General features: G+C 36.3%; 1 protein-coding gene and 1 pseudogene across 2 annotated transcripts; one reads left to right on the top strand and one right to left on the bottom strand.

Moving 5' to 3' along the window:
• Positions 1 to 216,464: 216,464 nt before the first annotated feature.
• On the bottom strand, positions 216,465 to 509,449 carry XIRP2 (xin actin binding repeat containing 2). 2 transcript variants are annotated; one of them, XM_061201245.1, is made up of 9 exons: positions 509,033 to 509,449; positions 319,436 to 319,589; positions 263,046 to 263,206; positions 258,287 to 258,424; positions 236,598 to 236,708; positions 236,147 to 236,219; positions 235,063 to 235,193; positions 222,501 to 222,634; positions 216,465 to 217,971 (listed from the first exon to the last, which is right to left on the bottom strand). In XM_061201245.1, exons 1-9 carry the CDS (start codon positions 509,447 to 509,449, stop codon positions 216,465 to 216,467), a joined length of 2,826 nt encoding a protein of 941 aa, XP_061057228.1. The 2 variants fall into 2 exon arrangements, with proteins under 2 accessions (XP_061057228.1, XP_061057227.1); XM_061201244.1 differs by lacking the exon at positions 216,465 to 217,971 and adding an exon at positions 225,049 to 234,400 and having other exon boundaries at positions 222,540 to 222,634.
• LOC133098432 (signal peptidase complex catalytic subunit SEC11C-like) lies at positions 464,984 to 465,557 on the top strand (annotated as a pseudogene).
• Positions 509,450 to 576,716: the final 67,267 nt, after the last annotated feature.

Genomic DNA, 576,716 nt, shown 5'->3' with positions numbered 1-576,716 from the left:
AATTAGCTCTTGGTATGTGCCTGTCACTGCGCAGGGCACCAAGGACACATGAATAAAACATGGCCCTTTTGCTAATGTAGCTCATAGCTTAGCCAAGGAAGGTAAGGGGACATAAGCACATAAAAAGATAATTTAGTGTTATTTGGCAAGCACTATGACAAATGTATACATGGGCCTATGAAAAAAAAATTGTAGGTTGGACACTCAGTTTCCCAGATGAGGTGGGAAGGACTACGACGTGTTCCGTAAATATTGATTGAACATCTAACTTTGGGACAACACCATGTGTCATCTAAACCAGTCCTTAAGATACTGTTTTGATTACTAGTTGCAGATTTAATTACATACTTTACACACTTGGGTTTGTCTTGTTTTTCATTTAATTTTCTTTTACTTAATATTTGTGGCTAGTTCAGGCTGAATTTTCTCACAAAATGCACATACCGATAGGCTTATTATGATATTTAATGAAATAATATATATAAAACAGTGCAGTATCTGATATGCAGCAATTGTGAAGGAAGGAAGGAAGGCAAGAAGGAAGAATGGAAGGGAGGGAAGAAATGCTTAAACATTCCTATTGAGGATTTGGCTTATAACTCTCTACCCTTGGGCACATTTTCCATGTGTAAAAGGTCTGAGATTAGTTATCACATTTCTTCGTCCCTCAGAAGACATCCAACCCATCCAAACAGGTTGCTTGGGTATTTATATCTGAAGGGAGAGCTGTGTATTCCTCTAAGACTAATGCTCACATGGGGCATCTATCTGCAGCTGGAGGTGAGTTTCAAGGGAGACAGCTGAGCTGAGGAGATCTTCAAGGTTTCCACAGAGGTCCATGGATAGGTTCTATGAGGTCTATATATTCCTCTTAAATATACGGGATTGACAAATCTTGTGAAAGACTAAAACGGATCAAAAGAAGACTGAGTATCTTTAATGCAAAGGCTACATTATCTGGCACATTCTTCTTGGTTATCCGATTCTTTGGAGGGCAATTTGAGCTATTTTACAAAGCTGTAAATTATAGATAACTGATAGAAGGTACAATGGTTTAGCCAAAGATATGCAAGTTCCTTCTGTTGGAGGGAAAACTGATTTCTCTCCTCACTCCAACCCTATGTAAAAATGCCAGTTTTGCATCTATTTGTAGATTTGTTTCGACACTCCTGACTCAACTATGTACCTGTGGTATTCTGAATTCTCCATTGAGACAGTTGACAACATCTTATTAGTTTCCTCATTAATAATGGAGTTAAATAAAATTTTCGATAGTTTTTTCATATTTGTATAACAATCTTGAGCTTGCCCTTTTAAACATTACCTTTTAATAATATATTTCTGATGTATGCATTTTGATTTCTTATAGTAATTAAAAAATAATCTAAGTGATTTCTGGGTCTTCTGGACCACTATCTTATAACCATGTATTCTCACATGAACCCAGTGTTCATGTTTGTAAATACAATCATTTTGGCACCAAGAAGTATTAATAGGAACAGAGATAGAAAAAGACCAATGATGACACTGTACAAAGAGAGTTCCACAAACAAAATAGGAGAATTGTCACTATACTGCACACTGTATTGTATACAAGAATCTGTGTACAGCAAGTCAGTGCCTTTTTTACATGGTGAACAGACATTTCATTTCCACAAAACACCTCCTATTACATTAAAATCAATATTGTGAAACTGAATTTCTCAGATTTGGAGATTTGTTTGTATTCACTTGTAACTATGTTTTGTATAAGCATAAGGTATTTATACCTGGTTTTATGTTTGCATATTTTTAAGTAACACTGTAATAAAAATGATTTAATACTGGGGTTCTAAAAGAAGATTTTTGTCCTTGTTTTTGTTTTTGCCTTAGAAAAGACTCTACATATTAGATAAGTTTAAGAAACACTGGCCTAAAGGATTGTGGAAAATGTATATTTCAAATTTTGCATTTGTGGAAATTTAGTATCTAATAGATAAAGCTCTGGTATCCTGAAAGAGTTAATTTCAATCTCATGATCATCTTTAATTCATCCTGACTTCCCATATGTACCATAAGAATAATGAAGGCTCAAAATAAATGTCATTTTTTTTTTTTTAAACCTAGTCCTAATGGAGCTTTGAAAGCTCCCCTATGTAGGTGTAAAATATCATTCACCTCTTCAGATTTTGATATATTATTAATTTGAGTTTAGTAATATTAGAATCAGACTATGAGATTATTTTATTAGCAGAGGACTGTAAGGGGTGATGGATTTATGCTGTATCCATTTTAAACCCAAGAAGAAAGGAAATATACCAAATCTGTGTTGTTTAAACTGATGGAGTCATTTTCTACGCTTCTAAAAACCAGTTGCATCTTGGGAAATGGTAGATAGTAGGTGGGAAGTATGTTTTAATTATTTAAAAAACACATTTCTTTCTGTATATTATTCATATACATGAGCCTTTTATAGAACTCAGCCTTAAAATTGTGTATCTTGAGTTAACTCTTCTGGGGATCTAACAGAGTGCTCTCTCTAGGGGTGGAGAAGGAAATGCCAAATACACAGTTAACTCCTCCACCAGACAGAAAAGTGAAGATTCTAGGCGTGGCTTTGGACTTCTTGGAGAGGCGGGGTTTGGGAGTTCTACTACTTGGGGTATAAGCTGGAGGACTTTTGATATTTACTTGGTGACCAAGAAATTCTCAGCATTTAGTAGATTAGGGACACATCCATTGTTCACTTATTTATCCCTAGTTCCCAGCACATGTAGACATTCAATAAATGAATCAATGATGTTTATAGCTAAGAGGGTTCAACCAAGACAGCATGTTCATGTTAAAAGATTTTTAAAAATAGACTCAATGATAGCATGTGCAGCTCTATTATAGTAAAAACTTTTTTTTTTTTAATTCTTCCTTCCTACTCACAGTCTCCAATTAGTGGTCGCTGTGTTTACAGCTAAGGTGGTGCACTTTATTTGTGCAAATGGCTTTAAAAATAGTCTAATCACTTTATTAACTCTGCTTTCCACACACTATAGCAAAAACTTTTTAACGTTAATTGTGTTTTAATTGGAGAACATTACTTAAGTTAGAATAAATACAAAGACATATAACCAGCACATTTATTATTTTGCTTTTGTTTTAGCTTATGGAGATAGGTAAACATAGATAAATATACACTACACCTATCATTCTATTCTAAACTAAGTGCTGATTTTTTTCTATTTCTTTTAGTTAAACTTTTCTACTATATTTAAATAGCAAAGAGAACTTTCTTGAGAAAAACAAATATCGTATATTAACGCATATATGTGGAACCTAGAAAAATGGTACAGATGAACCGGTTTGCAGGGCAGAAATAGAGACACAGATGTAGAGAACAAACATAGGGACATCAACGGGGGAAAGTGGCGGGGGGGTGCGGTGGTGGTGTGATGAATTGGGCGATTGGGATGGACATGTATACACTAATATGTATAAAACAGATAACTAATAAGAACCTGCTGTATAAAAAAATAAATAAAATAAAATTTAAATGATAAAAAAATAAGTACTTTCTCGATGCCTCAGGGTATGGTTGATTCAGAGAGAACAAAGAATCACAATTTTGGCCTTTGAGCAACTAAATTGACCTTGGTAAGTCAACAGTGCAGACAATAGTCTTTAAAACCATGGCTTTGAATTGCAAGTACCAGCAGCCTGAAGAGGAAAAAAATTCCCAAAGCTTGGATTTAAGTGTCAAGAGCCAAATCTTGGAGAACTTGGAGCAAGGGTTTAGGTCATAGAGAGGGTAGAAAAAACCTAAGAGATGCCATAGGACCAGTTTTCCTACAAAACAGAGAGGTGATAAAAATAAAGATCCTTTCTGGACTAGAAAAGGAGAACAAAAAGAGTACAAAGAGTATGGGTGGCTCTATTCCCTGAACCTACTTTGGTGTTGAAACTGGAGAGTGGGGTGACAGAAACTCTCCCAAATATTTAGTAACTCTTGTATTGGTGACTTACACCACATCTACTCTGGACGTTGAGAAGAAAATGACCTTGCTGGTTACCCTTCACCAAACTAGTCAGCTACAATAGGTAGAAAAGTCAGCCAGGTAGATCTAGGTAGACAGAGAGCCAGAGATGGACCCCTATCCTACCCAAGTTGTCTTCAGCTGTCATTACATATGGAGGAAATAGCAGAAATTCTCAAGACCATGACTGTAGAACTAAAAAGTTAACAGCCGAGAATCAGAGAGCCTAAAGGGTTTGACACCAGGGGATTCCACAGCTGAACAAAATTTGCAGAAGGGGCAGTTCCAGTTAGAAGTCAGATGGAGGTTGCTGCTAAATCCCAGAGGACCACAAAATCAGTAAAAGCCAAACAGGGGCCTAGGTCTGCAGTGGTAGAACTTTATGGTCCTACAGGGCAACTTCTATGTTGTCAATGCCTACAGGACAGGCATCAAATACAACCAAGACTGCAGATGACAGAGATGCAACCATAGATGAGACAATCTTGATCCTAGGAAAATATCTCCAAGGTGTGCCTACAGTATTATAAGCAATATCTAAGGCTGTGCTTTTAAAGAGCTTGTTACATCTGTCCATTGTAAAGGAATTCTTTATAATGGGATGAATACTACTATCTCAGAACTCTGAGCTATTTTATTGCAAGGTGGATTTTCCTATTTTGAAGTTCTATTTTGTATACATTCTATTTAATGTTCTGGGCCAACTTGCACAATACCCAAAATGTGACAGAGTATCAATTCTGTTTGAAACAGTAAAGAGACCTTCCAAATGCCATTCACAGTTGTTAGTATTTACTATCCTGTCTTTCAAAGTTTGTTTTTGTTGTTTACTTTTCAATCAGCTTACTGAAAAGGCATGGGTGGACAAACAGATGTACTCGAAACTGATGGTTCAATGGAATATGTATGAGGAGAAATGATATCTTTAAATGTTGAATAGTTTTCATAACCATCCATTCTTGAAAACTACTATTAGACACCAAGGTACATTGACAAATGGGTCTAATAGTTTCTTAGCAGTGGTCATCACAGAAGAATTGGTAATGCACTCTATTATTTTGTTAGACATGCACTTCTAGTGCCATTATAGTGCCCATAAAATGGTCTGATAACTTACAATCAGGATACAACTAAAGTAATACAGACCTCGTAAAAATGTTTCTTTGAAACTCACTTTCACATTATTATAGCATCTCACCGCATCATCCTGTCTCTTTTGTCTAATCATCTTTCATTCTTCTTATGATCTTTAAACTGCTCTTGCAGCTACTTTTTGTTTGAAAACTCTGGTTCTATCACTGTATATGGTCAATCGATACTTGGGCTGGAGCAACAAATGTGCAGCTGGGCCAACGATTTGGGTGCAGTGGGGATAGACTGAGAGTGGGTCACATAATGTCAAGGATGTCATTTCATCCTGCACCTCTAGCTCTACCTGCTCACATGACTTTTTAAGCACCTTTAATTTATGTCCTTCTTCCTCTTTTTCCAAAAGGCTAAACTATCAACCTTCTTCCCATGTACAGAGTTTAAATCAGCCCAACACTCAAAAGCACATACGCTCATAAGTGGGCAAAACCTTAAACATAAAAAGCATTTGCTGATGTCTTAGCTTTTGCTCCTCCTATTGAGTTATGCATTAGGATTCTTTGATGACTCCTAAAGCTTGAATAATGAATGAAAACATGGATGTGACCAAACAGTTTGAAAGTAATTGGCCAATCTGTTCCTTTTATCTTCTGCAGATAGAATTATTTACGAAACTACAAAACTTACTTAAGAAAGGCTTTCTGAAAAGTCAGAAGAAAGTCTTTTCTCTTGTTTTCTTTTCTTCACATTTGGTCATCCCCTTATTCTCTCTTTCTCTCTCTCTTTTTTTTTTTTCTTCTTTGCCTCCTCTTCCTTAATTTCTTTCTTTTTAATGATTCCATTTTATCAATTAAAATTAAATATGAACTGTAGGTGATGAAATCAAATGCTCAACTTTGCTCAAAAATTTAAGGAAGCCATTATTTCAGTGAGAGGTGTCGAGGATAAAATTTCAAAATTTTATTTTGAATGGGGTACCTATATTTTTAAATGAGGGAGTACCCTTTTGCATAGAATGTTTTATTAAGATATTAAGACCCTAAACAGTCAAAAGAATTTCAAAACTGTCAACAGTATTCCCCCTTAAAGGAAAAATCTGAAAGCTGTCAAGGTTTAATAGGACAAGAAGGATCATGTTTTGTATCTTTCAACATCAGTTGCTTTAAAGCTTCAGGCCCCAGAACTGAAATGCAACTTGAGGCCACAACCTAGTGGGCAAGATATGATATTCTCTGAACTCCTGACCATAAAAATAATAAATACTTAGAACTATGTCCACTGACATTAGAAAAATGCTCAACACGTTTAGTTATCCTGACTCTGGCTTTGCCTACTGAAGATAAATACTCAGATCTGCTAACCTGAATTCTAAGCACTGTCCACAAGAGAAGCAAGCCAATGCATGAACGTCATACTGTTCTTTCTGATCCATTTACTATCACGTGTTGTTATGGCCTCTCCCCCACCCCGGAACTCATATGTTGAAGTCCTAACTCCCAGTACCTCAGAATGGGACCTTATTGGAAATAGGGCTGTTGTCACGTGACTAATGAAGATGAGGTCATACTGGAGTAGGGTGGTCCCCTAATCCAGTATGACTGCTGCCCTTGTAAAATGGGGAAATTTGGACACAGACACACACAAGAAGAATGCCAGGTGAAGATGAAGGCAGAGATCAGGGTGGTGAAGCAGAAGCCAAGGAACAACAGAGATGGCCAGCAAAACCTCAGAAGCTAGGAGACAGGCATGGAACAGATGCTTCCTCACAGCCTTCAGAAGAAACCAACCCTGCCAACAGCTTGATCTCATACTTCTAGCCCCTCATTTACTGTGAGACAATAAACTTCTGTTGTTTGAGCCACTCAATGTGCAGTACTTTCTTATGGCAGCCCTAGCAAACCAATCCAGTTGTTTAGTAAGAAGATATATAAAATCTGATGTGATATTTACAATGCATAGCATGTATATTTATTTGTTATTATGAGAAGATAAAATTTTCAATCATCCAGTAATTGTATCTGAATTGGCAATTCAAAATTTTTAGAATCACTTTAGAATCACATTTATGTACTCCCTTTGCAGAGCAAACCACATGATGAATAATTTACATTTTAACATCTGGGTCAAAATCACATCAAATTTTAGAAGTCTACCAAATACTGATCATAAGAATCTGCAATGTAGCTTCAAGAGCTGATTAAAGTACTGTTGACAGCTCTTTCAACTTGTGCCATATCACTTGTATCTGAGATAACTGCAGGAGTAGACCCAGGTTTTATGGGGCCTGAATCTTATACAACTTTGGGATCCCTATTTAAGAAAAGAAGATAGGATTACAAGTCAAAAATTAGATTTGTATGTAATGGGCTTATGTAAGTGATAGGCCTTGAAGCTTAGCCTTGGTTAACTTCACTTTATATCCATCTCTGGAGATAAGACAGTGACAACACAGCCAAGAGACAGTACAACCAGTTTCACAGGGATGAACTGATGCTTATATCGACACAATTTTGCTAGACTATAACTGTGAAATAAATAGAAGTGAAACACAAGGGAAAAGAAAGACGATGATGCCAAAAGATACCACAAGTGTTTTAGACAGATAAAGCCAGTCGAATCTCGTGTCAGCATTTCTCAACAAGCAACTGTACCAAACAGACAGTAAGTAAGACTGTCAATGAGAAGGCAAATTAGGTGGCCAGTCTGGCAACCTAATGCAAACACTAAGTCAAAGCAGCTACTGAAGTATGAACCAGTTGACTGATTAGAAATTTTTCATATTCCAGTGGTGTATCCCAAAGACGAAGCCTCGTATAATAACATCCCCATTCTGTCACATTCCCTTTCCCTTTGTACAATATTAAGCACCAAGCGTTTTAAGAGCCACTCAAGAACCTTTGCTATTTCATGTGTTTATGTCTCTGTCTGTTCCAGTTTCTCTGATCCGATGTCATCCCTCTTTGTCTTCCCAGTAAATATCTGCTTACCTTTCTGTGTCCCATACAGTTTAGTCCCAGACTTTACAATAATGGGTTGAGCATCTATTACTTTGCATTACTCTACATTATGCCAGGAGAGTTACATTGTTGAACCCATAAGTGTGATACATGGTCTAAGAAGAGCGACACTTGTTAAAGCCTCCATTTTTCTCCCCTGTTCATTTTCCTCATATACAACAGCAACCCCTACTCATCTTCCATCTAAATTATCCCTAAACTCCTCGCCAGGTCCTGGTTCTCTCCTGTCTTCCCCTTCTTCCTTCATTTGATTTGCATAATCAAAGAACTGATCAGTCAAAGAGAGAACCTTTTTAGGAAGGCAGTGGAGGGAAAGAAACTAAGAAAACTACCTTTAGCTCCAGGTGGAAGGGAAAGGCTGAGAATACTCTATGTTGATAATACGTGCTTCTTCTCTTTCTGAAACTCAAACACTCTTGGATACTCCAGGAAAACCTCCCTATTGGCCCACTGCTGCCACCTCTCATCATTCATTGATGACTCCACCTTCTTTTCTTTTTTTTTTACTACCACTATACCTTTAACATGTTTATGTTATTGTACTTATGATGATATATATTGAAATTGTTGGGTTTTTTTTTTTTTTTTTTTTTTTCTTAAGTCTGTTTCTGCCAGAGTCCAAACTTATTGAAATCAGGGATATTATATTCTCGGTGCCAAACACAGTGATGGGCACATAATACATTCTCAGGTAATGTTCATAGGAAAATGAGCTGTCTTTACTGGTTATTTCCAATGTGTTTATTCCTTTGGTTCACGTTTCTTTAGAATCTACATGATAACTGAAAACGTAGTATGCTAACTTTCAGAGTGACTGGCATATACTAGGTGCTCAATAAATATTTACTAAAAGAATGAATTTGTAAGATTTGAGCTTATGAATAATTAACTTCTGCAAATACACTTTAAAGCCCTAAGTAAAACCCCTTACAGACTTCTGAATACAGAATGTGCCTGATATAGATTCCTTAATTAATTATATAATTAAGGAGTCAAATTCAGGCTAAATTTGCTTTAGGCAATTTTAATGTTCCACATAGAAAATGACTTAACATTCCTTCACTTTTTTCACAAATACATAGGAAGGACATTTCGATCACACGTATATGGCCATCTGTCATAAAGAATTCTGAAAATACTGAAATTTCAACAACACTACAGGTCGTTGCCATTTTTCACCATTTCACTTAACATTTGACAGCTCTGCTCTTGATGCTGCCAAATAAAAACTATACTTCATTTGCAAAAATGAAGAGTGAGGAAGAGCACAGCAAGCAGAGGGAAGAACAAGGCAAAGTCTCTGAAACAGGAGGAACTTGGAAAGTTCAAAGAAGAGAAAGGCTACCTGAGTGCTTCCTAGACAACAGTGAGGGTTTGGTGGACAGGGGTAAATTTGTGTAGCATCCTATAGACTATGATCAGAGGCTTAAATTTTATTCTAACGTTTCATGAGAAGTCACTGAATGTTCAGCACGGTGTGAATCACCAAGCTGGATCCACTGGACCCAAAGGGTAGAGCCTACAGTGAGATTGGATTTTATGGGGAACACTGAATCAGACTCAGTTGGGATGGTGATGAGATGATTTGGAAAGGTCCAGTACCCTTGGGGGCTACAATCTTTCGCAAAGAGATTCCTGTTTATTCTTGTTAACATCTCTCACCTCTACTTTTATTCCACACCCTTCCAAACACACACATTGAGACAGTAGGACTGAAACTGAAAAATGTGTATGGATGAATTCTGACTTGAAGTCCCATGACGGCATCTTATCAGCAGCAACACATAAAGATTGCCTAATTTGTATATTCTGTAAACCTACAGCCAGGTGTGCAGGAATTGCCTAGTCAAATATGCACTAATTACATTTGAAACACTGCAAACATACTGAAACATACTGAAACACACACTAAAACACTGAACACACTGAAATTAGTTAGTTTGTATACAGCCAATCACAGCAAGGAAGTGAACAGCAAAACCACTAGGAGAACCAATTACAGAAAAGGAGTTCCTTATTACAGAGTATAAGAACTCTGAGCTTTCATGGTCTGCTAGCACTTTCTCCTAATACAGTGGTTCATACTAACCCTCTGTTCTTCTAACATTTAGCTGAAGGCTCTGGGCCTCTCGCTGAGAGCCTTTGAACTGGATAGAATCCACAGGCTTGGCCTAAATAGCCACCATGAAAGAAAGGCCATCCACAGCTTTATGGTGACTAATGGACCATGTTAGGCACCCACCAAGAGTTTAAAGTATGCACTATGAACTTGTACTTCAGCTTCAAAATGAGTATGTGTGGTGTATATATTAAGAGGAATGTAAATTCTAGATATATTGAATGATACTACACTAGGTAATTTTTTGTAATGGAGAATAATCCTATAAGGAATTTGGAAAGGCTACCTCTGGTCAGTTTCCATGTGCCACCTTGAAGCTGGTTCACTGTAGGTGTTAGACATCCCATAGTTTTGATAGTAATCTACCCAAACTCTGTATCAGCTGGATTTCCCCAAAGCTCATTAGTTTCTGACAGAGGCTGCCAAAATCTCAGTTTCTACATCTGCTCTTTTAAATCTTCAACTCCAAAACCCAGCTTTCATTTTCAATGGGAGTAATTTAGAAGATGGGGTTTGGTATATCGATTTCTTTTTTTTCCTTCTTAGCTAACTTTCAAGGGATAAAACGATTCCATTTATGAAAGGATAATTTGTACATAGGAACATGTCTTCCCACTAAGTCTTAGTTCTATTTATGTGGTATAAATGTACCAAATGTCGATTTTTATTTTCAAAATGCACATATATTTAATATGTGCTAATTAATTAGCAGGTCCTGTTCAGAAATAACAATTCCCACAGGCTTCCTCAGGAAAGGAACCTAAACAAGAAAGGGTCTCTTCATTTTGTTTATCCAGCATTCTCCTTATCTATTTTTAGCAGAATCTTCTTCACTTTTCCCCACTGGACAGGAACAAGGAGCTGAAACTACACTATAATGAAGCTCTTCAGTCAGCCTGCTCTTTCCTACCTGTATAAAGGATAACAAAATATCAAGCTGCTAAAAGCCACAAAGCCTATTTTCTAGGTAGAATAAATGAATCCTTGGGACAGAGGCTCTGCATGCTCCCTTACAATAGCTATATGAAATTGATCAAGCTACATGGAAAAGTACATATTTTATTTTTAATTTTAGATTTCCTCAATGCTTTTCATAGTTCTTTAAATAGAAATTAGCTCCAAGAAACTGGTCTACTATCTCTCACAAAGTAAAACGAAAAGACTGGTGAATACAATCTTAAGTAACACTGTAAAATCTTCGACATGGGTTGAATGGATAATGATAATGTACAGTCAGTAGAGCAGGAGTGGAACTTATCATAAAGATAAGTTCCAATCCCTCTCCAGCTCCTTCTGTTACCAACTGCAATTTAGATAACATTTTTTAAAAAGAAAGCAGAACATTTAATAGCTATTATAGTTTTAAAAATAACCTCACATCACTCTAGGAAGTATTACTTAAAATCCAAATCTTTACAACATTCCAATGAATTGCATTGGATTACAAATTTAGCTATGTATCTATATATATTGGATTACAAATCTATCTATACATCTGTATCTATATATAACTAAAGTTAAGATGCTGAGACTAAAATCTATCTCTTAATAAAAGAAAAAGAGGACAGAACATATTCAGACTGGTATTTCTATTTATTTCTGATTGCTATAAATGTGAAAAATGAGTTAACCAATTTTTAGTATTTTCTGGATTGATCTGACAGCAGAAAATGATTAATGGGTCCATTCTCAGGGATGATTATACCAGTGAACTTAGTGGACCTTCTTGGTATTATGAAATTAATGACATCAAATAAACTCCCTTTGGAATAGAGCAGGAATCAAGTAGAGAGACATTGGGTTTGAAGTTGGTGAGATGTACTGCCGAGCCCTTGGTCCTGGAACTCATAAATATACATCAGGATTATAGTTCAGAGGAAAGCTACTGTGATAGGAGTTTATTTTTGAAAGTGGACAAAATGAGTGTTCAAAAAAAAATAACAATTCTATTCTTGAGAATCAACACTGTGGAAAGACAGTCTTTTGTAGCAAATCCTACAGAAATAATTTTACACAATTTGCTATTAATAAGGAAACAGAGAATACTTGAAATTTGCAAAGGTATTGGACATATAAAAGGCAGGTAGCTTTTAAATGCTAGCAATAGTTTTTTCTTAGCTGTTTTGATTTTTTTTTTTTTTTTAGGAAGAGGTACATAAGGTGAGATCTGGAAGAGTCCCAACCACAGGAGCTTCTGTCCTCATAGAGTTGGGTTTGCCACCCTCCCAGCACGTGGATGTGTTTGCCAATTCTGAAGTTCACCAGATCTGTTTTTGGTTTTTTTTTAATTTAATTTTATTTATTTTTTAAACAGCAGGTTCTTATTAGTCATCAATTTTATACACATCAGTGTATACATGTCAATCCCAATCTCCCAATTCATCACACCACCACCACCCCCCCCCAATGCTTTCCCCCCTTGGTGTCCATACGTTTGTTCTCTACATCTGTGTCTCAATTTCTGCCGTGTAAACTGGTTCATCTGCGGCATTTTTCTAGGTTCCACATATATGCGTTAACATACGATATTTGTTTTTCTCTTTCTAACTTACTTCACTCTGTATGACAGTCTCTAGATTCATCCATGTCTCTAGAAATGACCCAGTTTCGTTCCTTTTTATGGCTGAGTAATATTCCATTGTATATATGTACCGCCTCTTCTTTAACCATTTGTCTGTCGATGGGCATTTAGGTTGCTTCCATGACCTGGCTACTGTAAATAGTGCTGCAATGAACATTGGGGTGCATGTGTCTTTTTGAATTATGGTTTTCAATGGGTATATGCCAGTACTGGGATTGCTGGGTCATATAGTAATTCTATTTTTAGTTTTATAAAGAACCTCCAGACTGTTCTCCATGGTGGCTGTTTCAATTTACATTCCCACCAACAGTGCAAGTGGGTTCCCTTTTCTCCACACCCTCTCCAGCATTTGTTGTTTGTAGATTTTCTGATGATGCCCATTCTAACTGATGTGAGGTGATTCCTCATTGTAGTTTTGATTTGCATTTCTCTAATAATTAGTGATGTTAAACAGCTTTTCATGTGCTTCTTGGCCATCTGTATGTCTTCTTTGGAGAAATGTCTATTTAGGTCTTCTGCCCATTTTTGGATTGGGTTGTTTGTTTTTTTAATATTGAGCTGCATGAGCTGTTTATATATTTGGGAGATTAATCCTTTGTTGATTCAATTGCAAATATTTTTTCCCATTCTGAGGGCTGTCTTTTCATCTTGTTTGTAGTTTCCTTTACTTTGCAAAAGCTTTTAAGTTTCATTAGGTCCAATTTGTTTATTTTTGTTTTTATTTCCATTACTCTAGGATGTGGATCAAAAAAGATCTTGCTGTGATTTATGTCAAAGAGTGTTCTTCCTATGTTTTCCTCTAAGAGTTTTAGAGTTTAGTGTTTTAGAGTACATTTAGGTCTCTAATCCATTTTGAGTTTATTTTTGTGTATGGTGTTAGGGAGTGTTCTAATTTCATTCTTATAAATGTAGCTGTCCAGTTTTCCCAGCACCAGTTATTGAAAAGACTGTCTTTTCTCCATTGTATATTCTTGCCTCCTTTGTCATAGATTAGTTGACCATAGGTGCGTGGGTTTATCTCTGGGCTTTCTATCCGGTTCCATTGATCTATATTTCTGTTTTTGTGCCAGTACCATATTGTCTTGATGACTGTAGCTTTGCAGTATAGTCTGAAGTCAGGGACTCTTGATACTTCCAGCTTCGTTTTTTTCCCTCAAGACTGCTTTGGCTATTCGGGGTCTTTTGTATCTCCATACAAGTTTTAAGACTTTTTGTTCTAGTTCTGTAAAAAATGCCATTGGCAATTTGATAGGGATTACATTGAATATGTAGACTGGGGAGTACAGTCACTTTCACAATATTGATTCTTCCAATCCAAGAACATGGTATATCTCTCCATCTGTTGGTATCACCTTTAATTTCTTTCAACAGTGTCTTACAGTTTTCTGCATACAGGTCTTTTGTCTCCTTAGGTAGGTTTATTCCTAGGTATTTTATTCTTTTTGTTGCAATGGTAAATGGGAGTTTCCTTAATTTCACTTTCAGATTTTTCATCATTAGTGTATAGGAATGCAAGAGATTTCTGTGCATTAATTTTGTATCCTGCAACTTTACCAAATTCATTGATTAGCTCTTCTAGTAGTTTTCTGGTGGCATCTTCAGGATTCTCTATGTATAGTATCATGTCATCTGCAAACAGTGACAGTTTTACTTCTTCTTTTCCAATTTGTATTCCTTTTATTTCTTTTTCTTCTCTGATTGCCGTGGCTAGGACTTCCAAAACTATGTTGAATAATAGTGGCGAGAGTGGACATCCTTGTCTTGTTCCTGATCTTGGAGCAAATGCTTTCAGTTTTTCACCATTGAGAATGATGTTTGCAGTGGGTTTGTCATATATGGCCTTTATTATTTTGAGGTAGGTTCCCTTTATGCCCACTTTCTGGAGAGTTTTTAACAGAAATGTGTGTTGAATTTTGTCAAAAGCTTTTTCTGCATCTATTGAGATGATCATATGGTTTTTATTCTTCAATTTGTTAATATGGTGTATCACATTGATTGATTTGTGTATACTGCAGAACACTTGCATCTCTGGGATAAATTCCACTTGATCATGTTGTATGATCCTTTTAATGTGCTGTTGGATTCTGTTTGCTAGTATTTTGTTGAGGATTTTTGCATCTATATTCATCAGTGATATTGGTCTGTAATTTTTGTTTTTTGCAGTATCTTTGTCTGGTTTTGGTATCAGGGTGATGGTGGCCTCATAGAATGAGTTTGGGAGTGTTCCTTCCTCTGCAATTTTTTGGAAGAGTTTGAAAAGGATGGGTGTTAGCTCTTCTCTAAATGTTTGATAGAATTCACCTGTGAAGCCATCTGGTCCTGGACTTTTGTTTGTTGGAAGATTTTTCATCACAGTTTCAATTTCATTACTTGTGATTGGTCTGTTCATATTTTCTATTTCTTCCTGGTTCAGTCTTGGAAGATTATACCTTTCTAAGAATTTGTCCATTTCTTCCAGGTTGTCCATTTTATTGGCATAGAGTTGTTTGTAGCAATCTCTTATAACCCTTTGTATTTCTGCAGTGTCACTTGTGATTTCTCCCTTTTCATTTCTAATTTTATTGATTTGAGTCCTCTCCCTCCTTTTCTTGATGAGTCTGGCTAATGGTTTATCAATTTTGTTTATCTTCTCAAAGAACCAGCTTTTAGTTTTATTGATCTTTGCTATTGTTTTCTTTGTTTCTATTTCATTTATTTCTGCTCTGATCTTTATGATTTCTTTCCTTCTGCTAACTTTGGATTTTGTTTGTTCTTCTTTCTCTGGTTCCTTTAGGTGTAATGTTAGATTGTTTGAGATTTTTCTTGTTTCTTGAGGTAGGCTTTTATAGCTATAAACTTCCCTCTTAGAACTGCCTTTGCTGCATCCCATAGGTTTTGGATTGTCGTGTTTTCATTGTCATTTGTCTCTAGGTATTTTTTGATTTCCTCTTTGATTTCTTCAGTGATCTCTTGGTTATTTAGTAACGTATTGTTTATTCTCCACGTGTTTGTGTTTTTTACCTTTTTTTCCCTGTAATTGATTTCTAATCTCATAGCGTTGTGGTCAGAAAAGATGTTTGATATGATTTCATATGAGGCTTGATTTGTGACCCAAGATGTGATCTATCCTGGAGAATGTTCCATGTGCACTTGAGAAGAAAGTGTAATCTGCGGTTTTTGGATGGAATGTCCTATAAATATCAATTAAATCTATCTGGTCTATTGTGTCATTCAGAGCTTGTGTTTCCTTATTAATTTTCTGTTTGGATGATTTGTCAAGTGGTGTAAGTGAGGTGTTAAAGTCCCCCACTATTATTGTGTTACTGTTGATTTCCTCTTTTATAGCTGTTAGCAGTTGCCTTATGTATTGAGGTGCTCCTATGTTGGGTGCATATATACTTATAATTGTTATATCTTCTTCTTGGATTGATCCCTTGATCATTACGTAGTGTCCTTCCTTGTCTCTTGTTACATTCTTTATTTTAAAGTCTATTTTATCTGATATGAGTATTGCTACTCCAGCTTTCTTTTGATTTCCATTTGCATGGAATATCTTTTTCCATCCCCTCACTTTCAGTCTGTATGTGTCCCTAGGTCTGAAGTGGGTCTCTTGTAGACAGCATATATATGGGTCTTGTTTTTGTATTCATTCAGCAAGCCTTCGTCTTTTGGTTAGAGCATTTAACCCATTCACTTTTAAGGTAATTATCGATATGTATGTTCCTATGACCATTTTCTTAATTCTTTTGGGTTTGTTTATGTAGGTCCTTTTCTTCTCTTGTGTTTCCCACTTAGAGAAGTTCCTTTAGCATTTGTTGTTGAGCTGGTTTGGTGGTGCTGAATTCTCTTAGCTTTTGCTTGTCTGTAAAGCTTTTGATTTCTCCATCGGATCTGAATGAGATCCTTGCTGGGCAGAGTAATCTTGGTTGTAGGTTCTTCCCTTTCATCACTTTAAGTATATCATGCCACTCCCTTCTGGCTTGTAGACTTTCTGCTGAGAAATCAGCTGTTAACCTGATGGGACTTCCCTTGTATGTTATTGGTCGTTTTTCCCTTGCTGCTTTCAATAATTTTTCTTTGTCTTTTATTTTTGCCAATTTGATTACTATGTGTCTTGGCGTGTTTCTCCTTGGGTTTAACCTGTATGGGACTCTCTGCGCTTCCTGGACTTGGGTGGATATTTTCTTTCCCATGTTAGGGAAGTTTTCAACTATAATCTCTTCAAATATTTTCTCTGGTCCTTTCTCTCTCTCTTCTCCTTCTGGGACCCCTATAATGCGAATGTTGTTGCATTTAATGTTGTCCCAGAGGTCTCTTAGGCTGTCTTCATTTCTTTTCATTCTTTTTTCTTTAGTCTGTTCTGCAGCAGTGAATTCCACCATTCTGTCTTCCAGGTCACTTATCCATTCTTCTGCCTCAGTTATTCTGCTATTGATTCCTTCTAGTGTATTTTTCATTTCAGTTATTGTGTTGTTCATCTCTGTTTGTTTGTTCTTTAATTCTTCTAGATCTTTGTTAAACATTTCTTGCATCTTCTCGATCTTTGCCTCCATTCTTTTTCCGAGGTTCTGGATCATCCTCACTATCATTATTCTGAATTCTTTTTCTGGAAGGTTGCCTATCTCCACTTCATTTAGTTGTTTTTCTGGGGTTTTATCTTGTTCCTTCATCTGTTACATAGCCCTCTGCCTTTTCATCTTGTCTTTCTTTCTATGAATGTGGTTTTTGTTCCACAGCCTGCAGGATTGTAGTTCTTGTTGCTTCTGCTCTGTTTTGAATTTTTAATGATTATACATAACAATTAAAATCATGTGTGGATATCTAAACCATGAATGATAATTAGAAACTGCTTTTCAATACAGTTTCCTCTTTTTAGAGAGATAAGTATAGTTTGGCAGTATTTTATCGAAGTGTCTTAACTCCATATAGATAATATTTTTAACTGCTTTATTTTATAATGATTTCAAGTATCTATTAGATTACATTTTCAGTACTGTTGATAGTGATTTAAGTTGCATTTTATTTAGAATGTGCTCTTATCATGAATGTATTTGCTTACATGTACTGCTTAACGCTTAAGTGTACCCACGCACTACTTAATAGCTTGTACAGACTTAGTAAAAATGGAGAAAAACAATTTAATTCTAAATGTGAGATTTCAAAATTCCATAGTTCAAATTTTGTTTTTCCGTGATATTATTTATTTAATAAATGTATACAAAACATGCAATAAACACATAATACATACTAAGTATAAATACATAGAAAATATTTATTTAATAAATATATACTAAATGAATACATATTAAATAAATATTTAAGCACTATTCTAAATGTCTTAGAAGCCGTAATTTATTTAATCCTCAAAACAATCCCCTAAGATAGATAACGTTAACCCCATTTCACAAATGAGAAACTGAAGCACAGAGAAGGAAATTACCCAGAGTCACTTAGTTAGCAAGTGGTAGATCTGGCTTTTACACTTCGGTAGGTTGGCTTCAGAGTCCACCATTTTAACAATAACACTATGCTGCTTCTCAGGATACCACTAAGTTGCTTATCTTACAGATTTGGCTTCTACAGTTCTCTGGGTTTTAGAATGAGTGTTTCAGGGCACTTCAGGTATAGCAGCACCACAGAAGACCTCTTTATATCTCCTCAAATCATGCTTTATCTCTTTTTTCTAGACAGGTAATCATTACTGTGATTTAACACCAGGGAGTAGTTTAACTGTTTTTTACTTTATACATGGATCTGTCATATCTATCTCCCTATCATCTCTCTGTATCTGCAGTTGTAGCAGTATTCTCTTCATTTTTATTCCCACTCCAACACATGAATACATCTATTCCAATATGTGAACATAGCACCTTCAAAAAAAAGTCCATGCTACTGTTGATGGATATTTGGGTTGTTTCCAAATACTTTAGATATAACAAATAATGTGGATATGAACTGTTTCCTAGGGCTACTGTAACAAAGTACCCAAAACTGGGTGGCTTGAAACAGAAATTTATTATCTCTCAGTTCTGAAGGCCATCATGCCCCTTTTGAAACCTGTAAGGAAATCCTTCCTTGCCTCTTCCTCCTTCTGGTGGTTTGCTGGCAATCTTTGACATTCCTTGGCTTGTAGCTGCGTCCCTCCAGCCACATGGCCATCTTCTCCCTGTTTGTATTCATACCATTTTCCTTCTGTGTGTGTGTCTATGTCCAAATTTCCCCCTTTTACAAGAACATTGGCCATATTGGATTGGGCCCACCATACTGACCTCACTTCAACTTGATTACTGTGCAAAGACCTTATTTTCAAATAAAGTCACATACTGAGGGACTAGGGGTTAGGAGTTCAACATTCCTTTTTTAATGAGATATAGTCCAACCCATAACAACATTTTTGTATATGTCACATATATGTATATTTGGTGAGCATCTTTTCAAATCCACCACAATATTATATAAAAATATATTTTAAAATGTTGACTTCAGGTCTAGAGAGATTGCTAAACTCACTTATTACTCTAGTAATTTCTTTGTAGATTCTTTTGTCCTGTCTTCATATACAACGATGTCATCTTTCCTTCTAATTCCTTGACATTTGTTTCTTTTCACTTTATTCACTAGATAGGTCCTCCAGTGCAGTGTTGGATAGAAATGGCTATAGTGGTATCCTTGCCTTGTTTCTGGTCTTATAGGGTAAGTAGTAAGCATTCCATAATTAAGTTTAAAATCAGAAATACTCTGTCAGATTGGGAGAATCGTTCCCATTACTAATTTAAGAGTTTTATTTTTTAATTATGAAGAAATGTTGAATATTATTAAACTACTTTTCTGTATTTATTGAGATGAACATCTCCTTTCTTCTTTTATTTTGTAAATGTGGTAAATTATATTGATTTAATTTTTGAATCTTGCATCACTGGAATAGACCCAACTTGATCATTATGCATGATCATTTTTATGTATCATGGAATTTGGCTTGTTAATATTTGGGGTAAAATTCTTGCATTTATGTTATGAGAAAGAGTAGTTTGTAATTACTTTTTCTTATAATGCCCCTGTCAGATTTTGGTTAGATTTGATTAAAAAACCATTTTGTAGTCTACTCTTAGAAGTAATTTATTCTGAAAATTGTTTGTCATAGACCTAAAGTCATAAAATATCTGTCTATAACATTACTGCCCTTCAGATTATGAAAATCAGTAGTCTATAGAATTTTCCCACGATTGTCATCATTCTAGGAAGCTATGCCCTTGAGTGTCCCACTGAACAATAAATGTCATCACTATTTGTCTCTTTCTATCCCCCCTTACTGAAACCAAGCAGAACCCTGCAGGCCTCCCCCTCCCAACCCGAGGTACAAAGGCCCCTCCATGTCCCCTGCCTCTTGTTTGTAGAAAAGCTAAAGTTTCCCAAGCCTTCCTGAGTCACAAAAGAGCAGGCTCAAGCAGTTAATGATTAGGACAATAGAATCACAGAATCTTTCAGTGTCTGATGCACATTCCTGAGTTGTTTCATAGATACTATAACTGCCACTAGAGGGAAAAAGCTAACTGCATGATGACCAGACTGTAGCCATGACATCAGCTGTTCCATCTTGAGCAGTACTGAATGTATTCTTGGCTAGCACAATTCTGAGAACTGGCCTCAAGAGAATGGGATTAACACTGTTGCTCATAATAATCTATATCTTCGTGGGCATCAAAATATTTGTAGCTTTCTCTGCCCATATATGTAAGCAGGCAACTAAAATTGTTAGCAAAGAGATGTTGCAGACCCATGTCGGCATCTTCCACTCTCAGAAAATGGCTACAGAAGACAGACCTTCGCCCCAATCCCATAGAAATGGAATGATGTCTGACAAGTGGGGATTTGTAAGCAGCTCTTTTGCCCTTTTCCTGTTTGCCTATTTCTGTTCCTCTTAAATCTTAATTATAAAAATAAGATCACTAGGTAAACATTTAACCTAACTCCTGACTTATGCTCTACTGAATGCATGCAATGCCTTGCCTAACCTGTTGATTGTTTTCCTAGATTAAAAGGAGTAGGAATGAAGAATTAAGTAGTTAAAGAATGACCAGCTCTCTACCTCCAGCAGCCCCCTTAGCAATGCTGCAGGCAGACCACAAAGAGATGAGATAATATCAGAAGAAAGATCATGAGGAGTCAGTCAGCTTGCACTCAATGGAAAATGACACAGAGCTTGACCTCCTGCCTTGATGATTCACTGAGATTCTTCCCCCTTTTCCTCTTTAAAAACTATCCTGGCTGAACAGAATCTTGTGAGTTGGTTTTGGGACATGAGTCCACCTTCTCCCCAGATTGCCATCTTTCTGATTAAAGCAACTTTCCTTTCTACCAACACTTGCCTCTTGACTACTGGCTTCTGAGTGGCAAACAGCCGAACCTGAGTTCAGTAACATTACCATGCTTTATGTATCTTCCAAGTACATATCACCAATTAACAATGTGTATTTCTTTGGGTGTTTATTAATTGTCTATTTTGCTCCACCAGAATATAACCTGCATGAAGCAGGGTCTTTGCTTTACCCTAGTGCCTTAAACAGTGTCTGGCACATACTAAACAATGTATATTTGTTGAATGAATGAATACATTAATCTCATACTATATACTCTACGTTATACATATATGTACTGTATCAAGTTTATAAAGTGTATGCTTAATTAATATACTTAATTGATTGCTTTTTTTCCAGTTGTGGAAAACAAATATTTTTGACAAAATACAAATGACATATGCAATGGCACTGGAGTTAAAAGCCAATTTATTTATCTCCTCATTATCTGTACCACAGAATGCCCTTCTGATCCCATCCTCTATACGGAACACAGCCCTACCAGTCATGTGTCATCATGTCAAAACTCTGGCTGACAGGACAAAACAAAGAATAACCAGCCAACCATTTATAATATAGGGTTTATAAACATGTGGGAATAATCACTCAAAGAAATATGACAGTCTTCTCTCAAGAATCTTAACATGACATTTTTGTTCTTTACTGTTTGTACTACTAAGTAATACTATATAGCTCAACATGGTTGCTGAGGACTATTTGTGTGTTATCAAAAGCAATGCCTGGGGGAGACCTTGCATTTAGTAATAAGCCAAGGGAATACTTGGATTTCTGTACTTTTCTTTTTACTTTTTTTCCCAGGAGAACAAAGAATAGTTATAGATTAGCTCAGATAAAGATGCATGATATTAATGTGGCCCTGAGTGGGCCAGTCAGCTTTGTTCTTTTTCTTGCTAAGCATGCCTCCCTTCCCTTCAGCTCTGCTTTCCCATCTGCAGAATGTGACGATCTCCTATCCCTGTTGGTCATTAGATTGACTAAAGGGAACAGTGGATGAATTTGCATCCACCCAAAAGTCTACTGCTACCGCATAGTGGTATCTTGTTTTAATATAAAGGAACATTATAGTAGTTAATGATTATACAAATAAGGTACACAGCTTACTGAGGCCAAGTTAATAGGCTTTTTTCCCAAGACCATACTGCTTAAGATATTCATAAATAACATGCTAATTTTTCTTAATATATGCCAAATATATCCATATTTGATTCTCAAATTTATTGCTTCCTTTTTTGATAACTTAGCATCTTATTTCTTTTCTTAAAAAAACAAACAAATAAACAAAAAAAACAGCTCTCTGGACATATCAATGAAACTGGGCCATAGGTAACATTTCCTTTGAGGAATTCACTGAAATATTTCCATCTGACTGTAAGAGATGGGTTTGCATTTATAGGAGGGTGAAGCTTTCTGAAGACGGCACACTGAGGTATGATTGCGAGCAATGTGTTTTCTTGCCTTAAAGCAAAACCTGTGACTGACTTAGAAGCAGCAGATGATTTCTGCAGGCAATGTCACTGAGCTTTTCTTTCACAAAGGTCATTGTGAGAAAGGCCCTTGGAGATAGAAAGAAATAACCTTACTGAGGGGAAGAGAAAAAAAGTCCAGTCACATTTTCATTAAATTGCCACTTTCCCTTTAGGCAATATGAAGGTTTTTTTTTTTTTTTTTTATCATTTGGCACTATTCCTTTGTACAGTTCAATCTCAATTACTGAACAATGTTTTAGATAATTAAAAATAATGTATATTTGCTTTTTGGAATTCTTTTGAAAATACATTTGAATACACACATCTTTGATCTTGTCATGAACAAAGACTTTAAGCCATATTAAAAACACATAACACCCAAACGAGTTCAATGGAATGATTTTTTTCTCTTAAATACTTTACTCTTTCTTAATACTGAAATATTTCTTAAATACTTTCCTCTTCATATTCCAGAATGGAATGAAAATCTTAGATTCATACAAAAGACTGAAATAGAGCAGTTATCAGGTACCTCCAAAATAACTGTAGGAATGCCTTGTCTTGAAAAACAAGGTACGTATGTATGTAGGTATGTATGTATATCTCTATCTATCTATCTACTTATTTATCTATGCTTACAAGATCCTCTCTCTCAAGAACCATTTGGATTTTTAAAGTAGTAACTTATTTATGTCAGTACGTAAAGAATTGAGCAGAATAGATCACAACGCCAATACAAATTTGAAAAACGTTCCTGTGATCAATTCTGCTGTGAATAATACATGAATGAAAAGCAGAGTGTTGAGTTTATATTATAACATTGTAACTTCCATTTATCGCACTTGGCACCTCGTATCTATTAGATCATCTATTTCCCGAATGATCCTTTGAGTCAATATTTCCATTCATACCCATGTCAGAGATTTGGAAGTGGAAGTTAGGGAAAATTAGGTAACTTAAAGTCAATCAACTAACACTCAGAAAAGCTGAGTTTCTAATTTAAGATTATCCAACTTCAACCCTCCCCACCACTCATAGCCACTATCCTGTGTTGCCTTACTCATGTTTATATGGGATGAATTCTGATTCTGCTAAACAGATAAGGACTGGCCACCACTAGCACTCATAATTTTTTTTTTTTTCTATAGAGAGGGTAGATTATATTTTTCCTCTTAATTGGAATGTCATGGAACTTTCAGAAGGCCACATAAAATCTGCTGCAGGAAACAACAATTTTATCTTCTTACAAGGAAAAAATAGCCCATTTTAAATAGTATAAATTTTATTCTTGTCTGAAAAGAAGAATGATTATTTCACTGAAGCCAAGAATTTGCATTTCAATTGTCTTTATTTTCAGGTTATCTCCTTTAAGAAACAGCTGAAGCAGTGCAATAAAGGCATTATATGATTACCCACCTGATACTTTGCGTTTTTCAAATCATTATTTTAAATGAAAAGAGATCCTTTTAAAAAAAAAATTACACAGGACTCTTGGCTTCTAGTAATGAATTCCTCAAATAAATCATTTAAGGTAACTATGTTTCAGAAAGCCCATCTCTTTCAGTTTGACTTTTCTTAGAAATTATATTAAAGATTAAAGATGGAATAATTACATTTCTCAGACCCGAGTAAGGCAGAGCTTTGAAAAGATGGCCCAGTCCAAAGCTCAGCTTGTCTTAGCTCTTGCTCGGGTCCTCTGGGTTAGACAGAGCTTGCCAAAGACATGAACTATAGTTCTAAAGTGTCAGGTCTGATCTTATAAATGCTGTCTTTATAGTACATTTTCAACGGATTACCATATCTATCTTGTTTCTCACTCAAATCAAATGTCTATATTACTCAGAGTTTATTCTTATGTCATCTCTTATATTTGCTATTATATTTGCCATTTTCATGTCTTTCACTGCATTAGCCTTAGAGAACTTCCCAAACTCTAAAGTCCATTTTTTATATATTCTTAAAAGCACTGAAATCCATCAGTGTTGGACTTTTTGTTGGCAGACATTTGAAACATGCGGCTACTGCTTAATCATATCTGGATGTAAACTACATGATAGTGGAATAATTTTTTTCTTTTACTTAGATTGTGGTAAGAATTATATGAATAATTCATGTAAAATAATTGGAATAGTGCTAAGAATTGTTAAGCACTAAATATTATTATTAATATATTAATAATAATAATATTAGGGAGATATAACTGTATGGACCCATGAGCAGAACCTCACACTTCTTTCTAATAAACTTTAAAAGGTATTGCCTACTACTATGTTGCTGATGCTAGTAGGGGACAAAAAATAAGTAAAAGGTTCTGCTCTTATAAACATAAAATTTAGTGAAGGTAAGATTGTAATGAGAAAACAACGGAGTTCTAATTTTGCCACAAAGAAAGTAACTATATATTAGAAAAAATAAATAAATAAATAAACAAATAAACTAGGGCAAATCATTAGGAAAGATTTTGCAAAGAAGATAAGACTTAAGCTGTGTCTTGAGGGAAAGGCTTATGATGTTTTCCAAAAGCTCATGTGGAAATAAAATTTCATTTACAAATAAATTCACGTTTTATTATTAACATACTTCAAAAACTCTGAGGAATAGTGACACAGAACAAACTTACATGGCACTCATCCTGTTGTCATATTTGAAATTTTGTTCCCTGAATAAGGTCCTTCCTTTGATATCCTTTACATGAAAATTAGAGACAATATGTAGGCAGAAGGTGTTTAGTTAGTATTTGTTCATTTTCATAATATATTATCATGAGCTAAAGATTATCATGAGAAAAGTTTAGATTGAAGGAATCCTTAGGATGGTGAACATGATCCAGCCAACAGAAGCTAGCTGCATTTAAATTCTTATTATTCCTGTCTCCTCACTGAAGTTAATGACACAGAATTACACCAACCTTTGGATATCAAATGGTTTTCAACTCCTCTCTTCCCTTCAGTGCCCAAATCCAATTCATTAGTGTATTAGGACAAAGATGGATATAGTTACCAATTTTTAGGGAGAAAATAATTTGATTGTGGAAAAGAGGAGTGGACAGAAATCAGATTTTCTTCTTTTAAAAGAGAAGCTTAGGTAGTCCAGAGAAAGGATGAAGGTCTTGATATGGCTTATTACATTTGTCATTTTGTCTCATAAATTTTGAGTCAGCAGTAAGCATGGGCAATTGGCCTAAACCAGTGGCTTTTAACCTTTCCGGCACAGTCCAATTGTGTGCTTGAGCTGGTTCATGAGAACTGATTGTTAAGTTTGCAGGAATCTTGGGAAACAGTTGTTAAAGATGGCCATTATTAAACATTAAATTATATAATTTAAAATCAAATACATTATATTAAATTAAGTTAATAAATACTCAAAACATATCAATTTCTAATTATTTTACTACATTTCACTGTAGGCTCATAAGGTTATTTACATATATTATATCTTTAGGCTTAGAATACTATATAACCATGTGCACTGTGCATCTTGCCCAATTCCACCTTTCAACAGAGTCACAATGGTAGCTTGACATCTGCTATGGGCAGGAGGTGTCGTAATATTTACACCATGGAAACCCACAAACTATAAACCAGAGCAGTTGGCCCCCAGACAGCTAGTTGTTAAGCATGTTATGTTACAACCTAGTAGCACATACATATTTATACATGTAGACATACACTTGAATCAAAATTTCACATTACTGCACTCTATTTTCTATTCTAATCTCTTCTATATATTAAATCTAATAACATTAAAAAAATCTGGTCACAATTCAATAAAGTAACTTCTATAATCACCCAAAAGCATCCCAATCCAAAGTATGAAAAATAAACCACTCCAAATAAATAAGTTTATCTCATTTAAAATAGATTCCAAAAAAGGACATTTTATGACTTTAATTAACTAAACATAATGCTTTTGAACGTTTTTCAATATAAAATAAGACATGCTTCATATGCTTTGTGTGTGGTCAGCTTTATGGCTATATCTATAATATATTTCACGCCTTTCCAATTAATTAGTACCTCTTTGAGGGTTTGACTCCAGCTCTAGATGTAGCATCTGATTAGTCAAAAAGTGGTTCTCAAATTTAAGCTGGCAGAGGACCTCCCAGAGGGCTTGATAAAATATAGATTGCCGGGGCTCTCCCTCAGAGTTGCTAATTCAGTTGGTCTAGAAGGAGGCCCAGGTGCCACTGATGCTGCCATTTCAAAGATCACACTTTGAGAAATGTTGGGCTAAGTTATGCAGGGTAACTCCAGGCCACTTGCCCCAGTGATTCATTCAAGATGGGCAGCTTAAGTCAGGGCCATTCCCCTGGTAACAAAGATTTGCTCAAGAAATGGGTGTATGATAGATTTCAGACCAAAGACAGGTTAAGGGTAGGTTTGATTGTGGGTCCGGGGAAAGCAGTTTCAATTACAGGCCAAATGTTGAAAGTTACATTCTCTGCCTTTGATCTCCTTAATAAATGTGAAACTAGGAGTACAGTCACCACACCTTGTAAAGAGCCTGATGATGACACTGATACACAGAGGAGGCAGAGCCACAGAACAGAGAAATGAAGTTGATTCCTGAACCACCTCTGAATTTATTCAGTTAAGAATATCAGTTAAGAATAGAGACCCCGGGACTTCCCTGGGGGCACAGTGGTTAAGAATCTGCCTGCCAATGCAGGGGACACGGGTTCGAGCCCTGGTCCAGGAAGATCCCACATGCCACGGAGCAACTAAGCCCGTGCACCACAACCACTGAGCAAGCACTCTAGAGCCCGCGAGCCACAACTACTGAGCCTGCATGCTACAACTATTGAAGCCTGCGCGCCTACAGTCCGTGCTCCGCAACAAGAGAAGCCACCATGATGAGAAGCCTGCGCACCGCAACGAAGAGTAGACCCCTCTCGCCGCAACTAGAGAAAGCCCGTGTGCAGCAACAAAGACCCAACATAGCCAAAAATAAATAAATAAATAAATTTATTAAAAAAAAAAAAAGAATAGAGACTCCTAGAATTCTCAGCATTGTTTAAGCTGGTTTGAGTTGAATTTTCATTTCCTTAGAGCAAAAATGCATTTTAACATATCCTTGATGAAGCCAAGTATTTAAAAATCCCTAGAAATATATTTTAAATCTTCATGCTTTTTACGACAATCTCACTGAACTGAGATATTGCTGTGGGGAACCTTCATAAGTGGATGCAAAACTGACATTTTATCCTGTTGCCATTAAGGAGAAGGGTGCACATCACATTCCAATCAGGAATCTGCATTTTGCATTCCAAGAAAAAGAAAAAACAAGGTCACCCTGAATAATTGAAGTCCCCCAAATAAATAAAAACTTAGGTATTATATACCCTAACAAAACAACTTAACCCCTGACTTTTGCAATGCTGATTTAAGATATATCTTGATCTTTGCAGATATAATATTAATTTAAGGGGAAAAGAATGCTACTTTCCCACCATGAACAGACCGATTATAAATTTGGTAACCTTGGCTGTTGGTGGGAATGTAAACTGATACAGCCACTATGGAGAATATGGAGGTTCCTTAAAAAACTAAAAATAGAATTACCATATGACCCAGCAATCCCACTACTGGGCATATACCCAGAGAAAACCATAATTCAAAAAGACACATGCACCCCAATGCTCATTGCAGCACTATTTACAATAGCCAGGTCATGGAAGCAACCTAAATGCCCATCGACAGACAAATGGATAAAGAAGATGTGGTACATATATACAATGGAATATTACTCAGCCATAAAAAGGAACGAAATTGGGTCATTTGTAGAGACGTGGATGCATCTAGAGACTGTCATACAGAGTGAAGTAAGTCAGAAAGAGAAAAACAAATATCGTATATTAACGCATATATGTGGAACCTAGAAAATGGTACAGATGAACCAGTTTGCAGAGCAGAAATTGAGACACAGAAGTAGAGAACAAATGTATGGACACCAAGGGGGGAAAGCCGTGGAGGGGTGGGGATGGTGGTGTGATGAATTGGGAAATTGGGATTGACATGTATACACTGATGTGTATAAAATGGATGACTAATAAGAAAATAAATAAATAAATAAACATTAAAAAAAAAAAAAAGACACATGCACCCCAATGTTCACTGCAGCACTATTTACAATAGCCAGGTCATGGAAGCAACCTAAATGCCCATTGACAGACGAATGGATAAAGAAGGTGTGGCACATATATACAATGGAATATTACTCAGCCATAAAAAGAACGAAATTGGGTCATTTGTAGAGATGTGGATGGATCTAGAGTCTGTCATACAGAGTGAAGTAAGTCAGAAAGGAAAAACAAATATCGCATATTAACACACATATGTGGAACCTAGAAAAATGGTACAGATGAACTGGATTGCAGGGCAGAAATAGAGACACAGATGTAGAGAACAAACGTATGGACACCAAGGGGGTAAAGTGGCAGGGGGTGTGTGGTGGTGGTGGGATGAATTGGGAGATTGGGATTGACATATATACACTAATATGTATAAATAGATAACTAATAAGAACCTGCTGTGTAAAAAATAAATAAAATTAAAATAAATAAATAAATAAATAAATAAATTTGGTAACTTTGGAAATTTTGTGAGATCTTTTTTTTCTATTGCCATACCTGATGGGCTTATATTTGATGAGCCAGTCCTTCTGAAGTCTGACTCTACTCCAATGGCTTATTAAGGAAATGTCTTCTTTCTTTGACAAGATGCCTTTGTCTCTCAGTCTTCCTTTCACTTACCTCTTTTTTTTAAGACCTAGGAAACTATAGCCCACAGACCAAATTTTATATTTACATATTTTTCTCCCAGTCTGTGCCTTGCCTTTTCATTCTCTTCAGTGGTATACTTTGATGAACTGATGTTTTTAGTCTTAATATGTGATCCTATTTGTCTTTTTTTAAAATTCCTTTATTATTGGCATTTTTTTGTTTTCCTATTTAAGAAATCCTTGCCTATTCCATGGTCAGGGAGATTTTTTTTGTATGTTTTCTTCTTAGGGTATTATTGTTTTGATTATCACATACAGATCTGAAATTAACTGCAGTTGGGTTATATGTATGGTTTTTGTTAGTGGTCAAATTCATTTCTCATATATCCAATTGACAATTTATTGAAAAGATCACCTTCCTCCATTACACTGTATGGTCTCTTTGCCTTAAATCAGGTGGTTATATATGTGTTGGTTGGACCTCATTTTTAAGAGAATGAGACATGCTGTATGTACTCTATGATTTTATAGATATTTATTAAGAGTATAGCATTTAGAGTGATCTATTACAAGTAAAGAACTGAATTCTTCTTCAATATGATGGAGCAATGGCATTTTTATTTTGCTCCTCTATCTTGAAATCCACCAAAATCAACAAAACTAAAAATTACATAAATAATATATTATATATATGAAATATATATTACATATTCATATATATATGAAATAAGGAACTTGCCTGTTCCCCCAAATGATATTAGGTTATTTTTCCAAATCTGGTGAAACTTGGATTTAAATCTGGGTAAACACTAATAAATAACCTTGATCCAGTTAGAATTTTCCCTAAAAGTAAATGTCAGCATTCTGACAAGTCCATTGTATGAGCATAGCTTTTAGAAGTTCTCAATCAATCTAGGGCAATCATGGGACATAGGAAAGTATGGAATGTCCCATACTTCCAAGCATGGAAACACCTGAGTGGATAAGGTTTGATTTGGAAATGCCGAACTCAGAGGGATGTTCTTAGTAGCAAATGAGATAACAGATGGGACTTTTATTACTATAAAATCCTATTCAAAGGGGTTATCATTTCTAACATTGCTTTCCTCTCTTAGCATATTCAGTTTTCCAAGCAAACAAGGTTGACAAATAAGCAGATGATATTTACATGAGGCATAAGTCTGAACTACATCTCTCCTTCTGTATCAATTGTATTTGAGAAATTGGCCTCTGAAATTTTAAAGCAGTTTTCCTTCCATATAGCTCCCCAGATTCCTTTTTTTTTTTCTCTCTCTCTGAAATGATGAGGTTGATTTTTGGTGTTCCAGTGCCACCAGGTAATGGAGTGCAAGGACACTGGGGAGGGCCAGGATGGAAGTGGCTATGATGGTTAATGTCATGTGTCAACTTGACTGGGTCAGAGGGTGCCTAGATGTTTGGGTAAACATGATTTCTGGGTGTGTCTGTGAGGGTATTTCCAGATGAGATTAGCATTTGAGTCAGACTGAGTAAAGCAGATTGCCTTCCCTGACATGCGTGGGCATCATTCAATCCTTTGAGAGCCTGAACAGAACAAAAACGTGGAGGAAGGGAAAGTTTGTTCCCTCAACTTACTTGAGCTGTACCATGAGTCTTCTCCTGCCCTTCAACTGGGACTTAACGCCATCTGTTCCCCTGGTTCTCAGGTCTTCAGATTTGGACTGAACTATATACCACTGGCTCTCCTGGATCTCCAGCTTGCAGACAGCAGATCATGGAACTTTTCAGCCTCTGCAACCATTGCATGAGCCAATTCCTTAATATATATATCTTTACTGTGCTGAAAACAATCAATTTAACGTACATATATTGAATGCCTACTGCATTCCAGGCAGTGTTCAGCCCTCCCCCACCCCCAAGGAGCCATTTATTTTAGTTTTGTTGATTGTGGTGGGCTTCAAGATAGCAGAGCAAAATAACAATACCACTGCTCCATCATATGTATATGCTATTGGTTGTGTTCTCTGGAGAAATCTGACTTCCAATCCAGGCTCTATGGCTATATGGTATGGCTTATCCAGAATGTCAGTCCTGATATTCCAAGCCAAGCTAACACTCCACTTGCAGATCACTGACTTTGTTGGTGGTTTACACACACACACACACAAATATTCCTGTTATTACTGTATGTGATTACTGTGGTTCATCTGCAGTTGTAGGTTCAGAATATACAAATATAACATAGACATGGTTATGACTTAATAAAAATGCAGTGTACATACACAAAAACCTTAGATAATTTTGGATAAGCCTCTGGTGTAGATAAATAAAACTCTAACCATGCAAGATTCTAGTCTAGATTACTTAAAAAATTTTTGTAATTTGTATGCCAAATAAGTAGTAGCTGAAGCTCATTTAAAGTCAAGGTAAATTACAGCTGTTACTTCAACTGATATATCAGTCCTATCATTCTGACAGAGAGGAAAATTCAATTAGTCTGACAGAACTTCACCAAGAATTCCTGATTACTACCTCCTTCCTTTCACATGTTTTCAAAATGATCTGTTGTTAAAATTTCCATTAAGTTTCATGATAGTAAAAGTTTACCCCCCCCAAAAAAAGAATAATTCTAGGTGAACCATTTTCCTGCTTAAAATAGAAAGTCAGTTAAACACTCCATTGGCACTTGTCCAGTTTGCAGGTTGAAATGCCCTTGTAGGAGAGTGCTTTTGTACGTATGATTTCAATTTTATGTTGAACAGTTTTTCCTAAGAGACAGAAAAATGTAGTCTTGTTCTATGAACCTAAACTATCTTCTACTCAGTTTCATTTCATCTTTGTCTTCAACTATTGTAATACTTGCATTAACTTTGTGAAAAGTAGAATATATACACTGCATTTCATATATTCACATAATTGATACTGAACAAATAATTTAGGAATTATAAAGTTGGTGGGGCTGTTTAACATTTGGCAATAAAGCTTACACTCTAAGGACGAAACTAAAAAGCAGAAAATATTAGACCTATATAAAGAAAATTCACCCTATGGCATGAACAATGAAGTGAACCATGGAGGAGATGTTGGGACATCCACTGTCAATAAAGGGGACTAAGAATTTTAGGGAGCTGGAAATAGATGATTAAAGTTAACAGGAATAAATGAATAAAGTGAAAGTCTATGTATTATATAAACATAAAATGTATTTGAAAATATGTTTTAAAGAATGAAGGAAAATAACAGAGGTAGGATAGTCTGCCTTAGTATAGAAAATGGGAGCTTAGAATGTAAGATTATATCAATTGAAGAAGGGCACTGAAGGGTCTACTGCACACCCACATCCTTGGCAAGCATATCCTATGGTGAAGGTGTACCTATCAGGCTTGATGAAGCTCAGGTTATTAAACTTCTTCCCTTGTGATTCTACATTCCCCAGGCAAGCTACCAACTTCACCCTGGCTCCCTATGTTGATATTCTTCAGGGAAGAGGACGTGCTGATCAACTAACATTGGTAGCTGATCTACTGGCATTACACATCTCAATGTAAATCAGTGATCCTCACTGTGGCTGCATATCAGAATCAGCTGGAAAGTTTTAACTATATTTCAGGACCATTCCAGACCAATTAAATCAGAACTGTGTTTAAGCATTGGCATTCTATACGTTACTCTCGTGGCACTCAGGGTTAAGAAGCAGTGCCATAATTAAACTGGCAATTTGGCTTAAACATCAGCCTCCTTTCTCTTTGGTTATTGTATGTTGTCTTTCCATGATCAAATTCGATATGAATTGGCAAAATTGAGATTTTGGATTTGCAAAGTTGAAGACAGGTCTCAACTGCTCAACTTGCTACATGAAGTGTGGTTTTTCTGAATCAGCAGCACTGGCACTACCTGGGACCTTTTTAGAAATTCAGAATCTTAGGGCAGCCCCAAGACCTACTGAATCAGAGTCTGTATGTTAACAAGATATTTAGTTGATTCTTTCTCCTATTAAAGTTTGAGAAGCACTGTGCGTTAATGTTTCTCAAAGTACAATTCTTACACCTGTGCATATGAATGATGCTACAAATGCACATTTCTAAGCCTCACCCAGACTGTACATACAGTGAGCCCCTGACTCTGCAGCCAGGCAGCTTTCCGCCGTGACTACTCTGTCACCTCTTTCTCTTTCATCATCAATAAATATTTCAAATATTCCTGAAAGACACAGATAACTATAATCATTTACAAAATATGAACTTTTTTATAATTAATCAAAATAGTAAAAAAATACTAGAAGAGTGGTAATTCTCTCTTTGATGAATCCATGACACTTAGAAGCCAGAATGACAATAAAAGTAGCTACTAAAAAGGAATTTTAAAAATATTAAAAAAATATATTTTCCATTAAAAATTTTGTCATTGAGTTATGGTTATTCATGTAGCTGTCAGAGGCTCTATTTAGAAGAAAATAAACTATCTAGCATTCTTATGAAATTGGTCAATCTACCACAGCATTCTGAATAATGTATGAGGGATCCAGGGAAGATTAATTTGAATGAAAGAATATTCTGAATAACTTTCACTTTTTAACTCACATCAAAATTGAAAACAATATTACTGCTAAATCATTCATTCATTTTTGTTTATATTCTGAAGGTTGCATGGCTGGGAGTCTCTCCCAGGAAAAGGATGACATACATTAGAAATTACCCAGTGCACATTCATTTTTCTTTCTTCTTTGGTAGATAACAATTCCCTAAATACTCATTTTTTGTAGAGGAAGGCAATAAAAGATTCTTCCATCATTTAAGGGAAAGTTAAAGGTGAAAAATACCTGGTCATTAATAAGAGTCCATGATTCTGACCCATGAAGTGCCTCAGAAAAAAAGAGCTACCATTGGAGAATGATTTAAAAACAAACTTTGCAGATATGATTCTCGCAGACACAATTGCTTGATAACAGAAAAATTGTGTTTAGGATGCCATACCATGACCGTTTTCCAGTAGAGTTCCCACCTTAAATCATATCTTTAATGTCTGTTTGTTTTAATGAATTGTAAGATGTAGCTATGAGGAGGAGTCACTGCCATTACTTGCTAGAAGTATCAAAAGAAGGATGATTCTCTCCACCTTATACACACTGACAACTTCCCTTGTTTGAGTAGGATGAAAGCATCTGACTGATATTTTGATCTGAATTCAGGAAGCAAAGGCAATGCAGCTGATATTCTTCCTGAGATTCTCTGCTTCTGCATGTGTTTTCTTGGCAGATTTTCAATGTCTCTCTCCAACGAAAGTTAACAAATGTAAGAAAGAGAAGCCATAAATAGCAAAGCATCCTACTTCAACTATTTATAAGTAAAATAATTTAGAGAACTGGATATCAGAATCACAACAGTCCCAAATGGTCATTTTGTAAATATTACAAGATACCTTACATTAAAAAACAGATGTATCTGTTTTTTTAATAATCAGACATCTAAATCCAATAATCTGGGTCATCAAAACCAGAAGGGCATCTGACTATATTTGTTTGTCCCAAACCACAATGAGATGTCAAAATATAAGTAAGAATAAATCCAGTATACTAATAATTAACAAGAAAGGGTGTCATCAAATCAAATCTTGAAGATTTTCTGGAAGATAACATATGTATGATATCAGATTGGTAGAAAAACCATGCAAAATTTAAGAACTCACAATACTATATGAGCAGAACTGCCAAAAAGTGACTTTCTCAGGAGACCCTATTAACAAACCAGGACTTGTGGCAGCAAGAACTGGGAGCAAGACTGAAGGGTGGGCAATAAGTGGGCCCATTAACAAAAAGGATGTACAAACATGTTTAATTCCCTTGCTTTCAGAACTGCTGGCTCCAGAGTTTGATTGAGCTGAAAATGAAAGAACAGCCCTTTAAAGCAAACCTGCCGCCAGAGATTCAGACTGTGGGTGTTAGGACCAAAGCCAAAAGTAGAGTCATGGTCTGGGGAAGTTCTCAATCTCTTCATGAACCTTGAAATTCAATTACTCATAGCATATAATACTAGAGCCCATTTGACCAATCATATGCACAATCTAACTCATGACAGCCAGGGATCCTGTAATCAGAATCTAGATTCACTGTCTTTGAGGGCCATTAGAGATAAATAAACCCAGTGTGGCAACTAGTACAGATCAATCTAGACTGCATCCTTTGTATCAGTGACCAATTATGTTTAATCAGAATTCTCAAAAATTAATCATGATCATTATTTTTAAAGGCTCAATTAGAAGGCTGAATAAAATAATGGCTATGACTGGAAGAAAAAAACAGAGAAAAAAGAGAAAAAAGCAAAACAGAAAGATCAAGTAAAGCATCTGAAAAGTTGAAACAGGAAGGTATCTCAGAACACAATGCAAAGGGAAAGAAAAAAAAGAAAATTCTGAAAGAAAAGCTATGAGATATGGAGGATCAATTAAAAGTATCTAATAACTAGCAGTGATTCCAGAACAGAGCTATGAAGAAGAAGAAATAATCAAAGACAAAATAAAGGTCAATATTTAAAAAAATAAAATACCTGGACATAACTAAGTTAAATTAAGAACCAAATAAATAAAGAAAAATATTGTAAGACCATATAGGAACAAAAAAATTATTTACATAGACAAAAGACTCACACATCAAACTTTTAACCTAAAACATGAAATTTTAGGGAAGTCATAGTGTAAATTTATAAGGCACAGCAGTGACAAATGCAAACTTCAACACTTATGCCCAGTTAAACCAGTATTTTGAATTCATAGTCATAGTGTATTTGAAACCTCAAAATGTTATGATTTAGAGGCCTTTAAAATTTTTTCTTGCTGATGTCTGAGAAAATAAGAAAACAAAAATCCAAGATACAAGAATATAAAAGATAAAAGAAAGGTAAGCCAAGAGCTCAGGAAAATGTGTATTTAACTCCAAATAATTATTTATATTGTAGTTGTGAAATATACTGCTTTTATTACATTAGGACGCATGAATGAGGCATAATGGAAAAACATAATATAACAATTTCAATTTTGGAACTAAAATTGTAAACAATTACCACAAAATCTGAAAGGTAAATAGGAGGGGAGAAGAGATAGGTAAAAATTTTGCTAAGCATCTTCTCTCACTCACAGGTGAGGTTATAGATATAGATTGGATGTTTCCACTGATAGCAAAATAAATGTTTAAAAATCATCTATTAAAGATTGGGGTAATTTTTACTAGTAGAGAAATAAACTAGAATCTGATGATATCAATAAGATTGAAATATAGCTGTAATTTTAAATATTAATTCTAAGATTGGAGGAAGTATATACATATACACCCAAATCCAGCAACCTAAAACAAAGTAACATATAAACTTGAAAACAAGAAAATTTAAAATAACATATTAGGAAAATATTAGTAGAAAGAAAGCAGAGTTCATAATATTGATATGGAAATTAGGATTCAAAGGAATTAAAATTGTCTGAGAAGATATAATAATCACAAACCTTCATGCATCAAACAATATAGCTTTAAAGTATAGAAGCAAAATCTGAGTATAAGAAAGTTGACAAAACAACAATCATATAGACTACTATTAGTGTTAATCATTAACACTACTATCTCAGGTATCCAAATATGAAGGCAAAACCCCATTTAAGATGTAAAGTGTTTAAATAACAAAATGAACAATGTTGTTATATGCATCATTATATACACATATATATACTATATGCATACTATATATAATATATAATGTATATGTAATATATAGTATATATGTATATGAGATATCATGTGATATCATGATATCAAAGGGCAGAAAAAAGGGGCAAAATAAGGCAGTTTAGTTTTTTTTCATGACTGCCTTTGAAAATTCACTCTGTGGGTCTTGGTCTTCCCTTGTCCTTAGATAAAATCTCAGGTAGATCTCATCTCTCCTTTGGTCACTTTATGATAATACAAAGTCCTTCTGAGTGCTATAGATGGAAACACTTCAACGGGAAAGGGTGACATAGTTACTCCTCTACTGACTCCACCTGAAGCTACTGTCTCTCTTCCCTATTCCAATTCATTAGACTGCCAATGCTCTTTGAAGTTTGAAAGGTTGTGGGGAGAAGAAAGGAGCAGATGATAGCTTCCTAAAGTAAAAGACTTATAAGCTGGAATCAGTACTCTCTTAGCTTGGTTTATGTTAAATCCTAAATTTCACTCCTCAGTATGCCTTGTGGATTCCATAAAGAGTACTCATTGCTTAGAATCTTTCACTGAAATTCTTTGGTGTACTTTTCAGCTGGCTGCTTATGACCTTCCCCTGCCCCCAATTCAGATTTTGATTCTCAACAGTCTAAGTCCATCCAAGAAACTCTCTTTCAGAATTCCACCAAATCTCCAGGTGGCACTCTTAGAAATAATCCCAATGAGACAACCCCAGGGAACTCTCTCGTGCATATATCCATAGGAAACATGCATTTTAAATCAATCTTTGAGAAAGCAGTTATTCTCCAAATTACAGCCTTCTACTGGGCTGCCACAAGCAACTTCCATTTCTTGCACTTTGGTTCTCTCAGGCATATCAGGCACTAATTGACATGTACTGTTCAAACCTTCATAGAAAACGTCACACTTTCTCAATGGTTTCTTTGAAACCTTCCTCAGTCTGCTTGAGGTTAGAGGAGAAGCACCTCCCTTCCTCCGTAATGTTGTATGTGGGGATATGCCACAGCATTCCAACAACTTTTTACAAAGAAATTCTTTCTCCAATCTCCAATTCCCTTTTGCCCTTTCTATCCTCTTTTATTGGTGGTTAATCAGCTGGAAGTTGAAAATCTCCTTTGTAAGGCATGTGTAGGTTGTCTAACACCTTACTTTAGAACACAGGAGAAGTTGTCACCTACTGTTTTCTACTCTGTTGTTTTGGTTCACCAGAAACTAAGACTCACATCCCATTTAAACATCTTGTTACACAAGGGGTTGGTATTGGGTAACAGGTCTACCCTTGAAGACTATAATTTTCCAGTATCTATCACAGATCAGACATCTGCAACGAAGATGTGAATTTCTCTACCTCAGGACATGGAAACTGTTTTCCATGAGAGTCAAAGAAATCTGGGGCAATGGTGGCATATGATACTCTTAAATAAGGAATGGCTGAGCATTTGGGGATTTTACTGTGGTTGAGAAACATGTGACACTGGGAAAATCTCCATTGCCTCCATTACTTCAGGTGATAAAGAAAAAAGCAAAAATTCTTTGAACAGATGGATCATGACCACTTCCAAGCCTTAAAATGTAAGCAGGGCAGTGAATTCATAAATAAGATATGGTGTTCTCAGTTCAAGGTCAGAGGATACAATTGGCCTTACTCCATGAGTATCTCCTTGATGAACATGGAATGCTGATTCTGGATATCTGAACGGGCACACAAATTTTAAAACTCATCTAGGTAGTGATTTTTCCCCCCCAAAACTGTAGAGGTTATCAAATCCAAATGGAAAACTTGTGCCTGCTGCTTCTAGCAGAATGCTCTGCGCACACAGGCAGCTTAACTTGAAGACTATTCAAACAGGAAGCACCGGAATTAGTGTGCAGAGATCTTTGTGCTTAACCAGGGACATATTTGCAGTGGCTAAACACTTCACCTTTTAGGCCCAACTTATCCCACCCAAGATCAGAAGGCACAAACAGATGTTCATTTATCCTAGTAGACTATAAGAGAACTTCTGACTCAATTAAGGGAGGATTTCCAGAACCCCTTGCTGTGGAAAGTGCTCCACCTAGTGGGAGTTCAGAAATCTAGAACCTTCCATCCCTCAACAAGAGAGACCCTCAAGAAGAGGGAATTAATGAAAATCTACTAATTATATTAGGGATACAATATAGAGTGCTGTTCCATAATGCTACCAGGACAACACCATTGTTTTTCTTTTTTTCATATTGGGGAACATACCTCAGCTGCCATTTACCTCTGTATACAGTGTGAGTGATGGAGATGATATATCCAGAAACCAGTATGCAGCTAAGCTCAGGGACAAATTTCAGGTATAATACCTCTAAGTATCAAGGTAAAAGTTAGGCTACTTAACAATGGTACCTAACTAGAGTGAAAGCTCCTGAATCACAGACTACAGGGTAAAAGCAAAATGGATGACTCTTAGAAGCCCACACCATGCCTGATACTAGGGTGGTGCAGATTTGACCTGTATGCAAGGTGAGAGATGAAAGTGGGTCATATTCATTAACCAAATATTTATTGAGTAAATGCACTGTTCTGGGACCTTGGGACACAGCAGTGTAGTTTATATTCCAGTGGAGGGAGATAATGAGCAAATATATTAAATAATTAATAAATACGTAGATTAAAAATAAATATACAGTGTTCTGAGTGATGATTAAGAGCAATGAAGGAAATTAAATCCAGGTAAGGGAATGGATAGGGGTTACTTTTATTTGGTTGGTCAAAGAAGGACGCCTGAATAAGGACGCAGATTAGTAGAGACCAGGGAAGTAAAGACAGAACAAGTCATACACATGTCTGAGGAAGAGGGTAGCAGAGAGGGGAGGGCACATGCAGAACACCTGAGGTGAGACTATACTTGGCACATTGAAGGAAGGGCAAGGAGGCCAACCTGAATTGGACAGTTAGCAAAAAGAGAAAAGTAGTAGGAGAGGTCAGAGAAGTCACCAGAGGCCAGATGGTGTAAGGAATTTTAGGCTTTGGTAAGCACTGTGAATTTTATTTTGAGTGAGATGAAGGTTTTGAGCAGAGAAGTGACATAAAATGAGTTATTTTCTAAAGGATTATTCTAACTATGTAGAATACAGAGGGTCAAGTGTTGGGTAGAGAGATTGGTTTAAGTGTTATTGTCGTAGTCAAGATGGGACATAGTGGTGACTTGGACTGAGTGTGTATGTGTGTGTGTGTGTGTGTGTCTGTGTGTGCATGTGTGTGTGTGTGTGTGTGTGTGTGTGTAGAGATGGAGAAAAACATAGACCAAGACAGAAAGACAGAGCAATTCATACCCATCAAACAGAGACTACATATTCTTTTTCAAGGAATTTTGAGACATTTATAAAAATGAACCATTTACTAGGATATCAATTAAAACACAAACAATTCTAACAAGTAGAATAGAAATAGGCAACATCCTTCAATCACAAAGAATATTAAGAGTGACTGAATAGACAACAAATCTAACCCACTGGAAAACTTTTAAAGTCCTGTGTATAACTTTTAGCTTTCTGCCTGACAGTCCTTATTAAACTAGGATCCGTGTGGCCAGTCCTCTTTTTTACCCAGGAGTAGAGGAAAACTGGGAGGCTTACATTTCTCAGATACACATCTCAGAATAATTTTTTTCCAAGTCCAGGACTTCTTGTGATTTATCCCCACACCTTATTTCCAAGTATTTTTTAAATTATACATCTCCTTTTTTTGTAAGTATATATTTTTTAAATGTCTCTCTCTTGGTAAAGCCTCTCATGCTTCTTTCCTTTTGAAAGTGTTACTCCAATTCTGAGTTTTCCTGTGCATACCAAGGCTGGAGTTCAACTGAAAGCCCCTCCACAGTGACTACAGAACTGGGGCTACTCTCCAGTGTGAATCTGCTGATAATTTTTAAAGGATAAATTATCAGTGAAGGCCTTTCCACAATGACTACAGACACAGTTTTTTGATCATGTGTTCTCTGTGTGAATAAAGGTTAGTTCTCTGGCTGATGTCTTCCCCATATTCACTATATTTAGTTTTTCCCCTTGTATGAATTTTCTAGTGTCTATGTAGGTACACACTCTGGAAGAAGGCTCTTCCACATTCATTTATAAGGTTTCTCTCCAGTGTAAAGTTTGTGATGTTGATAAGAACAGAGTATGCATTAAAGGCTTTCCCCTATAGAGACTTGTATGGTTTCCCTCGGTATGAATTCACTTGTGGTGCTTGAAGGATGAATTACCGAAGGCTCTACTATATTGATTACAGACATAAGTTTTCTCTCCTATGTGAGTTTTCTTTTCCAGAGGGAATCGTCTTGGGGAACACCATATAATTCATGCTGGAGAAGCAATTCATGGAAGTAAAGGCTGGAAATCAAGTACCCATAGAGCAACACTTTAGAACATGTGAGGATTCACACGTTATAAAACGCTGTGTCATGAATGAAGGGATGTCTTTAATGATTACTCAATCCTTAGTCAACATTAAAGATCTCACACTGAGGATATATCAATTCTAAAGGAAAAGGAGAAAAAGTGCAGTTAGAGTTCACATCAGAATATTCATCCCAGGAAGATACTCAATAAAGAACTCTTTAGTACCCAAGTGAGCAAAAAATTTAGACTTTTGTTAAATGACCTGTCATAGAAAAAAATATAGGATAAAGATGTAGTACTCTTAAAAAAGTTGAGTCCAGGGCTTCCCTGGTGGTGCAGTGGTTAAGAATCCGCCTGCCAATGCAAGGGACACGGGTTCGAGCCCTGGTCCGGGAAGATCCCACATGCCGCGGAGCAACTAAGCCCGTGCGCCACAACTACTGAGCCTGTGCTCTAGAGCCCGTGAGCCTCAACTACTGAAGCCCGCACGCCAAGAGTCCGTGCTCCACAACAAGAGAAGCCACCAAGATGAGAAGCCCGCGCACCGCAATGAAGACCCAAAGTAGCCAAAAATAAATAAATAAATAAATAAATTTATTAAAAAAAAAATGTTGAGTCCAGAATCTGGCAACAAGTAATAACAATTAGATAAATCCTCTTCAATACATTTATACTTGCAATTAAAATTAAGCAAAAGTTGTTGGAAAAACTTAAAAAAAAGTATCTATCTCTACAAATTTGCTTTCAGTTTCTTAAATTTTGCTTTTCTAATTATCCACTTAAAGCATAAAGAAAAAATGTAAGAAGAAATGTGTTGACCATCCACTATGAAAAAAAAAATTAATTTAAAATGGTTTTATTGAAATCATCTATGATTACAGACTCATACATTATGTATCTTTGCTTTTAAGAACCAGTCACAATATTTTCATTCTACTTTATATGGTAGACTTGTAATTTTAAGACTTAATCCTATTTTCATTTCCAGTTCCATATCACAACGTTTTATTTTCATAAATTTTGTTGTTTGCTTACATTTCAGGAAAGGTACATGGATGATACACTTTCTAATCTCATGGACAAATAAGTGACTAGATGAATAAATTCAGAATTTAATTGGAATTTAGAATCACAGTGTTTTTCCTCAAACTCTGTAGAATGGAAAAATAAGTATTTCTTCAATGAATAAACTGTAAGGAAAAAAGAATGGGAGGAGACATTTACAGATTAAATTACACTTTAAAGATTTATCAACCAAACAATTTGTAAATGTATTTGGGATCCTGATTTGAATAAATCAAAAGTAAATGTATAAAGCTGGGGATGATTTATACACTGATTGGCTAGTGAGTGATATTACATAAGTGTATTTTTTTAGGTAGAGTAATGGTTTGTAGTTATGTTTTCAAAAAAAGAGTCCTTATATTTTAGAGACATGTACTGAAGTATTTATGAAAGCAAGTGATACAATGCTTCCAAGATTAGGGGGAGGGTGGGTGGAGATACAGATGAAGCCAGGTTGGCAATGAGTTGATAACTACTGAGCTGGGGGACGGGTACATATGGGTTTATTATACAAGTTTTCCCCACTTTTGTATGTATTTAAAATTTTCCATAATAGAACAAGAAGGGGGAAAAAGGGCTAATTATTATTTATTCTTTTCTATAACTTTGTAAGAAAGATCTAAAAATACAGTTTTCTTGGCAAGAAAGGCATTATTTATTCCATTCTACTTCCAGCCAGAATGCTTATTGAATTTCTCTTGCTTACATTTTAATATCTTTACTATATCCATGTCTTTGTCTTTTAAAATTAATTCTACAAATTTTGTTAAATATCAAATTATATCTTTAGCTATGAAATGGTTTCTTCTATTATGTGTTTTAATACCATTTTTAACATGTGCTGATTTCTCTAGCAATTCTATGTTGTTTTCCACATCATTTATCTTTTTTCTGCTCAGTTAAATGTTTGTTGTTACAATTATTATCTGCATTCTAAGATCTATAACATTTGTTCAGGTTTCTGTTGTATAGTTTCTGCCCTTAATTGGTTTTAAAACATTTAAAAATTCTTCCACAACTTTATACTTTACTTTCATTTATTACTGATCTCTCGTCAAACTTCCGTTTGCCACTCAGCTCCATTTTAATAACCTCTGTTCTTTTACCTTTTATCTCTCTTCTTATACAGTTTATGCTTTCAAAGTAGAAGCCTCTTTCAACTTCTTGGCTTTTTTTTTTAACTAATTGATTTATTTATTTATTTTTGGCTGCGTTTGTGTCTTGGTTGCTGCACGCGGGCTTTCTCTAGTTGCGGTGAGCGGGGACTACTCTTCGTTGTGGTGCGCAGGCTTCTCATTGCAGTGGCTTCTCTTGTTGCGGAGCATGGGCTCTAGGCATGCGGGCTTCAGTACTTGCGGCTCTCGGGCTCAGTAGCTGTGGCTCGCGGGCTCTAGAGCACAGGCTCAGTAGTTGTGGCGCACGGGCTTAGTTGCTCCGTGGCACATGGGATCATCCCTGACCAGGGCTCGAACCCATGTCCTGTCCCCTGCATTGGCAGGCGGATTCTTAACCATTGCACCACCAGGGAAGTCCCCAGTCTATGCTTTCTTCCTTTGTCAAAGGGACAAAGCAAATAGAATCTGAAATTTCTTGCTGCATATATAAAATATTTTTCAAGAAAATGTTTTTGTACAGATGGCCAATAGGCACATGAAAAGATGCTCATCATCACTAATTATCAGAAAAATGAAAATCAAAACTACAATGAGGTACCACTCCACACCAGTCAGAATAGCCATCATTAAAAAAATCTACAAACAATAAATGGTGGAGAGAGTGTGGAGAAAAGGGATCCCTCTTATACTGTTGGTGGGAATGTAAACTGGTGCAGCCACTATGGAAAACAGCATGGAGGTTCTTAAAAAAACTAAAAATAGAGTTACCACATGATCCAGCAATCCTACTCCTAGGCATATATCCGGACAAAACTATAATTCAAAAAGATACATGCACCGCTATGTTCATAGCAGCACTATTTACAATAGCCAAGACATGGAAACAACCTAAATGTCCATCAACAGATGAATGAATAAAGATGTGGTGCATATATAGACACACACACACACACAATGGAATATTACTCAGCCATAAAAAAAATGAAATAATGCCATTTGCAGCAACATGGATGGACCCAGAGATTATCCTAACTGAAGTCAGAAAGAGAAAGACAAATACCATATAATACCACTTATATGTGGAATCTAAAATATGACACAAATGAACATATCTATGAAACAGAAACAGACTCACAGTCATAGAGAATGGACTTGTGGTTGCCAACGGGTGGGGGGTGGTGGGAGAAGGATGGATTGGGAGTTTGGGATTAGCAGACGCCAACTATTATATATAGGATGGATAAACAACAAGGCCCCACTGTACAGCACAGGGAACTATATTCAATATCCTGTGATAAACCATAATGGAAAAGAATATGAAAAAGAATATATATGTATAACTGAATCACATTACTGTATAGCAGAAATTAACACTGTAAATCAACTACACTTCAATAAAACTGAAAAAATAAAGTCAGCTGATCAACAACAACAGCAAAAAGAATATGTTTTTGGAAGCTTATGGGAGCTTTATTTATAATTGCCAAAACTTGGAAGCAACCAAGATGTCCTTCAGTAGGTGAATGGATAAACTGTGGTACATCCAGATCATGGAATATTATTCAGCACTAAAAGAAAATAGGCTATCAAGCCACTAAAAGGGAGGAAACTTAAATGCATATTACCAAGTGGAAGAAACCAATCTAAAAAGGCTACATACTTTGTGATTCCAACTTTATGACATTTAGGAAAAGGCAAAACTATCGAAATAGTAAAAAAAGATGTGATTGCCAGAGGTTGAAGAAGAGGGGGAAGGATGAACAGGCAGGGGGTGGAGGATGTTTAGGGCAATGAAAATACTCTGATACGTGTCATACATTTCTTCCAAACCCACAGAATGTACAACACCAAGAGTGAACTGGAATGTAAACTACAGACTTTGGGTGACAATAATGCATAAATGTAGGTTCATCGATTGCGACCAACGTACCACTCTGGTGGGGGGGGTGTTCATAATAGAAGAGATTATACATGTGTAGGGACAGGGGATATATGGGAAATCTCTGGACCTTCTGGTCAATTTTGCTGCTCTAAAAATAAAGTCTATTTCTTAAAAAATGATTTCCCTCTGCCTCTTGAATGCTTTATGCTTCATTCTATAATCTTTTCATAAGCCCCCTTTGAATTTCTTTTTTAATTTTTCAAAAGTAACCAGGCTCTCTATGTCTGGCATTTCCCCACAAAAACAGGGCAAGGGGATTCTTCTTGGGCTTTCTCATTTTCCACTCGCCTACTGTTAGAGAAATTCTTTTAAAGCTCAATCAGCAGGGCTTACTGCTCATGTGTTGACATAGTGTGTAAGAGAAGTCGGGCCACTAAGGCTGTGAATGATCCCAGCAGGCCAACTTCATCTCTGCATGCTTTCTCCTCTGCGTTTGCAGAAGCCTCTGGGTCAGGAGCTAGATTTGGTGAGACCCAGCTTTCTTCCAAGTGTACCAACAGTCGTATTTCTTTGGACCAATCTTACTAACTTCCCAATCAACAGAACCTCCCACTCAGTATCAGGATATCATTATTCCAGTTCCACAGTTCCTGGCATCCCCAGTTCAGTTTCATCATGGAAGTCACTGAAGTGTGGAGCCAACTCACCGCTGTCATCATTACCGCAGATTTTCTGTTCCCTTTACTTTTCTGAGTTCCCAGCTCTACTGCCACTAAAACTTATGGGATTTCTGCTGACCCATATGACTCATTAAGGCCCTACAGGGGGTTTGCCTGGTCAGTCTCTCAGTTCATTCCTCCAAGTCCAGGAAGGCTTATGTCCTCCAGGATATTGACTGCATACTTCCTATATGACAATCCATCTCTTCTGGCCCAGTGACTTATGAGTAATTTCTTCTTTATTCATACCCCATCTGCAGTGATTCTAACAGAAAGCATTTCAAGTTAGTGGCAGATTTACAGCTTATTCCCTAGTTTCCAGTGTTGTTGCAGATTTCCCCTAGAAAATCTGCATTGTATTTCCTAGAGATTTTTGAATTTCCTAGAGGTTTTTCTTAGCATAGGAGTTACTCCTCCCCTAAAAATTCTCAAGCAATCTTCTCTTCTGGAGAGACTGACCAAATTTCAGATAATAATTTTAAAGGGTTCGAAAGAGCAGTGTGCTTTGCCCATCTTTTCTTAACAGGTATCCTAATGACCTAAAACTGCTTTTGGTTGATTGGGATGCACTTACCTCTACCACAGTAAACAGAAAGTTGCCAATGATGTATTTTTATTATCTCAAAGTAAGAGAAGTCTCAATCAGCAATGGAACATGAGGTCCAACTAGTGTCAAGACAAATGATTTAAAGACTAATATTCTAAAAGCAAAAAAACCCTATATGAAGGGAGATATCCTCTAAGAAGTGTCCTGCAAGCATAACATCTTACAGGTTAACCCACTTAGCTACTCAGAGATACATTTTTGCAATTTAATTAGTCCTGCGGAATTCATCAAAAAGTTATATTACTTTAAAATAAAAACTATCAAGGGTCCATTAATGAAATTTTTCTATGGTAGGTGATAGGTAATATCACTTTAACATTTTACCAGGTTACAGTTATTACAGAAATGCTCCATGGAAAAGAATCTGGGGGGCCTTTATTTTCCCACTTGTCTAAGTGTTGTTTTTCTGAGGAAAGTATTTATCTCTGTCCCTTTTCTCCCTCACCTTCTATGTGAAGGTGGAATGATTATCTCTTTAACCATAACTCTTCCCATTTTCATTGTAGATAATTAATTATACTATCCACTCAATTGACTTTCAAAGCACATGGATTTTCCCTAGGCAGTAGCATAACGAACATGACAGTTTCGTGCCAAAGAATTCTCTGTTGTCTAAATATTATCAACATTTCAGCTGTAAGAAATAACATGGCAGGATGCCTGAAGGATAAGCAGTTCATTCATTCCTCTAATATCCTAAATTTTATCCTTGCTTTAGTTAGACCATCAAAAAGCTGCACACTTACACTACTTTCCCTCAGATCCTCACTGAAGTGCTTTCTCTCTGAATTGTATTTTGGTGGCATGTCATCCCTTTGCCCTGAGGAAAAGAGTAATACTATTAAAAGTAACAATGATAATGTTGATGCTGATATTATTCTTCCTGAAACTGGCTATTCCCATAATTTTCCCCCAATACCTTTCTGACTTTATCCAGTTGGTATCAATTCCATCCTTTCATGTGCTCAGACCAAAAGCTTTGAAGATATCACTGCCTCCTTTTTTCCTCTGATATCCCACATGTAATCCTTCACATCTTGTTACCTCTAACTTCAAAAAAAGTTACAGACACTTACTAGTTTTCACCACCTCCACTGCTTCCATCCTGATTCAAGCTTCTATTGCTATTCCCTCACCTGGATAAGTCTAAAAGCCTCCTGACGGAGGAATCAGATGACTCTATTCAAATATAAGTCAGATCGTATCATTCCTCTGCTTTAATTCTCCAGTAGTCCCATCACATTCAGAAGGCAGTTACAGGTCCCAATGGCACTGGTCCTCATAAGCTCCCTAACTATATCCCTGTCACTCTCCTCCTCATTACCTTGCTTCCCCCAAACTGTTTTCCTTGTTCCTCAAACACTCATGAATAGCCACTCTGCTTTCTCTGCCTGACATGGTTTCTTCCAGTTACACTCATGCTTTCTCTCCAACTCTTCAGGAGAGGCCGCCCCAGCTATGTTATTTAGAACTGAGACCACCTGCACTCACCCTTGGCATTATTTAACCTCATTTCTATTTTTTCCACAGAATTTATGGTTTCCTATCATACTATTCATTCTACTTAAATATTTTGACCATTGTCTGCCTCCTCCTAGTGTAATTCAAGCTCTCTGCAGGCAGGGATTTTGACCTGTTTTGTTTATTGTTGCATCTCCAGTGTGTAGAATGGTGCCTTGCATATAGCAAGCATTCAATAAATATGTATTGAATAAATGGTTATGAAGAAAAATATAATATTAGAGGCTAATATAAATTGCCTTTTTGTATTGGCCAGGCATAATCTTTATAGGAATTATTTATTTTCACAATCCTATGCAGTTGGTGATTTTTCCCTCTATGGGAGGAAACTGAGGTCCTCCCCAGGGAAAATTTAAACTGAGATCACATAGGTGGCAGTGGCAGAGCTGAAATCCAAACCCAGTCTCTTCGCCCTTTAAGTCTCCATTTTCTAATCACAACATTGTACTTGCTTTCATCAGAAACTCATATCATACTTGTCTGTGTGTGTGTGTGTATGTGTTTGTGTGTGTGTGTGTGTGCGCGTGTGTGTTTTAAGTAGAGGACACTGTTCACTAACTGAGAAAGTTTCTCCTTTACGTAGATCAATAGAAGAAATTTCTCTCAGGTCTCAAGGACAGAAAAGCTATGTTTCTCTAGATAACTGGCTCATTTTTATCTTTTGGACACTGTTAATTACCTAAACATTTGTGTTTCCATCTGGGTTGTTCATTAGGGAACTTGGAGAGAAAATGTGAGCTAAGTTTATCATGCAATGTTGGGTGCTAATCTTAACCTTGGTTCTATACTACTTCCTAAAAGTCTCCATTCCCATACACATTCCAACTTACCTTGTTATGTATTTTATCTTTTGTAGTGTATGGTATTTATGGAAACATCCCAAATCCCCTTTAGGATGAAATGGCATGGAGATAAATATATTTATTTAGAAATTAAATCAAAGAGTTGTGTTCTTGTACCAAACTGCTTTGACCTCATAGAAATGCCTATTCCTCAATTGTCTTTTAGTGTTACGTTCTCACATTATATCATGGGTTAGATACCATAAGGATCAGCCACGAAAAAAAAAAAATAGCTTGCAAGCATCTCTTACTTTTGTTTTCTAGATGTCTATATCCTTAAAAGAACATAAAGGGGTTTGTGGAAGAGAGCAAAGAAAGGGAGAAGTCTTTTGTGGATGGAGAGGAGAGGATGGGGGAAACCAGAGAATAGCCAATGAGACCCAGAACAGCAGAGATGGGCCCTACCTCTGTCAGCAACACAGAAAAGTAGCCCTTGAGAGGCTGTGGGGAGCATCCATAGGCTAGACCTTAGGCGGCCTCAGAGAAAGCACCAGGGTCCCCAGGTTTGCCCAGAATTGGTAAAGAGCTGAGGGATTATGCAGCAGGGGCAATGGAATTTTCCTGAAGCCATCTATTTAGACAATGACCTAAAAAAGAACAGCCATGGCACTCTGAAAGACACCAGAGCTGTGGAACCATCCCAGGGAAGAGTAAGAATGCAGGAAGCATACAGGTTAAATTTTCTACCAGATCCTGGGGGTCCAGGGTCAGAAACTGAGTTAAGTGAGAGAAAATACATTTTTTTTTTAAAGTGACAGTTTTGCAAACCTGAGTTTGTGGACCTGAACACATGTAAGCTATTTCAACTTCCTTTTGGAACCAAGTACAGTCCAACTAAACAATCAACCCAAAAACAAATACATAAACCAAGAAGAAAACATGGAAATAAGGTGATATGAATTGTAGATAAAGAATTTGGAATTAGAATGATATTATGTTCAAGGTTTGAAGTACAATCTCTAAATGATATTTAAATGATCTTGCTACTGAGTACCCTGAAGGCTGAATTAAAATCTGTTCTATCAAATTTCTCTTCCCTACAAGATGTATTATAGTTTTATTATATATCTTAATGTAGTTATGAGGACCAATAATTTTTCCCAGTTTTATTGAGAAATAATTGGCATACACCACTGTACAGTTTTAAGGCATACAGCGTGATGGCTGTTTTACATATATTGTGAAATGAGTACTGCAATAAGTTCAACTAACATATTCCTACATAGATACAATAAAAAGAAAAGAAAGAAAAAAAGGGAAAAAAACTTTTCCTCGTGATGAGAATTCCTAGGATTTATTCTCTTAAAACTTTTCCTATATATCAAACGGCAGTGCTGTCATACATTATATCCCAACTACTTATAATTGGCAGTTTGTACCTTTTGACCACATTTCTCCAACTCCTCCTCACCCCACCCTCTAGTCACTGCAAGTCTAATTTTTTTCTATGAATTTGTTTTTGTTTTTTTTTAAGATTCCATATATAAGTGAGATCATATAGTATATGTCTTTCTCTGTCTGACTAATTTTACTTACATAATGCCTTCAAGGTCCATTTACGTTGTCGCAAATGGAAGGATTTCCACATTTTTTATGACTGAATTATATTCCCGTGTATGTGTGTGTGGGTGTGTATGTATGCTGCATGTTCTTCATCCATTCACCCATTGATAGACACTTAAGTTGTTTCCATGTTTTGGCTACTTCTGGCTATTCTAAATAATGCTGCTATGAACATGGGGGTACAGATATCTTTTCAAGTTAGTGTTTTCACTTCCTTTGGATATATTCCCAGAAGTGGAATTGCTGGATCATATGTTGGTTCTATTTTTAATTTTTTGAGGATCCTCTATTGCTTCTCCATAGTGGCTGTATCAATTACAATTCTACCAACAGTGTATAAGGGTTCCTTTTTCTCCATAGCCACGCCAGCATTTGTTATCTCAACTTTTTGATGATGGACAATCTGATAGGCGTGAGGTAATACCACATTATGGGTTTGACTTGCATTTCCCTAATGACTAGTAATATTCACCATCTTTTCATGTACTTGTTGGCCTTCTGTATATCTCCTTTGGAGAAATGTCTATTCAGATCCTTGGCCAATTTTTTATTTGGGTTATTATTATTTTGCTATTGAGTTGTATGAGTTCTTTATACATTTATCCCTTACCAGATACATGGTTTGCAAATATTTTTCTAATCCTATAGGATTTCTTTTCACTTTGTTGATTGCTGTGCTATGCAGAAACTTTTTAGTATGATATAGTCCTATTTGTTTATTTTTAATTTTGTTGCTTGTGCCTTGGGTGTCATATCCAAAAAATCGTTACTAAGACCCATGTCAAGGAGATTTATTCCTTATACCATTACCATTACTGTTTACACTACATTTTTATCTTTTTATGATGTTAATTAGTGTTCTTTTACTCCCACACAAAGAACCCCTGTTAGCATTTCTTCTAAAACAGGTCTAGTGGTAATAAACTCCCTCAGTTTTTGTTTGTTCAAGAAAATCTTTATCCTTCCTCCATTTCTGAAGGACAGCTTCACCATGTACAGAATTCTTGGTTTAAACTATCTTCTTTCAATATTTTGAGTATGTCATTACATTCTCTCCTGGTCTGAAAAGTTTCTGTTGAGAAATCTGCCAATGGTCTTATGGGGGCTCCTCTGTAAATAACTTCTCTCTTTTTTCTTACTGCTCTTAAAATTGTCTTTGATTTTGACAATTTAATTTGAATGGGTCTCACAGTAGTCCTATTCAGGTTCAACATATTTGGGGTTTTTTAAGCCTCATGGATCTGGATGTCCATTTCTCTCCCAAGGTTTGGGATGTTTTCAGCCATTACTGCTTTCAATATACTTTCTGTCCCTTTCACTTTCTCTTCTCCTTCTGGAATTCCTAAAATGTAAATATTGTTTCCTTACATTGTGTCTCATAATTCCCTTAGGCTGTTCACTCTTTTTCATTCTTTTTTCTTTTTGTTCCTCTAACGAGGTAATTTCCAATAACCTATACTCCAGGTGGCTGATTCTTTCTTCTGCATGGTTGACTCTATTTTTGAAAATCTCTATTGAATTCTTCAGTTCAGTTACTGCATTTTTCAACTATAGAATTTTTTTTTTTTGATGGTTACTATTTCCTTGTTGAACTTCTATTTTCTTCATGCACTGTTTTCCTAATTTCACTTAGTTGTCTCTTGGTGTTTTCTTGCAGTTTGCTAAACTTCCTTAAGAGGATTATTCTGGGGGGGGGAATCAAAATGGCATACTAGGAGGACACAGAATTCACATCTCCACACAACTGGGGCACCTACCAGGCACCGGTGGGGGACCACAGACACCTAAGGGGATGGGAGGAACCCCCAGCGGCCTGTTGTTTCAATTGTAGTTTTATTTTTCTTAATACATTTTTTAATCTTTCTAATTTTATTTTGGTTTTTATTCTTTGATATTGTACTGCTCCTTTTTTTCTTTCTTTCCTTTTTTTTTTTTTAACCAAGCCACAAAGCTTGCAGAATATTGGTTCCCAGGCCAGAGGTCAGACCACAGCTCCTGTGGTGGGAGCTCCAAGCCCAAACCGCTGGACTAACAGAGAACCTCAAACCCCAGGGAATACTAATCAGAGTGAGGCCTCCTGGAGGTCCTCATCTCAGCATCAAGACCCAGCTCTATACAACTGGCTGCAAACTCCAGTGCTAGACGACTCAGGCCAAACTACCAGTAACACAGGAATACAGCACCACACATCAAAAGAAAAAAAAAAAAATGAAACGACAAAAAAATGTGTTACAGACAAAGGAGCAAGGTAAAAACCTACAAGACTAAATAAATGAAGATGAAATAGGCAACCTACCAGAAAAAAAATTCAGAGTAATGATAGTAAAGATGATCCAAAATCTTGGAAACAGAATGGAGAAAATACAAGAAAAATTTAACAAGGATCTAGAAGAACTAAAGCAAACGAACAGTGATGAACAACACAATTACTGAAACTAAAAATACACTAGAAGGAATCAATAGCAGAATAACTGAGGCAGAAGAACAGGTAAGTGAGCTGGAAGATAAAATGGTGGAAATCACTGCCCGGGAGCATTATAAAGGAAAAAGAATGAAAAGAATTGAGGACAGTCTCAAAGACTTCTGGGACAACATTAAATGCACCAACATTCAAATTATAAGGGTCGCAGAAAAAGAAGAGAAAAAGAAACGGTCTGAGAAAATATCTGTAGAGATTATAGTCGAAAACTTCCCTAAAATGGTAAAGGAAAGAGCCACCCAAGTCCAGGAGGCACAGAGAGTACCATAGGGAATAAACACAAAGAGAAACACGCCGAGACACATATTAATCAAACTATAAAAAATTAAATACAAAGAAAAAATGTTAAAAGCAGCAAGGGAAAAGCAACAAATAACATACAAGGGAATCCCCATAAGGTTAACAGCTGATCTTTCAGCAGAAACTCTGCAAGCCAGAAGGGAGTGGCAGGACATATTTAAAGTGATGAAAGGGAAAACCTACAACCAAGATTACTCTACCCAGCAAGGATCTCATTCAGATTTGATGGAGAAATTAAAACCTTTACAGATAAGCAAAGGTTAAGAGAATTCAGCACCACCAAACCAGCCTTACAACAAATGCTAAAGGAACTCCTCTAGGCAGGAAACACAAGAGAAGGAAAAGACCTACAAAAACAAAACCAAAACAATTAAGAAAATGGGAATAGGAACATACATATTGATAATTACCGTAATGTAAATGGATTAAATGCTCCAACCAAAAGACATAGACTGGCTGAATGGATACAAAAACAAGACCCATATATATGCTGTCTACAAGAGACCCACTTCAGACCCAGAGGCACATACAGATTGAAAGGGAGGGGATGGAAAAAGATATTCCATGCAAATGGAAATCAAAAGAAAGCTGGAGTAGCAATTCTCATATCAGACAAAATAGACTTTAAAATAAAGACTATTACAAGAGATAAAGAAGGACACTACAAACTGATCAAGGGATCAATCCAAGAAGAAGATATAACAATTGTAAATATTTACGCACCCAACACAGGAGCACCTCAATACATAAAGCAAATGCTAACAGCCATAAAAGGGGAAATTGACAGTAACACAATCATACTAGGGGACTTTAACACCCCACTTTCACCAATGGACAGATCATCCAAAATGAAACTAAATAAGGAAACACAAACTTTAAATGACACATTAAACAAGATGGACTTACTGATATTTATAGGACATTCCATCCAAAAACAACAGAATACACTTTCTTCTCAAGTGCTCATGGAACATTCTTCAGGATAGATCATATCTTGGGTCACAAATCAAGCCTTGATAAATTGAAGAAAACTGAAATCGTATCAAGTATCTTTTCTGACCACAACGCTATGAGACTATACATCAATTACAGGGAAAAAACTGTAAAAAATACAAACACATGGAGGCTAAACAATATGCTACGCTACTAAATAACCAAGAGATCACTGAAGAAATCAAAGAGGAAATCAAAAAATACCTAGAAACAAATGACAATGAAAATACGATGACCCAAAACCTATGGGATGCAGCAAAAGCAGTTCTAAGAGGGAAGTTTACAGCAATACAGTCCTACCTCAAGAAACAAGAAAAATCTCAAATAAACAACCTAACCTTACACCTAAAGCAGTTAGAGAAAGAAGAACAAAAAAACCCTGAAAGTTAGCAGAAGGAAAGAAATCCTAACGATCAGATCAGAAATAAATGAAAAAGAAATGAAGGAAACAATAGCAAAGATCAATAAAACTAAAAGCTGGTTCTTTGAGAAGATAAACAAAATTGATAAATCACTAGCCAGACTCATCAAGAAAAAAAAGGGAGAAGACTCAAATCAACAGAATTAGAAACGAAAAAGGAGAAGTAACAACTGACACTGCAGAAATAGAAGGATCATGAGAGATTACTACAAGCAACTATATACCAATAAAATGGACAACCTGGAAGAAATGGATGAATACTTAGAAAAGAACAACCTTCTGAGACAGAACCAGGATGAAATAGAAAATATAAAGAGACCACTCACAAGCACTGAAATTGAAACTGTGATTAAAAATCTTCCAACAAACAAAAGCCCAGGACCAGATGGCTTCACAAGTGAATTCTATCAAACATTTAGAGAAGAGCTAACACCTATCCTTCTCAAACTCTTCCAAAATATAGCAGAGGGAGGAACACTCTCAAACTCATTCTACGAGGCCATCATCACCCTGATACCAACACCAGACAAAGATGTCACAAAAAAAGGAAACTACAGGCCAATATCTCTGATGAACATAGATGCAAAAATCCTCAACAACATACTAGCAAACAGAATCCAACAGCACATTAAAAGAATCATACACCATAATCAAGTGGAGTTTATCCCAGGAATGCAAGGATTCTTCAATATATGCAAATCAAACAATGTGATACACCATATTAACAAACTGAAGGAGAAAAACCATATGGTCATCTCAATAGATGCAGAAAAAGCTTTTGACAAAATTCAACACCCATTTATGATAAAAACTCTCCGGAAAGTAGGCACAGAGGGAGCCTACCTCAACCTAATAAAGGCCATATACGACAAACTGACAGCCAACATCATTCTCAAGGGTGAAAAACCGAAACCATTTCCTCTAAGATCAGGAACAAGACAAGGTTGCACACTCTCACCACTATTATTCAACATAGTTTTGGAAGTTTTAGCCACAGCAATCAGAGAAGAAAAAGAAATAAAAGGAATCCAAATGGGAAAAGAAGTAGAACTGTCACTGTTTGCAGATGACATGATACTATACATAGAGAATCCTAAAGATGCTACCAGAAAACTACTAGAGCTAATTAATGAATTTGGTAAAGTAGTGGGATACAAAATTAATGCACAGAAATCTCTTGCATTCCTATACACTAATGATGAAAAATCTGAAAGAGAAATTCAGGAAACACTCCCATTTACCACTGCAACGAAAAGAATAAAATACCTAGGAATAAATCTACCTAAGGAGACAAAAGACCTGTATGCAGAAAACTATAAGACACTGATGACAGAAATTAAAGATGATACGATCAGATGGAGAGATATACCATGTTCTTGGATTGGAAGAATCAATATTGTGAAAATGACTATACTACCCAAAGCAATCTACAGATTCAACGCAATCCCTAGTCAACTACCACTGGCATTTTTCACAGAACTAGAACAAAAAATTTCACAATTTGTATGGAAACACAAAAGACCCCGAATAGCCAAAGCAATCTTGAGAAAGAAAAATGGAGCTGGAGGAATCAGGCTCCCTGACTTCACACTATACTACAAAGCTATAATCATCAAGACAGTATAGTACTGGTACAAAAACAGAAATATAGATCAATGGAACAGTATAGAAAGCCCAGAGATAAAACCACGCCCATATGGTCACCTTATCTTTGACAAAGGAGGCAAGAATATACAGTGGTGAAAAGACAGCCTCTTCAATAAGTGGTGCTGGGAAAACTGGACAGCTACATGTCAAAGAATGAAATTAGAACACTTCCTAACACCATACACAAAAATAAACTCAAAATGTATTAAAGACCTAAATGTAAGGCCAGACACTATAAAACTCTTAGAGGAAAACATAGGCAGAACACTCTGACATAAATCACAGCAGGATCCTTTTTGACCCACCTCCTAGAGAAATGGAAATAAAAACAAAAATAAACAAATGGGACCTAATGAAACTTAAATGGCACAGCAAAGGAAACCATAAACAAGACAAAAAGACAACGATCAGAATGGGAGAAAATATTTGCAAACGATGCAAGTGACAAAGGATTAATGTCCAAAATATAGAAGCAGCTCATGCAGCTCAGTGTCAAAAAAAACAAACAACCCAATCCAAAAATGGGCAGAAGACCTAAATAGACATTTCTCCAAAGAAGATATACAGATTGCCAACAAACACATGAAAGGATACTCAACATCATTAATCATTAGAGAAATGCAAATCAAAACTACAATGAGGTATCACCTCACACAGGTCAGAATGGTCATCATCAAAAATCTACAAACAATAAATGCTGGAGAGGGTGTGGAGAAAAGGGAACCCTCTTGCACTGTTGGTGGGAATGTACATTGATACAGCCACTATGGATAACAGTATGGAGGTTCCTCAAAAAACTAAAAATAGAACTACCGTATGACCCAGCAATCCCACTCCTGGCCATATACCTTGAGAAAACCATAATTCAAAAAGAGTCATGTACCACAATGTTCATTGCAGCACTATTTACTATAGCCAGGACATGGAAGCAACCTAAGTGTCCATGAACAGATGAATGGATAAAGACGATGTGGTACATATATACAATGGAATATTACTCTGCCATAAAAAGAAATGAAACTGAGTTATTTGTAGTGAGGTGGATGGACCTACAGTCTGTCATATAGAATGAAGTATGTCAGAAAGAGAAAAAACCGTATGCTAACACATATATATGGAATCTAAAAAAAAAAGGTTCTGATGAACCTAGGGCCAGGACAGGAATAAAGACACAGATGTAGAGAATGGACTTGAGGACACGGGGAGGGGGAAGGGTAAGCTGGGATGAAGTGAGAGAGTAACATTGACATATATACACTACCAAATGTAAAATAGATAGCTAGCGTGAAGCAGCTGCATAGTACAGGGAGATCAGCTCTGTGCTTTGCGACCACCTAGAGGGGTGGGATAAGGAAGGTGGGATGGATGCGCGAGAGGGAGGGTATATGGGGATATACGTATGCATATAGCTGACTCACTTTGTTATACAGCAGAAACTAACACAACATTGTAAAGCAATTATACTCCAATAAAGATGTTAAAAAAATTAAAATTTAAATTAAAAAAAAAAAGGATTATTCTAAATTATTTGTCTACCTGTTCATAGATCTCCATTTCTCTAGGGTCCGTTATTGGAGCTTTATTAGTTTTCTTTAGTGGTGTCATGTTTACCTGATTTTTCACGATCCTTGATTTCTCACATCAGTATCTGCACATTTGAGTAATCAGGCTCCTCTTCCAGACTTTACAGGTTTTCTTTGGCAGAAACAATTCTTCACCAGTTGGCTCAGTTTGGGTTTCTGGGTGTGTCTGCTGGTAATGTCCTTGAGAAGGTGAGGCCTGTTATTATGGTCTAATTTTGGGCGAGACAGCTGTTCAAACTCTAAGGACGGGGAATGGTGGGGGGCTGCCACGGGCTGAGAACAATTTGATAGGACTGCTGGCTTGGCTTCCTATCCAAGTAAGGCTGAGGATAGGTTCTGCATTTGTCCGGATTCTCTGGTCAGGCTTACTACATGGTTGGGACTGAGTACTATATTCAGCAGTAGACAGAGCTATGAAGTAGCTTCCCTGCCCTGGCAAGGCAGCAGGGCAGGACACAGGCCCTGTACAGCTAATTGTTTGGGGATTTGAATCAGGCCAGAGTGTGCACTGAATTCCCTGGTCAGATGTGGCCACTGGTTTTGCTCTGCAGATGAGGAAAGCCACAGTCTATGCTCTCTGTTCAAGTGCCACTGTACAAGAGGACTGTTGAATGGGCTGTGCAGCTTCCTGTGTGCTCTGGTTAGTTTCCCCGGTCAGACAGGCTGAGGCTGTATTCTGTGATGAGCATGGCTGTGAATTAGATTCCTTGCCCAGGCACAGAGGGAGAAGCAGCTCGAAAGCTGGTAAAGCTTCCCTGTCTTAACTCAAGCTGACCCACACCTCAAGTTCCCTGCTTAAACAGGGCCACCCGCTTTGCTCTGCAAACTCTCAGCTCTGCCTGCCTGCCTGCTGGCTCACCCGCTGCTGGGCTGCACAGCTATAAGGAATTTTAGCCAGCCTTTCTGGTCAGATGGAGCCAAAATTCACTCTTCACAGTGGGCGGGGCTAAGTGACGGCTCCCTTACGGTGGGTGGGGTGGGGTGGGGGTGGGTGCGCCTCTCCAGGCTACTCCCAATTTCAAACCGGCTCTGCAGTTGGGAAGCTCGAAGCCCTATCCTCAGCCTTGGCCATGAATTTAATCCCTCTACCTGTGTAGAGTATAGGAGGAACATACCACGCCCAGGACATGCAGTACTGGCTTTGCTCTGGGGGTGATCAGCTCTGCTCATTCACCATACTGTTCAAGCACCGCTGGGCTGCAGAGCTTCTAGGAGTTGTTGTCAACCCTTCTGGTCAGATGGGGCTGAAAGACACTCTCCACAGTGGGTGGTTTTGTGAGGGGCTGGGGCGGGAGAGGGAGAGGTCGTTCTAGGCTACTCTCAATTCCCCAGACAGGCTCTTCACAACCAATAATTTAATGTGAAGTATTTTATTAGTCTAAGTCCTTGGTAAATAGTTGTTACTACTATTAATTATGTATTTTCATGTCTGTATTCTGAATTTTCAAGCATGATTGCACGCACTATTTCCCTTCATTTGTTATTTATTTATTTATTTATTTATTTAAATTTAAAGACTGGTTATAGCACATGGGGAACTGAAGAATGATGATCACATCTTATTCTAAATTAAAGTACATTTTACTATTAAAATAAGCACGTAAACGGTCTCCTGTATGTGTAGGACAAACATCTTGCAAAATCATGATAGCCTTTCTAGGGCCTTTCCAACTCCACTCCCAGTGTAATTCTGGGATGTTACGCCTGAAATCTGGAGCAGTTCCATGAAGCAGGAAGAGCACATTCCCAGCAATGGAGGGTCACAAATAAAATCTGTTTTTCCCACTGCTTTGATCAGGACAATCTGCCTTTGTTCCTGGAGCTCTCTTAGGGATGTGGGATTGGAAAATATAGTTATCATGGTACTGTCCTCTTACCAGTGCCCATTTTCCTTTTAAAGAAAATTGAGATCTGTTGTCTTGTACAGTACTTCTGAAATGCCCTATACTGATTTCCAGTTTACAAGAAGTATTGGAAAACATAGTCTTTCAGGCAAGAGTTTATTGTGTCATTTCAAAGTTTAAATTAAACAGCTGAACTAAAAAATTATTAATGTCATATAAAGGCTTTATAAAAACATCCAAAGTGGTTAAAGTTTTAGGCCTAAACTCTTTTACTTATCCATTTATAGAAATTCTAAAGGAACTACTGTAGTGGAAAATGGCATTTTTGTTTATAGTTTCCATGGTATGTGCCTTTTATAAATGTTAACATTTATAATGTCATATATTTTTCGATATTCAAAAATAACTCAAAATTCACGCCAAAAAAGAAAAAGCTAAATTCTTCAGGTTAAGGTCAATCGGTAACCTCATAAAAGTTTCTGGGGAAATTTTCAATAACTCTGAGGCTGACAAACTTTTTGTTCATGATGGGTTCTTCAGCCCACTGTGTTTCATGCCAACTAAACCTAATCTGTGTTTCCCTTGGGCCACAGCATCAGTATCCTATGGATATTTATTAAGAAGGAAGGTTGTAGGATTTAATCTCAACCTATTAATTTCAACCTTAGGTTTTTAGTCTAATGGACTTCCCAGTGTTGAAGAACTCCTGCACCAAACTCAATCTTTCATTAAAATCTCCACCTGAACCCCGTCTGCACAAAAACACTAATGATTACTTTGCACACAATTTAGCTCATAGTAGAATCAGTAAATACTATTAAGCCATAGTAGAATCAGTAAATACTATTAAGCCATGGCCCATCCGATTCACCCTACTGCAGCTAGACTACAGAGAGAAGATAGCTGGAAAAATAAGAAGTTTAATGAAATGAATAGCCACATGGCTTCAAAGAGAAGAAACCTGGATTTAGACTGGGAAGGACAGATGCACATTGTCCCCTTAACTTTATTTGTAGGAGAAAAAGTTAGGAATAACATGCCTCCGTGCTGGAGAGAAACAAGATTGGCACTTTTGGCCTTTAACACACAGATTTATCTAAACTTAGCCAATTCCTTTTGGTCTCAATGACTTCATCTGAATAGTGACATAAAGGGATGGACTATTTGACTGTTGACATTAATATTTTATGATTCTAACATTAAAAGTGATCATAAGTAACTCAATAAGTATAATATTAGTTATCAAGAGAAAGTTATTAGTGATCTGTTGTTAGTGATCTACTATAGTTAACTATACTGTATTGTATATTTGAGAGTTGCTAAGAGATAAGACCTTAAAAGTACTCATCATAAAAAAAAGTGTAAGTATGTGATGTGTTCACTATACTTATTGTGGTTAACATAATATATACGTATATAAAATCATGTTATACACCTGAAACTTATCCATGGTTCTATGTCAACTATATCTCAATAAAGCTGGGGAAAAATGCTACTTTTTGCCAACAACTCCTTGCGGTGGGGAGCTCATGATCAACATACCATCCAACTACTTTAAATAGACTCTGGTAAATATAAGTTGGATTGAACTTTCTATTGTTTTATCTTTTTACTGTGAAATATATTTACAGAAGAATACATAAACCCTTCAAAGAGTTTAATCAATAAATATAAAGTGATCACTAGTGTAATAATCAGGTCAGAAAGAGAACATCACTGACCCCCAGATCCCCTCCCCAACCCATGTAGCCTTTTCCAATCACAACTCTTTCTTTCCCATACAGGTAACCATTATCCTGAATTTATAGTACTAATTTCCATGTTATCTTAATCACGTCACCTCTGTGTACTTTATCTAAACAATACAGTTTAGTTTTGCTTATTTTTGAGATTTGGATAAATGAAGTTGTATTTTGTGTTCCTTTATGTTTTTCAATTTTATTGAGTATAATATTTGGAAAATTGAGCCATAGCAGATGTTTCATTTTGATTGCTGTATAATATTCTACTATATGACTATACCACACTTATTTATCCATTCTACTATTGAGGAACGTTCAGGTTGAATCCAGTTTGGGGATATATTAAACAATGACGCTATGAACATATTTTTCCTTATATCCTGCAGCACACAGCCACACATTGCTCTGGAATATATATCTAGGAGTAGAATGCAGGGTCATAGGGTATGCATACCTTCAACTTAACTGATAATGCTGCACCATTTTGCAAAGTGGTTTTGCCCATTTCTATACTTATCGGCAGTACATACGCATTCCTGACAGCTTTGTCACTACCTAACAGTATACTACTTAGGCTATTATACTTAAGATTTTCTATGTCCCAGTCAGTTTGCTAGGAACTAGGAACACAAAGGTGAATACAACAGACACTCTTTCACTGTATCCATTATAAACTGAAATAATGATAAACAAATCCTGCATGCCCCTCAGGATCCAAATTTCTATCTGCACTCCAGTGGGCCCATAAACTATGAACATGATTTTTCAGGAAAGAGTCCTACTGCAGAGGTAAAAAAATCTAAGGCATCATCCTGGTCATGATTAACATCATATTCAAAAGCAGTTCAAGCTGCTTCACTCCTGTTCTATTGGTTTGGGACATGCATCTTACATGGGGAATAATATGCTTCTCTCATGTCACAGGAAACAATTCCTGGATTGTTGCTCTGGAGGTTATAGGTTGCATGTCTTAGCCCGACAAATTACGGATGGAATGAAGAACACAGGGAGGGGGAAGGGTAAGCTGAGACGAAGTGAGAGAGTAGCACTGACATATATACACTACCAAATGTAAAATAGATAGCTAGTGGGAAGGAGCTGCATAGCACAGGGAGATCAGCTCAGTGCTTTGTGACCACCTAGAAGGGTGGGATAGGGAGGGTGGGAGGGAGATGCAAGAGGGAGGGGATATGGGGATATATGTATACATATAGCTGATTCACTCTGTTATACAGCAGAAACTAACACAACACTGTAAAGCAATTATACTCCAATAAAGATGTTAAAAAAAAAAAAAAGCAGCAACAAATGGTATATTATGCTTCATGTCAGAATAATATTTAATCAGTTTTTAAATAGGAATTCTGATTTCATTTAAATTCAATGAACACATTTTTCTGAGTGCCTCTGTTTTTGCACATGCATCTACTGTGCTCGTAATTACAAAATTAGTGCATATAAATCATGTACAAAGGCACTGAATCATTATAGATTTGGTACTCAGATACAAATATACATTTGTGTGCATAAATGCAAAATGAAACATAAAAAAGAACCTGAGAAAATCTGGTACTGAATATCAAGTAAAACACTGTACAGCAGAGCAATTCTCTTATTCCCACACTAATTTGCCAGAGGAGTTAATTCTGATAACCCAAGTCTGGAAGTGGTCTGCACAGCATGCAATTGGAAAATTATATATCATCCTAAGATGTATGAAAAAGTGATTTTTCTCAACCATATTACTATACTGTTCTTAATCCTTTAAAACTCATATTACCTGAGATAAATGCTTCTTTTAAACAGGTGGGTTTTTTCCCCTTGGTAGGATTCGTCCTTTAATAGTCCATGGTGGGCATTTAAACCTGTGCAGAATCTCTTGGTTATTCTATGGAACTTGTCACTGCATTACTTCAAGAAAAAAAGAAAAAAAGTCTGAATCACATACAAAATAACAACCAAAGCAGTTGTAGCCTTCAAATTATTTTTAAAGTGGTAAATGGCAACTGCCAACAGAATGTATAAAGCTCCCAGTTTTGGATCTGCACTCAATACAGGACGCAAACAACAGGGTTCTGTCTGCCAGGGACAAAGAAGGACTCTGCAGGCTTTGTCAAGTGCCTATCATCCACAGAGGTTGCCAGCATTGTTTACAGTCACAAATACAAATTATTTACTGCAGCATATTAAGTAATAGGGTAGATTTATAGTAGCAGGAGAGGCTGATAAAACCACTGGCAAGACGTAGCTTGTAGAAGTAATAAATTAACCAGAGGAGCAGCTGGGGAAAGAAGTGCAGGCATATGTGTGTGCATTTGGTGAAAATGCAATGTTGACTTCAAAATGATGGGGAAAAGAATTCTCTTCCTTCTCCTCTGCTCACCTCAAGGCACAGAATCTAAAAAGGATACTTTCAAATTTCATTGTCTGTCTGCTATTGGAAATCAGCTGCAGTATATGTAAGTCTCCTATTATTGCTATAAGTCCACAATCCTTCACGACAACCCCCTTGGCTATAAAAGAGAATGGCTGTTAAAAAAGTGTATATTTTCATTGTCAGCTGTAGAAAAATGAGCCGGGGACGAAAGAGCCCTAGGACTTACAGACTTGCTTGCCTCAATCTAAATATGGCTTGCAAACTATTTTTGCTTCATCATTTTGGAAATCACTACACACATACATACACACATTACTGTAGAGAACGCTTCTAAAAGTTTCAAGTTGGAAAAAAAAGACTCTTCCTAGGATTACGTAACTTTAATTATGACTTCCTTCTGGCATTTTAGCAGGTGGCATTTCAGTGATCAATGAAGCTCTGGCATCTGCGCTTCCTTGTATATTTTGCTAGTCTGTCAGTCCACTGATCTAGAATTACATTATCGTCACCATCATTTTTAAATGCCTATAAAAACCAGGTCTTCTGGCACCTTTATTCACTTTGTAGCATAAGAGTTATCCCAAATTCTCTCATATTTTTTCCTTAGGGAACAAAATTTCTTTTTCTTTCCCTCTTTGATTCCATATAAGACCCTTTCACTTATGGCATGTGTAGTACTCAAGACAGACTGGAATAGATACATCAAAGCAAAAAGCTGAACGTGTTAGGCACTTAATAAATTGCCATTGAATGATTAGAGATGCCAAATGTGCCTGGGAAAGATGGCATCTTGACATTTCAAATCATTTCCATTCTGCATAATGATACTTTGCGTATACCTTCGGCTTCTGTCGTGCTTATTAAAACACGTTGCATGTCTACCACCTCATCTGATCTTCGCAGTAAAAAGCCATTCATTCAATGTTTATTATCTCTTATGTGATAGGCACTGTTCTTGGCACTAGGAACAGAGGGGGAAATAAATGAAACGCTCCTATTTTAAGGGAGGGGGATTACATTCTAGAGGCTATAACTGCCAACCTACAAATGTGAAAACAGAAGTACCAAGAATTAAAGGTTGGCCCCAAGTAAGCAGTTGCAGGGACACAACTAGTAACCAGGCCTTCTGGGCCCTGCTCATGGTTCCCAGGTTACTCATAACCCTCTTTGGATTGGTATTAATTGCTGCAAAGAATGACGGTCACAAACCTTGAGCAGAAATATTCAGTTTGTTAATTTGAACGGAAACCCTCAGATTGTGCTTGACAATATATCATGTGCAATTTTAAAGGCTCTTTACACGCAAAGATTTTAAATGACTCCTTGTACCAGGGAGAAACACTTTGGGTATTTGTATCTAGTTTATTGCATAAACTGGTCCTGGTCGGTGTGAGCAGAAAGAAAACAGATTCTTTCTCACCAAGTCCCCTTCAAAGATCTCTACATCTTTCTTTCTTTCTTCTGCTTTTTTACATTGCTTTCCAGTATTTCAAAGATCAGTCTGGTTTAAGGTGATCACTCATCCAATTGAGAATTTCTCTCTTCTCCCAGCTGAAGCCTGGACTCAACACCACCTTATGGGCAGGGGGTACCAACGACTTCTTTACTCCCTGCCCGTGGCTCTTCTAGCCTTTTCGCCCATTAACAAAGCTGCCTCTTGATCCCTCAGGTTGGAGTGGGGAGACAAAGGAGAAGCAAAAAACCAATAGATGCCACTTGACTGGTAGGCGTATAACCTAATATTGGTGCCCTATGGATTTTGATGTCTGGATGCTGCTTTTCCCCTTCTGGAATGCTTCTGAGGGGTTTTTAGACTGCTGTTGCTGGGGTTTTTCCAGCTGTAATTCTCTGACATAAGTGATGTCTCCTCTGGCTAATGCTTCTGTGCTTTTCCTCAGCCCCGTTTTGCAGTAATTCACCCCACATCGCTTTCTCAGTAAATCACCTCACACCCAAACTCGTGGCTGGGGTCCACTTCAAGATTACCTAAACCTGGCTCCCTTCTGTAGAGTCCACATGAGGCTCATGGGAAAAATGTACCTTTGCCCTGTCAATCTCTGGAAGGGGAGGCCATTCCCAGAAGCAGTGCTCTTGGCTCTGCCACGCGTGCTTAGTACCTACCATCTCAGCGCAGTGCCACACAATTAGGCTCTTGATATCTAATTCTTTCCCTTTGCACAGCAGTACCCAAAAGGATGTCCTACTTATAGTCCATTATTCTACTCAATCAATAATGAATGACTGTTATTTCATCATTTTCACATTAGCAAAGATTAGCACTTAAATGTGTCTAGTAGGTGATATTAGTATAAGTCACTTTTGATAATATTCTAACACCAAATAATATCTCTTTCTATTCTCTACCATAACTAGGCCTATGCCCTTCTTCTACTTCATGCAATAAAGTAGTTTTGGAAGGTAGGACTTAACAGAGTATGCATCATTTGTCCTTCAAAGAAGCTTTAGAGCAACGACTATATGTGTTCTGAGACTGAGCCTATGTACAACTGCTAGAATGGACACAGATAAGATGGTTCATACAGTTTGCAAAGCCAATCATTGTGGAAGATATGGACTGCAATGGCCATGCTGCGCATGAGTTAATTTATATTTATTTCAAAACACTTTAGAGATGCAAAGGACATGCTTGAGTCACGCAGTGCTCATTAGTCTTCTCTGGGGTTAACCCCAGTGTGCAGTGAGTTTTTCTAGTTTATGGATCTGTCCTTGCTTTTTGAAATGTACAATATCTTCATACAAACAAACCTGTACCATCTCTGATAACTCTATGTTGAACTAGATACTCCAGAGCTTTACTAGGAGCCCTCCCACCATTACTTTTAGCTCATCTAGTAAATTTACAGTATTTCTGCTTTTTGTTAATTTTCGTGGTTACCATTCATTAGTTGGCCAAACCATCCAGGTTCTATCCATTATTCACCAGGTTAAGTGGAATATCATTGACACTGACCTTCAGTGGGTATGGCATGGGCACACTCCAGAATTTCGTTGGTTACTAATTCTGTCATTCGAAACAATGGATGGCACAGAAATAATACTGATGTTGATACATAGAAGTCTTATGTGAATTCTGAATCAATTCTAAATCTCTAGTGTGTGTGTGTGTGTGTGTGTGTGTGTGTGTGTATAATCTTCAGACTGCTGCAAAAACCTTCAGTTTGCTCTAGAGTTTCACCTGGAGTTATGCTCTAAGGGATAGACAAAAGCCAGATATCAGTTTGCTGGGACTAATTTTACAGGAGGTAACCCATTAAGCTGATATTTAATAGTCTTTCAAATCCTCAGAATAAATACCAAAGGAAAAAATACTTTTTGTTTAACTATCCTGATTATAGCAGTGTTTTTAGTCCACTCTGATAACCTCACATGATGTAGCATTGAGGGAATCTGCTGGGAAATAACAATACTGTCAGACTCATTGGTTCTGACACAATCAGGCTCACCGGACTGTCTCTGACTAAAGGTGGTGAATGAAGTCAACAGCCACTGAAAATAGCAAGTACGATCATCCTTGTGTATTATCAGAGCTGAAGAGGCTATCAGATACATCTTGGTGTATTACAACAGATTAACTCAGGTACAATTTAAAATTCTTCATTCTTTGAGTGTAAATGATGACATGAATAAAGGCATTCTGTCCCAACTTCTCCCTACAGATCATCCCAGATGTTTTACCTCATACCGGTCTTTTACATTTTCTAAATTCCTACGGTACTTGCTATGACACATTTTGGCAATTTAATGATATCTTTTATTATCACCTCTCACACACAGACTCTGCTTATAGGCAAGAGAACATGTCTCGCACATTATCTGTATTTTTCATAGCATCTAGGATAGTGTTAGGCAACTAGAAGGCATCTAATAAATTCTTGCTTATTGGTAGTAAGTATAATGTCAAACATTCTTGGTAGATTTAAATATTGTTGTCTTTTGTGGGTGGAGATTAAGCACTAACACCTCATTTACTCAGGTAGGTACTCTACGCTTTAAATAACTTTGCAATTGTCTTTTTATGTGATCATATTTGAAAGCACAGTAGCTCCCAATACATTAAATTCTGGGTCTTATTTATTAGTTCTTTATTTGATACGACTATAGATCTCCTTTTCATTTAGATATATTTCCCTGCGCTGTGGTCAAGCTTTCTTCCATTTCATTGTAGTATTCCTAAACCAGAGGCCACAGTGTCATTTTCCTAATGGTATTTTTTTTTCTGGAAAAGTAAAAAAACCATTTAACACATAGAACCCTCTCATTCCTACAGTGGTACATTGACAGGGGCAACCACAGCACCCAGAGGCTGGGTGGTGTCTGCCACTCACCAAAAGCAAACACACAATACTCTCCAATGGAGTTAAGAGCCACCATGGCAACTGCTCTCCTCAATCAAAGATCCGGCATCTCCAAGCTCAGATGAGCGGGAAATAGAGAAGGAGGAGGAAGAAAGTGGGAAAGCAGCTTCCTCTGTAGACTCTGGTAAAGTCATAGTCTTGTTCATGAGAGACGGTTGCGGAACCACTACCAAGTACAAACTCCATTCTACAACTGCCTTTAGGGTCACTGGGGTCCATGGAAAAGCTCTGCAGTATCACTTAAGGCAACAGAAAACTGGTTTTCTCTGGCACTGAGGCAATTAGCTTCTCTTCTGGTAAGTTCTTTTTAACCACCATAGAAAAGACATTAGTTTTCCTTTGTCATCATCCTTTCCCCTCACTTATGTCTTACACCTCTACCTTTCGCTCCTCTCAAGGTTTTGCAGACAACCTTAGACTTTGCATCAAGCTGTCTTCTTTAGTTAAGTCACTGCTTTTACACCCACACTGAAGGAGAGAAAGTAAAAGAAAGTAGGAGTAGTCAGAGAGTTAATTCACAGATTTCTGGAGATATGAACTTTCCAGAAGCACTTGAAAAGCACAGGGCCTGAGAGCTGTGTACCACTTTGGGAGTCAGTGGCATGACGGGAACAAACGTTAAGTAATTCCTGAAAGTGCCTTCAATCAAAACAGCATAGTGGCCACAAGGTGGAGGTCCAAAATGGAAATAAGTCACATATAAACTCTAAGTGAATATTAAACTATGACCAAAATCTGCCATTTTCAAGAGCTAAAAATAAAAACTCTTTTAAACTGCAGAACACATGGGACTTGTGTAACACAAAAAATAGTGCTTAACATTAAAAAAGCATCAGAAACTGCTATTGCAATACATTGATCATACCATGAAATTCATATCGTACACTTACTAGACCAAGGTCTGCACAATGCTCATTATAGCGTCTGAGTTACCACTGCAGTAGGAAAACTGTCATTTTGCCAGAGAACTTAGCATTTGTTTAAGCAGTTAACACTTTCAATAATCATGACTATGATAGTCTGTGATTCATAGGGCCTAGTAGGTTAAGTAAAATCATGAAACTATTCACTTTTAGACTAACCATTATTCCTGAGGCCACCTTTCAATGGTGGGCCAATGAGTCCTAGAAACTTCCAGGAAATAGTAATCGTAAATAATACTAGTTTCCTTTAATTACTCTTAAGAGAGCACAGATACTGACTTGACAGTTGATTGACTGTGTAAGTCTGGCCACGTGATGTAACCACTCTCAGATGCAGTTTCTAATCTGCAAAAGGTGTTGGGGGTGGTGAGTAAAATCTATCTACCTCATTGAGTTGCTATAAAATTAAATAAGATAATGCATTTATGACATGTAAAAAACACTCAGTAAGCGTGGATTTCCTTCTCACTTGAAAAGCATAAAATGTATTATAGTACTTTGAAAAATGTCTGTTAAAAAATTAAAACAGCAATCTGAGCCATGCAGTAAGGGAATATACCTCATACTCCTCACACCCATGGCTGCCAAGATTGTTAATACAATATTTGTGAAAGCCTGGTGAGAGATGAAAGCATATTTGAATGAATCCAAAGCACCATCAACTTACTAGTGGCATTAACATGAGTTGCTGACTGACAGTTTCCAACAGTGTTTATAGTGGGCATTACCCTAGGTTCATTAGAGTGAGTATGCATTCATTCAAATGTAATAAACCTTTAATATAACTTATCTTTTTAAGATTCCACAGTTCATATAAATGGCTTTTATGGAGAACGCCCACTTTGCTTTTCTGCATTGAGATCTACGATTTGGCATCTTTAATTTACTGTGGCTCTTATAAAAAGCACTGAACCAAGAAGAGGACACATGGTTAATTATGTGCCACTTTAGGAGAAATGTAACACACAGGGAACAAAAATGACTTCCATAAAGTGAACATTATAACCTAATTGGTTACTTGGACCTTATAAATTAGAGCTAATTAGCAAAAAGAAATTTTTGCATCTCAGAGTGGTTACGTGGCCTGGCCAGAATTACATGGTCAGTCAATTGCCAAGTCAAGATTTAAGCTCAAGTCTTCTTGATTTGATGTTAATATTCATTCTATTTGCTGTTCTCTCAAGAAGTAGTAAGAAGAAAACTAGTGGTGTTCTGGGTTTTCATGGAAATTGCTAGAACTTAACGACCCAAGACTAGGCAAAAAGAAATTGTCTTCACTGTTTGCATTATCTACAAGAAAAGCAAGGCTGTTTTTTGAAAACTCGAATCTCTCCCTTTTTCTTCAGTTCCTTTATTTATAAATGAGTTTTACAGTTTAACCGATATTATGGGGTATTGTGAAATTAATTGTAGAGCCAACTTTGAAAAATTCATGTTAATAAAGATATTTTAAAACATGTACAACAGGACTACTGACCTATCAAAATAGATACTGGCAGTATATAATAAGTACTAGAGTGAACAGCAACGTGATTATCTGTCAACAAAAACTTTAGTTGCTCCAATTTTTAATTAGTGTTACCAATTCCTGAAGTCAATGAATCACAGGTAGTGCAATAATCTGTTTCATAGATAAAGATAAGATTTTAAAATCATGTTGCAAAATGGGAAATCAATGTAAGCATAATGCTTAGGTATCAGCAGTAAGTTGTTCTCATTCCTCTTTCATAGAAATTACCCTCTAACCTGAATGGCCTCTTATTTCCATTAACAATTACTGATTAGACACGAAGAGGTTGGCTACATCTTTCTCACTCTTTCAGATCATTGATACAGAGATTCTTTTTTCTCAAAAGAAACGTAAGAAGTAAAACCATTATAATTTTTAATGACTCTTCCTTTCTTTGTCTCTTTTGAAAACACTTCCCAAGATTAAAATAACTTGTCATTATGCTTGGAATGTCTAGAGCACAGTTAAAGAAATATAGCAGATTGATGGTTGAGACATTCCTATTATAAGTTTTATACCTGAATGCTCTTCAATCATTCTGAGAACCACTCCCTGCTGGATGTGTACGCAGTAAATACCTGAATAAAATGATTTTGGTAACATGCTGGGGCAGAGAAATAAACTGAAGACCTAAAAGAAATATCTCAACCTTTTTCAAAAGGTCTACAGAGTAGACTTACAGCTTTCAATGTTTTTGATCATCAGTCACAAAAGAAATACAACTCACATCTTGATCCAACACACACATGCATCAATATTAAATCACCAAACAATACTCTCCTCAACTACTAAAGTGCTTGCCTTATTCGGAGGAAGATATTGCTGTGTTAAATGCAACAATAAGGGTAAATAAACTGAATATGGTTCTTAAGTTTTGGCAACTACAATAATAAACAAACTTAGAATGAATGACTTTTAAATCATCAATAAGAAAGCAAAAATAAATTAAAATGAAACAAATTAATAGTAGAGAAAGTTGAAAATATGGACAAGAAGACAAAGCTAAGTCCTAATAAAACAGCAACTACAATATATGTAAATGACATAAAACAAAAAGACATAGGAACTCTAATATTAATAGAATTGAAAAAGATATCAGGCAAATATGAACCCACAAAAATCTCCAGTAATATTACCATTTGAAAATTTAGAATTTAAGGCAAAAAAACAGTACAAAGAAAGATGTTTATGTACTTTGAAAATGAGCGATAGAAGTGACAGAGTGGCATGGACATATATACACTACCAAATGTAAAACAGATAGCTAGTGGGAAGCAGCTGCACAGCACAGGGAGATCAGCTCGGTGCTTTGTGACCACCTAGAGGGGTGGGATAGGGAGGGTGGGAGGGAGAGGCAAGAGGGAGGAGATATGGGGATATATGTACATGTATAGCTGATTCACTATGTTATAAAGAAGAAACTAACACACCATTGTAAAGCAGTTATACTCCAATAAAGATGTTTAAAAAAATCCAAAAAAATGAGCGATAAATAAGATGCATTCATCATAAACACATACGCATCCAACAATACAACTTCAAAATATAAAAGAGTTAACTAACAAAACAAATGAAATGTAGTGATAAATAAAAAATTTGGATCGAAAATTTTATCATGCTGCTCTCAGAAAATGTAGGTCATGGAAAAAAATGCAGTGGTATAGAAAACCCTCAACCAAACAACTTTGCAACCATTGCTAGGTTTAAGCCAGAAGACATATTAAATTCTGTCTCTCAAATCAGAATACACAATCTGTTAAAGCACACATAAAAAATTAACAATATTGGCCATTTAATAGGTCAAAAAGAAACCTCAGTAAATTCCAAAGGATAAATATAATGCTGACTATATTCTCCAATTTTTTTTCTATTCCCATCTATTCTCTTTTTCTCCTCTCCCTCTGTCCCTCCATCCCTCCTACCCTCATTCTATCTGTAAGTTTTATTCTGGAACAATCTACATATAGAAAAGAGCACAAATCACAATTGTACACTCAATTAAGGTTCACAAAATGAACAAATCAGTGCAACCAGTCTTCCAAACAAGAAATAGAATGTTACCAGAATCCAAAAAGCCCCTTTCTTGCCCTCTTCTAGATGTTACCCTTCTGCAAGGAATATCCTGATTTCTCATACAATAGATGGAATCATACAATATGTAGATTTTTGAGTGATGTCTTTTGTTCAACATTATGCTATAAGATCCAGCCAGTCTGTAGCTTTCTCATTTTTTTCTTTCATTTTCTTCTCATATTTGTAAAGTATTTCAATATACCACAATATATTCACAGACATTTGAGTTCTTTATAGCTATTTCCAGATCCAATGTTTCCACAGAATATATGTGTACATGCCTTTTGGTGAGGAGATGTACACATTTCTTTTGGCTATATACTAGGTATGCAATTGCTGGGTTATGAGGTATGCCTATGGTAAACTTAAGTAAATAAATCTAAACAGTTTTCCAAAGTGGTTGTACCAGTTTACACACTTATTACCGACGTATGAGAGTTTCGGTTGCTTCATAGCCTTGCCAACACTTGGTGCGGTTTTTCTTTTTATAGTAGCCACGTGGTAAGTATGCATGGTATTATGTTGCAAATTCAATTTTTGTTTCTATAATAAAGTTGAACATATTTTCAAACTTTCTATTGTTTACTTGGGATATCCTTTTTGCAAAGGGCATGTTTAAGACTTCTGCCCACTTCTATATCTGATCGTCTGTGTTTTGATTATCAATTTGCAGAAATTCTTCACATATTCTGGATGTAAGTCCCTAACTAGGTAAAGGTATTGCAAATATGTTCTGCAATTCTATGGTTGGGTTCTTTCACTACTTAAAAGATATCATTTGATGATCAAAAATTTGTAGTTAAAATGTAACTTACTTTACTTCTTTATTTTTCATTTTTTTCTAAATGGTTAGTGCTTTTTATATGCAATTTATCTTTGCCAACAACGTGTCATAAAAAGTTTCCCCCATGATTTCTTCTTAAAAGCCTTATTGTTTTGCCTTTCATATTTATTTCTAAAATCCATCTGGAGTTGCTATTTGTATATGCTATAAGGTAGAGTTAATCTACCTCTTTTTTTTTTTTAACTTAAATTTTCTGAAGTTGGGGTATAGCTTTATGTATCACCTGTAGTTTCGAAGTTTAATAAATACTGCATGGTGCCACCAATATAAAATAACTTAAAAAAATAGCTGAAACCTAGAAATGATCTTATAAAATTTAGTATTTTCTGAACAATGACATGCTGTACTGTGTGGGGCTGGAAATCAGGTGATCTTTCATCTACCACAGCTGTCAAAATTGAAGCAAATCAATTTCTGGATACCATTCACCTCAGCCAAAAGGTGTGTTTTTTTTCGATTCACAGTCCCTGCTAAGATCTTTCCTCCTAGTTCTAACCTTTTCCCCCCTTGAATACTTTTATGCCATCCTCCTTAAAGGCAAGAAATTGCACTGGGTGCTCACTTTAAGTGATTATTTTTAAATATTTCAATTATGTTTACACTTCACAAAATAAAAAGATTTCCCCAAATACCATCCTTTTTTACATAACAGCTGCCTTATTTCCCAATATTTATCTCTACTCATTTTCTTTCTTTCTTTTACAGTCATCCCCTGGTATCTACAGGGGATTGGTGCCAGGACTCCATTAGATCAGAAAATCAAAGTATGCTCAAGTCTCATATAAAATGGTGAAGTATTTGCATAATCTATGTACATCCTCCTGTATATTTAAATCATCTCTAGATTACCTATAATACCTAATACAGTGTAAATGCTATGTAAATACAATGTAAATGCTATGTAAATAGTTGCCTCTGCACCAAATTCAAGTTTTACTTTTTGGAACTTTTCACAATTTTTTTCCCCAAATACTTTCGATTTGAGCTTGGCTGAATCTGTGGATGTGAAACCTGCAGATACGAAGGGCCGACTGTACTTATCCATACATGTTTACATACTTCATTTATTCAACGATAAGTTTTGAATATGGGCATACCTTGTTTTATTGCATTTTGCTATTCTGAGCTCTTTACAAATTGAAGGTGATTCACTCTATGTTATATTTATATTTACAAATTTGTGTGACTTGTTTTACTGTGATAGGCCCTTTATTGTGTGAATCAAACTACACAGTATGTTTAATATTGTACATTTCACATAAAAAGGGAAAGCACGAGGCATCTAATAATTATTTCTGTAGCTCTAAATATATATATGTGAAGTAAATCCTTTGATAATGTAACAAAGATGGTCAGATTGTCTTTATCTTGATCTCATCCTGCCTTTAACATGAACTTTTCAATGATTTCCTAATAAGGAATAATACTTCCTCGGCCTCTGACCCATTCTGACCCAGTAATAATAACACCCCAGGAAACTGGGCTTATCATAATTTAAAAAATGATTGCCATAAAAAGAATAGCATTTGGAAAATAATTATTGCACTGTAATAGTTAACATTAACAACCTTCAGATACTCAATATCCTTTAAGCATTCCTAATGTAATAAATTGGCTATATTTCAGATCCCTAAAGGCATTATTAAAATATAATCCTTTTATGTGACAATAATTATTTAACAATACTGAATAGGATAAAATATTTGCTCCTGATGTAACTGAAAGCTACTTTATACTTACAGATATTTTGATATCTGCATTGAAAACTGGTGGCACCTCTAAGTCATCTGAAGAGATCTTATTCTATAAAAATTATTATAGTGGTAGAATGCTTACTTATCATGGCCAAAGGGACACAGTCATGAAATGCAGTCACTCAAAGGAATCCTTTCTAAGAAGTGGACCAAATGTACCTTTAGTAATAGTGGGCACAAAATGATTAAAACATTGACTTATTGATATTCAGGATGTTTTTCCTGTGCTCATAACAGCAAAAATGAGTTTATAAATTACCTGTGTATGTAACACACATGGTTTGAAATCTGTTCTTTAACTGCCACAAGCCAGTGGAAATAAAAGGATAGCAATTAAACAAGCATCCTAATTATCATAACCTCTGAGGAATACATGAACAGAGTGCCAGGAGGCATTCATTCATTTTCATGCCAGGATGTGCTTTATTTAAGCATAGTACAAATCACCAAAGCATTTGAAATCTATGCTACAGTAAGACATTCTTGGTTAATGGAGAGAGAGGTCTTTGAGCACACTACACTGAGTGAAGAATGGCTGTGCCATCCAACGTCAATTTTCACTACAAAAAGAGGACTTACATTACAGTGAAAATATTTATATTGACTGTGATGCATCTTCACAATTTCAAAATAATTAGTCAAGTTGGGCAAATCGGCCAAAAATACCAGGCAAACAAGTTGTACTGAACAGCAAAGAAACAAAACAACGAAACAGAACAACCTGTTAATTAACTGAAATTTCTCCAGTTTAATACTTGAACAATCACTGATAGTCTGTTTTATTTTTTTCAACTCCGTGACAAAGTACTTCCTTATATTATCCTGTAACCTTCTACTTACATCCATCTGTCCTTGCCTGTTGGGATCAAGCAGAAAAAAAATTCTAATCCTTTTTCATGAACAGGCCTTAACCTTTATATACAAAAAACCTCCCATGTCCTCCCTTTTCCTTCCTTTCTTTCTCAGGTAGTAGTCAACTATTCTTTGTCAACCTGGTTTCTGGTTCTTTTCACACAGAGTTGTCTCTCTCATGAACATGTCCAGTTTGTCTATAACCGTGTGCAGTGTTCTGGTCATTCCAGCGCAGACTGGGTCGGGGGGGCCTCTATTCCCTGGTCCCAGCCACTCTTCCTACAGCCATCATCAGAAGTTCATTGGCCGCATCATAATATTGATCACATAACTCTCTGGCCTGACTCAACCAAAGCCGTATTTGTGCAAACAAATCTGAGTCTTTTTTTAAAAATTATTTTCTATTTAGCCAAATCTCATTCATTACTTAGAGGCAAATGCAATGGGTGGGAGGTCTTGCCATTAAGCCATATTGGGCTTGTTAGAAAATTTTTGAATTTTAAATACACTGTCAGAATTGCATCGCTAAGTGATTCCCAATATCTTCCAATCATCTTCCAAAATCTCATGCCATGGAAATGTGACTAACTCCGGGATTTCAGAAATCTGACTTGATGAACCCTATGTGTTGGCCAACTCAAACGTGATGATAACTTCAACTGTTCACAAGGGTCTGGTCACTTCCAGGAGCATAATGATTAAGAGCAGAGCTCTGCCACCAGATGTCCTGATCCATGATTCAAGTTGTGTGATCTTGAAGCTACTTAAAGCCCCCATGCCTTATTTCTTTATCGGTACAGTGGAAATGATATAATAATAATAATAATAATACCATCTCATAGGTTTTACTTGTGAGGTTTCATTTAATTAAAATATATTAGTTACTAAGAAAGCATCCAGTACATAGCAAGCCTTAGTAGTTGTTTAGCTATATACTTGCAACCAATCTGTCAGAATTGAGACCAGAATAGTGGTCCAGTTATGTATTCTATCAGACAGTAGATTTTCAGAATTTATTATGCTTATGAATCACTTTGCTTATATGCATATTTCCAGGTTCCACCTGATTTGTTAGGCCTTTTGACATTTTTTTTTTGAAAGTCGGGTATACAGGTACATAAGATAATCAACAGAAATTTGTTTGTTACACTTTTGAGTTATTTAAGTCAATAATTTTCCATTAATCATAAATATCACAATTGAGCATAATTCCTTATAAATTTTTCCTAGAAATTAAATTTATTTTATCATATTAGTGACAAAATTAATTAGTAGGTATTTTAACAATTCCTTACATTTAGCTCTCTTAATGAAATTGCTTATATTTTTACTATGTAATTGAACTTTGAGCCAATTCTTACTCAAATATGTGCTGTCTGAATTTCTTAAAAGCCAGTCCATTTTCAGCTTTCACCCAGAACCTTTTACTTCCAAATTAGTGACAATCTCAAACCATTTATTGGTAAGAACTCATTTGTTTCCACTGAATTTCTTGCTTTTTATGAGATTCTACTCCAGTTACAGAATTCAAGCTTAAGGAGTCTTCCTTAGTTCACAGAGTTTTAAAAAATCATTCAAACTTTTCACCAATAATGTGTTCCAAAAAATATTAACTTGTGCCAAGCAGGCTTTTAAAATGTGACTTTTCCTTTCTCAGCTTTGGTTGAGGTGTGAAGGCCATAGGTGATGCTGACCAAGGAGAATTCTGAGAGAAAGACTGCTGAAATTTGAGAGGAGGATTTATTTTAAGAGAACTGGTCTGGGAGTCCATCCCCGGAGGCAGAAGGACCAAGGAGGTGCTGTATTCTAACCCCAAGCAAAAGTACCAGAGAATTCTAAGGGAGCACTCAGAGAAATTGATGTGTATCCCCTGCAGTTGTAGATGCAGTGCATTAGTGAAAAGGCCCTTGTCAAAAGGATCCCGCCAAGGAAGGCAGCCTGCCAAGACAAGAGGACCCCAATTATAGAAGTCTGTGGGTGACACTGTGGGGACTGAAGCTGGGAGCCCAGGAGGAGCCAGGCAAAGGAGGGGCAATGTCCACCTCAAGGCAGTTGCAGAGAAAAGAACCCACTAGGGGATTCTTCACAGAATTCACAGAAGTTCCCAAGAGAGAGTCAGCGTTAAACATCAGCCAAACTCAGAAAACACATGACCATCCTTCCTGTGCTTTCTTCTAACTCCAGTTGGGCTCAAAACTGAAGTTATCCTGCTGAGAATAGAGGGGCAAGAAAGGATGGAAGACCAATTTTACATAAAGTTTGGAATGTTTTATATTATCTGGAACCAAGTAATTTTAATTATTTAACCAAGATTCTTTTGGTAATTTAAAGTGATTTTGGTTTGGCCTGGGCTTTTCCATGGCAGAAACATAGAGTTCCTCACCAAGCAGATTTAAAGAGAGAGTGGAAGACAAAAACAACGAGCTTTTCTAACTATATCCTATGAGACCTGCTTACTTAAACTGACTACACAGATGTGCATGAAAAAAAAAAGGCAACTAAAAAAGTAGACTGAAGCAGAGTAAAATTCTCACCCTATGTTAGTCACTGGCAACTCTGCTAGAAGTTCCAGTTATTGGATTGAGTATGAGAATTTTCTGTTTAATTCAGTTCTGTGGAAGTTTAGGTTGTAGTTTCTGTATCCTGTCTGTGATAGTATTCTTTTGGGATAGATTTCCTACACAAAGCCAGATATTCTAGTAGGCTCTTCATCCAATTAAGCTGTTGAAAATGTGTATCCTGTTGAGTTCAAGATGGCCAAACTGCTACACAAGTTTTCCCTCCAGCCCTTTCCAAATCCCACTAAATTGATGGTAAAGATGCGTAAGGAAGAGTGTAAATCTGCAACAGTGATGGAAATAGAATTGAGAGAGAGAGAGAGATCTTCAGTGAATGAGTTTATAACAAATTTCTGAAAATGGTATATCTCTAGGGTCTAGTCAGGGTTCAGGAACCCATAGTTGCCCCCCTCTCCTTACCTCAACTGAAAAATCCTAGAAATCTGTTGCATTTCTTTACACTGACAATGAAATATCAGAAAGGGACAGCAAAACAAAAAATCCTTTTTAAAATCACATCAAAATAAATAAATAAATAAAATACTTAGGAATAAACCTGACCAAGGTGAAAGACTTATTTGCTAAGAACTATAAAACATTGATAAAGGATATTAAAGATGATTCAAAGAAATGGAAAGATATCCCATGCTCCTGGATTGGAAGAATTAATATTGTTTAGACGGCCATACTACCCAAAGCAATCTACAGATTAACATGATCCCTATCAAATTACCCATGACATTTTTCACAGAACTGGAACAAATAATCCTAAAATTTATATGGAACCATAAAAGACCCAGAATTGCCATAGCAATCCTGAGGAAAAAGAACAAAGCAGGAGGCAAAACCCTCCCAGGCTTCAGATAATACTACAAGGCTACAGTCATCAAAACAGCACAGTATTGGCACAAGAAAGACATCTGGATCAACGGAACAGAATAGAGAGCCCAGAAATAAACACACACACTTATGGTCAATTAATCTTCAACAATGGAGGCAAGAATATATTGGGTGGGCCAAAAAGTACCTTCAGATTTATAAGTAAAAATAAAAGACACATTTTTCATTTTCACCAAGAACTTTATTGAACAATGTATTCACCCTTTGTTCCATTACCTTCTGCCATTTTTCAGGCAACTTCATAATTCCATCTTCCCAAAACCTTTTATCTTTTTAAGCAAAGAAGTGTTCCAGGTGCCTTTTACAGTCTTCCAGGGAATTGAAATTTATTCCATTAAGAAAACTTTGTAAAAACTGAAATAAATGGAAATCTGAAGGTGCAACGTCTGGTGAATACGGCGGATGAATCAGAACTCCCCAGCCAAGCCGTAACAGTTTTTGCCTGGTCATCAAAGAAACATGCAGTCTTGCGTTACCCTGATGGAAGATTATGCGTTTTCGTTTGACTAATTCTGGATGTTTTTCATTGAGTGCCACTTTCAGTTGGTCTAACTGGGGGCAGTACTTGCTGGAATTAATCATTTGGTTTTCCAGAAGGAGCTCATAATAGAGGACTCCCAATCCCACCATATACACAACATCACCTTCTTTGGATGAACATCGGCCTTTGGTGTGGTGGGTGGCGGTTCATTTCGCTTGCCCCATGATCTCTTCCATTCCACATTGTTGTACAGTATCCACTTTTCATTGCCCATCACAATTTGTTTTAAAAACGGAACATTTTCATTACATTTCAGTAGAGAATCGCATGTGGAAATATGGTCAAGAAGGTTTTTTCGCCTAACTTATGTGGAGCCCAAACGTCAAAGTGATTCACATAACCAAGCTGGTGTAAATGATTTTCAATGCTTGATTTGGATATTTTGAGTATGTCAGCTATCTTCTGCATGGTATAACGTTGATTGTTCTCAATTACTGTTTCAATTTGATCGCTATCAACTTCAACTGGTCTCCCGGACCGTGGAGCATTGTCCAGTGAGAAATCTTCAGCACGAAACTTCGCAACCCACTTTTGACGTGTTCGACCAGTCACAGCACCTTCTCCATACACTGCACAAATCTTCTTTTTGCGTTTCAGTTGTGTTTTTACCTTTGAAATAATAAAGCATAATATGCCGAAAATGTTGCTTTTTATCTTCCATCTTTGATATTAAAATGGCTACACAAAAATTCACCAATTTTGATAAGTCTTTTTTTAAATGCACGCTGATATGACAGCTGTCACACAGTCTAACAAAATTGTTTCGAATGAAGTTGAAGAAACTAAGTGCTACTAGAGCCATCTTATGGAAAAAAACCGAATGAACTTTTTGGCCCACCCAATACAATGACGAAAAGACAGTCTGTGCAGCAAGTGGTGTTGGGAAAGCTGAACAGCTACATGTAAACCAATGAAGTTAGAACACTTCCTCACACCGTACACAAAAATAAACTCAAAATGGCTTAAAGACTTAAGTATGAGACATGACCCCATAAAACTCCTAGAAGAAAAAATAAGCAAAACATTTTCTGACATAAATCGTACAAATGTTTCCTAAGGCTAGTCTCCCAAGGCAACAGCAATGAAAGCAAAAATAAACAAATGGGACCTAATCAAACTTATAAGCTTTTGCACAGCAAAGGGAACCATAAACAAAAGGAAAAAACCTATGGACTGGGAGAAAATATTTGCAAACCATGTGACCAACAAGGGCTTAATTTCCAAAACATACAAACAGCTCATACATCTCAATAACAAAAAACAAACAGCCCAATTAAAAAATGGGCAGAAGACCTAAATAGACATTTCTCCAAAGAAGACATACAGATAGCCAATAGGTACATGAAAAGATGCTCATCATCGTTAATTATTAGAGAAATGCAAATCAAAACTACAATGAGGTATCATCTTATACTGGTCAGAATGACCATCATTCAACAGTCTACAAATAACAAATGCTGGAGAAGATGTGGAGAACAGGGAACCCTCCTACACTGTTGGTGGGAATGCAAATTGGTGCACCCACTGTGGAGAACAGTATGGAGGTTCCTTTAAAAACTAAAAACAGAGTTGTTATATGATCCAGTAATCCCACTCCTGGGCATATATCCAGAAAAAAACATACTTCAAAAAGATACATGCACCCCAATATTCATTGCAGCACTATTTACAATAGCCAAGGCATGAAAGCAACCTAAATGGCCACTGACAGATGAAGGGATAAAGATGATGTGGTATATATAAACAATGGACTATTATTCAGCCATAAGAAACAATGAAATAATGCCATTTGCAGCAACATGGTGGACCTAGAGATTATCATACTAAGTGAAGTCAGAAAGAAAAAGAGAAATACCATATGATATCACTTACATGTGGAATCTAAAATATGATACAAATGAATTTATTTACAAAACAGAAACAGACTCATAGACATAGAAAACAAACTTATGGTTATGAAAGGGGAAAGGGGGTGGGGGAGGATTAAATTAGGAGTTTGGGATTAGCAGATACAAACTACTATATATAAAATAGATAAACGACAAGGTCCTACTGTATAGCACAGGAAACTATATTCAATATCCTGTAATAAACCATATGGAAAAGAATATGAAAAAGAATATGTATATATATGTATAACTGAATCACTTCGCTATACACCAGAAACTAATACAACATTGTAAATCACTATACTTCAATAAAAAAAAAAATCCTAACAGAGATTCAACTAGAAGAGCAGAGAGGAAGTGGGTAGAAATTTGCTGATGGATAAAACATAATAATAAGATTTATATCAAAGTGTAAAAGCAGATTAAAAATGTGAGCAAAATATAAAAATAATTTAAGAAAAGCAAGACAGAAGAAATAGAGGGGGGAAGAAATTATCAAATATGTGACCAAAAAATTGCACAGCACTTATAAGTCCTTAGATTGAAATGACTCACCTACTTCCAAGCAGAATGGATGAGGCAAGTTCTGTTCTAACACATATTTATGAAATTTCACAACTTCAAGGAGAAAGGGAAAATCCCCAAAACTTACAGACTTAAAATCAGATCTCCTATAATAGAATAAGAATCATTCTGCTATCAGATTTCTGATGAGCAAAAATAAATGTTAGACAACATTAGAGTGACACGTTCAAATTTTAAAGGAAAGTGATTTTGGATTTGTAATTTTATGTCCAACTAAGTTATTAATAAAGGTAACATAAAGACACTTTCTGACATGAAATGATCAGACTTTTACTTCTTTACTCTTCACTTCATGCTTCTGAGAAATCAACTTGAGTATATGTTCTAGCAAAATGAGAGCCAAACAAGATAGAAAAAGGCATAAAATCCCAGAAAACAGTGCCTCTCACACAGAAGTACATCTAAAAGAAATCCCATAATGACAACTATGAAGCACATCTAGAAAACAAATAATTCATAGTAAAGTGGTAGATCAACAACTATGGGAGGGATCTCACTGGGAGGAAAGAGCATTCCTTATATAATTGAAAAAATAAATAATTTTGAAGAATAAAGGAATATATTTTTTCTCTGAACCAGCAAAAATAAAGGCAATAAAAAATCTCAGGAAAAACTGAAAGCAAAACGGTGAATGTTAAAATATGAAACAACTATATCACAATTTTAAACAGTTGAAAGTCAAAGAAAAATAGAATGAAAGAGAGAAAGAAAGAGAATGAGTATGAGCCATCTGGCCTTGATGGTAGAAATACAGCACAGGTGTTACTACATTATTTATACTTTAGAGGAAAAAAAGGTGTTTAAACTTTGTTTTATCCAATTTGTTTCTATCCTTTCTATAAATTAACAACTATTCTGACCTCTAAGAAACAGCAGACATTTGATACATTCTAAGAGTCACCTGTTGCTTGTTTTGAAGATGATTCCCGATGGGGGGCTTTCAGCTCAATTATTAGTGTGTGCTGTTCCTTCTGGCCCATGTGTTTCTAGAATTTCAGAGGGCTGTGGCTGCCTGCATTCTGTAACTCCCCTAAGGAGGCCACCTGCCCCATACCTACCCAAGCCATCTCAATTAAATGAGAAGTCTGCCCTTTAATGGCTATAAAGATATTTCTGCCTGACATGGCCATGGCAGTTTGCCACATCTAGAGTAGCTCAAAATTATGGGGAGCTGTGAATCCTGTTGATTGATTGAGGTCACTAAAGTCTTAGCATATGAAGGTCTGTGCTGGCAGATGTCACTTTGGCATTAGAACACAGATCTCTGAGGCAGAGTTCCAGCATGGAAATGCAAAACCCACTAGTGGACACAGGTCATGGTGGATGAAAACTAAGTTCCCTTTGTTTTGTAGCTACAACCATTAGTATAAATCTTGATATGGTAGGCACCTAAGATATGCTTGATGAATGAAGAGAGGGAGGGATAAATTAAATGAGCGACTGAGTAAATGATATTCTGACCAGTTAATTTAATCAGACCCATAACCTTAGTGGACATCTCTCTCATGAGTATCCTTAGTGGGTATTCCTCTCATGAATGGTTAACTTTAAAATGTATATGAAGTTTATTTTTCATAACACTTCAATATACAACAATTGCTTTGTTCTCCATTTTATCATTCCTTCAAATCTAAATAAAATTCATGTAGATTTATACTTGGAACATATTAAATACTCAGTAAAGATTAGCTATTAACTATTATTATTTTTTAAGAATTGGGGAATAATAGAGAGATAGAGATTGAAACGAAGACAGAGGTAGAGATAGAGAGGTACAGCCCTGGCAATAGAGGGAGGAAGGAAGAAGGGAGAGAGAAGAGAGAGACTAGAAAGACAAAATAAAATCAAATGTTTCTCTCATTACCTAATGGAATTTGTAAGTGCCAAGTCTGGACTAACAGACTGAAGATCTAAGGCTTTTTGGTCATTACTTGGAACCTGATCCATTCAACTGCATAACTACTAACTTGAACTCACTTTGATTATATCCTCAAAGACTGAACCACAAACTTTTTTCAAATTAGTAAATAAAACACACTATTTATAGTTATAAACTAGGGGATTAGATTGCAAACACAGGAGTATATCAAAAGGTTCCCTGTTATTATTTTGCATGGGCAATAAAGATTAATTGCTCCATAACACTCGAGGTGCAAGAAATGTCACATTACTTTGCAAATCAAAGCTAGGTCTGAATCCATTCAACCAGTTTAATAAGAAGTCCAATCTCAGAGTCTCTTGTCTTTTTTCTTAGATTGTGGCAGAACAAGGATTACCCTCCCTGAAGAATGGGGGAGAGAATATTTTGCTTATTGATCTGCTGTCTTTAACTGATGAAGATGTTCCTGGATGGAATGAGGGTAAATTCCATCCACCCATGGGACAACAAAATCCAGAAACTGAGAACACAAAGGCATGCAGGGGAAAACAACTTTTCATTTTTTAGGTGGCAAATCTATAATATCAAGAAAAGACAACACATCATTTCTTAATAATTCACTTGTTACATATGCAATATGGAACATTTGAGTAGAAAATGATCACTCCCCCTTCATTCTCTTCCATTCCCTTTCTTAACTGTCCAAGAATCTGTTTGCATTGAGGGCTGGTCAGTACAATCAGGGAGCCAGTGAGAATAAGATGTTCTAAGAGGTTTTCAAAGTATAGGAATGACATTTCAATACAGTGCCTTCTGAGTTAAGAAGAAAAATGTTTTCCTCTCACCTCTTCAATAACTTGAGAATTATTTTAAAAGTTTTCTCCATATTTGTCCCAGAAAATAGGCTCGGCATTTTAGATTCAACTTAAGTAGAGTAAAAGGAAGGAGGGATGGAAGAAAGGAAAAAAAGGATGAAGGGAGGGAAGGAGAGAAGGGAAGGACAAAGTAGGAAGAAAAGGAAAAGGGAGGATGGGAAGGAGGGAGGATAAAAGAAGGAAAAAAGGAAGAGAGGGAAGAGAAAGACATGAAAAGAAATAAGGAAGTAAAAATCTTCAATCTAAATAAAAGGTGATTAATAAATCAAAAATCAGATTTCACCTAGGACTGCAACAAATAGAGATCTTATTCTAAACATCATATTGCCTTTAAAGGGGTACAATTCCTTTTAGGAAGTACTGAATTTGAAGACCTGGCAGATTCGGATTAAGAACATTATTTTATTCAAACTTTACTTTGGCTTTACACCATTTGCCAATATAGCCAATATGAAGGCTCTTTATTTGAAAAGAACCTTAAAAAATCATTGTAGTAATAACCCTAAGGATGCTGTTGAGGTCTTTGTTGACTGCATCAGAACATGCCATTTTTATGAGAACCGTCTGAAGCAATTTCATGACTTTGCAGTAACAAGATAAGTTATATTTTTCCTTTTTGTTCATACATACTAAATCATGTAAGTAATGATATCACCCTTTTTTGCACTGCTTTTTAGACAGGTCACAGCCATTCCTGTGACCCTCCTTGGGCATGTCCTGGACCTCATGTACACTCATGTTTTACACATCTCAACAAGCTTATTCTTGTGTTCTTGAGCTTTGGTCCAGAAAAATAGTGCCTTATTGCTAATACAGTATCACTGAGGAAAAGTTCATTTATATTTCATATGTTACTTAAAAATCACAAATAAGTATGATTTATATATTGCAAGAGTTTCCTTACAAAGTGCTGAAATCAAAAAACAAGAATGCAAATATATATAACATTAGGTACATATATATGGCTTTTTGATTAAAAGGAAAAATTCTATCCAAAAAAAATGTTTCAGTCTGAAACAACTTATTTTTCTGAGACTTCCAGGTAGTAAAAGCTTTGGTCTTCTTAATGAAGTAAGTACTTTGTTCCTCCAAAGACTCATATTCTATTTAATAAGCATTCTAACACACAGAGTACAGCAAAACAGGAAATGTTCTGCAGAATAAAATTTATAAATGATATATTGGCTTTTAGCATGACTAATCTTCAGATGAAGAAGCTTTTGGATTCATAATAATCAACTCTGTTTCCATTCAACTGTTTTCCATGAGAAATTCAAATCAAATTATGCTAGATAGCAATTAATTATAAACTGTTCAGAGGAATTATTTGGTTTTATTTCCAGTAAAAGTCAAGTCTTCATAAAAGCCATTAATTAGCGTATCTTTTGTCTCCGCAGTGAAACTAAGAGTTGAAGCCCTTGAACTCCATTTAACCTTCAAAAGGGTCTCTGCAGGTCCAACTTGAAATGCTCTGGAGTGGGGATGAGTGACACAGGAGAGAAAACATCCAGGAAAACCAATATGAAAATGGGTTTTAACGCAGTTTTTTGGATACTAGTTGAAACAGCCTTGTCAAACCGTAAAATTTCTCTTCTTTATTACCCAGTAATGTGTGCAGTGGATGTTCCTGACCTTTACTTCATCTCCAGCTCCCACCCCTGTTACATAGAGTTTTATTGTCTGAATTTGTTTGATTTTTTCCAAAAAGTATAAAATTAATATCCAAGGAATCATCAGTTTTCTCTCAGAATCCATTGTTGTAAAGCAGTTTCATATGGATCCTCTGTGTTAGTTTCTCAGTGCTGTTGTATCAAATTACCATAAACTGAGAGGCTTAAAACAACATGAATTTATTATCTTTGAATTCTGGAGGTCAGAAGTCTGAAATCAGTTTCACTAAGCTGAAGTTAAGCTGTCACCAGGGCTGCATTCCTTTTGGAGGCTCTAGCGGGTAACTGGTTTCCTTGTTTTTTTCCAGCTTCTTGTTGCCACTTGTATTCCTTGGTTTGTAGCCTCTTCCTCCATCTTCAAAAATGCATATGGCTGATTCACCTTGTTGTACAACAGAAACTAACACAGCATTGTGAAGCAATTATACCCCAATAAAGATCTATTAAAATAAATAAATAAATAAATAAATAAAATTGACTTGTAATCCCCCCCAAAAAAACCCAAAAAACGTATGATTCCAATTTCTTCCACAATTACCACATCACTTTCTCCTCTGACTCTGACTCATCTTGTGTCCTGTGATTACATCAGACCCACCCAGATAATCTAGGATAATCTCTCAATCTCAAAATCCTTAATCTGATTACTTTCAGAAGTTCTTTTTGCCTTATAAACTAACCGTCACAAGTTTCAGGGACTAGGACAGGGGCATATCTGTCAGTATTCAGCCTACTACAGTCCACCTTCTGGGCCCCAAAGATTCACATCTATCCCACATACCAGATACATTCATCCCATCCCAATATCCCCCTGAGTCTCAACGCATTACAGCACCAACTCAAAGTGAAAGCTCATCTAAGTATCATCAGCTCAAAAGTCCCAAACCTCATCATCTAAATCAGGTGTGGATGAGACTCTGGGTGTGAGCCACTCTGGGGCAAAATTCTACTCTATCTGAGGACTTGTGAAATTAGAGAACAAATGATCTGCTCCCAAAATACAATCATGGTACAGCATAGGATAACATTTATAGACATTCCCATTCCAAAAGGAAGAAAATGGAAGGAAGAAAGGAATCACTGGTCCTAAGCACTGTCACATCCAACTGGGTAAAATCCATTAGGTTTCAATGCCTGGGAATAACCCTCTGTGGTTTGCAGTTCTGCCCTCTGGGAGCTTTCTCCACCCCTAAACCACTTCCATTCTCGATTTCCATGGTTGGGGAGTAGGAAGTATTTGGTGATGTGTGTCTCAGAGTTGGAGGGAAAATATCTATACTGCACTTTGTAATGAAATGCTGAAAATAATGTTTTTTTTTAAAAAAAATGTATAACATATAAAAATGTCCTCACATCAAATTGCTTCTAGCAAAAAGACCACTTCAAAGCATCCCCAAAATTAAAAAAAAAAAAAAAGTTCTTTCTTCAATAGGCTGCATCAAAGCTGCAGTATCAAAATATCATGTACACATCTGGAGTAACATATAAAAAAACTCTGTTGCTACAATTATCTATACTGTTTCAGAAATACAGCAGAGCACATCTTGTGTAATGAAAAATCTGGTTATGGCAGTTTTGTTTCAGAACTAAATGCAATGATTACTTTGGGATAATCTGGCTTTTGTAATGACAAATGAAATTTAGTAGGACTGCCAAATCTATTCTGCACAGATAGAGAAAACAAAGCATGTTTGACCTGAAACTATGAGTGTTTAAATCAGTAGAAGGAATGGTTAGTTTTAAACTTTTTCCTGATCCCAAATTTTTGTTGGATACAATCTCATCAGAAATCTTTATAGTTCAGGGGCAGATGAAGGATTTATTGTTAAAAGGTACACACTAAGGCAGCAATTTATTTTGATGTTCACTTTGGATTAATTTCACAGCTAAACTGAATATGCAGAATGGCTTATTTTAGATAAGAATTCTAACTAGAACAAATTTGTGATGTCTCTGGAATGTTATCCATATCTGCCTCTAATTTAACAAGCTAGCTCCAGTAAAGGAGGGGGAAATTTAGCTGTATCATAAGCTATAAAAAGTAAATTATTATATTTAAATATAATGATAAAGGACAATATTGTTCACTCCATATCCAATTTAGAATAATTTAGAGCAAAGTCAGACAAGTGGATAAAAGCTCTAAAACATGAGGCATGTCTGGTCCATTTATGGTCTTAAGTTCCTGCCCTATGTAATGAGTATTAAGAGTGACATATGTAGGCCTGCAGTTGAAAAAAATACCACATTACGTTGAAAGATTTTTTGAGATGACCTCCAAAATATTACACAGTGGATGTGTGTCTCAAGCAGGGCATCTTTGCTGAGAGAGAGAGAATAATTCCTAACTTTGAAAAGAGGAATGTAGAAAGTTAAATCATTTTCAAAATCATTTACTTTTTTAAAAAAGTCTTGTTCAATTGCATTTATTTTTAAGAAAAGAAGTTAAAGGCTATGTAGACTGATGTTTGGTTGTTTTGTTTTCTACCATGTCTTTGTTTCATGTTGTGTTTCTGTTAGGAGAGAAACACAGTGTGAAACCAGACCCATGCTGCCTCCAATCCCCGAATCCCCATTCTTAGCATAAAACTCTCCCTGCCCTTGAACATCTTGGTCTTGCCCAAATCTGTTTTAATGAACCTTGGTTCTTCCACCAGATCACAGATATGATTATAAAACAAACAAAACATCAAAAACCAACAACAGAAATATTTATTAATGGCTCATTTTCAAGGGGAGTGTTTTATGGTTTATCCATCACTATCATATGGGTTATAAATTGTTTTTGGCATGGCTGATTTTTGTTGAATTAATATAAACAATAATACATTGAGTCAAATAAATGTATTAAAATACTGTCTCTGTTATTATCTTAAGTTTTAATGTTCTTTCGTGCTATTTCATGCTGTCTTCCAAAAAACTAAAGTTGTCTAAGACAGAGTAGCTACTTAAAAATATTTACTGACCAAGTAACTTTAATTATATCTTACTTGATTTTAAAAATAATTCAACTTTAAAATAGCAATGATGCATCTCAAGATAAGTTTCAAAAATTAAAATCTATAATGACTCTGTTAACTCTGACCTTTCCTACCATGAATAATACTAAATGCATGACAAGTGAGACTGTACTGTTTTTGCCATGAGCTGAGCATCAGATTACCTGAAGCAGTTTGAGGTATAATGGATTACCCAGTGGGCTTACATTCTAAACAAAAGAGATGAAAGAAGCAAATCAGCAAGCTGGAAAAAAAAAAAAAAAAGTATATATCCCTAAAGTGAAAGAGCACTGTATTTGGGGAATTTATTTATTTTTTATTTATTTATTTATTTTTTGGTGTGACCTTTTTTCAGATTCTTCCATGTACCCAACCCTTCTGTCCTTGAGAGAAAACTTCCCAGATTAGATAAAGTCTTACTAAAGGCTTACAGAAGTAATGTGAAGGAAGAACTTGCAGAACAGGAAAGAAGAAATATTTCTGGTCTAGTTTACTTGTAGGGCCCGGGAGGAAGGAATAAGAAGGTCACAGAAAAGTAACAACAGTGGTCTGCCTGGACAGTGCAAGTGCCACAGAAGAATATTCCTTCCATAGAACTGATGAAGACTCTGGAGCTCCCCAGGGACTAAAAAGTCAAGTCTAAAGAGGCTGTAGGAGAGGGTCAATATTTAGTCACTCTAAAGATGTGTGCACTTCCTAATCAGATTCATCCTTACCTCATTCAAAGAGGGATGGTAAAGTTGCATCATTCAATGGTATTTAATTCAATTCAACAGGTTATTTATCGCAGGCTTTCCTTGCCTTAGGCTCTGCTCTAGGTGCCAGAGAGCAAAAGTTCAGACACCATAGACATCCTGCTTTCCTTATAGAAGTTACAGTCTATTTACCACAGGATGGAAAACAAAGCACAAAAACTGGCATTGAAGGGAGGAATGAGAATTAAGTTTCCATAGACAAAGAACCAAAAAATGTAACGGTAGTCAGGAGGACAATGGTCATACATTATTGATCCTCTAAAAACAAGAAACATTGAAAGCTCACATTTGCCATAAATATCTATTAGCTCAGGTTAATCCAGATTGAGCTTTAGCAAAATTACACCTGCTTAATGAAAGCTACCATTAAAGCAGCCAGCAGTGGGTGTAAGAGCATTCATTATTCTTTCATCAGTTATTCCCATGATTCATGCAAGTGTTCTTCATCAACTGATTTATTAGGCCTAACATTCACTGTTATAAGGTAATTCTAAGTCTTATCAAAGCACAAAGCTGTTATATAAGAGTTTCTGAATAATAAGTAAGCTATAAAAAAGGAACAAAAAACAAGCTCCAGGGAGCTCACAAAGTCAAAAACTAATCATGATATAGTAACCATGGAACTATAATTAAAATTGCCACATAAATGTACTGTTATCCAGTGCATTCACTCATCCATATAGCACTGCTGTGTTCCGAGGAGACAGAATTTCTCTCATACAATAAAACTAGATGATGGTGGATGATACAACCAAGGGTATAACCTCCATCTTTGGGAAGCCAACAAACCACATTCCTTCCCGTAGTATCCACATTCCTCTCCCTTCAATAATTCGAGGTGACAGAGGTGAGAAATTTTGTCTCAAAGCAAGTTTCATAGTATATTTCAGAGTAAATATAGACCTGTTCCATCCTTCTACATCTAGAGCCATATAAAATGAGAATGATGGGCAACAAGGAACATAATTTAAAAAAAGAAAATGACTTGAAATGTTCTCTATGTTGTGGTTGTTAAAGCAGGAAGGAAGATCAATGACTGTGTTGAATTAAAAATGGATAGATAAGCAAGTGGATTCACTCACTCCTTCATAGATATTGACCAAATGCTTCCTCTACCTCAGACATGGATTCATCCCTCATAGAAATCAGTAGCATGGCTCACAGCCTAGCAGAGAATACATTAAATACATAATTACAAGTGTCATGAATGATATGGACGAAGGATCTTAAATAAGGAAGATTTCTGCATTATGTCCAGAACCTAGGTAGGGGGGCTGAGGGATGGAGGGAGAGGACATAATCAGAATTTCCAGCAAAATATGGAGATAAAGAGAAGGTAGTGGCATGCTTAGTTTGGAAAAGGTCCAAAGATAATGCTGCTGTGTGTACTCCAATTGACAGCCTCCACCTGGAGCCTAGGTCAAAGTCTGAAAACTTTAAAGAGAACCTTCTTCCAATATACTCAGTGTTTAATCTCCATGAGCAATGAGCAGAATAGGAGAGGAAAGAAGCAAATCATTTTGACAGGTGAGAATGAGCTCATTTTCTTTAAAGAAGTGTAGGGACCACTGTTGGCCATTTCTGTAAGTGGCAAGATCAGGATCATGTACACTGGGGGCAACCGCATCAGCTCTTACATCATTTCTTCTACATCTCTGTAGCCCCTCCACCCCCAAACTTAATCAACTATTTAGCCCCACCTGCACAAGGGTCTAGCTCCAGTCCCCAGGATAAATCCTAGCTGGAATGGCAAGTATTTGAACAGCCTTAGTCTCACCTTCTATTGGGGCTTGGAGGCTAGCAATGAAGCGTAGCAATGATTCATTCAGTCCTGGGGGCTTACGTAGCTGTTATTTTACCCTTTCTCTTCCACAGTGGCCTGGTATATAGGTCTGGGCTTCTGCCTTGATCCCTCCTTAATATGGCTGACGTCTCTCTCAGAATGGGGTCATTACCAGAACCTCTTCTCATGGGGTTGTTCTCTTGATAACTCATCTGGCAATTGCCTTTTCCTGTAGGTGGCTGGACTTTGCTTCTCCTACCCCTGGTTTCTGATTAGGGTCCTTTTGTAAGTAAGCAAATCTCCTACAACCACCATGCAACTCTAGTTCACTGTACAACCACCTAGACTTTCCCATTTAAGGGCCCTATTCATGCATGAGACATTCATGCTGCACTCTGTTAGGCCTTGAAGTATTTGGTTGACCTCACTCAAGGTAGCATCAGCAAGCTGACTAATTCACACAATCTAGAGCAAACGCTCTTGATTGTGGCTCCTCTAGTCTTAAGGTAGTCGTTTCCTACAGACATGTCAGTTACTCAAACTGACACTGAAGTAATAAAATGACACCAAGTCACTGAAAATCACCTGGGTCCCATCAGTGGTTGGTTCATTGACATTTTTATTTTTCTCTGCTTTCTACTGAATGAAACTACTAAGGTGTGTACATCTGAATTTTTTCTCTGACTTGCAAACAGAAGAATTAGAATGCTTAACATAGACAAAATCTCAAATTCCTCATATCCCATGCTTATATGCAGGGAAAAAATAACCTAAGACTTGTCTTCCCCATCAAAAATATTCATGGGCACACCAGAATCACAGAATTAAGTCTATGACAAGATGTTCTTCTTATATAACATACTGGCTCTCTCTGTAACCAGACTGTGACTTCTTCTTGCCAGCCAAAAGCTGATATATTCTTGGAAATGCCTCTGCCAGAATTTTTAAAAAAGATAATTTACACTCTAGGAAATTATTTTGTCCATAAAAGAAACAGATGCATTCGCCTTTAAGGGACAAGACCTGCCTGTCCTTCTGTTGTATTTACAGAAGTCAAATTTGCCAAATATCAGTGTATGGTTTTTATCAAGGAGATGACTCTCCTCGTTTCTATTGCTATTGTCTTCTTACTACAGAACAGAAGTTCTCAAGGCTGGCTGCATGTTAAATCACCTGCAGGGGTTTTCAACAAATCCTTCTAATGCCTGTGTTTCATGCCCCAGGGACCTTGATTTAAAAGACCCAAGATGGGGCCCAGGCATTGGGATTTCTTTCAAAGGTCCCCAGGCAATTCTGCTGTGCAGCCGGCATGGAGAACCACAGCTGCAGGGTCAGTGTGCATTTTTCCTTGTTACTGTGCACTGAAATCCTGGGTACCTGGATAGAATGTTGACCTCAGATGTTTTCACTTTTTAATCCCCACGTATCGTCTTCAAGTCTGGCGAGGTTGGGATCAATAATGAGCCTGAGTGAGACCCAGAGGAGCATGAATTCAGTGTAAGTATTCTGTTCCTAAATGCAGGAGCCTTACTGGAGATTTCCCCAGTCTCTTTCTCATGCTTTGGAACAGATGGTTTGTCTTAACAAAACATTTTGCTATTTTTAATTTGTTTGATGATTTAAGGCCAGATCCCTCCCTCAGACTGCACAGAAGCCTTCAGTGGTTACAAGGCAATCTTAAATCCTACCAGGTAAAGGTTATTCTATCCTCCTGTGTGAATTACACAGCACCAAGTCCACTCTCCCTTTATTTTGTGGTATCTATTTATCTCACCATCTTGCATCTCCCAATAAATGCAGGATTTAGTATTCTAATGCCTCAGTCTCCTCCATCTAGAATGCTTCCTTAAAAAATTATACTTAATGCTGCTGACAGGAAAGCTATCTTTCCACCCAATGTCACCTGCTATTCAAAAATATTCAATATTTGTTTTACATTTTTATTCAAGTTTTGCTCTTTAGGAAATGCCACTGGTGATGCAATGGGTGGTATCCTATTAAGTTACATATGTTCCTTTCAAATATGTTTCAATACTATCATGAGATAAAGAAAATTGAATTTTGAAATGCAATATTCTGTATTCTGCCAGCTGCAAAAAAATAAGGCATTATTAGCTTTTGGGGGTAGGGTTGGCAGTGGACGTTTATGCTATCTTTTTTTTTCCTTTTCCAAATAAAATATGCCTACAGTATTCTATGGTTTATAAATTAAATGCATGCAAATCAACACATTCTATGATTTAACGAGTAAAAAGGTGTATTGAAAAATGAAATGTGCAACTTTAGTAACAAACTGAATCAGCCTCTTTGGAAGTTTTTAAGGTAAACCTAGTAGTTGCTAAAGTAAGGAGAAAACATTGAGTTACATGGTTTGCTTTTCTTTACCTTCATAATTTTCTTTGGTAATGCCTATTAGTCTTTCTGTGACTGAAGGGAAGGGGACTCAACTAATTTTTACATTTTTTAGTGGAATGTATACAAGGGAAACGCCCACAAGATTTCACATAATGAGATAACATATCACCTCCACTACAGGGCCCTATCCAGATCCAATTTTATGATTTTGCAGCTTCATTATATTACTCGACAATTAATATCACATCCGATTTTATAGTATTTTTCCCAACTGACAAAATCAAATGATTCCTTTAATGGGATAAGAAATCTAATTTAACTTTACATATATTTTTCCATTTATTTTAGCAATCATAAATTTGAGTTTAGCAATGGCATGCTGTCGATAAAAATGTTAGTAAGGACAACGGCAGCCTACTATACCTTTCAATGTCCTCTCTTGGCAGGAGTCAAGAAAAGTAATAATGTAAAGTGTATTAGAATGACAGTGAGGGCTCTCATGTTCTAACACTGGTTCCCAAGGTAAGTGCCTTCACTAAGCCTCAGTTTCCTTACCTGTGAAATGGGACAGGTAGACTACCAGTGGTTAAAACTGTGGCACCCGGGCTTCCCTGGTGGCGCAGTGGTTAAGAATCTGCCTGCCAATGCAGGGGACACGGGTTCGAGCCCTGGTCTGGGAAGATCCCACATGCCACGGAGCAACTAAGCCCGTGAGCCACAACTACTGAGCCTGCGCGTCTGGAGCCTGTGCTCCGCAACAAGAGAGGCCGCGACAGAGAGAGGCCCACGCACCGCAATGAAGAGAGGCCCCCGCTCGCCGCAACTGGAGAAAGCCCTCGCACAGAAACGAAGACCCAACACAGCCAAAAATAAATATAAATTAATTAATTAATCAAAGAAACGTTTAAAAAGAAAAAAAAACTGTGGCACCCTAAGGGAATCAAGAAGGTCATTCAAGGCCTGGAGGAAAGAGGAGGCAGTTATGCAGCCCTCACTTCATTCAGCTGGTCTCCTCATTCATCTATTATATAGTTAGGGCTACTTTTATTAGGGGGAAAAAAAAAAGTTTCATTTTCTAAAACTAGTCTGACACACCATTAAAATAAACACTGGCCAAGGTCTTATCCAATTCCAGAAGTCGAAGAACACTTTACAGTAGGATTTAAGCTCCTGGGTCATGTGTCCTAAGCCTCCCACTAGAAATCTGAATTTGCATCTCAGTGATATTATACTAGACTCTGATATTAGAGGATGAAATCTTATGGCTGTGTAAGGCTAGTAAACCTGGTTTGAGACTATCGCTCCTGTTTATAGTTCAGAACAGTACATCAGAATGACTCAAAAAGCTTTTGTAAAAAAAAAAAAAAAAAAAAGAAAATTCAATATGTGGCAATAGCCCAGGTGTACTGAGTCAGAGTCTGGAGACAATGGGAGACGGCTGTGTTGTATGTATTTTGAAAGCAAGTTCCCAAGTGCTGCTGCTGCTTACCCTCAATTAAAAACCACTATTTATACTGCTGTTTTCTGTGTTTTTATTCCATAGTTTTCTATTTGACTTCCCACCATAAAATTAATACCATCATGTGTACCAATCTAATCAACCAGGTTTGGGAAGCAGAAGTTTCATTTTACACTAAAGAACTCTCTTAAGAGGGAGCAATGCAGTCTTCAAGTGGCCTGTCCAGGCACCCAGAGAGCTCTCAAATCCTAGCTGAATTTTCTCAGCATCTTCTAAGGAACACCAGTGCTAGGGTTCTGGGGAAGAAGAGACAACTGGATTCCCCACTGCGCATCTTTTTCAATCTAGACTACGTCAATTAGCAAAAGCCTCTAAAGGCTTAAGAGTCTCATAGTAGGGAACCGACCTGCTTTGGCGTAACAGCTGCAGCCTGCAAGACAAATCAGAGAGGAAAGAAGAGACCTAAGAAACAGGTTATTTGCTTTACCCGGAATATGTTCCCAAGAATATAAATGAACGTTTATAAACAGTCCTCCTTCCAAACATTACTGTGTTTGCATGATGGAAAATGTGGGAAATGGCCTGATAGAACCCTTTTAATGGTCATCCTCCAAGAAGCCTGAGGTTAGGCTGCCAAGTGGAATACTATGGTAGTCAACAAACTGTCCTGAGTAGATTTTCGAACCTGTGCTAGTGGTGTCCATCAAAGTAACTTAGACGTATTTAGACGAATGGAAAGCTGTACTTATGTTGTCTCATAATCTCAATTATGTTTTTTCCTAGCAGTGCGGCCTTTGGAATCTTTCACAACTCCTCTGCCATGAGGAAGGTGGAATTTGGGCAGTATCTTATAGGGATGAGTTGGAAGTTGACAGGTAGAGGAGAGGAAGCATTTGGGACAGAAGGAACACCGTGGGTGGACAGTGTGGGGAAAGAGTTCCTGCTTTTTGGGGGGAAATGGCAATGAAGCAGTGGTTTAAAGCTCTGGCTCTGGGGTCTTAGTGGCCCTGTATTGGGGTTCTGCTTCCCAGCTTTTACTGAGCTTCCCCAAGCCTCAATTTCCTCCGCCACACCACCACTGCCCTTGTCTGTGGCAAAAAAAGACACGCGATGACTCTGGTCCTGAGCACAGTGCTCGGCATACGGTGAATTGTTACTGCGGTAGGGCGCGGGTGGGGAATGAGGATGATGATACCGAAAAAGTAAAAGGGGACCAATTACCTTCTTTGGGAACTTCTGGTCCAGATAGAGAAGAATGGGCTTTTAGCCCACAGAAACTAGTAAGATGGAGGTTTTATAGCTGGGGGAGAGGGGAAGTACAGATGATGGTTTAGATGAGAGAAAGGAAAAGCCAGGTGCTTAGAGAAATGCAGAGCAGGGGCTATGGCAATAAGATGCAGGGGGCTGGCTGGAGGGCAGAGGTAGTGAGCATGGCGAGGGTGAGATAATAAGACAGATTTTTTGGAGAAACCAGGTGACTGGCAGCCTATGGGGAGGGAGGAAACACAAATCAGAGGTTTCTAGATTGGGCAGCTAACTGGATAATGAGTTCTGACAAATAAATCAGCGAATATAGGAGTGTGTATGAGGGGATGAATGGGTGGGGGTCCAGAGAGGGTTTCAAAAGTAAGAGTCTAGAATTTAAAGTGCCCAAGGCTGCCATAGGACCCCCGGAGCATCCCCTGAGCACGCGTGTTCACCACATATGTTAGCTTCTTCAAGGAAAACTGCAGTGTGTCAGTCAACAAGCTTATCGAGCATGTATTTCACCATCCAGGGAGGGAGATGCTTTCTAGTTCTGTTCCAGATCTCTAAGGATCTAGAAAAGATAATCAGCTCCATTTTACCAACATGGTATGGTCTTCATGGTTTTGAAATTCGTCCAGATTCATTCTCTCATTCAAGGTGCACCACTTCCCATTTTTAAAGGGATCAGATTTTGTTGCTACTATTTCAAAACTAAAATGGAAAGGTTTGCTAGAGTCCCAAGAGCTGGTTACCCAAAAGCTGGTCCTCTTTACACTAATCCTTACTAACCATAGCTCTATATTTAACATATATGTAAGGATGTATATATAAATATTGTGCATTTTGAAAGTATGATACCTATGTTAAAAAGTGTTATAGTTAATGTTATACTACATTACAAAATGCACAATAAAAACTTTAGCCATAAAATGTAAAACTTTAATCATAAAACTTGAAACCTGAGAGGTCTGCATTAGAAAAATGTTAAGAAAAACTTTGCCAATGTCAGTGACTGAAGGCTTATATTGCAAAGGGCTATGAAGTGCTTGGTTCACTAGTACTGAAGTGGCCACCAGCAGAAGGGAACTGTGGACAGTTCTACCACCAGACAGAATACCTGGATATTCACGCATGTGCTTTAAAAAAAAAAAAAAATTATTTTGCCTTTACAATGTGTTTCATAGTATATTACATGCTGGTGTTTCAGCACTGAAAAATATGATCCCTAATCCCATTCAGTCACAAAAGTACACAGAAATTATTATTGTAATACCATGTGTTACAGAGGAGTGGTTCCTAACCTAGGCTCTGGAGCTAAGGCAGGCCCTGAATCAAAAGATATACAGGAGCTAACCAGGATAAAAGCTGGGCAAGCGTATTGTCAAACTGTGGGAACTGTTTAGGCCTCCTTCCCATTCTTTGGAAACTTCCTGCTTCCCAGAAAGATCTCTGATTTGGACCCCACATACTGACTTCCTTTGGAGCTCCTTTTTTGAACAGTTGTTTCTCCTATGATTAGAAGTTACTCAGAATTGAATCATAGTTGTAGTAAATGTGTGTTTGTAGTAAACGTGCGTTAAGAGAGTACCCTATAAATTCTGGTCAAAATAAGGCACTGCTGGAACTATGGAGACAGTAAAAAAGATCAGTGGTTGCCAGGGGGTGGGATGGGGGAGGGATGACCAGGTGGAGCACAGAGGATCTTTAGGGCAGTGAAACTACTCTCTATGATACTATAAGGATGGATACATGTCGTTATACACTTGTCCAAAGACACATAATGTACAACACCAAGAGTGAACCCTAATGTAAACCGTGGATTCTGGGTGGTGATGTTGCATCCATGCAGGTTCATCGATTGTAACAAATGTACCGTCTGGCATGGGGGAGGGGCGTGATCATAATGTGGGAGGCTGGGGCAGGGGTATATTTATCTTCCTCTCAATTTTGTTATGAACCTAAAACTGCTCCAAAAAATAAATTCTTTAAAAAGAAAAAAAAAAAGACACTGCTCATTGTAGAATTACAAAATGCTAGAGCTGGAAGGGAATCGACTCCAACTCTTTTAGTGTATATATAAGGAATCTAGGGATGTAAAGGCGTTTATAAATAAGGTATAGAGTACAGCATCTAATTGAAGGGAGATGCAGTCCTTCCTGGTGATTTATAAGGTAACATTTGGCGCATATGCAAATTCAGATACAACTTACTCCCCACCTCCACCTGCCATCCCCACTCTTCCTTCATTTCACCTGCAAAGAAGGTTGGCTAGGCTTCCATATACCGTATTCACCAAGTTTAATTTCTAGGTATGTAGTTTACTGCAGTGTCTTCTGCCTATTGTATTTCTGACACTGATTGTCTTTAAAACTACTGGTTTCCATTCTAAGGTGAAACACTTACCACTCCTTGAATGACTCTCATAAAGGAGTTCTTGATAATATACCCAGGGATGGAGAGAAGAAAGAAAGGAGGGAGGACAAGACGGAAGAAGGGAGAGGCAGGAACTCAGCTCAAATACAATTTTTAACCATAAGTGGCATCCTTAACTAAAGAAAAAAGTAATGCAAAGGTAGTGAAGAGGATAAGAGAGAATTCATTAAAAATTTTTAGGGAAATAAAAACACAGAAGGGAGAAAAAAGTCAGGCAACAGGGCAGAATGATAACGTGAAGAGCTTTCATGGCAAAATTATCGTTGGAACACCAAACCTAAATAATACCAATGAAGTTTTACCATGTGAGAGAAAAGTATTCAGTGGTGGAATCAGTGACATTATATAACTGGGACTTAAAGGCGACTAGATAATGGAGATATGGAAAAATGACATCCTGCAACTGTAAAATGAATAGCCTCAATTTAAGCCCAATAACTTATTCCTGCTACTGTTGTTACAACCAGCCACCTTTGGCTCACACCATCAACCTCCAATAAAACACAGTTGGCAGCACTGGTTACTCAGGTAATAGGCTATGCCCGACATATCTGATCCAAATTTAAAAGGATCCCGCTGTCTACGTCATCAGAGTAAGAAAGATAAACTGATCAAAATTGTAGGTAAATAAACCATTAAATGAGATGTTGGTTGCCAATTCTGCAGCCTCAACACCACAAAGGCTTTTATATGATCCTTAAAACAGCCCTTCTCTGGTTAACAGTTGGTATTACTTGCTCCCCGTAGATTCCTGTTGTATAATGTTCAATATATCTTCATAAAGTTGGCAATGGTAAATCAGATTTTCATGGTACAAATGCAGCATAGCTTATGTAAGCTTCCCTCAATCCTACAGTCAGCAGCATACATCATAAAAGTATTAGTTAGAGCACTAGTTCTCCACTCCAACTACATATTACAATCACCAAGAGCTTCCAAATAATACCAATATCCCCAGCATCTTCACCCCAATGATTCTGGTCTGGGATGGAGCCTCAGCATTGGTGCTTTCAAGGCTACCAAGTGATTCTAATATGTAGCTAGAATTGAAAATCACTGGCTTAAATATTTATAATAAGTCAGAGTATAATTTGGAAAAAAATTACATTAAAACAAAAGCATTTACAAGTCAACACTTGAATGCTAATTTTATCATCATTTTCCTTTCTCATATCATGATATTAAGCTCCTCCTTTTATGAGGTATCTGTTCAAGTCTTCTGCTCCCTTTTTTTGCCTGTTTGTTTTTCTTAGTGATTTATAGGAATTATTTGTTAATTATAAATACCAGACCTTTCTTTGATGTATATACTGAGTTCATGTCTGAGAGTATTTTCCTCCCAGTCTGTGGCTTATTTTTTCATTTTTTTCTTAATGGTATCTTTCAAAGAGCAGACATTTTAAATTTAGATGAAGTTCATTTTATTAATTATGTTCTTGTATAGTTTGGGCTTTGTGTCCTGTCTATCTCAAAGGTTTTAAATATTTTCTTCTAGAAGCTTCAAATTAGCTTTTAAATTTAGGTTTATCATCCATCTTGAATTAGTTTTTGCATATGATGTGTAGCAGAGTTGAAGCTCCTATTTTTCCCCATAAACTTATCGAATTGTTCCAAAACTATTTCTTGAAAAGATGTTCTTTTCCCAATGGAATTACCTTAGAACCTTATCAACTGGCCATGTATGAATAGGTATGTATTTCTGGGCTCATATTATATTCAGATGGTATATTTGTCTCTCTTTATGCTAATGCCACTCTGTCTTTATTATTGTACCTTTAAATAAATCTTGAAATCAGGTAGTATGAGTCCTATAACTTCTTTTGCAAGATTGTTTTGGCTATTTTAGATCAGGTCATTTATATTTCATTTGTATTTGTAACAAATTTTAGATATCTTATAAATTTCTACAAACAAACCTGCTGGGATTATGGTTGGGATTGTGTTGAATCTGTAAATCAATTTAGAGAGAATTGACATCTTAACAATATTGAGTGTTCTAATTCCTGAACATGACATAGCTCTCCATTTATTCAGGGCTTCCATAATTTCTTTCAGCAAAGTTTTATAGTTTTTAGTTTACAGGCCTATGTCTTTTGTTAAATGTTTTCTAAGTATGTTTTCACTTTGGTATTATTGTAAAGGACTTGTTAAAATTTCATTTTCTCATTGCTTGCTTTTGATGTATAAAAATATAACTGATATTCATATATTTACTTGTTAAACTGTGATCTTGCTAAATTAATTAATTTTAGAAGTTACTTTTTAGATTCTTTAGGATATTCTAAATAAACAATCATGTTTTTGTTACTTTTTTATTTCCGATCTGCAGAACTTTTATTATTATTATTTCTCGCCTTATTGTACTGGCTTGAGCCTCCACAAAAGTTAGAACAGTGGAAAGAGTGAGCTTCTTTGCTTTGTCCCCAGTCTTAGGAAAATCAGTTAATATTTCACCATTTGGAATAATGTTAGTTATAGGTTTTTAATAGATCCCATTTATAAGATTGAGGACACCTCTATACTCAGTTTTCTGACAGTTTTTTTTTTAAACCATAAATAGGTGTTAAATCTGGTCAAATGCTTTTTCTGCATTTATTGAAATAATCATACATTTTTCTCTTTTATTCTGTAAATATAGTAAACTATAGAAGTTATTTTTGAATGTTAAATTAGCTTTTCATTTCTAGGATAAATCCCACTTGGTCATGATGTTTTACGATTTTACGCATTGTTGGATTCAATTTGCTAACATTTTGTTATGGATTTTTCCATCTACGTTCATGAGAAATAATGGTTTATAATTTTACTTGCTTTTAATGAGTTGGTCATGGTTTGTTATGAAACTAATGCTGTCCTCATTAAAGAGTGAAAGACTTTGTGTAAAATTAGTATTATTTCTTCTCTAAGTACGTGGAGAATTACCAATGAAACTATCCAGACTATGTGGGAATATTTTTTATTATAAAATTAGTTTCTTTAATAGATATAGTTCTATTCAATGCTTTTCTGAAATTTTACTTTATAAGTTTAATCATATCTTTTAACCATTTTAATAGTAGACTACCAATTTTGAACAAATATTGTAAATATATATCTAAAAGTTAGATAATCAAATCTACTTTATGTTAGCAAATGCTTTAAAGTCTCTAATTTCCCCAAAATTTTCATCTCATTAAAAATTTTAGAACGGATATAGTAATAATATTGTTTAAATATTTCTTCTCTTATTAGAGATTCAGAATTAAACCGTAAGAACTTATGAAAAGCAATTAATTTATTTCTCCTCTTAAGAGTATATGTAATTTGAACAATTTATAATTTCTACCCTCATTTTCAGTTTCCTAGTTTATGAAATGAAGGAATTGGAGTCGATATTTTCTAAGAATTCACCCAGCTACAACAGCCTATTAATTCCAATTTATACTATTACCTTCTTCAGATAAAGTATTGTGTTTTACCTAAAGTTTTAATAAATTTAGCCTGCCAATAATCTTAATTAAATCTATTTTTGAGAGTTTTGAAAATATTCCACAAGAACATTTTTGGACTTTATCATTAAATACCGGGTGGAGTGTCAGTATTATCTATTTAAACACACTGCTATTAAAAGCCAAAGCAGATCTTTACCATCTAAATGTTGCTCTTTTAGAAATATGCACTCTTTGTTAGGAACATATGTATTAAATTTTGAAAATAAAAAGATGTTTGACTTATAAAGACTAAAAAAATTTATGACATACTGTGTAAACATTCAAGAAATATTTTTGAGTACATACTATGTGCAAAGCACCAAAGATATAGCAGTAATCAAAAATACACCAAAAAACTCTGCCCTCATAGAGTGAATATTCCTGTAATACAAATGAGAAGAACACCACCACTGAATTAGCTTGGACATTCTAGACTCACAGGTGAAATTTTACATAGTTCCTGGTATTGACTGCTGCTATACCTTCTTTTTCCTTCTATCTTTACTACATCACTGATGCCCTGCTTCCTGATGAGGATATTTGGTGCACAGAATTGAAATTTTGTAAATCACGGTTGATGATACCAGTTCATCACTGTTTCATGCAATTGATCAATTAGGTATTTTATTTTATTTTAACAAATAATGAACACTTTGGAGATAACCCAAATAATTAGAATACTGCCGGTTATATCTACCTAAGTTTCTCACCCCCTTACCCCACCTCAATGCAGCTCCACCAGAAGTAGCCATCCTTTAACTCTCTAATTCCTCCAGCAGACTAATCTTCCCATCTTAGAAGCACCAAAACCTGAATGTGTGTGTGTGCTCTACTGGAGAAAAGGCTGTATCTTCTTCATCTTCTTCCCACAGGGCCTAGCACTAAGTCAGTCAAGAGTATGTGTTTAGTTAATGTTTGTTGAGTGAAAGCACTATAGGAACTCCTGGTTCTGTCATTCAATGCCTGCAGACATTGCCATTCGGTATAATATATGCCTCTGCAGGAAATATGCTTAACAAAATGAAGCATCATGTGCACAGACTTAGCAGTTAAAGGGATACAATCGTGGCCTTTTAAGAGACTGGATTCTAAACTAAACACCTATGTATATACAGTAATGAGGTATTCACATAATCACTGTAAAGTATATTAAAATCTCATAATACAAGCAATGGAAATTTGCTAACATTTGTATAGCGATAGAAATTTTGGCTTAAGAAAAAAAACTAATACTAACCTGCTCTGCATTTAATTACAGTTAATTCCAACCATCACTGCTTCCATTATTAAAAAACAACAGACAAACAAACAAACAAAAACCCATAGAGGATTACCAAGTGTCAGTAGTGGAACTGAGGCTTCTGGTTTGTTTTGTTAATTGAACCGGTGCAATAAAAAAAAAAAAAATTCACCACCTCCCAAAAATAAATTAAATTTAAAAACGGCTAAGAAGGATAATATTTTTTATCTGCACTATGCTGAATTTCACTTTGCTCCTTGGTCCAATGTGATCCTGCTACAATACTTTCTGAAACGTGGTTTTTATTTAATCATAACCACTATTATCCTTAATATCACATGTTCCATTTCTTGTTGGCTGCTGCACATACAGTATTGAAGCTAAAAGCAATCCTGTTCCAGACCTATGAAATCATCCTAGCCTCATTTCCTCCACTTAATGTACTTCAATCTATGCTTGGATGGTTAAAATAAAATCGAGTATTACTATCACTACCTGTGTAAGGTATATATTTTTACTCAACTGTTTCACAGCTCAGTCGATTTGGTAGTGAGTTGATGTCAAATATTTTCCAATCCCTAGTTTACTCAATGCAATACTTCAAACTTTAATCTTGTCTGATACCATTCAAAATAAAACATCTACACTATAACCCTTTCCTGAAAAATCTTTTCCGTCTTTTAGCAATTAGTAAATACAAAATACTGCAAACACTACCATTCTTAGCAACTTTTGATGTGATTTCGCCACTCTATGGTTCGAATTCATAGAATCCTACCCCTCACTCTTTCCCACTATTCTGAATACGGAGATAGTAAAAGGCAAGGCCTCCAAAACAACTTCACTATATTGTGTCACACACATAACAGCACAGAGGCCCCACTGAGTGCAAAGCTAGGCACATCCAAAAATAGACTAGTCTCTCCCCTGTTCAAAGATACTCAATACACACACACACACACACACAGAAGATATGAACAGTATCTATTCAATACAAAAACATCTTACTACTTTGGATTGAAAAAGTAAATTTTATAAGACAAAACAGTCAAGCTAATTCCTTATAAATAATTGCTTTGCTGATTAAATTCCTCATTTTATACTGGCTGCTTTACATCCCCATCTACTATCTTAGGAATACCAACATAATACTGTAAAATGTATATACAAATTATAAGAAATAAAAATATTTACTGATAGTTTGCATATCAAATAGATACAGCACAGTTGTAACATAACTAGTTTGGAAAGCCACATGAGTAATTTACTAATAATGCAGCACAAAACTGAATAGATGGAAAATATGAATGAAAAGCTACAGAATTTAGAGAATCAATGAATAAATCTAGACCTTTATAATAGGAGTTTAAGCAGAAAGAATAGAAAAAGTGAAAGGGTATGAACAATTCTAAGAAATGCTAATGGAAAATACTACATAATTGAGGAAAAATATCTATCAAAAATTAAGAGTTCACTAAGTGAACAAACAACTAACAAACTAAGCAAACTAAACAGTCCCCATTGACAGAGAAAAGAAATGTGCAAATAAGAATTGCACATCTAATTATTAAATTCAGATGCCAAAAATCAGTAGAATATCTCTGCTGAGGGAAAATAACTCTAAAGTAAGATACGTCCACACGGTATAAGACTTACAGAAATTTGAAGTGAGTTAAAGATATTCTCAATCATTCTCAAACTCAGAAATTTCACAGAAACTTTACAAAAAGAATTGTTTGCATATATATTGCATTAAGAAGAAAAAAAAAAAGGATACTGATTAGGGTGGGGTCGGGGAGAGAAGCAATAACTAAGGAGCACACTAAAACACCCTAGCATCTTGCACTGCCGCAGGAGGAGACGCAGGGATCCTAAGATTCAAAAGAGCATGGATTCACAGCAGACCTATCAATAGTAAGGCAAGACAGCAAGGATAACATTTATTTAGACATACAGGAGGTTAAATTTAGAGACTTAATTGTGAATCACATAAAGCCTTAATTAACACTTCCTATGTTTCAGGTGAATGTGATTCCTCTCTGCAAACTGCCTAAATAACAAAAGTGCCAGACCTTGACAGACCTGGAAAATGAGGGTTGTCTGAGTCATATGCAGCAAACAGTGGCTGAGAATTTTATTTCATTTACATAATTTCTGTATAACTATGAAGTGGTCATGGTACCTACTCCTGTCACTGGGGAACCAGGTAAAGGGCATAGGGACAAGGCACAGTGGAAATCATGAGGCGGGGACAGCAGGATTGAAGGCTTCTCAAATGTAAATACAACCCTCAGGATTTCTTCATCAGCACGAGTAACAACTCAAAAGAATTTCTCTTTTTTTCTAATAGCTTCTGGACTTAAACTACACAGCTCTTATATTGCTAAGTAAAGCAATAAAAGAAAAAAGTTGGGACAAACCTTCAAGACACTCAAGGATGAAATTTATGTGAACCTGAGCACTCTGGTCACACACTCCAGAAGACAATTTTTCCCTCAAATTAGTTTTTTCTTTGCTCCCATTTAACTGCTTCCAGAATCTTCACATTTCCTGATCTATAGATTACTTGAGATGAAGGTGTCATACTTTTCTCATTCTTCAAGTGTTCCTTAGAGCTATTTGGTCCTCTTGCTTTTTTAGCCTGGCTGCTAAAGGAAGGAGCATTTACAGCAGAGGGCTACCGTTTAGTGTCAACTGACAGAAAATCCTTTTTCCTGCTCACAAGATTGGTAGAAAAATAAATGGGAAAATTCTTGCTTTTGAAGTCCTGCTATATTTGATTTGCTATATGCCTTGAAACACTCCAGAGATTCTTATTTACGATTTAAAGAATGACTAGAGGGGCTTCCCGGGTGGCATAGTGGTTGAGAGTCTGTCTGCCGGTGCAGGGGACACGGGTTCGAGCCCTGGTCCGGGAAGATCCCACATGCCGCGGAGCAACTACGCCCGTGCGCCACAACTACTGAGCCTGTGCTCTAGAGCCCACAAGCTACAACTACTGAGCCCGCATGCCTAGAGCCCGTGCTCCGCAACAAGAGAAGCCACCGCAATGAGAAGCCCGTGCACCACAGCAAAGAGTAGCCCCCTCTTGCCACAACTAGAGAAAAGCCCGCACGCAGCAACGAAGACCCAATGCAGCCAGAAATTTTTAAAAATTTTTTAAAAAAAGAATGACTAGACCGCTGTAAGGAGATGGTGGCAAGGGAACCATAGCATTTGATACACACCCCACGAGGGAGGCCCATCTTACTCAGGGGCGAGTAGGGTAGTTTAACATTTAGTTGGCAAATAAATGTTCAAACTCTTGATCAAACTCCTGCAGGACCAGTCGATATGTTTAACTGGAGAGAACTTCATTGCCTTTCCCAGATGTAAAGGTGATGACAATAGTTGATCGTTCCATTCTTAACAGAATCTGAGGCTTCTCTTGGTGAATAGAGTTGAATACATAACCCGCAAACCTACATCTCATCCTTAAGATATCTTATTAGCTTATTCTTCCAAAATGTGTCCTCTATGAAAAATAAGTGATTTCTTCAAGATGACACAGAAAAAGGAATGAGAGGCTATTCCTGTGGCTCTATGTCCAGCAGAGAATGCTGGAAAACATTGGACATGCTCGCAAAGAAGATCCAACACTAAGCAATGGACAATCCATCACATCCTCACTGAAAAGATCTATTTGAAGTCAGATTACCAAGTTGCTAAAAGGAAAAAAAAATAGTTAAGATAGATTATTTTCAATTTATTTATTTATTTGTTTATTTATTTATTATCCTTTTCAAATCACAGTGGATTCTTTTACCGGGCTTATTGGAGGAAGTAACGAATATTTCCCATTAACTAAAGTTTATTTTTGTAAATACCCGACTTGTTAGAAATCTTTCAAAAATATATAGTATGTCTCTGTCCTTCTTAATCAGAATATTCTAAACTGTATGTGATGTAACAGTCAGTTACATCAGCGGCCCCCACGAGGCCGTACCCACCATGATTTGTTTGTGCACTTGCGTAGTCTCTTCCCCCTGACTCTGGACTAGCACCATGACGACTGGCTTTAACCAGCAGGATGTGGCAAACGTTATACTGTGCTAGTTCTAGGCCTAACACTTAAGAAGGCCTGGCAGCTTCTGCTTTTGTGCTCTAGAGGAAGTCAGGCACCCCCATAAGATGCCCAATCGCCCTGAGCCTCATGGGGAGCCCACAAAGAAGAGGTCTGAGGTCCCTGACTTGACAGTCCAGATGAGCTTCCAGCCAAAAGCCAAAACCAACTTGTCAGACCTAAGAATAGAGCACCTTCTGAATGGATCCTCCAGCCTCAGTTGAGTGGAGCCACCTGACATCTGTGGAGCAAAGATGATGTCCCCCCCTAGGGTCATGCCCAAATTGCACACATATGAGAAAACCAACTGACTGCTGTTGTTCTAAGCCACTATGTTTTGGGATAACAGACGACTGAAACACTGTTCTTCATCTTTTCCTGATGGCTCATGGTCACCATAGTTTTTGAAGAGCACAAAAGCAGACATCAGAGGATCTGGATTCTTGTCCAGGTCCACCATTTATGGTCTGGTCATTTGACTACTCATACTCGCAATTTCCACATGTATAACTCCTGATTATTCCATAGGATTGTTGTATAAAGGGACATAAAACACATTACAGTGCTTTCAAAATTATTCTATATATCTGAATCTATTCAGTGTTAGCATATTACCTTTAACTCTCAATTCTAATTTTTTATCTATTACTCCCAACATAAAAATAAAGTTTTGGAGCCAAAGAGGTAGCTCAAATTTTTTGCAGCAAAATACGTGATTTTGTACGTGATTTCAAGTTGGTGAGCCCCAGTTGCCAGCAGTTTGAATACTTCATAAACAAGATGTTGCCTTGCTTGTACACACAGTGGTCCAATTTTCATTGTAGAGAAGTTACAGAGTGTTTCAATATTATTACTGGTCTCTCAAAATTCTTTTCACGAACTTTATGATGTGTCTTTGATAAGACATTTCCCAATATTGTTCTCTGCAAGCAATTCTGCTCTTTCTTCTGATGTTTTCCAAATTGCTAGACAAAAGGAACACAGGAATCTTACACGTGTGCAGCCTTCAGCTGGTCACTTAATCATTTGGAGATGCAGTTTCATTCTACATAAATTCAAGATAACTATTTCTGCCTTGCTGTTCTGTGTGAGTACTTATTGTTAGAGGCATTACAAAAGCATTCAATAAATTCTGGTCGATAATTATTGTCACTATTATCACCCTGATTTCTTTTGTGTGCCATAGTAGTATATATGCCTTCATTTTTATGGTTTAGAGATTTTAGGACAATCTACTTTTATATCCTCACTCGGAAGAAAGAAAACAAGCATTCAAAAATAACAAAAATAAAGATTTTTGTTTTTCTTTTTGAGAATTTGGCAAAAGGCATTTTACATGTGAGTATGTATGTGTGTGTGTGTGTTTATCTCATATTATGAATATGAGCTCTCTAAGGAAAGAGATATGATTTTCTTATATCTTCTGTTCAGCATCTTGCAATCTAGCGGTGATTAAGAAAGATGTCATTATGACAGCAGCAGCAGCAAAAGCAAGAACAGATATGCAAGAGCCAGTATCTCTGATCCTTTCACAGTAGAATAAGTTCGTGATAATTCAGTGAGAACAAATGAAACATAACCTGAAGACTTCTGCCTAGTTTTGGAAGCCAGGTTTCCAGGCAGCTTTACCAAATGCTCCAAACTGAAAGGGCAGGAAGAACATAATTCTTTCTGATCCCACTCGGAGACTGTTCTTAGACGCCAGTTCCTGCTCTGTGAAGGGAGGTGGGCAAAGAAACAGGTATCCTGGATGCAAGTCTCTCATTTTAATTCCTCAACTGTAATGCATTCTTTGAAGCCCTGGAAACTACCTGTAGTCAAGCAATTCCAAAACTGTTTTGGAATCTGTTCTTGAGCTAATACCAAGAACCAGAGTATAATGCCCATCAGGAAAGCATTCCTATAATTCACATTTTACTGCTGTTGTTGTTACATTTCAGGCATTTAAAGCCCAAAGAAAAATTTCCACCTACGTAAGGCATCCGTAAAAAGTAATTTAAGGCCATCTAAATTGTTCATCGAATAATACCCAATGCTCCCAGAAATAACAGTGGGTTTTAAGAGGATCTCATGCATATTTTGGATCCTGCCTAGTCTAACAATATATGGGATGCAAACTGGAAAGGACAAAGTAAAGAAAATGAAGATATGAGCTAACATCAACATTTATGCTAAATATAAAGAACAGTGCTGTCAAAGTGTACGTGTCTACATGAGAACAGGAAGAGAACACCTAGCTATAAATGGATTCAAGGCTTCTGGCTGATGCAAACTACACCTCAGCATCCCTCCCAAGTCCCTTGGTGAAAACGTGTAGAATGGCGGAAGTGCCAGAGGTGGAGGTAGGTAGATATTCAGTTTTCATAGCAGGCAAAATAATGGATTCATTCAATGTTTATTTCCTCATTTAGCAAAACTGTTTTGAGAACGTCTGCTACCTACTAGGTACTAAGATGTTGGGAGTCAGAGATGGAAAGCCTGCCCTCAACAACTAAGGGAAACAACAGTCGAGTAAACAAAAACTCAGCAATAACACGTGAGGAGAACATACAGGATCGGGGGAAATGGTACGGAGAGTATGGACGAGAAAAATGTACTTTAATCTGGTTCCACAAACATGTATTAAGTTCCCCTTGTGAGCCAGGCACTGGGCATAAAAAAAAAAAACAAGTCTGACCCAGGAAAGCAGGTAGCTCACTCCTGGCATAACAATAGAAAATGGAGTAGGAGTGCATCCAGCTTTCAATGGACTTGAAGGTTTACCAGGTGAAGTGTGGGGCTCGAGGAGAGAGAGGGGAGGGAGTTGAAAAATTGAGAAAATGTATGACCAGTAGTGTCTCTTTTTTTGTGAATCTGGAGGCAAGGCCATCTTCCAATACTAGAAAACAATGAGACAGGGCTTGAGGGAAGATGAGAAAATGAGGCAAGTTTGAAAGTGCCACAAGTAAGAATGAGAAAAATCATTAACACCAAGTATCGAGGGACCAGCGGACAATGCATAGGACACCTTTAAAGGCCTGAGTCAAAAGCCACTGTGAATGCTGCCTTCTTTGTGAGCAACAGCCATGACTATTCATCTTGCTACGATGCATATACATTTCAAGCTTTGCAGACAGTATGCATTTTTATCAGAGCATTAACTATTTTATTGAAAAAGAGTGAAGGAGAAGAAAGTGAAAAAAAATTAAAATATAGAAGGTGATGAGAAGGGCAAGATCAAAAGACAGTTAAGTAAGGCCCAGCTGAAAGAGGACAGATGACCAGCAGGGAGAAACAAAGGCATGAGGATGAAGGAACAGGGACGTGAAGAAATAATGAATATGTGAATGAGTGAATGTGACAATGCAGCAAAAAAGAACTGGGGAAAAAATGGTCATTTTAAAACAGAAAAGTTGGAAAAGGGGGGAACAAAGGACATGGGATAATGATGTGAAAGCAAAAGGTAACACCCTAGAATTACAAGTAGTAAATGTGTATGAACAGGCAGAAATGAAGAAATGTGAGAAAAGAGAATAAAGGCAAGCATAGAAAAAGAGGGGGAAATATCGACCTGTTTCATGGCACTAACTACATTTTATTCATAGTCTCACGTATCACTACATGTTTGTCAGTTATGCAATGTCTAAAGACTTTTTAAAGTCAAAAGTGGAAAAACAATAGTTGATTCAGAGGATTTGCCATATATTATATAGCGTTGAACTGTGGAATATGTATTTATTTTTAAAAACATCTCTGCTACAGTGACAGGTAATTTTCTTAGACTCTGAAACTCCGATTTGGGATAAACGTTTTAGAATGAAAAACAAAGGAGGGAGAAAAACAAGGAAACAGGAGTAAATGTTGATTGGTGCTGGTTGTCAGCATGTTGACAAGAAGGAAACAGATGAATAGTTACCAAGAATGCTAAGCAGTAAGACGCTCTGACAAAGGAAAAGCAGAGAGATTTTTTTTCTTTCGATTTGCCCTTTTGGATTTTTGTTCATGGATCACAATCTGCTGTGTGTACAGAAGCACTAAAACTGTCAGTTCCCTGCTCACCACCTGACTTGAATCTCTTCTCCCTTTGCCTCTTGTGGTTTCCACACTGCCACATGGAACCCTTCATGTTCCCAATTCCTTTCTTCAGCTTTTGCTGGATCACTCGATTTTTTTCCTTCATGAAGAATTTTCTCTGTATCATTTAGGAGAGATGAGTCATTGAGAATTTTCTTATTTTCTTATGGCACAACTGGTTCTACGCTCCCCTTCGTAAATGACATCTCCATTTATGCAGATCAATGGTTCGCAGACTTAAATGTGCATCAGAGTCACCAGGCCTCACCTGCAGTTACTGACTCAGTAGGTCCGAAGTGAGGTCCAGGAATCTGCCCTTCTAAGAAGTTCCAAAGTGATGTTGATGCTGCTAGTCTAGGGGACCACACTGTGGGAACCACTGATAAAGATCATTCCTACTAGATTTTCTCAAAAGACTTAGTCCTATATCTTGAATGACAGCAAGTGAACTTAAGGTCCTTGATTAGCCATGATGTTCTCTGCTCATAACATTAATTGAACAGAATGCTTAGAATACTCCTCACCACTAATGATAGCAGAACAGTTGCTTACATACCTGTTTGTATCTGGCAGAAATAACATTTCCTAACCTACAAATTCGATACATCAAAGTGTGTAAAAATCAACCCGTCGAGGTAAAATTTATTAAAATCCTATCACATAATAGTGTACAGTGTTAATGATTCAGGTATCACATCAAAATAAAGGATTGTGAATGTATTACTTAATGAGTATAAAGTTTGACAACTTCAAATTGAGCCTTTCGTAAAATTCCCAAGTTACTACTGAAAAGACATTTACCAACATGCTCTACAAAATTGGATAGTTTTTCTTAGCTTTATTCATAATTAGAAAACTGTAATTTAAAAAAATCTTTGTGTATACTGTCTCCAACAAAACAAAACCTACCAAACAGAATGTGCCTGAGATTTTACCATTATGGCAACTTAATCCATCCATGTACCTCTAACAAATAGCCCATAAAGGTAAGTCCTAAACTTTGATGGCATTCTTTAAAAATAACCCAGAACCTTCTTCCTTCACTCCTTTTTCAAACTGTACCTACTCCTCACACATACTTTTATCTCTAGGACGTTGCGTTTATGAACTTATCTTGGCTCCCCTGCCTTGACCTCTTTCTAAAGTAATGGTTCAGACTCAACTTATGACCATCTTAGCTCAGGTTCCCAGCAATCATCCAAGTCATCAGCACATCTATAGGTTTTGCTCCATCCCTTGTAAAAAAAAAAAAAAAAAGTATGTAGTAATTTTGGTATCAAATAAGTGCCCTTTTTAAAACAGGCATCTACACTTTAAATCCTATTCAAAATATCCAAAGTTTGAAGATATAACCAAACCAAACAAAAATTCACTTTATCATACATTCAAAATGCTTTTATTTTGATATCCTATGATTTCTGCAAATGTTAAAAGTGAATCTTGAATTCAAATTAGTTAATGGTTTTACCTATCATTTATATTACCGTTTAAAAAGAGGAATGGGCAATGTTTTATTAAAAAGCTATGAACTATGTCCAAACAGATATAAAGAAATGTTGAAATAGGTTCCATGTAGAAGAAAGTATAACTTTTATTTTCCAAACAGCAACTTCAATAAATTAAAGTGCTCAATATTGTACCAGCCAGGTGTCAGAAATGAATAGTGAACCTGCCAGCAGAAATGTTTTCAATTTCTTAAGCACCAACCTGGTCCCTGACCGAATTGATTGGCTTTTTGACACAAAGTTGCTGTGGCAGGGATTAAAAAAGAAGAAAATTTCCCTTAACAAACTACCTGAGTAATGAAATGTATCCAAATGTAACTCAATACACCAAACGCTCTATTTTAGGGTGAAGCTAAGATAAATACCAGCACTATTATATTTTGGCATTTAAAATAATAATAATATAACATTGAAGTGAATTTCCAAGAGAAAAACATGTTTAAAAGTTAATTAAATGTTTGCTTTTTTAAAAATTTGTACATTGTCATTTCCTCCACTGTTTTTCTGTATATCTTTTCTTTCTTTTGTTTTTTTTAATACATCTTTATTGGAGTATAATTGCTTCACAATACCATGTTAGTTTCTGTTGCACAACAAAGCGAATCAGCCATATGCATACACATGTCACCATATCTCCTCCCTCTTGCATCTCCCTCCCATCCTCCCTATCCCACCCCTCTAGGTCATCGCTGATCTCCCTGTGCTATGCTGCTGCTTCCCACTAGCTAACTATTTTACATTCGGTAGTGTATATATATATCGATGCTACCCTCACTTTGCCCCAGCTTCACCCTCCCACCCCATGTCCTCAAGTCCATTCTCTGTGTCTACCTCTTTATTCCTGCCCTGCAACTAAGTTCATCTGTACCATTTCTTTTTTTTTTTTTTTTTAGATTCCATATATATGTGTTAGCTTACAGTACTGGTTTTCTCTTTCTGACTTACTTCACTCTGTATGACAGACTCCAGGTCCATCCACCTCACTACAAATAACTCAATTTCATTTCTTTTTATGGCTGAGAAATATTCCATTGTATATATGTGTCACATCTTCTTTATCCATTCATCTATTGATGGACACTTAGGTTGCTTCCATGTCCTGGCTATTGTAAATAGAACTGCAATGAACACTGTGGTGCATGTCTCTTTTTGAATTATGGTTTTGTCAGGGTATATGCCCAATAGTGGGATTGCTAGGTCATATGGTAGTTCTATTTTTAGTTTTTTAAGGAACCTCCATACTGTCTTCCATAGTGGTTGTATTAGTTTACATTCCCACCAACAGTGCAGGAGGGTTCCCTTTTCACCACACCCTTTCCAGCATTTATTGTTTCTAGCTTTTTTGATAATGGCCATTCTGACTGGCATGAGGTGATACCTCATTGCAGTTTTGATCTGCATTTCTCTAATAATTAGTGATGTTGAGCATCTTTTCATGTGCCTCTTGGCCATCTGTATGTCCTACTTGGTGAAATGTCTATTTAGGTCTTCCACCTATTTTTTAACTGGATTTTTTTTTTTTGATATTGAGCTCCATGAGCTGTTTGTATATTTTGGAGATTAATCATTTGTCTGTTGTTTCATTTGCAAATATTTTCTCCCATTCTGAGGGTTGTCTTTTTGTCTTGTTTATGGTTTCCTTTGTTGTGCAAAAGCTTTTAAGTTTAATTAAGTCCCATTTGTTTATTTTTGTTTTTATTTCTGTTACTCTAGGAGGTGGGTCAAAAAAATTCTTGCTGTGATTTATGTCCAAGAGTGTTCTTCCTATGTTTTCCTCTAAAAGTTTTATAGTGTCTGGTCTTACATTTAAGTCTTTAATCTATTTGGAGTTTATTTTTGTGTATGGTGTTAGGGAGTGTTCTAATTTCATTCTTTTACATGCAGCTGTCCAGTTTTCCCAGCACCACTTATTGAAGAGGCTGTCTTTTCTCCATTGTATATTCTTGGCTCCTTTGTCGTAAATTAGGTGTCCATATGTGCGTGGGTTTATCTCTGGGCATTCTATCCTGTACCACTGATCTGTGTTTCTGTTTTTGGGCCAGTACCATACTGTCTTGATTATTGTAGCTTTGTGGTATAGTTTGAAGTCGGGGAGTCTGATTCCTCCAACTCTGTTTTTCTTTCTCAAGATTGCTTTGTCTATTTGGGGTCTTTTGTGTTTTCATACAAATTGTAAGATTTTTTTTGTTCTAATTCTGTGAAGAATGCCATTGGTAGTTTGATAGGGATTGCACTGAATCTGTAGATTGCTTTGGGTAGTAGAGTCATTTTCACAATATTGATTCTTCTAATCCAAGAACATGGTATATTTCTCCATCTGTTTATGTCATCTTTGATTTCTTTCATCAGTGTTTTATAGTTTTCTGAGTACAAGTCTTTCGCCTCCTTAGGCAGGTTTATTCCTGGGTATTTTATTCTTTTTGTTGCAATGGTAAATGGGAGTGTTTCCTTAATTTCTCTTTCTTATTTTTCATTGTTGGTGTATAGGAATGCCAGAGATTTCTGTGCATTAATTTTGAATCCTGCAGCCTTACTTAAATTCATTGATTAGTTGTAGTAGTTGGTGTTTTTTTTTAAACAGGTTTTTCTCCTGGATTTGCAACATGAATTCATTAAACATTCTGTACTATTCTACTTCAAAAAATTTTTTTATCACAAAAGAAAATGCAAGTTAATTGCAGAAACTTGGGAAATACATTGAACTCAAGATAAATACTAAAATCCATATTTTAAATGGTATTAAATATAAATACAGTTGTGTATTTATTATACACTTTTTATATAACTTGTCTGTAAGGCAAAGTTCTAGAAAACACTAAAAAAAGTAATTCTGTATACAAGTATATTCACAGGTATAGTTTATGGTCATGCATATGTGTATATATGCACACAACTTAAACTGGGGAAATTATTTGCAACAGTCACGTTAAGGTTAATGGTGTATCTATTCTTTGTTTAGTATTTTTATGATTTCTTTACTTAAATTTAAATTATGAATCCATTTGAGAATCCATTTGAGAGTATTATCAGTGCACTGAAATGCCACCCTAATGATGCTTGACTCATAAAAGTTATTTTTTGGAAACTAGGCTGCCTCATTATATATATATGACTATGTAAATTTTATTAAAACTAACCTTTAGCAATTACTGTAGAGCCGAGGCTTATGCAAATCTATTAGAGAAGTATGAAATTCTAGGACATATTAAATACAATTTTATTTTTTAGATTACCAAAAATTTCACTTTATAAAACGATTCACAACTAGCTTTCTTTAAATGTAAGACTCCCAACAGTATGTAGTATTTGTTTATACACCACTACCTATTCACAGTGTTGCAGACACAGAAATTTACAATTAGAATGACAGAAGCAAGGAATGTAATTTAGCACAATTATATTCATACATTATCTACTATAAAAAACAGTACACCTTATGCTACAGTATAACAACAACAGTACTTAAAAATAAACCAAATGCATATAATCTACATCCAACCTTCATTCTCCAAATTTTGGCCAAGGACATATGTGTGTGTTGAGGGTCTATTTCACTTTCATTAGTTGCTATAGTCTGTATTAAAGCAAAGTAACAACAGGTACAGAAATATGTGCACATTATCCCCATTTCAGACACCACTGTTCATAATGTATTATAAACGGAGGTATTGACCTTACCACCAAATGGAGAGCAATTTCTGCAGTGAGCAGGGGAGAGGAGTTAGGGTAGTAACTCTCTTGCCGGAGGAGATTTAACCAATCTTGGGCTTCACACTCCACCAGTTGTGCTTAGTTTCTCATTTTCCTTGGAAAACTTGATATACTCAGTTGCTATAAACATTACTGGGTCATGCTTGGAAACTCTGTACTATATGAATCATTCTTAGTACTAATCATTCTTAGATCTCTTCCTTTCACATTGAAAACAAAAATACTTTCTTACCCTTATCACCCCAGCTGCATGTTTCAATCTATTTACCATGAATTATCCTTTTTTTAAAATGTATTTTTATTTATTCATTTTTGGCTGCATTGGGTCTTTGTTGCTGTGCATGGGCTTTCTCTAGTTGCGGTGAGTGGGGACTACTCTTCGCTGGGTGCGTGGGCTCCCCACTGTGGTGGCTTCTCTTGCGGAGCACGGGCTCTAGGCACACGGGCTTCAGTAGTTGTGGCTCGCGGGCTCTAGAGTGCAGGCTCAGTAGTTGCGGCGCACAGGCTTAGTTGCTCCGTGGCATATGCGATCTTCCCAGACCAGGGATCGAACCTGAGCCCCCTGCATTGGCAGGCAGATTCTTAACCACTGCGCCACCAGGGAAGTCCCTGAATTATCCTTTTTGAAGAAAAGGAAAACTATGAATGTTCCTCTTTCTACAGTTTATTACATTAAAAATGTCCATCATTGATATCTGGGATTTCAGTACAATGTTCAAACTAACTGCACATATTTTAAACTTAGTGGTTGACAAAAATCACTTGTTCTAAAAAACACAATTAAAAAACTCATTATAAAGAAAAAGTGTTCTGAATTTCAGAAATATTAAAATCAAGGACAGGGAGTAGTTTTAATAGACATTTTTCATGAAAGACAAACTAATACTAGACTAACACTGAACAAAACTAGGAGTGTATATATAATGGCATCCTGTTTAAATATCATTTATAGCTCAGATTGTTTGAAAGCAAAAGACTGATATTTCTAGGCAATATTCTGTATTTATTGACCCTGTAAAGTTGTTAAGTGTAATACATAGGTATGTATTTGGCAGTCACTCATCAAATTCAACTTTATAAGTTAGGGTCACCCAGCATACCCCATAAGTCCACTCAGCCCTCACTTCCTCACCCGTATAATGCAATTTTAATCAATTAAGTTTCCACTTTTAGACTAACTATAATTTGCAAATTACTTCTAGGTCTCTGAGCCTTCAAAAGTCCTTGAGATAGTTATCTACAAGGTAAAGCTGGAAAAGCCTTATCATCTTGAGACATATGTTGGAAAGAGGGGAGTAAAGAAATGCATGTTTATTGGTCACTCTCCATGTAACAAACTCACCGTAAAGCCTACTATGAATGAAGCTTTTGTTGGGCTAGCACTGATGGATTTTGCAAGACTTTATGGAAGAGATAAGACCTGAGGTTAGCGATGGAAGACAGGGAAAATTAAGATATAATTTAGGAAGAACAGAAGGAGGTATTGAATGAGCAAAAGCATGGTGACAGTCTAGACTCCACACGGCACGTTCTAGAAACCAATGTGCTGGTAATCGATGGTTGATGTAATGACGTTATGAGAGATAAAGATGGAAAAATAAGTTAGACTGGGCAACCAGATCATAAATGTGGTACAGGCAATGTAAGACAATTGAAGGATTGTGAAGCAGGGAATAACTTGCATGGAGTACTGTCATAGACTGAAGCATAAAGTCCTGTTAATGGGCTCTTAATGAAATGAGTACGAGGTTATAAGGATCTTAGCCTAAGCAGTGGCAAAGTAGAAAGAAAAGGACAGACACAAAAGATTTAACAAAGGAAGAAACAACTATCCTTGTGGATGCACTACAATGAGAGGGAAGGAAATAAGAAAAGTTGGCGATAACTTGAAGAGGCTTTAGCTGTTTTAGAAAGAGGATGGCACTATAGCTTGATGATAAGTCAGAAAAAAATATATACAAAACTGAGAACTATTATACAATCTGGCAACTTGGGAAGGCCATTGTTCTAGAACATGCCTATCAGACAAAGGAGCTGACATACCATAGGTGGTGGAAGATTCCTCATGACTTACGGCATCCTCAGACAAAATGGTACCATCTTTCCAGAGGAAGAAAAATACTAAAATCTGAATTAGTATCCATATCGCATGCTTTTATGAATTCAATTAGCTCTGTAAGATTTCAGTTGTTTTCGATGAACCATATTTATGATTATATCATCTTTTATTATCACAAGAAACAAAAGGAAGCTTGAAATTTCATCCTTCAGAACTGCAACACTAAATTCCTTTCCCCAACTTCTAGGAGGTATCAGATAACCAACAGACACAGCACCTATTAGGCAGGTATTAGGTACTCCAAGTGACTCAGTCAGCTACAATACAGTGAAAACACAAGGAATTGAAAAATCATGCAAGTCTCCTAAACTGATATATTTCAGTAAGATTTCAGAATTTAATAAAGATTTTTATACTGGTAATTATTTATCTGATGTACTTGGATTTTGCAATGATACAAGCTACACTAATAAAAAATAGTATCCTTCATGATAGTCATATTTGCTCCGTTAGCTGCATTGGATATATACATTGACTGGATAAGACCTATGTGTTACTAATTACACATGCAAAATACAAAAATATTCCTGAACATTAAACAAACCTTGCATCTGACCATTCCTCCACATATACTCATATCCTTTGGCTTGCCACACCAAACCTTTTTCACAAAGCCAAGTCTGCTTTCAACAGCAAAATTGCTTTTTATCTTTCATGTCATCAGTAGAAATGAATGCAAAACTACAAAGGCTGATTTTTCTTGTCATGAGATATATTTTATTTTGCTCCAGAAAAAACTACTCAAATACCTACTTTATCTGCAACAACATGGAGAAGTCATGACACAGACTGTACAAAAACACCTCCAGAATGACAATAAATAAAATGCTACAGTTTCACAAAGTGGTCAAGTTGTGCCCCAGGATAGAATATAACAAGTGCAGCCAAGGTTACAAGGCAGGTAAGTGCCACCTGGAGAAGAGACAAGTGCATGAGGTCCCTGAGATAGACAGCACGCACACCAGGCCCCAGTACATCAGTGTTTATTTGCAGAAAGAGAAGAGAGAAAATACACAAGATCCAGCCCCTTGCAATGCATTGGTCCCCCAAGGCCACCAGCTCCACTCTGTAGCCAAAGTGGGCAGTGAGGCTGCATGAACCTTACCTTCATGCTACAGTAAAAGAACTCCAACCTTGGGACTTCCCTGGTGGTCCAGTAGTAAAGAATCCGCCTTCCAATGCAGGGGATGCGGGTTAGATCCCTGTTTGAGGAACTAAGATCCCACATGCTGCGGGGCAACTAAGCCCGCGTGCCACAACTACAGAGCCCACGCACCCTAGAGCCTGTGCACCACAACCAGAGAGAGAAAATCCACATGCCACAACTAGAGAGAAGCCCGCACACCACAACAAAAGATTCCACACTCCTCAACAAAGACCCCACGTGTCACAACTAAGACCCAACGCAGCCAAAAAAAATTTTTTTTAAGTCCAACCTTGGAGGTGTGACCAAGGGCCATAGAAGCATGCATAGCTAAACAGTTCCAAGAAAAGTTTGCTTGTGCCGGATACAGACGGACCAGGAATGTATGTACTGGCTGAGCTCTTTGCATGAAATGCAGTTTGTGAGCTTGCCAGCATGTCATTTATTGAGTACAAGGTTCGCAGAACCTTAGGAACACAGAAGAGGTGTCCAGCTGCACTGGGACCCTTCCCACACTGATATAAACCTTTCTTTCAAAAGACTGAAAACATGTATTCTAATCAATGATACTATTTATATATCATAAGCAATTCAGAGATTAAAAATTCCTTTGCTTATATAATCATAGTTGATCTTCTCAACAACCCACAGAGTAGGCAGGCCATGTGCTATTATCCTCATTTTCAAATGAAAAATAAACCGTAATTCAAAGAGATTTAGGAATCTAACCAAAAGCCCACTGTAACAATGAGTGGTGGAATTACTTAGAGTTATGATTCTGATCAGTTTACATACATTTAAAATCTTTTTTCAATTACCATGTTTTCCTTAAGGTTTAAAAGATTGGAAACAATAATGCTTTGCTATCCCTGTGAAAATGCTGATTAGTCCTTATTGGCAATTACAAGTGTGAAGATACATTTAAAGTTCTTTGCATTGCTATCAGATCTTTTATAAAAAGCATTTTATAAATGGAGTTCTATTTTTGTATTCCAAATATGGAATACACTGATTGAAATTATGGTTTAATTGTAAACTTCAAGTTCTTCAATATTATTTGTAGAGGAACATAAAAAGAGTTAGTTTTAAAGATAAACTGTTATAGACATAGGTATGCTCCATTAAAAATTCACACAAGTTACAGTCTGTGTCTTTACAGAATCCTGAGTATAGTTAGTTATCTATCTCATCACTTAACAATTAATATGACATTTCAATACCTATATCCTGACCCGGAAAATCTGAATTAAGACCAGTTCAACAAATATGTATGGTTGGCCTACTAGGTGTAGAACCCTCTCCTCACTACTACAGGGACATAAAGATTAATTGATCATGGATCCTACTTTCAAGGAGCTTTTAAAATAACAGGAAAGATATGATGTAGGGAATATGATTATATTACAAAGCAGAAAGACAGATACTATAAACTCTCTATAGAAAAATCATAATGGGGGTTAGAGAAACAGCGCATACTTTTAGTAGGTGAATCTGGGAAGGCTTCCTGGAACAGGTGACTTTGAGAGAAGTCTTTTAGAGTAAATGAAATGTGAACATATTGAATATAGTGGAAATACTTTATATTTTGAGTGAATAAAAAATAATTTATAGTTCCAGAAAGTGAAATTCAGCTTACATAATAATAAGTGGATTAGGAGAAGACAAGTTTGGAGAAGTAGGGACCAATTCATAGTAGGCTTTGAACAACTGACCAAGAAGTTTGGATTTAGGTCATTTTATGTGGTTAAGCATACCAGGTTTTATCAATTGCTTCAATTCTCTGGCAAATATTAAGCCCTAAGACCTTCATCAAATAAAATTTGTTTTATTGAGTTCTATCTATTCATGAAGATATTCTATGCAATTAAAGGTAGTAGTGTCCATCAAGAATATAAAGAAATGAATTTATTGCCAAAACACTGCCTCAATGCAATCTCATTTCATATAACATAGAAGAAATACTTTAAAATTTATTGAAAAGGCACCAGGAAGAAAACTGGTTAAATGTATGAACTCATGCCAATATGACTTAAAACTTTTATTAAATTTACTGAAATTTTTGCCTTAAAAAATCCATCATTGTTTCTAATAATAATATTATAAGAGTCAACCTTTTCTAAATATATATTACATGCCAGTTGCTATGCAATATTTGGGTTTTCACACACTATCTTTGATCATCCACAGCAGTTCTGTAATTTGGAGATTACTAATGCTAATTTATAGAAGACGAAATTAAGGTTCAGAAATGCCCAAGATCACACAGTAAAATAAGTTTTGGACATGGGATGATTACCCAGGTCAGCCAAGCTACAAAACTAGTATCACTTCTTTTTGCTATCCGAAACACCAAACTAGTACCTCTAAAGGTAAACCTGATTTCTGAAGATATTAATACATGTGGGTTTTCCAGATACGAATACAACTCTTCCATGATAAAAAAAAAGAAGTGAATTATTTTCTATTTTCTTCTTCTACCTAATCACAGAAAAAAAATGTTATCTTTAAAAAATAGCAGGAAGTCCATGGATACTAAAGCAAAGACAAGACAGAATTACAGATTCTGTAAGAAACCATTCTATCCACACTTTTATATAAACTCTACTGGTACTGATACTGATGTTAAACAATGTCAAGCCAGTTTCAAGTATAATCAGTTCTTGTGAATCCCAAGTCACATGGAGCTTGAAGAGTGATACAGTACACATAAAATTTAATTTTCCTATATTAAAAATTCCTGCCAATGCAGAACTTCAAATATAATTCCTAGAACACAGTTGGGAAGATGATCTGATAATCAGAGAGAGAACACTGGTGAGAAGGCCCCCTTGGCAAAGGACATTTCTTGCAGAACTGAATTTGCTTTAGGGATTCCTAATGGTCATGAGGTAAAAGAGATTTCATATAGTTTCACCCAGTCAGGCTCACCTCTTCATTTCTAAGCTCCTAATCTATTAGTGATGGTATTTGGAGGTGGGGCCTTTGGAAGTTACTTAGGTTATGAGGGTGGATCCCTCATGAATGGGATTAGTCCCCTTATAAGAAGAGACCCTAGAGAGCTCCCTCACCCCTTCCACCTCATGAGGATACAGCAAGAGGATGGCTGTCTAGGAACCAGGAAATAGGCTCTCACCAGACACTGAATCTGTCAGCACCTTGATTTTGGACTTCTCAGTCTCTAGAACTGTGAGAAATAAATTTCTGCTGTTCATAAGCCACTCAGCCTATGGTATTTTTGTTTACAGCAGCCCAAAGGAACTAAAGACATAGGACAAATCACAGTCAGGGTGGCTACATTATTTAAATTACAACTGGAGGATCTCAAAGGACTTTGATTTAATGACTTACCCTTGGCTGGGATTTAAATATGAAGACATCTCCCAACTAGCATTTTTACTGCAAAAATTGCATAATTAACAATACTTGTGTCTATAATATATTTTTTTACAACAGAAGACAGTGACTTGGAATTTTATTTTAGATAACTTAGAAGGTTCATTTAAACTGTCTCAATGTTTCAGGAAAGGTCTTTTGGTTAAATCCTAAGACATGATGGGAAATTTGTATTTTTTAACTATGTTATATTAGTACTTTCTTATAAAAATTGACAACTACCTTATTATTTAAGTTGATGTAGATATTTCACGGAAGTTAAGCTTTAAATTATAGCTCAATCTTTTCAGGATCTTCCAAGTAAAATATTGAGGTTTTTATTCCTTTTCCACTCACATTTATCAGATAATTTTCTAGATAATTCTATAAAGTTATTTAATAAATCTTTAACTTATCATGTGTTCTTTTTAGTCAATTTTATATGATATTTCTATGTCCCCTACTGCGGTTTCACTACAAAGCTTATATCTAATCTAGTTAAGATTTGATTCCACTTAAAAGGAAATAATAATAACTCCACCTAACACAGTTAAAGAGTCAAGCATTTAATGTGACCCAGAAGTCTTCTTTCACTTAATACCAGGGCCCATTTTTGTTGTTTTTTTAGATTTGGTATAATATCCATGAGGACCAAAAATATTTCTCTCTTTTTTCTATTTAGCATTTTGCTCTACACCTAGACAGATTAATATCCCCAAGGAGAGTTTGTCAATTGTCATTCATTTACCCAAAGCCCCAAGTTTACTTTCAGAGTGTTTGATCAGTATGAGGAGGGAGAAAAGAGATGTTGCTTATAAGCACATGGTTGAAATGAAATGTCAGCACAATAGGATGTTAAATGTATTTAAATGACACAAAATAGTTTCTCAATTATGCTGCTTTTCTTGCCCATCCTCTTCACTTTTGGAAGTGAAGGTGAGTTTGTTTTGGGGGTCAGTGGACAAGGCTCTTTTTTTCCCAGCTTTATTCAGCTATAATTGACACATAACATTGTGTAAGTTTAAGGTGTACAACATGCTGATTTGATATTTATATATTACAAAATGATTACCATCAAGGTTCTTTCTGATGATATAGGAGCAAACTGTGGCTCAACAGATTAACTTATTTTTATAGGTTAAATTCTTGCTTTATTTCACTTATATTCACAGATCAATTCTCTATCTGTTACCTTGTTATTTTATTTATTTATTCATCATATTCATCAATTTTATGTATAATGTTTGTAATGATTTTTAAAAATCAAGAAAGAGATGTAAATAACTATAAACTGACTACCCAAAAGCCATCCAAGGGCTTCCCTGGTGGCATAGTGGTTAAGAATCCGCCTGCCAATGCAGGCGACATGGGTTCGAGCCTTGGTCTGGGAAGATCGCATATGCCGAGGAGCAACTAAGCCCGTGAGCTACAACTACTGAGCCTGTGCTCTAGAGCCTGCACGCCTAGAGCCCGTGCTCCGCAACAAGAGAAGCCACCACAATGAGAAGCCCGTGCACCACAACGAAGAGTAGCCCCCGCTCACCGCAACCAGAGAAAGCCCGTGCACAGCAACGAAGACCCAACACAGCCAAAAATAAAATAAATAAATAAATAAATAAATAAATAAATAAATAAATAAATAAATAAGCCATCCAATACTCTCTTCTCCCTCATCATCCTCTAGTACAGAGGTGAGATTTAGAAATGTGATCCAGTTTCGGCCGATGCTACACACGTAGAAATCATGGGGTGTGTGAGAAGGGAGGACTTGGGCAAGCAATTTTTAAAGCATATCCTCTTTCATCCTCTGCCTTTTAGCTTCTTCCACCTGCCCCTCTAATCCAGCCTGAAAAAGAGAACTGAAACCTGAAAACACAGAAATCATCTTGCAATCATAATGATGAAGGCCAGAAGGGGGACCATAAACTCATAAATCCATGCCTTTTTTTCTCCCTCCTTTCATTACTGATAAAGTGCACTGAAATTAAAAGTTGGGGTTCTGGGGAGATAACTGGGGTAACAGCTGACAAACTTTCTCTTGTGTGATGCCATATAGCAAGTTTGCTCTTTTCCTCCTTCCCTGGATACTGATTTTATTTTTCACTCAACCTGCCTCACATTTAGGGTGTTATGATTCAAACATTATCAGAGAAAAGATGGAACAAAAATAGGAAGCTACTTCTTACCACTACAGAATTTTCCAGTTTTATATTATTCACAGACACTCAATCCAGTGGGCAGGGTAAGGAATTTCTTTCAAGAAGGAAAAATGAATAAATCCTGAATGCCCCCTTGAGGTGACACGTGTGTGGACCACCTTAAGAGCTCATTTGCTTTGGTTATTCTTTCTCCGTTGAGCAAACTCTTAGGAGCCCAGAAGCATAATTTTCAAGATGATGAAAAAGAAAGCAGTGAAAACAGGTGTTAAACACTGCTACAACTGCCACAGGAAAAGGTGTCCCCATGACCAGTCAAACCCTTTATGTTCAGTATACATACAGGGGCTATGCACTAGAATTAGAATTGCAGTTAAGGGAGTAGGAAATTCAAAACAGGAATTACAAGGGGAGGAAAATTTTTTTAAAGTACTAAATAATCAGAGAAGTGATATAGACTCATTTCCAGTATTTTACAAGTTATTTTTCTGTTGATAAACTCCATCTCATATTAAGAAATATTGATCCCAAGACCTTTTGTCTCAGACATTTTCAAAATGTGTCTGTTTGTTGCTGTCAGTATCTATTTTATGTTGTTCACTTTATTTCCCCTTGAGTCTTATATTTAAAAACCTTACAATTCTCTATTACAGCAATATCTTTCAGATACTTTCAATGAATTTCTGACTTTGATGATTTTAGTTATTTCTGGTAAGGTTCAATATAATTTTTATGTGACTTGACTATATATCACTGAGTTCAAGAAAAACTGGACTAAGAGGTGATGATCCAACCAGGTAAGTGGTATCCATCAATTTATTAAAAAAAACAAAAACAAAAAAACTCCAAATTTATTAGAAATTTAATAAGGTGAAGAAAATTCTAATTTCTTAGAACAATTAGAAATTGTTCTAATTTCACAACTCCTCTCTGAAAAAATACTCCATGTGATTAGAATGACTATTTTTTTTTTATTTTTTATTGGAGTATAGTTGCTTTACAATGTTGTGTTAGTTTCTACTGTACAGCAAAGTGAAACAGCTATACGTATACATATATCCCCTCTTTTTTGGATTTCCTTCCCATTTAGGTCACCACAGAGTATTGAGTAGAGTTCCCTGTTCTATATTAGAATGAATATTTTTATAAGCTCCTTGGATAAGTCGTGATACTATAAAAGTCATGCTCAAGGAACAACAGGGTTGGCTGATATCCTTCTAAGAAAAGTGAGTCTGATGAAGGACATTTTTTTTTTTGGAAGGCTTAATGTTACCTTTTATTTGACAATGCTTCCTGTGTAATATAATGTACCAAATATGCATCATTAAGTATCTCTCTTTGAGATGCTTCAGGACAATATGACGAAGGACATTTACAGGGTTGAGTGAAGAATGCATATTTAGAACCAGAGCTGAATTGTTCACTATGAGAGAGAAAAGGCTGGGCTCTAATCCTCATGTTTGCCTTTTTCAGATATCAGCCTCTCTTCTAAATAAATGGTGAACTAATACTTGAAGTGAACCAGACTTCAAACCATTATTTAGTCAGAATATCCTCACATCTCAGTGAAGCCCTGAAGTAAAGCACTCAACCAACCAATCAACCAACCAACCAATCAACCAACCAACCAACCAACCAACCAAACCACTATTCCTTTACCCTAGCTGGATCGTTTTGGGGTCTTTTATTTGTCTCCATATTCCAGAATTGCCTTTCCTGTTTATCCATATTATTTTATCTGTTATTCGATTTGTATATTTTCTAATGTCCTAAGTTCTGTGATCCTATCTTCTGTTGCTTGCTGTTAAATCCATCGAGTTCTTAATGTCAGTTTTCAGTTGTTGAGTTTCTGTCTGCTGTTACTGATAGATTCCTGTTTTGTTATAGTTCTCCATATTTTTATTTTACTCTGATTTTCCTTTGCTATCTTGAACATATTAAACATAGTGATTTTCAAGTGAATACCTGCCAACACAAATAATTGACTTGTCTATTGTCTGTTTCTTTTCATGATCAATTTCATGGTTCTATCTTTTCTTTCCACGCCCAAAGTAATTTTTGTTTGAATGCAAGATATTGTATATTTTCAAAAAATGATAGAGGGTCCAGATGATGATATCTTCAATTAGAGAAGATTTACTCTTTCTTCTGCTAGGCAGGTAGAGTGGGGTGGGTGTGACGGTGATGCTATTAACCTTAATGCAGCCATGCAAAGTTATGTCAAGGTGAGGAGGCTACTTTGCTAAGACCCAGGCTCCACTCTGGTTTCCTTTGTTCTTACTGGATGGTCCTTCATGACCCTCCTTGGAAATCCTTGTGAATCTTTGTCTCCTCAGCACTAAAACACAGCAAAAATTTCACTTTTTAAAAAGATTTTTATGACCTAGCTTTTTGGCTCCTGCCTACGCAGCTTCAGATTTTGACACATGTCCTGAGGTGAAGACTGCATGTTGTTTTGAGGCCTCTTAAGTCCGGGATTTTGTAACATCAGCCCTGCTCCACTATCATTGTGTTTTTGTTCCCACTTCAGCAGTCCCCCCTTAAGGGTGAAACCTAGATTATCAACCTCTGTGTCAGGATTTTTAAGAGACCCTAGGCATTAAGCGGTTGAGGAGATCATCAAAGTCAATTTGGCACTCCTTCAAGTCCTTTCAGCTCTCACCTGTTGTTCTCACACACCTCTCTCCTTGCTTCCACCCACAGCAGGTCTTTATTTCCCAAACATAAATGCAAGGAACTCATGCTGCTTTTACAAAGATTTTGCTCAAAGCTTATGCAGCTTCAGAACTCACCAAATGTCAGAGTTGGAAACTACACATGTTTGAGACTTCTCAAGTTCCATTTTTGTTAGTTTAGCCCAGTGAGGATGTAAAAAGTTCTGCTAGATTCTTTGTTTCTAGCAGAAACCTTCTGTCCAGGTCTAGCTAATATCTGCAATTTGTAGCCTGTGTGCCGATTCAGTAACTGCCCCAGGGACCACTGCAGAGCCTCAGCTCACTTCTGAAAGGTTCTCCCTGTCTGCAATTTTACTCTTTTTAGTTCTAATTGCTCTCACTGCTCTTTAATGCCTTTACATGTATCATTTTCATAATTCATTGGCTTCTTTGTTTTTAGTGAGAGTCTTGGCCTACTGTGAACTGTTTCATCCTTCTTGGAAATGGAAAACTCCTATTGTTTGAATTTCCATTCCTCAATTGAAACCCTCATTCAATTATAAAGTATTTTAAGACTAGCAAAAGACACAGAGAATAATGTATATCAAATACCAGTGTATCCTCCACCCAGCTTAAGAAGTAAATGTTTGCAAATCAGCCACTTCCCAACATAATAAACCACTGCAAGTACAGTAGAAAATCCCTGTATATAATTCCCTCCCACAAACTATTCATTATCCTGAATTTAATATTTATCATTCTTATACCCATCTTCATGCTCTTTATTTACACCCACCTATAACCACACCCACACAGGCCCAACCCTCCACACACATGCATTCAAATTCATAATGTACTACTCAGTATTTTTTGTACGTTTCTAAACTTTATATCATGGTATCATACATTATATTCTCTTGTCCAACTTGCTTTTTAAAAATTCAACTTTCTTACTTTTAAATTTGTGTTGATACATGTAGTTCTTGTTACATACTTTCATTGAGCATTTGAATTTTTTCTGTTCTTTTGCCACTGCAATCGATATAGCTATGAATATCCTTATAGTTTCTCCTTTCACAGGCATAAGAATTATCTGTAGAGTACACACCTAGAAGGAGAATTGCTGGGTCATAGGTTATGCACATCTTCAAAGTGAGCAAATTGCTCTCCAATGTGACAATACCAATTTAAATGCCATCCACATTTTACGGGAGTTTCTGTTCCTCTACGTTCTCACTAATATTTAGATTACTTAGCCTTTATAGTTCTGAAAATCTGACGGTGTGAACTGGTATCTCATTTTGTTATTTTTTAAATTTATGTTTTCTTATTTATTGAAGGAATTTTTATATATGCTAAATATTAATGCTTCTTTATTATATGTTTTGCAAAATCTTTTCTCAGTGTGTGGTTTTTCTTTTTCACTTTGTTTATTGGGTCTTTTAATGTACAGACACATAAAACTTCAAGGTATTCATTTATATCACTTCTTTTTCTTTATAGCGTATATATATTTTTGTCTTGACTAAGAAAGAAATTCCTTTTCTAAACTTTCTCCTAAATGTCTTAAGTGCTTACTGTACACATTTTGGTTTTAAATCCATCTACAATTAATATCTGAATAAGGTATGAGATAAGTATCGAATTTTTTTTCATATCTGTAGCCAATGGACTCTTGCAATGCTACCTATATCATCTAAGTTTTCAGGTATGCTTATGTTGTTTTTTTGAATACCTATTCAATTCCATTCATCTATTTGTTCTCTCACCTCATATTTATTTGTAAATAATTTACAAATATTATATATTTGTAAATACATATTTCAAAATTAGCTACCTATTCCTGGCATTTTTCTGCTTCATATAAATTTTTATTATTAGTTTTATTAATCTAGATAGGTGAGAATATGCTTTATAAGCAAATAAATCCCCACAAAATTTTAGTGGCTTAAAAAATTGTGGCTCTCCTCCAAGTGGTGAATGAGAGATTTAGGGTATTTCATCTGTGGCCTCATGTCCAATCTCAGTGGCCTGAAGCTCACCCATGATGCACATCATTCCCTATCATGTTCTGTTGGCTAGTGCTAATCGCCCGGCCAAACTAATTACATGAGAAGCTGGAAAACGTAGAGGTGTACAGCTTCTGCTATACATATAAACATTCATGCAAAACCCACTGTAACTTTAATTCTATTTCACTGAATTCAGAGATAAATTTTGAGAGTATTGATTTTTTTAAATTACAACTTTAATGATTTAGAGTGGTTTTAGGTGCACAGCAAAACTGAGGGGAAGGTATAAAGATTTTCCCTAAACCTCCTGCCCAACCCCCTCATTTATGGCCTCCGCCATGATAATTAAGATTATCAACATCCCCTATCAGAGCAGTACATTTGTTACAATTGATGAACCCGCATTGACACATCATCATCATCCTAAGTCCATAGCTTACATTATAGTTCACTCTTGGTGTTACACATTCTATGGGTTTGGACAAATGTATAACGACATATATCAATCAATATGGTACCATACAGAATCTGTTCACTGTTCTAAAAACCCTCTGTGCTCTGCCTGCTTATCCCTCCCAACCACCTAGTCCCTAGAAACCACTGATATTTTTATTGTCTCCATAGTTGTGCCTTTTTTAGAATGGCATATAATTGAATTCAAACAGAATGCAGCTTCTTTCAGATTGGTTTCTTTCACCTAGTAATATGCATTTAAGATTCTTCTATGTCTTTTCATGGCTTAAAAGCTTATTTCTTTTCAGTGCTTAATAATATTCCATTATCTGGATGTATCACAGTTCATTTATCCATTCACCCACTGAAGGACATCTTGGTAGCATCCATGTCTTGGCAATTATGACTTAGCTGCTATAAACACTGGTATGCAGATTTTTCTGTGCATATACGTTTTCAGCTCTTTTGAGTAAATACCAAGAAGCGTGATTGCTGGATTATATGCTAAGAATATGTTTAGTTTTGTTAGAAACCACCAAATTTTATTTCAAAACAGTTTCACCATTTTTCATTCCCATCAGCAATGAATGAGAGTTCCTGTTGCTCCACATTCTCATCAGCATTTAGTGTTGTCAGTGTTTTTGATTTTTATTATTCTATTAGATGTGCAGTACTATCTCATTGTTGCTTTCATTTGCATTTCCCTGATGACATATGATGTGGAACATCTTCTCACATGTTCATTTGCAATCTGTAAATTTTCTTGGTGAGGTAACTGTCAAGGTCTTTGGTACATTTTTAATCAGGTTGTTTGTTTCCTTATTGTTGACTTTTAAGAGTTCTTTATATGTTTTGGATAACTGACCTTTATCAGATGTATCTTTTATAAACATTTTCTCCCAGTCTGTGGCTGGTCTTCTCATTCTCTTGACATTGTCTTTCTTATAGCAGATGTTTTCAATTTTAACGAAGTATACGTTATTATTTCTTTCATGATCATGTCTTTGGAGCTAAGAAGTCATCACCATACCCAATGTCAATCTATGTTTTCTCCTCCATTAACTTCTGGGAGTTTTATGGTTTTGTGTTTTACATTCAGTTCTGTAATCCATTTTGAGTTAATTTTTGTGAAGGGTATAAGGTCTGTGTCTAGACTCATTCTAGCACCATTTTCTCTGTCAAAGGTCCGTTGGCCATATTTATGTGGGGCTACTTCTAGGCTTTCTATTTTGTCCAATTATCTATTTGTCTATTCTTTTGCTAACACCACACTGTCTGAACTATTGCAGCTTTATAGTAAGTCTTGAAGTCAGGTAGTGCCAGTCTTCCAACTTTGTTCTTCTCCTTCAATATTATGTTGACTGTTCTGGGTCTTTTGCCTCTCCGTGTAAACTTCAGAATGTTTGTTGATGTTCATAAGATAGCTTGCTGGGATTTTGATTGGAATTGTATTGAATCTATAGATCATGTTTGGTATAACTGAATATAATATTGAGTCTTCCTACCTGAGAACATGAATTATCTCTCCATTTATTTAGCTCTTTGATTTCATGTATCAGTGTTTTATAGTTTTCCTCATATATAGCTTGTACACATTTTGTTAGATTTATATCTAAGTATTTCATTTGGGGTATTTACTATACATGATATTGTGTTTTTAATTTCAAAATTCATTTGTTCATTGCTGGTATATAGGAAAGCAATTGACTTTTGTATATTAACCTTGTATCCTGCAACCTTGCTATAATCCTTATTAGTTCCAGGAGCTTTTGGTCAATTCTTTTGGCTTTTCTACATAGATTATCATGTCATCTGTGAACACAGACAGTCTTATCTCTTCCTTCCCAAGATGTATACCTTTTATTTCCTTTTCTTGTCTTACTGCCTTAGCGAGAACTTCCAGTATAATGTTGAAAAAGAGTGGTGAAAGGGGACTTAGCTGATATCTTTCTAATATTGAATATTTATGCTTACAAATGTAGTATACCTTTCTAAAAATCCCTCACTTAAGAGAAACAGAACTGATTACAGAGCTGTAGAGCCATGTGAGGGTGGGATGATTTAATTTTGCACACTGAAACATTCGCTCCACAAAATTCCAAGCATCTGCCAAGCTGTGTGTGCCAAGACCAAAAACTACGATGACTAAAATTCTGTTTACTTTAGCTTAACACTTTGATAACTCCTGTACACTTTAACATATGATCTAAGAAATAATATTCTGTCCACCATGTATAACCATTTTGACTTATTCATTTTTCCTAAAATGGGAAATTAGGTCACTTCCTTCAAAAATATCTTGAAAATATGCAATCTTATCACCTTTTCAGTCCAAAACATTCATTGTTTACCTTATTCACACAGGAGAATGCAACAAAAGTTGCTAGATCCATTGTCTCTTGGGTTTCAAAATTTTTCCCATTTAGCAATGAAAAGAAGGCAGAATACACTTAAACCTTCTCTAATTAGTTTTTGGGAATACAGAGAATTCGTCCAATGAGAGTAATAACATTCATAATCGTTCATTATTAGTAACCTGAGAAAACAAATGCATATCAATGATTACTTCTTTAACAGACTACTTTTCATGCTATTTACATAGTGAGTGCTAAAAAGCCATCAAATACAAAGGCATATTAGTTTTACATGGCTATTAGTACCTAAAGGTCAAATTTAAATACAGATATCCCATGCAACAACTATGCAACTAATAACATTGTTTCTAGTAATAAATACTTAAAGAGAGGACATTTGAAACTAAAGGAAGTACATTCTTTGTTATTTTTTAAATTGTTAGGATGACAGCTACCAAATGAATACTCAAGTGTATTGCAGCAGCCTGAAAGAATTAATTATATACCCCAAATGCTAAAGTTATCACTAGAAAATAAATTATACAGGAAAGCCAGCTGGTCAGATATTTCTTCACAAAGGAAATGTATTTTGGGAAAGATTTTATTGTGGTGTGTGTGTATGCATGTGTGCATATGTGTGTGCGTGTATGTGTCTGAAGAGTGTAGCAAAGGAATGGATGAGAGATGGATACTCTCCAGAAATGACTTTACATACTGCAATCCTCACAGCATATTACCTATATCCCCTGGTAAGCACGTGAATTATAGGAAGCCACAAAAATGATATCCTATGACTTTCCTGTAGTGGAGGGTATTTTTCAGTTAAAATTAAACGAGAAGTTCACCTCCAACAATAGTTTTAAACCAGCCCTCATGTAATGCTGGTATTCTTCAACATTCTGATTCTGTTCTAACCAGCCCTGGCTTGTCTACATCCTAATCCTACCTGTGGAAGAGAGAGAGGAAGGTAAGGAGCGAAGTAAACCTGGAAAGCTGGAGGGGAACTGTGAATTCTGCTGTTCCCACCTAGCCCTACTGGATGAGGAAGGGATTTCCAGGTAGAAATCTATGCTCATTTGTGGCTACAAGCTGAGGTTACAAATGGCTGGGATTTCTGGACCAAATTCAGGACAAATTTTAAGATATGGACCCTAAAGGGAAAATGTTTAAAACTTTTTAAATTATTGTACATCATTTATTGATTAAAGAAAAATGAAAATTAGTACATAACCTGTATCTCCCAGGTTAGAGACTTTATGGTAGACTGGTAAAGAGCTACAAAAAAATTTTTAAGAGGAATTAATTACTAAAAAGTATCTATTTTAAAGGAGACAAGAGTGGACCTAGGAAATGGAGACATCTAGCTTAACTTCTACACCTGTAAAAAAGGACCGGACAAAATAATCTCCAATCAATTGTCAAGTACCTAAAAAAGAATGGAACGGAGAATAATCATCAGCCTGCCTTGTTACACTAAATTAACCTGCTTTTATGTAAGAATGCCCTAGCTGACCGAACACTGTGTTCATAATACCACAGCTGCAACATCTTTCAGAGATTAATTTGAATGCCAAATAATTATTTAGTCTGATCAGCACCATTGTTGATGATCATTAGAGCAAGTGCCTTCTGCGCGGTAAACTTGCCTTTCTGGATAAATCCTAACAGGCTTACCAAGCATGAACCCCAATTCCCACCCTTTGAAAGGATGGGGGAGATGTATGTTATTTTTAAGGACTCCACTTCAAGATGCTTACTGGAATAGATCTCAGATGGCCTAAAACAGTGGATCCGGGCTGACATGTGGAAAACGACTTCAATCTTCAAGTCACTATAGCTGTAAATTTGTGGAAGCAGAATAAACGCCATCAGGTTTTCCTCTGGAGTTCCTATCAACAAGATATAGTAGGCCCTCCGTATCTGTGGGTTCCACATCTGTGGATTAAACCAATGGCTGATAGAAAATATTTGAAAAAAAGTCCAGAAAGTTTCAAAAAGCAAAACTTGAATTTGCCACATGCTGGCAACTATCTACATAGCATTTTCACTGTATTAGCTATTATAAGTCATCTAGAGGTGGTCTTAAAGTATATGGGAAAATGTGCATAGGTTATATGCAAATACTACTGCATCTTATATACGGGGCTAAGGATCTGTGGATCTTGGTATCCCTTGGAGAGGGGTGGGGGTGGCCCTGGAACCAATCCTTTTGCAGCTACCAAGGGATGACTGTATTAGCAAACGGTCCATTGCCTGGCAAATATAATTGAGATAAGGCAAGAACAATAACGCATGCAGAATATCTAGGCTCTTGTTTTTAACCAAAGCTTTTTATTTTCTCCCAACAATGTAATCACCAATAAACTAACAAATAAATTAGAATTTGCAATAATTTAGCTGGGGAACTCTGGCTAAAATTCCAAACTACCCTAAGTCTCCATTTGCTCATCTCTAAAATGAAAGGGTTAAATTATTAGATGATTTCTAAAAATCAATGCAGCACTAAACTATGGTTCTTGAAGATAAACTGGAATTATATGCTTCCTATTATGCCTATCTTTTCAAAATGTAAGTAACTGCAGGCTAAGCAGAGAATGTTTATCAGTGGACACTTCCAAGATATCAAGCTAGGGAATGTGGATAGTATATTAAGAAGTGGTTATTCTTATACAAATAAGACTTCTTAATTAAATGAATAAATGGTCAAAAATATACCTGTGGTCATTGGAAGGACAGATAAGCCAGTACACTTTTTAGTATAAAATAAGCTGCGCTGCTATTTTTTCCTTCTGAGAAGGTTTTGAAGAAAACAGGCCAAGAACTAAGAGGTAAAAAGAAGTATTTTAGGCTTCTTAAGACAATGGAGCTTAACCTAGAGACCCAGCCACGTAAGCAAAGCCAAAAATTATACCTCAAGTTGAAATATAAAAGAGGAAATAAAAAGCTTAAGTATTCTAGCAAGACAGCAACAGTAGCAGAGCTTCAGCAGAAAATCTGAGAAATGAAGCAAGAATATGAATGAAGGACAAGGAAGGAAGGAAGGAAGGAAAGAAGGAAAGAAGGAAGGAAGGAAGGGAAAATAACAGAATACAATCACTCGGAAATTAAGAGAAAACAGACCTCAGAAAATTATTTTGCCACAATCAAAGAAAAGCAATCTTATATCTATGACATATAATTCTTAAGAGATGATTCCAGAATGAGCCTGTACAAATAAACTTTTGGTTATGTTAAAGTATTCTCAATTGTTAAAATATCTCTGTATTCACCTTATTCACCATATTTTATCTGTATTGTAAATAAAATTTTAAATTCCTCATAAAGAATAGCACCCTAAAATACTATCCTTTTCCTTAAGGAAGAGAAGCTATACTATCATCTTTAACTAAAAGACTGCAAACCTCTTTTTATTGCCCGTTTTACCATCCTCTTGCTTCAATAAGTACCCAAGTAACAGTAGAAAATGATTCTATGTTAGTGTGTGTGTGTGTGTGTGTGTGTGTGTGTGTATTCCAAATATCTTTGTTTCAAAGATGGTTTCAGAGGGAATTACAAACCTGAATGAATCAGTTCATGACCTCCTTTAAAACTAACTTCAGAAATGACTGCTTCATGCTTCATCAACTGTCTTTAACATAATGAATTATAAAGCATGGTTAAATCACCTGGCAGGGACTATTTAACAGTGAATAGAGTCCCTTTACCGTCCAATGTATTATTCCTCTTTGAGGAAGATTAGGAGGAGATACCAGATAGTTAGTTGTCCATCCATACTAATCTTAAAGGCAGTCGATATCAAATGATCCATACTATCATTAAGTTCTTTAGTGCATAGTGTCACTAGTAGACTAATCATAGTAAGTAGCTAAAATACTTGTTGAATTGTACTGTATTATGTTTATTTTTCAATATAAATAGGGTCATGTCCTGAACTGTACTCAATTATAATATAATAACTAATGCTAATGGACATAGTAATAAAGTTAAAATAAGCACCTGAATAAAAGTTTTAGTAAGCTGTTATCTGGAAAGTAAGAAAATGATGAGACAAAAGTACAATCCTCTCACACTATAAAGATAAAATAAAAAGCTCCTTAAACCTAAATAGGAAGATTTCCCAGAGCCATGAAACACAACTCTGAGAAGAGAGGTTGTTTTAGTCTTTTAAATACGTCCTCATCCTTCCATTCCCAGTAACTTCACCATAGTTTAGGTTAACCTAGTACACTTCCTCTGTGAAATATTGCAATAACTTAAATGATCTCCGTTCTTGCCATCTAAATCTCATCTAGTTCATTTTACAAACCACCAACTGATTATTTCTCACGAAATTATCTAGTTCCAAATCTTGAGTTGTATATCCTGTTATTGATTGGTCCAAAGCATTCCCTTGCAGGATCATTCTGGGTTAGCAGGTAGTTTCAACGTAGATAGAAAGAAATTCAGAATCTAGTTTTAATAAAGCCACAGTCACTAACTAGCTATCTGAGCTTGAGGAAGGCCCCTTAGGCTCTTGATTCAAACACCAATCTAACACTGACTTTCAGATTATAAAATTCTACATCTGTACAGCACTGTGGCAGGCAGAAAGCAGTAGTGGATCTGAGGACTTAACTTATTCTTAAACAGCATTGTGACCAATTCTCCTGTGTTTAGCTCTGCTTTACACTTATTTCCAGTGGCTCCAAGGAATTTTGTGCACATGTCTGTGTTTCCTTATCTGAGAGAGAAAGTGAATCTAGCATGGCCATTATTAAGGAGGGCAATCTGAGCTGGCACCTGCCCTTTCTTGAGCCCTTGCTGTGAAACAGCCTTTGGATGTGATGTGTATCCTTAATTAAATCCTGTTGCAATATTTCATCATTTTTCCTACCATAAATTGTAGATTTGCATGCATTGCCATTTTGGATCTCATGACTCTTCTTAAGCAATTTAACACTTTTTAACTGCCCTTGTTCGTGCAGTAGGTAAGCATATAATTTTACATTTTAATAATATTGCTTCAGTAATTTCTGTGCAACAAATTAGTGTGTTATATGTACTAGGTAGAAATCATTCTCCCTGGCTTTAGGTCCTCATAAAATAAAACCCTCAGGTATGCCATTGGGGATCTCAAAACAAACAGAAACTTTATAAACAATAACAAACACACGCCAGCACCAGGCAGTAAAGTTAGGCATGTGTTTTGGTGCCACGTGGACAAAAGATAAACAATCGATAACTCATGATTATCATCCTGATACTCCATCATCCATTATAAAGTAATGTGCCTCAAACTGTAAGCTGAATGTCATGAACTGAAGCAGTCAAAACAAACAGAGAATCCCAGAGACACAGATTTGCCATCTATATACCTAGAAATTTTTTATAGAACTGCTGTTAATTTCATCTACTAAGCTCACAAAAGAATCATAAGTATGGTCATTCTGGCCCATATCCGGTAGGAATGTCAAAACCCATAGTGATCACCTGAATTCAAAATGCACTTGAATTGCATTTTGAATCAACATTAGTGCTCACTCTGAAGCAGGGTACTAGTGTGTTTCCAGCCAAAATAGTGTCGCCAAATCCTGCACCTGCTGAAACCGCACTCATCAATCACAGCTACATGTGAGCCAAGGAGCAATAAGACACCATGGAGATGGTTGGTGGCCTGGATTGTTTCTATCAAGCTCCCACTAGCAAGACAATATCATTGGCCATATTTCAAAAAGGAATCAGGAAACTGAGCCAATGTATAATTCTGGACTCGCAGGGTAACTTGGGAGCACTAGGTCCCAGATGTCAGAAAGAAAAAACAAGTACAACTTCTTAAATGAAATTTTTATAAAACAACAGAATTTTGTAATAGCTACGAAATGTGAACCACTGAGCTAAGGGTTTTATACACAAAACCTGGTGAGAAAAACATAACTATTCCCACTTCATGAATGAGAAAATTAAGGCTCAGTTTGATGAATGAGAAAACATAGAGTGTAAGTAATTGTCGGACACTCTCATGCTTGAAATGTCATAAAGCAGACTCTGAACACAGATGTGCATCGCTGCAATGCGCTCTTTCTGCTATACCACAGTCTCGCCTAAAAAACCCCTGTTACTCTCCCATCCTCTGTCTGTACATGCTCACAGTTAACATCCCCTTTCTACGTTTAACATGGCTACCTATGTTGCTCAGTTACTGAGTTTCCTAATAATCTGGCATTGCAGCTAAGTAGCCACCCATTCATTCATTCATTCGCTCATTCATTTAATCATACGTGCATTAAATAAACATTTTCTGAGCACCAATCTACTCAAAGTCTTACGTACAGATAAGAATACAGAAGCTTTGACCAAGGATTTTCTAAAATAGAAACCAACTTGCATTTAGGATATACTTTACCACCTAAAATGAACCTTTCACTCGTCCGACATGCATGCCACATACAACTTTACACCTTATATACTCACACTCTTAAATTTTCTGTCCTTTGCTAAATTATGACCTATACAACACCAGCTGGTGAACAAATACTTCAAGCTATTGAACAGTGGGGCTACCTGCCTGCCTGCTTTGCACGGCTGTGTTCTCACACACAATACACTTTTGTCTATGCAGCAATGATTGTTTGAGCAATCATAATAATGTTTGATTGTGCTTTGCCTTTATTTCATAAAAAAAAAAAAATGCCCAGAAAATAGAAAATGAAGGCATTGTTTTGGAGATAACACAACTGAGACAAAATGGAAATGGTGAGTCATGCCAAAAGTGATGAATCCTAAGCTGACTGGCTGTGTTTTCAATTGTGAGGAAAAAATAACACAATCCAAAATCATGAAAAAGAACTGCCCGATTTCTATCAGTGAAGATTCTGTCTGAAAGCCTCCATTTAGTGATAGATTAAATAAATAAGCGTTTTAGATTATAAGTTTAAAAATCAAGGTTCAAGAGCTTCCAGTAATTTGGATTCAGAGAGGGTTTCACCACCCTTGCACAGCTGTTACAGGCCACTTAACCAAAAGAGGAAAACTTGGAATTCATATTTCTTTTGAGAAATTCTTCAAGGAAGTTGATAAGAAGCCACAAAAGTGGGACTTCCCTGGCAATCCAGTGGTTAAGACTTCGCCTTCCAATGCAGGGGGTGCTGGTTCGATCCCTGGTCGGGAAGCTAGGATCCCACATGCCTTGCAGCCAAAAAACCAAAACATAAAACAGAAGCAATACTGTAACAAATTCAATAAAGACTTTAAAAATGGTCCACATCAAAAAAATCTTGGGCTTCCCTGGTGGCACAGTGGTTGACAATCTGCCTGCCAATGCAGGGGACACGGGTTCGAGCCCTGGTCTGGGAAGATCCCACATGCCGCGGAGCGACTAGGCCCGTGAGCCACAACTGCTGAGCCTGCGCTCCACAACAAGAGAGGCTGCGATAGTGAGAGGCCCGCGCACAGCGATGAAGAGTGGCCCCTGCTTGCCGCAACTAGAGGAAGCCCTTGCACAGAAGTGAAGACCCAACACAGCCAGAAATAAATAAATAAATAAATTAATTAAATAATAAAGAAACCATTTAAACAAAAAACAAAAAACAAAAAAAATCTTAAAACAAAACGAAGCCACCAAAGTGAATGGCAGAATCTCTTATTCCCTTCCTTGCAAAAGCATCATCAAATACTTCTCAATAACCAAATCACTTATTTTAATTTTCCTAAATGTCATGCAAGTAATGTGAAACTATCTAGTATGGTATAGGAAAAATAGGGCACATTCATGCGTTTAGAGAAGTAGATCAGGTAAATTTTTTTATTTAGTGCTTAATTTTTTTAAATATTACAAACTGTAAATCATAAAATTTCACTGTTTATAGACTAACTATGGGTTTTATCTCTTTTTAACTTCCAGGGAGTTGAATCTCATTAGTGAGATTCTACTGTTTTTCTTTAAGACATTCAACTATTAAATATATTTTCAGGAATGTTTTAATTGGAAAGTAGGGGACAGCCTGTATCTGGACAATCCCTTTAAAAATATGTTGGGGAAGAACTTTTCATAGAAATTAGGTAATAATTTGATAATAAGTACTTCTCTTCATAGAAATTAAACAATACATTTAACCACTATATTAATTTGTTTAGATGTTCAAAATAACCAGATTCTAACTTTCCAGAGAATATGTGTCTTTATTTCACATATGTAATACACAAGAGGAGAAACTCTCACCTTTAGTACCTCACCAGGAGCAATGAGATCATTGGCTGGATTCTTGGAGCCATTCAAAATTTTAATATTTTAAAAATTAGACTCCCCCTGTCTCAGAAATAGTTCATTTCCCAAATGAAATATCCCTGTAATTTTTCTCTCAATATTAGTGTTCTCCTTTTTATTAAAAAGCTTATAAATATTAGATAGCACATATTTTTGAACTTGTTAAATATATTACGTTATTTCCAGGACGCTCACTCTAATGGAATCTATTATAGATCTTTGTTACACTGGAGTCTTTGAAAGACATGCCTAGGCCTTTATGAATTGTTTTACGTAACCATCTGTTTTTAAGAGCAAACATCTCAAGATGCTCAATGTTTCTCTGCTCATGGTGGGGGGGGGTGGGTGTGGAGAGAGAGAGTTAATAATTAGACAATTTTTTTAGTACATGAAAAAAATTAATTTGAAACAATTCACTTGTATTTTTGAAAACTAAGATAGAAGTAACAAATTCCTCGATATTCTATCCTAACAGTGTGCTTCTTTTATTGTTTTTAAGACTATTACAATAAAATAGCTTAATGGCTTTGCATGCCAGTCCTCTTGTAGAAAATGCCATCTTACAAAATGGCATTTTATAATCTTTTAACAATGTAAATGCCTGCCATAAAACTATGGAAGGAGAAAAAAGTCACCATGTCCTTAGAAGCACAAGGATATCACTTTAGATTCTCCACATTTGACCTTTTCTTTCTTCGATCATCTACCACCTAGTCAATGTTAATGTGTATATAACAGCTGTGAAATTATCCATCATGTTACAGGAAAAATATAGCACAATGATGTATTTACATAATTCCTGAATGTCAGATTTTGAGTTGGATACTCTAGGTAAGATATGGGTGGAGAGGGGAAGGGAAGGGAGAGAGGAAGAAAGAAAGAGAGAAAGAAAGAAAAGGAACAGAAAGGAAAGGAAAGGAAAGGAAAGGAAAGGAAAGGAAAGGAAAGAGGGAGCAAAGGAGGGAGGGAGGGAGGGAAGAAGAAAGGAAGGAAGAAAGGAAGAGGGAGGAAGGGAGATGGGGAGGAGGGAGGGATAAATAAATTGTCCTGACACTTCAAGGAATTTATACACCACATAGCCATGGGAAATTGGTTATGAGGTAGATACTTAAATATTAGTAGAAAGAAAGAATGAATAAATAATGAAAATATCACTTCAGCCATTTAAAGAATTGACAGTAGAAGAGAAAAGAGACTGAGATTGAGCAACCAAGTCCCAGGAGGAATGCCAAGATATTGTGGTGTCTTAAACACTAAGAATGAGTTCCTAGGGTAAGGAAGGAGTGGCCAAAGGTACTGGATGATGCTGAGATTTTAAGCAAGAAATGAACCAACAAGTGCCCTGTATATTTTGCTTTTGGACATTAATTGTTAAAGGTTTTCAAGTGACTGGTAACTACAGAAGTTGGATTAAAATCGGCTGAGGGGTAAATGGGAATTGGGAAAACAGATGCAAGTTTAGATTACCACTTCCACACATTTATAAGTGGAAGTAAGCAGTTAAAACAGGATGTGGGATAGACAGGCACTTTGTTTCTGTTGTTGTTTTCAAGATAGAAAATTTTTAAATGTACATTGAGAGGTACCAATAGAAAGGGAGGTAAGATTCCTGAGAAAATATGAAGAAAAAATCTTGACAGTCAAGTGGATGGATGCTTCTTCCACCCTGACCTGGTTAAAGGATCAATGAATTGGTGTGAATGCAGGTGTCTCACTAGATATGGTGTTTGAATATTGAGGGTTTGGATATTGAGGGTTTACATATCAGTCTGTTCCTGACTTTGATTTTCTCTGTGCATTGACATATATTAGAAGCTGAGAATAGTGGGAAGGTGGAATTCAAAGCTGTGTAAGTAGGTGGTACAAGATAAAAAATAAACATTACATATAGTAAATATTAGCTTAGTGGTTTAAGACAATGAATCTAATAGTTGATATGCTAAAACTAATAACTTTATATATGCTGGGTCAATTTTTTCTAAGACTATTTTCTGTAAAATGAAAATGATTAGAGATGTATTTTCTTTAATAGGTTTATAAGTATTAAATTTTCAGCATTTATTCACTTCACTTCAATAAATATCCTCTTAGTTTTTTTCTTTAACTTTATGAGTATAGTATACATTAATAGATTTTGAGGGTTATATTACATTATGTTAACACAGGGAATCCAATATTTAAAAAGGATGCATCAAAAAACAATACTTAGGATAAGTTTAACCAAGGAGGGGAAGATCTGTACACTGAAAATTACAAGACTCTGATAAAAGAAATTGAAGAGAAACAAACAATTGGAAAGATATCCCATACTCATGGGTCAGTAGAATTAATATTGTTAAAATATCCATATTACCCAAAGTCATCTATAGATTTAATGCAATCCTTAGTAAAATTCCAACAGCATTTTCTACAGAAACAGAAAAAAAAATCCTAAAACTTATATGGAACCATACCCTTGAATACCTAAAGCAATCCTGAGAAAGAAAAACAAAGCTGAAGACATCACATTTCCTGATTTGAAACCATACTATGAAGCTATAGTAACCAGAGCAGTATGGTACTGGCATTAAAAGAGAGACTAATGGAACAGAATTAAGAGCACAGAAATAAATACCCACATATATGGTCAAGTAATATTTGACAAGGGAACTCATTATATTCAAGATATTGAATATAACATATAATGTCTCTTCAATAAATGGTGTTGGGAAACTGGATAATACATGTAGAAAAATGAAATTGGACCCTATCGTACAACACTCAGAATGAATTAAAGACTTAAATGAGAAGCCATAAAACTCCTAGAAGAAAACATAGGGAAAAATCTCCTTGACATAGGCTTTGGCAATGACTTTTTAGATATGACACCAAAAGCACAAGCAACAAAGGCAACAAGTGGGACTACATTGAACTAGAAAGCTTGTGCACAGCAAAAGAAACAATCAACAAAATGAAAAGGCAACCAACGGGATAGGAGAAAAATTTGACAACCATATGTGTGATAAGGGGCTAATATACAAAATACATAAAGAACCATATAAACCCATAACAGAAAACCAAACAATCTTATTTTTAAATGGGCAGAGGAACTGAATAGATATTTTAACAAAGAAGACATACAAATGGTCAATAGGTACATGAAAAGATGCTCAACATCACTAATCATCAAGGAAATGCAAACGAAAACTACAAGGAGATATCACCTCATATCTGTGTGAAGGTTCCTGAAAAAATTAAAAATAGAACTATAATATTATCCAGCAATCCCACTTCTGGGTATATATATCCAAAGGAAGTGAATATACTATAAAATAGCGAAGAGTTACCTGAACGCTCATGTTTATTGCAGCATTATTCACAATAGCTAAGATACGGATACGACCTAAGTGTTTGTCAATGAATGAATGGATTTAAAAAAGATGTGATATGATATATATCATATAACATAATAATGGAATATTATTCAGCCATGAGAAAGATGGAATTTGTGACAATATGGATAGTCCTTGAGGATATTACACTAAGTAAAATAAGTCAGACAAAGACAAATACTGTTTGTTATCACTTATATGTGGAATCTACAAAAAGCCAAATTCATAGAAACAGAAAGAATGGTGGTTACCAGGGGCAGGGGTGGGAAAAATTGGGAGATGTTGGTCAAAGGGTACAAACTTCCAGTGAGAAGATGAATAACTTTTGATGTACAGCATTGTGATTATAGATAACAATACTGTGCTATATACTTGAGAGTTGCTAAGAAACTGGATCTTAAATGTTCTTACCACAAAAAAGAAGTGATAATTATGTGATATGATGGAGGTTTTAGCTAACACTCTGGTGGTGGTCATACTGCAATATATAAGTGTATCAAATTAACATGTTGTACACCTTAAAGTTACACAATGTTATATGTCAACTGTATCTCAATAAAGTTGGAAAGAAAAAAATAATGATCAAGTGAATTAAAAGACAAGCCACAGACTGGGAGAAAATAAATATTTGCAAAAGACACATCCAACAGAGTACAGTTACCCAAAATATACAAAGAGCTCATAACTCAACAATCAGAAAACAAACAACTCAATTAAAAAAATGACCCAAAGACCTTAACAGATATGTCGCCAGAGAAGATATACAGATGGCAAATAAGCCAAAAGATGCCCCACATCATATGCCATCAGGGAAAATTCAAGTTAAAATATCATCAGGGAAATGTAAATTAAAACAACAATGTGGTTCCACTACATACCTATTTGAATAGCCAAAATCCAGAACACTGACACCAAATGCTGGCAAGGATGTAGAGTAACAGGAACTCTCATTCATTGCTGGTGGGAATGTAAAAATGTACAGCCAATTGGGAAGACAATTTAGCAGTTTCTTACAAAACTAAACATCTATCAATCATGCTCCTTGGTATTTACCCAAAGAAGTTGAAAACTTATGTCCAAAAAGAAAAAGGCTTCACATGGATGTTTATGGCAGCTTTTCTTCCTAGTTGCCCAAACTTGGAAGCAAACCAAGATATCCTTCAGTAGGTGAACAGATAAACTGTGGTACATGCAGATGATGGGATATTATTCAGTATGGAAAAGAAATGGACTATTAAGCCATGAAAAGACACAGAAGAACCTTAAATGCATATTACTAAGTGAAAGAAGCTAATCTGAAAAGGCTACACACTGTATGATTTCGACTATATGCCATTTTGGGAAAGACAAAACTATGGAGACATTAAAAAGGTCAGTGGGGTTAAGAGATGAATAGGCAGAGCACAGAGGATTTTTAGAGCAGAGAAAATATTCCGCATGATATTATAATGATGGATATATGTCTTTATGAGTGAACCATAATATATACTATGAACTTTGGATGATTATGATGTGGCAATGTAGATTCATCCTTGGTTAAAAAAAAAAAAAAGTACCATTTTGGTTAATGATGTTGATAATGGAGGAGGTGTGCTTGTGTGAGGGCAGGGGTATATGGGAAATCTCTGTACCATCCTCTCAATTTTGTTGTAGACCTAAAACTGCTCTAAAAAATTAAGTCTTTAAAAAAAAGTGACGTGAAGTCCTTGGCTTAATTTTATTCTTATATTTTAGGTTTTTCTCTATTTTTAATGCACACTAGATTTTCAGCCTAGGTTCATTTTTCTTTTCAACCTTTTAATGATTTTCTTTCTGCTCCAATTACCAAAACTCTTTAAAAAGATGTGACTCCATTTTTTTTTATTGTTTAGAATATTTGAGAGTAGGGGATTTGTTTTCTGGTGATTGATTCAAACTTGGAAATCTTCCTTTTAACCTAAAAAGCAGACCTTAGGTGAACATTTTTCAAGAGCCATTATGCAATTACAATGCCCACTCCTGAACTGCTTGATTCCCATTTATCCAACTAAATGTTTTCAATCGATTTTTTTAAAACATGTTGTTTTCTAAAAATATATCTAAATAATATCAGTTTATAATCTATACAGGAAACATTACTTAAAGTGCCTTGAAAATGTTTTTATGCCTGTATATATGTACTTGGGGCGAGGACACTTTGAAGAGAGGAAGAACAGAGATAAGAGTGGAAATGGATTTCACTGGCAATATCCAACTCTATGATGGACTTTGAAACCTAGATGTAGAGGCAGAGTCTTAAAAAATAGTCCAGGATGTTGAATTCCAAAAATAGAGAAACACTTAAAGATTCTTAAAATCAAAACATTCTTCAACCTAACTGGAAAAGGCAGGTTTTATTGCATTTCCAAAAGAAGATAAGCCAAAGGTTACAAACTTACAATTATAAGATGAGTAAGTTCTGGGGATCTAATGTACAGCATGGTGACTATAGTTAATAATACCGTATTATATACTTGAAATTTGCTAAGAGAGTAGATCTTAAGTGTTCTCACCACACACACAAAAATGGTATCAATGTGAGGTGATGCGTGCATTAATTATCTTGATTTTGGTAACCATTTCACAATGTGTGTGTGTGTGTGTATAAAATCATCATGTTGTATAGCTTTAAAAAAAAGAAGGCAAGAAATATGATAGTGATTAATCACACCAACAAAGGATTCTAATAGACCTGGGTTCAAATCATAACTTGACCACTTCTAAGTTGTGCAACTTAAGGTGTGTGAGTAACCAATTCACTTAACTACTGGGCCACAGTGTTTTCATCTGAAAATGGAGCTAATGCACCTTCTTCCTAGCCTGTTGGGATCCAATACGTACCCGTAACAAAGGGCTTAGCATAGGGCCTTGGCACACAGTAAATGCTCGGTGACACTAGCCATTATTATTAATCATTAATAGATTTTGTGTGTGTCTAAGTACCTATATCTGAGGAATTACAAAAACCACATGTATTACAACTTTGTATGTCCCTCTTTTAAAGAAGGAGATAAGTTTCTTCATCTGAGTTCCAACAAAGGAGAGTGTGCCCTTTTTTTTGTCCTTCATGTCAAAAAGTAATTAGGGCAATGCTGTTATTCTTGTTAAGAGAATCCTTAGAAAGTCCAACGTGTGACTTCTAGAGATTCTCCATGCTCTTCTGCTTTCTGTCTAATTACAGCGGCCGCAGTTATCACTTGCATCTTTGCACAGGTATTTGATAACTGAAAACCATTTCCAGCTTTTGCTGCATTTGTGCATGAGTACCATCTTCAGACCAATAGGTCAGAAGCTACCATCTTAGGCTTCCTGGAAAGGAACTTTGGCTTCAGGGAAGAAAATTACAAAAGGTAAACTAGAGTGAGGGAAAGATGGAAGGTTTAGAAAAGTCCTCTCAAAAGTTCAGAGAGGGCTTCCCTGGTGGCGCAGTGGTTGAGAATCTGCCTGCCAATGCAGGGCACACGGGTTCGAGCCCTGGTCTGGGAAGATCCCACATGCCGCGGAGCAACTGGGCCCGTGAGCCACAACTACTGAGCCTGCGCGTCTGGAGCCTGTGCTCCGCAACAAGAGACGCCGCGACAGTGAGAGGCCCGTGCACCGCGATGAAGAGTGGCCCCCGCTTGCCGCAACTAGAGAAAGCCCTCGCACAGAAACGAAGACCCAACACAGCCATAAATAAATAAAAATTAAAAAAAAAAAAAATTCAGAGATATCCGAATGCAGACTTGCCCATTGTAGAAATGTGATCAAAGGCATGGAGTTTAACGGCAGCTTCGCTCTTAATGTGCTCCAAACAGACATCATGAGCAAAAAGAGGTCACCTTCCAGTTTGCCCTAACCATTATTATTCCTTACAAAGAGTCCTAAAACCCATCACAAGCAAGGCAATGCCGTCTTATGCTGAACTCTCTAAGGCCAGTTTGACCCATCTAAATCATCCTTCTTCACAGCTATAAATAGAAGTGGCTCAAACTCCTCTGAGAGCAAAGGTGATGAGAAAGGTGTTCTTGACAGCGAATGGCACCCTGCAGGTTCCAAAAGGCCAAACCCTCCCAGGGATCCCACTGTCCCGTTTGCAGCTGGCATTCTGTGGCTGATTTTCAGCCTGTCAGAGAGACTTTTTGCAGCCTCTGTGCAGACAGAAGTCTCTAGGCCACAGCAGCTGAGTACGAGGAGGCTGGCCAGAAGCCCAGGCACCTCAGGGAATCCAGGAGGTTGGAGAAGGAATTTTTTCTTCTCCTTAGCCAAGGAGTGCAGTTGGCTTGCATTTCTGAACCCAAATTGGCTAATTAAGATCAACAAATGTTGAACTTAAATAACTATGAAATCTTAATGAACTTTTTTAAAAAATAAACTTTTACAGAAAGTAACTACAGAAAACACAAGTTGGATTTCTTTTTTTTTTTTTTTTTTTGCCTCTTCTAAACATCAAATTTCTTTATAGGATAAGGGCACAGTTGCAAAGAGGAACCAAGGGTAGAAACCTGAGTCACTCGTTTGTCTCATAAAAATAATCATAAGGAAGTCCTATTTTATATCTAGACTTGCTTAGGGAAGGAAACTTGGGTAAATGTCTGCTACTATTTGGATTTCACAGCATTTTTTTAAAATGTAACCATCAGAATATTAAAGTTACAAAAAGGTCAAACATATAAGATAATAATTTTGGTACTGGGTATAGCTAATCAACTGCTTTTGAGTATATATACTCACAAAACTTGTAACAAAGTTTGATTCAGATTCTAATAATGAATTTTAGGTCTTTATGTTGGAATTGGGTCTATTTGCAATGTGAAAACTCACCTTCCAGAAATTCTGAAAAGAAATTTGCCACTTTGAAATGAAATAACTTCAGGATTTAAAGTCTGCCATTTGTTTAGAAAACAAATCCTATCATTCTCTTCACGCACAAGCAGTAGCAACCTTTTGCGTAAAAATCATACCCTGCACTGATTTCTTCTAATATAACTGCTGTGAGGAAAGTTGTTAATTATCTGACTTTTGATTTTTTTTTTACAGAAATTTGCAAATATGCTGGATTGCAAATATGAAATGCATATCCATCCAAATTTGTGATGTCATCACTCAAGGAGAACATAAAAGTTTCTTTGTTTTTTCAAACACAAACGTTTGGAAATTCAAAGAAGAGGGTAGGCTTCTTTATCACAGCTGTAAGAAATCTGCCAGACGATCTTGGTCTGGGTATTCATGAGGTTCACATGCTTTTAAATGTGTCCTCAAGTCACTCCCAGGAACAATGTGACTGTACTGTGTTGGCAGAGCTGAAGCACCCTGGCTTTTCCTTCTCCACACCTGGAGGGCTCTGGAGGGGGGCTGAGTCCTATTAGCGCATGCTTCCCTTTAAAGTGTGATTTGTCCACTCACTGTGTGTTCCACTGCCATCCCAGGTAGCTGAGCTGATTACCTGGATTCTCTAACATCGTCTGCAGTGTTCATTTATGTTTTGATCAATGCTGGAACAGCCTACATGTTTCAGTCTATCCTCTGGCACATATTATTTATGTAGCCCTCTAATGCCTATAGCACTGCACAGTGAAATAATTAGAGCTGTTTCCTTATTTCTTTATTCCTCTCATCCTAAAATATCCACCCCACTTAATCCTAGGAGCTTGGGAAAATGGAATTGTTACATTACCAAGTCTCAGAGGATTGACACAACCTGAAAATTGGTAAAAGAAACAAACAAAAAACTTAACTAGTGTATGCCTTCAGTATCTGTGCTATGATATTTACCTTGTTAGCGTCCTCAGAATTTTGTGGAAGGTGCTTGTGTTAGTTTGGATGCCCCTAGGAAGATCTGAGTGCAAGTAGTTTATTTGGGAGCTGACCTCAGGAAGTATCAGGGAAGGGAAGACAGATGCCAGATAAAGAAGGGACAGAAGCCAATAAAGCATGTGTGGTTCAGATGTAGAAAACAAACATATGGTTACAAAGGGGGGACGGGGGGGGAGGGATAAACTGGGAGATTGGGATTGACATATACACACTACTATATATAAAATAGATAACTAATAAGAACCTACTGTATAGCACAGGGAACTCTACTCAATACTCTGTATTGACCTGTATGGGAATAGAATCTAACAAAGAGTGGATATATGTATAAGTATAACTGATTCTCTTTGCTGTATAGCAGAAACTGTAAATCAACTATACTCTGTAAATCAACTATAAATCCCTGTCAATCAACTATACTCCAATAAAAATTAATTTTTTAAAAAAGGGTGTGTGGTTGAGTAGGTTACAGCTTTAGGCAACTGTGCTGCTAGGGAATGCTAGGAGACAAGACAGAATATACCTCAGACTTAGCCCACCTGGGGAGCAAATAGATGTGTCTCTACCTCCAACTTCAAGATGTTATTAGCTAAGGATGTTCTTGGGGGCAATAACCTCTGGGCTTGTCTAACCAGCCCTGCCTGGGATCTGAAAGCCCTCGGCTGGAGAGCAGCAAGACTTGCAGCAATGGCGCACGCCAGTGTACTAATGCAGAGCATGAAACGAAGCAAGACCCTATGGTCCTCTCCCACCATGTCCTCTGCCTACCTTTTGTCTGTAGAAAAAACTTTATTCAAAGAATAAGTTTTACCAGAGAAGTGAGAAAATGCAGAAGCAAAGGAAAGCAGTCAACAGGACAAAATAATAATAGTTTAGTCACTAAACAAAGTCAAGGACTTTTAGCTCCTCCTCAAGGGCTGTAGATAATATTCTGAGCCGTGTCCTGTGGGCTGTTTTGTAGACATGAAACCCCCACCAGGTGGAAGAAGTTAACTACAGGATGACCAGACTGTAGCCATGACATAAGCGGCCACAATTCCAAGAACTGGCCTCAAAGAAATGAGAACAAATCAACCCTGGAACCGAAGATTAACTGTACTCAAAACAATCAAGATAACGCTGATCAGACCATCGCATGACCAATTTCAAGATGACTGTCAGAGCTGACTCTGTTGTTTCTGCATGTAGCCCCCTCCCTCTACCTAGACACCCCTAAAACTCCCCTTTAAAAGCTCTTGCCCACTGACTGTCAGTGAGGAGTTGGCCTTTGGACATGAGTCCACCCTCTCCCCTGGTTGCCGGCCTCTGACATAAAGCAAACATTCCTTTCCACCAATCTTGCCTCTTCAGTACTGACTTCCTAGCAGTCAACAGCTGGACCCAACTTTCGGTAATGAGCAGGTTACAAGCAGAAATAAAATAAAGGGTGGATACCAATTTTCTTTACATAGCAGGTGTGATGCTGAAATATTTTGTCAAGTGATATTAGCAAGACTGCTAGTTATGCAATAATTATCTTTCAACTGTGTACTATGGGGCAGGAAGCACTGTGCTATGCAAGAATCCTAAGGTAAAGGTTTTTATGAATCAGATGCCCATCCCCATTTAGTTTTTGTTGCTCTTGTTATACATGCACTTTCATATTTTCACTGTGCATAAAGCATTCCTTATCATTTCCTCCCAATAAATAAAAAAACTTCTAAGAGGTTGGTATGGCATCTTCTGCACCAAATACCCTAAGCTTCCCCACTCTCCCATTCATGCCTAGCAGTTCTCACAATCTCGGTATAAGCACAACTATGCTAGAAATTCAGCAGGAGCTTTTATTTCTATTTCCAAGGCCTGAACAAATGTGAAAGAAAATCTGGGTCACTTGTCTAATATTTCTGCTCATGCTATGAGGAATTATGCAACTGTGTAAAGGACTGGGTATTGAAAAACACTTGCATTTTATTAATAGGTGAAATACACAAAATATACTTGTCAATTTGATAAAATGGACAGAAATGCTTCAAAACATATCCTATCATATTAAGCGAAGTGGAACACTTTCTCTACTTCTGTGGAAACAAAACTCGTGTCACGTGCAAAAGACCTTCTCTCAGCATAAACCTGTTGCCTTAGAAGTAAACAGCAAGACTGTGAAGTCAGGTCTGCAGAGAGGAGTTAATTCTGCTTAAAACTTACTGAGCTAAAATGGGATTATGTTTCGCAGTGGAGGGGAAGGCGGGGGAGAAAAGACATTTTGAATTTCATAGTAATTACAAAGTATTATGTCAGCCTAAGCTTTCAAGATACAAATATCTCAGTTTATTCTCATAAAACTTTTCTGACATAGGTAAGGTGCTCTGTTTTCCAGATAGAAAATCTGATGAGCCGTGAAGAGCTCCCTGACAGCCCTGAAAATAGGAACCAGAAGGTAGGGAATAATGAAGGTGGTAATAGTTGCTATTGTTCCCGGTAGCCCTGTCACAAAAAAACGAATATCATGCCATAGCCCACTGGGTAATGCACTATGAAAAAATCCCATCCGAGACTGAGAAAATTTCAGACTTTCCTTCTGTCATATAAACAGAACATAAAAAGTCTTTATGAAAAAAAATTCTCTCTTCATTTTGTATCTAGATTGGCAAATATTCTACGAGCCTCCTCATAGTATGTGGACTTATACTTAGTATGATATTACACAGGGGTTTTATTTATTTTTAAAATTTTATAATTTTTTAATTTACTTTTTTATACAGCAGGTTCTTATTAGTCATCCATTTTATACACATCAGTGTATACATGTCAATCCTAATCTCCCAATTCATCCCACCACAACCCCACCCTGCCCTGCTCTCCCCCCTTGATGTCCATACGTTTGTTCTCTACATCTGTGTCTCTATTTCTGCCCTGAAAACCGGTTCATCTGTACCATTTTTCTAGGTTCCACATATATGCGTTAATATATGACATTTGTTTTTCTCTTTCTGACTTGCTTCACTCTGTATGACAGTCTCTAGATCCATCCATGTCTCAACAAATGACCCAATTTCGTTCCTTTTTATGGCTGAGTAATATTCCATTGTATATATGTACCACATCTTTATCCATTCATCTGTCGATGGGCATTTAGGTTGCTTCCATGACCTGGCTATTGTAAATAGTGCTGCAGTGAACATTGGGGTGCATGTGTCTTTTTGAATTATGGTTTTCTCTGTGTATATGCCCAGCAGTGGGATTGCTAGATCATATGGTAATTCTATTTTTAGCTTTTTAAGGAAACTCCATACTGTTCTCCATAGTGGCTGTATCAATTTACATTCCCACCAACAGTGCAAGAGGGTTCCCTTTTCTCCACACCCTCTCCAGCATTTTTTGTTTGTAGATTTTCTGATGATGCCCATTCTAACTGGTGTGAGGTGATACCTCATTGTAGTTTTGATTTGCATTTCTCTAACAATTAGTGATGTTGAGCAGCGTTTCATGGGCTTCTTGGCTATCTGTATGTCTTCTTTGGAGAAATGTCTATTTAGATCTTCTGCCCATTTTTGGATTGGTTGTGTGTTTCTTTAATATTCAGCTGCATGAGCTGTTTATATATTTTGGAGATTAATCCTTTGTCTGTTGATTCGTTTGCAAATATTTTCTCCCATTCTGAGGGTTGTCTTTTCATTTTGTTTATGGTTTCCTTTCCTGTGCAAAAGCTTTTAAGTTTCATTAGGTCCCATTTGTTTATTTTTGTTTATATTTCCATTGCTCTAGGAGGCGGATCAAAAAAGATCTTGCTGTGATTTATGTCAAAGAGTGTTCTTCCTATGTTTTCCTCTAAGAGTTTTATAGTGTCCGGTCTTACATTTAGGTCTCGAATCCATTTTGAGTTTATTTTTGTGTATGGTGTTAGGGAGTATTCTAATTTCATTCTTTTACATGTAGCTGTCCAGTTTTTCCAGCACAACTTATTGAAGAGACTGTCTTTAATCCATTGTATATCCTTGCCTCCTTTGTCATAGATTAGTTGACCATAGGTGCGTGGGTTTACCTCTGGGCTTTCTATCTTGTTCCATTGATCTATGCTTCTTTTTTTGTGCCAGTACCATATTGTCTTGATTACTGTAGCTTTGTAGTATAGTCTGAAGTCAAGGAGTCTGATTCCTCCAGCTGCGTTTTTTTCCCTCAAGACTGTTTTGGCTATTCGGGGTCTTTTGTGTCTCCAAAGAAATTTTAAGATTTTTTGTTCTAGTTCCGCAAAAAATGCCATTGGTAATTTGATAGGGATTGCATTGAATCTGTAGATTGCTTTGGGTAGTACAGTCATTTTCACAACATTGATTATTCCAATCCAAGAACATGGTATATCTCTCCATCTGTTGGTATCATCTTTAATTTCTTTCATCAGTGTCTTACAGTTTTCTGCATACAGGTCTTTTGTCTCCCTAGATAGGTTTATTCCTAGGTATTTTATTCTTTTTGTTGCAGTGGTAAATGGGAGTGTGTCCTTAATTTCTCTTTCAGATTTTTCATCATTAGTATATAGGAATGTAAGAGATTTCTGTGCATTAATTTTGTATCCTGCAACTTAACCAAATTCATTGATTAGCTCTAGTAGTTTTCTGGTGGCATCTTTAGGATTCTCTATGTATAGTATCATGTCATCTGCAAAAGGTGACAGTTTTACTTTCTTTAGTGATTTGTATTCCTTTTATTTCTCTTTCTTCTCTGATTGCCGTGGCTAGGACTTCCAAAACTATGTTGAATAATAGTGGTGAGAGTGGACATCCTTGTCTTGTTCCTGATCTTAGAGGAAATGCTTTCAGTTTTTCACCATAGAGAATGATGTTTGCAGTGGGTTTGTCATATATGGCCTTTATTATGTTGAGGTAGGCTCCCTCTATGCCCACTTTCTGGAGAGTTTTTATCATAAATGGGTGTTGAATTTTGTCAAAAGCTTTTTCTGCATCTATTGAGATGATCATTTGGTTTTTATTCTTCAATTTGTTAATATGGTGTATCACACTGATTGATTTGCGTATATTGAAGAATCCTTGCATCCCTTGGATGTATCCCACTTGATCATGGTGTATGGTCCTTTTAATGTGTTGTTGGATTCAGTTTGCTAGTATTTTGTTGAGGATTTTTGCATCTATATTCATCAGTGATATTGGTCTGTAATTTTCTTGTTTTGTGGTATCTTTGTCTGGTTTTGGTATCAGGGTGATGGTGGCCTCATAGAATGAGTTTGGAAGTTTTCCTTCCTCTGCAATTTTTTGGAAGAGTTTGAGAAATATGGATGTTAGCTCTTCTCTAAATGTTTGATAGAATTCACCTGTGAAGCCATCTGGTCCTGGACTTTTGTTTGTTGGAAGATTTTTAATCACAGTTTCAATTTCATTACTTGTGATTGGTCTGTTCATATTTTCTATTTCTTTATGGTTCAGTCCTGGAAGGTTCTACCTTTCTAAGAATTTGTCCATTTCTTCCAGGTTGCCCATTTTATTGGCATAGAGTTGCTTGTAGTGGTCTCTTAGGATGCTTTGTATTTCTGCAGTGACTGTTGTAACTGCTCCTTTTTCATTTCTAATTTTATTGATTTGAGTGCTCTCCCTCTTTTTCTTGATGAGTCTGGCTAATGGTTTATCAATTTTGTTTATCTTGTCAAAGAACCAGCTTTTAGTTTAATTGATCTTTGCTATTGTTTTCTTTGTTTCTATTTTATTTATTTCTGCTCTGATCTTTATGATTTCTTTCCTTCTGCTAACTTTGGGTTTTGTTTGTTCTTCTTTCTCTAGTTCCTTTAGGTGTAAGGTTAGATTGTTTATTTGAGATTTTTCTTGTTTCTTGAGGTAGGCTTGTATAGCTATAAACTTCCCTCTTAGAACTGCTTTTGCTGCATCCCATAGGTTTTGGACTGTCGTGTTTTCATTGTCATTCGTCTCTAGGTATTTTTTGATTTCCTCTTTGATTCCTTCAGTCATCTCTTGGTTATTTAGTAAAGTACTGTTTAGCCTCCATGTGTTTGTATTTTTTGTTTTTTTCCCTGTAATTGATTTCTAATCTCATAGTGTTGTGGTCAGAAAAGATGCTTGATATGATTTCAATTTTCTTAAATTTACTGAGGCTTGATTTGTGACCCAAGATGTGATCTATCCTGGAGAATGTTCCGTGCGCACTTGAGAAGAAAGTGTAATCTGTGGTTTTTGGATGGAATGTCCTATAAATATCAATTAAATCTATCTGGTCTATTGTGTCATTTAAAGCTTCTGTTTCCTTATTTATTTTCATTTTGTATGATCTGTCTTGGTGTAAGTGAGGTGTTAAAGTCCCCCACTATTATTGTGCTACTGTCGATTTCCTCTTTTATAGCTGTTAGCAGTTGCCTTATGTACTGAGGTGTTCCTATGTTCGGTGCATATATATTTATAATTGTTGTATCTTCTTCTTGGATTGATCCCTTGATCATTATGTAGTGTACTTCCTTGTCTCTTGTAACATTCTTTATTTTGAAGTCTATTTTATCTGATATGAGTATTGCTACTCCAGCTTTCTTTTGATTTTCATTTGCATGGAATATCTTTTTCCATCCCCTCACTTTCAGTCTATATGTGTCCCTAGGTCTGAAGTGGGTCTCTTGTAGACAGCATATATATGGGTCTTGTTTTTGTATCCATTCAGCCAGCCTGTGTCTTTTGGTTGGAGCATTTAATCCATTCATGTTTAAGGTAATTATCAATATGTATGTTCCTATGACCATTTTCTTAATTGTTTTGGGTTTGTTTTTGTAGGTCCTTTTCTTCTCTTGTGTTTTCCACTTAGAGAAGTTCCTTTACCATTTCTTGTAGAGCTGATTTGGTGGTGCTGAGTTCTCTTAGCTTTTGCTTGTCTGTAAAGCTTTTGATTTCTCCATTGAATCTGAATGAGATCCTTGCCAGGTAGAGTAATCTTGGTTGTAGGTTCTTCCCTTTCATCACTTTAAGTATATCATGCCACTCCCTTCTGGCTTGTAGAGTTTCTGCTGAGAAATCAGCTGGTAACCTTATGGGACTTTCCTTGTATGTTATTTGTGGTTTTTCCCTTGCTGCTTTCAATAATTTTTCTTTGTCTTTAATTTTTGCCAATTTGATTACTATGTGTCTTGGCATGTTTCTCCTTGGGTTTATCCTGTATGGGACTCGCTGAGCTTCCTGGACTTGGGTGGCCATTTCCTTTCCCATGTTAGGGAAGTTTCCGACTATAATCTCTTCAAATATTTTTCTGGTCCTTTCTCTCTCTCTTCTCCTTCTGGGACCCGTATAATGCGAATGTTGTTGTATTTAATGTTGTTCCAGAGGTCTCTTAGGCTGTCTTCATTTCTTTTCATTCTTTTTTCTTTATTCTGTTCCTCAGCAGTGAATTCTACCATTCTGTCTTCCAGGTCACTTATCTGTTCTTCTGCCTCAGTTATTATACTATTGATTCCTTCTAGTGTAGTTTTCATTTCAGTTATTGCATTGTTCATCTCTGTATGTTTGTTCTTTAATTCTTCTAGGTCTTTGTTAATCATTTCTTGCATCTTCTCGATCTTTGCCTCCATTCTTATTCTGAGGTCCTGGATCATCTTCACTATCATTATTCTGAATTCTTTTTCTGGAAGGTTGCCTATCTCCAGTTCATTTAGTTGTTTTTCTGGGGTTTTATCTTGTTCTGTCATCTGGTACATAGCCCTCTGTCTTTTCATCTTGTCTTTCTTTCTGTGAATGTGGTTTTTGTTCCACAGGCTGCAGGATTGTAGTTCTTCTTGCTTCTGCTGTCTGCCCTGTGGTGGATGAGGCTATCTAAGAGGCTTGTGCAAGTTTCCTGAATGGAGGTACTGGTGGTGGGTAGAGCTGACTGTTGCGTAAACAGGGATTTTAAATATGGGTTGGCATGGAGCAAAAAACAAGTCTTATTATTCTCTGCCTTTTAGTTTATTAGGTAGAAACAGCTCTTTGTTTTTAAAAGGTTTAACTAATATTTCAATTAAATTTCAGGATTCAATGGATGTACATCACTATCACCACTTTTACAGAGTTTTTACTAAATATGCATGATTTGTTTTAATAATGCTTAAGAGACATAATTTATTAAATATTCCCGTTCTGGAGATATCTGGCAATCTAATGGACACACTGAACTGAATCATGAAACAGCTCTCTAATTAGAAATGGATAGTCAATATGTAACAACCCATTTATGTAAATTTGAGAATTTTACTAGGATATAAGATTATACATCCATATAATTTATGCAAAATATAACTTATGACCTTTATTTGTGAGAAATGGGAAGTCCAGAATCTTGAAGGGCTTTAAAATACAAAATAGAAGCATTATTTTAGTCAATATAAATGTACCCAAACTTTTCAGCAGCCCACATTAACAGCATCATCACACGCAGAAAAAAAAAATGTGTTCATATAAAAATGTGTCCTGTTTGCATGCCAGCCAGGACAAAATATGGATTCTTAATGAAAATGACAATTAAAAATGATACATAAATATTCACTATTAGTAGTTTTGAATATTTTGCATTTAACAACAAAATAAACCTATAGTTTGATTCCACACAAACAATTAATTTGGTAAAACCACAAATGACACATCAACTCTTGGCACAAATTATATCTTTATTAGAGGAGCTGGTGAACTTACACGACCAGAGGAACACTTGTTAAAGAACACATTGGCAGCACGTCAATTAGCTTACAATGTTCATACAATTGAAGTAAAATTGTATATGCTTGTCCCAGTGACAGACTGAGTCTGGTGCTGGTAGGTAGCCAGTTTATATTATTATAGGGCAAAGACAACGTTTGAACAATTTTCTCTCCCCTCCCAAGGGACTCAGATTCCTCAGCATCTAGGCCAGTTTTCCCCAAACTTCGTTTTAAAAAATTTTATTGTTCCCCATTTAAAATCTGGAAACCAATGCCAAGCAGCATTTATACACTCATGAGTAGGGAGTATTTTTAAATGTTCACTGCTAAGCTCAGTTCAAAAGCACATCAGGCTAATATTGCTGATAACCATTTTTTGGGGAAGGATTAAGACCCGCCAATCTCCCAGCCAGTGATGCTTACAACAGGATACGATCTTAATCAGGATTTTAACCTAATGGCAAAGCCATGTTACTCCTTGTGGGTGCAGTATGAGAAGAGATACTCTTAATATACTTCAGGATTGCAGAAATGCAATTTAAAAATATAAAGGCTCTTTCCTTTGGTCAAAGGGAAACAATGGTAAAGAAACTCTAAGTGACTACAAGTGACATGGACTTTACAAGTCTGAAAAGAAAGCATATTTTTGTTAGGTGTACTAAATTGCTGTGCATCCATCAGATGCACAATTATCATATGATAATTATCAATATCAATATCTTCTCAATAACTGACTGACAGAAATAGGACTAGAGACCACATTTACAGAGAGTCCCAAACCAAGAAATTCCCTATGATAGCATCTAAATGCTGAGCTGAACAGGGAAATGTTTTCTCTCCTTGCCTTAACCAGGTCAAAAAACAAATTGAATGCTTTGCATTTGAGAGGAGCTTCATCTGACCTGTTGCATTAGGGTCATCAAAGGACCAGAGTGCTTAAAGTCTCTTGGATTGGGAGATCCAGCCTGGATTTGGATCCTAAAAATACTCTTAATCTTTCTATATACAGGCATCTATTTGTGTTTAAATTAATGTTGTTATATTTAGTCATTTAACATGTTGATCATAGTCAAGAATAATCTGTCAATTTTTTAGGTAAGGTTGTTTAAATCACACTGAGTCATTTACTAAAAGATGGTTTAGGAATTGGGATGTGGGCTTCAAAATCTTCCCTATTCCTTGTTTTATAAAAAGTAGAGACCAGGCGGGCAAAAATATACAGTTAAGTTATCCTGAGAGGAGAGTTAGTTTACTAAGATCCCCATAGAAAATGACAAAAGTGATGGCACACTAGTTTTTCCATGAATGAAGAAGAAAATCGGGACTTAATAAAGCCAAGATATTGTAGCATTATATTGGGACATTGCTTGACTTAACTCACTATGCTTTGTTTGAGGGAGTGAGGGAGAAAGAAAAAACATCCCAGACAAAACTAGAAAAGAACTACAGTAGTAGTTTAATGGTATATTTTTATGTATGTCTGTTTTTTGTAGTATTTTTAAACTAACCAATTTATATAAATATATATATATATATATAATGTGAATGAAATCTTATGTTTTATCACAAGTAATTTTTCCAGCTTTATTGAGGTTTAATTGACACATAATATTGTGTAAATTTGAGGTGTACAGTGTGATGATTTGATACAGGTATGTATTACAAAATAATTACAACAATAGGGTTAGTTAACACCTTCATCACCTTACATAATTACATTCTTTGTGTGTGGTGAGAACATTTAACTCTATTCTCTAAGCAACTTTCATGTACACAATACAGTATTGTTAACTGTAGTCACCATGCTGTACATTACATCCCCAGAACTTATTCATCTTATAAATGGAAGTTTGCACCCTTTGACCAACATCTCCTCATTTACCCGAACTCCCAGGCCCTAGCAACCAGCATTCTACTTTGTTTTTATGAGTTCAGTTTTTTTTTTTTTTTTAAACTTTTTGGGTTTATTTATTTTATTTATTTATTTATTTATGGCTGTGTTGGGTCTTCGTTTCTGTGCGAGGGCTTTCTCTAGTTGTGGCAAGTGGGGGCCACTCTTCATCGCGGTGCGCGGGCCTCTCATTATCGTGGCCTCTCTTGTTGCGGAGCACAGGCTCCAGACGCGCAGGCTCAGTAACTGTGGCTCACGGGCCTAGTTGCTCCGCGGCATGTGGGATCTTCCCAGACCAGGGCTCGAACCCGTGTCCCCTGCATTGGCAGGCAGATTCTCAACCACTGCGCCACCAGGGAAGCCCCAGAGTTCAGTTTTTTTTAGATTCCACATATAAGTAAGATCATACAGTATTTGTCTGTCTCTGTCTGATGTATTTCACTTAGCATAATGTCTTCAAGATCCATCCATGTTGTTGAAAATGGTAGAATTTCCTTCTTTTTAAGGATCAATAAAATTCCATTGTGTATATACACCACATTTCCTTTATCCATTCATCTATTGATGGACACTTAGGTTGTTTCCTAATATCTTGGCTATTGTCAATAATGCTGCAATGAACATGGGGGCGCAGATATCTCTTCAATAGCCTGTTTGCATTTCCTTTGGATATATACTCAGAATTGGCATTGTTGGATCATACGGTAGTTCTATTTTTAATTTTTTTGAAGACTCTCCATACTGTTTTCCATAGTGACTGTACCAATACATTCCCACCAATAGTGCACTAGGGTTCCCTTTTGTCCACATCCTCACCAACACTTGTCTCATATAGCCATTCTAACAGGTCTGAGGTGATATCTTATTGTGGTTTTGATGTGCATTTCCCTGATAATTATATCACAAATATTCTTCTAAATTAATACTGGTGTTATATGTCTCTCTGACATATATTTGCAATCCTTACAATTAACCACGCCTAAATTGTTGTGCTGTCTTGAAAAAAGTCATCACTACCCACACAGAAACAGTGAGTAGTGATAACTTTTTCCAAGGCTTTGAACTTCAAACTTTCCACATCTTAATGTTATAGATACTCCTTTGAAAACAGTACATAGTTAAAATTTTTTAATACAGTCCAACAACCTCTGAGATTGAGAGCATTTAATCGATTTATATTTTATGTCATTACAAAATATTGGTTATGCCTTCACCATCTTATATTTTCTATTGGTCCTGGTTGTGTTATTACAATTTCTCTCATTTTTTTGATTGCCTTTTAGACTGAATGTTCTTTTAATTAGAATTTCACTTTTCCCTCTATTACAGTACACTTTCCTATCCTCCCAGATTTACCCTAGAATTTATAGCACACATCCTCAATTTATTAAAGTCTTATGTCCCTCTTCAGACAATTCAAGGACCAAAAGAACCAATTTAACTTCATATAACTTCCCCTTGATTCATGATTTTGTTGTTGTTGTGTATTTTAATTCTCTCAATTCAATTTATTCAATTTCATAATTATTTTATAAGGTCAAATTTCATTTAGATTTATCTATACATTTAACATCCTCCTTGTTTCCTGCACCTATGGGATCATTTTCCTTATACACAGAAAAACTGGTTTAATGCAGGTTTGCCGGCGATAAACGCAGTTTTTGTCTTTTTTTCTGAAAATCTAGTTTTACTCCATTTTTTTTTAGGGCTTTAAGAATATTTCCACTGAGTATAAATTTATAGGTAAGCAGTTATTTTTATTCAATATATTGACTATAATATTTTACTGTCTTCTGCCTTCCATTGGTGTTCTGAACGTTGTTCTAATCTATCGAAAGATATGTCTTTCTCTTCTATGTTACTATTTTTGCAATTTCATTATGAAGTGTCTTAGTACGGTTTACATTTTTTTTTTTTTAAACTTACTTGGGACTCCATGGACTCCTTAAATCTTTGGATTGAATTTTTTAGTCAGTTCTGGAAAACTTTCAGACATTGTGTTGTCAAATATTGCTTCTGTCTCTTTCTTTCCTTTCTTTCTGGAACTCCAACTAGATGCATGTAAGGTCCGCCCACTGTCCTTCTATTACCTCCTTTTATATCTTCATCTTACGATTATCACTGTTCTGCCCCATCTTCCAGCTTGCTAAGTCCCTCTGTTTTATGTCTCATTTACTGTTAAACTTATTCCAGTAAATTCTTAGTTTCAATTGTTGTTTTATTTTCAGTAATAATTTCAGTATGATTCTTTTGCAAAGCTATGTCACCTTTGCATAAATTTTCAAGTTTGGCTTTTTATATCAATGAAAATAATAAATGTATACTGATTTTTTTTAGTAAGGTATTATAGGTTGTGTCTGATAACTTAAATATCTTAGGTCCTGGTGGGCCTAATTTTTCTTTTTAACTTTTCATTTGGAAATAATTTCAAAATTACAGGAAATTTCTAAGAATAAAAGCAGTACATAACACATCCATATAACCTTTTCTTGATTCAAATATTGTTAACATTTTGCCCCTTTGTTTTACCATTTTATCTGTCTGGCTATCTACCTAATTCTCTCCCTGTATATAAGTCTTCTCTGAACCATTTGAGAATAAGTTGCATACATGACTGTTTACTCATAAAATCTTTCGTGTTTAGTTTCTAAGATAAGGCTATTACCTTATATGACTACAAGACAGTTACCAACTTCAGTTATTTTAACACTGTTATAACAATGAATGTTTCTGTCCCCCCTAAAATTCATTATGTTGAAACCCTAATCCCAATGTGATGGCATTTGTGGGGCCTTAGTGAATGGAGTTAGTGCCCTTACAAGGCTTGAGAACTAGCTAGCTCTTTCTACCATGTGAGGACACAAGGAGAAGTTAGCCATCGGCAATCCAGAAGAGGTCTCTCACCAGAACCTAACCATGCTGGCACCCTGATCTCAGACTTCTGGCCACTACAACGGTGAGAAATAAATTTCTGTTCTTTATAAACCACCCAGACTATGGTACTTTGTTGTAGCAGCACAAACTAAAGACAAATATTTTCATCTAGTTTTCCATCCAATATACTATTTTATGAATTGAGCCAGTAATGTCATTTTTTTAGCATATTTTCCCTCCAGCACAGAATTCAATATAGGATAATGTATAGCATTTAGTTGTCATGTCTCTCTGATCTCCTTTAATTTGGAACATTTCTACCTGCTTTGTCTTTTATGACATTGACATATTTAAACAACACAGTTTTGCTTTCCCTGTGCGGCATGCGGGATCTTAATGACCTCATTAAGGCTAATCTGTTATTTCCCAATGGTTAGATTCAAGTTATATATTCTCAGTCATAATACTACATAAATGATACTGTCTCCACCTCAGGATATCATATGTAGAGGCATATGATGACCATCTGCCCTGCATTGATAGTGTTAATTTTGATTCCTTGGTCAATGTATGTCTGGTTTAAATGTATACTGGCTATTATATATGAAAACTTATTTGCTAAAGCATTTCAAACCTAGAATGATAATATTTCTTCTAGACAGGCTTTTCATTTTCTTCTGCCAAGTACTTGAGAGACTAGCTAGCTTGACCCAGTTTAATCTGATTTCAAGGCTTGTGGTTTTCCAGGCCAACCATATAACATGGAGGTGGGTTGCAAGTTGTGCAAAGGCAGGTTTGCTTCCAATAAATTTACTCCTAAACTGCAGCTCTTTACAAATCCATCCCCAGATGGAGGATGGTTAGCTAGTGAATCCCCCTAGGGAAGTTCTAGGGATTCCACCCAGACCCACGAGAGCACCAAAAGTGCAACTCACCCCTCAGACATTTCTTCCTAATGATAAAAATATTCTTGAATGCTGAACTCACTTCTATGGGTTCTTCCTTCTCCCAATTTCTGCACTGTAATTCTTTACAAACTTTGTTTCATTGAAGAAAGTTTTATTTTTCTTTTAAGTTCCATCCAACAACTTTTCTTGCTGCTCTTGGTGGAAAGTTTGTTCAAATGAATGTGTGTATCACAACTGGAAGCAATGTGTTAACAGACGATGATCCAACCATTGTTATCTCATGGCCACTGGGTAATTTTTACATTCACCCAAATGACAATGAGGTTTGTTCTGTTATGTCAGACTCTAAAAACCTCTCCTCACATAAATTAACCCCAAAATAGAGTGGCAGCTTCCAAGGAATCCAGAAAACCTGAAATGTATTTGAAGTAAGTCAACTGAAGTAGATGTGATTACTTTTTGTCTCCCCATCAACTTTCCTTAGGATCATGATTAGCCCTTATATGGAGTTCCAGAAAAGCAAGGTGTAGACGTATGTGTCAGCACTCGTTTCTCCTGGTCACACGTATTAGGTCACATGACCTAATCATGACTTTCCCCAGAAAAGAACCCCACTCCTTCTTTTCTGGCATCTTTAATTTGGAGATGACTAGTTTAGGGGCGAAGGGTGGGATGGGAGGGAGGGTGAGGTTGGAGAAAGAGAGAAAAAGAAAGAAATCGCCTGAGAATGAAGCCAAGCAGAAGCTAGCAGAATACAAAGATGCTGGGTTAGAGAATGTCCCCATATCATTGGCTGAAGCCTTTGATCCTGATATACCTGAATTTACCCCTTGGATCGTTCAGTTACATAAGCCAATAAATTATCCTGAGTTATTTTGAATTGGGTTTCTGTCTTGCACTAGAGTCTAGACTGGTTAAAAAGTTTTAAAAGCTATGTACACAATAAAATTATGTGTATAACTATAGAGTGTCTCTCCTCTCATCCAGGTCAGTGAGCAATAACCAAACAAGAAGGAGAAGGCATGTAAAATGATAAACAGTGTAGTAGGAATTAAATCTAAAGAGGAGAGAAGATGGAAATGCTAATTAGCACATTTAATTTTCATGTAGTCAAATCTTTTAGTGTTTTTATTATTGATAAGTTGCCTTAGGAAAAATAAAATGCACACACATGATAAGTGTAGAATGCTGCTCCCAAATGAGTCTGCAGCACCTTGGTTTCTGCCATTATCCTTACATAATGTGTAGAATCAAAAGTGAGACATCAGCAAACAAGATAAATCATTTTCGGACATACTTGAATAAAGCTGAGGAGTTTCTATTCCAGGACTCCAAGGCCACCATTATTTCTCAACTATATCTCTGAAATAGCCTCTAGCTCATTTCCTAGCGGGCTCTTTTTCCCCCTGTTGTCAATTCTACACATGGTAGCCAGAAAACCCATCACCCTACCTTCCCAATCAAAACCCTGCAATCCTTGACATTTCAAACATACTCTGATCTTTCCTGCAAGCCTACAAAGGGATTGTTGGCAGGCACTGGCTAGCTCTCCATCCTCACCTCCTGTCCTATTCCTCACTCATTCCTTGCACTAGTGCTGCGTTGCTTGAGGTGTCTCTAACACACCTGGTTCAATCCCCCTGCAGCACCTCTGCCTGAAGAATTCTTCCCCAGGTAGCGTCAAATGGCATGGTCCTTCCTTAATTCTCTGCTCAAATATCACATCTTCTGAGAAATTGTTCTTAACTACCCTACCGAAAGCACACCACCCACTCTTCCATCAGACTTTATGTCCTCTGCCTTGTTTTTATTCACAGCACTCACACTACCTGACATGCTATCTTGTTATATTATCTGTTTTTTGCCTCTTCCCCCCCCTACTCTCACCCCTCCCCCTTTCCTACTGCCTATTAACTCGTTCTCTTTCTTTTACAAATTATTTTTATTATTTCACCCTTTATTATCAATGAATTGGGCTCTTGGAATTATAATGTGATTTGATAGGCATAAGAGAATATGGATACTAAGTATTTTCTAAATCACTGGATGACAGATTACAAAACAGCCTAAAACTTTTATGAGGTAGGTCAACGTAGCTATGGAGTCCTACTAGAACAAATAATCATGGGTACCACATACACTAATTCTGCCACACAAAAAAAGTGGTTCATGAATATGAAGTAATACCAAAGAAGTGGGTATACAATTTTAAGGTACATAAACTCTACGTTTCCATCTTTCCAACGTTCATGTATTATCTATTCCTTCATTTGCAGAAATTCTGGAATTCTGCTGTTTATTTGGGATTTTACAGTACATTAGTTTTGAGCTAGCATAGGATGTATAAAAGGTAACCAAAAAGAAAGCAAAGCAAATGTGAGAAAAAGAAAAACCGAGTAATAGGGATGAATGCCTGATCTAACCCTTCTGCTCTGGAGCATCTAGCATCAAATTTAGACCAAGGTACATTTAATAGTTTTCTTCAACCATAATCTATGAGAAGTCAGTTTCCTGAAATACAATATTCATATATTTAATGAAAAAAAATCTCATGATTGTGATTTATGGCCCCTTGGATGTTAAGCCAGATCCTGCTGGGTAAATTACTTTTGCAACTGGTAAAGTTATAGATAGAAATATGACAATGAATATGACTTTAAAACAGCTAGGAAACAAGGCTTCAGGTGTTTAAGTCCCCAGTTCAAACAGGAGTTAATCATTGAGTTTCTGTATACTGAAATCATTGCTTTAGATATTTTTAGTTATTTTTTAGGATTTTATATAGATGAAAAAGATCAGCCATCATAAATATTTGTCAAGTCACTGATGGCATAATATAGTTCTCACATCCTACCTGAGCTACAGGGGGAAATTAAGTATAGGATGCCATTTTCCCATCACCAACTAAAAAAGAGAAATAAACTCTATCAACTTAAAATGAGCCTTAAAAAAAATCTGATAGAAATGTACTCAACTCTCAACTCCCATCCCCATCTCACAAAAAAAGCTTTGATTAGAAGCAAAATATCTTGATTTAATTTTTAAACTGACTACATGGAGGGAATCTTATTGCAGAGTCTTTCAAATTTGATTTTAAAATATCACTTACTGCGTTTCCCAACTTTAAATTGAAATGTGAAGTAATAAAACAGCATAGTAAATATATGACAGAAGATATAAATAATATAGACAGAAATTATAGCCAATGTCTGAGGAAGATGGGATTGTTTTTCCAGTTATTAGACTACTCTCGGCCTGTTCCTTTCTAGTAATAAATATAGATATAAACATATACATATGCACATATGCATATGTGTGTACATGTATAGATGTATGTATATTTGAAATTTCACCTCCTTTATTGAGTTTGTTCGGCAGAGGGGGAAAAGCTGAAAATTCACTATACACCAAAAGCCAATAAACAGAAGTAATTTCCTTTTTGTTTGAGGTTTCAGAGTTAGATTCTTGACTCCATCAAAAACCCATTTTTGAGTCTTGGAAATGTTACTTAATCAATATCTTGTTCTTAGTTTCAACATCTATAAAATAAAATTATTAATGACAACTACCTCCTAAGGTTTTGCTAAGTATTAAATTATATAATTCCTATAAAAGGGTAAGCAATTCTATATCTAACACATAGTAACACTCTAAAAATTATATACTGTTATTATTACTATTACTATTATTCTCAATAAAAAGCTTAATGAGATAGTAACTAGTGTCCCATTTACTAAAATGATATTTTAACTTCATTTTCAAATTTTGTTATATCATCACTACTCCTAATCATGGGATGAACATTTAACTATGAATGCAATTTTAAATGGATATGTTCGTAGAGCTTGAGAATTTGTTGAAGTTGTTGAAGGTCTTTTTAATGGAGATACCCACAATTTTTTTAACTATCAACTGGTGGGGCAGTGGGGGGACTTTGGAACAGCTAAGAGTAAAATCTCTGAGTTTAACTAGGAAAAGATAAGGCAAGGGATGATCTTGGCAGTGAAAGGAGAAAGAGGAATTTTAGTACTCCGTAAGCAAAAACAGAGGATTCTTTAAAATCTGCCCCAGTCTCAGATGACAGTTCTAGCAGACCCCTGACAGGGCATGTCCGAAGCAAGCTCTTTAGACAGCTACACTACTGCCTTCCACTGTAACTTCAAAATGATCCCGTCTACTCACTGGTTCACTGCCTCAGAAATTAACATTTTTACAATGGAGTATCCAAAATCAGTTCACTTGACAGGAAAGATAAGTAGATAGAACTGTAAAATATAGTGCTTCAAACTTGAGATGACACTCTTCTCATTGCCATCTCTTTGAAATTAGCTGTGAGCTTAATACTTTGAAGATAATGTGATAATCAACTGGGCAAAGATAACAAGATAGGCTATGATATAAAACGCATTTCAATAAAGAGAGATAATGCCACTGCATTCATTTCCCAAAGAGTTAGTGTGGGAAAAATGCATACTTCACACTGTTCTTTCCTACTTCAAGTTAACAAATTAACTCATATGTAAAAAGGGTATTTTTCTCATTATATTTTAGTTACTTGCTTTTTCATAAAGATATGTAACTATCACGGGCAATCTTATCTAGTGTCCACCTATTTCATGGGGTAAGTATATTGACAGCATGATATATGTGCTATGCTATTAACTGTCCCTTAGTATATTTTAATGAAATTTGAAGAATTTAATAAAAACTTAGGAGACAGTCTGATTTGGCTTAGAGTAAAACAGAGAAAGATCGGCATGGTAAGAGCTTAGTGAGCACAGGAGAGGATGGTAGGAAGTTAAGTCTAAAAAGAAAGTAAGAGGCAAGTTCAGGACTGTTCAAAATATTTGAATTTGTCCTTCCAAAGAGAAAAAATTTCTATCATGAGGAATGAGAGTGAAAGGAAGTTGAGTGATTAAGATGTCTTTTGATACATAGAAGGGGGTGAGAGAGCACTTTTGAAGGCAACAGGCATTGCATTGCAAACCCTAGGACTACAAACACTCATCTCTACAAAAAAGAGAAGATGAAAAATCTCACATTACTGAATAGTGGCAAAGAATCATCCAAAGCTATAACTTATATTCAGTACAAAACAGTAAAAACAAAAGGGAAAATCTAGTGCTTTTTCAGTTTTAAATTTAAAATGTCATAAAACATTCTAGATAAATGTTATCTAGATAAATGAGATAAAAAGATAAGAAAGGGATTACCTCTTTTCCCACCATTTTATAACACATTTATAATTTCAGTGTTCATAGGTGTATGTTTTATCTAGCTATAGTTGAACTTGTATATAATTCTGCACAGTTTCCTCCAAGAAACATTATCGCATATGTATTTTTATTTTATTATAATCCTATTTACTTTTAATGGTTGCATATTATCCTCAAATATATGTGCCTAAGTGTATTATTGGCCATTTGAGTTGTGTATTATTGGCCATTTGAGTTGCTTCTGAGTTTATTTCACAAAATATATCCATCAACATCTTCAAACATATGACCTTTTCCATATTTTGTACTATTTTCTTAGGATAGATTCCCAGAAGTAATATTAATAGATAAGACAGCATGAATATTTTCATAGTCCCCCCCATATGCTGCCAAATTGTTTTTCAGAAGGGCTGTGCCAATCTTAATTGCAACGAACGGTTTCTGAAAGCACTGGATTCACTGCATCCTTGCCAACAGGGGGCATGATTATTTTTAATATTATCATTTAGTAGATGAATAACAAGTCCTCCTATTGCTCATATAACTGATTTAGTCTAGTAGACAAAGGATAGGAAAGGAGAATATCTGAAATTAAGGAACAATTTGACAAAATCTGCCTATTCTAGTGACTATTATTGTGTTCAAGATGGTTACGCAGATGCTGGAAGCTCACCAAGCAAGCTAAGTTCACCATAAATTGCATAAACACAAAGCATGCTGATAGATAAGTGTAAACCTGGGCAGGGGTCTCTAGAGAAATGTCAGGAATCCTAGTTTTTGGTCCAGTTCAATTCAGCACTATTAATCATGCAACTAAAGACAAGGAAAGCAAGGTAATCAAATGTGAAAATAAACAAAGACCCATACATTCTCAAAGTAAACAAGCACACATACATTTTAATCCAGAGACTCCAGTTCTAGGTCTTAAAGATTTGCACACATGAAATAATCTGTACAAGATTATTCATGACAGTATTGGTTGTGTTGGCCAAAAGATTAGAAAAACACAATCGTTCATCAGGAGGGGACTATCTAATAATAAATAAACTATGGTACTTTCAACAAATGTAATACCACGAAGCTTAAAAATGAATGAGGAAACTATTAACTTGGACAGTCCTTCCAACACTGCTGAGTTTAAAAAGCAGGAAGCAAAACATATATACATACAGACACACACACACACAGAAAGTTAGCATCTGTATAAAAATTGCAGGAAAAAAGAAAAAGTTGAAAAGTTTACTGTTTGTTTGCATGTGCTAGGCTATCTCTGAAAAGATACCAAGAAACTAGTAAGAATGGTTACCTATTTGGGGAAGATGAGCACTGGGTATATGGGGAAGGGATATGAGAGGGAGAATTTTTACCGTGTGTTTTCTGAACCATGTGTATATTATCCATTCAAAAAGTATATACATTAATTTAACAAAATAACAATGAAATGATCCTTTCCTGTGCCTTGGAATGGTACTAGCTGTCAGACTGCCCATCCCCACAAGCTACAAAGAGGCAGTGGTTATTGGAGGGAACAATGATCAACCAATTTTCTTTTTCTTCTGTTTTTCTCCAGTAATTGCATTATTTGTTCAAGTATAATTCACAAGATCATCAAAATCATCCCATACAGAGCTCAGCCAATACACCAGAGTAAACTGCTATGGAAAAATGCATTACAATAGTAATGCATTATTCTTTTAGGAAAATTCCACCCATTCTTATATCCAGACCCCTTTGTTCTTCTTTGGAAATTATAGTTTCTGAGCTGTAGGTATGAGCAAGAGGAAAATAATATTCAAAATATTCAGCTATATTTGCTTTCTGATTTATATGAGGCGGCATGGTTTCCTGCTTTATTATAATCAAATTTTATAGTACCTTTAATTTTATTTAATAAATAGCTGGGCCAGACTATAGTTTATCTTAAGATGTAATAGCTTATATTGTCTCAATTTAAGCATGAGCCTATGGGAATGAGCAGGGTAAATGATGAGATACACACATATCAATACATGTAATTATTTTTATTCTTTTTTAACTTCCTTCGCTAGTAAGAATTCTTCATTTGAACCATAAAATGCGAATACGTTTTAAATCCTATTACATTGAGATTAAAGAGTTAAAAAGCAAAGTCCAAGATGGCTCCTGAAAAGTTATCCAAGTAGGAAACCAGCCAAATTTCACTTGATATATAGTAACTAACTTAATGTGGAAAAGGGAATATTGTACAATTAGCTCCTTTCCTTACAAAATTAAGTATATCAGTCCAATGTTCTGTTTCCAATATAGTTGTCTAGAAGCTCAAAGCCACTATCATTTCTCCAACGATTCTTTTGCTTTTATGTTTTAGTATTGATTTTTGTATGATTATTGAAGTAGTGCCTGTTCCTGCCAAAAAATACTTTCATAGGCTTAAACATAAAATCCCCGTAATCCTACTGCCCCCCAAAACAAACGTTAATATTTTATTTAAGCCATTTTGTGAATGTGAATGCAAGCTTCTCCTTCATATTAAATTTTGTATTCTTTTTCCACTATGATTTAACCAGCATTTTCCAATGTTATTACCAAGCTTTCAAAGTCATGATTTAATGATACATACCATAATTTCATTATTCCCATATTACTGGCCAAATAGATTATTTTTACTACCAAACTACTAAAAATGCCATTTTAATGAAACTGTGTGTTATTTCTGACTAATTACATGGAATTAATTTCTAGAAGTGGAATTACTGAAACAAAGGCAATACTTTTAAGGCTTTTGATACACACAGTGGATGTCTGTTGTTTTTACCTGTCCAGCATCCATTTTCCCTCCTCAGTAACAGTCCCTTGATTTTCCTTTGAATGTGGTCTTGATAGGACCAGAAATCAAGGTGCCCAGTGATCCACTGACCAAAGCCTAGGCATGAAACTTGAGCTAGGTCAGTAATACTTCTCATTCTAGGAATTTGGGCCTGCAGGAAATTGACACATAGAAGAGGACTGATACTGATTCATCCCAGTGATGGTACCTGGCAAAGATTTCATCAGTTTCTCCCATGATCTCTGTAGCTATTATATTTCCTCTCCTTGTCTTTTGATTCTGTAAGCTACAAACTACCTTTCTTCTGTTGTGGATCTTATTCCGTAAGTTAGTCATAATTAATACCTGTACCATGCAACAAAGGAATTCTGTAAACACCAATGAAAAGCCTTACCAGAAGTTTAGGGGAATCTGCAGTTTGCCCCATCTTCACCATCTCCATCACCTTTTGTAAATGAATCAACCTTTACTGACAGTCTTAACTACTTTGATAAGCTAAAAAATGCTATCGTTTAATTTTTTCCTTTACATTTTATCATTAAGTTAAAATTTTAGCTGCTTACTGGCCTTATATATTTCTAGCTTTCATAGATTATCAGTTTATTTCTTAGTCCATTTTTCTATTGGTATACTTGGAAATTTTTTGGTAGCCAGTGACAATGCCTATTGTCTCCAATTATGTTCAAGGCACTAGGGATAAAATGATGATCAGTTTCTCTCTTTAAGAGGTTTTCAATCTAGTGAAGAGGATGGATATAAGCTGTGAATCACAATATTTTGAGATAAGTTCTCTAATAGGAGAAAACGCTGAAAGGTTTTCGTACGAGTAATATTAAACTGTTATTCACAATTTGTATTGAAAATATTTTCTTGATTTACTTATGGCATTTTTGACTTAAAACTGTTAAAATTTATGAGGTCAAATCTTTATATTTTCCCTTTATATTTGTGTTTATGAAGTCTCTATTTTCTTCTAACTTGATTTAGAGTTTCTTTATATTAACTCTTCATATCATCTGACATTTATTTTTGAAATGTAATGTGAGATACGGAGTGTCCCTTTTTTGCAAATGATTACTCAATTTTCCCAGCACCATATATTGATCATTTTTTGTTTTCACACAGGTTTGTGATTACTGCATATCATGCTTTATTTTCCATACTTTAGAGTTCGTGTCTGAGGTTTTTAAAATTTCTTCTTCATGTTTGTCTGCATGTTAATATACTGTATTAATTACCACCATTTTTAATGTCTTTAGTTGATAGTACAACTTTGTCTCAATGCTTTTTTTATTTAAACATTCTTTTGCTATCATAACTTATTTGCTATTCCATATGAACTTCAGAATCTCTAAATTTTGCAACAATCTCTTTGGATTTTTATTTGGATTGTCTATATATATATATATATATATATATATATATATATATACGTATGTATATACACATACATAAACATTCAGTATTTCTATTTTGAAAAAGTCTCTACTTTTTCACATTTATTGTCAATATCTGTTAGTAAAAGTTTGCTTTTTAATATCCTCTGAGTTTGAGTTACTTTAACAAAAAGTCAGGAGAAAATTTCAGGCAGCTTTGAAATAACTCCTTATAATACTTAAAGTATAAAATGTCTATCTATCTATTTATCTATCTGCCTATCTATCGAGAGACAGACAGAGAGACAGACAAAGGGACAGAGAGACAGAAAGAGAGCAAGAAGGAACCAATAAAGATGGAGAAAAAAATGACTAATTTAGCTGCCTTCAAGAAATTTCAGGATTGGCCTACTTTTTATTTTAGTCAGCATGGTTAGAAACTAAAGATTATCTTTTATTTATTTGAATAAAGGGAATTAGGCCAACATAGTCACTAAAATAACTTTATCAGTATAATTCATTATTTTTTAGTTTTTGCTTATCAAATATAGCACCTCTCCTGTCTCTAACTGGATGGCTGTGTTCACTCAGAGAAATCAATATGTATTACTCACATTCAATTCATCTAACCCCTCAAAAATTGGAATTCAAGTAATCAGTAATGCTACTGTCATTTAATAGACATAGAAACTAAAGTAGTGATGGACCGTGGTGGGAACTCACCAGCAACGGAAGGAGACTAACTATTAGTTCATGTGCCCTATTCATGCAGCCAGAGTGCGTGTGTGCACATTTAGTGCAGTTTTTCTCGTCTAATAGCATTTAAATTTATAACCAATTGTATACAACCAAAGTATACCTCTGGCAATTGTCTTTGATTGAGTGCTAGGGCCCTGGGGAAGTCACCCACAAATTTTGTTGTTCAGTGAGGAATTGATTCAGCCCTGATGTCACCTATATATGTCATGAAAACATTTCATAGTCAAAGACCAAACAAAATGCTAACTGCAGAAACTCAGAACGAAGTGCAGTATATCAGTTATAAACCATCTCTTCAGTTGCAAATTTGCATCTTAGGACAACGAAGTGTCTCTTCAAACCATTGTCTGATAGAATCTAGCAATAGGTTTGTTTGTTTTCTTTTTCTTTTTCCTTTCCTTGAGTAATAAGAGAGCTCCTAGTTCTTTAAAATCCTCTCCTTATCCCCACCTGTTCCCTCACTCTGCTGTATTTTGTTTTGTTTTTGTTTTATGCTAAGTTAAAGCAGTAGCTTTTAAGGTTTTCTTAACCATTTTCCCTTGCTATGGAACGTTGAAGAACGAAAAAATTTGGAAACAATTGGTATTTCCTGGAGTCCCTGAATTCACCTATTGATCACTTTGAAGCCCATAGACCTCTGGAAGTGAGAAATCCCTTGTTTAGAGATACTAGTAAATATTTTAAAGGAATATTATAGACAAAATGACTGAATTAAATACAAATATTTTACATGCAAACACACCTCTAGCCCTATAAATCTTAGATGACATCTCTGAATGCCTCTCAATTTATCATTTTCTTGATCCCAACATAATATTAATGTGATGTATTATTATTTCAGGTATTAAAATATTTAGATGCACAAATTGGTGGATGTTGTCATTTCTTCTTATACCTCCATTTTACAAAATGTAGGGCTGTATAATGAGCAATTGGTATGGAGTTAACTTATACAAATAGTAGTTGACAAACGATGTTTCTAGATCTGGTTCTACTTTCAATTGACTTTGGGTATTATTAACTTCCTGGAGTGAAGTTCTTCCTTATACACAGGAGAGGTTAGACTAATGACCTGGGTTTTTCCCAGGTCCAAATATCTGATTTCTGCTTAGCTTTCATCTAACTATTTAGTAATCAGCCAAAGCTGACTTTGTGTGCTAGGTATGGTAACTGTTGGTTGGTTTACTTGCTTTTTTAAAAACACTGTTTTCCTAAAGTTTTGTATTTGGGGCAGAAAGGAGAAAAGCCAGGGCAAAAAAAGGTAAAGGCTTAAGTGGGTGGTATATGCATCTCTGAATCTAGATAAATATTGAAACAGCATTATCAGAAGACTTTTCCTCATCTCCTAAAACTGGATTGTAGAGCAGCAATCTTGAAGATTTTTCTTGAATGATGGAAATCCATTCAGAAATGACTATTAGCATCGTGTGCCCTGCACTAATACCTTGTCATAACAGAACTGGTGAGTTGGCATTAATTCATTATGTGATCTGGCTTCTTGGGAGTACAACTTCAGTTTTCCTCTAATATGAAAATACTGTTCACAAACCAACTTTTGAAAGCCAAGCTAGGTTCCATTCTTTACACGAAGGTAAACACACCCACAACTATTTTGAGACTTAAGCTAAAGACCCTAAAGAAAATAATGAAATGGAAAGCACAGAAAGTGAAACTGGAATCATAATTGCACACAGTTTTACACCCAAGAGAACAGAATCTGGGAAAATACTGCAAGGTTTTATCTGTCATTGGACTGGATAACCAAATCAATTCTGAATTAAAGACAAACTTATTCTGAAATTTTTGAAGTGTTTTGGCATTTCTTATTGGACAATCAGATGGTGAGTCTCTTTTTTTTTTTTGATGAATAAAATTTAGGAAAACCTTAACCTCAAACTCTAGGGTTTTTGATCGACTTTCACAGAGTTACATGAATACGTCACTCTCAATGTGGAAGAAGTAGAATGTTTCGCATTAGAATTACGCTTTTGGGTCCTTTATTACCACTTCAATTCACTCATCCCCTTTAAATGAGGTTATGTAGATTTGACCTTGGATAGTCATAAATGCCTTTTAAAATGTTGCTAGTTTGAGTGCAATATAAGGATAAATTAAAGGATAATGTTTCCCACTCTAGTTCCTCTGAAAAATATTATTATTTGATTTTAAAGAATTTTTAAAGGGCAGATATCCTGTCATTTTATTGCTTAATCATCTTTGAATCCCTCTCTTACCTTTAACCTTCATCATATGCACTGCTGTTTTTGGATACATAGCTTCAGAAGTAACATGTATCAGATAATTATCGTGATTACTTTCCAGTTCTTAGATTAATTTGAGTATATTTGTGTGGGTGTGTGGGTAGATGTGTATTAACTGGAGAGAAAATGAGATGGAAGGAGACTGAGCCATGGGATACAGGGTAGGTTGGTAGGAGATAAATCTTCTATATAAGTTATCTACTTAACATTTTTTGTTTATGATCTATTTTACCTCAAGAAAATATAAGCCTTATGAGGGCAAGGGTCTTTGACTTATTCTCTGATATGGTCAAAGCAACTAGAACAGTGTTTTGCACACAGTTGGAACACAGTTCAACTTGTTAAATTTTACTTGAATAAACCAGTACCATAATTAATTAGTAACAGATTACCTAAGAGGATGAGAATTTTGCCTTATGAAGTATATTGATCATTTAGCATGTTGGTGAATTTGTTTCAAATGCAGGAGTGGTTATATTCTTCCTGAGAAGCTTTCCAGTACGTGTGCATATGTGTGTGTGTGTGTGTGTGTGTCTGAGAGAGAGACAGAGAGAAAGAGAGACAGGGACAGAGACAGAGACTTCGAGAAAAATGCAAATGCATTTCTGATTTACTGAACTGGTTGAGGATTTTAATTCCCTGAAACATGTTAGTTTTCAAAAACCAAAATGATCTCATCATTAATTAAATGAATACAAATTATTATTAAATAAAATAAAATAAACTTCACTGTCTTAATGTAGAGACTCTAGTCATGACTCTTTGACAAAATAAATATATGGTATTTATTGCACTGCTATTCACAGTAAATGTGATCTTTTTAGAAAAGTTATGCAGTATTAAAACTAAAATCCAGTATAGGTCAAAAAGTGAATTTAGTGACCTAGAGTCTTGACAAGTTGACATTCACTTGAGTTACTAAAATCCATCTAGAAAATACGGCAGTCTGAGCTCATGGATTGCCCTGCAGCAAAACAAGTCATAACTGAAGTGGATCTGCAGAACTGACACAACTTGAATTGCCTGCATAAACTAAGCGGCTATAGCACTACTACACCCCCTAAACCTGAGCACTCCCCCTCCCGCTCACACCCTGCGCCGTTTCTGCTCTCAGTCACACACAGACACTGCTGCTTTATCCTCACATTTCTGCTCATTGACACATTTCTCCGCACTTTACTACATTTTGGTCTGGTGGCTTTGAAAATGTATTTAATTATCTGAAAAATAATCCCAAAGTAAAAGTCCCCCTCCAAAAAAAAACCCCTCAAAACACCTGAAAATGAATACAAAAGCTCTGTTTAAAAACTTGTGACTTACCCCAATATATAATGCAGTGGATTTACAAGATATTACTTGTTAGCAATGTGAAAACCACATTCTTAGACAAGTAGTTGAAAATTTCCTTAAAAGTTCCACTTTGATTACTGGATGTTATTGGTAACTTGGTTTTAATTTAAGCTTATTTTAAAATTACTGATTAGTAATGCATAATATAATGTAAGCCTATTTCTCCCATATCCGCTAATTGGGGAAAACAATTTTATCAGCTCATAGCACTGCATAAATGAAACACAAAACTAATATCAACTGCCTAATGTGTTTAATCATCTTAATAAAGTCCTAAAAGTTACAACTAAATATTGCAACATTACAATAATCACCTGGCAACAGGTAATTGTGTATTGAAATGTCACAACCACGAGCTATCCTCTCTTTAATGATATCAGAAAACTACCCCTTTAAACCAGATGCGATGACTACTACAGGGAAAATATGTGCTACCAATTTTGTACTAACCCAAATGCAATGTATGCGTTCAACTAAAATAGTACGAAAAATTCCATTTACAGTTCATGAATTAAATGATGAAAAAAAGTGCAACCATTCTCGGACATAAAACTAACATCACTCCTAGTTCACCAGTAAGTTATTCATCTGCTTCAGAATTATTTTATATTACTAAATTGGGGGTAAATACTACTTTTACAATTAAAAAAAAACTTACAAAAAATGCTGACATTTTGGACAGCTCCCTCCTGATTTTTCTACAGTATTTCTATTAGGTGTCTTTCATTTGTTTTCAGCTTTGCCAAATCAGAAATGAGTCCAACCAAAGTCGTTTCTGCCGCTTGGGTTTGGGTTTTGTTTGTTGTGCTGCGTTGTGTTTGGGGGCCAAAGATTCCTCCCGTGAAAGGGATTAAAGATCTACATAACTGGGAAAGTGCTGTTCTCAGCTCAAGAACCGGCTCCCTGTATTGAGCCAATTTTTAACATTTTTCCAAAGATTCTAGCTGGTAAGAAGGGAGCTGCCCTCTCCAGTTCCATTCCCCGCTGCAATTCCAGCGCCTCTGTAAAGGACCACAGCCTCTCCATCTGTGCCAGGGCAGGGGCAGTTTGTTACTGCCGAGGTATTTCAAGAACTTTCCAAGCAAAGACTCCTAGGAGACAAAGGGCCACATACAAAACAATCGCCAAGAATAAGTCTGTGCGTCCTGAAGAGGGGTGGAGAAACCACTGCATGAGCTACGGAGACTCGGACTTAGCCCGGCAGCACCATCCATTTGCAGCAGCGCAAAAATCCGCCTTCTGCGGAAAGGTTTGCAGCGCGGGTGGAACTCCCAGTGGCTTTATAAAATAAACTAATTTAATATAAAATAGAAACAGTGTAGGTACTGGAAGAAGCTGGGTACTAAACCTGGGTACACTGGCGTTTAACGTGCTCTAGGTCTGGCTGCGCAGACCCCAGCGGGCCGGAACTTTCTCGGAGGGCGGGGCCACCCGGCAGAACGCAGCTGCCGCGAGCGCGCCCGGCCGAGTCCCGACCCCGAAGGTACCCGGCCAAGGTAGCCCGATGAGGCAGGGGCTACATCTGAACGTGCACTCGAGCCCCGCCCCGTTTCAGCCGCCAAATCTCTGACACCCGTGCCCCACGCTGGAGCGGGCCAGGAGCGACCTCCATCAGCCCCTCAAAGCGGGACTCTCTCCATCCCCAAATCTGCGTTCCCGAAAAGTGTAGCGAGCTTCCTAAGTGGGGCGTCAGACACACAAAAAAGCCGCCACTCTCCAAGCCTAGTTCCATTCCCCAAGCCTAGTTGTACTCCCCGCCCTCTGTCCTCCTTTTCTCCAGCGAGGCGGACCAACCGTTACTTTCCTCTCCCATCCCCTCCCCTCCAAAGTCCCCGGCGCAAAGTGGGACTTTGGGGAGCCTCGGTGAATGCGCCTGTCCCCTGGCGCGCTGTATCCACAGCTCCCTCTTTTTATTAAGGCAATAAAGTTTAATTTTCCCGGCTCTTAACGAGCCACGGAGGACTTTCCCGTGCGTTGCGTGCGCTCTCCCTCCCGCTGAGCCAAGTGCATCCTATTCACTCCATCCCAGCCTGGATCCCTGAAGGACGTCGGTTCACGCAAGAGGGGACCCATCGCGCTCTCCGCAAAGTGCCCCAAACCGCGCACCCACACACGCAGATGCACACACAATGCCATCCCCGCGCTATCAAAGTCTGTTAGCGCGGAGGGGAGAACGCACGAGGAGTGGCACCGGAGCGAGCATCAGCCTAGCCGTGCGTCCGGACTCTCTGTCCGGGTCCCAAACACCCTTGTCTGAATGCCCGGGCACAATGAGCCTCGTAACCACTAAAAACCCCGGTGGTCCCCGAGCCGGTGCGCGTACCGCCGAGCCGGACCTTACCCGTGGGGCGCGTGGTCTCCCGCCGCTCGGCTGGCCCTCGGGCCACAGGGACGCTGCAGCCTGGGTCCCGCAGATGCTGCTGCTCCGCTGCCGCTGCCCCATCCCCGGCGCCAGCATCACTTCTCCGCCGCCTCCACCTCCTCGTGCTCCGTTCTCTCGGCCGCCCCTCCCCGGCGTCCGCCTGCAAGACCGGCAGCGCCGGCAGCGCGGCAGGGTGGGCAGCCGCGGAGGCGGCGGCGCCCGCTCGAGCTCGCCCGGCTGCACCGGCTTGAGCGGCCGCGGCGGCAGCCGAAGCACCCGAGCCCGGCTGCGCTTCCCCGGCGAAGGCTCTGGCCTCGGCGACTGACAACGCCCAGCAGCCAATCGCTGCCTCGCCCTGCGAGGCGGGGGAAGACCAATCAGAGCGGAAGGCCCAAGGTTTTCCTCCGCCTTTGCTCAGCAAGCTCGTTTCCGGGAGAAGCGGCGAGGCTGCTGGCGTTTGGCATGGGGGGAGGCGCGGGAGGGCTTCGCGGTGGGGAACTCCTGGCTCCCGAGCCTTAGGTGTGGCCGGACGGCCGGGCCCACCGAGGTGGGCCTGGGGCGTTTTGTGACGGCTCGGAGCCCGTGGCTTGGCAGAAAAGGGCGCCCCGGGGTGACTCTGTCCCCAGAGCCTCGGCCCGGAGGTTCAGCGTCTTGGCATCCCTGTGTAGCGGTCGTGGGACCCTAGTACGAACAGCATTGCAGGAGAGCGTATCCCTGGAGGTGGTGGCCGCCTGGAAGGAATCACGCGAACAGCCACTAGACAGCGCCCCCGTCCTTCTCCCTTTGGCAGCTTTGGCATTTGAGAAGAGTGCTACTTATGAGCCTCCGAACCACTCCATCTCCTAGTAATCAGCCCAGAAGTGTGCCCGAGCTATGAAGGAGGCACCTGGAGAAATGTTCTCAAAGTTGTAGGTGGAGGAACCTTCCAGACCTTCCTTCCAAATAAACTTCCCCACCTTCACCCCGTCTCAACAAAACACAACAAAACACAACAAAACACCTCAAGTAGCAATAAGAAAGATAGTTTAAACAGGCAACCTAGCTGGTTTGCCTTTTTTTTCCCTTTGGAGAATCACTTCTGAATGATAAAATAGGTTTTTGTTTGTTTTTCGTGTGTGTGTGTGTGTGTGTGTGCTTGACACAAACACCAGAGAAGTTATGTTATTTAACAAGGAAAGAAAAAGCGAAAATGGCAAACTCTTTCCCCTCATCATTCTCTCCCCAAAACTTGTGATGATCTTTCCTTGTGCAGCATTTTAAGTCCCTTTAGTGCAAATACGTTTGAAAGGTCTAGAATTCTAATTAAGTCTGTAATCCATGTTGCAGTAAAAAAAAAAAAAAAAAAAAAAAAAAGTAAACTAAGTTCTACGTGAAGAATTTAACTTGTGGGTCATTCTTCAAGCAACCTTCTCTATCTTACAACTTTGTTGTGGAGGTCAAAAATCAAGGGTATAAATTAGCTACATAGTTGTCTGACAAATAGTTGGAATTCGGCATGTGTTAGCTATGCTGCCGCTGCTATTTCTAATTATATTTAAGTAATCTTTTTCTTTTTGCAGTAATCACCCCTTCCTTCATTTACCTTCCTTCCAAGATAATTCCATGTGACCTGTGATAACCAAAATAAACCCTGCCGAAATTTTATGAGCACTCTAAGGAAAATTTAAGTGTGCAGTAGGCTTGTGTTGTTGCCATCTTCTAGTACTATAGGAAATGTATGCATATCAGTACCATTCTTCCCAATTTTCTTGTACTCCTTTCCCCCCTCATCAGTCATTTGACCAATCTAGTTTGGGAGGTAGACCATCTCTGATTAAAGAGACAACTGTGCAAATGAAACAGATGTTATTTACTTTTAAGTCTAAAAACAGATATGTACCACATCACTTTGAATTTTTAATCTAGAGAAGGTTTCTGTTGCTGTTGTTTAGTTTTTTAAAATTATTTATTGTTCATTATTTTTTGTGATTATTGTGTAGCTGAAAATCAACACCCTCATTAACTACATGAGGTGATCAGTAGAGGAATGGAGTTTCAGTCTGAGAGAAAAAAAATAGGTGTTTTATTCAAACTTCATGGGGGAAAAGGGGAGTTGTTATTTGCAATCAGTAGAAATATTAAAAAGTATATCATAAAATTGGAAAATTTAAGTGCAATGACAATTTAGAAATATCTCTGATAAAAGATGTTTTGAATGACCTTCAATCAAAAGATTAATCCTGACTAAAGAAAGCATATAAAATATGAAAATGTTACAAAACTTCAGCATACTAAAAACTTTCAGAGATGTGCACACAAATATCTACATAATTTTTCTAACCACCCCTCCATGCACTGCCAAACATACTCTTTTCCAGTATCTTGTAATATTTTTTCATGATATCTGGTATTTTGCAACAGTTAATCCTGAAAATATATGGGTCCTATGTTCCATGGGTTGTTAGTGATTAAGATAATCAAATGACTGACAGAAGCAAAAAAGTTAAAATTAACAGCACACATACAGCTATAACAGTAATATCTCCCATCACTAGTGCCATGCATAAACAGCTTTGAGCAAAAGAAACCTGCACAATTAACAACCTACTAAGAATGAAAACCATGAAATATTTAACATCAACGAAGATGGAAAAGTAAGAAAAAAAATTTTTAAGTAGCTGAAAAGATTGCATGCTGATGCTAACTTTTATGCATTGCTGTGAATTTCATGGGTTGTATTGGGCAGAAAGTCCAATGTTATTTAAATATATGACTATTTAATGAGCTAATTATATTTAATTAAATAACTGTTTGATGTTTCTTTTTTTTATTGTTCCTGCCTTCTTGAGTATGTCTGTTTTTCTCCCCATGCAATGAGAGAACTCACTCAACTTGTTAGTGGAGGAAGAAGTTTGCTTAGGCACTACTTAAATCAATAACGACTTGTCTAACCTTGAAAATAAATAAATCATTGTATATTAATTGATGCAAAAAATCTGTATTTATCAAGTATATAAACTGAATACTTCATTGGAGTCAGTTCTGAGAAAAGCTACATCTAGCAGATGGAAAACTGAGTAAAAAGGAAAGAAATCGGTCTAGTTCCAGCTCTGTTGATGACTGGGTGAGTAATTGCAGGTGAGTCACTTAAACTTGCCCAGCATTCCTTATCTGTAAAATAGAAATTAAAACCAAAGTAAACCTGTAGCTGCTTTTCTCAGGTGTGAGGATTAATTTATAATTGGAACTGCAAGCTACAACAGTCTTTTTGCAGAAAAGACTTTCCAGAAAGGTAGAGCACTGGAATTTAATGATAATATTACCCTCTTTTGAGTGTGACTTAGTTTAATTCTCACAACAGCCCTGTTCATTGTGGATATGTCATACCTATTTCTACAGATGAATATATTAAGTTCCAAAGAGGCTCTTTTACCAATTTTTTGTTAAATTGACTATCAGGTACATTTTATTTGTTAATGTAATCCAGAGAGAGTCTTTTTCCCATAGTTCCTTCACTCTGTCATTTCCAATATGGTTGAAATATGCAAGTTTAAAGGCTGGCTCCTTAATTTAAATGAAGGTCAACCCATTTTGTTTAATATTGGATGTAAGTTGCACCTGGAATAAAGCTATTGCCCCCCCCCAATAATGTAATTAATTAACTTATTAACTTAAGGTAATAAGTTAACTTAAGATAACTTCAAATACATAAAGCTTCTATTTTCATATTTAAAACTCTAAGACATCTGTAACGATGGATGTCATGCTCATGTTAAAAGATTACTATGTAAGTTTCTTGTGTTAAAAGATTAAAGAAAAATCGACAAGAAAACAAAACCACCAGAATGGAATTGTATTCTATTCAGGTCATCATAACTAGTATTTTTTTAAAAATATACTTTATACCAGAACCAATGTTCTTATCCCACCCCAGCGTACACAGGAACACAATAAAGTCACTCATCAAAATTTTATAAGGGGACAGGACTCCAAACTAAGCAAATGCTCCAACTCCTAGCCTTATACTATTCCCCCCTCATCATACTTTTCTCCTGAGATTTGCGAGTTGTCAGTAGAGAGGGAATCACTGAAACTAAGAGAATGTAAAAGATATCCAAGGACAAAATGTAGACAGAGCAACAAGCCTAGGAGATCACCTGCAGTTAAGAGAAAATAAGGATGGTGTGGTCATTTTGTGGGGGAGGGGATTTAATCTGAAACCTGGGAAGAAATTGAAAAGTAATTGGGTACTGTGGAATCCAAGGAAGGATAAGGTTGTTAAAGGACTGGAAGGTGAAATATACCAACTCTTGACTCTAAGTGTTGATGAGAGATTGTGGATTAAGTGAGATCTTTGGTTTCTTTTGAAAGGACACTTATGGTAGGCTGATTAGAGTGAAAATCATTTGATCCACACAGAATGGGAAAAAGATAGTTCAAGTGGGTATGTTTCTATTATATTAGAAAAGAGTTATGTTATTCTGGGTTCAGTATTTTGAAATAAAGGTGGAATTATGATTTATGCAGAAGGCTGTATAAAGAACTTTAATTGAGACAAGGTCTCACAAAGTCTTAAAGTATTGACAATCTTTATTGTTGTTATTATTGAAACAAAATCATTTGCAAAGATATGCAGTCCTTCAATGAGTGTGTATGTTACAGAAATCAAACTATTATCAACATTGAAGAAAAAAATCTTTCTTTAACTATCCTATAGATTATCTTCAATTTTTATAATCCAGAGTTAGGTTATTTGCTTGAATAAGAAAATCCAATCTGTTTTAATAATGTTTCTTTTTTTTTTCCTGTAGCTTTAATCACTAAAGAGAGCTGCATATTGCATTGGTCCAGCATGAAGTAGAAAAGTGGAAAGGAAATGTGTGTGTGTGTGTTTGTGTGTGTGTGTGTGTGTGTACTTGTGGGGTTGGGGAGTTGGGGGGAGGCTAGGCAGGTGAAGGAGGAGCAGTGAGGGATGGGAAGGGTAGAAAGGAGCGGAGTAGAACTTTTTCAGTTATTTGCGAAACAGTTTTCCATGGCTTCATTAATCAATACTTCTTTCAGAAGCCACGTAAAGCAGAGGACACTAAAAAATTAATTTAAAAAAATTAATGACTTCTATATTACCACAACAGAATGTTGTTTAAGTGCCTAGCATAGTGCTAGGAGTTCAATAAATGTTTGATCAAGAAAAAATGAATTTATAAATATTGCATGGAGTTTTTTGGGGGGGAAGGAGAGGGCTGCTGCTGAAAGTTGAAATCAACTGATAATATTTAACATATGTCCTGCAATTATGATTATTTTAAGTTTACGTAAACGAAATCTTAACATGCAATTTTACTTCCCAGGTTTTCCCCGGATTGCTGGGCAGATCACACACGCCATGGGATGCATTCTCTCCTCAGACTGATTCTTTTCCCTTAGCTGCCCAGCCCCTCTCCCAGTCAGGCTTTTAACTCATTCTCCTGATGTTTTTAGGTGATTAGGAAGTATGCCTGGAGAATGATCCTACCTACTTGGGAGAAAAGTGCTAATAAAAGGTCAAAGCTGAGTTCCTAGGGACTGGGGCTGCTGAAGCTAATAGCATGAATCATCATTAGCTTTTACTGATGCCAAGTCATGCAAGTCTGTGGAGTTCATACAGAAAGAGAAATTTGGATCAATAGGGCTTTATGGTACCATGCAGCTTGATAATTACTTTCTAGAAATTAAGGTTGTAAAGCTTTTTTCTTCCTTAAAGTTTTCTGTTCTGAGATCCTGCCTTAGTTTCTGTACCTATAGATAAACCTGTAGTATTTTCCTTTAGCAACCTTTTTTAAAAATTCTTCTTTGATGTTGCATTACTTTGGAGGTTGGCTGGATGCTTTCTTTATATTCAGTAACCTTTGGTGTCTATTTAACAGTGGCCTGATATTTCATAACAGGATTGATTTTTAAAAATCCACTTCTCCAAACGTCTACAACACCAAGTCACAAACATATTCAGTCCTTGGTTTGTAATCGGCTAGTGTTCTGGCTGTTGACCTGGCAATGTTAGGGGTAGGTGGGTTATGTTGTTTAGTTGGTAAGTGAAGTGTGCAAGCCGTTGCTGCTTCTGTTTTATTGCATATTGACTGCACAGAGACCCAGTGAGCACCATGAAATGCTTTTACATTCACAGGGAAAAATATAATAGACTTGCACATCTCAGTGTTGAAGGCCTTAAATAGAAATAGCCAACAAAATATTTTATGCCCTTGCAATGTCAAGAACTTTTAAAGCTTTAAAATAAACCGGGGACTTGAGAGTTGTTTATGACCTTAATACCATAGAATGTGAGTTACCTTGCACGTAGACTCAGTCATGCCCACTTGCATTTAGCTGCTAGTGGACAGGACTTTTAGATGTGGTTAGAGAGAGAAAGTGGAAGTAAATGTTTTTAAAGAGGTAGAAAGACCTACCTTTCTTATTAGCATTATTTTAATCACAAAGTGAAAATCTGGTTTCACATTTCAGAATTTTCTTAAAATGCAGCTTATGTAAACTAGAATATTAGAAATCTTAGAGTCTACATCTTTATGTCCCTGGTTTATAATCCTTTCTAAAATCTTATAACTCTATTCCTGTACTGATGATTTTTCTCTCCCAAAAGATGTGAATTCCTGACAGTTTATGTGAATGTCTCTGAAAGAAAAAACCTCATTATTTGAATTTTAGAAACTTGCAGTAATAATGGCTTCCATTTTTTATATCCTCCAGTGTTTTAATTGAGATTTTACTTGTATACACTGCATTCAGGTTTTTTTTTCCTTAATTATACTCACCGGTTAGACCTATACAGTACTTGACTGAGTAGTTCATTCTTAGAGAAGCAATTCTGATTATCATCAAGCACTTTTCAATTGAGACATTAATTATAAATATTTTTAACAAGGACATTGCAAAACACAGCTGCACAGGATAAAATAAGTCAGATTCCCAACATGATACATTTGTAACATCTCTACCAGGTTTTAGGTACTCTATAAATATGTTATATTAGAATTAATGTTAATATGTATAAGAAAGATAGATGACCAGGTATTTTACCTTGCTGGTGTTTATCTCCCCCATGGCCTCTTGGATGGTCAGCTCTCATAAAGTCACTCGCCTGTGGATTTTAAGTCTTTGGTGTAAATCTCCCTGAATTAATCCAGTCCTCAGCCACATGCCATCTCAAGCCCTTCTAACAGAACCCCAGGGTTACATCCCCTAGTCCAGTATACCAAAAATGTTCTAACAGTACAACCCATTAGACATTATGTAAAGTCTCAAGCTGTTGTAGCAACTTGGAAATCCCTTAACAGAACATTTAAATCAGGTACTTTAAGGTAACTAACTAGCGTCTTTTTAGTCTTTGAAAAACTTGTTGTTTCTGGGGATTGAACAGGAGACCCTAGAATCTAAAAGCAATAGATTGAATTTGAGCGGGAAGATAATTTCCAACAGCTGGTATTGGCACTAGAACATAGGTCCTCTTTGTGGGGCTTTAGCCTCTGGGGGCAAGGACATCATCGTTTTCCGAAGAGTAATAAGATAATTGCATGAAGCACAATTGCAAATCAGCCGCAAGAAGAAAATAAAGACCCAAAAACGTACAAGTATTCTTTTTTGCTTGACTTTTAATGAGAAAGTAATGAAAATTAACCACTAAGTCATTAATGTGTAATGTCTATTTTCATTGGAATGGAGTGGCTAGTATTCAGTGACATAAACACAAGTGAGGTATATATTTTATGGGATTTTCTGGACATTAACTGAGTGACAGTGGTACAATAAGATGAGTGCTGGTTTTGGTGATCAACTGAAAAATGTGTTTAAGAGAAGCGTGGTTTGATTCATTTTGGAAAACCCCACCACAAAACCTCAATCATCCCAGGCACATTTTCATTTACATTGAATGGGTAAAGCAGGGACATTTTAAAGTGCTTTGCTTTCTAACCAATAGAATGAAGTGATTAAGAATGGGGAGTGTGGGGACAGACCAATCTGAGCTAAAATTCTAGGTCTACCTCTTATGAGATGTGTGACCAGGCCCACTGGGTTTATAACTCAGTGCCTCAGTTTCCTCACTGGTGTAAAATAGGAATAATAATAATAATATCTAGTTCTCAGAAGGACTTTGAAATTTAAATGAGATAATATGCTCTAAGTGCTTAGTTTAGTACCTGGAAGGTAACTGCTCAATATATATTAGCTATGTAGAGAATTTTCATTATTATTGATCAATATATTAAGCAGGAGTAATCAAAGTTGGGGTGGTTGACTTGTTTCAACTTTCAACCATTCTTTTAAAGATCCATCTAGTCTTATAGTTTTTGCTCATGCTTTTCCCACTAAAGAGATATGTTTCTTCATTACAAGTAAATTTCAGGGGCTATTTCACTTTTGCTTTTTTTTTTCTGGGAAATCTTTCCTAAAGTAGTTGTTGGGATAGCTACCCTGCAACAGATAAACCCCAATATATCGATGGCTTAACACGATAGACATTTCTTTCTTACTCATACTTGTTCTATTGGTATAGTGAGGAGGAGAAGCAAAGGGATTTGCTCCACAGGGTCATTCAGGCTCTTTCATCGTCAACATATAGCTTTCAAAATGATTCTGGGAATCAACATCCAGATGAAGATGGCATATGAGACAAGAAGCATTGTTTAGGTGTGACATGTCATTTCTGCTGACATGTTATTGGTCAAAATTTAATGACATGGCCACATCAACTGCAAGGGGTCTGGGAATGCTAGTCTAACTGTTCACCAGGAGGAAAGAGAAATGCTTTTAGTGAACCGCTCACCCGCTTCTACCACAGGCTACCCTTTTAAATTTTCTCTTGACCTCCACTATGGTTAGAAAGATAAACCAGTTCCCAACTAGTTACTGCATCTGGCTCAATGCTAAGATATTTGTGTGCTGTACCTTCTTCTCCATCTGGCATGCTTCCTCATAAACTATAAACTAAAAGACTAGTTATCCTACCCCACCCCGCCACTGCCCCCATGAACAACGGTAAATATAGAGTAGCAATTAAAAACCATCTTCTTAGGAATGAGAGTAGTGGGACATGTCAAGGAGACACTGGTCCATAACAATCAAGAAAACTTTACTGTGGGCTTTGTCAAAGCCCCCAGTCTGGGTGAGGGAAAGTTCCTTAGTGAGGCCCTGATTCTAATTTCCAGGAGGAAGACTCTTGTGCATGTTTCTCTCTGGCCCCGCTTTTACCTGCAGGAAGGATTTTCTCTTGTACATTATTCTTCATGATCACATTTGAAGCAGTGATGGGCATATGCTCTCTTTTTGCAGCCTGCTTCTTGCTGATTCAAGTTTGGAAACTCAATGGTTGTTTTATACCCTGAAGAATCCAAGTTTTGTTGTTGTTTTTAAAGCCTGGACTTCCGACGTTTTTGATAATACATCAAAGACTTAATAGGCTCCCATCCTACTTGTTTCCAGATAGTACTGTATGCTAGTACTCACATATTCACAAGTTCCTTCTTAGACATAATTCTCAAGCCTAATTTATTTGTTTTTATCCTTGCTCTTCTGTCTCTTGCCCTTCAACTCAATGAAAGCTTCTTTGAGATCAATCAACAGAAATGGGTGGGGTGGATACACTCTTAAACCAACTTAATGGACCAAGTTGCTCAATCTATTTCTAAATTGTCTTTCCTAATATGTGAGGACCAGAATCAAATTTGTCAAAACTTTAAGTCACCAACTTTTGGGTCTTTCACTAGTCCTTTTCATTTCTACTTGTAAAACAATCAATTCTTCATTTACCTCATGTGTCTTTATTTTTAGTACTTTGCTAAGTTTAGCTATTAGCAAATGATACACACTGTTACAATTGCATTTTCCATCTTCTCCTAGTTCTAAAGAAAGGCTCAGTGGATACTTGGTATTATTCACTTTATTGCCGACAACAATTTTTCCAAACATTTTGCTTGCACGTGGCATCATTCTACACCTTCAAACTCATAATATTAATTTTCTTGTAGCCTACTGCCCAACTACTAAGACAGTGCCACATATTTTAAGTTTTAGTTTTGTAGCATCCCACTTCTAATACCAATTTTTGTGTTAGTAGATGTAGCACTAGTTGCTATGACAGATAAATCTAGAAATATTATTGGCTTAAATTAGTGGATGTTCATTTCTTGCTCACATAAAGTCCAACTAGGGGTGGGTAGTACTGAATCCATTCAAGAATTCAGGCTGAGGGAAGCCCAGGGAAAGAAAGAGAGGAAGATTACACAGGTGATGTTTATGGGCGAGGCCTGGAAGTGATATACAGTCATGGCTAGACTAACTGTAAAGTAGGCTGAGAAATGTAGTCTCTCTGTCCAGAAGGAAAGGGAGATGGGTTTGTTGAACAGCTTACTAGTTCCTCACCTATTTACTTCAGTTCTTACTGATCTTTCCTTATATTAACTGTGACACCATAGGAAATTATTTTTCACCAGGAGCTATATTTAGGTCAATTCTTCCTCATCTCCATCCAAATGAAAAGTATATATACAAACGTAAAACACACACTTGGTTCTTATTTCTGTATTGGTAGTTGAGAGAGCTTAGGCTTTTGAATCAGTCAGTCCTGGGTTCAGAATCCAGCTCCACCACAAATTAGCTGTGTGCCATTGGGTTACTGCACTTCCCAGAGAACCAGTTTTCTCATTTATAAAATAGGAATAATAATAGCTACTTTGTAGGGAAATTGGGAAGATTAAAGGATACAGTGGCAAAAGATAAGGTGTCTTTTCTCCTAGGTACAGATTACATACTAATTTACTTGATTAACATTATGAGAATTGAAATGGAGTTTGTGTACCCAATCTATAATGGAATAATAAATGCAAGCTTTTAATTCATAGTTTATTTTTGTCCTGATTATTATCAATTAAGTGTGATTCAAGGGACTCAAAAGACCCCTAACCTTGATCTTGCTTGTAAATTTTATCTTTTAAAGATAAAAATGATTCAGTGATTCTGATTCAAATTCACTTCCAAGTTTTTTCTCTCTGAAGTCCTATTCTTAGATTTTAAAACCTTTTATATCACAAAAAACTAGGTTATACTCTTAGTAGCACAACCAAAGGCATGTTGACATTCTGATTATCTTTAAGCATCCACCTTGACAGTGCAACAGTGGTAGCAGCAAAACAGAAATTAAATTAAGAAGAAATAATCAGAAAAATACAGAGAATATAGAAGGAGTTGTGTTTCAGATAACACATTCATTTATTCATAAAACCAAAAACAATTTTTGTGCTAATTTTCCACTTAATGAATTTAGAAAACATTTCTTTCACACTCTTCTCTGTCTAAAGTGTTGTCTGCTTTTTGAAACTATAAGGGTATATTTATTAGCAAGGAATATGCTCAAAACATATTGTTAAGTGGAAACAGCAGGTCAAAAACAACAAGCTTGATCCATGAAAGAGAAAAATTGATGTTGGACTTCATTAAAGTTAAAAACTCTGCTCTGTGAAAGACCCAGTAAAGAGAATAAAGAGACAAAGCCATACACTGGGAGAAAATATTTGTCAAACACATATCTGATAAAAGACTTGTATGCAAGATATACAAAGAACTCTTAAACCTCAACAATAAATTAATAACCCAATTTTAAAATGGACAAAAGGTCTGAACAGATATCTCACCAAATAAGATATACAAATGGTAAATAAGCATATGAAAATATGCTCAAATCATTTGTCACTAAGGAATTGTAAATTAAAACAACGAGATGCCAGACTCCCTCCCTCTTGCGAGAACACCAGAATCACAACTAGCTGCTGGACAATCATCGACAGGAAGACACTGGAACTCACCAAAAAAGATACCCCACATCCAAAGACAAAGGAGAAGCCACAATGAGATGGTAGGAGGGGCGCAATCAGAGTAAAATCAAATCCCATAACTGGTGGGTGGGTGACTCACAGACTGGCGAACACTTATACCACAGAAGTCCACCCACTGGAGTGAAGGTTCTGAGCCCCACGTCAGGCTTCCCAACCTGGGGGTCCGGCAATGGGAGGAGGAATTCATAGAGAATGAGGCTTTGAAGCCTAGTGGGAATTGATTGCAGGACTTCGACAGGACTGGGGGAAAGAGAGACCCCACACTTGGAGGGCACACACAAAATAGTGTGCACATCGGGACCCAGGGGAAGGAGCAGTGACCCTGGGGGAGACAGAACCAGACCTACCTGCTAGTGTTGGAAGGTCTTCTGCAGAGGCGGGGGGTGGCTCTGTTTCACCATGGGGACAAGGACACTGGCAGCAGAAGTTCTGGGAAGTACTCCTTGGCGTGAGCCCTCCCAGAGTCTGTCATTAGCCCCACCAAAGAGCCCAGGTAGGCTCCAGTGTTGGGTTGCCTCAGGCAAAACGATCAACAGGGAGGGAACCCAGCCCCACCCATCAACAGTCAAGTGGATAAAAGTTTTACTGAACTCTGACCACCACAGCAACAGTCAGCTCTACCTACCACCAGAGCCTCCCATCAAGCCTCTTAGATAGCCTCAACCACCAGAGGGCAGACAGCAGAAGCAAGAAAAACTATAATCCTGCAGCCTGTGGAACAAAAACCACATTCACAGAAAGATAGACAAGATGAAAAGGCAGAGGGCTATATACCAGATGAAGGAACAAGAAACAACCCCAGAAAAACAACTAAATGAAGTGGAGATAGGCAACCTTCCAGAAGAAGAATTCAGAATAATGATAGTGAAGATGATCCAGGACCTCAGAATAAGAATGGAGGCAAAGATCGAGAAGATGCAAGAAATGATTAACAAAGACCTAGAAGAATTAAAGAACAAACAAACAGAGATGACCAATACAATAACTGAAATGAAAACTACACTAGAAGGAATCAATAGCAGAATAACTGAGGCAGAAGAACGGATAAGTGACCTGGAAGTCAGAATGGTGGAATTCACTGCTGAGGAACAGACTAAACAAAAAAGAATGAAAAGAAATGAAGACTACCTAAGTGACTTCTGGGACAACATTAAATGCAACAACATTCGCATTATAGGGGTCCCAGAAGGAGACGAGAGAGAGAAAGGACCAGAGAAAATATTTGAAGAGATTATAGTTGAAAACTTCCCTAACATGGGAAAGGAAATAGCCACCCAAGTCCAGGAAGCACAGAGAGTCCCATACAGGATAAACCCAAGGAGAAACACGCCGAGACACATAGTAATCAAATTGGCAAAAATTAAAGACAAAGAAAAATTATTGAAAGCAGCAAGGGAAAAACGACAAATAGCATACAAGGGAACTCCCATAAGGTTACCAGCTGATTTCTCAGCAGAAACTCTACAAGCCAGAAGGGAGTGGCATGATATACTTAAAGTGATGAAAGGGAAGAAACTTCAACCAAGATTACTCTACCCGGCAAGGATCTCATTTAGATTTCACAGAGAAATTAAAACCTTTACAGACAAGCAAAAGCTAAGAGAATTCAGCACCACCAAACCAGCTCTACAACAAATGCTAAAGGAACTTCTCTAAGTGGGAAACACAAGAGAAGAAAAGGACCTACAAAAACAAACCCAAAACAATTAAGAAAATGGTCATAGGAACATACATACCGATACTTACCTTAAACGTGAATGGATTAAATGCTCCAACCAAAAGACACAGGCTTGCTGAATGGATACAAAAATAAGACCCATATATATGCTATCTACAAGAGACCCACTTTAGACCTAGGGACACATATAGACTGAAAGTGAGGGGATGGAAAAAGAGATTCCATGCAAATGGAAATCAAAAGAAAGCTGGAGTAGCTATACTCATATCAGATAAAATAGACTTTAAAATAAAGAATGTTACAAGAGACAAGGAAGGACACTACATAATGATCAAGGGATCAATCCAAGAAGAAGATATAACAATTATAAATATATGTGCACCCAACATAGGAGCACCTCAATACATAAGGCAACTGCTAACAGCTATAAAAGAGGAAATCGACAGTAACACAATAATAGTGGGGGACTTTAACACCTCACTTACACCAATGGACAGATCATCCAAAATGAAAATAAATAAGGAAACACAAGTTTTAAATGACACAATAGACCAGATAGTTTTAATTGATATTTATAGGACATTCCATCCAAAAACAGCAGATTACACTTTCTTCTCAAGTGCGCATGGAACATTCTCCAGGATAGAACACATCTTGGGTCACAAATCAAGCCTCAGTAAATTTAAGAAAATTGAAATCATATCAAGCATCTTTTCTGACCACAACGCTATGAGATTAGAAATGAATTACAGGGAAAAAAACGTAAAAAACACAAACACATGGAGGCTAAACAATACGTTACTAAATAACCGAGAGATCACTGAAGAAATCAAAGAGGAAATCAAAAAATACCTAGAGACAAATGACAATGAAAACACGACGATCCAAAACCTATGGGATGCAGCAAAAGCAGTCCTAAGAGGGAAGTCTATAGCTATACAAGCCTACCTCAAGAAACAAGAAAAATCTCAAGTAAACAATCTAACCTTACACCTAAAGAAACTAGAGAAAGAAGAACAAACAAAACCCAAAGTTAGCAGAAGGAAATAAATCATAAAGATCAGAGCAGAAATAAATGAAATAGAAACAAAGAAAACAATAGCAAAGATCAATAAAACTAAAAGCTGGTTCTTTGAGAAGATAAACAAAATTGATAAGCCATTAGCCAGACTCATCAAGAAAAAGAGGGAGAGGACTCAAATCAATAAAATCATAAATGAAAAAGGAGAAGTTACAACAGACACTGCAGAAATACAAAGTATCCTAAGAGACTACTGCAAGCAACTCTATGCCAATAAAATGGACAACCTGGGAGAAATGGACAAATTCTTAGAAAGGTAGAACCTTCCAGGACTGAACCATAAAGAAATAGAAAATATGAACAGACCAATCACAAGTAATGAAATTGAAACTGTGATTAAAAATCTTCCAACAAACAAAAGTCCAGGACCAGATGGCTTCACAGGTGAATTCTATCAAACATTTAGAGAAGAGTTAACACCCATCCTTCTCAAACTCTTCCAAAAAATTGCAGAGGAAGGAACACTCCCAAACTCATTCTATGAGGCCACCATCACCCTGATACCAAAACCAGACAAAGATACTACAAAAAAAGAAAATTACAGGCCAATATCACTGATGAACATAGATGCAAAAATCCTCAACAAAATACTAGCAAACAGAATCCAACAACACATTAAAAGGATCATACACCACGATCAAGTGGGATTTATCCCAGGGATGCAAGGATTCTTCAATATATGCAAATCAATCAATGTGATACACCATATTAACAAATTGAAGAAGAAAAACCATATGATCATCTCAATAGATGCAGAAAAGCTTTTGACAAAATTCAACACCCATTTATGATAAAAACTCTCCAGAAAGTGGGCATAGAGGGAACCTACCTCAACATAATAAAGGCCATATACGACAAACCCCCAGCAAACATCATTCTCAACGGTGAAAAACTGAAAGCATTTCCTCTAAGATCAGGAATGAGACAAGGATGTCCACTCTCACCACTATTATTCAACATAGTTTCGGAAGTCCTAGCCACAGCAATCAGAGAAGAAAAGGAAATAAAAGGAATACAAATAGGAAAAGAAGAAGTAAAACTGTCACTGTTTGCAGATGACATGATACTATACATAGAGAATCCTAAAACTGCCACCAGAAAACTACTAGAGCTAATCAATGAATTTGGTAAAGTTGCAGGACACAAAATTAATGCACAGAAATCTCTTGCATTCCTATACACTAATGATGAAAAATCTGAAAGAGAAATTATTGAAACACTCCCATTTACCACTGCAACAAAAAGAATAAAATACCTAGGAATAAACCTACCTAGGGAGACAAAAGACCTGTATGCAGAAAACTATAAGACACTGATGAAAGAAATTAAAGATGATACCAACAGATGGAGAGATATACCATGTTCTTGGATTGGAAGAATCAATATTGTGAATATAACTATACTACCCAAAGCAATCTACAGATTCAATGCAATCCCTATCAAATTACCAATGGCATTTTTTACGGAACTAGAACAAATCATCTTAAAATTTGTATGGAGACACAAAAGACCCCGAATAGCCAAAGCAGTCTTGAGGGAAAAAAACGGAGCTGGAGGAATCAGACTCCCTGACTTCAGACTATACTACAAAGCTACAGTAATCAAGACAATATGGTACTGGCACAAAAACAGAAACATAGATCAATGGAACAAGATAGAAAGCCCAGAGATAAACCCACACACCTATGGTCAACTAATCTATGACAAAGGAGGCAAAGATATACAATGGAGAAAAGACAGTCTCTTCAATAAGTGATGCTGGGAAAACTGGACAGCTACATGTAAAAGAATGAAATTAGAATACTCCCTAACACCATACACAAAAATAAACTCAAAATGGATTAGAGACCTAAATGTAAGACCAGACACTATAAATCTCTTAGAGGAAAACATAGGAAGAACACTCTTTGCCATAAATCACAGCAAGATCTTTTTTGATCCACCTCCTAGAGTAATGGAAATAAACACAAAAATAAACAAATGGGACCTAATGAAACTTCAAAGCTTTTGCACAGGAAAGGAAACCATAAACAAGACGAAAAGACAACCCTCAGAATAGGAGAAAATATTTGCAAACAAATCAACAGACAAAGGATTAATCTCCAAAATATATAAACAGCTCATTCAGCTCAATATTAAAGAAACAAACAACCCAATCCAAAAATGGGCAGAAGACCTAAATAGACATTTCTCCAAAGAAGACATACAGATGGCCATGAAGCACATGAAAAGCTGCTCAACATCACTAGTTATTAGAGAAATGCAAATCAAAACTACAATGAGGTATCACCTCACACCAGTTAGAATGGGCATCATCAGAAAATCTACAAACAACAAATGCTGGAGAGGGTGTCGATAAAAGGGAACCCTCTTGCACTGTTGGTGGGAATGTAAATTGATACAGCCACTATGGAGAACAATATGGAGGTTCCTTAAAAAGCTAAAAATAGAATTACCATATGACCCAGCAATCCCACTACTGGGCATATACCCAGAGAAAACTGTAATTCAAAAAGACACATGCACCCCAATATTCATTGCAGCTCTATTTACAATAGCCAGGTCATGGAAGCAACCTAAATGCCCATCAACAGACGAATGGATAAAGAAGATGTGGTACATATATACAATGGAATATTACTCAGCCATAAAAAAGAACGAAATTGAGTCATTTGTTGAGACGTGTATGGATCTAGAGACTGTCATACAGAGTGAAGTAAGTCAGAAAGAGAAAAACAAATATCGTATATTAACACATGTATGTGGAACCTAGAAAAATGGTACAGATGAACCGGGTTGCAGGGCAGAAGTTGAGACACAGATGTAGAGAACAAACGTATGGACACCAAGGGGGGAAAACTGCGGTGGGGTGGGGATGGTGGTATGCTGAATTGGGCGATTGGGATTGACATGTATACAGTGATGTGTATAAAATTGATGACTGATTAAAAATACATACATACATACATACATACATAAATAAAAGGGCCAAAAAAAAAAAAAAAAAAAAAACGAGATGCCAATACATACATATTACAAATAGCTAAAATCCAAAAATCAACTGCTGGTGAAGATGTGGAGCAACAGGAGCTCTCATTCATTGCTGATGGGAATATAAAACGGTGCAACCACTTTGGAAGACAGTTTGGCAGTTTCTTACAAAGCTAAACATCGCTATGCTTTGTTAGATGGCATGTTAACCCCACACAAAATGTTTATGGCTACATACAAATGTTGATAGTAACTTTATTCATAATCACAAAAACTGAAAGCAACCAAGATGTCCTGCAATAGGTAAGTGGATAAACAAAATGTAGTAATCCATACAATGGAATACTATTCAGAGGGGAAAAGTAAAAGTAATGAACTATCAAGATACACAAAAACAAATGCATAATGCTAGGTGAAAAAAGCCAGTCTGCAAAGGTTATATACTGTGTTATTCCATTTGTGTGACATTCTAGAAAAGACAAAACTATAGAGATAGTAGACAGATGAGTGGTTGCCAGGGGTTCAAGGTGGAGGGTGCTGAATAGGTGAGGCACAGGGGAATTTTTTGTGTGGCGAAACTATTCTGTGTGATATTATAATGGTGGATACAAGACATGATGCATTTCTCAAAACTCATAGCACTTTATAGCAGAAAGAGTGAATATACTAAACTAAAAACCAAAAATCACTTTGGGGGTTGGTGGATCCCAGGATGAAAGGTATATAAATATATACCTAGAAATAGCAATGATTATCTCTTGATTATGAAATTACATTGACTTTTTAAAGAAAGTTATTTTAATTATATCAAAATGGAAGGAATGGACACCATTATAAAATTTCCAAATCTTGCATGAGGCATTTCTTGGCTTACACAACTTCTACCACTCAAAATGCAGGCTTGCGGAGACTTCTCCAGTTCCCCATCATCACGCAAGTATAGCACGTTTTACACCTTCCTCACCCTCTCCAAGTGAGTTCCTGCAATCAGAGCCACTGCACACCTCACTCATTTCTGTCCACATCTCCAAAAATTGTAAAACAGGAAATGGTCTTCCTCCTGTATGTTGCTAACTCTTACCACCTGGGGCCATTGTCACCTATCTACCAAGTAAGTTCTTTCTAGGCTGCCAGTTTGCTTCTGCTGCATAGCAGCGAACAGCGGATGCCAAGGTCATCCATGCTTTCCTTGGCTCCTGAGCTGCTGGACGTCTCCCTGCTCTGATCCGTCCTGACTGCCCAGCTGCTTTTGGCAGGGAGGTCCTCACTTCATCCGACATGTCCCCTTAACTCAGAGTATATAGGATTCACTTGATTTTTCTTCTATTTTACTCTTAGCTCTTAAAAATGATGGAGATTTTCAGGTTGAAATGTTAGAATACACTCCCACTATTACTGAGGGCTCTGTGGCTCCAGAATCACTCATCACATCTTTAAGACTAAAACCTTTTTGGTGACCTGTCATTTTTTATGAGTGTATTTTTAGAAAACTATCAAGGAAAAAAAATGTGTCTCATTGCTGCATCTACCTCCTCTTTCTTTTATTTGTTTTGTTTTGAAAGAATTATTAATGCTACCATCAAGGTTTCCATCAACAAAATTTTTCAAAGGAGATATGAAGGAGCAAGTGTCATTTTTTGGAACATGCAAAGGGCAATCTAGATACTATTCTATTCTCTCCCTCTCCTTGGCAACCTCTCAAAACCTCTCATCCCTTTATTTCCAAACATTTCCTGGACAGATAATTCTAGTCCTATCGATGTCCTTAGGCAAGAAATCATGAACTGTCAACCCCATTGTGGACTCTTTCTGGTCTTCATACTTGTTTTCTCTGGCTACTCAGTGTCTTCAAACAATTTAAAATGCTAGCCCTTACGGGCTTCCCTGGTGGCGCAGTGGTTGAGAATCTGCCTGCCAATGCAGGAGACACGGGTTCGAGCCCTGGTCTGGGAAGATCCCACATACCGCAGAGCAACTAGGCCCGTGAGCCACAACTACTGAGCCTGCGCGTCTGGAGCCTGTGCTCCGCAACAGAGAGAGGCCGCGACAGTGAAGAGGCCCGCGCACCGCGATGAAGAGTGGCCCCCGCTCGCCGCAACTGGAGAAAGCCCTCACACAGAAACGAAGACCCAACACACCCAAAAATAAATAAATAAATTTATTAAAAAAAAAAAATGCTAGCCCTTACAGTTTGGGAGAGTTAATATAAAAATTCAAATTTCTGGCTTATCCCTTTTGTAAAGGGGATTATCTCTCCGCACTGTGTCCACATTCTCCAAAGCAACAATGGCCTAGTCCTGAGAAGAAGCTGCCCTTTCCGATGAGTGAAGGTGAGTTTTTAGTCCGCGGCCTACAAACATTTCTCCCACTAAGAGCAGCATGATGACTGCTAGCAAGCCTCACAAACCTAATTTTACCTCCAACAAATAAAGAATTATTTAAAGTGTTATCATCATTCTCATGATCCTGCATTACGGAATCAATATAGTTCTTACTGCCTTATACTCCCTCCGTATGTTAATCATAACATGATGAGGTAAGTATATGGATCATATCAATAACATGACACCATCATTCACACAAGAAAACACCCTCATAACCCTCCACCTACACCTCTTCTACTTCTACACTTAACCCCCAAGTTATCTGGGGACCTGTATATTGTAAATACAGTTTAGTAAAAACATTCAGTTGTGAATTTAATGATAGAAGCTCAATAAAACTTCTTCCTTACCGATAAAGTAGGTAAGAACTGCTAATTCCTGCCTCCATACACAACAATGTGGCTTTTTCAAACTTTTAAGGATAGGAATAATCCTTTGGTCTTAGGAACCAAAAAACTGGTGCAACTCCAAATAAAAGTAACAAATCTATTTACCTGCTCTACACTAATTACACTGTTCAGACTAATTTTGCCAATTCTAATAACCACCTTTGACATCTACAAAAGCAACCTGTACGTATTTTGTGTAAAAAAACGTGATCTCATATGCCTTTATGAGAAGCTTAATGCCCACAGTAACGTTCATCCACTCAGGCCAAGAAATAATGACTTCAAGCTGACCCCAGTTTGCCGCAGGCCCTACCGCTCCCCTTTGTCCCTGCCAGGGGAGGTGAGCGATAGTTACTGTTCATGACTGAGCTCGCTTTCTGTACCCAGCGTGCTTGTCATACTTAGAAGTCCTGCTTGGCTCTGCGGGCATTTGTGCGTGCTACCCTTTACTGTGTGTCCTTAGACCTGGAAGAGAGAGATAAGCAGTGGACTAAGTCTGTACAGTTTCTATGTCCTGTGCCTCTGGACCACTTTGTGCTTCAGTCTTAAATCCAAAATTTGAAAGGAGTAGAAATGTGTTCGACTTCTTCACTGTCATTCAAAATGATGAATGTATGTAGGAAAGATGATAATGATGGATCAACATCTAAATTGCCCTTTTGTTTGTTTCTTTCTGCTGTGAAATGTCTGGTGAATCCAGGAATTTTTCTTTATTTTTTTACTCACAAGGAAAAGTTATAGAGCAGTGGAGAGAAAGATTTATAATTAGAAGACATGGTATTGTATTTTAAATCTGGAATTCACTAGCTGTGTACCTTGGGGCAAGCCACTAAACTCTTATGAACACATGCATAAACTCATCTATAAAATGGATATAATATCTCCCCTATCTCTTTCACAGGACTATTTTAAGGCTCAAGTATGATTATGAGTATGAAATGCTTTAAAGAGCATAAAACTGTTAATATAAGGGATTGTTTCTAAATGGAAAATAGACTCTCATATGTTAATAATGGAATGAAATTCAGATATTTGCCTAATTTTTATATTCTTTTGACTATCTATGTTAGAATAATGTCCCCCAAAGACATACACATCTTCATCCTCAGACCCTTTGAATATATTATTTACATGGCTAAAGGGACTTTACAAGTGAGATGAAGTTAAAGGTATTGCAATGGTGTGCTTATCCTGGATTGCTACTATGCTGGCATACATGAGCCAAGAATTGCAGGAGGGCTCCAGAAGCTGGAAAAGGATAGGAAACTGAATTTCCCCTAGAGCCAATGGAAGGAACACAATCTTGTTGAAATCTTGGGGACTTCTGACCTCCAGAAAGAAAAGATTATAAGTTTGTGTTGTTTTAAGTCACTAAGTTTGTGGTTATTTGTTATAGCAGCAATAGGAAACTCACATATCCTCGTAGCATACAGGTACAAATTTTAAAGAATAATACTTAGTACAAAGGTACTGAAAAATAGATGCGGTTGGGTGTCTGAAAGTCTGGACTTCATTTTATCTCATTACGGCAGAGGTTCAGATATATGCATGTTTTTATTTTCTTCCTGGGCCCAAAGTTGCCTACATTTCCCAGGCTCCCTTAGGTAGGTGTGGCTATATCACTGAGTTCTGGACAATGAAATACAGGCAAAAGTGATGTGCCCCATTTCCAGGCCTGGCCCATAGAAACCTCCCATTGGTGAGCCTCGTTCCCCTTTACCTCTCTGTCTGCCAATTCAGGACACTCCAGGGCCTCAGAGGAGCGTAGAGCCACAACCAACGCGGGAAGACTGAGTTCCTGAAGGCCTTTTTGGAGCAGAGTTTCTTCCTCTCCAACTCAAAGTGGCTTGTGATAGGAGCAAGGATTAAACTGTTCTTACCTTAAACCACGGAGATTTCAGGGTCTGTCTGTTACACCTGGAGTTACTGTTGGTAACCAATATGTTCCTCTAACTGCCTTCTTGGCTTCTGGGGTTTCAATCCTAGAATCTGAACCAGTCTGTTTTCACTGATGGAACGAACCCCAGTTATACTGCTAAACCCTTTGCTTTTCCTTCATCTGTTCATTATCACTCACATTTAAATGAAAAGCATAAATAAAATCAAAAAACAAAAACATACTTCTAAGCTGTTCCCCTGGATAATTTTCTCTTTTACTATTTCCCACATACCTCTACTTCTCAGATCTCCCAGATTAGGTTTAAGCATACTTTTTTTTTTTAATTTACTTATTTATTTTTTTAACATCTTTATTAGAGTATAATTGCTTTACAAGGGTGTGTTAGTTTCTGCTGTATAACAAAGTGAATCAGCTATATGTATACATATATCCCCATATCTCCTCCACCAGCCACTTTTTTTTTTAAATCAGTCATCAATTTTATACACATCAGTGTATACATACTAATTTTTGGCCAGTGTTCCCATGGTATCTCATAATTTATTGTGATCTGCCACTTTCTAGATGGGTGACCTTGGGAAAGTAGTTTAACTTCTTCAAGACTTAAGTTCTTTTCATAGAGATAATAATACCTTATCTCAGAAGTATGTTACTAAAACTAAATGAATCTCAATCAGTTACCTCAATTACAAAAGCATGATACTTAAATATATGCCCTATATTTTAAGTATCAAATGGATATTAATAGATCTTTATTTTGAAAGATCTATTTACTGTGGCAAAATATAGGCATCCCCATGAGTTTCTTCCCTCCTTTCCTTCTTCCTGCTCCCCTTACTCTCTATTATGAGCTATATTTGGGGACAAAGATCTGAAGGTGCTTCTGCAACGTGCTATCATTCGCTGACCACGGGAACCTATGCTATTCATTGGTCCATTTATTCATTCGTTCGTCTATCAAGAATTAACTGAGCACTCATCGTGTGCTGGCATTAAGGGAGACAGAGGCAGGATGCCACAGCTAATGAAAAAGGCTGGAAAAGGCGGTGGTGTGGGAATAAGTGGCTGCCTACCCTGAGGGCAGGAGAGAGATGAAAAGGAAGACCACAAGGAATGTCTTTAGAGGGATCTTGTAGAAGATTGCCATTTAAAGCAGAAGCAGCAGAAATCCAGGCTATGTCATTTATGCTCACAATTCCCTTCCTTCTGCCTTGGAATAAAAATATCAGAGGAAATTACTCTGTAAACGTGGCCATTATGTTCTACTTCTGCGGATAATTGAAGTTCGTTCTTATTCCCCGAGGACACAAGTGAAGGTGGAAGGGAGCTAGCGGTCCGGGTAGGTTGGAGACGCCAAGCCTGGAACTGAACATTTTCTGTAGACAATCTCTTCGTGGGTAATTGAAAGTGGGCTCTTTGAAATGCTAGTGATTTAATAACTTTCTTATGAATTAAAAAATAGGCACGTGCTCTTCCTTTCTTCTTTATAACGTAGCCATTTACACATCTTCCAGTGTTGGAAGTATTTCTAGCTTAAATATTTCAGAACTTTGAAACTTAAAAGGTTTGGTATTTAGGGCGAATAGTTCTTGTCCTGTTTCACATAACCAAGGCTGAACATTTCACGTCCTGACATTTCCAGGCACAGGGACAAATGCTGCCATGTTTTACAGCCACACGGAGAGTGAGGTAATTACTAGCAGCAGAGGCATTGATGTCTTTCTCTAAGTTAGTCACAGTCTTCAGGTCCCACATGTGCTGATTCCTACCTGACATCTCCTCTCTGCCACATTCAATTGCTTTTGTTAATTTCATCGATTTAAAAAGAGTGGTTCTGCTTGCTGCTTGCCTTTAAGGTAGGCGGGGGGATTGATATATTTCCTTCACTTCCATTCCCCGAGGTTGATGACATTTTCCATAAGTAATCTTATTTTTTTTCTCTACTTTGCATTATAAATGTGTCTTTGGAATGTACAGGCATAAGTCCCTGGTTGTAGTCATGTAATAATATACGTGTGTGTATGTGTGTATACAAACACACAAATGCACATAGAAACACACACAAAATGTGATGTGCATATACATTGTACATGTGTATATTCTTTGTAATATATAAATTTATATAGTTATAGGCACCTTACTGGTGCATACTTGTGTTCATATGTATATATGTGATCATTTCATGTATATATTTTTACACACACAATGAAGGGTTGAGAGGCCAGATGGAGGTGGAAAAGCCATAGTTAATGGACTTTTTAGTCAGTTAGGTCTAATTTCAGTCTGTGCTTCGGCACTCACAAGCTGGATAACTTGGTTAAACTCAGTCAAGAAACTTAACCTCCCTAATCCACAGGCCCTTCACCAGGAATAATGAAACTTTATCTCATGTCATACCCATGGAACACTTGCGAGGAGTAAATGAGATCAGGGACCACAGTGCTGTCCTTGCTGTGAGCTTGGAACACAGCAAAAGATGAATGCTACCTGCTACTAATTTATATTATTTTTGTATGGACATGCATAGCTGTTTTCTCTAATAAATGGCAATTAGTTCCCTGCCTGTCTGTAATTTCTGGTTAAATAATGGTTAATCCAGATCTTTTTTTTTTTCTTTTCAATTCTTGTTAAAATCTTCCAAAACCAATGGACTCTGCAGGTTATCTAAGTTCATTAAAATCATCAACACACTAAATTTCTAAACATATTGAAATTATGTGTTTATGTAAAAACTAATAAATTGTTTTTTCGGCCAAATCATGTGTAGGACCTTGATTGAGCAATAGATGTTTCATTTGGTTCTAGAACATTAGAACATTAGTGTGTGTGCATACACATGTATATGCACACATAGATGTACATGTACACATAAGTGATATATACACACACACACACACACACACACACACACACATATATATATATCGCAATTATATACAATGATAAATGCAAGAGCAAAAAATAAAGTCAGAAAATGAAATTTAAATTCTTGGTAGCAAAATCACAACAAACCTTTCACAGAGACTGTTTGGATAGAGGAAAGGGTATGGGACTTCAAATAATAACTCTTTTTCATGTCTTTGTGTCACAGTATTAAATGTGTGATCTTGGGCAACTCAAAATCTCTAAATCTTGTTTTCCTCAAATATAAACTAGGAATTCTAAGATCTCTTTCATTTCTAATTTACTGGGTTATCTTGGGATAAATATGTAACCTCTCTGAGCCCCAGTTTCTTTATATGTCAGATGAAGTAAAGATTTACATACAGTATAGGGTTTTTGTGAAGACTGAGATAAATCATATTGACATGCTTTATAAATTATAAGAGAACCGCATAAACTTCTATAGCTAGTAAAAATAATAGAGGTATTACCATATGAATTCTTATACTTTAAATAAGTTCCTTTAAAATTCCATCTTTAACATCATTTTATTTATATGTGGGTATACTTTTTGAAATGTGACCTCCAAATCAAAGACTTAACATCAGTCCAGCCTTTAACTATCCAACCAAAATGTTCTATACAAGTTATTGTACAGAAAAGGTAACTACTAATACATGGGAAAATATACACTTTAAAGCTATTGTAATGTATATTAATACAGATTTCACATATATGTATTAGTGTATTTGTATGAATGAATTTGTCTATCCTTAGGTACTGGTTTAATTTTGTCAGTCTTTAAGAAAATAAACATGTTTTCCTGTAAAAATCTGTCTAGCACTATTTGTAAAAAAGAAGTCTACCCATTCAGCCATTGTTCTAGAAAAATGCCCAATGGTGCCATTGACATTTAGATAGGCAATCTGGGAGTACAACTGCAGTTCTCTTGGAAGTATTGCTTTTAAATATCATCAACATGCTCTGCAGTTGATACTTTGTGTATAATCCAAAAATCATTCCAGAAGATATCCTTATCCATTTCCATATGTAATTCTAATACAGTGTGTACAGTGGCTCAAGTTTTAGATTTAAATAGTGATTGGCTCTTTCAATTTTTTCAAAATTTATTAAATGCCTACCATATGCCAAACTTTTTGCTGGGACTTGAGGAAATGTGGAGAGTAAAATCAGATCCAGTCCTGTCTTTATAAAGCTTTCAGTCAGTATGAGAGGGATGGGGTTGAGTGCTAATTGCACTCACCAAATAATTTATAAATAACACATAAAACTACAAACGTGATTTGTGCTAGGAAGAAAAGATAAGCGAGTTATTTAAGCAGTAAAAATCAATTGGATTTGGTGAAAGATTTTAATTGTGAATGGATGAAATAGTAAGAGTATAAAATATGAGTCCTAGTTTTTTAGCAACTGGATGGCTAATGGAGTCTGAGATAGGAAATAGAGGAAGAGACCCAAGTTTGAGGCTGGAGGTAGGGAGTGGGTGATGCTCTGATTTGGACATGCTGGATTTAAGATGCCATTGAAACACCCAAGAGAAACTGTCAAACAGGCAGTTGTCTATGTGATTCTAGTGTTCAGAGGAGAGCTCAGGGAAGGTGATATAAATTTGAGAGTTATCAATATTAAAGAGATAATTGAAGCCTTGGGCATAGGTAAAATTGCTAGGAATCATATAGATGAGGAAATAAAAGAGATTAGTATAACGTTTTGAGTAGCTATAATATGGTTACAAGAATTATGTTAATGGACGTGCATTTGCTTACAAGTACTATATCTACGTCGTCAACAACAAACCAATGAAGGTATTAACAAAAAAGAGAGTAAAATGCATAACCTGAATATTACAGTTGGTAACATAAATGTTATCCATTTGATAATAAATATCCAAATAATGTTGTCATTAACTTATAACAAGTACGTATTCAGTGTTGGTGATTTTGACAGCAGTAAGATTAAATGTGTTGGCTTGCTAAAAACAGGCTGAACAGCATTGAAAAGTGCTGATATTGATATTTTTTTAATAATTTGGATATTAGCTATTAAACACATACTCATACACTCACATTCACACATACAAACATGTACACTTACAGTATGAAATTCAGGGTTAAGATTTTTTTAAGACTTTAAAAAGAACTAGGGTATGGCATTTAATAATTTTTTTTCCATTTTTTGTTCTTAGACATTGCCAGCTTAATTGTGTTTTATGTATCATCTCAGTTACAAAATCCCTGAAACTTTTATCGAACAAGAACTATTTTTGGTTAGATAGAGTTCAGGAAATAACGAATTATTTTGGAATTGCCTTTTTAACTAATTTGTTTGAGGAAATTTCTATATGGGAAATATAGAAAGGTTTGTTCACCAGAAATATCCGTTAACCAGTTTGTCCTGCTCCTAAAAGAAAGAGTTTAATGGAGATGAAAGGAACACCATGAGAATTAATAAATAAACATCTGCCACCATCTTACAAAACATGTGGTAAATGAGAGGGTGGATACAGTAGTTGTCGTTACCAATTATTGTCTCTGTGAAACTTTTAAATCTTCATTCATCAGAAATCATGTGTGGGATGGGTCCAAGTGCAGCCGGACACCTCCTCTTTTTTCCCCCAAAGAAACTTGTGCTCCTAAAGGACATGCTGGAAAGGTCACAAATCACACTGCATGCAATGCTCAGAGCACAGCACGTACCTACAAGCCTGTTCCCTCTGTATCGGGGTACATGCAAACTTTTGTTGGAACTGCTTAACTTTGGTGTGTCAATGGCTCTTGGGAATGCCCTCAGCTTTCTGTATTTCAGACTCCATGGGGCAAGGGTCAGGGTCCTTCTACTGTAGCATGAAGTGAGTTGACACTGCCCATGTTGGCTATGGAGTGGATCCACCAGCCATGGGGGACCAATGCATTGTAAGGGGCTGGATCTTGCACACACTCTCTCCCCTCTTGCTGTAAGTAAACACTATACAACTAGAGGCTTGCAGTGCTCTCACTCTGACTCTGAATATAAGACTTGCTTCAACCATTAGAATGAGGCAGAAGTAAATGGTGTGCCAGTGTTTCTCCTTCCTCTCTTTTACTTCTGCCATCACCATGAGAAGGGCATGCTCAGAATCACATGCTCAGGTCACAGGAGAAGGATGAATCACCTACTACAGAGCTGTCCCAGCTAAGCACAACCTAGAATACAGCTCCCAGAAGACTTGCTGATACTTGAGTGAGGCCAGCCAAGACCACCAGAAGCACCCAGTTCCATTGGGGTGAGGCATCTGCATCACCTTTGAGTAAGAGTTTAAGTGTTAACCTTTAATAGGGAGGAATGGGCCACCTCCATAGGCTCAGGTCCTTCAGAGGAGTCTGGGGTTTCAACATTTTTGGTTGCATCAGCCAACTTATCTCTATCCATGTTCTGGATCCCATTCTTCTCCAAACAAGTCCCTGACCTTGGCAAAAACTGTAACCTTCCATGGGGCTCAGCTACTCTTACAATTAAACCACATTTAGCCTTTTATTGTTGATTAATACTTTCAGTGTTCTGTTAATTTTTCCCCCCAGAGTGACAGGGTTTAACAATGGCCACTCAGTTCCATTTTCATTGCAGTATTTGCTATTTCTCCTACACATCTGAAATATCTGATATATGGTACCAGCTAGGGATTTGCTTCAATCAGTATAGCCATTCTAGTTCAACAATGCTGGGATTTTTAACAATTGCACTGCCATCTTGTGCCCAGTGTCAGGCAGCAAATATTTCAGCTCCAAAATATCATGCCAGTGTCTGCTTTCTTGGGCCACTCCTAGCACCAGCTGGTCCAGGTTGGGTTCTCAAAGACATTGATTCTGAGACAGAGATTAATGTTGGGGATGTTTTATCAGGGTGTGCTCTTGGTTCCAAGGGCAGGGAAGGGATGGGGAAGAAGGCAGATTGGGCAGAAGGAGAAGTTGAGTTGTGTTGCAGGCTCAGTAGAGACCTCAGCCAACCTTACAGGGAGATTGACACTGGAGTGACCCTTCAGAGTTGTGCCGGGTTGTCCTTTCATTGATCATTACTGAATACAGTCCATGTTGAGGGAAGTGGCTGTCTTCTGCTAAACCAATCCTGGCAGGGGTCTGAAAGAGAAGAGGTTTCTGTGGGCAGTACTTCCAGCGTCTGGGGAAGTAAATCCTTCATTCCTGCAGGGGGAATCTTGGCTGTGCAGAGTAGAATCCACAACCACATAATTACATCGAAGTAAATTATGATTATGGCAAAATGAAGACAGTTTAGCTTTCAAATCCCCAAATTTCCCACCTGTTTATTTACTACTACTTTGAAGTCTTCCAGTTTAAGAGAACTCTTTGTGGTTATACATTTTCCTGGGTTGGTTCCCTCTACATCCATAAGCATCAGCTGTAATTAGTGGTTTGTTTTTTTTTTAATGTTTTTTATTCCAGCCTGAGAGCTTATATGGAAGGTACCATGATTTATTCTTTTAATTTTTATTTATTTATTTATTTATTTATGGCTGTGTTGGGTCTTCGTTTCTGTGCGAGGGCTTTCTCTAGTTGCGGCAAGTGGGGGGCCACTCTTCATCGCGGTGCGCGGGCCTCTCACTATCGTGGCCTCTCTCGTTGCGGAGCACAGGCTCCAGACGCGCAGGCTCAGTAGTTGTGGCTCATGGGCCTAGTCGCTCCGCGGCATGTGGGATCTTCCCAGACCAGGGCTCGAACCCGTGTCCCCTGCATTGGCAGGCAGATTCTCAACCACTGCGCCACCAGGAAAGCCCCCATGATTTATTCTTAAAAAGAAAAATCACTGTGCTAACACATACCAAGAGTTCCATAATATTTGTGGAATGGCTGTTGACTAGGGCACCACAGTCTATATTTGTCAGGCTTTCTATCCATCAGTTTACTTTCTACAAAGAGGTACTATATTAAAAGATAATGATAATGATCACATTGTAGACAATCTACGACTATTACTTTCCCTCTATCACTTCATTTGCATACGAATACCTAAAGTTTTAAAATTTCTCATAATATTTTAGGGGGGAAATATCCATGGTAAATGAACCTTGTTAGGTAGCTTAAATTAGCCTTTCCAAAGGACTCCATCAAATCTGAGATTAAATTACTTTTAGATTATATTTATCCAAAAATATTTCTTGTCTTCTATTAGAGATAATTTCCATGGGACTGAGACTCCAAATTCTTCAGTACCTCTCATATGCTCTCATGGCTCTTATTTTGAATCTGAGTATTACATTCATGGCCTATTTCTGAACTCCATGTAAATTCAATTTTTCTAAAGTAAGATTTTATATTACTGTTAATACCTGCAGATTTTTAAACTTTTACATTAGATATGGAAATCACCCTTGGTTTTCAATAGCATTTCCAGAGGAGAAAATGTATTGCACTTCTCTTTCACTGCAACATCTGTGACTGTCTTTCTATAAGTTCATTTTCTTAGCAATGGGAAAACTTTTCTCCTCCTCAGTTGGATAGTAACTAGTAGTCAGTTACTAAAACATAGCAGAGAAAGTATTATTTTTCTATCTTCCAGTTCCTTAAAAAATTAATGTGCCTTTAGAAATTACTCTAGAGATGTTAATAGAGAATTGTTAGTCTGGGGGAAAATATGGCAGATGCACATGTTGGTTGCACATTTGGGACTGGGTAGTAGGTGTGCGTTCTGCAGTATTATTGCACTGTGGGAAAACCATTGTCCTAAACCAAAGAATGTGCTGCCTAGAGTTCCAAATCTCTCACAAGGGTTGATTGTGTGGAAGCTGAAAAAGATAATTCAGCACAGTTTTCTGGGTAACAGAACATTTTTATAAGATTCATTGGAAGGTCCAGTCTTGAAAAAATAATGCAAAACCCCTTACATACTAAGCTCTGCCATCATACAGCCTCCTCTGGTAAAGCACTTGGTCTATCATGAGCCCATTTTGATTCCTTTGAAAGAGAATTATTTTCCTGGAAATATTAATTTTTATAGCATAAATCTATATATGACATAGTTCTGTGATATAAATCCCGAGTGAAAAATTATTGGGAAGTTGTTTCATAATATTAATAGATGTATTTTAAAAAGACTCAAGGTGAAAGGTGATTACTGCTGTTATGGACTGAATTGTGTCCCCCTAAAATTAATATGTTGACTTCCTAAACCCCAGTATCTGGAAAAGTGACTACATTTGGAGGTTGGGTCTTTGAAGTGGTAATTAATGTAAAATGAGGTCATTAAGGTGGGCCCTAATCCAATATAACTGGTGTCATTATAAGAGGAAGAAATCTGGACACAGACCCATACAAAAGAAAGACCATGACAGAAAGAAGATGACCATTTGTAAGCCAAGTAGAGAGGCATCGGAAGAAACCAACTTGCCAACTTGATCTTGGACTTCAGCCTCCAGAATTGTGTGAAAATAAATTTCTGGTTGTTTAAGCTATTCAGTCTGTAGTACTTAGCTATGGCAGCCCCAGCAAACTGATACCCTGTCTGCAACAATAAGAAAACTTGCTGTATTTTGGATATGTGTGTTTATCTGTACTTTAGTTCCTAAAGCTTGCTATTTATTTAGTTGAAAGATTTTGCCATAGAGTGAAACAATACTCAGTACTAAATAAAACAATATTTGGACTTCTAAGTATATCTGAATTTTTAAAAACTCTTACATGTCATCTAAGGAAGGTGATGAAGTCAATAATTAAGATATTTCTGATAAAGAAGATTTTAAAACAATGTTGTTGATTGAATGAAGGGTAAACAGAAGAACAATTCATATTTTTCTATTGTTTTCCCTGATATGTACCTTAGCTTATTTTAATCCCAAGTTTTAACATAACTGAACAGTGGACTGGGTTACCAAGATTAAGTGGGCAGAGTCCCAAGGTAGAATTTTTATAAAGAAAGGCACTTTTGTAAAAGCACAGCTGACATTAAGAAACTATATCTTAAGATACTATGTCATGATCATTCATAAATTATTTTTTCTCTATGGAAACAGTTGTGTAATTTCAGCATATATGATCGTAGATATAATGATGTGTCTTTAAGAATATATGAAGAGTAGTGCAAAAGTGCAATAATTCAATTTAAACAATAATTTTGCTACTGTAGCCCCACAGCTTACTATTTTCTTGGCAGACTCTCACAGTATTCAATTAAATTGAGTAAAACTGTCCCCACAAAAGGTATATGTTGAAGCCCTATCCCCCAATGTGACTGTATTTAGAGGTAGGGCCGTTATAGAGGTAATTAAGGTTAAATGAGGTCCTCGGAGAGGGGCCCTAACCCAATAGGACTAGTGTCTTTACAGGAAGAGGAAGAGACATCAGCAGTGCACCTGCACAGAGGAGAGGCCACATGAGGACAGAGTGAGAGGGCAGCCGTCTGTAAGTCAAGGAGAGGCACCTTAGGAGAAACCAATCCTGCTGACACCTTGGTCTTGAACATCCAACCTCTAGAACTGTGAGAGTAAATTTCTCTTGTTTAAGCCATCCACTATGTGGTAATTTGTATGGCAGCCCTGGCAAACTAATAACGTCTCAGGTATCTGTTGAGAACATACTAACAAGAGAGAATTGTTATAATTTCTAAAAAGAGCGAGTTTTCAACACTGCATTTTGGTTTGGACAGGCAATGGTTTGTGCTTATGTAGGAAAATATGAGATAAGGCCTGTTTCATATACGTACATTCTATATCACCAGGAAGCAGCTCATTTATATTTATGTTAGTTTTCTTCTTAGAATCATCAAATGTATTTGAGGAAAGGCAAATTCAGCAGAAAATTCAGAAGCCAAATCTTCTGTTTTCCTAACAGAAAAAATTAATATCCATTAATTAGGATAAGAAAAAAATCTGACAAAATGTAGTGATATCGCTTGTATGTTTATCAATTGCATATAGTAAGCAATTAAAAATGCAATTGGCATAATTTATTTAAGTAACTTCTAAAACCTTTCCAGCTCATTTGATTTCTGAGTATGGACTCCACATTAATTTGAAGAAAACTGATATTTTTCATTACACGTTTATAGACATGTTCCATGATAGTTTAATGTAGGTAATTAATTAAAGAACCACAGTAGTCTTTGTATCTTTACAAAAAGAGCAAAAAAGAGAAAGAATATTTTATATTTTCTAACAATACTGCGGCTTTGGTTTAGTGTTTAATTTTTCCAGGAGTGTGTGTGTATGTGTGTGTGTGTGTGTGTGTGTGTGTGTGTGTATTAAATACTTGGCCCAAGACAAATACTTCCTAAATCATGGAAAACATACATACTTAGAATGACAATGTATATGGAAAAAAGAAACACAAGTGTTTTGGTTTGCACCCCAGGTGATTTAATTTTATTTCAGCAGAAATTATAGAGGAAGTTTAAGAACAGTGATAGATACAGCAGTATAGAATGTCACCAGTGATGTTATCTGGCATGTTGAAAAACAGAGCAATATACTTAAGTGCCGTTTGACAGGAAAACAGAGCCGTGTTGTTTCATCTCTTCGTTCCATTCAGATTCAAACCAATTATGAAAAACAACATATAGTGTAATACAATGAATATTCCATTGTGATAGACATGAGATTTCTGAACGTTTACAAGTTCAACAAAAGGTTATCAGAATCCCCAAAGTCCTATTTCAGGGCATTGATATTTCTCGGTGCCTGAGTGCAGACTGCAAGTGGCCAGAGATGTTTCACTCAGTGTCACTGTAGCACCTGTTCCTTTTAATTTGCTCTTCCACCGTGAGTTGTTCAAACTGGACCTCCACTGTGGGAAATGGAGGCTCAGTTGTAAATTCACCGCTTGAAGCATCAAAACTTGTGTTTCCATTAATATGTGCTGCTCCTATTGTTTCACCATGCCAATGTCTGATGTCCTTCTCCAATTCTCTTAAATACAAACATGGCATATTTTTAATTTGATCTACAGAATCTATTAAATTACTCTTAAAAATGTTCTCATTCTTCTTGGAAAAAGCAGCAATTTTCACAGTGTTAGAAAAGAAGAACTGTAGGTTTTTGTTATTTGAGTGGTTTCCTTTGATATTTAAGATATTTGTATCAGAAGAGGGCATTGACCTTCTCCCCTTTACTATGATCCTGTCATTGAGGCCTGACTCGGGGACAGACTGCATAGGACTGCCAGCAGTAGCTCTGTCAGTCTGTTTATCAAGAGCCATAGCCAGTACATTCCCCGAGTAAGTCTTTTCAGATTCAAATATACCAAGTAACTCTGAGATTCTAGAAGCATTTTCTAAGTTTTCGGTTTGATATTCATTTGCATTGTAGTGCGCTTCACTTGACAGTGGCAATAGATTAGGAAATTCTAAAATAGATGTCTTCTGCCTGCAATTATTCAGATATGACGCTGCTACATAATTGTTATTATTATTCTTATTCAAATTCTCTTTAGGATTTTCTGGCACCACCTCATCATCAGTGTTAGTAACCTGTAAAACTTCTGTACCATCAGGTTCATTAGTTTTTTCATTTTTCTCCTTCTCAGCACTCTGCACAACCACATTACTGTTGTCATGAAGATCCATTTCACTTTTCCTCTTATTCTTTGTATCTTTGGGCTCATTCAGCTTGTCTTGCACATTCTTATTTCCTTCCTTCTTCTCATCTTTTCTTGCTTCATACATTTCCATTTCTTTGATTCCTGTAACATCCTCTTTCTGACACATGTGGATGGGCTGCAGACATGGCTGCAGGAAAGAAATGTTATCTTGTCCTTGTCCTTTATTTTCCACAGTTTTCATGTGTTCTATCAGCGACTCACTTTTAAATTCAGCAGATGTAGAGGTTGTCATTTCCGGTGGCCATTTAGGTTTACTCATTTTGAGCTGCTCCTCAAGGGGGAAGGTTCTCTTAGGCATCTCCCTGGAAGGGGGCCAAATGATTTTTAATTTTCCCCTCTCCCCACATTTTCTCAAGTCATCCCTTTGCCCTTCACTGTTACCAGCATCTAAATGTTTATTAAGCTCTCCAAGCATGGGGGTATTTTCTGCATTGTTTTTACACATATTTGGTTCTTCATTGGGAGTAAAGTCAACTGAGCTGCTTTGATTTTTGCAATTCCATCGATCTTTATGCTGTTTGTGTCCAAAACCTTCATCATAATTTCCTTTAGATTTGAAAAGTTGTTTAAAGTGAGGTTTACAATATATTTGTCCATGAAGCGATGCATAATTTCCCAAACTGCCAAAAAGAAAAAAAAAATTTAACATTCTAAATATACACTGCAAATTCATACGGAATTAGGGAATTGATTATTTCAAGAATGAGTCAGAGATTCAGCACGATTAACTTACTGGCAATAGGAATGTGCTTATTAATTGAACATTCCTGTTAGATAATAGTCACCGCTAATGCCCTACATGATACTTGTCTCGGAGTATTTAGAATTTCATGCTGTATGTCAGGTATTGGTATAATAGGTATTATAGTGTAATGCATATGTAGTTATAGATGGTGTAAAATGATAGGACTAAGTCTTTGCTAACTCAGTGAATTGTGTGAGGGGTTTCAGTTTTCAATAAATCCTGAATAGCATACATGCAAAAATCAACTATTTGAGCTTCCTTGTTAACTGGATTTTGAATGAATTGGAAAGCTTGCCTATGCAATTTTTTTATCTTGTCTCTTTGGAGAGATTAACAAATAGAATGCCTGTTAAAATTAAAATCAAATTTAGTCAAAGGCAGCAGCATCATTTTTTGAATATTTCTGAACCTCCACATAAAAACAGAAAGCAAAACTTAAAACCCATGGATAAAATTACAACAAAACTAAGTGACAAGGTATCCTCACCAACCCCAAAATACAAGGAGGTAAGGACAAACCAACAACAGCTACAAGACTAGCATAATAGTTGCATCTGTATGGGTGACAGTAGAGGGAGAAATGAAGGTGTCTAATGGACCTGACAATATGAGACCACAAAATAGGCAATCAATATTTCCTGGAAAGTGTCACATGCCAATCAGAGAGCAGCAGCTGAAATTGGGAGGGGTTTTGCCCGTTTCAATAGCCAGTGAGTGCGAAGGCCCTGTGGTAGGAAAGACTGAAGAGGCTGGAGAAATCAAACTCAAAACTGACCCACTGAGATCCCCTCTTAGAACAAGACTCTACCCTGAGAAAAACAACTATGGGAGTGGAATCAAAATTGAGTTGGATAGTGATGACAGAAATGAAAAGAAGGTCCTAATCAACATGGGGGAGAGGATCCAAGGCAGGAAATCCAAGAAGTCAAGCCACCATACTTTTTTGAACAATATATGAAAACCAGAAGAGGCAGTTCTGTGAAGTTGGGAAAACCATCCTGAATTTTGCTTCCTTCCAAGATTTGGATAAACTAATTCCATATAAAAATGAGCAACAGGAAAGTATCAAGGCCAAATAGTATATGAAGTTATTATAAGAAATGAAAGAATAAAGAGCGTTATAATATCATTGCAGACAATGAAAACATGCTAGAAAAATGTGTTCTCAAAACATCAAAATTTTAACCTAATATTTCAAAATGAGCTAAAAGACATTAAGAAAATGATAAAAGACCAGCATGAACTATAATTAGAAAAAGTCAGAAACAAGGTATCAGATATCAGGAAGAAAATAGGAGTAAAAGGAAAAAAATCAAATATGTCAGCAATTAAAACTAAATTAAAAGACATACAAGAGCAAATTCATGGAAAGCATCTTAAGAAAAATAGGAAAATAAAAAGCTGAAAATTTATAATCATAAATGAAAAAAGAGATAAGGATTTGAGAGATAATAGGAGCTCCTGAAGAAGAAAATAAAATAATGAAACAAGTTACATACTAAAAAGCTATAATTTAAGGAAACTTTCCCAATATAAAAAAGTATGAAATTACATATTGAAAGAGCACACTAAATAACTAAGACTATTGATCCAGAATGACCAATACCAAGAAGTATTCTAATAAAATGACTAGGTTTAAGAAAAAATCCTTTGTGTATCTAAAAAGAAGAAAAGACCATATTACTTATAAGGGCAAGAAAATTAGATTATTATCAGACCTTTCCAACACTTCATGCCAGAAAAAAAAGAAATAATGCATATAAGATACTCAATGAAAGAAAATGTAAGCCAAAAATTTTACTTTCAGCAAAACTTACCTTCCATTGTAATGATCACAAATTGTTATCAATATGTGAGAACTCAAGGAATAAAGTTTCTATGAGCCTTTTCAGAGGACTCTACTTGAAAATAAGCTTGAACAACCAGAATGACTATGGAAACGTCAACATAAGGACAGTTGACAAGCATTAAATAAATTGTTATCTATAAACTGAGATGAAATGAGGGCAAAGAGGGAGATAATATGACATGCATTGGCTACATACTATGGCACCAAAGACATAGTACGACAATTTAAAAAAATGGGGTGTGGGTGATCAGAGGGGCAAATGCAATTTTTTAATGCTTTGATAATCAAATCAGTGGTGCTGATAATTTTGTGATTCCAAAACTTGTTGTCCAAATGAATATGGGAGAGTCTAATTCTGTTATTTCCTTTTCCTTTGAGAACCGGAAGCCCTGAAGTGGAAGAAAGGAGGTCCAGATGTAATAGAGAAGAGGCTAAGCAAAAGGAATGCAATTTTGAATTCAATTTGGAAATATCACTATGAATTCATGATATATTTTTTCTTTATATATAAATATTTACTAGCGCTTAACACTAAAAAAGTTTAGAAATAGTGATCAACCCAGTAGAAAGAGCATCAAGATTGTAGTCTTGAAATATCATTTCTCACTAAAGGAAATCAAGGCTTGGAGAAATAACTGGTTCCAGTAAATGGAACAGTAAATGCACAAGAGGAACATGGGACATCTAGTCCTATCAGATAATGAGGAAGCTATCACAGACTACTAAGGTCCTGTCAAAAGGACTCAGGAGACAACCTGAAGTGGCTTCCACTGGCCAGGGATAGAATAACTGGAGTTTCAGTAATGATGATAATTGCATCTGATTGAAACCAATCGAATATGTGTAACTCTGTGAGTTTATAAAGACATTAAAATATTTTAAAAGTGGTTATCTCTAGGTGGTAAGAAACCATTACATTAAATTGTTAAATAAATAACTGATACATTGACAAAACTGGTAAATAAAGGGAAAGAATTACATACTTATTCTGCCTTTCCTTTATCAATTGTACCCCTGTGTAACCAAATAGCAAATGAGGGGAAGCATCTTCCATAAAAGTATTCTCATAATGAAAAAGGAAGAACAAAATTAGAGTATCAGCATTTTGCAAACATCAATTAATGGATATAGGTATTAAGCTTCAATACCTGCTATGATCACAAAATGAGAAAAGCAGACTCCCTACGTTCTTTCAAAAGGAATCAAATCTTAGTTTAAACTAGAACCTAGATTCAGCTGACAGTTTGTTGAAAATACAAAGGATAAAGGCGCATGTGAACTGCACTGTGAGTGTGCAATCAGCAATTCCAGACTGTGGAAAACTCTACCAGTCAAATATCCTGGGTCCTTCACAAATAGATTGTAAGAAATGAAAGGAATGGATGGAAAGTCTATGGATTAAAAAGACATGAAAGACATATCAGAGTTTTAAAAAAGGACAAAACTAGAGTATAGAATCTAGGAAAGCACATTTGGATAAATAAAACTATAAAAATGCAAGGAAACAATTACTACAAAGGATACCATTTACTCACAGGCAAGAGAAAGGTTGTGTTTGGGTGGGGCCCAGGGAGGAAGGAGCTTCTGGAATGACTCGCAATGTTGTATTTCTTGACCTTGATAGTGGTTACAGTATGTTCACTTTATAATAATTTAGTGAGCCACATACTTGCTTGGTTTGGTTTTTTTGTATTTGTGAGTTTTTATATAATGATTTTTAAAAATAGCAGTCATTGAATAAATATTTTTGAGTCCTTATTGTATATCTGCGTTTACTAGGTGTTGGCAAGACAAACATTAATACATTTCCTACAGCCAGTGACAACTACATTAGATTGTGTTAAGAACGGGGCAAGCACAGGGGATGTTGTGATCCACATAGGGGAGTTAAAGCAGGTTTCGTCAAAGACATAAAGTCTCAGTTGAGATCTGAAGAATGAGTGGTTATTAGCTGGGTGGAGAGCTGGGAGAGAGGCATGGGAAAACTCCTCCAAGGAGCACCAATAACATTTGGAACCAGCTAGATGTGAGAGAGAAAAAATAATGATTTTGAGGAACTGAAAGAAATTCATGAAAAGTAACATGCAACAGGAGGAAGGGGTGTTGCGAGATGAGAAGGGACAAGATCTTGACGTGCCTTTTAATTCATATTTAGATGTTAATTTTGGGGAGAGAGGAAGCCATTATATGTCTTAAACTGAGAAGGGCTCTCAGATTTGCATTGTAGAAAGATCGTTCCCCCTGCACTATGGAGCATGCCATTGGGGCAGGTTGGTGGTGGTGAGAGTAACACTTGATTTTTCTTATTTATGTGATCTCCACGCTGGGACAAAAGGGACCCTTCTGGATTTGATTAAGAAAGCAAAATGTCAAAAGGAAAAAGGTCACAGCCATGCTGAGCAACACATAACAGAACATGACCACATTCCTGTTTGGTGTTGTTTTAACGGATGGCAACAGGATCTGGAAAAGTTGACATCTTTCTAGAGACATGATGTTATAAGTATACTGCAGACTCTTCAAATATTTGTGCCCCAGACCACAAAACATTTTACCTCAGTTTACTGTTGCAGTGGTGGCAGCGGAAACAGGATTTATGAAAACTCTGCCTGTCTGCTACTAGGCACTCCATTGGATAAACCGTCTTTTGACAAAGTATACATATTTCCTTGTCTTGGAGTTGCAGTTTCTAAAAATAAAAATTTATAAAAGCTTATGTAATATTGTCTTCAGTCACATTGTAAAAACAAAACAAACAGCAACAGCATGTTAACTGGCCATGCAGTTAGAGTAGAAAGCGCTAACACTACTGCCCTGCATGTTGCTCCTCCGGATGCAGGGCATCCCCCCATCAGGTTTAAGGTCCTGGTACAATCAACCTTATTCTGGTGTCTCTATTTTTGTACATTGTAAAAGTGGATTTTATTATTTCAGGAAATATACATGAGTATAACGTGTTCATTAACTTTAATACATTAAAAAGAATATATAGGGAACTCAGCCACGAGGAGCCCTGAGAACACTTATCGTTCTAAATAACTCGACTTTCCATATATATAAAGGTTTACACCTAACTTGGTCCAAAGTGTTTGTTTTTAAAGCATCCTGACGAGATTTTTCCAAAATATATACATATCTTTTTCAGCTGATACTGTATTTGTTTAGATATTTTCTTGATGACTTAGTGTTGACTCTCTAACACCAATTCTTAACTTTAAGACGAGTCTCCTAAATACACTGAAATGTTCAGGGCCATCTGTCCTCAATCTAAACGGCTTAAGATTTTATGGCTCTGGGGATTCTTATATCTGCCTCTTATGATTTTCCTACCTCTACCTATAGTCACATGCTGCTGCTTGCATGTGAATGCCAGCTCCTATGAATAATAGTAGTTATGTTACTAACCTGTGTTTGCATAATGGTTCAAAACTGACACAGAACTTTCACCGGAGTATTGTTTTGATCTTCACAACAATCCTGTGAGAATAACTAAGCTTTCATAGTAGTTATATACACGAGCATATATGCTCAATGTTCTTTATATAAAAAAATACATACACTTTAATGCTTTGATGCTCAATTTGGGCTACTGAGAAATCCCCTTTGTTTATTTTGTTCTAATAGGAAACACACTTCCATATTTAATACCATTTTCCTTGTGTTTTTTGTTTGTAGTTGCCTTAGAAACTGAGCATTTGAAATTAATTAGACAGCTTTGCTTAATTATGCCAGAAGCAAGTACATTAAGAAATCATATTAACCTGATAAACTAGACACATATGTTGCAAATATGATAGAGGCAGAATTATCAGTTTCAGCAGTTTTTATTTTTAAACTCGTTATTTCAATCTGTCCAAAAGAATGCACTACATTAATTATGTCAAGTCTTTTTATTGTGAAGCCTCATTAATTGTAAAAAGTAGGAAAATATAAAGAAATGAGCTGTTCTCTGACGTTAAAAAATTTGTACTAAGTTCACATGTTTTAAATCTCCCTCCTTCCAAATATAATCATATTTTAAAATTATTGTCCATGTTTATCTGTGAATGAGGCCAACTGAGTTATAATTTGGGGTTTAAAAAAGGTGAAAAATATCATTTATAGAAAAAAAAACAGTGGCAGTAGAGAAAGCTAATTCCATCCAACTCAGTAACAATAATTTATATACAAAAGGTCTAATTCCATACCTACACTTTTTTTTTTTTTTAAAGATTTATTTATTGATTGATTGATTGCTATGTTGGGTCTTCGTTTCTGTGCTAGGGCTTTCTCTAGTTGCGGCAAGCGGGGGCCACTCTTCATCGCGGTGCGCGGGCCTCTCACTATCGTGGCCTCTCTTGTTGCGGAGCACAGGCTCCAGACGCGCAGGCTCAGTAGTTGTGGCTCACGGGCTTAGTTGCTCCGTGGCATGTGGGATCTTCCCAGACCAGGGCTCGAACCCGTGTCCCCTGCATTAGCAGGCAGATTCTCAACCACTGCGCCACCACGGAAGCCCCCTCCATACCTACACTTTTGTCAGAGATCCCAATCAATAAAAATCCTTAAAACACATATGAAGAGTGTAAATTGTTTCTTGGATTATTAACAGGCTGTGTTGAATTCAAACTCAAACACCACTTAAGTCTGACAGTTAAAAATCCGTCAGTAGTAGGTCAAGGAATATTATCTAATATTGTCTTTAACAAGTGGTTGAAATAATAACTTTTCATAAGAAATATTCGTAATGTGCTAATGGTATACAATGATTAATAAATATATAGTTCCATATAATAGTTAATACTATCACAATAACAATTATTATTATACCTGCTGCTTTATCCAAAGCCTTATTTACGTTGACAAACACAGGTCTCAATAATCTATATAGTAGTATTTGTTACTCTCACACAGTGCTGGTGAATCATATTAAATTCCTTTGTAAAGAGAAAGTAGTAAAAGCAAGCATTGTAAAGGGAAGGATATCAACAACCAGGGAAAGCTGTTAGTTTTAGGTTATGTTGTTTAGTACTTTCCAGGTACTCTTTTATCTGCAAATCGTCTTAGTTATGGAACAGGTGCCTTTAAATGGGTTAATCTTCCTTCACTCTTTGCAAGCTCATTTACCACTTATAAATGCAGCTTCCTCTTGGAAGGTGGTTTTCATCTCAGTGGCAGAAGCATCTGAGGTTGCATATCCCAGGTTTTTAAAAACTCTTTCACTCTCCTGCCACGTCTGTTGAAAATTCCTCCTGAGTTCTTTAGGTGAATCAGAAACATCTAAAATATGGCCAGCGATGACATCCTCGTAGGTTGGTGGGGCGTGCTTGAAGTCAAAGCCGGATCTGCCAGCTTCTGAGCCTTGTGATGAAGAGACCATCATCTTCGACCCAACAACTTGACTCTCAAATGCATCCACACCTGAGAAAAGTTCACTCAGAGATTTTGTTTCAGAGCGGATGCTGGGCTGCTTAACAGGCATCGTTTCTTGCAGCTCTCTAGGATGACTGTGAGAAAAGCCGGTAAAGCTAGCGCTTTCTAAAGATGTTAATCCACATTCCTCCTTACAAAATGTACGACTTTCTTGTTTTATATTCTGGTTTGCTTCTCCATTTGCATAAACTCTTCTATTTGACTTTGCGTCAAAACCTAGGCCATCCTCAAATCCCCTGAACCATCTGTTTATTTCATTTTCATGGTCATTCATGACATTTTCAGCCATTTGAGCAGTCCGGTTGGCGGCTTCATACCTCTGCATGTGCTCTGATAGGTGAGGTTTTTCGACTTTGCGGATGATTTCGACTGCGTCAAAACTCTCAGTATCTGGCACCATGCGCTTAGTGGAATTTACTCCATCTTTGCGAATGTAAGTCGCCCTTTTCCCTACTTTCCTTTCTTCCTCTTGAGCTTCCATGGATTCTCTGAAGGAACCACTATCAGCGTGATTTACACTTATAGGTATTGTGATTGTAGGTGGAGAGTCCCTACCACGAGCCTCTATCTTAATTTGACGACGAAGTGTTGCAGGAGATGTGATGATCTCAGACCTCTTCTCTACAATGGGAACCGGGGTTATGGATGAACCTGGGATGGTCCCCCTGGATAACTTCGCAGTGGTGTCTTTGAGTTTGACAAGCTGTTCAGATTGACTCTTGGGTGGAGATGGGGAGGTATTTGCTCTGAGAATTCTAGGTGGTTGTGACACAGGTCTTGGTGATGGTTCAGCAAAACTGTCCTTTTTAGGGGACTGGGAAAGCTCATCCTTAGCAGAGGTTTCTGTTTGCCGTGCAGTAGACTCGATTGTTATGAAAGTTGGTGATGGCAGGCGTGTTTTTAAAGAGGGAGGAGAAGCCTTGGCATCATCTAGTTTAATTTCCTGATGTGTTTTCACATGATGCTGAGCGGTTGCTTCTTGATGAGTTGCTACTTGGTGGTGCTCTGTTTTTTCTACAATTGTATTTTCTTTCCGCTCAGTGTTTTTATTATAGCTGACATCAGCATTAGACACTTTAGATAATGTTTCATTAACACTAGTAGCTTTATTTCTCTGCTTTCCTGCTTTAGAGGATATCATGGCTGTTTGAATTATATTTACACAGGACACAAGCATATCCTCTGCCTGAGTTTTAATGTGCATTATTTCTTCTTTGATTTTTTCTATGTTATTCTCCATAGCAATGCGAACTCCATATTCTCTTTTTTCTTCACTTAATAGCCATACTGGAATAATATTTAAGAGCATCTGAAATGTTTTAAGGCCATTTTTATCTGGCTCTGCTTCAAACTCTTTTACCCTAGACAAAATCTGTTGTAGTTCTTCACGTTTTCTCAAGAATTCCAATATATTTACAGCACATTTTCCATCATCCTGCTGGGATTCTCTCACAGAGGAAAATAAAGATTTGTCCTGTGTAATCTCTTGCTTTGAATCTTTAGTGTTAGAAAAGACTTGTTTCTGTTGTATGCCCTTGACACCAAGACATTTTTCTTCCTGCAGATTATTACATGGCTGGGGCAATTTTTTATGTTCACCTTGACTTTGAGAAGTCTGTATATATGTTTGCTGAAAATTCTGAGTCTGTGAATCAAGATGTGCATCAGTAACCTTTTGTTTGACTACCTTCTGGGCTGATTTATTCAAATGTTCTTGTTTTCTTTCAACTACTAGTTTCTCTTTCTTTGGACCAATCATTGGTGGTCCCTGAATTGTTTCTTCACTTCCTGGAAGTTTCCCACTCTCAGATTCTCTAAATTCTTTTTGCTTCTCATGAACTATATTGAGTTTACTTTCATGGCTTTTCTCTGTGGATTCTGTAGGCAGTTTTACTGTTACTCTCTTCTCCTTCGTAGGTAACTGATAATATTTTTCAGCTACCAATTGCTTATTGCTACATTCAGTCCTTGCTTCTGTTTTCTCGGTTTCCTGGTACTGTTGTTTGGTAATGGTTTGAACATCAACTTCAGCTTGCTTTTCATGGCTTTCATAGCTGTGGTTTGTTTCATTTAACTTATGGTCTAGAGTTGGAAGCTTGATGGTTTTAACTTTGAAACTGGGGGAAACTGGTTTGCTTTGGGGCAAGTGCAACTGCTCCAGATACTTCTGTTGTGTTTGCTGTGTCCTACATTCTTGGTGACTCTGTTTAATTTCACGAGCTGATTTAGATTGGGTCATGTCCCTTGAGCTCTGCAAAGCTTCCCTTTTCACGGTATCTTTGTCTTCTGAGGCTGCTGGGACATGTTGGAGCCTCTTGGAAGCGAATGTCACTGCTGGTGTTGTGGAAAGCTGGTTATCAGTACACACTCCTAGTACTTGAGAAAGACTTTGAGAGACTGGGTTGGTTTGGGCCACAGCGACCCCTGAATCCATTCCAGCTAGGGGGACCTCCTCCTTTGTTTTTTGTAGCAGCACTTCCTTTTTCAACTCTGATACGTTTTGATTTTGGCTTTCTGTTTTGACTAGGTTGTAGCAAGAACTCTCCTGTTTTTTCTGTTTTTCAAGTTCTTCTCTTTGTTGTCTGTATTTTTCTTCAGCAATCATTAAAGGTGTCTTAAATTTTCTCATATAAGGTTTTGGACTTTGCTGTCCTGAACCTGCTGGAAATGAATGAGATTTTACGAGAGGTGCTATCAGTTTTTCCTTGGGTGGTGAAGTTTCTGGAACTGTCTGTGAGAGAGACCTTGTAGAGTCCATAGATAATTGTTTTCTTTTATCAAGACTTTTTCTAGATACGTTCTGCTTTGTCTCTATGTGTTCACTGCTACTTGCCATTATTACTCTTTTCTGATCCTTTGAGGGAGTAATTTTACATTCCATATCTGGCGGTGAATTTTCCAATTCAACTTTTGGGGAACTATGATCCTTCTTATCTTCTATCTGCTTGGGAAATTTGGGTTTGGGGAGTGTGGGAGGTGGCAAACGTCCTCCAGATTTTCCTGTTATGATTTTAGCCTGAGAGCTTGAGGCTTCTTCTTGGGAATATTGTATGAATGCTCCACTGTGCTTTTCTTGAACAGAAGAGGAAAGGAGATGTGCTGGTTTTAGAGATGGAGCTGGCGGAGGGGGAGGTGGTGGAAACATTGCTAGACATTCTCTTTCAAATTTCTCATCTTCTGGTGGTGGAGGAAGAGGGAGGCCTGGGAAATTCTCAAATTCAGCCTTTATCTTCTCTGTGGACAGTGAGGGAAGAAACACATTTTTTTCAGGCAACATCATGAAAGGAGGTGGAGGAGGAAGAGGAAATTCAATTTCAGCTGATGAATTGGAAGGTAGAGGAGGAGGTGGAGATGGAGGTGGAAGAGGGAACTCACTTTCTTTTGCATTATTTTCAGGGTTACAGTTGATTGGATTAAAGGACATTTCCATTGCCATTTTTAAGTCTTTGGAAGTATTTGTCTTCATTAGAAAGTCCTGGCTTTTCAGATGAATATCAGTCTGCTTTTTGTCAGTTGCCTTAAATTTATTGTGGCTTTTTTGGGAGACTTTCACTTCTGTTACATTTGACATGTCTTGATCCACAGGCAAAGTCTGCCACACTGGTTGAGGGGTCACGTTCTTTTTCTTTATATCTTTATTAGAATATTGCATTTCTTGCTTTAACAGAGTCTGCTTCTGAAAGTCCTCTGAAACTTCACAGGTTTCTCCAGCCATCTTGTTGACTGGACCCTGGGTTAAACTGGGCTTAGAGCTTTGTGTATCTGTTGATGTTTTAGTGTTTTTGGTATTTTTAGGACTCTTGTCAGGGAAAGCCTCAATCTTCTGGTGGTCATTCCTCACTTCACAAGTTTCAGTCTGTTGCTTTCCAATTGTTTTATCAATAGATTGGGTAAAGACAGCATCCTTCTTCTGTTCTCTCACTGTCTCTGATTCCTTGGTTTTTAGATGTTCCCTAACTGACACAGTTGAAGTCAGTTGTCCACTCACATGTTCATCTCTAAGACGTTGCTCTGTTATGTTATCAGTCCAGATACCCATTCTGTCTCCTGATTCCAACACATTTTTAATAGCTTTGTGGTGTGAATTAGATAGCCTTCTAAGGTTTTTCTCAAGGGCATCATTGTTTTGTTCACGATCTATGACAATCTTTACGGTGCCCTTGGGGGCTTTTGGACGATTAACCTCAGTTCTTTCTTCTCTTAAATCCCCATGACAAGATTTCCCTATAGTTTGATTAAGAATGTCTGTTCCCCCCTGCCACCTGGCTGCCGGCTCAAATGGTCCTGGTCTTGGCTGAAGAACGCTTTTTTGGTCCCTCTGGACAGCCACCTGATGATTCTCGGTTTTCTGCTCTTCCTCAGATCCTACCATCGCAGATTGCACATCTTCTTTGATTACACTTTTTTTATTTACCTCTTTGAAAGCTCTTTGTCCTTCTTTTAGATTCCTTAATGATGCTTCAAGGTCATCTCGGATAAGCTCCTTTTTCAGGATTTCCATCCTTGTGTTTGCACTCTTTTCAAGGCATTCAGTAGCTTTCTCTATATCCCCAGGGATGACATCAGGCTGTTTAGATTCTTTCCATTTTTGGCTTGATTCCTTAAGTGACTTGAGTGTGGCCAGCATGTCACCTTTTATAATTTCTTCTGTTTTAGCCACTGTTTTCTGACTTATGGCCTGGCTCAGGGAATTTAGGGTTGACTTCAAATCACCTTTTATGATTTCTTCTTTGGGTAACTTACAAGATGTACTCTGAGGCTCTGTCAGAAGAACCTTAACTGTATTATGCACATCTCCTGGGACGATGTCAGTTTCATTAACAGTACGTTCAACCTGAGATTGCCTTTTCTTTAATAACAGTTTTGTACCTTCTACATCGCCACCAATTATATCTTCCTCTTTTTCTTGTTTCCTAGCTGTTAGTATTTCATCTGACCATGTCTGGAGCTGTCTGAGATAATCCAAAGCTCCAGTTTCTATGCATGTTGTAAAAAACTGAACATTTCCCCTCTCAGAAGCATCGATTTTAGCCCTTTCAGATATTTTATTGTTTGATATGGAAGATAGCAAATTATGAATGGTACGTTTTACATCACCCCCTATTACTTCTTCACGCTTAATTGTGTCACCAGCATTTTCATGAAGAAGACAATAGATAGTCATGTGAACATCTCCTCTTTCATCTTCCTGAATCAAAATGCCTTTCTTTACAGATCCTTCCTCGGAGAACAGGTTTTTTATTGCTTGTTGGACATCACCACTCACTATCTCTTCTTTTTCAGCATGAAATTCTGTTGATCTGTTTAATAATTGAGTTTTGGTCAAATTAACGTTTCCCTTCTCTTCTTCACTAACCAAAATCTCTCTTTTCTTACAGTCTCTTTTGGAAAGTAGCTTCACCATTATACTTCTGAGATCAACCCTGAGGACTTCTTCTTTCTGTATCTCAGGAGAGGCTTGATTCAGGAGCTTGTATTTTGCCATTCGAACATCCCCAACTTCGTCAGCTTCAATGATGATTCCAGGAGCTTCAATAACTTTTTGAGAGTAGAGTTCTTCTAAGGTTTCTTTAATGCTCTTGCCAATAACTTCCACCTTTTCTACCCTATTTTCAGTAAATTCATGAAGGGGTGTAGTTTCAAAGAGCCATGTAGTTGTCTTGACATCAGAAGGAGGGATTTCTTCCTTGGTGATTTTTGTGATGCTTTCATCTGCTTCCTTAATAGAATCCAAAGTTTGATTTTCAAAAAGCCACACTGCCTGCTTCACATCACCTTTCTGCATATCTTCCTGGGTGACTGTTTTGATATTTTCATATCCTGACCCTTCTCCTCTCAGCTCATCTAGAGTGTGGGTCTCAAATAGCCAAGTAGATGTTTTAACATTGCCTTTTTGTATTTCATTGACACTTACTGTTCTTATATAAGTCTTCTTATCCAAATTTTCAGACTCAAAGAATTGTTTACTTGTCTTTACATCCCCACCTTGAATATAGTCTACAGTGGGCACACTATCACGTGGTTCTTTTGTAATCTGATCCAGTGGCTGGGTTTCAAATCTGTATCTGACAGAACTAACATCTCCCTTCTGAATATCTTCTTGTGTGACAGATTTAATAACATACACAGTCTCTGACTCATTAATGGAGTCTAATGGTTTCGTTTCAAAAAGCCACCTTGTCCCTCGTACATCTCCATGAATTACCTCTTCCTTTTTAACTGTTGTCACTTCATGATAAAACCCTTCTACATCTTGAATTGCATAGAGTGGCTGGGTTTCAAAGAGCATTCTGTAGCTTTTTACGTCACCCTTTATTGCTTCTTCAGTAATTGTTTTCTTGGTGCTAATATAGTCAGATTCTTCTTTAATCTCATCTAAAGAAAAAGTCTCAAAAATAAAGCACCCCTTTCTTACATCTCCACCTTGTATGTCTGTCACTGTCTTAACTAATTTATCACCTTCTTGGCTTTCTTTTATCATATCAATTGGTTGGTTTTCAAAAAGCCACCTGCAATTTAAAACATTGCCTTTCTGAATATCTTCAGTCTTTAGGGTTTTGATCTTTTTCAAAACTTCCTCTGAACTGGAACTTATAGAATCTAAGGACTGACTTTCAAATTTATGTCGCAGGCTGGAGACATCCCCAGCTTGGATATCCATTTCCACGGCCTTGATTTCCTTTCCTTCTTCTCCTTGTATGCTGTCCAAATTTTCTGTCTCAAAAAGAAAGCATGCTGTACGAACATCCCCACCATGGATTTCCTCCTGTTTTACAGTTTGCAATTTGACTGTTGCTTCGGAGTCATCTTTTATGGAATCAAGTGACTGAGTTTCAAAGAGCCAAGTACAGGCTTTGACATCTCCCTTATGAATTTCTTCACTGCCAGTCATTAATGAAACTTTTTCATAAAGAGACTCCATTGGCTGGGTTTCAAAAAGCCATCTACAGGTTTTGACATCCCCTTTAATGATATCTGTAGCTTGTTCAGTTTTACTTTCTACTTCTTCCATATTACTAAAATATTTAATCGAATCAAGAGGTTGGGTTTCAAACAGCCATTTAGCAGATTTCACGTTCCCAGTCTGTATTTCTTGAGCAGATATTCCTCTAATTATCTGAAATTTATGAATGCTTTCATCAAACTGGTCAATGGGCCTTGTTTCAAAAAGCCACCTACAGCTTCTTACATCCCCTCTTAGGATTTCTTCTTGCTGGACTGTCTTTACTTGATGATATTTTCCAAGGTGATCTTGAATGGCATACAATGGTGTTGTTTCAAAGAGTGATTTATTTAACTCTACAGCACCTCTTGTGACTCCTTCCACCTCTATTTTATGCGATGCATCAAATTTAATTAAGTTGTTTGATTCAAAGATACGTGTGTAATTCCTTACATCTCCTCTGTCAACTTCTTCAAGTTTCACTGTTCGTATGTACTCTTTTTTATCTTCTCTAATCTCTTCCAGAGGTTGGGTTTCAAAAATCCATTTTTGGTGCCTAACATCCCCCTTTTCTTCTTCAGAAGTAGTAATTTTTTGAAGTTTTCCAACATCAGGGCTATCTTTTAAAGCCTTTATTGGAAGTGTTTCAAATAAATGCTTAGTAGTTTGTACATCACCCCCTATTATCTCTTCAGACCTTAGAGGGTCTGCATCAGGAACTTCTTTTAGAATATCTAATGGCTGTGTTTCAAACATCCAACACTTTCTAGAGACATCTGTACCTATTACTGTTTCCTTTTCAGTGATGACCTCTTCTGACTCTTCTTTGATTTTCTCCAAAGGTTGAGTTTCAAATAACCACTTTGCCCTACTCACCCCACCTTTGACATTTTCTTCCATGGATATTCCTCTGATGACTTTAATTTCTGTTATATCCTTGTTAATTGTGTCTAAGGGCTGTGTTTCAAACATCCAACGTGCTCTTCTCACATCCCCCTTTTCAACATCTTCTCTGTGAACGGTTTTAATTTCTAGCATTTGACCTGAACCATCTCTAATAACATACAATGGTTGAGTTTCAAAACATTTTATACTTCTCTTAACATTTCCCTTAATTTCTTTGAGCTCAGACCTGAGTTGCAGTAGGTGCACCTCATCTACTGAGTGAAGGTGTCTAAGTTGATCCAGATGTTGAGTTTCAAACATGTATCTCACAGTCTTGACATCCCCCCCGGTTATGTCCTTTATGGCAGTTACTATTGATTCTTCTTGACCTTTATGCATTTTATGCATTGAGTCTAATGGCTTTGTTTCAAACATCCACCGGGCTGTGCAGACATCTCCTCTGGCTAGCTCAGGAATTTTCTCAGCATTTTCTTCAGTGCCAGAAGAATGATCCCCCAGAGTATCGATGGGTTGAGTTTCAAACATCCATTTTGTATATTTCACATCACCACCAGCAATGATTTCTCGATCAGCAATGCCCTTGGAGATGTTATCTTCATCTGGAGAGCCATGGTTAATGGAATCTAATGGCTGATTCTCAAAGATCCATCTCATGGACTGCACCTCCCCCTTCAGAATTTCATCCCACTCCAAGTGTTCTCTTTCCGAGTTCAGACCTTTTTGAGAAAGGTCATTCGTATTTTCAAAAACATACCGGGCTTGTTGCACATCTGCTGAAACTGAGCTCCCCAGGTTCACTTGACGAGAAACAATCTCAGAAACCTCACTGATATAATCTTTTTCTAAGTTTTTTCTTAACTCAGGATGGATGTGTTTATATAAACGGTTTAATTCATACAAATTTCTTTGCTTGGAATATAATTCTTTGGGGACTGGTGGTATTCTAGGAGGGCTGGGGAGTTCAGGGGACTGGGTAAATGCTGTCACATCTATTGGAGTTTGAAGTATGTCGGGTGGGGGAGGAGGAAATTCTTCTGCCTTTTCCGAAGAAGTGGCATTAACTTGTGCCAGAGTCGAGGAAGTGGCCCTGTGGTCACTGTATCTTGTGGTTGATGTTTCCTTCCTCTGGCTGGTTGAAGTGGAAGAGGTACCCACAATTGATGATGGCTTTAAAGTCTCTTCATATTCACTTTCAATCTTTAAGGGAGAGAAAATCAAATCTTATAAAGATGAGTGTAGCGGTAGAGACTTTTTAGGCACTGCCCTTCACCTGTCCACCTGCTACGACATCTGCACTGGGAACAATGGGTGGTATACTCCATTTAGAGGCCTACTTAGGAGCAACAGTCAGTATTTGTTACTATCTTCCCTGTAATCTATTTGCACTTTTTAGAGTTATATTCCCTATTCAATACATCAACGACTCAGTATTTTAACATTTACACGTAATCTTGATTATTTTTCCTCCTTTATGTAATGTGCTATGCAGAGTAATCTAGAGGGAAATGATAAAAGTCTTAAAGGACTTTTGAGGGTTGTTTTGTTTTCCTTGGAATTTTAAACAGAACAGAGTAAGTAGCTGACATTTTAAAATTGGCTTTATTACTTTAATGTTAGTTATTTAACTTTAGTGCATACATAATTTTTTCTTCTCTAATTTTCTCTAGTGAGAAAAGTTTTCTTTCTACTGCTTTTCTCATATAGAATAATATTCTTCTTACGGAACAGAGTAAGTACTGGCTCTGGATATTTTTTGTTGTTGTTGAAAAACCACCTCAAACATTCAATAATTTGAAAATGTTATGTATTTACATCTGGTTTTACACTTAATATGTCTCTGTGCAGAGAAATTATCTTACCTTAATCTGCTTGGTTGGGGTCGTCTCTTTGTCAGAATAAAGGACCTTTTCCTGGGCAGACTTTTCAAATTGTTCTTTTAAAAACTTAGTTGAAACCTTTGGAATCTCTTCATCCTCAGGTGTATCTATGACTACAAGAAGAAAACAACACCAGAGATATTACGTAACTAATAAACATGATGTTTGAGAAGACATTATAATGCTATGGAAAACTTCTCATAATGTAAGTTAAGTAAAAATATTCAGGATATAAATGTATACATATGGCAGTATTTCATTATGTAAGTTAGTATATGTCAAGAAATATAGGAGGAAAGGTGGTGGTGATTATCTCTGGATGGAAGGTCATAAGTAATGAAAGTGCTGTTTATTTTAATTGTATGTATTTTCCAAATTTTCTACAAGCATATTTTGCTGTTATGCTCAAAAAGAATAATAAAAGTTATAAAACAAGAAAAGAACAGTAGAAGAACAGAAAAGGAAGATCTACTTCTTTAAGCAAAACTAAAATAAAACCAAATTCAGGTATAGTCAAATAACGTTTGGGTCACAGTTGGCTTAAATCTACCCTTTTAGCACTTTGGGACAGCAAAACTTCTCATTCCCCTTTTATAGGCAAGACACCCTGTACCCATCTTATGCAAATTTGCACAGGTTTGCCTGTAGTCTAATCTCATATCTGTGGGTTGGAGAATTAGACTTAAACGTGCTTATATTTGTTATTAAAAGTAATACAATCTAGATAACTTTTCTGTTCCCAGGGAGCTTGATAACATCAAGTTTTATTCTGGATCCCTGAGCAAAATGCAATTCAGAGGTGGCTGGCTTATCACCTTCTAGGCGTTTTGGATGAATACATCATAGGGTTGAAGGGCAAAGAACTATTTTAGAAGCTTACTGCATCTCGTACCACAGGCAGAACCTAATTATATATAGAAATACTACTCTGTCCCCTTTGGGATCATAAGTCATAGTTACTAACTTTATTTAGTGGGAAGGTTTGTGCTTTGGAAGTCCTCCATTCAAACACAGAAACATCAATAGGAAAAAGATATATTGGGGTGAAATAATACCAGACTCTTACCTGTTTCTTGAACATATTGATGGAGTGGAGAAGCTTGATTTATTTCCTCAGTGTGTTTTTCAAGATGAGAGACCTGTGTTTAAAGATAATTTTAAATAAATAATTGTTTTTAAGAAGTCAATTATTTCAGTATTGCACACATATTCTTCATTGCACAGTGATTTTCATCCAAGACTTCAGCGCACATTGATTACACTTTGATCATTTATTTTAATGCATGGGTTCATGCTATAACAGAACAAATATGAATTTACACCTAAAGTGCACTTATATTTTTAGGGTGCTCATTTTATTTTTCAAAGAATATCAACCCCAAAGTAGGGAAAGAGACACTGATGTGTATTGATATTAAATACATAAAGGACAATAAAAGCAACTGTTTATAACAAGGTCAGAATTTCCACACAGTTCTGCAAACTGTGTGGAAAGTGTTGTCTTTCTAAATAGTTACCAGTTCTGTTCCAAGAACATCAATTTTGTGTGCTTTGTAAGTTTCTTGTTCATTTCTTTCCATTTCCTGGCTGCGTCCTGCAATGTCGACCTGGCTGCTATGGATTACCTCCTGAAAATGAATGGATGAATGAATGAATGAATGGACAATGCCTTAAGAAAATTCTGAAATTTTTAACTTTTATTTTATTAACGCAATTTCAGTGACAGACGCTTCTGAAAAAAAAACTGTTTCCTCAGTATATAAGTTTACTTGGCTGTTGTAACAATTACCACAAAGTTAATATCTTACAGTTCTGTAGGTCAGAAGCCCTGAATGGGTCTTACTGGGTGTTGGCAGGTGTCAGAAGGCATGCATTCCTTTCTGCAGGCTCTAGGAGAGAATCCATTCTCTTGCCTCTTGCAGTTCTAGAGACTGCCCACTTTCATTGGCTCATGGCCCCCCTCCTCTATCAAGTTGAACTTTTTCTCACTCTGCCACGTCTCTGATTTTCTCTTGTGATCCCCTCTTTCACTTTTAAGGACCACTGTGATTACACTGGACTAATCCAGAGTATTCAGGATTATCTCCCTGTCAAAAGGTCAGCTACTTAGCAGCTCTAATTTCATCTGCAACCTTAATTCTTCTTTGCCATGTAACTTAACATATTCACGAATTCTGAGGATTAAGACATAGATATCTTCAGGAGCCATTATTCTGCCTACTACCCTTAGAAAGGAACAAATGTTAATTAGGCAACTCATACACAACATGGCAAAGACGAATCTCAAAAAGAAAATGAAAACCCTTGATGAAAAAGAAATATATTTTGTTGTCTATAAGCCAGATTTTCATTCTACAGAAAGACATTCCCATCTTCAAGGTGGCCTTCTGGTTTGATGACACATCCAGAGTTCAATTGAAGAATATAACCATTAAATATAACCAATAAAAATAGGCCATATTATGCTAGTGTGTCTCTATCTTCACACATGGCGCTACTTTTGATTTAAGTTAGCACAGTGATCCTGGCTGAATTGGAGGGTTGAAACGCCTATTAATTTTGGTGATCCAGCCCTGCTGTTATTACAGAATGTGATCTGACACGAGTATATGATTGATTGATTGACTGATTGATATGGTGAAGCAGCTGGCATACTGCTAAAAATCTTAACATCAAAAAATAAGGACATAGACAGATGACTCTCCAAGAACACACCTATTTGAACGCCTTTGAAGTTGGGATTTCATTTTACCCTTGATATCTACATGACTAACAAATACTGTTTTTGAGATGGGATTTTAAAATTTTTGTCTTAGTAGAGAATAGTCAAGTGAGCAAAGGGGCATTATTACTATTAATCAAATAGGAGCACTAACTTTTTTTTTAAAAAAAAACATGGAGTTAAATAGTTCTAAGGGATCAAATTCTAAAGCTTTAAACCAAGAATAAGTTTAAAGTTAACTCATGAGATCTTGACTTGTGATTTTTTTTCTTGCTAGTGGACTTGTAGTGTCTGGCTTACGCCCACGGGTATCTGGTATACAGGGTTAAAGTTCTGATTAACCAAGTGGCAGTCAGACATTTGCTTAGAGATATACAGTATTATCTGATCTTACTACACTATCTAGGAAGGAGAATTAAGACAAAAAATTGATACCCTCCCAAAAGTCTTTCAGAGAATTGAAGCCAAAATGTAGGTTTGCACTTTAAAATGTAGATTACATTTCATTGGGTGTGTTAATTAACTAGATGGGAGGAATCCTTTCACAGTGTGTATGTCTATCAAATTATCACTATGTACACTTTAAATATCTTATAATTTTTTCAATTATACCTCAATAAAGCTGAAAAAGTATAAATTATATCTCATTAAATTAAAGGCCGGTGTAATCTTTTCCTAAGCCGAATGGGTTTTTAGCCCTAGTTAATGATCCACATATATCAATAGATATTTATTAACATGCTTGACACATAGTTTATGCTAAGGAAAAGTTTACTTAACGAATGAATGAATAAAATAGCAAATTTCCATTAATAAATGAATTTCATTCAACCTTCTATTTGCCTGAGAATGTCCTAGAACCTGGGGTTAGAACAATGAACAAAATGTGTACTTTACTTTTTCAAGAGGGAGTATAGAAAATAAACAATTCATATACTTTCCTTTAAGTTCAAAAAATCATAATTCTATATAATAAAAAGTTTTGCATAATCAAGTTTTATTTAAGGGTGTTAGTAACATTAGGCTGGAGGGAACAATAACTGTCATTGAAGACCACAGATAGAAAAAAATGCATGGGCACAAATAACAACTCTTTGCATAATAACTGTTTACAACTATGGCAAGTCTTTCCATCCATAGGAATATAATGGGGATATTCTACGGCTTTCTTATGACACACTGAGAAATAGGAAGTACTGATTAAACAGACAGTGAAAGAGCAAAGGACATGGGAACCTGACCAGTACCAAGATCCTTATTGAAGGGCACAATGATCATTACTATAGAATCACGTCTCTGCCTAGAGGCCCAGATGACAAGCTGTGGCCCAGAGACAAGCTTATTTGACCCACTCAATGTTTTTAAAGTTTTGAACTAATTAAAACCTACAAAAAAATCAAGATTTCTGCTTATGTTTGAAAATTTTGAAGATCTGGCAATATGCCATATTCCAACATGGCAGTGGCTTGCTGGAACAAAGTAGTGGCTACCTGTCTTAGTTGGGGCATATACTTTTCAGTTGGTCACTGTTCCCATCACTCACTAATAGAGTATTTAACACCAAGTTGACATTTTTTTAAAAACCTGCCTATCATCTTTAAATATATTTTCTTGTGGGAGATGACACAACATAAACAGTAGAAGGATACATAAATTTAGTTTAAAGTTATAAGTTTCTTCTTCAGCACTATGTGCTATTACTAAATACAACTGTAATTGCTACAGTACTTTGGTATGTCAGTGTCAATGCATCAATTTTACTGCCCTCTGTTTTCTGCAGTTTACATAACGTCTGTCTTAAAACATTCCAAGATTTTGTTTCCGTCATTTACTGTGTTTCATATTATGCAACTAGTAGAGTTGGATTTTAAATCTGACTTTCATTCTTCCCAATTGCTGGTGTCTATAGAGTGAAGGGTTAGATAAAAGGATGGATCATCATAATGCTCAGGAAGAAATCAAATTACACAAATAAAATGTAATAAAGAACTCTGGCCAGAATACCACATGCAAATTCACATGGAACAGTTCATGAAATTGGTACTTAAAAATTAAATTCAAATATAGATTGGGCTGCAAGAAGAAAAATGCAGTTTTATTCACAGGTGGATTAACCAAAGCCAGGAATGGGGATAGTACACACTCCCTCCTTTATATTAGATATGCTATAATCTTGGGTAAGTTACTAAATCACACTTAAACTCTTTTTTTAAATCTCATTCATCCATGAAAAGAAACACAGATGATATACGTGGTCTAATTTTGGAATCTAAAGGAGAAAATGTGGCATGATCACAAAATGTTATAATATTTGCATAGCTCACGCCAATCTGATATCAGCTCATAGATTAGTCAAGTATATTACAAAAGTCTCTCATGGATGTACACTTCTCCTAAGGAGATTTCTCCAGCACAGGAAAGAGTTCACACTCTGCCTACCCAACTTGCCACTGTTATTATCATTACAGGAAAAGACATTGTACATTTCCACTGATAAAAATGCAAACTCATGCTAGCATAATGAGTAAGGAAAGAAAAGGACAGACTTTTTATGGTGACTCACTATTATCGTGACTCTTAGAAGTATACCCAGTAGAAAAAAGTGTGATGAAAGACTGGCAGAAGAGTAGATGATTACTGCCTCACTAGAGTGGAAAAAACAGCTCATGCTCAATGCCAGTAATTCAGCAATTTTACCCATCACTAACCTCATTCTTAATAAAACTAGGAAGGGTTATGATGTATTAATGTTATATGCATCATTGTCAAACAGACAGAAACAATACCAAAAATGTGCTATTTATGTTAGCAAAAATGTCAGTTGATTCAAGGTTTGAAAGAATAATCAGTTCTTTCTTTTAAGTGATAAGCATAAAAATTTGTGGTTGATATATTGTGTTTGTCTAGATTTTGATATGTTTGAATTCAAACATGTTTTCTTTTTGCCCTGAATTTTCTCTTTACGTTTTAAAAATTTACTTTAAAACTTTACAGCATAAAATTTGACGTCCCTAGCATTGGAGCTTCAAGTTAGGGCTTTTCCTCATTCACTATACACTTCTGAGTCTTGGCTCAAAAATTATTTTCTATTTGAAACCTTTCCTGACTTCTCTATACAGAGTTCCCTATTACTGCTTCTTTTATTGTATTCCTGTATGGTCAGTACACACCTCTATTATCCACCTATCCATTTCACATTCATTATTTGATAATACGACCCTTTCCTTTAACTGAATTCATGCATCCTCAAATCCCAATGTTTAGCTTCCTGGTAGAGAGTAGATGCCCTCCAAAATATCAAGGAGTGAATAGTAATACTATGAGCAAATAGTCAATAGTAATATCATGAGCAAATAGTCACTTTTTTCCCAGGAGTGTGAAAATTTTATGATTTTATAAAAATCTAATTTAAAAATTAAAATTCTATTTTTTCCCCACATAATCCTATGATTTTATTTTTTGGTATTTTGGCTGACAATCTTTGACACTGAACATTTTATGATTGGTAGGTGGAGTTACTGAAGCTGATGCATATAACAATAACATGTCAGTCACTGACAAAGTATATGCAGAAGAGGTCTCTTGATAACATTGCAAGTGATCAGAACATTTATGGAAGAATATGGGCAGTGCTGTGATGCTGTGAAGAGCAGCTGACATCATTAGAGGGAGGAGAAGCCTGTACCAAGAAACCAAAAAAATACATGAAGGTAACAAACACATACAAAAAGGTAAAGAACATTGAAAAATAGGAAAATTTATTTTCAGGTGGTCTTTTGATAAAAAGACCTTCATGGTGCTAAAAAAAAAAAAAACTAGTCTGTATGTTCTTTTTTTAGTGAATTGTTATTATTCATTGAGTTTGTGAATCTGATGTATTGCCAAGCATCACGTAGAAATAGCAGTAGAAATGTATTGAGCAGAATTACTATGACATCAAAAAATTAAGTTGAGGTATTTATGATGACAATAAAAGACAATACTTTATCCTTACTTTTTTTTTTTTTTTAATTAATTTATTTATTTTTGGCTGTGTTGGGTCTTCGTTTCTGTGCGAGGGCTGTCTCCAGTTGCGGCGAGCGGGGGCCACTCTTCATCACGGTGCGCGGGCCTCTCACCATCGCGGCCTCTCTTGTTGCGGAGCACAGGCTCCAGACGTGCAGGCTCAGCAGTTGTGGCTCACGGGCCCAGTTGGTCCGCGGCATGTGGGATCTTCCCAGACCAGGGCTCGAACCCGTGTCCCCTGCATTGGCAGGCAGATTCTCAACCACTGCGCCACCAGGGAAGCCCCTATCCTTACTTTTAATATCAAGGGAAAAGAAGAATCAAGGCAAATGTAAGTCATGATTCTTCATATAACGCGATATATTTGGAAGTGAAGACTACAATTTTACTTGGTTCAGTAGTAATGCTGCCTGAAGCTATGAGTGTGTCTTAGTTGGACTGTTGGATCCTAAGAGACTGATGATGCAAAACATTCAGAAAAAAAATTAAGATAGTAACTTTTTCCTTTGAAATCACTGCATCCCTAAATGTGAGTGATCGTATATAGCTTCACTTATACATTTATTTATTCAACCAATAGCTACTGAGCACCAACTATCTCTATAGCATTTTGCTAGGCATTGTCAGTACTGTTTTAGTAAAAGTTTTATCTACCAACCTATCTACGTATCAATCATCTGTCTATTCATCTATCTCTATATCTGTGCAATATATAAAAATATGTACAGGATTTCCCTGGCGGTCCAGCGGTTAAGACTCTGCGCTCCCAATGCCTGGGTTAGATCCCTGGTCAGGGAACTAGATCCCGCATGCTGCAACTAAGAGCCTGCATTCCACAGCTAAAAAGATCCTACACGCCGCAACAAAGACCCAGTGCAGCCAAATAAATTAATTAATTTTAAAAAATGTACATACATATCTAATGGAATAAAAATGGCTCACTTAGCTTGAAATTCTCTTGAGACAAGATTTGTAATATATACACATGCATGAATTATGCAGGTTTGTTGTATAAATCTCTGAGAGAAGCACTATCATTCAATTAATTTCAGCTCTTTCTGCGCTCAAAACAATTATGCTTTGGTCATATTTAGCTATAAAGAGCAAAACTTCTAAATTTTTAATAAAAATACTTAATTTGAAAGTAGGAATATTTGACTTCAAAGAGGGAGGTTTATGAATAAGTAATGCCAGCTTTCACTACTAAAACTTTGTCCTCTACTTTCCCCAAAGTGTTATAGAGCCATATCCCAGCATCCAAAAATGCTGAAGGTACATTAAAAGAACATGTAAAAGATGTACTCTCAACTGGGCCATCAAACATATTAGTAATATAAACAACAATACTTATTTGACAAAATAAAAAGAACAGGATACATAAAAACATTCAATTTTCAGTAAAGGACACCGTCTAGAAGTTTTATGTAGATGTATGTTTTTTATACACACACACACACACACACACACATACATGTATACAAGATTTCAATCTAACATAGACGTAAGGCATCTTAAAACAAAAAAGGCACTTGGATATAAATAAACATAAAAGTACAATAAAAGAGGCTAAAACTTAGTCTCAAGGAGCAGTGAAAATACAAAAAAAAGCTTGCAAAAAGAATGAAAAAATTTTAAAGAAAAAGAAAACCAGGGGTAAGATATATCTTACATTAATTAATGCAAACCAAAAGAGAGAAACAGAAGAATTCTACCTTTTTATTATTACCCCTCTTCACCAATATCCAATTGATTTATAAGCTCTTCCAATTCTATCTTTAATTATCTTTTGAGTCAATGCCCTCTTTACCCTAGAACTTCTGACCCGTTTAAGTCCTCATGTATTTAATCTGCTATTTCAGTAGTCTCCTAACTTACCTTCTTCAGTCTAACCTCGACACCATTTTTTTTTTTTTTTTTAATTTATTTTTGGCTGTGTTGGGTCTTCGTTTCTGTGCGAGGGCTTTCTCTAGTCGCAGCGAGCGGTGGCCTCTCTTCATCGCGGTGCGCGGGCCTCTCACTGTCGCGGCCTCTCTCGTTGCAGAGCAGAGGCTCCAGACGCACAGGCTCAGTAATTGTGGCTCACGGGCCTAGTTGCTCCGCGGCATGTTGGATCTTCCCAGACCAGGGCTCGAACCCGTGTCCCCTGCATTGGCAGGCAGATTCTCAACCACTGCGCCACCAGGGAAGCCCCTCGACACTATTTATATCAATCCTATACAACTAGAAAAAATGTTTCTTAAATGCGTATCTATTCATCTTACTCCCCTATTTGTTTCTTCAATGGTTTTTGATTGCCTTAGAATAAAGTAAAAATTCTTTATTATAGCATATAAGTTTTTCTCTTATACAGCCTTTGGCTACATCTCCAGCTTCATGACTCAATTGTGCCTCACTATATTCACAAATATACTATTTTACCTTTTTCATAAGTTGTTCCTTTCACCTAGAATGTAATTCTGTATTTATAAAAAATTATTTTAAGTCTCAGCTGAAGCATCCTCCACCCTCAGATTCCCCTCCTTGACCATCCTTCATCCAGAGTAAAGTTTATCACAACCTCCTTGTGTCCCAACAAACCTCATTTATATTTTCCATGATAGAATCTACCATATTGCACTTGTAATTATTTGTTATATGTGTTTCTCTCTGATAGAGTGAGCTTCTTGAGGGCAAAATAATATCATATTCATCATTGAATCTTTTGTGCTTGACATATGGGGAGTGCTTAATGACTATCAGCTGAATAAAAAAAAAAATAAGGCACAGACTCTGGAGTCAGCTTTCCTGAGTTAGGATCACATTTGCTCACTTTCTTGGGCAAGTTACTTAGATCTTCCATGAGTTCATTTCCTGTCAAAAAAAAGTAGGCGGGCGGGGGGCTTCCCTGGTGGTGCAGTGGTTGGGAGTTTGCCTGCCAATGCAGGGGACACGGGTTCGAGCCCTGGTCTGGGAGGATCCAGCATGCCGCGGAGCGGCTGGGCCCGTGAGCCACAGCTGCTGAGCCTGCGCATCTGGAGCCTGTGCTCCGCAGCAAGAGAGGCCGCGATAGTGAGAGGCCCGAGCACCGCGATGAAGAGTGGCCCCCGTTTGCCGCAACTAGAGAAAGCCCTCACACAGAAACGAAGACCCAACACAGCCAAAAATAAATAAATAAAAATAATATTAAAAAAAAAAAAGTAGGGGGCAGGCAGCTAAAAATAATGCCTATCTCAGAAGGTTATTGTGAGGAGAAAGTCAGTTAACATATGTGAAAACCTGGCTCATAAGTGCTACATTAGTATTTGCTATCTTTGCTTAACATATTCATTGCACACTTACTCTGCATCAGCTATTTTCCTAGTAACTTGGGATACATAGTAAACAAGGCAAAAAAAAAAAAAAAAGATTGAAGGAAAGTAGATTGTCTGTGGTTATGTCAATAAATTTTGCCATGAATTTTTTCATTGTAGAATTAAGCCCAGAAACGAAGGAAAAAACAAATTTCAATATGTACATTTTTTTCAACCAGAGAAGTAGTGGATTTGGGGGATTTTTCAAAGAGAAGCAAAAAGGTGCCTATGCATATTATAACTCTTCTAAGTCATTCTGGCCCCTAGGACATGGACATTTCTATAGAGGCATGGCCAGAGAGTGGCTTTCGGATCACCTATCCGGTTTTTCTCTGGTTCATCGTTCATGAACTGGTACCCAGTGGAGAGTCAGTTCACAGTGATTTAGTCTACTATTATACAATTCTTCTCACACTTAACTCTTTCCTAAAAGGTCCTGTTGTGTGCCTCTCATCTAGACGATAAAATAAGAATGTTAAGATTTGTAATTTATGTATTGTTTTATCAGTCACAGCTCCCAGTGTCAAGCATCAGAGTCTAACTGATTTAAATAGGACAGGTACTTTGTTAAAGAGACATTTCATAGCAGAAGTGTATTTCACAGAATCTCCAGGAATAAGACTCCAGAAATATACTTATTCTCACAGAATAAGACTTGGAGGTTTTGTAGCCAGGAACAGTGCTGAAAAATGCTGCAGAACCTTCTGGAGAAGGCACCCGTGCTGCTGACATTGGACACACTCATTGCCAAAGCCATTGATACTACATAACAGATATTGCTTCTAGAATGGCTCTTTCTTGAAAATTGATGTAGCTAATCTCCGCCACCAGCCATCACCAAAACTGATTCTGCATAGTCCCTGCTTCTCATGCCATTTCATTACTTCTTTATGCAAAGACTCAGTTGGAGGTGTCTGATTGGTGCAGTCTAGTTCACAAGCTTGGGTCCTAGATACCAGGAGGGCCAGGAGAGTGAGTGTATGGTATTTGCAGCTTCTCCTAGTGGAGGCTGGTTTTGCCTCATGGGGTGGCGGAGTCCCCAAGTACAGGAGGTTCAGATGTCCAAAAGAATGAAAAGTGCACATTACCTCTCCTAAGAAAGTATTATTTGTCAACACGGAGGTCTTATTAACCAAACAGAAACCAGTTAGAAACACAAGAAAAGGAATGCCACTCATTTTTGACAACACATAACATAGTAGAGAACGCTACTCATGTCCTATGATGAAATTGATTTGGGCTTATTTCTTGGCAATATATGTTCCATGTGACATTACAAGTTCCTTTAGGAAGACTGAGACAGTACAATTTGCCTGCTAATAGGGTCATGAAGAGTTCCTGTTTTACAAACCTGCCTCCTTCTTTCACTGTCCCTCTGAGCCTTTATGGTCATCAGTCTTGCTCACTGGGAGGAATACATTTCAAATCCTTATATAAAATCCAAGAAGAAGGAAAAAGCACCATAAAACAGATTTGGCTCTGATGTAAGCATTCCAGGATAATCCATGCAAACAAAGCATTTCAGGATAATTATTAATTATGACTACAAATTAATTACTCTGATCATTTCGGTTTTCTTCACAATGAGGGAAAATCAGGAAAAATAAAAGGGTAATTAGTTGCAATTTCACTGGTGAATGTATCTACTAGTAAAATAGGGAATGGAAAGAGACTGAAGTAGAGACAGGAATGTTGGGTTATGGGCTGGAGTTTGTCATCAATTCAAGTGAGAAATCAGGTAAGTAAATCACAGCTAATTTCAGTCTCACTTAGAATCCTCATTTGTAATCTGTTGGGGTAGAGAGTAGGGAAGCATTGAAGGAGATAGATAGAAGGAGCTACCATTGATTGAGTGCTGTTACGTGTCAGGAAATATACAAGGCCCTTCCCACTTTATAACATCTAATTTCTTAAGAATTTTACCATTTTTAAATTCTACATGTTGATTACCCATGGACTTAACCAGGAAAAGGAGTTGAAGCGAAAATGCTGTGCAAGATTTGAAAATTCCAAACATATACCATGAAAATAGAGATCAACAAGAATTCAGTCAACCAGTTGTTTTGAGTCAATGCTTTTAACACCTAAAAGCAATAAGTGATGTGCTCAACGTGCACTTGTGATGTACCTAAAGTGCATTTAAAGTAGGGACAAGAAAGAAGGAGAGTTATTCTCAACTAGCTAAGCATGCTGAAGAACTGCACTGAAATGCCTTCAAAGAATCTAAAAATTAATAATCATGTGCTGTAATTTTTATTGTATATTCATTTTTTTGAAAAAAATCACTGAGTCTTTTACCCTAATATGCTTTTCACCAGTATATCAGGTAATCACACAATTTTCTTTATTTCTTTTAGGGTTGTTGATTCAGTGAACCATCTTTTCTATCAGTATAGTATCAGTCATCAAGTGCAAAGATTTCAAGAAATATAAAAATCAATGTCAGGTTAGAAGAGTCTCAAAATGGAAACAAGGTTCTTACAAAAAAGGATAAAGAACGATTTGCTTTAAGTAGATGCTTAAATAGTTTCATTTTGCCTAAAAATATACATCTACAGCTTATAAAAATTGAGCCATTTAACTCCTATAGATTTATAGAAACAAATGAGATGAAATGAAATTTAAGGACATACCCTTTGATCTGTACTGGATTTTCTCCCAATTACACTTATCAGTTCCAGGGCACTGTAAAGGATAGGGTACCCACCCACTTGCTGAAGACTCATGACTGAAGATCAAGTTGGTTCTATAAGAATTCATCAGAGTGGATGAGATTCAAACAGGCTTTGCTAAGGAGTGATAGTCTTTAAAACTTATTTCAAGTATAGTGGTCTATGAAACAGTAAAGGATAAATACTTGATCATGTATCTCAAAATTATAAGAAGAGAAATAATACTGAGCATAGGTGCCAAACACAGAGCCTATGATCATTATATTTAAGTAATTTAACCTGTATTTTGTGTGACATGATATTGTCTGTCTCACCACTACTCTTACAGGAGGAAATCAACATATTTGCATCTGATTCTGATATAGAAAAAGTAGCTCTGTATGTAAGCATCTATAATTCTCTCATCGGTATTTTTTTTCACACTCCCTCCTCCCCACAAATTATTGCTTTTCTTTCTCTATTTTCTGTACCCAGACTTGATGGTACACTTTCTTATTATCATAATCCCCTCTCTAGTAATGAAAGGCCTGGAAAAAATAAAGACAGGAAAGAAAAGGAACTGAGGAAAAAAAGGAAAACTTTTTTTGATCCTCTAAAAGAAAAACAAAACACAGAAAATATGATTGGGGGGAATTTGTTGATATTTTTAGAATAATGATACAAAATGCTTCTGATAAAAGGCTCACAAACTGAACCCCAGCCTAAAGTACTGACTTCATCGAAGCACCCTAAACCTCCCCAAACAGTTCTACACACTGTGCAATATGATGAATTGCAGGATCCAAGGGAGGAATTTCAAATACCATAGCAGGATGATGTCTCTAGAAGACCCTGGTATTTACCCAAGGATAAGGAAGATGAATTGAGCACTTGGCTCCCCCTATTGGTGCCCATCTAGTGGCTGGTATATGATGTGCCCTGTCCTCCTGACGGGGTTAGAAATGAAGTAGTCTCCTAAAAAGCTGTTTCTTGGACCACGCTGGGTAGATCACTCAGGATAGATAGGGATAAAGAACAAGGACAAGAAAAGGCTGTTAGAAGGAGATGTAATCTTACTCTGGGTTCTGTGATGTTGAGATTTGCAAAGAAGCTGGAAAAAATGAAGAATTTCTTAAACATATCTCTGTAAGAGCATGGTGCTAAGGACAGAATCTCTTAATGCCTCTTCCTTTGCTCAGGCCTTGTGTCCTTCCAGTTTTTTTAAGCATGATAATTCATTTGTAATTATGCAAACTAATAAATAAATGAACATCCAAAAGAATAGACAAGCTTGACTCAATCCAATCATTTTCAGAGATCCATGAAGACAGGTTTATTCTGAGAAATATCAGACCCAGAAGCAGCAGAAAGAGCTAATAATATCCTCTGATGTCAAGTGCTTACAGAAAACACCCGTTTTATAAAAGTAATCATGTGGAAAAAACATTTTGCAGATTTTACTAAGCTCTGCAAACAAAATGATTGTGTAACGTTAAGGGTTTCTTTTGTTGTTATAATTTTCCTTGCTCCTCACAAACTAGCAAAATCTCAGAACTTAGAATTCTATATCTTGCCATTCTATTATAAAATTTAAAAAGAAAGTAAATTTAATTAGTATATTATAAGATGTTGTCTATATACTTGAGAATTCTATTAAGCGTAATTATACTAAGAGCACAGTTATAATTCTAAACTAATAGGAGACCAGATTGAAGAAGGGGCTATACAAATGTATTTTTTTTTCTATTCCAACTTTCCCTAAATATCCACTCCCTCCCATAAAAGAAGACATAAAATTTGATTACGTCAAAACATCTGTGTTTTACATCTTTATCAACATCAAAAACTTTTTCAGATCACCTGCTGAAGCTCTAAGAACATGAAACTCTGTGCTCTCACTTTGTGTCTTTGAGGAAAGGGTCTAGGTGACACTCTCTCAATAACCATAGGCCCTGTGATAAGAACAATACCACTCCTTTTCTCCCAATTCCTTTCACTTTAAAGGAGTGAAGGGTATATCTGTATGTATACTTGTCTTCTGTAAATGAAACTGAAAATGGATTCTATAAGAACAAATAGGTTTCAGAAACAGAAAACTCACAGTATCATTAAGAAAAAGAGAAACTTTGATAGTAATACTCCAATAATTGGGGTAAATGTTACTACTACAAATTTTATTTTGGAGAATAAGATGAATCATAGAAAAGCAACCAATTCAAGGTTTTTTGAAAGCATTGAATCTTGCAACTCAGTTTTACTTATGAGTATTTGTACCATTCACTGAGGCCCTGACTGCCTGAGAAAATGTGCCGGGGGCCCCCCTTCCTCTGGTAATGTTTCTAAACCCCTCCAAGCCACCAGGTAGATTAGTTTGTTTGCTCATTTTCAGCACAGTAAAGGAACCCAGGCAGAATGCACACAGTGGATGGACTCTACTGTTTCATCAAGAAGATAGAGTTTCCACACAAGACCCAGGCAAATGCTTTGCGGGTGTCTTCACAGTGTGGGGTTGGAATGTGTTTCCCTTTATAATGATGCACTGGAATGGCCTGCAGTGCTGTCCCAGGGGAGGGAGGTGTGAATCCCTCTGTGCACTAGCATCTACCAACAGATTCTGCAAAAGAAGCTGAACTTGGAAGTTGCAAAGGAACCATGACTGAGACTTTATGGTCACACCTCAGCAGACAGTTAGCAATTACCATCAACTTCATTTGGGGACAGCAGAAGTTGAGAGTTATAGTGTGTGGCTCTAAAGTAATGTGATTAATGCCAGTAGATCACATAAGACAGTCTTATAGTGCTTTATGGGCACACCTTGTATCCCAGGGGGAGTCCACATATTAGTTTAGCTGTGTAAGGAGCCAAATGTCTATGAGCATGTTACTACATGATTTAATAAGGTTTATCACTTTATAATCGTCTTAAGTCTTTCAGAAATTAATATTATTTCTATGGAAATATCAAAGGTACAAACTCAAGAGACATTAGGTATCCAGATTGTATAATCCTATGAAATTAAAGTTTTTTAATGAAAGATGGCAATATTAATGAGTTAAATCTCAGTTTTAATTAATTATTGGCATATCAGTATAGCTTAAGCTAATAAATTCATTATTTTTAGTTTATTTTTATTCTAATTGGTTTATTTTAAATTCTTTGATATATATTTCTTTAGTTCACTTGTATCACTCCATTATCTAGTTTTTAAAAAATATTTGAATATATCTTTGTATATATGCAAAAAAAAAACCCACTATTTTAATACAGTCTGCCATTAACAAGGGAGTTAACTGGGCTTGGAGGTACCAGTAAATTGGTCGTTTGGCTGATTGGCATTTATTATATTCACCATGATTTTTTTAAGCCCTTGATTTCTCTATTCTCAGCAGCCCCTGTTCTATTCTTTGCAGTAGGCATCTCAAGAGAAATCTCAATAGAAATAGAAGGGCCTTGGTATCAGAGTGAAGAATGAGGTGGGCAGTGGAGAAGCCTCAGATGAGAAACTAAGAGGGGAGTGGTCATCTCTGGGATAACAAATCCTGGCTCAAGCTTGCGCTGCCATGCTCATTGCTGCACATTAGAATCCCTGGGAGGGCTATAAAATTCCCTGATCCCAGACCACATGCCAGGACAATTAAACCAGAATGACCTGGGCTGCCCGAGGAGTTCCAGTGTATGACCTGAGGACCACCTTACTGAGAGCCTAGGAGACTTAGATGACAAGAGGTCCCACTGAGATTTCATGTCAATTCTAAATCCTTATCCAGTCAGAGAAAAGGTAGGAGGAGACATGTCAGGAGCTCTGAAGAGGTCTTGCTTCAGGTCCAGATGTAGAAACAAGCAGACAGAGGACTTATTGAAACCCACTCCTACTACATTCCTGTGCCCCAACCCAGGGAGGCCTGGGGTAGAAGCACGTAATAGGCGCTCCATAAGTACTGGAAGCCCCATTTCTAGACAAACCAGGCACATGCGGGCTTTATGGAAGCAGGAGAAGAGTTAGTGGTTTGTTGGGGCTGGTAGAAAAAGGCTTTCATCCTGAGAAATACACATTTTCACGGAGTTTAGTTTGTGTTTTTGCTTTTGTTTTCCTCATAGTTGGGAAAAGCAGTACTCAATGCAGTTAATTGGCTTCGCATCTCGAGCAAGGAAATTTTTTTACCAAATATAATTCTTTTCCATTCAACTTCTGTAGGAAAAAATGTGGGATTCCACCAAGACCTAGAGCTATAGGAAGGTGGACACGGGTAGGAAGAGAGGAGACAGATGGAGACTGGGTAGCAGGAGGTCACCAGTTGCAAAGCATGTATAGGGATGTTAATCTTAAACTAATCTTTAATTGCCTAATGAGCTTCTAGGAAATGATTCTGTCTCCCCAGGCTAAAAAACTGAAAAAAAAGTTAAGGTGTGAGGCACAGAACAATGCCATCCTTCTTTGTCATCTTACCTATACATAAAATGTTTATGAATTGTAGTCTACTTTGAGAATAATTACCACTGGATTATGCTTTAGTGGCAACACTACTAATGATAATAGCTGGTGTTTACTCAACATTTAATATCTGCCAGGCATTCTAGTAAGAATTTTACATGAACTGTCTCATTTTATTCTTAACACACCTGTTACCTCATCCTCATTTCACAGAATAGGTTATGTGATTAACTCAGGGAATTCTAACCTGGGCTGTCTGACTCTGGAGCCAATAGGCCTAACCATTAGTCTAAACTGCCCCATTTTGAGTGGGGTTACTTTAGTTATAATAGTCATTTTAAAACCGTGCACACAACTAAAAAACTTTTCAAGACAATTTTGGTCACAACCTTGTGTGCTGATAGAGATCTAGGTTAGATTGGGGTTGTTAATAGCAATCTAGGCCCTTGAAAAATCGTGCATGTGGCAGAAAGCTAAAGGTAGGTTTAAAACATTTACGTGAGAAATGCTTTGCAATGTGGACGTTTAGCTGATAAAATATGTTTATTTTGCTAGAAAATAATTATGGGTCACCTTTAAAGAGTCTAAAACACACAGATGTCAGATTATATCTGTCACAACCTGTCAAAAATATTTTCTATCAGCCTAAAATTGTCCAGAGGTTGTTCCAAATCCACATAATCCTACAGAGTGCTAACGTTTACATGAGGATTTTTGCAACAGCAGATGTATGCGGAAAGATACATACTGTCTTGCAGCTCCCTACTGGTCCCCATCAGACTTGGAGGCAGGAAGTGAAGGTCAGGAATACTTTAGACTCCTGACATAGATTCAGTGCAGCCATTTTCACATGAAACCAATTACCTAAGCACTGTATCACACTGATTACTTACCAGACTTTTGGGGGCCCATCTGCTCTTCCCTACTTAAGCCACTTAAAATGAAAAAGAAAAAAAAAAAAAAAAAAAAACTCCAGAAAAGAAAAGGCTTCTAGGACTTCACGATTAATACACAAGGAGCTACTCAGTACTGTGTAAATAAAAGAGAAAGAAAACGAAGAGGAAATAAGCATGAGAGGATGAAAATCAAACCCTGGATGTGAGACTATGGCACAAAGAAGGAACGTCTTAAGACTGCTAATGGGTCCAAGGTTTGTTTTTTGGCGGAGTGGAAATGTTCTAAAATTAGATTGTGGTGACACTGCACAACTTTGTGAATATATTAAACAGACATTGAATTGTACACTTAAAATGGGTGAGTTCTATGGTATGCAAATTATCTCAATAAAGCTGTTAAAAAAGAAGAAAGAGAGGAAGAAAATCTTAAAAAAAACCAACAACCCAGAAACCATGGAAAGGGTGAGTGAAAATCAACTCTGAAAAGAGTCAATGGCCATTTCATACCAACAACATCTGCTCCAGCATACTTCAAGACACCCTTTTAAGGATGAGGGGATGGGTTATTGTTTTTTTGTTTTTCCCAAATGGAGCCTGCTGTACTGAGTGGATTAAAAATATCCCTCTTAAATGGTCCTTTCCATTCTAGCATTAAGAACCTACTGATTTTCACTGGCACAGAATTCTGAGAATTCAATCCTAAGACAAAGTCAGAAACAATGCTAATGTGATATTTCTAACTGAAATATCAACAGGACACATGCCGAATGGCTCATAATCCCTTAAGGAGGGTTGGATTTCATTCATATCTACAGGAATCAGTAATGGCTGCTTTGAAAAACAGAATCTAAATGGGTGATATTAAAAATGGGTAGTACTAACTACCAGAGCCACCTAATAAAGTTTTCTCCAACACATTCTTCTAAGAGGCTGAACCCTCACCCCAAACGTCCTTCACCCAGGGGCCCTGACTGTTGAGAGTAGCTCCTTTTTCTAATTTACATAAGGGTACTCCACAGGCTAGCAGTGATGCTGGTAACTGTTAAACAGGCAGAACCATAAAGCATAAGTCTAGAACACATACATAGGACATCATTCCAAGTTTAAAATGTCTGGCATAAATGAATGTTCCTATATCTTGTACCTCCTTTTTTCCCCCCTATTTCAGAACCTCTTTTTCAATAGGTATGAAATAATCAATCAAAAAACAGAGGGACCTTTAACCTCAGAGATAGCTTAATTTTCCAAACTTGTTTAGTCCCATTGCTGATCTCCCAGACAAACTGTTTCCAAATAGCTAATTACCCTGAAATAGCTCACTTCAATACATTAGGAAGGAAAGAGGCAGATGGACTGAATTATTACACCTTATGAAATTATTACTAATTGTGATATTAAATATTGTCAGAAATCCAAAACAAATGTTTCTTTTAACTCTAATTAAACTTGATTTCCAAGCTAATATTAATTTTTATATGGCAGCAAAATAAATATTTTTCTGACCAGTGGCAGACTTAGCAGAGAGCTAAATCTCAAGTACTTCCAACAAAGAGACTGAAAACACCCTCAGAGCCGACAATAACTTGGGTAAGACAGAATTAACTGTCTGTCTACCAGTAAATGTTTTGTTCTCAATCCCTGCTGATAAAAGAAGTGATTTTTAGAATGCATTCAGATAGCTTTAAAAGTTTAAGTGAATATCTAAGACATGATTTTTCTCTGTTTTGCTCTCTATAACCAAATTTGATTTGTATCTCAAATTTCCATTAAGGATTATAAGTTAGTCATTTGATTTTCTAAGATACAGATGACTTTTTTCTTTCATTTTCCTACAGACTTCTGCATACAGTTCACTAAATGGTATTTACTAGTTTATCCTTCCATATATTCCCTTTATATTTTATTTATATTGCATTGTACTGTGACTTAGATTTAGTTATTCCTCATGGAATTATGGGGTATTATTAGTGTATCTAAACGTAGATAATGAAACTGAAGTTCAGAGAGGTCACTACAGGCCCAGAGTCATGCAGATATTCAGATTTTTAGCACATGTTTTTTTTATTACTCTCACACACTTTAGTATGTCATGGTCACAGAGAAGGAACTACAGCTTATAATAATAAACTATATTTGCAAGGAGCTTATAGTGGCTATATATATATATATATATATATTTGCTGGTTTGGTTGTTTTTGTGTTCACCCAGCATTCATTTATTCTTTGTTCATAAGGGTATGCTGAGATCTTCCACGTAGGTAAACAGGTACAGAGGCCTCAGCCAATCAGCATCCTCTAGCTACAGCAATTTAGTTCTAGGGGGAGCATGTGTATTCCACTTAGAGCCAATTAGATGCTGTAAGGTTTTTTTCCCTGGGGCTTCTGGGAAAAGGATTCTCACTCTTTCTCTGCATCGTTTTTACTCCTTTCTGGGGAAAACCTGGGAGAGAATGCGGCCAGCTCAGAGGAAGTGAGGCTGAGAGGTAAAAAAGAAGAAATATGATCAAGGAGATACTCAGTTTTTTAAACAAACACTTGTGAAGTGCTTATAAAGGGCCAGGCACAGTCTTAAGCACTTTACAAAAACAGCTTACTTAATCCTCTTAACAAACCTATGAGGTGGGTACTATTATAATCTTGACTTTATAATTGAGGAAATTGAGACACAGAGAAGTTAAGAAACTTGCCTAATGTCATTCAGCTAATAAATGAAGGAGGGTTTCCCTGGTGGCGCAGTGGTTAAGAATCTGCCTGCCAATGCAGGGGACACGGGTTCGAGCCCTGGTCTGGGCAGATCCCACATTGCTGGGGAGCAGCTAAGCCCGTGCGCCACAACTGCTGAGCCTGCGCTCTAGAGCCCGTGAGCCACAACTACTGAGCCCACGTGCTACAACTACTGAGGCCCGCGCGCCTAGAGCCCGTGCTCCACAACAAGAGAATGAGAAGCCCGCGCACTGCAACAAAGAGTAGCCCCTGCTCGCTGCAACTAGAGAAAGCCCGCCCGCAGCAACGAAGACCCAATGCAACCAAAAATAAATACATAAAATAAATAAATAAATAAATGAAGGAGCAGGCATTTGGACCCAGGTGATCATGCTCCATCCCAGTGCTCTTAGCTACTACGCTAGAGACATACTGTGAGTCCTTAATTACATCAATGGTAAGGTAATATATGCTTCACAATGGGTTCTCAAAGAAAAGAAGGAAAGAGGGAAGGAAGGAAGAAGGCAAGGGAAGGGAAGGGACATCCCTGATTTTTTGCATTTGCCAATTCCCTTGGTATAAATATTCTCAACATGGCTGATTTCAAGCTATTAACACGATATTATCTGGTTTGCAAAATTCCTGAAAATTTAATAATCAAAGAGTTGGTACAAGCCAGTTGCTCTAGTACACCCCTGGAACTTACATCAAACCTCCCTTCCACAAGACTGCATTTTTATGAATCTGTAATGTTCCTTTTGGTTTAAGACTCTTGTGGTTGGGTTTTTGGTCTTTTGCAATATAAAGCATCCTAACTGATACCAAGTTTCACAGATGATGAAATGCTTTCATGGAAACTGCTCTTGGTCATCTTTGGCCGCCACAATCACCTCATGAGATAGACAATACACTCATCAGTTTCTCCATCATAACTCAACAGAAACTGAGACTTGAGGGGGTTATGAATTTGGACTATGTAGTACTGGCTACATAATTTGCCACACCCAGTGCAAAATGAAAATGTAGGGTCCCTTATTCAAAAATCAGTAAGAATTTCAAGATGACAGCAGAGCATGAAACTAAGTGCAGGGCCCCTCTAAGTATGGAGCCCTGTTTAACTGCCCACAATGAAGATGGCCCTGGGTCTATGGGACTCAGCTGATAAATGTCAGAGGTGGTGTGTGAACTCAGATCTACAAGTCCCATAGCCCTTACACTCTATCACACTGCTTCCCTGCAAAATAAAGGATATGGAAATACTTTACCTATACTTCTACGTAGGATTTATTTAAATTATTAATGATGACTATATAGCATGTGGTTGATCAGTTTCAAGTAAACATATATACTTGATTCACTTAGAATCCTATGTTGCAAGAGCTATACATTAGGTCACAAGTATATCCAATCTTAATTTATTTACATTACATTTCCTTCAGGCAAAATTAAAAGAAATCTTACCGTAAACTTATTGTGAGCAACTTACATTGCACATTTCTTTTTCTTGTTTACTTTTCAAACAAAGCCAGAAAAAGAAAACAAATACTATTCCACATACCAGAATTTTAATCAATCTATCTGATATACTGCCCCTGACGCCACCTTACAAACCCAACTGCCTTAATAGTCACAACTTAGGCAACTCTAAATACCCTAGGGAGTTTTCTGAAAAAACAAGCAAGCAAACAAACAAACAAAACCAAAAAACAAAAACAAACCCCACGTTTATCTCTGACTACAACATTTCAGACATACCCCAGTTACTTTCTTCCTCCTGGAAAACCTGGGCCTAAGTCCAGCTGTCTACAGCGCAATTACTATTTTCCAAAGTGCCAGGCTCACTCTAATGAGTTTTATTACTTAGATTTTCACATTCAAAAATCATAACCCATGACAATATTCGGTAATATATGACAATGGAGTAATGAAATGGGAAATAATCTTTTATATAAGAGAGCATTTAGAAGTTGTATTATGCAGTTTTATATAACATCTGGTTTCCACTACTCAATTTTTGGTGATTTTTAAAGAAAGCAGAAAACTCATCACGATAAGCAGCTGAATAATGCTTCAAATTTAATCTATGCAAACAAATAACAGATAGTTTATCATGAATTATAACCTAAAGGCAGAGGTTCAATGTAAATATTGTTCTCAACATTTCTATTTACCTGTTGACTAACCTAGGCTATTTAATTTTCACTTTTGTTTGAGACATTAGAAGCCAAGAGAAAAAATATTCCAGTATGATTCCCTAGAAACATGGCAAAATGCTCCAAGTAAATCAATCAATACATTGATATGCTTTAAAGGTGATTTTCTAAAACATTTTAAAATTACAATTCTTGTTAATGAGTAATGAAAATAAATATACCACCAAAGAGGGCAGGGATGTGTGTTTTATATTAGCACTGAAATGAAAGCATTTCAACCAGACATGATTTATCCTTTACCAACAGTAGTACTACCTGCTCAGATCTGCCCTGGTGCTGGTATTGGTACTGAGTAAAGGTATTACAGGAAGAAGCAGTTTTGTCCTTCTCAAATTGTTTCTTCACTCTGGCCAAACCACCAGGCACTGTGCGCATTTCTGATTCTTCCAGCATCTAAGACAAGAAAAAGGAAAGAAAAAGGAAATTTCAGCTTGACATCTTCTCAGGATGGGATTCTCAAGCTATTTTTTAAAAAATGGTTGATAATTATTGGGTGGTATATTAAAAAGATATTAACATACACAATTATTTCCGGAGGATCTTATTACAGAAAACCTTAATAAAAATAATTTTCCATGTTGTTTTTTCCTGTATCAGTCTTTTGATATAAAATCAGAGGATCTTTAAAATATTGAGTTAATTTTCCTTATCTCAGATAGATTTTGATGTCTGGAGATTAGATCTGTTAGAATGGATTTCTCTCATAATACACAGACTAGCAGAAATTAGAATAATGGATTCAATTTTAATCCACAATAAAGTTGTCATTAAAATTCCAAATATCTATATAGGCAACACATTATTAAGAATATTAAAAAACATTTGACTTATTCCAAAATGTATTTAAATCATTAAGGATGAACAAAATAGCTTTGAAGCTATTTTGGGAAGCATATTTTTATTAATATATAAAAATATTAATATTAGTAAAAATAACAACTACTTAATACATAGTGCTGAGTGATTTTCTATGTATTTACATATATTTTGTCACTTGATGCTTCTCCATGTTCTGTGAGATACGGTCATTTATGGTGGGAATGTCTAAGTTTAGAAGGATTCAGGTCTATCATTGGCATTTTACAGATGAGAAAGCCTATTCCAGTAGGTGTCATTTAGAACAACCTGAATAACTTTGAGGAGTCTTGTCAGATATTATGCCCCTGTGGGAAGTGCAGTAATTCGAAGGCTTTGGTTCTGATGATTCAGCACATTCCCCAGCCTAGCGGGCACTCAAGCCCAGATGGGATGACAACTGTCAAGCAAACAGGCCCCAGGCCAACCCACTTTCCTCTAAGATACATCCAGGTCCACCTGAAACTGGGAGGAGACTCAGTGACACTTCATGCACAGGAGGTCTCCTGAGGTCTGGCCTAGTCCTGACATAACCCTGGAAACCTTGAGACCTGAGAGTAACTGAATGCCTGTGAGCTGAGGTTCCCATACCTTGGACTGTGGACTCCTGGGATCCTGAAATCTTTACCCAAATATGTAGTTCCTCAAACAAATACTAAAAATACAGCTACTAAATTGGGGTTTTCCATACTCCAAAATACTGGAGGTGAAATTAATATTCAGGATGATCTGAATTACTAGCAAATACTCAAGTGGTTGCTTTATCAAGTTCATAACCTTTCCCTAGTTACAGGGACTGCCAAATATTTAAGAAAATGCACATTGACTCTATGGAAAGAAGGGATACATTCTATCAAATTCTGCAACAATCTTCATGTGTAAATCCTGGTCAATTACTGTCACTTGATACATGTTAAAGTCATTAGAAATTATGGCATCTCTTTTGAAATTTAAGATAAAGAAAGGGAAGGGTGAATTAAGGCTACAATATTTCTTTTACCCCCTCTGCCATTTAATTTACATAAATGGCCTTCTTCAATTGATCATATGCAGATAATACATAAATATTAAATTACAGAAATTAAGGCAAATTTTGTTAAGAAGAAACTTACTTTTTCCAACAACTATAAACAGTGTCCAAATGATGTGCAAATTAATCTGGTAAGCCTCATTAATTATGCTAACAAGTGGATACTTCACTAGTGTGTGTGTTTACACAAAAATATCAGTTCCTATACTGAACAGGTTGCCTCTTATCTACTAAATGAATTAAAAAACAGATATATCCATTCCTTTACTTTAGCACTGTGCTTTGGAATCAGATCATGTTACACAGGCAAAAATGCATACAGTTGATTATTTCTACTAGTAGTACAACCATGACCCCAGCCCTCCTGATGCCGCTCTCCGGCCTAAGGGAGAAAGTCCTTTGAGCTATAGTTTAGTTAGTGGTGGTGATGAGGTCTTCTTGTTCAGCTCAGCTTGGAAAGTTTACATATGTAAGATGGCAGGACTTACTCAAGGAGAAGCCTACGGCCATGAGCTGGAGTGATGTTTCTTTGCTCAGACTGAGATCACTTTGCCTTGTTTACCGCCATGTACTAACATCCCAACTAATCCATGTAATTGTAAATGACCACATAACTTAGATTGCTTTGTGTTGAACCTTTTTAAAAATGTTTATCCTTATTCTATGTTTCTTATTCTTGGACACAGAAACAAGATTTGGAATTTAATGGATATGCCGATAATAATTATTCTATTAACGAGTTAATTTAAATACTTAATACAGAACCTACCTAATGTTATTTTAATAATAAGTTAATTTAAATACATAACACTTAAACCTTGGTAAGTATATTCCATACAGAATCAGCAATTTCCTTTACAAAGAACTGTTCTTGGTTTGTAGGGCATAATAGAAATAACAATCTGGGGAGTTGGACAGACAGTAATTCTAATCCCAGTTGTGACACTTAAAACCTTGGGCTAGAGTTCCTGAACCTCAGTTGTCTTTCCTATAAACTGGGAATAGCAATATATTTCTCACAGATTTCTTGCAAGTGTTAAAAAAGATAAAGGAAATAAAACTGCACAGTACAGAACCTGTTATTTTGTTGCCTAACAAATGTTACTTCTCCTTTCTCCTCTAGGGGGCTTCTGAGGACCGATGCCTTTTCACAGGCAGGCCTTTCATTTAGGTTCAACAAAATGCCATCTGCCTGAGTCTAGGACAAAGAGAAACTGATCTAGGACAAAGAGAAACTGATCTAGGACAAAGAGAAACTACTTCAATGTGACTGAAATATAATGGATTCAGTTTGGGGCCAAATCAGTGACTTCCAAATTTTGCACATAAAATATTTGGTTTATTTGTATAGACAGAAATTTGGTTATAAGCAGTTTCCATGATTTTTTGATTGAACAAACATTTGATGCAACTGACCAAATAAGGCAGTTATTTTGCTTTACTTTAGATATTTATCAGGATTTCTCTGAGACAATATGTGTGCTCATTTTTTTCTCAAAATATTAGCTTAGGGCCAAACCAAACAGTAGGGCACTTTTTTTGGACCAAAGATGCTTTCTTATATAAGAGGCGGCAGTTGAATATAGTTAAAAGAGTACTAGAGTCAAGAGACTGGAATCTAGTCTGGCTTTGTCCCTGTCTAATTGCATGATCTACCATAAATCACTGCCCCTGAATTTGTTTTGTCTGTAAATGGGCAGGAAAGAGAAGGATTATTAAATTCCTTATATGTAGAATTTCTTCAGAATAGCATTAAAATTTAAAATTTTTATATTAAATAGTGAGATAATTTAGTTTCCTTATGTGTCCAATTTAAATATTCTCCTTTTAGTACACTATAAATACGAATCATGCCTTATACAAATTTGTTTTATGGTATATTCTCCTAGTGTTTAGCAAGATAAAAGTCTTCCTAGATAAAAGATTGCTTACTAAACAACCAGTCTTTAACTAGGTATTTTTAAAGTCAGCTTGTTTCACCAAGAATCATGTTTCCAATTTAGAATGCTAATTTGTAGTAAAGTTCCTTAATGATCCAGCAGGGGGTGCTATGTAAGAAGACTGGCAGGAGGCGCTGGAGGGATACTATTAGTTTTGGAAGTGATGAAGTTACTTATGTCATTTCTGTACATTCATTCAAAATCTATGGTGCGCCTGAAATGTATTTCAATAACTATGTAAAAACTTAAATGTCATCTAGAATTGCAACATTGTTAATGAGTTTGGCACAGTCATTCTTGTCTCTGAATGATTTGTAAAGAAAGTTGTTCAGAGTAGCTATTTTAGAATACCAGCCTTCTTGGCTATTCTCTCTCTCTCTTTCTCTTTTGGTTAAATGAACAACTTTGCTAATTTGGAGATTATAATTATAAAAGAATATCCTTATATTCCATTAAGCTATAAAGCTGCTACTGATAAAATGACTTATCAAATCCTGTGGATTGAAGGCCACAGAATATGGAACCCAACAAATTCTTTTGAATATGACTTTATTATGCATTTGCTCTAAAAACTGGTGGTCTTACTGAATCCTGCTGTTTCCTGTAATCATAATTGGTTTAGCAGAGTCCCTACATTGCTAATCTCCCTAATTTCTATGTTGATTAAGCTACTTCTAATGGATTTAGGGCATACAGAGAAACGAGAAAAGCAAAAGAAATTATACTGCCAGTGAATTTAAATGAACTATACATGAGACCAAAGAGGGCAGCATGCAGACCCACATTATTAAGATCTGAAATTAATTCCCAACCTTCCCAAGGAGAATAGCTATAGGTTAAATGATAATTATGGCAGTAGTAACACATTTATACAGTGCCTTATGGCTTACACGTAAATTATCTCTTTTACTCTTCACAGAGACCCTCTGCAGTAGATGTTTTTTTCCCATTTTTCAGTTAAGGAAACTGAAGTTCAGAGAAGGGTTAAGATAGTAGCTCAAGTTCACACAACTAATAAGTGGCAGAGCTGAAGCTTAATTTCAGATACTCTGGATTTGATACACACTATTTCTGTGTTTTTTCTACTTTATCCCATTGTCCAGTAGTATTCTTATGTTGCAGTGTAAAGGAGGCATGTGAAAGGCAGACAAGCAGCCTGCCTAATGCAGAAGCGCTAGAAGCAGCTTACGTTGGCGGAGGAGCTGCGGCAGTCACCCTTGGAAACAGCTGCCTGGTACCTCGCCATCCGCTCCTTCAAGGACACCACCTCCTGGAGGTCTGACACACCCTCTCTCTGCACAGCACTGTCTTCTGCAAATCCACTCGCAGGCTTACTAGGGCCAGCAGTCACTGAAAACAAATGTAGCATCGTTTCAGGTTTTGAAAAGAAAATAGCATCATCTTAGGAACAGTGAAGGCACTTAAAACATCTGGTCTCGGAAAACAGACTGTAACATTCCATGGTATTTTCCACGTTTCATGGTCACCCTCTTTTTTTCAACCTTTCAAGCAAAGCTACAAAATGCCTACACAGAAGCATATGCTTATGCAAACAGCAAAAGAAAATATTGTCCCCACTCCTACTCCTGCAATTATTCTGATAAACGATAGGTATTTATAAAGAGATACATAATGTTAATGAATATTTCCTGAAGCATTATGTGTTGGAGTTATGCTAAATGCTATAAAAGCATCATCTCATTTACTTCTCTAACAACCTCATGAGGTAGGTTCTATTATTTTCTAAAATTTATAGATAAAGAAAATGGAGAGTCAGAGTAGTTAAAAAACTTTCCCATGATCACACAATTAGTAAGTGTCAGATTTGGTGGTTTGACTAAATCTTTGGCAAGTCTAAAAATTGCTCTTTGCTTCTCTCCCTACCCTTCAACCCTCAAGGAGATAAATCTAAAATATGTGAATGCTATGAGAATTATAGACTGTGGATTTTTTTCCTTTTATTCCATAGAGGCATGTGTAACATAAGAAAGAAATAATAGTCCCATTAAAAAAAAGCTTTGTCAGTTGTTCCAGAGCATCTTATATTTTCCCATGTAAGCCATCTACCTAACAAAAATACAGGGTATTAGGAATTACATAACTTGCCAACAGAGCAAAAGACTGATTGCATGATCACAGAATAACAGTTGTTAGAAACAGAAATGTCTTAGAGATGATACAGTCTCACCTAGTCTAACCAACTCCTTTTAGGCATAAGGAAACATGTCTAAATATTTCCTTATGTGAAAGAAACCTAAGGACCCTCCCTGGTTAATGTGATGGTTATTTAGATATAGGTGCCAGAGCTGGTTCCAAAACTAGTTTTTCTTATTTTATCCAGTGTTCTTTGCTGTTATCACTCTGCTTGTTGGTTTACTCTTAAAGAATTGTAATTACAAAATCATTTCAAGGGCTCCTTCTGGGACCAACCAGTATATGGTGTGTGTGTGTATATGTGTGTATGTGTGGGTTTTGATATGTTTATCACTCATTCATACACCCCCTGCCTTTCACCTTAAGGCTGGTAGTTTTTTGGACTCACAGGGTTAGCGGTCTTTGGTATACTTTGTTATTTGAATCGGTTTGATTTAATTACAATGAACCAAGTCCCAAACAACCCCAGGTAACAGACCACCAAGCTGTTCCTTCCCTGCCCTGTTCTCCCTACCTTCTTACCCAGTCCCCACATTGAACCATCTTATTACATTGTTTGTTCTTTCTATTAGCTTCTCCAAGATTTCTGTACACAACAGCAATTGAGAACAACTACTGCGACCCAGGAAAAATTAAAAATCATTTGTTTTTTGACTCCCTGCGTATTTGCTTTCCCTTAAGGACTTCTTATTCAGTTAAATTTTTCATTTATTTTAATAAAATTTGTAAATATATTTTTAAAATTTTAATATTTATTTTTTATATTTTATTTCACACAGCATTGAAAGGAAAAAAATATAAAGGAATAAGACCTTGTATCATATGAATGCTGTGATTGTAGAAACTGATATGTTCCCAATAAATGTCAGTTAGTTTTTAAAATTCAGCTGTCTTCCAAAACCTCATATCCACACAAAGGTACACTCCTCCAGTTGATCCTGATAAAAAGAGATTCCCACCAACTACTGAAAGTCTTTCACATGCTGAAGAAAATATATCTTTATTTTCCTCTCTGGATTATCTATTTGCACAGATGAATTCCGTTTATGTTCAGCTGTACTCTTCTTACTTTGTTGTAAATGGTCACTATATAAATTTTATTGAACATGAACCACTGAAGTTTTTCCACATTAAGATATAAATTTCATTTTGCATGTTATTAATTAAAGATGTCATTCTTTTATTAATCTTAACAGAAAGTCAGCAGTTTATTTTTGCAAAAATTTACAGAGAGTATTTACTTTCGAAATATTTCCAAATGGTTTTTATCGTTTTCATCCTACTGGGAAATGCCTAAGATTAATGGTCAGGAAATCAGTTGCCTGAGTATTAAGAGATTTGGATTCCATTGCCTTGTAGCCTTTTATTCTGATCACAGAAAAAACATTACATTTTAATCTCTCTCTCTCTTTGTCTCTCTTTTTCTCGCTCTCTCTCCTTCCCTTTTTCCCATCAGTAACTTTGCCTACGCAGGTAGGGTCGTGGAATAGAAAACCAACCTTCAGCTAACAAACTGTGTCCATGTTGTTTCTTAACCTCCTAAGTCAGTGTATTTCAATTTCCTCATCTGAAAAACAAGGTGATGTTTCCTGACTAGTATACTATAAGGCAGTGCACCTATCTGTTCCTATCTTGATGCTGATGACACCTGATGTAAATTTGTAGGGTTGATAAGACAGTCCCTTACTTAGGGACTTAGGGATGTGTGCAGAAGAAGATAGGAACATTGGTCGCCTGACCTCACAATGTGCTATTTCAGAAGACTTGGATGCAACTGAGATTGGAAACAGTGTTAAATGAGTTTAGGGTAACTTTAAAGAGAAAGGTAACACAGAAGAACAAGTTGGGTGTAAGACAGACTCAAGGATGTATTGTACAACATGGGGAATATAGCCAATATTTTGTAATAACTGTAAATGGAAAGTAACATTTAAAATTTATATAAAAATTTTTAAAAAGCAAATAATTGACTGAAAAAAATGATGCTACTGTCATCAATAAATAAGTCTATAGAATAAAGTAAAAAGTACTTTGACCTCTTTATTTCACTAAGAGAACACTTGCTAATATCTGAGTTGTGAAGCTGGTATTTACTCTGTCTGATTTACAGTACAGGTGTAAGCAGAGGTGTGTCTGATTTCCTAGCCGTGGTGAAATCAGAAGAAAGGAAAGTTATCAAAGGTGAGAAGAGAACTAAGGGTATTGAAGGTTTCTTAGAATAATTAAAATACACATTGAAGGCAGTTAATAGAGTAATATATGCTGCAGAAGAGAAAACCAATAACATACTAACAACAATGTGAAAGAAGATGACAAAGATAGAGAACAGACAGCAAAATTCAAACTAGAAGATAACAGCATTTCCGTGGGAGGGAGGGAGAGTGGGCAGAACAAATGAAATACAGTAGAAGAAATTTTTGCTGAAGATAAAATTTGGGCATAGATTTAAAGTATTTACCATAATATAGGAATAAACTTAATTTTAAAACACCAATATATCAGCAAATCCTAGTAAAACATTTCAGAATCAAGGAAAAAGAAAAGTTCTACAATTATCCAGACACATGAAGAGTTTCTGTGATGAAGAAACAAAATTCAGAAATCCTGAGGTATCTTCTTTATAACACTGAACACTAAAAGCAGTTAGAGAACTGATTACTGGTTACTGAAATTTTAGTTTTGAGGACTACTCTATGTGAATTCAAGTTGTTACTCATGTGAGAAGTCAACAAAAAGCCAAACACAGTCCATTTAACAAAAGTCAGCCAAAAAAGAAAACAAAGAGCCTTAACAAAGAAAACCAAATGTAATAGTGTAAAACCAAATGTAAATAAACACGGGTCAAACTTCACCCTAAAAGACAAAGACAAATAAATCCAACCATATGCCACCTGCAAGACACAAAATTTAAAAAGAAAATATTGGCCAAGAAATTGTGAGGCAAAAATAAATGAAGAGAAGTTATCATGACTGTATTCCTTTCATGCAAAGTAGCATTAAAGACAAAATATGTTAAATGAAATAGAGAGCTGTTCTGTAGATAGAAGATGCTGCCCCACTATGAAGTTGTAACAACGATGTGACTCTACATGCTGACTAGCACAGTACAGAAACATATAAAGAGCATCTGCAACAAGAAGAAGAATTTTATGGGACTGTAATTGCTGTGGATGACTTTAACTTTCTTCCATCTTTGCCATATGAAACTTCAAAAATAAATTATTTGAAATATATAATTAATAAAGTTTATTTTAATATACTTATTCATTATTATTAAACATTGATTATCTACAATAAGCATAAGATACATTCACTATGCTCCAGAGATTTCAGTCTAGTTGGCAAGAGAAACAGGCAATTATAGCCCAAGGAGTTTATGGTTTTGCACCAGGTGAGTTGGGAGCCTAGGGGGGAGAACCTAATCTACCTGGGTGTGTCAGTGAGCTAGGTGTCGGGAAGGCATCCTGAGAAGTGGAACATTTGCACTGAAACACGAAGGAGTTGGCCATGTGACTATGTGGAAGAGAGAACAATGCAGAAATGGGAGGAAACAGCAGAATTACCAACAAATCACGTTGGGAAAAGTAGGTAATGATTCTGAGGAAAACATTCAGAGTTCCTCACCGCACTGCATATTACACACGAAGTATTAGATAAAGAGTTAAATGCTTTTTAAAATGATGAAAAATTCTTAGAGAGATATAAGTAATTCATAAAATGATTTTAGTTGAACTTTCTAAGCATGAAAATTCAAAGTGAAAAAATCTTTCAAAAAATTGATAAGGCAAAAGGAAAATGGAAAAGGGAGAATTATAATAAATATGTTGAAGTGTTAATTTTCTGGAAAGAATATTGGTTGGAAAAAAATACTAACGTTATTGAAAAGACAGATAAAGGACTTAAAAGAATGATTCACAAGTAAAAAAATAATAGCAAATATGTATAAAGTGCTTTCTATGTGTCAGACTAGTTAGTCTTTTTAATGGTCTCAACCACCCTATGAGGTAGAGACTATATTTATTTTTAATCTCCATTTTACAGATAAGGAAACAGAGACACAGAAAAGATTGTAAAACTTGCTCAAGATCATGTGGCTGGTGAGCTTCAGAGCTGGAAGGGAAGCTAGACAGTCTGGCTCCAGATTCTGTGACATAAGCGCAATTCTATGTATGCTACATCTCAAGAAGTACAAGAGTCCAAAAACCAAAAGACAAACCCAAACAATCACTTGCCCAAGGAAACAGATGAAGGAAAATTCAAACAACAAAAAGATGCCTTTTTTGTTGTTAACTGACTCATTGCCTATGCAATAAAATATATACAATAAACAAATAGTCCTGGATAACTAATGCAATGTATAAGTATGACTCAAAAGAAATTGTAAGGTTCAATAGTAATTTGAACTCTCGAGCAGAAAAATGAGAATTTAATGATTTTTTTCTTGGAAATTTTCTAAAATCAATTCGAGAAGCCTTTATTTAGTCCAAACTAGAAGCGAGGCAGAGAATGAGCTGGGGTGTCACATGGAAGCCCACAAAGCTGATGCAAATATAGATGCCAGCTTCAAGGAGGCAAGCGTACTTTTGGTGACATATCAATAGCCTTGCTATTATATTCTGGATGCATTATAAAGAAGTCAACTGCTTTGAACTCAGAAAATTGATTGAGAACTAAATTGGGAGAATGACGAACTAAATTCTATCAAATCTAAATATATGATCTATAACCCAGCTCGGATTTGTGTACAGCATATCATACCGATGGACATACCATAGACTCAGAGCCATTAGCATGAATAAATTTCCTATAATTTATAATATTTGCATATCCCTCAGCTAATAATAAAATTCATCTCTTTTAAACATTCAGAATGCTGCTGTCAAGTCAAATTTGTAATCAATTTGAGTTTTATATATTTTACCCTCATTTGAATATTATAAAGCCAAGAAATGGAGAATAAAATGAAAGAGCAAGTGTATAGCACAATCTTGCATTAATTTACAATTTTTAAAAAACATGGAGAGGAAGGGCAAAGACTAAAACGAGTGGAAGTGTATGCCATGACGGCACGAAAGCTATACTGTGCCGTCCCTCCAGCATACGAACCCAGTGAATCAGATTCCATCTTTTAAACTAACCTCCCTATGGTCCCACTCCCCAAAAATGCATTGTGTTGTGTGTACTACTGTCACCTTCCCCAAAATCCATCCATTCGTCTGATTAGCATGATTTATACATTAACAAAAACAGATCATCTCTCAGGGTAATAAAAAGGATTAGTTCTTGCTTCCTTACTAAATCTTCCATAACCACTATTCTCCTAATTCACCAGGTACTGGAAGAGATCCTATACATCCAGTTGCCTGACAGAGGAAAATGACAAGATTTAGCAATATGGTAAACAAAATATTGGTCCTCCAAAGATGTGCACACCCTTATTCCCAGAATTTGTGAATACACTACATTACATGGCAAAAGGGACTTTGCAGATGTGATTAAGTTAAGGATTTTGAGATGGGGAGATTATCCTGGATTGTCCAGGTGGGTTCAATGTAGTCACAAGGGTTTTTATAAGTGAAAGAGGGGCAGGAGAGTCAGAATCAGAAAGGAGAGGTAATGACAGAAGGAGACAGAGAGAGAAGAAGAAGAAAAAGAAGGAGAAGGAGAAGGAGAAGAGGGGGAGGGGGGAGGGAGAAGAAGAGGGAGAGGAAGAAAAAGAAAGAGAGAGAGAGCGAGAGAGAGATGCATTGCAGAATCTAAACTACTGGCTTTGAAAGTGGAGGAAAGGTCCCATGAGTCTAGGAATGTAGGTAGATTCTAAAAGCTGGAAAAGGCAAGGAAGGAAACAGGCAACCTCCCTCATAGAGCTTTTAGGAGGAGTGGGGCCCCAGCCAACATCTTGATTTTGACCCAGCGAAACTCATTTTGGATTTTGGACCTCCAGAACTATAATATAATGGATTTGTGGTATTATAAGCCCAATTGTTTGTGCTTACAATTGTTTGCAGTAATTTGTTACAACAGCAACAGGAAACTAATACAAGCATCCACTGTACATACACATACACCTGACCAAGTCAGAAATCACTACACAGTAAATTCTTCTTAAGGCATATTTCAGTTCTAGCTCCCCCTAATCTCACAGATTCATATACACAAACCACCCTGTGATGGAAACATCTTTGAATTTCTTTACACCCCAAAGAATAAATGTCCACCTACTTATAGATAAGACTCAGCATACATGTCCATTTAGATAGTAATCTCTTTGAGTAACAGAACTGCCATTTCTAACTGTAGTAAGTTTTTCTTATATAGACTTGTCTTCTGTTTTCTGCAGCCCCTATCATCTCACAAGAAGTGCTTCTGGTACGAGAGCAGTTATAAATGTACAGAAGTTAGACAGAAATTAAATAATCATTAGTAGGTTAATATTGCTAGTTCGGGCATATTTGAAAATTCAATCATATTGCTATTAAATTAATTAATTGCTTAGTTTAGTTAAGGAATTGGCCAGTTAAAAAATCAATAATTGAATAAAATGACTTAAATGCCTTTGAAATAGTCAAATAAATTAAAACTATTAAATGCTTATAGATGATGCATATTTTTACAATATAAGTCTCTTGTTAGACACTTCCCTAGCACAATCAGACTTATGTTGCATTATAACAATGATAACCATCTATTAATGAGTATCAATTACGCATTAATCATTTTACATGTATTCTTACACACCTACATTTTACATCTAATTCTTATAACAACTATATCTGATGGGTGGTATTATTTCCAGTTTACTGCAGTGAAAGTAACATTTAAAAAGGTAAAAATCATATAGTAAGCAGCTCAGCTTGGAATTAAGTTCAGGTATTTCTGACTACAAAGCTATTTAACTCTACACAGTCTCTTATGTAAGTATTTTTCATTAAAATATAACATTATAAAGTAATTTTAAATTAAGGGTATGAATCCTCCTTTCTGTTTCCTAAACATCTACACACAAATTCTTTATTTCAGTGTATCTAGGGATAAATCAAAGGGAAACCAATAAGCTGAATTTCTATGTCTCTAAGCGAATCCTTTTTTGTCCTTATAAGCTTGAGTTTAGAATTAGAAATCAACGCAAATTTTTCAGTTATATTTCTTTGGTCACTATAGAGATCAAACTTGAGATGGGGTTAGGTATTGATCCAAGCCAGCAGGGAGAGAGACAAACTTTACTATAAGGGAAGGAAAATGTGAAGCAAGGTCCACTGCTCTCATTTCTATTGATTTGTTTTGCCTCAAGGTATGGGAGGTGGTGGCATGCTTCCATCCAAGTTTCCTCTTGTTTAAATCTGCATCCCAGGTATACAATAAGAGTATTTGATAAACTCGCCTCTTAAGGCTTTAGGCGTACATTCAGTAAACATCTACTGCCCATCTGCTGTTGACCAAGCACGGTGCTCAGTGCAGGGCACAAATTACTCACCATTGTATTTAGTCCTGCTCTACCTGAAAAGAGAGGAAAAGGAAAACACCAGAGAGATCCTCAAGAAATACAGTATTCTGGGGGCTTCCCTGGTGGTGCAGTGGTTGAGAATCTGCCTGCTAATGCAGGGGACACGGGTTCGAGCCCTGGTCTGGGAAGATCCCACATGCTGCGGAGCAACTAGGCCCGTGAGCCACAATTACTGAGCCTGCGCATCTGGAGCCTGTGCTCTGCAACAAGAGAGGCCGCGACAGTGAGAGGCCCGCGCACCGCAATGAAGAGTGGCCCCCGCTTGCCGCAACTGGAGAAAGCCCTCGCGCAGAAACGAAGACCCAACACAGCCAAAAATAAATAAATAAATAAACTCCAATCTCTTTAAAAAACAACAACAAAAACACTAGTGCTTAGGAAATCTATAAAAATAAATTTTAAAAAAAGAAATACAGTATTCTAAGTGTTAATCTGGCCTTATCTCTAAAAACAGAAACACAACAGGTTGCAACCATTTCGACATGCTGATTTAGGAATAAAAAAGTTCCCAGATGGCTGGCCCTGCTAAGGAAGTTACCTTTTCTGAACACATACCAAATGGAGTCCTCCTTAGGTGGGGAATCCTGAGGAACTTGGTAGCACACACTCCACCTCCCCATCCCCCAAATCACATTTATTTATACTGAGATGAAATTGAATTAAAATAGATCAAGACCAATCAGATTTGATGGGGTTGAAAAGTCCCTCACATGTATCCTCCCATTGGCTCAATTTCTCTTCAGATTTTTCCCCACTTAATCTAGGCGGTGAGTAACTCCCTCTGCTGTGCTCTCCCAACATTTAAAAATTACACTTCTGTTTGTATTACTTGTTACTTTTTAGTGTATCGTTGAATCTCTCTGTCTTCCCTACTTCTCTCACCTTCCACCCACATGCACACTCCTCCAGCACAGGGTTAAGTTCATTTAGGAAACCTGTTTCACGCTGGGTTCTGTCTCGGTTTCATCCCGCAGCAGGCAGACCCACAGGGAGATTGACCATCTACTCTGGACCCAGAAAGCCCAATATTTATTCTATCTCTGACACTTACTTTTGACTTTAAGCAAATTTCTTAACCTCTGGAAGTCTCCTTCTTCTTAGTTATAACATGAGAATGATACCAGAATCTGATTGCCTGTGAGGACTAAAGGAGATCTTATTAAAGTAAGGGGTTTTACATAGTATCTTGCACATAGTAAATAATATATGCTCACTGGCTTCCAGTCACCTTAGGTGTTATTATATATCCTAGGTATTATTTTCCAGATAATCTGACATGATACAAGTCTGAGATAATAAAAGTTATGAAATTTTCCCAAATCTCAAAGTTAGTAAGTAGAAAGGATAGGACTTGACTCTGGTCCATATGAATCTAAAGGCTCTAATGATATTCCATTCCTCTTTATAAGCCAAGTGTCCGCCATGTTGCTTGAAACAAGGAGAACGCAATAGATTGTGAAAGAATAGATAATTACAGTAAGAGATTAGGGCAAGGAAGTTGGCACAGTCCTGCTCATATGGCCATAGGAATGGAGAAAATATATATAAAAGAGAAGAATGTCAATGTATATGACATCCAAAGTGTTAGTCTCTCCGTGTTTTTGGCACTAGCCAATGAACTACCAATTTTTCACCAGCAAAGAAGAGGGCAGTCCCCTGAAAATGTAAAGTTCGTGAAAATCACCCTAGTATGGCCCACTATAGGGACAGATCTGCTCCTTTTCTCCCTGCGATGGTTCCTCATGTTTTCCCCTGCTCTCTGTTTTTTAGGTAAAATCATGACACCATCACTCAAAGTTATTCACATTTTTCATTTTCCTATAGGGTCTCTGAACAGTGGGCTTGGCACAACGAACCCTGGCCTGGACCAGTCAGGCGGGGATGACTGGGCCGCTCCCTAAGTCTCTGCTGCCCTTGTCACCACCCACCAAAGGCAAAGAAGAGAAGGATCCTGGATCCCTCACTTATGGTCCATCCCACGGTTGCTCTTCTAAGTACCTCTGCATTGCGAGGCACCTCTGTACCCCTACTAAGAACCTTATTTAGGTGTTTGATAACTGCTAAAGGAAGAGGTGTTTTAATACTTGGTTAGTTTGAATATAGATATTCTTTCTATTTAATCTGTGTATTCCTTCTGTTTAAATTGATTTCCACCCCTTTTTTCCTAAAGTCTCTGTTCTAGAAAATCTTCAAAGTTGGTATCATTCTACATTATTCACCTCTCCCTAAGTTGTTACCCCTTTGATATAACTTCTTTTTCTCACTCATTATTTCCTAATATACTCCTTTTTTATTCCTACTGATTACTAGCTTAGAATTTGTCTTTCCCTAAAATAATCGACTTTTGTTTCTCACAGGCTTTTAAAAAATCCATACGAAGTTAGTTCATGTGTACTGAACTGTTTCATTTAGTTGCAAGTATGCTGTTGTCACTCAACAGATCAAAAATAAGCAACAGTAATAAAATGCAGATGAACATTTAGTAATTTGCAGCTTTGAAAAACATCTTCCCAGCCTGCCTACCTTTAAATTGTTTGAGCGTGGGCAGGGTAGGAAAGTTACTTACTTACTATTACCTTAAATCAGTTCTATGCTAGCTGCAGTCTGGAAAAGCCAGACGTTTCCAGATCCATTTTTAGGAATTCCTCAATTCTTCACCCTCTTTCCGACTTTCACCTCTCCATTAAGGTTAGCATCTGAGATTTATTCTGCCAAAGGATATTAAAAGAAAGCGAATCACTAAACTCTGACTCTCAATGACTTAGACAATTGATGCTGTGGCAGCTTCTCTCTTACTAATCATTCTTTTCCTTTGAATAATAAAATGTATTTAATTCAGTCCACCTTTTGTCTTAGAGAAATTCGGTCTTTGAATTTACACAGACTCTTTTCAATGACCTTAAGTAAGTCTTTGTTTAAAATGCTTTCTCTGCCTAAGTCCACAAATAACAGCATACTTTGATATGGTTTTCTTTTGAACTTAATGGCTGATAGACTTGATCAAAGAAAGGAAAGCACACTAATTCCATATACTTTCTTTACTGAACATTATCTGGAAAAGCTAAGCAATCAAGGAGAAAAGTGAAAATGCTTAAATAATGCAACATTTTGCTTGCTGAATAAAAGACGCCTTTGGAAGTAAATTCACTCTTTCAGAGCACTGATGTACTTAGAAAAATTCTACCTAAAGAAATAAACACTTTGCAAACGATGTGATCTTTAATCATTTAAATGTTTCCTGGGTAGGAAGATAAAACTGTGAATGTTAAGCAGAAATATTAAGAATCTGTTTTTCTTACCAGAGCTCTGGTTCTTCTAACATGCTCTAAAATGAAAGGTAATCAGCACTTGTCAAATGTTTGTACTGTCACAACTCCTTTCTGATTATTGTCCCCCCTAATTGCAGGGGACACTAGATAGTGCTGTATACATTTTGAACAGTCTTTTAAATTTCAAACAAGGATGTTTATACATTAAAGCTATAATGATTTTAATATATCAAAACTTTGAATTAGCCAGGTGCTGGGTTACTCTCCCTGTCACCATTAATGTGACCTAAATATCCTCCGCATATCAACACAGACTGTAATTTCAAAAGAAAGAGATGATGTCAGTTTCCTAATGATATGTTGGTCCTAAGAACTGTCCAATGAGTGGAAGTAATTTAATAGTCCTCCCTGCTTAAGATACACATGGGATACATAGTTAGTCAGTCTCATCATCCCTTAATTTATTTATAGTTACTTATCTTAAAAAATTTGGCATTGGCATTTGTTTCTTTTCCCTCAGATTCAAAACCTAATCCTGTAAGTGCCCCGTAAGTGGAGGAACTCAGTTTATGCTGCTTATTTCACTCCTATTTTTAGAGGGCGAAGTGTAAAAATCAGTCTTTAAATGTTATTCAGATTGAAACTTGCTCTTTTCCATGCACATTAAGACAGTAACATCTGTGAACAACAGAGAATTTAATTAAAACTTGCAAACAAAAGTTTTCCTAGACCAATGGTATTTAAACTCAAGTGTAGTGGAAGGTGAGAGGAGGAAAGTTGTGGGAAGTGAAATGTAAGAAGCAATTAAAAACTATATATTGGGCTTCTTTGTAAAATTCCATATGAAGCTAGGCTTTCACGGCTTTAAAATAGAATCACTTTACAAGACTACTCCCTTTAGGTACCAAAAGCCTTAGGCAGATGGACAAATCACTTCATCTTAGTGTGACCTCCTACTGTTTTAGGACAACTTACCTAAAAGGGAACTCAGACTCTAAAGTTAAGCATCTCCTTGTTTGTTTTTAAAGATTATTTTAAAAATTTAGACACCTAACTACAACTACAGGTTATCAACCACTAGCCAGGAACTCAGCATCAGTCTCCATCTCTTAAATTTCTAGTAGCCTGCATAACTGTGTCCACCATGATTTCAGTCAAAGAATCTCTTAGTTTCATCAGTTTACAAAATGGCAACACCCACATTGTGAATATGAAAGGCTGGCCATCACACAGTGGCCAGAAATGCTCCTGGTGGGCCCTTATGTGGAGGTAGGAGAAATATAATGCACCTCTAAGCATGGCATGCTCGTGCTTTCCCTAACAATGAGTGCCAGAGACTTTCCTAACATTTTTGCAGAACTGGTTATTCAATTTTTATTATCACCTAAAATTCCTAGATTGCCAAGAAGCAAACCGACAGTTGAGATGAATACAGCCAACTTCACAGGTATTTAACATATAACATCATGACTTGTACACAGTGTATGCCCAATAAGCATTTATTGAATGAAACTGCCTTGCAAAAATACTGCAACATTCAATGCCCATCTTTTTACGGTTCCTGTTGACAGATTTTAATTTCTCTCTCGTACTTCTTTTTAAAGAGTAGAAAACAAGTTCCAAATTCTGTAACAGAAGTTATTTAAGCAGAGCAGCAATGTGAAATTTGGGATTAGAGCTTCCGGGAGGGAGCAAAAATAAACTTTTTGCCTGTGAACCTGTGAGTCTGCCACAATGAAATCCAGCTCATCCCCCAAAATGCTCAGCGGGACACCACATGAGCAGGTGAAAATTAGAACTGCACAAAAATGTGTGTTTGGAAAGTGAAACTAGTCAACTTTGGGCTTTCTGCCCAGTTTAATTTCTGCCAGAAATTCTCCTGTTATTACATATTTGCAGAAAGAAATTAGAAAAGACACATTCATATCTCTATCGCAGTCTGGCCCAGAAAAAAATAACTAGCTTCCCCAGGCCAGTGGGCAAGTACAGGACTGCGGCTAGAACATGCAAACACTAATACACACACACACACACACACACTTTTCTTTGGAGGACCATTTAATCACAAGTAGTATCCTATTTGTTTTATGAGATCTAGGAGGAAGACCTCAGTAAGTTTTCAGAGTGTCCCAGTGCAGCTCTGAGTTGAAAGTCTGCCAAGGAAAGCAGATGTGGCAGAAAGCCCCCGGTCCCATTCACCAGCAGTGCAGGGCCTGAGGAAAATGTCCTAAAACTCATGGAGCCTAACACTTGCCATTACAAGAAATATCTCAGAAGGAGGAATTAAAAATGCTGACGCTTTGCAGCATTCTCTGCATTGTTCTTTATAAACTCTCAAAACCGAGTGTGGAGTTGGTGAGTAGCTTAGACCAGGAAAAAGTAACACTCATCTATCTATGTCTCCTGAAAAACATACACACACACGCACACACAAACACACAATTCTTGACACCCAACCATGCATATTTTTCAGGGCTCCATCCCCAGTCTTCTGTTTCTGTCTTATCACACACACTCCATCAGTTCTCAGCTTCATCCATATTATATCAATGTATATGTCTAGTAACTAAGTCTTAATCTTAACCTTGACAAACCTTTTAAAATTCAACGTGGCTTTTTAAAAAACATATTACCCACAAATTTGTTTCCATTTTCAAATTTTCCAGTGGTATATTAGAATAGAGAACATCTGGGATTGTCAGGAATAATGGTGAATGTGATATGCAGTCAATTAAAAGTGAATAAAATGATTGTTGGGTATTAGCATATATGCAAGACCACAGACCTTTAAATATATATATGTAAACATATATATAAATATATACACCTAGGCAGCCTGGGGATGGGAGCACATATATAAGATTATGAGGAAAATGTTGAACTGGCTTTTGATGAGGTAGATTTAGCTCAAGAAGGTGGGGACAAATGAGATGGGAGGTCAGTGAAAGCTCTTCTCTTGCAGCTGACAATGGGGCCCAGGCTGAGTGGGCATTGGGTGTCTCATGGTTCCTTTAAGCTTTAGACCCACCCCTGAAGCCTGGAGTCAGGAGCCCTTAACACCAGGCCACCAACACTTCTGAACTGTTCTTGGCCTTGGTTGAAATGGGTGCCCTAGTCCATCCTAGGCTCCATCCTGTCTTGTTCCTAGTTCTCCTTACTTCTGACCTTGTGATTTATTTTCCCGCTTAGCTTCATCCATCAAACCTGATGCATTGTACCATTTCACTGGCTCATAAGCTTTTGCTTTCTCTTCCATTATTGGATTCTTCTTTGCCTTTTCTGCTTTAGATTCTCCTGATAAACAGTCTGGTACCCACAGCCCCATCTTTCAGCGCCTCCCTCCCCAGTAAGAGTCCTCCTTCCATCTTTACTCAGACACTGTGAGTGGATCCAAAATACAGAGGGATGAGGCAAAAGAGGCAGAGGGCTGATGGGCAGGATGTGTTGAGGATGGGAAGACTATGCTGTGGGTCAAGACCAGTTGTAGTTGAAAAGAAAGAAAACTGTGATCTAAAAGAGTATTCTGAGAGTCCAAGAACTAACTCAAAGTAATGACAAGGTCCAATGTATGGCTGTGAGCAGCTCCATCAGAAAGGAGGCAGAGTCATTATGGTTGAAGTGGTTGAAGAGTTCAGTTTCTTTAAGTAATGTGATGCTGACATCACTAAGGGTAACCAAAAATTTATTAGTTTCAAGTGTTGGAAAGATTATAATAGAAAAAGGGTATTTAGTAGCTTTCTACAACTCCAGAGAGGACAGAAATAGCTCAAGAGTGTACCTCTGAAAGGGAAGGATGCCTTTAACAAAAGAACAACCTATTAAATCAGGTAGATAATTTTCTCTCAAACAGTTCTTATTTAGTGTGCTGTTATTTTGAATGTTCAGCATCTAGGATAACTTGGTACTTTACATTCTTATCTTGCTCTCTGGGAAAGATGTAAATGTTATTATATTAGTCTCATAGATTGAACAATAATAATAATGATAATAGAGCAAAAGCTTATGTAGGACTTAGTATGTACCAGGCTCTATTGTTTTAGTCATTTTACAAATATGAATTTATTTAATCCTCAAAACCACCCTGTGAGATAGATTTTATTATTATCTCGATTTTCAGATGAGGAAATAGGTACAGAGATGGATTAAATAATTTGCCCAGATTCAACCAGCTGGTTAAGTGTCAGAGCTAGAATTCAAACCCAGGTAGTCTGGCTGCAAAGTCTGTGTTCAACTAATAAGGGTTTACCTGACAGCGTTTTCTGGTTTCCTAGTAAAGTGTTATGTGGGTTTCCTTTGGAATCTCTTCTGGCCCTGGGAGATGATGTTTCTGTGATTCTGATAAACAGAGGACACTTCATACATCTTAAGGATAGTGATAGCTCTAGGGTTAAGTAATATATTCCAGAGGTCTTTACTAGAAATGAAATAAAAAAGAAGGAAGGAGAAAGGGAGAGAGAGAGAACATAGCACATCATTTGTGAAATCTTTCTAATTTCAAAAACTATTCAAAAAACTTTCTAATTTCAAAATGTAAAAATGATATCAATAATGAAATTTTATATGTCAACTCCTGGAGCTCCTTTTATATAGCTATCTATGGGAGAATAATCCTGTAGAAAATGTTTATTATTGTCATCGTTATTATAAAGATGTAGCTTCGCACTTTCTCAATACAAATGTTTACAAAACTCTGTTAGGCTCTTTACGCAATGTTACACAAAAGGTAAAAAGAGGTGTCATTATGGATGATATTGTGGTTATTGGATGTTGTTTGAAGACTACTCATCTTTCTTTGAACATCTAAATGGACTTTTAAAATATGAAAGAAATGGAGAACAATATGGAGGAATAGGTAACACTGTGCTTTATAGAAAATAATGTATACATACACAGACACACATATATGTATATATGAGCATAAAGGAGCACAAATTGAAAGAGATGGTAATAGTATAACATAATGACATAGTCGAGAAGCTGGGGCCAGTAGGGCTGAAATGGTGAATTAAATGAAAAGCAGTGAAAATTGAAGTTTGCGGTAATTTGTTGCTTCTATTTAAAGGGTGGACTGTTAGAAACTATAAACCGTAGTTCCGAGCTGACAATTGCAATAACTGGACTAGATCTTTGTAGGGAAAAAAATATTGCAACTTTAATACAAACATATGCCTTCCTTTCAAATTTCATTTCTCTGATACTTTACAGAGTTAAACTTGGGGTTATTGTTCAGCTCTGGATGAATGAATGGATGATGAATCCTGAAATTATTCCCATTCCAGAATGAGTCAGTGCCTGAAGCACACATGCACTAATACAGTTCCATTCCTAAAAATAAATGTTTTTGAGTCCTCCGGGACCCAGAGGGCTAGCATAGTTTCTACTGAAGAAGTCAGGGCTGTAACGAGTTTCTGTTCTCACTCTGAGCATCCTTGGATGGCACAGAGGACAGAAAGAGCTGACCAAGCGGCTGACTGCTGCCCGTTGCTCTTCTTTTGGCACCTCTAGCTCTGGCCCCTGTGTTCCAACTGGAAACTGGGCTGGGCTTCACCCTAGTAGCCAAATAGCAGACTTTTACCCTATATAATACTCTGGAGAATCAGTCAAAATCCAACAGAAGCAGAGGCAGTGAATTTTAAACGAAGTTTGTAGCTGGAATTGACCACCCTTAAATAATGTGACCAAACTCACTTTATTCCGTCTCTTTCCCAGAATATTCCAACTTGACAATAAGACCCTTGTGTCGACAAGAAAAACTTCTAACTTATAAGACAGATAAATTAAAAGGTGATCCTTAGCTTTAAAAAAATATTTTTCACTGTTTCCCTGGAGCACTTATTTACTATAGTTACTTATGAAGTCTAATTACTTGACAAAAAGGCTTAGTGGTTAGATAAGATAAAGCTGAATTCTTATTATGATGGTACTGACTAAAAATAAAATAATCAACAACAACAGAGATAGTGATAAAGCACCCTTGAATTTTAATGCAATTCAATGGGGAACTGTGACCGTACTCATCAAAATTTAATATACATAGTTTAAACAAACCCAGCCACTTTATAATGTGAGTTCTGCCTACATCTTATTTCAATGCAATTAACTTCCTATGAATTAAAAAATAAAATGATTATTATTTGAACATTATTTTATATTCAGTTCATATTTATGAAGCTTTACATGAAAACCATTGACATGTTTTGAAATCATTTATAATGCTGGACTTTGCTTTTAAAATTAATGGTGAGGGCTTCCTTGGTGGTGCAGTGGTTAAGAATCCGCCTGCCAATGCAGGGGACACGGGTTCGAGCCCTGGTCCGGGAAGATCCCACATGCTGCGGAACAACTAGGCCCGTGAGTCACAACTATTGAGCCTGCGCTCAGAGCCCGCGAGCCACAACTACTGAGCCCGTGTGCCTAGAGCCCATGCTCTGCAACAAGAGAAGCCACCGCAACGAAGAGTAGCCCCCGCTCGCCGCAACTAGAGAAAGCCCGCGCGCAGCAACGAAAACGCAACGCAGCCAAAAATAAATAAATAAAATTAAATAATAAATAAATAAATAAATTTATTTAAAAAAATTAATGGTGGTACAATTTTTTCTTTTTAGCTTTTCTATGTTGATAACTACCAAGTTAATGCATTTAGAAACACACATGCTGATATATTCAGATTTGAGGGGAATGTGTTATTGGATCTTTGACCAACAAAAATTTCCTAAAATAAATTCTTTTAGTATTATATTTATTTTAAGTCATATGTGTGCCTGGAGCAATTTGGCAACTATTTACTTTTGAACAGTCAGACATATCTAAAGCGTTCACCTCGCCGCGCAACAGGATATATCTCACATACAATTAGAAAAATGTAGAAGACTAAAACCTACTTGAAGGTCTGCCAAAAGGAGCAGTGAAGAATGATGTCTCCAATGACAAGGTGAAGGTGGGGGTCTGCGGTGGGGTTGGGGGCAGAAGCAGCTCATCTAGCGCAGAAGATGAGCAAACTTAAACGCTTAGTCAAGTTAAAAAATAAACCAATCACCATTTTTTTGAGTTTTAAATGAATATGTGGATCAGTTCTCCTTTTCCATAATTTATCCTAAATTGAAGAGAAACAGGAAATGCAAAATAAAAAGCAACAAAAACCTGGAAGAAAGAAGGCTTTATCAAGGTTTACCTCTAAATGTGTTCCAAGTCCTGGGGGTGGAGTAAGGTTGGGGTGATATGGCACAAAGCTTTGCAGAATGACATATAGCACTGAAATATAAGTCACGAGAGTTGGTTTCTAGTTCTCGCTGCCTAAATCTTGTAAGTTACTAGTTAATGTTCTGTGGCTCAGTTTTCTTATCTAGAACTTAAAGGTGTTAAATCAAACAGTCACTGAGGTTCTTTGTGTTATCTATGTAATAAATTCCTTTTATCCTTTGTGATATTTTAAGAAGTACAGCCACTTTACCAAGAATTTGGATTACCTATTGCACTGCTCACTGCCAGATTATTTTTATGCCATCATGTATGCCCACAAATTCCCAAGAGTCATTAAATATAGCAATACTCTCATTTCTTGTATCCAAACTGATACAAATAACTCATTGAATTTGCTGATTCTCAATTCTTAAGAAAAAAAAAAACCTTTATTCTTTACACTGGCTGTCTGATTATCATTGTTCTTTGTGCTTTTTCCTGATTATATTGTACAAATGGAGAAGTACTCAGGTTAGTTAAATTTGCAAAAGAAGGATTCCAATGATTAGGAAAATAAACAGGATGAAACTTTTACTCTGGAGTTTATAGGTAGCGTTTCATAGACGGAGAAGTAACACTGTGGATATATGTGATATAATACACAATAAGTATTTGGTATTTGTCCCTGGTTCCTGGCACAGAGCTCCTAAAACCCTTCAAAACTCTTGAGTGATGGTGTCTTTGGTACGCTAGCTAATGAGCTAATTCCTGGCCTTATATGGGGGTGGGGGAAATAGAGATAGCTTCAGGATGGGGGCTGGTTGCCAGAAAAACCAATCAGGCGATTAGAGTCTGAATATTCAGCCCCACTGCCCACCTTGGAAATGGGGAGAGGGGTTAGAGGTTGAACCTACTTAACGATGGCCAATGATTCAGCCAATCATCCTACATCATGAAATCTCAATAAAAATTCTAAACAACAGGATTTAGTGAGCTTCCAGTTGGTGAACATACTGATGGGTGGTGAGCCCAGAGAGGGCATGGAAGCTCTGTGCCCCCCCCCCGCCCATTACTCTATGAATCTCTTCCATTTGGCTGTTCCTGAGTTAGTGGCTAAAGTGCGGGCAATCGGTGGGTTCTGCTCTAACTCTGGAAGTTAGTGTGAGAATTGAACTGAATTGTTGTACACCCCGCTGGTGTCAGAGAATTGGAGAATTGGTTGGTGTCAGAAAACACCGTGCATTTGGTGTCAGGGAAAAAACAACAACAATACAACATATCATGCAGTCACATAAAGACCGTGTACTTATATTGAATAAATCAGTGTTCTAAAAAAATTATTCCTGAATCAGAAAAGTCTGATGTTACCCACATTCTGCAAAGGATGAACCTATAATTTGAATGAGCAAGTGTTTGTCTCAGAAGCAGGGAAAAAAAAAATTACAATTTAATTAAATTTCAAAGTGTAACTTGAATGCTTTTAAAAGAGGGGGTGGGAAGCAACTAAAAAGGACAACATAATGTCATTTAAGTTCTATCCCTCACAGACTGTTCAATCAGAAATCTGGGAATTATACTGCCAAGCACTGATTAAGTTTCTGGCCTGGTCTGTAAATTACTGAATCTAGATGTGACTCCAAGCTAACAAACAAGCGTTACAAAATGGTCTCTTACTGCCCAGACTTATGTGTATGTATGAGAGAGAGAGAGAGAAGAGAGGAAGTATCAGTTTCCAGTTCCAAGGTTACCATGGGGGTCCAACCCCAAATTGTCTCATCATAAGTAATATTTTACCAAACGAATAAAATGAATACTGATATGCAGAAGTTTTTCAATTGTGGTAAGTGTAAGTGAGAGGCAAAATACTGGAAATGACTGAATAGCAGACAGCTATCAATGGCAAACAATAGTAAATTATCTATGAACTTTGTGGGGTTTTTTTACCCAAAAGTAAACTTGAGGAAAGACAATCAACCCTCTCTTCATTTGTAATCACTGAAGACTTGAGGCCCGCCTGACATTTTCTGAAGTAAAGCTCTCTGTGATCATTAGAATATCTACTTTTATTTTTCAGGTGGTTGAGGGAAGTTGTATCTAAAAGATGCACAACACTGCATGCAGAAATATTTACTCCAAACTCCAGACTACATTTTCCCCAAACAGCTGGCACTTTGCCGTATTGTAGACATCTGAAATGCTGAATGACTTTAAAAAATGGATCTAGTTGTTCATTTACATGTTAACAGTAAAAAAGGTAAAAGATTCAAAGATGAGGCAGAGAAGTAGAGAAATATTTAAGCACAGAATTCAACACTTTCCCATTTTTTATCCAATATTTTTGCCACTCAATGGTAATAGCTTCTAAAACTCAAAACAGGTGCTCTCTCATATTAAAATTCAGGGCTCTGAATGTAGCTGAGGTAAATATTTTACTCGCCCTTTGGCACCCTGCACATAAAATTTTAAAATAATTCAAACAAACTCCAGCTCGTCAGTGACCAAATAGAGCTCTGGCAAAAATAAAATATCTTTCAGTTCAGCACCAGCTGGCTAAATTTAAACCCTGTATTATGTAATCTTAAAGTGTCCTTGCTTTTAGTTGGTGTCGTAAGAGATTCTGTTATAATGCCTCTTCCAAATCACTTCAGTCTCTAACATCTAAACATTTAAGGCACAACAGGACCAAATTAAGGTGTTCATAGGCAACTGAAGACAGAATAAATTCGTTTGAAACAGTATATAGGCCATGTTATTTTAAAAGTAAAATCTCAGTCTTCTCTCTTTAAGTTTGTAGTTACTATAATTAGGCCTGGCAGATCCAACTGGCAGTGTTTTTCTTAATTCTGCAAAACATGTAAGAACCTGATTCTTTAATCCTTATTCCAGTAATACTCCCAGAGGAGATGAGACTGGCTGGGGCAAGAAGCACAAAGTCAAACTAAGGCTGGAGAAAGAATACATTTTATACATTTCTCTGAGCAAGCTGCAACAGTTGAGCATATTTTCAACTCTTTCTTTCCCTCAGCAAATTTTAAGAAATATAGTTTTTAAAAAAAAAGAAATATAGTTTAGAATTTCAAACATATTCATTGTATACATTATCAATTTATGCTCATAAAAGATAAACTAATTTTTTCAGTTTTCCCTTTTAGCTATAAATTGAAGTATAATTTTCATTGATGTCTGTTTATCAAGTTTGGTTCATATTTCTTCAATACTAAAAATAAAAAATGCTAACTATTCTACAAAATCCAACTGAATATTTGCTGTGATGACAATTACAATTTGACCTGTGGTCTTCATTGATCTTAAGCAATCAGCAACAACATATCACAACTCTGGAAGTAGAGTATAAATGACTATATAACACATACCTTTTATAATATTTAGACTTAACCCCAAGTTCGTGGAAATGTCATATATCTTTACAGTCCTTCACAGACTAGTTTCCTCCTTTGTACAGCAAATTTCCCAGTCCCCTGAAAGCAATCGGTGGAGTGGAGGCCAGCTCCACTGAAGGGTCTATCAAGAGAGTAGATAGGACTGCTGAATTTATTTCAGCCCTGCGTCTAAAGGATGCAACTTAGCACCTATTTTTAGGAACTGAGCTCTGTATAGGTGGGGCCTGAGTCAACTACTCTTTTCAGAAGTGTTCTCTGAGGGCACTCTGCCTCGTAGTGCCCTCAATAATGTAGGCATAGTATTAGCACATGTGCAGTCAATCAAATCCCTTCCACAGCCATGACCATCGAGCCAACTCTGACCTTCTGAACAAAGCCTAAAATATAACCAGCACCGATGAGGAAAAAGAGGAATGAAAGCTCTTGAATTACTTGCATTTGTTTTAATAATTTCAATCTTTAAGAGTCAAGAATCTGAAAATAAAGCACAGAGAGAATGTTCCAATTTATTCTGGTGGAATTTGGGTTCTCAGGAAGTGGAAACGCTGTTTTTACTTACAGAATGTTCTTAGGCATGGAAAATATTAGTTTGCTTTTTGAGACTTCACATATAAAGCAAAACACTATTGTGATGTTTATATAAGTAAAGAAACTGCTCTTTTGGACAAAAAAGTGAAGGAAGAAGGAGTGATAAGGCATTCTAGAGAGAATAAAGGGCACACCTACTTTGTGATTCCTGCCCATTAATATTAAAATCACTTGGCAGGAGGAACAGCGGGCAAGGGACAGGAGTCACCTCACATGCTCCTGAAAGAATCATATTAAGTGTCTTTTGCTGCCACCCTGCTTACTCAGCACACCCTGCAGACCTGACCCGGAAGGAAGCAGGAGAACTCACCATTTAGCTCCATAATGCCAACATCTAATACATTCTAAGTAAATATAAACAACCAGCTTCCCCTATCTTTCCTCTCTTCTATTATTTTCCTCATGTGCGGTTAAGTATGTATACTAATGCCCTCACAGCAAGCCCAAATAAAGAAAGAGAAAATTGCCCTTTGACTTAAAGAAAGCACCTGACTTACATACTGTTTATTTCATACAAATGCTTATAAGTAAGCTATTTACCATATTATTTACTAATAAAGACCAGTATATACATTACATTTTTTTCCATATACAGTATTGATTTCTATTAAAAGTAGGTCAAGGAGTGATGTTCCAGCTGATTAAGAAAAAGCTTCTAAAATGGTGTTCTTGTACACGTCACAAGATTTTTCAGGGCCAGCAGCCAATATAATCTAATTAGTTTAGAGTTGTGCTGTCCAGTGTGGTAGCTACTAGACACATGTGACCATTTAAATTTTACTTGATTAAATTAAATAAAATTAAAAGTTCATTTCCTCAATTGTTCTAGGCACATTTCAAGTACTCAATTTCTACACGTACCTGGTGGCTATGTATTAGACAGTGCAGTGACAGAACATTTCCATTATTGCAGAAAATTCTACAGGACAGTGCTGATTTAGAGCACAGGATTTTAACACAGCTTTGACACTAACTAAACTCTATGACCTGGCAAATTTCGTATGTTGTCTATGCTTCATTTTACTTCTCTATAACTAAACAGGACTAAGTTTACCTACTTTAAATGGTGGTTGTGAAGATTAAATGTCATAATATATACGTAATATTCATGAAAGTCTAAATCTAGGACAAAATATTTATTTTAAAATTATTATTATTATTATTATTATGACTTTATCCTGCTATATGGATAAGAAAATGGCATTAGACCGATCTAAGATCACAATAGTTCGATTTAAGTCATGAGGAGATCGACCCACAATGTAAATATGGTCAAATTTAATCTGGTATTTGCATATAGGTGCTAATGATGCTTATCATGGTTTTAGTCTTTCAAAATATTGATAATTACTCAAAGATATGACTTGTAGCTTCCTTATTTTCTCTTCTTACTTAAAACTGCTTGCCTTCTCCTTCCATTGTAGTGATAGGTTTCTTCACTTGTTTCTCTAAGTTTCATTCAAGATAACCTTTCTTCAAACTTTCTGTTTCTGCCCTTTCAGGAAAAAAATATATTTGATTTAAATACATACATAAATAAAATTATTTTTTCATATTTTCTAATGTTTATAATCACCCCAAAACCCAATGATTATGCATTGTTAAAAGAAAAAAAATGGATAGGAAAAGAATCCTTGTTGAAACATTATAAAATAGGTGGTAATGGATTAAGAGCAATAAATGTTAGATCTAAGGTAGTATGCATAAATTAACTAACGTAAGATCAAGCAAAATCTTTCAGTTATAGAATTAGCTAGCTATCATACAATTTGGTTTATTCATTTTTGTCATGAAGACAATGAAAATGTCAGCACCTAGATTCTTACCATTTGTTATTTCAGTTGTTTCAGACACTGATTTTCATTCTTCATTTTGTAACAATCTAATTAATTGCTATGAAATTACTCTGAAAGAAAGATGGATGGAGGGGTGGATAGATGAATGGATGAATGGGTAGATGGATGACAGCTAGCTAAATAGGTAGAAAGATCCAGCAGGTTATTCCTTGTATCAAAAATCTTAGAAAGTTTAAGTGGAAAATTTTGTTCCCTATCCAATCCATAAACATACTTTAAATTATCTTCACAGAGCCTAGATACCTCTACCTATTAAAGCCTGTATTGTACTCAATTGGAACCTACATAAGACTGTTGCTTTTAGTGAGACGGAGTCATTAGCATCAGGCCAATGCTCCCACTGAGAAAAATTAGAAAAGCTGAATCAGTTACAAAAGTAATATACGTAAGGTATCAAGGATCAGCCAAACAATAAGCACCAGAGGGAGCACAATTCAGGAAATGCAAGACTAAGAGCTAAGACTCTGAAGCTGTCCCTGGAGGTTATTTTTCATTTCCGGATGCAGATAGAGGCTGAGAATCCAGGCTCAGCTCAGGAAGAGCACTGCTGCTGGGGGACAAAAGAACAGCAAAACTTCTGGCAGTTACATGGGACTGGAGTAACAAAACTGGAGAGTAGCAGGACCTCAAATTCGTTTTTCTCCCCAAGATATTGGCTAAGTTTCAAAATTTCACAGCAAAGCAGGCTACAGTCATAAGCCCAAACACAGAAAACTAAAGTGGAATAGCCCGCATTTTCATGATACTTAGGAGACAAAGGTCTACTGGGAGGACAGGTGACAGCTGCAAGTCCTCAAAGGAAAGGGAAATTGACTGTAAAATAATCTGCGATAACTTTGTTCCTAGTGGTGCTTGATAGTGTGGGCTGAGCTGGAGGCTGAGTGAGGATCCTGTTTCAGCCCCTAGAAGGTGGGAGACAGGTGAAACGGCAAAGCTGGGGACCTGATCAGGCTTGGGGTGATAAAAGTGGTGACTTGAGTAGACTCAGCCATAGCCAGTCTCCCCCTCAAGACATTTGCCAAATTCGGAGGCTTCACGGGGTGTGAGGCTACATATCCAAGCTGAAGACCTCTGAAAAGTAGAGCAGAGATAGGATCTGACAGATTCTCAAAGAAAACTTAAAGTGGTCAGCCCCACTACCCCCTCTACTCTATCTGCCTAGCAGAGGAGAGGCTGGACCTCTCTGATGAAAGTATATCATCTGGAGCTTTTCCACCTTTGCTTTTTGAAAACACATTGCTTGACTTTCAATTAAAAAAAAAATACCTGGCACGCAAAGAGACAGAACACTGTCGCTAGTTACAAGTAAAAAAAAAAAAAAGGGAGAAAAAGCAGATGGTATAGATGTTTGAATTAGCAGATAAGGACTTTAAAATAATCATGATTTATATATTTAAGAAAATACAAGAAATAACATAGAAAGTATATAAAAGATGGAGAATTTCACAATAAAATTAAAATTACAAAATAATAATGAAATGGACATTCCAGTATTGAAAAATACAATATCAGGCATTAAGAACTCAAGGGATAGTTTAATAGCAAATGGGAGACAGCAAAAGACAAGATTAGTAATCTGGAAGACAGGTGAATAAAATATAGAAAGCTTTGGTTTGGATATTTTATATTGAATATCAAAAAGTGCTCACAGGATTTTCTGCAGCAATATGACATTGTTGAATCATATAACTATCGTCCATTAAAATCTAAGTCTTTTTTGCATATATTACTGACAAGCCACATCACATTCTCCCATAATTGTTTAGTTTATGCCTAAGCGAATGGCAATGATTCCATCCCATTATTCCAGGTCGCTTCTGCCATCAAGCATAGTTGTTCTCTTCACAAGGCAATATATGTGTTATCCAAGTCAACGATAAAGGATATTTAACAGAATGGAGCCACTAACATATATAAAGTCATACTCCTGCTAAAGATCTCCCTCTGAAGGGAAATTGATATATGAGTTTAGATCCATTTATGTATCTACATTTGTAGATATTCTTGATGACTTGAAATAAAATGTATCTGATTAGGGGATTTCAAAATTCTCTGTGCTTCTTCACTAGGTCATCAGTAATCTTGAATTTATTCCCTTTTCTACTTTTGCTGGTACCATTTGTTGGTTGAAGCCTATTCTCCTTAACAAAAAAGACACCATCTAGGAATTCATTTGGTTCACTTTCTTTTCTTGTTCATTAATATTAAAAATTTCCCAGAAAAGCAGTTAATCTCTCTTCTTCCTTTAATTTTCCCTTAATAATAAATCTATACTTTATAAGAGAATTGTGCCAGGGTGATTTACATTTATTTTCTTTTATTCTTACAACAACCCCAAGATTTTGGTATTATCACCATTTCATAGAAGGAAACTGAGGGTGAGTGAAGTTAAGTAACTTCTTCAAAGACAAAAGTTAATCAGCATTATTGGGAATTAGACTCAATTCTGTTGATTTCATATGTTTAGATTATTTGGGATATATTATTTATCCTGACCTTAATCTAAAAATTCTATCCAATCACTATTACATATCCTGAATGATATGCTTTGAGAGGGGTCACTTCTTTCACATATTGATAAATACTGTGGCTAAGGGACAGTGTAGGCCTGCAAAATAGGTAGGCTCTGGCAAGGCCTTTTGTGCATGGCAGCAAGCAAAGTGAACTATCAATCAGTGGACACTCCAAAGACAAAAAGAGTGGATGAGCGAGAACTTTAAAGCTGGGACAACTGTACTTCAGTCACCTGCTATATAGTCCCTGGACCAATGGGGTCAATCTAAGATTTCTAGAACTAAAGAACAAAAAGTCTAAAATTTTTAGAATTAAAGAACTTGAATATATATAGTCTCAAATTCTACATTATTATCTAGCGTACATGAAGTACTAATCCACCAATTAGAGTTTAACAATCTGCTTTGAACATTGTTGACGGCATGACCCATTCAGTTGTCATGCAAGCAGGATTAGGGAATTAGTAACTAAATTATGGCTGTATTTAATTAACTGTAATTTTCACTTGCTCAATTCCATTAAAATTACATCACAAGGGGCTTCCCTGGTGGCGCAGTGGTTAGGAGTCCGCCTGCCAATGCAGGGGACATGGGTTCGAGCCCTGGTCTGGGAAGATCCCACATGCCGCAGAGCCACTAAGCCCATGTGCCACAACTACTGAGCCTGCGCTATAGAGCCTGCAAGCCACAATTACTGAGCCCGTGTGCCACAACTACTGAAGCCCGTGTGCCTAGAGCCAGTGCTCCACAACAAGAGAAGCCACCACAATGAGAAGCCCGTGCACCACAACAAAGAGTAGCCCCTGCTTGCGCAACTAGAGAAAGCCCACATGCAGCAACGAAGACCCAACACAACCAAAAATAATAAATAAATAAAATAAATAAATTTAAAAAATTACATCACAATAATAAGGAAGCATGAGTAAGTCTTTCAGGCATATATGACTCACATTTTAATTGTATCTCATAGTCTTATGTAGGATGATGCAAACCAGGATGCTTTAGAGAGTGAAAGGAATACTATAAATAATTATGCTAACACAACAGCACAATGTGAAACAGTCCAGGGCAAACAGGGATGTGGAATCACCTGACTAATAAGCCAAATGTGGACCTTCTTGACTCACCATCAGGGTCTGCATACAGGGGGATGTCTAGTGACCTGGCTCCCAATATAAAAAAGAAAAAGAAAAACGTTCTTTACTAGGTACTTCAGTATGTGAATCATCCCTACTCTTTAAATGTAATTTGTATAAAACATGTTCCTTATAACAAAGACAGGGATGAATTAAAGAACTCTAGGGAATCTATGAGATTTGATCCAGAAAAGGGTAAGTTAAAATTAGGGAGCTACCTGGTTAAAAAATGACAGAGGACTACACATTCCTAATAGGATTTTTATTAACTGTCAAATAAAATAGTAAAAAAGAAAAAAGAAAAAGCCGCACAAAATAGCATGAATTGCTAATACAGTAATGAAAGAGAGAGTATTAATGTGATTTTATGTTTGTGTAAGAGAGAAGATGAAGGAGATTTAAAAAATAAGAGAAAAGGAGGAGGAAGAAGAAGAGGAGAAAATATTCTGACATTTGTACAGAATTTCCAATAATGGTTATGATTGAGAGTGACAAACATGAATCACAGTTTTGGATGACACATTGCATAGTGAACTCTCTGAATCAGAAGTGGACACAATTTTCTCAAGAAAGAGGGAAAGACTGACTCACTCCACAGCCTCATGTTGCTCTGACCAAAACTAGGAGTTCTTCCCTCAGTACCATGTGAAATACTTCTGGGCCAACCTGAGCTATAGCCCTGACTCATCTCCACCCCTACCCCTCTCTGTATATATCAATACATGCACTACATCTCTCAGAAGGGAGAAATGGGGTGGATTGTTAGGTTCCTGAGGAAGCACTTTAGAGAGTAGATGATGGAACTTTGTACAATTTTTCATGCTTTGAACCATGCAAAAGCAAATTTACACACTGTATCTGATAACCTAAGTTAATTTTGTAAGGTATGGGGTAGAAGTTTCAACCTCTATTCAGCAAATTTGGATAGGACCAAAAATTAAAGATTTTAGATGTAGTTCAGAGACAAAAAGGAAAAATTATGGGAGAAATTATAAGAGCCAAGTGTTGTGTGATGGCAGAAAAGGAAAAAATTCACCTACCCTATCTGAAGGAAATGGCAAGCCTGAATCAATCTCAACACAGTGCAAGTAAAGTAAATAAGTCAAGATGTCCTAAGGAGGTACTGCTGGAAGAAGGCAAAGGGCACTGACTTGATGAGGCCAGATGATAACATAGTTTTTTAAAATTAGTTTATTTTTGAAATAGCTGAAAAATTTACACTTATATTCTTGATGTTCTCAAAAAGATTCAGGAGAAGCCTCTACAAAACCATAACAGGTGGTATTAAGGAGAGAATAGGATGGAATGAAAGAATGGAAAAAGTGAAGACTAAAACAGGTTGTAAGAAAATGCAAAATTCAATAGAAAATTAAAGTAGCATTTGAGATAGTAAAGAGCACATATGAAAAGAATTAATTCAATCAATGAAGTGGGGAAAGATTTGAGAAATTTTTCTGTAATGCAGGAGCAAAATCAAAGAGATGAAAATGATGGCCTAGATAATCATGGATACGAACAGTAGAGATATGATCAAAGAAACAACTGTTTCAGGGGAAGAAAGAGAAAAATAGCAAGGACATAAATAATTAAATTTAAAAGAAAAGAAAAAGTTTTCAAGCTGAAGATCTGGGAGGAAAAAAACCAAAGGCTCATCAAGATACCTGGATATGCCCTTATAAATTTTTGAATTTTAAAGATAAAAAATAACGAATAAGGAAAAAGACAAGCTGTTCTCAGAGTTCTTCACTGAGACATTATGTATTATGATAGAGTGGAATGTTGTATATGAGGTGTTTTGCTTTTGTTTGTTTTTATGATGGACATAGATTTGAACGAAGAATTCTCATTATAGACAAGTGCCTGTTATTCATGTATGAGGCATATAGAGATATATTTTTCAATATATAAAAAATTTCTCAAAGAAAATGGTTAATATATCCTCAGTAGGGAAGCAACTAAAATATATCTGCAAGCCTACAAAAGATGATTCAACATCAAGAATAAAAGAATGAGAAATTTATTGTATAAAAGAATTATTATTTGAATTAAAAGTAAACAAATATTGTAAATGCAGTTACAAAATTGAATGTAAACTCCCCCAAAATCTTTGAAAAAATGTATATGGAAAATAATATATTTTTAGTATTCATGACATCTTATCTTAATAATGTAATAATTCAGGGCGCTAATCATAGATTAAAATAAATTATGTGACATTAAATGTCAAGAGTGGAGAAAAGCAGGGGAAATAAAATCGAGTGTGTGTTTTTTTGGAGTTTGATGAATTTATTCAATCACCCACACATGCATTCATTCATTGAGTAGGTCAGTCATCATATATTTATAGAGCAGGTGTGTATCAAGTGCTGTCTAGATATAGTGTTTATAGGATGAACAAAAATCCATGGGCCCTAGTAAATACACAAATATATATACTGCATAAAGAGGGATAAGTTTATGAAAAAGAAGAAATCAGTGGTATGAAAAAGAAAACACTTTAATTTGAGTGGTCAAGGTACATACCTTAAGGTGGTGACCAAATTTCAAATTTCATCAGAAAAATGTATACAAAAATTTAATAAAAGAGTGACGTAAAAAACATGATAAACCAATATGGCACACTAGCCCCAAAACAAATTTCAATTTACAAAGCTATATTAATTCAAATACAGTGAAATTGGTGTTGAAATCAATATTCCTTTTAGTGGAATAAAAATAACTATTCTGAATCAAGCATAACAAAATGGAATTAATTCTCCAGACTAAACTCAACTAAATAATTGGAAAAAAAATATTTCAAAGTCTCACCTTATACTTTACTTCAAAATATATTCTAAGCTAATAAAATACTTAAGCCTAAATGCAATAAATAACCATAAAAAATAGAGGCATGTATTTTTTTCAAAGTCATATATGGTCAACATTTCACACAGCACAAGAGAGTAGGCATAAAATAAAACCTTTCTCCTAGCCTAGACACCCAGACCTTTTGCATATGGGCAACAGATTGTTGTTAAGTTTTTCATTATCCTGAAATGTTCTCTGTACATAAAAGGACACGTATGTGAGTGATAATATATGCGTAAAACATGTCTATGTGTATATATATATATATCTCCATACTTTCCTTTTTTATACAAATAGGAGAATTATATACCCAATGGTCTGCATTTGCTTTATTTTTTCGTGAGCAATGATGCAAATCCATTTCCATCTCCAAAGCAAATAAAGTCATTCACCATAATTGTAGATTAAAAGAAATTTTAAGTAATTTATCATTCCAGTAACTGAAGAACCATACTTGACAACATTCAATATCCTTTCATGATTAAAAACTTTCAACAAACTAAGAACAAAAAGAAATTTTTTAAACTTCAAAAACAGCATGTACATAAAATTCGATAGCCAACATCACACTTAATGATAAAAAGTGAATGCTTTGTTTTTATTAAAAATTAGATGAAGATGTCTACTCTCATCCCTTCCACTTGGCATCATGTTTGAGTGTCTTGCCAGTGTAATAGGACAAGAAAAAGAAATATGCGACAAAATGATTAGAAAGGAAGAAGTACAACTATCATTATTCAAATAGCATTACTATATATTTAAAAACCTTCAGAAATTACTATAACTAATAAAAACACAATCAAATACCACCACACATCTTGTAGAATATAGAATACCACTACACAGCTAGTAGAATGCTAATTCCTAAAAATGTATATTTATATATGCTTATTTACATGTAAACCATTGAGAAAAAAACTAGGAGGAAATACACCTGTTTCTCGCTGGGTAGGAATATCAGTAATTTTTATTTTCTTTAAACTTCCTCTATCTTGTAATGGGAAATCCATATTATATTTATAACAAGAACAAAACAATAAACCCCATTAAATTTTTTTTCAAATAAGAAATGTGCTGTCATTTGCCATTGGACAATATACATTTACAAGTGGAAGAATTTTTGTAGCCAGATTTTTAAAATCTAATTTTTTAATATCTTATTTTTCTGTTGCCTATATATGTTAGAAACAACTAGATTGCTTAGAGAATTATTTATTAATAATTACCTCCCCCCAAGACCTGCACATGCCATTCTACTGTTTTCTAGCATTGCTCAGGTTGGAGAAAAACTCAGTGCAGCTTGACAGTGTTGCTTTGTATATGATGGATTTTCTTCCCGGGATGCTTATAGATTTTTATTCTTTATCCCACATATTTAAGATTTTTTAATGGAAGAAGTAACTCAATAATGTATGATAATAACAACAGTAGTCTACAAATGAGCATTATGTATGTGCCAGCTACATTCCAAACACATTGCAAACATCACCCAATATAATCTTCATAAGAAATATATGAAGTAAGTTCTGTTTTTTGTTTGTTTTTTAAATGAAGAAACAGAAATACAGAGAGGTTAAATATTTTTCCCAACGTATTTTGCCCAAAGTCTAACAGTCAGAAATTGGACCAGTCTGGCCAAATTCAATGCTTTCGATTACCAGGTTGTAAGTTTTACTCCTTATAATAATGGGCAAAATATTTAATCTCATAGTTCTTTATCTTTTAAAACAAATACAGGAAATATATTTTTAAATGACTTCATCCATGACATAAGAATAAAATATGTATCCTCTTAGTGAATTGTGACAAATAAATGATATAACTCATCTAAATGTTCTTGATATACCAACGCGTCACTTATCATTTTATTCCTCTAAGCTCCAAATCTACCCTCTGTGGCTCTGTTTGCGATACTGGAACGTTTCTCCCTTGCCAGTTGGCAAGATGGGAAGCTTCATCAGTAGAGAACCCTGGAGGGATCCTGGAAGAGAAACGGTTCTTGGTTTCTGTGCATCCTCTCTCCTGGCAGGCTCCTGTAATGCTCTGTGACCAGCAGCATATGGCACCTCTCCATGGTACCTCCCTCAGCAACCCAGAAGGTGATTTCCCAGTGCAGCCCCCCGATGAACTTCTCTGCCATCCAGTGGGCCACAATAGTGCCCTGAGGTCTGGATCCCAGCTTTATTAGGGCAGAGGCCCCTTTCCATATTTGTTTCTTTCTTGGGTGCTCTGTGTTATCCCTAGAGGTCGTGGCTGCTCTCTATATCTGCTATTTCTGTATTCCTTAGAGTTTTCTTTACCCCTTTATATTGAACCCCCTTTTGTAACTATTTCCTGCTATAGTTGACAATTCCTTATTTAAACTTTCCCTGTTGAAATTACTGTAGGTTTCTTGTCTCCTGATTGATATCTTATTGAAAGAACCATTAAGTGAAATAAAATATAAATGGCTATTTTTGTGATTGAATATCCTCTACACGTATTTGTAGTTATCTCGGAATCTCCCAGCCTTAAAATGTCCAAGTTTCAATAATCTCATTTATATGCTGGGAATAATAACACCTATCTCAAAGGATAAGAAGTAGATAAGACAAATGTTTGTAAAAATGCCTTACATATTGTTGAAGCACAATAGAAATGTAAGCTATTATTACCACATGGTAAACCCTGTGAGGGTAGGTCTATTTCTGTCCTGCTGTTCCTGGATACCCAGGGCCTTTCACAAGGCTTGGTACACTGTGGGTGCTCCATAAATGCTGGTTTGGTGAACAGATGCTTGGACACATCTCTATTACTCCATTTCATGTTTAAGTCCATTTGAACTGAATTTCAAAAACGTTAGATAAATCTAGTGCTTTCAACTTTGCAAAAGGTAAATACTATACAATTTAAAAAAACTTTGTATCCTTTAACTGCATGTCAAAATCTTCTACTGTAGATTCTTGCCTCCAAAACATTTGTAGTTATAAATGAGATAGAAAATACGGAGAAAACGATGTAGCCTCAGAGACTAAAACTGCGATGTTCTGTTTAATTAGTGATTTTCAGGTGCATTTTGTAAGGATATTTGCTGTTTGTAACCTGATAAGACATATAATTGACTACGATTTTTCTTTTGTTATCTTTAAGCAAATTTTAGGTTCTGATGGCAAACTGTTTATGTTTCAGCATAACTACAACACTGTTTTAAGGCATTTTATTATGTCGATAAATAACTTCACACTTGATGCTCTTTATTTTCAGGGAGAAAAGAAACAGCTTTCATAGATTTTTTTTACTCTTAATAGTCTCTCCTACAATATTTTCACCAAAAGCCTTGACAGATATCAAGTTAAAATATGTCACAATGACCAAGATGAAGCTGTACAATTTTTTCTTCTTACGTCAGTACTCAGGCTTGTATACACATACTGTTTGTTCCTCCTTCTGCAACATTTTTCATAATGATCTCCAGCAGCCTTGTCAAGGAAGTTTATTGGTTTTTTTTCTAAGAGTATGGAATTAGTAACATTTCACAAGCTGCTCTGATCATGGGTGGGGGGTGGGTGGGGGAAGAAAGGCAAGGGTTCTGGATTCCCAAAACTTTTTCTAAAAGTAATGAAAAATCACTTATTTTTTAGTGGACTTCCTTCTCTGTGTCTGTGTCTGGTGTTTCTAAAAAAAAAAAAAAAATTGGAGATGAAGGATAGCCTCTGAGCTATATACATATATATGTATTTAGTATATGTGTAAGCTTCTTTCCTTTGCTTCATGTAAATGAAGAACAATATCCATACAAAGTAGATACTGATTTTTGACATAGGAACATTCCTTTGAACATACTAGGATCAAATGTTATCCCAAGCAAAAATAATGAATTAAGTCAAAAGCACACCCAAAACATCTGTTTGTTTTATGAAATACAGAATAAATAGATAGATAAGTAAATGAATAAATGAATCAATGAAAGTCAAGAAGATTTGAGGGAAGGATTTAGCAGTACAAAACTAGGTTCACTGGGCTTTCTCATGAACTTATCACTTTTTTCAAGAATGCCATTTGGATGTCATAAACTGCTTCATGTGTCTATTGAGGATGCTTGTTTTCATGCCTTTATTGCACTCAACGCGTTTGTCGTTGTTGTAAATAACAAAGCATAGTAAACGTTTCTAAGCAACATTTGATTTGTTTATGTTGGGAATTGGGAAAATGTGTAGGGATGATTTAATATGGGCATTTTTAGACTGTGAATTGAAAAAACATAAGCAAGATAAAAATAAAAATCTAAAAAAGATGCAGTGGAGCTTGGAATAGGAAAGTCATGAACAGTCAGTTTCATTATCTTTGAAGTTTTAGACACTTGTCTGTTTCCTCATCTATTTTTATTGACTAACCAAAGAGCCATTTATGTTTTGCTTCAATTGTCATTTTACATTGATAGGTCAGTTTTTCTTACTCTTCAAGCCTTAGTTATTTAAAAAAATATTTTTCTATTGACAGGTCATAAAAACATGAATACAGCAGACTTTATCTGATACAAAGTTTTTTCAAAACTTATCATTTAAATTTATGCCTCAGAAGTGCAATCCATAGCCAACCACCTTGTCAAGACCTGGAAAATCATGTATTCACATAAATAACATTCCTTGAATGTCTACTAGGTACTGAGTATGCAAGTACAACTTGCCTTGTATTGATGAACTTACAATTGTTTATTGATGCAAAGAACTTGGAAACATCTTAGAGATATGCTTTAAAATGATTCACTCTATAAATATATCTTATAGAAGTTTTATAGAATGCACTTTCCCTAGCTGACAAACAAAATCTGTGCCATTTTGAGTGCTATGCAGTATAATAAGTTATTTTTATGTAATGTTCTAGGTAATACCAACAACAGGCCTAAGAGATAGCTATTATTAACTTTACTATTTTAAAGAGTAGGAAATTAAAGCTTAGAGCAGTTAGGTAACTTTCTCAAGGTTGCACAGTTTATAAGTGCCCAAAACAGGATTTAACCTGGACTTGCCCGTCACCAAAGGGCATTTTCAACTATTTTCTCACGAGTCTGTATATGAAAGAGCATATTCCCATATGCACAAAATTATAACTATGTTCAATGATTCTTAGTATTTCAAAATTAATTTATTCATTCAACAAGTATTTTTAACATATACTTCACACAGGGCACATATTGCTATGTACTTGTGAATAACATAGACAAATAAATCATAACACAGTGTAGAACATGCCAGAATCATCATATAGATATATGTAGAGGTTGCATGTGCAATTGGGGAAGGGGTTGCATTTGAGGGAGCATCTGAAGAAGACATCCTGGGATCATTTTATCTGTTATTCTAATTCCAGTGGCTCAAAACACCAACTTCCATTTAAGCCATCTAGGTATTTTCTATTTTGTAGAATGTTGTGCTTCTCAAAGTGATTACATGGAAGGGGGGGCATCAACATGGTAAACATTTGTCCATGGGCCCGTTTTTTCTTTTTTTAAATTTTTCATTGGAGTATAGTTGCTTTACAATGTTGTGTTAGTTTCTACTGTACAGCAAAGAGAATCAGCTATACATGTATCTCCTATTTTTTGGATTTCCTTCCCATTTAGGTCATCACAGAGCTTTCAGTAGAGGTCCCTGTGCTATACAGTAGGTTCTCATTAGTTATCTATTTTACACATAGTATCAGTAGTATATTTATGTCAATCCCAATCTCCCAATTCATCCCACCCCCACTTTCCCGCTGGGTATCCATGTTAATTCTCTACGTCTGTGCCGTTTTTTTAAATTGAAATAGCTATTCACATATCTAGAGCTGAGGTTTCTGTTATATTGTTTTTCTAGCCCTAATTAACTATGATTTGACTTATCTTCTTGCTCTTCAAGCCCAGGTTGTGTTGGGCATGAAGACATATCAAGTCCATTGCTGTGAGGACGTAAATGTTTATGTATGTATAAATGAAGATTTTAAAAAAACATAAGCAATAATACCCAGCTGGTCTAAAAAAAAAAAAGTAAGCTTAACCTGAATGAAACGAAAGTACATGGTCAGAACATTCCTCTCACAGAACTGTCAGTCACAGGTGCTTACTTCAGGCGTTAGTTGATTTACAAATACGACAGCAGGAAAAGAGAGCTGATATCACCTCTACAATCATTTGACAGCCTACTGACACATAAATAGCCCAGAAAATATCTTGTCAGACTTAAGAGCTAATTCTTTTGAAATCTAGTTGGAAATTCAATTTTAAAGATTATCTTTAAATGGTTCCTTTGTTCCCAGTAACTCCATAGCCACCCCCATCCCATACACCCAGTTTTCTTCCTTTACTCTCACAATTTGTCATTACCTATTTTGTTACTAGTTTATGTACTTATTTTCTACCTTCTCCACCAGAATGAAAGATCCATATGGGCAGGAACCACGTTTTTGTTCATCATGGTATATCTAGTGCCTGGTGTCCAGCAGTCACCCCATGAATTTGTTGCTTGAATAAATGAATAGTGATTTCTATAGCTCTATCAGCATTTATTTCAACATATTTGTATCCATATCCATCTTCTTCTCTAAACTGTGAGCTCCTTGAGAGCAAGATTATAGTCTTAATTCATATTTGTGTCTTCTGAGCCTAGTCTATAAGAGATGCTCAACCATAATTTGTTAAATGAATTGATTCAACCCAGATATTGCAAGACTGCTCCACTCACACAAACAAATCCAACATATAATTTCCTTGAATGACTTTAATGGGGAGAGAGGGAGAATCCCAGGATCCATCTGAGAATATATTTCCCTATTTCTCTCAGTCTGAAGAGAATTTTTGCTGATCTAAAATTTATGGTACTTTTAATTTGTGTTCTTATGCCTTTGTTAGCTATTTTCATGTTGACTGGCCTGTACCCAAAACTCAAAACTTTGATCCCACTCCAGCCCAACTCCTGCCTCTCTCCAAACACAAGATGGATCTTGGTACTTATGAGCTTCTAGAATTCAGTGGTATTTCCCTTAGCAAACAAAAATCCAAGATAATATAGTTTACCAAACTAGACCAGAATGCAAGGAAATCACTTGGGAAGTTTATTAAAATGCACTGATAGTCAGAGTCTAAATCAAAGAGATAAGCTACATTTTACTTTAAGCTATAGGTTGCACTGAGAAATCTGCATTTTAATAATCATGCTAGCAGGGTGATTTGAGAAACTCAAATTATAAGACTTGAGAATTCAGAGAGGATGTTTTACGCATCCTTGCATTGTCAGTGCCTATGTCTGACACATAATTGGTATTAACGTCCTCCCTTAAAATGTAAATGCCTATGCTCCCTAGAGAATCGGTTTTCTCATGATCTACCTTCTTTTGTTAACCTTTTTTCTGTCCCAGAATTCAATTCCTATTACTTCTTATCCTATGTTAGGGCCTAGCCTCAATAGGAATTCAGTCTATTGGTTTATATTTAATGACAACCTTCTTTATGCCATTAACAATTTCCAATATCACTTAAGATAACTGAATTGTTTATTAAGAGCCAGTTGAAATGCAAACAACTTAAGCAATGTCCTATAGCCACTGGGACCCAATCCAGATTGCTTGGTGATAAATGACAAACATTGAATTTATTCCTTTGTAAACCTGTAAAAGAATCTAGACTTCGTTCTTCAAACAATGCAATATCATAGATTGAGCTATGTCCTAAAATAGATTTTACTTAAAGTTATAAGATTTTATATTAACCTCTTCTAAAATACTTTACTCACTAATATTTGTTAAACTTGAAAATCTCTAAAACACTTCCACCAAGGTGGAAAGAAATTGAAATAACAGTGGTCTTTTAAAAAATGTGGAAATCAAATAAACAACAAAAGGCCAGTTCCACTGTCCAAATAGCCACGTTTTAATATAATAGTTTTTCACTTATATTGCTATTATAAAATTTAAACCTAACTTTTTACAGCTTCTTACGATTCTTAAGCACATAGATATGCCACTCACAGTACTGAAACCAAGCAGGACCCTGTGGGGCCCTCCCAGATACAAAAGCCTTTCCGTGTCCCCCATTTCTTGTTTGTAGGAAAAAGGTTTCAACCTCCTAGACCTTCCCTGAGTTCCAAAGGGCAGATTCAAACAGTTACTAATTAGAGGAGTGAGGGAATGCAGAAACAAAGGAAAGGCAGTCAAGAAACGATAGTGCAGTGATGGGGCAGGGTCCTGGTTCCTCTTCAAGGGATATACACAACAATCTGATACATATTTCTGAGTTCTTCTACAGGAACTAAGGCCCCCACCTGGGTGGAGAACGGTAACTTCAGGCTGAGCACAAGGACATAGACCCCAGGCTGACTGAAACCAGAAGACTGATGATTGAGATTCCTGGAACACCACCCTGTTACCTCACCATCAACCAATCAGATGAAGGCCACACACCCTGCATACCTCCCCCTAAACTTTGCCTATAAAAACTTTTCCAGGAAAACCATCAGAGAGTCTGGGCTTTTTGAGCATGAGCCACCCATTCTCTTTGATTGGTCCTTGCAATAAACCTTTCTCTGCTCTAAACGCCGACATTTTTGTTTGTTTGGCCTCACTGTGAGTCAGGCACACAAACTTGGGTTTGACAGCAGTACTATGAAGATTTCAGTATTTTACTTAATCAAAAAAGTTGCCACACTCTTAGGGATTTTTCTATTTTCAAAATTATACTAGTAATACATGGAAAATACTTTCTTGCTGTAAAACATTAAGACAGCAGAGCAACCTAACAACACATCTTAGAAAACTTTCTATGTCAGTACCAACTGAACTATCTTACTCTTATCAAAGTTATATAGTATTTCTTGGTATTGGTGAGCCATAATTTATTTAATCATCCCCCTATTGATAGGCATATAAGTTTTATCCAATTATTCTCTAATAAAATCAATACTGCAATATATATCCTCCAATATTGATGATTATACTCATTTGTAGTGTTTCTTTTAGATAAATAGATAAAAGTTGATAAAAAAATGTTTGGGTGAGATTTTGAATTTTAATTAACATTTTAAAATTGTCTCTCCAAGAGATCATACCATTTCTGTACTACCACCACTAATGTATGAGAGGGTTTATTTCTTTATATATCCTACAAATGCAAATTGTTACACAACATTTTTTTTTATTCTGATGGTCTGATGGAAAATATTATGCCTAATTATTATGTTAATTTCTATTTTTCCCAATCATTAGTAATGCTGTTCACATTTTCATATGATTATTATCTATTACAGTTTTGTTTTGGTTCATATACTCTGCCCAGTTTTAAATCTGGTTGTCTCTTCTTTGGTAGATGTTTCCTATATATATCTTGGATATTAGTGTTTTGTTGGTTATATGTGCTGTAATATTTTTTAATTTTTCTAGTCTTTTAATTAGTTAATATATTGTTCATAGAACTGTGGAAAAAGAATGTCACCTGCCATATCAATAAACAAAGGACATTGGGGCCACCAAGCCATCGACTACTGCAGCCACCCTGATAAAACGACCTGAGGGGGTTCAGGATGGAGAAAAATAGGACACTGGTCCTAGATAGTTGAGGTGCATATCAAAGGAATAATTTCATTAAGCCCAGACTCTTGCATCTTCCCTTACATAGAACAGCATTAAATTCATTAACTTGAGATGTCTATTTTTTCTTTAATTAGCAGTAATCTTTTGTTGTTCTACTACTTCCTGGGTTTATTTATATTTTTTTTGCAAAAACTCCTATATATCCCGGCTCCTCCCTTACCTCCTTGGAACAGTCCCTTGGAGATATCTGAGAGGCTGTGTCCTGGGCTTAATTTCTCAGTAATGTCCCCAATAAGATATAATTCTCAACTTTTAGGTTGTGCATTTTTTTTCAGTCAACATAAGTTTAAATACTTTTATGATGTTGGGTCTCATATTTTCTCTTTCTGGTTCTTGTTTTTAGTGTTTCTTTTCCCCTCTGAAGTCATAAATATATCCTTCTATAATTTTTCTAACTTGTTAGAGTTTCGAGTTTTATGTGTAACTCTTTAAACCATCTGGAAGAAATTTTGTGTATAATGAAAGATACGAACTACTTTTTATTTGTTTGTTTTTAATGACAGACAGTTATCCAAGACTAGTCTATCCATTTCCAATGAACTTGAATGCTAGATGTTTTACAACTAAATTCCATAGTATACAGAGTTCCCTTTCTAAAATCTCTAATTCATACCTGATGTCTATGTAGATATAGTTCTGCTTTGTTATATACGTTGACTCATACAGTTTCGTTTCTTGCCTATGTTGTGATTTTTGATTGTGAGCTCATGTTCACTGGAACTCTATCTCTAGACTTTATTGAGGCCCCAGTTGAAAGTACAGTCCTCCAGAGAGGATTTATATTTTGTCCTACCAGCTATTTACCAACTTGGGTCCATTATAAATTAATATTAAAATTCCTTAATTGTTTCCTATCTATAACATAACTAAAAGTAATGGGCTCCATGCTCTGACACCATCTTCCCGCAGAGCAGTACATCATTGCTAGGGATGGAGACTGAAGATATTTAAACAATGAGTCAAAAGTATTGTGACGTGATGATGTAAAACAGGTTTGGAGGTGGTGTATCAAATTCTTCCCTGACGTTTATGAAAGGCGATGGTCTTAACAATCACTAGAGAATGATAACATACCCCCTAATAAATCTGGAATTATCTAGAATGTTACATGCTGAAATATTAGACCTAATAAACCATTAAACAGGATGAGTTTCCAACTGTGTTTGGCAAGAATTGATTATTTTTTTTTAAATAGATGACCTTCAAAAAATTGAACAACTGGCCTTTTGTCTTAGGCAATACAAAGTTATGTGTTATTCTTTAAGAATTCTGAGACCCTCTGGCTGGGACTTTGTGTACTCTTCTAATTGAGGCCTCATATAGTATTTCATCACTTTGGGAGCTGCAAATAAAGAATCATAACTGTGACAGGCAAAACTTATTCATAGAACATTATTTTAGCCCCATCCTCATATTTATAGACATGCAAAAAAAGCCAAATATAGAAATGTGTAACTCTTTGTAAATGTAACTTCACAAAGAGAAAAGTTCATGTGTTATTATGTTTTCATATTTATTATTAATAAGTTATTATTCTTATAATTCATCATAGATACTATTTATTTTAAAGGGCATGTGAAGCTGCATTAAGCAGAAATAATAAGAAATTACCTTTAAAAGTAAAATGTTTCTAATTAATTTTGATTTCAAATAAATGAGGTATTTCTAATATTAAATTGTGTGGAAAAAATACTCATTTTTTAATAAAAGTGTGTGGCTCAAAACCTGAAACTACAAATACATAAAAAACTTTATATACTTTGAAAATTGAATTTTAAAGAATTGCTAATTAGCTAATATACTTAGTGGCTTTTTTCCCACTCCCCATATCTAGGATGTCTAGAGCTTAGCATTGCCCCTAGAATGCTAGTTTTTTATTGTGGTAGAAAATAGACAAATATCCCACTCCTTCACTTTTGTAAACATTGTTAAAACATGTCAATGAACATTTTAATCAATTCTGAAAGCATAAAAATTGTCTTCCCTTTTCATTCAAACCAGCTCTTAACCTGGCAACTGAGTCTAATTAACCTCAACCTGAATTGTTTCACCCTTATTTTAGAATTGAGAACCCACTCTGGCCCCAGCTCATGGGGTATAAGGACATTCATTGAAATGACCTACTAAGCATCAAACATATGGAGGGTCCCTATTTCCCTCAAATTCCTTACTTTCAATAACCCTTCATGATTTTGCTAGATCTACCTGGAATTTCCACCCTTCCTCCTATTCCTCCCTCCCAAACATCCCTTCTTTCTCTTCTTGATCAAATCCCAATCATACTTCACAATCAGCGGGGGGGAAAAAAAAAGTAAAAGAGAAAAGGAAAAAGAAAATCAGCACTTCTACAAAGCATCTCAGGTTCAGGCACACATGGCTTCTTCTGTGTCCTTCTATGGTAGAACTGTTCATCCTTTAAAGATGATGTTTGTTTATGAACCTGCTTCCTTTCTTAAAATAAAATCACACAGGGACAGAGTGGGTCTCCACATACTCCCCAATACCAAACACAGGAGCAGGTCCGTAGTACATGTTCAGTAAACACCTGCTGAATTTATGGATTTTGCTACTGCTCACCCTCTGTGTTTGTCTGTGACTCCAAAAATAGTTCTTTAATAACTGGATTCTATCTACTTCTCAAAAATGTTTTAGAACTGCTTTTTCCTCTCTGTCTCTTCCTGCCTTTTTTCCTCCATTCTTACTTGTGTTTCTCTCTGTCCCTTTCTCTGCCTCTGTCCCTCTCCTCCTTTCTTCTTTCCTCTTCCCTTTCCCTCAAAATCACCAGCTCAAAGTAATGAGTTTCTTAGTCATGCACTAATCTTTAGTGACTAGGTTTTTTGCTTAAACCCAGCTAGGATTGCATCTTCAACACTGGTCATCAAACCTCTCCAATGTGGACCTAACACATTCATGAACCTCTAACGTTGCCTTTATTTTGAAACACTGATGGTCATCTGAGCCATGCCAACCTGGAGAGACACATGGAATCATGAACTCAGGTTAAGATGTGGGGTTCTTGTATTTCACTTTTGTACTGACATTCTAATTTCAAACCTATTAGGTAACAAAATTCTCATGTCCCTTTCCCTAGAATAAGCACTTCTGGTTCAGCTCCCATGTGTGGGCTCCAAGTCTTCAGCCAGCCCTGTGATTCTGCCTGAACTCTTTGTCTCCTATCTGGGCCTGTCCTCTGGAGATCAAAAGAGAGCAATAAATACTCCAAATGTATAAGATGTGTATTGAGGAACAAAGGGAGGAATAGTCACACACTTTGCATTGGTGACAGTGGTAAGGTGTAAGGGTTTTACTGCCATATATATCTTTCCTCTCCTTCTAGTAACTGCATAGAAACCAGCAATATAGTCAACTCAGATCATGGGGCTTGGCATCACCCAGGGAGGATTCTGCCTCAAATCTTCCTGGATATATTTGTCTTAAACACATTAAAAAATATGACTTTGCATACCCCTAGGGATGAAGAAAAAGAGAAAATATTTTATTCAAGTCTTTGCTTAAATGTCATCTTTTTGTTGTGGCTGATCCTGACCACCCCAATTAAAACTGCAATCCTTCACCAAGTGCCATCCATTCTACCCTGGTCTACATTTTCTATAGTACTTATTACCTTCTGGTATGTAATCTACTTTTTAACTATTTTTTATTGTGCATTGTGTGTTTCTCCCTGTTAGAATACAAGCTGCACAAAGGCAGGGTTTTTTCTTTTTTCTCATCTTTGTCTGTTTTATTCATGGATGTTCCCAAGCACTTAGACTAGTACCTGGCTCAAATAAACACTCAAAAAATATTTGCTGAATGAATGAATGGACAAATGAAAACAGTGCATAAAAAATATTCTCTAGGAACAGATATACATTTCTGATTCTACAATCAGAATATTTAAAAACAATATTTAGTTCTTTCCAATTGCAAGGGAGTAAGATGAATGAATGGTTTTCAAGTGGGATATTTATATTTGTTGTTCTCTTTCTTTGATGGCATCATGTTTTAAAATTAAGTATGACCATGCACCAGCTCAAAATGATTTCCTGGGATTTTGATTATTAATCAATGGAAATTTTCCAGCATTCCAAGGTGCTGATTTATAGCTACCATGTGAAAGACTTAATGAATAGACCTTTCATTACACTTTCCTCAGAATAGCAAACTCCCAGCTGCCCCTTCCAGCACAGCCCATGATTTAACTCTGGAATTTGTTTTGACTCACTGACTATAAAAGGGACTAAAAGGGCCATGTGGGAGTCATTGAAAAACTGCTGATGAAACCCACTTTAAGAAAGAGAAAAAACAACGCCAAACTGAGTAAACAGATCAAACATAGCAAATCCTTTTGATGTGACAAAAGGATTCTTCACTTTGTAAAGGACGTCACCCACCTCAGGATTATTTTAAATGGCGATTCACTAACAATATTTTTACTGATGAAATGTCTCCTGTGTGAATCAAAATAACATGGCTGTTTTTCAGGAGATTGTCTGGGGGCGTGAAAGAAGGTACGAACAGGGAAGGAAGCAAGTCTGGGAGCAGAAGTTGGTGTTGAGAGTCTAGGGTTCACCATGGTATGTCCAGAGATTAGGTTGAAAACCTGTGCCCTGAGTTTCATTAGAGAGAACACACCAGTCAGAGCAGAACAAATGGTGCTGATAGCCATCACAGGAGATGCTCTGTGACTAAATGTCTGATTTATTTACAAGCTTCCAAATGAAGCCCTTTTTTATTAAAGGAATGGTTCTGTTAATTTTAAAGCAGCCTGTTATGGCATTTCATTTAACTTTGTTGACCTTAGGATTTTAGAGAATGGGTTGTTTCCTGACCTGAGAGGATTCATATTCCCAAGACAATTAAGCTCTAGAAAAGATGTTATAGAAAAACGCATAGCCTCACAGTAGATATTTCTGTTCCTATGATAAACCATTGTTTTTTAGTGTGTTGAGAAGGGAACACAGGTGAAACTATGTTTCTCTTAATTTTGTCAGTAGGAAATACTGCACAGAAGAGACTGTCACTAGATCTCGAAGACAGTCTTTTTACTATGTGGATTATTGCTGCTTACTTGTTTATTTTGCTGACACAAATTTTCTTTACATTTACCCACATATATTTTAAGAAGGATAAATTTGCAGAGACGGGGTAACTTAAAATGAATAACTATCGTCTGGATCCCTTCCTATGTGAAAGGTAGACAATGAGTTTCTTGGAGAAATGACATCTACTAAAACTATAATGTCCAAAAGAGTGACTACTTGTATTTAAGTTAATTAAAATGCAATAAAATTCACAATAAGTTGCTCAGTCTCACCAGCTACTTTTGAAATGCTTAATTGACATCAGTGGTTATTGGCTAGTAGTGTTATCACATTGGACAGCATACACGTGGATCAATTTTATATCATAAAAAACACTACTCTAAAATGCCTAATTTTAAACAACAGATGAGATATGTAAATAATAATCACACACACACAAATATATATAGTGCACCTACATCTATACTGTAGAAACATTAATAATTGAAAGGATTCCACCACTTAAAGAGCAGTATAAAATTTGAAAAAACAGAACACTCAGTTTGTTTGTAAAATCTGTCAGAGAAGATGAATGGCCATTATAAGAATAAAGAATGAATTTAGTTTTAATGGAGCATAATAAAAAGAGAAATACAGCAGGTCATTTCTAAGGTTTATCACAAAAGCCTTGAAAAAGTGACTTTGAATGTATATTTTATCTGTTAGCATTTTACATGTTGATGACTTAGAAAATTAATATTAAAATTATGGTTTAGAGAATAAAAGTGAAAAGCAGGTAATTGTCATATAAAAAAATCCCAAGTAATTTAAACTTGATGAACATTACCCAATCACCTGTGATATTTGAAGCATCCCTTGGACCAGAATTTTTCAGCAGAAAAAGTAGATGTTTTACACTATGTACAGGTGGATCAAACCTAAGTAGATCAAACCACGTAAATCGGTACCTAAGGCTCTCAATATTCACTTTCCAACTTATCGGCTTTTAAATTTCTAAAGGAAATTCCACAAATCAGATTTTTTATATCCCTACGATACTTCCATCAAAACCATTTGTATAAATTTACTTTTTTCTCATACCTATCACATCATCCAAATTTGTCAAATTATGGATTTATCATGCTTGATGTTTAATTTCAAATGAGCCATGTCTTCCTAGAATCATTGGAACAATTAACTGCTAGAGTACATACCACAGAAAATGTGAATGGAATGCACTAATGTGTACACACAGCACCGTGTTTTATTTGACACCAGTAGATCAGTGAGGAAATCTTAGCAAACCTAAGAAAAGGGTGGTAAGAGTAATTAAACACAACGTGGGATGGCTCATCAAACATAGAAAGGAGTCTGGGGAAATCCCAGTGTCTTTCTGTGCTGCTCCCTGGGACCTGCAGTTGAGGATAAGGGGCCTGAACTAATCCATCAGGCATCTCTATTCCTGAGTCCTGAGATGGGACTATCAATTTACATTGATTTTACTAAATTCTAACAATGCAGGACATTAGGTAGCTACATTTTAATGATCTATTGTTAGTTTATTTTTTAAATTCTACTGTTTATGAAAGAGCTATAAATAAATAATACCTTCCAGTATGAATGCTTGAGGCTACTTAAGAGGTTTAACTAATATTCGAGGCCATTATAGTCACTCATATAATTGTATAAACTCTGACATCTTTCAGTTATCACATTTTATTCAGACACTTGTATTTATCTTCTTGGAAAAAATTCTATCTCTTTGCAGCAGAACGACAACATCAATATACTCTTTGGTTGTGTAGGTTTTGTCAAGATTATAAATTAACTCTAAGTATTAAAAGGGCTTATGATCACTCCATCAGAGAGAAAAATTTTGGGCACCATGGAAGAATTAAAAGGATCCCATAATGGGGCTTCCCTGGTGGCACAGTGGTCAAGAATCTGCCTGCCAATGCAGGGGACACGGGTTTGAGCCCTGGTCCAGGAAGATCCCACATGTCTCAGAGCAACTAAGCACATGTGCCACAACTACTGAGCCTGCACTCTAGAGCATGCGTACCACAACTACTGAAGCCCGCATGCCTAGAGCCTGTGCTCTGCAACAAGAGAAGCCACCGCAGTGAGAAGCCCGCACACCGCAACGAAGAGTAGTCCCCGTTCGCTGCAACTAGAGAAAGCCCGCATGCAGCAACAAAGACCCAACGCAGCCAAAAATAAATAAATAAAATAAATAAATTTATAAAAAAGAAAAAAAGGATCCTATAATGAAAGAAGTTTCTCTTTTAAAAAGCAGTGAAGCATAGGGATTAGAGTTCTTGGGCAATGTGCAGATAAAATAAAAATGAAGTTGGTTGCTATCATCATCCTTAGTGCAATTTCCCTACAATGGTTTTTTTCAGTATACCTGGAAATTTAAATCTGTGATCACTCTTAAATTTGTCATATCTTTTTTAAAAAATATACATCTTTATTGGATTATAATTGCTTCACAATACCGTGTTAGTTTCTGTTGCACAACAAAGCGAATCAGACATATGCATACACCTGTCCCCATATCCCCTTCCTCCTGAGGCTCCCTCCCATCCTCCCTATCCCAGCCCTCTAGGTCATCACAAAGCACCGATCTCCCTTTGCTATGCTGCGGCTTCCCACCAGCCAACTACTTTACATTCGGTAGTGTATGTATGTGGATGCTACTCTCACTTTGCCCCAGCTTCACCGCCCCACCCCATGCAATCAAGTCCATTCTCTATGTCTACCTCTTTATTCCGGCCTGCAACTAGGTTCATCAGTATCATTTTTGTTTTTTAAATTCCATATATATGCATTAGCATACAGTATTGGTTTTTCTCCTTCTGACTTATTTCACTCTGTATGACAGACTCTATGTCCATCCACCTCACTACAAATAACTCAATTCCATTCCTTTTTATGCCTGAGTAATATTTCGTTGTATATGTGTGTCACATCTTATTTATCCATTCATCTGTCGGTGGACATTTAAGTTGCTTCCATGTCCTGGCTATTGTAAATACCGCTGCAATGAACATTGTGGTGCATGTCTCTTTTTGAATTATGGTTTTCTCAGGGTATATGCCCAGTAGTGGGATTGCTGGGTCATATGGTAGTTCTATTTTTAGCTTTTTAAGGAACCTCCATACTGTTCTCCATAGTGGTTGTATCAATTTACATTCCCACCAACAGGGCAAGAGGATTCCCTTTTCACCACACCCTTTCCAGCATTTATTGTTTCTAGCTTTTTTGATAATGGCCATTCTGACCGGTATGAGGTGATACCTCATTGTAGTTTTGATTTGCATTTCTCTAATAATTAGTGATGTTGAGTATCTCTTCATGTGCCTCTTGGCCATCTGTATGTCCTCCTTGGTGAAATGTCTATTTAGGTCTTCCACCCATTTTTTAACTGGATTGTTTGTTTTTTTGATATTGAGCTCCATGAGCTGTTTGTATATTTTGGAGATTAATCCTTTGTCTGTTGTTTCATTTGCAAATATTATCTCCCATTCTGAGGGTTGTCTTTTTCTCTTGTTTATGGTTTCCTTTGCTGTTCAAAAGCTTTTAAGTTTCATTAGGTCCCATTTGTTATTTTTGTTTTTATTTTTGTTACTCTAGGAGGTGGGTCAAAAAAGATCTTGCTGTGGTTTATGTCAAAGAATGTTTTTCCTATGTCTTCCTCTAAAAGTTTTATAGTGTCTGGTCTTACATTTAAGTCTTTAATCCACTTGGAGTCTATTTTTGTATATGGTGTTAGGTAGTGTTCTAATTTCATTCTTTTACATATAGCTGTCCAGTTTTCCCAGCACCACTTATTGAAGAGGCTGTCTTTTCTCCATTGTGTGTTCTTGCTGCCTTTGTCATAAATTAGGTGTCCATATGTGTATGGGTTTATCTCTGGGCATTCTATCCTGTACCATTGATCTATATATATTTTTTTGTGCCAGGACCATACTGTTTTGATTACTGTAGCTTTGTGATATAGTTTGAAGTCGGGGAGCCTGATTCCTCCAACTCCGTTTTTCTTTATCAAGATTGCTTTGGCTATTCAGGGTCTTTTGTGTTTCCATACGAATTGTAAGATTTTTTTGTTCTAATTCTGTGAAGAATGCCATTGGTAGTTTGATAGGGATTGCACTGAATCTGTAGATTGCTTTGGGTAGTATAGTCATTTTCACAATATTGATTCTTCCAATCCAAGTACATGGTATATTTCTCCATCTGTTTATGTCATCTTTGATTTCTTTCATCAGTGTTTTATACTTTTCTGAGTATGTCTTTTGCCTCCTTAGGCAGGTTTATTCCTAGGTATTTTATTCTTTTTGTTGCAATGGTAATTGGGAGTGTTTCCTTAATTTCTCTTTCAGATTTTTCATCATTAGTGTATAAGAAGGCAAGAGATTTCTGTGCATTAATTTTGTATCCTGCAACCTTACCAAATTCATTGATTTCTAGTAGTTCTAGTAGTTTTCTGGTGGCATCTTTAGGATTTTCTATGTATAGTATCATGTTATCTGCAAAAAGTGACAGTTTTACTTCTTCTTTTCCAATTTGTATTCCTTTTATTTCTTTTTCTTCTCTGATTTCTATGGCTAGGACTTCCAAAACTATGTTGAATAAGAGTGGCGAGAGTGGACATCCTTGTCTTGTTCCTGATCCTAATGGAAATGTTTTCAGTTTTTCACCATTGAGTATGATGCTTGCTGCGGGTTTGTCATATATGGCCTTTATTATGTTGAGGTAGGTTCCCTCGATGCCCACTTTCTGGAGAGTGTTTATCATAAATGGGTGTGGAATTTTGTCAAAAGCTTTTTCTGCATCTATTGAGATGATCATATGGTTTTTATTCCTTAATTTGTTAATGTGGTGTATCACAATGATTGATTTGTGTATATTGATGAAGCCTTGTGTCCCTGGGATAAATCCCACCTGATCATGGTGTATGATTCTTTTAATGTGCTGTTGGAGTCGATTTGCTAGTATTTTGTTCAGGATTTTTGTATCTATGTTCATCAGTGATATTGGTCTATAATTTTCTTTTTTGTGATATCTTTTTCTGGTTTTGGTATCAGAGTGGTGGTGGCTTTGTAGAATGAATTTGGGAGTGTTTCTCCCTCTGCAATTTTTTGGAAGAGTTTGAGAAGGATCGGTGTTAGCTCTTCTCTAAATGTTTGATAGAATTCTCCTGTGAAGCCATCTGGTCCTGGAGTTTTGTTTGTTGGAAGATTTCTAATTACGGTTTCAATATCATTACTTGTGATAGGTCTGTTTATATTTTCTAATTCTTTCCGTTCAGTCTTGGAAAATTGTACCTTTCCAAGAATTTGTCCATTTCTTCATGGTTGTCCATTTTATTGGCATATAGTTGTTTGTAGTAGTCTCTTATAATCCTTTGTATTTCTGCAATGTCAGTTGTGATTTCTCCCTTTTCATTTCTAATTTTATTGATTTGCATCCACTCCCTTTTTTTCTTGATGAGTCTGGCTAAGAGTTTATCAATTATGTTTATCTTCTCATAGAACCAGCTTTTAGTTTTATTGATCTTTGCTATTGTTTTCTTCATTTCTATTTCATTTATTTCTGCTCTGATCTTTATGATTTCTATCCTTCTACCGACTTTGGGTTTCTTTGCTCTTCTTTCTCGATTTGTTTTAAGTGTAGGGTTAGATTGTTTATTTGAGATTTTTCTTGTTTCTTGAGGTGAGATTGAATTGCTATAAACTTCCCTCTTAGAATTGCTTTTGCTGCGTCCCATAGGTTTTGGGTCATCGTGTTTTTGTTGTCATTTGTTTCTATGTATTTTTTTATTTCTTCTTTGATTTCTTCAGTGATCTCTTGGTTATTTAGTAGCATACTGTTTAGCCTCTATGTGTTTGTGTTTTTTTACTGTTTTTTCCTGTAATTGATTTCCAATCTCATAGTGTTGTGGTCAGAAAAGATGCATGATACGATTTCAATTTTCTTAAAATTACCAAGGCTTGACTTGTGACCCAAGATGTGATCTATCCCGGAGAATGTTCCATGTGCACTTGAGAAGAAAGTGTATTCTGCCACTTTTGGGTGGACTGTTCTATAAATATCAATTAGATCCATGTGGTCTATTGTGTCATTTAAAGCTTGTGTTTCCTTATTTATTTTCTGTTTGCATGATCTGTCCATTGGTGTAAGTGGGGTGTTAAATTCCCCTACTATTATTGTGTTACTGTTGATTTCTCCTTTCATTGTTGTTAGCATTTTCCTTATGTATTGAAGTGCTCCTATGTTGGGTGCATAACATTTATAATTGTTATATCTTCTTCTTGGATTGAACCTTTGATCATTATATCCTGTCCCTCCTTATCTCTTGTAATAATCTTTATTTTAAAGCCCATTTTATCTTATATAAGTATTGCTACTCCAGCTTTCTTTTGATTTCCATTTGCATGGAATACCTTTTTCCATCCCTTCACTTTCAGTCTGTATGTGTCCCTAGGTCTGAAGTGGGTCTCTTGTAGACAGCATATATATGGGTCTTGTTTTTGTATCCATTCAACCAGTCTGTGTCTTTTGGTTGGGGCATTTAATACATTTACATTCAAGGTTATTATCGATATGTATGTTCCTATTACCATTTTCTTAATTGTTCTGGGTTTGTTTTTGTGGGTCGTTTTCTTCTCTTGTGTTTCCTGCTTAGAGAAGTTTCTGTAGCCTTTGTTGTAAAGCTGGTTTGGTGGTGCTGAATTCTCTTAGCTTTTGCTTGTCTGAAAAGCTTTTGACTTCTCCATAGGATCTGAATGAGATCCTTGCTGGGTAGAGTCATCTTGGTTGTAGTTTTTTCTCTTTCATCACTTTAAGTATATCCTGCCACTCCCTTCTGGCCTGCAGAGTTTCTGCTGAAAAATCAGCTGATAACCTTATGGGGATTCCTTTGTATGTTATTTTTTGTTTTTCTCTTGCTGCTTTTAATATTTTTTCTTTGAATTTAATTTTTGTTAGTTTGATTAATACGTGTCTTGTTGTATTTTTCCTAGGGTTTATCCTGTATAGTACTCTCTGTGCTTCCTGGACTTGGGTGACTATTTTCTTTCCCATGTTAGGGAAGTTTTCCACTATAATCTCTTCAAATACTTTCTCAGACCCTTTCTTTTTCTCTTCTTCTTCTGGGATCCCTATAATTCGAATGTTGTTTTATTTATTGCTGTCCCAGAGGTCTCTGAGATGTCTTCAATTCTTTTCATTCTTTTTTATTTATTCTGCTCCTTGGCAGTTATTTCCACCATTTTGTCTTCCAGCTCACTTATTCGTTCTTCCATCTCCATAATTCTGTTATTGATTCCTTCTAGTGTATTTTTCATTTCTGTTATTGTGTTGTTCATCTCTGTTTGTTTGTTTAGTTCTTCTAGATTCTTGTTAAACATTTCTTGTATTTTCTCAATCTGTGCTTCCATTCTATTTCTGAGATTCTGGATCATTGTTACTATCATTACTCTGAATTCTTTTTCAGGTAGATTACCTATATCCTCTTTATTTATTTGGTCTTGCAGGTTTTTACCTTGCTCCTTCATCTGTGACATATTTTTTTGCCTTTTTTTTTTTTTTTATATGATTGGGATTGTGTTCCTGTTTTACTGGTTGTTTGGCCTGAGGCTTCCTACACTGGAATTTGTAGGCTATTGGTAGAGCTGGGTCTTGGTGCTGAGATGAGGAACTCTGTGAGACCACACTCTGATGAATATTCCCTGGATTCTGAGGTTCTCTGTTAATCCAGTGTTTTGGACTTGGAGCTCCCACTGTAGGAGCTTCCACCCGACCCCAGGCTCGTGAATCAAGATCCCACAAACCACGCAGGGCAGCAAAAAAAACCAAAAAGAGAACAATAGCAAAGTAAAAAATAAAATTAGACTAGGAACTAACAGATATGTTAGAAAGAATGTAAAAATAAAAATATAGATGAATCAACAGCCAGAAGGTACAACAGTACCACAGTAGTAAAAAAGAGGGGGAAGGAAAAAAAGAAAAGGGCAGGGTGGGGGGGTAAGGGGGTGGGAGGGGGAAGGACTTGGCTATGGAGAGTGGGGTCTAAGCAAGAGCGAGGTTTGGGCGGTGAGTAGGGCCAATGCTCAGGACCCACAGGGCTGGAAAGGCCCTAGGGGCTATAGGGGGTGGGGCTTAGACTCAAGGAACAGAAGGGGCCCAGGCTTGCCCCCCACCCCTGGTCTCAGAGGGCAGGGGACCTCACCTGGGAGCCCAGCAGGCTTCCTGGGCTCATGTGGGCGGGGCAAACACCATCCTCACTTCTGCTCCTCTGGTCTGGGGTCTGGGAGGGCCCCTCCTGCCTGCCTCTCCTGTTCTCCCTTAGGCCTCCCTCCTATGCCCCCAAGGACCCACGTGACCTGGAGGCAGATTTGGAGGGCAGGGGATTGGCCTGGGAGCTCAGCAGGCTCCCCAGGCTGAGTGGGCGGGGCAATCACCCTCCGCTCTTCTCTTGCTCCTCCCGCAGGGCCCCTCCCACCTGCCTCTCCTGTTCTCCCCTCGGCCTCCCTCCTATGCCCCCAGGACCCACGCAGCCTGGAGGGGGCTTTGGAGGGGTGGGAACTGGATTGGGAGCTCAGCAGGCTCCCCAGCCTGAGTGGGCCAGGCGATTGCCCTCCGCTCCTCTCCTGCTCTTCCTGGAGAGTCCCTCCCACTTGCCTCTGCTGACCTCCCTGGCCTCAGGGGCGTGGATCTTGTCTGACCTCCACTTCTCTTCCCCCTTCGGTCCCCCTACATCCTACCAGTTCACTCTGGGGTTCCTCCTGTCTCCTTGGGGATCAGATTTCCCCACCAGCGGCCGGCAGGCACCCTAGTTGTGGGGAGACGCTAACTCCGCGTCTTCCCACACCGCCATCTTGACTCCTCCCCTCTAAGTCATATCTTGATACTAAATTATAGCTGCTCTCCAAGACTACCTTTTCTAAGCTTGTAAAGTAAAGAGACTTTTAAGAAGCTTTGCAAGGAAACCAAAGAAAACACAGGACAGGAGAAGCAGGGTGAGATGAGTGTTGTTTATCTCATGTAACTTGAATCAGTTTGCCTACCTCAGATACACTTCCCTGTGCTAAGATCTCCACAGGCCAGCATCATCAGAACATAAATCTTTCCCTAAAGCTTCCCTATTTTTGGCCTCTGCTAATCTAATTCTTTTCCATTCAGCCAAGTGAACACAAAGTTTAATCACTAAGCCAGAAATATGTGGAGTAAATTCTTCAAGACTGATACTAATCCTATTAGGATATCAATTGGGCATACCAAAATTAATTGAAAATGAAAAAGAGACATTGAGATTCTAATTTGAAGGTATTTAGAAATCCACGCTTGGCCCATCCTTAGAAAACTCCCCTTTATTCTTTCCACATCACCTCCCACTCCAAATTACATACTTAAACCAATTGGAAACAGAATGGGCTAAATCATATGTAAATCATTCTGAGGTTCAGTCTGTATCATAGAGTATAGCTTCTCAAACTTTGACGTGCACACGAATCATTGGAGGATCTTGTTAACATGCTGATTCTGATTCAGTAGGACTGGTGAGGGGCCCAAGGTTCTGCATTTCTAATATGCCTCCAGGTGATGCTCCTGGTCTGATTCACAGAAGACAGTTTGAATAGCAAAGTTTTAAAGTAGAGTATCATTTGCTTTCCAAAATTGTGACCTGTCTGTCATATTCCAAAGACTATTCCACATTGCTCGTGTTGACTGGTAACTTGATAGTTGGCTATATATAAATATATATATCAAAGAATGTCCTAAAAGTTGTACTAATTATGATCTTTAACAAACATCACAAATACTATAATATGCATTACTTGGCTAAAATGGAAAAACCCAGAATGTGACTAATCAGAAATGATAAATGATATCTGTATTTTATAATAAATTATTTATATTTTGCACTTCTGTCATAGTTGAAATTATATTGATAGTGTAATTTCTAACATATGAGCTAGTGACTTTTTAATGACATTTGTAAAACATTAATCAAATTTAAGAGGTTTTCCCTTAAATTATGACACTCTCATGTCACTTTTTATTCTGAATTCATTAAGCACATTAAGTTTAATTGTCTGAAAAAGAGATGCTGAAGGCATTAAATTTTTTTTTTTTGCCATTGACAATTACTTATATTTTATCCTTTTATTTCCCATAGACAGAGAGACAAATATGTTTTCCTTTCTTTCACAAAAGGAAAAGTCAAATGACGGTCAAATGCATTGCTCCAAAAGCCTAATACAGAAAATGCTTATTGTATTGATTTATAATTAATTCAAATATATTTTACTTTTAAAAATTAAAGCAAATATGATATAGAGAGAAGTATTTAAATATACCTTCCTTTTTTTCCCCTGAATTGTGTTTCTTGAGCTATTCCTTCCCAATTTTTAAACAAAACTTTTAAAGATTTTATTTACTAACCACTCATGCTGTATAACATATAATCTCAAAAAATCACATCAAAATATTATGCTAACCTTCAAAGATGTGGCTGTGACCACTTTCAGGTGACATCTTGTCAAAAGGTGTTTCCTCACCTTTCTTGTCTGAATCTTTCACAGAATCATCGGACTGGCTCCCAGGCTGACTCTTAAATGTTGGTGAACACAAATTTCTCTCAATTTTCACTTCCTGTTAGAAGACATTAAAGGGATGTGTGTTAAAAGCTATCAGTGGGAAACAGATGTGGTTTTTAGGGGGTTTAGAAGGCGGGAGTGAGTGAGGGAGGAGGTTTCTATGAGTGATGCTTTCCAATATGCTTCGGGTAAAATGTTGATAACTTAGCCAAGAACGGCAAACACATATCTGACGTTTAGTTTACTTTTCTGCCACTGGTTCCACTTCTGAATTAGCTTTTCTTTCATGTGACTTTTTTTGCTCTCATAAAAGAGAGAAAGTGGAAATAAGAGTCGAAATACAACATAATATACGTTAATAGATGCAACTTCCTAAGGCCTGAGAAATGTCCATAAGAGATTTCAAAAAATAGCTATATATCAACATTATATGCTTAAGACAGAAGGAAATGAGTTCTTCTTTAATGTCATGCTCATCCTATAGTGATAATCTTAGTAATTACAGAGCTCCCAAACCTATTCAGCTACCATACAAAAGTACAGTTTGGCAGTTCACAGAGATTGTGAAATTACTTCTTTGAGACAGTAATTCAAAATTGGAGAGAGAAAAGTTTCCCAATGGAAAAAAGTATAAAGGATATTTTGAATACAGGGAGTCTAGTGTTCCTTATTTTATAAATTAATACAATCCGATAAAAGAAACCAAGTCAATCAGACTAATTATTTTGAATAAAAAATTGTGAAAAATAAGTAAATTAGCCAAGACAGCTTGAGAAGCAAAGTGTATTTTTTTTTAAATTAAGTAATACATTGAAAAAGGTTTTAATAGCTACTCACAAGTTTTATATTTTTGTACACGAGGTAGTATTTTCTAAACAACAACCGTTAAGACAAAGATGTGATAAATTGCTCTTCACTTTTGTTACATTTTAAATACACTAGCATGAATGAGTCAAGTTTGAGAGACAGCTAAAAACTCTAAAACATTTCTTAGAGTAGGTATATTTCCTGTATCTATGATATGGTTAGAAAGGCAATGCTTTCAGATAAATAACCTCTTAACTTCTTAGCATGTTTATGTTCTCTAATTTTGACACACAGAATATATATATATATATATACAGATACTACATACATAATATATATACTACATATATACAATATATAATTAGAAAATATTGGAATGTGTTTAATCATCTCATCTTTAAATGTCCCCCACCCCCCCAGTATATGATATATACTATCTTCTTTACTGTGAATGTTTAACTGGAACTAAAAACATTTACAGGAGTAAAACAAAGGAAAAGAAGTTTCTATTTTTTTCAAGGCATTGCCTTTAACATTTGTGTTTCTAACTATTAGCAAAAACCCAAAGGTTCATAACAGCAGTTTGCTTTATGTTGTCAAGACACAGTGTCAGACAAGCCACGGCATGTGGCGTGAGCTCCTGAGCTAGTGGACGAGCACAGAATTCTCAACTCAGTTCAGTCTGGTGTCCTCTCCCACTGTCACATGAAGTGACTCTATGAAATGGATGTGATATGCTTATTTGCTCTTGTTTCAGCAATTTAATCCAACTCCTAGCATTGGCAAAAATAAACTAAGTTAAATAAAGAAAAAATCAAGATGCCTAAAAAAGTAGTGATTCTTGTTCAGAAAATTTTTGTTTTGACAAAGGGAGGAATGCTGAACATTGTCCACGAACTTGATAGATAATGTGAAAGTATCATCTCTCTGTTTCATATAGAAACATGAAATGTGATTTGGTGAAATCATTTAAGCAAATTTCAGGCAGTGATGACACTAACTTATGCTATCTTGATATTCTCAACTCCGAATTCACAACTATCAAAAGTACATCACATATTGAGGCAGTAAGGGACCCCGCAGACAATCCACAAATGAAAATAGTAGACCCATTTCTACTCTTTGATCATCAGATCCAAGTCAGTCTGTGGCAAGTTCCTTAGCACCCTGGCAAGTGGTAAGTAGGGGTCTGTGTAGAAAAGAACTTCTTAGATAAGGCTGAATTAAGCTATCTCTAATCAAAGCAATGATCTGCTTTAAAATCTTTTAATCTGTTTTATGCACTGTGCTTCTACAAAAGATTTACTCTGATTGAAAACCTACAGGCTTAAACAAATGCACTCAACACCAGTTTATAGGGGAAAAACACCACAGCTTTTGATTATGAGAAACTTGGATTCAAGCCTTCCCTTCACTACTTATTAGTTGCATGACTTTCTTCAGGTCACTTGATATATCTGGGACTAAGTTTTCTCATATGTTATAGGAAGAGATTTAGTCACTGAACATCTAACATCCAACAATCAACCATTTGTAGTGCAATTTCATTTGAAATTAAATAAAACAAAATAAAGTATTATGATTCATCTGTTGTAGCTTCCAGTCTAGTGAGGGAGACAAAGTGTAGTAAAGCACATAAATAAATGTAAATACGCAACTATGTACAGATTACAAAGGAGAGATACATACACTCTGAGCACCTAAAATAGAGGAATTAGCCTAGTGAGGAAAGTCATAAAAAGCCACCCTGGGGAAAAGATCTTCAGCTGATATCTGAAGGATAAATATCCTACTTTGACAAAATCTACTCTAGAGGTAGGCTGAGCTTTTCACACTGCAGACCTGATTCTGTCATGTGTGCAAATGTACACACACACACACACACACACACAAATTGCTGAAAATTCTTCAGTAACTCCTCACTCAGCTAAGACCATAATAGTTTGTATGTCCCTCCACTGGCACCACTGACATTTTGAACCAGATAACTCTCTGTTGTGAAGGGCCTATTCTGTACATTGTAGGATGTTTAGCAGACTTCCTCCTTTTTGCCCGCTAGATGCTAGCAGTAACGTTGCCCCCTAGCTGTGACCATTAAAGTGTGTTCAGACATTGTCAAATCTCCGGTGGGGAGCAAAGTCACCCTTGGTTGAGAGCCACTGCTCAAGAGTTGGATGGACTGGAGGAAGGTCAATATATACATGAGAAGATCAATTATGAGAGTACGGTAGTGCTCCAGGCAAGCGATGACAAAGAGTGGTGATGGAAATAAAGAGAAATGAACTAAGTTGAAAGCTATTTAGGATGTAAAACTGACAAGACTAGATAATGGATTGAATCTGAGGTTTGAGAAAGAGAGAATTTCATTTTTCTTTCTGGCGTACACAACTAACTGAGTTGTGGTATGATTAAATAATGTCAGAGCACCAGAAGAAGCCTGATTTGGGAGAAAGGACAGACCATAAATTGGGTACCAAGATGTTCAAAAGACATTGGATTGGTAGCCCTGGAGCTCAGTGGAGAGGTCTTAACTGAACAAGTAATTTGTGAGTCATCTGAGTTATAGTGGTTGGTAATTGAAACAGTAGGTGTGAATGAAGTTGCTTCAAGTGTGATGAGGAAAACGTCCAGAGCCAAGCCTTGAAAAATGCTGACATTTAATATGATGGCAGAGGAGCAAAAGCAGACAAGAAGAAGGATGGAAGAAAATTAGAAGCGAAGAATATTGTTAACAATATTTAATTCTTACTGAGAGTATAAATTAGACAGGAACTTAAATATAATATATCCTTTGAGTTTAGCAACATGCATATAAACTGTAGAGCAAAACTGTTTTGGTGGAAGTAAAAAGACTGGAAGGCAGATCGAACTGGTGAAGGGTTGACTGAGAGATAGCGGGTGAAGATAATCTCTTGAATAGTTTAGTGTTGAAGTGAAGGGGAGAAATAGAGCAGTAACTTGAGAGATGTGTTTTGCTTATTTTTGTGGTAAAGAGAGAGACTTGCATATGTTGAAAAGTCAATTGAAGGGATTAGTGAGTTGGAGAGGTTGGCTGTGCTGAGGAGAGAAGGAAAAATCAATGATGTAAAATCCCTGAGAGGGACAAGAAGATGGCACCCAAAGCGCGGAATCAAATATAACACAAAGATAGGAGAACATAAAGCATTCTGGTACATAAAGCATTCTGGTTGTCACTGATGGGAAGCAAGGTGAAGTTACCATAGATATAGGTGATTTGTATGCTTGGTAGCTTGAAGACAAGAACATCCCAATCTGAAATTGTCTGTTTTCTCTGTTAGGATGTGAGGTCTGAAGAAAGTGGGAGGAGTATTGGGAAGACAATGAAGAAAGTTTAATTTCATTGTGGTGGGGTATGGGAAGTGAGATGAGCAGACAGAGATGGCCATGCCTGATGCAGCACTGGGTGCCCATTTGAGGTTAGTAATATCAAGTTTACAGGGCTATTGTTAGGTGTTATTGAGTGAATTTGTCTGAAATTTCTCCTCAGTTCTACTTTAGACAATGAGAAAGTGGATAGCTGCTGACTTCAGCCAGATAGAGGTTTTGTGAGGAAAAAATAAAAAGAAAATGGGTATTGTCTAAGGTGTGGGAGGGGAGAGGTATTAGGGAATTTATGTTACCATCAAGAGAAAGAAGAGAGTGATTGAAATGATACACCACGGCATGCAAGATGGATCGAAAGGGAAGAAAGTAAAGGAACGGTGGATCAGAAGACAGAAAAAGGATCCACAAACTCACTCTTGGTGAGTTTAAAGAACACTTGTATGCACTGTGAATACTTGGCAAAGCAAATTGGAATGAAAGGCGAATGAGCTGTTTGCTTTACTGATTTGGGAAGTAGAACAGTTACAGTTGCTAGGATCCAGCTGTGACCATGAAAATGGAAGCTAAAGTGGAGTAGAGGAGAAAGTTGTTAAGAGGAAAGCTAGGAACTCAGAAGCTATGATATCTCAGGTTAATGGAAGGGCTTGGAAGGCTGAGAAAGACTGTAAGTTAAGTCTCAGCCTCCCTTATAAGCAAGGGAAGCTTAACTGAAATTTAATAAATAACAGTGATGAAGGGGGACAAGACGGTACACCTGACTGCCGTGAGCCTCAGATGATCACAGTTTTTAACAAGAGGGTGGGAGAGGAGTGGCCAGAAAGAACAATGGCCTCAAAATACACAAGGAGGATTCAAGGATGATGGTTTTTCAAGGGCGAGTCATGCTTCTGTTAAGGCAAGAAGGTAGAGAAAGCATTTGTGGAAGAGGTTGAGGGTAGAGAGGAGGTTGCTGATGATGGACAGGGAGCCCCAGAAGCACCGGTGGAAGCTCTGGTTTAAATAATATCCAAATAAATAAAATCTCTCAATAATGTTTATAATCTTTTCTAGCTTTAAAACACCTTGAAACCAGGAAAGACATGGAAAATAGGAGAAATTCAAGCTTAAAAGAGAATGAAAACCTTTTTTTTGTTGTTTACATACATTTATTTCTTTAACATGATATATAATTATTATCTTAGAAGATAAAATATGTATATTTAAAAATGTCAGAATGGAAAATGCCAACTTTTAATCGCAATCTAGCATCTACTCCCCAAGAGAACATGGAGCTATATAAGATCACCTAAAATGGTCAGAACATCTTCCCAGGCATTTCAAAGGAAAGTGGTTTGCCTTATGACTTTGTATTTTTTCTTCTCAGTATGGATTCATGAGTGAAGAGGTCACTGAGGTGGGAGGGGGTGGAAGGTGAGCAGGGACTAATAAAATGAGAATGTTTGGACTTGTCTATATTTAAAGTGCTGAGCTAGCTCATGTACATTCCCGACTCAGTGGGTTCTTGCCTTTAGAGAAATAAAAAGGAAGTTTTATGCCGACATAAAGGAAAGGCCAGAAAGAAAGGGAAATTATCAAAATACAAGAGACAAGTGAAGAAACCTCCTCATGATGAATTCTGCTGACTTGAGGGAAAAGGAGAACTCCAATCATGGCTTGAAGACTTCATGAATGAACAATTCTCCTGAAGGTTTATAATCCCTTTTTCCCAACCCCTTTCCTGGAAGGTTTTACCTCCTCCCTCTGTGTATTTTTTCTTCTTTAATTAATTAATTAATTAATTAATTTATTTATTTTTGGCTGTGTTGGGTCTTTACTGCTGTGCGCAGGCTTTCTCTAGTTGCGCCAGCGGGGGCTACTCTTTGTTGCGGTGCGTGGGCTTCTCATTGTCGTGGCTTCTCTTGTTGCGGAGCACGGGCTCTAGGTGCGCGGACTTCAGTAGTTGTGGCATGTGGGCTCAGTAGTTGTGGCTCCCGGGCTCTAGAGTGCAGGCTCAGTAGTTGTGGCACACGGGCTTAGTTGCTCCGCAGCACGTGGGATCTTCCCCGGCCAGGGCTCGAACCCGTGTCCCTTGCATTGGCAGGCAGATTCTTAACCACTGTGCCACCAGGGAAGCCCTCCTCTGTGTATTAAAAATATCATTTCCCTCGTAACACAACTCAGTGCAGCCTTCTCTATGAAGTCCCTTCAATCATTCCATTCCACAAGCATCTTTCATCCATTCAACATACTTTTGAACTTTTAATATGTCTCAAGCACTGTTCTAGGCACTGTGAATACAAAGATGATTAAGATGCAGGTTGGGTCCTCAAGAAGCTCATAGTCTAGTGACAGAGAAAGTACATCAATTGACCCTTGTAACACAAAAAAGAGTGTGTAATGATAAGGAAATGCAGGCATCCTGGACACACGGAGGGAAATTTCTTTAAGATGTGGTCAGAGCGAGTTTCCTAAAAAAGGTTATGTCAGAGCTGATTCATGGGCTGAAGTTGAATTCCGTCCTGTAGGTAACAGGAATCCTTGAAAGTGAATGAAATAGGGGTAACAAGATTAAATTCATACTTTAGATAGATATCTGTCAAGTATATGAAAAATATATAATAATGGAATAAGATGACAATATCTTATATAGTAAGTATAATAAGGAGCTTATTAAAATTTCCATTTGAGGGACAGAACAAGCCTACAACAGACTAGTGAGAAGGGGAGTAGAAAGAGAGCACATTAAAAAGGTATAATATTTATGCATAAAATTAGTAATTTGTAGGATAAAGGTAGTAGAGGAGTGAATGAAGTCTAGCATAACTCATAGATATTCTAATTTGGATGGTTATATAAAATTAATAAAACAGGATGAATTTCTTTTCCAAACCCAAAGAAGTTAAGGCCAATATCAGGGTTCCTTCCGGACCCACCACAAAAAGTGAGGTGATCTAGGAGGGATCCTGGGAGATCAAGCATATACCACACCCTTACGATTTTGGGGCAATATTACTCCGGATGGAAGCCACAGGGGCTTCTGTTTCTCCCGGTACATATTTCACACATGAAAGTGAAATTTAACTTTTCCATGAAAATATTGATAAAAAACAACAGAGTTACCTTGCTTTAAAAATGATGCCTGGGTTTCATTTTGAGGGGTTGGTAGGTGCAGCCTCCACTGTGAATAAGGTCTTTGACATGTGGAAGATGAGTTTTCCATGAGACCTCCAGATGAAGTCATCCAGGAGGCAGCTACAATTCTCAAAAGAGAAATCTGTGCTAGAGTGAAAGATTGAGGACTCACTAGCAACAAGCTGATAGTTACAACAGTAAGAGTGTATTAAATTACCCAGTTAGAGTATATGGAATAAGTGCAGAGAGCTGAGAAAGAACCTCACTGGCATTTAGGAGACAGGCGAAGGAAGATTATCTGGGGTAGGCAGTAGAGGAGGAACAGTCAGAAGCAGGGCCACTCCCAGTCCTCTCGGTGCCTTGAGCTAATCAGAAAAAGGTGCCTTCTCTTCCAGACACATTATTCCATCTGTCAGAAAGTTGTCATACTATATCGATTTTGTTAGACCAGAACATGTTACTGCCACCTGCTGGAAAATGTCACAATAGAGACACGATTCTATCTTATTTTTGCTGGGCACCTCTTTCCCTAGATGTGTGACCTTAAGCAGATTACAACCTGCACAACTGTACATGGCTGCCAGAAGCAGCCAATGAAGAGTGAAGGTCATGAACGTCAAGGATGTAGGGCATTTTCAGAAAACTGGAGAGGAGAAACACTCCTTGAAGAAATCTTAAAGGCCAGCATTTCCTGAATATTACTTTGTGCCAAAGGTTCTGCTCTATATGCATATTTTTATTTGATACTTTAAACAATACTCTGAGGTAGTTATCTTTTTTGTTTGTTTGTTTTAATACTTTGAGTTACAATGCAATACTACATCATTGTTTATTTTGTTGTTCAAACTGTTTCTGCTTTGGCCATTGGGAGCTCTTTCTTTCTTTCTTTCTTTTTTGGCCGCACTGCCCTACATGTGGGATCTTAGTTCCCTGACCAGGGATCAAACCTGTGCCTCCTGCAGTGGAAGCTCGGAGTCCTAACCACTGGACTGCCAGGGAATTCCTCTAAAGTTAGAGAGCTTAAGTAACTTGAATAATTTGCCCAAGTCCACACAGTAGAAAGTGCTAGACCTTGGTCTCAAATGCTGATCTGTCTGATTCTTAGCTGATATTTTTAAGTGCTACATAAACCTGTCTTCCTACTGTAATTTATTAATCAATCCCCCAAACTGAAATAATACGGGTTAGAATGGGATGACAGGTAAAGTATCAACTCCTTTACAGCTATAAATGTGCCTTATTCTTCCCTAGACTTTTAGTAGCATTATGCCTTATACATTGCAGGCATTTAACAAACATTGAGCTGAATTTTTAAAATCTCATGACATTTTATATTCACACAGTATCCAGGAACGGAAGTAGAAAATAGGCAAATTCAATAATTAGATGGGGAAAGCGTGATGAGTGTTACAACATAACACACCCTACTGCATGCTACTGCTCAAGAAGGGTCAAAAGAAATCTTGGCTAACTCCCTCATTTAATCACACTTGATAAATATTTTCAATGTTGGGTTTATCAGGTGAATTAACTGGGCTGCATGATTTCCCAATAACTTCTCAGTAACTTGGCATTTAGAACCTTTTAATATGGCTCCACCGGGCCGCATCTGCCTATGCTAGCCCATCCCTCTGGCTGTTCTCAAAGGTATTTCCTAAATCATCTCTGCACTTTCTGCTTCTCCACCTGTGTTCATACATGTTTGCCTAAGAACACTCTCCCCCATACGCCCACTTGCCATATTTTCCTATAGAAATTCCAACTGTCTTTTCACATGAGGGTTAAGTGGCTCTTGCTTTAGGAAGCTTTCTCCTAATGCCACAGAGAAAAGTAATCCCTCCCACATCAGAACTCCTCCAGTATTTGCAATCTCCTTGATGCTCCTTTTTCACTCTGCTTTGCATTCTACTCCTTTTTTTTTTTTTTTTTGGAGTTTTAAAAAAAATTTTTATTTTGTTTTTGAAGTATACTTGATTTACAATATTATACTAGTTTAAAGTATACAGCATAATGATTTAATATTTTTATAGATTATACAACATTTAAATTTATTACAAAATAATCTACTCATTTTTGACACATCTTGTTTTCCCCATTACACTGTCAGCTCATTAAGGTCATGCTTTATTCATCTTTATAGTCCACATGACATCTAACACACTGCTTTCCTTGAACACTGCAGATACTTAATATTTGTTGAATGGATTCAAATAATTTTTGAATTTTATATTCACATAAAAATTTAGAACTCAGTACAATCTAGAAATGTCCAGAGATGCTAAAGGCATGTGAGATAGAGTGAAAGGGCAGACATTAAAAACAAAACAAGACAAAACCAAAAAAACAGGCTAACTCCTTTGGGGAGAGAAGGAAAAACAAAATTTATACACTACACAGGACAACTCAAAACTTTACTGCTAATACTTTAAAAATATTCCTTTAGATACAACTCAGCAGTCTAATGCAAAGCAATTTTATCACAATTTTAAAAACTTTAAACTTAAAAAAATCTATGACACATGAAATAAACAATTGGAGTACTAAAATTATTGTCTATAAGCAAGAATATATGCATTTTTGCTAAAGTGCTATAAAAAATTTCCTTTTTTAAAACGGATCATCAGTTATTATGGTATTTCTATTACTCCTTCCAGCATGGGTTTAAATATTAAATAACAGAATAGAAGCTACCATTTTCCAGGGAAGAAAATGAATCAATAATTTTTATAACTTTCAAATTGCTTTTGTCAATGCTTATTGACTGTACAGCAATAAAATTAACATCATCCATGTCACTCCTATAGGTACTTTTTTCCCAAGTAATCCTACAGTCTCCTGTTCTACTATGGTGCACACAGATACCACATCCAACCATGTTAATTAATCCATTTCACTTACTACTGTTATGGGCTGAATTGTGTGGCCCTCCCCCGTCCCCAATTCGTATGTTGAAGCCTCAATGCCCTGTAGCTCAGAATGTGACTGTCTTTGGAGATAGGGCCTTTAAAGAAGTGATTAAGTTAAAATGTGGCCCTTAGGGTGGACCTTATCCAATCAGACTGGGGTCCTTATAAGAAGAGGAAATTTGGACTCCCTAATAGATATCAGGCGTGCACATGCAGAGGGATGACCACAAGAAGAGGTACCAGAGGGTGGCCATCTGTAAGCCAAGGAGAGAACCGACCCTGTCAGCAAGTGTATCTTGGATTTCGGTCTCCGGAATTGTGAGAAAATAAATCTCTGTTGTTTAAGCCACCAAATCTGTCTATTTTGTTATGGCAGCCCTAGCAAACTAATATAGTACACTTAGAGCAATAAGGATATAACTGGTCATTGAATACATCTATTAAAGTAAGTTCCTCAGTAGCTTTAACAACAACAGGCTTATTCAACTAGTTGTGTCTCTACAGCCAGACAGAAACGTTCTTACTAACTACCACTAAAGTGGTCTCTCCTTAGTGAGAGACCGATAAGTCTCTCACTTATTGGATGAATTTAACAGGATAACTATCAGAGTAGTTGTGCATCACAATTTTTGAATGTGTTTACCTCACCATGTCTACTCTGCTTTGGAAGTAAGGCTCACATGTGATATAAGGTATGCAGGCCGTAGCTTCTGAGACTAAGCCATAGGCAAAAGTTTTCCTAGTTATTTTATAACCTCCTGACCAAAGTGAGATTCATTCTTGAAATTCTGACTTTTGCAAATACGTTCCCACTGTGACCCTGTCTGCATTCTGGTCAATGTTATTAAATTCTGACAGATTTTTAGGTCCTCAGGTGAAATGAACATAAGCCTTATCTGTCTCTTGACAAGCCAATACAAGTCAAGGCACAAAGTCCCAAAGAATTCTCTGGCAGAAAGACCTAAAGCAAAAAACCATAAACACGTAAATAGCACTGACCCTCAAGATCATTCTCTCTGTGTTTTATTTTATGTTACATTTGATTTCTTTTCTTTAATTCTAGGTCCACCACTCAAGGCCATTCTTCACTTTGACTTTAGTTCCAGAATGATATAAAGACTTCTTGAATTTTATCTCTAAACCTGTGATGTATACTAAAATTCTCCCCAACATTTCTTCTTTAGAATTCCTGAAAAGGATGCCATGGCCCTCAGGAACAAGGGTATGTCTCTACCATCTTTCATCTTTTCCTCTTAGTGCCCTGTAGAGGGCTAGGAATGGAGAAGGCATGCAGTAAGAAATGTTCTCAAAATAAAAGACGGTCTCTAGGATTTCTGTAGATCACCTAATGTAATAAATGCGCCTACCAATCTTTACTATATTATCAAAGAATTTGACAACTATAGTAATTCAAAAAGAGGGCTTTTGCTCACAAAGGCAACTAGTGTGCCGTCATATAGCTGCAGGACTCAGGAGAGCTCAGCCACCGGGACGTTGGGTCTCCCTGAAGCCAGAATCAGGTCCCTTCAGATGATGCTCTCTGGTGCCTGTGCTCTGCCAGAGAGGCTGGTGAGCCTGGACGGCCAAGCCAACACTGTCATGGCCAAGTAAACGCTGTCACCTATCCTTCTGGGGCTGGAAACAATGTTGCTATTAACGATGGGTAGACCTTCAACCTTTCCCATGCCTGTTACGTTATTTCTCTGCAGAATGAGACTGCTCCACCTCGCCTCTCTTAGAACGTACAAATGGGTATAAAGCAACTCAGCACACATTCATCTTCTTGGTGTGAAACCTTGTACTGTGCCCTACACATTAAGTTAGATGTTATCATTCCTGTTTCCTAAGTGGAGGAAATGAAGTACAATTATAGTCCTGGTTCATAGCCCCATTTTTGGTTGAGTCCAAAATGAAAACTCCTAGGTCCCAACTTTTTAAAGAAAATATTCTGTATATGTGTGTGCCCCATTATTTAATATTCTTGGAAGAAAAACTCTTCAGGGAGGGGAAAAGCTGATTCGGGTCTTGAATGCTTGCTTCCTCATTTCTTTAGTTTAACCGATCTCATTTAGAAGCTGGGCATGCCCATGATTATTTTGTTATTTGTTACTGACCTAACAGAAAGAATGCTGTGAAATTGAAAGAGGAATGTTTCGAAGTTCACTGAAGTTCCCCACGCACAAAAATAAACCATGTTGTTATTTGAGCTTTGAGTGGCAGTGCATATCATTATGTCCCTTTGTTTCTCACCTCCTTAGAGACCATGTTCATCTGACTTGCTGTGTGCCTAAGAAAGCCTGTGGCATTTTATGCTCCGGGAGAACTGAACACAAATTCCCCCTGAGATGTAGCTTTTCGGTGCTATGTACCCTTATTTTCATGCTGGCATCCTATTTAGGCAGTTAATTTTCCATAAAAAGCAGAAATACCACCTTTTTCTCCTTCTTAGTCAAGAATCAAATTCTGCAGCTTGCCCCAGTTGCTCTCATTTTCTTAAATAGACCCCTATAGTATTTTATGATTATCTTTATTAGTTAGAGACTATATCCAGGCTTGAAATAATTCTAATGAAAAGAAAACTTCTATTAAAATATTCTAACTAGTTTCAATTGACCATATTACTGGCAATGGAAAATTCCCTAATGGCTAAACCCTTTAAAGCTAATCTACTTTAACACAATTTAAAACTGATGTGCCATTTGAGATTAAGGTGTTAGCATGCAAAGTGTTTTCTTTTCCTATTCTTATATTCACTTGTTATTTCATTTCCCCTTAACTTTTTGAAAATGAGATAACCCAACAATATTCCCTAGTGTTGCATGAATGAGTTAAAAGCAAATTTCTGTATTCAAACTATCATACTAAAAAATGCAAAAGAATAAAGTGAAAAAATGTATACTTCCATGCATGGTGATCTAACAATGCTCAGAGTGAATCATTTATGTTTCCTGAGGGGCACGAAGTTCTTGACAACTAGAACATTCACATGATTGTGTTGAGTTGCAGTGACAAGGTGGAAAACGGCTGGAAGCTAGTCAGACCTGGGTTTAAATTTCAACTTCATCACTTTCCGGCTTAGTGAACTTGAGAAAATTATTTCATCTCTGTGAGCTTCCATTTCTTCCTCTGTAAAATTATGATAATATTGCTCACTTTGAGGTGAATACGAAATATGGTATTGGGTAGAGTAGGCATTCAACACCTGATAGCTACTCCATAGACGTTTCAATACACAATTTTAACAATCATCAATGAAATACTAAGAAGGAAACAGAGTTTTCCAAAGTCAAAGAGACACTTCAGAGAAGATTTCTTGGGGAATGTATTTGATTTCTGGCTGTGGATTCTCTTCTAGACACTAAATTGAATATTCAGAAAAAAAAGTGGTCCTCATAAGGTATAAATATTTATATTCATGGGCTAATTATGCCATGTTGAGATTTTGTTAAAAAGAGAGCCTGAGATACATGCTCTTATGAAGCTTCTGACTGTCCATGTTTTACAAAAGATAGAATCTTCTAATTATCAAAAAAGATGGGCTTTTATCTTCTTTCATCTCTCATGAGCTATGGGAACTTGATATATGATAAATTCCCTGTAACTTTTTTTCTTTAACATAAATTGAGGGCAATGATAACTCAGACTTGCTGAAGTGATAATTAGAATAATCACTGAAAATAATGCCTATAAAATGCCTTAGATGCTTCAGAGGCAGTGTTGCTCTCATTCAAAGTTCGAATTGTTCAGAATTAAGAAGTAGAAATATTGAGACTTGTGAAGGTATCACATACCCTAACACCATTATTTGCTGTTTGTAGGGAATACCACACTCAGCACCACGGAGGAACAGGGGGTAAAGAAAGCTTGCTCAAGTCCTCCCCTCCTTGGGGACTGTGCTCTCTGCTAGAAATAACACTGTGGAGCTCTAGGAAGCCAGATACGCTCCCAGAGAGAAGTTCATGGAGTGGCACTGAAGAAGTGCAGAAAAGGCCTCATCTTTTCCTGGGAGAGTTACCATTTCTGTATTATGGACTACAGATGGTCAAAAAAATGTCAAGGGAAATCAGTCCTACTGTGACTGAGGTAAATCGTTTCAAAGGCTCAGGGAAAAGTGGAAAGCATACTAGCACTCTACAATCTCTCATCTCTCAGAAACTCAATTTATAAATCCCCACGAACAACACAACAAGCTGTTTTAAATATAGTAGCACAGAAGGGGAGGCTCTAAGTGGATTATCCATATAATATTTTTACAATGCTGAAAGGGAAAAGAGAGCTCTTATAGCCCAATTAGATCAGCACTTTGCATGCATGACAGACTGATGTTTAACATTTGCAGCAATGAGGGAGAGAAGCAGAAGCAAAATTGTCCTATAAATAAACTGCTGAACTTTAGCATGTGCCATATTAAGAAATTTTCAATCTTCTTAACTCAGAAACTGTGTGCTTTGAATTATAATTATTTCTGTAGCCTTTGGAACAATTGTAGGCATCATAAGTATAATCCATTTGTTCATTCAGCAAATATTATTAAGCAACTATCAAATGCCAAAAACGTTATCAAAGACTGATATTTTAGAGAGATGAATACTCAAGAGCTTGTACTTCAAGAGCTCCCAGTCTGGAAAAAGCACCTGTAGGCTGGTGCAATTGTTCTCCGAGGTAGTGAGTCATGAGACTGTGCCCAAATACTGAACTTTGCAAGTGAATTACCTATACTCCCTCTTTGCCCTATTTCATGGTGATCCCCATAGTATTTTATTCTTGTTCTGCATTTCAAAGCATTATCTTAATTTAAAAAGGGGTGCAAGGCCAACCACTGCAGCAGAAAACCATGAGTTCATTTAGGAGAATGTATCATTCCTACGACCACCATCCATCATGTGCATTTAGAAGTTAGGCCACAGAGACTACTATCTCACATCAAAGAGCTGAAAGAGTCATTTGTCAGTGGACATTTTGCTCTTAAAACTGGATATATTTTAAGAAATCACATTTGTCAATGGAGAATACCTAAGAAGCTAAATTAAAGAGGGTGAATTTAACAACTAAAATTCTATAAAGACCATTAAATTTACCTTAAAATATTGTTTCTGTCCATGCACATAGGAAGCTTCAAAGCAAGAGTAGTGAATATATTCAACCCAATTAAAATATTATTCCATTTCAAAGAAATTGTATCTGTCTTCTCCCTTAATTTTCACAACCGGATTAAAGTGAAAGGGGCATTATTTTTTCCTCTAAATCTATGATCTTGCGTCTCCAATCCACCCTTGCTTCCTTTTTTTAATATAATTTTAAAAAAATTTATTTATTTTATTTATTTGTTTTTGGCTGCGTTGGGTGTTTGTTGCTGTGCACTGGCTTTCTCTAGTTGTGGCGAGCGGGGGCTACTCTTCATTGCGGCACACGGGCTTCTTATTGAGGTGGCTTCTCTTGTTGCAGAGCATGGGCTCTAGGTGCGCAGGCTTCAGTAGTTGTGGCTCGCGGGCTCAGTAGTTGTGGCTCGTTGGGCTCTAGAGCACAGGCTCAGTAGTTGTGGCGCACGGGCTTAGTTGCTCGGCGACATGTGGAATCTTCCTGGGCCAGGGATTGAACCCGTGTCCCCTGCACTGGCAGGTGGATTCTTGACCACTGCGCCACCAGGGAAGTCCCTAACCCTTGCTTCTTTTCTGTATACCAAGTGGTATCCTCCCTTTTCTAAGACTAATTCTCTCACCTGTGCCCTTATTACCACACCTTCTGCCAGAGTTCTCATCTCTGGGTATTGTTGGGGCCCCACTCTGCACTAATTAAATCAGAATCTCTCAGAGTGGAGCCAGGATTTAAGTACTTTAAAAATATTTTGCAGGAGATTCCAATGTGCAGCCAGGATGAGTGCACTTTCTTGTCTTCTTGGAGATCCTACTCTATAGTTATCCAGCATCTCTAATGTATGTCAGAAAAATTATCTAAAATTTGAAAATAAGGCCAAAAGCATGGAAGGCACATTCCAATATCACATTGGAGCTAAGGCACATAATGATTGTCTTGGGGAATGAATTTAATTCACCTCATATGTTTACTAGAGATCCGAAGTCCAAAATCAGAGACTTAGAGAAGACACATGTTAATGTGTATATTTTTGTCCAAAAGAGTTGCAAGTAATTTCCGACTGGTGGAACTGATAACTCCAGTGACTTATGCCATGTTGGACATGAAAAAGTTTTATATCTAATCCAGTAATCTTATCCTAACATATCTTTGTTAGATTGCCGATAACAATCTCAGCTTCTCAGATGCTGTAGGAACAGGTCACAATATCACACTGCTTCCTTCATTAATTAATGAGTTATATAAAATCTTAGACTTTATATTTCCATTTGTCTGTTACGATTTTTCCCTTTTTGAAAATTATATTTTAAATACTTTTAACTTTTCCCCAGTTATTAGATTCCTCCTAAAGAACATTCCAAGATGCCAATGTTTATCTAATGTTAAAAATTTTTTTTTAAATTTTCTTCTCCTCGTTCCCTTTCAGGAGCTCATTATCTTCCTCCTCCTTTTTGAAAACCCTGGAAAGAACTGTCCACTGCCACTACCTACACTTCATTACTTCTCACTTGCTCCTCAACACATCCCAATGCAGCTTCTGCTTCCACTGATTCACTGCATTGATCTTGCCATGTTGTCAATCTCATCTATATCCTCCTTGCTGCGGAAATCAATGGACATGTCTCAGTCTTTAATTCACTTAACACTCTAGGCTCCTTTCTCCCCTTGAAATCATCTCCTTCCCTTGGCTTCTATGACACTGCACTCTCTGGATTTTTCTCCTATTTCTTTGGTCACCTTTGTCTTATTTCTTTCTTGTTCTGTCAGAGTCCTCTTTTTTTCTCTCTCTCTCTAATATTCTATTACCTAGAATATATAAACATATCCATAAACATATATTCTAGGTAATCTCATCTTCATGATTTCTATCTATATATTTTAAACTCCCTATAGATCTTGCAGATATCAGAAGAATAAAAAAGGAATGTTGTTCATCTCTCCACACATAATATGATAGCTCAGATGAAGAGGACTAATGCCTTGAAATGCACTAAATACCAAAACTTACCCAGTATAAAACATAATTTTCATAATCCCATAACTACTAAAGAAATTGAATTTGTAATTTTAAAACTCCCCAAAAAGAAATATCCAAACACATAATATTTTCACTTCAGAACTCTACCAAATATTTTAAGAAGAATTAGGACAAATTGTATGGAATCTCTTCCAGAAAAATAGAAGGGGACACCTCCCAATTAATTTTACGAAACTAATATTACACTGATATCAAAACCAGACAAAGATAGTACCAAAACAAAATAAAACAAAACATAATGACTATAGAACAGTATAATAAATATAGATACAAAAATTCTTAATAAAATATTAACAAGCAGAATTCATAATATATAAAAGAATTTTACACCTTGAACAATTATAGAGATGCAAGACTGGTTTAATATTCTAAAATCAATCCATAAGATCCACCACATTAATAGATGGAAGAAGAAAAATCTCAGGATCATATGATTTAATGCAAGAAATTTTGACAAAATTAAGCACTAATTCATGATAAAAAAAAAACTCTGAAAAGTAGAAATAGAGGGAAACTTCCTCAACTTGACAAAAGCATCTACAAAAAACCTAGAGCTAACACGATACTTGACTGTTTCCCACTGAGACTGGGAACAAAGCAAGAATGTCCACTCTTACCAGTCTGATTCAGTATAGTACTGGAACTTATAGCCAGTGCAATAAGGCAACTAGAGGAAATAGAAGCACGTAGATTAGAAAGTAAGGATTAAAACTGTTCCTATTTGGAGATGACATGATTGCCTGTGTGGATAATCTTGGGTCATTTACAAAAAACTTCCTAGGATTAAAAAGTGAGTTGAGCAAAGTCACAGAATACAAGATATACAAAAAATATTTAATTTCTTTGTATTAGTAGTGAATACTTGCATGTTGAAATTAAAAATACAATAAGATTTACAATTGTTCAAAAATAAACTACGTGTAAATAAAACATGTACAGGACTTAGATGCTAAAAACAACAAAACACTGATGAAAGAAATAAAAGAAGATCTAAATAAAGGAAGAGGTATACATGTGGAAATCAAAGAAACTAGAATAGCAAAAACAATTTTGTAAAAAAAAAAAAAAGAATAAAGTGGGAGGAAAAAATCAATCTGATTTTAAGAAGTATTGTACAGCTACAGTAATCAAGACTGTGATATTAACAGATAAATGCATAGATTTATGGAACAGAATACAGAACCTAAAAAATGACCCATGCAAATATGCTCAACTGATTTTTGACAAATGTGCAAAAGCTATTCAATGGAGGAAGCGTAGCTTTTCAGGCTTTTCAACAATTACTGGAGCAACTGGACATCCATAGGCAACAACAAACAAATAATAAAAAAATCACAAGGTAAACCTTACATCTTACACAAAATTAAATCAAAATGGAGCATGGATTTAAATGCAAAATGTAAAACTGTACAACTTCTAGGAAGTAAACATAGGGGAAATTATTCAGGATCTAGAGCTAGGTGAAGAGTTTTAAACTTGGTATGGAAATAATGATCCACAAAAGGAATATTGAGAAATTAGACTACATCAATATTGAAAACTTTTGCTCAGCTAAGAACGTTGTTAAGAGGGTGAAAACACAAGCAACAAACGGGGAGAAAGTATTTGCAAATCATATATATGTCAAGTGACTGGTATCTAGAATATATAAAGAACTCTCAAAACAGGAAAAATTACAAAACATAACAAAATTTAATTAGAAAATGGGTAAAAGTCATTAAGAGGCATTTCATTTCAGAAGCACATGAAAAGATGTTTAACATCATTAGCCATCAGGGAAATGCAAACTAAAATTCAATAAGATAGCTAAAATAAAAATAGGGACAACACCAAAAGGATGTGTATAAACTGGATCATTTATACATTATTGGTGGGGAGGTAAAATGGTATAGCCATTCTAGAAAACAGCTTGGCAATCTTCAGAAAAGCTATACATGCAACTATCACACAACCCAGCAGTTGAACTTTTCGGAACTTATCTTAGAAAAATTAAAATTCATGATCACACAAGCGCCTGTACATAAATGCTCATAACAGCTTTATTTGTAATAGCCCCAAACTGCAATCGACACATATCCCTCAATGAGTGAATAAACAGACTGGTGTACCCATATCATGGAATACTTTTCAGCAATAAAAAAAACTATTTACACATATACTCAACAATTTAGATGAATCACCAGAAAATTAGGCTGAGTGAAAAAAGCCAATGCTAGAAGGTTACAAACTGCATGATTCCATGCATAGGACATTCTTGAAATGACAAAATTATAGAAGTGGAGAACACATCAGTGATAGCCAAGGGTTGAGGAAGTGGTGGGACTGGAACGGAAGTGGATGTCACTATGAAAGGGAATAGGAAGGATCTATGTGGTGACGGAAATACGGTGAATATTCTGATTGTGATACTGTGCTAGAGTTTTGCAAGATGTTGCTCTTGTGGAAAACTGGGTAAAGTGTGCAGAGGATTTCTATTATTTCTTACAACTGTGTGTAAATCTACAATCACCTCAAAATAAAGCTTGATAAAAAACACTAACTTACTAACTCATTTGGTAATTAGTTATTAATCACAAGTAGATTTTGCTATTCAAATATATTAATTCAACATTTAATTCATAGATCAATTTAGCAGAAAAATTGTGTTGAGGAACTTTTTACTTTTAGTAAACATTTATATTGGATGATTTCATCATCTGGACTAGCGGCTCAAATGAGCTAAAATGTATGTACAGAATAAGGATAATTGAATGTTATTATACACAGATATTGTGAGTGATCAAGAAAACAAACTGAAAGTAGCTTTGATGATATAAATCCATCATAACTATGGCTGTGGGTCAACTGATTTGAATCATAAATATATCTAATGCTATTCTTGATGGCAAAAACTCAATTTCATGTGGGAAGAAATAAATTAAGCAACACTAAAATAAAGCTATAAAAACACCATATTTACCCAGAGGTTACTTATTTGGCAACTACAACCATTAAGAATTCAGAAAGGCACGTAGAAACAAGTAAATATCTCTAAGAAGCCAAGAAATGTCACTAAGTTCAGAAAATGAAGCACAAGCATTTGGCTCAGGTCATTACTCTTTTAATTTTCCTTCAGAAAAATTTCAAATAGCTTGGTTATTTGACGTTTTAAAAGTGGAAAATTAGAATCTGTGAGAGTATATAAATGTAAATTGAGACTACTTTGCAAGGATAGTGGCTATTTGAGGGGAAGGAATCAAATTATTATGCAGGGTTGGTGAAAGTGTGAAGGGGAATTTTTAATTTTTATTCTATATGCACTGGTATTTTTGAACATTTTACCAGCATGCATTTCTTTATTTACTAATTTTACAAGGAATAAAATGGAAAATAAAAATAAGACATGAAAAATACTCAGATAAATTCTATTGCAAGAAGTAAGATAATTATTCCAATCAAGTAAAAATACGAAAATCCTTCATGAGAAAAACTAAGAGAACAGAAGACAGTAATTTCTTGTTAAGGAGAATTAATCACAGAAGAACGTCAGCTCCTATCAACTGGTGTGCTGGTAGCTTAATTTTTGTTCTCATACAAAACGCAAGTGAACACTTTGTGAGAAAAATTCTAAAGGAGCCCTAATAATAACTATAACATGGAAGGCTTTACTAAGAGAGTCAGCTGACTCCTTTTTCTGACAGAGGGAATACAGATTAGGGCAGAAAAAACAATCACTGGAGCTGGTAATAATGCAATAATAGCGTCTAGTGATAAGAGTAGCTACATTTAAAATCAGCTGTAGTTTGACCTTGGCACTTTACTACTTTTTTTCTATAAAGTGAAGTCATAAGAATGAGTTTTTACAAAGCTGGGCAAGGACATAACTAGTGTTTGACTCCATTTAGCTAAAGTGTTTTCTGACAAATGAATTTCTGTATTTCCTTAGGTATAACTACTTTATGAAAGGTTTCTGTAGAACCCAAAATATAAAGAGTAATCTGTTTTTCTACTCTGTAATAACATCTTGGTCAAATAACAGCTTTCCTGTAGCCTAGAGCATTGCTGTAATATTGGCTAAGTCTGTTTGCTGATTTTGGACAACATAAATTCCTGGTAGCAATGGTGACTTCCTAAATCTCGAGATTTGTTGGAAAAGCCTGTTTGGGTAAGAAATAAAGATTTTACTGTGCAAACCCAGAAGAGGCCAATCTCAAAGAGCAACAACAAAGTGGGGGGGGGGGAGAATGCTAAAGCCAGTTTTACCTGTGATAGACCATTATCCTCTTCAAATATCATAGCTGATGATTTTCAATTTGGAAAAGAAAAAAGCCAGTTCTCTAAGAACTGTACCAAAATAGGACACAATTCTTTCTTTGAAAGTAATAATAATAAAAAGTTAATCTGGTAGATTGCAGTAGGCAAGCTCCAGAGGGTTTTTATTCTTTGTTATTTACAGCAATTCATCTTTTGTCTGACAGGCCAGTTATAGAAAGATTATATTGTAATAAAATGCCCCAAGAGATAAAGAATAAGACTTGAATGTCAAAGGGAAAACTTTTTAATTTGGAAACCAAATAGTGGCAGAACAAAAAATTTGCTACCAACAGAGTCTGCTATATACGGTAGAGAATTAGGAAATCTGGCGAATAAATGTGACACAAAACTGATAAGACCACATTACAATGCAGAGGAGGTGAGCAATGAAAACTGTGTTGATGGTCTCTTCAGCTTTCTGATCCTTCTGAAGATAGTACTTTTATGGAGATTAAAGGAGAGCATATATTACAAACTTTATTATGTCTAAAAACAATGGTATTGTCACCATTTTAAATGCTAGATTTACAACAAAACTTTTCCTAGAAATAAATCTAGGTTAATGATAGAGTAAGTGTAGTTTTCACACAGCATGTTTTCAAGCTTTAACTATAATTCTTAGCTGTCTTGAAGCTAATTGCTTCTCTACATTGTTTATTTGTATGTTAAGTTGTTTATATGAATGCCAATATTCATACTTCTGCAGTTATTTTTGACAGAAAGTGGTTCATAAATGGCCATGTTAATGTATATAAAGGCGGTCATTGAGAATGGATGAGCTTTAAAAGCTACCATCCCAAAGAATTCCTTTGCTTTAGGATTCTGATTATTTCATCCTAGCACCTATACTTCTCAATGACCCTCCAGGTCTCTGATTGGGACAGCTGTTTCCATGATCTCTAGATTTCTCCCTATTAATTGGTGTCCAAGCCGATCTAAATCAAGCAGTTATTATGAGGGTTCAACAGTTCTGTAGGGGTAACCACTTACTGTAGGGGTAACCTACATAGGCAAATAAACCCTTCAGTTGAGAACACTAATCTACACTAGGGCAACCTGGACACAGAGTATGAAATTCATCTTGGCCAGATAACTGTTCATTTCTAACTTTCAGAAATGTTGATACCACCCCCTCTACTCATTGTGTCCTGGAAGCACAATGACTACCCTACTCCCCACCTTCTTCCTCAACAATAACTCAAGTTTAATAGGCAGCACATTAAGGAGGTTTAATAAATGGTTCTTGGATGAATGAATGAATGAATGCATGCATGCATTATATCCTATATAATCTTATTTTGAGAAATCTTGAATTGTGTCATTTTATTAACTTTTTAAAATTGAAACTACCTGAAGCATTTCATAAGAATTTTGAGTGGTACAGAAGAGTGTATGAGTAAAAAGTAAGTCTCCCTTCCACCAGGGAACTCAGAAACTACTCTTATATATCTTTCCACTCATAATCAATGCATATCAAAATATATATGTACATATTCAGACAATTTCACCATTTTTTATAAATGAGATTATACTCTACACACTGTCCTATACCTTCATTTTTATTTAGTAATAAATCTTGTAAATTATTTATATCATCACATATAGACCTTCATTCCTTTTCATAACTAGATAGTATTCCAATGTATGAAATATATTAATAGTTTTTTAATTGTACTTGTAGAATTAGAATACATAGAAGGTAAGGTAAACCTCAGTTTTGCAAAATTATAAACTCAAAGTGTTCATTAGGTTTTTTCTTAGTCTTCAAGTGACCTTGAACATCTGGGTAAAGATATTAGAGAAAAAGAATAAACAACAACAGTAAAAACAAATAAAAAGTAGGACAAAAGGATCCTTTTATATTTGAACCTCTAAGAAATAAATATCTGCTTTATCTTCTCCATAACTTATTTTTCTGGCAAGAAATGAGGAGATGCATTAAAACATGACTCTACCCAGAGCTTGGGAGCAGGGAATTAATAATGATGGAAGGATGAAGGCTAGAGATAGAGGACTGGAAATCAAAGTAGCACACACAGACCTGACAAGAGGCAGCTCTTTGATTTCATGTCAACCACTATTTCCTGAGTGACTACTGTAGGCAAGACGCTTACTTGCTTTTAATCTAGAAAGACAAATGAGAATTCAGCACAACATATGTTCAGTCCCAGGTGAGTGATTATAGACTATAATTGCTAAAAGAGTCTGCTGAAAATATTAACATAGCATGTAGCTTCCTTCTTAGGCCAAGGGGAAGTACTGTAGTTTTTAGTGGTCTGCCTCTATGGGGGAGAATTTGGTGCTGCTAAATGGGAGATTATCCCCTCAGGATAATAATCTAGACAGGCTAATATGTCACATGTAGTTCAATAATTTCCAAGCAACTGTTACATTATTTATTATTCATATAAATCCTGAGCTTTAGAGATTATTTTTATAATTTGCTTAAATCTCCCTCTACAACTCACATATAATCATCAATTTCTACCATTAACTACCATTCTTAAAGCCAATCCTTGGATAAACCACAGTGGAGCCATGGCATTGCATTTTTAATTGTATAATCTGTACATCATGTAATCAAGAAGTCCAAAAAGTTACTAAAGATAATAGGTAAGAATTATTATATTTGCCAAGAAATGCTGCCTGGTTGGGAATATTTTTTTGATTCAACATGGAAACTAAATTTAGAATCCAGGGACAGGTCACAGTAAACTGCAATGCCACATGGAAAAAAAATACCTTTCCTCTAAAAAGTATGTTAATTGGTGGGATATCTTTTATTAAATATTTTGGTTTTGGTGTTAATATTGTGCAGTTCTGTGCAATTAAGATCAGAACATGCTTGAGATATGAAAGTGCAATTGATAAGGTCTTTCTTCTTCAAGCATGAAAATATCACTTGCAGATGGAGAGACTGAGAAAACTTAACTATTGTTATTGAAATCCATGATATTAAAAAAGTAAGCATCAAAATATTATGGGATATGAACTGTATGGTACTCAAAGGCAAAGAATGTAGAAAGTGAATCAATGAAGAATTTCATGTAGAATGGGCTATGACAGAGGTGTACCAATCCAGAGTTTACTTCCAATAATGGTAGACTAGGTAATTTGGTTCAATCCTCCAAACAATAGCAATTAGCTGAAAAGCTGGACAAAATATTTAACAGTTGTATGAAGGCACTGGAAAGCATTAAAAGTAGTGTAGATTTATGGAGCCAAGATCCAGGAGAAGAAGGGAACCCCAAAAGGTGAGCCTCACCTTTGGGGCTGCTTTTCTCCTAGAGTTAGGATACCATAAAATATGAGAGAAACTAAGAGTTTGAGCAGGGCTGTTGACAAAACGTGGAGGCTTGAGTGACAAATAATTAGAGTTTGGAGCCCCTAAGGAGGGATTATCTAGTAAATGTCCTAAGCTTTAAGATTGAACCCTGAGGTACTACAAACTAAAAGGAAGGATGAACTGACCATTGACTAGCACTGAAAAGGAAGGAGACCCCGTTTCAAATGTTCTCAGTCCCTTGACTGGGATATGATGATTTGAATGTCGAATACTCATAGTATCCTGCCAGATGTAATTATTAATTCCTACACATTTTCATACACAATGTCTAAACTAATTCAGAAGTAGCCAGGAACATAAGAATACAAACCCACAAGACCGAAAAAGTGACAGACAATAAAAAAATAGAAAACTCAGAGTTATCAGATATAGAATTTAAACTATGGTTAATACATTCAAGGAAACAAAAAGACAAGTTTAAGAATTTCAGGAGAGAAAAAGATATGTTTAAAAAGAGCCTAATGGAAATTCTAGAAAAAGGAAAATACAGTGCCTAAAATTAAGAATATAATATGGTTTGAATTCTATTAGACACGATTGAAGAGGGAATTAGTGGACAAGTCAGAAAAAATATACAAACTGAAATACAGACAAAAGTAAGGTTGCAAAATACAGATGGGGCATAAGAGACATAAGGTATACTGTGAAAAGGTCTCTTATATGTATAGAGTCTTCAAAGGGAATGGGAGAGGGAACATGATGCAAGCGAAGTTTAAAGAGATTAATTGACTGAAAATTTCCGAAGACTGATAAAGGCACCAAATCACAGGTACAAATATTTCCACAAAGCAAAGAATTATAGATAAGCAAAATGACAATCCTTAGAGTGTCATCATAGAAAAATGACTGAAAGTTAAAAACAAAGAAAGACCATTCTAGATCATATTCCAAGAACAACAATAAGACTGTCAGTTAACTTCTCATCAGAAACCGTGTCAGCCAACCAGCAATGGAATCATATCTAGCATTACAGTTATTTCATTTTAGCATACTGAATGTACCATGCCTTATCCAGCGAAACATCCTTCCAATATGAAAGTGAAATAAAATATATTTTCAAACAAATATAAATAGAGAGCATATATTACCACCAGCCACAGATCAAACAAAATACCCTAAAGTGTTTTTCAGATGGATGGCCAGTGATCCCTGAGAGAAGGTCGGAGATTCAGGAAGCAATATTTGAAAAGATATTTGAGTGATATTAACTGCTTAAAAAATAATGTCTTATAGAGTTTAAATACAGAGAAAATTCATATCACAATAACATATCAATTGTGAATGGAGCAAATGGAGTTAAAGTGTTCTAAAGTTTTGCATTGTCTAAGAAGAGGTAACACTACTAATTTATATCAGGTTTTGATAAGAAGGCATGTTGTAATCTACAGAATTATTCTCAAAGTGTGGTGTACTGGTCTAAGGGGTCCCTAAGACCTTTTATTGGGTCCATGAAGACAGTTTTATTTTCATAATAAGATGTTATTTGCTGTTTTCACTGAGTTGGCATTTTATCTGATTGTGCAGAAGACATGATGAGTAAAACTGCTAGATTCTTAGCCCAAATTAAGGTAGTGGCACCAAACTCTACTAGTTGTCATTGTACTCTTCTGTGCTAGGGGTCAGTAATTTTTTTTTTCTGTAAAGGTCCAGATAGGAAATGTTTTAGAATTTGTAGGCCATACAGTCTCTGTCTTAATTACTAGACTCTGCAGTTTAAAAGCAAAAACATATGTAGACAATATATAAATAAATGGGTATGGCTGTAGTCCAGTAAAATGTTATTTTAAAAGAAGTACTTATGGGTTATGTTTGATTTATGGGCTGTAGTTTGCTGACCTCTGTTCTATGACTCACATTTGCAGTAAAAACAAGTCATACACACTCACACACACACACACACACACACACACACACACAGGTTTACTTAAGAATGCCCTTGCTGGAGCAGTCGGAATTATTGATTTTATTAAAGTTTGACTCTTGAGTACACATCTATTCTTTGTGACATAATGGGAAGTAAGCATAAAGCATATTGTCTGCTGCTGAAGTATGATGATTATCTTAAGGAAATGCACTTACATGATTGTATCATTTGTGTGCTGAACTAATTGCTTCCTCATGGAATACCATTGCTACTTGAAAGAACAATGAACAGATGAACTATAGTTATTTAGATTTTGAAATTTGGTAGACCAGCCAATGAGATGTGAAGGGAACCCTTATAAGGAGTTTTGGGAAAAAGTTGTCTTTGCTATCAAAAAAGACAGCTTAATAGTTGCTTCTCCTCCACTGGGCATTATCCTTCCTGCATGTGATGCCCAGAACTGTGACAACCATCTCACAAGGTAGAAGGCAGTTTACCTGAGGACAAAGCCAACAGCATCTTAAGTGACATACTGCTGGTATACTGAGTTGACAGGATTGCAATACAAGGGTTACTACTCCACTTTTGTCAGGTCATTAATTTATCCATTTATTTACCAAACATTTATTGAATGCTAATTATATGCCAAGTACATGGGAAAATGGCAGAGTCCCTCATCTCCTAGAAATTAAATTCTAATAGGAAAGACAGAGAATGAACTTGTAATTAGATGAGTGTGGAGAATTCAGAGTGCTATGGAAATGTGACCTGTCTGGGGTGCAATGAATGCTTTTCTGAGAGAATGTGAAGTATAAGCCAAACCTGAAGAATGAGTAAAAGTTGGCTAGGATAAAGGATAGAGGGAAGAGTTTCCACTTAAAGTATGAGACAGCGGGGAACACATGATAGGAACTTAAGGGAAGTCAGTATTCCTGGAGCACAAAGAACAAGATGTGGCAGTCATGGAGGCTGGAGAAGTGACTGGTCATGCTACAATCTTAGAATGTTATGGACCACATTAGAGATTTTAAACTATCCTAAAAAATATGCCGATTTATTGAGACTTTAAATCTGGGCCTTTGCATGCTCAAATTAACATTTTTAAAAGATCATTCTGGCTATAATGTGGAGAATGGATTAGATTGGGCCTGAATTGAAAGCTTGTCATCTAATTTTATAATATGTTTGATACTTTCATATATTCCAGATTTTGCCTGTCTATACTTCCTGTTCTTTCCAAAAGAAAAGTTTTAAGATCCCTATTGCCAGAAATGTAATAGTACCCGATGAAATATTTTCATAGGACACATGATTTACAAACATATAACTTTTTATGGGATTAAATTTAATTGATTAAAGTATATGGTTAAATTGGCGTAATCTCCACTCCTCCTAGCTACCTATGCTTTCTCACGTAAGGTACCAAACTTGATATCCCTTGAATATTTTTAAGACATTTAAAGGAAATAATATATTAAAGCAGGCTATACGTTTTTTGTGTGCTTATTTCTGTTAATTCTTGAATAGTTTTATTCCAACCATAAGCTAAAAGACCTATGTTTAAATAATTTCTGGCTTCTGACCCAGTAATTAGAGATTCTTATTTTATTCATCATAGATAAATAAGAAAAAATAACACTCAGATTCTGAGAAACTGAAAACACTTTGTGCATGAAGAGTCTCCAATTCATCATCTGACTATTTTAACAATAGAAGACTATTTCTTACTGAAAGTAACAATTTAATATATACTTTGATTCCTTTTAACTGCAAGAATGAAGCTTCTTCAGGTTCTCTCTGAAGTTATAACAGTACTAAGGGATCTAAGTTATATATAGTTATTTCACTTAGAAATTTAAATTTGCCCTTGTGTAAATTTAAAAGTAGATTCAAAACAAATCCTACATTATTTCTTGGTTAAGTCACTTCATTTTCTTTTTTAAAAAAAGTAATTAAATTGAATATTATATACTCAGATCAGAAAGTTATGGCATATTTTTGTCTTAAAACCTTCAAAATGTTCACATCTAATATTTTGGAAATTATTAAATATTTCCTTAATACAATCTTAAATGTTACATTTATTAAAATGTTATATAAATTGGGGTTAAATAAAAAATTATGATCATGGAGATGGCTACATTTCTCTCCAGAAATGGTTCTTTCATGTAGGGAAATGTTCCATTGGAATCCTAACTTAGACCGAGAAATTACTTTATTCCAGGACTCCAAAGTATAAACTAATATTCATACAGTAAACTCATTCATGAGTTAATTCATTTAGTCAAAAATACCTATTTGTTTTTCAACTCCTCAAATGAGATTGGGATATTTCCACTTTCCTTCCTTCCATCTCTTTACTCAATCCTCAGGCGGTGAGAGGTATTGACTTAACTTCTGGGTCATCTTTACCATAATAAGATTCTTTCTCTTCAGGGTTCTACTTTATTATGCATGTTATCCCATTGGGTTCTTGCCCTTAATACCCTCTTGGCATTAATTTCTACTCCCTCTCCTTGAGAGTCTATCACAATATCAGTTAGTCTAACAATTTCAGCAAGTACCCTTTGGGCCAATGTATCTTAAGTGTCCTGTTTTACCTTTCTGGGATTTTGCTTTCTCTGAGGATTATTTATTCTGAAAGTCCTTGCTATATAGTCAGTTCTTCAAAGCTTTCACAGAACCATTTTTACTTTTGTCTCCCCACATCTTTATTTCAGAGTTGGTCTAAATAACCGATGTCACCATTACAGCAAAGAGCACCATAGCCATTTTTTTTTTTTCATGCTATACCATTTTGGTCCAAGCCACCATTATATCTTACCTGGATTGTTGCAGTACTTCCTAACTGGTCACTGTTTTTATTGCCATTGGACACCAACAGGCATTTTCCACAGGACAACCAAAATAATTCTGCAAAAACTTAACACTAATTATGTTACTTATTTGCTCAAAACTTTCTACAGCTTCTCATCTTACTGTGGGTAACAGCCAGACCCTAACAGTGGCATATAGGTCTTTTCTGTGACACTCCAGATATGCTCTTGCCTTCAGACTTTAGTACTTTTTGTGTGTATGGCTGACCCACTGTTTCCCCGGGTATTTTTATGGCTTACTTCATGGCTTTCAGATATTTACTCAGATGTATTTCAGTGACTTTCCTGGGTCAAACCACTTAAAATCACAATCCTCTTTCCTTCTTTGCTATTCCTATGCCCTTATCATTCATTATTCTCTCTCTGTAGCACTTAGGGCATGCTGTGTAGGTATTTATTTATTTTGTGTCTCCACACCTAAAAATCAGCTGTTAAATGGAGGGAATTTTGCCTTTTCTAAAACTCCTTCATCTTCAGTCTAGACTAACACCTGCCACAAAATATGCTCTCAACAATTATTTGTTGAATAAATGATTCAATATAGGCACCAAGGAAGAATTAGTGTAATATTAGAGAAGCAAACCATTAAAATGCCTATACTACCAGCTTTGGAGTGTCATTTGACAAAGTTCAACTAACTACTCCATTAATACTCTCACAAAGGTTTTCCTTCATTGAATAATTGTTTTTCCCCCAAATAATTTAGAAAAAGAGAGCAAAAACAAATAAATAAATAATCACAGTAGTGTTACCTTAAAATGGAAAAATATTTTCTTAGCTCTCATGTTCCCTGCAAAGTGAGTATACATTCAATGCTTATGGATACAGTGAATCTTCCATTTCAAAAATAATTTTCACACCTTAAACATGTAATCAATTCATCTGGACCAGTCAACCTGAAGTCTAACAAATATGGCTAAAAGGCAAGAAAGAATATTTCTAAAGCTTATTAACTGTAATTATGGTAGAAGATACAGTCCTTGTTTTCCTTTAATAAAATCTCTTCTCTCTCCAGTCTATATTCATTTTTCTGCATGTTAGCTGTCTGTCTTTTTTTTTTCTTGACTCATTTTGCAAGTTAATTTCCTTCTCTTCGATGTGTTTTCTCTTGCATATAATAGACAATGTTTCCTGAACATTCATCATGTCTTTTATAACAGTTTATTCACCTACCTCCGTTGTGTTATTTTAACTTCAACAGTAACTGAAAGCCTTCCAGCTTGAGATGTCAGCATTAAAATAAAAGATTGAGTATACTCGAAGGCAGAAATTGCCTGGGTGCCATATAAATCCCTTCTAAATTTCTTTGGAAATGTTACCTTAACTTTCACTTATGATTTAAACACCTAATAATTTAAGATCATTTGCATTCCAGAAAAATATAAGCTAGACAAGTGAGCCACCATTTTCTATGATAATTAGTAAACATCTGTTGCCACTCTCATGATACCACCCTCTGCATTTTATGAAGGTTGTATTCTAGGGACCCATTCTCCTTTCAGAGAGAACTCAATAAAGAACTGCCTATTCTGCAGGATTTGTGAAGTGAATACTCATCAGTCCTTGTTGAAAGACAAATCTTAGTAAAAGAGATGAGACTAAAATCTCTGTTAAAATATTGGTCCTGGATGTAAATGAGGTTTAAAAAAATGGACAGAGAAAATAAAACTCAGAGACACTAAGCAGCAAAACCTTTAACAGTTTGATAAAATCGTCCCTTGCTAAGAAATGATGACGATACCTTGAAGAAGAAGCTGTGAAACTGTTAGAAATGATGTGTGCCTCAAATTTGAGTGAATTGTTCCAGATGTGGGGGAGAAAGGGCTAGGTTGTAAAAAACCAAATATCTCCCCAAATCTTTCTTGGATATTGTTTGCCCAGGTTGAAAGGTCTACTCAATAGGCAATAGTTTTTTAATGCCACATTTCTAAACACCCCTTCCTTCCCTCCTTTCTTTCCTTCCTTCCTTCCTTTCTTTCCTTCCTTCCTTCCCACCTCCATTCTACCTTTTGGTCCTTCCTACTTTTAGGAAAAAAAAAAAAAAGATACAATACCACTGGGGACCAGACAGTGTTCTAGGTACTATGGATACAAAAAAGATTGACAGGATTTATATTGACTAATAGACACCCACACACACAAACACAAAAACACTGTAGATGTTAAAGCTGGGAGCAAATATGAAGATAATTCATCCAATCCCCATTTTATAGCTGATGATGTGGGCCTTTTATAATTAGTTGTCCAAGATCACTCCTTTAATTAAATGGTGAAAATGTGGTACTAGAATCTAGGACTTCTGATGCCTGGTCTAATTCATTTTCTCCTAAATTCATTTTCTCCTTTGTTTGTGAGAACAAAGCTTTTAGCTAAATAGCCAAATGAAAGTTTAAAGTGAAGAAAAGATTTTTTAAAATGTTAAGCTGAACTATACTATCAAAAACTTAAACTCGCTTTGACATTCAAAGATGAAGTTCTAAATCTAAGATATTTACTGTTTAAGCTTTTATTTTTATTTTTTTCCTGTTTATTATAAAGGTCATTATTTAGTATTAGAAACAGGAAATGGAAAACTGGCCCCTCTAGTTAGGGTCATGTATACATCAAAGTATTCCATATTTATGAGAATAAAGAGCTTTTTTTTTTTTTTTTAAGAATCTAGATTTTTTTTTTTTTTGAAGATTTATTGATTGATTGATTGATTGATTGCTATGTTGGGTCTTCGTTTCTGTGCGAGGGCTTTCTCTAGTTGTGGCAAGCAGAGGCCACTCTTCATCGCGGTGCGCGGGCCTCTCACTGTCGCGGCCTCTCTTCCTGCGGAGCACAGGCTCCAGACGCGCAGGCTCAGTAGTTGTGGCTCACGGGCCTAGTTGCTCCGCGGCATGTGGGATCTTCCCAGACCAGGGCTCGAACCCGTGTCCCCTGCATTAGCAGGCAGATTCTCAACCACTGCGCCACCAGGGAAGCCCCGAGAATAAAGAGCTTTTGATTGATACATTCAAAGAAATTCTTTTCTAAATTTATCTATTTGTTCCTTACTTAAACCTTCAATTTCACAGGTTTAGACAGGTAGACGTTTGCCACAAAAGAAGAACTGAATGATAATGAAGCACTAAATACTGAATGGGATCACACTGATATCTGGTTGGCAGGACTTGAAAGCTTAAGATAAAGATTGAAATAAAGTTAAGTGACAGATCTTGTAAAGTAGGTGAAAGGACACAGTACGTTATTGGATGTACCAATAACCTACTGTAGAATTCTCTTACAAAACAGGAACATGTGTCCTACACAAATAAAAGTTTATTTGTTTAATAGTGTTTTCACTATTTAATAAAAGGTAAAATAAATAATTGTTATTTATATTACAAATGGATTTGTTTGATTTTAAAAAGATAAACAATTTTTGAAATAATAATTCAAATCTGGGAGGTTTAATTAATGATCATTCGACATGTTTAAAATGAATTGTTGTGATGGTCTTCAGTTCATCTTTAAAATCATTATTTTGGCCTATTGAATGAATCATGGTTTTTTGAAGTTTTTCTTTTATCTTTTTACTTTTTGTTAACCAATATAATAAGTCTAAACTGGAAAATGCAGAATGCTTCAAAGAATTCTTATTTAAAACTATGCTATGAAATGTAAATACCATTTATGCAGAGTATGTGCCCCTCGATGTGATATGATTTAGGAGGCTAGGGAAGCCTCTCTTGAATCCTCAAATATTTCCTATCTGTTTTTTCCTATCTGTAGGATGGAAAAATTTAGATTGTTTTTATATAAGTGTTTTATATAAGCAATGATGTTCACAATGTAAATATTGATTGGGAAAGTGACCCAATAATAACTAGGTTAGTGTATAAGTCATTGTTAAATACTCATCTGAGGGAAGCTTTTGATTTGGGAGAACGTACCGTTCAAATGAAGTATTTTTGAGTGCCTGTCACTCTGCTTGGGCTGAGGGTATAGAGTAATATATAATTAGTCTATGTGTGCTGAATAATGACATAGGTATTGTCATATTAAAGAAATGTAATCAGTGCTATGACAAAGGAAATCAGAGTACCAGAGGACCCTAGAACAAAGGGATCTGACCTAATGTGAAGAGTGAAGGTCACCTTATCATGTGAAGAAAAAGTAGAGTGTACCAGGCAGAAAGGGCAATCCAGTCAGGGATTACATATTTACTGATTTAATATTGTCAGTTTTTTTGCCTGATATTATACAAAACATATGATATACAAATCACTATTTTCTATATATATTTTCCCACAAAATCACCTATGCATAAAACAGTCTCTGAGAGGTAAAATGTTAGTTTCTATAAACAGGATATATGTATGTGTGTATGTGTATATGTATGCATACATGCACACACACATAGAGATACACATACCATACATATATGCACACGCACCTATATACATATACCTATATACGTGTATATATAGGTATATATATTGTTTTTATATCTAGATATATCCATATTCTATATTTTAAAAATATTTACCCCATTGTGCTGCTATATTAAATGACCATTATTTTATGCACTGTGTTCCATTTATGGCATATGATAGTTCACTGCTAAGCTCCTGTTAATTATTTCTGAGTATAATGCCTCAAAACTATTTACGAGCAAAGTCTCTCACCAAATGTGGTGTTGATAGTGGCTGAATGTGTTCCTCACCTAGGCTCCTGATTCTTCACCCAGGAACCTATGCCCACTGGGAGTGGCTGATGCTTCATTATCTCACTGGAGATGCCAAGCCTATCAGGCACTGACACCAGCCATGTGCTACATTCTCAGGAGCTGCCCCTATGTGAAGGCCGGCTAGCTTCCAGAAGAAATGGGGTTAATAACACTCTGTCCTTTTCTTATTTCTCATGGTTTTTTTTGTGCTGCCTTACACAGTTTAATAGTTATTCTAATTTTTACTTAGAGGTTAAGTCGGTGAGGAAATGGGCCAGGAGCTGAATATGGGTGACACCCCCTACCCTATATTCAGAATTCCCTTTCCCTTCACAAATGATGGCTTTAACATGAGACCAAGCTTCTCTTACCAGTTTGTTCCCATAAGATATTTTAGTTCCTAAGTAAATAAACTTCTGAAGAGTCCTCTCCAGTTCCCCAGGCATGTTTGCTCAGATATGTTAGAACCACAGCAGTGAATTATTATATTTGTGACATATAATAATGGACATTTTTGGGAGTAGAGATGTTTTCAGGAAAATGTTTAAATTTTATTAATTCATGAAATTTTCTAGGTAAAATGGTGCCATTCACATCAGTTTATAGTAAAAATTAATTTATATTCTATTAACCCAGTTCAGCTCAACATTTTAAATCACACATGTTCATGCTATATTATTTTACTGTGATTCCTTCTATAATAAATCATTATTGGTGACTTTCCATGTCTTGGTAGAGAGCTAATAGCTCATATGTGAACTGTACAGGTTTTGGAATTCAGACAAAATTTGGTAAAACCCTCATCCTGGCACTTACCAAACTTAATGTTTGGTCTTGGGCAAACTATTTAATTATTCCAAGCCTCAATTACAAAACGAGGGTTATATAGGTACCCACCTCATGATGTTGTTGTGAATTTTAAAGGAGATATAATCTGGACAAATGCTTAGTACAGGGATGCCAACATAATAAACTTCTAAGAAGCAATAGTTGTTGCCATTACATATTGTTGTTTCTTTAAGATATTTTTTTCCTTCTGAATCAATTTAAGAAGAGGGCATCAAGATGAACTTGTTCTTTAAAGGAAAATGCTAAAATCATGGTATGGATAAAACAACTTTCTGTGAACCTAGTTTGCTCCAACTTAAATCTTTAAAAGTCTTAATGGAAGACTTTCTACCAGCAGACATATTGTCTGTCCCTATAATAAAAACTCATAAAGGGAAAGAATAGATAAAAGTGTTGATAAGAAAAGCTATTTTTATTAGCTGATAAGAAATAGGCATCTGGGGTCCTATGGACATTTTAAAGAACAATGTATCTGAATTTAAATTCTGAACTATATTTAGTCATTAAATTCAGAATATGTCAAAGATAAAGATTTCAATCTCACTAGTCTATTCAGTTACTAAAACTCATTTAGATATTGTATCTTCTGTTTATCTGGCCTGTATGGCTAACCTGAAGGTCACTGAGCTCAAAATATGATGCTTTCACCAGGAAAAACCCTAGCTAGTAAAAGACTTATCTGGAACTGAACTTTCCTAGATTAGGGGGTCATAGAAAGAAACAGCAAAGGGTGTCAAAACACTAAATAAAGGCTACTCAAATAAGATCATCAAATACTTATTGAGTTCCTGCTCTGTGTATAGCTCTGAACTATGAGACATTAGAAAATCCAAATATAAGCAAGACTCAGTCTCTAACTTCAAGGAGCATATGACTGTGGAGAAGAGTTAAGTAGATATGGCTTCTACAACCAGAGATTCAGAGCGGTTAGATTAAGAAACTCCAATGAGTAATGTTGAGAGACTATTTGGAGCACTCGGCAAGTTAGAACTGAAACATGTACACTCAGGCATGTGGCTGAGACATGATTGGAATAAAGATTGAGTTCAGACTGTGGAAGGCTAAGCTGATGATTTTTTGCTTAAATATTAAACCATCTTAAAGAACTCTGCTTGAGTGGGATAGGGTAGCTCATGGCAGGGTAGCACTCCTTCCTAGAAAAACTAGGAAAGCCAAATAGAATACAGAAATCATCTGTTTGAAGGAGATGGAGAATTACAGAAGCCAATGAGAAACAGAAAAGCTAACATGGAAATGAGGGAAACAACGTAGAGAAGTGAGCTGACCTTTGCTAGCTTATCCTGGGGAAATGTGCCAATTCTGGGCATGGGCAGGGAACTGAGAATCCAGACCAAACTTGCTGGGAATGCCAGTGGTGGGGACAGCCACTGTGGGGTGGAGGACCACTATGGACAGAAGAGGCTTGGGGGTTTCCAGCACAGGGCCAGTTTCTCCTCAGGATATTTTCCAAATACTGCGGATACCTGGGCTGGGAGACTAAAAATCTGAGCAGAAAGCCTCTGGACAGCAGAGTAGAAATGTTGGAATTCTGACAAGACAGTGAGTAAAGTGTAGGACACACCAGAAGGAGGGATCTACAGATTACACTACCATGCTCTTAATTAAAAATGCTGGAGGGCCATGGGTATAACAGAGATAAACAGAACATTATCAGACTTCTACCCAGTTTCAACTCAGCACAGTGCCTGTTTACATTAAGGTGACAAAGCACCCTTCTATCTGGCAACTAGAAGGAAGGGTGAATTCTCTGTAATAGAAGATAAGACTCTCCAGAGTGGGGCAATCAAAGTATTTTACAACAGTATTCAATGCCAAAATGTCTCACCAGGAAAATAGCTAAATATTAATCACAACATCTACATAAGAAAGGTAAGACTTTTTTCCTGTATATATTCAAGATTAGGTTTAATAAATACCAATTTAAGCTGCTACAGATACTGGTTAAAGGACAATGTTTGGGAAGTTACAGTATTTAATTTATTGAAGATGATACCTGTGTATTATATGAATGTGTTTATTAACTTTTGAACATTATTATTTACCTACTAGTCTATAATGACTTTGAATAGTCTGCTATGTAAGAATATATTTAGTCATTTAAAACTGTATATTATTATTTGGTTGACTTTGGTTGTACCAAAGCATGATGAAGTGTTGTTTTCTCAGCACTATTCTAAGGGCAGGGCAGGTATTCACAAGTCTCAAATACACTGTTTACTAGGATGCAGTTTGAAGATTTGTTTACAAAATATACTTTGCTGCCCCAGTGTAAACTCTATAGAAGTTTTGTTCAGATATGCTTATTAAGGAAATAATAAAACCTGATTCCTATTTTGTTCAACTCTACCTTTACCTTTGACCTTGCTCTAGATGTCTTCCTGAAAAAATCTAATCTTGACAGTAGTCAATTATTGAATTGCCAACTCATTTCTTGCCTCCCCTTTAACTCTGCTCTCAGAAAGATGTCTACAGCTGTACCATTGGCATCCTATTTCCTAGTTCACCATTTCCATCTCCTGAAGTTCAGCCTTTCAAGATTTCACAGCACTGAACTATTTACCAATACATTGCCTATTACCGTGGACTCGGCAAATCATGGCTGCTGAGACAAATCTGCTGTGGACTGTTTTTACACAGTCCACAAGCTAAAATGTTTTTAAAGGGTTGTTACCAAAAAGAAAGAGAAAGAGAAAAGAAACATATGAGACAGAGACCATAGACAGCCTTCAAAACCTAATATTTGCTATTCCCTTCTCTAGAGCTTCTACAATTATTTATACACACTGTTTATCATTCAATTAAAGAAAACTATTCTTGTGAAAGAAAGGGACACATGACTGAGAACCAAGAGTGAAAACAAACAATTGGAATAGATATAAAGGTGACTGAGATATAGGTATTAGCTGAAGAAGACTTTAAAATCACTATGATTAATATGGTCAAGAAGTAGAAAAAAGATGGAACCACAGAAGGTGAGCTGGAGATTTTCACCAGAGAAAAGAATCTAATGGAAATTCTAGAGATGAAAATCTCTATTAAGAAAATTTGGGGGAAAGAACGTATTAGGGCAGGATTAGTGAAGTGTAATATAGACCATTAGAAAATATGCATTTTGAGCCATAAAGGGAAAAAATGTGAAAAATGTAGAAGTGTTCCAGACATGTAGAGCAGAATAAATACGATTAAATTAACTTATATTGGAGTCCCAGACAGAGTAGAGAGAGTGAATGCGCAGAAGCACACTTCAAGAAATAATAGCTGAGAAATTTCCAAAACTTACAAAAGGAGAGGAGCTCTGGAGACCACATAAAAAGAGAGTTGCAAGATATGCAGAAAGGTCACTCAAGTTTTTGGCTGAGTTATGATCTAACATGAAAAAAGAAAACTAAAAACTACATAAGGCCTGAGAAAGAGCCCTTGGAAAGGACATTAAAATAGTAATTATAAATATCTTCATAGCCTCAAAATTTCTATTATGAATATATCTATATTTTTAAGAAGGTAGAGGAAAATATGAGCACAAGAAAGAGAGAAATGGAAGAAAAATTGAAAACTGTAGATATAAAATAAATTTATTTTGTTTTTTTTTAATTTTTATTTTATGTTGGAGCATAGTTGATCAACAATGTTGTGTTAGTTTCAGATGTACATGAAATTAAAAATACACTGATTGGGATTAATAGAAACTTAAGCATTGCAGAATAAATGATCAGTGAAACTGAAGACATAGCATTGGATAGGCCATCAGGGAACTTGGAGATATTATCAAGTGATCAAACATATACATGTATAACTGAAGTCACAGGAAAAGAATATAGAGAAGGGAGGCAAAACACATATTTGAAGAAATAATGACTGAAAAATGTCCAAATTTACTGAAAACTATATACCCACAGATTCAATTCAAGGAGTTCAAAGACCCATAGATTTAATTCAAGGAGTTCCATGACCCCCTGCAGAATAAATATAATAAAACTACCCCAAAGTATATCTTAATGAAATTGCTTAAAACTAGTAATTAGGAAAAAATCCAGATGAAAAGGACACATTATGTACAGGGGACAAAGATAAGAAGCATGTGTGGAGAGTCACCATTAATGTACTGAAAGAAAACAAACACATAACACACACGCATACACACACACACACGCGTGCGCACCCACACACACCCTTGTTGGCTCTGAATTCTTTAACCAGTGAAAGAACTCTTTCAAAAGTAAAGAAAAGACTTTTTGAGCCAAACAGAAGCTGAGAAAGTGTATCACCTGGAGACATGCATCACAAAAATTGTTACAGATAGTTCTTTAAACAGAAAAAATAGCACACAGAAATTTGAATCTTCATAAAGAAATAAAATGAGCCAGAAATGGTAAACATGTGGATAAACATAAAAACAATTTTTCCTTTAAAAAACTTAAAAATAATTAACATGACAAAGGATTTGGCAATGATTTCTTGGATATGTCACCAAAAGCACAGGCAACAAAGGGAAAAAAATTGATAAACTGGACTACATTAGAATAAAAAAAAACTGTGCATCAAAGAATACAGTCAACAGAGTGAAAAAGCAGCCCATGGAATGGGAGAAAATATTCAGAATTATATATCTGATAAGGGATTAATATCCAGTGTATATGCAGAACCCCTAAAACTCAACAACAAAAAAACAAACAACCTAATTAAAAAATGGGCAAAGAGCTTGAACAGACATTTTCCCAAAGCAAATATACAAATAGCCAATAAGCACATGAGAAGATGCTCAACATCACTAATCATTAGGGAAATCTAAATCAAAACCACAATGAGATATCACCTCACACTCATTAGACTGGCTACAATCATAAAACCAGAAAATAACAAATATCATTAAGGATGTAGAGAAACTGGAATGCTTGTATATTGTTGGTGGAAATGTAAAATGGTGCACCTGCTATGGAAAAAAATATAGTGGTTCCTTAAAAAATTTAAAATAGAATTATCATATAATTCAGCTATTCCTCTTCTGGGTATATATCCCCTAAAATTGAAATGAAGGTCTCAGATATTTGTATACCCATGTTCATAGCAGTGTGATTCGGTATAGCCAAAAGGTAGAAGCAACAGCAGTGACCATCAACAGGTAAATGGATAAGCAAAATGTGTTATATACACACAATAAAATATTATGCAGCCTTAAAAGGAAAGGAAATTCTGACACATGCTACAACATAGATAACTCTTGAGAACATTATGCTAAGTGAAAGAAGCCAATCACAAAAAGACAAAGGCTGTATGATTCCATTTATATGAGGTACCTAGAATAGTCAAATTTATAAAGATAGAAAGTAGAATGGTAGCTGCCAGGAATGAGGGGAAAAAGAATGGGGATTTGTTGTTTAATGGGTACAGAGGTTTAGTTTTGCAAGATGAAAGAGTTCTGGAGATTGGTTGCACAACTATGTGAATGCACTTAACACTACTGAACTGTACACTTGAAAAACGGCTAAGATGATAAATTTTGTTACGTGTATTATATCACAATTAAAAATAAAATTAAAATTAGATTATACACAGAGGTAATATGTGTAACAATCACATAAACGACAGAAGGAAGCGAATTGAAGTATACTGCTATAAGGATTTTATGCTACACATAATCTGGTATAACTATTTGGAAACAAAGTGTGATAAACTGGAGACATATAGTGTAGATCCTAGAGCAACCACCATAAAATAAAACAAGGAGGAATAGCAAGTGTGGCACTAAAACAGAATCTTTTAAAAAGGCAAGGAAAAAGAGAAAAAAAACAACAACAAAGAGCAAATAGGAAAAGTTGAAAGCAATAGGTTGATTGCAGATTTAATTCTAAACATATTGATAATTATATTAAAGGTAAATTGTCTAAATATTCTATTTAAAAGGTAAAAAGTCAGATTGGATTCAAAAAGTAAGACCAACTATATATTATCTACAATGAGCCTATTTAAAGTATAGACACAGAGATTAAAAGTGGAATGACGGAAAAATATAAACCTAGAAAATACAAATAAAAAACCTAAATTGGCTATATTAATATCAAGACAAAATCAATTCTAAAACAAGGAATATTACTAGGAGTAAAGTGAGATATTTCATAATAAAAGGTGTCAATTTATCAAGACATGACAATCTTGAGTGCGTATATGCCTGATAACAGACCTTCAAAATACATGAAGCAAAACTGATAAAATCGAAAGAAGAAACAGGTAAATTATATCACACACACATATCTATAGTTGGGGATTTCAACCCTCTTCTTTCTCTAATTGATAGAATGAGTACAAAGAAAATCAGTAAAGATACAAAAAACTTGGATAACAATATCAACCCATTTAACCAAGTTGAAATTTATAGTGCACACCATCTCAAACTAGAAGAATACACATTCTTTTCAAGAGCATACACAACTTTGTCCAAGATAGACTATATTATGAATCATTAATCAAGTCTCAAAAAACATGAGGATTAAAATTGTACAAAATATAGCCTCTGAACACAATGAAATTAAACTGGAAATCAATAACAAAAATATTTCTGGAAAATACTGAAATACTTGGAAGTTAACGACTTCTAGACAAAAAAGCATTCACAAGGAAAATGAGCAAATATTTTGAAGACTGATAATAAAAATGATATCTGAAGGATGTAGCTAAAGCATTTCTTGAAGGGAAATTTAGAGCAATGCTTCTAATGCTTACATTAGAAAATATGAAAGATCTCAAATCAATGTGGAAACTTCTATCTAGAAACTAGAAAAAAGAAGATAAAATTAAACTTAAACAAAATGAGAAAATAAAGATAAGAATAGAAATCAATAAAATTAAAACTAGAAAATTGATAAAAATAAATAAATCCAACAGCTGGTTCTTTGAAAAAATCAATAAAGTTGATAAAATTCTGCCCAGACTGATGAAGAAAAAAGAGAGAAGACACCAATTAATAGTATCAGAGTGAAATGAGGATATCACTCCTTTAGGTGTAAATGTATAGCTGATTCACTTTGTTATAAAGCAGAAACTAACACACCATTGTAAAGCAATTATACTCCATTAAAATAAAAATAATGTAATTTTATAAACAACCTTATGCCCACCAACTCAACAAGTTAGATGAAATGCATAGTTCAATGATGAAATGTCACCTACTGCCAGACTCACCTAAGAGGAAAAGATAACCTGGATAACCTTATATCTATTAAAGATATAGACATCATAGTAAAATCTTTTCCACAAAGAAAACTTGAGGCCCTGATATCTTCACTAGTGAATTCCACCAAATATTTGAGGCTGAAATAGTATCAATTTTACACAATCTGCTCCCAAAATAGAAGAGAAGGGGATAATTCCCAACCCATATTATGATGCCTGTATTACCTGGTATCAAAACCAGATAATGACATAACAAGAATACTACACTACAGTGGCCCTCATGAACAGGGGAACAAACAAATAAACAAAACTCCTTAACAAAATTTTAGCAAATCAATTCCAGAAAATATAAAAAAAAAAACCACACATCATGAAAAACAGATTATCAGAGAGATGCTAAATTGATCTAACAGAGTTGTGTGTTGGTGTATGTGTAACAACAGGCTCCAGAAGGGGGAAAAAGAAAAACTAATTTGCAGCATTTGCCAATTTTCCTGTTGTAATTCCCACCATGGACAATTTCCTTTCAAGTATCACTGTTCATTTTACTGAATGCAGAGTTGGAAAAGAGGCACACAAGTGGCATACTACTGGTTTAACATTTAAAAATCAATTCAAACAAATCATCATATTAACAGTGTAAAAGAAAAAAAAAACAACTATGATCCTCTCAATAAATGCAGAAAAATCATTTGAACATATTCAATACAAACTTATAAAAACTGAGCATATTAGTTTCTTAGGGCTGCTATTACAAATCACCACAAATTTGGATGGCTTAAAACAACAAACATGTATTATTACACAGTACTGGAGGCTAGAAATCCAAAATAAATTTGTTGGCAGGGAAATACTTTCTCTGGAGCCTCTAAGGGAAACTCTTCCTTGCCTCTTAGCTTTTGGTGGTTGCCAGCAATGCTTTGTATTCCTTGGCTAATTGATTACTCTGATCTCTGCCTCCATCTTTAATGATCTTCCCTGTCTCTATTTCTGTCTTTCTTATCTTCTTATGAGGACAACCCTAACCTAGTATGACTTTATCTTAATTATAACTATAAAGACCTTACTTTCAAATAAGGTCATATCAACAGTGGGGGTTACAATTTAAACGTATTTTGGGTGGGGAGAGGCACAATTCAATCCATAATACAGAACAAACTTGGGAAAATGGCATCTACAAAAAATCTACTGCAACATCGTACTTCAAAGACCAAATGCTTTCCCCCTAAGATCAGAAAAAAGGCAAAGTTTTCCGGTCCCACCACTTCTTTTCAACATTTTACTGGAGGTCCAAACTTGATCAATAAAGCAAAACAAAGAAATGAAACAAATTCAGATTGAGAAAAAAACAATAAAATTGTGTTTATTCACAGACAACCTGATTTTCCATGAAGAAAATCTTAAGTAATATACTAATTAGATATAAAACTAATTTATGAGTTTTGTATTGTCATAAGATATAAGATCAGTATACAAAAGTCAATTATATTTCTATATACCAGCAACAAACAATTGGAACTTTACAGAAAAGAATTCCATTTTAAATTATATAAAACATGAAATAATTGGGGATACATTTAAATTTAATGTACATTTAATACTGTATGCTTAAAACTGCAAAACATTACTGTGATAAATTAAACACCTCAATAGAGAGAATGCATGAACATAGATCAGAAGGCTTAATACAGTTCAGATGTGAATTCTCCTCAAAGTGATCTAAAAATTCAATGCAACCCAATCAAAATCCTTTCAAGTTTTCTGTAGAAATTGATAAGCTAATTCTAAAATTTATATGAAAATGGAAGACTCTATATAATCAAGGTAAATTTGAAAAAGAAAAAAAATTTTGAAAAAACATGGACTTTATCTGATTTCAAGAATTACAATTAACCCTTGAACAGAGAGGGGGTTAGGACCGCTGACCCTCCCCTGCAATTGAAAATTCTAATATAATTTATTGTCTGACCTCCACATCCCAGTTTCTTCCATATTCACGGTTCTGCAACATGCATTCAAACAACCTAGGGTCATGTAGTACTATAGTATTTACTATTGAAAAGAATCCACAAATAAATGGACCCACGCAGTTCAAGCCCATGTTTTTCAAGGGTCAACTGTACTATTACTCTACAGTAATTAAGATAGTATTATATTATCATGAAGATAAACATATAGGTTAATGAAACAGAACTGATTCCATATTAGACCCACATGTGTATTACCAAAGATTTCTGAAAAGTTCCAAGGAAATTAGTTAGGAAATTCCAGTAAGTTGTGCTGGATCAATTGGCTATTTATATGCAAAAGATTAAACCTCAATGCCTACTTTATACTATATATATCAAAAGTATCTCAAAATGAATCATAAACATAAGTATAGGAGCTAAAAGATAAAATGGAAAGAAGAAAACTTAGGGAAAAATACTTCCCTTTTTTGTAGGTTTAGTTGTCAGTGAGGAGGACATATTTATAGGAGAATTTGCTTTAGTTGTGGAATAGAGAGGCAAGAAAATACCACTCCCACTAAATTGCCATACTAAGGAGGGGTTGTGGGGGTTTTAGTGTTTTTCCTCTGATGGATATGGTTGCCCTTCTTTCTTTTTTCCTTTATACGCCTTCCCCCGATCATGAATGTTCCATACATATGGAATTACATACGTTTCTGGTCTTTTTTTCCTCTAGTCATCTATTTTTCTCACTTACCTATTGCTGTATAACATGTCACCTGAAAATTTAGTGGTTTATAAAACAGGCATCTATTTAACTCAAAATTCTGCAGTTTGGGCAAATTTGGTAAGATCCGGTTGTCTCAACATCATGTGATATCAACTGTGACCACTCATGGCAGCTCAGCTGAGATGGACATGTCGAAGATGTCCACGAGTTCTTCAAGACTTCTTTCCATGTGGTGTTCTCTTATCATTAGAAACTTATAGCCAGAGCTCCTTAGAAGCCAGCAGGATGCTAATAAAAGCTTCCCACGTGGATACACTTCATTGGGTAAGCTATTGTAAAGCCTCTGTTAGTATTATTCTTGCTGTCTCATGACCAGATTCAGTATTGGAGGGGAGGACACAAGGTGTGTATCCTGGGGATGTCTCCAGTATAACAGTCTGCCACATACCAGGAGCCCTGTCTAAGTAGGTAGCTCTCTTTTATCAGACTTCCACTGCTGCCTACTGCTTGTTATATGTGGATTTTGTGTAGGTGGGAAGGGAGATATTTCCCTGAAAATTTCCCCCAAAGTTAATTCTGCTAATTCTACTTGTTCTGTCTTGGATTCTAGTTTTTTCTGGAATCATCGTTTCCTTTGCAGAGCTATTTTCCAAGCTTTTTTTGAGCAGTTTTCTCAACAGGTCAATCTAATCCTACTTACACCTAAATCTTCTAGTGATATCTACCAAATTTTAAATTTACAATTATTTTTCATTTTTATGATAGATTTTTTTTTGTTTCTTTTTGTCCCCAAATATCTTTTCTATCCTTTTTTCCTGGGATATATGGTTGAAAGTAAAGTAAAGGAGACACATAGGCTGTGTCCACCATAATGTTCTGTGGTGATGAGATAAATGACTCTAGTTGGCTCCATCTCTGAATCCTTTCCATTAGAACTGCCAGCTTCCCCCATTCTCAATATACCCACAAGTCACAACTCTCAGTATTCACTTTTCTGTATCTCTCACATTGACTCCAGAGGCTTATTCACATGACTTGCTTTGGTCAGTGGGGTATTAGCAACCATGATTCAACAGAGGCATATATATGTTTTCACACTGGGAATTATCCTCTTGAAATGTTCTTTCATGGAACATTTACAGCAGCCATGCTATAAAGTAGTCCAGGTTATTTTGCTGGAGAGAGGTCACATGGAGAGGTGCTGGTGGATGAGACTTCATGAACTGAGAGAAAAGGACATGTCAAGGAGAACTGAGGCATTCCAGCCAGACTCCCCACTGAATGCAGCTACTTGAACGACCCCAGTCAAAACCATGTGGATCAAAAGATCTGACCAGTCAACCCCAGAATCACAAGAAATAAAAAATCACTGTTTTAAGACACTGTTTTGGGGTGTTTCATTATGCAGCAATAAATAACTCAGTCATGCACAAAGGAAAGCCTTGCCCCCAGACAAACTGGACTACTCACATTTCCCATAAATTCTTTCTCGTTTTTCCTCCTTTATTGGTTTCCTCATGTTTTTACTTCCTTCTAGAATGTGTATGCCTCTCTGCCTATTGAAATCCTACACATCCTTCAAGATGTTGAGACATTAAGTATTGAGCAAAGTGATAAAGGTAACCTGTATTTCTAATATGTTTTGGCTTATCTTTCTTTACTTCTTACCAAGCAGAAAATCCCCCAGGATTTATGGTTGTCTCTATTTTCATTAACTAGGCGGAACTACAACACTGTCATTATTTTAAACCCAAGTGATTGTAAGTTGTCGACATGCCAAGAAAACTGCTATTGTAGTTGATTGAAGCTGTTTCAGGAGTTCATTTTCTTTTTCAGCTGTCTGGTTCTTGCAATTAGTGGAAAATGGACCCAATGATAATAATTACAGCAGTCGTTTTTCGAATGCTTACAGCACTGTGTTAAGGCGTTTACATGTGTAATCCAGGTGTCCCACACCTCAGCATTCCGTGCTTACCAAAGAAGGTCCTCATCCAGAAGCTACTATGCTATTCTACTCCTGCTCTGGCTCCACTTGGTAAAATCTGCTCACAAATCCACTTGGTAAAATCTCATAGTGTCATTTCCCATTGTGAAAATGCCGATCTACATTAGGAGTGTGGTCTCCCTATTTCCCCAGAGCTTGGGACTACTTGGTTTGGGTTGTAAGAGCATGAGTGGAAAAGGAGCTTCCTACCCAATTCTTTCCCAGGCTTGTCATCTGGGTTCTGAAACAGGTCAGCTTATATAAAGAGTCTCATAGATAATAAAAAGTAAGAGTAGATATTTATTAATCATTGGCCAAGCACTTTACGTTTTATCCACAGTTCCATGTAATATACCCAACACCTCTACGAAATAGTATTATTATCATCACCGTTTCTCAGATGGGTATGCAGACTTAGAGAGGTGAACATGCCCAAGATCAAACAAGTTTCCAAGAAATTGCATCAGTTTTTGTCTGTCCCTACTCTAATCATAGGAGCTCAAATCCAGTTCAAGGAGCTTGATGGGTGTCATGCATGTCCCATTTCATTTGTTTACCCAGGTCTGATTGCCACCAGGAACTCTCAGCCCATTCCCCCATTCCACTGCATTGATTTTGCAACCAAAGCTCCTCTCTTATAAGAGAATGAAAACAGATATGGAGGAAAGGAGGATACAGAGGAGCTGCCTGCATTAACATGTGTATCCAACTCAGTCAGCCAAACGCAGCCCATTACACCTGCATTATCTTGCTATTCTAAACAACAAATACAATATATATGATGGTTAGCCTTGTTCCTGTTTTACAGCTGAAGAAACTAACACTCAGCACTGTTAAGCAATCTGTCCACTCTCACAAAGGGATCATGTGATTATGAGCAGAGTGATTAGTAGTGCAAACTGAGCTCATGAGTCTGTCGTAATATGTCCTGGAGAAGGCCTTAGGAAAGTGAGAAAACAGAGCTTACCTAAACTGGGAATTTCGAATATTTATTTAGGAGGAAACTTTTTTTGCTATCAATTTGAACAAAGGGACTTCCAATAACTAGAGATATGTGTTGAGATTCTCAATATAGAAAGAGATAACATGCAGACATGAACAAGTAACCGCTTAAATCAATCAGATTTATATCTGTAAAAAAAGTAATTTCACATTTATGTTCTAATATTGATGTTATAACTTCAGGCTTCTAGCAGGAAATGAGAGGAATGTCCTGTCTTATTTTCCTCCAGTGGCTTAGAAGCCCATGCCAGGAACAAACTGCAAGTACCCAATTTCCTCAGTAAATGCCACCCTAGCTGTTGCTTACTTTTCATATTAAAATATTTCTAATACAGGCAGGGTTTGTACTCTCTCTAAGGAGAATTGGTTTCATTTTTATTATATACTTAAGGAACACCTTAACTTTTCAAAGTGAAAATTAGTGAGGAAGGAAATAAATTAAGATGAAATAGAAGGTATTTACTGAACCTGGTATATTTCTGAAGAAAAGTGTGTGGTATACCACATAATTATGAAATTAGGTCTTAATTAAAATGGCAAATGCTTAATGTGTTAATGCATTTCATATAAAATTAAACTCTATAGTCCAAGGTAGCAGATAAAACTTTATTCTATCCCCCTAAAAATACATAAATAAAGATTCAGAAGAAGATGACAGCAATCTAGTCTGAGATTAGGTCGTAATTTTATTATATCAATCAACCACGTTTTAAAAAAAATTTATTAAAATCGTTCCTTCTCCCCATATATTTTCTTTAATATATTAGGTTAGTATTGTAAATCTATTCATTTTCCTGGGTTTCTTAATATTAGGTAAAATAAGAATATTCAGAGATGAGGCTGCATCATCATTTCATATTTTTAGCCAGGAGGGGTGCAATGGACTGAATATTTGTGTCCCTCCCAAAATTCAAATGTTGAAATCCTAACCTCCAGTGTAACAGTATTAAGAGGTAGGGCCTTTGGGAGGTGGTAGGTCATGAGAGTTGAGCCTTACTGAATGGGATTAATGCCCTTATAAAAGGGACCCTACAGAGATTTCTTGCCCTCTCTTCACCATGTGAGAATACAAGAAGTTGGCAATTTGAAACCGGAAGAGGGCTTTCATCAGAACTCAGCCGTGCTGGCACCTGATCTCAGACTTCTAGCCTCCAGAAATGTGTGAAAAAAATTTCTGTTTATAACCCACTCAGTCTGTGGTATGTTTTTATAGCAGCCTGAACTAAGACAAGGAATATGCTTTATAGCCATCAATGAGAAAGGCTTATATTTCTGATAAACTTCATCAAATGAAACATAAACTTTCTTATATTTATTCCATAGCATAGAATTTGTAGATTATAATTTTTTATATAAAATGATCCACACAATATTCTCAATAAAAAACACCTTCTTGTATGGAATCGCCTCCTTCATTAAAATAAACACATAAAGCCTCAATGTTTTACCCCTAGAAGGATAATTGGTAGGTGGAAGGGAGCAGCTGGAATGAGTTACTCCACATCTGTTGCTCTTGAATTATGTTTTCTCTACCCTCATTTAGCCCCCAGAAGCACACTGCCTTTTTTTTAAAAAAAAAATTCTTATTCAAGCATGGACACAGAGCTTTTCTATTTGTTGTCCTTCTCATGGTTGAAAAAGGAAAGAATTTTCAAAGATTTTATACAATACTGAGGTACAATGAAAATGACATTAAAATAGAAAGTATATGAAGCTTAAATAGGTTACTGATTTTACCATAACTAGTTTACCTTCAGTACTGCAGATGCATGAATAAGTCCAGCTGAGCTTAGACATCAGAAGAAGCCTACAACTAGCTCAGATAAAAATTTTGATCCACAGAATTGTGAGCTTAATAACTTTTTTTAATAGAACTTTATTGGAGTATAATTGCTTCACAATACCGTGTTAGTTTCTGTTGCACAACAAAGTGAATCAGCCATATGCATACACATGTTAACTTATTAATAAGTTAATATTTTATTTTTAATCCTATATTTTGGATCTTTACTTTTGTAGGGATGATAACTTTCAAAATTTAAAGGTGTTAATATGATGATATACAGAAAATAAATCTAAACATAACTAAGAAATTTGACACTAGTTTTACAGATTTATTCACATAATTAATTAACTCATTCTTATAATGACAATATTTTAAAAGAGAAACTTCCAACGAACTTTAGAAACCACCCATAAAAAGGAGGAAATGGAGCCTGAAAGTGGTATTCCAAAAGTAAAAGCTTTAATAAAGTTAATATTACTAATAATAAATTTTTCAAGTACAGCAATATAATCAAAATAATATCACTGGGAAGCAGAGATATCAGAATATAATAAGCAAATAGTTATATCATCATAAAACATTTTCCTACAAAAATTATGAAAGTTATTGACAAAGGAACTACATTTCAAATGGAGCAATAAAGCATAGCATTCAACTTTTATACAATGACACCATTTATTCAAACAAAATCTTATATGTAATCACACTAAAACACATCTGAAACCATGGCTTCTCTAGAATGATAGGTGCCAAAATGATTATATATAAGAATCACCTAGGAAGTTTTAAAAGCATGCAGATTAGACCTCATCACAGATAATTAAAAATAATAATCCTCCCAAGTGATTCTAACACACAGGCAGGGGTGAGAACCAGGGCTCTGGAAGAATTAGAAGGTGACCTGGAGGCCCATTCACTTGGACCACTGCTGTCAACTGCAGAATCCAGGAAATAGATTTGGAAGACCACTAGAATAACAGGTTGTTTCTAACTGACAATTAATAAACAAATTATATTTTGAAATAAGTAAGATTTTAGTAAAAGTAAGTTCAGGAATAAAAATAGTAAATGTTACTTAGTCCTTTGAGGAAGATGTGATCATATTAAATATACCAGACAGTGATAAAACAATAATTATGAAACAGGAAAGGGACCTATCTGTTATAGAAAAAAAATTCCACCACTTGAGGCAGTTAGAAAGAGATTTTAAAAAGCATCAGCCTGGCTAAAAAGCACATGAAAAGATGCTCAGCATCACTAATTATCAGAGAAATGCAAATCAAAACTACAATGAGGTATCACCTCACACTGGTCAATGGCCATCATCAAAAAATCTACAAATAATATATGCTGGAGAGAGTGTGGAGAAAAGGACATTCTCCTACATAGTTGGTGGAAATGTAAATTGGTACATCCACAGTATGGAGGTTCCTTAAAAAAACTAAAAATAGAGCTACCATATGATCCAGCAATCCCACTCCTGGGCATATATCTGGAGAAAACCATAATTCAAAAAGATACATGCACCCCAGTGTTCATTGCAGTACTATTTACAATAGCCAGGACATGGAAGCAACCTAAATGTCCATCGAGAGAGGAATGGCTAAAGAAGATATGGTACATATATACAATGGAATATTACTCAGCCATAAAAAAGAGTGAAATAATGCCATCTGCAGTAACATGGATGGACCTAGAGATTGTCATACTGAGTGAAGTTAAGTCAGACAGAGGAAAGACAAATATATGATATCACTTATATGTGGAATCTAAAAAAAAGGGTACAAATGAACTTATCTACAAAACAGAAATAGAGTTACAGATGTAGAAAACAAACTTATGGTTACCAGGGGGGTAAGGGGGGGAGGGATAAATTGGGAGATTGGGACTGACATATATACACTACAGTATATAAAATAGATAACTAATAAGGGAACTCTATTCAATACTCTGTAATGGCCTATATGGGAAAAGAATCTAAAAAAGAGTGGATACATCTATATGTATAACTGATTCACTTTGCTGTACACCTGAAACTAACATAACATTGTAATTCAACTATACTACAATAAAAATTAAAAAAAAAAAAGCATCAGCCAATGAATTAACAATTTGTGTTGTCCAGTATGAGACACTTGGAGCTATATATTTTACAGTAGACTTGATTCCTACTCTCGAGAAATCATAATAAAAAAGAAATTTCCAGTTAGAACACATACACACAATTTACATAATGCACGGTGTTGTGTATTATATATAATATGTTGTACGTATAATAGTATATATAATATGCTCTACACACATACATATACAGTATAGACACACATAAATTCATTTTTAAATGTTTAAATGATGATCTGTGGTCTTTGTTGATGGTAGAAGGATATAGATTTAGAATATATTTTTAAAATCGGAATTGGTTATTATTTATGTTTCATTATTATTTGAATATTATGTTTAATAATATGCACACTTTTTTAGCAACTATTTAAGTCACCAAAAAATCTGTTAATAAACTTTAACCTGAAAGATCCAGATAGATAAGATAAAAGTGAAGATTTTTAGTATTAATTAATTTTTAGGATCATCTACAAGTTCCTTCATCCTGGGTGTGACCTTTTACGTTCAATTTTGGCTGTATACACTCTCCATGAAAGTTGAAGCAAATGCTTTAATATAGATGGAAACAAGTTAATTAGTGGACTTTTTTTTTTTTTATTATGGTCTTCATTATGCCTGAAAGAATGAGTGACATTAACATCTATCCCCTAAAAGCTAATAATGCATTTGTGAGCCACACCATAAGTTTATTGAAAACTAGAAAATAAAAATACAAGCTTTAAAAAAGTAATCTTGCTACAAACAGAAGCACGTAGAGTGGCAATACAAATGACTGCTATAAAATGTACCTAAGTTTTAATGTATTAAAAAATGTGATATTTTTTTCACATGGAGAAAGTGTAATAACTTTAGGAATTCATAATCCCTGAAGTATATAATTCATTTCCTGATATTTTGGCCAAACATCTTAATAAAAATTCAAAGTTATGGAAGTCATTTTAAAATTAAATTTGCTTTAATCAATGGGAAATCTTCTGACCATATTGCCACTTCTCAGTAAAAAAATGAATACAAACACTGCAAATCTGAGTTTAAATTCAAGACTCTAGGTCTTAACTTTAGCTGGCTAATTGGGCATGTTTGACATTTGTTTCTTTATTCCTTATTCTTTTTCACTTTGAATTTTTTCTTTAATGAAGACAAAATTCTTGACAACTACACTGCCCCAGAGATTAGATTTGTAGCAATGAGGTCAAGTCGCTCTATATTTACATTTCTCCTAAATTCTCATCCTTTTTAGTAACATTATCCATTTCCTTACCCTCTTTGTGGTGACTTATTTTACCTGCTAACCTTTCTCTTTCACGGTATTATTATCAGGGTCGCTATTTCTTGTAATCAGAATGCACATCTTGCTATTAGTTTAAAGCACAACTTTGTTTTTCAAATAGGTTGACACTCAGATTTTGATAACAGCAGCGACTGAATGGCACCTTGAGTCATTTACTTCTTAAATCACTTCAAAGTTTTAAGTCTCCAAACCAGGCCAGGAAGTTGAAAATATTTCACTATTTACAGAGAGATATTACAGACTCTTTCATCGCTGTTGTATACCAGTTTTTGAACAACTAACCTGAGTAGACCTCCTTTGGTCTCTTGTGCATGCATTTGTTCACTCAGCAAACACTTGTTCAGCATTTGCCACATCCTAAGAATTGTGTGAGGCAGTGAAAACTCAGAAATTAAAAAAGAAAAAAATCCCTGCCTTCCAGGTGCTCACATCAAAGATCAAAGCAAGCAGACATTTGGTGTACACTGGGATCCTGGGGGATGGATTAAAGTTTTGCATTTTATGCAAAAGAAAGAGAAGGGAAGAGGAGAGGGAAGTTTTCCCAGTGGAAATAAACACAAGCTAAATTTGAATTAACAGTAAATGTCAGCAAGTGGTGGGGAAATGGTACTTCAGGTCTCTGGCCAAGAAAATGCACTGCTAAGGTCTCCTGCTGCAGGGAGCATAGTTGACTGACAGCCCCAGCTGGACTCACTACTCCATTCATGTAGAGGCTATGCTTCTTTTGGCCTGTTTTGGGCCAAAAACTGAGAGCTGTGGGGTACTTGTGCAGGCCATTCCTGTGGGATGGGGGACTCTTCTAATGGATGCCTTTGGTTCCATTCCTCTTCGCCTCATGAAGCTTTCTAAGAATTGTGCTGAAGTCTGAGAATCTTCCTTCCAAGTCCTCCTTGCTCTCTCCCACCTTTTCTTTTTCTTTTTTTTTTTTTCAGGTCAGACCTCTTATCATGGACTGAATGGTTTCTCTCTATATTTCTTCTTTTTCCTTTTTATCTTTCATATTTGCCCGCCTCCCCCTACCCAATCTCTCTTTCATGACTAATCTTGTTTTGGAGACTGCTCCTTGGGAAACCTGAATTAACACAGGTGGTACCAAGAGTGGTCCAATGAACATGTGGTGTGGGGACTGGTTCACTTGTTGCCTGGTGAGCGAAGAGTATACTATCCTGAGTGGTATTTGGGTAAAGATAGCCCCTGGCAAAGGTGGTGGCCTAATTGCTGAAGATTTCACTGGAGGTAACCTGGGAAAATGTCCTGGTACAGGGGAAGCCCCATGCAGGTGCAAAGATTGAGACATTTTATATTTCAAGTGATATGACCGATAAGGGGTTAATATCCAAAATACATAAACAGTTCATACAACTCAATATGAAAAAAACAAGCCCGATTAAAAAATGGGCATAAGACCTTAATAGACATTTTCCCAAAAAGGACATACAGATGGCCAAAAGGCACATGAAAATATGCTAAACATTGCTAATTATTAGAGAAATGCAAATCCAAACCACAAGGAGATATCACCTCACACCTCTCAGAATGGCTATCATCAAAAACTCTACAAATACACTTTGGCGAGGATGTGGAGGAAAGGAAACCCTAGTACACTGCTGGCGAGAATGTAAATTGCAGTCACTGTGGAAAACAATATGGAGGTTCCTCAAAAAACTAAAAATAGGACTACCATGTGATTCAGCAATCCCACTCCTGGGTATATATCCAAAGAAACGGAAACACTAATTCAAAAAGATACATGCACCTCAATGTTCATAGCAGTACTATTTACAATAGCCATGATATGGAAGAAAACTAAGTGTACATCAGCAAATGAATGAATAAAGATGTGGTATATATATACAATAGAATATTACTCAGCCATAAAAAAGAATGAAATTCTGCCATTTGCAATAACATGGGTGGACCTAGAGAGTATTATGCTTAGTGAAATAACTCAGAGAAAGACATATACTGTATGTTATCACTTATATGTGGATTTAAAAAAAACAAACGAATGAATATAACAAAACAGAAACAGACTCAGAGATACAGAGAACAAACTAGTGGTTGCCAGTGAGGAGAGGGGAGGAGGGAGGGGCAAGATAGGGGCAAAGGATTAAGAGGCACAGATTACAATACTATGTATAAAATAAATAAGCTACAAGGATATAGTGTACAGCACAGGAAACATAGCCAATATCTTATAATAACTTTAAATGGATATAATGTATAAAAACATTGAATCACTATGTTGTACACCTGAAACCAATATAGTATTAAAAATCAACTATACTTCAATTAAAAAAATAGGACGAAGTGAGAGAGTGGCATGGACATATATACACTACCAAATGTAAAATAGATAGCTAGTGGGAAGCAGCTGCATAGCACAGGGAGATCAGCTCGGTGCTTTGTGACCACCTAGAGGGATGGGATAGGGAGGGTGGGAGGGAGGGAGACGCAAGAGGGAAGAGATATGGGGATATATGTATATGTATAGCTGATTCACTTCATTATAAAGCAGAAACTAACACACCACTGTAAAGCAATTACACTCCAACAAAGATGTTAAAAAGAAAAATAAAAAGTACTTTTCTGATTAGTTAAAAAAAAATTCAGGCGTTTTAGAAATATGGGGGCAAGGATTCCTACAAGGACCTCAGAGCTGGCTGGTTATTTCTACCCTGAATCGACTTCTCGCCAGGGGGGTAATGAGAAACTGAGGGATGTTAGCAAGCAGTAAAAGGCTAAGTGTGAGTGCCAGAGGTTCTCTTTGGTAGCTTACACAAAGTGTTTTGTCTCCTGCAGTGGAATTGTGGACCGAGCTGAGGCAGTAGCTCATGACTTGATATTTATATTCAAAGAGCTCCAGAAATGTCCAAATGTTCAGAAAACCAGGTCCTTTTTGCTGGGTTCAAGTCTCTGGCTGGGAAAACATGGGACTCTAAATTATGGGATGGGGACATCTGGATGGATGCCTTTGAGGATGCTGGCACTGCAGAACCCCCTGAACCATCAGAACTTGCAGAGCAGACTCTCTCCTTCTTAGTAAGACGTAGGACATCTGCTGTGCTAGAAGATGCTGTAGAGATTTCTCCCCCTCATGGTAACAGGTGTGTCCTTGAGGAGCTGTGCCAATTTCCTCCCCCGGTTGCCAGGCTGATAACTAGAGTTAAATCCCAACATCATCCACATGAGGGTGTGCTTAAGAGAGGAAAGAGAACCCACTGAAGGAGATGTGAGCATTAGTTAGCAAGCACTGAAAGGAGCAAGGAGAGTAAATCTGAGATTGAATCTTGGATGTGTCTAATCAATGGGATGAGATATAAGGTGAGGCAATCAAGAATTCACTCACTTGGGGGCAATTATGGGGGGCGGGGGGGACACAGGATTTAACACCCTGCTATTACTTTAGGTGATGAGGCAAACTTGCTGCTAGAGTAGCTCTTACAGGCCGGAAGAAGCTATGCCCCAGGCTGAGCAAAGTGGAAATGCCTGAGTTGCACTGGAAGACGGTAGAGGAATAAGCAAAGAGGTGAGGGGATTGTTAGAATAAATAAATGAGGTCAGAAGACCCAACAGGGGATTATGTTCCACAGGAAGGCCCAGAGGACATGGCATTCACCATGATCATTGGGAATGCACTGAGGAGAGAGGCACCAGCATTTCCAAGGAGTTCTGTGTTGAATCTCTTCTGCAGGTCTGCAAGGGGAGGGGGGGGGGCAGTCACAGAGCTGGGATCATCAACATCAGTGGGGGATAACTCTCTCCTAGTTATTAGGGTCAAGGTGTCAAAGTAGGGGAAATGGCATTCTTTACTGATTTATATTAACTGACTAGCAATAATACGGACTTTAACAATTTCTGCAAAGATTTTAACACTATATCTAATAAATTCCATAATTGTCATAGGTATCACTCAAAAGGAAAAGAGGAAAGTATTCAAACTTTGAGTCTATATTGAATTTAGTTTATGTGGTGATGTCTGGTGAACTGTTTATGACCAACTTGTGTGTGGACTAAAGAGGGTCCTGTGAAAGAACTCATTTTCACAGAAAACGAAAACAGTGATGTGCTTAGACCAACATGAATGTTTTAGTCTTCAGCTGAGACTAGTGAATGTGCAAAATTACAGTTGATTGGACAATCTACCCAAGTAGGTAAGATTAGGAAGCAGTAAAATATGACCTATTTCTGCAGTGTTGAAGAGCATGAGGTTTAGACTGACATCTGAATCCATTAGGCACTAATCATGTAACACTGAGCAAATGATTTAACTTCTATAAGCCTCAGTTTTCTAAACTGTCAAAGAGGAATAAATACTTGGCTCAGAAAATGGCACATAATAGAAAGCGAAAGAAAACTAGTTACTACTGTTATTATTACATCATTCATTCTGCTCAACATTTCATGGGTCCTTTTATTCTGAAGATATTTCCTCTCTTTGGCCCTGGGAAATTAACTTCTACAATGTTCTTTCTTTTGTTTCACTATTTAGTTTTTGACCTTCTTTCTATAGATCTGATATTTTATTGAATTGTTCTGTGTTTCATCTTTCCTTTTATATTTTTTTACCTCTTTGTATTTTTGCTCTTTGCTTTGAAAAATTTCATCAAATTTTATCCTCCAGTCCTTTTACAGATTTTTAAACCATACAATCATATTTTAAATTTCAAAGAGCTTTTTTCCTGTAATCTTCCCTCTTTTAGAATTATATACTTGTTTTTTAGAAACAATATATTCTTGATTTTCTCTGGTGATGTATCTAGATCTTTTTATATCCACCTATCTAGCTTACTATTTTCATATTTCCTGAAAAATCTGTTTCTTCTCTGTTTAAATATTCTTTTGTTTATTTTATTTAATAGGGTTTCCTCAGAAGTCTGGCGATCTTTGACTGTTCCTTTTTTTTTTTTGTAATATGGATCCATCTGCTTCTTCCCTGAAATGGGAAGTGTGACTGGACTAGCAGTGGACAAGAAATGGTAAAGCAATAAATAAAATAAGGTGAAAGAGACTTACTGTTTCTATGTAAATCTCAACAGATAATTACTAAAAATTGTTACTACTGGATTAGTTGTAAGGTAATGATAAAAGTGCTTAAACGTTGAATGTCTGGACCGATTTGCATTCAATTTATTTTAGGAGTGTTCTTACACCCCTTTAAGGAAACTGATATTACATATTTAATTTATACCTTGGGCTGTAGTAGGGTAAGAATGAGGAAGGAAGACTCCAATTAACTAATGTACTCAAAAGAAAAACTTTGGAACTATGTGGAAAGATTGTGTCTGAATGTGTGTTCTTAAAGTTTAAAGCTACAATGAAATACTTAAGATATCCAGGTATTATTTCTGGGGTTTCTGGCTATAAGTGACTTTTTGGTCTATTGACGAAATACTAATAGTTTCACATTAAAAGTGCGTACTAAGATGGCAGACAAATTTGTCTTTAACAAATATAAAAATAATGTTATAGTTAGTATATTCATCTATATTTTCACATGAATAGTCTTTATGTTAATTTAGGGCTCCTTGTATTAGTATATGCTTTTAATGAGGGGAAGCTTTGCTACACAAAGAGAGATCCACGAACCAAAAGTATTATCACCCTGGAGCTTGTTAGAGATGCAGAATTTCAGCCCCTTCCAGACCTACTGAATCAAAATCTGCATTTTACCAAGGTCCCCTGCTGATTCTCATGCTCACTGAGGTCTGCCCAGTAGATAGGGAAGAGGATCGAATTGAGGGTCATTATTCCTTATTCTAGAACTGCTTTTTTCCTTATGATATGTTTTATGTTGAAAACCATACTTCAAAATCTTGGACGTGTTGGTATAATGTATTCAGGGGGGAAGCTTAGAAGAGAACAATGAGTAGCATTTCATGTCATACATTTGCATAAAAATCCATGTACTTGAGAGCAGAAATATACTGAAAAACTCTGGTGAAAATAAAGGCAAAGAGAAAATAACTGGCAAGGTCATATTAGAGATGACCAAACTGAATCAGAGATAAGATATAGTAATTAATGGTGGACATTTTAGCTAGGTAGACAGTTTCTGGATGATTCAGTGCAAAAGCAGGGTAGCAGATCAATTTTTTCACTTTAATTGATGACAATGTCGATTTTTCCCCTGAGAAGGAAGAGCAAGGGACAAGAAGTTTTACTACTATTGTCTTAACTTTACCGTCACAGAAGAGCCAATTGATGAATTGGAAATAATAGGACATTGGAGAATTACAGTTAGCTGTTTAAGAGTCTGTGATAACGAGGGAAATCTAGGCATAGCCAGACTAACAGGCCAGATTATGGGAAGTTAAATTTCAAAAATTGAAAGAATGTTGGATATGATCCCGTAGTCTGAGTCTCTAAAAGAAAAATAATCAAAAGAGAGGCATTCAAAAAAGAAGTCACAATTCCAGTAAGAAAGAAGAGAGCTGTAGCTTTAAGAACCATTGGAGCTGACCAGCAAGTCTTACAAGGACATAGAAAGACAGAGATGAGGAGACCTAAAGAATGAACATATGGCTTAGTTAGGTCAGGATAATGACAGGAAAGTTCAAATCTAGATAGACAAAGTCCCTTAAGTGTGGATTATTATGTGGAGATTATGGTATAATCTTAATATAGCCATGAGAAGGAAGCCAGATTACTCAACTCTCACTTTGTTTCTCTATTTCTACTTGTATTATAATAATTTGTTCACATCTGTCTCCCAAATTAAATTGAGGGCAAAAATCTAATCTGGTTAATTTTTACATTACCAAACTATAGTATAAAGTAGAAACTCACTGAAGTATAAACTCAGTCAACTGTGCTGAATGAGTGAAGAATAAATACTGGTAAGAGGGAGTTGTAACAACTTCAGTTAAAAAAGAGAAGTTATCTCTCAAAAATATTTGTATTTGTATTTTTTAAGACTGTTACTATGATGACTAAATAATCCTTTTAGAATTTTATAAAATTCTAAACTAGGTAAAAAGGAAGTTCTACTAAACTCAGAGAGCAGGGATATTAAGTACAGTACCCTGGTCTTGATTAAATGGATCCAAAATGATTGAGAAAACATGAAGAATATAACTCCAAGTTGCCATCTTTCTATACATTTTTCTTATATTTGAATAGATATTACATGAACATAGTTAAGATATTGGAATGTACAAAGGTACATAATTAAATGTATTACTTCAATTTCATGTTGATGATTATGTTTAGTTTTCAGTTTTCACAATTGTATATATTAACAACTCATTGTTTACTTTTACATATTTGTGTGGTGTAAGTAAAAGTCATACTGTGTTTAAGTTCCTACCTTCCCCTCTTCTGTTGCTAACCATTTCTAGTATTAGCTTCTTATGTAACCTTCCATAGCTTCCCTATGTATCACTACACGAATATGAATCTACAGTTTTATTCCTCTTTCCCTTTTTTGTATACAAATAGTAGCATAGTATACACTTTATTTTCCAACTTGGTATCTCCCAACTTCGTTGTGTTTTGGTAATCTTTCCACATCCATGTATAAAGAGATTTTTTATAATTTTCTATTTTCATTTTTTATTATGGAAACTCTCGAAACAAATAAAGGTAGAAAGAATAGTATAAGTTTCAGCAATAATTATCAATATTCTGCCACTCTTGCTTCATTTATTCCCCATTTTTATTTTTTCTTGGGATATTTTAAAACAAATCTCAGATATTTTACCTCATCAATGAATACTTTGATATGTACAGTTGACTACTGAACAATATGGATTTGAACTGTGAGAGTCCACTTATACATGGATCTTTTTTTTCAATAGTAGTTACTACAGTACTAAAGGATCCGAGGTTGGCTGAATCCATGGGATGGGGAAACTTGGATACAGAGGACCCTTGTATAAGGAGGGCCAACTATAAGTTATATACAGATTTTCAGCTGCACAAAGGGTCAGCGCCCTTAACCCCCAAATTATTCTAGTGTTGACTGTATTTCTAATAGCTAAAAATATTATTTATTTATTTGCATAAACCCAATGCCACTATCAAACCCAGCTAAATAAATGACTCATTTATATAATCTAAAATTCAGATCATGTTCAAGTCCCTCCTCAACTTTGCTCAAAATTATTTTTTTACAATTGGTTTATTTGAATTGCTATTCAAACAAATCTATACATTGCATTTGGTTGACATGTCTCTTAAAGTCTCTTTTAATCTATAACATTTCTCTCTCTCTTTTTCCCCCTGGCCTTTATTATTATTATTTTTTTAATCTAGGGATCATTTGTCATGTAGAAGTTCCTACATTCAGACTTGTTTCCACATTCAGATTTAGTTGGCTGTATCCTCCTAGTATTTACCATGGTCCTCTTCCCATTATACTTCCTATAGTTAGGGGACTTCTCTGGTGGTCCAGTGGTTAAGACTTCCCCTTCCAATGCAGGGGATGCGGGTTCCACCCCTGGTCGGGAAGCTAAGATCCCACATGCCTCGCGGCCAAAGAACCAAAACATAAAAACAGAAGCAGTATTGTAACAAATTCAATAAAGACTTTAAATATGTTCCACATCAAGAAAAAATCTTTAGAAAAAACGGGATAGTTAGAACTAGAGGCCTTATTAGAGTCAGGTGCTTTAGTAGATTCAGGTGTAATTACTTATAAGCATCCTTCATAAGTGATTCTATCTTCCTCCTGATGCATCTCAGCAGGATGCACATATCATGGGATAGTTCAATTGTAGTGACTAATCAGTGGGTCTAGGCACTATCAGCCTGGTTCATTCAGCATAAAATTCTCCCTCAATGATCCCCTGATGCTTTTAGCAGCCACTGATGATTGTTGCCTAGATTCTTTTTTCATAAGGAATTGCAAAATGATGCTTTTATAATTCTATCATCCCTCTTCCTTTAATTGGCTGTAATTCTTTTGATAACAAACTTTTATTCACCAACTTTTTGGGTACTGTAAGATACCTACAGCAAAGACAGGATATTTGTCATTTTTTTGAAGTAATGAATTAGTGTTCCAGCGTCCTGCAATAGAGACTGATGGGGGTATTTTTTTTGTCATTTTGAACTCCTGATTTTTATATATTTTAATATAGTTTAATTTGTAATCATAATTCCTTTAAAGCTTTAATTGTTCTGTATTTCATCATTCGACTACATTGCCTTTTTTAAAACACAGGTTAAATAAATCATGGATGCACCATGATTGATTTAAACAGTCCTCTACTGATGGGCATCTAGGTTATTTCCGATCTTTTGCTATGCCATGTAATACTGTAATAAATGAAGTTATATATATATGTGTATATATATATATATATATATATATGTTGTTTCACACATGTACAAATATATATTAAGGATAAATTCCCCAAAGTGAAATTGGTCGTATGATAAGCACATTTATAATTTTGTTAAACGCTGCCCAATTGCCCTCCATAGGGGCTGCACTAACTGAAGTTGCATGAGCAAGTCACGAGAGTGCCTATTTTCACCACAGCGGCGCCAAGAGAATATATTTTCAAACTTTAGGTGGTTTTTCCCCTTGACTCAATAAGTAAATACAGTTATCAAAATATACATATTCAATATGTATGATTCAATATGGATGATTCCCAGAAAAACAGAAAGTATTGGCTAACATGGCCATTTTTACCAAAAGCTTACCAATTGCCATTATTAATCTTTTTGACAAATTGTGAAATACGGATAAAGAAAAACATAATATGAGGAAAAATATCTGTCACAAACATTAAAGAGTCTGAGATTTAATCTACTCACAAGCTGTAATGTAGCCTGCCGTAGTGTCCTACATGGTGCCAGACATGAGTTTCCTAGCTCAGAGACAAAAGACTTGATTGCTAACAGCAAAAGGTGTATCCAGATGCAAGTTAGTGTCAGTTTTCCAAGCCCCATTTCCAACAGGGGTGGTGCAGATGGGTCTACATGGATACCTGTGCATACAGTGAAATAGGCTACATGAGAGGAACACTGAGTCTAAGAAACCTACTATTGATACTTTATGGCACCTGCAAGCAAGCCTGCTCTTTGTCCCATAAGAAGACATTACTTCATCCTTAAAAGTTGCATGCTGCAAACACAATCCTGAAAAATTACCTAAGTAAAAGCAGTTAGGACTTTACATTCTTACATACCTAGCCTTAGCAATATGTGCAGGAACAGGAGAGATCCATGGAGGAGTGTATCCCAGCAATGTCATTTTTGATATTCAAATGATGGAGGAAGCAAATTTGTTAAATGCCAAAAAATGTGGACAATGACATTCCTAAAGTTATGTATTGTATTATTAAAATGTATTTTGTGAGCACTTCGAAAAAAAGATTACTGAAAATAAAAATGACTTCAATAAGATAAGCTATATAGAATTAAGAGTTTCCTCTTAAAAAGGGTTTTATCTTTTGCAGGGTGGAGAAATTTAGCAGGCATAGTATATCTGAATTTTAGAAGATTTTTTAATGGAAAATTGAATAGTATGTAATGGTGGATTTATTCCTGATTAAATAAGAATGAGGTTATTTTCAAAAAAGGATATTGCTTAGTCAATTTAACCCTGGAGAAAGGTTAATTGTGAGGATATCTCTTACCAACAAAAGTTGGTTTTTTTCACTTATGTTATGAATAGTATCTAGAATGGGATAGCAGAAATACTATTGTATTATAACAGTATTTTATGACTTTATTATAATTCATCATATCATATCTTGCTTATTATGATCTTAGCAACACTTTAAGAGTAACAGGAAGCATAGACAGAAAAGAGAGACCAGTCTACTATTTCCGTATAAAAAGTAGTTGAGGAAACTGAGGATACTGTCCAGCAAAAATAAGACAGAGAATAAGGAGAATGATAGGTCTAGTTTGGAAAATCAAATTAAGGCTGTTCTTTTTGGTTTTTGAGGATTGAGCTTTGGTCTATACCAAAAGACATAGATAGGTTGACAAGTTTGAGTTAAACATAAAAAAATTTCAGCAATCATATGATGGAATGGCATTTGAGATAAAGTAAATTCAATCCAAGGATGGCTCCTGGCTTTGTGGGACCTGAAGATTTTGCAGTTTTAGGGGCTGTCTTTAAGAAAACAAACAAAAATAAATAATTGCAATATAAAATGGGTACCGAAGTAAATGTTTATTTACAGTGAGAAAATATCCAACAAAGTACACGTTTTCAAAAGATGTCTGATACCACAAATTTTATAAAGTCCAAAATATAACTGAATATTTTAATTAAAGTATCTGATATACTTCTATAATACTTCCCCCCTATGTTTTTGACTGCATATATACTTAGATCACATCTTTTTGGATAACAGTCCTGTCATATCATTTTCTCTTGGGTATCAGAAAGATAACTCAGTCTTTTCCCTGGCAATGTTGATTAATGTATATGTTTTTAGGATAATAATTTAGAAATGTTTCTTTTAGCTTCACAGCTCATTGCTGGCAATGCCATTGTGTTTTTTGTTTGTTTGTTTTTTGTAAATCTGAGATTTCTGAATCTGTGGTTATATAACTTCTAATCTCATTTAATTGTGGTTTCCAGGTATATCTTTATGTTAGAAAAAATTGTCTTTTTTGTTTGTAATTAGGTACTTCTTATAGTAACATAGAAATTATTGCCAAAATCTTTGAAAAATCAAAAGATCCACAAATTAGAGAAATAAAGTGGTGATTTTAATAAAACATTGCTCCTCATAAGTTGTTTCAGGTAATTTTCCTTTGGTATATTACATCCAGTAGTTTAATTCACGTAATCCATGAAAGACTTCTTTTTTGTTCCTATAGATTTTCTCCTTATTTTTCTAGATTACTTTAGTGAAATATGAATAGCTTAGTGAAATATGAAAGCAAACACATTAAAGAAGGATGGAAAAAAAGGGACTACGAGAAGGAAGAGAAAAGTAAAGCAGATGACGTAAATCTTTAAGAAGGTCAAACTTACTCAAAGAAGAAAAACATATTACTAACAGAAAGAAATTTACCGATGTGATAGAATTTTTAACAATGTTTTCAATTCACCCAAAGGATATTTTGTCCAGCTACTGACAAGAAAGCCATGTGCATTTTTCTGGTCCAGCTACTGACAAGAAAGCCATGTGCATTTTTCTGGGACGCTTTCTCCTTTGCACCCAAAGGATTGTACATACTTGGCTTTGGCTGTTAATGACCCAATACCATTTTCAACTTTAGAACACCCTCATGATAATATCATGCAGTACAGTTTAAAAGCAGAAATGACACAAATACATTCTATTCCCAGAGAAGAATATTCCTCATCTGTAAATAGGTGACAGGGGTTTTTAAAAAAAATAATGCAGCAATTCATAGACCAGATTTTAGCTTACTTTTCACAATGAGCAATACCACAATTTTTCCTTCCTTTTTGTCAAAGAATTTGGATCTTCTACACCCTTCATTCATTTTTTGATGGAACTGTTCATTCCTTTGCCATATACACTGTCCTTTATAACTCTCAGAAAAAAAAAATCCTAGACAGCTTATAACATCATATATAGTTTGTAAACAAACAAAAGTAGCAAGCTTCTCAACATTTTTAAAAAATTAATTAATTAATTAATTAATTAATTAATTTTTGGCTGCGTTGGGTCTTTGTTGCTGCATGCGGGCTTCCTCTAGTTGCAGGGAGCAGGGGCTACTCTTCGTTGCGATGTGCCAGTTTCTCATTGCGGTGGCCTCTCTTGTTGTGGAGCACGGGTTCTAGGTGTGTGGGCTTCAGTAGTTGTGGCGCGCAGGCTCAGTAGTTGTGGTGCACGGGCTTAGCTGCTCCGCGGCATGTGGGATCTTCCTGGACCAGGAATCGATCCTATGTCCCCTGCAATGGCAGGTGGATTCTTCACCACTGAGCCACCAGGGAAGTCCCTTCTCTACATTTTTATTTCCAGATATCTTAGAAACATCTCCTCAAATGTTTTTTGTAACCTCTGTTTCAACCTCATCTCGATTCATTCATTCATTCATTCAAAAATAACACTGAACATCTAAAACATGCCAGGCACAGCAATAGGTTCTGGAATACAGTGAGGAATAAAATTAACATAGTATTTAGCCTCATGAATTTTACATTCTAAAGGGAAGACAGATGTTATAGGCAGAGTTTGTTCCCTTCAAATTCATAGGCTGAAGCTGTAATAATCTCTAGTAACTCAGAACATTACCATGTTTCGACACAGGGCCTTTAAAATGACTTAAAATGAGGCCATTAGGGGACACTAATCCAATCTGATTGGTTTCCTTAGAAGAGGAAATTTGGATACACAGAGAGACACCATGATTATGCTCACAGGGAGGAAAGACCATTTGAAAACACAGTGAGAAGGTGGCCATCTGAAAGCCAAGGAGAGAGGCCTCAAATGAAACCAAACCTGACAACACCTTGATCTCGGACTTCTTGCCACCAAAACTGAGAAAATAAACTGTTGTTTAAGCTACCTAGTCTGTGGTATTTCGTTATTATATGCCTAGCAAGCTATATAATACAACAGACATTAAATTATCACATAAATACGTCTGAAGTTACAATTCAGACAAAAGTTATGATTCTGATATGGCATGCACCAGACCAAATAGATTTGGAACAGCTCCCACTCCAACACACACACTAATGCAGGGCTAGCAGGAAGTCAAACATTTTTAAGCTGATTCTAGTCCTGGCTTAGCAAATAGCCAGTTGTATAACTGGTCAGTTCTTTCAATAAAGAGATTCTTCCTGCCATACATAAATTGTAGTCAGTACTTTCCAAATGCTCTTCTTTGTCTTTTTCCCCCATCAAATTTAAATTCATCCTGCTCTGTTCTAACCTCTGCTTAAATTGATAACAACTACATAACTTCTCCTACTGAGTAATCCTGTAACTAGAAGTTACTTGTGGGGTCATTCATTCTATAGTCTTCTCTACTGTACTTTAAACAATCACCAGATCTTTATAATTGTTCTAGAAATTTCAATTATTCTAAATAATTCTCCATTGCTCTAAATCTCAACATTTTCATTATCCGTTAACTCACTGGGTGACCTTAATCTCTTTGCATCTCAGTTCCTTCATCTGTGCATGATAGAATTGAACTACAGTACTATCTCTAAGGTTCCCTCCTGCTGGACCATCCCTGATTCACTACCTGTGGTGACTGCAATGACAAAACAGATAAAAGATAGTACCCATGCCCTGGGCTGATCTAATCTCTGAAGAATTATATAAAATCCACTCTTGTTTCTTCTAAAGAGTAAATGGCAAGAATATGTGTACTTAAGGTGAAAGTAACTCACCTCCTTATCGTATTATATGTATTAGAATGACTCTCAGAAAAATTGGAAAAGCTCCAAAATTGGTTCTAACTTGGTATCTACAAATGTTACCACAACAAGAAATTATGATAAAAAAATCTTTCCTCTCAATAGTACTTTTTATTTTAAAATATTTTAGTTGTTTTCATTTTTGAATTTATCATTTCTTGCCAATAGGATTTGTTTTGTATGCTACATAGGAATTCTATCAATGCCAGGTAATAATATAATGCCACTTCAATTCACTTATGAAACACATAGGTACATTGTACCAAATGTTAGTTATAAATGGAGATTGTATTGACATGGAGAGCTAGTTTCAGGACATTCAATTCTTCTACTTCTGTGAGAATCTATCTACACATTTTATTCTAGATAATGGACATTTTCCTTTTACAAATTACACTGTGTTCCTATCCAGTTTGTGGTCTAATATCTTGCAATTATAAACTTTTAGCTGCATTTATATGTAGTAGACCAAATTTGCTAATAGAAGGTCTTGAAAATAAATGTTAGTTAAAGCTTATTTATTGATATTTTTTAAAAGTCAAACGGCTGTGCCAATATTATTGTGATGAACTGAGGGATGGTACTAAACTTCTCTTGACCTCAAATTCCACATCTACACATTTCAAAGGGTTAAAAGAAAATCAATGAACTCATGTTCATAAATGCAGCCCAGAATGGTGACTGACACATACACTTAATAATAATAATACACTTCTTGCACTGCTCATAACATCCTCATAGATAAGAGTTTTGATTTTCCTTATAATGCTCCACAAACAAAAATATCCCATGGACTTTTTCTTTTATTCTATAACCTTTGAAATGGAGAGATATAACAACTTTATTAGAATCAAAGAACATAGAAATTATTTCCTGGCCCTGACTAGAAAATCCTAATTAAAAACCTTTCAACAACAAAAAGGAACACTCTAATTTAGCCTCTGCTCTCTCAGTAATCGAATGTTTTGCAATTTATTTCATTTCTGTTTTCCAGTGTGGATGAAGGTGTTATCGAAAAACAATTTATTAAGACACGGGCCAAAAAATATGATTAAATATGTTCTTGTATTTTTCACTTTCAATTGTAACACTAACTGAAATTATTGGCTTAAATACAAATTTCATTGTTAGTTGCTACCTAAAATCCTCCAGCAGTTTTCCATTGCCTCAAAGATAAAGCCTAACATTTACAAACTCTTTTAAAGTCTTTCTTCTGATGCCATTCTAAGTCACTTTCTTTAGGAGCAAACCTTCCAACTACTCCAAAATATTCATTCATAATCTATACTTCAACCCTACAGAATTATATCCTATTCCCTAAATCTTTCATACTTCCTCATACTTCCATAAATTTGTAATTCTGCTCTCTGCATCTGCAATACCTTTCACTGCCTTTCTCCACACAGATACTTAGCAATAAAATGTATACTTTAACAACCAGCTCAAATGCCACCTCTTCTTTGAACTTTCTTGACCACCCCACAACCTATTTTTAGTAGCCTCTGTCCTTCTCAGTATTTCCTTTCACTTTTCAGTCATCTCTTTACAGAACTTATTTAATTCATAATATTGTACTTAGGTTTTTATATTTCTATCTTCTAACTTAATGATGAGAATTCTTCAAGGGAAGTGTTTTCTTTATTCATCATTTCTTTCTACCTATGCCAGTCCAACTGTTAGATCAGGGCACCCAAGATGGCTGTTCCTTTGCTCTCTGTACATCCCCTGCTGGACCAGTGCCTGTCACCTACACCTGCTCACATGACTGACCTTCCTACATACTTGCCCCAGGCCCCAGCTAGTGACTGTTCTTATCAAAGGGCAGTGAGGGGCGTGCCCCTCTGCTAGTTTCCCCAGTAGCCAATGAGCCAACCTACCATCAATTCCCTCTATATCTGGTAATCTCCCCTTCCCCCTGGGAGCAAAGACTGCTGCCATGTCCTGCCCCACCATCACCTCACATGGTGGGGTGTCGTCCCAGGACCTTGCTTCAGACCTGTAAGCTCCCCCTATCCATTACACCATTGATGTCTCTGATGCTGACTCCAGGCTCTTTCTTTGGTCTTGAAGCTAGGGAAGTATAGCCCTTGCAGGCCTGTGGGGTGCAGCCCAACATCTACACAAGTGTTTGTTGACTGAATAAATGAGATTCAATTATATGTAATGTTCACCTGCAACTAGTGAATATTACATATGTTTTTTTTAAATATCTTTATTAGAGTATAATTGCTTTACAATGGTGTGTCAGTTTCTGCTTTATAACACAGTGAATCAGTTATACATATACATATGTCCCCATATCTCTTCCCTCTTGCATCTCCCTCCCTCCCACCCTCCCTATGCCACCCCTCTAGGTGGTCACAAAGCACCGAGCTGATCTCCCTGTGCTATGCAGCTGCTTCCCACTAGCTATCTATTTTACATTTGGTAGTGTATATATGTCCATGCCACTCTCTCACTTTGTCCCAGATTACCGTTCCCCCTCCCGTATCCTCAAGCCCATTCTCTAGTAGGTCTGCATCTTTATTCCCGTCTTGCCCCTAGGTTCTTGTATTTTCTTTTTTTTTTTTTTTTAGATTCCATATATATGTGTTAGCATACAGTATTTGTTTTTCTCTTTCTGACTTACTTCACTCTGTATGACAGATTCTAGGTCCATCCACCTCACTACAAATAACTCAGTTTCGTTCCTTTTTATGGCTGAGTAATATTCCATTGTATATATGTGCCACATCTTCTTTATCCATTCATCTGTTGATGGACACTTAGGTTGCTTCCATGTCCTGGCTATTGTAAATAGAGCTGCAATGAACATTGTGGTACATGACTCTTTTTGAATTATGGTTTTCTCAGGGTATATGCCCAGTAGTGGGATTGCTGGGTCATATGGTAGTTCTATTTTTTAGTTTTTTAAGGAACCTCCATACTGTTCTCCATAGTGGCTGTATCAACTTACATTCCCACCAACAGTGCAAGAGGGTTCCCTTTTCTCCACACCCTCTCCAGCATTTATTGTTTGTAGATTTTTTTGATAATGGCCATTCTGACCAGTGTAAGGTGATACCTCATTGTAGTTTTGATTTGCATTTCTCTAATGATTAATGATGTTGACCATTCTTTCATGTGTTCGTTGGCAATCTGTATATCTTCTTTGGAGAAATGTCTATTTAGGTCTTTTGCCCATTTTTGGATCGGGTTGTTTGTTTTTTTGATATTGAGTTGCATGAGTTGCTTGTATGTTTTGGAGATTAATCTTTTGTCAGTTGCTTCATTTGCAAATATTTCCTCCCATTCTGAGATTACATATGTTTTTGATTATCAAATTATATCTCTATTTTCTATTCTTTTTAATGTAGAAATATTTTATCCTTTCTTGGTATTTATACTTTAAAACTAACTTTGTTTATTTTATGAATTATTCAATAGGAGAAACATAAGAAATAATGATTTTAAGAAATACAGGGATACCTTGTTTTATTAAGCTTTGCTTTATTGTGCTACGCAGATTTGCATTTTTTACAAATTGAAGGTTTATGCAACCCTATGTTGAGCAAGTCTATTGGCACTTTTTTTTCCAACAGGATTTTCTCACTCATGTCTCTGTGTCACATTTTAGTAATTCTTGAAATATTTCAGACTTTCCCATTATTATTTGATTTGTTAAGGTGATCTGTGATTGGTGATCTTTGATGTTACTATTGTAATTGTTTTGGGGCACCACAAACTGTTTCCGTATAAGACGGTGAACTTAATAGATAAATGTTGTGTGTGTTCTGACTGTCCCACCGACTGGCAGTTCTCTCATCTCTCTCCCTCTCCTCATACCTCCCTATTCCCTGAGAAACAACAATATTAAAATTATGTCAATAACCCTACAACAGCTTTTAAGTGTTCAAGTGAAAAGCATGTGTCTCACTTTAAATCAAAGGTAGAAATGATTAAGCTTAGTGAGGAAGCCATGTGAAAAGCTGAGACAGGCCAAAAGCTAGGCCTCTTGCACCAGTTAGCCAAGTTGTGACTGCAATGGAAAAGTTCTTGAAGGAAATTAAAAGTACTACTCTAGTGAACACACGAATGATAAGAAAGTGAAAAGACCTTATTGCTGATATGGAGAAAGTTTAATGATCTGGATAGAAGATCAAACAAGCCACAATATTCCCTTAAACCAAAGCCTAACCCAGAGCAAAGCCCTAATTCTCTTCATTCTGTGAAGGCTAAGAGAGGTGAGGAAGCTGCAGAAGAAAAGTTTGAAGCTAGCAGAGGTTGTTTCATGAGGTTTAAGGAAAGAAGCCACTTCCATAACATCAAAATGCAGGGTGAAGCAGCAAGTGCTGATGTAGAAGCTGCAGCAAGTTATCAAGAAGATCTAGCTAAGATGATTAATGAAGGCGGCTACACTAAACGATGGATTTTCAATGTAAACAAAACATCCTTCTATTGAAAGACGATGCCATCTAGGACTTTCATAGCTAGAGAGTAGAAGTCAATGCCTGGCTTCAAAGCTTCAAACGATAGGCTGACTCACTTGTTAGGGGCTAATGATAGGTGACTTTAAGTGGAAACCAATGCTCATTGACCATTCTAAAAATCCTAGTGCCGTTGAGAATTAAGCCAAATTTACTTTGCCTGTTCTTTATAAATGGAACAACAAAGCCTGGATGACAGTGCATCTCTTTACAACACAGTTGAGATCTTAAGCCCACTGTTGAGATCTACTGCTCAGAAAAAAAGATTCCATTCAAAATATAACTGCTCCTTGACACGGCACTTGGTCATACAGGAGCTCTGATGGAGATGTACAATGAGATTCATGTTGTTTTCATGCCTGCTAACACAAAATCCATTCTGCAGTCCATGGATCAAGTAATGATGTAGACTTTCAAGTCTTATTATTCGAGAAATGCATTTTGTAAGGCTATAGCTACCATAGACGGGTATTCCTCTGATGGATCTGTGCAACGTTAATTGAAAAGATTCTGGAAAGGATTCACCACTCTAGATGGCATTAAGAATATTTGTGATTCATGGGAAGAGGCCAAAGTATCAACATCAATCGGAGTTTGGAAGAACTTGATTCCAACCCTCAGGGATGACTTTGAGGGGTTCAAGACTTCAGTAGAGGAAGTCACTGCAGATGTGGTGGAAATAGCAAGAGAACTAGAATTAGAAGTGGAGCCTGAGGAGGTGACTGAATGTTACAATCTCATTATAAAACTTTAATGGATGAGGAGTTGATTCTTTGGATGAGCAAAGAAAATGGTTTCTTGAGATGGAATCTACTCCTGGTGAAGATGCTGTTAAGATTATTGAAATGACAACAAAGGATTTAGAACATTACATAAACTTAGTTGATAAAGCAGTGGCAGGGTTTGAGAGGATTAACTCCAATTTTGAAAGAAGTTCTACTGCAGGTAAAATGCTATCAAACAGCACTGCACGCTACAGACAAATTTTTTGTGAAAGGAAGAGGCAATTGATGCGGCAAACTTCATTGCTGTCTTATTTAAGAAATTGCCACTGCAACAACCATTCAATCAGTCAGCAGCCATCAAAATCAAGGCAAAACCCTTCACCAGCAAAAAGATTATGAATCACTGAAGGCTCAGATGATGGGTAGCATTTTTTAGCAATAAAGTATTTTTTAATTACGGCATGTACATTGAATTTTTAGACATAGTGCTATAGCACAAAAGGCTACAATATAGTGTAAACATAACTTTTATATGCACTGGGAAACCAGAAAATTTGTGTGACTCGCTTTATTGCAATATTTGCTTTATTGTGGTGGTTTTGAACTGAACCCGCCCACGATATCTCTGAGGTATGCCTGTATGCAAATACACTAGTGACTTTTCTTTTTTAAGCTTTATAAGCTATAAGATTAATAAGCCATGAGCATCTGACAATCCAAGCAACAAACAGATGCAGAATATGTCCTGACTACATTAACATCACACTTACCGTATTTGAATATTTAAAGAGCTATTTACCAGATAAAGATAACATTATCATCTTTCCTTTTACTGATGCAATTCCAGTAATTAATTTTTCATTCATTCAACAAATATGTATTGAAAATCACTATGTGCAAGACACTAGACCTGATGCTCTAGGAAATAATTCTTACTTTCAAAAAATTTAAATTCTAGGAGGTGAGATAAGGCATGCACATGAAAGAGCCAGACATTGATAAATGACATCACTAATAAAATACAATAAAAGTTCAAAATAAAGAAAGATAATTCCCTTTTAGAAATAGAAAAGAAAACTTTTGAATTGTACCTTAAGACATTAACAGTATCTGGACATGTGATGATAGAAAATTACCATCCTTTCCATTTTTCAATATTTGTCCTTTTAAGTGCTAGATTATCAAAAACCATTAGGATTATGTCAAAATGACACAGTGATCAATATGAAGGCACTCCCAACGTCCAACTTGGAGACAACTAGAACTTAATTCAAGAAAATAACTGCAAATTATTGAAACACATGATATGTGTTTAAATTCACAAGTCCTTAGTGGTACTAAAAATTAAAAATTAAAAAATGCTCCTGGCAAGCTTATTTGTTGCCACAAAAATTCTGCATAAAAAACATATATAAACTCAGTGGATTAAAACAATAATTAGTTATTCTTTCCTGAATATATATGGGTTAGAGGGGGTTGATTGATCTAGGCTAGATTTGGCTGAGTTTAGCTCCAAGTTGCAGGTTGGCTTAGGGTTTTTCACATCTTCCTCAGCCTCCTTTTGCTAATATCCCATGGTTAGAGTCAAAGTCAAGGGGATGGAAAATACACTTTGCTTTTATCGAGAGAAACTGTGAAGTCACATTGCAAAAAGCATGGGTAACCAGAGATGGAGAAATTGTGGCCAATAATTATATCTATTATAGCCAAAATTAAAGAAAATTGCTAAGAAAAAACTTATTAAAGTTGCTAAGAAAACAACTTATTTTTTGGAAAAATGACAAATAAAGAGAAAGAACCAAGTTTTATTCAGCTCTCTTATACAAACTATACCACTGTGTAAACAAATAGATGAGGAGATGTGTCTCTTTATAACCAATTTTTCAACCCCTAATGAATTCATGAAGCCAAACATCCATGGCCACTAACATAACAAAAAGAGACATATGTTTCTCCTCTTAGAAGAACATATACCACTTATAAAGTAGTCTTTGCCATAAAACAAACAAACAAACAACAACAAAAAGAAACAATCACACTTGACTGACAAAACCCTAGACCCAACTACAAATTTAGGGGACTTTGGGAGATCAGAGGAATTGGACACAATTCAGAAAAATAACAGCTAGGGAAACTCTATAGGAAAACTGTCTAAAATTTCTTCAACAAATAAATAATAAAGAAACAAATAAAGAAAAGAGATTAAAGTGTCTTATGAAATCCATTAAATAATCACAACATATGGGCCTTTGTGGATCTTAAGTCAAGAGGAAACTGAAATCATTTCCTTTTTTCCTTTCTGAAAAAGACAGTATAAATTAGCAAAGGCAAAAAATCAATACTGTCAATTTCATCAGTGAGGTTTCTCTAATATGTTCTCTGATATTCCGCATCAAATATTATTTTTACCTTTCCATACTGGAGCACTTTCATATTTATGACAGAAAACGCAGTGGGCAATTTAAATTTTACACTATTATCAGGGCTGAGTTTTTCGTAATCACACATTTCAAATTGGAATTATACAACACATTTGCCTACTTTATACTAAACACTCTATTTTAAGTTAATGTAAAATCATTTATAGCTCTACTTGAGCTTGCTGTACAATAAATATTTTTTTCTTAAAATAATTTCCTTCCAGCTACAGGAAGGAAATAACAACTTGAAGAAGAGCACTAAATTCTAAGAAAATAGTCACTTCCATGTATGACTTGAAATGCTCCTGAATTTTAGTTGCCTATGTTTGGAAGAGTAAATACTGTTGATAATATACTTACCCTTTACTAAAGTTTATCAAATATTGTGTGTTTCCCTATAACTGTAGATTTGATATTAAGTCATCTATTTTAAGTGAGGATCAAGTAAGGGGTTAATGATTGAGAGTCTAAAATACTGGGTTAGATAGAAACAGAAGTGGCCCTTGAATGAATTGTAATAGGGTATAAAAATGTATATCTTACATTTTTACAACATTAAATTTACAAGTAGAATTTGATATAAGAACATAGATATATTTTTGCATATACATTGGCAATGGTGTCTTTGCTTTTGGCCACAATGAAAAGAAGCCAGCACCTAAACACAGTCATACATGGTCTACCACTCTTCTTTTTCCCTTTTAAAAACTTGTCTTCATTTCTTAACTTAGAAAGGTAATATATATTTGATTTAAAAATTTAAAAATTGTATGGCAACACAAACGACCCTGAGTACCCAAAGCAATCTTGAGAAAGAAAAACGGAGTTGGAGGAATCAGGCTCCCTGACTCCAGACTATACTACAAAGCTACAATAATCAAAATAGTATGGTACTGGCACCAAAGCAAAAATATAGATCAATGGAACAGGATAGAACGTCCAGAGATAAACCCATGTACTATGGTCGATTAATCTACGACAAAGGAGGCAAGAATATACAATGGAGAAAAGACAGCCTCTTCAATAAGTGGTGCTGGGAAAACTGGACAGCTACATATAAAATAATGAAATTAGAACATTCTCTAACACCATACACAAAAATAAACTCAAAATGGATTAAAGACCTAAATATGAAGCCAGATACTATAAAAGTCCTAGAGGAAAACAAAGGCAGAACACTCTTTGACATAAATCTCAGCAATATCTTTTTGGATCCATCTCCTAGAGTAATGGAAATAAGAAAAACAACATCAAAAAAAAAAAAAAAAAAAACCAAATGGGACCTAATTAAACTTAAAAGCTTCTGCATAGCAAAGGAAACCATAAATAGAACAAAAAGACAACCTACAGAATGGAAGAAAATATTTGCAAATGATGCGACTGACAGGGGATTAATCTCCAAAATATACAAACAGCTCATACAGTTCAATATCAAAAAAACAAACAATCCAATCAAAAAATGAGCAAAAGATATAAATAGACATTTCTCCAAAGAAGACATACAGATGGCCAAAAGTCTCATGAAATGATGCTTAACACTGCTAATTATTAGAGAAATGAGAATCAAAACTACAATGAGTTATCACCTCATGCCAGCCAGAATGGCCATCATCAAAGTCTATAAATGATAAATGCTGGAGAGGGTGTGGAGAAAAAGGAGCCCTCCCACACTAATGGTGGGAATGAAAACTGGTACAACAACTATGGAGAGCAGTATGGAGATTCCTTAAAAATCTAAAAATAGAGCTACCACATGATTCTGCAATCCCATTCCTGGGCATATATACAGAAAAAACCATAATTCAAAAAGGTATATGAACCCTAAAGTTCATTACCGCACTATTTACAACAGCCAAGACATGGAAGCAATCTAAATGTCCATCAACAGATGAATAGATAAAGAAGATATAGTGCATATATACAATGGAATATTACTCAGCCATTAAAAAGAATGAAATAATGCCATTTGCGGCAACATGGATCAACCTGGAGATTATCATACTAAGTGAAGTAAGCCAGACAGAGAAAGACAAATATCATATGATAACACTTACATGTAGAATCTAAAAAAAAAAAGATACAAATGAACTTATATTCAAAACACAGACATAGAAAACAAACTTATGGTTACCAAAAGGGAAGGGAGTGGGAGGGATAAATTAGGAGTTTGAGATTAACATATACACACTACTATATATAAAAGAGATAACCAACAAGGACCTACTATAGAGCACAGGAAACTGTACTCAATATTTTGTAATAACCTATAAGGGAAAATAATCTGAAAAATAATACATATAAACACATATGTATGTATATATATATATATATATATAAAACTAAATCAGTTTGCTGTACACCTGAAACTAACACAACATTGTAAAATAAAATAAAATAAAAAGTAGCAAAGAATAGTAATAATAAATATAAGGAATCCCAGCTGATAGCATTCTTAGGTGCGTAGAAATAGAAAAGGCAAAGTACATTTGGAGGAAAAGATCCTCAATCCAATTGCCTTAGGATTCCCTAAATTCAGATCAATAAAATATTACCTTATTATAAAAATTACTAAGAACAAAATGAAACAAGCTACTAGAAATTTGAGCCAATCAAAAAGACAATAATAAATCTATACTTCCATTGATTTTAAATATTGAATTAGAAATAGAAGATAAAAAGACTGCACCTATACTGTGTTGAATATCATTGGCATATAGGATAACATTTGATTCATGTTCCTATACTAGTCTCTCATTTTAGTTCTAATATTTCCACTTGATTCTCTTCTGATTCCAAATATATAGTCATATAATCTGTTGATAACAGCACAATGTATTGCTATGAATTGTGCTATAAGTTTTTCTCTCATTTTAGTTCTAATATTTCCACTTGATTCTCTTCTGATTCCAAATATATAGTCATATAATCTGTTGATAACAGCACAATGTATTGCTATGAATTGTCCTATAAGTTTTTCAAATGTTTTTGGGCTAAGTGCCCCTGTTATCATAAAAATATAAATGATATATTATTTTAGTTTGAACAAAGTTATTTTAGGAAAGGTTACCTTTTAAGAAAAAAAATGGTTAGCTTTTTAAAAAACATCATTTCTCGTTTTATTGCTTGTATGATTTCTCACTTACTGTTTAGGTGTATATATGGGAGTTAACATATTACCGATTTCTAAAAAAAATTTGCTTAATTGAAAAAAAGATGTAGTGTCTGTTTTTAGGACACAGAGTTCAGTATTTGCAGTTAGATTCCTGTTATATATTTCAATTTCTAGCCATTTATCTTTTGGTTTTTTATTGCTAGCTTGATCTCCCAAGGAATGACAGAGGTATATTCAATTACAGTGATAATATGTTTTTGTCATTTTTTCCTTAATGTGTTTTATATATTTTGATGTTAATTCATGTTGAAAATGACACCCTTCACTGATATAAAATGATGATTCTTATTTCATTAACTTTTGCTTAAAACAGATTTGCTAATATTAATACTGTGTTCCCCACTTGTCTATATTTTAAACTTGGCTGAGTTACATTTTATTTAAAAGCATTCTGAGACATTCACAGAAAGATAGACAAGATGAAAAGGCAGAGGGCTATGTACCAGATGAAGGAACAAGATAAAACCCCAGAAAAACAACTAAATGAAGTGGAAATAGGCAACCTTCCAGAAAAAGAATTCAGAATAATGATAGTGAAGATGATCGAGGACCTCGGAAAAAGAATGGAGGCAAAGATCGAGAAGATGCACGAAATGTTTAACAAAGATCTAGAAAAATTAAAGAACAAAAAAACAGGGATGAACAATACAATAATTGAAATGAAAAATACACTAGAAGGAATCAATAGCAGAATAACTGAGGCAGAAGAACGGAAAAGGGACCTGGAAGACAGAATGGTGGAATTCACTGCTGTGGAACAGAATAAAGAAAAGAGAATGAAAAGAAATGAAGACAGCCTAAGAGGCCTCTGGGACAACACTAAATGCAACAACATTTACATTATAGGGGTCCCAAAAGGAGAAGAGAGAGAGAAAGGACCAGAGAAAATATTTGCAGAGGTTAGAGTCAAAAACTTCCCTAACATGCTAAAGGAAATAGCTACCCAAGTCCAGGAAGCACACAGAGTCCCAGGCAGGATAAACCCAAGGAAAAACAGGCCGAGACACATAGTAGTCAAATTGGCAAAAATTAAAGACAAAGAAAAATTATTGAAAGCAGCAAGGGAAAAATGACAAATAACATACAAGGGAACTCCCATAAGTTTAACAGCTGATTTCTCAGCAGAAAGTCTATAAGCCAGAAGGGAGTGGCATGATATACTTAAAGTGATGAAAGGGAAGAACCTACAACCAAGATTACTCTACTCAGCAAGGATCTCATTCACATTCGATGGAGATATCAAAAGCTTTACACACAAGCAAAAGCTAAGAGAATTCAGCACCACCAAACCAGCTCTACAACAAATGCTAAAGGAACTTCTCTAAGTTGGAAACAAAAGAGAAGAAAAAGACCTAAAAAAACAAACCCAAAACGATTAAGAAAATGGTAATAGGAACATTCATATCAATAATTACCTTAAACGTGAATGGATTAAATGCTCCAGCCAAAAGACAGAGGCTTGCTGAATGGATACAAAAACAAGACCCATATATATGCTGTCTACAAGAGACCCACTTCAGACCTAGGGACACATACAGACTGAGAGTGAGGGGATGGAAAAAGATATTCCATGCAAATAGAAATCAAAAGAAAGCTGGAGTAGCAATACTCATATCAGATAAAATAGACTTTAATATAAGGAATGTTACAAGAGACAAGGAAGGACACTACATAATGATCAAGGGATCAATCCAAGAAGAAGATATAACAATTATAAATATATATGCACCCAACATAGGCACACCTCAATGCATAAGGCAACTGCTAACAGCTATAAAAGAGGATATTGACAGTAACACAATAATAGTGGGGGACTTTAACACCACAGTTACACCAATGGACAGATCATCCAAACAGAAAATTAATAAGGAAACACAAGCTTTAAATGACACAACAGACCAGATAGATTTAATTGATATTTATAGGACATTCCATCCAAAAACAGCAGATTACACTTTCTTCTCAAGTGCACATGGAACATTCTCCAGGATAGATCACATCTTGGGTCACAAATCAAGCCTCAGTAAATTTTAAAAAATTGAAATCATATCAAGCATCTTTTCTGACCACAATGCTATGAGATTAGAAATGAATTACAGGGATAAAAATGTAAAAAACACAAACACATGGAGGCTAAACAGTACGTTACTAAATAACCAAGAGATCACTGAAGAAATCAAAGAGGAAATCAAAAAATACCTAGAGACAAATGACAATGAAAACACGACGATCCAAAACCTATGGGATGCAGCAAAAGCAGTTCTAAGAGGGAAGTTTATAGCTATACAAGCCTACCTCAAGAAACAAGAAAAATCTCAAACAAACAATCTAACCTTACACCTAAAGGAACAAGAGAAAGAAGAACAAACAAAACTGAAAATTAGAAGAAGGAAAGAAATCATAAAAATCAGAGCAGAAGTAAATGAAACAGAAACAAAGAAAACAATAGCAAAGATCAATAACACTAAAAGCTGGTTCTTTCAGAAGATAAACAAAATTAAAAAACCAATAGCCAGACTCATCAAGGAGAAGTGGCAGAGGACTCAAATCAATAAAATTAGAAATGAAAAAGGAGAAGTTACAACAGACACCGCAGAAATACAAAGCATCCTAAGAGACCACTACAAGCAACTCTATGCCAATAAAATGGACAACCTGGAAGAAATGGACAAATTCTTAGAAAGGTATAATCTTCCAAGACTGAACTAGGAGGAAATAGAAAATATGAACAGACCAATCACAAGTAATGAAATTGACACTGTGATTAAAAATCTTCCAACAAACAAAAGTCCAGGACCAGATGGCTTCACAGGTGAATTCTAACAAACATTTAGAGAAGAGCTAACACCCATCCTTCTCAAACTCTTCCAAAAAATTGCAGAGGAAGGAACACTCCCAAACTCATTCTATGAGGCCACCATCACCTGATACCAAAACCAGACAAGATACTAGAAAAAAACAAAATTACAGACCAATATCACCAATGAATATAGATGCAAAAATCCTCAACAAAATACTAGCAAACAGAATCCAAGAACACATTAATAGGATCATACACCATGATCAAGTGGGATTTATCCCAGAGATGCAAGGATTCTTCAATATATGCAAATCAATCAATGTGATACACCATATTAACAAATTGAAGAAGAAAAACCATATGATCATCTTAGTAGATGTAGAAAAAGCTTTTGACCAAATTCAACACCCATTTATGATAAAAACTTTCCACAAAGTGGGCTTAGAGGGAACCTACTTCGACACAATAAAGGCCATATCCAAAAAACCCACAGCAAACATCATTCTCAATGGTGAAAAACTGAAAGCATTTCCTCTAAGATCAGGAACAAGACAAGGATGTCCACTCTCGCCACTATTATTCAACATAGTTTTGAAAGTCCTAGCCATGGCAATCAGAGAAGAAAAAGAAATAAAAGGAATACAAATTGGAAAAGAAGAAGTAAAACTGTCACTGTTTGCAGATGACATGATACTATACATAGAGAATCCTAAACATGCCACCAGAAAACTACTAGAGTTAATCAAGGAATTTGGTACAGTTGCAGGATACAAAATTAATGCACAGAAATCTCTTTCATCCCTATACATTAATGATGGAAAACCTGAAAGAGAAATTAAACTCTCCCATTTACCATTGCAACAAAAAGAATAAAATACCTAGGAATAAGCTTACCTAAGGAGACAAAAGACCTGTATGCAGAAAACTATAAGACACTGATGAAAGAAATTAAAGATGATACCAACAGATGGAGAGATATACCATGTTCTTAGATTGAAAGAATCAACATTGTGAAAATGACTATACTACCCAAAGCAATCTACAGATTCAATGCAATCCCTATCAAATTACTAATGGCATTTTTTACAGAACTAGAACAAGAAATCTTAAAATTTGTATGGAGACACAAAAGACCCTGAATAGCCAAAGCAGTCTTGAAGGAAAAAAACGGAGCTGGAGGAATCAGACTCCCTGACTTCAGGCTATACTACAAAGCTACAGTAATCAATACAATATGGTACTGGCACAAAAACAGAAACATAGATCAATGGAACAAGATAGAAAGCCCAGAGATAAACCCATGCACCTATGGTCAATTAATTTATGACAAAGGAGGCAAGAATATACAATGGAGAAAAGACAGTCTCTTCAATAAGTGGTGCTGGGAAAACTGGACAGCTACATGTAAAAGAATGAAATTAGAACACTCCCTAACCCCATACACAAAAATAAACTCAAAATGGATTAGAGACCTAAATGTAAGACCGGACACTATAAAACTCTTAGAGGAAAACATAGGATGAACACTGTTTGACATAAATCACAGCAAGATCTTTTTTCATCCACCTCCTAGGGTAATGGAAATAAAAACAAAAATAAACAAATGGGACCTAATGAAACTTAAAAGCTTTTGCACAGCAAAGGAAACCATAAACAAGACGAAAAGACAACCCTCAGAATGGGAGAAAATATTTGCAAATGAATCAACGGACAAAGGATTAATCTCCAGAATATATAAACAGCTCATGCAGCTCAATATTTAAAAAGCAAACAACCCAATCCAAAAATGGGCAGAAGCCCTAAATAGACATTACTCCAAGAAGACATACAGATGGCCAAGAAGCACATGAAAAGCTGCTCAACATCACTAATTATTAGAGAAATGCAAATCAAAACTACAATGAGTTATCACCTCTCACCAGTTAGAATGGGCATCATCAGAAAATCTACAAACAACAAAAGCTGGAGAGGGTGTCGAGAAAAGGGAACCCTCTTGCACTGTTGGTTGGAATGTAAATCTCCACCAACTATGGAGAACAGTAGGGAGGTTCCTCAAAAAACTAAAAATAGAATTACCATATGACCCAGCAATCCCACTACTGGGCATATACCCTGAGAAAACCATAATTCAAAAAGACACACGCACCCCAATATTCATTGCAGCACTATTTACAATAGCCAGGTCATGGAAGCAACCTAAATATCCATCGACAGATGAATGGATAAAGAAGATGTGGTACATATATACAATGGAATATTACTCCGCCATAAGAAGGAACGAAAGTGGGTCGTTTGTAGAGACGTGGATGGATCTAGAGACTGTCATACAGAGTGAAGTAAGTCAGACAGAGAAAAACAAATATCATATATTAACGCATGTACCTGGAACCTAGAAAATGGTACAGATGAACCGTTTTGCAGGGCAGAAACTGAGACACAGAAGTAGAGAGAAAACGTATGGACACCAAGGGGGGAAAGTGGCGGAGGGTGGAGGTGGTGGTGTGATGAATTGGGAGATTGGGATTGACATGTATACACTAATGTGTGTAAAATGGATGACTAATAAGAACCTGCTCTATAAAAAAAATAAAGTAAAATTAAAAAATAAATAAATTTAAAAAAAAAGCATTCTGAATTGCTTTTAAAAATGTTTTTAAAAATAGTAGAGTTCAATTTGGTTTTTTCCCCCCAATCTTAGAGTACCTATTTAATTTTACTTTTGTAACACATTTCATTTATGCATGCCAATTCTTTTTTTACAATTAGCTTTTTGCTCTGCTTATTATACTTTTATTTATATTTTCTTGTTTTTTGAAAAAAATTATGTTTTTATTCCAGCCATTGATCAAGCTAATTTTTTCAAAAAATATGTAAATAAAAATGTTATGTATAAGATTATCTATTTCTCTATTTTATCCTTCAACAATAACTAAATCCCATCTATGCTTATCTGAAAATAAATTAGTATACATCTTCCTTCTTTCTTCCCAAATTTTATTCTTTTTATAATCTGATATATTTTAGATTATTTTATTATTGTGTTGTCTTTAAGGAAACTATCCATTTGACTACATTTGAAGCTATATTTATGATAATTAGGAAGGTAATTCGATACTTAATGTAAGTTTCAGTACTGGTACCATTTCATTATGTTAAAATCTCCTGCTAGGCTAGAGTACTTCCTTAAGTATCAATAGTTTCTCAACGGTGCAGTGTTGTATAGTTCCTAGATAGGTTTGTATTTTAAAATTTATTTCTGTGGTCTTCTGCTCTGAATGACAACTTGGCTGAGTTTATAAAAACCTTAGGTCTCAAGCTTTTCATCCAAAAGCTCTATACATTTTCCCTTCTATTATATGATTTTTTTTTATACAAATTTATTTATTTATTTTGGGGGCTGTGTTGGGTCTTCATTGCTGCGTGTGGGCTTTCTCTAGTTGTGGAGAGCAGGGGCTACTCTTTGTTGCGGCACGTGGACTCTCGGCCCTCCGGCTTCAGTAGTTGTGGCTTGTGGGCTCTACAGCGCAGGCTCAGTAGTTGTGGCGCACGGGCTTAGTTGCTCCGCAGCATGTGGGATCTTCCCGGACCAGGGCTCAAATCTGTGTCCCCTACATTGGCAGGCGGATTCTTAACCACTGAGCCACCAGGGAAGTCCCCCTTCTATTACATGTTTCAGAGAATTCTGAGGCCAACTTAATTTTTCTTGCTTTTTTTCAGTTAGCCTGTTTTTTATTCCCTGCATGGATGCTGTAGAGACCTTGGGGTTTGGAAGCTCTCTAACTCATAACATTCTTCCTATTTGGTTGGAAATCCACCTTTTTTAGTGGGAGACAAGCCTCCACCTCTCCCTATGAAGCTGCACATCAAGATCTTCCCTTTCTCTTTTCTTTAGAAGGTAGATCTCCTCCCTGTTTTCCAAGACTGGTTCTGCAGCACTTTTACAAGTTGTATAAACTACCATAGCCTCCAAAAACCCTGAGACATTTCTCCCAGTTAGCCAGAGAAAGTTTGTGTTGCATACAACTAAGAGACTAACGCCAAGAATCTGCTCCTTAACCTTTATGCATATATTTTATATATATTTCTGTATTGTATATGTATATATAATACATATTTCTATGTTGAATATTGATTGATCGATTGATTTCTGTTTTCAGATACCTCATCTTAAAGTTACTAAAATGAGATTTTCAAAGGTAGAGCTATATTACAGAAATTGGGCATCCTTATCTTCCCTGCATTCCCCGCCCCCTGCCCCCCCACTTGCCACCATGTTTAAAATTGGTTTAGAGACCTCTTAGCAACAAAGACTCATGAATATTTGCTAGTTCTGAGATCTAGTTTTCAAAATAGAGTATGCATTAGGCAGGTCATAAGTAAACCTTAAGAAGTAAATTCATCTTTGTGCAGTCTCTTTCTTAGGTGAATCCATTCTCTAAAGCGCCAAACACAATGTGACACATTTTTCATGCTTGAAAAAGTAATAGTTTTTGATATTTTGTCCAATGTAGCCGGATTCAAAGGAACAAAAAAGCTTAGTGTTTCAGGAGACTGCTCATCGTGAGGGCACCTGCTATGTCTTGACCTACGCAAAGAACAGGGACCACTGCCAGATAGAGATAAAGTGAAAATACAACCTGGTCTGTTCAGGAGCCCCTGTTATGCCTGCTAACATGGACTAATATTAACAGCACCCACTTTCACTCTTAAAAGGGCCCCGGTTTAGATGATATAATGGTACAGAGCCTGTGTGCACAGTATCCAAGCCCAGTGTCACAAGGCAGTCAATAACAGAATCACCAAAAATGAGCAGAGATGGCATTCCTTCATATCTTCTGCCATCACAGCAGCGGTCTAAACCTCCCATTGCCACAAATACTGTATTCAGTCTTGGTTTCTACAATAAGTATTAGTTTCTCACCAACTGGAACTTTTAAATCAAGCAGTTAATTGAATTATCAAAAATAACTTCACTATTTCAGGGAAAAATCCATTCTAAATCACTATAATGGCCACTACGTTTTCTACTCATTAGTGTTTTCTGGTTCCTGACTCTGCTGTTGTCCTGTGACTAAAAAAGATGTACAGTGACAAAAATGATTTAAATTGAGCTTTCTCAGCCAGCCTTATGAACCACACCCATTCCAAATATAGCTATTGATATTTCAAGTTCGGTGTTGTTTAAGAGGTCCATGATTTCACTGATTTACTTCTGATCTAGCAGTGGTCTAACAGATTTATAGATTGACCAGGCCCTTCTGTAATCTGGTGTAATCTACAGTGTATCAAAGAAACATGTCTGAAATTCCTGGATATTTTATGGCTGTCTTCCTTAGTTTAAAGGGAAGAATTGAATTTTCCTGTCTACGTACCTATTCTGGACTAGTTCTACTGTAATTGTGGAGGTGGGGGAGAGGTGGGAGAGTTGTGCTTTGAAAGCAATATGTGTTCACTCACCGCATTATCTTTAAGATATTTTAAATGTTTAAAGCTTATAATTAAATATTTTCAAAACATTTTTCTAAGTTCTTCTAATTCAGTAAAGTATATGACTTTGCCTGAGCAAGCAAATATAGCACTCGAGTGGGACTCATATATTTAGAGTAGCTATTATTGATACAAATCTCCTATGTCTAGAGTTTAGTGAAATAATCCACAGGTTTTTTGTTTTTTTGTTTTTTTAGATTTTATTTATTTATTTTTAACATCTTTATTGGAGTATAAGTGCTTTACAATGGTGTGTTAGTTTCTGCTTTATAACAAAGTGAATCAGCTATATGTATACGTATATACCCACATCCCCTCCCTCTCACGTCTCCCTACCATCCTCCCTATTCCATAGGTTTTTTACTTTGAGTTTGTAATTAAAATTAGCCATGCTTCACCTTTTTTTTTTTTTTTTTTTGGTGTGTATGTGTGTGTGTATGTTTAGTCAGTTTTTGTTTGTTTTAGTTATGTATTTTTTATCACCTATTTAACTTAAAATCTAGAAATATATGCTCATTTTCTCAAAAATTCATTGAAAGTTAAAAAACAAAAATACAGATTTTAAAGTTGTTTTCTAGAAATTAACTATGAAGATATTTTAAGTTTTGAGTTAATTCTAGAGGATAGAGTTCAGAGTCACATGTATTTGATGTTATGATTTATAAGGAATGCTGGAAGCCATTTATGAACTTCATAATGAAATACCTTTTCTCTCTCCCTATTTCTCAAGTTGGAACTCTTTTATGTGACCTACAGAAGTCAACAGCTAAACCAAAAAGTCTTCCAATAATCCTCAGTCAGTTCAGTTGAACTTCATAGAGAAATTCATTTTGTGCAAAGTCAAAGCATACATTTTCTGCAAAAGTCACTTCAAAATGTCATTTCTGAGTAACTTACATTTATGAAGAGACAAAGACTGGAAAAGAAATAAGTAGTTAAATGGAACCTACTCCCTATGTGACTGACATATTGAACTAGATTTTCTTAGCGAATAACCTACTTCCTGATTTTAACTTTTTTATGTAGCTTCTTAAAGCTACATGAGTTATTGATTTGCTCTCAAGGACTAAGCTGAGACCTAGAAAATATTATATAATTATAAGCAGAGGATCCTTAAGTAAACAAAAAACAAAAATGCCTATAAGGTGCAAGACACAATTCAAAAAAATATGAAGGAAATAAGGTTAAGAATGTGGTAAAAATAAAAGGCATTTTTGGAAAACTAGAAATTATTCAAAATCGTTTGAAAATAGCTTCTTATGTTCTTGAAATATATCAGAGCTAAATGTGTTCTGATCATCATCAAAGATGTAGAGATAATCCTATATTTAGGTTAAGCGACCTCCTCCTTCCTAGTACCAGCAAAGCAAAGCAAAGCAAAGCAAACTTACCTTCATTCATTTTTCTGTCATATCTAGGAATCTTTATCTTAGGTATATTTTTATTTATGGCCTCTCTATTAAGGTTAAGATGTTATCTAGAAAGGACAAATATTACTCCTTCTTGAAGTAATGTAATTATTCTTTTGGGAATGGGAGCAAGTGAGGTGAATTTTAAAATGGAGATGGGATCTGGCCAGAATTACAGATTGGACGAATTCCTAAATTTAAGAGGTGAGTTTCTGTGTGTGTGTGTGTGCACGTGCGCGCCTTCCTATAAATCGGAGTGGTGGCAAGAAGGGGTGCCAAACTGAGAACAACAGTGAATCATTTTGGTTTAGGCTGATTATAATCTTACTGCATTACATTAGATATTTGGAATTCTAAAATATGCTAAAAAATATGCCCAAGGAGACATTTTAGAATTTTGCTTAGGTTAACAAATTTTATGAGATTTTAACCAGGGCTTGGTTTACTCTTTCCTGAATTTGAATCATCTGTCTCTTCATTTCTTCTCTCCCTCTCTCTCTCTTTTTTTTGGGGGGGAGGGGTTTACTGCTTATGTAAAGCAGAATAGATTTTTATTTTTTCCAGCTTTTTATTGAGGTATAATTGACAAATAAAAATTATATATATTTAAGGTGAAAAATGCAATGATTTGTATATGTATACATTGTGAAGTGATTATTACAATCAAGCTAATCAACACATCTATCACCTCACAGTTACCATTTGTCTCCTTTTCTCCTGGGTCATTCATTTGCTCACTCATTTCTCTGACAAATAATTCCTGCATATCTACTATGTACCAGGCACTCTCTTAAGGACTGTGGATATGAAAAGGATAAGACTCAAAGAGCTTACAACTTAGTGGGGGAGCCTAAGACATGAAGTAATTATAAATCACTGTGATTGGTCCCTTGATTATACTATTCAAAGTACATATAAAAGGTGGGGGGTGGGAGAGAACGGGAAGAGGGGAGATATTAAAGAGAGTTACTGAACGTGATGAATTGGAAAGTAAAGTATGATTCAAATCAGTCTGGTGAAGATGGGAATGAAAACCTCAGGACAGTGTAAGCATAGGTTTCTAAGCTAGGAAATAGCATTTGATGCCTTGAGGGCTAATGCCAATTCTCTTCAAGGAAACATCCGTGGGAAGAAATTTTCCAAAATTCTCAATCTACTGCAAATTTCATATCAGTCCAAAGAGTCAGTACTATGCTACATGTGCTGAGAAATTTATATTTGAAAATCACTTTCACAGCAAAACTGCTCTATGGTAATTGTTTTTATTGCTTCTTTTATCTCTATATTATAAGAGATGAAGAAACTGAATAGTCTCTTTAAGTTTATAGTCGACTCAGAAGAGACCTTTTCTCAATCTCTTTAAGATTAACGGCAATAAAACAAATATTATCAGGAATCTGACAGATGATGTGACAAATTTCACAGAAAAACGTTCTTATTGATCATGCATCTTTAAAGGAGCCTCACAACTGATTATCAACCCTAACTGATTCTGGCCAAGATTTCTCGACAGTATAGCCAGCAATTTAGAGAGAGAGCACTTGTAGTAAAGCATTGTTAAGAGAAAAAAAAAGGTCACTAATGCTTTTTCCTTAAAAATTTGATTTAATAAAACTCAATCGTGCAACAAGCCATATATCCAAATGCTAGATGGTCACTTCTACCTTTGTATATATACTAACAATTTCCTAGAACCAATAAAGAGAGTTTTTGTTAAAATAAAAAAATATCAAAGCATACATTTTTCTTATTTTTAAGCTTTTTATTTTGTAATACCTATAGACTTAAAGTAGCAAATGTAGTACAAAATTCCTGTAAACCCTTCAACCAGTTTCCCCTGGTGGCAGCATCATTTATATAACCATAGTACAATGATTGAAACCAGGAAATTGACACTGATATGATACTAGTAACTAATCTACAGATTTTAATCAAACTCTCATGTTTTCTCGATTACTGCTCTGTTTCTGGGGCAGGATCCAACCTAGGGTCCCACATGACAGTTAGTTGTCATGTCCCCTTTGTCTCCTCCAATCTGTGACAGTTCCTCTGACTTTCCTTGTCACTTGCCACTTTTAAAGAATATTGGCAGTTATTTTGTAGAATGTTCCTCAAGGTGGGTTAGTCTGATGTTTTCTCATTATTAGATTGAGTTTATATGTATTGCATAATTGACAAGAGTACAAGAGAGGTGATGTTGTGTCCTTTTCAATGTCCCCATAGCAGGAGGCCCTTGATGTCCATGTGTCTTATTACTGCTGAAGCAAAGTTATTCTTTTTCCCTTTTGTTTTTCCTTTGTAATCAAAAGGAATATGTTGTAGGAAGGTGCTTTGAGACTAAGAAAACTAGTATTTCTCATCATACTTTTGTTCCCTGCCTTTAGAACTCATCAGTGTTTCTTGGCTGTCACAATCACTGTGGAGTTTTTCTAATGGTGGTTTTATACTTCCACCGTGCCTTCTATGTTAATTAATTGGAATTCTACTGTATGGAAGAATGTATTCTCTCCATTTTTATATGTTCAATTCTTTATATTAATATGGACTCATGGATGGATATTTGCTTTATTCTAATGACTGAATAGTTACTATTGTTACTTATCTTGTTGTTCAAGTTGTCCTATATTTGGACATTGGGAGCTCCCTCAAACAGGGTCCTACATCCTTTATAAGTGTTCTCATCATTTTTTGAGCACTTACTTTATGGCACGTCAAAAGGTACATCTTGTATTTTCCCTTCCCAGTCCCTGGAACCAAGCATTTCTATAAGAAACCCTGGGAGGGAGGGGCAAGATGGCGGAAGAGTAAGACGCGGAGATCACCTTCCTCCCCACAGATACATGAGAAATACATCTACACGTGGAACTGCTCCTACAGAACACCCACTGAACGCTGGCAGAAGATGTCAGACCTCCCAAAAGATCTCCATCTCAACATCAAGACCCAGCTTCACTCAACGACCAGCAAGCTACAGTGCTGGACACCCTATGCCAAACAACTAGCAAGAGAGGAACACAGCCCCATCCATTAACAGAGAGGCTGCCTAAAATCATAATAAGGCCACAGACACCCCAAAACACACCACCAGACGTGGACGAACCCACCAGAAAGACAACATCCAGCCTCATCCACCAGAACACAGGCACTAGTTCCCTCCACCAGGAAACCTACACAACCCACTGAACCAACCTTAGCCACTGGGGACAGATACCAAAAACAACGGGAACTACGAACCTGCAGCCTGTGAAAAGGAGACCCCAAACACAGTAAGATAAGCAAAATGAGAAGACAGAAAAACACACAGCAGATGAAGGAGCAGGGTCAAAACACACCAGACCTAACAAATGAAGAGGAAATAGGTAGTCTACCTGAAAAAGAATTCAGAATAATGATAGTAAGGATGATCCAAAGTCTTGGAAATAGAATAGACAAAATGCAAGAAACATTTAACAAGGACGTAGAAGAACTAAAGAGGAACCAAGAAACGATGACAAGCACAATAAATGAAATTAAAAATACTCTAGATGGGATCAATAGCAGAATAACTGAGGCAGAAGAACGGATAAGTGACCTGGAAGATAAAATGGTGGAAATAACTACTGCAGACCAGAATAAAGAAAAAAGAATGAAAAGAACTGAGGACAGTCTCAGAGACCTCTGGGACAACATTAAACGCACCAACATTCGAATCATAGGGGTCCCAGAAGAAGAAGAGAAAAAGAAAGGGACTGAGAAAATATTTGAAGAGATTATAGTTGAAAACTTCCCTAATATGGGAAAGGAAATAGTTAATCAAGTCCTGGAAGCACAGAGAGTCCCATACAGGATAAATCCAAGGAGAAACACACCAAGACACATATTAATCAAACTATCAAAAATTAAATATAAAGAAAACATATTAAAAGCAGCAAGGGAAAAACAACAGATAACACACAAGGGCATCCCCATAAGGTTAACAGCTGATCTTTCAGCAGAAACGCTGCAAGCCAGAAGGGAGTGGCAGGATATACTTAAAGTGATGAAGGAGAAAAACCTACAACCAAGATTACTCTACCCAGCAAGGATCTCATTCAGATTTGATGGAGAAATTAAAACCTTTACAGACAAGCAAAAGCTGAGAGAGTTCAGCACCACCAAACCAGCTTTACAACAAATGCTAAAGGAACTTCTCTAGGCAAGAAACACAAGAGAAGGAAAACACCTACAATAACAAACCCAAAACATTTAAGAAAATGGGAATAGGAACATACATCTCGATAATTACCTTAAATGTAAATGGATTAAATGCTCCCACCAAAAGACACAGACTGGCTGAATGGATACAAAAACAAGACCCATATATATGCTGTCTACAAGAGACCCACTTCAGACCTACAGACACATACAGACTGAAAGTGAGGGGATGGAAAAAGATATTCCATGCAAATGGAAATCAAAAGAAAGCTGGAGTAGAAATTCTCATATCAGACAAAATAGACTTTAAAATAAAGACAATTACAAGAGACAAAGACGGACACTATATAATGATCAAGGGATCGATCCAAGAGGAAGGTATAACAATTGTAAATATTTATGCACCCAACATAGGAGCACCTCAATACATAAGGCAAATACTAACAGCCATAAAAGGGGAAATCGACAGTAACACAATCATAGTAGGGGACTTTAACACCCCACTTTCACCAATGGACAGATCATCCAAAATGAAAATAAATAAGGAAACACAAGCTTTAAATGATACATTAAACAAGATGGACTTAATTGATATTTATAGGACATTCCACCCAAAAACAACAGAATACACATTTTTCTCAAGTGCTCATGGAACATTCTCCAGGATAGATCGTATCTTGGGTCACAAATCAAGCCTTGGTAAATTTAAAAAAATTGAAATCGTATCAAGTATCTTTTCCGACCACAACGCTATGAGACTAGATATCAATTACAGGAAAAAAGATCTGTAAAAAATACAAACACATGGAGGCTACACAATACACTACTTAATAACGAAGTGATCACTGAAGAAATCAAAGGGGAAATCAAAAAATACCTAGAAACAAATGACAATGGAGACACGACGATCCAAAACCTATGGGATGCAGCAAAAGCAGTTCTAAGAGGGAAGTTTATAGCAATACAAGCCTACATCAAGAAACAGGAAACATCTCGAATAAACAACCTAACCTTGCACCTAAAGCAATTAGAGAAAGAAGAACAAAAAAACCCCAAAGCTAGCAGAAGGAAAGAAATCATAAAGATCAGATCAGAAATAAATGAAAAAGAAATGAAGGAAACAATAGCAAAAATCAATGAAACTAAAAGCTGGTTCTTTGAGAAGATAAACAAAATTGATAAACCATTAGCCAGACTCATCAAGAGAAAAAAGGAGAAGACTCAAATCAATAGAATTAGAAATGAAAAAGGAGAAGTAACCACTGACACTGCAGAAATACAAACGATCATAAGAGATTACTACAAGCAACTCTATGCTAATAAAATGGACAACCTGGAAGAAATGGACAGATTCTTAGAAATGCACAACCTGCCGAGACTGAACCAGGAAGAAATAGAAAATATGAACAGACCAATCACAAGCACTGAAATTGAAACTGTGATTAAAAATCTTCCAACACACAAAAGCCCAGGACCAGATGGCTTCACAGGCGAATTCTATCAAACATTTAGAGAAGAGCTAACACCTATCCTTCTCAAACTCTTCCAAAATATTGCAGAGGGAGGAACACTCCCCAACTCATTCTACGAGGCCACCATCACCCTGATACCAAAACCAGGCAAAGATGTCACAAAGAAAGAAAACTACAGGCCAATATCACTGATGAACATAGATGCAAAAATCCTCAACAAAATACTAGCAAACAGAATCCAACAGCACATTAAAAGGATCATACACCATGATCAAGTGGGGTTTATTCCAGGAATGCAAGGATTCTTCAATATACGCAAATCAATCAACGTGATACATCATATTAACAAATTGAAGGAGAAAAACCATATGATCATCTCAATAGATGCAGAGAAAGCTTTCGACAAAATTCAACACCCATTTATGATAAAAGTCCTGCAGAAAGTAGGCATAGAGGGAACTTTCCTCAACATAATAAAGGCCGTATATGACAAACCCACAGCCAACATTGTCCTCAATGGTGAAAAACTGAAACCATTTCCACTAAGATCAGGAACAAGACAAGGTTGCCCACTCTCACCACTATTATTCAACATAGTTTTGGAAGTGTTAGCCACAGCAATCAGAGACGAAAAAGAAATAAAAGGAATCCAAATCGGAAAAGAAGAAGTAAAGCTGTCACTGTTTGCAGATGACATGATACTATACATAGAGAATCCAAAAGATGCTACCAGAAAACTACTAGAGCTAATCAATGAATTTGGTAAAGTAGCAGGATACAAAATTAATGCACAGAAATCTCTTGCATTCCTGTATACTAATGATGAAAAATCTGAAAGTGAAATTAAGAAAACACTCCCGTTTACCATTGCAACAAAAAGAATAAAATACCTAGGAATAAACCTACCTAAGGAGACAAAAGACCTGTATACAGAAAATTATAGGACACTGATGAAAGAAATTAAAGATGATACAAATAGATGGAGAGATATACCATGTTCTTGGATTGGAAGAATAAACATTGTGAAAATGACTCTGCTACCCAAAGCAATCTACAGATTCAATGCAATCCCTATTAAACTACCACTGGCATTTTTCACAGAACTAGAACAAAAAATTTCACAATTTGTATGGAAACACAAAAGACCCCGAATAGCCAAAGCAATCTTGAGAACGAAAAATGGAGCTGGAGGAATCAGGCTCCCTGACTTCAGACTATATTACAAAGCTACAGTAATCAAGACAGTTTGGTACTGGCACAAAAACAGAAATATAGATCAATGGAACAGGATAGAAAGCCCAGAGATAAGCCCACGCACGTATGGTCACCTTATCTTTGATAAAGGAGGCAAGCATATACAGTGGAGAAAAGACAGCCTCTTCAATAAGTGGTGCTGGGAAAATTGGACAGGTACATGTAAAAGTATGAAATTAGAACACTCCCTAACACCATACACAAAAATAAACTCAAAATGGATTAAAGACCTAAGTGTAAGGCCAGACACTATCAAACTCTTAGAGGAAAACATAGGCAGAACACTGTATGACATAAGTCACAGCAAGATCCTTTTTGACCCAGGTCCTAGAGAAATGGAAATAAAAACACAAATAAACAAATGGGACCTAATGAAACTTAAAAGCTTTTGCACAGCAAAGGAAACCATAAACAAGACCAAAAGACAACCCTCAGAATGGGAGAAAATATTTGCAAATGAAGCAACGGACAAAGGATTAATCTCCAAGATTTACAAGCAGCTCATGCAGCTCAATAACAAAAAAACAAACAACCCAATCCAAAAATGGGCAGAAGACCTAAATAGACATTTCTCCAAAGAAGAGATACAGATTGCCAACAGATACATGAAAGAATGCTCAACATCTTTAATCATTAGAGAAATGCAAATCAAAACTACAATGAGGTATCATCTCACACCGGTCAGAATGGCCATCATCAAAAAATCTAGAAACAATAAATGCTGGAGAGGGTGTGGAGAAAAGGGAACACTCTTGCACTGTTGGTGGGAATGTAAATTGATACAGCCACTATGGAGAACAGTATGGAGGTTCCTTAAAAAACTAAAAATAGAACTACCATATGACCCAGCAATCCCACTACTGGGCATATACCCTGAGAAAACCATAATTCAGAAAGAGTCATGTACCAAAATATTCATTGCAGCTCTGTTTACAATAGCCAGGACATGGAAGCAACCTAAGTGTCCATCATCGGATGAATGGATAAAGAAGATGTGGCACATATATACAATGGAATATTACTCAGCCATAAAAAGAAATGAAATGGAGGTGTTTGTAATGAGGTGGATGGAGTTAGAGTCTGTCATACAGAGTGAAGTAAGTCAGAAAGAGAAAAACAAATACAGTATGCTAACACATATATATGGAATCTAAGGGGAAAAAAAAAAAAAGAGGTCATGAAGAACCTAGTGGCAAGATGGGAATAAAGACACAGACCTACTAGAGAATGGACTTGAGGATATGGGGAGGGGGAGGGGTGAGATGTGACAGGGTGAGAGAGTGTCATGGACATATATACACTACCAAATGTAAAATAGATAACTAGTGGGAAGCAGCCGCATAGCACAGGGAGATCAGCTCGGTGCTTTGTGACCACCTAGAGGGGTGGGATAGGGAGGGTGGGAGGGAGGGAGATGCAAGAGGGAAGAGATATGGCAACATATGTATATGTGTAACTGATTCACTTTGTTGTAAAGCAGAAGCTAGCACACCATTGTAAAGCAATTATACTTCAATAAAGATGTGTAAAAAAAAAAAAAAAAAAAAAAAAGAAACCCTGGTTCCTTTAATCACAGAATGGGTTTTAGAAATCAATATCTGGGTGCTAGTTGAATGTAAACTTTTAAAATCTGAAGTAAGTCAGAAAGAGAAAAACAAATATCGTATATTAACGCATATATGTGGAATCTAGAAAAATGGTATAGATGATCTTATTTGAAAAGCAGAAATAGAGACACAGATGTAGAGAACAAACGTAAGGATACCAAGGGGGAAGGGTGGGGAGGAATTGGGAGATTGGGATTGACATATGTACACTACTATGTATAAAACAGGTAACTAATGAGAACCTACTGTATAGCACAAGGAACTCTACTCAGTGCTCTGTGGTGACCTAAATGGGAAGGAAATCCAAAAAAGAGGTGATATATGTATATGTATGGCTGATTCACTTTGCTGTACAGCAGAAACTGACACAGCAGTGTAAAGCAACTCTACTCCAATAAAAAAAATTTTTTTAAATCTTTTATAGAAGGAAGAGTTTTAATTTTAAAAAATTCATTATATTATTCACTGATGCTATGAATGGTCTGTCCTTCACGAACACCTCATTATTAATAGTATTGTGTTAATATTTACCCCAGATACCTCAGTGATTGTATAGATGCTGGTAATTGAAAACTTCTATGCAGAGATGTTCTATGCTATGAGGGGTGGAGGTTGGTGGCTCCCAGGCTGCTTGCTATCATATTGGTCTTCGTGTTCCAGTTTAGATCATCTTCCTGTTGTTGCCATCTACCTTTCCTGAGTCTTTTTATCAAGATAGGTCTATCCTTGGGCTTTTTCCTTAACTTACTCCATACCTAGTCCCACCCCTTAGGCAGACACTGTCCTCTTGCTGCCTCCTGACTACTCAGAACTAACATAAAGGTGATTCAGGTTAGCTTACCTTGCCTCACAGCCCTATATTAAACTATTTTTTTTTCCTCTTCCTGCCTCAGTCAAAACTCCTGAATTCTCAGAATTGCTGACATGGGCTAGATCTTGAGAGCAAAGAAACTGATTGAAACATGGTCATACTAGGTTGAATATCACTGACATCCACCCTCCATTTAGATTTTCAAGTTTTATTTGACATCTAAATGAGACCTTAACTATTAACTTAGTGAATTCCCAGCCTGTTGATAAAGTGAGTAAAACATTTTGGAAAGCATGGATGGTATTTTTGATAATAATTCCTGTAAAATCAGAATGCATAATACTAACTCCCAACAACCCTCAGTAAGTGAAAAGAAAGGTCAGAATTCCAGTACAACATATTTACGCAGTGCAGACTCTATAACCTCATTTATCTAAACATATGCTTTATGACACCATTTCACAGTACAAAAGAGTTAAAGTAATTCAATACAAAGACCTCAGATGAACATTTATAGAACAATCTCATAACAGGTCTCATAAATTTACATGCAGAATATCATAAAGTACCTTTTATAAATTGATGCAAAGTCTGCAGTTCTCTGCTATCTAGTAACTATTTGGCGATATGAGCATCTTAAGAGGAAGCAGATACTAAAGGCATGTGTGACTTGTTTGGTGCTATTTATGCTGTGATGCTTTCATCATTTTTGACATGTACCTATCTATCATGGATATGTGACTGCCAACAAAATGAATGCCATGCAATGAGTAAATGTTCTGTACTGAAGGTTTCAGTTGAAATGAGAATTGGTATTTTATGCCATCTTGAAGGAACTGCAAACATTTCATAAAAACCCTGTATCAGGTGGCAACAATAAATCAGTTACATGGGGATTTTGAAGAATTAGTTATGAAGATCCCCAGGCTATGTTGATAAAGGTCTGAGGACACTGGGGAAGCATCTTCAAAACCACAGGGTCAGTTAGAATATCCTACTATAGGAGGGATCGCAAAGCACTCCTCTGGTCATTCCAAATAACCTAGTCAATTCAAAGATATGAAGTTGCGTCTCTTATTCCCAAAAACCTCTTCTACCAGATCTAGACATGACTGATGCAGCTAGGTGGCTTTACAGGACACGCATTCTCCCTGTGGTGCAGCCTGGTGCCTCGCTCCTCTCCTCTTGCCCTTAAAGGAGAGATGAGTGTGACTTCCTAGCTCCATCAGCGCCCTTCTCTCAATTTAGAGCAATGCTCTGCCAACCTTGGCCATCTTGCTTCTCCTCCCAGATGACTATATCACTTGAACTTGAACTTAGAAATATGACGCTTTGCTCTGTTATGGACTGAACCCTGAGAGTATTATCACTGTTATTTTCAGAGCGGAGTGATCAGAAATTCTTAAGATCTCTCCACACCCAGACCAACTCTAAGTGTAACTGTTAGAGAAGATTTTTAGGTAAAGATATTGAAGTAATTATGCAATTAAAAATAGTATTTATAAATAAAACATTTCTGCAATACTAGCCAGTGAGTGAAAAACAACTATATGTTTGAGCACATAGACATGGTTACAAGTTCTTGTAACTGTATAGATTACTTTTCCTTTTTCTTATCTCTCTCTCTCTGACCTGCCTATCAGCTGGGGTCACTTAGCTGTTATGGTAATTGCTTTAATTGCTTTTCTAATTGATTTCCATTTTTAATGAAGACAAAAGGTGGAAAAAGAGTTGTAGCACACGTTTAGTTGTCAATCCAACCGCTCTCAAGAGCCAAACTTTGTGCAAGCTGTTGTGAAAACAAAGAATTATATAATACATCTGACAATGGGAGTTCTAAAGGGTACACATGGCACATAGCAAATAATTACAACACAATATAGTAAGAACATACTTAGAATAAGTAAGATTACATGAGAACACTTGGTTTGTGGGTGGAGGCAAGGGCACAGCAGTTGGAACTGATTTAAAAAAAATAAGTGAAGTTTGAGTTGAGTCTTACAATGTGAATAGCTCACCAGTCTGTAAGCACAGGAATAACTTGGCCTTGGCTTAATTCTCTAACCTCATTGGCAGGACCCCTGTTGAGAGGCAGAAACCCAACTCTGATATTTCATGAGACAATTTTATTCAAAGATTCTACATGCATCCTTGACACCATTTTCCTCATAGAGCTACATTTTGCTTCATTTAAAACAGAATTCCCTAATACTCAGTACTCTCTGAATTCTTTTAGATACAGCACATTTAAAAAATATGTTTCTGATGCTCAAGTACTCACAAAAAAAAACTTTAGGATAATATCTGTCTTAAATAAAAATATAACTTTCTCTATAAATATGTATTTGTGATCCGTATAGTCTATCTTATAATATTATTTTATAGTAATATTTAAAAGACATATTTCCAAATATCTCAGAATTAATATTATGAGGGAATAGTTCCAGAAATAATTACTATAATAATATAATTAATAATTGCTTTAATTTTTATTCATTTTTTAAACTGATTTTATCATGTGGCCCCTAGAAGCCTCCAAAACTAGTATTGATTGGAATTATTTCAGGTTGATGTGTCTTCTTCAAAGGGAACATTTTTGTTTAAATAAAATAATTCAAAGAATTCCCCAAAATATGAGAGACCTTGTAAAGATTAAACATGTCAAATTTCTCTTTCTTAAGATTTGGGTGAATAATTTCCCTCTTATTTAATGATAAGAAAGTAACTGATAACCATAAAATGTCTTCTTGCAGTCTCATGGTGAAGCTGGAAGCCCGATTACAGTATGATAATAAACTAATAGAAACTGAGAGAGTTTAGATGACCATATTGGACAATACTTTAATAAGACTGACCAGAGAAGAAAGTGAAGAAATAGGGTGGTAGGTAAAAGGAGACTTGTGGTTTTAAGGTCTGTGTTTGTTAGTTTCTTTTTTGGAGAGATATGTCAATATTTAAAGGTTGATAGAAGGAACTGGTAGAGAAAGAGGATAGGGACTTCCCCATCTGGTCATAACTAACACCAGACTACCTTCTGCCATACACAATTATAAACAATCACAAAATATTTACAACAACCGATTATAGGCATTCTACAATACGTGGAAAAACACTGCACTATTCGTGAAAAGGAAATTCATGACTCTCATGTCTGCCCTGGCTCTTTGTCTTGGGATAATATACAAGCTTCTCCACAGAGAAGACAGAATTTAGAGTGAATCCCATGAAGTTCAGGGAGGGTGGCACACACTTTGGGACTTAAACAGTCATATAATAAAGTCATGAACACAGAAATTCAAGGGGATCAGACACCAATTGACTATCTGCTATAATAAAATCAATATTCTTCAGAAGAAGACTATAGAATTAGGTATCTACAGTATACTAACCAAACAAAATATCTACTTACATAATAAAAACTTACTAGACACACCATCAATCTATCAATCAATCAATCAATCAATCAGTCAACAGAAACAGACTTGAAGATGGCCTGGATGTTGGATTTAACAAACAAAGAATTTAAAGCAACCATTAAAAGTATGATCAAGATCTTAAAGTCTTAATGAATGACAAAGAAAAGAATCTCAGGAAAGAAAAGGAATCTATAAAAACAACCAACTGGAAATTGAGTGCAAAATTACAATAAATGATGTAAAATTTCTCCAGACAGATTTAAAAATCACATTGGAAATGGTAGAAGAAACTGTTAGGAAACTTAAATGCAGATCAATATAATTATTCAATATGAATAACTGAAAGAAAAAAATTGAAAAAAACCACCAAGTTTGGCTTATTGCCAAGTAGCTCCTATTGACTCAAACTTCCCACAGATAGCAAATATAAGCTCTGGATAAATACAAACACAAAATAAAACAAATTAACAATAGCAACAACAACAAAAATCCTAACTAAATGCACCAGGGGATGAATCAAAATAGGCAGAAACTTGAGGTAAGTTGGCATTTGGTAGAAGGGGATAGCCCTGGGTGAGCTTCACATTTTAATAGCTGTTAGTAAGATGGAAAGCCCCAATCTGTGCCAAGTAGGAAAGACTACAACTCCAATGGAAAATCTACAGTCTTGTTGGCTTGAAAAAATAGTCACAGGATAGTCATTGGAAAGGGAATAAGGAGAAGATACAGATGTGGAATTAGCAGGCAAGGATTTTAAAGCAGTTATTTAAACTACGTTCAGAAACAAAAGGAAAATAATCTTGTAAATAATTAAATGACAGAATATGCAAACAAATCTTGAGTGGGGAATGGAGAGTCTCAGAAATTATATATATGTGGGTATATAGAGAAGATTATTTTTTCTTCCCTTGAGTTCCTTACAAAGAAAATGACTATTTTTTTTTTTTTAAAGAATAACACTGTAAGATGGGGGCTATGACATATGTAGAAACAAAAGGTAAGAAAACAATAGCACAAAGGACAGGAGGCCATGCATGGGATTACATTATCATTAGGCTATTTTATTTGTCAAGTGTGACTTGTGAAGTGGGAGGTGGGACTTGTCAGGTGTTGGGTGGGAAGTGGAAAGTGGTACAATATGAATTCTAAGGATGTGACAATTTTAGGGTTGTCTTAGTCCATTCAGGCTGTTACAACAAACTGACATAGACAGCGTGGCTTATAACAAACAGAAATTTATTTCTCACATTTCTGGAAGCTAGAAGTCTGAGATCAGAGTGCCAGCATGGTCAAGTTCTAGTTAGGGCTTTTTCTGGGTCACAGACTGTCAACTTTTCCTTGTATCTTCCCACAGCAGAAAGATTTAGCTAGCTCTCCAGCTACCTTCTTATAAGGGCACATTAGGATGACCTATGCATGATGGCTCCATGCTCATGACCTAATTACCTCCCAAAGCCCTCACCTCTGAATACCTTTATGTTGGGATTAGAGTTTCAACATATGAATTTTAGGGTAAGCCAAACTCCTAACCTATACGGGAAAAGGATCTGGAAAAGAATGAATATACGTATATGTACAATTGAATCACTGTGCCATACACCTGAAACTAACACAACATTGCAAATCACCTATACTCCAATAAAATTTTAAAAAAAAATCAAAATGACTAACCATGCCGAGTGTTGGCAAGACTGTGGAGGAACTGGAACTCTTGTACACTCTGTTGGCAGTGTAAAAATGGTAAAATCACTTTGGAAAACAGTTTGGAGTTTCTTTAAAAAAAAAACACCTAATTTATGATCCAGCTAGTCTACTATTTATTTACCCAAACGGGGTGAAAGCTTGTACTCAAATAGAGACTTCTACATGAATGTTCATAGCAGCTTTATTTGTAATAGTCAAAAACTGGAAAACACCAAAATGTTTATCAATAGGTAAAAGAATAAACAAAGTGGTATATTCATATTCAGGTATCTCTTGCTTAGCAAAAGTTTGCTTTATACCACTTAGCTTTTACCAAAGACCTACATTAGTATCTGTTTTTGCTAACTGAAAGAGATCCAAAGAAGATTTTTTACTTTTAAGAAAAAAGGTGAAAAGCAAAAATAGTGGTCAGACTGTGTTTTGCAGTGAGCTGTTATAGAGGCACTGTGCACCCCTAGCAGTGAGAATGGCACTGCCAAGCTCCTACACTCCAAGGGAACTACACTCTGCACCTCAATACCAGGCCATCATAGCTTTGAACTGTCTGTAAGAATCTGTGCTTTATCTTGATTTATTTTGTGCATCTGTTAGCAAGATGTGTCCTAAGGTAATTGCTTTATGCAATTTATGCCGTTTCGGTGTACAAAAGTTTCCACAGGAACACTCTACTTTCTGATAGCATAGTGGGGAAACCTACAATGGAATTCAACTCAACAATAGAAGGAATTAATTATTACTACAAGGAACAACATGGATTCATCTCAAAATAATTATGCAGAGTGAAATAAAAGGAGTGCATTCTGTATGATTCCATTTATATATAACTTCAGAAAATGCAAACTAACTTATGTGACAAAAAGCTAATAACTAGTTGCATGGGGTGATGGAGTAGGGTTGGCATGGGTAGGAGGGAAAATCACAAAGGGTCAATTTACACACACACCCACACCCAAACACACACTCACATATATATCAAAATTTATCAAATCATACACTTTAAATATACATGGTGATTGCGTATCAGTTGTATGGCAATAAAGAACTGAGCTATTTAAAAATAAAAGATTATCCTGGCTTTGTAAAATGAATGTTCCCTCTTCCTTTATTTTCTAAAATTGTTTGATTGGTATTGTTTTCTCATTAAATGTCTGATAGAATTCACAAATGAAAACATCAGTTCAAAGTTTTATTTATGGAAAGGGTTTTTAATACAAACAAAACTCTATGTGTACAATTGATATCAGGTGATTCATATTTCCTTACTCTTTTGAATCAGTTTTGGTAAGTTGTATTATGTAAGGAATTTGTCAGTTTATCAAAATTATCAAATTTATTGGTAAACTATTTCTCATGACGTACTGTTATTTGTCCTTTTAATATTGTAGAATCTGTAATGGTATCTATTCTGTCATTCCTGACATTGTGTATTCTCTTTTTTCTTGAACAATCTCCTTAAGGTTTCATCAATTTTATCAGTATTTAAAAAAAAAAAACTTTTGCTTTTAAATATTTTCCTGTTTGTATGTTTTCTCTTTAATTGATCTCTGTTCTAGTTTTAGAATTTCCTATCTGCTACTTATTTTGGTTTTAATTTGTCCATCTTTTCTAGCTTTTTAAGGTAGAACATTAAATAATTTACTTTAAATATTTCTTCTTTTTTAACATATTAATTTAAAGCTATAAAGTTCCCTCTAAAAACTATATTATCTGTAGCTCACAATTTTATATGCATGTTTCCATTTCCATTCTGTTTGAAATAATTTAATTTTCCCTTGTGATTTCTTCTTTCATACATCTGTTATTCAGAGGTATGTGGTTTAATTTCTAACTATTTGGCATTAGTATGGAATTCTAATTTGCTTTGTTTTCTAACTTAAATCAGCTGGGGTCACAGAATGTATTCTATTAGATTTCAATTTTGAAATTCATTTAGATTTACATTTTGCCCCACAATATGGTGTATTTTGGAAAACATACCACACGTACTCAAAAAGAATGTTCATTCTGTACTTTGATGCATTGTTCTTCAAATGTCAATTAGGTTAATTTGTTCAGCAGTGCTATTTAATCTTACGCCTTAACGAATTTTTTTCTAGCATTTCTATCAGTATCTAACAGAAATATGCTAAAATCTGCAACTGTTGTGGATCTTTCTATTTTTCCCTTTAATTCCATCAGTCTGTGCTTCATGTTTTTGAAACTCTTTTATTAGATACATGTATATCTATGATTATTATGTCTTACTTATGTATCGACCTTTTGTCGTTATGAAATTATACTTTTGCTCACTGGAAACGCTTCTTATCTTGAAGTCTTGTTTGATATTAATATAGTTACACCAGCGTTATTGTGTCTCGTGCTAGTATGGTGAGTCCTTTCAATACTTTACTTTCAATCTACATTGTTTTTTATTTTAAAATATGATTCAATTGGACAGTATGTTGTTGGGGTATGCTTTTTTATTTATTTATTTTGACTCCCTGCCTTTTGGAATGTTTAGTCCATTTACATTTGATGTTATCAGTGATATGTTTGGATTTAGGTGATTCATATTTGCCATATTTTTATAGTCATCCCATTTGTTCCTCTGTTCTTCCTATCCTGCTTTCTTTAGGTAGTATGTTTTCATTCCTTTTAGCTTTACCTCTTTAATTATTACTTTCCATTTAATGATAGTGATACTATTTACAATATTTATCCTTATCACCATCTATTTAGAATTAATACTGTACCACTTCATGTAAAGTGTAGAAAGCTTGGACAGTATAATTTCATATTTATTATGGGATATATTCAGGTGCTCTTCATTCCTCTATCTAGAGAGTTTCCACTTGGTATCATTTTTCTTCATCCTGAAGTATTTGCTTTATTATTTCTTGCAATTTGGGTCTGCCACAAACTCTGTCCTCTGAAATCTCAAGCCAATAAGACTGGAGATTTTTGCTTGCATCTAGTCAACCTATGCTTAGCAGACTGGGAAGTGATCTCAGGGTAAAAACCATATAAACACAGACTTCACTCAGTGTATATTTCTTTTTTCAATGGGAAAATATCTTCCAGTTCCTCTGATGGCCCTTCACATAGTTGTCTTTAGTAATTTATCCTAAGTTCATAAGTTCTATCTGAGATAGATTTGTCTGCTATAAGGCACTTGGCCGTAACTGACACTAGACCCCTTCATTTGCTCTATTTGAAAATTCAGTATACAACATTAAGGGCTTCTCTGTTATAAATAACCATTAGCAATAAATATATCTACAACTTAATGGAAAATTAATGGAATCATTTATCTGTATATAAAAATACATTTTCAAGATTATTTATTGAGAAATGAACATGTAGCTACATGATCCATCTTTGGTTAAATGTTCATGGATTACAGAACAAATCATTTTACCTCTCAGTCTTTGTTTCTTCTCTGTAGAGTAAGTTTCATGTCTAATAATATAAGAATAAAGTTAGGCATATTGTGGAATCATATTTTTTCCTACTCCATATGTGGAAAATAACTGAGACGCTGTATTATTTGGGCCAAGGTTTGTCTTCAATGACACAAATGACCTAAAGCACTACTTCCCAGACTTTAATGGAAAGTTATTATTAGAATGTAGATTCTGTTCAGTTTTCTCAGGTGGAGACTGAGATTCTGCCGTGCTTTGAAGTGTCCATGTGATACTGAAACTACTGGTCTGTGGAACACACTTCAGTGAGAACCTGCAGTGTAGAGTGGCATTGTGTAGATTCTGGATATTTTAGCTGACCTGGGTTTGGCACTCTGCTCTGTGACTTTGTAGCTGTGTGACTTTGGGCAAATAAATGTACTATCTTAGTATTATATACTCATCAGAGAAGATGGAATAATTACACCATATGACAAATCTGTTGCCATACTTTTACCTTCAATATTTGTAAGGTACTCGGAACAAAGACTAAAGTTAAAAGATAATAAAAGAAGTTCTCACTAGTTGAACAGAAAGTCTTATCATGCTCTTCTAGTCAATGATATGAGGAAATATATTTCCTGAAATTTTCTAATAAACAACACAATTCTATACAAGCAGTTTCTTCTCACTTAATACTTCTTTCTTAAAATACTATATTCCATGTAAAATTCACAATTACTTCTCTTTTTTCTGAAGAAATTTTCATTTGCCAAACTATGGCAAACTTATAGAAAAGGAAAATGGCCTATGAAATGTAAGTGGTGTGATATGAAGCAATACTTCAAACCAGATTCACTCAGCCCTTTAGAGAATTTGCTAGAAAACAGTAAGCTAAAACAAAAAAAGTTGTGCAAAATCTTTTTGGAACATGAAACGTGCTTTCAAAATGCACATCATGTAAGACAAGTGATGATTATATTTAGAAAGCATTATTAAGATATCTTGGAACATGAAATATTTGATTACAGAAATTGCTACTCTTCTTTTAACAAGTCCCCTTTTAGTCTGGAATTTACCCCTCCCTTTATCACTAGCTACACCGTTATCACTAGCTACACCTTAAGTCTGAATGACAACACTGTGAAATAAAGATGAAAACAGTCCCCTGGAGACAGCTGTTCCCTTTTCCCCACTCCCAATAAGGGTTCCAGAATGATATATTTGAAAACCTCTTCTGACTATATATATTCCTTATTCTGTCTATCAGGGAATAACTGTTTTCATAGTTAACTAAAGTTTTGAAATGCCTTCATTTTACTACAATCTATCAGTATATTTTTTATTCAAAGGAATATTTTATGGGTGGGGGTTACAGAATATGAACTGTGCTTTATTGCCTACTATCCAGTGACCAACCAAAATCCATCTTTTTCCTCTTCCTTCCTAGCAGAATCATTTCCCCGGCAAAGCTGGGAAGGTGATCCAGTAACAGGTATAGATAATAATTAGTTTAAGCCGGTCAGTACCTATTAGCTGCTTTACTGTTAACATCACTGAGCTGCTGATTTTTCATATCCATATAAAGAGCATTCTACCTGATATATAGTACATAAGAAAATAAGTGTTGTATAAATCAATGGCTATAACAAAATACCATAGATTGGGTGGCTTAAATAGCAAAAACTAATCTCATCGTGGAGGCTCCACCCTCATAACCTTATCTAAACTTATTCACTTCCCAAAGGCCTCACTTCCAAATATCATCACATTGGGGATTAGGGTTTCAACATATGAATTTGGGGAGAACACAAACATTCTGTACATAGCAAGTTGTCCTTTATGTTTGCATCCATTTACATTATGTATTGTTCTGTTACTATATTTACAAGTGTCATGCACATGTTAAGCTAATTATCAGCACAACTTTGTACAAAAGCAATGCCCTTCGCCCAAGTTGTTAACTATTTCTGCAATACTCTGTATGCCATGTTGTTCAAATATCCCTACTCAGGGTTAGATAATATAAAAATAATTTTCCTAAGGATATCTCAGATACTTACAAAATATTTTTCATTCAATTTTATAATATAGCTCTATATTCAATCTTGTAGGTCAATATATCATTTTGTAGAATGACTTAGAGAAGCCACTGCAAAATGGCCACCTTGAAAAAAAGTCATGATATAAATACAACGTTGTACATTTTTTTTTATACATTTTAGACAAAGAAACAATATATTCGTGAAATGACAAGACAAAGGGGTTTGAGCTTGGGATAGTAAATTAGTAAAGGAGGTTTGTGTATACAGCCTTCTTGGCCTTGAATTTCCTATCTCTGATAATAAAGATGTCTCTTTACTTCCCGGTCCAGGGAGGGTAGCTTTCACATGGAAGATTTATTTCCTGCTTTCAGGAGGACAAAGGAGGGTCAGACTGTCCTTCTTGCATTGGCTGTTTCTTCTTTTTTTTTTTTTATACAGCAGGTTCTTATTAGTCATCCATTTTATACACATCACTGTATACATGTCAATTCCAATCACCCAATTCATCACACCACCACCACCACCACCTGCCGCTTTCCCCCCTAGGTGTCCATACGTTTTCTGTCTACATTTATGTCTCAATTTCTGGCCTGCAAACCGGTTCATCTGTACCATTTTCTAGGTTCCACATGTATACGTTAATATACGATATTTGTTTCTCTCTTTCTGACTTACTTCACTCTGTATGACAGTCCCTAGATCCATCCATGTCTCAACAAATGACCCAATTTAGTCCCTTTTTATGGCTAAGTAATATTCCATTGTATATACGTACCACATCTTCTTTATCCATTCATCTGTCAATGGGCATTTAAGTTGCTTCCATGACCTGGCATTGTAAACAGTGCTGCAATGAACATTGGGGTGCATGTGTCTTTTTGAATTATGGTTTTCTCTGGGTATATGCCGAGTAGTGGGATTGCTGGGTCATATGGTAATTCTATTTTTAGTTTTTTAAGGAACCTCCATATTGATTTGCATATGTTGAAGAATCCTTGCATCCCTGGAATAAATCCCACTTGATCATGGTGTATGATCCTTTTAATTTGTTGTTGGATTCTGTTTGCTAGTATTTTGTTGAGGATTTTTGCATCTATATTCATCAGTGATATTGGTCTGTAATTTTCTTTTTTTGCAGTGCCTTTGTCTGGTTTTGGTATCAGAGTGATGGTGGCCTCGTAGAATGAGTTTGGGAGTGTTCCTTCTTCCACAATTTTTTGGAAGAGTTTGAGAAGGATGGATGTTAGCTCTTCTCTAAATGTTTGTTAGAATTCACCTGTGAAGCCATCTGGTCCTGGACTTTTGTTTGTTGGAAGATTTTTAATCACAGTGTCAATTTCATTACTTGTGATTGGTCTGTTCATATTTTCTATTTCTTCCTGGTTCAGTCTTGGAAGATTGTACCTTTCTAAGAATTTGTCCATTTCTTCCAGGATGTCCATTTTACTGGCATAGAGTTGCTTGTAGTAGTCTCTTAGGATGCTTTGTATTTCTGTGGTGTCTGTTGTAACTTCTCCTTTTTCATTTCTAATTTTATTGATTTGAGTCCTCTCCCTCTTTTTCTTGATGAATCTGGCTAATGGTTTATCAATTTTGTTTATCTTCTCAAAGAACCAGCTTTTAGTTTTATTGATCTTTGCTATTGTTTTCTTTGTTTCTATTTCATTTGTTTCTGCTCTGATATTTATGATTTCTTTCCTTCTGCTAACTTTGGGTTTTGTTTGTTCTTCTTTCTCTAGTTCCTTTAGGTGTAAGGTTAGATTGTTTATTTGAGATTTTTCTTGTTTCTTGAGGTAGGCTTGTATAGCTATAAACTTCCCTCTTAGAACTGCTTTTGCTGCATCCCATAGGTTTTGGATCATCGTGTTTTCATTGTCATTTGTCTGTAGGTATTTTTTGATTTCCTCTTTGATTTCTTCAGTGATCTCTTGGTTATTTAGTAACGTACTGTTTAGCCTCCATGTGTTTGTGTTTTTTACGTTTTTATCCCTGTAATTCATTTCTAATCTCATAGCGTTGTGGTCAGAAAAGATGCTTGATATGATTTCAATTTTTTAAAATTTACTGAGGCTTGATTTGTTACCCAAGATGTGATCTATCCTGGAGAATGTTCTGTGTGCACTTCAGAAGAAAGTGTAATCTGCTGTTTTTGGATGGAATGTCCTATAAATATCAATTAAATCTATCTGGTCTATTGTGTCATTGAAAGATTGTGTTTCCTTATTAATTTTCTGTTTGGATGATCTGTCCATTGGTGTAACTGTGGTGTTAAAGTCCCCCACTATTATTGTGTTACTGTCAATATCCTCTTTTATAGCTGTTAGCAGTTGCCTTATGCATTGAGGTGTGCCTATGTTGGGTGCATATATATTTATAATTGTTATATCTTCTTCTTGGATTGATCCCTTGATCATTATGTAGTGTCCTTCCTTGTCTCTTGTAACATTCCTTATTTTAAAGTCTATTTTATCTGATATGAGTATTGCTACTCCAGCTTTCTTTTGATTTCTATTTGCATGGAATATCTTTTTCCATCCCCTCACTCTCAGTCTGTATGTTTCACTAGGTCTGAAGTGGGTCTCTTGTAGACAGCATATATATGGGTCTTGTTTTTGTACCCATTCAGCAAGCCTGTGTCTTTTGGTTGGAGCATTTAATCCATTCACGTTTAAGGTGATTATCGATATGTATGTTCCTATGACCATTTTCTTAATCGTTTTGGGTTTGTATTTGTAGGTCCTTTTCTTCTCTTGTGCTTCCCACTTAGAGAAGTTCCTTTAGCCTTTGTTGTAGAGCTGGTTTGGTGGTGTTGCATTCTCTTAGCTTTTGCTTGCCTGTAAAGCTTTTGATTTCTCCCTCGAATCTGAATGAGATCCTTGCTGGGTAGAGTAATCTTGGTTGTAGGTTCTTCCCTTTCATCACTTTAAGTATATCATGCCACTGCCTTCTGGCTTGTAGACTTTCTGCTGAGACGCAGCTGTTAACCTTATGGGAGCTCCCTTGTATATTATTTATCATTTTTCCCTTGCTGCTTTCAATAATTTTTCTTTGTCTTTAATTTTTGCCAGTTTGATTACTATGTGTCTCGGCATGTTTCTCCTTGGGTTTATCCTGCCTGGGACTCTCTGTGCTTCCTGGACTTGGGTGGCTATTTCCTTTCCCATGATAGGGAAGTTTTCGATTATAATCTCTTCAAATATTTTCTCTGGTCCTTTCTCTGTCTCTTCTTCTGGGACCCCTATAATGCAAATGTTGTTGCATTTAATGTTGTCCCAGAGGTCTCTTAGGCTGTCTTCATTTCTTTTCATTCTTTTTTCTTTATTCTGCTCCGCAACAGTGAATTCCACCATTCTGTCTTCCAGGTCACTTATCCGTTATTCTGCCTCAGTTATTCTGCTATTGATTCCTTCTAGTGTAGTTTTCATTTCAGTTATTGTATTGTTCATCTCTGTTTGTTTGTCCTTTAATTCTTCTAAGTCTTTGTTAAACATTTCTTGCATCTTCTCGGTCTTTGCCTCCATTCTTTTTCCGGGGTCTTGGATCATCTTCACTATCATTGTTCTGAATTCTTTTTGTGGAAGGTTGCCTATCTCCACTTCATTTAGTTGTTTTTCTGAGGTATTATCTTGTTCCTTCATCTGGTACATAGCCCTCTGCCTTTTCATCTTGTCTATCTTTCTGTGAATGTGGGTTTTTTCCACAGGCTACAGGATTGTAGTTCTTCTTTCTTCTGCTGTCTGCCCTCTGGTGGATGAGGCTATCTAAGAGGCTTGTGCAAATTTCCTGATGGGAGGGACTGGTTGAACATGTTTTTAAATAAATTTATTTATTTATTTATTTATGGCTGCATTGGGTCTTCATTGCTGCGCGCAGGCTTTCTCTAATTGTGCCAAGCCCACCAGGGAAGCCCAAGTTCTCTTTTAAATGTACAACATTTGGACTTCCCTGGTGGCGCAGTGGTTAAGAATCTGCCTGCCAATGCAGGGGACACGAGTTCGAGCCCTGGTCCGGGAAGATCCCACATGTCGCGGAGCCACTATGCCCATGCACCACAACTACTGAGCCTGCCCTCTGGAGCCCATGTGCCACAACTACCAAAGCCCATGCGCCTACAGCCCGTGCTCTGCAACAACAGAAGCTACTGCAGTGAGAAGCCCACGCACCGCAATGAAGAGTAGCCCCCGCTCGCTGCAACTAGAGAGGGCTGGGCACAGCAACGAAGAACCAAAAGCAGCCAGAAATAAATAAATAAATAAGAACTAATTATGTTCTGCAAGTAAATGTTTTTCATTTATTACCTTGTCAATCACAAGCTTGTGGAAGAGAGTGGCTGAATAGGGAGTCCAAAATATCAGATGTAATTAATCCATGTTGTTCTCTAATGAACCAAAATATTTGAATTTTTAAAATCTCCCCAAATTAATATCATCAGACCCCAATTAATTACTTAAATTTGCACACTTTATTTTTTCTTCCTGCAAACTATCTCCTAGAAGCAATTGGATTTTTTATATCAGTTTTCATTTATGCAACAAACGTTTAGTGATTTTCTACAATGAATCAGGCAGTGTATTAGGTTCTAAAAACCAATTAGCAAAAGCATTCACAGTTCCTACCCTGATGTAGCTTATATTCCAGTAGAAGAAACTGATTGAACTATTTAAAAATTAAAGTAAAATTACAATTGTATTAAATGGTAAGAGGTACAGATTTACTGTTAAGAGAGTATGTGATGTGGAAAAATAATCTCAGTAGACTTACTCCCCTTATTGTTCCCCTAGTTCCTTGCTCATTCAGGCTTTGGAATTTTTCAGATAGCCATTGTATTATCCTAACATTTATATTAAATGATCGATCTTCCCTCTAAAACTCTAGATGACACATTACCATATATTTGGTATGTGTATTTGGTTCTATTTCTAGAGTTTGTATTTGGTTTCTCTATTTATGAACAGTTTTCATTATTAAGGTCTTATACTACTTTCATAGTATGTGTAATAGCATATTTATTCTAAAATAAAAACTTCAGAATGAGTTTTATAAGCTCTCGATGGAAAACATTGTTGATATTTTTATTGGGATCACTTCAAATTTATATGTTAACTTGGGAGAATTGACATCTCACCAAGGTTAAATATTCCTATCTGAGATCATGTCTTTTCATTTGTTCATGTCTTCCATGAGTCCCTCAGTGGCACTGAGAATGTAACCTATATGTGCTCCTTTAAGTTCAATTTACTCTAGAAATGAGAATAGTTCACCACATTATTTGAGAAAAAAGTGACTAGAAAATGAGATACTAAGTCCAACCTGTCATGTTATTACTCTGTCAGTCACCAACATTCAGTTGAAAACAACAACCAAAACAACAACCCCAAAAAAACACAGCAAGTAATCTTGCCAAGAACTCACATCATTTAAGGCATATGTAATGATCAGGTAAAATTATAGTGATTTACATACTTAGGCAAGATGTAAGGGTAGAAGAAATGCTATATTATATCCCTGAAAGGTACATCAAATCATTTTAGATTATTCATGTCTCCCTCATCAAGACGTTTTCAGATCCTAAAGACTGTTGTCAAAAATAAGGGTGAAGGGCTTCCCTGGTGGCGCAGTGGTTGAGAGTCTGCCTGCCAATGCAGGGGACACAGGTTCGAGCCCTGGTCTGGGAAGATCCCACATGCCGCGGAGCAACTAGGCCTGTGAGCCACACCTACTGAGACTGCGTGTCTGGAGCCTGTGCTCCGCAACAAGAGAGGCCGCGATAGTGAGAGGTCCGCACACCGTGATGAAGAGTGGCCTCCGCTCGCCGCTACTGGAGAAAGCCCTAGCACAGAAACGAAGACCCAACACAGCCAAAAATAAATAAATAAGTAAATAAAATTAAAAAAAAAAAAAAGGGTGAAAAAGTGAAGCCTGAAAGTACATACAGTAAGCCAAAAAATTTAAGTAAAATATAGATGCTTTTCAAAACAGAATTTTCTAAAATCTGCCATTTACAGGACCTCCTTAATATTCAGGTTCATGTTGTCCATGAACATGTCACATTATGTGGGCAGACTGTGTCCCCTTCAGTCACCTAGAACCAAAAGTGAAAAGCAAAAATTATCCAAATGCTAACAGTTCATGAAACTGACCTATAGATTTTTTTTAGTTGTCTTTGTTTTTAATTTGCTGTCCTAAATGTGTACAATGTTTCTTGGAAGAGTTTATAAGGGTACAGGGGGAGTTGCTGCTTATTTAAACAATTTTAATGAAGGACTAACCTTTTACATTTAACATTTGTTCCCTTCATTTGCTTTCTGGCCCCAGTTCATATTTTTTTTGTCCTCCCAAAGGACACAGCCTAATGAACATACACGAGATTATTTAAATGAACGGTTTTAATGAGTTCTTTGAATAGACTCTTTAAAAAGCAAGCATGAAATTGCTTTCCCAGTTGGGATGCTTTAAAATATTTTTAGAAGATTCATATACAAAGCCTTAAAATTTGAACCATTTTTAAAGGAACAATGATTGAAAAGTAGTTTTTTTAATTGCAATGTGATTTATTTTCACTCATACGGCAGAGGACATTACAAAACCCAGCAGGATTTTTGAATTATTTTAATGGATTATCACATTTCATATTAATAAGTAGTTATTTATCACATTTAAAGGCTGTAGCTCTTATACACTACTTTCACACATGGAAACATGTAATCTCTGCAATTAGTGAATACTAGACGTAGATAAATTTACATTATATAGTGAACACTATGCTGTTCCCCCAACCCCATTAAACACCTGCTTAAGACGTCATAGTTTTGAGTGTGGGTGGAATTGATCCCATCCCCTTGCCACTGTGATAGTCTCAGTTTGGCATATCCCTCATTTTTTCTTACCAAACTCAGGTTCAAAACTTCTGTTGGCATACACCTCATTAGTTCTCATTAAAGAGATGTTCAAGACTTCTGTTCAATGATTCTATTCATTTTCTGGATGGGGATGAGGAAAAGTGAAGGTCCAGAAACTTCTGGAAACCATTATGCCACCATGAGGACTAAGGATAAAGTGGACACAGTGAGCAGTGTGTAGTTTGAAAACTGCACAGAAGAGGAACCAAAACTTGATAAGACTCTTCTTGACACATTATGTGTCAAGCTTTTCTGTTATGTGAGAAAATAAATTCTCTTTATTATTTAAGCTCCTTTGAAACTAAGACTATGGAATCTAAGAATAACATGTACTACCTTTGGCAAGTATCATTGCCCTAATTTTGAACCATTTATCCGTTTGGTAGCATAGATTGTTTAATTGCCTCTGCTTAGATTCAAATGAACTATTCTGATAGCTCAGACAGTTAAAGCTGACATTTAAAAAATTAAACCATCTCGTTAATAACAAAAAGTTGGTTGTTGATCAGTCTTGTGAATGTTGTTATCATAACATCTTGTGTATTTTGTTTCTGTCGGTCAAAAATATTCACACACACTATCTAGCTTCTTTAGAAAAGAATGGAAAAATAGTAAAATCAATTTTCTTTAAGAGTTAACTGTCCAGTGTGATTTACATATACTTTTGAAAACAGAGGTTCAGTATAAAGGAAAATTGTGGCAAAATACACCAGCTTCCAGATATTTCCTCATATGTAAAAAGACTTTGTAACAAATAACTGGTAAGTTTCTTTCCAGCTTTAATGCCCTATGATTTTATGGCAAATGAGACATTAGGAGTTTGAGAAGAAAGTGGCAGAGGCACATAGCACACTATAGTCATCAGGAAAGGTGGAATCCTCTTGTCCTTTATGAATTGGTTTATTGTTTTACTACTTCAAGTTATTAAAGGACAGATTCTGTGTCTGTTCTCTGAATTGTTTTTCACATAATACTCTTTGATGATGTTTAAATTTTTCACAGTCAGATATTCTTTATTAATTATTTACATATTCAATTATATGTATAAAAGAACATCAATTTGATGTTAAAGACTGAAAATTTGGAGTTCTAAAAGGTTCAGAACTAGAAAGATTTCCTCATATTGGGTGGATCCTTAAAGCATGTCCTCCAAGTCATCACTGAGCCTCCTTTGGAATTCCTTCGTTGGTGAAGAACACATTAGCTCCTAAGAAGCTCATTCTATTTTTATACAGTTCTAATGATAATGCCTCCATCTATGTATTTAGCCTTCATATACTCCTTGGAATTCTAGGAACTCCAATTCTAGAAACTCATCTGACATATTATTGTAACTGTAGCTAAATATATTCTTTTGGGGAAATCTGCTATACTCACTAATTAGACTGCACCTATTTCTCTCAGATTTTTTAAACACACGTAATTATTGAGTGGGATTGACATATACACACTACTATATATAACATAGATAACTAATCAGGACCTTCTGTATAGCACAGGGAGCTCTACTCAATACTGTGTAATGACCTATATGGGAAAAGAATCTAAAAAAGAGTGGGTATGTATATATGTATAACTGATTCACTTTACTATACAGCAGAAACTAACACAACATTGTAAATCAACTATACTCCAATAAAAATTTTTTAAAATCCATGCAATCATTTACATAGAAGTTGATGGCTTATGACCAAACAAGTTATTTCATCAAACTAGAGTCTGCTGTCATCTTTTAGAATCACATAAATGAAATTCTTTCCTACTTACTATTATATAGTTATGTGGGATATGATTGACATGGTAAAACTATCCTTTTTGGAAATGAAATGTTCCACTGATTATAGTCACAGCCCTGTTAAGAGTATGCAATGTGGTTGTTAGTGGAAAACTGCAGGCTTATACATTATGTGTGAGCATAAGACCCCTGTCATCCCTGCATAGGATAGAGGGGTCTCCCTTCACCATGTAACTCTTCACATCAGCTTTCTGATCATGTAGTGCCCAGTGTGCTAGAGAAAGTGATAAAAGCATCTCTTTAGTACTCCTTCAGAAGGCCTAGACTACTTTGTGCTGAAAATCAGGATCAATAGCTGCATTGATATGATTTAGCAATATGTAATTTGTGTTTTGAGGGCCTTATATGGAATAAGTGACTCATCAAAGTTGCTTTGCACTAATTTCACATAATTCAAGAAACTTTAGTTTTCCTACCAAAGGAGACTTCAAATATGTGAAACTAATCTGTTTTCCTTAAACCTGGGGAAAATTTAACTCTTAACAGTGGGTCTGTCTTTTCTAAAAACTTGCTATGAGGTTTATGCAAACATTACTTTTTATTCATTGTTAATGTTTTCTTAACTAGGGTGACAAAATGAGTTTTTTCTTCCCACTGTCCTAGTTATCAGGATTCTGACAACAACCAAGGGTAAGGCAATGGAAAGTGACATTTCGTACTGCAACTCAAAATAGGAAAGGAGAGAAACAAAAGGCAGTGAAATGTATTGATTAGAAGGAATGCTTCTCAAACTTTGGGGGTGCATACAAATCTCCCAAAGACTTTGTCAAACAGCAGAATCAGATTTACTAGACCTGATATGGGCCTAAGGTTCTTACAGGGTTCTAAGTGATGTTGATGCTGCTGGTCCAAACACCACACTTTGAATACCAAGGTGCTAGAATATATTCCAGCTTGAAACTGTGCAAGCTATAGATTGACTTTTTTTTACAAAAGGTCTGATTATCTATAATTTACCCTGACATCAGAACATTTAGAGAACCTTTACTCTCTTCCATCACCCACCTTCATGATCCAAAGTTCCACATCTGTCTCTTTACAGAAGCAGAAAGAGATGGAGCAAATAAAATCCAATAACCCACTCAAGAGGTTGGCTAAAACTGGCGGGCAACCATAAGATGGAGGGAAAAGAAAAGATTAAAAGTATCAAAAGGTAAGGTAGAGGAAGAATAGGAACGTAAAAAGGGTATACACATTGGGTAGAGGCCCCTGAGGAACACCACGACTTTTGCTGTCTGCTGAGTGTCTGGCCAAAAGGTACACCTTGAGATGACTGAATTAATGTATCATATTTTTGAGTGGATCTAGGGTCAAGGATACAACCCTGAACCTCTGTTATGCTGCATACACTATACTATCTGACTTCTATCTGACTTCCATATTCCTGAGGTTATTTATGCCAGTTTTTAAATGTACTTGAAAAAACACACTCAAATGTGTAAATGTCAAATATTAATAAAGCAGAGACTTCCAATGCATTAATCTGTGATGCTAAGTAGTTTTGTGTAGAATTCAAAATGATGCAATTTCTGGGGACATAGTAGCACTTTATATAAATCTATCATAATTGAGTTATCTATGAAGCCCTGTACTACCTTTTATTTTTGCTGTTGATATTTTCTAGAAATCCTAACCCAATCATTTCTGCCCATGTGAAATTATAAAAGTGAATAAACCACTAGAGCACATGTAAAGGACAGTCAATGCCAAACAAGAGTTGGGCATATACTGGTATAATCATCGTGAAATAATAAGTTAATATATAACATAAGGTATCGTGTTTTTTCCTCTAGATAGATAGATAGGTAGGTAGGCAGGTACATAGATAGATAGACAGATAGATAGATATGATATCAGTAATACTGGTGAATGACAAATGTATCTCCTGACCTGTGTCACCAATGTCACTGTTTTCTCTCTTTCTCCTAGAGAGAGAGTCAGGAGGTGTGGTAGTCATTCACCAAACATAACAGACTTTGCCTTCTAAACACATGTTACAATTGCCTCTTTTGATTGGGTTAGGCCACATAAGTAGTTCTGTTTACTGTACTGTTAGTAGAAGTGACATGCATCACTTTGGGGCAGTACTTATTGACATATAGAGTTCTCCTCACTCTCCTTATGGTGGTCAACTGGCAATGTTCAGGCTAGTTACTGCTCTGACAAACCATGTCTTTTAATAACTACAATAAGCAGAACCTCCCAGGTGACCAAGGGTGGATATATAGCATGAGCATGAACAAAAGACAAACTTTCTGATTGCAAGCACTGTTTTTGCTGTGGCATAATTAAATCTACTCTGAATGATTTGGGTGGACAAGCTGCAGATCATAGAGGGCTACTAGAAAGGAGAGGCATACTGAGTGAAGTCATGATGTCTGCCTGAGACAAACTTAATTCAAAATATCGTCCAACACCCCTGAAATATGTATGAAGACTAAATATATATACAAACACGGCTAAGCTAGAGGTGACAAAAGATTCACTCAGTCCAATTGGCTTATGAAGGTGGACATATGAAAAGAAAGCTGATAATTCTAGGGCCACAGGGAGGCAGCCACTTAAGAGAAAAACTGGTAAAAGGAGATCAGGACCAAACTTATTCTCAACTGACTTGTTAATGCATTTTAGTGTGTAAGTAAGTTTTACTCTTTATTAAAAGTCATTTAAAACCTACCTGTGGTGATCAAATTAAAAATGTCTTAGGGTGAGAGTGTCAATATCAGATATCCATATTTGAGTTTATAGCACTGACATTTCTTTCCAAAAAAAGTGTAGCTTAGGTGGCCTTAACATTGTCAAACAGAATTTCAACTCTTTAACTTTTACTGTTTATAACATTCTTCAACATTACTTTATGAGAAGTACAATTCACCTATACATTAACAGAATGACAATGTGATCAGTAATGCAATTAAATAGTTGAAAACGTTAACAATAAAATTTTAAATGATATTGATCTAAAATAGCTGCTGTAGTAAAAATTCAAGTACCAATTAATTTTTATCCATATGTTTAGAGTCAGCATATCTGTAGAATCAAAGTACAACGTCTAACATGTCTAATACAATGTCTCACTTTACCCCAACCTACTGAAGCCCTCAGAACATAAACACGTCAGTCATTTTTATTCCTCTCCTTCAGTTCCCACCTTCACTTCATCTGCAAGTCCTGTCACATCTACTTTAAAAACAGATCCTGACTCAGCCACTCCTCCCTATGCAGACCATCTCTTCACCTGGACAGCTGTAACTGCCCCTCATCACTGTTGCTTCCATTTTCCTCAGAGGAGCCAGAATCATCACAAATTCCCCTTGCTTAAAAGTTCTCAAGGACTTTCCATTGATTTAAAGATAAAGTAAAGTACAAAATCCTACATGCCATAGGATTGACTTCTTTCTGGTTCCATGTGTACTCTTCTGGTGCTCTGCTTCAACCAACCTGGCCTTTGTTCCATTAGGTTCCTAAATCCATCCTACATCTGCCTTAGGGCCTTTGCCATAACTTATCTTCTACCTGGAATTCTCTTAACCAAGATCTTTGCATTGATGACTCATATGTCTTCAAGGCATCTGCTCAAATATCTCTTCCTTAGACATGCCATCTCTGACCATCCACTGTAAACATTTTCTCCTCCCCCATATCTTTATTCTTCATTAACACTTTTTTTTATTGCCCTCATTAACATGAAATGCTTGTTGTCTATCTAAAATTATCTTAGTTATTTACTTGTTTTAGTCTACTCTTCCCTGAACATATAACTCTACAGGAATGATAGAATTGTCATCTGTGCATTTCCAGCAGCTTGCGTGAATGAATGAATGAATGAATAAATGAGAGGATGAAGGAAAAAAGACTGTCAAATGAAATGTAAATAACCAAATAGATATTCAGTGCTAGTTTGGAGCTATGTTGCTTATGAATTACTTAAGAAATTTTATTGATTTTTTTTTACGTTTTTAGTTTTGAGTGGTTGGCATTGTAGTATTAGGATATTAAGATGTGAGAAAGAAAATTGGCACAAACTGGTTCTGAAACAGGAATTCTGGGGTTGTTCTAATTTACAAATTTTTCTAGAAAGTGACAAATATTTCTGATAAAATGAATTTTTAATATAATTTAATGAGATTAAGAACCCCATTTAGGAAGTCAGAGTCACCTCCATTAAATTACTGACCTTGGATCATCCCTATGACAAATTAATAAACTTTAACAATACATTCCTTTATTGTATCACCTTTTTTTCTTTATCTAGGCCAAGAAAATTCTTTGAATTGCTTTTTTGTAGACTTTTTTTTTTAGATTTTGGGGCATGTCTGAAATACATTTTGAACATGTGATTGTAATCAATTGCTTTAAGAATTTCATGTTATAGATGTATACAGCAGTGTTTCTGCCTCCCCAGATAATTTAGATTTAGCATTAACAAACCAGTCCTAATGAGGTAAATTTGCCCTGAATGAATCCTATAGCAATACAATGTTACTCCCCCATAAGCTTGTGTATGGACCACTCACTATTTCATACATACAGTTTCTGTGGTTTTGCTTAGACCTACATGGATTTTTCATCCTACTTTTCCATGCCTAGAACATCTTCAGTTTAAGGTCTATCTCTCTAAGAAATCTCCTTTGAATCCTCTAGAAATATTTTATTTTCAACAAAGGCCAATTCAGATGGCTTTTGGAAATGAGTGGATATTTTTATTTTTAAAGTTGTTATAAGACTGGTAGGTGACAGGAAGCCAGGGATTCTTAACACAATATTATTCTGCTCAAGATGCTGATAGCATCTCACTGAGAAACTGAAAAAAATATCTCTTCCTCCTTAACTCCCATGGCCCTCCATTGTCCATTTTCAGCCTCCAGACACCATTCAGGGGCATTTTACAATCCTTCTACTAAACTAAAGATTCCCTGACTCGTGGACTTATGCCTGATCCAACCTTATCTTCCCTACTAGACAAGTGTTCAACACATTTTTTTGAAAAAGATGATTATATGTATTTTAATGTGTTCCGTTAGCCATGGCACATTTACATTTGCTAACTAATCCAAAAATAGCACAGTTAATGGTAGAAGTTTCAGGTATGTTGGATTAGAGTTCTGCTCCATGGAGAAAAATAGAGAAGATATTTTTAGGGAGATGGGAAATGAAGATGACCATCCGGTGTATCTATAAACATAGTCATTTGTAGGTAGATACAATGCCCCTTTTCCAGGTCCTTACTTCTTAAACTTGGAGAGTAAAATTCTCGTATCTATTCCTGACAAAATAAAAAAAAAAAAGAGAAACATATTTGATCAAGGTTATTGTTACATTCCCTTGTTGCATGTAGCACATTTTATTTCATTTCCTTGTTTTCTAAATAGAATACAAAATAAGTAAACAGAAATATTAGCTGTTTAAAGGATAATTGAGCTGTCAGATTTGAGGTTATTCCTATTTGTTTTACTTTTCTTTTTTTTAAGTAACTGATAATGCAAACTCAAAGTGATTAAGACAGTTTAAAGCAACCCCATGGCCCTAAAATTTACTGGACATCAATTCTGAGGTCTCCAAGAAACATTCTGAGGCTTTAATTTGATGCTGTTCTGATGAATTTAGATGAAACATGTTTAAATGCTCTCTGGCATACCTCGTGTTGATGCTGGGCAGGTCCAAGAGAAGAAACAAGCTCTAAATGACAATTAATTCAAAATGACTCAATCATCATTGTTAATGTCTCTGATCCTCTCACCCAGAAGTGAGGGTTAACTCTGCTCTATGCAAAATATTCTCCTAACCGCAAGTTTGCCAGCAAATCCATGGAATACCACACAGAGCCCCAGAGAGGGGGGCTGTGCAGTGACACTTTACATTAAAACACTCTTCAAATTCATGTCATGCTAATTAAGCAAGTACAGCCATCTAATGCAATGATGGTACTTAAACTGAGCTTTCTAATAGCAATAATGTGTCTCAAAGGGCACAAGTCAGTGTCCTCCCAATGAGTTTAATCCATGCTTGAAGAAGTTAAGGGTCGAGGATGGTTACAGTATGCCAGTAAGTGCTTCAAAGTAGGAGGTTTGGGATAAAGCCAATTCTAGTCTCTCTAATAGAGTTCTTATAAAAGCTACTGACTTGACTTTCACTATCAAGTATTTTGCAAATATTAATTATGCTTATGTCATCTTCCATTGGGATAAGTGATATTGATCCCAATCCTCTGACTTATAGGTGTGCATAAACTACCTTAGTCTCAAAGGAAGCTAGGATTCCATACTAAGCTTACCCCAATAATACATGCTGCTTTTAATCTGAGAGTCATAAGTCTGAGACGTTTGAAGCGAATCTTCAACACTCATAAATTGGTCCTCTCAAGAGACTCACAGACTCAAAATGAAGGGAGCTCATTCCTTTCCAAGATTCTTTGCATTTGTCAAAACATCCAGTAATATGATTATCAGATCAGGGGTTTGCAAAAGTGGGTCCAATCTGATCTTGGTGGGAGACCCAGGATCCTATTTTTGAAACATTCACATGACCTTTTCACAAGTACAACTGTTCGAGCTAAAATGACACATTCACATATTTGACCTTTTCTCCATTCCCTCCCTTCTTTTTCCCCTGTTCTGCTACTTGCTCTGTGGGCTCTAGATAGGAAGGATTTTGTTGTTGGCATTTTCTTTTCCACTCATTTTTCACTTCTTTTCTCTCATCATTCAACTAATATATCCCCTTTCCACCAACTGCTGACTCCTGCAAGGTTGTGATTTCCTTAGTTAAAAAACGACCCCACTTTTAGCTCAGTGTTCTCACAATGAATAGACGTTCTACAGAATAAAATGGATTTTCTTGTTAATAACCATTTTTTAAACAGTAAGACTAGCTACACTGAAACATTCTCAAATAACAGACCATGCAACATGAAACTGGCAGGGTAAAAATAAATGAAGCGCTATTATAATTGTGATTTAAAATTATTTCTAATTTACTCAGTTACGCTTTCTTATTTTCCTAAACCTCAGCTACAATTCATCTCCATTTCCTTAAAGCAGTTGTGTTTATCAGTTCCACTAGGTCAGCTTTGTGTTTAATAGACCTTGTTTGGAATCACAAAGACAGTCGCTGGGATTGTATCCTCTGAAATAGGAGATGTTCAACCTCGGAGCCTCATTCTCTTCCGTGCAATAATTTGTGGGCAAACTATCAAAAGTACAATAAGAGTGTCAAAATCCAATCCCAAGTAATAAGCACAGGGAAATGAGCCCTCCTACACTGAAATTTCAGAGCAGTCAGGAGGATTTTTATATCCAAAAGCATATCTAATCATCATAAATAGAGTCTTTAAAAAACCCCACCATCATTTCTCCATAACTGGTTGCCTCTGCAGTTTTCCTTGCTTTTTGGTTTTCCATCCTGACTGAAGGTTCATCACTTTCCCTTTCCCCTGCATTTCTAAAACCAGACACATACTATAAGTACACAGCTTCTGAGAAGCAATTAGAGTTAATGGGATTAAAAACCTAATCACACTGTTGCTCTTGGCTTGTACCGGCAGAACTGCATAGCAAAGCCTAGCACTGCAAATGCACAAGAATGAGTTATTACATTGGTCCATGGAAGGTCTCTGTAGCCCCTGTTTTATCTGGCCCTCTCCAGGGGCAACTTTTCATGGTTTGATCAGAGAAAATGGCTTAGGTTTATTTTTTACACCAGGGACACTTGCACTCTCTTGCTTTTAAATTGATTTTGATATATATTAAAGATGACAGCCAGAGAAGAAACAGCGGTACAACCAGGAACAAAATACATTAAAAATAGTTTCTCCTGAGTCCAGAGAGCTGACAATCACCACAGAGACTCTCCACTTTCTTTCAGGAATGTTTCTACTTTGAGAAGTTGGAAGAAATGGAGATGTTCCTGTCAAAGCATTAAGGGGTGTGGAGCAGTCATTATAAAAGGAGAGGGGCCTGTGCTGGGGTCCTCCTGACCCTCTGTGGCAAAGAGGGGATTGGAAGATAGGTTCTCTAAAATCCCCCTTGCCATTGAAATTCCATGAGCATGTGATGTGAATGAAAGGCTGGGAATACATTTATGTTGCAGAAAATTTAACTTTAAGATAACCAGGACAAGAAGATATGCATCAAAAGAGAAAGACATAGCAGAAGCAATTTCACTGTAGAAAGATGGATGGCTTACTCTTGATGCTTTTTTATCCAATAAAATAAAAATTAGTAATAATAATGATAATAGTAATAATAATTCTAACATTTGTTGAGCACATCCAACTCCATGGCACTATTCTAAGTACTTTCTATGTACTATCATTCAATCCTCATAACCCTATGAGGCAGCTACTATTATTAATCTTTTCATTTTTTGTACACAGAGAAACTAAGGCATAGATGGTTTAATAATTCACCAAGGTCACATACTGCAGTGCCAGAGCTGACACTGGAATGCAGACAATATGGCTCCAGACCCCAGCTGTTAACAAATATGTATAAATGAGGATATTTGCTTGAAAATAACCAGTCTGATTCTGTTCACCTGGGGAGAATCCTCAAAAGCCCTTCATAAACAGTTAAAAATCATTTAGCAAAGAAAAATAAAACCTGCCCTAGTTTCTCTCTATTAAATCTAATAACTGGTTTCCTTTTGCGATTGAGTGAGCTTAATTATTGCTGCATATTTATCTAATTTATACAATTACTCAGCATTTTTGATGGCTACCCCTCACAGCTGTCTGTTATGTATCTAGATACCTGAACCACAGTCAGTGGGTCTTGTCTGTCAGTGCATTCTTAGGGGATGCCCAGGCAGCAAACTGAAATTTGTCATTATTTTAATCTAAGAAACTACAATTTGCAAAGGGTCTCGTATTTTAAGGGCAAATATAAATGACTCTTAGATTCCAAGATCGCCAATCATTGGATTCTTAAGATTTTTCCCTCTTCATTATTTTGCAATGATATTCAACTATCATTAACACTCAGCAAGTAGCCATCAATCACATTGAGAGAAGGATCTAAGCTAACACAGAAAGTTCCTAACACAGTTTTAAAAAGAAATTAGCTGTATGTAATGCAAAATACTTTTCAGGGCAGTTGTATCTTACATGGGGTTAGGCTATAAAGTCAATGATGAATGCGAAAATGAACTAAACAAAAAATTATCTTGGAAGACGTCCTAAATCACTCATAAGTGTTTGTCTACATGGTTTGTTTTAAACAGAGCTGTCTCTTGATAGGGTCTACATGCTTAGTGTTTCCTCCATGCAGGAACAGACCACAATTTCATATCCATAAAGTGACCATAAAATGCAACACTTGGGGGCTTCCCGGGTGGCGCAGTGGTTGAGAGTTCGCCTGCCAATGCAGGGGACACGGGTTCGAGCCCTGGTCTGGGAAGATCCCACGTGCCGCGGAGCAGCTGGGCCCGTGAGCCACAATTGCTGAGCCTGCGCGTCTGGAGCCTGTGCTCCGCAACAAGAGAGGCCGCGATAGTGAGAGGCCCACGCACCGCGATGAAGAGTGGCCCCCGCTTGCCACAACTAGAGAAAGCCCTAGCACAGAAACGAAGACCCAACACAGCCAAAAATAAATAAATAAATTAAAAAAAAAAATGCAACACTTGGCTTACATTTAGGGGCCATAGTGTATAAAAAATTTCTACCCACCCCCCCATCCTTGGAAACTGTGTATAGTAAAATTTGTATGAAAAAAGGTTCATTTTATGTGGCATCCATAAAATCCATGAAAACAAAGATAATTATTAGTGTTAAGCCCTGGGTTAGTCCATTTATTGTATCATAAATGTAAATTAATGTATATTTGCCTAGGAAAATAGTATAAAAGGAATCTTTCCAAGTTCTAGCAAATAAAGACAACAAAATAAAAAAGGATTAAAATGATATTTTTTTATCTTAAATGATTATTGATATTTGAAGAAAACTATTTTAATCAAAGGAGTAAGAAAAGGTAGATATGAATTTTGGGAGGGACATTTTCCTACACTTTCTCCCTTGTATTGATACAATTTAATAAATAATGATTTTTCAAAATTGACAATTTTAAGAAGATCGTAAAATATTAATATCCTTTGAGCTGTAATTAAGGCAAATCTCCAAATAAAGGGAAAAATCAACCATAAATAAGGGAGGTACTCAACAAAGTAAAAATAGATGTTATTAATGATTAATGGAATATTATATAATATTCCAGCACATTGCTTTTAAAAACAGCTAAATTGTATAAAATCCTTAATGATATAACAAAGTGAAATTGTAAAATACTTATGTATTGTTAGTTACCTATTCAATATCCATTCTACCTTCCTCTTCTTAATAGAATTCCAGTTTCTAAAGAGTAACCATATACCTAGATTGAAAATAAATAAACATTTGCTAGACTGCTGTGCAGCCAGAGCTGGTCATGTGACACATTTCTGGCTGTTGAGATATAAGTGGAAGTCAGTGGGAGGATCTTCCAGGAAAGCTCATTTAAAAAGGGACAGAATCTGTTTGTATATACTTGGCCCTTGACCTTTCCCTTTCTTCCTACCTAATTCATGCTACACACAGAGCAGCCATCTTTAAGGCATGAGACAGTGTCTGAGAATAAAACGTTACCTGGGAAGGATGGCGGACTGGAAAGAGAAGGATCCTGGATACATGATCACTATCTATCCTGGACTTCATTTTTATGTGGAAAAAAAAAAAAAACTAATATGTTTAAATCACTCTTTCTCAGGCTTTGGTTACTTGGGTCTGAATGCATTCTACAACTGACAACAAATTATATGAAACTGATCACACATGCACATGTGCACACACACACACACAGTCTCAATATAAATATATTTCAGTTACCATAATTTAGTTAAATGACACTGGTTTCCCAAAACTACAGGTCAAATTTCAGTTACTACAGAATATTAGCAGTGAATTACTGCATTAAGTAAAAACTCCACTGCTATCTGTTCAGTTTACAAATCACTACACACAAAAAACCAGACGCTCATTGTGATCAATAACCAACCATATCACTTCTTCAAAAGTCTGTTGGTGATTGGTCAATGCACATCTGTTGTTCATTCAACACAGGTAGCAAACTATATGGTTGTGTTGTCTCCCAGTGATAAATCCATGTGCATTTTTCAAAAATCAGTACGGAAAGGTGAAGTTGGTCAATAAAGATGAAAATGCAGCACAGAAACAAAGAGAGATAATGCTGGAAGTAAAATTCCAGTCAAATATAATGAAGTTATAGAAAAAAGAGCTGAGTGTGGGAATGTTGACACTGTGGCCATTTGAGACACCCAAGATACACAGCAAAAGGAACTTAATAAAAAGAAAGTTAGTGACATAAATGAGGAAAGTGGTTGTAATAAAAAGGATCAAGACGGCCTAGAGAATATGATGCTAGCAACCACCGCCCTCCCCCTCCCCCCCCAAAAAAACCCTTCATATTAAGTGAATGATCAGAAATATTTCACAATACTGATAGTGCAATGGATAAAATCCTGGAAGCTGATTCAGACTTAGAATGGAGAACGACAATTTACCAAGGGATAGAAAAGATGATTACTCCATATATGAGTTATATGGATAAGAAGAAAGCAATCGCTATTCAAACTGTGCTTAATATCACTTTTATATATACCACTTTATTGAGGCATATTTTACATATCATATAATTTGCTCATTCCAAGTGTACAATTCAATGATTTTTTTTTAGTAAATTTCCCAATTTGTGGAACTACCACAATTTAGAATTTTAAGAACATTCCCCCTCATCCCAATAAAGTCCTTCATGTTCATTTACTGTTAATCCTGTTCCCCTCAACCTCCACCCTAGGCAACCAATAATCTTCTTTCTGTCTCTATAGATTTTTCTTTGCTGGACATTTTGTATAAATAAAACCATACAATATGTGATCTCTTGTGTTTGCCTTCTTCACTTAGCATAATGGTTTTGAGGTTTATCCATATATTACAGCATGTATCTGTAATTCATTCTTTTTTATTCCTAAATAATGTTCCATTGTGTGGATATACCACATTTGTCTATCCATTCACCAGTTGCTGGACATTTAGGTTGTTTCCAATTTTTGGCTCTTTTGAATAATACCACCAAGACCATTTGTGTGTTTTGGTAAGTTTTACAAAGAAATAAACACTTTAATTCTCAATATTTCTAATGCTTTAAATTACAGTTTACTGAACACATATATGTTTCATTAATTTCTGCATGCATTTATAATTAATAGTAGGAGATTTTAGAATATTTTGATAAAAATGTTATAGATCGTGGAACATTTGTAAATTTTCCCATTTAGCTTGAATGGCCATGTTTATGGTCCCACACTACCATGTAAAGTGAGATCTGTCCGTACACACTCACAGAAGATTAATAGGGTCACTCAAAAATACACTAGTTGCCTAGGATGATGAGTTTATAGATCACTTTTCTAATCTTCTCAATATTTTATTCTTTTTAAAATTAAAAATTAAAATGTAAAAATTATGTGGGGAAAATTCCTATGATTTCATTATATCTGAATACAGGGATATAACTCATAGTACTTTTATTCATAGCAGCATAATTGAAATCACGTTTTGTCTTTAAAAAAAATGAAGGCAGGATAAAAGAGAGAGAGAGGGAGAGGCTGACTGACTGACTTCTGATCAGTGCACAAGAATTAGGACAGAAGAAGGAAGGAAGGTGGATGTTAGAGAAACAATAAGAATGCCATGAGAATGTCCTATAGTATAACGAAGCTGTGTGTGAAGTAAAGGGTCTGAGGAGGTGGTGCACCTGAAGCAGTGATACTAAGTCCTCACCCTTAGAACCTATACTGGTTTCTGAACTGATGGAACATTCTACTTCCTTTCCAAAGGCAAGGTCAGACTAAAGAAACCTGAATGACAATTGTAACCTGTTGCTGTTACTATAATTTGATCAAATCCAAAAATGCAAATACATTTATATGCCTGATAACATTCAAGGCATCCTCAATATGTCTATGTCTCCAAAGAACCTTCTAGATTCATGCTGAGATGGTATTGAATAATTTCCTTTGCAGAGACAATAGTATTAGCCTAGGCTCTGCAAGTGACAATACGATGTACACTGTGTGTTTGTCATTAGGAGCATGCAACGTGTGTTACATCTGCATGACAGGACAGGAACATTACAATATGGGCTAGGGGTACCCTGGCTGGTCCCAAAGTAGTAATATGTTTTAAGGAACAAAAAACTTAGTTCTTTTAAAATTATGTATGTGTTACTTGACATAACTCTATCAACATCTGTAATAATAATAGTGCTTATGAAAATACTTAAACAATTTTTAAATTTAATTTAACATTATTCATATTTATATAATATAATTGAGGTGCCATAATAAAATTGGAGACTTTTTTAATCATTTGTTTTACTACAACCTACACTGGCTGTGGAGGTAGTTAAAGGTACAAAATTATTGTCCCTTATAATATTTGTTGAAATATGGCTATGGTCTAAAATTCAAGTTTTACTTGAAATGAGCCTTGATAGTCCAAATAAAAAACACAGGGTAAAGTTGAGTATAAATTGTTCTTTTATATTTTAAAATATGGTTAAATGATCAAAGTTGCTATAGCAACTTTCAACTTTCTAAACCTTTGGAAGACTAATAACAATTTATTATTTTAGGATTCATATGGGAATTTTAGTATTAGTCACCAAAGAGAATTGGTGTTCATGGTGATGAAAACCTACTCCCTGGATGTGGAGAGGTGTGAAATTTGTATAATTCTAGACATGTTTGTCCTAATTGCAAAAATCCCAGAAGAATGTATTTTCTCACGTCTCGGCAGGGTGTTTCTTAAACCTATTACTTTATGAAGTTAAATATTGGCATATGAAAATCTCAGCAGTTCAGTTATTACCTAAATTGTGTTATAATTTGAATTTTGTTCATTTTAAATTGAGTGAACATTAACAGCGTAAAAGAGGTTTGGTATGGAAGGTAAGGAGTGTAAAAAGATAAGGGACTCGCAGGAAATGGAGACCTTGTAAATGGTTTAGTGGTTTAGTCTTCTTGTATAACAGTGAATTGTAAACTGCAAATGATACTTAACTATTTTTTCAAATTAGTTCTCCATAAAATTAGGTGTGAAAGCCCACCTCCTTGACTCTTGTAGGTACCATTTCAGAAACAGCTTAGTTTTAAAACTTCATTTCTCCAAGGCCAAAAAAAAAAACCTAGAAAGTTTAACTTCTGAAAGCAGCCCATAAATGCCAGAAAACATGTTTCAAGTTCTAGAGAACATAATCAACATGTTTGTTTCTATGGGAGACATTATTTCATAAAACCACTTTTCTAGAAACAAGGACCCCACCTACACCTCTCTCTCTACCAACTGGCAGAAAGAGATTCAGGACAACCTGAGGCTTGGAACGTTCTGAGGGGCCAGGCAGGAAAGGAGTAGAAGTGGTCTCTTGTTGCTGCAGTGCCCAAGGCCTGGAAATCATGTGCTGGAATAATTCAGCTACAGCAGAATCTCAGCTGCCAGAACTTCCAAAAATACAGTCGGGGTGAGAATCTTGTACAAGTGACAACTGTTAGTAATGATGTCAATGACAACAGAGGTGGTGCCTTATATCTTTAAAATTTTTCATTTTTCATTTTATCCTCATAACAATTTGAGAGCATTAACTCCATTTAATAAAATAATCATAACTAAACTTTATTGCATGCTATTTTGTCTGCATATATGGCTGCCCACATTTTCTCCCATCCTTGTATGAGCATGACATTCTTCTTATCAAGAGGCCAAGTCTATTTCCCTTTTCCTCAGTGACTTGCATTGACTGATCAAATGCAGCAGAAGTAAAGCTGTGCCAGGTCAGGCTTAGTCCTTATAATGTTTGGATCTTTCTGCTTTTACTCTCTTGGAACCCAGCTGCCATGCTGTTTAGAAGTCCCAGATATCTTGCTAGAGAGAGAGAGATCATGTGAAAAAGCAATGGAGGATAAGACATCACATGAGGGATAGGCAATATGGAAGAGAGGCCATATGGAGAAGAGTCAGGCAAGCCATCTGACTGTCAGTACCAACACCCGAGACATGAGAGAGGGCTTCTGGGACCTTCCAGCTTAGCTCATCCACCAGCTGAGCGCAACTGCATGAGCGAACCCAGATCAGATGACACATGCAGTATAGAAAAACTGCCCAGCCAACCTCAGCATCTTGAAAAGTGTTAAATCGTTGTTGTTTTAAACTATTAAATTTGGGGGTGGTTTGTTACACAGCAATAGAAAACTGATAAGTGTGCTTACACATTTGAAGCTTCCTGTGTTAATGCATTTAATCTACATAGTTCAGTGGGGAGGTAATGCTATTGTTCTCATGGTACAGATGATCAAATGAAGTATACTGAGGCTAAATGATTTTCCCAAAATCACACTGCTAACTAGTGGAGGCTGAGAACAAAGTATGATCTTATGATCATGTGCTGCCTCTTATGTGAGAACACTGAGGCTCAGAGAAGTGAAGTAGCTCACTGCGGGATCACATCTCAAGTTCCTGCATTCCAAAGCAAGTACTATTTTGGGGTGTAACAATGTGGTTCAGCACAGCTGAAGCTTAGAATTCATGGGTAAAATTTTCAGAAGATAAGAGTAAAAGGTAAGTTGAGGCTACATTGTGAAAGGCCCATACATAATATTTTAACCTCTGGTCCAGTCATTCCCAAACCTTAGTCAGTAATGGAATTTTGACCAATCCATGACAAATGACCAAAAAAAAAAAAAAAAGTCAAAAAGTATAATATATTCAGTGCATGACTTATTCAGATTGCCAACTCATTTCTTCCCCCTTGCAAGTGTAAGCAGCTCTTTGCAGGAAAATGTCCTCAGTAGGAAACCCCCTTTTTTGTCAATTTAGCAAAGCTATATTGTAACTTACTTTAAATCAGGTGTCGCCATGCTCTACTCATCTCTAGTCCTAACACACCTATCAAATCTTTTGATCACACAATACTTTGCCTAACCTGTTGCTTCTTTCTGTAGATCAAAGAGGTAGAAATGAAGAATAAGTAATTAACAGATGACCAGATCTCTTCCATAGCTTCCCATTCAGTAATCTTGGGAACAAACTGTGTGAATGAGATAGCATCTAAAGAAAGATCACAAGGAGTGGACAAGCCTCCACGCAGCAGTGGATGGCAATGACCCTGACCCCCTTTCTCAATGATTAACTGAGAATACTTCCCTTTTGCCTTTTAAAAACTTTCATGGTCGAGCAGAATCTTCTTTGGATTTAGTTTTTTGCAGACACTGAGTTCACCATCTCCCCAGATTGCTGGCATTCTGATTAAAAGGAACTTTCCTTTCTACCAACAACTGCCTCTCAGGTATTGATTTTTGAGCGGCAAGCAGCTGGACTTGAGTTCAGTAACACAAGGACTCTCCCTTCATTTGCAATGATGTCCTTCCTAAATTTTAAAAATACATTTATTTTGTAAAATAATGGAGAGAACAGAGAGTTGTAGGGTTTTTTTTAAATTACTACCTGGCAAAATAATATATAATATATATACATATACATGTATGCATGTGTGTGTGTGTAAATAGATATAAATACATATTTTTTCACTGTCTTAAGAAATCTAAAAATCTAGGAGGTTCAACTGCAGACAAGGAACTCTAGAAGCTAACATGATAAAATTTTTTAAGAATCAAGCTAATTAATTATTATATTAAGAATAATTAAATATATGGATATTTGTGTTTAAAATTGTACAGTAATAATAACTCACAATTTAGCTTTCTTTCATTCACTACTCATTCTTTTATGGTCATATCCCTGCTTATTCATGACTATTTGCAGACTGGGAACAAAGAAAGAGAGATTAAAAATATATATATATAAGCATCATTTTTAGCTCTTCTAAGCATCCTTGATTATACCAAGAGTGGTGTTGAGTGCCTATTCTGTTCTGTGAATGTACATAATAATTGCTCAGTTATTGATCAAATGATTGAATGACTTCTTAAGGAGGGAGTTTTGTAGTATCTATACTTTTTAATAATCATCGTTATCCCTGGCCTTGAAAATGATTGGACAGCTTTACCACACACAACAGGAAGAAATAATATTACTGCTCTAAAAATGCCTTAGGAAATCATTCCAAACTGAACTAAACAAAAAGAATGGTAGCAACAAGCTTTTATTTTAGCACTCAGTTTTAATCTATGAAAGTCAATGATGGGCAGTAATTTAGAGAAATTGCTTATAGTGTAAAAGCATGCTTTTTCCATCTTCAAGTCAGTTGAAAAAATATTTTAATACAATTTAGATTTTATTCTACAATAGCTCCCTGTAATTATGCTTCCACTAATTAAGGCTTTTATAGTTTGAGTTTAATTCCACCTTCAACTTATTTTCCATTTTCTTTTATCTGTAAGCTGTCAAAAGTAACAACTCCACTCTCATTTTTCCTTGTATAAAAGTCAGAAACTACTCCCAAGACCTCACCACAATTAAATACAAGACTGGAAAGGCAGATATTATAATGGGAAGCAAATTAGTTTCTGCCTCAGTGACAACAATTACTTGAGATTCTATGAAGATTCTTCAAATAGCAAAACAACCAGGGAGGGCACTTCAGTTTGCTGCATAAACAAATACTACATGCAGATATTCTAATCAAGAACATTGCCAAATGCTACCTTTAGCATTTGGTTTGCATTTCTAATTTAAATTATTCAGTGTGGAGTAATATCTTGGAATTTTAAGGGAGTGCTAGCCATCACATTTGTAAAACTATTTGTATGTAATTAACTATCATTGGTACTGATGACATATCCTTTTATATCCAAATGTGAAGTCTGCTGTTTAGTTTCTACTCCTTAAAAGACAGCAAGTTGGAAAAGGCGAGTAAAATGAAAAAGAAAAAAAAGCATGGGTTTGAGGCTGAGTCATCCGGATTTTTAAAGTACACACTTCAGATGAAGTAATTTTATAGTTTTAAGGTCAATAAAGAAACTACAGAAATGTCTTAGTTATAAACACAATGTATGACACATTTTTTTAAATATGAAATTCAAGGAACTTTACATTATGTTAATGCATTGGTTCCGAAACCAATCTTAAATAATCCTTGATTGATGACCTGGTCCTGGAATCATGAATATGCTTATAGCATTTGTAGATATCACATTAATCACACTTGCTGATAGACTATCTGACATGAACATAACTACATACAAATTTAAACAACTGGAAACACGGTTCATAAAATTTAATAGCATTAAGTGCAAGGTGGTGTTGACATAGAGAAATAAAAACAAGGTAATGAAAGAATGTCTAGAAACAAGTGAAGATGATAAACAAAACAAAGTAACTACCCACCCCCAAAGTTATGATTGCTGCAACTTCACCTCATGGCTACAATGAAAAAGACCAAAATGAACTCAACCTTGAATTATCAACCATGACTGGTTAAGGCATTTGCCATGCACAAGCCTCCTTTAATTCCCATAATACTCTATAATGTAAACTCCATTATTATTTTCCTCATTTTAAAGATTAGGAAATAAAGGCACAGAGAATTTAAGTAAGTTGCTTAATGACACAGAGCTAGTGGAAGGACATAGCATTTGAACCAAAGCAGTCTGCTTCAGAGCCCACACTCTCAAATCACTATATTCTGTAAAATAATATTTCAAAATGAGAAATTAAATGATGTCTTTGATTTTTTAATATCATGCTAGATTACTTGTTAATAAACCTGTTTAACTCTCACCTAACTATCTTGTAGGTTGTAGTTCTGTTTTACTAACAAAACCCCAGGTATTTTATATGCCTATACAGTTAGAGCTTAATCTGCAGAGGAAAAGAAAAAAACTTATGAGGTATGATTTTTGGGTTGGAGGACTGGTAGGAAAGATAACTTCAAAAGCTATCATTTTATTCCCTAGTAGGAAAATAACCAGTTTTTAAATCTAATTTAACAATCTTAGATTGGTATTTCTTTCCTTATTGACCACACAAAACTGTGCTTTTTAAATACTCTTGTAACCAGCTCTCTTATTTATTTATTTATTTTTGGTTTCCTAATTAATTAATGAAATCAGTCTTTGACATGTGGCCCCTATCTATTTTTATATTTAAAAGATTTTTTTTTACAACTTTCTCTTTGCAGATTAGAGAATGGAAAGTTTGAAATAAAGAGACATCAAAGTGTACTAGTAAAAGTGTACAGCTCATTAGAGTTATATGAACCTGCGAACAAGTACAGATACAGGCAAATGTGTAACTCCTCTGAGCCTCAATATCATTGTCTATAAAATGAGGATAATAATTCTTAGCACATAAGAATTATGGAAAAAATTTAAAAAATAACATTCCTGGGGTAACTAAACTGGGCTTGACGCATCATCCTCTCTCAAATTCTTGGCTCCTTTCCTCTCATATTTTTTAAGCTGAGACAGATGAATATTGTAAATGTTCTGCCACCTCACAACAGACTTTTGAACACCACACTCAAACAAGTGGGTGCTATGAGGGGGCAAATGTGAAGCAACTAAAAATAACAGAAAGATAACCAAAATGAACACGAAGGTTAAAATTAAATAATATGAGGAAATATTAAAAGAAATTTTCCTTTTCTTTCTTTTTGAAAACAAGATTTTTTTTTTAAACATCTTTATTGGAGTTTATATCCCCTCCCTCTGGCATCTCCCTCCCTCCCACCCTCCCTATCCCACCCCTCTGGGTGGTCACAAAGCACCCAGCTGATCTCCCTGTGCTATGCAGCTGCTTTCCACTACCTATCTATTTTACATTTGGTAGTATACATAAGTCCATGCCACTCTCTCACTTTGTCCCAGCTTACCCGTCCCCCTCCCCCTCCCCGTGTCCTCAAGTCCATTCTCTACGTCTGCATCTTTATTCCTGTCCTGCCCCTAGGTTCATCAGAACCATTTTTTTTTAGATACCATATATATTTGTTAGCATACGGAATTTGTTTTTCTCTTTCTGACTTACTTCACTCTGTATGCCAGACGCTAGGTCCATAAACCTCACTACAAATAACTCAATTTCATTTCTTTTTATGGCTAATACGCCATTGTATATATGTGCCACATTTTCTTGATCCATTCATCTGTCGATGGACACTTAGGTTGCTTCCATGTCCTGGTTATTGTAAATAGAGCTGCAATGAACATTGCAGTACATGACTCTTTTTGAATTATGGTTTTCTCAGGGTATATGCCCAGTAGTGGGATTGCTGGGTCATATGGTAGTTCTATTTTTAGTTTTTTAAGAAACCTCCATACTGTTCTCCATAGTGGCTGTATCAATTTACATTCCCACCAACAGTGCAAGAGGGTTCCCTTTTCTTTACACCCTCTCCAGCATTTATTGTTTGTAGATTTTTTGATGATGGCCATTCTGACTGGTGTGAGGTGATACTTCATTGTAGCTTTGATTCGCATTTCTCTAATGCTTAGTGATGTGCATACTTCCATGTGTTTGTTGCCAATCTGTATATTTTCTTTGGAGAAATGTCTATTTAGGTCTTCTGCCCATTTCTTAATTGGATTGTTTGTTTTTTTGGTATTGAGCTGGATGAGCTGCTTGTAAATTTTGGAGATTAATCCTTTGTCAGTTCCTTCGCTTGCAAATATTTTCTCCCATTCTGAAGGTTGTCTTTTCATCTCATTTATGGTTTCCTTTGCTGTGCAAAAGCTTTTAAGTTTCATTAGGTCCCATTTGTTTATTTTTGTTTTTATTTCCATTTCTCTAGGAGGTGGGGGAAAAAGGATCTTGCTGTGATTTATGTCAAAGAGTGTTCGGCTTATGTTTCCTCTAAGAGTTTTATAGTGTCTGGCCTTACATTTAGGTCTTTAATCCATTTTGAGTTTATTTTTTGTGTATGGTGTTAGGGAGTGTTTTAATTTCATTCTTTTACATGCAGCTGTCCAGTTTTCCCGGCACCACTTATTGAAGAGGCTGTCTTTTCTCCATTGTATATTCTGGCCTCCTTTATCAAAGATAAGGTGACCATATGTGCATGGGTTTATCTCTGGGCTTTCTATCCTGTTCCATTGATCTATATTTCTGTTTTTGTGCCAGAACTATAGTGTCTATTTTTTTTTTTTAGTTGGTAATTTATATTTTTATTTTTACTTATTTTTTTAATTTTTAAGTTTTTTTATACAGCAGTTTCTTATTAGTCATCAATTTTATACACATCAGTGTATACATGTCAATCCCAATCGCCCAATTCATCACATCATCACCCCCACCTCCCTGGCGCTTTTCCCCCTGGTGTCCATGTTTGTTCTCTACATCTTTGTCTCAACTTCTGCCCTGCAAACATGATCATCTGTACCATTTTTCTAGGTTCCACATATATGCGTTAACATACGATATTTCTTTTTCTCTTTCTGACTTACTTCACTCTGTATGACAGTCTCTAGATCCATCCACGTCTCAACAAATGACCCAATTTCGTTCCTTTTTATGGCTGAGTAATATTCCATTGTATATATGTACCACATCTTCTTTATCCATTCGTCTGTCGATGGGCATTTAGGTTGCTTCCATGACCTGGCTATTGTAAATAGTGCTGCAATGAACATTGGGGTACATGTGTCTTTTTGAATTATGGTTTTCTCTGGGTATATGCCAAGTATTGGGATTGCTGGATCATATGGTAACTTTATTTTTAGTTTTTTAAGGAACCTCCATACTGTTCTCCATAGTGGCTGTATCAAGTTACATTCCCCCAACAGTGCAAGAGGGTTCCCTTTTCTCCACACTCTCTCCAGCATTTGTTCTTTGTAGATTTTCTGATGAAGCCCATTCTAACTGGTGTGAGGTGGTACCTCATTGTAGTTTTGATTTGCATTTCTCTAATAATTAGTGATGTTGAGCAGCTTTTCATGTGCTTCTTGGCCATCTGTATGTCTTCTTTGGAGAAATGTCTATTTAGGTCTTCTGCCCATTTTTGGATTGGGTTGTTTGTTTTTTTAATATTGAGCTGCATGAGATGTTTAGATATTTTGGAGATTAATCCTTTGTCCTATGATTAATTTACAAATATTTTCTCCCATTCTGAGGGTTGTATTTTCGTCTTGTTTATGGTTCCCTTTGCTGTGCAAAAGCTTTTAAGTTTCATTAAGCCCCATTTGTTTATTTTTGTTTTTATTTCCATTACTCTAGGAGGTGGATCAAAAACGATCTTGCTCTGATTTATGTCAAAGAGTGTTCTTCCTATGTTTTCCTCTAAGAGTTTTATAGTGTCTGGTCTTACATTTAGGTCTCTAATCCATTTTGAGTTTATTTTTGTGTATGGTGTTAAGGAGTGTTCTAATTACATTCTTTTACATGTAGCTGTCCAGTTTTCCCAGCACCGCTTATTGAAGAGACTGTCTTTTCTCCACTGTATATTCTTGCCTCCTTTATCAAAAATAAGGTGACCCTATGTGCATGGGTTTGTCTCTGGGCTTTCTGTCCTGTTCCATTGATCTATATTTCTGTTTTTGTTCCAGTACCCTACTGTGTTGATTACTGTAGCTTTGTAGTATAGTCTGAAGTCAGGGAGCCTGATTCCTTCAGCTCCGTGTTTCTTTCTCAAGATTGCTTTGGCTCTTCAGGTTCTTTTGTGTCTCCATACAAATTTTAAGATTTTTTGTTCTAGTTCTGTAAAAAATGCCATTGGTAATTTGATAGGGATTGCATTGAATCTGTAGATTGCTTTGGGTAGTAGAGTCATTTTCACAATATTGATTCTTCCAATCCAAGAACATGGTATATCTCTCCATCTGTTGGTATCATCTTTAATTTCTTTCATCAGTGTCTTGTAGTTTTCTGCATACAGGTCTTTTGTCTCCCTAGGTAGGTTTATTCCTAGGTATTTTATCCTTTTTGTTGCAATGGTAAATGGGAGTGTTTCCTTAATTTCTCTTTCAGATTTTTCATCATTAGTGTATAGGAATGCAAGAGATTTCTGTGCATTAATTTTGTAGCCTGCAACCTTACCAAATTCATTGATTAGCTCTAGTAGTTTTCTGGTGTCATATTTAGGATTCTCTATGTATAGTATCATGTCATCTGCAAACAGTGACAGTTTTACTTCTTCTTTTCCAATTTGTATTCCTTTTATTTCTTTTTCTTCTCTGATTTCCATGGCTAGGACTTCGAAAACTATGTTGAATAATAGTGGTGAGAGTGGACATCCTTGTCTTGTTCCTGATCTTAGAGGAAATGCTTTCAGTTTTTCACCACTGAAAATGATGTTTGCTATGGGTTTGTCGTATATGGCCTTTATTATGTTGAGGTTGGTTCCCTCTATGCCCACTTTCTGGAGAGTTTTTATCATAAATAGGTGTTGAATTTTGACAAAAGCTTTTTCTGCATCTACTGAGATGATCATATGGTTTTTCTTCTTCAATTTGTTAATATGGTGTATCACATTGATTGATTTGCATATATTGAAGAATCCTTGCATCCCTGGGATAAATCCCACTTGATCATAGTGTATGATACTTTTAATGTGTTGTTGGATTCTGTTTGCTAGTATTTTGTTGAGGATTTTTGCATCTATATTCATCAGTGATATTGGTCGGTAATTTTCTTTTTTTGTAGTATCTTTGTCTGGTTTTGGTATCAGGGTGATGGTGGCCTCATAGAATGAGTTTGGGAGTCTTCCTTCCTCTGCAATTTTTTGGAAGAGTTTGAGAAGGATGGGTGTTAGCTCTTCTCTAAATGTTTGATAGAATTCACCTGTGAAGCCATCTGGTCCTGGACTTTTGTTTGTTGGAAGATTTTTAATCACAGTTTCCATTTCATTACTTGTGATTGGTCTGTTCATATTTTCTATTTCTTTCTGGATCAGTCTTGGAAGGTTCTACCTTTCTAAGAATTTGTCCATTTTTTCCAGGATGTCCATTTTATTGGCATACAGTTGCTTGTAGTAGTCTCTCAGGATGCTTGGTATTTCTGCGGTGTCTGTTATAACTTCTCCTTTTTCATTTCTAATTTTATTGATCTGAGTCCTCTCCCTCTTTTTCTTGATGAGTCTGGCTAATGGTTTATCAATTTTCTTTATCTTCTCAAAGAACCAGCTTTTGGTTTTATTGATCTTTACTATTGTTTTCTTTGTTTCTATTTAATTTACTTCTGCTCTGATCTTTATGATTTCTTTCCTTCTGCTAACTTTGGGTTTTGTTTATTCTTCTTTCTCTAGGATTCTTGGTGGCAGCAGCCACAATGTTAGAAGTTCATGCCCATCTCTGGGGTCCGAGCCGATAGCCACGGCTTGCGCTCATCTCTGGAGCTTGCTTAGGCAGTGCTCTGCCTTTTGCGGGCACACTGGGAAAGAATCCCCTTGCCTTGCACACCCCAAAACAAAGGTCTCTTGCCTCTCCGGCAGGTCCAGTCTTTTTCCTGGACTCCCTCCCGGCTAGCTGTGGCACACTAGCCCCCTTCAGGCTGTGTTCACGCAGCCAACCCCAGTCCTCTCCCTGGGATCTGAACACTGAAGCCTTGGCCTCAGCTCCCAGCCCCGACCCACCCCCGGCAGGTGAGCAGACAAGCCTCGCAAGCTGGTGAGTGCTGGTCAGCACCAATCCTCTGTGCAGGAATCCCTCTGCTTTGCCCTCTGCACCCCTGTTGCTGCGCTCTCCTCCATGGCTCCAGAGCTTCCCCCCCTACAACCCGTCTCCACCAGTGAAGGGGTTTCCTAGTGTGTGGAAACTTTTCCTCCTTCACAGCTCCCTCCCCGAGGTGCAGGTCCCATCCCTATTCTTTTGTCTCTGGTTTTTCTTTTTTCTTTTGTCTCTGGTTTTTCTTTTTTCTTTTGCCCTAACCAGGTATGTGGGGAGTTTCTTGCCTTTTGGGAAGTCTGAGGTCTTCTGTCAGCATTCAGTAGGTGTTCTGTAGGAGTTGTTCCACATGTAGATGTATTTTTGATGTATTTGTGGGGAGGAAGGTGATCTCCTCGTCTTACTCCTCTGCCATCTTGGAGGCCCCTCCCCCAAGATTCTGTTTTTAAGCATATGAATACACTTTATACCAAGGAAGTGTAACTATTGTGTATTCTACATTTTAGGAAGTGCTTGAATGAATGAGTTCATGTTACAGAATTGTCTTCCAAAGTGCTCCCTAAAGGATTGGCTTCAATCCACTGTGTATCTGTTTTAGATTTTGATGAAAGCAACTGTTTTCTTCCTACTGAAAATATAAATGGTGCCCATGAACCCTGGTTTAAGAACCCCTATTTTAAAGGAACTGTGAAAAATGAGACAATAATCATGGCTAAAAGTCAGAAATGCTTTAGATGTCACCTATTTTATAGTTAAAATTAATATGATATTGGCATTTGACATTTTACTTTAAAGTATATCCATTTCTTTATTATATATCTACTTATTGTAGATTTTTTCAATAAAAATTATGAAAGATTTGCAATGGACCAATGAAAACTCGGTCCAGCAAACCCTTCAGTGTTATCAGATTCTATGGGGATGCTGTGCATTTCATTGTTTTTGAGCTATTTCACAACTCTGTAAGTTTTAGATAAGTGATAGCAATGAAGACAGTATTTTTCCATAGAGACCCAAATTGTATTCAGTGGAATCTGCTTATTGTCTCTTGAATATTGACAACTTTTACATCTATTTGTAAATTAATTTAAGCACTTTTTAATCCATCATTAGATGGTATTTTGAATTCTTCTTTGATCAGTAACATCTTACTGATTCCCCCTTTAATTAATGAGTTGCACAAAATATGTGGCACATATTCCTTTTATATGTATGAGAATCACAGTTTTACTCTGTTTAGAAAATCAGCCTTTACCTGTCAATCGATCTATCTCCATAAATATTTATGAGTTTGTGTATTTATAAAAATCTCCCCAAATCTTTGGGCAAAATCCTGTTCTATGAAGATGGGCCGCATATACCATGTCACTTCACACATCACTGCTGCATATCTGGTTGTATTCATAACTCCACTGAGAAGTAGAAATCTATGTTAAACAGGAACTATCCAGGCTACATGTAAGAACTCTGCAACAATCAGAGTAATACAATAAAGCATCACAATAAAAGAAAAAGGAGATTCTCCTTGTGTAGGTGAAGTATGAAAAGGGACAAGCAAAGAGATGGTTTGCTTGGTTAGTAGCCCAAGGACAGAGCACTTTTATAACAACTTACATCTAACAACTAAAGAACAATTCATCATTTTCAATATTAGGTTTTACTTAAACAGTACAGACTATAATTCTAAGTTTAACCACAATAATCAGGATACTTTGTATTTAGATCAAGATCTTTTATTTAAAAACCCTAAATATATTGAACAGCTCTAGAAATCACAATCGTCATTTTTATACTCTGTGAGCAGACACTGGATGAGAGTAGAATTCTCACTTGTGAGAGTTTTGGCAAAAACTTAGAAAAGATAACCAAAGCTTAAATAGTTCCATTTGTTTTGAGGTGACATGGACCAAGGATGGCAAATGAAATTCACTGGATGGTGACAATGTTCAATTTTTGACTGATCCCTCTGGGTACTCTGGTCCTCCAAGAGTTATATTAGTGGAACAGGGCCTTCTTAAGTCCTGCAGAGGCTCAAGATTCTCATGCTTCTGGGGAACTTCGTCCTTTTTATACCAAACCTATTAAAATTTATCTGTATATGAGTGGAGCTGGGTCACAGTTGTCTTTCCAATATGTTACTTTCATAAACATTTAATTAGATATGTACACATTTTGATTTTTTTGTTTTTTTTTTAAGCTAATTTATTTTTTTTTAATCTCAGGACTTTTCATGGGCCTTAAAGAGCTAATAGATCCTAAACCACATTCCTAGAATAACTAATTCTTAAAACACCCTATTATGGATTTTGAAATCCATGTAAGACTTACAGTCCTATTTTTATGCTCTCTTAGGAATGGCAACCTTCACTGAGTAAAAACAGAGTAAAACCTCATACCTTTGGCAGGTAGGAACTGCAGGGGAACGTGGAGCTGATTGTTTTTGTCTCTCCAGCAGCCTTTCCAGTACTCCTGCCTCAAGCAACTTATTCCAAGTCATAGAAGTGGGCGGGGGACCCAGGACCAGACAATCTTTTACCCCTTGGGGTCAGTAACTGCACCTGTTAGAGGATGGGGTCCTTGCTAGATTGAAAGGCCAGTGCAAGCAGGAGAGAATATGGTCAACATATCAAGAGAAGCAAAGAGGGGCAGAGTTGACAGGGATGAACCAAGAGAGTCTTGCTGTCAAGTCTGTGGTTGCAGTTCCCACAGCATTTCCATTTCCGGGAGCTACCTCAGACACCAGGAGCATTTGAGTCACTCTAGATTGGGGAGTCAGTACATGATCTCTGCAGCCAAGCTGCATGTGATCAAATCCCAGCTCTGCTGCTTTTTGTCTCTTGTGTCCCATTCACATTACCTAATGTCTCTATGGCTTGAATGCTTCAAAACTAAAAGGGGGATGATGATGATAATACTAATAACACCTAGGTCATAGGGATATTTGTAAAGATAAAATGAGCTAAAGCATATAAAGCACTTAGAACTATACCTAGCATATATTGAATGATATGTGTTAATTATTGTTTTTGATCAGAGTTACATGAACGAATATACTGTTTTTCTTAAGGTAGTTTGAATTAGGCTCCTGTAACAGGCAATTAATATAGCTATGATTATTAAAGGCAACTCTTGGATCCTCTTCTCATATGTCATGGATATTAACTCCCACTATCTCTCCTGGAAGCTATCTGTTTCTGAGAAGGAATACAATGTAGCGATTATCCCAGATTTCAGAATGGCTATGGTGCTGGCAGCTCTTATCAGTGGCCCAGGCATGAAATAGTCTTTTTTAACATTCCCAGATGACCTCATATTGACTTCTCCCATGTAACTTATAAATAGGAGGTAAAATTATTTGTTTTGGAGATCTGACCAAATATACAAAAAATCATCATTGGTCTTTATTTTTTAAAGGAAATATGAATGAACTAATGACAGTTTTAAAACACACATATACTTTAAATAAAATAATCATTAGTAGTATTAATTAATTTGAACTAAAAGAGAAAAAAAAAAACACATCAAAACCAATAAACTGGAAGATACCAGTAAAGAAAAATTAAGGATTAAAATGTGGTTTAAAAAAATCAGTAAGTTTCATGCCAACTTTAATTGTACCGATTATTCATTTTTTGGTTGGAAAAAAATTCAGAGGGTCAAAGAGAAAAGGCTGCCATCATACATATTTCACTTCTCATTATTTGCCATTTTACCCAATTATATGCATCAGGACATTTTGGGTGTGTGGATTCCTGCTGAGGAGTATTTCTGAACTAGAAATAATTGAACTGGACATGAAATCAAACCCACTATGGAACAAGAGTCTGTACTCTAGAGGAAAATCATCTTGATAGAAAAGTCCAGGCTAAAGATCACATCAATGACCCAGCTTATCTCTTGGAGTAGCAGCTGGAGAACAGGTGAAAAAGAAGAGACTCAAATTAAAGACTTTACAAATTCTAATTTAGGTTGCAAACACACAAATACAGGACATTCACCATTCTGATTGGCCTAATGAGGCCCAGTCATATGCCTGCCACTAGCCGGTCACTGTGATATGGGACAACCATGCTCATTTTTAGCCATACTGAATCACATGCCCCACTTCAGAAGGTATCCACCCTCATGTGAACTGAAATAGAAGGGTGTCGTTTGCTATAAGAAGTCAAGTGAGCTGTCTGTAACACCTGGAGCCGGCGGGCCGCCTAGGCCCCCAGAGACCCCGGCATGGTGCGCACGGGCGCCGCAGGGTCGCATCTCCCCGCGTCCGGCTTGGACATCTTAGGTGACCCGAGGAAGATGAACAAGCGCCAGCTCTATTACCAGGTCTTAAACTTCGCCATGACTGTGTCATGACTGCTCATGATCTGGAAAGGCCTGATTGTCCTCACTGGCAGAGAGAGTCCCATCATGGTGGTGCTGAGCGGCATGGAGCCAGCCTTCCACAGGGGTGACCTTCTGTTCCTGACAAATTTCCGGGAAGGCCCGGTTAGAGCTGGTGAAATCATTGTTTTTAAAGTAGAAGGACAAGACATTCCAAAAGTTCACAGAGTAATCAAAGTTCATAAAAAAGATAATGGAGACATCAAATTTCTGACTAAAGGAGGTAATAATGAAGTTGACAATAGAGGCTTGTACAAAGAAGGCCAGAACTGGCTGGAAAAGAAGGATGTGGTGGGGGAGCCAGAGGGTTTTTACCATATGTTGGTATGTTCACCATTATAATGAACAACTCCCAAAATTCAAGTATGCTCTTTTGGCTGTAATGGGTGCATATGTGTTACTAAAACGTGAATCCTAAAATGAAAGGCAGTTCCTGGGACCAGACTGAAATAAATTCTGTTGAGAAGGAGAAAAGCTAATATATTTGAAATGTTCCACTTTCTGTATAAAAGGAAACAATGTGGAGACGTTTTTGTCTTGTTCAAACAAATGATTCATCAGTGAAAAAAAAAAAGGTCAAGTGTACATCACGACAAATAGTTACATAATGACCAAAACCTCCACAGGTCCACTATTACAAAGAATCAGTACTTTGTCTGATCCTATGAAGGCAGTAGTATTTCCAAATAGCTTTAAAGTGGAGACCAAAAGAATCCTCTGATCAGGCAAGGACAGAGTAAAGGGAGAGCAGAGTTACTTCATGACAGTCTCCAAAAATTGTTTCACCTTTGAATGGTTCGGCTAGCTTTTAAATTTTTACGTATTGAGTTACTATATTTAAAATTCAAAATGGGGGCTTCCCTGGTGGCGCAGTGGTTGAGAATCTGCCTGCCAATGCAGGGGACACAGGTTCATGCCCTGGTCTGGGAAGATCCCACATGCCGCGGAGCAGCTGGGCCCGTGAGCCACAATTGCTGAGCCTGCGCGTCTGGAGCCTGTGCTCCGCAACAAGAGAGGCCGCGATAGTGAGAGGCCCGCGCACCGCGATGAAGAGTGGCCCCCGCTTGCCACAACTAGAGAAAGCCCTCGCACAGAAACGAAGACCCAACACAGCCATAAATAAATAAATAAATAAATAAATAAAAATAAATTAATAAATAAAAATTTAAAAAAAAAGTAAAATTAAAAATGAATTATGTATCATATGAATAATCTTTCTTTTACTTTTTAAAAAATAAATTAGGAGAAAAGTGATACAAACATATCTAAATTATGTTATCAGTCTTATGGTGAAGATCTGCAGTTGGTATGTTTTTGATATTTTTCTCCTGTGAACCTGAAGAGAAAATGTTTTTATTCTAAATAACAAAGGAAACAATGTTTCCTGTAGAAATATCTCAATTAAAAACATTTAATTATTCCATCTGATAGCCATTTGTATATAATGGTATTGAATTCAAATTTAATAAAACCATGTTTTAATTTTATTCATCTTTCTTAGATATTATTCCTGATGATTCATGTATATTTTGATGTTTTCATTACTAGCACAAGAGATGCCATTTGAGAATTTCAATTTAATTGGTAATATTTTGATGTTGTTAACTATTTTTAACACTTATGTCAGCAATCTGGTTGATGCTGTGGAGCTTAATATTCAAAACAGTCCCTCTTCAAGACATTTATTTTGCATTTTAAAAATACCTGACACTGAATATCTTTTCTAATACAAGTGAAATACAGAATTTTTCAATGAAAAGATCATATTTTGAAAGTAATGATTTTAACATTTCCTGTCTCCTCTTAGGAACTATTTATCAGTACCAGTTTATAAAATATGCATAATCACAATGCTCTTTAAATAATACATAGAATTTGATGCTTGTGGCGAGATTGTACAATATTTTTATGGAAAGAGCATAATGAACAATCTCGAACTTGGCAGCTTATTTGAGTTCTGGCTCTATCACTTACTAGCTGTGTGTCCTTGGACTGACTATAGTTGCAAAGGACCTTTTGCTTATATATGAGATGGAAAGAATGATATTATTAGGCAATGCATTTATGTGACTTTTGAAGTTTTTCATAAATATAAAGTGAGACAGTATCTGTAAAAGCATGCTATATATTTTTAAGGGCTACACAAATTAAAGACAATATTGTTTCAGGGGTCTTTGCATGACCTCTAAAGCTATGTTTGTCCTAGGACTGAAAAATGCCCAAGAGGATTAGGGGTTTTTTAAAGCCTGAACTGAGTCAGGGGACTTTCTTGTCGAAGAGTAGTAATATGAAGAGGGATTTGACTCTGCATGGCTATGGGGCCTTCTGGCAGCTTTGGAAGCTTTGCTAGGGCACGGGTGCTTGTGACAGTTTTATAGCAGCACAGATACAGCAAGCTGAGGACCTACTGACTATTAAAGAGAACATATTTTTCTGGAGAATTTCTGTATTAACTGGGAGGAGCTTGAGGGTTAGAATTTTCACAGAGAAGACAGAAAGCAGAGTCAGAGGAAGACGTTTTATTGCTGCTCCTTTATTATATCTTTATCACCAGACTAGTGCCATGTAATTAGTAGTATCTTCTAGTAAAGATTGGTATCAAAGGTGAAAATATTTGGCAAGATTCTCTACTCAAAGTAAGATATATAATTGTCCTGGAATAACTTAAACTAGTATGTTTTTATGATTTCTTCTTTTTATAGAATACGTGTTCTATTGATCATTTCTTTTTCAAATAATTTCTATTTGGGAATATAAGAAAAACATGTAGAAAATTTTAAAAAGATAGATAAGCATAAAGAGTAATATAAAAATCACTAAAAATTCCAACATTCAAAGACTCATACATGAATATGGTTAGCATGTTCATACTATTCTTTCCAGTCCCTCACTCTTTCTAGCTATCTGTAATTCTATCTGCTATTTATCTGATGACCTATTTTGCATAGTTGAAAATATATTTTACATGTGGTTTTAGATATTGCATTTTATAACATTATGTAATCACCATTTTCCCACATAACAGACTCATTTACTAACTAGGATAGTTGCTATTATCACCTATTAGACATTTCTTAACATTTTGTAATGAATTCAAAAGACTTCATTAACACAATCATAGTTTCGGGGTCATTCATGCCCTCAATTATAATGGAACTCCTCTGCAAGTGTCTTAAGATAACATTTCATAATTTAGGGAAAATGTCTCTAAAGACACATTGTCACTCAAGGAGATGCTTATTTATTATCTCATATTTGACAAACGCTGACTTTTGAAGTATTCATACACAATTCATGCATTTTTAAGAGGAAAGTGGAAGAAGCTGTAGCCATAGGTAACAAAGCTATGTTATAAGGGACCAATGTTTATACTTTATTTGTATGTTCTTTGTGTTCATTTTTTATTGCTAGGTAACAAATTATCATAAAATTTTCAGCTTAAAGCAGCTCACATTTATTATCTCTCAGTTTCTGTAGGTCAGAAGTCTGGGCAGGGATTAACTGGGTTCCTGCTTCAAGGTCTCAGCTGGCTGCATTAGGGTGTCAGCCAGGACTGCATTCTCATCAGAGGTTCAACTGGGGAAAAGATCTACTTCCAAGATCCTTTAGTTTGTTGGCAAAATTCATTCTTTTGGAGCTGAAGAACTGAGGCTTTTAGTTTTTTGCTGGAGGCCACCATCCTCTTTGAGATTGCCTGCAATTCCATGCTACATGGGCTTCTCCACTTACTTCATGGTGGCTTTCTTCTTCAAAGCAAGCAACAGAGAGAGACTCTAGCAGAACAAAGTCTTACACAATGTAAAATAATCATGGGAGTGACATCTTTGACTTTTGCCACATTCTATTGATTAGAAGCAAATCACAGGTCCTACCCTCACTCAAGGGCTTGAACACCAGAAGACAGAGATTACTGGGGACACCTTAAGATCTGTCTCTGTACTTCTGTGATTTTCAAAGTTCTATAAAAAACATGTATTATGTTTGCAACATGAAAAATAGTAAAAACAAAAACAAAGCAAAAAAAAAACCCATAAAAAAATAAAGGGACTTGTATCTTTAAAACAACAATGGAATAATTTATAACATGATAATGAAATTAAAAAGTACCATTCACAAATAGCTTGAGAAATATCAAACACATAGGAATAAATCTAACTAATGATACGTTAGATACCTACACTGAAAAATACAAAATATTACTGAGAGAAATTTTAAAAGATCTAAATAGCTAGAGATGTTTTATGTTACAGAATTGGAAGATTCAACATTTATAGGTGTAAATTCCCCCTAAATTGACATATAGTTTTAATGTATATCAATTAAAATTCCAGAAGTGGGGTGTGTGTATTTGTGCACGTGTCTGTAAGTTAACAGACTGATTCTATAAACTTAAATGCAAACATAAAGGGATTAGTATAGCCAAGACAATCTTGAAGAGGAAGAACTAAATTGAGGGAGTTCACTAGATTCTAATATTTATTATAAAGATACAATAATGAAGACAGTGTGGTATTAGTGTGTGGATAGACAAATAGGCTAAAGGAATGAAATAGTGAGTCCAGAAATAGATCCATATATGGAGGATAACTTGATTTTTATCAAATGTGCCACAACACTTCAGTATATGTCAACGGGTGGGAGTGGTCATTTCAACAATGGTGCTGGAGCAAATAGATGCCCACATGGAAAACAAAAAGTCTTGACCTCCACCTTATACCATACACAAAAATTAATTCAAATTGAACCATGTATCTGAAAGTAATAAAGCCTCTAGAAGAAAACATTGGAACGTTATAATATTGGGGTAGGTAAATATTTCTGGAACAGAACATTAAAGTAAGAATTTATAGATTAGACTTCATTAAAATAAAGCAATTCTGATAAGCAAAAGACATTATTAGGAATGCAAATACGCAAGGCACAAACAGGGAGATGGGAGATGGAAATCTAACAAATGACTTATACCTAGTATATATATATAAATGCTACAAATAAAAAAATACAAAAACCAACTTAAAATGATGGGCAGCAGACTTGAACTGACATTACACAAAATTAGATCTCCATATGGCTAATCAACATTGACAAGGTGGTAAACATCATTAGGCATCAGGGGACTGCAAATAAAAGCATAATTAGAGCAATACACATCCACTTGAATGACTAACATTAAAAATTCTGAAAGACATAAATAATGGCAAGAATATTAAGTAATTAGAGTTCTCATACATTGATAGTGGAAATGTAAATTAGTTCAATCACTTTGAAGAACTCTTTGGCTGAACCCATTAAAGCTAAACATAAGCAAGCAAATGTGCCAACATTTCTACTCCTATCCAAGATCAATGTGCATATGTCTATGAAAATTCTTGTATAAAAATATTCCTAGCAGTTTCATTCAAAAACTTAATAAAATAGTCACAGAATGAAAACAGCTCAAAGGTACACCAATAGGAGAATGGATAAACAACTTGCAGAATACTTATAAAACAGAATACAACTTGGCAAGAAAAACATACACACCACTTTTACACACAATGACATGGACAAAGCTCAGAAAAATTATGTTGAGGGGAAAAGGCCAAACACAAAAGAATACAAACTGCGTTATTCCATTTATACGAAGTTTAAGAACACAGACAACTAATCTATTGTGATAGAAGTCATAATAGTTGTTAACTCTGGGGAGGGTGTCATTGACTACTAAGGAGCATGAGGGAAGCTTTTGAGGTGAAATCTTGGTCTGAGTAATGCTTAAATGGGTGAATGGAAATACACCCATGTAAAAATCAACCAAGATGTACACTTGAAATCTGTACACTCTACTGTATGTGAATGAACCACTTCAAAGCAAGAGGCACACCAAGGGCAAAACTTTGTCCATTCATGTCGGTCTCCAGATATCACTGCATTACAGTTACAAGTACCAGGTCCTTTGCTTAGTCTTCACATTAGTATTTAATCTTATTTGACCTTCACCAGTCCTATTTCTTTTTTCAAAAATCTTCTTTTTCAATATTTTGCTAGTTTCTTAACTTTTAGTTATCCTCACTGAGTTTATAACATGATACTATGATTTGTTTTTCCCTTCCTGGTGAAGAAACATTGCATTATATTTTCATCCTGGCTGTGTCCTACTGCCCAAATCCTTCCTGTCTTCTGAAATTAGTGGTCATCTTGTCCACTTTTTCTACTCAACAGCTAAGAAATTTGAGGTCTAAAAGCTTACATAACCAATACAAACTAACACAACTAACTATCCTCAGAATGTGTACATAACACCGACAACTCATTTTGACATATCTTTTTCCAACAGGAAGGTCCTGAGATAATACAACTCTGCCTATAAAATCTGGAGTAGAAGAAAAAAGAGCAGCAGTAGTACAAGAAAAGTAGAAGGGCTTCTACTGCAATTTTAAGAGATCATCATTTTAGAGATATGAAGCCTGGAATTTAGAAATTAAAATGAATTACTAATATCATCGGTAAACTATATTAATGTCAGTGAAAAGTGTATTCAGATACTATTCTCCATGTTTCTAATTCAAATGGATCTATCCAAACAACAAAACAATACACATAAATTACCTTCATGCAATTTAATTTCTTTATCTCAAAACAATTTCCATATTGACATATATCAATCGTTAAACTACTTATTCAACAATTTATTGTGCACCTATTGTGTCTTCCATGAACTTATTGAAATATGTTGCTATAAATAGAAATCCAAGCTGTCTACAACTGACTTCCATTCTCAGTAGCAGATATAACAATATCAGCAATGACAATTAAAAAAAGACTTCTTTCGTGATCAATACCTCATTTCAGGAAGGGAATCTGGCCAGTTAATCAGCAGAGTCAAGACTGGTGGGAAGTGGTGTGTTCCATGTTGTGGTCAGATTGCCCTTACTTCTGAAATATGCTCTATGGGAAACTAACAGGTGCCATTATGCATCAAGTTAAAAATAAATGGAGGTGCCTTATGTCAAACATAATCTATCTATAACCTGTGTTGCTGATGTCCTATTCAAATCTGAAAAATTTCCATCAGCAACACAAAAAAACCTAGAATCTAGTATAATACCTCTGAAACTATCTTCTGAGGAACTTGGATCTGAGGGAAAATCCATTATCAGTGGGTCTCAACCTTAGCTATATGCAGTCATTATTTGGACATTGTTAAATTATAATAATTCTATGTATCTCAAACACTAATTATTCTAATTTAATTTGGTCTTGGGTGAGGACCACACATCTCTCTCTATTTTTATAATATTCCCATGCCAGGCCTGAGAATCATTTTTCCATGTGAAACGAATGAATTCAAAAGATGTTTTAAATGACCTGACTCAGGAAGTCATCTGATGTAAGAAACCCAAAGTAAGAAGGTCAGAAGAAACAAAGAAGTACATCTCCAAATATGTTCAAACCACCATTTCTTTCCAGGAATCAGCAAAAACAACATAAGAAATTAAGGAAGAGATATGCTGGTGAATTTTTATTTTAAAAATATCAAATATAGAGTAAAAGAAGAAAAGAAAAACAAAAGAGCACTGGTTTCAAGAAATAAGTAGTCAGAAACACTTTTTAATAATATTTTCACAATTCTATAATCACCATAATCTAATAATACTATAATACTATAAAGACTCACTCACAATAATACTCCAGTAATACCACAATCTCCGATAATGGATATCTGTCAATCTAAAAAGAGAAGCAAGTACAGGCTAATTAAGGCTTTTGACTAGAGCCTTTCAGAGGTACCTTGGAAAGTCAGATTTAAACCCCTGAGATGATCTTTGCTTTTCAGAATTCTTATCAGTATAACTGGAAGCAGGGTTTTTGAGGACAGCAGATAAATAGGGAAGGATCCCCAAAATGCTATATTTCTAAGGACCATAGCCCTCACTTAATAAGGAGATATGTTCAAGTGAAAACATGCCTTATCTGGCCTAACTATAGCTTATTATAGAGCAGTGGTTCTTAAATTTTAGCAGTGGTTCTTAAATTTTAGCATGTATCAGAATCACCTAGAGGGTTTTTAAAAATGCAGATTGCTAACCCTAGCCCGAGTTTCTGACTTAGTAGGTACTGGTTAGGGTCCCCTAATTTGTATTTCTAACAAGTTCACGTGTGATGCTGTAGCTGCTGGTTGGGGGATCACTCTGATATAGAGTATTTACAAAGGCTTTATGCTGATCTCTAGTATTTGAGAACTAGAGCAAATTTCTCCACTATTTGTTTATATTGAATCGTGGAAATTCTAGGGAACTTCCACTACTTTAATTCCACAATTGTAAGGAACTTGTGTCAAGATAATAAAGTCTCCCAAGGTTGATTCCCCCTACGGACCCTCGGCTTTATGCTGATCATCCAGAATTGTTCTCATTCATGAATAGCCCTGCTGACCTGTTCTCATATTTGGCTGGAAGATGAGAGGTGAGGAACGTTCACTAGCATTCTATTCCACCAGTTGTTTCTATGTCTTGTATAAACAGAATATGTAAGTTAAACATTTGGGAGAGCAAAAATTTCAGGTCATTTTAATTCTATGAAGGAAATGGAACCAAGGACACCCAAATTCTTAAATGATGGCAATGATCTTGGGTTAACTTTTCTCACAGTGATTTCCTCTTCTCTGGGAATGGCCTCTTCTCTGGGAATGTCCTCTGGGAAACAGGATTTGGTAGTCACGCTCTTATCTGACCCTCCCCCTAGCCACATCTGATTAGTGCTGCACTGAACGTTTAATCAACGTCAAACCAGTAGATATTTTCTAGATTTTTTAAGTGGAACTGTGAATCAGTCTTTCTATGATGGAAAATATTGTAAAATGTAAAACTGAGGTGCTGAGTGAAGGAGGTTGTGTTTCCCAGCATGATGATCATGATGAACAGGATAGATGCCATATTCCCCAGCATGTGGTGGAAGATGGTTCACACTGATAAAAAACTGAACTGACATTATTGGGAAGGAAAAATATCTGGATAGGGAGGGAGAGGAAATGAGAGAGAAGGAGATCTGGTAGAATTCAATGACTTATTTACAGTAGTTCATGATGTTCAATTGCATAATTTCCTGGACTATTAGCTGATGGTCTAACCCTTCTCTGAGCACCCAATTTTCTTAGGTTTTTTGAGTTGGTTGCTATTACTTGCAATTTAATTCAAGAGGCTCTTCTTGTTATTAAGCTTAAGTCAAGAGGATGCTGCTTGAAAAAAGACAGCTATTTAAGTTACAGCTCTTGGAGTCAGTGGGGAAAAGAAGAAAGGAAACAGAGGAAAATGAAGTAGTAGATGCACGTTTTCTCCACCTAGGAAAAAGCTTATGGATGAGTGTGAGATAAATGAGGGGAAAATCCAGGAGCACAGGGCCCTTTCCTGTTCCATAACTGAGACGTTACAGAAGATGTTTGTGTAGTGCATTGTGCACCAACTTGGTCTGTGTGAAACAAGCTAAGGAGCAGAACAGGATGGCCAGGGATAGAAGGGCTTTAGTTAGCCCTCCTGAACTTCTCTTAGAGAATTATGACTATTGCTTCCCTTGAGCATTATTTTAGAAAAAAGTATGGACTGCAAAATAATCAAGCAAAGACTATGGCATCAGAGACCAGTGGAGCACCTGAGGGCAATCAGGGAAGATGGGGTTGTTTTCTGGAGAAAAGAGGCCTCTGGTAAGGAATGCAGCCCTGCCAATACTTTGATTTTATCCCAATGAGACTCATGTAGGATTTCTGACCTCTAGAGTTGTAAGATGATAAATTTGTATTGTTCAAGCCATTTAATTAGAGGTAATTTGTTATAGCAGCAATAGGAAACCAATATTGTTACTTAAATTGGAAATTGGACTGATAAACCTAAAGTAGTTCTTATCTTACCCCTCAGCTGCCTTTTTTCCCCTCTTGTTTCTACTCTGATCATTTCTTTAATAATTAATTGTAATCCCTAGATTTAAAGTCTATACTAGTAAAGAGCAACACAAAGACTAAAATATTAGTTTTCCTATTTGAAAACAACTCCAGAAAATAACATGAGGAAGAAAACATTTCAAACTAATAGTACACATGCATCTTTTAAAATTATATTCTCAACTTAATGAGCCATGCCCATCTTTTTCTCCCATTACCAGGAACAACTGAGAGTAGACTATTTAAAATAAACCATGTTCTCAGGGTTTCGAGCTATTGCTGACTATATTATGACTGGTGCACTGAACCTGCTGGGTCAATGGACAGCTGTTATTTTATTTATTTGTAGACTTCTGGGCTACATTTTAAGCATGAAAAACATTGTGCAGGGCTGATGTTTCCTCTGCTCTATGGTCTGCTCACTGAGTAAATTCTTAGACAATGAGACTGTATTTCTCTGGCAGAAAGTAAACACTTACAATAACTCATGTCAGGGAAAAATTCTGCACAAAGCTTGAATAGTAAAATGATGCCAACTGAAAATGTGACTCGGTCCTGCCAAATACAACACTAGGTTAACGTGGATTTAGAAGACAGAGTTGCCACTGAATAAGAGGACTTTATTACGTAAGGCAGATTGATCTGGGTGTCTGTAATAACAGCAGAGATTACTGTGGTTGGCCTCTTGCGCCCTTTGAATGCCTCAATAAATTAGACACTACTGCTCAAAATTCTCTTTAACGGCAATGATGAAAATGACAGGTGGTAGCAGATTGGAACGATAGCTATTTTATTTTATTTATTTATTTATTTTAAAACATCTTTATTGGAGTATAATTGCTTTACAATGGTGTGTTAGTTTCTGCTTTATAACAAAGTGAATCAGTTATACATATACATATATCCCCATATCTCTTCCCTCTTGCGTCTCCCTCCCTCCAACCCTCCCTATCCCACCCCTCTAGGTGGTCACAAAGCACCAAGCTGATCTCCCTGTGCTATGTGGCTGCTTCCCACTAGCTACCTATTTTACATTTGGTAGTGTATATATGTCCAGGCCACTCTCTCACTTTGTCCCACCTTACCCTTCGCCCTCCCCGTGTCCTCAAGTCCATTCTCTACTACGTCTCTGTCTTTTTCCCGTCTTGCCCCTAGGTGCTTCATGACCTCTTTTTTTTTTTTTCCTTAAGATTCCATATATGTGTGTTAGCATACGGTATTTGTTTTTCTCTTTCTGACTTACTTCACTCTGTATGACAGTCTCTAGGTCCATCCACCTCACTACAAATAACTCAATTTCGTTTCTTTTTAGGGCTGAGCAATATTCCATTGTATATATGTGCCACATCTTCTGTATCCATTCATCTGTCGATGGGCACTTATCCATATCCTAGCTATTGTAAATAGAGCTGCAATGAACATTGTGGTACATGACTCTTTTTGAATTATGGTTTTCTCAGGGTATATGCCCAGTAGTGGGATTGCTGGGTCATATGGTAGTTCTATTTTTAGTTTTTTAAGGAACCTCCATACTGTCCTCCATAGTGGCTGTATCAATTTACATTCCCACCAACAGTGCAAGAGGGTTCCCTTTTCTCCAGACCCTCTCCAGCATTTACTGTTTGTAGATTTTTTGATCATGGCCATTCGGACCGGTGTGAGATGATATCTCATGGTAGTTTTGATTTGCATTTCTCTAATGATTAATGATGTTGAGAATTCTTTCATGTGTTTGTTGGCAATCTGTATATCTTCTTTTCAGAAGGGTCTATTTAGGTCTTCTGCCCATTTTTGGATTGGGATGTTTGTTTTTTTTGATATTGAGCTGCATGAGCTGCTTGTAAATTTTGGAGATTAATCCTTTGTCAGTTGTTTCATTTGCAAATATTTTCTCCCATTCTGAGGGTTGTCTTTTCGTCTTGTTTATAGTGTCCTTTGCTGTGCAAAAGCTTTTAAGTTTCATTAGGTTCCATTTGTTTATTTTTGTTTTTGTTTCCATTTCTCTAGGAGCTGGGTCAAAAAGGAACTTGCTGTGATGTATGTCATAGAGTGTTCTGCCTATGTTTTCCTCTAAGAGTTCAATAGTGTCTGGCCTTACATTTAGGTCTTTAATCCATATTGAGTTTCTTTTTGTGTATGGTGTTAGGGAGTGTTCTAATTTCATTCTTTTACATGTAGCTGTCCAGTTGTCCCAGCACCGCTTATTGAAGAGACTGTCTTTTCTCCATTGTATAGTCTTGCCTCCTTTACCAAAGATAAGGTGACAATGTGTGCGTGGGTTTATCTCTGGGCTTTCTATCCTGTTCCATTGATCTATATTTCTGTTTTTGTGCCAGTACCATACTGTCTTGATTACTGTAGCTTTGTAGTATAGTCTGAAGTCAGGGAGCCTGATTCCTCCAGCTCCGTGTTTCTTTCTCAATATTGCTTTGGCTATTCGGGGTCTTTTGTGTTTCCATACAAATTGTGAAATTTTTTGTTCTAGTTCTGTGAAAAATGCCAGTTGTAGTTTGGTAGGGATTGCATTGAATCTGTAGATTGCTTTGGGTAGTATAGTCATTTTCACAATGTTGATTCTTCCAATTCAAGAACATAGCATACCTCTCCATCTATTTGTATCATCTTTAATTTCTTTCATCAGTGTCTTATAATTTTCTGCATACAGGTCTTTTGTCTCCTTGGGTAGGTTTATTCCTAGGTATTTTATTCTTTTTGTTGCAGTGGTAAATGGGAGTGTTTTCTTAATTTCACTCTCAGATTTTTCATCATTAGTGTGTAGGAATGCAAGAGATTTCTGTGCATTAATTTTGTATCCTGCTACATTACCAAATTCATTGATTAGCTCTAGTAGTTTTCTGGTAGCCTCTTTAGGATTCTCTATGTGTAGTATCATGTCATCTGCAAACAGTGACAGCTTTACTTCTTCTTTTCCAATTTGGATTCCTTTAATTTCTTTTTCTTCTCTGATTGCTGTGGCTAAAACTTCCAAAACTATGTTGAATAACAGTGGTGAGAGTGGGCAACCTTGTCTTGTTCCTGATCTTAGTGGAAATGGTTTCAGTTTTTCACCATTGAGGACAATGTTGGCTGTGGGTTTGTCATATATGGCCTTTATTATGTTGAGGTAAGTTACCTCTATGCCTACTTTCTGGAGGGTTTTTATCATAAATGGGTGTTGAATTTTGTCGAAAGCTTTCTCTGCATCTATTGAGATGATCATATGGTTTTTCTCCTTCAATTTGTTAATATGGTGTATCACGTTGATTGATTTGTGTATATTGAAGAATCCTTGCATTCCTGGGATAAACCCCACTTAATCATGGGGTATGATCCTTTTAATGTGCTGTTGGATTCTGTTTGCAAGTACTTTGTTGAGGATTTTTGCATCTATGTTCATCAGTGATATTGGCCTGTAATTTTCTTTTTGTGACATCTTTGTCTGGTTTTGGTATCAGGGTGATGGTGGCCTTGTAGAATGAGTTTGGGAGTGTTCCTTCCTCTGCTATATTTTAGAAGAGTTTGAGAAGGATAGGTGTTAGCTCTTCTCTAAATGTTTGATAGAATTCGCCTGTGAAGCCATCTGGTCCTGGGCTTTTGTTTGTTGCAAGATTTTTAACCACAGTTTCAATATCAGTGTTTGTGATTGGTCTGTTCATATTTTCTATTTCTTCCTGGTTCAGTCTTGGAAGGCTGTGTATTTCTAAGAATTTGTCCATTTCTTTCGGGTTGTCCATTTTATTGGCATATAGTTGCTTGTAGTAATCTCTCATTATTCTTTGTATTTCTGCAGTGTCAGTTGTTACTTCTCCTTTTTCAATTCTAATTCTATTGATTTGAGTCTTCTGCTTTTTTTTCTTGATGAGTTTGGCCAATGGTTTATCAATTTTGTTTATCTTCTCAAAGAACCAGCTTTTAGTTTTATTGATCTTTGCTATCGTTTCCTTCATTTCTTTTTCATTTATTTCTGATCTGATCTTTATGATTTCTTTCCCTCTGCTAACTTTGGGGGTTTTTTGTTCTTCTTTCTCTAATTGCTTTAGGTGTAAGGTTAGGTTGTTTATTCGGGATGTTTCTTGTTTCTTAAGGTAGGATTGTATTGATATAAACTTCCCTCTTAGAACTGCTTTTGCTGCATCCCATAGGTTTTGGGTCATCGTGTTTTCATTGTCATTTGTTTCTAGGTATTTTTTTGATTTCCTCTTTAATTTCTTCAGTGATCTCTTGGTTATTAAGTAGTGTATTGTTTAGCCTCCATGTGTTTGTATTTTTTACAGATTTTTTCCTGTAATTGATATCTAGTCTCATAGTGTTGTGGTCAGAAAAGACACTTGATACGATTTCAATTTTCTTAAATTTACCAAGGCTTGATTTGTGACCCAAGATATGATCTATCCTGGAGAATGTTCCATGAGCACTTGAGAAGAAAGTGTATTCTGTTGCTTTTGGATGGAATGTCCTATCAATATCAATTAAGTCCATCTTGTTAAATGTATCATTTAAAGCTTGTGTTTCCTTATTTATTTTTATTTTGGATGATCTGTCCATTGGTGCAAGTGGGGTGTTGAAGTCCCCTACTATGATTGTGTTACTGTCAATTTCCCCTTTTATGGCTGTTAATATGTGCGTTATGTATTGAGGTGCTCCTATGTTGGGTGCATAAATATTAACAATTGTCATATCTTCTTCTTGGATTGATCCCTTGATCATTATGTAGTGTCCTTCTTTTTCTCTTGTAATAGTCTTTGTTTTAAAGTCTATTTTGTCTGATATGAGAATTGCTACTCCAGCTTTCTTCTGATTTCCATTTGTATGGAATCTTTTTCCATCCCCTCACTTTCAGTCTGTATGTGTCCCTAGATCTGAAGTGGGTCTCTTGTAGACAGCATATATACGGGTCTTGTTTTTGTATCCATTCAGCCTGTCTATATCTTTTTGTTGGAGCATTTAATCCATTTACATTTAAGGTAATTATAGATATGTATGTTCCCGTTACCATTTTCTTAATTGGTTTGGGTTTGTTATTGTAGGCCGTTTCTTTCTCTTGTGTTTCCTTTATCATTTGTTGTACAGCTGGTTTGGTGGTGTTAAATTCTCTTAGTTTTTGCTTGTCTGTAAAGGTTTTAATTTCTCCATCAAATCTGAATGAGATCCTTGCTGGGTAGAGTAGTCTTGGTTGTAGGTTTTCTCCTTTCATCACTTTAAATATGTCCTGCCACTCCCTTCTGGCTTGCAGAGTTTCTGCTGAAAGATCAGCTGTTAACCTTATGGGGATTCCCTTGTATATTATTTGTTGTTTTTCCCTTGCTGCTTTTAATATTTTATCTTTGTATTTAATTTTTGATAGTTTGATTAATATGTCACGGTGTGTTTCTCTTTGGATTTATCCTGTATGGGATTCTCTGTGCTTCCTGGACTTGATTAACTATTTCTTTTCCCATATTAGGGAAGTTTTCTACTATAATCTCTTCAAATATTTTCCGAGTACCTTTCTTTTTCTCTTCTTCTTCTGGGACCCCTATAATTCGAATGTTGGTGTGTTTAATGTTGTCCCAGAGGTCTCTAAGACTGTCTTCAATTCTTTTCATTCTTTTTTCTTTATTCTGCTCTGCAGCAGTTCTTTCCACTATTTTATCTTCCAGGTCACTTATCCGTTCTTCTGCCTCAGTTATTCTCCTATTGATCCCTTCTAGAGAATTTTTAATTTCATTTATTGTGTTGTTCATCTCTGTTTGTTTGCTCTTTAGTTCTTCTAGGTCCTTGTTAAACATTGCTTGCATTTTCTCCATTCTGTTTCCAAGTTTTTGGATCATCTTTACCAGCATTATTTTGAATTCTTTTTCAGGTAGACTGCCTATTTCCTCTTCATTTGTTGGGTCTGGTGGGTTTTTACCTTGCTCCTTCATCTGCTGTGTGTTTCTCTGTCTTCTCATTTTGCTTAATTTACTGTGCTTTGGGTCTCCTTTTCGCAGCCTGCAGGTTCGTAGTTCCCATTGTTTGTGGTGTCTGCCCCCAGTGGCTAAGGTTGGTTCAGTGGGTTGTGTAGGCTTCCTGGTCGAGGGGACTAGTGCCTGTGTCCTGGTTCATGGGGCTGCATCTTGTCTTTCTGGTGGGCAGGTCCACGTCTGGTGGTGTGTTTTTGGGTGTCTGTGACCTTATTATGATTTTACGCAGCCTCTCTGCTAATGGGTGGGGTTGTGTTCCTGTCTTGCTAGTTGTTTGGTATAGGGTGTCCAGTGCTGTAGCTTGCTGGTCGTTTAGTGGAGCTGGGTCTTGGCATTGAGATGGAGATCTCTGAGAGATTTTTGCCATTTGGTATTACGTGGAGCTGGGAGGTCTCTGGTGGACCAATGTCCTGAACTTGGCTCTCCCACCTCAGAGTCACAGCCCTGATGCCTGGGTGGAGCACCAAGAGCCTGTCATCCACACAGCTCAGAATAAAAGGGAGAAAAAAAGGAAGAAAGAATGAAAAAGATAAAATAAAATAAGATGAAAGAAAATGAAATAAAGTTAATAAAATAAAAAATAGAAATATAATTATAAAAAAATTTTAAAGTAATAAAAAAGAAAGAAAGAAAGAAAGAAAGAAGAGAGCAACGAAACCAAAAAACAAATCCACCAATGATAACAAGTGCTAAAAACTATACTAAAAAAAAAAGAAAAAAAACAAACAAGCAAACGGACAGACAGAACCCGAGGACAAATGGTAAAAGCAAAGCTATACAGACAAAATCATACACAGAAGCATACACATACACACTCACAAAAAGAGAAAAAGGGAAAAATACATATATATCGTTGCTCCAAAGTCCACCTCCTCAATTTGGGATGATTTGTTGTCTATTCAGGTATTCCACAGATGCAGGTACATCAAGTTGATTGTGGAGATTTAATCCTCTGCTCCTGAGGCTGCTGGGAGAAATTTCCCTTTCTCTTCTTTGTTTGCACAGCTCCTGGGGTTCAGCTTTGGATTTGGCCCTGCCTCTGTGTGTAGGTCGCCTGAGGGCGTCTGTTTGTAGCTCAGACAGGACGGGGTTAAAGGAGCAGCTGATTCGGGGGCTGTGGCTCACTCAGGCGTGGGGGAGGGAGGGGTACAGATGCGGGGTGAGCCTGCGGTGGCAGAGGCCAGTGTAAAGTTGCACCAGCCTGAGGCGCGCCGTGCATTCTCCCGGGGAAGTTGTCCCTGAATCACGGGACCCTGGCAGTGGCGGGCTGCACAGCCTCCCGTTAGGGGAGGTGTGGATAGTGACCTGTGCGTGCACACAGGCTTCTTGGTGGCTGCAGCCGACTTAGCATCTCATGCCTGTCTCTGGGGTCCACGTTGATAGCCGCGGCTCGTGCCCGTCTCTAAAGATCCTTTAAGTGGCGCTCCTAATCCCCTTTCCTTGCGCACCAGGAAACAAAGAGGCAAGAAAAAGTCTCTTGTCTCTTCAGCAGCTCCAGACCTTTTCCCAGACTCCCTCCCAGCTAGCCGTGGCGCACTCACCCCCTTCAGGCTGTGTTCACGCAGCCAACCCCAGTCCTCTCCCTGTGATCCGACCTCCGAAGCCCGAGCCTCAGCTCCCAGCCCCCGCCTGCCCCGGTGGGTGAGCAGACAAGCCTCTCGGGCTGGGGAGTGCTGGTCGGCACCGATCCTCCATGCGGGAATCTCTCCGCTTTGCCCTCCGCACCCCTGTTGCTGCGCTCTCCTCCGTGGCTCCGAAGGTTCCCCACTCCGCCACCCGCAGTCTCCGCCTGTGAAGGGGCTTCCTAGTGTGTGGAAACCTTTCTTCCTTCACAGCTCCCTCCCACTGGTGCAGGTCCCGTCCCTATTCTTTTGTCTCTGTTTTTTCTTTTTTCTTTTGCTCTACCCAGGTACGTGGGGAGTTTCTTGCCTTTTGGGAGGTCTGAGGTCTTCTGCCAGCGTTCAGTAGGAGTTCTGTAGGAATTGTTCTACATGTAGATGTATTTCTGATGTATTTGTTGGGAGGAAGGTGATCTCCACGTCTTACTCTTCCGCCATCTTGAAGCTCCTCTCCACCGTAGCTATTTTAAATCAAGACAGATATCTTTCTACACTTTAGGTGGGAATGGATGTATAGATTATTGGTTTGGCCAGGTTTCAACAATGACAGATTATTTTATAGTTGTCGTAATAACGAAAGAAGGTAGGTAGGCAGGAAAACATTTTACAAACTTGAGAACTGTGTTTCAGTGTGAAATGAGCAAATATATAACTCAGCAAATAAACTGAATAATAGAAAAGTCTTCGGAAAACCAAATAAGCTCAGGCGACCGTCCTTCAAATCTTATATATGTAACTGTTAAAGGCACAGAATTGCTTCAGGACGGATTTATTTATTCAACAAACATGGATTGCACACTTGTCCTGTACCTATCACCCTGCTAACCACTAGGGACACTAAGATGAATTCTGACAGAGTCCTTCCCCATGAGAACAATGGGGAGGGATCAGACATATACATAAATATTTTTTGGCATGGACATTGGGATATGTGTTTATGCAAAGACAGTCAGTTGCATCAAGTGAGTTGAGGTGATTATGGTGCGTAGAGCATCTATTAAATCACAATAGATGAGAAATTAAAACTATGCTATAAACTAAAAAGCAGTATAAATTTGGTGTTCTTTTTGATCGAAATTCCCAGAACATACCTAACAATGGGAAAGATAATATTCCTGAATGCATGTCCAGTCATTCAGTAATTACAGGAGCTTGGTGAATTTGTGATGCAAAAAGGTGAAAATCTAACTTAGAAACTGAATTAAAACGCTCAATGAAAACTGTATAAACCTTTTATACAAAGTATTAAATGTTTAATGCTGAGCCTCCCTCAGATGTTCCAGAGAACAATACTGAATGTAAGCTGACAGCTGTCTAAATGCAGAGTTGATAATATTTTTGATAAATATAGCTATTACCTATTATATGTGAAAGTATAGCCTGTAATCCTTTTAGTATAGAGAAAAACACATTCAGTGAGGCAGTGTTGGCACAAAGTATTGGGGAGTGAGAAAGGGGAGAGACAAACCTACATGCTATTAAAGTTTTAGTGATCCTTAATATTAAAAATCAGACTGCGAGATTCATTTTCTGATCAAAACAAGATAAACCATCTTCTTGCCTTTGCAATAAGGATAAAAGATATCAACATTTAAATGTCAGCTCTATGGAATCCTCAATAATTTTTAAATTTAAATGATTCATTAAATCTTTCAGTGATATTATTCTCCCATCACTCTTAAATTTGGCACCATAAACCACAATTAATATCAAAAGTTATCTACAGATTCAATGCAATCCCTATCAGAATTCCAATGGCATTTTCCACAGAAATAGAAAAAAAATCCTAAAATTTGCACAGAACCACAAAAGACCCCGAATAGTTAAAGAAATCTTGAGAAAGGAGAACAAAACTGGAGGCAGCAAACTTTCTGATTTCAAACTATATTATAAAGCTGTAGGACTCAAAACAGTAATAGTATGGGCATAAAGGCAGACACATACATCAATGGAACAGAATAGAGAGCTCAGAAATAATCCCATGCATATCAAGTCAATTAATTTTTGACAAAGGGGCTAAGAATATACAATGGGGAAAGGAGAGTCTCTTCAATAAATGGTCTTGGGAAAATTAGACAGGCACACGCAAAAGAATGCAACTGGAGCACTGTCTTACACTATACACAAAAATCAACTCAAAATAGATTACACCATACACAAAAATCAACTCAAAATAGATTAAAGTCTTGAACTTAAGACCTGAAACCATAAAACTCGTTGAAGAAAACCTAGGGAGTAAGCTCCTTATCATTAGTTTTGGCAATTACTTTTTGGATTTGACAACGAAAGCAAAGGCAACAAAAGCAAAAATAAATAACAGAGACCACATCAAACTAAAAAGCCTCTGCTCAACAAAATGAAAAGGCAGCCTACGGAATGGGAGAAAATATTTGTAAACCACATATCTGATAAGGGGTTAATATCTCAAATATACAATGAACTCATACAATTCAATAGCAAAAACCCAAATGACTGAATTTAAAAATGGGCAAAGGACCTGAATAGATATTTTTCCAAAGAAAACATACAAGTGGCCAACAGGTTCATGAAAAGGTGCTCAACATCACTAATCATCAGGGAAATGAAAATCAAAACCACAATGAGGTATCACTCACAGCTGTTAGGATGGCTACTGTCAAAAAAGACAAGAGAGAACAAATGGTGGCAAGAATGTAGAGAAAGGGGAACACTTGTGTGCTGTTAGTGGGAATGTAAACTGGTACAGCCATTACAAAAAACAATATGGAGGTTTCTCAAGAAATTAAAAATAGAACTACCATATGATCTAGAAATCCCACTTCTAGCTATATATCCAAGGGAAATAAAACCATTATGTCGAAGAGGTATCTGTACTCCCATGTTCATTGCAGGATTACTCACAGTAGTCAAAGTATAGAAGTAATCTAAGTGTCCACCAACAGATGAATAGATCAAGAAAATGTGTGTGTTTGTGTGTGCATGTACATTCGGCTTTAAAAAAGAAGGAAATCCTGTCATTTTTGACAACATGAATGAACCTGGAGGGTATTATGCTAAGTGAAATAAGCCAGACAGAAAAAGACAAATACTCCATGGTACCGCTTATATGTGGAATTAAAAGAAACAGAGAGGAGAAGAGTGGTTGTCAGGAGCTCTGGGACAGAGAAAATAGGGAAAGATTAGTAAAATGATACAAACTTTCAGTTATAAAATGAATACGGTCTGAGGATATAATATATGACATGGTGACCATAGTTGATAACACTGTACTGTATAATTGAAACTTGCTAAGCATTTAAGCATTCTTTCCCAAAACAAACAAACAAAAGAGGTAAATATATGAGGTGATGGATGCTTTAATTAACTCAGTGAGGGGAATTCGTTCACAATATATACATATATCAAATCATCACATTGTATATTTTAAATATATTACAATTTTACTTGTCAATTATACCTCAATAAGACTGGAAAAAAAGTGTCAGAGAGCTGGATGCTGAGAGACAGAGTTGGGAGTGTAGGGGCTGGTTGCGGTGGTTGGAAGAGAGGGTATACTCTGTTATCTGGCATCCTACGAAAGAGGGTTCTAGTGCCAGAAGCACTTAGGAAGGCTCTTCTTCAACTCTGGCCCTTAACCTGCTTGTCATGACAGAGGAGACAACTGTCAGAGGAGGAAGAGGATGTGTGCAAGCATAATCAGTCAAAAAAAAAAAATTAGTATATGTATTTGTGACTGAAATTATAATTGAAGAAAATGTTTTCAATATAAAAATTAGAAGATGAAAATAACACATTTGGTATCTATCTATACACATAAAACTGTTATAAGTCCTTGATTTGAAGCCTAGCCAGAAAAAAGCAAAGCCTCAAAAGGGACATATTATGTCAGTACCACAGGGTGCTAACAGCTCTGAGGAGTATGAACTGCACTCAAGAAAGATAATAAAAATGCTGGATGGATCCCACAGTTGTCAAATTCTCTACCTTCCTAACCCAAGTGCTTGTTGCAACACTTGGACAAACAAAAAAAAGACAATGACATTTGTCTCTGTCAAAGTTGCTGGCACTCCAAAGTGGGTCTACAAATATATTCCTGATTTGTCCGCTGAAAAAATAAGCATAAAACTCCCAAACAAAGATTTTAAAATATCTTTGAAGCAAGATACTCAAATATATTGGCTGACCTCTGCAGTACAGATTTCTTAATTAATATCCAAACTTTCTGTGGTTTTGGTTTCAGGGCATCTGTCTTTCCTTAGTCTGAACCTGCTGAGTCTTATCATGCCCTTGTCATGTACACGTTTGGCCATGACTCTTCAGTCAGGAGTATCTCAACCTCACCCCTACTGCTAAGCTGTGTCCTGAGCCCCCAAGGTTAGACATAGCCTGTCACTTCCCGCAGTGGCAAATGCAGAATATTGTGTTGCTTCAAAGGGCAAAACTTTATTCAGAATATGGATATTCCCAGTAGACATTCACCTCAACATGAGGATTAACCTTCTACGAAAGAGAGCCATCTGACAATTGAAAGAACTGCTTTGCAAAAGCATGAACTCCTTGAAACTGAAAGTATTTAAAGGGAAGCTGGGTTGCCATCTGCCCAGGATATAATATGAATTCCAACCTTGGGAGGGAGTTTGACTCAAAGACATCCGAGTGCAGTTTTCTCCCTTACGATTCTTATCATTCTACTTCAGTCACTTTAATTACCATATCTTTATGAAAACTGGATTGTCTCTTGTTTTTAATGATCATCTACTTTGGAACTGCACTTGCTAGTTAAAAGTCAGTATAATCTCTTCACGCTGGGAGAGAACTTAATAGTAATGTTCATACTGAAATTGGAATAATTTCTTTAGAAGAATTTATAGTTTTTTAATTTCTACATTTGGAAAAGCATCTCTCAGTAGAAAATTATGAATGGGAAAGACCTCATCAGATATACTCTGCTGAGACATCTCTGAGCCATATGCCGAAAAACTCCAGGGAGAACTCTAGCAAAATACATTGCTACAGAGAAGGTGTTTGTAGTAAACTGATTTTAACTTTGCAGTTACTTTTTCCTTTCAAACATTAAAAGCCATTTAGTAAAGGTTTATTTTTACTTATACAGCATCTATACTCTAGCTACCACTCTGAAGTTATTATTAGTGGCATTGCAAGAGAATATGATCTGTGCTTCTTAGCAGTGCATTCTTCCTTCGTTTTCACCCCCTCGTTTTCTTTGAAATGATAGGAATGTCACCTACATTTTTTTTCTTTTAGCAGCAAAGAAACTCAGCTGCTGATCACCCCTGGGGACCAAAACCTTGTTTTTATTCACTGATAAAGAACAAGAAAACATGATGATTCAGCACAACTATATCTATGAACACTTCACTTTGAGTATTAGAAACCATTTCACTTAGGTATATGTGCTATAGACCCCTGGTTACCTTTCTTTAAAATAAAAAAAAAATGGGAGAAATGAGTGACTGCTAATGTATATAGGGTGCTTATGGTAGGTGTTGAAAATGTCTTAAAATTAAATTGGGGTGATGGTTGCACAACTCTGTGAATATACTAAAACACACTTAACTGTACACTTTAAATAGGTGGCTTTTATGGTATGTTAAAGATCTCAAGAAAGCTATAAGAATGTGTTTATTCATGTATGCAAACTGAAATACATGTAGATTATGAAGCCTTATTTGGAGAAAAAAATAAATAAATAAAATAAAAAAAAAAGAGAGTAACTGGTTTTCTAGTTGGCTTATTTTAATGTTGTGTATGTATACGTATGCGTGTGGAGCAGTATATTTTTATTATTTATTCTGAGTTCTGTGTCTGCTGAGTTTACTTTCTCCTGTTTTATGTAGAAATCTTCATATATTATGGGAAAAGGGAATTTGGACATTAGCATAAGATAAAGCTTTTTGGTAGACATAAATGTCTTTCAACACCATGTGGTATATACATACAGGACCCCAGTACCTGAGAGCCTCTATATGCTCAGCACTGCATTTCTGATGTACAACTGCAAGAAGATGCAGAATATATTTTTATTCTTTTTTCTATGCCTGAAATATTTTATAATTTAGAAGAGTAGGTAATAATTGATTATTACTTAACATTTTCTAGAGTAGAAAAAAACATGTCATACAACAAGTCACAGTACATTATGAGGACTTTCCTGAACTGGTGATGGCAGTGGGGTTGGGTGTAAGTCAGTAGTCATGAGGTAGACTCTACCAAGAGAATCTATGCAACAGTGAAATGGAAGCTCTCTCTGATATTAGCGGCATGCTCCAGGTCACTGTATAATAACAAATGGGGCAAAATGGAATAAATATGAATCAGGAAGGCAGTTTATCCTTTGATAGGCTGGTAGATATAAATTGATGTGAAAGTAACATCAGACTTCAGACATAAAAAAGGTTATAAAAGTAGCATTAATTCCTTCATGTCCATTTCTTGCACAATTTCACCAGTGTCATCTATAAGGCATATAGAGTAATAACACAGGGTGTCCAACCCAGAGAAGCTGGCACACAGCCACTGAAAAGATTGCTTTGGCTGGGTTGACCATATGCAAGGGACAAATGACATCAGGTTATTAAACAGCTGCTGTCAAATAAGCAGAAGGAGTGCAACTATAGGCAGTGCAGGCTGAAGAATTCCTATAAGGTTACCTTGAAGCTGAGTCCTAAGGATGAAATGCTAAAGCACATGACCTGGAGAGTAGACCCTGAAAGAGCCAGCTCATTTTAACAAGGGCCTTCCATGCACCCATTCCTAAGGTACTTAATGAGCACACCCAACATGCTTGGCACTCTGTTAAAAACAACGGAGGGAAGGAAAAGGAAGAGAAGATGTGTTCTTGCCTTATAATCCAGTGGATATTCAAGCAAGGTAGTAAAATAATTTATCACTCAAACTGGGACACTTTTGAGAATGGAAAGGATTCTATTAAAAATTATGTTGGGGCAACATATGTAAACCAGGACTGTTCCTACAAAGCAGGACATATGGTTGCTGTATAGATCAGATATGTGTAATTCATTCTTAAATAACAAAATGTCTGGGGAATTGAATTTGAAATGATACAGAGTAAAATAATATATAAAATAGGACTAAAAGAGCATCTTGTCATAAATAAAGAAAACAAAACAAACTTATACCCCAAAGTTAGATGCACCCAAGAATAGTGAAAAATTAAAGTTAATTTAGCACCAGTGGGCACAAGCAAGACATAATAAGTAGAAAAAAAATCAAACCACTCACTATACACTTATTAGAAAGGTTAAAATTCAAAATACTGAGAATTCCAAATAATGGCAAGCTACGGACTTCTGTTAGTAATAATGTATGAATAATGGCTCATCAATTTTAATAAATGTACCACACTAATGCAAGATGTTTGTAATAGGGGAAACTGGGGGTTGGAGGGAGAAGGGATATGGGAACTCTGTACTTTACTCATTTTTTTCTCTAAACTTTCTTTTCTCTAAAAAGAAAGTTTATTATTAAAAATGTGAATGTCAACATCTGGAATATTATCTTGACATGGTAGTTGGAGGAAACCAAAGAACCCTTCTATAGGCATAAAGCGCCCCAAGGTAGCACCAATGGACAGGTGTCTGCATGGAATAAAGAGCTGGAAGAAAGGAAATAGATTATTTTTTAAAGCTTTGTTAAATAAGAAAATCCATCCCAGCATGCTTAAGAAGATTATTTGTACCCAATATAGGCTTAAAATTAGTCCCAATATCATGCTCAGCATTCATGATAAATAAATTACTGTAAGTAGATTCATTGGCTTGGCTTCTCCTTCCCTCGGTATTGCCCCTTGGACAGGTCCCAACAGTAGAGTATGTTGAGCATCCAGGGGCAAAATCAAAAAGAGAAAGTTAGGCAAAGTCCACCTGAGTCATTAGTATGAAGTGGAAAGGCAGAGATATAGATTGGAATACACCAGAAGAATTCTAGAACACATACAACACTAGGAGCATTTTACTGGGGAAGTTGGAGCCCTGTATAGGAGCTACTAGAGTGCAATGCCCAATAGAACTTTCAGATATGATGAAAATGCTTTATACCAATGTGTCCAAATAGTAAACACTAGCTACATGTAGCTATTGAGAACATGAAATATGGCTAATGTGACTAAGGACATGAATTTTGATTTTAATTTAATTTTAATTAATTGCAGTTAAAGTAACCACACGTGGCTAGTGACTCTGTAATGGAAAATGCAGCACTATAAAAAGAATGCACTTCCGAGACTGAACCAGGGAGAAATAGAAAATATAAACAGACCAATCACAAGCACTGAAATTGAGACTGTGATTAAAGATCTTGCAACAAACAAAAGCCCAGGACCAGATGGCTTCACAGGCGAATTCTATCAAACGTTTAGAGAAGAGCTAACACCTATCCTTCTCAAACTCTTCCAAAATATAGCAGAGGGAGGAACACTCCCAAACTCATTCTACAAGGCCACCATCACCCTGATACCAAAACCAGACAAAGATGTCACAAAGAAAGAAAACTACAGGCCAATATCATTGATGAACATAGATGCAAAAATCCTCAACAAAATACTAGCAAACAGAATCCAACAGCACATTAAAAGGATCATACACCATGATCAAGTGGGGTTTATCCCAGTAATGCAAGGATTCTTCAATATACACAAATCAATCAATGTGATAAAACATATTAACAAGTTGAAGGAGAAAAGGAGAAAAACCATATGATCATCTCATTGATGCAGAAAAAGCTTTCGACAAAATTCAACACCCATTTATGATAAAAACCCTCCAGAAAGTAGGCATAGAGGTAACTTACCTCAACATAATAAAGGCCATATATGACAAGCCCACAGCCAACATTGTTCTCAATGGTGAAAAACTGAAACCATTTCCACTGAGATCAGGAAAAAGAAAAGGTTGTCCACTCTCACCACTATTATTCAACATAGTTTTGGAAGTTTTAGCCACAGCAATCAGAGAAGAAAAAGAAACAAAAGGAATCCAAATTGGAAAAGAAGAAGTAAAGCTGTCACTGTTTGCAGATGACATGATATGATACATAGAGAATCCTAAAGATGCTACCAGAAAACTACTAGAGCTAATCAATGAATTTGGTAAAGTAGTGGGATACCAAATTAATGCACAGAAATCTCTTGCATTCCTATACACTAATGATGAAAAATCTGAAAGAGAAATTAAGGAAACACTTCCATTTACCACTGCAACAAAAAGAATAAAGTACCTAGGAATAAACCTGCCTAAGGAGGCAAAAGACCTGTATGCAGAAAAGTATGACACTGATGAAAGAAATTAAAGATGATACCAACAGATGGAGAGATATACCATGTTCTTGGATTGGAAGAATCAATATTGTGAAAATGACTATACTACCCAAAGCAATCTACAGATTCAGTGCAATCCCTATCAAATTACTAATGGCATTTTTTACAGAACTAGAACAAAAAATCTTAAAATTTGTATGGAGACACAAAAGAACCTGAAGAGCCAAAGCAATCTTGAGAAAGAAACACGGAGCTGAAGGAATCAGGCTCCCTGACTTCAGACTATACTACAAAGCTACAGTAATCAACACAGTAGGGTACTGGAACAAAAACAGAAATATAGATCAATGGAACAGGACAGAAAGCCCAGAGACAAACCCATGCACATAGGGTCACCTTATTTTTGATAAAGGAGGCAAGAATATACAGTGGAGAAAAGACAACCTCTTCAATACATGGTGCTGGTAAAACTGGACAGCTACATGTAAAAGAATGAAGTTAGAACACTCCCTAACACCATACACAAAAATAAACTCAAAATGGATTAAAGACCTAAATGTAAGGCCAGACACTATCAAACTCTTAGAGGAAAACATAGGCAGAACACTCTGACATAAATCACAGCAAGATCCTTTTTGACCCACCTCCTAGAGAAATGGAAATAAAAACAAAAATAAACAAATGGGACCTAATGAAACTTAAAAGCTTTTGCACAGCAAAGGAAACCATAAACGAGACAAAAAGACAACACTTAGAATACGAGAAAATATTTGTAAACGAAGCAACTGACAAAGGATTAATCTCCAAAATTTACAAGCAGCTCATGCAGCTCAATATCAAAAAAAGAAACAACCCAATCCATAAATGGGCAGAAAACCTAAATAGACATTTCCCTGAAGAAGATATACAGATTGCCAACAAACACATGAAAGGATGCTCAACATCACTAATCATTAGAGAAATGCAAATCAAAACTACAATGAGTTAGCATACGGTATTTGTTTTTCTCTGTCTGACTTACTTCACTCTGTATGACAGACTTTAGGTCCATCCACCTCACTACAAATAACTCAATTTCGTTTCTTTTTATGGCTGAGTAATATTCCATTGTATATATGTGCCACATCTTCTATATCCATTCATCTGTTGATGGACACTTAGGTTGCTTCCATGTCCTGGCTATTGTAAATAGAGATGCAATGAACATTGTGGTACATGACTCTTTTTGAATTATGGTTTTCTCAGGGTATATGCCCAGTAGTGGGATTGCTGGGTCGTATGGTAGTCTAACACATATATATGGAATCTAAAAAAAAAAAAAAGTTTATCATGAACCTAGGGTCAGGACAGGAATAAAGATGCAGAAGAAGAAAATGGACTTGAGGACATGGGGAGGGGGAAAGGTAAGGTGGGACGAAGTGAGAGAGTGGCATGGACTTATATATACTACCAAATCTAAAATAGATAGCTAGTGGGAAGCAGCCACATAGCACAGGGAGATCAGCTTGGCGCTTTGTGTCCACCTAGAGGGGTGGGATAGGGAGGGAGGGAGGGAGATGCAAGAGGGAGGAGATATGTAGATATATATATATGTATAGCTGATTCACTATGTTATAAAGCAGAAACTAACACACCATTGTAAAGCAGTTATACTCTAATAAGGATGTTTAAAAAAAAAAAAAGAAGCAGGTTGAAAATAAAAAAGATAGAAACAATAAAAATAATAAAACAAAAACAACAACAACAAAAAACTACAATGAGGTATCACCTCACACCAGTCAGAATGGCCATCATCAAAAAATCTACAAACAGTAAATGCTGGAGAGGGTCTGGAGAAAAGGGAACCCTCTTGCACTGTTGGTGGGAATGTAAATTGATACAGCCACTATGGAGAACAGTATGGAGGTTCCTTAAAAAACTAAAAATAGAACTACCATACAACCCAGCAATCCCACTACTGGGCATATACCCTGAGAAAACTATAATTCAAAAAGAGTCATGTACTACAATGTTCATTGCAGCTCTATTTACAATAGCCAGGACATAGAAGCAACCTAAGTGTCCATCAACAGATGAATGGATATAGAAGATGTGGCACATATATACAATGGAATATTACTCAGCCATAAAAAGAAACGAAATTGAGTTATTTGTAGTGAGGTGGATGGACCTAGAGTCTGTCATACAGAGTGAAGTAAGTCAGAAAGAGAAAAACAAATACCGTATGCTAACACATATATAGGGAATCTTAAAAAAAAATAAAAAAGTTTCTGAAGAACCTAGGGGCAGGGCAGGAATAAAGACGCAGATGTAGAGAAAGGACTTGAGGACACAGGGAGGGGGAAGGGTAAGCTGGGACGAAGTGAGAGAGTGGCATGGACATATATACACTACCAAATGTAAAATAGATAGCTAGTGGGAAGCAGCCGCATAGCACAGGGAGATCAGCTCGGTGCTTTGTGACCACCTAGAGGGGTAGGATAGGGAGGATGTGAGGGAGATACAAGAGAGAGGAGATATGGGGATATATGTATACATACAGCTGATTCACTTTGTTATACAGCAGAAACTAACACAACATTGTAAAGCAATTATACTCCAAAAAAGATGTTAAAAAAAAAAAGAAAAAAAATATACTATGCCCACTTTTAACTGCTTCTAGCACCATCCATACCAGCACTACTGCTCCAAATAGAGAGAAATTTGAACCAGCTGACTGTAAACCAGAGGGGGCATGTCTTGTACACCTTCATTATTTAGCAAAGAGTTAGAAAATGACTATAGTGTATAAGACAGTATTTCTAAACATGAGATCAATAGATTCACGTAGGGGAAACACTCAGGGTGCTTAATGACAATGTGAAGTTTGGGTATCCGTATCATATCTACTGGATCAGAATCACCTGGGTTGAGGAAGAACCAGTGTTCTGTACTGTTAGCAAGTTTATGTACAAAGTTCAAGAAAGACAGTATAAAAAATGTACTTTTTAAGACAAAAAAAAATAGAATGTATGTAGATGACATACATAAGTATATGATATTGTTTACAAGCCCAAGACTATGGGAATCAGAGCTGAGATTATATAACTGAGATGAAGCCTGGACAATAAAAGGTTTACCATAAAGGACTAAGATACCAGACAGGAAGGTAATGTAATAACGCAGGTAAGAAGTGACAAGAGCTAGGTGATAAATGAAAAGTGGAAAGAGAAATTGGGAAATGTGGAGTTGAAGGCGAATGAGCAGGATAAATTAAACTATCAGAGAGAACTCTTGGTCACTGCACACAAGGTGTTGTCATTGAAAATATATGGGCTTTGGGTAAGAAGTTGATTTAGGTGGAGAATAATGAGCTCAGAATTGGGCATTTTGAGGTGGTTGAAGAATATCCAGGTGGAAGTTTTCAGAATGAGTTAAAAACTGGGGGGACAGAGCTGAGGTAATAGGGTAAGATTGAGATAAACATGTCAGCATAATCTACATAGGGTCAAAAATTGAAATCACAGAAAGAGAAGAATGAATCTGAGCGACTGTCCACAGTTAAGTAATTCAGAGAATTAAAAAGAAGCACAGGGGCTTCCCTGGTGGCGCAGTGGTTGAGAATCTGCCTGCCAATGCAGGGGACACAGGTTCGAGCCCTGGTCTGGGAAGATCCCACATGCCGCGGAGCAACTAGGCCCGTGAGCCACAATTACTGAGCCTGCGCGTCTGGAGCCTGTGCTCCGCAACAAGAGAGGCCGCGATAATGAGAGGCCCGCGCACCGCGATGAAGAGTGGCCCCCACTTGCCGCAAATAGAGAAAGCCCTCGCACAGAAACGAAGACCCAACACAGCCATAAATAAAAATAAATAAATAAATAAATAAAAAGAAGCACAAAAAGCAGAAAAAAGCAGACGATATTCCTGTTCATTAAATTTTAAAAATTTTATTTGGTCTTGACCTACTATCTTCCTCCTCTCTGGTTGCCTTCTTCAGCAGCTTTTAGGCTTCTAAATTTCTCATAGTTAGACGTTTCCTCTACATTTAGATTTTATCAATTAGAGAATTTGCCTTCTAATGAGTATTAAAATAAACCACAAAGTCTTTTTTTTTTCTTTTAAAAAAAGTCTCAAAAGGGAACCCTCACACACTGTTGGTGGGAATGTAAATTGGTGCAGCCACTATGGATAACAGAATGGAGGTTTCGAAAAAACCTAAAACTCGAACTACTGTTATGACTCAGCAATTCCACTCCTGGGTATTTATCCAAAAAATGAAAACACTAATTCAAAAAGGTACATGCATGTCAATGTTCATAGCAGTATTATTTACAATTGCCAAGATATGAAAGCAATCCAAGTGTCCATCAACAGATGAATGGATAAAGATGTGGTGTATATATATATATATATATATATATATATATATATATGCATACACATGTAATACTACTCAGCCATAAAAAAGAATGATGTTTTGCCATTTGCAATAACATGAATGTACTTGGAGGGTATTATGCTGAGTGAAATAAGTCAGAGAAAGACAAATGCTGCACTATATCACTTATATGCGGAATCTCATAAATAAAACTAGTGAATATAAAAAAAAAATCTCACTTTTTCTCTCTTTTCCTTCAAATATCTCTAAATATATTTCTTTGGGTCAAGTTACACTAAATTCATCTCTGCTTCTATTCCTAGCCCCTGAAGGAGAAATAAGTAAGTTAAATATAACGCTTATTCTTCCCGCAAATAAGCCATCGTTGATTGCTTTCACTTCTTTATTAAGCTCCTTGTCAGTGTGGAAGTTATTTTGCACAAAGTTTCTTGTTCATTACAGTAGAAAATTTCAGCTTACTCTAAACTCTATTAGCCAAATAGACATAACACAAAAACTAGCCTTTAGTAATAAAGCCTCTGGGACTTCCCTGGTGGTCCAGTGGGTAAGACTCCACGTTCCCAGTGCAGGGGGCCAGGATTCAATCCCCGGTCGGGGAACTAGATCCCCCATGCATGCCGCAACTAAGAAGTCTGAATGCCGCAAATAAAAGATCCTGCATGCCGCAACTAAGACCCGGCGCAGCCAAAATAAATAATTAATTTAAAAAAAAAAAAAAGAATAAAGCCTCTGGACTCAGCCTGTTTGGACAATTCCTTTTTCAACCTCTTCACAGAGGGACCTTAGACAAAGAGGGTTTATTTTTACTAAGCCTCTATTTTCTCATCTGCATAATGATGATGCTGTCCTAGCTTACCTTACAGGGTAGTTATGAAAATTAAAACAGAAAATATATTTCAAGTGCTTAGTACATAGCTGGCACACAATGGTCATTGACTTTTTAACTGTATTTATTCAAAATATGAAGTTTATTTATGCCATATTTTATCAAAGTAAAATGACATCATTATTTTATGTATCTCTAAGAAAAGGGGAAAATCCCCGACAAACTATGAAGTGCCATTGACTACAAGAAGCATGTCAATTTCAAAGATGTTAACATGCGAAAAAATATGTGTTAGAATTGAGTAGATCAAGTAGTGTTTGTGGCATTCAAAGTATAAGAGTTGTGTGATTTCTATGACTGGCTAGGATCCATTTATACCAGAAACACAGCTGTGAGATCTTGTGCGAAAATGGACAATATGAATCCAGAGAACACTCAGAGAGTAGTAATTAATATTGTGGGTTCTGGACTGAGATAGACTTGGGTTCAGATCCCTGCTCTATTACTTACCAATGGTGTACCCTTGGACTAGTTATTTAACTTGTCCACCCTGCAGCTGTAAAATGGGAATAACGATAGTTCTGAACTTAAGATGACTGTGAGTATTAAATGGGCAGCAATACTCATGAAGCCTTCAACAAAGTACCTGGCAAATACTGTGTTTAAAAATTAGTACTTGCTAGCCATTCACAGCAGCACAGTGCCTTATCCTCCAGGCGTCTAGGGGCAGACCAATGTTAGGATGAAGTGAGGCATTCAGGGATAACATCAAAAATATGTGGGACCTGAAAAAAAAAGCTATACCTATAAACCAAAGAGCAAACTTGAAACATACCTCAGGGAAAACACAATTGCTGGTCCTGGATAAATAAGTCTTTTTAGAGACATTGACACATGCCCTACATCCTCTCAAATTTACTTTTAAACATAAAATATATTTTTAAAAGCCTATGTATTAGTGTGTGTGTGTATGAGGCTATGGAAGAGAAAGAAAATTTGTCTGTGGGACTCCTGGTTTTTGTTTGTTTTTATTGTTGTTTTTTATACTTTGAATTTCCCTTCTTATGAGAATTTCAAACATATTTCAAAACACAAGTAAAAAAATTGCCCCAGGGGTTTCCCTGGTGGCACAGTGGTTAAGAATCCGCCTGCCAATGCAAGAGACACGGGTTTGAGCCCTGGTCCGGGAAGATCCCACATGCAGCAGAGCAACTAAGCCCGTGTGCTACAACTACTGACCCTGAGCTCTAGAGCCCGCAAGCCACAACTACTGGGCCCACGTGCCACAACTACTGAAGCCCGCGCGCCTAGAGCCCATGCTCTGCAACAAGAGAAGCCACGACAATGAGAAGCCCCGCGCACCGCAACGAAGAGTGGCCCCCACTCACCGCAACTAGAGAAAGCCCGCACGCAGCAACGAAGACCCAACACAGCCATAAATAAATAAATAAATAAATTTATTAAAAAAAAAAAAATGCCCCAGCACTCAAAAATAAAGGTAAATGGGAAAGAGATTAAATTATAACATCATTATGACCAGAAATGGATATATTTTATATCATCTTTATCATTAATAAAAGATTCTGACATCTAATCAAGGTTGAAATCAGAACATTCTAATTAATTTAAATGTTTGCTCCTGACATGGCTCCACGAATGGTGGTGGGGGGAGAACTGCATACATTATGATGTATTACCATGCTTTAGAGCAATCTGTCTGATGGCATCCAATAAATGACTTTACATTGACATAAAACAAGTTAGTACACTTTTAAGTACCATAAATCATCATATTTGGTAGTAGGTGTAGATGAGAAACATTAACGGAGCTTGAATTTGTTTCAGGTGTTTGAAACTCATTGCGTTCACTTACCACTACACATTAAACAAAGAAATAGCTTTCCAAGTAGGAAAATGTGTTAACCATTTGATTTCCACACACAGTATAGTGAGTGCAAAACAGGTGCTAAAATAAAGGTACAGTTTGGTGTCTAAAGGCTGGTTGATATCCAGGAAGAGGGTACCAGGGTGACTGTACCTGTTGTAACAGCCACATCCATTCTGAATTATCAGTGCCTCCAGGACACTTCATGCTAAATATCTTGAATTTCAACCCTTTCAGAAGATTCCAGACTTCTAAGTTCAGTTAAAGAACTTCATTTGAGGAATAAACCAGGCAACTACATTAAAGAAGGCTTTACTCTGTCAACTCTGGGGCTTGGTACTCAGTAAGAAAGACCAGATAGGGGAGCCTATGAAATTAAGAAAGTTGGCATCAGAGGGGCTAGCTCCAAAGAGAAGGAAGATATTTTAGGAGCATCGGGAAATCTATCAAAAAACAATTTATTTTATACACCAAAAAGAGGGTGAGCATTTTGGAGGGGCTGGCAATGTATTCTACAGATTGAAGTTTGCTGTCAAATCAGCATCAGAACGGCAATAGTAGTTATAGTTCCTGGAGTTTGAGTCTGAGACAAGAAATAATTTGAGTTTCTTGAATTTGAGGCAATGACTTAGAAGGACCATAATCAAGACAGAACCAACAGTGTAAATAACAGCAACACCTACTACAACTATAAAAACAAGGCAAGCACTCTACTTCTGAAAATGTAGTGAAACTCAGTGAGTGGAATTGGGGTATAAATTTAAAGCTGATCTAACTACAGAGATGTCCCTAATACTCAGCTTCTGAACCACTGATTAGGCTCCTTAAATTCTCCTTGCTAGAAAAAAAATTAATTGCAGAGAACCTGAGATTATAGGCGGAGATTAAATGGCTAAAACTTCCAAAGTTTTAGAAGTACAGGAGTAGTGAGCTAGGAATCATGGTCTACAAAGGAATATAAAAATAATAAATCTGTGAGGTTTGGAAAAATCAGGACAAAAGAGGTCATAATCCTCCACTCCACAGTGCTAACGCCTCAAGAATGATCATAATATTTATTTAACTTTTTATTTTGAAATAACATTATACTTATGGAAAAGTTGCAAGAATACAGAGATTCCCATATACCATTTGTTCAGCTTTCCCTAATCTTAACATTTTATTTAGTCACAGTGCGACTGTGAAGCCAAGCAATATGTAGACCTTATTAGAATTTCACCAACTTTCCCACTAAGGCCCTCTTTTCTGGACCAAGATTCAAAGATCCCGTCCCATCCTCAATTTAGTTATCACATTTCTTTAGTCTCCTCCAATCTGTGGCGGTTTCTCAGTATTTGTTCAGCATGGCCTTACCACTTTTGAAGAGTAATGGCCAGCTGCTTTATATCATCCCCGTATACATGGGTTTAAATGATGTTTCTCATGATTAAATTGAGATTACATGGTTTTGGCAAGAATACCATAGGAGTGGTATTTTGCCCTTTATAGTACATTCAGGGGGTACATGATATCAATATATCTTATTACTGGCGATATTAATTTTGATCACTTGGGGTTTGTTTTGCGTGTGTGTGTGTGTGTGTGTGTGTGTTTCCTGAGCCTGTCCATACTACATGGAAGTTTAGCTGTCAGAGTGTTGTGGAAGGGATCCCTGTGTTATTAGAAAGAGAGGCAAAGCCCTGAGGCTGTTCTTCGGGGCAAAGTTTCCAGGAACAAGCATCACTGGTCTCCTGTGACAAATTCTAAACACCTTGCAGGTGCCTGCAGGAGCAATTGGCCCCAAAGATATGCAATGGAATGGTGCATTCGGCTGGCTGTAGACTTGGACCTTAGTAGACATCAGATTGTGGCCCCAGGGTTCCATGCTTGAAGCCCCAGGTGCTGCCCTGGGGCCTTCCTTCTCCTAGAAGGCTATAGATTTCTGGCCCACATGTATGCAGTTCACTGCCCTATTTTGGCTTAGGGCAGTCTCCCCTCTGCACAGCCTTTGGGCCAGAGCCAGTTGCTCCGTACCTGGTCAGGAACCCTTGGGCAAGGTGCCATTGCGATGTGACTCTGACTGTGAGGTTGGGCTTAGTGATGATGAGGATTGGGGTTTACTTGATAAATGGCTTGAGCCAGACTTTCCATTTGGTCTGGAGAGAGGCGCCCAAATGCCTGTTGGACCAGTTGTCTGTCAGGCGCTGTCTAGCACTCAGCTTCATGCCAGATCAAGTGTTCATCTCATTAACTCAGTTCTGACAAAATTGCTTTGACATAGTCTCTAGAGGTGACCAGATGTGGGCTAGGGAGAGGGAGAAGGCGAGGATGAGATGGCATTTGGACTGCTGGTTCAGTGATTAGAATGTCATTTCCATGGCCCTTGGTGGAGACAAAGACCCTGAATAAAAACCAAAATTCTCCCTATTTAAGCATCCTTTTCAAGGTAATGTTTTCTTTATTTCTCCTTTTAGCTTATCCTGATGGTAAGGTAAAAAAAAACCTGGTAGCATATGTAAATCAGCCATGGGAGGACAGGAAAGGGGAAAAAGAGTCATGTGTGGGACTCACAGAATTAATTCAGTCAGTAAGAAGAAATGTCGGCTAAGCATCTGGGGAAGACAGGGTGGGTAAAAGAAAGTGGGTTTGCAGCAGAGGCAGCAGAGCTGGTATCAATTTTCTTATAACACAAGGGTGCAAACCCTCACTAGTTTTTCAAGTAAAATATCAAAGAATGCCAATTCATGACCTGACAGCAGTTCTCCCAGTTGAAGGTGAGTCAATATTGCTTAACATCTTTCTGTGGTTACTGGCACTACATTCTCTACAGTCATATTGTGACTGCATATATCACTGCAAGACACAAATGAGACGAGATGGCAGTTTCCTCGGAAAGTCTTTAAGGGCACACAGATATGTTCAGTTGGGAATGTTATCATCAGATCACAGAGCTATCTTTTCTTCAACTAACATAAAACACTGCACAGGAGGCAGTAAAATAATAAACATGTAAATGGAGGAAAAGAACAACCAAAGAACACTAAAAATATTTGAAAAAACAAATTATATTGCAAAGAAAAAGCAGCACAAAATGAAACAAAATATGGCCCATCCTTGTGGTGTCTTTGAAGTCTAAGTTTAATTTGTTCTGTGTGTGTGTGTGAATACAATAAACACTTTTATACCATGTAAGTCTCATCTCTTTCGGATTTGGATTTTTGACTAAGCACCAGTGACTTCTCTTAATCAGAAAGAACAATGAAGGTGGCAAACATATCTCTGCCTAGGGTCTTAATAAAGCTTTGAAAACTGTAATTTAACAAATTGTCTTTTCATCTCAAAATGGGATTGTAAGCCATGTTGGAAAGTTTCATTAACATTTGCTCCACTCAGTAAGAGCCCTTCTAGTGGCGCCTTTGCGAAAGACTAAGGTGTTGTCAGACTGAAATAAAAGCTGCTTCGCCCAAAGCACTTTTCCAATTTTAGAAACCATAGAGTGTAAGCTTCTGCCTTTAGGTGAGAAAACAAAAGCCCACTGAGATTAAATATTTTCTCCGAGGACATTTACTGAGTTACACAAATGATATTGGAGAAGAGAAAATAGAACAAATATTAATTTGGTACTACTTTGGTGTTATTTCTTAAATTTCCTTTGGTGCTACCTCTTAAATACCTCTTCTCTTTCAGGTGTTATATAACTATCTTCACAAAAATCCTGTGCTGTATTAATTTCCTTATTTTATAGGTGTGAAATTAAGGATTAATGAGGTGAAATAACTCATTCAAGTTCACACAGTGAGGAAGTAGCCGAGCCAAGGTTTCCAGCTGATCCTCTGTCACCAAATACGCTTTTATATGCTATGCTGAAATGAAAATTACAATTCTGATTAATATATCCTCTAACAGAAAAAAAAAAGGAGTGATCTTTCTCATTAAACTATTTATTCAGTTCTACAAAATCTACTTGCTCATTTTTCAGGCAAAGGAAAAAATATTTTCTTTCTTCAAAGATCTTTAAAACTCTTCCCATAGGAAAATATATATTTCTCTCTATATTTTTGAGAGTTTGATGGACAGATATTTCAGCAATAATTTTCAAGATTGTACTAACATCCATCTTGTTAGATGTTTTTACAAAATACATCACGCTTGACAGAAATTATTTCAGAAACACTGAAGAGACAGGAGGGTGGGAGATGGAGAATCAGAGGCTGTGACAGAGGTAACTGCCTGCAAAGAGTAGTGCTTCCTGCTCTCTGAGATTAGAGATAAATTAATCCCTGAGTCCCCACATGCCCAAGTGTAAGGAGCAAATGTAAGTTCAAGCATCTAATGAAGTGATTTTGTAGTGGAAGCAAACTGCAAGCCATGACTCACCTGTGCTTTTAAAGGCTTGATTTTATGCAGAACTAAAAAGTAGGAGAGGAAAATTGGTCATTAAATGAAAAACCAGAGGCTTTGATTATTGGAGGGAATGAAAATAACATTCTGGAAACTATGCCAGATTTAATTGTTTATATCCTATTCAATCACTGATGCACATGTAGGTCCATAGTCCCTTAGCCTGTGTCTTCATGTTCTCCTTCAAGCCTCCAATCATACAATAGATCAAATTAATGCATTCTGAGGCAGCACAACTAGCTAGAATAGGGTGATTGTGCTTCCTGGGTTTGATCAAGTTCAGCTCATGTTTGAATGCTCTATGTCAACTTAGGGCCTAAGTAAATTAGAGCAACAGTCTCTGCTGGAACATTAGGTAAATTCAACCTGATTGCACAAGTGAGTGAGGTTTTTGAGAAAGATCATAACTGTGCATTAGAAACACAAGTAAGTCACTAAGTAATCTACTGTGAAAATCAGATCATTTACTATTTGGAGTCTAAAAACATGAATGGAATAAAGGCAAAAATTAATTATTAATTGAAGCAAGAAACCCCTTATTTACACTGAGATCACAGTGAAGGCTGAAGTGATCCTTTAGGGGGGCTTGCTCAGTGGTCTCACTGTCCCAGCATTATGGACAGCAACTAGGAACTTAGAAAAAGAAGGAAGAACTTGTACAACCTTGTTCTGCTCCAAATTAGTCTAAACACTGCTGCTATTCAGAACTTACTACCCAGAGTTAAGAGTTGATTTTGTTTAAAAATTGTGTGTATATTCCACATAAATTCTATCATTCATAGAAGAAACATGAACTAAAGCAAGTGTGTCTCACAAGTGCTTTGTGTTTATTTGTTCCCTTAAAGTATTCTTTCTTTTCTTCTTCTTTTATTATAGTAGTGTAGTAGTAGTAGTAGTAACTTTGCCAAACTTTCCTGATAAATTCACCCTTTTTGGTGACTATGTGTTGCATATCAAATACAGATCATCCAAAACTAATATTTATTAATGTTGCCTGGTTACTTAAAGTTACAAGCGTTCATATCATCGACTACATGTAGAAGAAAATCAAGATCTGATTTGGAAACATAGGAATATGTTCATCAGGGAAGAACAAAGGAAAATTCAAAATCATATACTACCCAACCATTTTTAACAATGTTTGAAAAGCCTACAATATAACTGTATTAGTTTCCTATAGCTGCTGTAACAAATTACCACTATACAAATTTGTGTTGCTTAAAACAACACAAATTTATGACCTTATAGTACTGGATATCAAAGTCTGAAGTTAGTTTCACTGGGCTAAAGTCAAAATGTCTTTAGGGCAGCATTCCTTCGGGGTGCTCTAGGGGGGCACTGGTTTCCTTGCCTCTTCCAGTTTCTAGAGGCTGCCCACATTGCTTGGGTCATGGCCCTATACTACTCCCATCTCTGCTCTGTCATATCTCCTCTGATTATCTCTCACTCTGACATTCCTGCCTCCCTCTTATAAAGACCCTGTTTTCACTGGTATACTTCAGGAGAATCTTTGCATCTCAAGATCCTTAACTTAATCACATCATTTCAAAGTCCCTTTTGCCGTATCAGTAACATATTCACAGGTTCTGGGGATCAGGATGTGGACATCTTTGGGAAGCCACTATTCTGCCTTCCACAATAATTATCATCAGTGTAGTCAATTAACTGAATCTAAGAGAAGAATAAGACATGAATTTTATCCACAAATAATTGTCAACATGGATCCTTTTGTGTAAGGTCCTCCTCCTAATGTTTGCATTAATTCATGATATATTAAACCACTCTGATTCTTCAATGTATTTAAGTAAACTTGCCTGTGGTGGATTGTTTACAAAGTAGCTCCAATTGTTGCTCTCCTTGTGTCTGTTTACCTTTGCAAATGTAAGTTTACAACTCCTCCTATCAAGAGGTGAAGTATATTTCAGCACATTAAAATCTGGCTTATTTTGTGACTATTTTGGCAAATAGAATATGGAGAAATGATGTGTAAGTTCTGAGCAGAGACCTCCAGAGGCCTCGGGAAGTTCCACTATTTTTCTTTAAACTTCTATGACCTGGGCATAAATCTGGGCAACCTGCTGGAGGAGGAAAGACCACATGGGGCAGAGCTGAGTTGTCCCAGCTCTGTAGCCATCCTAGACTAGCCAGACCCCTGCTGACTTGGCCACTGACCACAGATGTATGAGGGAGACCAGAAAACACTAGATAAACTTCCCAGCTCACCAGAGACTTGTAAGCAATCACAAATGCGTATTGTTTACAGCTGCTAATTTTGGGGTGGCTTGTTACACAGCAAATGCTAATGGATACATTGCCTTATATAATAACAGTTTAATATTTCTTAGTGTTGCAAGTGGATATGACATTCTCTCCAATATTTATAATCTTAGATTCTTGTAAATTCTTAAAAACTCTTTTAAAATCATGTTCCATACCATTTATTTGGGATAAGGTCTGTGTGAATTTATGTCTTTGAATTACAGTCTGCCTCATGAGCATAAAAATCTTCAGTTTAAAAGTTCATTCAAAGTTGCTTTTATAAGGTGTTTTAGAAATGATAACAGTAGGTTGTGTCTCACTTTGGAAATTATAAAATGTCAGCTGGCAAATTATTTTAAGATTTTCTCATTAATTTTCTGTTGCAATTATATTAGGATAAATTGTTTTAACAAAAGCTCTGGAATACAGTGAATACTTTTAGGGGTTGAGATCATCTCTCTTTTATGAGCTTACTTACTTATAGAAAATAATATTGGCTCTTATAGTTCCTTTTTCCAATGAACAAAATACTTTTCTAAACTATCTGTTAATGGACACTTTTTAATAAATAAAGACATGTTTCTCCTATGTTCACTGAAAATGCTTTAAACAAATATCTTTGTGTGCATATCTGTAAATATATATACATATATATAAAAGATTCCATGCCTTTAAAAATTCTATAAACTTAGACTGAACCTCAATAATTTTATGAACTTTTTCTTAACAAGTGCCTTTTGCTGAAGTTTTCTTCTACAGCAACATTAAAATGCAGTTCTTGTTTATTATTGATGAGATGATCTGCTAATTGCAAGAACTTTTCTTATCGGTAATTATTTTCTGTCCTTGCTTTAAATATCATAAATATTGAATATCTTTCCCCACATCACCAGTATCTCAATAGAGAGTTTCCATAAGTATAAGCATCAGTGTTATAAAGTAGCTAGAATATTTTTAGATAATTTATGCAAATAAACATGTTATTAATTTATAATAATAACAGAAAGTACTGATATGAGAAAGAAGAAAGATATCTATAGAAACAAAGGGTTAAGGGTTAAGTTGTATATAATTACTAAGCTTTCGCATGAAATATATAATTTTAAATTAAGGTGAGCTAGGACTCTTCGCATGCTTAGTAACATCACAAAATGATTCACTGGAGGAAAGTAAGTTAATTCCTCATTGGATTCTCATTTTTCTTTTCCTTTTTTCCTTCTTGTTCTAGAAGTCATATGGAATTTATATAGAGAGTTCTGCAAACATTAACATTCATTTATATAAAATTATTCTAAAATTCATGTGTGTCTCTGCAGATGAGAAATTTCTAAATGTACAATCCATGTTTCATACATTTAGGGAAATACCATATTACGGCATAGTACCTTAGAATACCCAGAACACAGCATATTAAATATGTTAACCGGCTTCCCTGGTGGCGCAGTGGTTGAGAATTTGCCTGCCAATGCAGGGGACAGGGGTTCAAGCCCTGGTCTGGGAAGATCCCACATGCTGCGGAGCAACTAGGCCCGTGAGCCACAACTACTGAGCCTACGCGTCTGGAGCCTGTGCTCCGCAGCAAGAGAGGCCGTGATAGTGAGAGGCCCGCGCACCGCGATGAAGAGTGGCCCCCGCTCACCGCAACTAGAGAAAGCCCTCGCACAGAAACGAAGACCCAACACAGCCATAAATAAATAAATAAATAAATAAATTAAAAAATATATATATATGTTAATCAAATTTCATTTTTGTAAACCAGTGTTTTCACATATCTGACTTCTTTCCATAATCATTTTTATAGGCACCAGATCCAAAAATCACATAGCATACCAATAGTAGGAATCTCACCTTTCAACCAGAAACCCTTATTGATGTTTCATTTTTTTTTTACGATTTTGTACTGCTCCGGATGAGGATGGGTTATATTACATAATTTATAAGGACGACTTCTACCTTTGGCCATTTCTTTTGTCAATTATCTTGAGTAAATGTCCAAAATTGTTACACTAAAGTCAACAGAGAGTGAATGGAAACTCTTTTCTGTGGCTTTACTTTTCTTAATTCATTAAGGTAAAAATAAATGACATTGTAAATATCTACGTTAAGTGTACCCCAGTCCCTAGACATCCAACTAAAAAATATCATAAAGCCATAAACAAAGAGGATTGCACCTGTAGAGTAAAAAGGAGGGAAACTAAATCCTCAAACTGGAGATTGGTAAGCGGTTGTATTTTTTGAAAAATCATCTAGTTTCAACATAACCTCATAAATATAACTTCATATTCCTTATTCTCATTAAACCAAGTTGAGTTACTTGATATACAAGAATGGTCTCATCGTAACTACTGTATATGTCCCAGTACAAAACACGGGAGCAAGTATTAGTAAAATAATTTATTTTGAAAACTTTTCTATTTCTGTGAAGACTTCAATGAAGGCTAATTATCCATTAACAAGAATAGGACTGTGCCTCCCTGTTAGCTGTCACTAGGTTAAAAAAAAAAAAAGAACAGAGCATGGAGTTTGCTTCCCAATGGAAAACCTGAGATCATTTATTAATTCTTTATGAAATTCAACTATACTCTCTTATGTAGGGGCCCTAATGAGTGTAATAAATTCAAGCAATTTAGTTTAAACAGTAGTTGCTTTTAATTGACAACAGAAGTATAAATGTGGTCTTCATTAATAATGTTGCTAATCCTATTTCCTGCATTTGATTAAATGTCCCATTTAGCTAACAGACATATTTTATGTGTGTTATATATGTGACATTATAATATACCATAATCACTGAGGCATAATCATCATCTATCACAAAATATTCCAGACTGTATGCCCAGTGGGTATACACATATTGTCGATAATTCTCACAAGATCCCTGGGAAGTAGCAGATTAAGACATTTATATTCACGAGGTTAAGCGTCATGCATGCAGCTAGAGAAGTAAATAGCAGGTTTCAGGATTAAAATCTAGGTCACTGTTGGTTCCAGAGCCTTCACTTGTTCCATTTCACCATCATTACTGATAAATCCTCGTGGAGTTCTAGCTAAATGCAGCACCATTTGTTAGATGTTTGAAGTACAAAGACAGGTAAGAAATTGTCCTTGCCTCTAAGGAACTTACAACTTAGTTGTGGAAACAAGGCACGTACGTAAAGAAACATCAGTATAAAAGGGCCTATCAGAGCTGTTTTCGTGGGAGTGAAAGGAGGTCGGGTCCCCATTGGAACAGACCATAGAGGAAGTCAATAACAGAGGATGCCACATTTCACACTGTATTACATGGTTGCTTCAGGACATCTGTCTAGAATAGTAGTGAGGGGGAAAAAAATTACATGCTTAGAAATAAATGGCAGACTAGGCAAGCTGCCTTGCTTGTCTACTGTAAACTTGGACTCTCAATCAATGGTTCCTTACCTTCTGGCCATACTCAGCTGGTCCAGCTTGTCTGTTTCCACTCCTAGGAGCTTCAAACACACTCCTCAGCTCATCAAGGGCGATGGAGAAGCGTTCGATCCTGCGCCGACCACTCACGGAATACTCCTTCAGCACTTCTGGCCGGCCATAGTCCCTGGAGTTGTCACTCTTGTCCTCAGGAAACTTCTCTTCAGGCTCTGAGCTCAACATCTCTTCTCCGACACTGCGGGGCAGACTTGGGGGATCTGGAGGTCCAGGCATTGAAGCTACCTCTCCTTCAGATTCAAGCAATTTGTTTTCTTGAGGCTGGAAGAGCCTGCAACGACTGCCCCCGGGACTACACTCGTTTTTCTGGTAATCGCTGGATTCCCATTTCTGCCGCAGGAGGTTCAGGGAGCCCTTCTGCATCGGGAACATCGATGATGCCAGGTTGTCCTGCAATATCAAAAGTCCTTTCATCAAAGATATGCATGTGAGTAATTTTCCAAACACTGTGTTTAGGAGTGCCAGCTCTTGGGATTTGCATTTCAGTGTAGAAATCCAGCTTTGCTATATAATTTCCGGCTCTTGACCCTACGAAGCTATGTCAGTTAACCTAGAATTAGATTATGGAGAGGACTGATTTGTACAGCCGTGGACATTTGACTCTAAAGAGACAAAACTAGGAAAACATGATTTTCTTCCCTTTTCTTTCTATGTAAAATCAGTCAATAATTACTTACAAAGTAAAATTTGAGCAATATTCACTCATCATTTAGTATGTTCTGAGAAAAGAGCAATTTAACAAGGCCAACAGGAATGAAAGGGGTTTGTTTCCTGCCTGTAACCATTCAGGATTTTCTTGGTTTCTGCAAATGTATTACTTTAAAAGTAATGGACTAATAGCTAAAAGTTACTAAGTTTTTGCTATAAGAAAAACACTTTGATAATAATTTATATGTATATCTCATTTTAATCCCAACATTCTCACAAGGAGTTAGTTGCTACTATGAACACTATTTTCCAGGTAAGGAAGTTGAGAAGTAATTTGCGCAGGGTTCTGTGTGACAGAGCCTGGATTTGAAATACATCTGTGTGACTCCAGAATCTTCCCTTTTAACCACTGGAGTGTAATGTCTCTTTTTTACTTTAATTCATATCTTATTATGAAAGTGATTAAAATTTAACTTTGTTATAGAGTTTTGTGGTGAGTAGAAAAAAAAAAATCAAATGGTAGATTGCACTTTTACCAGAAACAAACACATACACACACATACCAAAATCATAGGCATCAAGAGCTATACACTAGCATGAATTTTTATCATAGATATAGCTACTTTCTATTGTAACCCAGAGATTCTACACTGCAAATTTGGGGCTTCAAAAAATAAATTCTGCTCTTGAGGGATGATGCATTTTCCTGGAAAAGTATTAGCATAGTGGGTATGGTAAACAATCTCACTTAGGTTAAGTGAAAGTATCTTAAAAGGTCACCTAATACAATGGCTCCAGACTTCTTTGACTGCCAACCACATTATAAAAAACATTTTATGCATTGGGACTCAGCGCACATACAACATTAATAAATTTATATACATATATATATGAAACAAACTTTTGTTTTCATTAAATAATACTTTCCCTTACTATGTGAAATGTCTGGTGATATTTTCTACTCTAATATCCTTCACTTTAAAAAAAACATTTTCTATCCACTAATGGTTCATGGATTGCTGGCTAGCTCTATACTTAGAGCAGGAGTTCAGTCCCAGGTTGGGTTTTACTAACTGTGTGACCTTGCAAAAGCTTCATTGGTAAAATAGATTTATATACATTATGGCTTTATTTTGAGGAATACATTAGATAATGCATTAAATGTCTAGTGTGAATTAGACCCCCCAATAGCTGTTAATTCCACTCCCAGCCCCATCTCTGGCCAGATCATTTTAATCACTCAAATATTTATGCTAAACAGGAGCCTCCTAGATAGGAAAGCTTTCAGGAAGAAAGAGGATACTTTAAGCCACAAATCCACAGACTGAACAGACTGGAAAATTTGGCTTTAATAAATTGCTAATTAATAAATTTGGATTAGTCTCTTATTATAGAAAGTCTCAATAAAACAGTAGCACCCAATAAGACCTGAATATCTGTTTGGGAAAATGATCAGCATATGTTGAGAATCTAATCAACATATGCTGGAAATGTCTGTGTCATGTGTAAATGGACTTCAGAAAAGATCTTATTAGCAAGGGAATGGTGGGAACATTGTCACAGCTGGTAATAGTGACCTCATGAGGTTATTTAATGAAAGAATTGTTTCTGAGCCAACCTTGCATAGTTAGGAATGGAAAGTTGGGAGGAAAAAAATTGTCAAATGGAGGAGGAAAACCATTTTTCTCATATAGAAAAGGCGATCCAAACATTCAAAACTGATTTGGAACTTCTGGCTCTAGATAAAGATGGAATAGACATATTTTTCTCAATTCCTCTTTCTAAATATAGCTAAAAACACTGGAACTAATATGTAAAAAGAAACGAGGACTTTGAAAGGTAGAGAGAAGGCAGACAGCCTAGGAACTTTTGCACTTGAGGAACAAGATGGTGGTGAATTCCCTGGGTTTTCTTTTAGTCTTACATATCCAGAACATGTTGCTCGAAGAGCCAGTAACCCAAAGACTCCAATGGGAACAAAGAAAATTCCCTAAGAATAGCCTGTTCTCTCTAGCTAAGAAGTAGGAAAGGGGAAAGTTAGCAAAGCTGTTAGACAGTAATTGCTATATGTCAGGCAAATAATGAAATATACCCAAAATATGTGTGGGTTTTTTTCCCCACATCAACCAATTCTCCAACTCTCTGGACTCCAACTGGGTGTCCTAAAGTTCAGTTTAATTTTGACACTAACTATCTGGCATTAGCACAAATTCCAAAGGTTAAGGTCTCAGTTCCACAAGACTGCCCCCACTTCAGAGGCCAGTTACAAGTCCCAGGTTGCCACCTGTACCTCTGACCAACTGGCTACAAATCGGGGGTTCCCATGATCCCCCTTCTCAGGTATGGTAATTTTCTAGAATGGCTCACAGAACTCAGGAAGGTACATTACTTAAATGTACCTGTTTATTTTAAAGGATACAACTCATGAACAGCCAAATGCAAAAGATGCACAGGGCAAGTATGAGGAAGGGGTGTGCCACCCTCCCAGCACTTTGATGTATTCACCAACCCAGAAGCTCTCCAAACCCATCATTTAAAGAGTTTTCACAAAGGTTTCATTACATAGGCATGACTGATTAAATCATTAGCCACTGGTGATTAACTCAATCTCCAGCCCCTCTCTCCTCCTTGGAGGTCAGGGGGGGGGTGTGGTTAAAAGTTTCTACCTTCTAATCCTGCTTTTGTGTTTCCGGCTAGCAACCCTCATTGCAAAGCTATCAAGGGCCCCCAGGCACCAGTCATCTCATCAGCATACAAAACACATTCATCACTTCAGAGATTCCAAGAGTTTTAGGAGCTGTGTGCCAGAAACTAGGGACAAAGATCAAATATATATTTATCACAAACACCAGTGACTTTGCCTCTCACTGACTCCCCTCCCCTTCCCACCACAACCATGGTATCAGAGAAAACTGGGTGGGGAGCCAGGATTTTCATACCCACTTGATGGTAATAAGACCTTTCTCTAAGATATCAGTGGAGGCCATGTAAGGATCATGTATTTCTGCACCACCTAGTGGTAATGAGACATTTCTCCCCTTCCCTGCCTGCATCAGAGGACACAGAGTTGGCAGCTAGAACTTTCACCAATATTCACTGTTGGTGAGGCCTCTCTTTCAGCAGTGGTATCAGTGGGGGCTACATGGAGAGCAATAAAGGGGGAGCTCTCCCCTTCCCAGCCAGCCAGGGTGATATCAGTGAAATCCCACCTCCACCTAACAGCAGTGGATCACCCCTCTCCAGGGAGTCAAAGGATGCTAACTGGGAAAACTGCACTTCAACCCCACTTGGCAATAATGAGGTAACTCCTCCCTTCATCTTGTGAAACAGATTTAGGTAAGATCCAAAGTTCATAACATAAATGCCCAAGTGTCCAGATACAACTGAAAATCATTGGTCATACCAAGAGCCAGGAAAACCTAACATGAAGGAGAAAAACAATCAACTGACACCAACATTGAGATGACTCAGATATCTGGAATTATCTGACTTTTAAAATAGTCATCATAAAATTGCTAAATGAACAATTACAACCTCCTTTTAAAAATCTTTAAATGGAAAAGGCTTAGCAAATAGAAGATTAAAAAGAAACAAAGAACCAAACTGAAATTTTAGAATTGAGATATAAATAACCAAAAAAAAAAAAAGGAAAAGAAAACCCCACTGGACAGTCTCAGCAGAATGGAAAGGACAAAAGAAAAGGATCAATGAACTTGAATATAGAATGATTAGAAATTGCCCAATGTAAACAACACAAAGAAAATACAGTGAAAAAAATAGAACATCAGAGACGAGTGAGACCGTAAAAAAAGATCTAGCATTCATGTCATTGGGGTCCCAAATGAAGAGGACAAAGATGGTGGTGCTGAAGAACATTCAAAGAAATCGTGGATGAAAATTTCCTGAATTTAGCAAAAGATATGAAACTATAATAAAAAGCTGAGCTAATCCCTATGACACATCAAAACCAAATTTCAGAAAAACAAAATTTTGAAAAAAAAAGAAATGTTGAAATCAGTGAGAAAAATATGACACCTTACCTATAGAGGAAAAACAATTTGAATGACAGTGGCTATCTCATCAGAGACCATGGAGTCTAGGAGGAAGTGGCACAATATTTTTCAAATGTTAATAGAAAATAACTGCCAACCCCCAATTCTATTTCTACCAGAATTAACCTTCAGAAATGCAGGCAAAATGACAACATTCTCAGACAAAGAAAAACTATGAGAATTCATTACCACCAAATTTACCCTAAGAATGACTAAGGGAGTTCTTGAAATACAAAGGAAATTATAAAAGAAGAAATTTGGGAACACCAGGAATGAAGAAAGAACAACATCAAGAGCAAAATCATGGATAAATACATTAGACTTTCTCCTCTTGAGTTCTCTAAATTATGTTGATGGTAGATGCATAAGTATAACACCATCTGATATGGTACTCAGTATATGTAGAGGATTTATTTGAGATAATTATATTATAAACTAGGGATGGTGAAGGGATAAAGGAGGTAAAGTTTCTACCTTCACTCAAGCTGGGAGAATGTGGATGCCAATAGACTGTGATAAGTTATATATGTATAACATGACACCTAGAGAAAGCACTTAAAAAAAATCCATCACATATGAGATAAGTTAAAATGCACTATAGATAAGTCAAAATGGATTCTGAGGTATTCCAATAACTCACAGAAGGCATGAAGAAGTAAAGGGAGAAACAAAAAGCAGAGGGAACAAAGATAAAACAAAATAAAACAGCAGGCCTGATAACATAAATTATTACACAAATGTAAATGGTCTAAAAAGACTAATTAAAAGACAGCGATTACAGAGTAGATAAAAATCATTAACTGAATATATATATATATGAAAGGGCATTATGCTGAGTGAAAAAATCCGATCTCAGAAAGTTCACATACTGTATGATTGTATTTATATAACATTCTTGAAATGACAAAATTATAGATGTGCAGAACAGATTAGTGGTTGCCGGGGGTTATGAATGTGGGGGTCAGGTGGGTTTGACTATGAAGCGAGATCTGTGTGGAGGTGAAAAAGTTCTGTGTCTTGATTGCTTTGATTATAAAGAATTAACAACTACAATGAAAGTACAACAATCTACACGTGTGATAAAATGGCGTGAAAATATATATACACATTGTGCCAATGCCAACTTCCTGTTTTTGAGAACATTCCATAGTAATGTAAGATGGAACTACTGGAAGAAACTGGGTACAGGGTGCACGAGTTCACTCTGTACTATGTTTTCAACTTCCTATGAACCTAGAATTATTTCAGAATAAAATGTTTAAAACCAAACAAATAAACCAGGGATTTGGTAGTCACGCCTCCAGATTTTATTCCACTTGGAGGGGAGGGTGAGAAACATAGATGTACCAGCATTCCTCTTGTGCAGTGACAGATGGTAAGGTACTCTGCTACACAGGCCACCATTATGAATGGTAAGCGACATGCTGTGTCAGTTGTCAATTTATTGCCGCTCACCTGCAAGTGTACCCTTAAATATATGCTCCATCATAAATGACTAAATCTCTTTAAGCATTTCTCCTTCACGATGTTTAGCTTTCTCGGTAGAGGGCGCCGGAGGGACATTGTAGGAGGAAGGGCTTACAGCAAGGTGCTGCATGGGTGGAGTGTCAGGGGTTAGGAGAATGTGAGAAAATCCAGTGGAGCCTGTCCAGTCACAGAAATGGAATGCCGCCCCTCATGATCTTATAGCCTTGGCCCGGGAAAAATCTTTCCACAGCCCTCTCGACATGGAAACAAATCCCATAGCTGCCTGTGGCTTGGAGGGTCACAGAGGGAGCAGTTGTTGATTCTAGGAGACCTTGAGCAGCCTGCATGCAGACTGACTGTGGCCCAGGAGATAAACACTAATCTACTGTTCCCTCTGCCAGCCCCTGCACAATCCTTGTCCTCTGAAGTCCTCTTACCCACACAGACACTCTGATTCCCACTGCATTTCCTTGTTACCAGCTATTAATCACCCATTGAGGCTACACCCTGGAGGGTGGCCTATTGCTTGTCTAGAAACTCCAGAGCAGCCCCAGCCTGGCTAAACCAGAAGCTTCTCTGTTCTCCAGGGGCTGAACCACACCTTCTCCAAGGGTGTCTGAACCCTTTGTGAATTTGTCCTTCCTTGGTTACTCTCCCTCAGCCCTAGGGTATCATATAATGTTTCCTTATATATTATGGTTACACTTTCAGTGTAGTTGTTAATTCTTTATATTAAACTTCTCCTGTTTAACCTGCTGTGTGGTTTCTGTTTCTTGATTCCACACTGCCATAATACTCTTGTTCAGTAAGAGATGTCTACTACCTAATTCCAACAGTAGGTCATGAGGCCACATGTTTTCAGTATTGTCATGATGATACATGCCACTGTTCCCCTTGTGACCAAGTGTGCTGGGGTGTCCCATTGAACTCTAGTCTTCCGTGACATTTTTCAGAAACCATTACAGCAAGGATTATCTAGACAAATGAGTTTAAGAAGCTTAATATTCATCCGGTTCTAAGAGAACTATAATGTGCACTTCCAGATTAAAGGTTGTTGAAAAATCTTTGAGACAAAAAGAAGCCTAAGTAATTTAGGATTTTTTTAAACTTATTTAACGAGAGGATCTTTTATCATAAATTGCCCATAGTTGCCTCAAGTGTTGTCTTTCACCAAAGCCCTTTTGAAAAATGTTGACATAAGGCAAAAGTCACTAACTATGGAAGGTAAGCCTCAGATTCCTTCTCAGTATATATGTGGTAGTAGAAATTAATCATTCATCTCAGTCATGATTTTTGACAAGTTTTTAAAGAGTATTTGTATTAATAATTATTATATTTAACAAGTACTTTTTTGTATTTTTGTCTTATTAAAAAACAGTGGGCATCTGTTAAAGACCACATGATAAGCTGCAACATTTATGTCTAAAATGAGAGACTTTCCCAGCATTGAGGAAACTATATAATAAACCAGAATCTGGGTATGTATGAACTGAGGAAGATAACTGTATGTTTCATAACAAAAATCGCTGAATTAAAATGTAGCTAAAATTAAATAAAAATTTAATTTAAAAAACTGAGTTGAAATGAAGATCCCCAGGAGCTACGTAGGTGATCTCCATGTGACTATGCTGCAAAGGTTGCCAATTGGTTACAGAGACCTCTTCTTTCACATTCAGTGAGACAAACTTTGATTCACACAGGATTTACTTGTGTTCACATATCCAGAGGCCTGTTTGTGGGTATGGTAGAATCTAGTCACCCAGGTGAGCAATGCTCAAGAACAACCTGAGTTTAGGAATTTTGGACTTTGGTTTTATGTGTCAAGTGAATGTCATCCCTAAGTTAGGCATCACTAAGTCGAGTCATTAAGACCAAGGTTTTAGCTAGGCAGATTGAGGTAGGGTAAAACTGAAAAACGTCCACAGCAGCAGGATTAACTGATGAGTCGGGAAAAAAAACATTAGGGCATAATACATCCAATGTTGTCATTTACATAGAAATGCATGCTGTCTTTCACTGTCACATATGACACATAAAATGTTTTGGTCTAACCTCAGTAAATGGACTCTGCATTTTTCCTTGTTTGGGGGATGGTTTTAGTGATTTAATGGATTTTAAACCAAGATTCTCCCCTAGCATCCTCTCTCTCTGGGATTTCATCACCCTATGCTTTCAGTCTCATGTATTCCTTATTATCTCTCCTTCCACGAGACATTTGCAAATGCTGTTCCTTCTGCCTCCATACTCTTCCCTCTTATGTTCTGGTACCTCCTACTTAGGCTTCTGGTCTCAACTTAAGGCATGACCCTCTTGGAGAGCCATTCCTGACTTGTCAAAGATGTTGTGGCTCACTATTTCATAAGCATCTGAGGTGATTTTAAGGAAGGTGATCTGAAATCCATACTTGTGAAACACTAATAGAGAGTCCATCGTTTGCATGGACTGGCAGAGATAAATGAACTACCATTCACATGAGGATTCCAAAGTCTTCAGTTCTTGTTGCTGCTAGGTCATCTGCTATCTCATGTAAGAGTATCAGGTGTGTAGAGGGAGAAATTTTTTTAAGCAAGGAAAGGAAAGCCGTATCCAAAATTAAGTTGTCAATGCATTAAAAACTGGACTCTTGGGCTTCCCTGGTGGCGCAGTGGTTGAGAGTCTGCCTGCTAATGCAGGGGACACGGGTTCGAGCCCTGGTCCGGGAAGATCCCACATGCCGCGGAGCAACTAGGCCCATGAGCCACAATTACTGAGCCTGCGCGTCTGGAGCCTGTGCTCCGCAACGAGAGGCCGCGATAATGAGAGGCCCCGATAATGAGAGGCCCGCGCACCGCGATGAAGAGCGGCCCCCACTTGCCGCAACTAGAGAAAGCCCTCGCACAGAAACGAAGACCCAACACAGCCATAAATAAATAAATAAAATTAAAAAAATAATAATAATAATTTGAACAGCCCAATTTAAAAAAAAAAAACTGGACTCTTACAAAAGTATTCTTATACCTTGTGATCTCTGTAATTGTAAGAATTATCTCCTGTCTCTGTTATTGTAACATTGAGCTTATTTCTAATTATAATGTAATTATAATAATAATATAATATATAATTATATTAATATATAATATATAAGGTCTGTGGCATATTTCATGAACAACAACAATGATTTTTGCCTGTCAAGCACACCAATCTGCTCAAAGAAAAATTAAGTCTCTGAGTAACTCTTGATGAGAAGAAAAATTACCAAATGCTTTTCTGCTCCACTGAAATTCCCTGAAGTCAAATTTTAAACAAGCTTTGTAAATAGTTTCAGATGGTTGATTTACTAAGATTTCTTGAAAATCATAACTCTCATTTCTTGTATTTAAAAACATGCTTTGGTATAATTTTCTTCTAAGAGTGTTTCAAGTTAAAAGCAGAGTTATTTATCAATTTGAAATAAATTTCCAGATCTAAGAGATATATGATTATCACATAATGATAGCAAATGAACAGTTTTAAACAGCCTGATATATGGCACAGGTGACAACAGTGCTGATAACTTTGACCTATATGTCCAAAAAGGAAAATTTATCCTAAAGTAAAAATTTAATAGAAGAACCTTATTTATATGTAAATGTCCTTTGCAGCATTTTTATAGTCATTATAATAGAAAACCCTAAAGTTCAAAGCATGAGGAATGTTTTAATAAATTATAGTCAAGTTACACAATGAAATTATGTAGCCATCTGAACTAGTAAGTAGGAAGACAGCATCGAAATATTGAAATAAATTTACAGTATAACATTAAGCAAATAAATACATGAAAGTGAATATATTTCATTAATTCAAAATACATGCATATGTTCAAGAACTAAAAGCATTTTCAAAAGTAAAACTAATTGTGTTAGTGTATTGGGATTTGAAGAAATTGGCTTTCCCACACTTAAGGAAAAAAATATTGTCTTTAGCAGCTTTAAACTGCCTACCTCCTTCCATAGGAAAAAAAAAATGCCTTTTGAAACAATTATAGATTTTTCTGAAATATTTTAAAATTTCCCACACATTACTCTAATATTTATAGCATCAAATTCCAATATTCTCAGTTTTCACTAAGCAGGGAATAGCCATTGAAGGTAATTTAAACCCAAGAGTCAGTTTACTGCAGTCATCTCTGTTTTAAATTACAGTACTACCAAAGCCTCCCCAGAATCAGCATGCGATCCCTCCTTTTTCCCTCTCGTGGTTATGTATATATATTTATATTGCTTCTATGAAATGATGCCTGAGCCTGACTGCAGGTGATGTCATTTCCACTGCTCAAAAATTATGGCACTCTACATCAAGTAACCAGCCAAAGGTTACTATGGAAAAGAATACAAACTCAGCTATAGGAACTTGGGAAGCCTCTTCAACATATTTCCTGTGGGGACCTGGATGGAAAGCCTTTTGCCAGATGCAGGAAGATGCAATTCTTCAGGGGGTTATTTAACCCTATTTCACTCTGTCTAATTATTTAATGTTTATTTTGAAGTTCTGAACACAGAGCATGCTGCAGAGGGTCTGAATTGCAGGACAAAGCTGTTTCATACAATAATTTCAGTCATAAATCAATTTGCTTTTTTTCCAACACCTACAATCCTCTTAAACATTGCATTTCAGAAATCAGAGTAGAATCTAGGGCTTCTCTTGAAGCCCTAAAATATGACTATAATATAAAAATATTTTTCACATATATTTTAGCAATTTTCATACCAGACAAAGTTAGGAAACTTTCTGTTAATCAAAATGAAGGCTCTACCAATTTAAGAATAAAAAAGATACCAGAGTAGAATAAAAATGTATTGTGCGATAGAACTTTTCTTTGTGGGCGTCTTGTTAACTACAGCTATCTGCCTGGAAGGGGAAAATATTTCGCAATATAATGCTAGCCTCCTTTAAAACAGTAGCTAATGATCCCAACAAGGGGACAGAGCATAAGAAGATTGTGAGGCATATCAGCATCAGCAAACTGCAGTTTCAAACTACAAAACAAAAGGTTTCCGAGAACCTGCCAAATTTCTGTCGTCACTGAGCCAGATTCTCTGCCAAGGAAATCCTCAGTCTTGCAACTATAGAAAGCAAGTTAAGGTTAGGGAAATATGTTAAACTAGCACCTTCCCAAAAGGGTAAGAATCTCTAGTATTAGGTTTATAACACTAATATTGTGTAATTTATTTTTCTCTTTTGGTTATATTTCTGTTACCAATCATTCAGTATTTTTGTTGTGACTGAGAAATAGTCTCAGACAATACTCATTTTTTTTTCAGAGAAAAAAGTCCTAAAGGCAATGACTAAAAATGTTTGTCAAAAAAATTAATTGAGCTATTTTGGGGAGGGAACTTTTAATTAGTTTTGGCAAATAGTTGCTGAACATCTACCTGATAAGAATTTGAAAGAAATGAATTAAGAGTTTCAAGGAATATTAAAAAAATCTAACTAAAGCCTTAATATTAGATGTTGCCAATTCCATTAATTGTTTTTTGGCTCTTCTAACTTCATCAAAACAGATTTTCAATTAGTTTTCCTTCTGAAAATGTACCTAAAATTAGTACATTACTTAATTTGCCACTATAAGATGCATGCATAATTCGTATACGTGAAGAGAAAGATAGGAATAATGCATTTGTTTATTTTTCTTTCATCTCCTCATTCACATTTATTAAGCGAACTGGCAAAGTACCTAGCTAAGACAAGTTATTAAAAGAATTTATGAAGTTGTATATTTGCAATAAGCTTATCTTACCGCCATGTCCTTTTCTGTCAAGTTCCTGTCCTGTGACTCGGCTACCACAGTTACATATCCATTAAAGGAAAACACAAATTTAACAGTTCTTTAACTCACTGACCTCATCTAACTAATGAACATCAAGCATGATGGACATACGTCGCTAGATAGCGGTTACAAGACACCAAATCTCTCATTGCTAGCTCTGGGAGCTACATTATTTAGTAAGTCATGGAAGAGAGAAGTGCACTTTCGACCATAACCCCTGCTTGTGCTGGGTACTCAGCTTACAAGGTTTGCCAGGTAAAGGCTGATTGAAGCAGCTTTTGTTTCCAAATTCTATAGAACAAAAACCCATCCTCAAAGGACCGATCTCACAGCATCCCAGGAAACTGTCTGCAGGATGTGGATAATTAGTATTTAATAAAAGAAGATATTCATTAAATGTTTCATGGATTATCCCAAGCAGGCTGGGCACCAGACGATACCTGTTATTTAGCACAAAGCTCATGATCTGTCACATAGGCGGGCTTCTACCACTCTCACATACAGAATACATCTGTAGAAAAACAACTATCCAAAACTTGCTCTTGTGAGGTTTAAAATACATATCTCAATGTTGATAATAGAAAAATAGAGTTTTAGAGTTTATTGTGGGAAGCTGCCAAAGGGTTAGAAAGGATCAGTTCCACGTTCTAGGGTTTACAGTCTGGTCAAATGCACTGCTTCTTACCTTTATTGTGCACCAGCATCATCTGAGACGCTGTTGACACTGCAGATTCCTAAAGCCCCAATTAGGGAGTTCCAGATTCAATGCGCCTGGAAAGTGGTCTTGGGAATCTGCCTTCTTACAAAGCACCACAAGTGATTCTGATGCCCATAGATGCTGGATTTAATAAATACTTTGCTACATGGACAGAAACATCAATGAACTGAAGAAGATACAACATCATTCATTAATGCAATAAATGCTTGTGGAAGCCTACTATAGGAAAGGTACTATGCTAAATGGTTATAAAGCATTTATAAAACAACATATAAAAACAGAAAATATTAAGTGTTAATGAAAGTATGGAAGAATTGGAACCCTTGTACATTGCTGGAGGGCACGTAAAATGGTGCAGCTGCTCTGGAAGACAGTATGGTGGTTCCCCCCAAAATTAAATGCACACTTACCATGTGATCCAACAATTCCACATCAGAGTACATACCGAAAAGAATTAAAAGCAGGAACTCAAGCAGATTTTTGTTCACCTATGTTCATAGCAGCATATTCACAATAGCCAAAAGGTAGAAATAAACCAGGTATCCATCAACAGATGAATGGATAAGCAAAACGTAGCATAAACATACAATGGAATAGTATTCAGCCTTTAAAAGGAAGGAAATTCTGGTATCAATATACACTGTTACATGGATGAAACTTGAAGACATTATACTAAGTGAAAGAAATCAGTCACAAAAGAACAAATATTGTACAATTCTATTTATATGAGGTACCTAGAAGTCAAATTCATAGAGAAAGAATATTGAATAGCAGTTATGAGGGCTGAGAGGAGAAGAGAATGAATAAAGAGTTATTGTTTAACGGGTACAGAGTTTCAGTTTGGGATGATGAAAAATTTCTGGAGATGGATGTTGGTGATGGTTGCACAATGGTGTGAACGCACTTAATGTCACTGAACTGTACATTTAAAAATGGTTAAAATGGTAAATTTTACATATATATTTATAGCTACAATAAAAAATCCAGAAAAACTTGTCATTAAAAATCATGCAAATAGTAATCAGAAAGTGTAGAAAGTACACTGGTAAATAAATGACCAGATTTGATAAAATAAATTAAATAGCCTTCTTGGTGAAGAGAATTTTCATATGTGGTGTTAAATGCAAGGGCGCTCAATCCCTGTTGCTTCTACCCTCTGTACACCCCGACCCCCCAAACACATGCAAATTAAGGGAAAATGGAAACTTGGTATGGTAATTCATCATATAATGCAAAGATCAGCCCATCTGAGACATGAAGGTAGATATTGCTTAAATTCTGTCATTAAAGAGGCAAATGTATGTATAAGGTTTTTTTTTTTTTCCCTTAAGCAATGACAGACAACAACAACAACAAAAAGAAAATCAAAATCACCTTCTTATTCAGTAAGTGAATGTGATGGAGACTAAACCGTGTAATAAGAATGGATGTGATAATGTGGGCATGCTTGCAGTGTAGTAGCAAAGAATACAGATCTGGGACTCAGTGCATGGAGACTGTTGCCCTACGTTTTCCATTCAGCCACCACATGGTCTTGAGCTTTAGTCTCTTGGAAATAAAATGGGACTCGTAATGCTCTCCCTGACCTGAGAGAGTTGTATAGATCACGTCTTAAAGGAAATACGTGGAACTTTGAAAGTATTTCAGTGTCAGAAAAACCTCTTCATGTGGTATGAGAAATGGCATTCAGTAGAGACATTTCTTTTGAGTACTACACTAAAACAAATCAAAACACATTTAAAACTTTCCTCAAAGATTGTCAATTATTTTTGAATTTATAAAACTTAATTAATTTTGAATTTTTAGTGGAGACAAATTATCTGTTCAGGATGGATTTTATTTTCAGCAATAAAGTCAGTCTACGTCAAAGGATTAAAATGGGATTAGATGGTTGATTATGCTCTTAGAAAACTTCCAGAAATGCTGAGATGAGGGCCAGCTGTCCAGAGAGGCAAATGTGCACCTAAAGATATTTAGTCAAGCCTCTTGGCATCTCAGGGCCTTGGTTTCTTTACACTTATATAAACTGGGGTTTGGGGTTCAAAGAATACGTCCAGTTCATTCCCTGAATGTCACGGTGATAGTAGAAAGTTTCTAAATTCTCCACCTTTACATTTTCAGGAAACCCTCAGTCTGAGACGTGAGTCTGAACACTAGATCCCACTTTGGGGAGTTGACTCAGATAATGAGGGGGCCACAATGAAGTACCCCTGATGGAAGTCGTGAAGGGGCTCAGGATGAGGCTGCAGTTAGTCCTTGGGGAAAAGATGCACTTGTCTCAGAAAAGTGCATCTCCTCTGTCCCTGTGGACAAAGCTGCCCACAGTGGTTTGGTAAAGACTCCATGACAGGTACAGAGCCTCTGCTCTGGTCCAAATGCAGTCCAGGCTCATGCCCATTCACAGTGATGCTTTGGAGGAAGTTCATTCCCAAGAATAACTCTCATTTGAGCAGGCCCCTCAGAACAACTTTGTTCACACATAGAGCCACTTCCCACAGCGAAACCCAGCCTGTAGGTGTTGGGTAAAGACTGGTTTCAGCAAAATTATCCCAGGAATTTAGAAACACCGTTTTCCTTTCCCCTTGAGACTTGCTATAGCTAAAGGAGTACCAGTTTTTCTTTTTTAAAAAATATCTTCAAAACATAAATATGACCATGCACCTTGAATTCCAGTTTCTATACACATAGCCCTTAGACGTTCCCAAGGTTCTTACTTGCTAAGGGAGGTTGCTCTTAATAAGCCCCTCCCTGGTGGTGCAGTGGTTGAGAATCTGCCTGCCATGCAGGGAACACGGGTTCGAGCCCTGGTCTGGGAAGATCCCACATGCCGCGGAGCAACTAGGCCCGTGAGCCACAACTACTGAGCCTGCGCGTCTGGAGCCTGTGCTCCGCAACAAGAGAGGCCGCGACAGTGAGAGGCCCTCGCACGGCGATGAAGAGTGGCCCCCGCTCACCACAACTAGAGAAAGCCCTCGCACAGAAAGGAAGACCCAACACAGCCAAAAATAAATTAAAAAAAAAAAAAAAAAAAAAAAGCCCTTCACCTACACTGTGATGAACCTGGCTACTTCTCTAGCCAACGAGAAAAACAGGTTTAATCTGTGGCAGAACACCCCCTCTAATAAGATTTGACGTCTTAGTAACGCAAGGACAATATCAATAATTTACAATCATGTTCTGTAGGGACCTGAGTGTCCTGTGGAGGTGCCTGTGAGACCTGTATAAAGGACAATGCTGAAGAGATTAGCCTCTCCATAATAAGACAGCGCTGCATGTCAGTAGTTAAAGAAAAAAGGAGTCTTCGCAAATGAACGAACCCTTAATGTTTTGCTGGACAAACACAAAGACCTCTTTCAAATATATCTTATTAGAACCTCTTTCAGCCCTTTGGAAGTTTGCAAACTTAGAACTGTAAAGTAAACTTTCTCCTTTGTACCCAGTATCCTGAGTGCTCATCTGTCCTACATGGGTTTCCGTAGGCCTTTCCTCCCAAGAGGATCACAAGGCTGTCTTCACCCATAAGAGAAAGGCTGAAATCTTGATATGTTAAAAGTGTGGTGGTCTTTAGCCTCTGGCCGAGGAGCATTCCACTCTTTCTGACGGCAATTCAACCCTTAGTACACAACAAACACTTATTTTAATTTGCATCTCTTGTTTATTTTTATTTTTTCCAAAACAGGACAGTCAGGGGTGCTTAAAATGGAAGCCCACATTTAACACCCCTTCCTCAACTTAGAAATAATGCTTTTAACTGTTTTGCGCTTAAGGAGTATATATATATGAAGTAATTTAAAGAAATTGTACTATGACTAAAATAATGTTTGGGAATCACTGCATTTCTTAACTTTTAGGAATCCATTAATATTTCATGTGACTACAAATTATAGAAATTCCTGACACGGTGGCTTAAACAGAAAACCATATCATGTTACTTTCATACACAAATCACAGCGGTCCCCAAACTTTTTGGCACCAGGGACTGGTTTCGTGGAAGACAATGTTTCCTCCGCCGGAGGGCGTTGGGGGTGTGTGTTCAGGTGGTAATGTGAGTGATGGGGGGCGATGGGGAGCGGCAGATGAAGCTTTGCTCGCTTGCGCACCGCTCACCTCCTGCTGTGCGGCCCGGTACCTAATCAGTACCGGTCCGCGGCCCAGAGGTTGGGGACTCCTGCACAAACGGATTGCACAAATGGATTCAGAAGTAGTCCAGGATAGGTTATGCCATCAATCTTTCTTCATCATTCTTAGCAGGTGGCTTTTATCTTCAAGTTTATAAGAAAGCTGCCATATCCTAAAAATTGCATCCATGTTCTAAGAAGAAAGGGTCAAATGCTCTTCTCTTGGTGAGTGAGGCTGCTTTTTGTTAGTTTCCTCCCCAGAATCCCCTGGCTATCAGTAGCCAGAATTGTGCCCCTTAGCCAGCCCCATCTGCAAGGGAGCCTGGGAGACCAAGTATTTTTCTTGGATACATTGCCACCCCAAATAAAATTGTGGTTCTCTTAATAAGAAAAATGAATAATTGGGTAGTCTAGAAGCAGTGTCTGTCATCACGTTCTAGCCCAAATACATCCATGATGCTATGATATTATGCTAATTTTATGTGTTATTGAAAAGAAATATATAGAGAGAAAATAGTGTCCTGTCATAAGTACTTAAAGAGAAGCAAATTTGTGTAGAAAATTTATGAACGATCTTAGAAATATCTTACTTTTCTCTAGATGTTCCAATCCCTATGGGATGGTCCCTCTTGGCTGCCTAGGGACCTGATGGATCACTCCAAATAGTCCTGACTTCCTAGGTACACCCACACGTAGATACATTGACTTCTAGAAGAATCTGCTTTGTGCCCCATCAGAACCAGATTCTGTTCATTATTTTGGAACTAATAGGTTAATCTGTTGCAGATCAATTAATGGGTACTATCAGGTTACCTATTATTATTTTTTTCCTGCAGATCTCTAGAGATACTGAGTGTGAATTTGAATCCAGGTGGCATTTTTGAGCTATATGACTAAACTGTGTATTAACCATCACTGAGTCTTTAGTTCCATGTGTATAAAAATGAACATAATATCTAACTCAAAGTCACTTGTGAGGGTTTGGGACATTTGACAATGTAATGAAGCGGTCAGGCACATAAAGTCCACATTCAGAACAACTGGCTTCAAATTCCTGCTCAACCACCAGTACTTAAATGACGTTAAATGCATTATTTACATATCTAAGCATTAGTTTCCTCACCTAAAAACTGGGATGATAATAATATTTCCCAACAGAACTCTTGTGAGATGAATGCAGTAAGTGAAATAATTTTTTTTTAAGAACTTAATATAGTTCCTATTCTGGAATAAGTGTTCAGTGGATGTTGGCTTTTATTAGCAGTATTTAAGTGTAGTGGTTGGCACCCAAAAAGTGCTTTAAAATATCAGTTATCTTCTACGAACTATGGACTACCACAATTTTGAGATAATTTAATTTTATTTTATATATTTTAAACTATATATTATTTCAATTGAGTTTATTAAAAGTCTTTCTCCTCAGAGACTGTAATCACAAAGTCTAATTAACCATCTGATTTTTATTTGGTCTTTCTAATAGATGTTAGTCCAGTCCGGAGGTTTTCATATTTAATTGTTAGAGTGATATATTATTCAGGACAATATTACCTATTTTTTTGGATAAATAAATCCAGTGGCAGAAATACATTTTAGTGTAATATCTTAAATCTTACATGTTAAATGAATTTTCTTACATAAAAAGGACCATAAATCATATCAATAGTTGCAGAGTTTAGCCAATCCTCAAATTATAAGTTTCATAAGTCTTATTTGAAAGCTTGAAAATATAGAACAGCTATAATATGATATTTGGGTGTGACATAAAGTTCTACGTAAGACTAATTTTGGACACTGGTTGCATTCTGAACTGCAAGTTCTGGTGACTTATAACCTTTTTTTCAGGAGTTTGCCAAAGTCAATAAAGAACAATTAACCTAAAATCTTTTAATTTAAAAAGTGCTTGGGGATTCAACTATACTGGGAGAATAACTGCAGTACTTATCTTAGTGTGTTTCTTTTTCCCACCCTGCGAAGATTAAAAAAAATAAAGACAGCCCTAAAAATTATAGGCCTGTCATCATCACTACTTAGTTGGAAACTTACTGAAAGGTATCATCAAAAAATCAATTTTCAAGCACGTAGAAATCATGGGTTGCTGGGTAAAATCTGCTTGGCATTGTGAAAAATAAATCCTGTCAAATCAACTTAATTTCCATCTATGACAGAAGTGACAAGAACAGTAGACACAGAGAACTTGATAGATAAAATATATCCTGACTTTGGTCAGAATGTAGCAGCAGTTCCACGTAATATCGAGAAAAAATACAGTTTGGGTACCACTTTATTAAGAGCTCCTATTAATGACTGTACTAAATATATCTGGAAATGATACTCACTTGGAATATTGGACAAGTAAGGTAACTGGTTAGATATAAAGATGATCAAGTCCAAGACCAAATTGTAACAGGGATGATTCTGATAATTTTCTCATTAAAAAATTTGAAAGGTATTAGTAAGAGTAAAACCAAGAAGGAATCATCATTTCGCTGCTTCTTTTTAAAAAGTCATCATGCCTTTTGCAACCGTCATGCCTCTCCTCTTGACTTTATTCATGCCTTTGTTAAATTATGAATGCCAAGTTAAAGATTTGCATCTAGAAAGGGTATAGAGAATCACAAAGTCCATGTTGCGGTGGGATCATTCTCTGAGCTTTTGGGGTTTGGAGGCCCAGGAGAGCAGAGTAGATTAATGGCATGAAACCAGATGTGCCCAGTGAGGGATCCATTGCTATGTATGACCACAAGGAATTCTTTCCACAAGAAGAGTTTAATGCATCCCTCTCATCTCTGAAGACTCAGGACATTTAACAAAATGAAAAGAGTGTGTTCAAACCAGAGAAAGAGTCTTATTTTTGTGAAACAGTAGTAGTTCCTAAGCAGGAAGTCAGATGTCTGAATATGTATTAAAATATCAAACCATTTGGTAAAAGAAAATTATTCATTTTAAAGTGAATTTTGATAAATATTAATTTTAAAGTAAATTTTGAGGAATCACATTGGCAGATATTATTTGGAAATAGTGTTAAAAGACCTGATTTCAGTACACTGTATCCCAGCCTAGACAATTTAAGTTTATAAAAGTAGGAGACAGATAAACATTGTAAGACTTAGCATGCAGTAGACCAATAAAAGAGTGTTTCCTTAGACTAGGGCTTGAAAATAATTTTCATCTTGTATACCAACTCTAACAAATTTGCAGCAGCTAGACTTACTCTAAAGAGTGATATGATCAGTAAGTGAACCATTAGTGCACTGACCACTGTAGTATTTATATTTGATTGTACAATAAATCCTGAGGGAGTAATTATTCTTGAATATCCATTTACTCATCCTCAACTAGGCATTGGTGTCTTTATTAGGACTTGAATTAAAGACTTCCAGGTGTCATTATACACACCCAATCTGTGTAAACCTACCTGGTTGCTAAAGTCCAGAATCTAATCCACAGAATATTGAACCGAGGACCTTTTAGGGAATTTTATTTTAACAAGACATTTCTGCTGGGCTGTGCTAATTCATCCAATCGAAATAATTATTTGATGGCTGGATTTCTCTTACAATACATCTGTGAATGGGCACTCCACACTGGGCTGGAACATTATTTTTAAAAAGTCTCACTTTTAAAAAAATTATTAATTCACTTGACACACACTAACTGATATCCAGTATGTGCTGGAAAAAGTCACCAGATATTGGATTAAATCCCATGCTATCTTTGCCCAGGATTTCATAGTCTGATGAGGGATTCCAATGAATTAATCTCTGACTTAATTGATTGTTGAAAGGGCTCTGGTTGTGGTGCTGTGAAAGTTCAGAACAGGGCACTTGCATTAACTTTGATTTTAAAAATTATTTCTTGCATTAACCCCAAATATCCTTGTAACTTTCCCCACACTGAGCATATTCTAAGCCTTGGGGCCATACGGAACAGGTCTAATCCTTCCTCCACATGAAAAAAGCCTTCAAAATTTTGAAAAAAAATTCTAATAGGTTCCATAAATCATCTTCTATCCAAGCAAACATTCTCCAGATGGACCTTACTAGAAATGGTCTTAATTCTCCCAAACATCTCACCTCTAACCCGTCCATCATCTACAATCAGAATTAATCAAGTATTCTCCTAGCACTTTGTAGAATCTCTCTCTCCCTTTAGTAAATGGAAAAATCTTAAAGTCAATGTTTTGATTCATTTGTGATCTCCCACACATTTTGCACAGAGCCAAAATCAATAGATTTTAATTGAATATAAAGGAAAAAACATTTTAACGTCTGGAAAACAAATATTATAGAATATCAAAGACTTGTTGAGAATATAGAGCAATTACAGTGGCTGGCATAGATTCTTAGAGAAATATAACATATTGAAATCTTAGGAATTCCTTTTTTACTAATGCCATGTTTTTATTAGAGTCATTTTCTGACTAAGTGTAAAGTAGACTATAACATAAAGAAGTGATATTCAAATTATTTAACAAATAATATCTGAAGGACATGACCCTAGTATTGAAGCAGGGTCCTAGAAGCACTGACTTTAGATTGGGAAGGTCTGGGAGTCTCGGGGAGGGCCAGAGGCTATTTGAAAACAATTTCAAAATTGTTTCAATATTTTAAAAATCAGTAAGGCAATAATAGTGCATAGTGGCTAAATAACAGGCTTTGAAACACAGACTTTTAGCATCAGAAGTTTTAATAGAAGCCCTGCAATCAAATGTCCTCATTGTCCTGGTCATAAGAGAAAAAACTGCCTGTTCAAATTCACAGTGACAGAGACAGTGGTAAAACTGACAGACAACAGCCTTAACATTTCCCTCAGCTTGACTAAACATTAGATTTCTTATTGACTCTAGGTCCCTAACCTCCCATTTCTTAGAGCATTTGCTTTGGAAAACTTGCCATTGTAACTTATTTCTTTGCCCCTTTGTCATGTAAATCTTCTCCCAGTATCTTGTCAATTTTACAACCCAGGAATGCTGGTTTTTCAAGGACCTGGGAGTCATCCCTCTGAAATGTAATCATTAAGAAAGATAGTGCCCCTGTGTCTTGGGAGATTAGGAGTCTAAAATTCAATAATCGCCAATTAGTAAACACAGACTACCAAACGTAAAATAGATAGCTAGTGGGAAGCAACCGCATAGCACAGGGAGATCAGCTCTGTGCTTTGTGACCACCTAGAGGGGTGGGATAGGGAGGGTGGGAGGGAGGGAGATGCAAGAGGGAAGAGATATGGGAACATATGTATATGTATAACTGATTCACTTTGTTATAAAGCAGAAACTAACACACCATTGTAAAGCAATTATACTCCAATAAAGATGTTAAAAAAAAAAAAAACCCCGACGGCTGAATCACATCGACCAACCTCCCCACCAAAGTCCTAAGTACTTTTCAACTAGCTCATGCCAGCACCTAAAACTCTCCCACCTCCACCCCCTCCCCCGCAGTGGAGTTGAATCCAGTCTCTCTCCCATATTGCAATTGTCTTGTATTCAATTTTCCTTGATTGTTTAACTTGCCCAGTGCAATACTTCTTTTGTAGAACCCATATCTTCCGACTTGAGCTATTTCTATGATGCCATACTCTTTCCAGCTGGTAACTGGAGTTACCACATAAACAACAGAAGAAAGAAAGACAGCTACCACTTTCTTGGTCCACTATAATACAAATCACACTCCAAGGAAACTCCTTTATAAACTGTAGAGTATTGATGTCAAACTTTAGTGCGCTTAAGAATTTCTCACAATGCTTTTTGAAAATGTAGAATCCCAAGTTCCATTATCATTGATTCTGATTAAGTATATCTGTGGTGGGTCCAGAAATACATATTTTAAAATGCATCAAATGACCTCTGCTACAGGTTCTGCTTTAAGTCATAAGCTTGTAAGGGAAAGGGTCATATCTATCTTGTTCACAATTTTTATCCCCAGCAAAATTTCCATAAATATTTGTTGTGTAGAAGATTGTTTTTGCTTGCCGCCTTTCCAATGTATATGTTTTTCCTTTATGGAAATCTGATACTTAGGACCAGAATTTTAAATATAATCTACTTCATAAATTTGTAAATGCTTCAAGAAATTTTCTTTTTTTTATTTTGGGAGAAAATAATAAATGCTCTAATAACAATAGTACCTTATGTTTCGATTGTGATTTGTAAATGTGTTTCTCTCACATTTTCTCATTAGATCCTCACAGCAGTCCTTCTAAGAAAACATATTATCTTCCCATTTTGTAGATGAGAACACTGAGTTTCAGAGAGAATTAGTGACTTCCAATTGTAACACAGTAACAGATGACAGACAAGAGTAGAACACAGTTCTTTTGTCTCTAAGCATAGGGCCATGGAGAAAGTTTGGCAAAGAACTCTTTTAAATTATGTGTGTATTACTTAAAACAGATCTATGAATGTTTAAAAATCAAAAACATGTATTTTAGATGGTTTATAATTAGGGTCATATTTTACATCGTAATCTTTAGATGAATGTGTAAATTTAAAATCTTTTTTAAATAAGCTTTGCCTAAATAAAATAAATGTATTCAGTAAGTTTTTCTAAGTTTTCCAATAGCCTTAAAGGTTTGAGCAACTCCTTCTTTTTAAAATTGTATTTTTATTGGTGTCTCCTTGACATCAAAGAGAAAAATATGAAAAAAAATCATTTTCCATTGCCCTGTGTACTATAAGAAAGTTATAAAGCTTAAAAATATACATAGTTAAATCCAACTGATGGTGAAGGTTGAGTAAAATAAAAGAATTAAGAGGCTCTTTTCTTCCGATTAAGAGGTTAAAAGATTTTTAGAAACTCTCAAGTTATACTTTATTGCACCTTTGGTTTTTGTAGGTCCATTAGGGATTTTTTCCAGTGAATATACTTAATAACAATTCCATTTTCTAATAACTATCCCACTGTGTTGTACAAAATTTAAGTTTGGACACTTAAAGTTCATCTATAAAGTGGTTCCATAGTTTAGTGGGGGAAAGGAGATTGGAGGTATGTATGACACTTTGACTTTTGCTAACTCTAATTCCATAGAATAGTCAAATATATTTCTAAGATTCCAACATGAATATTTTATGGAGGGCTTGGATATCTTCTGTATCCAGACCTGAATGTATCACACTTTTTATCAAATATTTTTCATAATTACCAAAGCTCAAGGATATTGCACGTAACATTGTTGAAATATGTGTAAAATTAGGCCTCAAGGAAAACATGAAATCTGTACATGAAAGGGGAAGAGAATCCCTCTCCAAATTGCAACCAAGGATGGTCTTCTCAGCATCTTTGTCATATCTAATATAGAGTGAGATCTTAACTTACTAATAATCTGTCCCATTTAAAACACTCATTCTATCAAAAAATATGCAAGTCTGATTCCAAAAATGTCTTTTCATTGCTTTCTTCTCCTGCCACTTCTTGCTAAGCTCACTGAAAAAGCAATGTGTCTCATTGTCTACAATTATTTATTGGCATTTTCTCATTAGCCCTCCATAATTTGGATTCCAGCCCTGCCATATCGCTGAACTGACTCTCACAAATTCAAACTAACATCTATATTATAGTATTCTATGGACACTTTGCAGTCTTTATCATATTGAAGCTTACAGTCCTTAAATATTTCACTTCTTTGCTTCTTGTAGAACCATGAAAACAGTTTTGTGAAAAGATCTAATTGCTTTTATTTTGAAAATAATTTTAATTATTAATAATTAAAACTAAACAATTAAATTTATTAAATATTTATCAAATATTATTATTTATTAAATATTATTTTAATTTAATAAAAAATTAAAATAATTAAATAATAATTAATTGATTAATGCCCATTACCCACAAATCACCCAATCCTCAAAAAACGCTCTCTCACTTTCTTTCTGTCCTTGGTATTTCCATATAAAATTATTATGTTTTATAATTATTCTAGGATATACAGCAAACTTCAATAAGGAATTTATATGACTCAGTCCTATCCTGGGGAATGCATATTCTGTCCCAGAGGCTCTCCCCATCAGTGTTGTTTACTACAGAACCCTGAGCTTTCCGGGGTGCCTGGAAATCAAATGGCACTGTGCCTCTTGCGAGTGAAACTAGAAAGCCAGGGGGTAATCTGCAGTTCAGGTATAACTGAACATCAACAATTTTGGCCAAAAAGCACCATGTTTAAAAAAAAAAAAATTTAAAGGAGTTATACTTATCTGAATCTGATTTTCTTAAGTTAACCACATCAAGGAAATAATAATTAAAAGAAAACAGAAATCATAAATAATAATGTGTTCCATTGTCCAAAATAATATGAGGATTTTTCTTCCTTTGTTAATACATATTTAGGTTACTCCCTTCCAAGTTACTTATGTCATAATTTGCCAATTCATTAAGCTTCCCTAAATTTATGGCCATCTGTTGTTCTATTTTTGCTTGAGCAGAAGAACGCAAAAATGCATTAAACTACATGGTGAATCATTTTGCACCGTACTCAAGACTGGCAGTTTCACAATTAAAATGAAACTGTTATTTTGGTAGATGGAATGATGGTCAATGGAGCATCACTCCATCCTCTGTTGACTCCAGAACATCTGAAATTAACCTTACTAGAGCTGCCTGATTTGGTCAGCCATGGAGTGTTGCTTGAGGAAGTTGGGGGTGTCACTTTTTTCTCCCACTAAGTAGAAAAAGAGAGGAACAGACAACAAATAAAAGAAGACAAAAGAAAAAGGAAATGAAGGAAATTGAATCTTTCATTACAGCCTATATAGCAATGCCTGAATTCCAAAATTAAGTTCAACAGGTGCCTTGTTCCAAACAAACTGCAAAGATACTGGGAGAAGAAACACATTTAGCCTTAATAGTAATCTCTGCCTAAATGTTTGCATAAAGGGAACCAGGCAAAATGCATAAGTCCTTTGGGCTCCCAAGACACAGACAATACGACTTAGGACCATGAAACACCAACACTACAGTTCACAATAGTGAACTGAGTGACTGAGCCAAGCCCTTAAAGTTCATTAACAACAAAAGAAATGACCAGCTATCAGAGACTACGTCTGGAGAAGGAAATGCATCAGACCATCAGGTGTGGAGTTCCTAAAATTCGGAAGTCTGAAAGCTATTTGTGAACTAAAGGAATCATAAAGAGGAAATATACAGATCTAACCCGTTTGTTTCTTCTCACCTGCCTGTTCCTTACTATATGAATTCTGATACATGTCTTAGCTGTCAGACTGAAATAGAAATCATACAGCTGGAAACTTATGAGAGATATTCCCCAACCTATTCTTTATTTTGAGTTCCTTCTCTCACCTTCTGATCAACTTTTTAACCTTTGTTTGTCTTTTTATTTTAAGACAGCTCATCTGTAGTCAGACATATCCATCTGTGGCCTTAACTTATTTATCAAAATAGCAATTTCAGATTTCTAAATTTCTACTAGACCTTTCAATATGCAATGCAGAAATGAACTCATGGCTCATTTGGTTTTCCCCACCATAATGTTTTTTGGTAATTATCAGTTCTGCAAGAGTCTTATCTTTCTAGTATTCCATTTTCAGCATTGCTGAGTTATTTTAAACTTTTTAGCTTTATGCCCAGTTACTCAACCCAGGAGGTGCCATCATGATAACTCCTATTTTAGAGAATTCCTTTTAACCATTACTTTTTCTCTTTCATGTTTTCTCTATGCCTATCTAAATCCTTATCATGTCACACATGGATTCACCCAGATACCCACCAAAATTTCCATGCCCATTCTCTTTTTCCTTCTGCTATCAGAAAAATATGTCCTGTGTCCTAGATCACTCTTTAGCTAGTTAATTTTCCATGTAAAAACTATTATTGCTCCTATATGACTCACAGAATAAGACCCAGACCCCTTAGGCTATGAAAATTCTAGATGAGTATTTCTCAAACAACCCCCAACATTCCACATAATCAATCAAATATTGTTTTAAGTCTTCCACAGTATGAATCCCTATACCAGGAAGATGGGTGTATTAGAATTGCTGCTGGAACAAATTACCATAAATTTAGTGGCTTAAAATGACAGAAATTTATTATTTTACAATCTGGAGACCAGGAGTACAAGATGAATTTTAGGGAGCTAAAAGCAAGGTGTCAGCAGCACCCCTCTCCCTTTGAAGGTTCTCAGAGAGAAAATGTTCCCTTGAGTTTCCCAGCTTCTAGAGCTGCATTTTTTTCATTCCTTCATCTTCAAGGCCAGCAGCATATCTTCAAGCCTCTCTCTTCACCATCTTCACTTTGTCTTATCCTCTCTGATAAAATCTCCTTGTGCTTCCCTCTTACAAGACACTTGTGACTGCATTTTGGATCCATTTAGTTATCTAGGAAAATCTTACCATCTCAGGATTCTTAATTACATTGAGGTAACATTGACAAATTCCAGAAATTTGGAGGTGGTTATCTTTAGAGGCCATTATTCAGCCTAGGACAGCAGGTAATACTCTCTAAACTGTTTTCAAAGCAAATTTTATGTGTCTTGTACAGGTTCCCCTACCCCACCCTTATCCAAACCTTAGAATGCCTTTCTCTCTACCAGTTTCATTTTTCTAGGCAAAAATCACATAACGTTTTATTTAACAAATATTAGATAGTACTTACACTGTTCAAATGAATTCATTAGGCACTGTGTGGAGTATAAATATGTGATTCTGCCCCCACCAAGCAAAAATTTACTGATGAAAAGAAACATGTATTGAATAAATATGAGTGGAAAGAAGTTATTTATAGTCACCATTCCCATTTACTCACCTTCATTTTTTCCTTCAACCCTCTCTAATCAAGTTTTGTCCCTAAGACTCCACCAATACTGCTCTTACCAAGGACCACAATGACATCCATATCAGCCTAAGTCCATTAGGTCACTTTTGTGTTTTTATTGTACTTGATTTAATATATTAACAGGTTATGGGGATTAAAATTTGAACACCTTTGGGGGGGCATTATTCTACCACTATACATAGCTGATTTTTAAAAAATCAATTTGACAATCTTCATCTTTAATTGGTGCGTTTTCTCCATTTACATTTAGTGAAACTATTGATAATTTGGGTCTTATATCTATCATTTTACATTTGATTTCTTCTCGTTTTGCTTCTATTTCTTCTCTCCCCCTGCTTTTTAAATGTTTTCTTTGTTATGTTCTTATCCTATTTGCTATCTATTATATTAGGATTTATAAATTTCTAAATTTAAATTCAGTGATTTACTGTGAGATTTTACTGTGCACATTTAACTTTCCACCATTATAATTTTTATTTCTTAAATTTTATAAAAATGTATCTGTTAACTTGGCGGCTTTTTGTACACTCACATTTGCAATTGCATCTTTCATTTCTCCAGAAATGTTCATATATAAATGGTTGTTTCTTGCTTTTGTTGACACTCTCTCATAGTGCTTCCTCATGTATTCAATAATCTTCATTTGTGAGTATGTCATTTTATCTTAGCTGTGATAGTCCTATGGCTCTAATTTTGGGAAAACTTTTCTTTAGGTAGTAGATGTTTCTAGGTCTGCTGTTCTTCAGAAAAAAGAGGCATTGTTGAATCACTTCAGACTCCCTGGAGGTTTTTAATTCAGAATGGAAGATAAGATAAAATACAATAAATGACTCAATAATATCAAAGTAATTGAATGATAAAACGACAGAAATACATTTTATTTAAATATATTTACCTTTTCTTTATGGACTCATTGATTTTCATTCCTTCAATAAGCTTCAACCAGCCACAGTTTTCATCTTTTGGATATTTATATTTTTAAAACATTGGCCAGTAGGAACCTCTTTTTAGGACTCCTGTGTCCTCTTGAAATTACGCTATTAATCAGTGAAATCTTACTTTCTTTTGGGTGCACTAATATAATTAATACTAAATATCCTTGACCTGTCTTGTATCTTCACTGACCCAGGCATGAAATTTTCAAAAGCACCTTGGATTTTTTAATTTGAGAATGGTATTAGAAATTGTGATCAAGGAGCTAGAGTGGTTCATGTTGCAGGGTAACAGTGCTCCTAGATCATTTCAGTGTTCAGAGGTACAAAACAAACATTTGCATTTCTTTAAATGAGTACTTCCTATTGATATTTCTACTTACTTCTATCTAACACTATGGTGCTTCTATTTAATTTTCTATAAGTGAATCAGTAATTGTATGGTTTTTACTTATAGTAAATATATTAATTTCTAACAAAATAAACATACTTAAAGATTCTTTGTATATCAATCCAAAAATAATAATATTAAAAAATAAAACTACTAAATCAAGTTCAAGGTTTTCTATATAGACATTTCTGCTTCTAGTATGCATTCTAACAGACATATGTATACAATTTACTTTGTTTTAGAGTCATTCATAACTCATTCTACATGGCTACAGCAGTATTTACTTGTGTGATTTGTGGCGGTTTATTTAAATTTGAAGATGTTATCTTTCCAAACAGATGACAGTTCCATATTCTTTGAAAGTTTCATTTTTAGGTATTAATAATTAGATTCTGATAGTGGTGGAAATAAGTTCTATCGGTCTACTTTATGAGATGTGGAAAGAAAAAAAAATCAGCACTTTAATCTCTATATAAATTTAATCTCTATAAAGTGTTTCATTTAGCCACCATCTGGTCTATCTGCTATGGTTAAATGCATGGTTATATGCATAAGATTCATATATATGACTTCAGGCTGGGCAAAACAGTTCTGTCTTCTATGTTAAGTTTCAAACAATATTAAAATCTACATGTTTTCACATATTCACAATTTTAACTTTGTAAATTCCTGTTCTAACATATTTTATTTATCTTACTCATTTTAAAAAGCTTGAAGTCACTTTCTTTTTATAAAACATAATATTCCCTTACAACCTTAGTATATTTTGCTGTGCACTGTTATGCCAAGGCTTGTAAATGTATACATTCAATTCCAAATTAATATTATCACTTAGTATCATTTAATTATTTATTTTGTTCCAAAGGGATTGTGAGAAAGATATTTAGTATCCTGATGCCATATTATTGCTAAGTTAGTATACATAAAATATGTGTTCTGAAACTTTGTCTGAGATCCTCTCCCATCTCAAAATTCTGAATGTATAAAACTGGAATCTTTTTGAATTATACAAAGCCTAATGAAGCATTCCAATGTATCTATTACTAAAATACTATATGAATTTAAATTTCTTAAAGTCAATTAAAATACTGGAAAAATGGAATTCATCAAGAACAAAGTAATTAGATTACTAAAGTATTGTCACAAAAAAAACCTGTAAGACTTGTACCTTGAAACCTTCCTAAATATTTCAAATACAAATTTTTCTATAGAATAATAAACATTTAGATTATCTGGTTCATTAAAACATTAATAGAAAACACTAAATTTTATAACTGTTATATACTTTAGTAACCATACTTTCTCTTTCAAATACTATGTTCTACTTCATATTTCTATAAAAGTTCAACTATTAATTTCAGCACACAAATTAAAACTACTCAGAAAGGAAGAATGCCATGCCACCAATTGACAATTTCATGTTCAGTAGTAACTGCATTTATCAGTAAAGAATAAAACTGTAGAACTATTATTTTTAAATTAATGTTAAACTACACATTTCTCAGTTTCATTAAGACTTAACACATTTTCCTCTTTAAATCTTTAAATAAAACTCTACATTTTTAAGAAAAAATTGACATTGAAATAACTAAATAATTTTTAAAGACATCTAGCCTTAAGGCAACTAAGACTCTTATTTCTTACCTATGTTCTATCATGAATACAAAATTTGAATTTCTTTATGAACTGGACACTATCTAAAAAGAAATAATCACTGGTCTACAAATAGGTAATGCTAAGGATTTTTAGTTGCATATAATACGTTCACAGAGCCATTCTGTCCTTTTAGCTAGGACCATACACTGCAGCAAATTATTGACTTAAGTTTTTTACCTTTTACAATAAAATCAGTGTTTACAATCACATGTTTTATGTTTTTGTTTTATTCGCAGATCCCATCCCAAATAATCATTTTTGAAACCCCAAGATATCTGAATACATTTTAAGGTTGAGTAAGTTTATGTAATGTGGTTTTATAAATCATAGTAGCCAGATTTCTTCAAGGTAAGAAATCTTTTTTGTCTCCAAAACAAAGATTGTCTAACCTGTAAAAATAGAGCTGCTTACATGTACACATACTGAAATCTCAGGATCCACTCAATGTTTCTTGCTAGACTGGGGTTCCTAATTTAAAGCATGTGTCCTCTGCCTTCTTGTCTTGTGCTGTCTAGGCTTACTCTGAGTAGAGAATTATTCTGTTTTGATGAATTTCCATTACTCGAATGTGTTATCCTTAACAGCTAAATGCTCTCCTGCGTGTTCTGAGTCCTTTAGTTTGAGGGACAGCATATCACAAAGCTCAAGGCTTTTGGTGATGGTGCCTCAAAGGCTCAGTCATCTTCTAGGCAATCTGAGGGATTCCTAGCACTCCCAGAAGCAGGAATTCTAGAAGCATGTAGAATCTTGATACAAATGTGGACTTAGGTAACTCCAGAACAGAGGAAGAGGAAGAACCTGTCCATCTAGAAGATTAGTGTCTCCTGATAGGAGAAAAAATTAACACATAGCTTCAGAAGTTCATACTCAGGTACAACAGTGATAAATGCATAATCATGTAGGCTACATACATAAAAATGTCATTCCTCTAGTTTTATTCAATATTCTTTATGTAGTTTTGTAATTTCTTCTGAGTATTTGAGTGGTAAAATTCATTTCCCATACATACCATTAACCTAATTTGTTAAAATGGGTTTCTTTTAGGTCTCAGGATATCTTAGATGTCTCAGGATATCATGGTCTCTGGAACCATCAAGAGGAAATGATAATTTGAATCATCTCTGTTATATCAATATAACACTGTATAGATCAAGAACCATAACCGTCTACTCCGTTCTGAATAGGAGTAGAATGTTCCTCTGTTTCTGAAACAGAGACACACTTATGGTAGATTGATCTGAACTTGAGACAAAAACAGGGCACCTGATAATTTCATGGAGTCTTACAGGAAAAATTAAGAGGTATAGAGGTATGACACACAAGCTAAAAAAAGATTCAGTTGTGATTCCTAACTAAAACAACAAAGTCTTGTGAACTGAAACACTTTGGGGCCATGGTCTACAATGTTGGTCCCAGAAAGTACAGAGGAGGCAGGGAGGAGGAACCAAAGGAAAAATATCAATGATTTCCCCATATCTGGTCCTCATCTTGCTGACTCATTCCACCATGTTGGGTTCTATGCCAAGTTAATACAAAATCATTACTAAATGCCAAATATTATATTGTGGTAGAAAATAAAATCATAGATTCAGAAGTTAAAATGAGACTTTCCAGACTTCCCTGGTAGCGCAGTGGTTAGGAGTCCGCCTGCCAACGCAGGGGACACGGGTTTGAGCCCTGGTCTGGGAAGATCCCACATGCCGCAGAGCAACTAAGCCTGTGTGCCACAATTACTGAGCCTGCGCTCTAGAGCCCGCGAGCCACAACTAGTGAGCCCACGTGCCACAACCACTGAAGCCCGCGTGCCTAGAGCCCGTGCTCCCCAACAAGAGAAGCCACCACAATGAAGAGGAGCCCCCGCTCGCCGCAACTAGAGAAAGCCCGCGCGCAGCAACGAAGACCCAACACAGCCAAAAATAAATAATTCATTAAAAACTTAAAAAAATAAAATGAGACTGTCATTAATTTTTTTTAATTTAATGCATAAAAAATGACTATATTATCTGTCTGTTGTTGCATAACACTATTACCACAAACTTAGCAACTTAAACAAGACATGTTTATAATCTCAGTTTCTGTGGGCACTGTATAGCTGAGTCCTCTGCTGTAGGGGTCCACAAAGCTACAATCAATGTATCAGCCAGGGCTGCTTGTGCCAAGCATTGTGTTAGGTGCTAGAGATACAAATATGAAAAATCTGAACACAATCCACTCCTCCATAGATTCTACCATATAATGGGAGAGTTTCACCCACGGATAGATGATTTCAGTACAATAAGTTATTTAGTATACAGATAAGCTAGGATTTAGTGATTGGATGTGCATGGTAAGTTAAGGGGGCCAGTCAATATGGACACTTGGGTTTTAACTTAAGCAGTTGTGTAGCTTGTGAGCCATGCATTGATGTTGAATACACAGGAGTAAGAACTGTCAACAGCTCACCATTAAATATACCTCCTTAGAATAAGATAATGATACTTTATTAATACCCATAAAGTCTGTTTTCTATTACACATTTACATATAAGTAAATATGTACAGGCATTGTAAAAATGTCTTCTACAGAAAGATCTCATTTCATTTTCCTTATCCTTAATTAGCAATGTCATTCCCCTGACATGGCTGATTGAGCCAAGAGTAGCTACCCAACCCCAGAGGAACTAATCCATCAATCCAAACTAATCAGGTTCCCTTTTGAGAATTTGAACTAAGATATATGGAAACCTAATAAGCTGCCAGCTGAGGTAATGGCAGATCATTAGAGTAAAGGACCATGAACTCCTACAGACGCGCTCCCTGGAGCTTCATGTTTTCCAGCCTTGCCGAAATCTGGTTGTTCTGTTTTTCTTTAAATTTTTTAAATATGCATTTTTGCAATAAATATCTTTAACTGGGGCTAAGTTAAAGAAGCTTTTATTGTCTTCAAACAATTTTTTCTGCCCCAAATATTTTGAAGACTGTTGATGTCTATTAGAAAAATCAAGGAACAAATCTTAGACTCCATCCCAGTATCACGAGATGAGTTGTTTCTACCTGAATTTAAAAACAGAAAAGCCATCTAGATTAAGGAGCCATATTTGCCAAATCTGATTTCTTCCTTTATGGGTCTTTTGTATAACCCAGTATTTTTATTAGCAATGTAAATTTATATGTCTTAGTTTACCAATCATATGGTAGAATCCTAAAGGAAGAGGATCAAGGTCCTTTGGTAGCCCCAGAGCACCTAGAGTAAGAGTTTAATTAATACGTGCTGGTTTTTTTTATTAGTTTTTGGTATTACTTGCATTGAGAAAAAAAAATGTGTCCCATTAAATGCAGAAGAAACCAAGTCTTCACTCAGAACATAAAGCAAGTGTCATCATTATAATCAGGTATCACTCAAGGAGGAATGCGATGGAATTCTGAACATGTTATTTCAAATTATTATGGGGGGCCAAGAATATCCATTTTTTATCTTTATCCTTTCCTCAGGGGTTTTACAAAATTAAGGCAATTTTTCTCCACCAAGTATGATATATCTGTCACTTGAACTACATTGAAATTTTAGGGAATGCTCTAGAAAACCTAGTTAATTACTGTATGTACCATGTCTATACAACTTCATATCTAATTAATATAATAGAATTTGAAAACTGGTTATTTATAAAATTATATGTGTATTGATCCAAAATTCTTTTTTTTCTATAAAATATTACTGTGAATTTATTTAGGACATATTTATGGTCACATTCTAACTATGAGGCATTGTGCTAGGGACAGGTCTACTGTGGGAGAGAAGACACAAAACCTGACCTCGAGGATCTTACAACCCACTATAATTTTATATATACATTTATAAAAAATTTAAAATATACACAAAAGACAAAACAATCTATGTGGAGTGTTTTATACAATTTGTGCCAAGTCACTGACCCCACTTCTGACATTTTCATGATGAACTACAGTGCCCAGAACAAGCAAATCTTCCCCCTCTGGCCTTAAAAATGTATTTTCTTATTTTCTGCACTTATGTTAACTGTCATTCGACTTAAATATAACATTCGAAGGTATAAATATCTGTAGAAAGTTTAAATCCATTGATAACTAATTTCATAATTTAGAATCTGATTATTTTCTCAGTAGTGAAAATATTACTTTCATGACGGCAAATGTACAGGGAAATGATGTATGGAAAGGTGCTTTGGGAGCATGTGAGACTGAGTGAGACATTTTTCAGGGCACTGTCTCATCAGATAATTTTATTCAGCTGACGAACAAGAGAGAACTTGGATTGGCAGATTAAGGAATCGATCAACCAGATTAACAGAAAAGAGTTGCCCTTGAAAATCATCTTTGTCATGCAAATATTACCAGAAATCAAAACCACTAGTAAGCCTAAATTCAAATGGAGCCTCTGATATCAGAATTTCTCTAAATGTCACAATTTTCTCCCAGTTTTACTTTGCTTGAAGTCACTTTCATCACTTGTTTAAAACAGTTTGTTTTCAGTTTATATTCAGATATTAAAATGTAGATATTGAATACATTAAAGCTGTTTTTCTCCCCATTTTTCATAATATCAAGTCCCTGGAGAAGCTCTTAAAATCTCTGAATTTTAGGTCAGCTCCCTGGATATTTACTTCTGAGATAGACCAATTTGTTTCTTTCCTCTTTCTGAACCACCTTCCAAAGGAGACATTGACTACATGACTTATGATTTCAGCTCCATTTAATTCCTTCTGTCTGAACAGTTTCTTTTATCTGAAACATTCTCTGCATCTGAAACATTTCTGCCTTCATTAGTTGAATCATTTAAACTACACCTACTATCCTGTCCCCCTTCACCCAGCTTTATAACAGAACATTCTTCATTCATTTTCTTCAATTTTACACTAAAAAACAAGGGTTTCCAACTTTAAATGTCTCTTCATTCATACATAATGAATCTGCCCCCAGAAAGCTTCTTTTTACAGTAACAGATATGAATCTTTCCTTTAGCTTTTTTATTCAAAGAAATGATTTTTATAGGACAACTAGAAACACATTGTTCAGAACACCTCCTCAAGTTAAAAATCACAAATTTTAAAACTCCAGCCAAATGTCACCTTTCCAAATGTTTTACACATTTTTAGTTGCTGAAGCACTACACTGGCCAAAAGAGTGAGTTATTTCTAAAGCAGCAAAAGGAATAGTGAATCTACATTAAAAAAAAAAAAAAAGTTAGTTTCCTAAGAGGTTTCTTAGCTCTTAGTGAAACACAGAACTTGAAAACAACACTATATGAAACAACTTATTTTATTAGTATTTTTTCCTTTTTACCAAATACCAGAAATTGATATAACTTCAAACCAGAAGAGCTAACATATAAAATCATCCTGTGAGTGCAAACATATGTTGAATTCCCAGGATCACTGCTCTTTTTTCAAATCTTGCTCATATGAGCTAGCATTTTGGGTCTGTCACCTCTCCTTATTAGGAAACAGAAACTTGATATAAATGATGTGTCTTCCCCTGTGTCAAATGTTCCACTGTTTATAATTATTTACACAAGCATCTTGTGATTCTTTTCTAAATCTAAATTCATAAAGAAACATTACACTCCAATTAATTACAGAAGCCACAAGCAGTATATATTGATAGATATATACTGTCTGCCAGTTTTGTTTGTAGTTTGGTTGCTTAAAAATGCCTGTTAAGCTGAAGACTTTAGGCTTAAAACCAAAAACCATATTTGTCCATCTAATATTCCAACTAGCTTGTGTGGTCTTTTTATAGAATTGACACTTCTACCTTAATTAGTCCAATCATCTAACCCATATCTGCTGTCTTGACCACCCTTACATTTTGCTTTATTTGCTTTCTCTTAGGTACTCATTTTGCTTATTAATATACCTTGCACTCTGATTCCTGCTGTTTGGTTTCTTACCTTAATCCAATGCCAGGCTTTCTCTTCCTCTAAAATGCATGTTTCCTTCCTCTTTCAGGTCATAATTATGAATATTTGCAATTCCTCTCAAGTGTAGAAAGTGTTGGTATAGTTTTTCAGGCACTACACTAGAGATTTTGAATGATTTTGGTAAACTAAGTTGTTTTGTTTACTGGTTATTTTCTAACTTACAAAATGGAAGAGGTAGGTAAGATCAGGTTTAAAAACTGGTGAAGTCCATTCTCTACGTCTACACGGGGAGGGGGAAGGGTAAACTGGGACGAAGTGAGAGAGTGGCATGGACTTCTATATACTACCAAATGTAAAATAGATAGCTAGTGGGAAGCAGCCACCTAGCACAGAGAGATCAGCTCAGTGCTTTGTGACCACCTAGAGGGGTGGGATAGGGAGGGTGGGAGGGAGACACAAGAGGGAGGAGATATGGGGATATATGTATATGTATAGCTGATTCACTTTGTTATAAAGCAGAAACTAACACACCATTGTAAAGCAATTATACTACAATAAAGATGTTAAAAAAACAAACAAAAAAACTGGTGAAGCTTTGGGCAAATTCCAACCACAGACACCTGATATGTCTGCGTGCCTTATTTATTTTTTCTTAATGCTAATTTTCACTCCTTAAAATAAGGAATCTTTTTCTTTAGGTTATCATAGGACCCAACTTACTCTACTCTCTTACATCAAGTTCAGTTCACACATTTATAGCCTGCCTGGTCTTGGAAGGCATCTAAGTTTGCAGCTCTGAGCTAGAAGATGTCTAACGTTCCATAGAGCCATAGGAAGGTAATAAATAATAAACTGAAGAATATTTTTCTTACAGTACATTCAATTCCATTACTGGTTCATTATTAAACATTAGACCATGAAACTGAGGTATTAGGACATTAAATGTGGACAAACAATATAAGTCCCATTAGCCTACAGGGGAAGCAATGAATGATCTCATTTAATTTGTGGAAAGTTGAATAGCAGAAACTCTGCAAATGAAATTAAGTGCTATGCCTCATTGAATAAGCTCAGAGCTCTTAAAGGGGAGATTTGAGCTCCAGGATACAGCAAATAACAGGCAGTGTCTTTAGCTGTAATTTTGAAATGGTTAGTTGGCAAAAGATATTAAGAAGGATGTAAATGATCTAGCCCTACAGGAGCTGAGAAGTGTCCATGTCAATGAACCTCTCAAGGTTCTAAAGTGAAATAAAAATGTTAGATTTTTATTTTTACTGTCCATTGATTGCATTATTTCCAATTTTCCCACTCATTCCTGTATCTCCTCCAAAAAAGCCAGATTTAAATTTTGGTAAGATTCTTAATCAGACCTTTCAACAGGTTCAATGATCCTTTTTTAATAACTGCTTTAATCATTTTTGACACTTTCTGCTCTACCATCACTTTGCACATTTGCTGATTTCCATGAGTTGTAAATTCTGGGACACACTGAAGTTATCTGCCACTTTCACTCAACTTACTTCGAAAATTTAGCTTAAAAATGTATACAGGTGAAAGCAAGGTTGTGATGCAGAGGTTGTAAATAGGGCAAAGTGAAGGCAGCTCGTGGCTCTGCAGGTGAAAACTGTACAATATTGCACACAACCTTCAGCATAATTACTCTGTGTCTAGTAAACCATTATAGATAGTAGACATTTAAACAATTTTATTTTGTATAGACTTTTTATTAAAGTCATGTAAAAGTTTCTTCAAATAGTTTGTTAGTCTATAATTTAAAACACGGCAACTATCTCAACCTTACAGCAGTAGAGATTTTCTCATTTCTCTTCTTGCTTTTACGAATTTGTCAAGAAATAACCTTGTTTTCATCCAATAGTCAGATCTGGTATATTGGATGGAGCATTAAGCATGGAAATAGAAGATCTGATTTTGAATCTTGGCTCTGATACTTGATGGCTTAACATTTTCTTAGAAGAGTTCCTTAACTTCAGTGATTGCCCATTTTCACATCAGGTCAATGGGGATAAAAGTACCTACCCCATCAAGTTGTTAAGAGCGCTAAATAAAGTGACAGGTGTCAAAGAATTTTGTAAATAGTTGATCACTATGTTAGGTATTGATACTAGTAATTTCTGTTAGAAATTACGTTTAGACTTAGCATGTGTTTAAATGGCAATTGACTCCGTGAATTGGGCTCATTCATATCGGCTTGAATGCCCTAATTAATTATAAGGCAATAAATAAAGTTATTCTGCTACATTCAAATGACTACTAGATAACTTGTCTAGACAGGCTGATGGTGGGACCATTTAAAGCTCTTCTAGTAACCTCATTGTGTCCAACTTCCAAAGCAATGACAAATGGTCCTAAAATTCACTTTTAAAACAAACTGAAGATCAACAATATTCTGATAGAGATGTTCTGTATATAATTTTAAGGTAAACTTCTTTTAAAAGTTTATAAATAACATGACAACAAAGTAAAATGATGTGAATCATTCAGCCCTCCTAGAAAATCCCTAACAGCATCATGTTTTTAATTAAAATATAATTTGCAATGCAATGAATTGCACAGATCTGAAGAGTAAAATTTGATTAGATTTACAAATGCATATGACCATGTAACCCACATCTTAGAAAAATACAGAATATTTCCATTTCCATTACTTCAGAAAGGTTCCCCATGCCTTCTTCCAGTCAATATTCCCATATGTAACCACTGTGAGTGTTCTTATTATAATAGATAATTTCACTTATTTAAATTTCATAAAAATGGAATCATACCATATGCACTGTTTTTTGTGTCTGGCTTCAAAATGTTTTGATGATTCATCAATGTAGGCTTGTTTATTCATTTTTGTTTATTGCTGAGTAGTATTCTATTGACTGAATATATCACAATGTTATTTCACCTTCATGTTAATTGGACATCTGTGTTGTATCTAGTTTGGGGACAGTAAAAACAAAACTGTCTTTTAATAGACATATATTTCCTTTCTTTCTAGAAGTGGTATTGCTGGGTCATAGGATAAGCACGTATCTAATTTTAAAAGAAATTGCCAAAATATTATTCAAAATAGTTGCACTATTTTACACTTCCACCTGTAATAAATGTTTCAGATGCTCTGCACCTTCATCAAAATTTGATATACTATTAGTCATTTTAATTTTAGCCATTTTATTTAGTACATGTGATATAGTAACTCATATTGATTTTAATTTGATGTTTACTGATGACTAATGATTTTGAACACATTTTTATATAATTATTTAGCTACTCATATATCTTCTTCTGTGAAGTTTGTTAATTTGCTCATTTTTAAAGTTGATCTGTTTGCCTTCTTATTATTGCTTTGTCCAGGTTCTTAGGGAATGCCCACATTCCTTGTTATGTGGGCCCATCCATTTTCAAAATAAAGAATCTCCCCCATGTCAAATCACTCTTGTGCTTTGAATCTCTCTCACGGCAGAAGTCCTGTCCCATTTAAAGGCTCACCAGACCCACTAAGGATAATCTCTCTACTTAAACTAATTTGGGATGTTAATTACACCTGCAAAACTCCTTCATGCTAGCAGAGATTAGGGTTTCATTTAATGACTGGGAGAAAGTATGTATACATCAAATGGATGGGAATCTTGGGATCATCTTAGAATTTGGCCTACTATAAAAATTGACCTTGTATTCAGCAATGTCACTATATCTACTCATTGGTTCTAACATTTGCTTTGTAGAGTTCTTAGAATTCTTTATGTAAATAATCAAATAGTGATAATTTTATTTCTTTCTTACCAATCTTTGTATACTTTATTTATTTCTCTTATTTTATTGAATTGGTCAGGCCTTCAGTTCATTTTTGATAAAAGCGGTGAAAACAGATATCCTTCTCTATTCCTAATTTGCTGAGTGTCTTCATCATGAATGCATGTAACATACGGTCAAATTCCTTTTAAATGACAGTTTATAATTACATAATCAATTTCTTTAACAGCTATTGGGTAGTCAGATTTTCTATCTCGTATTTTATTAGTTCTGGCTGTGATCAGATAAACATTTTGTAATATTTTATTTTAAAAAATGTGTTGGATACACTAATATGTATAAAATAGATAACTAATAAGAACCTGCTGTATAAAAAATAAATAAACAAAATTAAATTAAAAACAATGTGTTGGGACTTATTTTATGGCCTGCTATATGTTCTATTTGGTGACTAGTCCACGTGCCTTTGAAAAGAATGTCTATTCTTTTCTGCAGGATGTCTGTTGTTGGTCATAATGTTATACAAATATCAAATAGGTCAAAGTAGTTGATAATGTCATTGAAATCGTCTATACACTTATTGATGTTGTGTCTAGTAATTCTTTCAATTATTAGTGATAAAGGGGCATAAATATCTCCAACTATCATTGTGAATTTTTCTATTTCTACCTTTAAATCCTGATATTTTGCTCCATGTATTTTGAATATTTTTTATTTATGATTATATTATCTTTCTGATTAATTTAATCTTTTATCATCATCAAATAACATTCTTTGTCATTGGGAACACAACTTGTGTCTTAAAGTCTACTTTATTTGATATTAACATAGCCACACTGTCTTCCTCATGTTGTTTTCATGGTATACCTCCTTTCATACTTTTGTTTCAACTTCTCTAAATCTTTAAATTTAAAGTTCATTTCATGCAGGTGGCATAAATTCAGTCTTGTTTTTAATATTTTCCCTCTGTATATTTCTATAACCCTCCCACCTGCCCATTTTTGTACTATTAGTTTAATATATTTTATATCTACACGTTATGAACCCTACAGTCCAATGTTATAAGTTTTGCATTAAGCAACAATATCCTGTTTTAGCATTCTCTTTTGGTGGAAATCACTACTTCTACTCTGCTTATTATTTTAAACATTAGACATTAGATATAATTTTAAAATAAATTTGCTCTTTTTCATTTTAAAAAATCTAAATGGACTTTATTTATTTAAACATTTGCCTTTTACCTTAGCCAGCAGGATATTCTTAACTTCTGATGGCTTTTAAACTATAGATTAGAAAAGAGAATCTGGAAAATACCTGATTACATTTAAGTAGAGGGAAAGTTAAAAAATTAATATTAACTGGGGACCCTTATGTGTGGCAAAAGAATTCAAGAAAATTTGAAAGTGTTCAGTAAGACCAAAAAAAAAAGTGGGTAGGCATATCTTAGAATCCATGGAAAATACATCATAATTAATAATGGTAGATATCTTTTAAAAATCATAGGGACTATGTAAAATCTGCTTTTCTAGTTGGTAGTTATAACCCATACACAACTTCGCCTAACCTCATAATATATTATGTTCAAAGATGTGAATAATGATTCTATCCACCTAGAAAGAAATATATTTTCCTAATCCTCACAACACTACCAATTTTATTTTATGTAAATATTATTTATTCTAGTTGACTGCTCTGACCAGAGTTTACCTATTATTAGAAATAACTATAATAAGTCTTTCTAATCCAAAAGATAGTCTTGGGTGTAATTTTAGACATAAAGGCTGATCCTGGGGAAAATATTTTTCCCCATTCTCCTATAAATTGAGAATCCTACTGGGGTGTGATTATTAAAACAACATCAACAACAACAACAAAACTCTTGAGGCTCTCTCTTATCCACAGAGAGAGAGAACTGTTGAAAAAGGTATAAATATAAACCTATAATGAAATGTAATGGTGTTCCGTAAGTGAAGAAAGGATCTTATTGCTCTTCTCAAATGCACTCAAAATTGCTTTGGAATCATGCATCACTTGTGCACGTTAAGATGCCATTGGTTCCATATTTGTATGGGGGTGACATGTGACTAATGTCTCAGGGAATATACATACATCAGGATTAAACAGGTCTTCATTTTCAACAGTTTAACCAAGTTTCTCCTTATTGTTATTTAATAATTCACTAACTACTGCCAAAGTTGTAGAAGATTCCATTTTAGAATCCTTTTCTACACTAAAGGAAGCAGAAGCCACCTCCACAGGTGCATGCACACACATACATGCACACACACACGTAAATGTTGCACCTCTGTTCTTATCATCCTGAAAGGTATATATTATGACCAACTACTTATCTTTATAAAATTTAGATAAATTACAATAACATCCAATATTTTAAAATCCAAATGTCTTCTGATTCCAAGAGTAGACAACAGTTATGTCTTTGACACAGAAGTAGACACAATAATTAGTGTTGGCCAGTGATTTACATACTTTTTTCCTAATCATCACATTATTCCTTTAAAATAAATGTTATTATCCCTGTTTATAAACAAAGAAATTAAAGCCCAGAGAATTTAAGCAACTTAGCCAAAATCACAAGCTAGGAAGTGCCAAATTTGAGAAGTATTATCTTAAACATGATTTAATGAGGAAATGGTTTTGAAAGCACATTTTGTGGGGCAAATGCTTTTCTAAGCACATCACCCTCACAGAGCAAGTGAGGATCCTTTATTACTTACCCTCTTATAACTCTGTTCTTCTTCAGTGGTTCACCAAAATTGTAATTAAATAATTACTTGTTATTGTCTCCCTCCCTTGCTGGATTATAAACATCATGAGAGCAAAATTGTGTACATTTTGCTGCTGCTGCTGCTGCTGCATTTTAGCTTTTAGAATGGTGCTTGGCATACCTCAATCTATTTGTGAAACAAATAGCTGAATGATTATGCAGCAAGTCTCTAATAAGTGAGCAGATTTCTTAGGATGTATCACAATTTCCACAGTTCAGATAATTCTAGTTTACTACTGTGTAAATTGGACTTGCATAAAAGACTGTGTGTGATCACAATAAATCCTCAGTTTATGATTGCACTGTTTACTTTTCACTATAATTTCATCTTAAGTTCTTGGGAAATGATGACAGTTGTTATTTACTGCTTAGCACTGGTGTAACAGAGATGAATGCCTTTAGATCAGCACATTATCATAGGAAGTAGTTTCATTATGTCTTCCAAGCATGATTAGCCAAATGTTATGTGTCATTATGATTATATAATAATTAAAATAGCTAAAGATTGTCTGTGCCTGTGGTGTATGTGAAACTGTGCTCAACATATCTCATCTAACCCTTACAACACATGCAGTACTATTATGCTATGTTCTATTAATTCCTCCATTTTGCAGATAAACACTAAACTTAGACAGGATATTAACATGGTGACTGACAGCTATTCTTTAAATCTAGGCAGCCTGCCTCAAGAGAGGCCTCCAAGCTACTACACTGTATCATTATTAACATGAAATTATGTTAGCATGAAATTCCACAGTGTGTTAGATTCTGCAAATTATTTCTCACTGGTAATGTCCAAAGAAATTGATTGCATTAAAGGGAGAAAATTAATTTAAAAAATAAAGTAAGAAGATTAAAATTTCCCCCTTAGTTTGTAGGAAGAGACTGGACTTATGCTGATGTATTCTGGCTGTCTCTTTCCAAAAAGGTAATGCAAATTGTTGCAATGGATAACATAGACATTTTTGTTGTTTGACTTCTAAATGATAAGACAGTAGTGCTAGCATCTTAGTAATAAACAATAAGGAATCACGCTGAGAAATGGTGCTATGGGGAAAAAAATCCTCCTTATTTTATTGTTTATCTTCCTTTTGAACTTTCCCTTGAGGGGTGGATTCCTTTTCTCCACAAAACTCTAAACTTAGTGGCAATGTGGTGGGTTGAAGATTTCAGTAGGGCACCAGACTATAGGTGTTTCTTTCTCTCACCTCAGAGTAATCATAGGGTGGAACAAGGTACACCAATAACATTCAAAAGGGAGTAAGAGAAAATTCTTCACCTAATTCCCAAATGCTGAGAAATAATGATTTTTTTTCCTCTGTACTATGCAACCCCTAATTGATAAAGCCAGAACATTGATAGATGACATTTTTTTGCACCATAAGTATTTCAGCCAGGAGTGTACAGTCTGGGCAGGGTAGGAAATATAGGGAAGAACAGGGTAGGGAGGGAAAGTGGAGGGAGACGTAATGTTTTTTGAATTTTAAAATATCTTTACTGAATACAACTGACATACAGTGAGCTGCACATGTTTAAAGTAGACAATTTGATAAATTCTGACACATACACATGACCAAAAACACCATCACAATCTAGATAGTGAACATCACCACCAAAAGATTCCTCATCTCCTTAATTGCCTCTCTATTTCATCTAGTATCTTTTACTCCACATAATTATTCTGCAATTCACCTGATAGTTCATTCCTTTTTATTACTGAGTGGTATTCCATTGTATTTTTCACAGTTTGTTTATCCACTCATCTGTTGATGCCTATTTGGGTTATTTCCAATGTGAGCTATTAGAAATGAAACTGCTATGAACATTTGTGTATAAGTCTTTGTATGAACATATGCTTTCATTTCTCTTGGGTGAATATCTAGAAGTGGTATGGTTGGGTCATTGAGGTGTATATTTAACTTTTTTAAATTCATACATTTTTGGGAGCAGTTTATACATACAAAAAAGAATGAAGTGTACAGAATTCCCATTCGTCCCCTTAGTCCCTCCAATTTCCCCTATTTTTAACATCTTGTACTAGTGTAGTACATTTGTTACAATTGGTAAGCCAATATTGATGATCCTTATTAAGTAAAGTCCATGGTTTACATTAGGATTCACTCCTTGAATTATACATTCTATGGTTTTTGACAAATGTATTATGACATGTATCCACCATTACATAATAACAGTTTCACTGCCCTCAAAATTCTCCTGTGCTCTATTCATCTCTTTGAATGTATTCTCAAGAGAAAAATTGACAGGTAGAGAAATATTCCAGATTAAAAAGATATGACATTCCCTCTGTGGAGGAGAAAAAAAGAAGTGAGAGGGAGATGGCAGAGGTGGGGGACACGGAATCAAAGTAGTTCTAGTTGCCATCCCTCACTGAGAGAATTACAAATTGCAAAGTGAGTAGTGTCCCTTTTTCCCTTTTCATAAGAGAATAGAAAACTGAGGGTTAAGTTACTGAACATCATGTTCACTACGCTGACTAAGCAAGATTCAAGTGCAGAATTTGTTACTCTTCGTAGGAACTACACTATCAGGCGAACTGGGACACAGGGATCATTTTTCAATGAATAATTAACATTTTAAAAGCCTAGTTTCACCAGGGTGCACTGCTGGAATAGAATAATATTTTACAAAGAAATAAATCACCTAAAGTGGTCTTTAACAGGTTGTTATAGAATGGAGAGCACCAGAGCCTGTATTTTACTCCTTGAAAGTCTAACCTAGGACATTTTCAAAGATCAGGATATAGGACTAGATAGAATCAGATTTGAGCATATGAATTATGGTTTCATGGGATGTTTTGAGAGGTGCTGAAACAACTTCTGTTCCCCAGCTCTCTCCTCCCTTGGCTTATCACCCTGCTCTCGTACAATCTCAGAGGAGAACTGCTTAGAGTTAATTTGCAGATATTTAGAGTCAATGTAGGTGCCTCTTTGCACTTTAATATCACTCAGTTTTTTTTGTTTGTTTGTTTCTTAGCTGAGGACAATGATACAATAGGGGATTACAAAGGAAGGAAGAAGGCATGAAATAACATAATTTTAGAACACTGGGAATGATCAGGTCGGCAGAAAAATCTTTATGGCAACCAGAGAGCAGTATGAGGGCATTAGGTACCCAGGAGTCAGGTAAATAGGGTCTCCAGCAGTGGAAGAAGAAAGCCAAAAGGGAAAATGAGAAGCAGTAATCCACACACTGTATCTACCAGGGGACTGCAGAGGTCCTGTACAAGGCATATGACTTATACTAGGTTCAGTTTTAATCTTCCAAGAAGAAAGACAATAGAAGGCAAGATGGGTACATTTGTCAACAAGCTTCCAATGCATCTGTTCATTATCATTCATCTCTGCTCCCACCCCAATACTTTCTCCTTCTGAATGTATCACATATTTCCAGAAAAGTGGGGGAAAGCACAAAGAGCAGATAGAACAGGGTATAATTAAAAGGTATTTGTAGCAGATACTGACCATGCCTTTGCCCACACCCCTCAGATCTTTCAAGTTGATTGATAACTGTCCATATCTTCATTAGTGACTAAGGGTTTTTTCTTCCTGAAACTGCAAATATCAAGGAATTGACAGTCTTCTCCCTCCTTCCTAGTGCTCCTCAACAATGACTCTCTGGCTTCTTGGATAATTTCGAAGTGAGTGTTTTGCACATTTCCCAGGATTTTCTCATGGGTTGAAGCTCTGGTAGCCCACTATGGTAGGTGGCTTGATTGAGTACCCTTTATCAACTATATTTCCTTCCCAGAGCCACTTCTACACTTCCCTACCAGTTACCTATATTTCTCAGATAGGTTATTGTTCACTGGAATCCATGTCTCCAATCTTGTCCCTGGGACAGAATTCAGATAGTATCAAGGAGTAGTTATTATATGGCAGACATTTTACTAGGTTCATGAGCATGTTATTTTCTTCTTATACCCTAATTACAGTGTAATTTCATTAACAGCTAACTATGACTATCATCCATTCAATTAATAACCAATCCTATATGAAACAGATCCCTGATGATCCCATAGTCTCCACAGAAATATCTGAATTCTAGTGTGAGTACAACATGCACTTCACATGAGACTCTCATATACATATACCTACCTAGATTCTACTCTTCAGTTCTTCTTATAGGTCTATCTTTTCTCATTTAGGATTTTGAATCTACTCAGATAACTTTATTTCTTATCAGAGTTGTGGAGATAAGAGCAAGCTGAAAACAGTAACTTTCTTTTCAGTTTCTGCTTTCCTGGCATCAATTATCTTCAATTTTTTCTGATATCCAAATTAATTTTTTAAGTGAAAGGTAGAAAAAAATGAGATGAAAAAACAACTTACAGGCTAAGTTTCCCAAGTAACCAACTTCAGCCCTTAAACTCAGGGAGGCATAGTTCAACCTGCACCAATGATATGGTATTCAAGTGCAAGGTCTTCTTATAGTTTATGTTTATTTTTGTCTGGTAGCCCACTATAGTAGGTGGCTTGGTTGAATACCCTTTATCAACTATATTTTCTTCCCAGAGCCACTGCCACACTTCCCTACCAGTTACCTATATTTCTCAAATAGGTTATTGTTCACTGAAATCCATGTCTCCAATCTTGTCCCTGGGACAGAATTCAGATAGTGAATAAGGAATAAATTATTCTGTTACTAACATCTGGGAGATAATTATGGGTAATCCTTTTTATTTCTTGGTAAGACCCATTTATTAGCAGTACTTTGCTTAAGAAACATGGAATCCCAGGCTTTGATTAGATTCAGACATTTAAGGAGTAGTTATTATATAGCAGACATTTTACTAGGTTCATTAGCATGTTATTTTCTTCTTATACCCTAATTACAGTATAATTTCATTAACAGCTAACTATGATTATCATCCATTCGATTAATAACCTTTGTTTCTCTAGGTTTCAACAGTCATGAGATAAATCACTATATAACAATAACAGCCAAGAGAAAATTATTTTTAGTTATGCCCAGATTATTGGGCAGACTTCCAAATCTCACTTTTGAAAATCCCTACGCCAAATCAAAAATGGGGGGCGGGGCAGGGGACGGGATGTCTTGATTTCACAGACTCCTCTCCTTTATTACGTAGCATCTGCCATTTTACATCCCCCTCTACCCTAGCGTTGCTTTCGGAAACGTTTGCTTGAAACACCTGTTATCCAGGTTATTGACCCTGTGAAGCTACTTGAAGGTGCCTTATTTCTGCTACCATGTAACAGTCAGTAATGCTTTAACTGAAAGTAACAGACTTCTTGGTTCATAGTAGTTGCAACAATAATAAACAATAAACATTGGATTATCTAATATAACAAAAAGTTTCAAAGTCAATGATTTCAAGTTGATATAGTAGCTCAATGTTATCTTCAAGAGCCCATTTTTGTTTGTCCATTTCTGCTCTGCCCAAGTCAGTGCATTGAAAATATTGCCCTTTATGGTCACAGAATGGCTGCTAGAGCACCTCATATTACAATATTCTCAGTGGTAAGAAAAGGAAGGAGGCACTCAAGACAAAAAGGGTCTTCTTGTTTTGTTAAAGAGAAACATCTTTCACATAAATCCATGCTGAGTTCTCTTTATCTTCTCAGCTTGAGTTTAGCTCCAATAAAAAAATATATAGGCATTCTGCTGACAAGAATAATGGAGGGATGGCTGCTAGATGTAATGAACAGCGTCTGCTTTGCTCCAGTACCTACTGAGATCCACCAAAGTGTTTTCTGATGAAATCCTGCACCGTGGTCTGATCAATGAGAATTCATCTTCCTTTACTTTTTTTTTTTAAACCCAGTTATTAAGGTATGATTGACATACAAAACACTGTATATATTTTGGTAACCAGCTTGATGGGTTGGGAGATAAGTATACATCTGTGAAATCATAAACACAGTTTATGCCATAACATATCCATTACCTCTAAAAGTTTCCTTCTGCCCTCTTTATTATTAGTATTATTACTTTGTGATAAGAACATACAGCATGAAATTTACCCTCTTAACAAACTTCTAAGTATACAATATAGTATTATTGAATATGGGCTCTATCCTGTTTAGACCTCTAGGACTTATTCACTGTACATAACCGAAACTTGTACCCTTTGATTAATACCTTTCAGTTTATCCTCCCTCCAGCCCCTGGCAGCCACCATTCTACTCTCTACTTCCAGGAGCTTGATTATTTTAGGTTCTTCATATAAGTGGTGTCATGTAGTATCCTGAATATATAATTCATGATGGCCTAAGTCAATCGGTATTCTTTGTTAGCATTTGCTAGTCTAATGTGGCTATATGATCCAGTCCTAGTCCATGCGATATAAAGAGAACTTTTATTTGAAGAATAAAAGAATGATAGGAATAAAAGAGGAAAAGAAAACGTAAAGAAAAGAAAATTTCACTGGACCTCTCATATCTTGTTCTTCACGTGGCTGTAGAGGAATTGAGCTCATGGAAAGAGCAGTGACATGATGCTTTCTCTCCCTCAGATTCATTGTCCTGCTTTGTGTCTCTTCTTCTAGAGTCATATTTACTTCATGTCTATGTGGCCTCTTGAGCTTATCCTTTCACCTTACCTCACTTTTCTGAATACTTCATCACTGTCCCTAAACTATTTTATACTTTCACAAATCCCTAGGTATGGAGGTTGACATTTTTCTGACTCTGCAGTTTTTGCAGATGTTGCTTTATGTTAAAATAGATACACTTTCCAGGAAATGGAAGTTATAAATTTGGGTTCATAAACTTCATTCCAAAATGATTATATTCTCTGTGGAAATGACATCAGTAAATATTTTAACTCCCTGTATTGTATGTACTACTTGAATGTACAATAAACTGAAAAAAACAGAAGTTCCAAAGGTATTCAATAAATACTTCTGGTTTATAAATATTCAGATGTTCTAGGCATGATTATGAGCCTCTTAAATTTACTGGGGATGACTGGTGCTGAAGCCAAGAGGACAAAGACAGTAGCTTCTGAGGAAAGCTCAGATGAGTCAAATCCCTTCTCATAGATGGTATTAATCCAACCAGTTTTGTTACTCAGAATTACAGTTGGGAAGTGGAATTTATCATATGAGTTTTGGAGATTCAAAATCAGAAGTATATGCAGAGGAGAGCTGAATGATAAGTACTTTTTATTAACTAAAAAAAGAATTCAAACTAATTGCCAAAATTTAAGGCTTCAAAAGCAGTTACAGAGAATCAGGATACAAAGTGGAGAAATTAGTATCAAGAAGGACAAGAGCAAGAACGATTGGTGTCAGGTTAGTCTCAATTTAGGATAACTGCCTATAAATAGTTTGGTGTCTACAGTTGCCTCGAGCATGTCAGTTATAATATTATATATGGATAAAACATTCATACTTAAAGGCAAGAGACAAGATAAACAGGCATTTACATTTCCTCATTCTTTATTACTCCTCAGGCCTGGCTCATTTGTTAGCAAATGGTATGAAAACATAGCCAGGCCTGAAAGGAAAAGTCTGTGATTGACAATAATAAAATGTAGATGCCTTACTTCTCAGGCTCTTTAGAGTAAATCGTTTAACATTCTGAGAAACAAAATGTCAAGATCTTACCTGATAGAACAATAGTTTACCAAGCTCATTCTTGTAGTCACTATTTCAAAATGACCCCAGCCCGATAATATCTCCCAGTTGGAGAGGAAAGCTTTGATAAGTTTAAGTCCTCTCAGGATATTTTGGGATCTCTCATGAAATCTTGGGAAGTTTCCTTTTTTGTGCCCTCTGCATAGACAGACTCTAAGCATTACTACATTAGCACTGAATACTGTTTATATAAAGAAAGCCACCTCATCTGGTATCTGGAGCCAGAAACACATGGAGACCTTAAGAAAACTGATATCAAGTAGGATTACATTTCCTATAAAAACATAGTTTTGGGGCTTGGCAAGTATTAGATAATAAAGGTTTTTGAAGCAAGTTAAATCCTTTGCATTTGTGAAGAAATGAATTTTATATAATCTGTGGCCTATGTTCATGTACCATTTTGACAATGGGACAAAGGGGAGTTGTCGGAATAATAAAACCAGAAGACAAGTGTAGGATTAGAATGAGCCAATATCGTATGCCAACAAGGGAATGAGCACAGAAGAAACGCAATTTCATAGGATTTGTAGAAAAGCTTCACCATCAGCAATCAAAGGTCTACTGTGGGAGGTCACGGCAGCTGCCGTAGAAGCAGAGTAAATTTATGGAATTCTCCTTTAAGAAGAGAAAAGATAAAAAGTGGATTTTAAAAGCAATATGGGCAAACTATAGCCCAGAAACTATCAATCTGAAAGCTATCAATTCATCTCAGACAATAATGTGTATTTGGATATAACCTCAACTAAGTGTTCTGATCTCAGAACTGCCATTAATGAGCTGTCTAACCTTGGACAAGTCTCTTGACTGTTTTATGTCTCAGCATTCACATTTGTAAAAGGAAGAGGTTGCATTATATGATTGCTACAGTTCCTTCTTGTTCTGTGATTCAGTGAAATGCTAAAGGATCTAATAAGAGATATTTCAAACTGCCTCTCGCTTTGTACATATAAACCAAATAAGCCATGGTTTAGATAATACAATAGACAACATTCTATCACCATACTTTTTCAGCCTCACCCTCGAGATTGCATATAATCTAAGCTAGAATGCAGTTTAAAAGTAGTAGGGTCTATTCTGTGTTCAGCTGCCAAAACGGGCCACACATTAGTTGAAAGATTCATCTCATTTCTACTTTGAATGTAAAAATTTGGCAGGGTCATAAAAGAAATCTTTTAGAAGGTCAAGGAAAGACTGAGTACATCATTACTCTAAATATGGCTTAAAATATGACCACAATGATATTATTTCTAATAAAATGCTTATGTATGCTCTAAAATATTTCTGAAAGGATATATTCCAAACAGTTTCCTTTGGAAATAGAGAGCAAAAAAGGAAATATGGGTGATTTTCATTCTTTTCACATATACTGTGTGAATTTTTAAAATTAGTAGGCAACATTTGTATAGTCCCACACAAACAACATAAAGAAACATATTTAAGAGATCAGTTGTAGCCCATGAGTGCGGCTATAACTTGTCATAATTTGTGGTGAATATCCTCCACTGGACCAAGAAAGGCAAACAAACAAACAAACAGAAAAAGAGATGGGACCCCCATCTCACTCCCAGTCCATGTTCTTGGTTACTTTTTAGGACAATCCCTAACTATACAGTGTTAGTTTAAGCTGGCCTTTTCTGATATGTTCCCTACCTCTTCAAGATGAAGAGAAAAAGATTTGGGAAAGCTGTGAGTGCCCATAAAGCAACTAACTTTCAAGGTCAAGACCATATTAACTATACTCCCTGATGTTATGTATTCAACCTCATTTGCCCTCTACAGATTGATTTACTAATAGGATCTCGTGAAATGTTTCTGTCACAAACTGGTAAAGTGTACGATTTCAAGAACTAATATCCCCCATGACCAAACTGCACTGGTAGATTATGTTAATTTATGATTTTTTTCATATCCCCCTCTTTTTTTTTTCCCAGTAAGCCAGTAGAGGTGATCTGACCCCAAAACGTGGACTCTACTATTAAAAGGAACTCGTTCACATTTGCTAGTTGTGGCAGTTGGGGACAGGACAAAGCCCCCTGCTTCACTGAACTATCTGCAACAATAAAACTGAGGATGAGAGGCACTATGGGAAGAAAGAGAATTTGGGGCAGATTCATCTTTGATTATTCATTTTCTAAATATATTGTGCTAAAAACAATGCTGTGAGAAAGTTGGCTGTCTAACAAACTGTTTAAAAGCATGTAGATGCCTTAACATAAAATAATGGAAACAATAATGTAGTGAAATGAAGAATTACACACCTGTAAAAGTCCCCAAGCTTCATTAGCATAATTTATCAAAATAAAACATGGTAGCTTCAGTTTGCTAAGAAAAATTGAGTACTGCTTAAGTGCTTTGTTCTATTTCTTCCTCCTGCCCCATAGAAAATTATTAGGCTATTTGCAAACAGTGCTTCTTTTTGTTAATGCAAAACTACAGAAATATGCATCCCTAGGAAGATGAAATATTTCACTACAGTCAGTGACAAACATTTCCTGAGGTAGTATGACAGCTAACAAAAAGTAACAGCCTGCCCCACAGAGAGCTGTGAAAATGACAAGTCAACTATGAGGAGCAGCCAAGGGTGTCTATTTCCTGCTTTTACTCCATTCCCTTACATGGTCCCATGTAAAGGGCCAATTACCCAAGTGCTTTATGCAGGCTATATAAGTGCCCTAATTGGATGGTCCAGTTATCTCAGGAATCCTGAGTTCACAGTTGGATAGGTTTAGATTAAGAAAGGAAATGTGGAGTCATCAGATCTTAAGACAAAACCCAAACAAACAAAAAAACAGTTCTATACAAACACAAATGATACCTCTCACTGACTAACTTCAGGTACCTCTGTTTGGTAGACTACTGAGTCACAAAACGAACACAGAATTTGCAAAAAAGAATGTAACCATAAAATAAATGGTGTGATGATAGAAGAGTGATCCCTTACAGAGAGTATTCCAGTAGATTTCTCTCTCTAATTCAACACGTTTCAAATGACAGGACTTGCATTGTATTGCTTAGGGCATGAATCCACTAACAGAGATCTCATTACACATCACAAAATGTTTTCTGATATCCAATCCTTTCTTTTTTTAAGCTCCCTGGACTACCTTAAATCCACCTTCTCTCCCACTGGAGTTCAGGTTTCCCTGGAGCCAGGTAATTCTAAGAGTTACCTGATGCTCTCTTCTATGCCTTCTGCTCCCCCCTGACCTTACCCCTCCCTCGACAATGATCAGGCTGCAAGTGCCCATGTCAGACAGACCTTTGTTTTCCTGGGTTCCTTTCTTGTTTTACTGTTGTTACTTGCCCCCTCCCCACGCTTCTTCTCTCATTCTTTTTGCTGGCCTCAAATTCAGGGTCTCCTTCACCTCTTCCCCACCATGTTTTTCAAGGGAGATGTGCTGTTCATGATGCTACTGACTGTATACTTTCTTTACCATTTCTCAGGAGTGATGAATTAAATTTACCCCACAGTTCTTACCGAACTGAACTGTAGTTTTCAATTTTAATCTTTCCATTAAGAAAAGCTCAAAGAGATTGTGGGAGGCAGAGTCAAGATGGCAGCGTGGGGAGACACGGAGTTAGCATCTCCCCACAACTAGGGTGCCTGCCGGCCGCTGGGGGGGACTCTAACGCCCAAGGAGATGGAGGAACCCCAAAGTGAACCGGTAGGATGTAAGGGGACATAGGGGGAAGGAGAAGTGGAGGCCAGACAGGATCGGCGCCCCTGAGGCCGGGGAGATCAGTAGAGGCAGGTGGGAGGGGCCATCTGGGAGGACTGGGAGAGCAGCGGAGGGTGATTGCCCTGCCCATTCAGGCCCAGGGAGCCTGCTGAGCTCCCAGACCAATCCCTGGCCCTCCAAAGCCCCCTGCAGGCTGCGTGGGTCCTTGGGGGTATAGGAGGGAGGCTGGGGAGATCAGGAGAAGCAGGCAGGAGGGGCCCTCCCAGACTGGAGAAGGAGAGAAGAGGAGAGGAGGGCATTTGCCCTGCCCATTTGAGCCCAGGAAGCCTGCTGGGCTCCCAGGTGAAGTCCCCTGCCCTCTGAGACCAGGGGTGGGGGGCACACCTGGGCCCCTTCTGTTCCTTGAGCCAAAGCCCCACCTCCCCACAGCTCCCAGGGCCTTTTCCAGCCCTGTGGGTCCTCAGCATTGGCCCCACCCACTGCCCAAACCTCACCCCTGCTTAGGCCCCACACTCCAAAGCCAAGGCCTTTCCCCTCCCCTTTTTTTTTCTTTTCCCTACTCCTCTTTTTTACTATTGAGGTACTGATGTACCTTCCAGTTGTTGATTCATCTATATTTTTATTTTTATATTCTTCCTAACATATCTGTTAGTTTCCTAGTCTAATTTTTTACTTTGTTATTGTTCTTCTTTTTTTTTCCTTTTGGTGCCCCCCAGGTGGCTTGCGGGATCTTGGTTCAGGAGCCCAGGGGTGGGCCGAAGCTCCCGCAGCAGGAGCTCTGAGTCTGAACCACTGGACTAACAGAGAACCTCAGACCCCAGGGAATATTCATTGCAGTGAGGTCTCACGGAGTTCCTCATCTCAGCACCAAGACCCAGCTCTACCCAACAGCCTACAAACCCCAGTGCTGGAAGCCTCAGGCCAAACAAGCAGAAAGACAGGAACACAATCCCACTTATAAAAATAAAAAAAATTAAAAAAAAATGAGATGGCAAAAAATTATGTCACAGATGAATGAGCAAGGTAAAAACCTAAAAGACCAAATAAATGAAGAGGAAATAGGCACTCTACCTGAAAAAGAATTCAGAGTAATGATAGTAAAGATGATCCAGAATCTCAGAAATAGAATGGAGGCACAGATTGAGAAAATAGAAGAAATCTTTAACAAAGATCTAGAAGAACTAAAGAACAAACAAACAGAGATGAACAACACAATAACTGAAATGAAAAATACACTAGAAGGAATCAATAACAGAATAACTGAGGCAGAAGAACGAATAAGTGAGCTGGAAGACAAAATGGTGGAAATAACTGCCGAGGAGCAGAATAAAGAAAAAAGAATGAAAAGAATTGAAGACAATCTTAGAGACCTCTGGGACAACACTAAACACACCAACATTCAAATTATAGGGGTCCCAGAAGAAGAAGAGAAAAAGAAAGGGACTGAGAAAATATTTGGAGAGATCATAGCTGGAAACTTCCCTAACATGGGAAAGGAAATAGTCACCCAAGTCCAGGAAGCACAGAGAGTCCCATACAGGATAAACCCTAGGAAAAACACACCAAGACACATATTAATCAAACTAAAAAGATTAAATTCAAAGAAAAAATATTAAAAGCAGCAAGGGAAAAACAAAAAATAACATACAAAGGAATCCCCATAAGGTTATCAGCTGATTTTTAAGCAGAAACACTGCAGGTCAGAAGGGAGTGGCAGGATATACTTAAAATGATGAAAGAGAAAAACCTACAACCAAGATTACTCTACCAAGCAAGGATCTCATTCAGATTTGATGGAGAAGTCAAAAGTTTTTCAGACAAGCAAAAGCTAAGAGAATTCAGCACCACAAAATCAGCTTTACAACAAAGGCTACAGAAACTTCTCTAAGTGGGAAACACAACAGAAGAAAAAGACCCACAAAAACAAACCCAAAACAATTAAGAAAATGGTAATAGGAACATACAAATGGATAATAACCTTGAATGTAAATAGATTAAATGCCCCAACCAACAGAAACAGACTGGCTGAATGGATACAAAAACAAGACCCATATATATGCTGTCTACAAGAGACCCACTTCAGACCTAGGGACACATACAGACTGAAAGTGAAGGGATGGAAAAAGATATTCCATGCAAATGGAAATCAAAAGAAAGCTGGAGTAGCAATACTTGTATCAGATAAAACAGACTTTAAAATAAAGACTGTTACAAGAGATAAGGAGGGACACTACATAATGATCAAAGGATCAATCAAAGAAGAAGATATAACAATTATAAATGTTTATGCACCCAACATAGGAGCAACTCAACATGTAAGACAAATGCTAACAACCATGAAAGGAGAAATTGACAGTAACAGAAAAATAGTAGGGGACTTTAACACCCTGCTTACACTAATGGACACATCATGCAAACAGAAAATAAATAAGGAAACACAAGCTTTAAATGACACAATAGACCAGAGAGATCTAACTGATATTTATAGAACATTCCACCCAAAAGTGGCAGAATACACTTTCTTCTCAAGTGCACATGGAACATTCTCCAGGATAGATCACATCTTGGGTCACAAATCAAGCCTTGGAAAATTTAAGAAAATTGATATCATATCAAGCATCTTTTCTGACCACGATGCTATGAGATTGGAAATCAATTTCAGGAAAAAAACTAAAAAACACAAATACATGAGGCTAAACAGTGTGCTACTAAATAACCAAGAGATCACTGAAGAAATCAAAGAAGAATTTAAAAAATACATAGACACAAATGACAATGAAAACACAATGACCCAAAACCTATGGGACACAGCAAAAGCTGTTCTAAGAGGGAAGTTTATAGCAATTCATTCTCACCTCAAGAAACAAGAAAAATCTCAAATAAACAATCTAACCCTACACTTAAAAAACTAGAGAAAGAAGAACAAAGAAAACCCAAAGTCAGTGAAGGAAAGAGATCATAAAGATTAGAGCAGAAATAAATGATATAGAAACAAAGAAAACAATAGCAAACATCAATAAAACTAAAAGCTGGTTCTTTGAGAAGATAAACAAAATTGATAAACTCTTAGCCAGACTCATCAAGAAAAAAAGGGAGAGGACGCAAATCAATAAAACTAGAAATGGAAAAGGAGAAATCACAACTGACACTGCAGAAATACAAAGGATTATAAGAGACTACTACAAACAACTATATGCCAATAAAATGGACAACAATGAAGAGATGGACAAATTCTTGGAAAGGTACAATTTTCCAAGAGTGAACCAGGAATAATTAGAAAATATAAGCAGACCTATCACAAGTAATGAAATTGAAACTGTAATTAAAAATCTTCCAACAAGCAAAAGTCCAGCACCAGATGGCTTCACGGGGGAATTCTATCAAACATGTAGAGAAGAGCTAACACCGAACCTTCTCAAACTCTTCCAAAAAACTGCAGAGGGAGAAACACTCCCAGATTCATTCTATGAAGCCACCATCACCCTGATACCAAAACCAGAAATATATATGACAAAAAAATTATAGACCAATATCACGAATGAACACAGATGCAAATATGTTGAACAAAATACTAGCAAACAGAATCCAACAGCACATTAAAAGGATCATACACCATGATCAAGTGGGATTTATCTCAGGGATGCAAGGATTCATCAATATATGCAAATCAATCACTGTGATATACCACATTAACAAATTAAGGAATAAAAACCATATGATCATCTCAATAGATGCAGAAAAAGCTTTTGACAAAATTCAACACCCATTTATGATAAAAACTCTCCAGAAAGTGGGCATAGAGAGAACCTACCTCAACATAATAAAGGCCATATATGACAAACCCACAGTCAGCACCATACTCAATGGTGAAAAACTGAAAGCATTTCCACTAAGATCAGGAACAAAACAAGGATGTCCAGTCTCGCCACTCTTATTCAACATAGTTTTGGAAGTCCTAGCCACAGCAATCAGAGAAGAAAAAGAAATAAAAGTTATACAAATTGGAAAAGAAGAAGTAAAACTGTCACTGTTTGCAGATAACACGATACTATACATAGAAAATCCTAAAGATGCTACCAGAAAACTACTAGAACTAACCAATGAATTTGGTAAAGTTGCAGGATACAAAATTAATGCACAGAAATCTGGCATTCTTATGCACCAACAACAAAAAATCGGAAAGAGAAATTAAGGAAACACTCCCATTTAGCACTGCAACAAAAAGAATAAAATGCCTAAGAATAAACCTGCCTAAAGAGGCAAAACACTTGTACTCAGAAAACTATAAAACACTGATGAAAGAAATCAAAATGACATAAACAGATGGGGAAATATACCATGTTCTTGGATTGGAAGAATAAAAGTTGTGAAAATGACTATACTACTCAAAGCAATCTACAGATTCAATGCAATCCCTATCAAACTACCAATGGCATTCTTCACAGAATTAGAACAAAAAATTTTACAATTTATATGGAAACACAAAAGACCCTGAATAGCCAAAGCAATCTTGAGAAAGAAAAACGGAGTTGGAGGGGTTGGAGTTCAAACTATACCACAGAGCTACAGTAATCAAGACAGTATGGTACGGGCACAAAAACAGAAATATAGATCAGTGGTACAAGACAGAATGCCCAGAGATAAACCCACACACATATGGGCACCTAATTTATGACAAAGGAGGCAAGAACATACAATGGAGAAAAGACAGCCTCTTCAATAAGTGGTGCTGGGAAAACTGGACAGCTACATCTAAAAGAATGAAATTAGAACACTACCTAACACCATACACACAAATAAACTCCAAATGGATTAAAGACTTAAATGTATGACCAGACTCTATAAAACTCTTAGAGGAAAACATAGGCAGAGCATTCTTTGACATAAACCACAGCAAGATCTTTTTTAACCCGCCTCCTAGAGTAATGGAAATAAAAACAAAAATAAACAAATGGGACTTAATGAAACTTAAAAGTTTTTGCACAGCAAAGAAAACCATAAACAAGACAAAAAGACAACCTCAGAATGGGAGAAAATATTTGCAAATGAACAACAGACAAAGGATTAATCTCCAAAATATACAAACAGCTCATGGAGCTCAATATCAAAAAAACAAACAATCCAGTTAAAAAATGGGTGGAAGACCTAAATAGACATTTCACCAAGGAAGACATACAGATGGCCAAGAGGCACCTGAAAAGATGCTCAACATCACTAATTATTAGAGAAATGCAAATCAAAACTACAATGAGGTATCACCTCATGCCGGTCAGAATGGCCATTATCAACAAATCTAGAAACAATAAATGCTGGAAAGGGTGTGGTGAAAAGGGAACCCTCCTGTACTGTTGGTGAGAATATAAATTGATACAAACACTATGGAAAACAGTATGGAGTTTCCTTAAAAAACTAAAAGTAGAGCTACCATATGACCCAGCAATCCCACTACTGGGCATATACCCTGAGAAAACCATAATTCAAAAAGAGACATGTACCACAATGTTCATTGCAGCACTATTTACAATAGCCAGGACATGGAACCAACCTAAATGTCCATCGACAGATGAATGGATAAAGAAGATGTGGCACATATATACAACGGAATATTACTCAGCTATAAAAAGAAACGAAATTGAGTTATTTGTAGTGAGGTGGATGGACCTAGAGTCTGTCATAAAGAGTGAAGTAAGCCAGAAAGGGAAAAACAAATATCATATATTAATGCATATATGTGGGATCTAAAAAAAAAAAAGGCACTGATGAACCTATTTGCAGGGCAGGAATAAAGAGGTAGACATAGAAACAGGACTTGAGGACATGGCGTGGGAGGGTGAAGCTTGGGCAAAGTGAGAGTAGTATCGATATATATATATACACTACCGAATGTAAGATAGTTGCCTGGTGGGAATCAGCAGCATAGCACAGGGAGATCAGCTCAGTACTTTGTGATGACCTACAGGGGTGGGATAGGGAGGATGGGAGGGAGGCTCAAGAGGAAGGGAATACGGGGACATGTGTATGCATATGGCTGATTCACTTTGTTGTGCAACAGAAACTAACACAGTATTGTGAACCAATTATACTCCAATAAATATCTATTTAAAAAAAAAGCTCAAAGAATTCAAAGTTTGATAATGATAATTCATCTTCAAAATATACAAGGTTAGGCATAAAAGACAAAGAAAATAGAAGACACTGACTTTTTTCCAACAATGTCTTTTTGTTTTTAGGTGTGATTATTAAGGCAAAATGATATTTGACTTAAGTGACTTGGAGGTTAAAAGCCTTATTCTCCTTTGTTTTGTTAGCTTGTTTTGAAATCTCTGACTTAGCTCCCAATCATTCCAATAACTGCCTGCTCTTAGAAACACTGTGTAGGGGATTTTTAGAAAAGGTATTTGACCTGAACATGAAATCCTAATCCATTCCCTAAACTCCCAGAAATACACATACTCACATCTTTTTTCCATATGGTATACATTTTCTTTAGAGAATGTTAAATTGTGTTAATTCCTAGATCACACAATATCCCTATAAGTGAGTAAGGAAACTACCATTTATTACTCCTCCTGCCCCACATCTTCTGTCTGCCCGGTGCTTGGTTAAAGTGTTTCATGTGTTTGATCCTGTTTAATCATCACATGTCCTACAACAGAAATGCCATTATCCCTATTTTCACAAAAGAGGAAACAAAAGTTAAGAAAGGCAAATTTATTTGCCCACGGTCACACCAAATAGTGTGTGACAGAAGGGTCATGTTATATGGTGACTAATAAATATTAACCTGAATAGAAGTATTTGTTTTTTAAGGACCAAGATGAATATTAACAATATACAGTGGTCCCTCGGTATCTGCATGGAATTGGTTCCAGGATCCCCATGGACACTGAAATCCAAGGATGCTCAAGTCTCTTGTATAAAATGGTGTAGTACCCTCCCACCCTCTGTCCATTTCCTCAGGTTCCACTTCCTCAGATATGGAGGGTCAACTGTATCTTGCTAGATTTGAGGAGTATGACTATTATTCAAAAACTTTGTTCAATTCTGCTTTTTAATTCTGTATTAACCAAGTAATTGGTGCCTATTTTTATTCTTCTCTGTTACCAACCACATAAGTTATCTGGATTCAATAATGTGTGAGACTTCCATCCTTTGCATAAGGTAAGGTAGTTAGGGGGTCTTCTCTTGTTTAAGAATCAGTATTACGAAAGAGCCTTTTCATCTACCTATTAAAAAGACAAATTGGATTAAATTTTTATCCACTAACAGTGGTTCAACAGTTTATGACATGTTCTCTTGGTCTGAAAGAACTATTTCATTCCAAAGAATAGTTTTCATTTCTTCACTACTGAAGGTTCTGTTCCAACAATTTTATTGAGTTTAGTTCACTATCCGAATAGGGAAGAAAAGAGTTTCTTTTTTCTGGCTGCCAAGTTGCCATCTGACTATTTTTCTCTTCATTTATGTGCATATTTTTGCATATGACACCTGTCCTTTGCAAATTAGTTTTGCATATGACAAGGTATGAAAGAAATATGCATTCTCAAATAATTTGCAAATTTTATAAAAGGAAAATTTCACTCTTCAAAGATTTCTGACACAATGTGCTTATTAAATAATTGTAAAATAATTGCTTCAAATAATTTTAAAATAACATTGTTTGGCAGAATAAATTGACTATTAAATATCCTTGAAAACCACTTCTAAGTTTGTTATTAGTTTTGTTTTGCTTTGCTTTACAAAAGAAATCCCTTGGAAGAAATTTAAAACAGATCTTTAAAATTACACAAGAAGATGCACACAAACACACATACATATTCAATTTCTAAAATTTCAAATGCAATATTGAATAGAATTGATAAGAAAATTTTCATTACGAATATAAGGCTTTCTTAGAAATAATGCACCCAATGTCTATTAAAATCTACAAATGCTATTTCCAGTAGTTATATTGAAAGTCTAGGGGAATTTTTAGAAGTTTTGATTTATTTAAGTAATATTGAGCTCAAAATTGAAATTTATACCTTCATATCATAGAAACATGTTGCTTTTATTCTTTAGCTGTTTCTGAAGCTAGAACTAAGAGTGTAATAAAATTTAGCATTGAAATAAAAGGCAAGCTGAGAAAAACATGGAAATTACCATCATTACATTATGTTCACTTCAGAGAGGTAATTTAGTTGGGCGTATGTATCTCTATTAATCAAAATACTTTTGAGACCATGACCTTGTAGCATTTTGATAGTTCTAAAGTTTGCAGATATTTTAATATAGATCATTATAACATACACCCATTTATTCGAAGCAATTCCACTCTTATTCACAAACAAAGAAATTTTCATTTAACTTATTTTTTCTTGGGCAGTTGGTATCATTTTAAGTCTGTTATGGGAATGGGAGACCTATAGAGACAGACGACTATTCTTCTCTCTCGTTTTTATATTATTTTATATTTTACCCTGGAATAGCTGAACATTTCCCATAAATGTGTTTTAAATGTCTAAACAGTGATTTGGAAAAGACTATAAAGATGACACCAGTAATTGTAGCAAAAATATTAACTTTTTTTGTAGTCTGGGAAAATGTGTATTGGAAAACGTGTATGTGGCGCTGAATTTTTTTTTTCTAATTAAATTTTTATTTTGAGCTAATTACACATTTACATGCATGTTGTAAGAAATAATACAGGGAGATCCCAAGCATCCTTTACCCAGTTTCCCCCAAAGGTAACATCTTGCAAAACCTATAGTACGATATCACAACCAGAATATTGACATTGATACAGTCAAGATACAGGGCATTTTCATCACCACAAGGATTCTTTTATAGTCACATCCACTCCTCCCTCCCCTATCCCTGGCTATTGGAAACTACTAATTTTTAAAGTGGACATAGCGGACAATTTAAGAAGCAACCCTCATGTTTTTCTTTTTTTACACAGGCAAAACGGTACTTATTTGCATTGTGTTACAAAATGTTAACTTGATTAAAATGTAATTAAAATTTTTAATTCTTTTATCAAAAATATAATGCCCTGAGAAAAGTAAAATAAATAGTAAGTTGATTTTTAAAGCATTTTTCTTATAAAAGAAACAATGGTCATAAAAACAACAGATAATTTTGTGACATAAGATATAACTCCTCACACCACTCTCATTACATTATTTAGAGAGAACAACTATTAAAAAATTTAATATGAGTTCTGCCAAACATTTTCAGGACACACAATATTTATTTGTATAATGCTGGCATTTTTTTCAAAAATAAAATCACATTAGATAATACTTGCATTTCTAGGTAACAATATAACATGGACATTCTATATATGTGTACATAAAAAATAAATCTTTTTTAAAGGTATACTGACATTTTAGATGTATGGCTCATATGAGTAAATAATATATTTTAAATATTTCTTTGCTATATTTGAAAATGTCATATTATTTTTAACCAGTCACTTTACTGTATTCTCTTACTATTTTCTTAGTGCTTCAGGTGATTCTTTTGGATTTTTAGATGTACAATTATACAACATGTAAAAATAATAATTTTCCCACCTTTGTATATTTATACTATTTTTCTTTTATTTATTGCATTGGCTAATATTTATAGAGCAAGGTTAAATTAATTTTCATGAGAAATCCTTGTCTGGTCCTGATTTTAATAAGTATCATCTACATTTTCACTAATAACAATGTACTGGTATTAGTTTGAGGTAATTTCTTGTCCTAACACTAAAACTCACCCTAACCCTGATCCTAATTCTTACCTTAAGCCTTAATTATCTTCAGAATTTTTCTATCTAGTTCTAGTTTTGCAAGAGTTTTGTTTCTTTGTTTTAAAACCAGGAGTACATCTTATGTATACTTATAAATTTTTTTAATTGAAATTGTTTTTGTAGAATTTCTAAGTCATTTATTTGCAGTTCATGCTTATCTTTTCTAGAACAGCTCTGTTTGGATCTTCTATTTATCCAACTGTAGAGTTCATCCTCCTTGACACCTTTCTACTTTACATGGGCCCTGTTTCTTCCAAGGTACAATGATTTTTTTCCCCCAAAGAAACAACTTTATAAGGATGGATAGGTTCCCAGACTGACTGATAGAATTTGAATTTACGGGTAATTTGATGATTTAACTAAACGAGAATAATAATAGTAGATTTCAACTCTTTACTGTAGTAGTTAGAACTCACAAATTTAAGGCCTAGACAGAGCCCAGCTGTTCTTTTGGCACATGTAGGTGTTAGCAATGTGGAAGGTCAATACATTTTCATTATTTCCTAGATCTCAGCAGGATTTAAAATTAATTATACATGTCTTCTAACCAGTCACCAAAATTGTAGCTGTCCAGCCTGCCAAGCAGGCCCATGTCATTTCTCGTCCCATGGGTCTGAGGGCTTCCTTAACGCTTTTAGCATACTGACACAGAATCTATTTGCCAACATTTCTCATTGACATTGCCCTCATCCTTGCCACTATCAAATCTAGTTTAGACAAATCCTACTGCATTTCCACTCTTGACCTTTTAATATCCCTTCTATCCATTTCCTTGCAGCAACCAGAAGGATAACAATCAAACATACATCAGATCACATCACTTTCCTTCTCAAAACTTCAAATGGTTTTTACTTGTGCAGAGGGTAAAATATTACACTTACCATGATCTACAAACCCTTCTGGACTGACCTGCTGCACTATCCTCTCCTCTTATAACTTTCTCTACTCACAAAACTGAAGCTTTGCTGCACTTTCCTTGTTTCTGACAACCTGGCAAGTCCTTCCTGACTCAGACAGGAGCTTTTGAACCTGTTATTTTCTTTACCCAGGAGATTCTTCTTTCCACTCACTGTCTGGATAATTCCATTTCCAGATCTCAGTTTCAATGACACTTTCTCAAAGAAACCCTCCCTAATACCTTAATCTAAATTCCTACCCCTAATGATAGTATCTCAGATCACACAATTATTTACTTTTCTATTACATACAATAATTGGTAACTACTTACTTATTTATTTCTAATGATTTCCTTCTGTAAATTCACATGTGCTCTTTTCCCTCTCTGTATTTTAAGGATCCATGCACAGAAAGGTATAGTATTCAATATATATTATCATCAAAATCAGTGAATGATGTTTAAACTAATACATAGATGAAATACACAAATATGCTTCACTAGCCCCTAAAGAGATCATTATACTGAATTCCAAGAATAGATTTCAATTATTTGAGTGCTAACTTTATTTGAATATTCTCTCTAGTCATCATCCAGAAAGAGTACTCTCCATCCTGAAACACATTGTGCCTATTCACTTCCCCATTCCCCTCCCTGCTCTTTGTCTCGAACCCAGTCCCAAGGGACATTCACTCTTCGCTTAAAACTTTGGACTCACAACCATATTTGAGAAAAGGCTGACACATATCTGCCAGCTTTTTATGTTTGGCCTTCTGAATTTCTCACATCTGCCTTTACCTCTGTCCAACCAAGATCCAGATCCAGAGATATCTACTGAACACTGACTTCTGTTACCAGTCTATATTTTGAGTGTATGGTATCATATTAATGATCTAGGTCTTTCTTTCCACAATAATTATTCATATCCTTTTGTGTATGCCTTATTATCCATAGAAGTTAAAGAAAGCATTTTAGAAATTCTTGTGTATGTGATATCAGGGAGTTTTAAAGGTAAATAAGTATCCTACCCAGGTTTTCCACCTCTGAAAATTATGGCAGCTATGCCATTCTGGAGAGATGATTATTCCTTCATATTTAAAATGTTCTCCTTCAGTGTGCAATTAGAAGCTCCTAATGGCATACTGGGGTCTCTACACAGAAGACTGACATTAATAAGAGGCACAAAGTGTGAAAAAATACATTTTATGTGGTCTTCATAATAAGAATTGACAAGAATTAAATCTAGTAAATAGGTAGGGTTTGGAAGGTAGGTTACACATTCTTAAGACAATCTGAATTGATTTTTTCCTCCTGAACAGAGCTTTTGTCTTTGAAATTGATGATACAGATAATGCCTGGGATAGGCCACATAATCCAGATTTGAGTTAGTCAGCTACAAAGCCAGACGAAAGCATTCATCTTGCTTAAAAATCACTGAGTCCTTTCTTTCTTTTGAATTGACTTCAAGGAAGGTAATGTTATATTTTAATTTAAATGAATACTGAGAACCATCTGCTATAAAGGATAAAGGTGACTGACTTGTCCAGACACGTGGCACATCAAGAGGAAGTGGGAGAACAGATTTAATGACAATAATCCCACCTGCATTAAATATTTCCTTAACTATATATGTTGTTGTATTCTAAATCTATTTCAGTAAATTATTTTTCTTTAGAGGCTTACACAGATGAGCATTTATAGCTTTCTTTGGTGTCTGTGTATTTTCTCAAGAAGCTATTATATCATGCAAAGTTCATTCTTCCTGTTTCCTCATATGCTTGCATCAGTTGATATATGCATACATAATACATGATCATAATATATATGCATACATATGCATGTATGTTATATATATACATACTATTAAAATAAAATATACAGAGAAAATTCCAAAAGAATTTCCATTCTTCACTCTTCTTTTTAAAATTTTCTGTTATGTTTGAAAACTACATTAATATCTTTATGGACATGTATTCCTTTTAGAAAAATAAAAAATATGAGACCTAGCTTAAAAATCTAGAATTACAGTAGACTCTTAAAATAAATGAATATCTGTATTTATGACAACAAACTCCTGGTTCTGAAGGTGACACATATGAATAGGTTATTTTCTTGAAGCTTGCTTTGAATTGTATACACTCTGAAGCCTGAGAGTGAGAACAGGTCTTTCAGCTGGTAACTGAGACCAGCAGAACTCACAGCATATCCATTTCAACAGGACTTTGTTGTTCTCCATTTGATGTTGCATATCCAGTGAACCCTTTCGAAGTGAAAAGTCTTTGTCTGTCAGTGAGAAACAGTCCCAAAGAAAAATTGCCTAGTAGTGCTACTCGTAGCAATGAAGAGAGGCAAAGAGGCCTGAAGTGATTGTTCTTAGCTAGAAAATGGAAATTTGGAATAAAGCTCAGAATATAATATTAAATTTGTGGCTTAAGTGTATTCAATCTGTTTAATTAATTTTTTTCTTGAACATCAACTCCACACAGGTACTGCTCAAGATCAAAGGGATTTAATGATGACCAAAATGGACATGTAGGCTGACCACGGGGAGCACAGAGTCTCATGTCAGGGAGAAAAATAACTTTTCCCTATCTTTATGGGTTCTTCTAGCTGGTCTGAGTATTATATTGATATGAGACAAATTAACAGGAGAAAATCATACTTAATTTTATACATATGGGAACTCCATATAT

Source organism: Eubalaena glacialis, chromosome 1 (assembly GCF_028564815.1).
Source record: "Eubalaena glacialis isolate mEubGla1 chromosome 1, mEubGla1.1.hap2.+ XY, whole genome shotgun sequence".
NCBI classification, from domain to species: domain Eukaryota; kingdom Metazoa; phylum Chordata; class Mammalia; order Artiodactyla; family Balaenidae; genus Eubalaena; species Eubalaena glacialis.
The sequence above is the reverse complement of the archived record's forward strand: the minus strand, read 5'-3'. Positions and strand labels throughout refer to the sequence as shown.

Coding starts and splice junctions, on each gene's coding strand:
- XIRP2 (XM_061201244.1), bottom strand. CDS start 509,449: ATGTTCCCGATGCAGAAGGGCTCCCTGAACCTCCTGCGGCAGAAATGG. Junction 236,220..236,597: donor ATGTTCTTGGAACAGAACTG/GTAACTATTTAG, acceptor CTTTAAACACAG/GTCTCTCATCTTGAAAAACA. Junction 235,194..236,146: donor TCAATATGTTCAAGAAACAG/GTAAGAGTCTGG, acceptor TTCTTCTTGTAG/TCATAGATACACCTGAGGAT.